The sequence below is a fragment of the Cnephaeus nilssonii genome (assembly GCF_951640355.1).
Source record: "Cnephaeus nilssonii genome assembly, chromosome: 1".
NCBI lineage: Eukaryota > Metazoa > Chordata > Mammalia > Chiroptera > Vespertilionidae > Cnephaeus > Cnephaeus nilssonii.
In genome coordinates, this window is record NC_137072.1 from 39,030,788 (window position 1) to 39,520,639 (window position 489,852).

A 489,852-nucleotide genomic window follows, 5' to 3' on the forward strand; every position below is an offset into this window, starting at 1 on the left:
TTGATGGTCCGCGGTGGGACATGAGCTCGCTGCCCCAGAGGCCCCTTCTGTTCCACAGCACAGCCATGGCCATGGCGCGAGACTGCTGGCTACGCAAGCTCAGCGTCCCACCAGCCCAATCGGCAACCCTGGCCACCGGGAGTCCTGCCTCCTGCGCCTTCTGCTGGTCCAATCGTGGGCGTAGCAGAGTGATGGTAATTTACATATTACCCTTTTATTAGGTAGGATTGCTGGTTACAAGTCCATTCATGTCAACTGAGGGAAACAATGAGGAGAAAAAAGGCTGATTATGAAAACCATGGGGCCCACATAATATCTTGGTGCCATAACCAACCTGTGCTGTGCTCTTCATAAATGGTTGATATTACTCAGATGATGTAGAACCCTCAGAAATGTGAATCACATGAAAACCTCCACTGTTTTTCAAAGCAAAGTTGAGGGTAAACATGGAAAGGATGGAGGATATTCTAAAGTTCGAGGAGGTGACAAATGTGTCTCTCAGGACACATTGTAGTTCTCCCTGGGATTAGGGCTCATGTCATGGCTTTTACAGTTCCAATGGTAGAACATTGTCTAAAGTCAAGTTAATGTAATGATGAATAATGTCAAATAAAAACTCATATTTGAAAGTGTTTTTCTGTACATTATGTTGTTGAAGCACAGCAGCCTCTGGAATTGGAACACCGGGTGTTATTACCCACATTTGTAGGTACAAGGAAGGATACAGTAGGACAAGGAGTGGAGGTCAGCACCTTCCTGCTGCTCAGGTGGCAAGGCCTACTTCTGGTCTTGCTCCCCTGTGTGGTGTTATCACAGGACACGGTGCTCCACACGTGCTGGCCTCAAGATATCTTTGATGATGGAGGGACAAATCAAATGAACATGATAAACTTCAAGACATGTAATAGATTCAGTCCCACCCGCCCTCCTTCCCACCTCCGTGACCCATATCCTCCAGTCTCTCTATACATGTAAAATATGGCAGGGACATAGAAACACTGACATCTGTGGATTTTCATGAGTAGATGAAATAAACTTAAAGATGGTAGAGGTGTGCTGTGCCCTGGCTATGTCTGTGATGCCACAGATCACCCACAATTACAAACAACTCCCTTCTAGTAATCTTGGATGGGGGTGAGACTATGTCACACAGCACAGAGGAAAATTCCCTTCTTGGTGGCTGAAGGGACTCATCTGTTCTTGATGCTCCTGAGTGTGTCCAGCACCATAAACTTAGTAATCACGGCAAAGTTGGGACATCATAGAAGCAAAATATTGCTTATGACCAGAAAGCGTTCACTCAAGTCCATTGGAGCAAAGGAGGGTCTTAGAAAAATGGGTAGTTATTAGAATGAAGGTCAATTGGAAATATTTTAATCATAAATTTAAGCCATTTTTTTTCTTCTTTTGGTTTGTTGTTTCCAAAACGAAAGTGTGCAACAAACTTATTTGTAACTTATGGAACATTTCCCAAGTCATATTTTATGTAAATCATAGTCATCCCATATGTTGTTTGGCTGGTTTAGGAAGTTTAAGGGTAACTATTTAGAAAAATGAATGCCTAATGGAATCTGAAAAAAACTTATGCTTTTAAAGAGAAGCCCATATGTCACTGCTAACAGATACATTTTTTCAAGATAAGGTGCTCTCCATAAGTAATTTTTCCTCCATAAATTAATTCTCTTTCCTCACCTGGGCTTTGGCTTTATATTAAAATAGCAAAATAGTTCATCTTTTAAAATAGGAGTTACATGAAATAGTACATTTGATTATTCTTTCCAATGTTTGTCACAAGAAAAGTCTTTCAATTATTTTTACCCATGTTTATCATTAGTTACACTGACATAAGAAATGTTATGATTTTTTAAAAAATAACTGCCTGCTTTTTATGCAGCTACATAATTTCACTAAAAGATAAATATAAGTTGACATCCGTGTGCCCATTACACACTAAATATGTACCTGCTCTAAGAAACATAGTAAGATACCCAGGACCCCATCGTCTTCCCAAGATGAAGTGTACTTTTTCATAAATTCTTATGTTCTAGAGTTGGCAATCTGGCAGAAAGACCACAGGAGCCCCCATCTGTTCAAATTCATTCATCTGTGAGCCTGTGGGAGTGTTGGGCTGTTTTAAATCAGGAGCAGGTTGGAGCTGATGTCAGAGAGACTCCGCAATTCAAAACTTGTATGGCAGAAAAAGTGTTTTTTGGGATGCAGAAACAGGCATTGTCACAGGCTTAATTATATCCCTCTAAATTCTAATTACTAGGACCTCAGAATGTGACTCAGATAGGGTCTTTAAAGAGGCTATTAAGGTAAAAAAAAAAAATAAGGTCATTGGGTGGGCCCTAATCCAATATGACTAGTGTACTTATTAGAAGAGGCAATTAGGACACAGACACATGCAGAGGGACGACCATGTGAGGACACAGCCATCTGCACACCAAGGAGAGAGGCCTCAGGAGAAACCAGCCCTGCTGACACCTTGATCTGAGACTTCCAGAGAAAATACACCCCTGTTGTTTTAGCCGCCTGGTCCGTGGTATTTGTTACGGCCTCCCGAGCTGACCATAATAGGCAGCGAGAAGATTCAGTGGGCTCAGACAGATTCTCATGAGAACACAGTCCAGGTTGGAGGGTGTTGACTCAGAGCAGCTTCCTGGTGGGCAATCCACACCCGGCTTCCAGAGTGGAGCAGCATCTTTCTCTCCTGACTTCAGAGAAAGGTTGGCAAAAGTGCATGGAGCATAAAGTGGGAAGTCCCACCTGATTTTATGACTTAGATGGAACTTCACTACCCACTAAGCCATGAGAGGTTGTTTGTTAAGCATTCACAAGAACAGGAGACAGAAATCCTGAGTGGACATAACTACATAACTTGTCTTCCCAGAAAGTCTTGGCACAATCCCACTCACACCAGAGTACCCACTTAAAAATATATCTTTTTCATGTGGATCAGGGGATTTGTTGTGGCTATGAGCCAAAAAATATAAATGGGGGTAAATTTTAAAAAATTAGTTTTAATCCTCACCCAATGATATGTTTACTGATGAGAGAGAGAGAGAGAGAGAGAGAGAGAGAGAGAGAGAGAGAACATCAATCAGTTGCTTCCCATACACGCCCTGACCTGTGGTCGAACCGAGTATATACCCTGACTGGGAATCAAACCCACAACTTTTTGGTGCATGGGGAGAGGCTCCAAACAACTGAGCTACCTAGTCAGGGTGAGGGGGTAAATTTTATGTATATTTTTCCTGTGTTGACATCCAGCAAACTAATTCCATCACAAGTTTAAAAAGGCCTTTTGGGATGTCAACAAGAAGATAAAAATTGCTCCAGTGAGGCATTCCTAACTCATGTCACAAATATTTCCTAGGTATAAAAATTAATCTCTACAATTCTACATAGCATATTTAAGAGCTATTGTAGATGAAAGACAAAAGGATAGGTATTTACCTTCAAATATATGTTTAAAAAATATGAATTTTTGGTCCTTTTTATTTTATTTTAGTGATGGTGACAGTGAAGTATTGGTTTAAACAGTAAATGAGGATATTCAGCCATGGAATTTTTTATACAAATTAGTAAGTAAAGCAATAACATAGAGTTTTCAAAATACTTCAAAACAAGTATGTTATTTTATGTAGGTGAGTAACAAATTAGCAAAACCCTGACAGCTAAAAACAACACTTACTTATTATCTCAAATTGTCCATGGTCAGACATCTGGACGGGTCTGCTCTGGGTTTTGCAGACAGCAAGTGAGTGGTCACCTGCAGCTCAGGATTTTCCTGGGGGCTCACGAGGCTGTTGGCAGAATTCAGTTCCTTACCGTTGTAGATACTGAGGTCCCTTGTTTTGGTTGGTTGTCATTGGGGAAGCTCTCAGCAATAGAGGCACCCACAGCTTCCACACATGGCCCCTCACCACCTGGTTGCTAACCTCTTCAAGGCCAGCAGCAGAACTTCCCTCTTCAGTTCACCACGATGGGGACATGCCTCCCTTTAGCACATTCCCACCTGCACTCAAGGGGAATGGACTCCATGAGGGGGTGACTCCTCGGCATCAATATGGTGTCATCACAAGGAGGGAAAGGCAATTACGAAGACCAGTGAAAATATATAATAGAACTGAAGATGAATCAAGGGGACCGTTAGAAAAAAAAGGAGCAGTTCTTAACTGGACATAACAAGTCGTGGTCTCTATAAACTAAAGGTCAGGAACCTCCATGAGGGAAATGCTGATGAGTCAGGTGATAGGAAAGAAAGGAAGCAGAACTCAGGGAGAAGAGGACCAGGAAACAAAAACCTTAAAAATGCAAGAACAACTACGATCACTTTGAAATTCATTAAGATGCAAAATCAAAAGGCCAGAAAATTATATATGTGGCATGGAAAACCATCTTAGAAGAGGAAAAGTACAAAGAAAATAAAGTATCATGATGAGATCATAAAAATGAATGGTAGGGAAAAGATCTAAGTTGAATATTAGGCATACCTGAGAAGAACATGGAAAAGGTACAACAGAAGCCAAGACTAAGGACACAAAATAAAAATGGAATCCAAAAGTGAAAAAAGACCACAGTGCACAGATTATTTTTTATTTAAATAAATTACAGAAAAAAAAACAGGACAAATTTCAACTATAAAAATTAAAGAAAACATTTTGTGGGCTTATTAATAACAAAAATATGTGTTTCAAAGAACAAATAAAGGTCAGATTAACCTTATAATTCTCTCTGCCCCTGATTTCCAAAGGACAGAGTAATTCTAATAAAAATGAAAACCTGAGAATTTTATAACCAGTCAAGTATTGACATATGATGGCACCAACAATAAAATAATTAGAAACAATGATATATATATATATATATATATATATATATATATATATATTATAAATTATTCTCTTGTACTTGGTGAAAAACTTTAAACACAACTTTAACTATGACTTCATTGGACAGTAAGCAACTCAAAAGTAAACTCAGGTAATTTAGAACTAAACTAGGACTAAAAATATGGAACACAATGATTAATGATGAACATTGTAAAGCATAAACCTGGGTCAAATATTCTAAATATGGTACATAGGGGTCAATAAATGTTAAATTAAATGACCTTGTTAATAAATTTTTTACAAGACTAGGTATTTGTCAGTATGGAGTTAGAGTGGCTTGAGTAATAAATGTGTACTAAACCCCTTACCTTACAGAATCCAAAATAAGGTTTAATTATCAGTTTGATAATTAGATAAGTAAAACAAATAATTAAGAGGAATATTTTTGGCCCTAATTGCTTTGGCTCCGTAGATAGAGCGGCGGCCTGTGGACTGAAAGGTCCCAGGTTCGATTCCAGGGACCTTGGTTGCGGGCACATCCCCAGTGGGAGATGTGCAGGAGGCAGCTGATCGATGTTTCACTCTCATCGATGTTTCTGACTCTCTATCCCTCTCCCTTCCTCTCTATAAAAAATCAATAAAATATTTTTTTAAAAAAAGAGGAATAGTTTTGTATTAATTCCTTTCAAATTACTGGCATAGATACACAGAAAAACAAGCAACAAAAAGATCAGAAAAAAGGCAAAAATGAAATGAAAACACAGTGGAAGAAAAAAGAAATTCCTAAAAGACAATGGCTCTCACATTGTGTTTTAAAAACATTTGAAACAACATCACAAAAATACATGAAACAGTTGTTAAAACATAGAAAAAAATGACCAAAATCTGAGTGGATTATTTAGAACCACACCAGCCTTGATTTAACAAACAGACATAAAAGAGCTTAAGACACATAAAATTAACATGTGATTAATAAAAATATGAAGATCTATAATTGCATTATGTAATGAAAACAGACTAATTTTTGAGAACCCATATTTGAAATGAACCCTATACAAGGTCAATCACACATCAAGTGTAGAAAATAGAGGAGCTGTATTTGCTCAACATAATATGACACAAGAGCAGAATTTTAAATATTTCCATTTCCTATGTGTGTTTTCTTAAATGATAAGTGTGGCTTAGAACATTTGTTTTGGGATTTAACTTTGATTCAAAAATTCATATCTAACTCACTCAACTGATTAGCTCATTGCATCCACATCCATGTTCAGTTCTGCTGCTGCAGCTCAGCCAGGTGTTCATCAAATTCTGCTCATGGTCAAGCTCTTTAAAAATAAACAAGATAAAGAATGGCCACGATCTGTTCAGTGTGCTGGACATAGGAGGTTCATCTGCAGAGTCAATCATGGATTTATTCTCCAAAGTTAATAGTATATGTCTATGGACAACACCAAAGTTTTCCTCCTTTAGAGAATAAAATAATGATCAAAGCAGGCATGCAGAGAACCCCAGCTCTCTCAGAGAGGCATCATTAGACACCAATGAAACATTTCCCTAAGAATTAGACAGAATAGCTGTTAAGAAGTTCCCATGTAATGCAAACTCTGCCAGATTCTTCCAGAAGTTCAACCTGTCCTCTCCCACAGATATTGGTTTTACATGCTCTCTACTGAGGAGAAACATTTACTCCTGACTTCAGCTCAGCTACAGTCCTTCTACAAGACATCTGCTTTATCCCTCCACCCCTGCTCCTTTCCTATCCCACACGTTTCCATTTCCAGCAGAGTCCTCCCTTTGCACCCAGCCAGCGTGTCAGTCCTGGCAGACAGCTGCAAGAGGCACTAGGGCTGCATGTTCGCTCCCAAACAGCACCCTAAAGATAGCTGGGAAAGGTGCAGTGTTGTACAGGGAGAAAATTCTATTTTACCAATTCTGCCCAAAGAAATTAATTTGTCAATACAGATGATGTCTATACTAGTTTTCTTTGTGGCTTCTATTTCCTGTACAACCCCAACTCTTCAGTGTGTTTGTTTAGAATAAGGAGATGGTATATATAAATTTATACATTCATATGCAAGCTTCAAACACAAGAAGAAAAACTGTATCATGCCAAATAATCATTTGTGTTTATAGCACATCTTGTACTTAAATACGGAAGAAAATGTTAACAATTTAATTGATTCTGTCTATAATGAGATACCATTCGATTTGAGCATAACACTGGAGTGCTTTCACCATTTTACACTCAGAAATGCCCAAATTAACCAAGGATAAAGCTATCTCTCCACCCAAACAGACTTTTAAGGGGCCATTTTCCATTGCTCTGTGTTTAAAGAGTTTGCACAGAAAACGCAGAAGCAGACTCCTTCATACATTCACAAAACAGGTATTGACTGAGCGACTGAGGGAGGAGCTGTACTAGGATCTGAAGCCAGAGCAGTAAATGAAGCAGGAGAAATCCCTCCTCCAGGGAGCACCTCTTTAGATAAAAGCTTCAAATTGTGTACACGGGTGACAGGTATGATGGAGAGAAATGCCTCAGGAAAGGGTGGCAGACTCACAAACAGGTTGGTCTCAGATGGCCTTGCCAAGAGGTGGCCCTTGGGAAGACCTCGGAGGTGAGGAAGTTGTGCCTGGACTTGGGAGTGATCCAGGTGAATCTGAGAGGGATCCAGAGGCTGAAACGTGTGTGTTGGGGGAGGGAGGGAAGTATAGAGGTTACTACAAGGAGAAGTGGTGAACCCATATCAGGAGATTTTGAGATTTTAGGAGCAGCAGAGATGGAGCAGTATGTACACACAGTGCTGGGAAGGACAGAGGGAGGAATAAGACCCCGAGGGAGCCCTGTAGATGCATTTTTCCATCAGCCTGGGAGAGAAAGTGAAAAATAGGGCCGGGGAAGGGAGAATGTGCTGAAGTTTGACTTGCAGTCCTGGAGGCCAATGTGTCAGGGTTTTAGTAATTGAGAAATGTGAATTGGGTTCTGGAAAGAGGTTGATAAGAGTGTGGGAGGAGGCCTGGCCTCGGGTCCTGGTTACTTAGTTTTCAGGATCCTAAATGACAACACAGTCACTGATTGTTGATTATTACTGTTGTTTATTACATCTATGTGTATATCCACAGCAGACCCTTGAGTTTATCTATATCCCTTCCCACTAGAAATCAAACCCACTTCCTTCTTTTACTTTCAATTTTGACAAAGAAATCTTCTCTTCTTCCCCATGGTTTTACAGTACTCTTTATATGTTAACTTGAAACCTATTCTACCCTTTTCTAGTTCCTGTATATGGGTGCATTGTGTCTCCTCTGAGCTCATTGGTATCCTCCATGAAGATGCCATGGGGCCTTTTTTATGGACATAATTCATTGAATTGGTTAAATCTTGACACTAAAATCTGTCATGTGTTTAAACAGAATAATATCCTGATTATTCAGTTACCATGAAAATATAACTTGAATTTAGGTTGTCCCCTGCAATTTATAATGATTGGCTGCATTCCTCACTTCTCAGCCGTGGAAACCCAACCCCCCCCCCTCTGCCCCAGGCCCTAGTTTCACACATGCTCCCCATGACTTCAACAGTGAGTCCAGATCAGCCTCACGTGGTTCACAGATCACGGAGTTGAGCTGCAGAACGTGTTTGCCTTGGAGGAGTACACTGACAGCCATGGAGATCGTGATCGTGATTTCTACAAGTAATATGACCATACTGACCACTCTTCCCTTCTCCTTGCTGCCCTCAGGCAGTACCTCATCACATTTCTTGCTGATTTTATGACCTACCACCATCTCTCTCTTGCTCATGTATTCTTTCTTTCTGCAGAGCAATGAGTACATTCAAGTGGAGAAACATCCCTTTTCTCTGATAACCTGAGAGACAACAACACCCAAGGTCTTACCCTGATGTGCACTTAGAGTAGAACGTAATTTTCCAAACAATAATCTTTCCCCTAACATGAATTCTGATGCCTGATGTGGAACCAATAATGTGTCATCCAATTCACAAATAAGTGTTTAAGATGGAGAATGCCAAATCGTTGCCATCAGTTTTCATATTTTTAGTTTAAAGGTATGATGTAATCCTTGGCATTTGAATGGTGCCTACACTAAGAAAAAATAATAGAAAATGGAAAACTCATTCTCTTAGATTTTCTGCACTCAGAATTCCAAACAATTAACTTGCATACTTGCATGATTTTTTTTACTGATTTGATAAAATGTGTAAGTTACTCAGGTATCATATAGAGGCAACCTAGGCCATTCATCTTGGATTTTATTTCTTCAGGTACCATTCCCTAATAAATATATGCACACCATAAAATCTGTCATAAATATAGACAGGTGACTCAGAGTGCTAACTAACAGGATTTCAGTCCTTTCTGCTAAGAATGTACAAAGAAATTCAGCTCCAATCCAAGTTGGAAAAAAATCTGTGAATTTTGTATTTTTAGCCATCATCTTACTTCATTATATAAGAATGCTGAGAAAAAGTATAACCCTTACATGGTTCAGACAAGCCACCCAGAGGGTATGCTTGACCCTTCCTTCCCAAGTGCCATGGTTGTTCTCAGGCTCTCATAGAATTCCTAAAATATCAGTCACAATCAATCAATTGACAAATAATTATTGAGACTGTTTTGTACAGAGCCCTGTTCTTGATGCCCTGAGACAAATAATGAGACATAAGACATGGCCTCACACAAAATTACCTATGTTGTTGCAGTCTTAAAATCGATATTAGCTTCATGGTGAGCTGTGAAATTTTAAGTGGTTTTCAGCAGACTGCATTGCAGAAACTCAGAAAGAGATGGAATCATGACAGTGTGTGTTCATCGAGAAAGTACAGCGCATGTGCACGTGTGTGCATGTGTGTGTGCGTGTATTTTTGGCACACATGAGGACCAAAAGTCTTCGAGGAAGAAGGAATGCAATATGTGAACATCAGCCACTCCAGGAAGCTCATGAAATGGTCATAATAAAGGGCAATGAGTTTATGGAAATTTTACGTTGATCCTAATGGATGAGTGAGCTACAAGAGTGATGTGAGGTCAATTTGCTGTCACAGGTGGTGATGCTTCTGGCAAGGACTAAAGTCTCACAAACGTAAGTTTGTGACTAGTCTGGCCCCTGCATCAGTGGAGTGAATGCAGCAAAATGAAGACAGGGGCGTCGAGTCTTGCCTTGATGACTTATTCATCAGAGCAATGCTTTTTCCTATAGTCTCCACTTGCAGGCCCCATGATTGAAAACATCTTCCTTCCCTTCATTCTTCTTTGGAAGGGCAATCTCTCTGTGGCCTTAATTCCTAGTGTCTAGTACACATTAAGTTGATGGCATACTGTAAAGCTGATCACAAAATGGTGACATCCGAGCTGAGCTTCAGACTTTCACCTTCTCAAGGAGCTTCCACTGTGGCTGACTCCCCGCCAATACATGGGTCAAAAAGCCACCTCTCCCAGGAAAGCACATGGAATGGAGTCCTAACTGGCACCTGCCACACACAGGGGAGACCACTAGGAAAACTATACTGTGACCCCAGTTGTTATGAGAGCCCACATACATCATATTGACTGACTTCCCTGAACTTTTACCCATGAATAAAACTGTGTAACAGGAGACTTAGAGAGAGTATCAAGTTTGCTAAATTGTTATTCAACTAAAGATAAGTATATATTAATATGACTCTGAAAACATATCTTCTCTACACACTTAAGGTATATATCAGTCAGTCAAACAAGCAATACATTAGAGTAAGAAAGATTCAAAAGAAGAAAACATAAATAGAAGAAATAGTGGTAACCATTAATTCTAGTAAAATTCAGAGTTAGGTCAAAATAATTGTTGATGATGTGTTTTATAAACAATTATGAAATAGTTTAAATTTTATTTAAAATTTAAGATGCTTAATGCAAATTTAAAGATAAATATGTTTAATGAAAAGTTAAGGATGCTTAATGTCAAAAACAAAACTAAAATTCAAACAAAACTAAAATTAAAGGTCATTAAAAGAATAAACAGATATTTATGGGTAGTTAGAGTAAACACAGGAGAGAAATAAAAGGATGTTTATATCAGTGGACACCACAAAATTTTTTTTCTATTCTATAGCTGTTGATAAAGTCATAAAAGTTAAAATGCATTTATACAAATTCAGAACAAATCAGTTGTACTATTCGGAATGTGATGTGAGAAGCAATATCATTTCATCATTGACATCATGACAAGCAATGAGAAATAAGAAAACAATAAAAATAAATAATAAGGAGAAAATTATATATATGGCTGCATTAATATAAAGGATTTCCATGTGGGGCACCCGCCTGCCAGCTCTGTGAGGAAAGACCTCAGCAAAGGAACAATGGCCTCTGCCAGCACTTCTGTCTCAGAGGAAGCTGCTTCTCCAGCCCTCACTCTGAAGCCAGAAGACACAGTTCCTCCCTCTGTGTCCCTGGTGCCTTTTGAGCTGCTGTCTCATCACTGGAGCTCAAAGAGAGTGAGTCCCCAAGGAATGGCAACAATTGAAACCTGCTCAGAGGAACTTATATGGGGACCTGATGGTGGAGAACCACAACAACCTGTTAATAGTAGACTGGAAAAATCTACAATGGTGTCAACATTAAAAATCCTATCCTACATAATAAAATGGTAATATGTAAATTACCATCACTCCGCTACGCCCTCGATTGGGCCAGCAGGAGGCGCAGGGGGCGGGACTCAGGGTGGCCGGGGTAGCTGATTGGGCCAGAAGGACGCTGAGCTCGCGGCGCCTCTGGCGCCGCGAGCTCAGCGTCTGTACCATGGCTGCCGGAGGCTTTCGGAAGGCCTGGGGTGCCTGCGGACAGCCGGACAGGTCCCCCGCGATCGAAGGCCAAAGCGGGGGACCTGGCCGCCTGTCTGCTCCGGCGCAAGGCCTTTCGAAAGCCTCCGCAGCGCCGGAGGCTTTCGGAAGGCCTGGGGTGCCTGCGGACAGCCAGCCGGACAGGTCCCCCGCGATCGAAGGCCAAAGCGGGGGACCTGGCCGCCTGTCTGCTCCGGCGCAAGGCCTTTCGAAAGCCTCCGCAGCGCCGGAGGCTTTCGGAAGGCCTGGGGCGCCTGCGGACAGCCAGCCGGACAGGTCCCCCGCGATCAAAGGCCAAAGCGGGGGACCTGGCCGCCTGTCTGCTCCGGCGCAAGGCCTTTCGAAAGCCTCCGCAGCGCCGGAGGCTTTCGGAAGGCCTGGGGCGCCTGCGGACAGCCAGCCGGACAGGTCCCCCGCGATCGAAGGCCAAAGCGGGGGGCCTGGCCGCCTGTCTGCTCCGGCGCAAGGCCTTTCGAAAGCCTCCGCAGCGCCGGAGGCTTTCGGAAGGCCTGGGGCGCCTGCGGACAGCCAGCCGGACAGGTCCCCCGCGATCGAAGGCCAAAGCGGGGGACCTGGCCGCCTGTCTGCTCCGGCGCAAGGCCTTTCGAAAGCCTCCGCAGCGCCGGAGGCTTTCGGAAGGCCTGGGGCGCCTGCGGACAGCCAGCCGGACAGGTCCCCCGCGATCGAAGGCCAAAGCGGGGGACCTGGCCGCCTGTCTGCTCCGGCGCAAGGCCTTTCGAAAGCCTCCGCAGCGCCGGAGGCTTTCGGAAGGCCTGGGGCACCGGAGGACAGCCAGCCGGACAGGTCCCCCGCGATCAAAGGCCAAAGCGGGGGACCTGGCCGCCTGTCTGCTCCGGCGCAAGGCCTTTCGAAAGCCTCCGCAGCGCCGGAGGCTTTCGGAAGGCCTGGGGCACCGGCGGACAGCCCGCTGGTGCACCAGGTGCATGATTAAATCATGCACTGGGCCTCTAGTATAATAAAAGCCTAATATGCAAATTGTCCCCCAGGTGGTCATTAGACCGGAGTTTAACTGGGAGACCGGGAGTTTGATCACTTGCTATGATGTGCGCTGACCACCAAGGGGCGGTGTGGACCATGGTGGGCGTCAGCAACATGACGCTGGCAGCGGGAGGCAGTGGAGGTGCTACCAGCCCCAAAGGGCCCTGACAGGACCACAGCAGGATGGTGGAGCAGGTGAGCAGGTGGCACCAAGCCAAGGCAGATGCTAGCAGGGGCCCGATCACCCTATCAATCACCCCACAGATGGCACCCAGTGGCAGCGGCGGGGGAGGGGGGTAGGGCTGGTGGCAGGGGGAGGGGGAGAGCAGGGCCCCTACCATAGATGGTGATCAGAGGCAGCGGGGGGGGGGCGGCCCAGATGGATTGCCCCACAGATGAGACTAGCAGCAGCGAGGGGTGGGGGGGGGGGGCAGGGCCACTGCTTAGCTCCCAGGTGCTGAGGGAGCCAGGTGGGCCTGGCCCCAATCGATCACCCCACAGGTGGGATGGTGGTGCAGGTGAGGGGGTGCCATCAGGCCAAGGTGGGGTGCCAGGTGGGGCTGCTGGGCTGCGAGTCTGGGGGCATGAGCTGGGGCTACAAGGCTGGAGGTGTGAGCTGGGGTCCGATCTCTGCAGGCCACCCAGAGAGACCCCACCCATGCACAAATTCGTGTACCAGGCCTCTAGTTTTTAATAAAAATAAAAGACTGGGAAGTTGGTGAGCAGATGAAAACCAAACAGCAAAGATTTGTGAAAGGAGATGCAACCATACTTAAGAAAGCCTTGACTGAGGAGATAGACATTTTGCTAAGATTGGAAAAAAAATGTCTCTTGTGAATTCAGACATTACTAGTAATTTTACAATGAAATACCTCTATAAATGAAATGACTCTTCAGGAAAGAGTCTGAGACATTATTTCAACTGACTTAATCATGGGAGAAACCGTATAAAGAAAATATCATGAATGCAATAAGCCTAGAAAATCTTGCGATAGGTCATCCTCGATTGCAGTAGCTACCTTTAAGTGTGCTTAATGTGGAAAAGGGCTTCATTCAGGAATTGTATCTCATCAGACATCTGAGAATTTATACTGTAGAAAAACCTCATGAACTTTATGTTTGTGGAAAAGCCTTTGAATGCTTTGAGTCAGAAAATCTAATAGAAATTCATATCTCATAGTTTATCTAAAAATTTATTCTACAGAAAAACACTATGAAAATGTAAAAACCTTTAAAAAGAATTTGAAATTTATGAAACACAAATAAATTCACAATGAAGGAAAAGACCATTGGTGTAGTGAAAAGCCTGAACACAGAAAAACTGCAGCAAACATTGTACTTAACAATGAAACTTAGAAACATAACCATTAATAATATAAGAAATAAGTTGTGAATGCCTGCTATCACAATGTGTTAAGAATAGTACTGAATGAACTGGTCAATTAGACAAATCAATGTTGGAAAGAAAATAAAGATTAAGATCATGATTTGAAAAAAAGAAGAAATTTTCATCTTGACAATAAATATAATGGGTTAAAGTCTATTGAAGTAATCTCAGAATAATTTAAAAAGCATCTGTTGATTATGTACTCCTTCAAATACAAACCTACTTTTAAAGACACCACAATTTTAAAATAACAAAATAGCTATGCTTTCCTAGGTTACAAAGAAATGTTTTTAAATAAGTGGAAATATAGATAATTAAGTTACAAAGATATATGAACACATGGTTGAAGGACTGAATTATGTCAAGGACAAGCACCAATGGACAAAAGAAAAAGGAAGATAAAAGAAGCAATTTATCAGTAAAACTAGCTAGGAAACAAAGAATGTCTATAATAAAAGTTAGAATTCAATAGTGATGTTTGAGTGTAGCCAATAAGCAAGAATGGAACCAAACATATGTTTCTTCTTACATTTCTGTATATTTTTTGTTTAAATTTCTTTATTGATTAAGGTATCACATATTTGTCCTCATCCTCCTATTCCCATCCCAAACTCCTCCCCACGCATGCCCCCACCCCCCTGTTGTCCTTGACCACTGGTTAGGCTCATATGGATGCACACATGTTCTTTGGTTGATATCTCCCCTTTATCCCCTCCCTCCCCTACCCTTCCTCTGAGGTCCGACAGTCTGATCCATGCCTCCTTGTCTCTGGGTCTGTTCTTATTCATCAGTCTATGTTGTTCACCATTTCCCCTAGATGAGTGAGATCATGTGCTACTAGAAATATACTTATAAGAACTGAAAATGAGACAAGCAATAATGGTTATGCTGAAAGGCAAATGAATCAGTCTGTAGTGAGTTTCTTTCTGGGCCAACAGTTCTTTTGAGACCCAATTTCAATGTCAAACAGTTCCTTATGTGTACATGTCAGTGATGATATTACAGTTCTGGATGGTGGTCATGCAGGTCTGATGCTTTCTGGTTTGGTCCTGGGCAATCTGCAGTGACACACAGCTGCTGACTGCTAGTATGGCAAGGCGACGTCAGCTTCTTCCATCTCTGGACTGCTTCTCTTCTGTCTTCATGGCTGGAGTAGTCCTGTCAATTCCTCTCTGTTGCCGGAATCCACATGGTCTCAGAGTTGTTTTCTGAAAATATGCAAACATATTCTCAACCAAAAGTTAATAAAGGAATATTTTCTATAAATTTGACTTGAGATCCTTTTTTATTTTTTGCCCAAATGATTTTCCTCTGGCTTGTTTTGACACCATGTGTGTTTTTCATGGGTGTCTTGCTGTTAGCATTACAATTAATTTTCTGAAGTAAAAATTTCCTAGATGTAATTTACTTACAGGATATTTTTCCTTACATGATATTCTTCTACTATCCCCCCTTTTTTATTTAAATATTAGGAGTCTTTTGAAAATTTTATAATGTAGTCTTGATAGCTTTTAAATTTTAATTTTTTGCACTATAATATGACTGCTTTATGTTCATTACATGATATGCAATTTTATCATGAGATGAACTACCAATAAAAATTTTAGTTAACACTTTAGGAACTGCTTTTTGTCCAGTACAATTAATTTTTCTAGAATATTCACTTATTTCAATTAGCCCATTTAAATTAGCCTGAAAACTTGACTACTATTTTACTGTCAAATTTAATGCACTAACAACAATCTTATTTTACCCTGTAAATAATAGTGGAAAGGATTATTTGCCTTCTTGAGTAGGCCCTGAGCATTCCTGGTGGTAGGCTGGATTTAGATATCAAAAACCCACTTCCCCACTCCATGGGTACAAGACAACTCAAATAAGTCTTGTTTCAGTGAGAGGGCTATTTCTATATTTTTAACTTCAATAAATGTTGCCAATTTTTCTCTCAAAACAGAAAACTTTACTTCATAGCAAGTCATCCTATCTAATAATAGAGTAACATGTAAATTACCATCACTCCGCTACGCCCACGATTGGGTGGCGAGAGGCTGTGGGGGCGGGACTCGAGGTGGCCTATCCGGCCATTGAGAGGCACGGATCCGCTGCCACTGAGGGGGGCTACCCTGCTGTTGAGAGGCGCAGGGGGCAGGACTCCCGCCCCCTGTGCCTCTCAATGGCCAGATCCGTGGCCACCGAGGGGGCCTGCCGCGGACACCCAGCTGTGCCTCTCAACGGCAGGGTAGCCAGGTGTCCACGGCAGCACCCCTCAGCGGCTGTTGAGAGGCGCAGGGGGTGGGAGTCCCGCCCCCTGCGCCTCTCAACAGCAGAGTAGCCCCCCTCAGCGGCCGTGGACCATCAAAAGTGGGGGAGCTGGGTGCCTGTCTGCTCCAGCACCAGGCCTTTCAGAAGCCTCCGCCGAGCCGGAGGCTTCTGAAAGGCCTGGTGCACCAGTGGACAGGCACCCAGCTCCACCGCGAAAAGCGAAAGCGTGTAGGGGACCCTACACATGCATGATTCAATCATGCACTGGGCCTCTAGTATTATAATAATTCTTTTCACCATCAACAAAATAGAATTCAAATGATCTATCTTCACTAGAAAACTCTCACAATATGGAGGAATATGAATGCTTACTCATACATAGTAAGCATTGCATCTCTGACTTCAAATACTATATAAATCTAAGTCTTCTCATTTTATTTAGAACTAGAGGCCCGGTGCGTGAAAATTCATGCACTGGAAGGGGGGGTCCCTCAGTCTGGCCTGCCCCAACTCACAATTCAGGAGTCCTCAGGGGCAGGAGGCAACCCGGCAATCAGGGGAAGTCGATACCCCATCATACCTCTGCTGCTGCCACTGCCAGCAGCGCAAGCCTCGGCCAGCCCTGGTTACCTGAGCCTCGGGAGGCCCTGGGCAGCTGGGCAGCCACCATCCAAGGCTTGCCTGTGCCTCAGGCCAGCCCTGGGCAGCTGGGAGGCGGAGGGTACTGGAGGACTCTGGAGGCAGGCGCCCCGGCGGGACTGAAGGGACTGGGCACCACCATCTTGTGGCTGTGGAGGCCACCATATTTTAGGGCAGGGCAGTCAATTAGCATATTCCCTCCTTATTGGCTGTGGACTCTGCCATCTTTGAGGGCAGGGCAGTCAATTAGCATATTCCTTCCTTATTGGCTGTGGGCACCTCCATCTTTGCAATGGCATGAGGTTCAATTAGCATATTCCCTCTTTATTAGATAGGGTAGAAGTGAACTCCACATATATTCAATGCTGCTATAGAATTTCCAGTCGCTCGATAATTAGAAAAAGCCAAGATTAGGAATAGTTTTCAGAATGTTTCTTGTATTTATAATGGGAATTTAATAGATCCCAAATGAGAAGACTGATTGTTACAAGAGGAGGTCATTAAAAGGAGGTCTTGCTTCTATTTAATCAAGTAAGAAGCTTTCTGACTTGTCTCTTCTCATTGATTGTGTGTGTTTCCCTCAATACATTGCTTCTTTTTCACCCTTTACTTTCACATGGACTTCTGTTTTTATCTTCTCTGCTTCCACATCATTCTTCATGTCTGAGTTCACATTTCTATAACTGTCTAGAATGGTTTTCACACCAACCTTTGATACTGCTGATACTTAAATGGAGTACTTGGAATTATAAATAAGTGGATATAGTAAAGAATGATTCAGGGCTATAAGCTACAATTTGGGAGAAAATAACATTGATTTTAGTGTTTTATAACCAACTGAGTCAGTTGGTTATAAAGTACCAGGCTTGAGAAAGTATCTGGAAAAATTCAACCCAGCAGAATAATTAGTTGCCAAGAAACTAGGTAATTAACCCAGAATCCACTCTTTGATATTTGATTCTAACTATATGCACCTAAGATGAGAGCATGAGGAGATTTTGATAAAAAGTCAACCTATTTATAATTAAAATTGGATTGTTAGTCCTAATTGTTATAAACCATTGAGCCTGTTCTGATAGGAAGAAAGAACAATATTTAAGAAAATTAGGAAGAAAGAACAATATTTAAGAAAATTATAAATGATCAAATTAGAAAGACATAACAGAAATTGTTACCTAGGGATAAGAGGGTGTAAAAAGAGGAAAGTTTGGAGGATGATCTATGTTTTCATCACCTTGATGTGGTGATAGTATCTTGGGTATGTAGATATATTGAAACTCATCAAATTCCTCAATTTAAAATGTGTAGATAATTAAATGTGAATCATCCTATATAATAAAGAGGAACTATGCAAATTGACCATCACTCCAACACACAAGATGGCCGCCTCCATGTGGACACAAGATGGCCACCAAAAGATGGCTGGCTTGGGAGGGCAGTTGTGGGCTATCAGGCCAGCAGGGGAGGGAGGTTGGGAGGGATCAGGCCTGCAGGGGAGGGCAGTTAGGGGCGATCAGGCTGGCAGGGGAGGGCAGTTAAGAGTGACCAGGCCAGCAGGGGAGGGAAATTAGGGGTGATCTGGCCAGCAGAGGAGGGAAGTTGGGGGTGACCAGGCCTGCAGGGGAGGGAAATTAGGGGTGATCGGGCCAGCAGAGGAGGGAAGTTACGGGTGACCAGGCCAGCACGGGAGGACAGTTAGGAGCAAACAGGTCAGCAGGGGAGCAGTTAGGCGTTGATCAGGCTGGCAGGGGAGTGGTTAGGGGGTGATCAGGCTGGCAGGCAGAAGCGGTTAGGGGCAATCAGGCAGGCAGGGGAGTGGTTAGGGGGTGATCAGGCTGGCAGGCAGAAGCGGTTAGGGGCAATCAGGCAGGTAGGCAGGCAAACAGTTGGGAGCCAGCAGTCCTGGATTGTGAGAGGGATGTCTGACTGCCCATTTAGGCCTGATCCCACTGATTGAAGAGGGTGCAGGCTGGGCTGAGTGACACACACACACACCGTGCACGAATTTCATGCACCAGGCCTCTAGTACTTCAATAAAGCTCTAAAAAATGACAGATATTATATTTTCATAATTTCCAACTAATGAGTGTGTGTGTGTGTGTATGTGTGTGTGTGTGTATGTGTGTATACCATTTTTGCCAATAAAGACAGTATCTTTTATTTTATGTTGTGTTACTCTAGTGCAGTGGTCGGCAAACTGTGGCTTGCGAGCCACATGCGGCTCTTTGGCCCCTTGAGTGTGGCTCTTCCACAAAATACCACGTGCGGGCGCACATGTACAGTGCAATTGAAATTTTGTGGCCCATGCGCAGAAGTCAGTTTTCAGCTCTCAAAAGAAATTTCAATCATTGTACTGTTGATATTTGGCTCTGTTGACTAATGAGTTTGCCAACCACTGCTCTAGTGAATAGCTAGAATCTAACAATTTAAGACCAAAATCCCACAAGTTTAAATAAGATATAAATTTTCCTCAAAAGACAAAATTATTTAAATTATTACATTGTTGAGTTTGCCTCTTTGCAAGCACTTGATTTTTTTCATTCTACAGTGAATGAAATCAATGATACATTATTATGCAAACTTTGGCTCCACCTAAATGCTAAAACAGAACATACAGAAATGTTCCAGAGCTAAATGAAATTTGTATGTTCAATCTATGTCTTATAGGTTTTTATTATTGCTCTTCTATACATGGTCAATAAAGTGATATAACTGATCTTCAATGAGCAATCTCTCTTTAACCTTTTGTGCAGATTATCAGTTGCTCCCATTCTCAATGATACACAAATGTGATTTCCTAATTTTTTTTGTAATTTGTCTTTATTGTTGAAAGTATTACAGATGTCCCATTTCTCCACATTGACATGCCTCCACCCCTCCCCAGTATATTTTGATGAATAACCTTTAAAGTAACTTACCCAAAAGGGGTAAGATGTGAACCTAGTGAATGGAGGATATATAATGAAAGAGAGCATTAAATTTCATGTCCCATTACCAATAATAAAGAGGAAAAAATAATTTTATTCAATGAGTTGTTCACATGTGGGTTTCATTTCTGGTAACAAATGAAAGAGCCACTTGGTTATTTCCCCCTAGAAACTGGGTACTCAACTCCTAAACTACCCTTACCTCATGAGAGCTCTTAATCCCTAGTGAATCCTCCCTCATCAATCTCTCTTCAGGAAAAGACACCAATTCAGAATGATTCTGCCTCCTTTAGATATTGTCATATCCCCTAACTTAAAAATGGCACCACCACATCCCCCTTCTTGTTGAGATGTACCACTGTTCCTTCGTATCAAGAAATGTGACTATAAGTATGTTCCTAATTGTCACAGAAGAGGTAAATGTTTAGGTTATAAGCTTAAAACAGATGTCCACAGTGCCAAAAACAGGCCATGGGCCAAAAGAATATATTTTCTCAGTTATTTGTATTATGTCAGTAGAAATTATCATATTGTTTTAAACCAATGCTCTACTGATCGTCTGATGCATACCTTCCCCATAGGAAGCAAATCCCTTTCTCCTTGGTACAGTGACTCCTATACTTAAAATGGCTCCACCTTGCTGCTCATCAAAATCACTGACATCCACAAAAATTATGTAATTACAAAGAAAGTTGTTTACTAACAGTAATGCTTTCTTATTCATTGTCTTCTTTCTAACTCTATCATATAAACCAAATGAATATATTGCATAGCTTTAAATACATATTTGCATGAAAACTATAGGGCACCTCACAAATTTCTGAATCCTAGACACACAGAGAAATCTGATCATTGCACATTTGGAAGAGATCTAAGGGATAGTGCTTCCCAGATGCCTTCATCATGCAGAGCACATCACAGAGACTCAGAAAGGTTAACCATTTATTCCAGGACACCCGAAGCAAGGACTGGACACAGAACACTGGGCTTTCGATTGAGGACCTTTCTATGACATGTCTGATATCTGACATTGGAAGTCTTAAGTGAATCATAAGATTGTTTCAGAATTCATAAAAGGTAAAACCATCCTATATAATAAAGAGGTAACATGCAAATTGACCCTCACTCCCTCGCGTCACAAGATTGCCACCCCCACGTTGTCACAATATGGCCACCCCATGTCATCACAAGATGGTCACCTCCATGTCATCACAAGATGGCCACCACAAGATGGCCGCCCCCACATTGTCACAAGATGGCTGCCCCCACATTATCACAATAATAGAGGGCTAGAAGTTCATCTATGGCCAGCAGGGGAGGGCAGTTGGAGGAGACCAGGCCTGCAGGGAAGGGCAGTTGGGGGTGATTGGGCTGGCAGGAGAGCAGTTAGGTGTCAATCAGGCTGGCAGGCAGAGTCGTTAGGGACAATCAGGCAGCCAGGCAGGCGAGTGGTTAGGAGCCAGCAGTCCCGGATTGTGAGAGGGATGTCTTGCAGAATCAGGCCTAAACCAGCAGTTGACATCCTCCGAGGGGTCCCAGATTGGAGAGGGTACAGGCTGGGCTGAGGGACAGCCCTCCCTCCCCCCTCCCCCAGTGCATGAATTTCATGCACCGGGCCTCTAGTATAATATAAACATGAAGTTGAAGTTTTAAGCATAATTCACAAGTAGTAACAATGTTTGAAAAGTTCTATACTAAATATACCTAGTCTCTATTATGTAATTATCAGGAAACATCTATCTAATAATAGAGTAGTATGCAAATCATCACTCCGCTACACTCACAAGCCACGCCCACCAGCCACGCCCCAGCCACGCCCACCATCCAATCTGAGTGAGTATGCAATTAAACTGAAAACATGGCGGCAGCCCCGCCCCCCAGCCTCTCCAGGTCTCTGGGAGTTGGAGAAGTCAGGCGCCAGTGCCTGAGGCTGGCTGCAGCCACGGAGACCAAGAAGCTGCCTGCCCCGTGATCTCAGGCCTCAGCCAGCTGGAGAAGCGGTTCACCCCACGTCCTGGGGGAGACAAGAAACCAGGTGCCAGTGCCTGAGGCTGGCTGCAGCCCGGGAGATGAAGAAGCCGCCTGCCCTGTGATCCCAGGCTGCAGCCAGCAGCAGAAACCTCAGGTCCGCCTGCCCCACCTCCTGGGGGAGAATGAGAAACCCGGCCTCAGCGCCTGAGGCTGGCTGCGACCTGGGAGATGAAGAAGCCGCCTGCCCCGTGATCCCAAGCCGCAGCCAGCTGGAGAAGCCGCCCTCCCCACGTCCTGGGGGAGACAAGAAACCGGGTGCCAGTACCTGAGGGTGGATGCGATCTGGGAGGCGAAGAAGCCGCTTGCCCTATGATCCCAGGCTACAGCCAGCTGGAGAAGCCGCCCACCCCATGTCCACCCGCCCCACGTCCTGGGGGAGATGGAGAAACCAGGCCCCAGTACTTGAGGCTGGCTGCAGCTCAGGAGATGGAGAAGCCACCCACCCTGTGGTCCTGGGCACCAGCACCTGTGGCTGGCTGTGGCCTGGGAGACAGAGAAGCCGCCCAGCCTGCGGTCCAGGTGCCAGCACCTGCAGCTGGCTACAGCATGGTAGATGGAGAATCCGCCCACCCTGCAGTCCTGGGCGCCAGCACTTGCAGCTGCAGCACAGGCGAAGCCCCCTGTCCACCATCCCCTAAGGCTGCAGCCAGCCTGGGTGCCTATGGCTGACCAGAGGGAGGGAAGCCCGGATCCCGGGTGCCTGTGGTCGGCTGGAGGAGGGAATCCTGGGTACCAGGTGTGGGCCGAGGCAGAGGTAGTTAGGGGCAATCAAGCCAGCAGGGGAGCAGTTAGGGACAATCAGGCTGGTAGGCAGAAGCAGTTAGGGGCAATCAGGCAGGCAGGTGAGCGGTTAGGAGCCAGCAGTTCTGAATTGTGAGAGGGATGTCCAACTGCTGGTTATCCTATGAGGGGTCCCAGATTGGAGAGGGTGCAGGCCAGGCTGAGGGACACACTCCCCACTGCCCCCAGTGCACGAATTTCGTGCACCGGGCCTCTAGTAATATTATAAGCATAGAAAGATGCAGTTTCTTTTTTATTCTTATTAATTAGAATGTTTCTTGCAGTTAACATATCTATCACATTGCCTATAAATTTTTAATGTAAGATTTTTCTGACTTATTCATTCTAGGCATTTAGTGAAATCACAGAACTTTAGACACTGGTAAAAGATAACACTACAGGGTCATTTTAATTTTCATTATTATTAAATTGAAAAAAAATATGTCTGTTTCAGTCCAACCACTATGAAGAAAAAGGGCTAGAAGTTCATCTATTCAACTGTTATCTTGTTGAACCCAGTTATGACTTAGTGAGAAGCTTTGTCATTTTTCATAATACAAATTAATTTTTGAGCACAGATTAAGTATTAAGAAAATGAAAACTTTAAGTAGATGGCTAAAGCTTATCATATGAAAGAATCATAGTAGAATGTCTATAGGTTTTCACAAAATATTGATTTATATTTTACACACTGAAGAATTCCTCTAAGACTTATTAGTAAGAGTGAAAATTACAGTGAGTAAATTTCTCTTTAATTTCCAAATGGCAATTGCATTGTCAAGTCCATCCCATTCAATTATTCATGTTGGGAAATACCTCCATGTATTCATTTCCCTCTAGATATATCTGCACAAATGGTAGTTCTCTCTTCTTTCAAAATATAATCTACACACCTGCTCATGTGACTAGGGAAACTTTTGGAAAAAGACTCCCTGAATCTCTGTGTGGTGATCATCCCTTCCCTGGAGTCTTCTTTCTTTCAGCTTTCCTCATGACCACACACACACACACACACACACACACACACACACACACTCACACTTGAACATTCACACGGGTGAGCATGCACACATGCAAAACTAGCTGTGCACACCAACATGCACGCTCACAAACTCCAGTTCTCTGAGTCCTCAGTTTCCTTGGCAGTATGCTGGGTGGTCTTTACATTGCCTCAGGGTTTCTCAGTGCCCCTGAATTTCTCAGAGAGAATGCAGATTCCTTTGGAAAAAGAAGTAAAACAAACAAGTGACAACATGAGCTGACAGATTTACTAAGTTCTGTTAAAATAAAATTTCATGCCATAATGTTTCCTTCCTAAACATCTCTTTGATAGATGCATTTTGTAAATTGGCTTTATCAGTGAATCATTTTATACAATTTAAAAAAAGGATTGATGCAATCATTGTCTTTTTGTAGCATGATAAGAAATACCTACATTGACTCTTTCTTTTTTTATTTTTAATATATTTTTATTGAATTCAGAAAGGAAAAAAGAAGGAAAGAGAGATAGAAACATCAATGATGAGAGAGAAACATCAAATGTCTACCTCTTGCATGCCCCACATGGGGAATTGAGCCCGAAACCCAGGAATATGCCCTGACCAGGAATTGAACTGTGACCTACTGGTGCATAGGTGAATGCTCCACCACTGAGCCATGCTGGCTGGGTTTGAATACTATTTTTGATATAGGTAAACCTCTATAAAACATTTCTTTTAGCTGTAACCATTGATGGGCCTTAATTAAACAGCCAATATCTAAAGTCCAAATGGAAATACTGGGTAAATATGACAAAATTATTCACTCTGAATAAGTAGGGCTAATTGAACATTGGTCTCTGTATAATTCAATTAGGAAACTAAGCAAAGATGAGCAAATTCTATTAAACCTCTCTCTCTTGATCTCTGTCTGTGTGTGTATGTGTGTGTGTGTGTGTGTGTGTGTGTGTGTGTGTGTGTATCTCATTTTTGTCTCTCAGAAACAAATTAAGAAATGTATTTGCATCAAGAATTACAGGTTTGCTTCATGTGGTTTAAAGCTACTTACTAAGTGTATATACACTGAGTGGCCAGATTATTATGATCTCTGAATGCATAATAATCTGGCCACTCAATATATATATATATATTAGAGGCCCGGTGCATGTGTATGTGTGTGTGTGTGTGTGTGTGTGTGTGTGTATTAGAGCCCCAGTGCATGAATTCGTGCATGGGTGGGGTCTGGCCAGCTTGGCCAGGGGAAGGGGACATGGAAGGTTGGCTGGCCTGCCTGCTGGTTGAACTCCTGGTCGAGGGGACAACTTGCATATTAGCCTTTTATTATATAGGATATACACTGAGTGGCCAGATTATTATGCATTCAGAGATCATAATAATCTGGCCACTCAGTGTAAGTTTAAAACTTTTATCTTCCTACTACAGGCCCAGTGCACAAAATTCGTGCATGGGGGGCTGTCCCTCAGTCCAGCCTGCATCCTCTCCAATCTGGGACCCCTTGAGGGATGTCCAACTGGCTATTTAAATGGGCAGTCGGACATCCCTCTCACAATCCAGGACTGCTGGCTCCCAACTGCTTGCCTGCCTCTGCCTGATTGCCCCTAACCGCTTCTGCCTGCCAGCCTGATTACCCCCTAACCACTCCCCTGCCAGCCTGATCGATACCAAGCTGCTCCCCGGTGGCCCGATTGCCCCTAACTGCCCTCCCCTGCCAGGCCTGATCGCCCACAACTGCCATCCCTTGGAGACCTGGTCCCTCCCAATTGCCCTCCTCTGCTGGCCATCTTGTGGTGGCCATCTTGTGTCCACATGGAGTCAGTCATCTTTGACCACATGGGAGCAGCCATCTTGTGTGTTGGAGTGATGGTCAATTTGCATATTATTCTTTTATTAGATAGGAGGATTAGATAGGATAGAGGCCTGGTGCATGGGTGGGGGCCAGCTGCTTTGTCCTGAAGGGTGTCCCAGATCAGGGTTGGGGTTCCCTTGGGGCATGGGGAGGGCTGGGTGAGGGACCTGTGGTGGTTTGCAGGCCAGCCACACACCCCAGTGACCCAAGTGGAGGCCCTGGTATCTGGGATTTATTTATATTCTATAATTGAAACTTTGTAGCCTTGAGCAGAGCCAAGCCTCCTGCTCTCTCTGTGGCTGCAGCCATTTTTGTTGGGATTTATTTATCTTCTATAATTGAAATTTTGTAGCCTTCAGTGGAGGCCAAGGCAGGCCAGGGCTGCGGAAACTTGACTTCCTCCATCACAGGTGGCAACTCAAGCCTCCTGTTCTCTCCAGCTCCGTGGCTGCCACCATTTTTGTTGGGATTTATTTATCTTCTATAATTGAAACTTTGTAGCCTTGAGTGGAGGCCAAGGCAGGCCAGGGCAGACATAAAGCTTGGATTCCTCCATTGCTGGGGAAACCCAAGCCTCCTGCTCTCTCTCTGGCCGCAGCCATCTTGGTTGGGTTAATTTGCATACTCACTCCTGATTGGCTGGTGGGTGTGGCTTTTGGATGTAGTGGAGGTATAGCCAATTTGAATATTGCTCTTTTATTAGATAGGATGCATAATGCATCCCCAATGGTTTCTGTATACAGTGGGAAGTCTAGTAGGTGAAATCTATTTTGGGGTCAATGAGGATAGCATTGTTTCAGCACCATTGATTGAGAAGACTGTCTACTGCATGGTTTAGTGCAGGCATCCTCAAACTACGGCCTGCGGGCTATATGCGGATGTTTTTGCAGTTTTGTTTTTTTACTTCAAAATAAGATATGTGCAGTGTGCATAGGAATTTGTTCATAGTTTTTTTAAAACTATAGTCCGGCCCTCCAACGGTCTGAGGGACAGTGAACTGGCCCCCTGTTTAAAAAGTTTGAGGACCCCTGGTTTAGTGCCTTTGTTGAAGATCAAATAAATGTTTGTTAAAGTACATGTCTGTTTCTGAGCTCTTGGTTCTGTTACTTTATTCATTAGCTAATACTGATACTGATACTTCTCTCTCTCTCTTTCTCTTTCTCTCTTTCTCTTTAACTTTTCTGTTGAATTTATTGGGGTATCATTGGATAATAAAAGTATATAAGTTATGTAGGTTTCAGTTTTACAATTCTATAATACATCATCTTTTTATTGTATTGTGTATTCACCATCACAAACCAAGTGTCCTCCCATTACTGCTTATTACCCCTGTACCCTCTTCTATCTCCCCCACCACCTTTTTCTCTGGCAGTCACCATACAGTTGTCTATTATCTATGAGGTTTTTTTAGTTAATCCCTTCACACTGTCTTGATTACAGTACCTTGAGGTGAGTCTGACACTAGGTAGCATAAATACTCCAAGTTTGTTGTTATTTTTCATGATTGTTCTGAATAGTCTTTACCTTTTGCTTTTTCATATAAATTTTATTATCTATTTATTCATTCTTCAAAAACATCTTGTGTGATTTTGATTTGAAATGCATAGAAACCATCTATCAATATATGGAGAACTTCCATCTAAATATTTACTCCTATTAATTCATGAAATGGAAAATCCACCGTTTATTTATGTCTTCTTAATTTATCTCATTAATATTTTATAATTTTTGTATAAAGATCTTGCGTGTTTTTTGTTAAATTTATTGCCAAGTATTTTACCTTTATAGAAAGTATTTTAAGCGGGATTTTAAAAATCTTATTTGTCAATATTTTGCTGCTCATATAGAAATACAATTGGCTTTTTTATACTGAACTTGCATTCTGAAATCTTCTGAATTCAGTTATGTATGTTTTTTTGTAGATAATTTAGGATTTTCTATCTTCATTAAAAAATACTCTGAAACTTGTACTATTACTTCTTTTTAAATAGATATAGCACTTATGGTGTTTTTTAATATATTTTTTTATTGATTTCAGAGAGAAAGGGAGAGGGAGAGATAGAAACATCAATGATGAGAGAGAAACATTAATCAGGCTGCTTCCTGCATGCCCCCTACTGGGGATTGAACCCACAACCAGAGCATGTGCCCTTGACCAAATTGAATAGGGGACCCTTCAGTCCACAGGCCAATGCTCTATTCACTGAGCCAAACCAGCTAGTGCTGGGGTTTTTTCTAATCCTCATCCAAAGAGATGCTTAGAGAAAGGAAGGGAAAAGGAGGGAGTGAAGGAGAGAGAGAGAGAGAGAGAGAGAGAGAGAGAGAGAGAGAGAGAGAGAGAGAAATAACACTGTGTGAGAGAGACATAAGTTGCCCTCTGCATGAGCCCCTCTGCACGAGCCTTGACCAGGGATCAAACCCACAACCCCAACCCAGGTATGTGTCCTGACCAGGAACAGATCTGGCAACCTTTCAGTGTGAAGGAGGACACTCAAACCAACTGAGCCACTCTGGCTAGGCTGTATTTTATATTATTTATAGCAATATTATCTAGGACCTCTGGTACAATTATTAATATATATACGGTAGATTCAATATTTCAGCATTAAATGTGAGATTAGCTATAGATTTTTCATAGATAACCTTTAGCAGGTTAGTAAATTTCCTGAGAATTTTGCTGAGCCTTTTTTTTTTAACATTAAAGGGTGTTGTTTTGTCAAATGCTTTTCTGCATCTATTCAAATGATTATGTGGCTTTTCTTTATTATTCTTTTAATTGGGCTTGGTAATAAATCATTCATGATAGCTACATCTATGCTCATAAGTGATTTTTGTTTTTAGGTTGATATTCATGAGAAAATATACTTCTTAAACTTTCTTCCTTCTTTTTTTTCTGATTGGGAAGTGTTTCCTTCTGCTCTAAATTTTTGAAATATGTGGTATAAGATTTGTGCTGTTCCTCTCTTACATATTTGGGAGAATTTACAGTGAAACCACGTGGGCTTGGAGCTTTCCCTGTGAGAAGGTTTTTGATAATTAATTAAATTTCTTTACTGGCTATAGGGCTATTAATACTTGCTGTTTCATCTTGATTCAGTTTTGGTTAATTTTATTTATTGATGAATGTGCCACTTTTATCTAAGTTGCTCAGTCTGTTGCCATTAACTTATTCAGAATATTTTCTCCTTTAATGTTTACTAAACTTGTAATAAAATTCTCTCTTTTATTTCTGGTATTTGTGATACATCATGCTTACACAGGAAACACCAATGAACAACAGTATTCTAGAGAGATTAAAGGGGGAAAATGAATATAGCAGTGCCAGGTAAATGAAAATGAAACCTAAGCAGGTGTCACAACTTTGTATTTGACAAACACTGGCAAGAATGCAGAGAAACTCAGAAGGTAAAGCATTTAATGAGAAAACAAAGGAGACTTCACAACTCTGAAGGCTATGATTAACAATGGAGATCTAGGAGTCATTAATATATATATATTAAATATATAATAGAGAAATATGCTAATTAACTGGGACGCCATAACTGGTCAACTGGACAGGAGGAGGTTGCACATGCAGCGCCGGGGGCAGGGCAGCAGGGGCCTCTGCGTGTCTGTGCTGGGGGAGGGCCTGGTCAGCAGCTGCGGAGGCTGCTTCAAGGGCTGGAGATGCAGAGCTGGACCAGCAACTCCAGGGTGGGCAGGGCCTGCTTGGCCGTAGCTGCAGCAACCTGTGAGCAGGCAAGTGCGGCCAGCAGGCAGCACTCAGCAGGGCCTGCTTGGCCATCGCCACGGTGACCCATGAGCAGGCAAGTGCGGCCAGCAGGCAGCACCCAGCAGGGCCTGCTTGCCCATCACTGTGGTATGGAGCAGGCAGGCCCCGCAGAGAGTAGAGAACCCCAGGGAGCTGGCCTAAGCTGTCAGTAGGACATCCCCTGAGGGTTCCCAGATTGGAGAGGGTGCAGGTCGAGCTGAGGGACCCCCCTCTCGTGCACGAATTTCGTGTACTGGGCCTTTAGTATAATGATAAAACAGTAACAATGTTTGTAATGAAGAAACTACAGGCAATACAAAGTTAGAGACAGAGACATTGTACCAGTAACAGATTTTCATATGTTTCTCTCAACCTAGAATACAGCAAGTAGACAAAAGGAATGGAAAAGACATCAACAATAAATCATACTCTAAACCTAACCAAATAGTGAATTGTATTTTAAGACCATCTATGTGGCCCGGCCAGCATGACTCAGTAGTTGAGCATTGACCTCTGAAGCAGGAGGTTATGATTCAATTCCTGGTCAGGACCCAGGCCCAAGTTCTGGGTTCAATCCTCAATAAGGGGAGTGCAGGAGGTGGCCGATCAATGATTCTCTCTCATCATTGATGTTTTTTTCTCTCTTTCTCTTTCTCTCTCTCTCTCTCTCTCTCTCTCTCTCTCTCTCTCTCTCTCTCTCTCTCTCTCCCTTCCTCTCTGAAATCAATGAAAATATACCATATATTTTTAAAAGAACATTTATGTGCATGTGGAACATTCTCTGTCCCAGAAGAGCATCAGGGGGATGTCCAGCCTGAGTCCTCAGCACATGTGTGACATGAATGCTTCGCTCCAAGATTACCTGCCACAAACTACAAACACCCAGTTCTCCTCAAGACCCAGGTCCCTCTGTGAGGAATTCCACACTCTCTCCACTCATCTTCCCTCCATCTACCTTTTATCTTTCCCACTGCATGTATTTCAATTTTGGTCATTTCCCAACATTTGTCTTTTCATTTCATGAGTTCTTCAGATAAATCCTGTGACTTTTTCACATCTTCATTACTTGTGCCTAGTATTAAAAAAATCACCCTGTTCCCAGGAGTGGAATATTATCCAAGCTGGTCTAATCAAGAAGAGGTCTTGAGCAGAGAGGAGGTGGTTAGGCCATTGCATTTCCCTGCAGTGTTCTTGGGAAGGGGTCATTCTGGGCTGCTAAGATGTCCCACAAGGTGTCTAGGTTGAAATCATTCCTCAAGAATGATGTTCAGCTCTTCCTTTCATTCTGAGATGCACCCAGCATCCGTCCAGCACATGCCCTTTGCCAGTTCACAGTACAGGACATTTCACTATTCGAAGCTCAATGATGTAGTTTTATTATCTTTTCTCACTTTTATTATGTTAAACATAAAAGTGAAGAAAATAGCATAGTAAAACTTATAGACCTAACCGGCTTCAACAGTGAGCAAAAGTCTTACTGTGTCCAAGCACAAAGTAACTGTCAGCTTCAGCAGACAAAAACATGGGTGCATTTTGCTATTGTTATGGTCCTGTCAGTGCTTGTTTCTTGGTTAGTTTTTTGTTTGCAATTTGGTCAAAAGCAGGACCACTGGTTACTGGATGCAGCCACAGACCCTACCTGTGAATCTTCTGTTCAAAGTTTTGCACCAGTCAAAGGGTGTTGGAGAGTAATTTCCTTCTGGTACATCAGAAGTACCCAGAAGATGAAGCCCTTTGTGTTATTGCCTCCCTGCCCAGAGCAGAGGGAGCTCATAACACGTGTAGAATGTGGTGCTCACTGGGTAGAACAGAAACACAGTTTGTTTTTCTCTGGCATTCAACTCCCAGTAACATCACCAAGAATCTGCCCTGATTAACCACTTAGGAGAAAATCACCAAATACATGTCTTGTGCAAGTTTGCTCTATTTGAAAACTCACACCCTTCCATTACCATGGAAACCACAAAAATTCTACCATGAGTAACAGTTTAAGATTTTTTTTTTCACTTGGCTGGTTGTGGGTAATTAACTTTTGTTGTATCAGATGTTTGGACACTATGGAGAAGGCTGCTGTGTTCCCTGCCGGAACACTCGCGAGCCCACCTGTGTGCTCTGTTGTCCAAGCTGTGAGCCCTGCCAGAGTCGCCCAGAGTTCCTGTCCTCCCTCTAGTGCAGGGAGTTATTAGCAGTGTGACTTTATAAAACATACTTTTCCTCGGCCTAAGTATCTTCAGACACATGGTGGCTGGAGGGTGGGAGTTGGGGTGTGGGGATTCAAGAATTATTTGAAGTCCTTCCCAGCAGAACATTGCTAGGATTCTGTAATTGCTTCCCTTTCAGATTATGAGAAAAGGCAATATTAACATCTGAGCACTTTGAGGGAAGGGATCTCACCTCATAAACTTAAATACTCTTGCCCATTAGGTTAACATGATATTCTAACCAGGGAAGATTAAAGGAGGTTCTAAAGTAGCTCGGATTAGACCAATAGACAAAACAAAGTCAACAACATTCAACCCATTACCAAGTATAATGATAATAATAATGATGATGACACCAGTAATAAGGATAATAATAAACATTGCTACCACTTATTAATATTCATGTGAGCCAGGCACTGAGAAAATAATCCGTAAAAGGTAATTATTACTATCCATTCTCACAAGTGAAGTTCAAAAAATTAAACAGCCAGCCCACCATGCAGTGTCCACAAATGGCAGAGCCAGGTCTAAATTCATGTCTCTAAAACCTTCACCCTGCTACTGCCTATGGTGTCTTTTTCATTATGTATTTGCCACAAAGCAGTCATCCTTTGGTTCAGCTGACATTTGCCAAAATTATTGCCCCACAATTTTCAGATAACCGTAACTAAATACAGCCATCTAATTTCCAACCAATAAATTAAAAATGATATTGAAAGCTTACATTTCCAACTTCTTCGCAGTCATTACTCATAGCAAAAACAAAAATCTAAAACTAAGAAATCTCCCTTGAAAAATGCTCTACAAAATGCCAAGTTTTGTCTGGGCAATATAGCACTATAACAAAATATCAAAGGTGTCAAAAATGCTAAGAGTAAAATAACTCTTTCTATGTAAGTATGTGTGTACCTATACATACTCCTATATATGTGAATCTTTTTATATTCCTATATATTTATAGGTTTAGTTTTTAATCTTATTTCTCTTCCATAATCTAATGGTCCTGGAAATTTTTTCATTATAATATTTCAGATTGTTTATAATTTTGTGTTTATTAATATAGTACTCAAAGGCAATTCCATTAACAATAAATTTTGTAGTTTGAATGCAACAGAGAAATAATAGCCACTGATGGGAAACCATGATGGCTTTAAATATCCACACATATAGCCCAGAAGAAATCTGTGGGCTTTGGTTTTAGTTTGAAAAAGTAATCACATATGACCTGGTTTTCTTTTTTATTATACTTTTTTGAGTTAAAATTTTAGCTTAGCATCAGTTGGGATCCTGTCCTTTGAGATTTGAGTAAAATTGGACCATGCCTTCCATACAAGGTGACTTGGAGGTATGGTGTCCCATCCAGGAGTCCTGACACCCCTTCCTAACTCATCCCTGCTGACTTTTTCTTCCACCTCGTTCACACCTGATCTTCCCCTTTTGTTGGCGATGATGCTGTGACAAGGAACATGAGCCACTTTTACACAATTTGGTGTAAATGCCAAGCACATGGGGGCATTGCAAACTTTAATAATGTTTTGGAAGAGGGAAGGCAGGTGGCATCACATAGCAAACAATGTAAAGTCCACAGAAAATAATGACGACCCTGGTAAACAAGATGAACCCAAAGAGGCCCATATCAAGACACATCATCATTAAAATGCAAAAGATTAAAGACCTTGGGAATTTCCTATTGGCTAACTCCATGCCTCGTTCCTTGGGTTCTTGTATGTCCTTCATGGCCTCCAGGGCCCTCTTGGCTCCCTGGGGCTCTGGACATTACCCAAGCACCAATTTCTATTACTTTGCCATGAGGAGCTGCTTAGCAATTTTTAAATTAGTTTTGTTGTGGTTTACTCAACTCTCTGTCTTTATAAGTTCTCATCCAAAGTGTGGTTGCCATTATGTTGCTTTAAAAAAATAAGACAATTTTGGCCAAGAATGCCTTAGGCAAAGGATCAGCTAGAATCATTAGTACTTTCCAATAGTACCTTCTCTCTCTCTCTCTCTCTCTCTCTCTCTCTCTCTCTCTCTCTCTCTCAGCTTTCTTGACCAAGCACATTTATTTATATTTCACTGGTGGCAGTCTGCCATCTTCTGAATGGACTCATATGCAGGAAGTTATGAATTGCATAGCATTCTAGTATCTTGGGAATGTTCATAAACATCTGAGTAAGACTGTCTAAAACTAACTTTTACTCAGTACTATGTTCCAGCACTATCCAGGCATACATGAACACATAAAGGCCACCCAAATGAGAGCAAGCAAAGGCTACTCACCAAGAGCTGTGGTAGCAGGGACCAGCCACCATACAGAGACTTGAAGGCAGGCAAAGAAGGGGAGAGCTTTCTTGGGGCAGGAGCGGGACCCAGGTGTGCTCTGCTGGGAGCAGCCAACTAGAAAAAGGCGCCCTGTGTGACTGCTTAGGGAAAGCACATTTGGCTTTCTCTGGTTGTTTCTAAGTTGGAAGCCAGAGCAAAATTTAGGAGATCTGACAGTTACTGGTTGCTTCCTGGCCTTTGGGAGTCCATTGCTGAAGAGGTTGTGGTTGGCCTCTCTGGCTGGTGGCTAAAGACTGCGAGTCAGAGTTTTATTGTCTTTGTGGTCTGGTCATCGTCCATTTGTGTTTTCAGTCTCTCCTGGGGATAAAGGTCCTATTTCTGTTCCCATGTGAGGAAACGGAGGCAGCAAGAGATCCAGTAATTGCTCTGAGGACACTCAGCCAGCAAAAGGCAGAATCAGGATTTGAACACAAGCAGCCTCACTCCAGAGCCAGTCCTTCCAGCTGATTCCACTAAACATAATCTTGAAACCATGGGAGATGGGGCACAAAAAAAGATATCCAATAGAGATTCATCAAATCAACACTTTTCAGGAGTTCCCTTCAAGGCTTCAAAGACCTTTAAATTAGCTTTGTTATAACTAGCTCCCACTTTTTCCTCCACCTCCCAAAGCCTACACACCTAGAATTTGGAGCAAAGAATTGTGACCCTCACACTCCCAACCCAAGGCCACTCATCGCAGGGGCAGTCCAGGGACAATTCTGGTTTATCACCGCCATCAAAAGGCTAAATACCAGGTCTCTCTGTCACCTGTCCACAGGCCCTGCCAATCTGCTTCCTGACGTCCTATCTTTTTGTTATTATGACTTCCATTTATCTCTCAGAATGCTGTGGGTTTCTCTGTTCCTGTCTCTCCCTGATAAGCATTCTGCTAAATGAAATACAATGAGGCTATTGGTGCAAATTACTGAGTAGATAATGTTGCCTGACATTGGGGTCAGTGGTGTTGTTAGCAATGGGAAGGTACTTACAGTTAAACAAAAGATTGTTCAAATGAGGAAGCCTGCAAGTTGCGGGCTGGTCACAGAGGGTAAAATTATAAATATGCTAATATGTCTTGCTATCATAATATGACTTTGTTGTTAATAAAATATTGAAAAAATATAATTACATTTTATTATGGTTAGACACAGCGTGGTTGAAATTCTTATCTGATATTTGACCATATTCTAAACTTTTATTCTGATAGCCATAGTTTAGAAAAAAAAAAATCTACCCAAGGATGGCTATTACTGCTATCAATTTTAGAGTAAAAAAAAAAATGCCTCCTTTTTTTATTTGGGATATTTAGGAAAAAAACTTTTTAATTCAACTCATGATGAAAATTATTCTAGGGTCAGCATGAGCTTTTCCTGTTCGTTTTTTTCTTTTTGTACTTGATTTTTATTGTAAAAATGTACATCCAATTTACAAAGAGGGGGAAAGTCCCTATTTAAGGCATTCATACATAGGCAGCCACAATATAACTTACAAACTAACTTGATTGGTTAAAAATGGTTATTATTCTTAAAATAAAATCACTTTTTTTGTGGGGTTTTGTGTTTGTTTTTGTTTTTTGCTTAATGTCTACAATTCACAGATGCAACCCATTACATATCCTTTTATTTTCTTTAATATATTTTAATTGATTTCAGAGAGGAAGGAAGAGGGAGAGAGAAATAGAAACATCAATGATGAGAGAGAATCACTGATCGGCTGCCTTCTACACGCCCCACACTGGGAATGGAGCCCACAACCTAGGCATGTACCCTGACCAGGAATCAAACTGTGACCTTCTGGTTCATAGGTTGACGTTCAACCACTGAGCCACACCAGCTGAGCTATTTTTTTAAAGAGGCTTAGAATTAAAATCCTCGGAGGATCTTAGTGGTCTGTTGTTTCTTAGCGGGTCACCAGGCAAAGGAAAGAGTCACATGTACGAGTAGTTCACATTATAGGCATAGTGCCTGGAGACAGCCATCCCTTCAGCAGAAATTACTTCCTCTCACACTGCCAAGAAAATTTAACGAAGGGCCAGTGTGATATGCAATGATTACAACTTCCAAATATTTATAATTGAAGTGGGGGGCAGGGATTATCACACTTGGAACAACCAACCACCACCTATGATTCAGTGCTAAGTTTTGTGACCATGTTGTGATAAGTCACGTGAGTTCACAAGAGTAGGATCTGAGAGGACACCTTAACACCTGGTCTGAAGAACAGGTGCACTCTGGATAGACATGAAATAGGCATTGTGGTTAAGGAAATGACAGGAATAACAGCAATGATAGCCACTGTGTATCAGGCACCTGTCACGTGGAAGATGCTGTGCTTACACATGTCAACTGATTTAATTCTCACAGCCATTTCTAGTCCCCCTTTCAGGTGGGATGTTAGCTAACTTGCTGGTTGTCTAGCAGTGATGCCAGAGTAGGGGTTTGAACCACTGTCAGTCTGATGCCAGTTCCCCTCCCAAAATGGGTGTGGCTTACACACACACACAAAGGTAACAAGCAGATATGGAAAATGATTTGGGACATAAACTGAATGTTTTACTGATTTATAAATGTATCTTCTCCTGGTGTCCAAATGACCCAATACAATATCCATTCAGAAACACTGAAGTGTCCTGTCTCTATGGTCTGTTGTAATGTTTATTTTTTTCATCTAGCTGGAATTAACTGCCTAATTAGAGAAATCCAAGTAGTATAATGTTGATTCAACCCAAATATCACTGCTAATATGTTTTCCGATGACAGACACTGGGGAAGATTGATCCCAGTCATCTTGCTAGAAGGAGCCCTATCCAGATACCTTTACCTGGGCAGGTGAGCCAATTTCCCTGATGCTCTGAGTGTGAGGTGGTAATGGCACTCCTGCCCACTTCTAGGAATGCCTTTGACTAACAAAGCCACCTCTTCAGGGGTGGCCACAGACAGGGAGGATTCATTAGGAGAGAAAATAACAGCCCCCCACTTCCCAAGATAGCTCTGCAGTTCCTAACATTCCAGGGCCCCTCCTTGTAGCTAAGGTCAGAGCTGAACCCCTCCTGAGACACTCTCCCCTGCCACCATGGTGCCTAGATTCCATGGAGGTTTTCCCCATGGGTATCCCCCCTAACACTGTGCACCACACCCCTGTCGAGTTCTAAGACCCCACACCTCCAAGAGGTGCGCACATGCTCAGGGTTGTCCTGGCACCAGGACAAAGCTTGGGCTTCATAGAAGTAGACCAAGGTTTCTCACTAAATCTCTACTGTTATTGTTAACTTGGCCTGAGCCCTGTAGTCCTAGACAACAGTCACAGTTAAAAGGCCCCACCATATAAGATTTGTGGATAACTCCATCTGTACCTGGGACTGAGGGAATATCTTCCCCAGATCTCACTCTTTTCCCCATTAATGAATGATCAGCTGAGCTGCTCAGCCCATGGATCAATCTGGACAAAATGCCCAACAACTTGACTTGTCCAAACCTCAGCCAGGCTTTTCACCCCCTGGACCTTGGTTTTGACCCCGACCTTTGAGCTTGAGCTACATCAGAACGCCGAAGAATGCTCCCAACAGCACATCTGAGAATCAGCTGACCTCAGAGGAAAGCCTTGGCTGCTCCCCATGTGACGACACCCTCGTTGGTGCCAACACCGCATACTTGCTAGCCATACACCCTCCTCCCTGTAATAGAAAATTCTGCTCTGCCTGGCCTTTGAAATCCTCATAGATGCTAAGGTCAGACCCTGCTCTTGATTGTAATACCCCTACCCTAACTTCATTGCAATAGTCTTTTCAAATAAAGTTTCTTTTTGCCTGGGTCCTGGTTTGTTTTTTATTTGACACTAATATTCCTGTTAAAGTCAAACATAAGGAAAAAGGGTAGGGCTCCATTCAGTGTCCGCATTCATTTTGGGATTAGCCAGACAGCTGAAATCCTCTTAGGATTCCTGCTTGCCTCATATACCATCAGTAAACGTATATCATCTCTAAGGATCAGCAAACACTCACCACACAGTGCATGTCTCCACCTCCTTCCCAGAAATCTTCCTTCAGAGCTGACGCCCTTAATTAAGAAAGACTTACACTGTATACCAAAATTGGTTTCTATGAATGTGTGAACATTAATCTCAGTCCATTTTCGAGCTACATGGAGTGAAGTGCCGCAGCTATCTTGAAATATAGATGCCAATACTTGAAAGCAGATTTTAGGACTCTCCTTCATGTCCTCTTTATGCAAAACCAGACAGAGCTACCTCTGCCCCTCTCAGTGGATCAAGCACAATAGGACTGACAGTGGTAGTTATTGATAGATTGATGATCTGGATCGTCCTGATCATTCTTCTCTGGATAGACTATAAGTTATCAATGTCACTTTCTTAAAACATTCAAACCTCACAGTAGTGGCTCATTATTAAACTTATTGTCAACTAAAACTCCCAACTCTTTGTGTGTGGATGTTTGGTTCCAAGAAGGCTCTCCAAACCTGGACTTCAGCAATTGACTTTTTGTTGTTTCCTCTGTGAGTCCTGAGAAAAAAGCCTGTTACACCCTGTTACATTACCTTTCCTTGGTCTTGGTACAGCATTATAGCCTGTCAGAATTCCTAAGGTCGGGAAGAAAGGAAGATTACAGCACAAAAAAATAAGGTGAGGGCTATAAAGAAATCCAGGTGAAATACTGTAAAATGAAGAGGTCCCAAAATAAAATGTGGAGGAAGCATTATTTTCAGGGACAAGGTTAAGAGTAAAAGTCACATAAAACTAAACAATTGCTGGGGTAAGTGGGGGGGAGGGGCGCGGAGATACATTCCCCTTGGGTTTGTCCAGTTGTAAGATGGGCAACATGCCATTGAAATACTCATTGTCAAAAGCGAAATATCACTCACCAGAACCATTCATTGTACAAAACAGAATCTCTCTTGGCAAAGCCATTTGTCTCTTTCATGCCTCCAATATGGATTTTTCAGTCGCTTTATATATGCCAGTCAAGTAGAAGGGAACATAAAAATAAACTGATCTTAACTGTGTTCTCTGTCCCATATTAGACACTAAAACTGAGTTATATTTCCACATATTCCCAGCTGGCCGATAATCACTTTCAAGCCTTTTATTTATGAGATGCAGCTAGGAAAAAAGTACAAAATACATAAAATTCTTAAGTAGAAGTCAATAGACTAAAAATTATTAGATTTGCATCATTATTATTACTATAAATTTTTATGTTTTTATTTTAAATTTTCACATAAGGTAAGGGGATATTTTTAAATATATTTTTATTGATTTTTAGAGAGGAAGGGAGAGGGAGAGAGAGAGAGATAGAAACATTAATGATGATAATCATTGATTGGCTGCCTCCTGCACACACCCCCAGTGGGGATCGAGCCCACAACTCAGGCATGTGCCCTTGACCAGAATCAAACCCGGAACCCTTCAGTCTGCAGGCCTATGCTCTATCCACTGAACCAAACCAGCTAGGGCAAGGAGATTTTTTTTATTTAATGATTGTTCATGTCCAATAAAGTAACAGCAAAAAACAAACCAAAAAAAAAAAAAAATTACTCCAATACGTGAATAGAGTTTTCTTTCCAGGCACAATTTGAATAAGCTTGGAGCATCACTGCACTAAATACATGTACACAGGCCACCCTTTTGTATCTACAGAAACAGCCCAACACTCAGGAACTATGATCTGAAAAGGGGTCTTGGATTTACTTTCCTTCACTGTCATTTTCTTTTCTTATTGGTTTACTCAGTTCATATTTTCAAGTACAGCTTTAATTTATGGTTCCAAATCATCTCCTAAAAGGGGAAAGTTAAAAAGTAGATGAATTTTGGTATTCTCTTGTTGTATCTCCATCTGTGATAGGAACAGAGCCCTACTGTGAAATACGGGGATGGAAGATTATCACACACAAGTCCTGGCAGGTAAGTATACACAATAATTCCATCTCTGACTATAAGTCAAATGTCAATGCAATTAGTGCAGCCAGCTTCTAAACACTGTGTCCAAAATGTCCTGATTTATGGGCAGAAAGTGCATGTTTATTGAGTGCTTTAAGTTCTACAAATTTGCATCCCAGTGATTGGACAAACACCAATGACTACTTTCTAAGACCTGTCAAGTTATTAAATACATTGCAAGAATCAATATTGTGTTGGCATTAATACACTTGAATAAAACAAGAATTTTTAGTAGAAATCACATTAAATACTCCCTAGTTTCCTTCTTCTGAATCATTAAACAAAAATGTGTGAAAGTTCATCTACCTGGCACAGGTTTTTCTATTTAGAATTATCAGAACTGGCTCCAGTTCGATTTGCACATGAAAACACCAAGATCTAGAGATGATAAGGATTTTATCTAGAAGAAATGAGTATCCTCCTGTGCTACATTTCAAAGCACTTTTGTGTTTGATACAAAACCTATCTGAAGTAACTTCCTGCTCATTCTTTTGATACAGACAGGACTAGAAACTCTGTGCTTTTACTTTTGGCAATTAGAACTTTATTTTCCTAACTCAGAGTCCTTGCAAATCTGTTAGTTTATGTCTTTGGTTAGGAGGGTATTTTAACTGCAGCAAATATCTGTTGTCTGATTTTGATTGTCATCCTTGGGCATCTCTCCCAGAGCTGTGAGTTTGTTAGTGAGATTAACTGCCTAAAAAGTAAAGAATAACTCTGGGTCCAGGGTTTACGAGAAGGCACGTTTCCTTGAGGAGGACATGAAGAACTCGCAAATGAAACAGCAGAATTCAAGAGCAGTGGTCCTATTTAGGATCCTGTTCCCAGGTCTAACCCTTGAGCTTAAGTTAACATCTCTCAGAGACTAAGGGTCTTTATCTATAAAATGAAGGCTTGGGACATGTTCCCTTAAATGTCCCTGACAGTCCTAATACTCTACAGACTTAACCTGAGAAGTGACTTCACTCTTAGCTTCAACACAGCCATGGATTTGCCCCAAGAAGGAGCAGATGGGAGACAGACACAGCCTGGCACCACTTCTCACCTAGGATCTGAGGCAATCCTGTAACAATATGGCATATGGGTGAAGCCAAACGATTAACAAGGCTTAGGAAAGATAATGGAGAGCTATGATGTGAGCAATAACCACAAAAATCTACCATATTTTCCGGCGTATAAGACGACTTTTTAACCCAGGAAAATCTTATATGCCCACTCGTCTTATACACCGGAAAGTACGGTAGTTCATTTAAATTCATCCATATCATTTTATTAAAAGCTAGTGACTCAGTGCACAGATTCGTGCACATTGAAAGGAAATTACTTAGAAGGTGTCCTGTGGGGTGGGACTGGGCAGGACGGACCAAACACGCCCTGGAGCCAACCTCCCTCGGTCCCACCCTGGCCGGCCACACCTGGGGTGGTGCTGTGACTCAAAGAGCATCTGCGGATTGAGCGGGATCCCTCCAGCCAAAACCGGCTCTCCAACATCCCCCGGCATCCCGGAGTGCGAGAGGGGACTCTACAAAGTTGCCGTGGTACAGGGTGTGGACTGCAAACGCAAGTGTGCAGTAAACCAGATTCAGGGCTGACAGTGACCTAGCAACAACATAACCCATGGCCAAAGGTGGAATAGTGCAGCCCAGAGAGGAATTGGGCTCCCTCCTCTCTGGTTTCCTGGTGTGTCACCTGAGAACCACCACTGTCAAGTCACTGCAGCTTGGCAGCTCCTGCATTGAGCATCTGCCCCCTGGTGGTCAGTGCGCATCATAGCTACCAGTCAGACAGACGGCATATTAGCCTTTTATATAGAGAGACTAGAGGCCCAGTACACAAAATTCGTGAATGGGGGGGGGGGGGTCCCTCAGCCCGGCCTGCAATGACACCAACATCCCGCGCCCCGGCCTCTGGCCAGAGGCCCCTCCCTCCCTCCACGCGGCTGGGGTGCAGGATGCTGGGCTCGTGTCACCAGGGCAACGCCAGCCCAGTGTCCCGCCCTGGCCGCTATGGGCACCGCCATCTTTGTGACAGAGGGATGGTTAATTTGCATATTACCCTTTTATTAGACAGGATATCTATTTTGCCCATGTTCTTGCTGAATGAAGACAAGTAATTAGGTAGCAAATTAGATAATGGAACTAATAGGCAATCACTCAATACACAGAATATATACACAGTCAGAAGGAAATTGAACCCAGTAAAATACAGTCTAACTTGATGGCATGAGCGTATAAGCATAGAATATATCTGATTTAAGCCATCTTAATGAAGAAACAGGAATATGAATTACCATGGTATATCTATGGGGAATGAATGCATTGGTGGCAAAAAAAACCTAACTTATTTATTATATTAATACAAAAAATGTATTTTGAAACACTTCATTTCCACCCATAAGAACTATCCAAATTAACCAAAATGTAGCTCAGGTAGGTATATGTGAGCACAGCCTTCAGTGACTGCCCAAGGAGGAGTTTCACCCTCAGCATTGGGGTGAGGTAGGAGCAATAATGAGCTCCAGTTCCAATTGTAAATCATGAGATGCTAAAAAAATCACATTGGTCCTTTCCTTGGTTTTATAAGGGACATTATAACATCTACCCTTATTGCTTCTCAATATTGTTATAGTCTTTGATACCTTAAGTATTTATAACATTGAGGTAAAAATCCAACTGCAGACAGCAACTGGACCTTCTAGGTATTTTTCTAAACGAGGGGTGGGGAACATCCAGCTGCAGGCTATATAATGCCAGTGAAATCATTTGGTCTGGCCCTGCCAAGGTAACCGCAGGTAGGACTCCAAATTCAATAAATATAGGAGCTTTTTTCATAGCAACATAAATTTATATTAAGCGAATGATGTTATTTCTGCCAAATGGCCCTTGGCAGAAAAGAGGTTCCTCACCCCTGGCTCTAAAAAGTCTCCCTATACATTCTCCCAACCCACCCCTCATTCCCTGTGTCCTGGATTACTTCCTGTGTCCTAAAGAACAGGTGTTTTTAATACTGATAAAGCCTAATTCATTAACGTTTTTGTCTCTATTGTTTGGCCTTTTTTGTTTTGGTTTTGGTTTTGGTTTTCTTTAGCCTTTTCTGTCCTATCTAATCAGTTTTTGTTAACCCATATTTATAAATCTTTCTCTCAGAAGTTTATAGTTTTCTATAAACTTAGTCTATGTTGATTTTTTATGCGTGCCAGTTTTGGGCCAAGGTTCACTTTTGTGCACCTGGATTTCCAACTGCTTCAGGACCATTTGTCTAAAGATTACCCTTTCTGCCTGCAACCATTTGGGCATCACTGTTGAGAATCAACTGCACATTCATGTTTGGGTCAATTTCTGGACTCTTCATGCTATTCCTCTGATTGATACCTCTATCCTTGATTCAGAACCACTCTGTCTTATACTATACTAGCGTTCCCGTTGCAGGAAGAATCCTGCAATAGGGTTTCCTGCTGCACTCTACCCGACCCTGCCTGCTCTCCTCCCTTGTCCCCCGCCCCGCGATCTCCACCAGCCCCCCTGCTTTTCTAACTTCTCCGCCAGGCCCCTCTTATTCCTTCTTCCCTGGCCCCGCCTCCGCTCCTCCCTTCTCCGCCGGCCCACCTTCTCCCCTGGCCCCGCCTCCGCTCCTCCCTTCTCCCCTGGCCCCGCCTCCGCTCCTCCCTTCTCCTCCCCCGGGCTTGCTTGCTTCTCTGCAGCTTTGCTCCCTTCTGCAGCTCTTGGCTTCTTTCTACCCTGTTGCGATATGCAAATTAGCCGCCATCTTTGTTGGGATAATTTGCTTGGCTGGTGGGCGTGGCTTGGGCGTAGCGAAGGTGCGGTCAATTTGCATATTTGTCTATTATTAGATTAGTTTTATTAGAAAACTTGAAATCTGAGCATTTGAAACATCCAACATGTTTCTTCTTTTCAAAATTGTTTTGGCTGTTCTTGGTCATTTATAAATTTCCAGAATAAAAGATCCTGCTAGGATTTTGATTGATTGTGTTATTCTATAGATCAATTGGGGGAAAATTGATGTAACAATATCAAGCCTTTCAATGTATGAGTGTAGTATGTCTCTCCATTTGTTCAGGTGATCTTTAATTTGTCTCATCAAAGTTTTGTATTTTTCAGTATACAAAACTTGCTTCTATTTAACATTACTTCACAATTTTAGTAAATGGCATTTTTTTTTCTATTTACAAGTGCTCATGGCTAGCATTGATTTTTGAACATTGACCTCTCTCTGCAATCTTGCTAAACTCACTTAATAGTTATAGTAGTTTTCTTATAGAGGCTTTGGTGTTGCCTACACAGTATATCATGTGATGTGTAAATATAAGTATAGTTTTATGTATTATTTCAAATATGTTAGCCCTTTATTTTATTCTCTTGCTTTATTATACTGGTATGAATTTCTATGTCAAATTTCCCAGGTAACACTGCCTAGCTATTCAATTAAATATTCACCTAGATATTGCTATGAAGATATTTTGTAGGTGTAGTTAGCATTTAAAATTACTTTAAGTAAAGGAGATTGCCCTCAATAATATGGGTGGTCTTTATCTAATCAGTTGAGAATTATAAGAACAGCACTGAGATTTTCTGGAAAATAAAACAAACAAAATTTCAGGCACAGACCACAGTACAGTGATTACCAGAGGGAAAAGAGGATGAGGGGGGAGTAGTAAAGGGTAAAGGGGGTCAAATATATGGTGATGGAAGGAGATTTGACTCTGGGTGCTAAACACACAATACAATATACAAATGATGTATTATAGAATTGCACACTTAAAAGGTATATATATTATTAATCAATGTCATCCAATAAACTTAATTTAAAATTAAAAATAAATAAATAAATGCCAACAAACAAAAATGGCAGCATTAAATCCTTCCCTAGAGTTTCCATTGCTGACCTGACCTACAGATTGCCATCTTTCTCAGCAGATTGCATATCACGTAGCCTGTTCCTGTAAATGCACTGATAGGACTGGCTAGAATCTCCTGTACAATGCTAAATACAAGCTCTCATATTCTAAAGCAGTCTGTCCTTCAACATTAAGGAATAATGGGATAATATTTGGGTGCTGATTTGCCCAAGGATGCTGCCCAAGAGACAGATTTTACTATTGGAATAATCAGGATCTCTCAATAGGCTTCACCCTCCTACACTTTGAAGTGACAGAAGGACCAGCTGATGCCAGCTGGCCCCTCACACATAACAGGGGATGAAGATTCATTGAATGCGCATAAGGGAGAGTGAAGAGGGCTGCTCATTTAATGTATTGTTAGGGACAAGAGGAGAAAGATTAATTACCTTAGGTCCCATTGCCCTGGAGGGACTGAGAGAAATGCATGTATTTCTTCTCTGATAAGAAATAGTATTTGTTGCCCTGGCTGGTATTGGTCAAGTGTCATCCCATGCACTGAGAAGTCACCAGTTCCATTCCAGATCAGGGCACATGCCTAAGTTGTGAGCTCTCTCTCCATCTCCCTTCTCTCTCTCTAAAATCAATAAAAACATTTTTAAAAAAGAAATAGTATTTGTTCCAGGCAATCATTAAATAAAAGCCACTCAATAATTATTCATTAAGGTGTTTTAAAAAGGTTAGTGCCATACCAAAAATAAATAGGCCTGGAGACTGTCCATGAGAATGCTCTGACTGGGCAGAGCTAGACATACAATCAAATACATAGTCAATAATAGAGCTATTTACATAAAGGTAAGTTATATTACAAAGTCAGGCACACATTTCCCCCCAATTAGAATTCACATTTCTTTTAGGCTGTGAGTTAGACTTCAATCGTGACAGATTTAAGTGGTAATCTGCTATAGTATGAGATGACATGAAATGTATTTATTGACATTTCAAATTACACCATTTTCAATGAGAAAGGTATCTAATTTTGAGCTACTAAAACAGCATGCTATAGTCATATATTTCTTGCTGAATAGTAATCATTCAGAGAAACATGACTCTTATTTATAGCAGCATCTAAGACAGGAGTGCCATGTACCAAAAAAAAAAAAAAAAAATGATGTTAGATAGACAAAAATTTGCCATCCTGATTATTAACACGCTGCACTTCTGGATTAAAATGCTAAAAAATCCGATGATAGTTCTGCATTTAATAATTGTGCCAGCTCAATAAAAAAAATACAAAATCATTATCTCCTGACATTAATGAAGTCAACTTTTCAAGCACAATTTGAATAGGCAATTGAACAACGGGACTCAAAAATGCATTAAAACCAGGTCAGCTGCTAGGCATTTCCAACAATATGTCCACAATTCCATGAAGGGTAATCTTAAACCATTTTTCAGAACAGCCTGTACATCTTTATCTTAAAATTCCAAATGTTTCAACAATAGACGATTGTTAAGAGCTAGACAATTATTTTCAGCACCCATTGATTAATGACTTAGTCTGTGACACAGGGAGAAACTGTAGAACAAAGGAGTCCATTATAATAATGCACAGGCATTAAACCGTCTTCATTAATAGAATCTTCTGAATTCCGTTTAGCATAAAACCAAGCATGCCATAAAGAAAGTGGAGAGGTGAGAATTTTAAATATATTCTGAAAACTTGCTCGATGAAAAAGAAGATTAAATAATGTTACTGCCCTCTATTAAAATTCTTTCTCTCTCGCACATACACACACAATTAACCAATAAAATTTATCAACTGCATTTTTAACACCACAAGATATTGATAATACTCTTAAATTTATATGCTCACAGTGGTTATATTGGCATTCAGGAGACCAGTATTTTGTGTAATTGCAATCTCTTGAATAACAAATGCAACCATAACAATCCTGATTTTGCCTATCTCATTTCAGAAACCTTGTGCATTGGGTAATTTACGTAATCAGAGGCGGGAAGACGTGGTTTCAGAAAACAAGATGGTTTTTCAAATGTTGTTTAGTCAATAAAATTGCAGTTCATGACAGAACTGTTGCAAAAGCTATGGTGATTATCGTATCATTTAACTTTTCCCAGAGCCTCATTAGTTCAATAGCTCGGTTCACCATCAAATTTACTTGTTCACAGGCCAGTGGCTTTGCTTCTCTCGCAGTGACTATAAGGACCACATTTCTGGGGAAGCCAAACAGAGCAGCTTCAGTGCTCTTTGTACCTAACACTTGGGGGACTCCCTGGGGCTGGCCCCTTTCCCGGACTCCATCCTGTTTTCACACTGGGGCCACATTACAGGCGAAGACACCAAGGATCAAAGAACTTAACAAAGTTGTCCCAGGCCAGGGCTTTTTATGTGGCTGCTCCAAAGTTTGAAAGTCTCTAAGTGGCTTATATATGTAACTTGTTACTTCCCTATTAAGTGGCACTGGCCCAGGCCTTGGCAATTTTGAGTTTCCCTATCATCATTGTATTCATTTGGGTCAGGTGTCTTAATGCTTCAAGTGATTGCATCTTAGTTGCAACTAAGATCTTCTGGGGAGCGTGGCAGGTCCTCAAAAATTCTACTTCCTGTACCAGCTGCAGCCAAGAGCACTGGTGGCAGACGGCAGGAGTTATGGACTGTCTCCTCGGAGGGTAACACTGAGGTCAGAGGACAGGCTTTCTTGGCACAGTCTCTGTTCCCTCCACCTCGTCAGGCTGACTTTCAAGAAGGCACTGAGCCTTTCAGTTCATTTTTTGTCACCTCCAAAAGGCACAACAGTATTTCCTATGATGAGTCAATTAGAGATGCACTCAGCTGCAAGAAACAATACTTATATGAGTAAAATACATTGAAATTTTATATAGATGAGAAATGAAAACTCTTCATTGTTATAGGTGACAAAAGGACTGGAGATCCGCACTGCTCAGGGTGCTGGCATCTCACTGAGTCATGGGAACCTGTCTTTTTACATCTTTCTGCCCTACTGTTCTTATTGCTGGCTCTCCGTCCTCCTGCTAATATCATCTTTGGTCTGTCAGACTCCTCGGGCTGAAGCAAGGAAGCTGGGGTCCCGGCAGCATGGCAATCTATCCTTTTGTCCCTTTTCTTAGGAAGCAAACACCCCTTCCTGGAACCCCTCTCCCCATCCCCCAGCAGAATTTGGACAAAATTGAGATAAGGAACCTCATTTTATTTCCAAGGAGGCTCTCCTGTTCTCATAGGAATTCCTTCAAGGGGCAGGGGTGGCTGTGGACCTGTGTGCCCCAGAAAGCATTTAAAAATGTCTGGTGCTGACTGAAAAACTATGTGATGATGCCACAGATTTTATATGTCGGCAGGAGAGTTTTGAGGGAGTTTGGACGAGGAATTTTCCGGTGTCTGTGCAGCCACAACATATAGGTAAACACCTCTGTATTGTGGAAGCCTGTGTAGGCACTTACACTGGAAACACCTTACACTGAGACATCTCTGAGGTTGTAGGTGAGGTACAGGGCTGTGGGTGACAGAAAATAGCGGAGGCTGGGCTCATTTATAAGGAGAGTCTGAGGAGGAAAGGATCAAAGAGAAAATGCATACTCAGCACCAGCTCAGGCTATGGAGCCTGCACTTAGAAAGCACAGTGTAACTTTGCAACTCCCTTCGCTTGTCCAGACTCAGAACAGTTCGTGAGGCTTCCACCAGCAGCACACGCACAGCCACGTGCTGCTCTGGAGCAGCGTCCCGTCTGCCTGTCCCAGGGGCTCCACGTCCCAGCATGAACAGGAGCCAGTCAGGCTGTTGTACTCGCAAGTGAAGTTAGGTTAGCTCATCACAGACCGGGAAGTGATCGTGTGCACAGAAAGGCAGTCTCTGAGCACAGGGTGTGACACAGGAAAACCAGGGCCAATTGCAGTGGACTCTGAGGTCAGCCAGTGTATTCTCTTGCCTCCTCTGTCAAATATTAATTGAATATAATGGTTTGGGTTGATTTCTGGGTTCTCTGTTCTGTTCCACTGGTCTATATGTCTGTTCTTGTGCCAGTATCAGGCAGTTTTGAGAATAGTGGCTTTGTAATACAGCTTGATATCTGGTATTATGATCCCTCCAACTCTGTTCTTCTTTCTCAAGATTGCTGCAGCTATTTGGGGTCTGTTCTAGGTCTTTGAAGTATGCCGTTGGTATTTTAATGGGGATTGCATTGAATTTATAGATTGCTTTGGGTAGTATGGACACTTTAATGATGTTGATTCTACCAATCCATGAACATGGAATATTCTTCCATTTGTTTATGTCTTCCTCTATCTCTTTTTTCAGTGTCCTGTAATTTTCTGAATACAAATCCTTTACCTCCTTAATTAAATTTCTTCCTAGGTATCTTAATTTTTTTGTTGCAATGGTAAATAAGATTTTTTTTTTAGTTTCTCTTTCTGTAAGTTCATTATTGGTGAAGGATGTTTTTGCAAGTTTCTCTGTCTCTGCTGGCTCATCTCTAAACAAGGACAACAGTGGCCCACACCTCCCTCCAGCAAGTGTGTGTTCTATTAGCAACACTACAAAGGCTCTATTTCTCTCTCCTTGGAGCTTTTCAATAAAATACCTCCTTGTTTGTGGGTTCCCTTTGCCACCCCATCCACTCACTGCAATATTGCACAGAATTGTCACTTGCTTTAAGAAATGTCTCTTAAAAGAAGATGTCACCCTGCCCTAGCCGGTTTGGCTCAGTGGATAGAGCAGCAACCCAAGGACTTAGGGGTCTCAGGTGCTATTCCGGTCAAGGGCATGTACCTCAGTTGAAGGTTCAATCCCCGACTATGATCAGAGCGCATGCAGAAGGCACCCAATCAATGTGTCTCTCTCACATCGATGTTTCTCTTGGTGTGTTTCTCCCCTTCCTTCCACTCTCTCTAAAAATCAGTGGAAAAATACCCTCAGGTGAGGATTAACAAAACAAACAAACAAAAGACATCACCTTGTTTTGTGGATGTTTAGATTGCTCCACCACTTAGGGTCTATGATGTCACTGGAAGGTGCTGAATGGTCTCACAAGTGTGTGATGCTGGCTTCACTGGCCAGGCAGAGAGGACAGGTCTGCGTCTGTCTATGGTGCCCACTGCAACCTCACCACCGAGCGCTACTCAAAGGAGGGGAGCTAATTTAGAGTGCTGTGCAGATTGAATAAAGTTGACTCAAGGTAGCTGTGTTCTAAAAGTTGGTCACAAACACTGAATTTGCCAGTACTGAGCCATTGCTCCCAGGGGAAATACAGCATCAGGTTCCTGTGAGCTTCTAGTCACATTCTCATCAACCAATACATTTCTCACTTTGCTCTATGTGTGTTTCCGTTTAAAGGTACCTTTTTCAATATGTCTCATTGAGCCATTCACATTGTACTTACTGCCGACAGCACTGTAACTCATGCTTGAACAAAACTTACTTAACCCAGTTATTTTCTCCACAAGGCACATCACAGCCTTCTCACACTCAGTACAGCAGACAGCATTTCAGCAAGAGGCGTGAGGTCCTTTAAACAGTGAAATCAGCCCTAGCTGGTTTGGCTCAGTTGATAGAGCTGTGGCCTGTGAACTGAAGGGTCCTGGATTCAATTCCAGTTGCAGGCTCCTCCCCGGCCCAGCCCCTGGTAGGGGCACATGCAGAAGGCAACCAATCGATGTATTTCTCTCACATCGATATTTCTCTGTCTTTCCCCCTCTCTTTCACTCTCTCTAAAAAAAAATCAATGGAAAAATATCCTTGGGTGAGGATTAAAATAAATAAATAAATAAACAAACAAAAAGTGAAATCACCAACAAAAATGCAAAAGGGGCTTTTCTTTACAGTTTGAAACAAGAAGGCAGAGCTCTGCCCTGTTGGAGCTCAGCAGGGAAAGCACCCTGGATCTGAGAGCGAGGAAGACCTTGTGGAGAAGATTCACACAGCTGACATGTGATGTGATCAGGAATCTCTATGGCTGTTACTGTGCATAATCTAGCCAAAGACAACTAACCCAGGCTTCCTAGCTTGGGCCAAATGTCTACTCCAGTTCATCAACCCTAGGGATCTCCTGTTCAGAGCACAGGAAATCAGCAGTTCTAGGAGTTAGGTGCCCAAGATATGGAGATCCCAGGAAAATGGGAAGCAGATAGAAATAAATTCCTTAAAATAAAAGGAGTACCTCAGAGAGAATTTTGAAGTGAATGATCATCTTTGTGTCCAAAATGGCCAACAAATCTTCTCCTGAAATTTTATCTATGGCTTCTGTACAAAATAAAATAAAAAATATTTAACCTTGTCCTGCTGGTGTGACTCAGTGGTTGAATGTCAACCCATGCACCAAGAGGTCAGGGCACATGCCTGGGTTGTGGTCTTGATCCCTGGTGAAGGGCATGCAGGAGGCAGCTGATTGATGTTCTGTATCATCAATGTTTCTATCTCTCTCTCTCCCATTCCCTTCCTCTCTCTCAAAAGAAAAATTAATAAAAATATGTTTTAAAAAATCTTTATCCTTCTATTGAAGCCTTTGAAAACTCCTCAAAATTCAAAATCATTATCCTTCTATTGAAAGCCTTTGATAACTCCTCTCAGCCTATCTAGCCATATCTCCTCCTATTTCTTATATTCTGTGCAAGCCAGAATGACTTCTCCAGAATCCTGGAAAACAAAAATCATTCCTGGCCCTCTACCTTTCTGCCTGAAATCTCTCTTTAGTCTCCAAACACATATAAATCTGCAGCATCAAGTAAAGCCATTTTTCTGTAGAGAGGTTATCATATGCTCAATAAACATTTACTAGATGAATGAAAATACACCTACTACATGAAGAATTCTCTGACTGCTCTAGTCATGTCTGTTCATTTATCATCACTTCTTATTTATATTAAAACTACCAGAACTTACTCTAAGGTTATTGTGAATTATTATTTAGTTAACTTTTTATATGTAGGCTCTCATCATCTTCCACATGAGGTTAAACAGCTTTTGTTGAGTCATCGTGATGCTCATATTCCCCCACAAAGCACTTTGCATGCACCTCACCTGTAGCAGGCCCTTGGGTGTTTCTTGATTGACTATCCTTCTTTCCTTCCCTTATCCAGATTTACATCATCCTTGGTAACTGAAAACTCTCAGAAACCTATTCCACCTGAAGGGAATTGCCTCTCATTTTCTTATTTTAAAACTTTATTACTATGACTAAGTTTTAGATTCAGCATGTTAATCTTCAATTTCTTTTTACTCAACCAGTCATAATAGTCATAAATATATTATGCTTTTCAAATATATTTTCTAAACAGTATGATGCTACTTCCATTCATTTGTGAGGACTTTTTAAAATTATTTCCTTAGCACATAATAAAACTACTTTTATATTCTAAAGCCAAATTCTGTGGCACACTGTCTCAGCTCTTTTCTGGGATCTCCATATCTGGGCACCTAACCCCTAAAACTGTGGATTTACAGCCACCTGTAGAGAAGTCATCTTCACAGGGCGATTTGTCTATGAATCTTGTTCCCCTTTATGACACCCGTGGGAATAGATTCCATCTCAAATATCTTCGCTTCATTTTTCTAACAATCTATTTTTTTATAAGATCATTCTAAGGCAAAGCAAAAGTATTTCCTACGATTCATGGGGAGGTTTTGTGGACACAGAAAGGCAGAAGACCCATCTCCTTTATCAGCCAGGGACTGGGCTGCTCTGCAGTGCCCCCTGGTGGCTGCTCGGTGCACTGGACTCTATCCTGATCATCCTGGGCACTTAAGTTTGCCGGTGTGTGTGTGTGTGTGTACTTGGAGGGAATAGGAAAAAGTAGATTTTAGGATTCGTTACATAAACACGAAAAGCATGACTCTTTAAAAACTGATACCTCCTCTCCCTCCCAGATCCCAATAACAGAAAATAAGCATCTTGGAGACTTATGATCAGATGATCTTGAACCAAACTGCTTGGTCGGGCAGTAAATTGGGAAGTGAGGGACGTTGGGGAAACACTGGATGTCCGTTTGAGAAAAACTCTTTTGCACTACTCCAAGAAGATGAAGTATGTTGTAACCATTAGAACACATTCATTCCTAAGAGCAGGTAAAACAGTTAACATGTTGCATGCATGCTACGATTAACCTTAAGGTCCAGAGCAATGGAGTTCACTTCTGACACATGAAAACCGGCCCTTTTTGTTTCTGCTTCTTCCTTTCTTTTGTCCTGTTGTTTTCTGGCTGTGTTAGTTTTATTGTCTTGTGTTCTTCTTTCTGAAAACGCTGGCATCTGAGATCAGACTCAAAGGCTGCAGCATCCTGTAATCCAGCCGAGCCCTCCCCGTGCAGGAAGGCCCTTCTGCAAGGAGCTGAGGTGATTAACTCCCTGCACGCTGGCTGGAGGTGACGAGTATGGTGTCCCAGGAGAAGAAGGGCAGCTAGAGAAGCAAGATCAGAAGAACTCTTGCCTTTTCATTGCCTACTCAGGGCTTCAGTAAAATCTGTGTTTCAGAGATAAAAGGTGGATTTGTCTCCCTCTTCCATGAATAAGGAGATAATGGGAACTCTGAGTGTCATTGCAATCTCGGTTCAACCCCCATCCCGACCCAGAAGTCTGCCCTGCTGGCTCTTTTCCAGCCGGGTCTTCCCATTTCAGGCCGTCCTCTGGCAGGATAACCACGCTGACCCTGGCAGCTCGTTGCACTCAGCACAAGCAAACATGGCTTGAATTATTGGTCTCCTGCAGCATAACGATTCCATTGTATGACCCCTGTGTTCTGCAAAATACAGTAGAGCTGTAATTGCCCATGCTTCCTAACCCATGAATTACACTTGGCAGAGGTCAGCATTAGCTGGGTGGCCTTTGCCTGGTACTCAGAGAGGGAATATCGCTTCTCTGGCTCGGTTGATGAAATGTTAAATAGCGTCAATGATGGCCATGTATCTGTGACCTGGAAAAGAAAACTATCTTTATGCTGTCTTTGTTTTTAGCAGTATAACAGAGCTGAGATGAATAGTATTCGTTGCACACCCTTGGCTAAGGAAGAGATACATGTAAAATACCAAAAACTATTTTTTTCTGAGAGCATGATTCCTGGCAACTTAGCTTATGATGCATTTCATGAGACACAGATGATGCAAGAATCCAAAAAAACTTTAGTCATCATTCTTATGTAACTGCACATGAGGGAGAAAGATTGGAAAGTATATTGATACAAGCAAAAACCCTCTTGTAATGACATATCTCTAGTCAGACATCTGAATTTCATTTTGAATCTTTGTTTTTTCTAGAGAACATTTGAATTGATGACTTGTCAGGAAAACAACAGAAAGGTTAGAAAAACCTAAACTTTAATATACCTAAATATGTATAAAGCCCACAGCAAAAATTACAGAAACTATTTAAGTTTAAAGATTTGAACTAATTTTAAATATGGAAAGATTTAAAAGTTATATTTTTTTATATTTTTTCCTTTTTTTAAAAAAAAACACTTTTAAATATAGAGAAAGTAAAAGTAAAAACATAATAGAAATGTGAAACAACCCTATTAGATATGCCAGTAATGAAAACTTCTATTTTGAGTTTGGGGAAAGTATTTAAACATAGTTGACATCAAATCCCAGGGGGATTTCTTTCACAACCCATAGAAATTGTAATATATAACAGTATTGGTTGGAAGCATTTGGCTTTTATAGAGATGTGGATTTTTTTGTTTTTCTTCACTGCCATTTTTAGAAAGCTGCCTAGTCCCCTGGGACATCATGTGGAGAAGTGCTCTGGCTGTCACATCGTGAACCTTTCATAAGGAAGAGGCTCAGATGCATTTGAAAGCCAGGGAGAGGGCGGATTCAAATGACCTGCTCAGTAGCCAAAGCAGTTCACTTAACCATTTATGTCCCAAGGGGTAAGCTTGGTGACACCATCTGTCCTTGGGACTTCTCTTAATAGACAATTAAAATAACTACAGTGTTTTCTTCTCTTATATCAATAACAAGCATATGTCTCCCCCCATATACATACATGCACACACATACACACACACACACACAAATACTTTACAATCCGGTGCTAAAGATAAATGTGCCCTGAAGGACTTCGCAGCACACGTCCTGCCCTACTTTCTTCTCTGGACGTCTGATACCTTCCCAAACACCTCTTTCACCTAACACATTCTACTAAAATCATTGTTTTGTCTTCAGTACTGAACATGCGTTGGAGGCCAATACCATAGTTAAGTCAGTTTTATATCATACCACCGTTAAGTCAAGTTTAAGAGAGCATGCCATGATGAAGAGGGTCTCCACCAGTTAAGGTTTCTGAATGCACAACTGTTGAATGAATGAATGACTCCCATGGGAAGAGGACCCCCCCATATCCATACTTTGTGATACAGCTGCTGTTTCCAGGGATGTCTGAGTGGGTCATTTCTGCTAGCTCTTGTGTTCAGACCTTGACTCTTGAATGAGACACCAATTGAGGAGCGTGATGAACCCTAAAAAGATTAATTGGTCACAATGCTTTGGTAATAGTTGCTCTGGTTCATTCTAATTCTATTTAATTGCGGTAAGAGATTACCTTTATTTTGAGTTTCCAGCTAGTTGAAACTGAGAATGATTCTAAAATGACTAGTCAATTGTCTCAGTATGCTAAAACTTCCAGTACACTTGCCTTTCCAGTTTGATAAACACAGCTTACGGTTGTTCAGAAGTACCTTTTCCTGCATGTATGGTGAGGAACAGTGGTTCGATATTCACTCACCTATGGAGCCTTCAAAACAGATGCTTGGGTCCCACCCTCGGAGATTTGTATTGCTGTCTTATGTGGATGCATTAACACCATAGTAAATAACCAAGGTTGAAAATCACTGCTATGAACTTGGATCCGCCTATGTAGTGATCTCAGAAACTTCCATAAAAGATGTTTGGAATTTTAATAAATTTCTGAGACCAATTTGTTCTCTTGTTATTTTCTCTGGTTTCCACTTGCTAAATACTAAAAATATTGTAGCTAACTGAAAGCTCCTGTGGTTAGCTTTCCTTTTAAATTGAATTGAACTGTGATAAATCAGCAAATTGTATTAAACTTTACCAGTTCAGGAATCTATGGAAAATGCTATTCCTGGGTGGCTGGTGTCATCTACCAGCAGTAAAAATAATTAATGTTTTGTAACATTTTAAATAAGTGCCTAATTTGCAATACTTACATTTTCAAGAGGAGTCAACAACCAGTTTCATGAAATAATAGGCCTCATCTTAAGCAGAGGGACTCCCTTTATAAAGAGCTTAGAGAGTCATGTCCCTTCTCACACAACATTGCATGTACTGAAAAATGTACCTTTCTATAAAGGTGTCCTTATTTTTAATCCTACGTGATTTGCTAGCATAGATTACCATCTTCCCAGTATCTCTAAAAAAAGGGTAGTCACTACACTTAGATACAAATATCATGGATCTAGAGTGAGAAGTTATTTTTCTTTTTTCTTTTTTTAATAATTGTAATTAATAGGCATATTTGAGAGCAGTTTAAGTTTACAGAAAAATTTTACTGAGAGTTCCCATATAATACCTCCATCACCCCACTTTCCTGTTATTAACACCTTGCAGTGATGTGTGACATTTGTTGCAATTGGTGAGCCAATATTAATAATTATTAATGAATTATCATTAACTAAAGTCCATAGTTTGCTTTAGCATCCACTCTTGATGTCATACATGCTATGGGTTTGGATGAATGTACCATGCACTTTGGATCGCACAGGAGGTAACATTTTCAGATTGTCTTCTTTTACTCATCACATACTTTCAAGGTTTTTCCGTGTCTTTTTGTAGCTTGATAGCTTTTTGTAGCTTTTCGTCACTGAGTAATATTCCATTGTCTGGGTGGATCACAGCTTGTTTATGCACTAACCTCCTGAAGGGCATTTGGGTTGCTTTCCAGTTTGGCAACTATGGATAAAACTGCTATAACATCTGTGTGATGTTTATGTATGACATAGTTTTCAACTCATTTGCGTAAATATCAAGGAGCATCTAGAGGACTATATGGTAAAAGTATGTTTAGTTCTGTAAGAAACCACTGAAGTGGCTGCCCCATTTTGCATTCCCACCTGCAATGAGTGAGAGTCCCTGCTGCTCCACATGCTTCAACAGCATTTGGTGTTGTCAGTGTTCTGGGTTTTTGTCATCCTGGCAGTGGAATCTCATTATTTGAATTTTCATTTCCCTGATGACTTATGATATTGAGCATCTTTTCATATGCTTACTTGCCCTGAATGGGGAGGTGTCCATTCAGATATTTTGCCTACTTTTTAATTAGATTGTTTTCTTGTGGTGGAGTTTTAAGAGTTCATTGTACATTTTAGATAACAATCCTTTATCAGGTATATGTTTACAAATGTTTTCTCTCTGTGGTTTGTCTTCACATTTGAAGGATAGTTTCGCTGGACACAGCATTCTAGATCTGATGGGTATTTTCTTTCTACACTTTAAATATTTCACTCTCATCTTCTTGCTCTCATTGTTTCTGAAGAGAAGTCTGATGTAATCCATATCTTTGTGCCTCTCTAGGTATGGTGATTTATTCCTCAGTTTCTTTGAAAACTTTCTCTTTGTCTTTGATTTTCTGCAGTTTAAATGTAAACATAGGTGTGATTTTTTTTAATATTTATCCTGCTTGGTGTTCTCTGAGCTTCCTGGATCTATGGTTTAATGTTTGTCATTAGCTATGGAAAATCCTCAGTCATTATTATAGGCAAGTATTTCTTCTGTTTATTTTCCTTCTGGTATTTCCCATTTCCATCTGGTAGTTTCTACTCTCTTTTTCTTCCTGATATTCCTATTATGCTTTCTATAATTGTCCCACAATTATTGAATATACTATTGTCTTTTTTTTTGCTTTCTGTTTGTATTTCAGTTTGGGAAGTTTCTCTTCACATTTCTTTAAGCTCATTGATTCTTTCCTCAGCCATACCCAATCTACTGATTATTGCATCAAAGGCAGTTCTTCATTATGTCATAGTGCTTTATATTTCTAGTCTTCCCTTTGGATTCTTTCTTAGCGTTTCCATCATTCAGCTTACATTATCCATTTGTTCTCTCATGTCATCCACTCTTTCTTATTAGAGCTATTAGCATATTAATTATAGTGTTTTAAAGTCCTGATCTGATAATTCCATTGTCTCTGTCAAGTCTGGTCTGGTGCTGGCTCTGGCTCTTTAGATTGTTTGTTTTTGTCTTTTAGTGTGCCTTATATTTTCTTGTTGCTTAAAGCTGGACATGATGTACTGAGTAAAAAGAACTGAGGGGGGACAGACTTTCCGTGTGCAGGGTATGTTTATATGGCCAAGAGTTAGGCTGAGTTTGCTGCCTTCTGCAGCTGTGGTGTCAGAGGCTGAAATGTTCTCCGGTGGCCTTGTTTGGTCTCCCTAGAGACTTCTTTTTAGATAAGGACTGAAATAGGCACTGTTCTTTCAGCCATGCCCCCTGTTAATATACATGAACCCTACATGATGATGGTGATAGGAATGGGAGGGGGGGCTTGCTGTGCAACTGTATGTCCTAGATTGGATCTCAGTCTTTCAGTGAACCTGTGGCCCCGCATTGTGACCTCACCTTTGCCTCTCAGTTATTCTCCCCCCTAAGGTAGGACAGGATGGTGGGAGTGGCTGCAGTTGGCTATTTCCTATCCCCCAGGTCTGTGAGGCTCTGAAAAAGCCCCAGCAGGTGAGGCTCAGGTTAACAGTTCCCCTGAGGCAGGCCTGGTTAAGAAGGGCCAGTGCCCTGTCCTGTCTCAAGATGGTTCTGTTCCCCTCCCCTCCTAGAAGCCCAAGGGGGTGTTTGTCTAGGACTTGGCAGGGTTCCTGGACTTAATTCTCACAATGTTGTGGAGTTTCCCTATGACGGGGTCTCTCTGCAGTTTTTATCCATCAGACATGTCCACACAGAGCCTCCAGCAGTTTGTTGGTTATAGCTCCGGTTTTCCCACCACACCTGGTTTCCTGGGTGTCTGCTCCTGGTTCCTGCTCCAGTGATCTGTGGTTCTCTGAACCTACCTGGCTGTCTTTCCAATTTGGGTGACAGTGATTTGCCCTGGGCCTCAGCTAGACTCTGATGGATCAAAAAGAGTTGTTGATTTTTCCATTTGTTCAGTTTGCAAAGGTCATGAGAATGAGACCTCGCCAACTTATTTCAATGTTTAAAACAATAAGACACTTATTACTGTAATGACTCAATTATCAAATGATTTTATTTTTTGTTCTGGCCAGTGTGGCTCAGTTGATTGGTTATTGTGCCATGCACCCAAAAAGTTGCTGGTTCAATTCCTGGTCAGGGCACATGCCTGGGTTACAGGCTCGCTTGATCCCTGGTATGTAGCCAATCGATATTCCACTCTCACATCTCTCTCCCCACTTCCTCTCTCCCCCTTCCTCTCTCTCTAAAACTCAGTAAAAAAACTTTAAAATGATTTTACTTTCTACTGTACTTAAAGATTTAAAGACTCTAAATGGCAATATATTTCATTATAAAATGCAGCAATTTTCAGAAAAATAAATGGTTATTTTAGTCATAAAATTTTGAGTCCCTTTGTAAAAGTGCAATTATGGCAGTGCCTTGTAATATTCTACTATAGTTTTTAAAACATCGTGTTAGTAAAATATAAATATATTTACAAATGATAGGAATCACAAAAATATTGAAGTTACTGAAATACCATTGTACATGTATGTTGCAAATGTAAGATTAAATTTTTCAAATTGCATCACTCTAATTTTCTCTCTTTAAAGTAAATACCATATTAGCATTTTTTTTCACTTTTCTCCAATTGTTCCTGAATACCAAAGAAATTGAAAACATTTTAATAATAGCCCAAAGTGTTTTTTTGTCCCAATCTTTTTGAAAGAGAGCCCCAGAATTCATTATTGCTGTAATGAGGGGCCTCTTGACTCCTGGTTTTTCAGTGGTGTGGTGTCTTGTCCGCTGGGAGATGGTCACTGACAGGATAGATCAGCAGCCGGAGCTGCATTGAAATGCAGAACCAATGCAGCTGAAACCTGCCCTGGCTCCTGGCGGGCTCTGCTGCCACTAACAATTACCAGGGACAAGAGCACAGACCCTCGCATGGCGGGAGGCCTGGCCCAGCACGGCAGCTCATTTCGCAGCTCACTTCTCCTGGGTGGCCCTGCCCTGTGATTCTCACCACCACCACCACCCCTCCCCCGCATTGTTATATGCCAGCATTTACACAGTCACACCTTTACTAAGTCCCCAGTTGCCAGCACTGGCAGTTTGTCACCTCTATTGATTTCACTCAAACTGCGTTATACATGGATCGCTGTCCATGGTCCTGAGGAAATCCAGTCTCCTGAAGAACCGGTGGTTGGCTCTTGAGAACCTCAGGCCATCACCAAGGGCCCAATGGAAACCAGTGTAACTTTAACCGGCCCTGTGGTCACTCTCTGGGGACAGCCAGGCCACTCCTAAGCATCATAAAAGGCAGTGTGCCTTTGGAACTGGATGCCACCTGGGACAACAAAGGGTCACCAAAGTTATGAAGTATGCAGTGTTGAACTGCTCTGTGGCAACAGAGAGCACATTCCTAATTAATGCTTCTGAGTGCAGACACTGTATAAATCTAGTCGCCTCAATGTATGAGATGAAAAATCTGAGTCCTCATTTCACAAATAAGGAAACTGAGGCCCATGGACCTCATGTAATTTGCCAACTTCACACAGCTAATCAGTGACTTAAATGAAATTTGAATTCAGTTCGGCTGGGCTCTAAAACCCACCATGTCACCCCCATTTTCTGGGTCTCCCCATGAACATGCCTCGGAGGAACTTGCTTGTTTCTGTTTGTTTCCTCGGCTTTAAGTTTCCCTTGTATGCAGCCCTTTTTCTTGGAAAGTTCCTGAATGATCTCCTTTTTCTTTCTGCATCCTTTCTTCTCCAAAGACTGCAATTGCCTCTCCCATTTCTTTTAAAATACGTTTAAGTGACACTTTGTGGTGAAGCAAGGATCTTACAAAAGGAGAGACATGAGTTAGTGAAGTAATCGTATTCCCTTGGACCCCAATGTATGTCAGTTCACAAGTTACCCTGGGAAGAGGGAAAGGAGTTCAATCACATACACAGTGTTACACAGTGACAGGAAAAAGTCTGACCCTCTGAATGCCAGGAACATACTCCCATGGTCACAATGCTGACATGAAAAGTAAACCTTCAACACTGCTCTCAATGCAATGCCAGGAGCTCACTGGAACTCACCATTATTTAACAAATGCAAGCTTGTCATTAGCATGTGCCAAGCACTAGTCTAAGTGCTGTAACATTGACTCATTTCCACTTCACAGCCTTATGAGGTCGGCACTTAGGTGCTTTGCCTTCTGCTGGTGATGAGTCTGCCTGCTCTGCCTAGTGTGCCCTGGACACCACTCTCAGCACTGTCCTGCTCCTGAGTTGCCGAAGCCCCTCCATGTCTATGAACCTGTAAGGTGTTTTGTAGACAAGGGTGGGCTGAAGTCAATAACAATGTTTCCTTCTATTTGCACACAGCTTTCCATTATTCCAAAAACTTGTATAAATCTCACTTCATTTAATCCTCACCATGATGCTTTGAGTAAAGCATGCCTCCCCTGGAAGGAGGCCCAGGTACAGAGGGCCAGCTCTCCAGGTGCAGAATGACCCCTCCATGAACTACTCCCAAGGTGGGTGCAGAAGTCCTGGATCGCTCTATAAATAATTGGGCTGAGCACTAAACATATGAAGAAGAAAGCCTGTGAGCAAGGTCCTGGAAAGATGTGCTAAACACTGGAAGGGCAGCTTCATGCTCGGAAAATGTCAGAGGTGCCCCCAAGATCTCCAGGATGGTTTAAAAGTTGGAGAACCACAATGAAGAATGAGGTCCAGAATTAGGTGAGAAGAGCAGCTTCACCAAGTGGAGATTTTATAAGCTGCCTTTCTTTCACTTTGGAAGCAGAGGGAGAGCCCCGTGATAGTGTCTATCATCCACTTGGTGGATGAGTCTGCTCAGTGTTCTCCTGCTGTAATTTCTTCTCTTGGCTCCTGTATCTCTTTTGTGGTGGGGATGGTGGAGTGGGGAGGGGACTGCCATTTTCCATGGAAATGAGTGAGCGGTGAGTTATTGTCCCAATAAGTAATAGTCCTAACAGCAAGGACTGCTCTGTGTGGGTCTCGGGTTTTGATCACTAAGAGAAAAAATACTGCATTTCATGGAATTTAGACATATGACCAACAAATGTGCATATTACATTGACAGATGACAGCAAAGCTAGATATCTGAAGAAGCAACTTTGTCACATGCTGGTGCACAAATGTCTTGTCAACAATTTATATTTCTTCCCAATATGTCTGCTTACCATCCATGAGAACCACATCTACCCAATATTGAAATCATATAAAGTGGATTTTGCTCACAGTGACACCCCTTCCCTGGGAGCTGGCTCCTGTGACTGCTGGTGTCACTCATATGTAGACTCAGAAGGACAGCCTGGAGGAAGGACCTGTGCTGAGGGTCTTCATGGACCTCACCCGGAGCCAGGGAAGGGTGATCCAGGCCCAGCTGCAGAGGTTCTGGGAAACAGTGACCCAGAGCTGTCTAGCACCCCAGTTTTCATCCATGTTCTGAACCTGATAAGGAACCCACCACTATCTTTCTTCTGGTATTTTCCTAGCTCTTTCTCTCCCTGGACCAGAAGTAAGGAGTTATGATGCAAACTTTTAAAGATTTCTTCCATAAATACTCAGAAGGTCCTGGTTCAAACCATTTGAACAAATGGACAAGAAACCATCCTTCTTCCTCTCTGCTTGTGATTATTGCAGGCAGAGGTAAGAAAAAGACCAGCTTAATGATGAATTACGGTTTCATAACATATGCACAGACTATGTCCCAGATAACGGGAGAACCAGGAACCCAGAGCAGGAAATGAAGTGTTTAGATTTTAAACATCCAGGTAGAGAATTAAAAATAACCCATTACATCAGCCTAGGCCACTCCAAACTACAGAAATGTATTCCTGACAAGCTTCCATCCCTTCCTCCCCGGTATTACATTTATTAACACTGCAAACCATCAATCCCATCTGTGTTTTATTTTCTTCCTTTCTTCATCCTGTCACACTACACTCTGGGGATATAATATTGTTCATTTTGAAAATCACTGGTTTCAAGAGAAGATTTGGTACAGGGGGAAAAAAGTAACTCTTTGAACTGTATTTGTTTAAGGCACAAGGAACAATCTAAGGTAGAGTGTGCATTAAGCTTTAAATAGTGGTAAGTCTTTATGATTCAGTAAAACATCGAGGCTTTACATTTCAGAAACTAGCAACCAAGGGCATTTTAAATGTAAATGCAAATAATTGAATCTATCTAGGATATTGAAAAGGATTATTTCAGGCCGTCATTTCTCATATCCTGCACAAATATTTGGTAGTAAAATACCATACCTGACTCTTATGCAAAGGTCACAGAAATCATAAAACACTGATTCTAGACATAGTCCTGTGCTGGCAGGCCTACCTAGAAAACACCTTGCGTCTGTAGGAAGAAATGGAATCTGCTGTTACAATTAGCCTGAGAAAAGATTGAGCATTCAAGGTCACCTGAGTTACATAATAGATGGGCCATGATGGCTGCAAGACCATTGGCTCATGGGCTCTTTTATCTCAAAACCATCCCGATTTGGATTTGAATGTTTTTTCCTGGTCATGGGGAAAGGTGATAATAAACATCTTAAGTAACCTAAGCATTTCAGGTCCATGTACAAAGAACTTGGCATATGTGTTCTTATCTGATGTTCACAGCAACTCTGCGGTTATCTCCCCTCAATTTACTGAAGAGGTTTAGGAGGGTTAAGTGCCTTTTCCAAGACTAGACAGAGTGAAATATGTAAGTAGAATTTGAAGTTTGGTCTCATGGTAGCAAATTTTGGAGACTTTTCTTTTCTACTTACCTGTATTTCCCTTTACCTGTAGTGTTCATTTAAACAGTAATACAGACATTTTGGGTTAACTTGAAGATGTACAGTTGACCCTTGAATAACATGTGTTTGAACTGCTTTTCCTTGGATTTTTTTTTTCAATAAATACCTGCACAGTTTTTGATCCAAAGTTGGGAGTCCACAGATACAGAAGGCCAACTGCATGCATTGTTCTAAACCATTTTATATAGGGGACTGAGCATCTGTAGATTTTGTGATCCATGAGGAGGTCACCAAACCAATCCCCCGCAGATTCTGAGGGACAACTTAAGATTTGGGGGAGTCAAAAGTTATACATAGATTTTTTTACTGTGTGGGTGTCAGCACCCCAACCCCCACGTTGTTCAAGGGTCAACTTTGGCAAATTAAAATCTGTGATATTAACCAATAAAGAAAACTCTTTATGCCAAAATGTAATCAGCAATCAGAATCGCATGGACTCTGAAAAAAAAAAACAGCACACAACTTTTCAATCTGCTTTTGCTGTGTTCATTCAGGAAATTGATAAGTATGCCTTTAGTATTCTCTCAAATCATAGGCATGCCTAGGAGAAAGCAAAAGAACAAAGGGAAAAATAGTTCTAGTGAAAGCTTTGTCTAAAGAGCATTTTCACATTCAAAACTCTTCCCTGGCCTGCAGACCTCTCTGCAGCCCCTCCATCCTCGCCAGCTACTTCCACCCCCCAGGATGAGGGTGCAAATAAGGATGCATGTGGCACAGTGTGTCATCTCGATGTATGATTTTCTAGTACTTTCAGGGCTTGTGCCCAAGTCCTTTGATGTAACTTGTTTATATAAGAACAGTGGCTGAAGATGAAAGCATGAAATATCCTCTTTATCTATTTCTCTGTTTGTAAAGAGTAATAATTTGGTGCCATAAGTGATGATGTCATGAGTTGGCAAACATGAATATCTTAGGGCTCCTTTGTTCTATTCTTCCCCATCCCCCGAGTGGAAATTGTCAGGTAAGGGAGTGGATAGTAACTAAAAATCACATTGTAAATAAGTCATATTAGTTTCTGTGGGTGTGCTTGTTTGTTTTTGGAAACCTATAAGAAACCAAGTGAACTAGATTTTTAACTGACTGGAAATACAGACATTCTGATTAATGAAGTGGAGTCAATGTAAGCTGTTATTAACCACCGGCACTGAGTCAGGAGTCCAGACGAGAACTCGCAGGAACAGGAAGGGGGACATGCGATTTGGTTAGAAGATACAATCACATGTCTATGTGCAGACCTCAGGTTCCTCCTTTGCAAAAAAACAGAAGGCCAGGTTGGCTAGGTGAGTCTATGAGATTTCTGATACATGTTCTTTCTGGAATTTGTTGAGATGTTCTAGCCAGGACTTTGGCTCTGCCTCTACCTAGCAATGCAGCATTGGTCCAGACAACGCAGCACACAGAGCCTTCAGGGGGAAACGAGGGTGATAAGGTTTTTCCTGTCCATGGCGTTGGTTTCTTCTAAGGAAGGAAGATAAATGGGGAGTGCTTGAGGGTAATAAATACACACGCCATGCTCTGTGGCTGCATTTAGTAATAGTGGAAGCCACAGTCAGTGTTGCTAGCCAGCTCCTTGTTCCTATCCTATATAATAAACGGTGGAACAACCAGTCGCTACGATTCACACTGACCACCAGGGGGCAGACGCTCAAAGCAGGAGCTGCCCCCTGGTGGTCAGTGCACTCCCACAGGGGGAGTGCTGCTCAGCCAGAAGCCCTGAGCCCTGCTTACAGCTGGCAAGCACAACAGCGGTGGGGGGGGCCTCTCCAACCTCTGCGGCAGCCCTAAGGAACAGCAAGCAGGTGGGCAGTAAGGAGTGAGGGGTCCCGGACTGCGAGAGGGCACAGGCTGGGCTGAGGGGTCCTCCACCCCCAGTGCTTGATTTTGTGCACTGGGCCTCTAGTATATACATATGTATATATAGATGCCCATAAGTATCTATAGGTGTTTAGATACCTATCTCACTATAGATATCTAGATATAGATGTAAAGACATAGATAACTAGACATGATTTATTCATGTATTCATGTATTTTATATACTTATAAATCATACAAATACATATAAACTCACTGAAGTTCGGGGTCCCTATTTAATATATTTTCACGTCTCAAACAGGTTCTAGCACACAAGCTACAGCAAAGTGCAAAGCATCACAGGCTGGACAGTTGGAAGGGTCTGAGTGTGAACTTTCACCTGATCTTGGTGACTTGGGGCAAGTTTCCTAAATTCTCAACCTCAGCTTCTTCATCTGTGAAAGGAATTTAGTTTCAGTTCTTCTCTCAGAGAGTTTTTTGTAAAAATGAGACAAGATTCTGTATAAAACATAAACTTAGTGAATTTAGTTTCAGTTCTTCTCTCAGAGAGTTTTTTGTAAAAATGAGACAAGATTCTGTATAAAACATAAACTTAGTGTTGCACTTTGAGCAAATGGCAAATATTACCATAACATCACTTTGGTGCCCAGCTCAGTGCTTGAACCACAGCCATGTGGCTCTCCTTCATGGTTCTTAGGGTCTATGCAGAGATGGAAATTAAAGCAACAAACAAAATCACCACACATTATTACTGTGCAATTGCAGTTCTGATAAGAGCAATGGTGGAAATCTTGCGGTGCTGTGGGTGGACCCACGGGGAGGCCCCATCCAGCCTGTACTAAAGCCGCACCTTCCTTGATGCACGGGTGAAATCTGGACTTGAGAACCAACTCTTTTCCTCCAGTCTGGAACGCCAGTATCTGCTCCTTGTCCAGCCCCCCAGCTGCCAGGTTAACTCAGGGTCAGGGTCAAAGAGTTAGGACTTTGCCAAGTTAGCTCTTTGTTCTGTGAGAAGAGCAGGGACTGGCTCAACGAGACTTAAGACACACATCAGTGACATCTCCTGATGGACAACAGGGTGACGCTGGCTCCTGATCTTCTTCCAACTTCTGCTCGTCGTCGTGTGAGGCTGCCAAGCTGTGCTGAAGAAACAGGCAAAAGGCAAAAAGGCTCATGGGGAGGATGGCAGATTGTCAGCATTGCTCCCTTTATGCCATCCTTGAGGTAAAATGTTTGTAATCATGAGTGAGCCTCTTCTTTGAAGGCCTTTCCTCCTGCGCAACACAGACGTTGCCATGCCCTCGTTTTTACCTGGTCCACTATGTAGTACCTTATGCAAAATACAGAAAACAGCACACATCTCTGCTAAAATTGTTTGTATAAATTATACCAGAAGATAAATGAATGGAGGAAAGGTAAAGACTGACCAAGATTTGATCTTAACCAACTTTCAAATCAGCATCTAAACTAAGTGTTAAAATCCAGATCTCACCTTTGTTGCCCCAACCCCACCAAAATCATAAGCAACGTCTAAGCCAGAAGCTGCACTCTCTGCCCGCCATGCCACACTCCTTGCCAGTGTGATGACTGGGATGTCGGCGGGGCCGTGAATAAATGCCAATAGCTTGGAGGTGACTGCATCCGTTGGTGATGTTGCCTAAAACATCTTTTCCTGGTTTCTCAGCACAGGGACGGGTTTTCAGCAAAAGCTAAGCCGGGTGAATCTGGGTCAGTGCAGGTGTCTCATAGGCAGCCCAGAAGTTTCCCAGGAAGAGTCCTGTGGCTGCATTTCTGGATACAGCTTATGCTTTCAAATATACGTTATGTTATAGAGAGCACTTTCCAACATTCGCTAGGAATGATCAGCAGCTTTAAGCTGTGCTGTCGGTGGAATGAAACTACTGAACGCGGCACAGACAAGAGACCGGGTTGGATTGCATTTATTCCTCTGTGCTGAGCCAGACAGTGAAACGCCCCTTTGATCTGAGGCCTACCCCATAATACATGCCCGTTCTTTCCAAATTATCGGATGGGTTGACTAAGCAAACTGAGAGTGGTGCAGCTCAGTGTTTGAACCACAGACACATGGCTTCCCCTCGTGGTCCTTAGGGCCTATGCAGAGATGAATGCTAAAGCAACAAATAAAACCACCACACATTTTAACTGTGCAATTGCAGTTCTGATAAGAGGGATGATGGATAAGAGTGATATGGTTCTCAAGTATGGATAAATCAATGAGGCAGCACTGTTAGTATCCCCATTTCAGAGATGAGGAAACTGAGGTCTCATTTACATCACTTGCCCAAAGTCAGGGCAGTGGAGCTAAGATTTGAAATCGAATGTCCTCCTCTCTCTCTTTCATCAATGAGCCATGACCCATCAGCTCACCACACAACAATCAGAACATTCTAATTGTTTTTAATTTTCCCTAGAGAATTTATTTTTTTCTTATATGAAGAAAATAATCTGGAAATTTCCAGGACCATAAGAAGCTTGAAAAGGGTGCATGTAAAGTAGTAAATAACAAAAGTATTTGTGTGCCATTTTCATATCAATGTGTTAATGCTTGCTAATGACTTTTACAGTGGATTTTTTCCAAACCATTACTATTATAATTAATAGCTTATGTGATTTAAATGCAAAATGCAATTATGGCTGGGTTCTTTTCCTTCTTATATTCCCTTCAAATGTTTAGGGTTCCATAATGATAGTCCTAAAAAAAAAATAGGATAACCCTGAATAAAATATGCAAAATGATTTCAATTTGCAAGTCACCTCCTCTCCTCGTAAATATTACTTTCTTTCATCCAAATGTTACATTTGGCACTAAAACTATCAGTTGGCAGCACTGGCTATCTTTCATTTCATTGTTCCCTAAACAGAGCAACCCTCTGAAATCCCTCTCCTTAAAAATCAGACTTGGATCCGAATACCTCCGTCTCTATGCAATATTTCTCTTTTGCGAAAGGAACAGCCTAGGGACATAAAGGGGGCGGGGAAGGGAACAGGGGAACAGGCAGACTCTAAAAATGAATACCCCTAAGAGCTGTCCCGGGGGGATTGCAAATCTTAGTCCCCTTCAGAGGAAGCAAGGTCTCCGAATTTCTTGGAGAGATATTTCCCCTTTGACACCCTAAGCATGGCAATGAATTAACTCGTTACAAACTGGCTGGAGAAACACTCGCTGCCGGTTTCTGAGAGTGCAGGAGCACAATGTGCTGCCCGCTCGCCTGAGGCTGGAGCCTGGATCCCAGGGCAGACCCCTCCTGCCAGCCGCCCCTCAGGCTTTTCTCCCAGACAGGCTGGTGCTGCCGCGCGGCTGTCCCTCCCTCCGTGCAGCCTCCTTCTCCGCTGGGTCCTGGGCAGCTCCCTCCATCCAAAGGGGAGCTGAGTTTGCCAGCTGACAGGGAAGGCAAAGGGCTGGTGGTGCTGATGTCAGAGCCGGCAGACAGTTGTGATTGGATCTAATTAGACTTTGCAGCAGCAAATAGACAAGCTCCCTGCGTGATTGGCTTCAAAGTGGCTGGTGCCCAACAACTAGCAGAGATGCCAAAGTAGAAGCCCTGCGTGCAGAGCCCGGACCAGGAGCGGCTGCCCGGAACAGAGCGGGGCGCCCAGACTGCCAGCCCACCTCGCCTTCGCGCTCCTCCGGTCCCTGGAGGTCCCTGGAGCCCGGGCGCTCCCGCTCAGACCGCAGGTTTGCAGCCCAGCTGGAAACAAGTGCCAGAACAATTGGAGGCAGGAGGAGGGAGGGGGACCGCGCGAGTGCTCTGTCCTAAAAAGTGAGCCCGCTCCCTGATTTGCAGAAGCCTTTAGCCGAGGCGGCAGCAGGCAAGAGCAGCGAAGGTGAAATTGGTTGAGAAAGGATTGCTGTCCTGTTCTACTTGCCGAGTTTCAGCCATGGCATCCGTGCTGGGGACCAGCAGAGGGTCCGGAGGGCTGAGCAGTCAACTCAGATGCAAGTCTAAGAGGCGGCGGCGGCGGAGGTCCAAGAGGAAAGGTAAGGACCCGGTGGTCAATCGGAGCGCCTCCCGCTAACTCTCCGCTCTCCTCCGCGTCCTCGGGGCTGGGGGCTTTTTCCGTTTCGGAGGCTTCCCTCCGGGATGCTGGTGGGATGTCAGTGCCGTGCAGGGCCTTGGGAGTTCAGACACCTTTGTAAATGGCTGGGGGCTTTTGTAAGCCCAGAGGGGACCTTGACGGGGCAGCGGGCTCAGCAAAGCCTTGGCTAGGCGCAGGTGAGGAGGAGAAGGGGGCGGAGGAAGGGGCCGCTGGTTCTCCTGGAGGGCAGTTCAGTGCCTGGTCACAGGGGCCGCCAGCATTGCCTCTGACCCTCTGGAGGCATCCTGAGCACTCAGTGCCTCTGACCCTCTGGAGGCATCCTGAGCACTCAGTGCCAAAGGCAACATGCACCTAAGGCAGCTTCCCTAAAAACGAGGTGTGACACCTCCTGCCAGCTGTTTCCATCCAAATGGTCTTGGAGGAAGGAGTGGGCAAAGCGCAGGCAGTCCCTCCCCACATGGGCTGACAGTTGGTCCTGAGTGTGGCTCCCGGTGCTTGTAGACACTGGGACCTAAGGAGAGCACAGGCTCATCCCGGGAACAGAAGCAGAAATCAATCCACGAAGGAGAAATAGGCATTACAGCTTGTTAGTGGGGGAAATCGCAAAGCAGAAGAGGAGAAAGAGCGGCTGAGGACAGGCTGCTACTGACAGGGTCCTGTTGGTGCCTTGTTAGGGATATTCTTGGAGATGGGCTGTCCTGAAGTTAGCAATTCCTTCTCCAGCCCAGGGCGTCCACAGAGCGGCTGGTGTTAAATCAGCAATTGCTCCAACTGGAGAGGAATGTTCTAAAATGCCAGCGCAGCCTGCCTGCACGCCTGGTGAGGATGAAAAGGCTCCCACTGCTGCCCGCCCTTCCCCGACAGCTCCTTGCCGAGAGTCGGCAGGAGAAAGTTCCGTCCTTACCATGATTTGAAATTGTGTTGATTTTTTCTTTTTTAAGAAAGTGACTCTAGGGCCCTAAGAACAGTTGGAAAGACACAACTAACATGTATCAGGTTTTCCAGTTCGGCAGGGCTAGGCTGTAAATGCCCCCCCGAGAATTTTCACCTTCTCAGTGGCCTAAGAGAAGTTTGTGCCACCTCTTTTCCTAACCGCTTTCAAGCAGTCCTCAAGTTCATCTCCCAGCAACAGAAATTAGCCAGACAGTTTGAAGACATGATGCCCATGTCAAACCACCATCCACTGTGATCGCATGTCAGGACGGCAGGAGCCGAGGGACAACTTCCCTGCGGGACTTCAGAGCTTTGGTTTCCCAACGAGATTGATTCCGTAATTCTGGTTTAAGGGAGCTGATCAAATAAATGCCGGCCACTCGCTTGGTCACCTGAAATTTTATTTTGAAACAGGCCTGTTAATGTATGCCAAAAATAACACGAACACAAAGTGGCATCAATATTGAGGAAAATCACAGAATTTTAATAATGAGTATAAAACTTTTAAGAGGGAAAAGAAGACATTATCTTATGGACTTCGAGTGTTTGTGCTTCCCAATATTTTTGTTCAGTCTATTAATATATATAAAATTGAAGAGTAGGAAGTAATAGTTCACAATAAAGCAATTCTATAAAACATATACTGATAGACATCGGTGCCTTTCTCCAAATTCATTTTTCTTACTTTTGAATAGTAATCATGCTAGCTGAGAAAGCATTCATTTGGGGAAAGAAAAACAAGAAACCTGAAGGAAGATTTCATTTGTTAGAAACTTAAACTATAGCAATTCCCAGTAAAATTCTGATATGCAGAATTGCTATGCCTTGGTTATATTGAATATACCAAGTCTTTTAATTCTCACAGCCAAAACCTGGAGGGGGAAAGGTAGTCAGGATGATATACTAATTGCTATTATGCATAGATATGTGTGTGGGGGGTGGGGGGGGGGGGGTGTTCCTGTGGCATCTGCTGAGAACTAGCTTGTCAGGGAGGATTATCAAATCAAACTACCGGACATTCACTTTTTAGGGGAAAGCTAGCAATATAAATGATCAACTTAGAAGAAAACATAGCAATTATGGGACGTGTTAAGTGTTATTTGCATTTTCCTGGGAATGGATCAGTTTATGTATAATCCCAAGTGATTACAGCTGCTTGGTGTTTTCCCCCCTCTTCTACCAGGACAATGGTGAATTTAAATTATGTTCTAGTATTCATGAATCTTAACAATAGTAAATGAAAGGACTAATCTCAGCCCTTAAACTGATCTAATATTATAACTCTGTCACAATTTACAGTCCAGGAATGAGTTGATGGTGGTTAAGGAAGGAATCTTAGGATAAGGCTCTATTTGTATCAACAGAAGCTACTGACTATGAGCACAAAGTAAGGGCTCTTTTTATACATGAATAAATAGGTTAAGATAAATGTTAGCCTTTTTGCCAATAGTGCTTATTTTACAACCTATTCTAATGACCAGGAGTCATTTTTGAAGGGGCATTATAACTTTTCGTCTCCCAGTGCTGTGAAATGCTGGCAGCTCTTCATATGCGCCCTCTAAAAGTGGCTTTGGGATGATTTTTTAATTACCCCTTCTATTGCCCAAAGAATCTATGGGCTCTGAAATAAAAGCTCTGTATCTACAGCTTAAGTGTGGAATTGATACAATACATGTATTATTAATAAATATGATCCCTCGCCTCAGAAATGAAATATTTTCCTGTCCTGGGTGATTTTTAGTCACTATACCACACAGGACGTTGTATGATCTTTAAAGATAAAAAAATATATGGGGGAAAAAACTTACTACCAGAACCTGCCGTTCTCTCTCAGATAAACTTTAAGGGAGACACTCAGAGTGAACCTCACCCACCCACCGGTTAATTCCCTTCTGTTAATTTATCAAGACCGGGTGCCTGATAGTTTTTGCATCTTCTCTGTGTGCTAGTTTTTGGTTGAAACTTCCTTTTAGAAATTATTTTGAATGATTTATATTTTCTGTACAAATGAGAAATGTCAAAATTTGACTTCTGTGTGGGAGAAAAACAGGCAACTAAAAAAAAACACCTGAAAAATACAAGGAAACCATCTAATTTTTACACATGTGGTTTAGGAATGTCCGATTGAATCCCATGTAACATGTGAGAGACACGTTGTTTATTCTCTTCTGTTTCATTCAGAGACATTGACAAAATGCTGAGGCACTGGGAGTTTATAGAGATTCGACTGTTCCCTGATCTCACTAAATGCCACAGAGCTCGCGTTTCTCACGGAGAAACCTAGAGGTTGCTCTTTATTTTATAGTCCTGGGTAGAATTACGCGCAACCAAATCTATGTTGTGTGGTCCTATTAGAGTAGTCTGCTGATATTTGAAAGAACTGAACCTATGGATATTACAAAAGTGTATATTTTAACCCAAGATAACAAAAATAAAGGTTTAAGGTTTTATTAATTAGTATCATCTCCAGTGGGCAGAATAAGAGGCAACATTCATCAGAACCGTCTCGTATATAAAGAGAAAACATTTAAAATTTTATCAATTAATCTGTACACCTTTGGGTGCCTTTAGGATAATAGTCTGAGGACTTTTGTGGGTGTATTTTAAATTATTAAATAGTACATATATTTCGTTTCATATATTTTTGTTCTTTCTTTTATGAGTGTACTTTTCCTAAAAGAAGCTATGCATTAGCATGAAATGCATTCTGTAAATAATGAATATAGTTAATATTTGATTCATTAGTACATGTAACATGTAAAATGACTGAAGGTTCTGGAAAAAATATTTAAAATCACCCTTTTAATAAAAACATATTTGGAAATGGGTTGGGAACTAACACAGATTTAACTGGCTCCATGATATAAACAGGAGAATAGGACTTTAAGTAAGGTGCATCCATCATTAAAACCTAGGGGAGGACTGGGGAGAACTTTTGAAATACTGTATAAACAATCCTTTATAAGTCAGCCTAATTGGACTTGAGCACCAGCGCATGCCTTTTCTCTTTTTGGGACATTCGACAGCAAAATACGTTAACTCTTGAAATTTATATATTGTTCCAGGGTGATTGGTTACACAGAGTTTTAGAAAAGTGAAGACGAATCTTGGGAAAACCGTCCAAGCTGTAGCTCTGTAAAAGCGAGCTGATGAGTCACAGGGGGCGGGAGAACGGTGTGGAGTGTACACAAAAAGTTGGCAAGAGGCACGGAATAAAGTAGAGGAAGTGGATGACAGACGCAGGCTCGTTGTGAAAAGAAATCCCATAAAAAGTTAATGAAATAGAAAAATTGTGCTCTGTATCCCGTGCAATGCCAAACCCACAAGCATCCGTGTGGCTGGTGGGGACACATGTCCTCACCGCAGCCTCGCAGCCGCTCACTCCGCTCACCTCGCTCTCTGACAGCTCGGAGAAAGGACTGGATTTAGTGATAAAATTAAATTGATTAAGCAGCCCGCCATCATCTAATGGGGTAGGGCTTTCTCTCTCTCTCTCTCTCTCTCTCTCTCTCTCTCTCTCTCTCTCTCATTTGTATTAGTACCTCCCTCTGGTTTCTGGCGACCCGTGTAATAGCAGTGATTTCAAGGGCATTAGATCTGATGAGTGAATGTGAATTTGGAATAAAAATATGAGATTCATGTATCCATATCTAAATGGTGGTTTGGTTATTGAAAAGTGCTGTCCCTGAAAAGCATCATGTAAGGAAATGCAGAATTAGAAAATTGTACTTTTCCTTTGTGAGGGATGGGAAGACAGCTTATGCTCTGAAAGCATCCAGTGTTCAATTTTTAAAAATATACATATATAATGTTTGTTGTTTTTGTTGTTTTTGTTGTTGTTGTATGTGTGTGTGTGTGTGTGTACATATATATACACAGTAAAGATGATGAAAACATTTGAGCAATTTTTTTATCTGCTGCTTCTTTTTCTAAAATGAAATATGGAATGTGAACAGTTTTGAGCAACTCATAAAACCAAAAATGATTACACTACTTTGTTCTTCATCACTTAAATAAGCTCTGAATTAGTAAATTGGTCTCTTAATTACTAGCCGATGAGATTTCTAAAAGGATAAATTCCCACATGGTAGGAAAGATTTTAAAAGCACTTATTACAGCCATTTCAAAACTAAATAACAATATAATAATAATAACAAAGCAAATGCCAGGTGAAATATAAAAGCACAGATGTCCGTCACAAAATACTCAAACTATTGAGTGTCAGCACCATCCATGTGGCTACATATTGCAAGAAAAAGCTACATAGCACCGCATAGCCTGAACCCAATTCCTATTAAGTGTCTGTAACTAGAGTGAACCTAAATTAACCTCTATCTTTTCAATTAAATGTTTTTCCTCCGCTGACATACAAAAATGCATGGTGTTAAATAATTGATTATGCAAAGAGAATTGTTTATTCCTAGCTGTTAATATATTATAATTCATTTACAAAAGTACCCCTTTCAAATGAAGGGACATTACTTTCAAAAAGAAGGGGAATACGTCTGTTTAAATCTGGATCCACATGTAAGCCTGACATGCTCCTGTGAAACCTTAGAAAACAGGAAAGGGAGATGCATTTGAAAATTTAAAAACATATGTTCTTTTACTTGCATATGTGACACTCCTACTTCTCAGGCATCCCTTTTGGGGGATTAAACTTCTACTTATTTGTTTATTTTGTTTGGAAGGAGTGGGGGCTATTGCATTTGGTTTCTTGACTTTGTTTAGCCAGCATCACAGCCAATGTGCCTCTTAGTGCCCTAAGTCTTCTACAAATGTATGAGTGAATTTAATTTCCCAGGAAATGCATCAAAGAATTAGCAACCACAAGAAGGATATGTTTGTTTTTTAAGAGGTTTGTAACTTTCTCCAAAATAAACCTGACCACTTGCAAAGACAGCAGATTTTTTTTTCCTGAAGAACAATAAATATTTGAAAATAAAGAGTTAATCTGAGTTTCTGGATCCTCTCCATACACTGTGGCTATTTAGTCATCTTTTCTTCTGGTTACACATATTGAGAATGAAGGGCCGCAAATTAGCTTCATTTTGATATTTTATTGATGGGGAAAGAGTACAATTAGTATCTGGCTTTTGGTAACAAAGTGGCTTGTAAATGTCATCTTTGTCATAAAATACATATACATACACACATATAGAGTTCACTATGATCTGTTTTAAATTATCAAAATTACCAGTAGTTTATGTTAACATTTTTTAAAATCTCAAAAACAAGCTACATGATAATGTAAATTTTATATTAAAGAGGGCTTTTATGCTTGATTTAAAAAGTGCCCATAAATGGAGCTTTTATAGAAACAATGCAAAGGAGCATTTCTGTTTAAGATGGAAGAGATATATAATAACATCAAGGCTCAGGTGACTTGTAGTTTTTAGATTACTTTTGAATTCCTAAGTGATGACATTTTAAAGCTTTTTTAAAGATGTATACGCTTAAAATGACAGGGTTGAAGGTGCCTGGCGGAATTGCCTCGATGCAGAGAAGCCCATTTGAGCCGCGTGTTTGTGTAACTGCTAATGCCCTTCCCGCGTGAATACTCACAGTAGCTGAAACGGAAAAGGCCCGGCTCTGTCCCCACACCTGTCTAATCAAAATCTCCTGTGCATTCGGGGAGAAGTCACCAGTGGAGACAAGGGTGGAGTAGGACAGCTATTATTCTGAAAGTGAACTACCTGTTCACTGTAGCGAAAATCTGGTGGCCTCCATCCCTCCGAGCACTTTCATAACGGTGCTCACAGAGAACTTATTGACCAAAGAGATCAAGGCTTCTTTCTGTTTCTATGGCCTCACCATTCGGATAATAGAGAAAATTCATACTGCTCAGAATATATTACTAAACCCTCTTTTCTAAAGTTCCTGCTCCACAAAGTGAATCTCCCACCCGAAGGATAGCTTGGCACTTCCAGGTGATTTGCACATAATAGAAAGTGTTCCTCTCCACGTCTCAACCAGGACGTGCGATGAGGGATTTTATAGATTTAATTAATCGTTGCTGCTCCATTTAGTTCAGATGAAACCTCTGATTCTTGTTTCCTACAACCGATAGTCAGAAGATCTGCCTCATCATTTTGTAATGTCTTCCGTGATTTCTCAAATATGTCTCCTCAATGTGATATTAAAACAGAACGGATAGGGACTCGGTCCCATGAACCTAGGGAGCCAGTCACAGCCTGAAAACACTCACCCAGTCAAACCCCTTCTGTGGTTGAAAACAGGGAAAAAAAAGTGGAGCTGTGCTCTTTCTAAGATGTAGAACTTGGGGAACAGAATAGACTGGCTCAAAGCATGCGCCCTGAACACAAATAACTGACTTAAAAATGGTTTCATCAGGCTAGGTCTGTCAGAAGGACACAGATTTCCTCTCCTGAAAATGAATGCAATATTTCCTAAAAGTTTAATTGCTTTCGGAAAAGTGCAATTTAATAAACATGACAGAAACGTCAACAAAATAGATGTTGACCTCCCCTGCACCCGAGTCTGGCTGGGTTCACTCATCCCTGTCTGTAACAGATGCTCCGCTCCCGTTTGGCTCATAGCTGTGGAAATGGATGTGTCCTTAAAGGAAACACACGCTCTCTTTTTATTAGAGGGTGTTTGGATCTGAGAGCTGAAACAAAATGTACACAAGCGCCTATACTATCTGACATGCACAGTTTTTTAAAAAGACTGTTTTATTAATTTGGGTGATGTGCAAAATAATATTAAAATAACACCATTTACTATTCCTTAAGGTAACTAAGAACATGCAGGGCCTAATTTAACCACGGACATAAAGATATTTTATTTGTGCTTCAACTCTACATATTAACTCTGTAGATGAGAGTGTGTAAAGGACTACCTTGGTTCTAACAGAATTCAACAGAAAGTGACTTTTTCATTCAAAACATGTGGTTCAAGGAGAAATTTTTTTTTAATTCAAAGGAGTCCATGCTTCTGATTTTCTTTCTGAAGAAGAAACAATTTTGAAATAGAAATTATTGCTATATCCCTAGGAAAAATACCAGGATAAACAGTAGCTTATCTGTAATACTGTCCACAATTTAGAAGGTGAAGAAGAAGAAGAAGAAAATTATACACACACACACACACACACACACACACACACACACACACTGAGTGGCCAGATTATTATGATCTCTAAATGCATAATAATCTGGCCACTCAGTGTGTGTGGCCCAGTGCATGAATTCATGCATGGGTGGGGTCCGACCAGCCTGGCCAGGGGGAGGGGACATGGGCAGTTGGCCGGCCTGCCTGCTGGTCAAACTCCTGATCGAGGGGACAATTTGCATATTAGCCTTTTATTATATAGGATATACACTGAGTGGCAAAATTATTATGCGTTCAGAGATCATAATAATCTGGCCACTCAGTGTGTGTATACACACACACACACACACACACACACACACACACACACACACGGTTTGAAGACAGAGGAGTTATATGGCTTGAAGACAGAGGAATAGGGAATACAGTAACTCTGACAGCCCTGGAAAGATATTGAACTAAGAGGTACTGGCCCCTCTGGTGTGGCTCTGGTGTGCAATAAATGTTACTCTAGTCTTCACGCCAGTCGCCCTCAGGAGCTACAGATGGAAAGCTATTCAGCACCAAGTGAAACTCCGGGAAATAGCTACTCATTCAACATTTAGGATGACAAGGCCATTCATTTTAGATCTAACACATTTGAGAGTTCATATAATTTTATCTTATCACTTGAGTGTTTTAGTTCAATTATTTTAAGGAAAGTTAAATTATAATGTGGGCCTTTATATGTAGATAATGAATGGAGTTCAAGCCATTAAAAATTATATGTGTGGGTTTTTGTAGATTCTTAAAATATAAATACAATTGATAGGGACAACAGACTCAAGCATTTATTAAAATAATGAATATTGAAAGGTTCTCTAACTCTGGGACAGCAGAAGTCTAATATATACTTATTTTTAGATGAACACTGAAAAAGTCATGTATAAAAAAACTTTGGACTAAACTTCTGAGATCACAAACTCCTTGATAAATAGTGGAAAAAATGAGTTTGGTTTATGATCATGCTTTATAGTATTGAGGAAAACATTAATTGTAAAAGTTTTAAAACATTTATTTTTAAAAATCTGTTCATAATTCACACTCAGAAGTAAAATAAATCTTTTTTGTCTTTGACACTAATAAAAATACTCTGTCTTCCTACATCATAAAACAAGAGAGAAACAAAAACCATGGTGTATGGAGGGATTTTAATGGGAGGGAGGGGGAAGGAGAGAGAAACAGAGTCAGAGACAGAGAGCATCAGAGAGGGGAGGGAAGAGAGTTTAACTCCAAGGTCTCCCTGCTCCTGTGCCCTGTGCAGAGTTAATCTCCCTGCATTGTGAGCTCTGTGTCTTCCAAAACAGAAAGGACTCTTGATTTAAAAGCACAGGGCATGCTATCCAATCCTGCTCTGTTTGCAATTTTGCTTTAAACATTATCCGTGTATTCAGACAAGGGCTGATTTGATATAAGTACCATTTATTCATTTGCAAATATATCCCCTGGGCACCTACTATGAGTTAAGCAAGCAGCTGAGAAAAAAGAAGAAAAAAAACAGGCAATAAAAAAAAAGTTGGCAGGATCCTTCTCTCTGAGCTCAGATTGCATATATGAATACAGACATAGGCATGCAAATCAAAACAGGAAAAGAAAAAAAACCTCCATGAATCTGGCACAGTATTAGGTTCTTGGGAAATTGTTTTAAATACAAAATATTATCACATTTTTTACAAAAATTGGGTCTCTATTGTGTTTTTTTATTATTCCAGGTGACACTTCTATATGTAATCTAAATCATTAAACTTAAAACTGCTCAAGGTTTGAATACTTTATTCCCTCCCCAGAGTCAGAACATAATAGCTGCTCAATTAAAACACACTGAGGAAAAGGATTTTTTTAAATAAAAATTGCTTCAAGAAATAGCCAGAACAATGTAGTAGAAAGGAACATTTTCTAGAAAGAGTATATACAGACCCTATGAGCCGTAGTAATTGACACAGGGAATACACCAGGTGTGGACATGTGTGCGGATGATGTTCATAAGCCATCTTTGGGATGATGACAACTAGGGACGAATGTGGCTTCTCCAGTTCTTGTTTTGTAGAATTATCTGCAGGTCTGAATGGCAGGCGTTGCTCTGTGTGTGTAGTGATTGTGCATGGATGGGGTTCCTGATGAGCTGTGTGCTCCCAGAAATGAGCACAGTGGCTACCACATTGTATCCCATCCCTAAATGGCTGCTGTAGAACTAATTATCAGATGTAGATGGCAGATTTACAAAGGGCACTGTCTGGTTTATCTTTAAGTCATTGCCAGGTGAACTCAAATGTATTCTTTCCACAAACATTGATGGACAATTTTATGTGGCAGCCACCGTGCTAACTGGCAGGGATGAGGCAGTGACAAAAGCTCTGAAAATGTCCTTTGAAAGAGCCAGAAAGCACATCTCCACTTGGCTCCAGCTTCTCTGTGGTCCACGTGGAAGAGACAGTTTACAAAAATCCCTCCAAAAGCTCTGGAGGCGCACTTCTGTTTTCCAAACTGGCCACACAGATAACTGGCATGCGTGTGGGGGTGTGTGGGAATGGATGAGCTGAAACCCACAGAGCCAGACAAATCCCCCAGACGCTGCTCAGTGAGCAGCCCTTCGGAACCTGGCGCCCCTCACCTCAACCCTGAGGAATTCTCCTCAGCCTCTCTCCCCTGAGCCTCCAGCTTAGGCACACGGGCACACCTCCTCCTGTCTGCTGGTTGCAGATCTGTCTGGAATCTCCCACACCTGTAACTGGTGCTGCCCTTCTTCTAGAAAGGTCCAGGCACTGCCCGAGAGCTCAGCCACCATTCTGCGTCCTGGTTCACAAAAATTCAACTCTGTCCTCATTGCCGTGGACAAGCACTGTGTGTGTCTACGTGGTGCACAGCTCTAGCACCCGGTCCAGGAAAGTAAATAAACGGGGCATCCAACCTGTGATGTAGTGCAACATTCTTTATGACCCAGGATGGCAACTCCGTGCCTAGACGTCATGGAAACTAGGAGGTAGAGCTCATCCGAACAGACATAGAAGGCTTTCAGGCGGCCATCTATTCAACATGTGGACGCAGGATGCCTCGTGAAAAAGATGAAAGTCACTGGACGTGTCGCTTGTTTCTATGTAGATAGCATGTTTCTTGGACTTTCTTATCCCTTACCTATTAGATAACTTTAGAATACTGTTCTCTCTCTCTCTCTCTCTCTCTCTCTCTCTCTCTCTCTCTCTCTCTCTCTGTCCCCTCACTCTCTTTCTCCCCATCTCTGTCTCTCCCTCTCTCCCCATTCCCCATCCCTCTCTGCCTCTCCCTTTTCCTTTTTATCTCTATCCATCTGTCTCTATCTCATGTACATTAATTAAACAGGACACATGTAGAACCCGCACCCAATGTACAGCACTAGAAACTAGAAGATAAAATCCTTTGGTGCACACGACTTACTTGGTCCACTCACTTTGGCAGCAGTGACACTGGCAGCCGACAGGCCTCGGTGATTATCTGTAGTGATAATCCATAAGGGAAACAATAAAAGTGAGAGTTGATAAAATTGAAACCATGCAATCAATTAAATGCTCCATATTATTTGTATATATTTATGCATACTAACATGAATTCTGTAAGCAGAAGCCTGATATCAGCATTGTTACTCCGTCACTGGGACTTGATCCATGTGGATGAGGAAACTGTCTTCACTCTTGGTTCATCTGGGCTCCCCTTCCTTCACTGTCAGGCTGAGCCGATCCTTTAAAGTGCTCCCCAAGATGGCCTTGACCATGTCTTTCTCCTCTGAAATGTTATTTCTTTATATCGGGGTTCTTACCACTAATATCAAAAAATACCTCTGTGGCCCTAGCTGGTTTGGCTCAGTGGATAGTATCGGCCTGCGGACTGAAGGGACCCAGATTCGATTATGGTCAGGGGCATATGCTTGGGTTTCGGGCTCCATCCCCCGTAGGGGGTGTGCAGGAGGCAGCCAGTTGGTGATTATCTCTCATCATTGATGTTTCTCTCTCTCCCTCCTCTCCCTATCTCTCTGAAATCAATAAAAATATTTTTTTAAATACCTCTGTGTCTGACAATAGTCAAATTCCCCACGTGGGTGCAGAGACATTCTCTCCTGTGTTTGAAGCAAGTTCCCTCCTCCAGAGTTCTCTCTGGGCGTTGCCCTGGGAGCGCCATCTGTCCATGGTGTGTCTGGAGGACTTGGAAGCAATGCTATGTGGTTTCCCCTGCTGTAGTATAGGTTGAGGTAAAAAATAAGCCCCCACAGTTGATGGAGAAAAAATAAATCAGACATAATGTGGCACACTCCCCATGTGTGGCATCATTGGACACTCTGGTTCAGGAACAGGGGACATGAATTTACTTTACATCACAGGCAAAGTGTGTTAATGGACAATTATGGGACTGGAAGTGTCTATATTGCAGAATGTTAGCCTCACCCAAAAGTTTAACAAAGCAGGGAGGACAAACTCTGAAAGAGTCATGTAGTTGAGACTCTGGGTCCGTATTTTCAATAATTTTCTCTTGGTTAGTCAAGTGCAAACCAGCAATGATGAGGCCACTCAACTGACTGCCCATTTGGCCACAGGCAACAAGAAGTAAATATTAGTGACTAATATTTATCAAGCACTTATGCTGTTCTACTCCTGAAATTTGTCTCTGGCACGCTAGTTACTTATCTATAAAATAGGAACAGTGTTTGAATTATAAGATTGTGACATGTCTTTTCACATACATTTCATGTGCATATACATGTGCATATATATATATATATATATATATATATATATATATATATATATATACATATACTATATATTCATGTCTGTCATATTTGGGTGACTTACAAATTAACTTGTAAGATAAAATTTAGAATAGGAGGGGTTTTGTTCTTTTTAGTCTAAGTTAAATATACAAAAAGGTCTAGCACTGGCCGCTTTGGCTCAGTGGATAAAGTGTCAGCCCATAGACTGAAGGATCTTGGGTTCAATTCCCACCAAGGGCACATACCTCGTTGCAGGCTCAATCCCGGCCCAGGTGGGGCACTTGCGGAAGGCTACCAATTGCTATGTCTCTCTCACATCGATGTTTCTCTCTCTCTCTCTCTCTCTCTGTGTCTCTCCCCACTCTTCCACTCTCTCAAAAATCAATGAAAAATATCCTTTGGTGAGAATTAACAACAACAAAAAGTCTAGACAGACAGTGTATTAGTCTGCTCAGGTGGCAGTAACAAAGTAGCCCAGACTGGGCAATATAGCAACAGAAATATATTGTCTCACAGATCTGGAAGCTGGAAGCTGAGATCAAAGTGTAGCAGGGTTGGTTTCTCCTGAGGTCTCTCCTGCCTATGTCCTCACGTGGTTGTTCCTCTGTGTGTATCTGTGTCCTGATCTCCTCTTATGAGAACACCAGTCAGATTGGATTTGAGGCTAACCCAATGATCCCATTTTAACTTAACCACCTCTTAAAAAAAAAAAAAAACACATCTCCAAGTATAGTTACATTCTGAGATCCTAGGAGTTGGGCTTCAGCAAGTGGATTTGCGGGGATACAACTCAGCCTACAATAGACAGAAAAGCACGGTTCTATTCACCTTTAGAGACATTTTCTGAAAATGAAAGCGTGCTGTTAGGTTATGCCCTCTTTCCAGAAATATCTTTACCTTAATAAGAGCCAGGAGCCTCATCAGTTCCACTTTCATCACCATAATATCTCTAGTATATAAACCATAATATCTCCAGTGGACGAGAAATACTTGTAGAATTGGACTAACATCAGATTTGACTGAATAATGTCCAGAGAGTTTCTCTTCAGATGTCATCTAATGGTGTGATACTACATGACTTCTATTGTATTCTGCTTTTGGTTTCCTCCTTTCCAGACCCTCGGGAGATCCCCATTTCCTGTTAGAGCAGCGTAAACCACATGACTCTAAGAAGGGTTCCCTTCCACGGTGTGAATGGTGTGAGGACCACTTCCACCTCCCACTGACCCCTCTTCTCCAGCTGAAATAAAGTCAGTCATGTACCTTTCTTAGTAGTATTAACTCAACATCATTTTATGGACAAGGATAGTGAGATATTTGATTACTTAGTTTATTTTCTTTAGGGCTCATGTTACAGAGAATATACCTCCCTTAGAGATATTGCAAAATTAAGGTCCTCTGGTCTTGAAGCAGATGTTTCCATGACTTTTTCAATCAGATTTCTGTCTTTTCAAATAGGACTGAGGTGTAGTATACTGGCAAAAATAAAAAGAGGCATTCAAGAATAGTACCATTGCCCAGCTGGTGTGGCTCAGTGGTTGAGCATCAGCCCATGAACCAGGAGGTCATTGGTTGATTCCCGGTTAGGGCAAATGCCAGGGTTTCAGGCTAGATCCCCAGTAGGGGGCATGTAGGAGGCAACCAGTCAATAATTCTCTTTCTTCAATGTTTCTATCTCTCTCTCCCTTCTCGTCCTCCCTCAGAAATCAATAAAAACATATTTTAAAAATTAGTGCCATCGTCCTGGTATGGAATTGAACACATGGGTAAAGAAATGTCATCATGAGAGTGTGGGCCCTGGAAAGAGGGGGCTTTCAGGGTGAGGGAGCACAAAGGCCAGAGCAGGTGTTCTCTGGCCAATGCAGAGGTCACTGCCACTGAGGAGATATACAGATATCTCAGGAACAATGTTATCAATGCCCATGAAACTAGGTTATGGAGCCAGGATACAGCAGGTCTTGTAAGAGAGTTTTATGCTTTCCATTCTCCGGAAGATGGAAATTAGGGTAAAACCAGCTCATAATATCTTAATGAGCATATGTGTGTTCGTGTGTGTTCTGAATGTATAGATGTGTTTGTATATATGTAAATACACACACATATCTTCCACTGTGCTTTCATTTGCTTAGGTAGCATCAGTAACACAATTTTCTGATTCAAAGGTTTAAAAAAGCTTAAATTGTGGAACCAACTAGCTATTCAACATGTTCATTTTCAGATACCTACATAATAATGTATATTGAATTCCAAAGTAAAAAATTAATTGTTGTACAAGGTAAAAATATTGAAGAACTACTATGAATTAAGATTAGCAGTAAGGACATTTTAAATTATATTTTTCAATAAATAAGTATTAAAATAAGAAAGCCAGTGCTATACATATACAGCACCTACATGCACAACGCCATCCACAGAAACCTAAGTCTAGATGAGCACACGGTTTACTGTGATATTCAAATTAGTTAATATCTTGCAATGAAAATAAAACTTATTGCTCATTCAGTAAAATCCTAGAACTAAATTTGAATGTTGTAGAATGTTCTCTTCAGATTTAAATACACTTTTTTTGGTTGTTGTGTATCTGGATTTAAAATGGAAACATTTGTATGACCTTGTGTGCATGTCTCTGTGTGTTTGTGTACAGGATATTTCTCATCCACTTTCATGCATAAACGGTAAGTTTAATGTTCCAATTTCCCAGATTAAACCAGCTCAGATTCTATGCTGGCGATACAAAGTCAAAATCAAGTTAAAGCCCTGTGTAAACATGTAGTTTCTGCCTTAAATTCACTGAGTAAATGGATAAAAAGCAGATTACAGAAACAAATTTGGGTAGAGAAAAGTCAAATAGGACATCTGAACTCACCATACGATGATGATTCTGGAAGTGTCAACTTTAAAACAAAACAGTTAAATAATGAGACCCTCTTGAGAAAACACTCGGTACTCCCAAACAGAACAAAGGGGTATTAACATTAAGGAGAATATATGCAACTCATTGCACACAAATTACCTAAAATTACTCTTCCCATCTGTTCAAAATCTTCTTTATAAAATCATTTTACATAAACACACACACATAGGATTTCTGAGTTTTTAACTTTCTTTTATAAACAAATCACTGATTCTCGATGACATTTTATTTATGATGGGCCAGTGGATCTCCACCCTTTGTGCCCAAAAATTAGAGTGGGAGGGTCAGTTATGCCACAAAGCTCAGAGAAGAGCGTGGACTGAGCAGGTTTCTTTAGACCCCTCCCAGCTCAGTTTCCTAGACTGAAGGCAACCAGGATCCAGAGCTGGAGCAAGGGAAGAGCTGAGGGTGGATCAAAGCACAGACTCCATCTATTACATCCCTGAGGAAGAACACCCTGGACCCAGAGCCTGAGCTAACATGGGCCCAATATTTCAACCTTACCTGTGGGTCTCAGGTTATACATAGCAGTCATGATGGCTGGGTCACATAGACTTTCCCTGCTGATGGAATAGCATTGCGTGAAATTCTTTCTTTGTGTGAATCTAACTCCTTATTGATTTATAGTAGAAATTGTTCCTAATCTGAGTGACTTAAAGTGTGTGTGTGTGTGTGTGTGTGTGTGTGTGTGTGTGTGTGTGCAATTGTGTGCCTTTGTACTCCATGTTACAAGTATAGAAACAGAACCAGGGCATTTAGTATAAATATAATCTTTCCAGATGAAAAAAATATATATGCATGGGCAAATTTAGGAAATACTCTGACAATAAGCTTATGTTTTTAAAGCTAATTGTTAATAGGTGTTCCTTCTGAATTATTTTACACCATCATTAACATTTGTTTGGTCTTAAAACACACAGTAAACTTTCACCTCTTGCAATATTTTGCTTCATTTCCTTTGTTGCCTTACTTCTTTAAGTAACTTTAATTCTTTACAAACGTTGAATAATAAATAATCAATTAGATTGTCTTTTGGTTGAGGTCCCTCCAAACTGAAGAAGGCAAAAATTGTGGGTTTGAAATTTAGGTTTGTTTATTAATCTCCAACTTCCTTTCATTTGAGCAAGTACTGATTTGGCTTTCAGTTATGATAATCATATTTCTTATAAAGTTTTACAATGGTATTGTATTTTTTGCAATCATTTTCACCAAAGCCATGGGAAGATCAAATGAATAATGTTCAATGTAAATGCATTTAAGGAAAAGTAATGGATGCCTTAAACTTTTTGATAACTTTACAGATAGAACCATCCATACTGATCAAGTGCTGCCAAGATAACCAGGCACATTGCAGATTTTTAAAAGAACAATAAATACACTGTTTATCTACTTGTCTGTTATAGTTTCTCTTCTTTCTCATTGTTATATTAGTTGCTATCCCAAATTTTGCTTTATGTGAAATGTCAAGCCTTCACCAATTGTTTCTTATAATCATGTGCCCAGAGTGCCAGCGTATACCTGTAGTGTGAGATTAATTAGAAACAATGCCCCATTACACTCCATAAGCATCCTAATTTAGACAGTTAATCATAAGTCACATGCCCGGAAACATATGAAACAAAACTATTATTATTCCACTAAATACTCAAAAGACCCCTAAAGACATTCTTCCCTCCTTTGTTATGTTTCCCTAAGCTATGTTATATTTGTGGGTTTGATGTTCCTGCTTTATATTTTTCTAATTCTCATTAAAATATAATAAGGCATTTAATTTTTTCAGTGTTTTTCACATACCACCTGAAATCAGCTTGAAGCCCTCTTGGTCTGTATGTGTATAGCTGGGGATGCAGACATCTCAGGACACTCAGCCACCCCCTGAGTCCCAGAGGATCCCTGTGACCCCCACACACAACCTGACACACAAAAGGCTGGAGTGACTAGACATCAACCCCACTACATGTCCATGCTGATATTGTTTCTGCCCCCAAATCGCTGAGAAATGAGGCCAATTTGTGCCTGCAAATGAGAAGACCTTGGATTTTCCAAATGCAAAACCAAGACTAAAGGAACACAAAGGCACAACCAAATCTGGGCAGGGTCACAGGAAATGTTGCTTCGTAAACCTGTGCAGTGAGGCCCTGTCTCCTGTCCTGTAAGAAAAGAGAACAGACCTGAGTAGAATAAAATGCCAAAACTCACTTATTTGGGTATTTTAGGAGTGTTCTCAGTCCCATGTGCCCTCATGGTGTGGAATTAAGAAGATATAGTATATCTTATTGTTACCCAAGGTATGTGTGAACTTTAGGGTTATTTCCTAGACATTCTAAAAGTAATTAGCATTTAATTGAAATATTCTGTACACTAGAGCCTTGATACCCATAAGCAATATATACTCAGAGATTTGTGAATCTTAAATCTGGTCATTTCTACCAGGGAATGGAATGGAGTGAAGCGAAATTACCAAATGCAATTCTATGCAACATGCAAGATGCATTTGTTTGTTTTTGTTTTTAAGTTTGGGATGTCTTGATATATTTAAATTTAACAAATTATTTTGTATATTTAAATTGTATAAGATTTCTCAGAACCCATTGTATATCAATAGCATATAGGCAAGGAGAAGCATAAGGTGTTTTCCAAACTTATTTCAACTCTCAACACCTTTTGGGGGACAATACATTAATACCTCACTTAGCGTGAGCATTCGACAGGATAAGGTTAAGGAAATGCCCCAATAATTGAGTATCGCTGCACATTGTCACTGGCTCCTGCACAATGAGATCTGCTATTAAGTAATCTATTACAGTTTTGAATTTATATAAAACGTCTATTTTCTTCCTAAGAACCATAATATTTTTAGACCCTTTAACACCTTTATTACTATCACCTGCCATATTGGACAAGGGCTGAATCAGGTTCAGGGTTATTTTCGAGCTTCTGTTCAGAATCTAAGTCACCTGACCCGGGAAGCCAGAGTGGCCGCCGGCTTGTTTCTAACGCCTGGACAGGGAGCTTGTGTGCGCACTGGAGAATGACGAGCTCCAGAGCGCCAGGATGGAGGGCCTTCTGCAAAGCAGAACCCACCGCTCATGTTCCTTGGCGGCCACATCACTGACCAGGAAGGTGACCAGGGCTCGGTCCGCAGCTGGAGGAGAGGGCAGGGCAGCGCTGATGGAGGCCCCGGCCGCAGTGTCCCGACAGTTCCGGGAGCTTCCGGAGCACGTGTGCCTTTCCTCTGTGCACTCTGAGTCTTCTCGATACTTCTGCCAGGTGCTCATTTTGCGTAAAGCTAATGGGTTTAATTCCAACTGCTTATAAATTAGAAAAGCCTACTTTTTTCAGAACCTTTTAAAAATAATGGGACAAGGCAAAATGGGACCCAACCTGTTGAGAAGTAGGTGATGAGTCATCAACTGGGTCACCCACCGGCTGTTATTTTACTCCCGCCCAGTGATTTTATTGTTGTTGTTAATCCTCACCCAAGTATGTTTTTCCATTGATTTGTTTAGAGAGAGTGGAAGGGAGGGAGACAGAGAGAGAGAAATATCAATTGGTTGCCTCCCACATGTGTCCAGCCCAGGGCCAGGGATGGAGCGTGCAACCTGGGTATGTACCCATGACAGGAATCAAACCCTGGACCCTTCAGTCCACAGGCCAATGCCCTATCCACTGAGCCAAACTGGCTAAGGCATGCCCAGTAATTTTTATATCATAATACTTGCACATTGCTAGCTTTTCTAGATCATTGGGGCCCATTTTCACCCATAATTTAAAAAAAGAATTACATTATTACATGTATTATGAAATGACCTTGAATGGTTCTCACTTAATCAAAATCTATTACTTATACAGGAAAAAAAGACTCTAAAAGTGCCTCTGTTTTATCTCAAATCCTCTTTATTTTCAAAAAGACTATTACGTAATTATCCCAAAAGACACAGATACAGTGAAACTTTGCAAATGAAAATACACTTCCAAATTGAATTTTAAAATTTTGAAGATGGTATGACTACTAAGCATTAAAGCACTGAATTTCCTGGTAGCCAAGGCAAAAAGGGAAACAATGAGTTGGAAGCTTCTTGTTTTCCAATAAGAGCAATCAAACCAGGATGTCAAACCACAGGAAGGAAAAAATAGGGTAATTTGACTCAGGAAAATAGAAGAGCAGATGTAACTAATTGGATATTATGGTTATAAAAGAACCTCATTAGGTTTCAATGAAGCATCTGGTTTGTAAGTAGCTGGTTCTGATGGACTGTCCAGGCAAAGGCAGCTTGAAAATGTGCACCCAGGTGGCTGAAGGAGCTCACAGTCTTCCTGAGGTCACTTCATACAGGTCAGGCTGCCAGGGTTACATCAGGACCATAAAGGCAGATCTGAGTCTTCCTATAGCAGGAGGATATGTATCCAACAAAATAAAAGCCAGTTCAAGTTATTCAAATACAAAGTGTCAGAGGTGCGTTATGACCCAGATCTAGACTTTACCAGTTAAGGCTGAATTTGAGAATACCATTTTGGGTTTTGAATGCAGGCACAGATTGTGAAAGGCATTAAATGGGTGTTGACGGAGACTAAATGGGTATCCAGTAAGCTGTCATTGACCAATGAATTAAAGGCTCCACACAGATTAGAAATGCTTATTAGGTGAATTATTTTAGCTTTGGTTTTTTGTAAATGAAACTAAGTTTAGCAATTAACCTTTAAAAAAATTATGCCTCAATTATGCTGCTCCTCACGCTGCCAGCTTCTAGACTGAATGCTCACACCTTAGTTTATTGAAGTGCTTCTCAGTGTCAATCATAAACTCAACCTCAATGCCGTACCCTCCCCTCCTCTTAGAACAAAATTGATCCAGGACACTGACTGCAAATACTTCCAAATCCTGGCCTCCAATTTTACATAGAAACTGCTTAAGTTTTCTCTTTTAAACTATAGTTCTCTTTTTATAATGCCTGCCTATCCTGTGTCCCCTCACTTTGCTTTCTCTATTTCCTTATGGAAGCAAGTAAATATAGAATATTGATAACTAGCTTGAAAGTGACAAAGAGCATGACTTTTATCTCTTCCAACTCCCTATGAGATCTGGAGCATGGCTAATCTAGAGCAGGTATTCAGTTAACAAGTAGGTGGAATCCTGGCCCACATCCTCGTCAGACACAGTTCTGCACATAAGATGCTTAAGTTGACCTACAATTTCTTTACATGGCACTCAGCTAAAATGCTTAATTTCCTTTTTTTCCAAACCAAGGAATATTTTTGGCCTTAAAAATATATTTAAGACCGACTGGAAACCGGAGATAAACCTTGTAGCACAGTCTCGCTGTGAATCTGCATTTCTGTGTCTGTATTTATCCTGTCTAAGCACCCTGTCCCTGCACTAGGTGCCATGCCCTGCTATCTCCTTGAAAAACTGTAAAATCCTGAGAGCGACGTGTGGCCTGAGTAGTTTTCTGTTCTACTTCTCCTCCCAGCCAGGACAGCTGTGTAGGTAAGGTGAGTGCTAGTCAGGTGCACTGAATAGATCCTGTGGAACTCGTGCTATTCAGCTTAAAGCTTTTCTGAAACAGATCAGTCAACTTTGACTCTGCACTTCCCATCCTCGCCCTGAATCACCTGCCAGCCTCTCCAGGTGTATTCTCCTCCCAGGTGCCCAGTGTCTTCAGTCCAAGTTCTCATGGCCCCGGCCTATCTTTTCAAGCTATGCTTTTTTCTCCAACTGGTCACTTTTAAAATCTGATATCACCTAGTTGACATTGGAAACTATTTCAATAGACCCACAGGGAAATATAAATGACTGATGAAAAACACATTGTCACAACTGAAGAGCTTGCTTGGTAATGGGAAAACAGAGTTTGGCCACTGCGATTATACTGATGGCAGATTTAATCACCAACAGCAAAACTGAGAGAAGTCTTTCTGAAAGGGTGACGGGGAGCCTTCCAGTGTCCTCACATCACATAGGCAGCTACCCTTCCATGCAAGAGTCACATGTGTTCACATCAGGTGCTTTCCCATCCTATTTCCTCATGCAGCACATATGGAAACAAGAAAAGAAAGGAATGAATAATATAATACACATGGTAACCTCTCACCTTTGTACAAAAGAGAGCCCATCAAACATATGTAATTTTTGCCTGCATAAGAGCTGTGTGACCACTTTCCAAAAACATTGATTTTTTACAAGATAAAAACTATTGTATTTCTGCATGGAAAATGGCCAGTTTGTGTAAAGCCACAGTTTTAAGCATCTATTATGTGTCAGGAGCTGTGAAAAGATTGTTATAAACAAGAAAATAATTGTCACCTAAGGGCTCTGGAGAAATTTAGGGGCACCAATTGTAAACATCTGTTTAATATACAGCTTATAATATCATTGCTTATGAATTTTCTTAATGGACCTTAGGCATACGTAATTTGGAAATTTTCTCATGAAAACAGGACGTCATTCATCGGAGCCCTAGTAACGGTCATAGCCTCCATTTACTGGAAGCTATATTACAAGACAAATCTGAGTTACTGAGAAATTGAGTAACTTGCCCAAGATAGCACAGTTGGTAAATAAGCTCTAAATGTCTCCAAATTTCTACCATTGCCACCAATTCTTCTTTGTCAAGTGTAGGCGAGCACCTTAGTAAAGAATCCCCTATGACAATGATTGTGTATCAAAGAGAAAATTAACAAAACTGTCCCCTTCATCAGTGTTCATAGGTGTGCTCACCAGCTTCCATGATGCTCCCATCAACATCTCCATCCCTGGAACACAGGTCCTCCCAGCTGGGACCTCCCACCTGCTCCCTAAGTGTCTCACAGAGGAGGGTCCAGCCGGTGTTGAGCTGGTCCCTGTTCTGATGTATGTTGAGTTCATCCTTGGCTTCGCAAGTTAAAAGTGACAAAGCCAACTTCCTTCACAGGAAGCGGGGATAAACAGATCTAGTCCACAGCAAGAGGATAGCAGCCTGTTGGCTTCTAGGAGGTACTTGGGGTTGGGTTAAGGTACCCCAGTCTGTTTTGGGGGCCTGGTGAGCATGGACTGACCACACTTTCCAATTGCCACTGAATGACCACTCCCAGAGAGTTTGCAAAGACAGACTTCCAAACAACAACAGAAACCACAGGGACTGCAAATGGTATTTCTGACTCAAGGCCTTAGTTTGGCTGAACTTGACGCTGCAGCCTCACCAGGCAATCCCAGGAAGCATTTTGGGGGCATGTGAAATTCTACTTTTCTCCATGCTGGTCTGAACGGGAGGGGGGGTGATATATATATGGCAAAGCTTAAGTCCCAGTGTAATTTTATGGCCAAATAAAGACAAGGGTGAAGGTTGGGGCATGATGTGAACATCTGAGTAGCCCACCAATGGGGCCACTGTGTAGGTGATAGGTGGGCTACCCAAGGACATGCAACCAGCATCCTCCTCTGGCTCCTATCATGGAAGGATGCAGGTTGAGTCCAGATGGTCACATCAGCCCTCTCGAAAGTACCAGTTAGGCAAGTCTCTCCACCACCAGTTAGGGGGCTGAAGGGACCTCTTCAACATCCACGTGAAGGGTAAGTTTCCAAATGTTAACTACCTCATTCTTCTTGATCTAACATCTGTGTGTGTATGTGTGCGTGTGTGTGCCAATTACAGATACGATTTATGTGATCAACATCAAACCCAGAGATTCGTAATTTATTTTTCCTCTAAGTAGTAACTTTTTAGGATAAAGTTGATCATTATTCAAGACTCATAAAGTCTATGGTGTCTACTTTAGTACCACGGGATACTATTAAGGATTCAGATACTTAGGATTTATTAAGATTCAGAGATGATGAAGAGAAATACAGATATATTATAAATTAAAGGTACTCTCCTGATCTGAGTACGAGGGATGATAAATACTGTTGGCATGGCACAAATTAATAACTAGTATAAATCACCAGTGATGAGGGCGCTGACTGCCCTAGAAAATCTGCAGCCCTGCTTCACGTTCTCAGACTCGGGGTGTAGAGGGTCAGGACGAGCTGTCCTCCACCAAACCCCTCGGAGGGCAGGCGATTAACACTTGGAGGGGACAGTTCTCGCAGGAGAGCTGCGCGTAAAATGACCGGGGAAGGAAAAGGCAGCTCCTTCTCAAATTAGCATAATTAGTAATTATCTCTTAATAGCCCCACTTGGCTTCTGAGACTTGGCACTTGAAATTCTGCTTAAAGTTCAGTGAGGAAAAACAAATTTCACGCTGAAATGTCTCAATAACACAGCTGAGATGCTAAGGTAATCGTCTGACTGAGGTAAAGGGAAGGAAATGAACATATGGACACCTCACTTTCTTCCCCCTAACAACCAGGTATGTGATCATAGGTATTTTGACAGAAAACACCAAAGAGGATGTAGCCTCATTGAATGCTCCCCAGTCTCTTTCTGTCTTTGAAGATCCTTTCAGAATTTTCCTCTCTGGGGAGCCCAGGTCACCAGCTAGGTATTAAGAGCCATTCCATCTAATGAAACATAATATGTCTTCCCTCAGATCAAAAGTGTGTCCAAAATATCATATGAAAAAGAAAACAATAAGAGAGAAGAAAGAAAAAAACCAAGCAGCATCAATGTCATCGTCAGCAACTAACAAATCTTGCACACACCTTCCTGTTTTCTTATTAGAATTCAGATCCAAATAAGATTCACAAAGAGCCAGGGGCTAATAACCCTGAAAGTTAGTGTCTATAGCAAGGAAACAGATGAACTTTTTCTACTTTTTATGAAGATATGTTTGGCAGGACATAGAGAAGACATATTTACCATTTTTCATGGGCTAAACAGCACTTTTCTTTTAATCTGTGCTATTGCAGAAACCAGGGCTTTTGTCCTAAGTTTTAACATCACGGTCTTCTGAGCCAAATGTCTGTTTAGTTTATAACCAAAGGAGAAGATGAAATGTTTCTGTTGGAAAACTGTAGATGGGCCAAAGCAAGCCCACTGTGCTTCTTCAGTTCTTGCTGAGCCTGTTCTGCCATTGGAGGGTGGGATGTGGCCCTGAGCCTCCAGAGTCAGCGTTCAAATACCGCTTTAATAAACTTGGTGTCCCAAATCAGAGAGTTTTGAAGGCTGAAGAAAAGAGTATTATGAGACTGAGTCTAAACAATGATGTAAAAACACGGATATGAGAAGAGCACTACAGGGCTGAGCCAATTTTCAATCGGAGGTTAAAATGAGGCGTCACTGGGTAATGCAAATGTTTACAGAAAGAAAATTCTAGAAAATTGGATTGATGAGAATTTGAACATCGTAGTGCATATCTTTTTTTTTTCTCCTCTTCAGTGTCCCCTCACCACCTCAGTGGAGGTAGATACGAAAGCAATAAAGGAGTCATGTGGGGAGGTCACAGCCAACAGAGTCACAAGTGTTGAACTGTGAAATTGTATAGGAGTCTGGGGATCTGGAGGAGGAAGCTGCAAGAAAGGACTCTGTGAGGGAGCACGTATCTTTGGAAACAATATTGGTTTTATAAGAAATTATTTTGGCCTGACTGTTGTGGCTCAGTGGTTGAGCATCCATCTATGAACCAGAAGGTCAGGGTTCAATTCCCAGTCAGGGCACATGCCCAGGTTTCAGGCTTGACCCCCAGTGGCGGAGGGGTGCAGGAGGCAGCCAATCAATGATTCTCTCTCTTCCTCTCACTTCCTCTCTGAAATCAATAAAAATATTTTAAAATAGAAATAATTTTTATATTGATTGAATGAAATAAGAAACATCCTCAACTTGTAACAAGTGAGTGTAGTTCATTTGGAACTGTGTGTGTGGAGAGAAGGGGAGCTCTTTCATCTGCCCTTTTAACAGGGTTGCCTTTCTGGTTAACACATCAACGTGTGTTTAATGTGGCCAGATCTGTAACTCCAGACACAGGAAGACTGGATTCTGCAAATCATTGCATAACATCATACCGTCCAGCCATTGAAAGTGTAGAGACATGGCCCCCAAGTTGGTTGAAAAGTAGGACCATTTTAATTTGAAATAAAACTATTTGGAGGCCCCAAAAGGAACTGAAAATACGGCTGCCGGAACATCATCTGGGAGGGAGAAAGACTGCAGCACAAAGTTTATTATCTAAATATATAAATACCTGTGGGTTGCCTCTTCTTGGCTTCCAGAATGAAGACGAACCCATGAGAGATGAAGGAAAGGAAGGTAACATTGCAGAGTGGGGACACTTACCTGTTGTGTTCCTATGTCATCTCTCCCTACACCTCCCCCCAGTTCTGCCTGCATCTGTTTCTCACCCCCTTTTCTAAAACACAGAATTGGACGGCTTCTAGAACAGAAGCAAGGGGACATCAGCAATGCCATGGGCATACCTTGGACATTAGTCACTCGTTCGTTTAGGAGAGGAAGGGGCAGGTTGACAAAACACCAGCACTTTAGCAAAGCAAATAACACAGCTAAGAAGACAGAGTAGACACAATCTTGCTGTTTCTATGCATTCTTTTCTTTTATCTAATAAAAGTAGGTCAATGTTTCATGCTGCTCATATTGGTGTCATCCATTTTAGCTCCACTAATAAAAACTAATGGCTGGTTATGCATTATAGTAGACCAAACCTCAGATAATGAATTAAAAAGTGAGATAAAGTGGTAAATATGCACTTAAAATCAGGCATTAAGCCATTAAAACACTCCTGTAAAGTGTTTTGTAACTTTCCAATCTAATAATATCTAGAGAAGAAATGTTTAAAAGAAAAAATATTAAACCAAAATTTATTCTCACAATTCAAACAACTTCAGAATAAACTCTAGTTGCCTCTGGGTTAGTGTCTGCAGATGCAGACATCAGGGCAAGTTACCGACGGGAACCTTTGACCGGGAAATTCTGGGAAAGGCAGGACATGATTCTTTCTGGCTCTAGGCTGTGAAATAGGTAAAACTATCTGATGGAGAATGTTGGGGGCAAACAGAAGCCACTTCAAGAACCCTCTTCCACTGCCACACTCTGCATTTGGGGGCTCACACAGTTATATTTCTGAAGATTTCAGTTTAAAATTGTTCTCTACAAATGTCCCTGTAAGTAATTTATCTCCCTTTTTTGACCCATAACTCAGCCCCCTGTCTACCTCTGAAGACTTCACCTTCCCTTTGCCACTCAATGCCACATGCGGTGCTCCCACCGCGTCTGTCCCTCTCTTTCTCCCGATGGCCGGTGCTCCTACTATCCAGGTTTTACAAAGTGCTAAAGCCAAGAGATCCTGTCCATCTTCCCAGCCCCAACCCACAGCTGGGCCTCCAGTCCTGCCACCACCTTCCGCCTAGTCCATCCCACTAGCTCTTCTCTTCCCACTCAGACAAACACGACACTGAATCAGCACAGACAGCCATAGGCAAACACAGAACATAGGCCCACCCTTCAAAGCACAGTCACCCTTCGGAGCAAAAAGCTGTTTTATTACATGGAGATGACTGTCACATCAAAGCCATTCTAAGACTATATGGAAGTTTGGAAAATGCAATTTAATTAAATAATGGAGAAACCACTCTAATTTTTACTCCGTTTTCAATGAAATTATGGGATTTCAAGTATAATTTTTTTCATGCCAATTCAAACTATTCAAATGGATTTCCATCAGTCCTTTGCCAGTGGATCTGTGCTCATGAACTCAGCACCTCTGCAACCAGGGCATGGTGGTTCCACACTCTCACTGTCTTCATCGGTTCTCTTCCCACTCAGACAATGAACTGGTGAGTTACATAGCAGAGAAATAGAAGAAGGTGAGCCAGAGCTAGACATGTGAAGGCTGAAGCCTGTGATACCAGATCCCAGGAGGGGGAGAAGAACTGGATCCCACTGACCTAGCATGTGGGACTGTCACCATCAACCACTCAGTTGTCTATGCAGGAAATCAGAGCTTCCACTGAAATCCCTCCTTTGTCAGAAGTTACATATTCAACTTGCTGCTAGGACATATCCCTCCAACCCCAAATTATCTCTAAATCTATCCTTTTCTCCATTCTAGCTGCTGCTGAATTGATCAAGGGTTCCTTTAGTTTTCCACCAGGAATGTGTAGTAGAAAGGACTGTGGACCCCAGAACCACACAAGTGTGGGCTGCTTGACCTTGGGAGCCTCGGTTTTCAGCTGCTGAAGGAGCTTGCGGTTGAGATTGAAACTATGCAATGCATATAAAGTACGTATGTGCTTAATTTCAAATTATACAAGATGAAGAACAATCATTGCTATCATTCCCTGTGGATCATTGGGATCACTTCCTAAATGGAATTATCACTCAAGACTTTCTCCACCACAGCTTGTCTTCTAGCTGTGCATAACTTAACATGCTGAGGAACATAGCTGATCATGTTGCCCTTGATGTAAAATCTTCAGTGCTTCCTTTTCTCAACTGAACTAATTCAAAACCGTTGGTGTTGGGCTCAAGGGCTGCACAATCTGACCCAGCCATTCTTCCAGCCTCATTACCTGTCACCCTCACCATGTCACCCACTTGCACAGCCCTCACCCCTCACCCATCATACTTAGGTTATCGGTGCCCATGTGCCCTGGTATATTTGTCAAATAAATAGTCATCAAGTGCTCAATGGGGTGACAGGCTTAGTGGATGCACCAGCAAATAAAACAAAAATGAAACCCAGTCCCAACGCCCAGGTAGTTTTCATTCTGTTCTTTCTCTTGGAACATTCTCTGTTCTACCACTTCTCTCACCTCTTTTGGGGGTTTAATCTAATTATTGGTTCTTGGTTAAAAGATGCTGTTGACTCTCCAAGGCCACACATTCAATTAGGACATTTGCTTTATGGAATTTACCACCTGTGTTCTAATTAGCCCTCTGAGTGTGGTCTCCCTACTAGGCTGGAAGCTCCTTCTAATGCTGTGTCATTTCATAGTGGGGTTCCCCAACATGCAGGAGGGCACCTGGCATGGAGAAGACATCTGTGTCAATTGTGCTTCTTTGTTTGCAAGCAACACAAGTCAAATCTAAGTATGAGACTGAAGCCAGAGGTAGATAAGCAGAGCCAGTGATAATAACAGGGCCTAAGACAGCTCTTGGGATCTATGGGGGGCAGTTGGTTTTGGGTGTTTCCATCAAGAGCTCCAGATGCTTCTGATCTTGTGGAGAAAGAACCAAATTGGTTTAGCAGCATGAAGGAGTAGGAGCTTGACAAAGGATAGATGGGGTGCTTCATCCAAAAAAAAGGGTGCTGAGCAGACATGAGACAGGTGCTCACTACAGCAGTCATCTGAAATTATTACCATTGCCTGCCTTCCTGTAAAACAGTAATTTTCCATGAAATTGTCCCATGAGAAAAATGTGTCTTGTGCTTAATATACCAAATAGTATGCTCCCAGAATAAAAGTCAGAATTATAGTAGTTAGGTGATTATCTATGTTTTAATCTGCTTCCTTTATCCATAGCAAATAATACAGGGAAACAATGTCATACGCTACACTGAAAGTTGAATGATGAATGATTACATGTATTTCACTATGGCTCTGTATGCTGTTCCACTGGTTCATGCCTGTCTTTGTCCCAGTACCACACTGTTTTGATTACCATACCTTTGTGATAGTGTTTGTTTTTAGGATGTTAAATTTTGAGGTAATTTGTCACACAGCAACAGACAGTAACAAACCCAAAAATCTGTGATGGTTTGCTAATATCACCCCTGGCTAAACACTGCTTCCACAATTGAATGTCATGTAAGATTCTCATGGTCACTAACAACTCATGTTTGGCCACAGTTAATAAACCTTGGTTCTGATTGTAAACTGGTAAGTAATAATAGTACTTCAATAATTTTGTTGGACCTAAACTGTCCAAATCCTCTTTTATTTTTTTTAATTTATCATTATTGTTGAAAGTAATACAGATGTCCCCTTTTTTCCCCCCTTTGTCCCCCACCACCCCATCCCCAATCCCCACCAGGCCTTCACCACAGTATCATCTGTGTCCATGGGTTATGCATATATGCATATAACCTCTTTGGTTAATCTCTCCCCACCTACTGCCTCCACCCCTATCTTCCCTCTGAAATTCATCAATCTGTTCTATGCTTCTATGTTTCTGGATCTTTTTTGTTCAACAATCTATTTTATTCATTAGAGTCCACATATGAAAAATGAGATCATGTCATACTTGTCTTTATCTGACTGACTTATTTCACTTAGCATAATACTCTCCAGGTCCCTCCATGCTTCCTCAAAGGGTAAGACATCCTTCTTTTTTACTGCTGCATAGTATTCCATGGTGTAAATGTACCACAGTTTTTTATCCACTCATTGACTGATGGGCACTTGGGCTGTTTCCAGATCTTGGCCATTATAAATAATACTGCTCTGAGCATAGGGTGCATATATTCTTTCTGATTGGTATTTCAGGCTTCTTAGGATATATGGGATCACTGGGTCAAATGGGAGTTCCATGTTTAGTTTTTTGAGGAAACTCCATACCATTTCCCATAGTGGCTACACTAGTCTACACCAGCACTGTACTAGGGTTCCCTTTTCTCCACATTTTCACCAGTATTTGTCATTTGTTGATTTGTTGATGGTAGCCATTCTGACAGGTGTAAAGTAGCAACTCATTGTTATTTTAATTTGCATCTATCTGATTATTGGTGACTTTGAACATTTTTTCATATGTCTCTTGGCCATTTGTATGTCCACTTCAGAGAAGCATGTATTTAGGTCATTTGCTCATTTTTTAATTGGATTCTTTGTCTTTCTTTTGTTAATTTGTATGAGTTTTTTATATGTTTTTGAAATTAATCCCTTATCAGATGTATCATTGGCAAATATGTTCTCCCATACAGTGGGATCCCTTCGCATTTTGCTGATGGTTTCTTTTGCTGTGCAGAGCTTTCTATTTTAATGTGGCCAAATCTTTTAAATGAAATGCTCCCACGTGATAACTATCTGACAGAGAAGTAATCAGATGATTACTTTATCACACACTAATAAGGTGATTATACAATAAATATTTGTCTGAGGATTCAGGCAAAATGATCTATTAATCATTTTAAAAATTATTATGATAAACAGCTTTTTTTTTCATTCTATCAATCTGACACAAAATCTCTTCATTCTCTTTTTAGTGTAGTGCTACCTAACATATCACACACTTCAAAATTTTCCCATATTTTCTTATGTCATCAAACTTCCCCTTCCTATAGATTATTCTGTTCTACCTATTCACATACTGTGATTTCTCCCATCTTAAAATAAATCCTCCTACATTCCCATCTCCCTTCAACTCAAGCCTCCTCACTGACTCTCAGATGTTCCCAGCCTCCAGACCTTTGCACTGGCTGTTCCCTATCCCTGGACCATCTTTCCTAGACATCCACATAGTTCTCTCTATTTCCTTTGGGTCTTGAATTGAATACCACTTTCTCAGGGAGGCATTCCCCATATGTCCCCCCTGAGCCTGCAGCTGTAATACCATCGCCTGCCCAGTCCCAGCTCTCCACCCCTCAAAATCTCAAGGATGGGTGTGTTTGTCTCTCTTCCATTAATTGCTACATCTCAAGTGCCTAGAACAGCTCCTAGCATACAGCAAGTGCTTAATAAATAGGTGTAAGGAATCCATGACTGTATCTGCTTCCCTCTGCGATGCACTTTCCCACCTTCAAAATCACTCTTTTTGTGTTGCTTTCTTTCCTCCTGACAGTAAAATCACTGAAGCCTCATTGCAGAAAGATATGAAAATACAGAAAAGTATTAAAAAGAAAATTAAATTGAACTCTGCTATCTTCCTGCTATGGAAGTTAGTTCATATTTTACAGTAGATTACTCCAGTCTTTTTTGTACCGAGTTTATAACTTTATAACAGGTGGCTCAAACCTTACCATTCTGCATTTAATCTGCTTTTCAAAATTAACTGTATGTCCATCCTATCTAATAACAGAGAAATATGCAAATTGACCGTATCTCTGCTATGCCCACAAGCCACGCCCACCAGCCAATCAGGAGCGAGCATGCAAATTAAACCAACCAAGATGGCAGCGGCCACGGAGCTGGAGCCAGCTGGAGGCTTGGGTTTCCCCCAGCGATGGAGGAAGCCAAGCTTCCTTCCCGCCCTGGCCTCCCCTGGCCTCTGCTCAAGGCTACAAAGTTTCAATTATAGAAGATAAATAAATCCCAGATACCAGGGCCTATGTTTGGGTTGCCAGGGGACATGGCCAGCCTGCAAACCACCACAGGCCCCTCACCCAGGCCACCCCATGACCCCAAGGGAACCCCCACCCTGATCCGGGACACCCTTCAGGGCAAACCAGCTAGCCCCCACCCATGCACCAGGCCTCTAACCTACCTAATAAAAGAGTAATATGCAAATTGACTGTCACTCTAACACAAGATGGCTGCCCCCATGTGGACACAAGATTGCCGCCACAAGATGGCCAGCAGGGGAGGGCAATTGAGAGGGATCAGGCCTGCAAGGAAGGGCAGTTGGGGGTGATCAAGCCTGCAGGGGAGGGCAGTTAGGGGTGACCAGGCTGGCAGAGGAGGGAAGTTCGGGGCAACTGGGCCTGCAGGGAAGGGCAGTTGCGGGGGACCCAGGCCTGCAGGGGAGGGCAGTTGGTGGGGGACCAGACCAGCAGAGGAGAGCAGTTAGGGGTGATGAGGCTGGCAGGGGAGAGCAGTTAGGGGGGACCAGGCCAGCAGAGGAGGGCAGTTAGGCGTAATCGGGCTGGCAGGGGAGCAGTTAGGCATCAATCATGCTGGCAGGGGAGTGGTTAGGGGGTGATCAGGCTGGCAGGCAGAAGCAGTTAGGGGCAATCAGGAAGGCAGGCAGGCAAGCAGTTGGGAGCCAGCAGTCCTGGATTGTCCAGGTAGGATCGGGCCTAAACGGGCAGTTGGACATCCCTCGAGGGGTGTCAGATTGGAAAGGGTGCAGGCTGGGCTGAGGGACACACACCCCCGTGCACGAATTTCATGCACCGGGCCTCTAGTATTCACATATAATTCAATATTTTTCTAGAGGAGGGCTGGTCAGAGTGAGATCTCTATGGAGGAACCATGCTGGGCTGGCATGAGCGTGTATCTCAAGTACAGGCGTAAGGAGGCTGGAGGGCACCAGGGAGGAAGGTCTTACAGGGTGTCAGCAGGAGAGGGGTCACGCTGTTCACAGAGTTTAGGCATGGAGGAACTGTCCTGTGGCTAATCTGGACTTTAGTCAAGAAGGTGGAGAGAGAGAGAAGGTGCAGCTGCAAAGGAAAATCCTTATTTCCTCGGGTCCTGCCAACCTCAGTGCCCCAGCAGGATTGAGCAGAGCTGCCTTGAGAGAGGAGAGTTGGGGCCCAGGGCCTCCTCCCTCATTCCACTGCCCCTGCAACCTCCCAAGCTGAACACATACCCCTTACACAAGAGAATGTATCAGAGAGTAATGGGGCTTTCCACTGAATGAAAGTGTGTTTGATTTGGTGACATTTCTTGTTTAAAATGACTCTCTATCATCCTTGACCAAATGTGTGTGAGAGACAGAGGGAGGTCATTTGCCTTAAACAATTTTAACCTCGCTGTCTAATTATAAATTAAAGCTAATTTTCAAGCACCTGCCCTGCATCAACTGCCCTTTCATAGGACACATAGTTATGCCTTTTCCAACATCAGAAGCTGCTTTTTAAATCCAGTTTCTACTTGTTCACATGTCCCAGTCCCAATTGGACCCCTAGCCCACAGTGGCTCTGGGCATCGGGAGGAAATGTTTGACTTGGCTGCTGTCCGTGAGCTGCAGGCTGTTACTCTGACAAGAAATGGGATCCATGCATCCCTGGGAGGCAAGAGGAGGAAGCTCCCCTCGCTCTGTTTTCCAAGCTCACACTAACCTGAGGGTGGAGAGGCACCTCCAGAATTTTTTGTGGAGGGAGCTGGTGGGGATGAAAGTGGGCAGCTCTGAGCCCCTCCGAGTCCCCTCCCTGTCCCAGGAAGCTGGCTACAGCCCTATGGCTTGTGTATGTATCTTTGGCAAAGGAAAAAATGAGTGATTCAGGCTGTTCATTGGAGAGGAAAAAAAGGAAGAGATACAATTTTTAAAATAAAAGGATTCTAAACTCTAACATACACAGGTACACATACACACACACACACACACACACACACACACACACACACACACAAACACATGCTTGCTCCTACTCCCTCTTCTGCCTCGTTTATCACCACAGCACCAGCACCATCTAACACATATAGTTAGACAGTGCTCAGCTTTCTCAGCACCTGGTGAACAGGTGAATGAATGGAGCAATGATGGGGACAACCCACTGGTCTGGCCAATTAGGAAGCCAGAAGGAAACTTCATGAGTGGAGTTTCTGGGCACTTTCTGGGCACTTTCATGAGAGGAAACACCATTCCTCTAGGTTGGTCCTCCTCGCTGATGAGGAAGCTGAGGTTCAGGGGAGGATCAACTGCCCCAGGTCAGCCTTCCTGCAGACCCTGGTCTGTCAGGAGACAGTGGGCTCCTGCTCACTGTGCAGGCCCGCCAGCGTCTCTGCCTCCAGATGCTGAGACTGAGGCTCAGAGAAGTTAGCTAATGTTTCCCAGGTCCCCAGTTTGTCTGAGCTGGCCTCCTGACCAGATCTTGTGGTGCTCACTCTGCTGCACCAAATCCAAGAGGTGCAGTGACTCGAGGTCCACGACCCACACGTGCCCTGAGCCCTCGCTAAGAAGCCCTGTTTCTGAGAGCAGGGTGGTTAACTGGCCTCCAGGTGCAAGAGTGAGGCCCTCGTGAACTGAAAGGAGCCTTCTGGAACCAGTCCTCTGCTTTCTGCCCACAAGGACACACACATGAGGACTTCACCCCGGGATGTTCACCAGCGTCACTGGTCCTCCCCTTCACTCTGCACCTGTCTCTATGCAGCTCCCTCCCACCCATGGCCCCATGTCTGCTTTCCAAGGCTGGGCTACAACTGTGGATGCACTTGGCCTGTTTCTATGGTTGCCAAGCGCGCACCTTACTTTCAGGTCCCTCTAATTCAAAATATCTTCACTAGGCTTGACCACTATGAACACTGATTGAGAGTATATACCCTCACCAGGCATAAGATGAGCCTAGTTTACCAAACTGCAGAATAGCACAGACTCTGCAGCCCCCAGTAAACCCCCATTTGTCCATTGTGCTCAACACACAGATAAACTCGCAGGGACAGTAAAGTGCAATTAGCTATTGTGGGTAGTCTGTGTGCAGAATTCAACCAAGTTGTGTTCAGTTAAAGACCACATAAGAGTTAAAAAATCAGCATCCATAAGATAAAATAAGCATATACGTTATTTATACTCCATTGACCCTGCAAAAGATTAATTGCATATTCCACCTGACAGTTTTCAAGACAATGAATTAGCCAAGTATCATATTCCTCTAATTACTATAGGGAACGGTTTGCTATTCGCAACAAGTAGGGATTTCAAAAGCTTTGAATTTCACAACAAAAAGTGAAACGTAATGGAGTATTTCCTTGTAGATAATACATGGAATGAAAGTATACACAATATTTTAGAGAAATGCTTACTCTTTTGAATGAAAGGTGAATATGACTGTTATAAAAATAATCAAATCAATATGGGGCAATGTGCATGCTGCACACCCTCACAAGATATACATGCAATTAAAATAGTAAAGGCTCTGAGAAGTCCTGTACCAAGAAAGGCTTCAGTCCTCCCAAGGCCCTTTAGCTAAAGACACATTTCTCTGTGGAGCACAGGCTACCATTTTGGGCCAGCATCCTCTGGCACACACTTTGGGAACCCTCCAGAGTCGGTTGATTCGTACACTCCCAGCCTATTTACAGGAGAGCTACAGCTGCAGAGCAACCCTTTAAAAATATTTTGGGAAGAAAACAAACACTACATAATGCCCAAATTCATTCTTTAAAGGGGATTTCAAAACATCTATTATAACTAATATTTTACCAATAAAACTAAAACTTTGAGATTATTTTTCTGTTATAAGCTTTTATGTATTTTTTCCTCTGATGGTCTCAGGTCAGTATTGCTGGGGGAGGGGAGCTATCATCTTAGCATGTTGACTCTGACACATTTATTCTGTGGTACAAAAGTCAAATATCTTAGAAAATGAATGAAGTTCAGTATAAAGTATAACAATTTTATCACCAGTGATTCTGCCTTTATTTTTTCATTTGGAAACAATACTCCAGGTTGTTTAAGGTGAGGTAAATCCAAATGGTATCCAACGAGAGAAATCCCTTAATTTATTTGTGTTGAGTAATATTTTTATCCTATTACTATATAGGAAAGATAACAAAAATGAGGGAAGAGAAATAGAAGGAATTTATGGGATGGTTTGGCTTCTTCCGGGTCTCCTGACCCCCTTTGCAGCAGCACCATACCCAAGCAGGTTTGCCCTGGAGACGAGGCCCAGCAGCCCTGACAAGCCACTTATCTCCTCATTCCTCAGGTTCTTCATCTGGAAAATGAGGATCTGGGCATGGATGGTTTCCAAGGCTCCTCGTAGGTCAGAAATCCAAGGTGTTTATGCTCCCCACAGCTTTCAACAGTAGACAATCCATTTGCTTCCTAATTAGAGATAAAAGGCTTAACAAACCCCTCAGAGAGCCCACCCCCTGGAGCTGGTGGGGTTCAGCCCTGTGTCTGTGGTGACGTCCAATCCCCCTCTCTCTGCTGATTGGGGAACCTTCCTGAGACAGAAGGCTGAGGGACTCAGGGAGGGCAGGGACAAAAGAGGGAGAGAAACACATAGGAAGACTAGGAAAATGTATGAAAAACTAACTTTGTCAGCTGGAGAACGTTGTGGATGCATGACTTAGTCTTAACTAATGTATTAACTAAAATAGCCTTCAACTAGTTGGGGTGGGCCATATAAAATCTGGAGCTCAAAAGCCTTCAATACTGTTGTTGCTGTGCCTGAGAACTATTTTGGCCATACCTTTCCTGATGGTCCATTTCATTGTTATCTGTTTCATTTGTTTCTTTATAGTGTTAGGGAGAAGATGTATGCAGCCCTCCAGCGGTAGAGCAGAGGAAGCAAGTCTTTTAGATAGCCCTTGGCAGAAAGTCAGTTGATTATAGATGTATATACCATCTGAGAGGTTGATTTTGCCCGAGCCTATCCTCATCATTCAATTACTCTCATCATGTTGAATAATAAGGCAGGTCTGCTCAGCTCTGGCTGGCTAGCTCAATTGGTTAGAGTGCCGTCCCGATACACCAAGGTTGTGGTTCGATCCCAGGTCAGGGCACATACAAGAATAAACCAATGAATGCATAAATAAGTAGGACAAAAAAAATTGATGTTTCTGCCCTGGCCAGTGTTTCTCAGTGGTTAGAGTGTCAGCCTGTACACAGAAGGGTCTCAGGTTTGGTTCCCAGTTAAGGACACATACCTCGGTTGCCTTTTCACTCCCCACCCGCTGTCGGGGCAAGTGTGGGAGGCAACCAGTCGATGTGTATCTCTCACATATATGTTTCTTTCTCTCTGTGTCTTACCCTCCCTCCCTCCCTTCCACTCTCTCTGAAAAGCAATGGAAACAAATATCCTCAGGTAAGGATTAACAAAACAAAAAAATTTGAAGTTTCTCCCCCCCGCCCCCTTCTCTCCCTTCCTCTCTTGCTCTCTAAAATCAATTTTAAAGACCAAGGCAGACCTGCTCAGGGACTGTCAGTGTTTTTAGCAAGATATGGATTCAGAAGAAAGGGGCATAGAGTGGGCATCAGGAGGTAGGTGGGGCCAACATGCCAGGTTTCATGCAAGGGTGCTGAGTGGCCAGAGTCAGATCTGCATTTAGAAAAGATCTTTTGGCTGCCGCGTGGGGATAGGATTATAAAGGAGCTTCAGTGAGAGCAGAGTGTGGAAGACAGCGCCTGTGCACCTGTGCGTGTGACTGTGAGGACAAGACTGATGGAAGGTCGAGGGCTGTGGAGGACATTCAGGAAGGACAGTCCACAGGTGGGACCTTGGACAGGAGCATGAGGAAGGGGGTGATGGTCTACATGAAGTTGCAGAATGAGATGAGAGCAGATATTCTTGTCCCTTCGTTTCTCTTCTTCTTTCCCCTCACCTTTTTCACTAGCCCTCGGGAACCCCTTGCATGGCAGGACTAGCAAACTCGTAACCATCTCTGACATTCTGACACAGGTCACTGACTGACCACAGGCAGCAGAGCTCTGAAACTTTTGCCTCAGGACCCCACACTCACCACCCTCCTGAAGCCACAGCCAGGACTAGTCTTTCTTAACACCCAGGATGCTCTGAATCAGCTGTAACCCTCATCACATGATAATCGTGTTTAATATCCTGAAGCAGAAATGTTGTAAATTGCTAACATTCAAAACAGCTTGTTGGCATTTAATTAGGTATCAAAACAAGGCTTTCTGTTGCTGTGTCTTTTGCAGGAAACTATCATTAGTTAAACTTCAGCATTGCACATGTTCTGCAAGCTGGGAACCAGGAGCTGCAGCAGGGCCCATGGCATAGGCTGTGAATTCTCAATGGAAATTAATCTCTCATTTCATTTGGCTTCTTTATGGTGTTTTTGTCCAGAAATAACTACTCTGTTAGTATGCACAATGTTTTGCTTTCCTCTTACACCCACCAACTCTTTGATATCAGTTTTAAGTAAATAAGCTTTGCAAAGAAAATGTGTTTCTTTAATAGTGGAGTTTCCAATTGCATTAAAAAAAAACACTTCAGATGTGCAAGAAACACACCTACATAATTGTTGTGAATGTCACTCTATGGTCAAATGAACTCCCCTGGAATCTGAAATTCTCGCAATCTGTGACTTGCTCATCCAGGTTAACATATATGAGCATTTATTACACACATACGTGTGCATGCAACACACAAGGCTTTTAATGAGGATGTTGATCATGGCATGTCCTGTGAGAGCAAAAGCCTGCTGAAGAGAGCCTGAATGCTCACCAAGAGGAGACTGTTAAAGGAATTATGGTGTACCCAGACCGTGGAATGAACACCTGTGTCATTGAAAATAACGAGGCAGGTCTACATGTGCTGTTGGGGAACCTTCTCCCAGATGCCTTACTAAGCACAGTGACACCCCTCTTCACATCATGTTCCATGTGAATCTAAAGTTCCTGTGTCATAAAGGACTTCAGGGAGGGGGACACAAGAGACTGTCGATATTGTTTCTGGGGTGAGGGGTACTGAGGATGTAGGCCTACTTACATATATATATTTTTATTCTTCTTAAATATATTTTCAATTTGCAATTATTACATTTATTGACTTTAAAGTATTGTTAAAAAGTTATCCATGTCTTAACTGCAATAAGAAGTGTGCAATAATGCAAAGGCTCATAAAACCATTTCGTGATGTCAGGAAGGGCTTGGGAGCCAATGCTACAATATTAGAATCAATGCTAACTCATATCACAATTTCCCTCTCGAATGGAACCAGTAAATTAGGAGTTACCTTTCATTTCCAAGTCTGTTAGTTTAGTGAGTAAACACCCTTAGTTTTTGCCTTTTACTTTTTGCAGGAGGAGTAGACTGGGGCCGTGAGGCTGATGTAGACAGGGTATTAGACTGAAGGGAGGGTGTGTGGAAGGTCCCCAGATGGATCCGTTGCTTTCTCTCCACCTGGTTTTTTCCAAGCCCCCAGTCCTGAGAGGCAAGTACCCCAGGAAAGACCCACCCTTGCCCCACAGCACAGCAACCAAACACCATGTAGAAGAAGGCTCAGGCCTTAGGACAGCTTGTGGTTCCACCGCCCTCCACCGCCCCTCCCAGTCTGAGAGCTCAGAACCAGATCCCTCTGGACAGAGCTGTGGGAAGGGCAGTGGGGGAGGAGGAGGCCACTAGGAAGGCCCTGCGGAGCTGCTAATGCTGGGATCTCCCCTGAGTTTGTCAAAGGAGAGCCGGGACGCCCCTGTTGTGGAGGGTCCCGCTAGGCTAGAAGGGGCTGGCCAGGTGTGAGCAGGATAGGGCTCCTGGGGCCACCTCCCCAAACTGAACCTCCCTTCCAGTTTCCCCACCCGCCACATCTGCCTGAGAGTCAGAGCTGCCACTGCCTCACATCCTCTTGCCACACAGTCAGACGTCCTAGGGGTTTTTGTGGTGGTGGAAGTGAATTACGTTGTCTATTAAAAATGATTTGGGTTTTGAGGCATTCTTCTACCACGAATTTGAAGAGAATCATGATATTATAAGCAAAGTGCCATCTGCTCAGAGCCTTTCTAAAAGTAGGCTGTGAATCTAAATGACACGTATGACATGCAAACATTTAAACCATTCTATTTAGAACTGTCACTTTATATGCATGAGTAACTTTAATCTTTTCTTATTCAAATGTCATTAATCTGGAAAATAGTGAAGGCAAATGGGTGGGGTGAGTGGGGTGAGGGGTAAAGGGTGGTTTTCACACGTCACCAAGAGTCTAAATGCCCGGGCACCCACACCCCAGGCTCCCTGTCACAGCCCCCAACTGCCACCAGCCACCCACCACCACCCAGAGTCCAGAGAATGATAGTAGTATTTAAATAATTGAATGCAGATTGTATTTAGTATTATAATTTCATTTCATGGAGTACATATATGACATTGCTGGCTCATAAGATCGATCAAAGAAAAGGAGGTGGGTGTTTTCCTAGCACCAAATTTTAAATTAGAACTTTAGCAACTTCATTTTATTATTTATTTCTTATAATTACTATTATTTTATTATTTTCTAGCAGCTTTATTATTATTCGAGCCTGGGATCCAATCTATGTGGGTCACTGGTTTTAGCCCCGCCATGGGAAGGATGTCAAGTCCCACAGACAGCGGCCATAAGAACATGCAAACAATGATCACGGGTTGATGGATAACTCAGCATTTCAGGCAACTCTGTCCTTACACGGATGTGGGAGGAGCTTCCCTTGCAGCCCACGCTGGAGGAGTCAGTGTGGCGCCAACATGAGCTCAGCGTGGAGAGATGGGGAGTCAGGCTGGGGTTTAGGCATGTTGAATGCAGATGAGAACTAAGCCGCTTCTTATGCACGAGGCCAAGGCTAGATGTCATCCTGCCTTCACTCTCCTCTCCCCGCTCACTGTACCCACTGTACCCACTACATAATACGATATAAATACATGTAAAAAGTGATACATTTTTTTCATTTTATACTTTGATCATGATTCATTAGCTGAAACTTTCAAATATCAAAGTTCAATATACCTATTGTTTTGAATTGTCATTATGTGTGAGAATGAGAAACAATAAACATGTATTAATGCTAACATTATATTAATAGTAGTATTCTTTTTAGTTTTCAAATTTATTTTTCAATTACAGTTGACATATAATATCTTATTAGTTTCAGGTGTACAACATAGTGTTAGACATATATCTACTTTACAGAGTGCTTCCCCCCCCCCCCCCAACAAGTCTAGTACCCATCTAACACCATACATAGTTAATACAATCCTACATAATAAAAGGCTAATATGCAAATCGACCGAACTGTGGAACAACTGGTCACTATGGTGCACACTGACCACCAGGGGGCAGATGCTCAATGCAGGATCTGCCCCCTGGTGGTCAGTGCACTCCCATAGAGGGAGTGCCGCTCAGCCAGAAGCCCTGAGCTGGGCTCACGGCTGGCGAGCGCAGCAGTGGTGCTCCCACCTCTGCAACAGCACTAAGAGGAGCGGGCCTAAGCTGGCAGTCAGACATCCCCCAAGGGCTCCCAGACTGCGAAAGGGTGCAGACTGGACTGAGGGACCCCCTTCCCGAGTGCATAAATTTCGTGCACCAGGCCTTTAGTACTATCATAATGAGAGCATTCTTAATCATCATAATTAGCAGTATAACACTGTCACTGTACCCACTACATAGAATGGCCTAAGAACCTTTGACTTTCCCAAAGTAGTCTGTGCATATAAAGACAAGCTGTGGTGCCAAGCACATGTGGCTGACCCAGTACTCAAGTCTGCCCCACCCACCCCCCACCCCATTCCTGGTCCTGCTCTCCTGTTCACCCAGTGACGAAGGACACTCAGCAATTCCAGGAAGATGGATGGAGGCCATCACCACCCTGCAGCTTTTGTTTCTTATCACCTCAATGCCATTAGACCTTTTTCTAGTTTCACGCAAATTAACTGCTCATCAATTCCATGATTGCCAAAGCTCGCAGCAGCTGTACCTCTCAGACTAGGATGACTTTAAACCTATTTGATTCTGACTTCCCAGCACATGAGCCTCCCTTTGTTCGACTCAATTGATTCATTCCATCCAGTTTATAACCAAGCCATTTATTTCACTTAACTATCTGCCGAGCCCACAGGAAAGCCCGGTGCCGGGCCTCCCACACTTGTGGATCAATGACCCCGCCATCAGCTTGTGCCCGCAAATGAAAGCACTCGTCCTGACTAACTAGCTTCCCCTGGTTTCTGTTTTTGTTTTTGTCGAGACTATTTTCAGAGGCAGTGAGACGTCCAACAGCCCTCAAATATTGAGGTGGGTTTCACTTGTAAGTGTTTGATTAAAAAGAAAGAGGCTTAAGGGAGATGATTCCGCACAGGCCAAGCAGCGTTTATGGGGCAGCCCTGGTCCTGCCCTGACCCAAGCAGGGCCCCTTCAGCCATCACTGCAGGGCCCAGGCCCCATCGCACGGCTCCAAACACACACCTTATTTTATGTAATGATTCCCATCTCACTAGCAGAGGTCTGTGCAGGGCTCTTTGGATGTTTTCTAAAGAGGTGCTGGTATTTATAGGTGAACACATTGTAAAATCTTGCTCCAATTCGCCTCTCCTTCCTCTCTTGAATTTCTACCACACACAGAGGGGAAAAGGTTAGTCCACATTTGAAAATAGAAAGCAAACACATAGCAGGTGCTCTGAGTTATTTATGGGGTTTGGTTTGATGAGGAAAGGAGAATTTATTAAAGTTTGTTCCAGAGGAAATTCTAAATTTTCTCAAGGATCAGGCACTTGAAGGTAAACATATCATTTTATTCTAGCATCTCTTCAGTACATGCACGTGGTTTCGAATCAACCTAGTTGGGTTCCTGAAACTAAGCCACTTCTTATGCACGAGGCCAAGGCTAGATGTCATCCTGCCTTCACTCTCCTCTCCCCGCTCCTCACAACACTCCCCCACACCCAGCCTGTCAGCTCAGAAAAGGAAGCTGACCTGAAACTGGCTGTTTTCCTGGGCTTCTGCGGCCACACAGTTGCTCGGTCATAAAGAATCTCCATCCTTCCAGCACATCTCTCATTACACAATTGGCGTTGAGAGTTTAATATAAAGGACAGTTTATATTAAAAAAAAAAAAAAAGAATCTCCATCTTAGCTTCTCAGATTCGAAAACCTTTTGGAGAAATAAGCTTTTAGGGATTGTCAAAATTTAACCTGTCCCAACACGGTTTAATCATTAAAAACAAAATAATGGGTTAGGGTTTATAAAATAATTAAGGGTAGCCCTAGCTGATTTGGCTCAGTGGATAGAGCATCAGCCTGCGGACTGAGGGGGTCCCAGGTTCGATTCCGGTCAAGGGCACATGCCAGGGTTGCGGGCTCGGTCCCCAGTGTGGGGTGTGCAGGAGGCAGCCGATCAATGATTATCTCTTATCATTGATGTTTCTATCTCTCCCTCTCCTTTCCTCTCTGAAATCAATAAAAATTTTAAAAAATTAAATTGAAATAATCAAGGATGTTTGGTACAGGAGTCGTTAAAAAGTGGTAAAAAGCTATTCCCATTTGAACAAATGTATAAACCTTCAGTTAAGGGAAATCTAGAACTTTCTGCAATCCACTTCCAAAGTTCTCATGCTAATGTCTGGTGACGTATAAAACAAAAACATAAAGGAAAGTGTCCCATAGTCATTATTATAGTCCCCTCACTCTCTTCACTGAGAGAGAAAAGAGAGAGAGATACATACACATATGTATGTATCTATACACACATATATAATCATGCACCAAATACTGATGTTTCAGTCATGTGGTTCAGTGACAAACTACATATATGACGTCGTATGCCATGCAGCCCAGCTATGTGTAGGCTATACCATCTAGGTGTGTGTAAGTACACTCTATGATGTTTACACCACAAAATCACCTAAAGGCACATTTCTCAGAATGTACCCACATCCTTAAGCAGCATGACACTGTACACATGTGGACATACATATACAATTTCAGCACAAAATTCTACTTTGAATCTTATGACAAACACTTTGCATTTTCTGCTTTTCTGATTCTGAAAAATTCTTTTAGGGCTTTCTTAGGGGTTCTGGAAGTTTTTTCATGAAAACCTGTTGGTAGCTGAGAAAGACGATTTTCACCGCCTTCTCAAAAACATTGTCTCAGAAAAAAAAGCTTATTTTTTCATATTTATAAAGATTTCAGAAGAACATTGTTTGGGGCTCTTAGAAAACAGCACACAAACTCCCACAGGAAGTTCTAGGGTTTTTACACAAAGACAGAGGTTTGCATATGCACCTGACTCACTCTTTACAGAATCCTTTCAAACAGCCAAGTTCCAAGCAGTGCCTCTTACATGGCAGAACCGCTGCCTGCAGGATGCATTCATGGTCTGCCCCAGCAGGTGACATGCCCGCCATGTCTGATACTACTACTGGTCTTACCTGCACTTCTCTGAGCTATCGCTGCCTGGCTGCAGTTTTTGGCAATGATCATGATGTCTTTTTCTCTTCTCTTCTATTTCAAAATAGAATAGTTTGTAGAAAGTTAGCCCAGTAAAACTTGTGATCTGTCTTGGCTCCATGTGAGCAAATTGGTGCTGCTGGTATTAAAGCATCGAGTGCTTCCCCCCGCCCCCCAATTTCTGTCCTGGGCCCAAAGACACAAGTGGGTCTGAGAATCAACTGACTCCATTTCTTGCTTCTGACCTGCTGGCTCTGTGTGCAGAACCCACACCAAGGAACGTGTCCCCATAGCTTCTTAGCATCCCATATCTGAAAGTTATTTCTAGCCATGCAATTGGAGGAGGCAAACTCTGAATCTAGATCGCGCTCCACTCCTTTTCCCTTTTTTTGGAAACAAATTTGAAATTGTTAATAGGGATCAAAGTATGGTTTCCTATTTCTTTTCATAGCCTGGTTTCTCTTTCTAGAACCATGATCTATCAGCCTGGCCGGTTCGGATTCCATATGAAAAACAACTTTAATATTCTCAGAAACAGGTTTAATTTAGAACCAAGAGGTGCATGAGTCAAAATGAAAAGTATGTGGTATTTTTGATTAGGAATGCCTGGAAAGGAATTCTAGTGCTATCTTCTGCTAGTTATGTACCCAGGAATAATACCCCACTGTCCCCCTCTGCGAACTAGGAATGATGTATAGATAGCCCACAAGAAAATGAAAACATACAAAATTATGTATATAGTGTTCATCATCTGTTTCCACTCAAATAAGCCTATGATTAATTGCAACATTCAATAGCAATATGCTCCTTAAACTCAGTTCCATAGTCCTCTTTTGGTCCTAAGCAGTTGGACTGCACTTTAAAGAGCTGTATCCATTCTTGGCCAGCACACTTTTTAGCTGCCTCTTCCTTCCGAGGTCCTTGTCACAATAATTCTGAATGCAAAGAGAACCATTATGCATCCATCTGACTATTCCTCAATTTTATATGCATGCAATTTAAATCTCTTAGAAGCACATCTAGTGCGCTCAACCCCTGGGGAGACACACTGGGTGGACAGAGTTAGGAGGCTGCAGACTTGCGGCTTCTCCTCCCTGCACAGTGGCTGTGGAGTCACTGGGCAGGTTTTGAACCCTAGGAAGCAGTTGACTGGATGACCTGGAGCTGAAGACCGTGCCAGCACTCAGCAGCTATGCTTGACCTCACTGAACTCAGAATGAACCAGGAGGGACTGGTGAACCCAGGATGACAGCAAAACAACTCCTCAACACTGAAAGGCATTTTTTGGTTTTACGTCATTTGTGTGTGTGTGTGTGTGTGTGTGATTGGTTGATTTTTAAGACCAACCTTCAGGTGATGCCTTCTGTGTATACTTTTGTCCTTAAAATATTAATTGCTTGCCAGGCTGCTGCTTCCTTTATTTATAGCTCATTTGGCAAATAACATGCGATTTAGTGGCTCCCCGGGCAACACTGAAGGGAAGCCAGACCCCTCCGCATAACTCGACTGGTCCTCGTCCATGGTTCGGTCTCTGCAGCATCGGTATGCCACCAGCTTCGTCCCCAAGGCTCTGTCCACCTTTGATGCTTCATGCTCTTTTCTAAAGTTTAATTTAATTTTGCTGTGGTAAGAACCCTAATGATGAGATCTACCCGCTTAACAAATTCTTAAGTGCCCCACACAGTGCCGTGGACGATGGTGACAGTCTTGCACAGCAGGTCTCTGAGCTTGTTCTCTTGATGGACGGGGACTGCCTGCCTGTGGATTAGACACCTGTGCTTTTCTTCCTTCGTGTTTCTCCATCTCCCTAAAGTTCCTGTCTACTTATTTCACACCTGACTGACTCCCGCTCTTCCTTCATAGTCAGGGGAAAGGACAGTATGGGAGAAGTGCTTTGAAATCTATTTTAAATGTCTCTGGATGCTCGCACTGGGGTGCTGCGTGTCGCATGGCTATTTGTTAGGAGGAAGAACGCCGTGTTCTGGCTGAGAGCACGGAGGCTTAGCAGCCTCATCTTGCCATCACCTCCTGTCCCCAGCGCGATCCATCCCGGGGATGTCCTTCTGCTCATTAACAGTGAGGCTGCTTTGCTCCGGTGATGTATCCACACCGCCTTGAATCATGGCTCCCGTGTGCTGCCCTTTCACTTGGGATTCAGGGGCCTGGAGGGTTGTTTGCAGGGAATTAAACCAGACATGTATCCCCACAGGGTGGAAGCATCTGCATTGCACATGCCATACATGTGACCGGGCACCATTACAAAGGTGGCGCTGGCTGTGTGAGGACACAGAAGCCCCGCATGGAGCCATGGGGTCACTGGGAGCCTCCTCTGGCTGGGGAATTGCAGGATAGTAGGGCTCCTGGAAACCCTGGATGGTCCAATTCAATCACCTCATTTTACAGCTGTGGATAAAATGACCCTGAGGCCAACCAATTTTCCCAAAGACACAGATAATTTATTGCAGACCCTGGACTAGAATCTGTGTGCCTTAATTCCTGGGTTAGGCCTTTGTTGGTTGGTTTTTTACTATATTGCTCTGACTCTACATTCTGGACTTTCTTATAACAGAGAGAATGAAATAGTCACAGTGATAATCATATGTCTCTGGGAATTTTCTCATGCAAGTTGTTGTGGAAAGGGACAGGAAGCGTTGTGCGGAGCATGGTCTGGCAAAGAGTAGGCTGCTCTGAGGAAATAAACTGAAGTGACATTTATTTCAGTCTGCATGACTCAGACATAAAAATCATTTCATTGATGCCCTAGCCATTTTTGCCCAGTGGATAGAGCATTGTCCTGCAGACTGAAGGGTACTAGGTTCGATTCCAGTCAAGGGCAGGTACCTCGGTTGCAGGCTCAATCCCTGCCCCAGTAGGGGCACGTGCAGGAGGCAGCCAATCGATGTCTCTCTCACATTGATGTTTCTCTCTGTGTCTCTCCCCCCTTCCACTCTCTCTAAAAATCAATGGGAAAATATCCTCAGGTGAGGATTAACATAAATAAATAAATAAATAAATAAATAAATAAATAAATAAATAAATAATTCATTGCTACTACAAGGTAAACTTTTCTCCCAGAGCAAACTAAACCAGTTGATTTGTTATAATCAGGATAATTGGAAAACTGTGCTTTGTTCATGAGCTGGAACTGTGCTAGTTCCCCATAATTTCTGGTCAGGAGGTAGCAGGACACCTGGCACTGTCCACCTCTCTCAGGGCCATTTGTAAGCCATGCTTCCAGAGGGGTCCCTGACCTAGTTAATAGACAGACATCACCATTTGCCTGGAAATGTTGTGCTATTCTGGCAAAAAAAAATTAAGATTATCATACAATCATGCAAGTGCATTGCACACTTAGGGAGTTCATAGAATGGAAAAGTTTTTATTTTTTAAAAATATGTGTGTGTCCTGAAAACTCACCCCAGTGCCAGGCACAACCCAGAGGCACTCACTGTATTGAGTTACCTCTGGCAAGGGACCACAGGAGTCATTTCCCCATGGATGCTTACAGAAACCTGGGAAAGCAGCATGGTCCTGGAGCTCTGCAGGAGGAAGTAGATGGAAGGAGACGTTTGTCTAACACGGTGATAAATTGCTTCTCTCATTCTCTCGTCCCCTCGTTTAATGCATCTTCATGGGGCATCTTTGGTACATAAGGCAGGCGGGAAAGCACAGTCAGCTCTTTCTTTCCTTTTGCAAGCTCCCATAGATACCAACAGCACAGCCTGTGGGAAATAAATGGCATGTGGGTGATTTCACACAAGCCCTGCCAGGTGAACGCAGCAGCCCTGGTTAAGATGATCAGTAGAGTTATTATAGAGAGAGGGGGCGGGTCCTTCCATGTGCAAAGGATTTCGATGGGCAGAGATGGAAGAGGGAGATGAAGAGTATGTGCGCAGGAGAAAGCAAAGTCAAGCAGAGAGTACAGAGGCAAAAGTCCTGTAAATGACCACAACAACAACCAGTTTGAATGATGGGTTTTGCACAGGAAAGAAGGTGTAGCTAAGTGAGTTTGAAGAAAGCAGAGAGAGAGAGAGGAGCCTGGAGTGCTCGGCTCAGCACTGGGGACTGCCTTTGGCATGTTTACTCGCTGCCACACAGACTTTCCAGGGCACCTGCCTTCGGTTGTGTAGACGCAACAGGGGATTCTTCCTTTTCAAGTAGGAGGGAATTGAGGCTCACAAAAGAAATATAAAGTACAACCTAAGAGTAATAACACGTGACTAAAGAGAAATGGAATCATCTAATTGTCCACATAGCAAGTACCTCTTAAGTTTGATTTCAACTAATAGACCCATTTCAACATTTTCTCTTTAAATAGTAGATATCTGGACAATGACTTCCATGCTAGAACCATCTGTGGCTCTAAAATCGGCAATTTAGAGTGGCAGGGGTGGAGGAAAGTCCCAACATTGTACTGAAAGTATCTCCTCGGTGGTCATAACAAGGCATTAATATAAAACCAACTTAAATAGCTGGGTCACACACGATGAGATTATAGGGGTCCACAAACTGCCCTGAGCAATACCCCGTCACCTGACAGTAATCAGCCATTAGGGCAGGCAGATTTCAAGCCCAAGTAACAATGCAAGGCTAAATCTCTCATTTATACAAAAGTCCAATTCCATTTATGCCAAAGCCTAATTAGCTCTGCTTGGGAAGATAGGTGTCTGACAACAGGCCGGGAAGACGGAAATGTAAACGCCTTGGCCGTGGTGTACACAGCACAAGTCTCCTCAAAATAGAGCGCTGCTATCATTTATCATCCAAACCAGGGCACTCCTAAAAGTGAATGAGGGCGCTATTAATAATGAGGCCGGGACAACCGGCATACACTGAGACTGTCCCAGGCGACCTGGGACAAAGGGTCACCCTGCCTGTGAGGATAAATGACAAGAACCGTCCCGCCCCGCCCTTCATCTTTCCTCGGCCTGAGGGCTCTTTGGAAAGAAGAAACAGCAAGTGTCCCATTTTGTTGTTGAAAGTGACCTCTTTGGAAATGGAGCACAGGACGTGTGCTTTTCATTGTTAGAACTGCCCCAAATCGTGACTGAGGGAAGTCGAGAGGAACACAAGGAGAGAATTTGAGTCCAACTTCCGTGGGTGTGTAGGAGCCAGAAACACAGAAAACCCTCTGCTCATTGGTGCCACTGAGAGGACACTCGGTCCAAGAGGGCCAGATCTAGCTAGGGGCCTGTCCTGGGAGGCGGGGGGGGGGGGGGGGGGGGCGGGGGGCTTGGCCAAGAACAGCAGGCGAACAGGAGCTCCAGAGCTCCAGGGATGGAAGACAAGGTGGGGGCAAGCGTGAGGGCAGGAGGCTCAGGGAAAGACAAGAATGCAGCCTTCTAGTGTTGGAGTAGCCAGGATGTAGGAGGCACAGAAACCCGCTCACTTCGAAACCCATGCTGCCCCCTGACAACTTTACAGTGGATTTGCCTGGTTGCTAACACTCTCTGGGCCAGTGACCTCATCTCTAACAGCTGGGATAGTATAACACCATTTTCAGAGGATGGTGGGAACAGTGTCTGATTCAACAGCTTGCACTTAGTAGGTGCTTGTGAATGGGCAAGAGATCATTAGCTGGTGAAGACGCTGATTAAAAAGAAGTGAGTTCCTCACCATGAAGTCTGCAACTTTCTAACTGTGCTGGAACCCGTGGAAGAGGTTCCGGTGGGAAAGGCCACCCCTGAGATCTGTTTGATGGTCACTGAACTACATGAGTTTGTGGTTTTAGGTGAGAACATTTTAAGGAGAAACATGAATCCAACAGTCAGTAGACAGTAACCTTTGTAAGGCGTGGCATGGAGATGTGTTGAGTAGGTGAGGGCAAGACCTGCCCTGGGGAGAATGTGGCCTTGCAGCTGTCCCCACTTTCTGACCCACAGAGCTCGGCCCTGTGGGTACCTTCCCCTAGGACGCTCCCATTCACCTCAGTCCTACCCACACGCCATTCAATATCCTCATCACTGCAGCAAGGCCAGCCCAGCTTCAATGGCTCCGGCAATTTGGAAAAACTGCCAGCCTCATGGGAACAATTTGTTTCACTCTTTCTAGTATTTTCACACTAAAAAAAAATCATGCTGCCAAAGTGTGGGATGGTCACGGCTAGTGGGGAATTTTAAAAATAGTCACCTGGATGTTTCTAAAACCTGTTTTGTCCCCATTAAACTCCTCAACAATTGAAGTAAAAAAAAAAAAAAAAATGAGGGGAAAACCCCACAGGCCATTTAACAGACAGTATTGTCATCTGTAATTCTGAGATGCATTAGTAAAACAAACGAACTATTTTTTTCTTTAAAAGGGGTGTTGGAGTGTGCTTCACACATCTCACCATAAAGTTTCTATGACCTTTCAAATAAAACACCAAGTCTATAAAAGTTATATGGCTGTGGGCCCGGCCTTCCCGGGGAAGCCCAGTGTGGACGCAGCAGCGCTGGGAATGAAGGCCTCCCTCTGTGACCAGCGCGCAGAGGGGGCTGGGCCCTGCGGGACATTAAGCTATGCCTTCTGGGATAGGAGTGGGTTCTCAGTTCACTGAGCACATGAGGTCACTTTTCCTTGACCTCTGAGTGGCATGTGTGCCCCATCGTGCACGCGGGATCCTGTAACCCAGAAGCACTGTGCACAGGACGGTGATGCCGGAGTTAGAAACCCACGCAAACACAGAGCGCTTTGCCAGAGTGAGCGGTTGTCTTCACCTAATGGGTCAGTCGTCAGGCTCTCAAGAATGTGCCGTTTGTTCCAAGTCTAAGAGGATTCAGGACGGTCTGATGCACAGGGAAGTCGGCAGCCGCTTGGCCCCCCAGCTGCCATTCACAGCGGATGGAGCCAGGCCACGTGCTCGCTCTGTGACCGCTGCCTCTTCTGGGAGGAGCAGGGAGGGGCGGGGAGCAGGGCTCTCAACTCAGAAACCACTCAGGTTGCCCAGAGTTAATGATCTCTTCCCCATTCACAAGCACCTACTAAGTGCAAGCTGTTGAATCAGACACTGTTCCCACCATCCTTTGAAAATGGTATTATTGCCAAAACCGGTTTGGCTCAGTGGATAGAGCGTTGGCCTGCGGACTGAAAGGTCCCAGGTTTGATTCCGGTCAAGGGCATGTACCTTGGTTGCGGGCACATCCCCAGTAGGGGGTGTGCAGGAGGCAGCTGGTCAATGTTTCTCTCTCATCGATGTTTCTAGCTTTCTATCCCTCTCCCTTCCTCTCTGTAAAAAATCAATAAAATATTTTTTAAAAAAAGAAAAAGAAAATGGTATTATTACTATCCCAGCTGTTAGAGGTGAGGTCACTGGCCCAGAGAGTGTTAGCAACCAGCAGGAGATCTCACAGGTACTGAGGTTCTGGGTGAGTCATCTCCGGTCCCCAAATCCAGTCTCTTTTATACATTCACAGTGAATCAGCGAGTGGATTTGAACTTAGGGACTGGTCGCATCGAGGAGATGTATCACGGAATGACCACAGACTGGAAATCAAAACCAGCACACACTCTTCAACCTTTCCAACTGACACACGGGCCGAGGGCTTGGCACAACGAACCCGAGGCCTTCGGCTGACTGTTTTTGTGCGGTTTATCAACCGCAAATGTCACCATTGCACATCGGGTTATAAACTTTTGGCTCTGACTTTTCCCTACAAGCCAGCTCAGTACTGGTGATACCCATGTTATGACAAGTGCCACCTACTGAACAGCAGAGTGAGTGCCTCTAAAACCGTTCAAAATGCCAACCGAGCTGCCCCTGGCCAACATGACCAGTGCCAACTCCATGCAGCAGCCCATAAGATCCAGCTTTACAGTCACTCTCGAGGGAGAAACTTGGGGCTCATCCATCTGAAGCTGTGGGGCCACCACACCTGCCAGTTTTCTCACATGGGGGATTTAAAAAAAAAAGAGTCTTTCAAAGAATCTTTTGTTTGAAGTAGAGAAAGAAAAACCACTGTGAAAAGCAGGCACACACACATAAGAGCGGATTTCTGGGCAACACGCCAACAGGGCGGCTCCTAAATGCTTTCTGTCTTCCCTCTCACCTCACATTCAACTCCACTCAACTGCAGAGGCTAAAAATTCTCCCACACTCTATTAATACATTTTTAAATTTTTTCACATTTAACACTTATTTATGTTTACTATTTTAAGTCATAATCCACGCAATAACCCTACAACTTAATACTCTTGGTTTTATTTTACAAATGGGGGTATGGAAGCTCAGGTAGGCTAGGACACTTCCTAAAATCACATCCTCATTGGCTGAGCCAGGACACAACCTGGTGGCCATTGGTGACCAATGCTCCCCTGTGAATCAGCTACTGGTCCAGCCCTGCATACAGGTAGTGCTCAATAGTGGTAGCAAAGATCAGTGCCACATTGTCAATGGAAGGGGGGCCTTCAGATTCTTGTTCGAGTTGACATCTTGCAGTGTCAACCCCACGACCTGTGCTGTTTAACCGCAGCCTGTGGTGCTGTCCTCTGCTGCATATGTTATTATAACCACACGTCTCAGACGCGGCCTGTGCATTAAGCTACGTTGCTTTTTCATTCCTTTCCCTTCTAATAAATGGTGCCGAGATTACTTTGAAATATTCATCATTGCATGCTGTTTCTTATTTCAGTGAGTTACCGTAGTTCCACAACTACTTCCCTTAAGAAAAAAATTATAGGCCCTCCCTTAGGATAGTCTAAGACTCAGATTTTGATAGTGAGTTGCTACTTACAAAGTAATTGCAGTTAATTTATTGTTACTAATTCAGTACATATATATGTGTGTGTAGTCTATATATACATACATAAAATTCATATACTATATAATATGTTAAAAACATATACTTTTTTTAAACCAAAAAATTATGAAAATATTTGTATTTCATCTGATACATATTCACTAAAATTACTAAGAGGAGCCCTGGCCAGTATGGCTCAGTTCGTTGAGCATCTTCCCATGCACTGAAAGGTCAACAGTTCGATTCCTAGTCAGGGCACTCAGGTTGTGGGTTTGATCCCCAGTACGAGAGGCATGTTTCTCTCTCATTTCTCTTTCTCTCTCTTTTTCCCTTCCTCTCTGTCTAAAATCAATAATAAAATGATGAAAAAAATAGATTCAGAGACAAAGAAGCAGGGAATGGACTGTGGAATCCCAAAGGGAAGGCGGAGGTGGGTGGGTGGGTGGGTGGGAAGAGATCAACCAAAGAACTTGTATGCATATGTGCATGACCCATGGACACAGACAATAGGGTGGTGAAGGCCTGGGATGGGGACCGTGGGCTAGAAGAGGTCAATGGGGGAAAGGGGGGACATATGTAATACTTTCAACAATAAAGATTTAATTTAAAAAATAATAAAATCAATTTAAAAATAATAAATAAAATCAATTTAAAAAAAAAAACTACTAAGAGGAGCTTAGTTAGGTGTCAAGGGTCAGGGAAGAGGAGCCTTGGTTAGGCATCATGCCCGTGTTAGGGTTAGGGATTCCCTATAAACTGGCCTAGCAGGACTCTTGGTAAAACTGGGCAGGACAGGCCCGGTTCAGAAGGGGGCCTGACCAAAGAAAGAGTGGTCAAGGATAGAGCCCTTGTTCCCTGGGAGCCAATGGAATGTTTCAGTGCAACATGTTGCCAGCAGGGCCGCAAGGTGAGGTCCCCGTCCATTTGGGGAGGTGGGAGAAGTGGGGACTGAGTTTTTCTATCTATCATTTTAGGATTGTTTTTATAAAAGCGTATTCATCTGGAAAGATGATTCTTGTAAAGTTCAAGAAGAGGATTTATACAAATGAAAACCAGAATTTTATCACATTCAGAAATCACTGGGGACAATCCAGAAAAGCCTCAAATCTGTGGCTTTTAAGGATAACTGAGTGGCACTTGGCGCTTATTTATCTAAAGGGCTTGCAAAAAAGTAATTCAGGCCCCATTTTGAAGCCTGCTAAGTGTGGGCTACTTAAACTGTTAAGTACCTTCCAATTATGGTAAACAACCCTTTGAATATTCAGCTGTGAAAACAGGGATCACCCAGTTCCAGTGGAGATGGGAAAATTGCTTAGTTTGCTTCTTTTAGGCAATTGTGGTTTATAAATGCATGATTTATTTTCCTGAGACTATCTCTGGTATTATCTACCATATGAAAATGTTTTTATTAGCAGAAATGTTTACAAAGAACCCCATTTGTAATTTGGTGTGCAGTTTTGCTTACACTTTGTGGTGTCTGAGTTCAGTTTAAACATACCACATTTGAATGTCTGGTTAGTCCCTAACAAAATAGGTAAATGAAATGTTCACATGTTTTATAGCCCCCATAAAACATGTGCTTCAGTCCTGATTACCTAAAGAAAATAGTCAGGCAGATCTTAGCTCTAAGCTCACAGTACCTGACTAATTATCATGTGACATTTAATTTAATGTTTGATTCATAGTCCTGAACTTTCCAGTGAGACAAGATCATGAAATCTATGGTTTCCAATTAAATTCTATTTGAGACAATTTATGCAAATAATTTCTCACACAACTGTAGGTACTATAAATGCAACACCATTTCCTGAATTTCACTGCTAATACAGATGTTATTTCTATAATAATAATTTTAAAAAGCCCTCTATATTTCTCATACATTACAACATGGGTTACACAAAATCCAAAAGTTATAAATGCATACAAAAGGGCCAACGTGACTCCTGAAGGAATGGGTTGACCAAACTGGTGATGGAATCCCATTGGTTGAACAGATGATGTCAAATAGTTATGATAGTGTTTGTTCAACTGGGGGTCATTAAAGGCTGGTGGTCTTTGAAGTCTCAGATTCTTGAAAATATTAATTCAGAATGATGAAAGCTGAGTAATATACAACATCTATTTTGTGGATTCATACATTGCCCATCTCATGGGGCCTTTACAAAACAAAACAAGACGTGAAAGAGCAGATTTGGAGTAAATGTCACACCCCTGGTGGTGAAGAGCCTGTTGCTGGCACAGCATTTGAAGGTATCCTAGGAACAAAAGATATGCATTCGCCTGCAAGAGGACGTGGCTACTTGGGGCAGGGCAGACCATCGGAAGCCTCAAAGACAGAACAGGCAGGTGTTGATGTCCTTGGAAATGGGAAACCTCTGAGAGTTCCACAAAGGATATGGGGTTCCAGGAATCCAGTCTTCCATTAGTGTCACAGCAAAGTCCTGCCTGGTCCTGGGAACACCGATGTCCAGAGCTACAACACAGCCTGCAGGTTCTGCCCCTGAAGATTCTGTTTTGGGGCTGACCTGGGATCCAAAGAGCCCTAGATTGACAGGTGACCCAGGACAGACCTGATGCTGGAGATAGACTGGGCCCTAGGGCTGAACTTGCCCCCACTTCTCTCTCTCCCTCCTGCCCCCATGGCAGCACTCCATCCTCTCCATTCTGCGATGTCCCAACTCCTCATGCCATTCTTTCCTGGTGTTTAAGGGTGTGTGGCCTCCTCTGAACATGGGTCTGGACATCTAAGTAATTGATGTTCTGTTCGGAGGTATTAGCTGGTTCCCCGCCTGTCCGTCAGGAGCAGGGCTCAACCAGGACATGGCCAACCTGTGTGACCCTGGGCCCCAAGGCATGTCGCAGCCTGGGGTCACATGCTACTCAGGAAACACCTCATCCTGAGTCTCATTCATCTCTTGATATCCCCTCTCCCTGTGTGTGTGGAGGTGTGACTGGATTCAATGCCTGTAACTTCTGGCCCCACCCTTCCTTTTCCCTAAAGTCAGCTCAACTCTAGTCGGGCAGGAGTCCATGCACATGTGCTGGTTCCCAGACCCCATAGGAGCTCCCACCCCTAGGGTCATCCTAGCCCCTCCCCAGAGACCACATGCATAGTCTGCACACACCCCCACTCCACACACTTTGCGAATTTAGCTGCAAGTGGTTGTGAAGGTTTTATATAAACTGCCATGCAGATTTTTAAATATTAAGGAAAGATCTAGGGCAATGAGCGAGGGAGCCAGGGGAAATAACCAAAATTAAAGATGCTCAAGTCAGAAGTTAGCAATGACCTAAGCTTTTTTTTTTCTTTAATTATGATTCCACTGCTTCCTGTGGGAAATAAGGAGCTCTCAATACAGGAACTTCTGGCATCTTTAGTGCTTTTAATGACAAAATATAAGGGCTTGTCCACCTTGCCCTGCTCTAGGTATACGTGTGGTTTACTGTGAATTTCATGATGGCTGGTTGTTCATTTTGTTGTTGTTGTTATTTTGGCACTCTGACTTCCCAAGTATGATCTATTTTCTTTATTTTCCTCCTCTCTATTCTTCTCACTTCTTCTTCTGAGCAATTAAGCCCACACAACCCAGCAGGCACAGAGAGGCCTTGACAGTGGTCCAGAGGCATCTCCGACGTGAGGAGTGTTGACACAGAGAGAACATCCTAGGTGGGAAGAGCCTGGGCTCTAGACTCAGCCAATCCCAAGTCTCAACTTCTGATCTTGGCTGGCTACGATCTTTTTAAAGTTACGTAAACTCTGCAGTCTTCAGTTTCTTATCAGTAAATGGGAGATAATAGCTGGTGCCCAGCAGGCCGCCAAGATGATTAAATGAGATGATGACTATGAAATGGCTAGCACATCACTGACTAGACAGGGAAATGTCATTAGTGAATGCAGTCCTCTGAGCCACAACGCCTCTTAATGGGAAACGTGCTATCAGCTCTGTGCAGGCCTCATCCAGGCCTTTGAAGGATGTGGAGCAACAGGGACTCTCATTTGTTGCCGGTGGGAATGCAAGATGTCACAGCCACTCTGGAAGACAGTTTGCTGGGTTTCTTACAAAACTAAACATACACTTAACGTATGTTTTAGTAACCACATTCCTTTGTGTTTACCCCAAAATGTTGAAAATTTATGTCACACAAAAACCTGCACAGGGATGTTTACGGCAGTTTCATTCATAATTACCAGAACTTGAGAGCAGCCAGCATGTGCTCCAGTAGTTGGATGGATAAACAAACTGTGGTCCATCCAGACCATGGAATATTATTCAGCACTAAAAAGAAATGAGCTGTCAAGCCATGATAAGCCATGGTAGAAACTTAGTGCATGTTATGAAGTGAGAGAAGCCAATCAGAAAAGGCTACAAGGAGCCTCACTGGGGAGAAAAAACCTGCTTATGATTCCAACTATAAGACATTCTGGAAAAGGCAAAACTATGGAGACAGTAAACAGACCAGTGGCTGTCAGGGGTTGGGGGAGGGAGGGATGAGCAAGTGGAGCACAGAGGATTGGGGGCAGTGCAACTACTCTGGATGATATTCTCATGGCAGATACGCTTTTACCAAAGCCCATCAGACCTAAACAGCCCAAAAATTGAACCCAAAGATGAATTTAGTGCATACTAATGCATCCTTATCGCTTCATCAATTGTCACACAGACGAGATGTAAATAAACTGAGAAACCCATGTGTGATAAGCTGGAGTTTATGGGGACTGTCTGTACTTTCTACTCAATTTTTCTGTAAACCAAAACTGCTCCAAAAATGGTCTGTTGACTTAAAAATACTTTAGTTAGACACTGTAATAACTTGTTAATTGAATTCATCCAATTGAACATTACAGCTAACCACATACGTGCTACTTGGATTTTGCCCCAAATCCCTCTTGACACAGAGATGCTGACTAGTCTCTGTCTACACCACGGTCAACGCCATCTGACAGGATCAGCAGTTCTCCGGGGCACCCGGATCCTGCTGATGCCAACAGTCTTCTGTGTACAAAATGTCCCCAATAGAGCAGGACATCTCTGGCAGAAGCGAGGAGCAGAGACAGTTGCCCATTGAGAACTGCACATTTCCCTGAGTGGAGTTACTGCTGGGAGGTGGCGTTCTGCCAGGCTGCGTTCCCAGACCTGGGATCCGGGCTCAGCATGTGGCTGCTCGAGGTAGAAATGAGCAGGAGGATATGACTCCCTCTGGGCAGGCCTTTCAGAAGTCTTCCTTTCTTCTTGGACCAGTTGGAGGAAATGGATTTCAAGGGCCATAGTTGACCACAGAGCCCAACTATGGGCTCTCAACCCCCTCACTCTGAGGGGCTGCCACCTGGATTTGACAGGTTTTCTATCACTTTCTTAAGATTACCACCCACTTATTGGCTTTAAACAACTTATGTATCCCCACACAGACCCATCAGTCAGAACTGTGCATGGCATGGCTCAGCTGGGCTCCTGGTGCTCCATCCCATCCCAGTTTACTCAGGTTGGCTGACTCGGTGCCTTGAGGCTGAAGGACTAAGCCCCAGTCCCTGGCTGGCTGTCAGTTGGGGACCTGTGTTTGCTCAGAATGAGGCTTCAGAATGAGTTCCTTCTCATAATCCCAGGGTACTCCTGTCCAGCAGTGCGGAGAGCACCTCTGCCTGGCACCTCTCTGGATCCCCTCCTGCTGCGTCTCTCTGACATGGATGGCAGAAGTATCCTCTGCTTTGCTTTTAAGGGTGATAAAAGGGGCCCACCAGGATTATCCAGATGCCTCCCGTGTCAGGGTTAGTAAGCTTGATCACATCTGCACAGCCCCTCTGGCCACGTAAGGTGACACATTCAAGTTTCAAGGACTCGGGTTGGACATGGGGGGTTGAGGGGGCTTTTCACGTATCACACATACACCATGATAAGCTGCTGCAGTCTGAGCTTTATTTGTTAAAACACCTATTGTTACTCCAGTACAAACACTTTCCCTCAGAGCCTTCCCCTCCCTTGGGAGCAACACAATCTAATGGAAGTGGAGGAAAGACCCCAAGTCCGAGGGTTTGAGTGCACACTTGCTCAGTCCCTCTCTAAGGGAAATTTAGGACAAATTTGTGAATGTTATACCTTACCTGTCTCATCTGTAAACGGGAGCAATTCTAATGTTATTCAACAGATGTCTTGAAAAGTGATTATGCACAGGCTCTGGCTGGCCGGTGTGCACTCAACAGTGTGGGCTCTTCGCACAGGCTCCCCCTCTGTGTGGTGCTCCTGGTGTGGGCTGTCTGTCCCAGCTCTCTCCTCCCTTCCCCCCCTACACTGCCCTTCCTGGGGAAGCCCAAACCATAGGCACCTCTTCAGACTAGTGAGAAAGACACAGAGGCATCCGATAAAGTAAAGAAGAAAATGACTAAAAACTTGGTTCAAGGTGAACAGTCCTCATTCCCTCTCTCCACTGGTGGGCAGATGAAATGAGAGGATTTTAGACCAGGAAAGAGACAGCCTATAGGGCATGGAAATCCATTCTCCCTTGAGCTAGAACCAGAGGGAAGGTGCCAGATTACGACCCAAGGGCGTTACTTCAACAGGGCCTATGAAACCGGTTAAATATGCCCTCAGAGAAATGAGGGACCTGAGTAGTAAGACCCCAAGTTCCAGTCACAAGTGCAGATGTCAGGAACAAGGGAGCCTGGCTGGGGAGAAAAGGCCTGCCTATGCCCAGCTCGGGGCTCTGCCATTCCCTGCACCCACTCACTCATCTTCTCAACCAGCTCCAAATGACAGATCCAGGAGGCATTGGGAAAGAGTGAACCAAATCAGTCCTGTTTTGGGTCCGTAAGCTGGCCCCCTGCTAAGTGTGCTATTGGGTCTTTATGATTTGCAGTCACCATTCTTGTCAAATTCCATCCAGGGTGTGGTCCCGCCAGCCTATAAATTGCCTGAGGACAAAACATTCCTAATCATCTTGGTTCCTTAGACTTAGATAATTCCTAGAATGGAATGCTCCACAAATGTCTGTTGAATCAAGACAGACAATGCCCCAGTGCTGATGAAGGCATCTGTGATAGTATACCTACAACTTTTTCTCTGGTAAACTCAGTGAACGCTTGGTGTGCACTATTGAAAGGACTGGAGCCAGGTGTGGTGACAGGGAGCGTCTCTCTGCCCTTCCTCTGCAGGTCCTGGGCTCAGGGAAGTACGTGGTTAGAGCAGGAGTTACCCAGCTTGGAAGTTCTCAAGACCAGGAGGGACAAAGGGCGTGCACCTGGATAAATTGGGAACCAGAGCATGATCATATAACCCATCACAGGGCAGTGCCACAGACACCGTGAGCAATCACAGACCCAGTCAGTGTAAGTAGGCAGTTTACAGAGGACTGGAAAGTGGGACTAGAATTCTATAGATCTCCGAGAATGATATTGTTGTATTCAAACCTCCTTGGTCCACTTAGTCAGGAGGTAGTGATGCTCTGGATGACTAATTCAGATGAACATGAGCAAGTGATAAGCCTCAGGACTCCAGACTTCTTTCAGGGAAGAGGATCTCCCTACATTTAACAGTCGAAGTGTGTGTGTCTATGTTTTAGTTTTCCTTTGTTTTTACTTTTGCTTAGCACCAAATGTTGAATGGTTTTCTTTAGCTGAGCTGTGCTCTCTGATGCACGGGTCCAACATTTTATCAACGGCTCCTGTCACCTAGAGACCCTGCCTTTATTCAGCTCCTAGAAAGGACAAGAATTGAAAAGCAAAGACACCTGGGGTAAGCCAGTGAAGATGGCCATTATCATTTATTAAGCAGGTGTTGGATGGATTGGTCTTTTTATCGCAATGCAGATTTACAGTGCAAGAGCTGATCCATTTTTCAATTTGGTGGACCACCGCTGATAAATTAACAGATGTCAATTGATTTTTTTCCCTCCAGTTCCCTGTTTACACCTGACAGGCCGTACTTTATAGCTGAGCAGTTATTTGAGGTTATAAACATTATAATTAGCAATTTTTTAATTAGGCTGACAATTAACAGGAGATTTGCAAAGCTGCTAATTTGACATGTCCTACTCTCCATAGTGTTTATGTTAACCACAACTTGAGCGCATTCAGTTGAACAGAACCATGGTGTCTAGAAAAAAATCAATCTCAGAGGGACCTTTTCTCTCCACTTGGCTAGCATTGGTGGCACTTCAGACAGAGAAGTGGGGATTCAGTGCGGTGTCGCAAGATAACAATGCTGACAATACTTGCTGAACCCAGAACAATAGATGCTTTTGAGAAGCCCAATGTACCAATACAAAAGCAGGTCGAATGAATTGCACTGGGGTGGAACTTCAGAGACATGCAAACCTCCTCATGTTTGTGGCTGGGTTCCTTACAGTGCTGCCTGGGAACACGGGTCCTCACGGCCAAGGCAGGTGCACATGCACAGCAAGTTCATGTGTGACTGCTTGTCTTCTATATCAAGTGCCTCAGTGCCATTCTGTGCTGCATTGAACTGATGAGGAGATGAGAATGAAAGAGAGAATCCAAGAGAGAATTAGATAAAGAGAGAGGGAGAGAGAGAGGCAGAATCTGACAAAGAGAGAGAGACTAAGAGAGAGACAGAGAGACATAGAGGGAGAGACAGAGATAGAGGAAAAGAGAATCAAAGAAAGAGGGAGAGAGATAGAGAGGGAGGGAGAATCAAACAAAAAAACGGGGAGAGATGCTCTGCCCGGTGTGGCTTAGTGGTTGAGCCTTGACCCATGAACCAAGAGGACCCTGGTTCGATTCCTGATCAGGGCACATGCCCAGCTGTGGGCTCAATCCCCAGTAGGGGGCGTGCAGGAAGCAATTGATCAATGTCTCTCATCATTGATGTTTCTATCTCTCTATCCATCACCCTTCCTCTCTCTCTAAAATAATTAAAAACATATTCTTAAAAAGAGAGAGAGAGACTGCATCTCTGGGTTCCCAGGATGCCCCAGCTTTTCCTGCCTTTCTTCAATGTCTTCCAGTCAAAGGAAGCTTTCGTTCTGCACTCTGACTCCGGGATTCTAAAATATACCCCTCCGTGAATCGGATGCCCTTACATATTGCACTTAAAGCCTCACAAATCTTCCAAGACCTGTTCCTTGGTAACTGCTTCCAACCAAGATGTCACCTGTTGTGGGACACATCGAGGGCGTTAGAAGCAGATGTCCTGGAAGTTACAGGGTGGGAGGTGAGATGAGAAGTGTGGGGTTGGGTTTCCACAATCTGCCAAAAGCCAGGAGAGCAGAGGGGAAATTACTTGAGAATTTTCAATAAGACAAAGAGAAAGTGTTACTTCCATTTTTAAAAGAGGAAAGAAACTTTAAACATAAAAGAGTATGGATTTTTTCATTCCATGAGTTATTTCTTGCTTTCTTTTCCCAGGGCTAAATCACACTGCCTAATTGCAAGAACTAGCCATTAATTAAAGTCTGCAGTGCTACCAGAAACAACTTTTTGAAGCTGAGATATACTGTTAAGCTTTGATTAATAACATTTTAATGCTTTCAGATTTCTTTTTTGAAAATCCAGATCTGAAGAAATTTGCCACCTGGCGATGCTGGCTCTGAGCTGAACCTTTTGAATTGTTCACTCACCGACTCTTTCTCTGGTGCCATCTCTAAAGAATGTAACAGGTGGAAAGTGGCATCACCGGATTGGTCAGAAATCTAAGCTTCATGAGCACCTTTGCTCCAAAAAGAAAAAAAAATGTAAGGAAAAGCATTGCTTTAGAAAGAGAGAGTGTCTGAGTGTTTTATCTTCAAGCATCTTGCTTTTTAACAAGTTCGCTTTGTTTCTCCCTGGCTTGTCCTGGTATATTCACTTCTTGGTATGGGAAGCACTTCAGCGTTCTCTGGGCTACAGGTGAACTCTGCCTTGAGAATAAATTTTAAAATACCCTCATAGGACAAGGACATTACTTTATAATTATTAGTTATATTTATTACAATTAGTTCTATACCAGTGAGCACATTTGCCTAAAGAAATTAGGTTCTAGTACATAGAGCCTATACTGATCTCACATGCAGTGCCCTGAAATTTCCAAACCTTAAGAACTCAATATTAAGTGCAAATGCCTCTTATTAAATCAGAAATACATCATTCCCCATGCTGTGTACTTTATAATATAGGGAAACCCAGAGTTTTGTGCAATTGAGCTCTCTGTTCCTCTCTCTCTCTCTCTCTCTCTCTCTCTCTCTCTCTCTCTCTCTCTGTCTTGTCTCTTTCCCTCTGTCCCTCCCTGGATCCACAGAGGGGTGGCAGGTGATGAGGAGAGAGTGAGGTCTGCAAAATCCCAGGGTGTGAGGAAGTCTGCGGACCTTCAGATAAGCATAAAGTGTCCTGAACACTCTATTAGCCCAAAGGACATTATTTTACAATTACTTTCCAGGATATTAATTGATACCCAAATGGACGATCACATGCCTCACAAGAAGTAAAATCATGATGCGTGTTCTCTTTGAAAAGACAGGGGAGTAATCAAAGTGTCCCAGAAACATATTACTGACAATCCTAAACACTTCATACAGACTTTGCTCTTACATGGGCTCACCTCAGTTATCTGGGCAATTCAGCCTGTGCATCGTTTTACTGGGATGAACTGGATAATGAGACCCAATCATGTGTCTGTGTGGTTCACACCTGGCGCACAGGACTCAGCTGACTTCTGAACATGTGTAACCCGCTCATTTACAAGCTCGTGTGTAATGCAAACGTATGAAGTGGCCGTCTTCCTCCCTCCAAGAGGTCATTTCACACTCCCAGGAGCAGTCAGAAGCAGAAACGCCACCTAAAATATTCAAAAATGTACACCTCCCAGCGCTGACCAGTCCCGAGGTTCCTGTGAAAGTCGGCAGAGCCCGGGAGGGAGCTCTGTAATACAGACATTCTCCGGTACTCAAACTTTTAATTCCAATTTTTTTAGTGTAGTTTTTCACATCCTCTCTAGAATCAATCAAAACACTGGTCTTTGACCTAGAAAATAGAGTGTTTTAAAATACCAAAGATTTCTGTGCCCTTTTATTTTGATGGCTGAGCGCCAGCCCATCTTTGCAGTGGTTCTGTTAGAATAAATGGTTAATCAATAGCAAATTAGTTATAATTAAGTGCATGTTGCAGAGGTGTTTGCAATTTACTGATTAAACGTTCACTTCTAATGGGCCCAGCGAGCCTGGCAGAAACCCAGCCCGGAAGGGTGTCTGAACAGCTCCACCGCGGCTTTCCCACTGTTCTGTCCAGCCAGCGAATGAAGCGTGAGAGGCCCCTGTCGGCCCCGAGATTTCTAACAAGCACCCGTTTTCCATAGCATGTGCTTTGCTTTAGTTGTTCTAATGGTTTGTCTCTCAGGACAACCCATAGTCAAATTAAGCATACAAGGTGACAGCTGCCCAGCGCCCCACAGAGAAAACTCAAGAAGAACTCTGTAATCCAGACACACCTGCTGTCCCCCATGTCCCCTCCCGCTGTTCCTCCCTGCATCTCTGCCCCAGGCACCAGGACAGAGCTCCGGGACCTGTCATCCTCCCTGCCACTCCCCGCCCTGCTTTGGGATTCGCACTGGAATTGAATCATGAACTCTGAGTAAGGACATCACTGCCACGCCAGCTCTAAGGGACGTGCCAAAACCATGACACAACCAGAGCTATGCTGTGAGTGACCACAGTGGGCCAGTGAGAGTCACCCAAGAGTCCTGAGTTTAGGAACTGGTCAGGGCCTGGAGAGGTGGGATTGGTGGAGCTGGGGAGAGAGAGGTGAAATGTAGGGACCCTGAAGGAGAGCTTTCTGCATTCGGAGCTCATCTTCATGAGCCCAAATATGTTTCCTTGGGCCATTGTCATTGTCAACTGCCCACGGAGAGCAGGCTTCCTGCGCCTGGGCTGCTCTGTGTGGGATGTGGTGGACAAAATGAGAGCCCCTGCCCCCAGGGCACTCATGCCCCAGAGGGTGCAGGTGGAGGACAAGCAATAACAACAATGAGTAAGTGATGGGCCCCGTGGACTGTGGGAGGGAGGGGCATCTTGGATGAGAAGGGGACAGCATCTGGAGTGCCCAGGGAGGGCCAGTTGGCTGTGGGGAATGGTGAGGTCTCAGCAGGGCCAGGAAGGAGGTGACAGTTGGCTGAGAGCCTTCATGCAGGGGAGCCCCACGGGAAGAAGGTGGGGAGTGGAGGCCACCAAAGAGCAGCGAGCCTGGGAAATGGGTCTGAGAGGTGATGGGGCAGGGGCATTCTCTTGTGAGTATGGTCTAACTTAAAGCTCAAAGGATTAAATGTTGGCCCAGGGTAGGCAGCCACAAGGGAGTGAGGGGTGGGGCTGAGAGTGGTTATGTGGAGGAGAGGATCCAGGTGGAGTGTGGAGCTGGGCCCACTTACTTTCTTGCCGGATTCTATGGGCACAAAGGGAAGATGGCATCAGAGAGAACCTAAGGGGAGAGAGGGCCTCCTTAGAGGGGAGGCTGATGTGGTGGAGCAAACTGGGTTGAGTTCGTCGCTTCTCTAAGAAGCAGAGGCAGGCTGGGCTTTACCAGGCAACGAATTTGTGAGGGGAAACGTTAGAGAGAACACGGGAGGTCCTGGGCGAGGCTAGGGGTCGGGAGACATGATTCTGATCCCAGAACTTCCTCATCTTGTAACTGGAAGTGTGTGCCCTCGGACCAACACCTCCCTTTTCCCACCCCCAGCCCTGGCAGCCATCAGCCTCCTCTCTGCGAGGCTGACTGAGTTAGATTCCACATATAACTGAGATCAAACACGCTTTCCTCCTTAGATTAATGTGAGCCTGGGCCCAGGGAGCTCCAGAGGAGATGCCCCACTTTCTTTATCAGCATTTTCATTCATTATGCAGAACAAGTATGTCTATCGTGGCCATAATTATAAATGGCAAACCATGTCTGTCCACAGTTTCTGTACGTTGAATGCATTCAGTTCACCATGAGATAATTCTGGAAGGGAGTGCCTGCAAGCCAGGAGGCACTGCTTCACTGATGAGCATCCACACGTGGGCAGGGCTAACAGGGACAAAGACCTTGGCTGCGGCCACCATGGAACTTAGCCATGCAGCCAAGTGGCCCCCCTCTCCTCTGTGGCCCATGGTTGCCAGGGGGGATCTGGGACTGTGGCACAGGGCGGGGGGACCTTCCTGCAGGAGTTCAGGGTCTCAGCAGGCCTCCAATGGTCAAGGCACACCCGGGCATGCGGGGTGCTGCTGCTGCAAAGATATCCATCCTGAGCAGTTTGTTTGTGCGCAGGAGGCTCCTAATGGAGCCGTCAGACGCCCTCATTGGCTAATAGTGTAATTAGGCCCATCTGGAGGGGCTGTGGCGAGGACTGTCGCAGCTCTGATACTGGCAGAGAGGTAATTTGTCATCCTGCAGCCGGTGACTGCACTCTGGCACCCCCAACGCGAGCGACGCCAAGCAGCCTGTTCCACGAGGGAATAGCGGGTGGCTGGAGCATGTGTGTGGTTCACCTTGGCACCAAGGAGAGACGCACGGCTCTCCCACATCCTTGAGATGACCTCAACCAGGGAGGGAGGGTTTCTGAAGGTCAGGCTGACATTGTCCTGTCAGCCATCCCCGAAATAGTGAAAAGCTGCCTCTGCCACACACATGAAACATGGAATTTAAGTGGCGATGGCATGTCAGCATTTGCTGGCGGCCTTCACTTAAAGGCAGACATCCCCTAGCCATTAAACCTGGAAGCGTGTGTGTCTTTGTCAAGAACATCATTTTTTTTTTCCTTCTATGGAACCAATGTCAGGCCTTCTTGGACTGTCGAGGCAATCCTGCAGCAGGAAACAGAATTACAACCAACAGCATGAAGGATCTTTGCTGGGGTGAGGAAGGCACCCAGTTTACCTTAAGGGACTGGGGGACAGAGCAAATCAGAGCCTTTCCGGGTGGACAGCCAGGACATCTGATGCAGTGAGAGCAGCACCTGACACTTTCATGTCGTCTGTGAAATCACAAAGGAAAGACTTGGGGAAAACTTTCTACGTTTATGTTGTCATTTTCCCCAGAATCTGTGTTTTGAGTCTGCTACCCCAGCTTTCTTTATGAGGCTGAATCTCCTATCCTCCTCCCTTTTGTATTCTTCCCATTCATCACAACCCCTAACATACTCAGCTTGTCAAGCATCTCATCAAAGTGTCTTACCTTCTTAATGCGGATGCTGACATCGCAACAGCAGCTCCCATTGCACACCCAGCATTTCCTTCCTCTTTAAGTGGCAAAAACTGAGGGTTCATAGCTTCTGGAGACTGTGAGGGCTTCTCCTTCCCCAGAAAAAAAAAATAATAATATAAATACAGAAGCCAGCCTGTGATTCATTCCCAGCTGTGTGGAGCTGTCATTTAAGCCTCTGCCTCAAATGACAGTGGGAGAAAAGTGGTGACTGTGCAAAGCCCCCCAATAACCATCACAATATCTGAGGGTGCCCCTCTGTACTGAAACAGCAGCACCAGCAAATAAAACCCACTTTCATTGTCCGCCCACGTTTAATACTTTAAAGGCCCTCAGAGAGAGTCTGCCATTGTGTTGGTGTCCAGTCCAAGTGTGGGCTGCCTGCAAGGACGTTGCAGATGGGCCCTTCCCACCTCCAGCGTGGATAGGAAAACCCTCTGCACTACACCATGATGTCTGTGTGATTACCAACCCCCAGGGTGTCAGCAGCCACATGGTCTCAGAAATGGTCTTAGATGATTTGGGCAATAATATGTGCAGGTCACAGATCCAAGAATTTCAGGAGAACTAAGGAGACTATCTTGTCTGTCTCAAAATATACATTTTACACTGATACAACTGAAACCCAGCAAATCTGTGGCTCAGTGAGCTGGAAGGCAGAAAGGAAACTAGAATCATTGTCAGCCACCGTCCTAGTAGCCACCAGCCTTGTCATGCCCGGCAGCCCATCGGTCAAACCACAACAAGCTTCCCACTCCATCTGGCAGGCTGACCCAGGTCATAGGGGTCTTTCTTGCAAAGTAATCAACAAATTACAATTCCTTCTATGGGCCTAAACGTGTGAGCCACCCGTGTCTGTGTGAAGAATCTGCCAGCTGTGAGATACACATACATTGTATATGTGGGCACATGTTAGCTTTCAAATAAGCAATGGGGAAATAGAAGGGAGAAATTACTATGGATCGGAATGGTCAGGAAAGATGTAAATGAGGTAAAGGATGAGGGGAAGCATGATAGGTAGAATAGCAAAGGCGATTCCCCATGGAAAACTGAACACTCCGTGCTGGAGATAGAATATTCAGAGTCATACTGGGCTTTAAAAAAATCAACCTCTGATATAAGTGGCACCAATTTATCATATAATCTCAAACCAAATACATTACTGGGGACATTTAAAAGGCCATAAGGAAAATTCTCCTTTCTCTGACAGTTGTTCTACATCAGAAAATTAGGTTGATCCAACCGCACATGCACGAAGGTTCAAGTCAGGGTTGTTCCGTTTACCTCTGAGACGTGGGTCTACAATTTTGTAGCCATGCACTGGGTACCTTTTTAGACTCTAAGCTTCATCTGAGCATTAACTTTCTCGAGATTTTGCTAAGTATCAAATACGATAATATCTTTGCAAACTGCGGCAGAAATGCAGGCTGTTAAGAGGTAACCCGCCTGTGGTGAGTGAGTAGTAGGTCAGATGTAGCACTTCCTGGCTGAATGACAGGACGTGGTGTGAGAGCTCCCTGAGCCTCTGTTTCCTCCTCAAATGGGATCCTGACGGTGCCCAGACAGTGCCCTCCACACGGCAGTGATGCTGACTCCAGCCCAACGCATGCAAGATGCTTTTACCATAGATGGCATATAAAAAGTACTCAATAAACGGCTGTCATGTTTGCTACTGAGACATTGATATCACTATTGTTAGATTCGTTAGTCATTATAACTACAGATTTATCTTCTGCATATGCGTGTAATAGAGAAAAGCAACTCACATAGTATCAGAGGTTGATCATGTGCTCATGGGAGCCAAAATCTTTACATTGAAGACCAATATAGACCCATTCTTGGAAATATGTTTATTTTTTTAATTTAATTTATTTTGTTAATCCTCATCTGAGGATATTGATTTTTAGAGAGAGTGGAAGGGAGAGGCAAAGACAGAAAGAGAGAAACACACTGATTGGTTGCCTCCCGAACTCACCCCGACCAGGGCCAGGGCTGAAGCCTGCAACTGAGGTACGTGCCCTTGATGGGAATCAAACCTGTGTCTGTTCAGTCTGCAGACCAACACTCTAGCCATTGAGCAAAACCGGCTAGGGCCATATGTTTATTTTCTAAGTTCATAGGTCTCAAGGGAACGCAGCAATGATTCAATGTATACTGTGTTTATTTTGTAAAACTAGGAAAGTAGCATGAGGAAGAGCCAAACAAGTATTTCCTAGAAAAAAAATATTTGTTTAAAATATACCATTCACCAAATCTCTAGGCCAGTCTTAATTAATTCAGTTTATGCAAGGTCCTGGAGTTGCTTTAGAAAAAGGCTGAAAATCAAGTGTGCTGTGCTCCCAACCCTCACCCCTGCATGTGGGAGCTTTAGGTTGAAGAAAGTGTCTCTGTGCCTGGTTTTGTGGGAAAGGGTTAGAGGTAAACCCTCCTTTGAAGAGAGTGCTACTGAGGAAGAGGAATTCTTTTAGGGAGCAAAGGAGAATCCAGCGCAGAAACAGTATAAACCTCATATAATAATCTTCAGAAGCTCAAAAGGCCAGAGAAATGTTACACTTTGTTTTAAAAAAGAGAGAGAGAGAAAGAAGAAAGTGGAAGTTTTTTAAAACTATAAAAAAGATCTATTTTTCAGTTTTCTAGGCTCTCTACTAACATGTCTATATGTCTTCAAACCCCAATCTGATTGGATTTCCCTAAGTTATTCCTCTCAGAAAGGACATGTACATTTAGAATTTCCTGCATCAGCTCAATGGCATTTCAGGCTCATAAATTAGAACTTTGGGTTCTGATACCCCCTGAATAGGTAGAATGAGATGGCGGTGTTTTTTTTTTTTCTGCATGAGGCAATGGGAGAAGGAATGGCAGTTAAAGGGGACCAGCAGCTCGTGTCGCCTTGCATTTTTCGTCTATAAAGTTCCTACAAAGAACTCGGAAACACTCTAAACACCCGTGTCTATGTGAAGAATCTGCCAGCTGCGAAGATACATATAATCATGCATGTGGGCACATGTTAGCTCTCAAATAAGCAATGGGAACAATAGAAGGAAGAAATTACTGTAGATCAGAAGAGTCAGAGAAGATGTAAATGAGGTAAAGGATGAGGGGACACATGTTAGGTGGAACAGCACGGGTGTTTAGAGACATGGGTGTTTCTTCAAAAGGTGTTAAAAATGAAACACCTCAAATGATGTCTTTATTTTGGTGGGGGTCTCTACAGTTACTTACCATTTTTAGTTATGCCTCAAAAGGAACATGGAGCTATAATACATAGCCTTCGCAGTGACCATGCTTTCCACATGAGCGCCTGTGGTCACTGGGTGGGCAGTTCTCTCCCCTGGATTCTCTCCTCCCCAAATTTTCTGACCCTTCCCATTTCCTCCTCAGCCCCATCGCCAATGGCTGCGAGGTTGCTGTGCTTGAGAGTTGAGGGGAGCTGGTTACAGGTGAGCCAGTGGCAGAGTGTAGGGAGTCACACCTCCGCAGGTCTCTAGTGTCAGCTGAACTGACAGCATGTACCTCTCCCAAGCATTACAGATTAAAAGGAAGGTTGGATTGCCTGGGAGATATCAAGCCAGTATAGAGTAGAGAATTTAAAATGGAAAGGACTGTTTCAAGTTAGAGTTGGGAGGAATCGATCAAACTGCAGGAAGGAAGGACATCCAGTGCCTTCTGTTCCAGAGTGCTCCTCTCACTGGGATGGAAGACTCGAGTGTCTCGGCCAATGGGTTCAAAAGTGGTGGTTCATGCAGCTCTCAGCGATATGGGAGCTCACCAGGCCCTCAAACCATGCACCCCCACCACCAGCCTCAAAGGCAACCCCCATCCCCAATACTAATTAACATCCAGAGCCATAGGGGTTTTCTTTAAATGTGTATTTTTCTCTTTTCTTATGCAATAAGACAAATATTCATTGTTTTGGGGCACAACTTATGCAAAACATGTGGGGGACACCAGAGCTAAATGAAGTCACCCAGGATACACATGGCCTCAGAGCATGTGGAGGGCAGGAGGCTGGGTCCTCATGGCCTTGTGCCGGGAAGCCCAATAGGCTTCATGGCAGCAGTGGTAGAAAACTGATTCAAGTTGGGCTGGTATGTGGGACCCATAATTTGCATAGGATTTAGACCATGTCTATACATTTGGATCTATTTTCATGGAAATCCCTTATGAGTTTTAAGCTGACCCTAGCAAAGCCTTACTCATCCTTATCAAGTCAGTGCAAATATCCCCTGCTCCAGGACTTTTTCGGATCTCCCTGCCTAAGGCTAGGAACCTCAGCTATGTGTCCCCATGACATCCTCCTGATGCTTCTCAGTCTGTCCTACCGTCACTCTCTCTAGCCCCCTGCAACCTCCTGCTGGCTCTCTTTTCAAAGGCAAACGTTCCATGTGGTGAGGTTTTTGCCAAGTATCTGTTTCTTTCACATCCAGTAACCACATGAAGATCCTGCTTGCCCAGAAACTGAAATCCTATGTTCTGCCTCCATCTTTTGTATGTGTGTTTGCGTACACATTACACGCATTTTTGAAAGTGCCTGTGAAAATTAGCATGACAAAGTCACTTGAAGGATGCCTAGGCATCATCTTTTTGAGAGAGCAACCTCGTGTCATAAATGTACACATTCACAGAACAAAATAAAAATCCAAAACCTCAAAAAGAGGAGTTTGGTGCCAATTCAATCTATCACTTTACTCAGAAAGTCGTTTAAAAGGCTCCCTGCCCTTTTTAACAGTGCGAGACCTATCAGCGGCGGGGAACTCGGCGGGGCTCCTCTGTGCAGACAAGAGAAATTGCATGCACACCAGCGTTATCATTGCCTGTCCACTCCAGGCTGCTGCCAAGCAGGACAAGACAAAGCTCTGGTGACAGCAATTGGAGCAGCCTGCACATTTCTCTGTCACTGCCTATGATAACCCGTGTCACTGCCAGCGTGCACTTCTTTTGCTTTTTCAAAGGAAAGCTCAAGCATCCCTTTGTCCTTCTGTCTGCTGCCCCAACCAAGCCTTGATAGCCAAGTGAGGTGATAGATGAAGGCAGCTAAAAATAGTTTGTTTTGCATGTAACATACAAGCAAGTGAATAATTTTCTTCTGTAAGCAAGATGCCCGGGGACAGGGAGAGCTCAGTGGCAGTGGCAGCGAAGGGACGTAGATGGAGTGCTGCTCCTAGCGCAGTAAATCAGCAGTGCCACAGCTTGGCACACCCGCCCATGCTGCTGCAGCCGCAGGGAGGAAACATCAGGGCCCTGGAGAAATACTTCTTGCATTTAAAAATTATACTTGAGCTCTTTGTGGTTGACACAGGGAATTTGGCCATTTATTCCCAGCCTGCACCAACGGCACCGTGAGTGCTGGGTCTCCTGCACTAGCTGTGTGCCTCTGATATAACCTAATGCAGGAGAAGGTCGTGTGGCCTGTGTGGTTTCGCCATGAAGCCCCTCACAGTGAGGCAGGAGAGCCCACCACGCCACCCCTGGTTTCCTATGACTGGCCTAATGGAGCATCCGGTTCTCAAAGGGAAAGTTTTCAGGCTACCAGTCAAGTCCCCAAGGTTCCTTGTCACTGTCACTTCCTAAGTCCCTAATCATTCTCAGAGCTGGGCTTGGAGACAGGAGGTTGGGTTTCTGCAGACACAGCAGGTTAGCCAGAGTGCCTTTTCCCAGAGAAATTCATTCCATTAAGACAAGGGTAGGAGGGAGAGAGGCCAGTGAGCTATCCATGGTCCTGACCCCAGCGGAATTGTCTCTGGTAGGCGGCCTGTCTTTCCTGTTCTCTAAGTCACAGGGCCTCCCTCCTCTACTCCATGCATGCACTTCCTCGCCTTTTTAAAGTCACCAGTGTTTGTTTGGTTTTCCTTTGGAAATAAAACCACGATATAATCCAAGGCCCCACTCTGAGCATACTTCCCAGTGATCCAGCCCTGGGACTGACCTGCTGTTTTCTGGTATGGGAGAATTTAACATCTGGAGTATAAGACAACTATATTGCATGACACAACAGCGAGTAAGTGTGTGTGGGATGGGGAGAATAGGGTCATTAGCCTTTGATCTCCAGATGGTTAAGTCTATAGGTGCAAAGACTTTATGTTAAAATTTTTGCACAGAGAGATTTCAGAACTTCCACTTAAAAATCATCAATGTTCTGCATACAGGATTTTGTTTTTCTGCATTTTTGCTGTATTTCAGGGCATGGTTTACTTAAGATGTTGCACATTGGATAAAGTGACATGTCAGAGTTTGTCAGAGCTGAATTTTACTCTCCAACACTGTGGCCTTACTATGTGGACACCTCAGTTTCCCCATCTGAGAAAGGGAGAAAGTAGTTTTATCCTCATTAACTCAGAGGGTTATGTAAGAAAATGCATACAAACCTCTTAGCACTGGACTTACATCCAATGATGATAACTTAACACTGATGTTATTGATAATCAAATCAGTAAGAGGCCTTGTAGGATGGCATTTTCCCAGACTTATAGGAGTTGGTGCTGTGGCCAGTCTTCCTTACATTTCTCACAGAGTATATCTGTGGTGCCCATCAAGAGACTGAGCAGGTGTGTGTGTGTGTGGTTGTGTGCATGTGAGTATGTGTGTGAGTGTGTGTGAGTGTGTGAGTGTGTGAGTGCATTTAACTGTGAATGTATGTGAGTGTGTGTGTGTGTGTGTGTGTGTGTGTGTGTGTTTATGGGAACACACTTGAGCTAATCTGATATTTTGAAAACTCCAAGGTAAACTACTTATTGGTAGTAGGCCAACTCTAAAAGATAAGTTTACTCTCACTTAATTTTATATGTTATATCAATGTAATTTTTTAATCTGATCAAATGATCTGATTGGAAATAATAAATGATTTGAGAAATGAGAACTGGGACATGCTTAATTATAATAAATAAATACTTAAGTAAATCTGCCAGAATGTGCATGTGGTCACCTTTTGCTATTAACGATTTTTACCAATATTTAACTCACCCACATGGACATGGAGACTAAAGGAGGCCAAGTTCACTGGTTTCAAGATATAGTTAAAAGAAATCAGTTGATTGTTCATTCAACAAATAATTATTTAGCACCTGCCATGTGCCACATATTGCTTTCAGTGTTTTTGAAATAATATAAACAAAACCTATGGCCTCTGGGAGTTTATGATCTCATGCAAGTTGTGATTTTGACATCTGAGCTTGAAGGCCAAATTTTCAAAAGATGTCACTAATGACACACAAATGGAGAATAAGACTTTCCAGTCTAAAAAAAATCAAAAACAAACCATAACACATGTCAAATGCATCTGTAAGGAGATGAAGTGTATAATGATTTACAACCATCCAAAACAGATATTTTAGAAGATTTGTGGAGAAATCATCCTAGCAGGCTGGATGGGGAGCAGAATGTGGCAGGGTCCTAGGCTGATTAATTAGCAGGAGGCTCAGATGCATTTGGGGTCAGGGTTCTCCTGGGCAGCACTTTGAAAACAAAGATGTGGAAATATCAGGAAACTGCTCTGAGACACACACTTCCTGAGAAGTGATAAATGCAGCTCATGCTGCTCTGTTAACTGTAGGTGATTCTGTGTCAAACCCAAAGCTCCTACCTTCCAGAAAGAAACACAGGCCTTTTATTTCCTTTAAAAAACACACTGTGGCTTAAACCTTACTCAGGTTGGCCCTTTGTCTATAAAATGTTTGGCTCATTTATACATGTAGTTTAGGAACTGATGTTGGATTCTTCCCGTCATTAGTTTCTTTAAAATTACAATGAGCAACTGAACTCAGTTACTCTAGGTCTACCAATGGCAGGTCAAAATGTGAACAAACTCTTTTCATAGTGTTGGCCTGACTATATTTATTGATTTTTATAACTCGTTTGGAGATGTTTCATTCCCTGTCAGGGCTGATTTAGATTTCAGTGCCTTACGATTTTTTTTTTTATGTCAGGTGTTAAATAATACTTTATATCAGGTGTTAAATAACATTGATAACTTGTGGCTTTCTTTTTAATACAAATATTTTTCTTTAAATATGTATTTGTGATTTACTGAAATTTTTCTAGATTTTGGCTAATTTTGCCTTTCCGAAGAGCAAGTAGGCATGAGGATAGAAATAATTACTTTTTTCCCTAGAAGCTAAACTTTTTCTGGGTTCATAGTACCCATTAACTTGAGCTGGAAATGAATGTTAGGATCTTGCTGCTTTTGCAGGTAAAAAGAAAAGGCAGCTGTGCCCTGTCAGCATGAGCTGTATTTACCTGCTGTCTCCTTTGGCAATACCCTCCTACATGCTTTACTTTCTATTACTAAAATGCATTATCTCCCATTTGTCTCCTTTTTAAAAGTAATTTTCTCACCAATATGGTTTTCAGCTGACATTCAAAAGCAGAAAGTATTTCTTTTTTGTAATTTTTGTTTCAGAGGACCTCCCATAAAATATTGATTGTTAACATATCAAAGTGTGTGTATATGCAATATACACACAATACATCACACAGCTGTCTGAATATAACCCTCAGGCCACAACAGGACTCACTTCAGGTTGGCCCTTTATCTGTAAAATGTTTGGCTCATTTATACATGTAGTTTAGAGTATCCACCATTGTTTTGTTGTTGTTACTCTCAATTTAAGTCAAAATGTTAATAGCTCACTTTAGCCCTTTCAGCTGTGACAAGCTGCATGGTCTGACACTTGCTTTTAACCTTTACTAAAAAAGAAGAATGGTTGGTTTTTTTGCTTGTCACTTTTCACCAACTTTCTTTTACACATCATGAATGATTATCACACTGAAAGGGGAAAGTAATATTCTGCCACTTCCCTTCCAGATTGTCTTATTTTAAACATACACACACACACACACACACACACACACACACACACACACCTGAGCATTTAGAAGGAGAGAGCTTAAAAGTAAATGCTGGGTGGGGGGAAGGGCTGCACATTGTTCATGGGACCTTGGTGTTTCCCATGCCTCCCATTCTTCTAGAACTTTCTAACACTATTGGATGCATTTATATCATCCCCATCCCAGCTGCAAAAACACCTTGAACGTAATGAAGGATGATAATGGCCCTGATATTCCAAAACGGAGAAACTCACTGAGCCCCTTCCTTCCCACTGATAACTCTGGCTGTGAGCAAATCAGTTAAGTTCTCTCTGCCTTAGTTAAAAAAAAAAAAAAAAGGAAAAGGAAAAAAATGAGCCAACATTACCTGCAAAGTGGACCCAGGAATGAGAAATATTTGAGCACCTGGGACAGTGTTAAGCAAAGAGAAGATGCTGAGCAAGTGGCAGCTTTTCCCTTCTCAAGACTGAGTGTAGGTCTGACACTGAGTCGACAGAGGATCAGCCCTCCTGGCTCCGGCACCTTTCGGGAGAAAGGGCTGGACCACAATCCACTTTTTATTAGGTGTGTGCTCTCAGAAAAGGTATTTAATCCCAAGTCTCAATTCCTCACCTGGAAAATTATGGTAATGGAATGATGTACCTCATGGAGTGGTTGTAAGAAACTATACAGTACACCTAAGGCGCAAAGAGCAATGTTCATCCAATAGCCCATGCTCAATAAATGTTAACTTGAAATATATATGTCCTTTACTATAATTGTATTGAGAAAAAATACCAGTGAAACTGGAACAATGGACCGAAGCCATAGCAGGTCTCAGTTGAGTGAAACTGTTTAAGAAAGCATGCCTTAAGCTACATTTATGACAGCTTCTGTAAATGCCATTTTTATATTAATGCTCAAAGATTTATTTGACATCATGTTACTCAAATATATGTACTTTTGGCATTTAAATTAACTTCTTGTCCCAAACTCTAAATGGAGAAATATGTCACCTTTTCTCAAACAATCAAGGCTCATTGTTAATTCAAAAGTTAATGATATTTCCTGGCCATTTCCATATATTGAGGTGTGATATCCACATCTGTCCCCCGGTCTCTCCTGGAATGATTAGAAGTAGCTTCATTTATACTGGGTGCTGAATTTGACAGGGTAATTAAAGAAAGGTAATGGCAGCTGGTGGGAGCCGAAGGGAACCTCTCATTTTATAAAGTTTCCTCTAGGGTCGTCCAACACCCGTCTCTCCATGAACCGCACAGGCTATATTGCCAGGGAGGAAGCTCCAGCCCTCCCTACTCACAGAAATTATTTGCTGGTTTTCTTTCAAAAGAAAGAAATTGCCGCTTTAATTTCTCTGTTTCCATCTGGCACCTCGAATACAAGTATCTTTGGAGAAACTGCAGCAGTGCATCAGAAAGCATTCTGGAGCACTAGACCTTCTCGTTGTGCAATCAAGCTCCACTGATATGGCGCCAACGTAGAAAGGAGCCAAATTACTGAAAGTGACTGTTAACACATTATCATATGAAACCATAATTCAAGAATGACCCCAATTTTCAATGATATCCATGTTCCAGGGATGGGGTAGCAATCTTATCAGGACAGGGCACTGATAGGAAACACAAAGTTATCATAATATTTTTCACTACACTCTACCATGGATTCTGCTGTACTTTTTAGAATTAAGGAACAAATGAGTTCATTATGTAAAATTATTGAAAATTCTACATTGAGAGTAATTATTTAAGAAAAACTCTTCTCCATCTACTAGAGAAAAGCATATTTGCTTTTCAAGAGTGTATTGGGTTTCATTAGACTGGCATTTTTCACCAGTAATCAAGATTTAGGAGGCACTGTGCAATTATAGCTCTCATCAAGGGAGGACTCTCTTTAAAGAATGACACTTGAGATTATCAATGCAAGTGGAAGTACAGTTGGTGTAAGTTCTATACATTCATCTCTGCCCCCAAATGGGGGAGGCACAGAATCTGAAGGATTCCATAGAGACAGGATTGCCACCATCACCGGTAGTGTCTGATGGTATCTGTGGAGAGCCGTTTGTAAAAGGAGCTCAACGTTTTCAAATGAAACAGCCTGCTCAGCAGCACCCTTCTTCTGCTGTCATGTTGGGAGCAACTTCCTGGGAGATTTAAAGCACCAGCTTTTCAGCCCTGGCCAGTGTCGCTTAGTTGGTTGGAGTGCCGTCCCATACACTGAAAGGTTGTGGGTTCAATTCCCAGTCAGGGCACATGCCTAGGTTGTGGGTTTGGTTGTTCCTCTCTCACATTGGTGTTTCTCTCTCTCTCCTTTACCCTCTCTCGCTCAAAAAAAAAGAAAGAAAAAATAAAAAAGATCAATAAACATATCCTTGTGTGAGGATTAAGAAAGAAATAAAACAGTCTTTTCAGTGATGAAAGGGCATGGAATCATAACGACATTCTTCTTTTTAGAAAAAAAAAAGCCTTATTCTTTTAAGTGCTAAAATTTAAACAAAAGTGACAAAAAATGTCGGTTGGAATTTTTTTTACTTTTTATTTTTATTGATTTCAGAGAGGAAGGGAGAGGAAAAGAGAGATAGAAACATCAATAATGAGAGAGAATCATTGATCAGCTGTCCCCTGCATACCCCCCACCAGGATCGAGCCCGCAACCCAGACATGTGCCCTGAACAGGAATTGATACGTGACCTCGATCCGTCACCTCCTGGTTCATAGGTCGACACTCAACCACTGAGTTACACCAACCGGGCAGTTGGAAATTATTTTCAAATAATATATACTCAAGTTGAACAGTTCAAGTATTGTTTCTTCGAAGTTTTCTTATCAGCATTACTAGCATATTTATGTTTATCGGTGTGTTGATTGTGACATCTCTAGCAACTGTTGATGTGAAACAGGCACCATTTTCTTTTGTGCTTTCTAAGCAGCCGAGTCAGCTTGCACCCACTTCTTTGTCAGAGTTTCCCTCAGCCTCGCTGCCACTCTCCCCCCTGGGTGCACCTCCTCCCATGCTCCTGGTGATCTACTTCTCAGCTTATTTATGTGGAAACCCATTACCTAACATAACGTTACATTTGAGGCAGGAGCAATAGTGCTCCAGATACATATCAGGAAGTCCCCAAAGGAAGGCGCCTGACATCCCATGCCTGGGCTCTGTCACAGCTATTTCTGCATCATCCCACGGCCTTTGCTTGCTTATTTTACCCACTTCAAACTTATTCACAAGGTTCTTGGTGGTTTTATTTGCTGGAGGAGAGGCCTCTGGGTACATGGTGTTGCCTGGACACCAACACAAAGAATAGATGATCCAGCAATGAGAACGATCAGGGGTTCAGGAAAAGCCAGAGCTGGTTTTAAGGGAAATGTTAGGGAAGATAAAAGGGGCCAGAATCACCCAGGCTTGCAGGCAGTAGAAGAGCTTTGAACTCCGTGTAAGGATATCCTGAGAGAGAGCATTGCCTGGTGTAGGAGTACAGTAGAGTGGACACATAAGGAAAATTTTTACTGGGTGATTTTTACCAAACTCTAAGTAGCAACCTCTGAGTTGGACCTTTGAGGTTCGGTCCTCTCCAAGAGCAAATTTTACATAAGAGCTTTTGGTTCACTTGAGGTGATGTGACCTAAAGGCTCATCACTGTCTTCGATGAGAATCCTTCAGGTGTTTTTGTGAGTAATCTATGATATACATGTGCCACATCCTAAATAGGTCACAGTCCGGGGCAATGCCGAGTTTACCCTCCCCAGCATTTTCCACACAGATGGCTTCCAAAATCTCTTAGTGAATGAATTCACATATGAGCATTTCTCCCTGAGAAGTGGTTTAAATAATGAATGGAAATGAACCTTCTCGAGATAACCTATTAAGATTATGTATATTTTTAAACCTTAACAGCCAGGGATGATACATGCCCTAAGGCATTGGCATAAGATAAATGTAAAACTGCAGAAACTCCATAAACTCTTGCAGTGCACATTATGATCTTTTCAGTTTCACAAATACACTTATTTTTGTTCGTATGTATTGGGTCCCAGAGGAATGTTTAAGTTTACACCCGCCTTAAAGGGTTTCAATGAAAATCGGCTTCTATAAATACAGATGGGTTTGCTTAGCTGCATCCAGCTGTGACGGTGAATTGACTAGAATGAAAATAGACCAGAAAAATTAAGAAGTGTTTGTTTGGAAAGTAACTACTGGTTTTCATGCAAAGCTTATTAGAGCTAGTTAAAGCCGGGTTATTAATGAATATTTGCACATTTCTATTGCTTTCAATTTACCAGTATTGGTTGTTTCTGGTCATGAAATGAATTCAATTAAAGTATTTTTATTACACACACATATACTTCTTTACAGTGTATCAACTGGAAAAATTGTACAAATATAGGGTTGCTTCGAAAGCTCTTAAAGTAATTTTGGGTATTGTATTAAATTATAAATACATAAAGCAAGTGCAGAAATGTAGCTGAGTGTCGTCTACACTCAGCAGAGTCACCTCCAATCACCTTGTATGCCTGGTGGGATTCTAACCTGCAACCTTGAGAAGAAAGGAAGTCCTTCCTGAGTAGAAGGGGATCAACCAGAAGGAAGACCCTTTCTGTGTTGGCTCAGTGGGCTGTCCATTGTCTGTGTCTGATCTTGATAACTGGATAGTCCATTTTGTTAAAGGAACAGGGTTGAGAATAAGCAGGTGTATGAGACTGCTTTCGCGACCTGCCTAAATTAGATTGGGGACAGAGAATTTCAGAAGAGTGACCCTGTTTTGTTGATTTTTTTTTTACCAAACCGCTTTTCTAATGTGGTTATATCAATGTACTGATTTCAAAATAAAACGTGCTGAAGTTGAATTTTGTCCCAATTGGGTTAAAATGTAAAGCCATATTAAGAGCAGTTCCTGCTCAAGTAATTGATCATTTGGAATCTGATTCCAGAGCAGGCCTGGCCACATGTGTGTCCATCAAGACTGCTGTTGAAGGAGGGGACACACCTTTAAGAGAACACGCTCGGTGGTGATGGTGGGACAGGGAGTGAGGAGGGAGCAGGAGGGAAGCCAGTCATGACACGCACCACGGTGGCACAGGAAGCAGCAGCATCCGCATGCAAAACACGCTCAGAGCCCGACGGACCCTCAGGGTGGTAGGGAATGTGCAGATGTGTGGAGAAATGAGGAAGCATACAGAGATCTTGCTCACTTTAGGCTGGCAAAGAGCCCCCTCCGAGATGCTCCAGGACAATGCCCACGAGGCTCTTAACACCAGACAAAGGACACCCTCAGGCTTCAGGTCTCAATTGTGCTAGAGGAGCAATGGGCACACAGAGGTACTGGCCAGAATGACACGCCTCAACTCCAGTCCCAGGACTGACACAGCACAGCCACACAGCCACACAGCCTGCCCAGCCTTCCCGATGGTCAATCCATCCTAGATGCCAAGTAGGAGGGTCGAGTAAGAAAACCTCCAGTGCAAATATTTTGGAAAGCACCCCACACTGTGCAGTGCCAGGGGGTAAGTACATCAGGCTAACCCAGAGTGAGCATCCAGGGAAACCTGGTTTTGGTGACTACTAGTCTATGAGGTGTCTGTTCATTAAAATGCCATTCAAAGGATCCTGTAGGTGAATAGGAGAGGGTCTGTCTGCAATGTGAGTGCATTAGAGAGATTATAGAGATTTACTGTCCATCCTTGAATTCCTTGTTTCTAGGTCAGTTATTTGCCACTGACCCCCATCAGACTTGGTGGCAGTGACACTGGTCACCAGGGGCAAGAGCTAAAATTCAGCCCCACAGCCCCTTCATAGGACCAATCATATGGGCATGTGTGTGATCACAAGCCTAGGGCTCTGAGCCAGCCTGTGTGTGTGTGTGTGTGTGCATTTGTGCATGTGTGATTGCATACACACATACATGTATATGCTTGTGTGGCTATGTGTGTGTTTAAGGGACTGGAAAGCTCTATGTTGCCTTTCTTCATGTTTAATATAATGATAAGCTATCATCCAATGTAGATTCCTTTATGACCCCAGGAGCAGCTTAGATGTTAGCTAAGAACAATTAAGTTTCTAAGATGTATAACTTTGAAAATTAATCGCCTTTCATTAAAATATATTTCAGTCCTACCACTGCCAAGAATAGACACTTTTCTCTGAGATATCACATGCGAGAGCTGCTCTCTAAGATCATAGACACCTTTTGGTAGCAGTTTCAGAAGAGGAAGGTGATCCTTTTAAGGGAGAGAATAATTGTTATTTAGAATTTCTGTGACCCAACATGCTTCCAAAGTAACTATAATAATCCAATTAACTTCTTACAATTGCTTTTACCAAATCACCATTTAAAATAAAGCATTCCCCTTAATAAAGGCATACAAGTGGAATCACATTTTCTTAGATATTGTAGCCAGAGTAGAATGAAAAATATTTGCTTGCCTATATTCTGCAATGCCATACCTTATTCAAAATCTACATTGAAAAGACATCAAATAACCACATTACCTTTATAATCTTGTCTATCTAGCTAGCTACCCATTCATCTATCCATTCATCCATCCGTCCAGCCCAGCTTTGCCCCATTTCTCACCATAGTTCTGCAGTAAGCATATTTCACTGCATTCCAACACAGTGCACTGGAAAGATTAAGTGACTTTGGAATAAGACCAGCTGGCTCTGAGTCCAGGCCTGCTTAGCCACTAGGAATGTGACCTAACAGTAGTAATCAGAGCAGCTTATTGATAGGTGCATTGGAGGCAGGAACATGCCCTTCTCTACCCTCAGATTCTATCTCAGTGCCTGGTGATCGTGGGTTCTTAACAGGCATCATGGGACAGAGAAAGGAAGAAAGAAAAGAATGGAGTGGGGGGAGATAGGGAGGACATTTCACAGCCTGGTGTGAAGTTCACAATGAAACTGCTTGGTCAATTGTTAAGTGCCTCACAAATCTTAGTTTCTTCTTGTTCTTTGGAATTCCTGGGTGATGAATTGGTTCACAGGCCATTCTCTTGCCATGTTTTACAATGGGAAGCTGCCTCTGCAAAGATATACGCATTTCTCTTATGTTTCTGTAAATCAGAAATATATAATGCACATAAATTTTACCATAGCAACCTGTGGAAATATGGACTGACAGGTGCCTCATGGCGGCACCATTCCGCTGCCTAAAACCACAACTTCAGGACACAGGAGGGAGCAAACTCCTCCTTCACCACCCAGCTCAGAGTGGCTGTCAGCAAATAAGACCCAGATAGTTGAACTTATTTGGGGTAAAGGCTGAGGTCACTCCTCATGATTAAAAATGTACATAATCTGCCCAACCGGCATGGCTCAGTGGTTGAGCGTCAACCTATGAATGGGGAGGTCATGGTTCAATTCCTGGTCGGGGCACATGCCCCTTTTGCAGCCTCAGTCCCCAGTGGGGAGCGTATAGGAGGCAGCCAATCGATGATTCTCTCTCATTATTGATGTTTCTATCTCTCTCTCTTTCTCCCTTCCTCTCTGAAATGAATAAAAATATATATTTTTTAAATGTACATTATCCAATTATTCAAATTGAGAGTTGAGTTTTAATGAAAGTGCAGTGTAAAATGCTTTTCTACTCTCTTTCCAAAAACACACAGATACAACAGGGAATACTATTCTAGCAAAGTCATGTGTCCATCTGCCCCATACCCATATGTTCTGTTACATCTTTAGAGCACTTATTACATAAAATATAGAATTTGTGTGTTATCTGCCCCTGCCATCACCATTATGTGACTTTTATGAAGGCAGTGCCCTTGTCTGTCTTATTCACAGACCTAGAGTGGCCCTTCATGAATATTTGCTAAATGTAGGAAAAAATAAGTTTCTCCTATTTCTGGCTTGAAACACTTAAAGCCAAACTATCTAGTGATTGGTCATCTCTTATAAATGGCCTGGAACCCCAGCCAGTCCACGGCTGGGTAACCCTGAGCAGCAAAGTGCCAAATCGATGAACATGGAGAGCTACAGAGCTTTGACACAAAGGATGGATGTTGAATGAATGAATGAATGAAGTCAGCCCCTCTCTCCTTGGTTCCTTTTTCTCTTTTTCTCTGTCTCAACTCAATGTCTCTCTCATACCCCACCCTCTCCTCTTCATAAAATGTACTTTATTTGAGGGCATTTTTGTTTGGTAGATAGTCACTGAGGGCCATGAGCCAGGCTGCTGTGCTCACCCCGGGGAATCCTCAGAGCAGTGGCTGGAACAGCACCAGGTCACGCCCCATGGACAGCAGCTCCTCTGTGGGTTTTCTTGAGATTTCCAGCAAGTGGACGGACACAGCCTGGCATGTTTCCAGTTTCCCCCAATGAAGTCACTGAGGACAGAACTGTTTGCTGTTGTTTTGTGCTGATTATGTTTCTCAGATCACAAGCCCAGAGGGGTTCAGAAAAGAGAAATTTGGGACAGAAGAGTTTGGGGAAGCTTTTAAAGAAAGTGGGGTTGAATGGGGTCTCCTGAAGGGTCCGGGAACAGGTGGAGTGGCAGGAGGGAAACAGAAATAGAAATACCCAGACAAGTGTGGCTGCTCGTGGGAGAAATGGGACCTGATGGGATGGGACTGAGTGGGCGGAGGAGACCCTGTTGGAGAAAATAAATTAGTCTCCATGTGTGGACATCTGAACATCATAATGAAGAGGTTACTATCAATCCTAAAGGAACAGACCCACAAATGTGGGTTTTTTGTGTTTGGTTTTTTTTTAGAAAATGTAAAACTGCATGGGAAGAGTTCCAAAATGGGGATATAAGCCCTGTGTTCTAGGCCATGGCTGTTGCTGACAGGGAGGCTGGGGAGTTGAGGACAGGAACTTAGTTTTCTTATGTAAATAAAAAGTAAAAGGGGAATCAAGTAACTGCAAAGATTAAAAAAATATTAAAATCCAAAACCTGTGGACTATTATAAACCATGTTCCTTGTGGACTCTTCACATCACTTAAGGATATTTGAGAGAAAACACTTGTAAATTGCTCAAGTCAGTTCTGATGATGTTTCCTCAGGAGGGAAGGTCCCCATTGCAATGATCAGCTTCACTTGGTTCACAGCAAAGCCTCGAGAACATGCGGACTCTGCCTTTTTCTCTTGTACTTTGTACTAATCCGAGTCTCCGAGTCCCCCAGGAAACAAAATAACATTCCAGCTACGTGCCCAGAGCTTGCGTGAAACAAAGAAGCACAGACGGACCTAGAATTAAAGCCCAGTCTCCAAAATGTGGCACCTGAAAGGTGGACGATGACCGGGCAGCAGTGACTTGGAGTGGGCACCAGTGTCGGATGGGAATGAGGACCAAGAGGAAAGGAGTATTGGGGGTCCACATCCTCTTTCATGCATAGGCGAGAGCAGACTCACCAGGAAAGTCTTTCTGAATCCACCACAATCCACCGAAGGCTAGTGATCAGTGTTTGATTAAACATGAGGAGACCCATGCTGAGGCAGCCTAGGATTTGAATCCACTCCTTTCCGTCTGACTCACTCCCACGGCCCCTGTTCCACTGTGTGCGGAATGAACCTAGAGCCCAGGACCCTGGCAGTCACCCTTGACACCTGGTGCAATGTTAGAAATACATTTCTGTTGGCAATGGCTTGGGAAGAAGAAGCTGTTATTAAATTATCTCCATGTGTGAAAATATCCGTGTGTCTTTCTTATGTAGAATGGTGGCTTACTAAACCCTCCCTGTGCCAACACGGTGGCAGAATTTTTAAATGTTTTGAAAACACTCCTGAGAGCCACACAACAGTAATTAACAGCCTTGCAAGTGCTGAGCAGCAAGCCGCTGATCATAACGCAGCCTAACGTCGACAGAACACAATTAATCACAGGGCTACACAGCGCGTGAGGATTTAAACTCGGTTATCACAGCGCACTGTGCGGCCCTGCTGGTCCTTCAGATGTAGGTGTGAAGCTCGTCTTTCCCCCAAGCATCTGAGGAAAAGCAGAAGGAAGGCTCTGAGAATGGAATTTCCTGATAGGTTTACTCTCACCCCTTACGCCCTCTACTCCTGGGCTCTCCAAGGACAGCCCTGTAGGGGGGGGGGGGGGGGTCAGCAGCACCTCCAGACTTCCTCCAGAAGGTGACAGCAGGCCACTCAGTCATAGAGGGACAAACAAGGGCCTACACTTGACCGCTGGCGTTCCCAGGCCTGGAGGCCAACAGGAACAAAGGGGTCATGATTTAGGAAGGTGGTCGATGTGTTGGCATTGTTCATGAGTGCTGGGAGGGCAGCAGGGTCTCTCCTCCTTACGGCCAATTCCCATCTGCACTACCTGCTCTAGGCTCAGTGACACCTTACAGAGATGTCAGATTTAGCACCTGGTGAATTCTTAACAAGTACAGTGGTAGGTGCTGGCCACTCTGCAGAGCACTGTCAGAGAAGGTACATGTACTTGCCACACACAACTGATCAGAATCCCAACCTGTAGCCAAGAGTGTTTGGAAACAGAGATGGTTGGTATCTCATGATGCACGGCCCTGCACAATTCACTTTGTTTTCTTCCGACAGGCTGCCTACTGACAATTTATTTTAAAAATATGATTTTAAGTGAGTGTCATATTAAATGTAGTCTGGACTTGTCAGTTCCAGACATGTACCTCATAGAGAGGATGGGGTAAACTCAAACGTTGACTAATTCATCCTCACCCAGGGGCCCATGCTGCAAGCATGTGTGGGAGCTAGAAAAGTAACCAGTTTATTGAAGGAGATGGATTTATATGGTAATTACATGCTAATATATATTATATAAAATATGATAATGTAATATTAAATGCACAATATGATAAGGGCCAAGTAGAAGTGAGTACCAAGAGTAGGAGATGGTGGCTAGGGAGAGATGAGATGTGGTGGTGGAAAAAGAGCGGCAGGGAAACCTGGACAGACTGGGTACTTGGGCTCCGACAGAATGCCTCTCAGCATGTTTCCAAGTCCTCTAATCTGTCATATTGAGGAGAAACATGACCAAAGAGATGACAGATTTCTAGAAAGTTGCATTTCAGATAGCTTTATTTTATTTAGTGTCGTGGAGGACAGGCGAGTGATGAAAAGGATAGAAGACACAAATAGAAACTGGAGGACAAGGAAGGCGGCGATAGAGTGAGAAAGTCAGGAATGATCCCCACTCCTGTACCTGGTGTGCATCTCCTAAATTCACCAGTATCTTTGCTACTTCATTTCCTATCACAAACGAACCAAACACGTTAATTCCATGAGAAATCTAGGAATTGTAGATTGTACAGCCACGGCATCCTATGTGTGAATTAACTTCTATTTCATGTCTGCATAGCTTATGTTTTTATACTTTCATTAAGGGGCCCATGTGAAGACTGAAATTTAAGTTTAGAGTCCAAGTCAGTGTGTTATACGCTGGCCTATTCCCTTCAACCTCCAGCAAACATGAGAAAGCAGAGAAATAGAAAATAACTAAGAAAGGCAATCAAAAGAAAGAAGGGCCAGGAATTTCTCTCCGCTACACAAACCAATCTTGAATGCGCAGATTGGCCCCACACTCAAAATGAAATGGAGTGCCTCATGATCACCAAAGTCCTTTTCATGTCTCCAATTCTGTGACACAATCTTCCAGGATTCTAATCCTTAGTAACTTTGGCTCTAAAAGCCACCTCTGAATCAATAAATCAATCTGAAGCTTGTCAACCCCTTCTTGGGCATGTCGAGTTATTAAAATGTATAAGCTCAGCCCAAGTCCTTGAGAAGCCAGCAATTTACTTGAGGAGTTGATTGCAGGAAAAGTGGTGTGCCCAGTGGCACGTGGATGCAGATATGGCACGGTGAGCTGCTCATGTGGGACAGGAGACCAGATGCACTGAGCCTGAATGTGAAGGGAGGTCGGGAGTTTGTTAGGAAAGGAGAGAGAAATCGAGAAGTAGGGCAGAGCAGAAAGAGAATTCATTAGGAGGAGGCACAGGTGTATTTTGATGAATGAGAATGGAGATAAAAAACCAGGGCAGACATTTGAATCTGGTTATACAAAATATAAAATTGGGCAAGTTCAGAATATGTAGGTTACTTTGTGGATAACTTGTAATGGGTCATAGGAATGACAGACATCTAAGAAGTCTCTGGCCACTCCACACCACCTTCCTTATTGCCCTGGCAAATCATTTAGGTCAATCTTCCCTGTAGAGTCCAGGTGTGGCCTCAAAATACCATGAAAGACCAGCAGTCACTGTATATTTTGAGTTTAAGTGAGTTCTTTATATGTGATGGCCAAAAACTTATCTCTCTCTGGAGCCAGCCCCGGGCAGTGCAAAGAAGTGACAGGTGGAAGGGATGGGTCAGGCCGGAGAAGGTCATGGGTGTTCAGTGGAGGTCACGTCTGAAGGTCAAGGCAAACCAAAAACAACAGGCCAGGTGCAGAATTGTGTTGGAAGTCCAGTAGAGACCCGTATCCACATAGAGTGGGAAATGGGCAGTCAAGACAGAGAGGGGTCGGTATGAGCGAGGAGAGAAGTGAGAACACACAGTGGTGGCAGGAAATAGCCAGCCAGCTTTGCTGGGAGAGGAGTTGGCAGCGGGTGGACAAAGAGGAAGTAAGATGAACAGACAGGAGGTTGAGACAGGAGGCCTTTAAGACATTTAAGAAATTAGAACTGGTCACGGGACCCAAACCACTGAAGGCCATCATCCTAGATCATGTCTGTTGTCTGATTGTCAATGGACATTCTTCAGTCCTGTGTCTTGCCACCAGCTTAGCCTTGCTAAATGCCAATTTGATTATGTTCCAAAATTTTTCATGGCTCCCCGATTCTTAAAGAGGCAAGTGCAGACCCCCAGTGTGCAGTTTCATGACCCCACAATAGTAGCATAGTCTCAGACACAAGCCTAGCACTCTGGAGTCCTATTTCCTCCCGGAGCACAGCCTATTGCCGCCCATGGCCCTGTCAACCCAACCATGGCCTGCAGTCCAGACCGAAGTCCTGGTAAGCTGGCCCCTCTGGCCTGGGCCCTAACTTGTCTCACACCCTTGTGATGAGTCATTTGGTCTGGATTTCACACTGATGGCCTATCTCCTAGTCACTAGGACTTAGTGACTCATGGAAAAGGTACTTTCCCCCAAATGAGGGTGAAGGGGTGAACTTAGGCTTCTGTGTCCACTCAACCAAGAGCTGAGACCCAATGCCTGAGTTAGGTCAGTAAACCCTATATCCTGTACCACACTCATTTTTGTGTCACAGAAAACAAGCTAAAAAATGTCTCTTGGGATTTGTATTTCTGGACCCATCATTTATTCTGAATAATTTATGGAGGCATTTTGCCAATTCTGAACAGATACAAATTAATTCCCATTTTTCCTGAGAACTAAAAAAATAATAATCTTCAGCTAAAACAACAGTGGTGGAAAAAGTGCTAAAAACCCCTCTACATGTATATTTTTGAAATTTCTTTTTATTGAGGTATGCATGTGTTTTAATGAGTCCCTTGCCTGTCCTTAAATAAATATAGGATGACATCACCTGTAGTATAATCTTTTGATTTTTTTATTCCTAGTCAAGAAAAATTTCAAGCACTTACAAAAGCCATCTTCTCGTCTGGTTCGCTTGCTTTTAAAGTGCGTTTTACCTTTGCAGACTCCGAGATGAAATTAGAAGCCATTTTGTTCCTGCCTGTTGGTAATGAATAATTATGCTGTCATGCAGTGCCTAACTATTCATTACACAACTGCCTTTTTATTTCAAGGGGTTATTTAATAATTTTTTAATAAAGAGTTACATATGTCAGTCTCTTGAAAACATATCAATCAAAGTTATTTTCCGAGGTGGAGGACTGTCATAACCTGGCGAGGATGCTCCTGGTCTGTGATTATAGACTTCACCGGGGGTGCTTTGCTGCCTGGAGGACTGTAGCAGTGTCTGGAAACATCACTCCCGGGCTGTCCTCGGCCTGTATTTGGTGACAGTAGGACAGGACGACATGATAATTCATTTGATTGGTGTGATTCAAATCACCTGTTGAAAAGCTGTACTGCAGAAAAGCAGTGGTTCCCCTGGAAATAATGGGGAGTTTCTGAAATAGTCTTCAGTGGTTTCAAAGGCAGGCTTGTCTGGGTTCTCATCCTGCATCCATTTTGTACTAGCTGAGGTACCTTGGGCAAATCATTTTACCCCGCAGTCCCTCCTTTGCAGCCTGCGTAAGAAGAGGAGAATAACGATGTAAACCTCCTGGATTGCGTGAGGAGTAGGTGCCATAGTTCCTCTCGCCTGCTCCACCTGTAATAGCCAGTGTTAGGACAAGGCTTCACTTTCATGCTGGTACTCACAAGGTAGAGGTTTATCCTTCAGTGGTGATGGGGATTTGTGCTGGCTCCAACTCTGCCTGTAGCCAAGTGTTTCCATTCCTTTTTGGGGAAACTCCTAGGTGTGGAATTACTGTGTCATATGGCAAAGATATGTTTAACTATTTCAGACACTACCACACTATTTTCCAAAGCAGCTGTGCCATTTTAGATTCCCAACAGCACTCTCTGAGGATTCCAGATTCTTCAGATCCTACCAGGCACTTGGTATTTTCTGTTTTTAAAGAGTTATTCTGCTGGGAGTACAGTTATATCCTAGTGTCCCTTGCCTGTCCTCATAAATATAGGATGGCATCACCTGTAGTTTAATCTTTTGATTTTTTTATTCCTAGTCAAGAAAAATTTCAAGCACTTACAAAAACCATCTTCTCATCTCATGACTAATGATGTTAAGCATCTTTTCATATTCTTTTTTGCAGTTATTATATCATTTTTGGTGGAATCACTACTTAAAGTTTTATTCATTTTTAATTGGCTTTTTGTCTTACTATTGAGTTGTAATATTCTTTATATATTCTGGATAAAAGTATTTTATCAGATATATAATTTGAATATATTTTCTCCCAGTGTGAGACTTATCCTTTCATTTCCTTATTGATGTTTTTTGAAACTCAAACATTTCAAAATTTGAAGGAATCTAACTTATTTCCCTTTCATAGATAGTGCTTCTTATATTATATCTAAGAATTATTGGCCAAATTCAAAATAACGAAGATTTCCTCTTATATTTTACTTTAGAAATTTTAAGTTTTAAGGTCTGTAATTCATTTTAGTTGATATTTGTGTTTGATGTGAGGTAAAAGTCTCAGTACATTTCTTTGAATGTGATTATACTAGTACAACTGTCCCAGAACCATCTGTTGAAGACATCCATTACCCATTGAATTGTCTTGGCACCTTTGTAGAAATCCATTTCTCATAAATGTAATAATTTATTTTTGAACTCTTGGTTCAGTTCAAATAGTCTGGATTACTGTGCCTTTATAGTAAGTTTTAAAATCAGATAGTGAAAGTTTTCCAAATTTGTTCTTATTTTGCAAATATTTTCCTACCTAGGTTCTTGGTATTTCCATACGCATTTCAGGATCAACTTGTTATTTTCAAAAAAAATAAAAGTGGTTTTGCAAGGACTGCATTGAATCCATAGATTAGTTTGGGAAGAATAGCTATATTGACATTATTGAGTCTTAATTTGCAAACATGGAATGTCTCTTCATTTATTTAGATCTTCTTTAAAATAGCTCAGCATGTTTTGTAGATTCCAGAATATGTCTTTCACTTGTTTTAACTTTCTTCCTAATAATTTTGGATGCTCTTATGAATAAAAGTATTTTCATTTCTAGATTATTTGTTACTAATAGTACATGGTTGATGTGTTTATATTATCTTGCATCCTGCAGTCTTGCAAAAATCACTTATTAGTTCTAGTATATTTTCTATACATTCCATCAGGTTTTCCATGTACACAATAATATTACCCCAAAATAACACAGTTTTATTTCTTTCTTCTATGCTGCATGCCTTTATTCATTTGTTTGATTGGGGTTTTTATTGCATCATCACACTAGCTAGAACCAGCGATATAATGTTAAACCGATGTTAAACTGATGGGAAAGTAGATATTCTTTCCTTGTTCCTGAGCTTAGAGGAAAGTATTCCTTTATTAATGATTAAGTATGACATTAGTTGTGGGTGTTTCATATATGCCTTTTTTAAAATTTAGAAAGTTGCCTTCTGCTCATAGTTGCTGAATGATTTTGTCATGAATGGAAATTGAAATTTTGTCATATAGTTTTTTTCTGCATTTATTGTGATGATCAGTTGTTGACCTTTATTTGAAAAATATGGTGCAGTAGATTAATTAATTTTTATAATTTAGGCCAACTTTGCATTTCAGGCATAAATCTTACTTGGTCTTGGCATACACCTTTTTACAATGATGCTGGAATTGGTTTGCTAATGTTTTGTTTGTAGTTTTTGCACCTGAATGCTCCCCCTTGGGCCAGAGCATTCAGGAGAATGACTTCTCTACCAAATGGCTTGGGGACTGAGGAGGTGGAAATGCCCAAGGTGCTGTCTTAGCTTCCTGTTTAAAGAAAGCTTGGGCATTTTCTCTGATAGAAGTACACTTCCTGTGGTCCACATCACCTTCACTGCACCTCACTCAAGGTTGTAAGAATAGGAAAGAAACAACTTTTGTGTGAGGTGTCACAGTGAGAGGGGCCATGCTCACCTTCCCACCCTACCCCAGCTCCTAAACCTCTGCATTCCGACTCTGAGAACTCTGGCCCTGACGTGTCCACTTCATCCTGCTTCCAGGTCAAGTGCTGCTGGGCAGTGGGCAGTGAGTCCCAGGATCTGAGCTGGAGATGGCATTTCCTCCCCAGGAAAATGATTTCCACAGTGAGAGGGGAGGCACGGGCTGCTCGGGCGATGGGCAGGGATCTTAAAGACCACGCTTGCTGTTGCTGGCAGAGCAGCCCCAGAAAGGAAGGCAAATCCTTAGGTGCCAGCTGCAGGGGGTCAGGGCAGGCAGAGCAGCACTGGACAGCAGGGGAGAGCAGAGAGCTGGCAGCACAGGGTGCCGACTCTGCCCTCTAGAGCTCTCCTCTACCCCTAGTTCCCCATTTCCATTTTGCATCATTTTTTAATAGCAAACAGCTTAAAAATTAATGAAATATTAGTCCTCATGGGCAGAAAGGTACTCTTGTTGTTGTTCTAAACCATTCTGCCACACACTCATCTCAGTAGACAGAGGCATAAAGGAGCCCACATTGTGGCTAAGTTGCAAGGCTGCTGTGAGAGGAAAGAACTCATCCACCTTAGAGGTCTGGTTATTTGTCTTATTTGTCTGCACCCAAAAGAAAAAGGGCATTTCTGTAAAATCCTCCCATGAAATGCTGAACTAGACACATTTTCTCCCTGTGAACACACACTGAGGGAACCTATTTCCTATCCTACTGATGGGAACTAGACAACAAAATCCCAACATTTTCTCTCATTCTTTGTAACCCAAACAGCAACACTTCCAGGTTTTACTAACTTTCAAAAATTAATCCACCCTTTAAGAAAACTAAATCATTGCTTTTTTGTATTTTATAATGTTCAAATTTAAACCTGGGGTGGTGTGCCCATATGTATTTGCTTTGCCTGGTTTAAAAGTCCCAAGGAGAAAACAATGTCTTAAGGAAAAAGTTTTTCTTTATTTTGCTTTTAAGGCTGCAATAAGACCTCATTTTAATATTCGGATAATATAGTGTAGTCAACTCTTTTGCTTTACTTGTCCTAAAAGAATAGTTTTAACTTTCACCATTGTAAGTTGATGGCATCTGTACAGAAATATACATTCCCCTCCAGAAGATGGAAACGCTGAACTTCCCTCCTGAGCAGCTCCGGCTGTTTTCAGGCCTGAATTAACGTGTCTGTCTGGGTGTTATATCGATGATGGACATTCAGACTTCCAGGTATAATTTCCAGTAAAGAAAAGCCATTTTATTTCCATCTGAATAAGCACTCTATCATACTAACCAAGTCAAACAAAGTTATTATCTGGCTTTTTGCCAAGGAATGAAAAATAGAAAGGTCATATTTTTAATAGCTTTGTACTCTATAGTAATCAAATTTGTAAGCCTGGAGAAATAAACTCCTTGAGTCTATCAGTGCTGCTGAGCATGGTTAACCCCTAGCTGGCTGTTCTCTGACATAACACTGCTCATTGCTGTGGCTTATCTCGCTATTAGCTTCGTACACGAAAGCATCATGTTCTAATCATAAAACGACAGCAACCAGCTAATAAGAAACATGTCTACTCAACTCCACATTTGAAGACTGCACCCAAAGATAAATACCCATTGAATTTCAGCTCATGGACGAGCAAGATTACAGCATGGGGACCTGGATACACTTACGTGTAAATCAACGTTAATTAAAAACAACACCTGCTTTAAAAGTCTCTATTGTTTGAGGTGGCTGCACTGTGTTCCTTGAAATTCTAAACAAATTACTTCAGACTGTTGCAGCAGCGACTTTCAAGTTTCACTTTGAAATTACAGGTGATCTTTGGGTTCAAAGAATGTCTTAATGGATATCACCATCAAAATAGTAATGATAAACTAGAACAAAAAAAAATTTTAACAAATCCTGTTGAAGAATCATAAAATTTATATTTTTGCTTAAAACACTTTATGGAGTGCTTTTAATTAACTGCCCAACACACAGGACACATATTAAATTATTGTCAATGCTTATTTTGCAGAAAGATTTCCAAGAACTAGGTTGTTGCCTTATTGTAACTGTGATTGTTTTTCCTTGCACATTTCTCCTTCCTCACATTTCTATAATTGAGATATTAGAATTATAGCAAAGTTATTCTTATCTCTGCCATACACATCCTGCTGAGTGGACTTTAGACCCTTTTAATTCTGAAGATCTATACATTTGCTGAGTCATTTAGTCAGTATGGGACGTGATTGATGAACCCCAGTATTCTAAAGTGAAATGCATGGTAGGGTGCTCACACCTCATTACCAGTGGCTTTCACCCAAATTTCAGACACTCTTTAATTTAGACAAAATTTCAATACCAACTACTAATGCAACCCAATAGTTTAAAAGATAGTTTGGCAAAGTCTTCCTCAAGGTCAGATAGGAAGTAGTTTAGGCCTTAACAGGACAAGAGGAAAAATCAGGATATTGTGTAGATAATCATTTAAAATGCAACCAGTTCAAAAAAATGTAAAAACCCATTGTTAGCTGGTTATGAAAATAAAATAAATACATACATACACTGAGTGGCCAGATTATTATGATCTCTGAACACAAAATAATCTGGCCACTCAGTGTGTGTGTGTGTGTGTGTGTGTGTGTGTGTGTGTGTGTGTATTAGAGGCCCGGTGCATGAATTCGTGCATGGGTGGGGTCCAGCCAGCCTGGCCAAGGGGAGGGGACATAGGTGGTTGCCCGGCCTGCCTGCTGGTCGAACTCCTGGTTGAGGGGACAATTTGCATATTAGCCTTTTATTATACAGGATATACACTGAGTGGCCAAATTATTATGCATTCAGAGATCATAACAATCTGGCCACTCAGTGTAAATAAAACACACACAAAACAAACAAACAAAAAAACCAGGTGGCTGGCTGGATTCAGCCCAAAGGTCCTAGTGTGCCATCATTTGGTTTGAGTTCAGAGCCTCAGACAGGGTTTTATCTAGCTATTAATCCTAAAGTCTCTAAATTCACACCAACCAGGGCCAAGATACTGGCTCGTGATTTGGATAAGTGATTTAATGTCTTCAGCTCCAATCCTATATAATAAAAGCCTAATATGCCAAGTGTCCAGCCATTCAACCAATCAAAGCATAATGTGCTAAGGCCACTCAACCACTCACTATGACATGCACTGACCACCAGGGGGCAGACAGCCAACTGGTCAACCAGTCACTATGATGTGCACTGACCACCAGGGGGCAGACAGCCAACTGGTCAACCAGTCACTATGATGTGCACTGACCATCACGGGGCAGATGCTCCGACTGGTAGGTTAGCTTGCTGCTGGGGTCCGGGTGATTGGGACTGAGCAAGACAGGCCGGACATGTCCTGGAACCCTCCTGCAGTCCCTCCCCAGCTGGCCAAACTCCCACGTCTCTCCCTGGCTCCAATCATGCACCAGTGGGGTCCCTCAGCCTGGCCTGTGCCCTCTCACAATCTGAGACCCCTCAGGGGATGTCAGAGAGCTGGTTTCGGCCCTAAGGCAGAACAACCAGTCGCTATGATGCACACTGATCACTAGGGGGCAGATGCTCAATGCAGGAGCTGCCCCCTGGTGGTCAGTGCATTCCCACAGGGGGAGTACCACTCAGCCAGAAACCAGGCTCACGGCTGGTGAGCGCAGTGGCAGTGGCAGGAATCTCTCTCACCTCTGTGGCAGCGCTAAGGATGTCTGACTCCCAACAGGGAGTGGGCCTAAGCCAGCAGTCGAACATCCCCCAAGGGCTCTCAGACTGCGAGAGGGCACAGGCTGGGCTAAGGGACCCACCCCTCCCCGAGTGAACAAATTTCATGCACCGGGCATATATATATATATATATATATATATATATATATATATATGCTACATGCCCAACTGTTCAACCATTCGACTGGTCACTATGACACACACTGACCACCAGGGGGCAGACACTCCAACCAGTAGATTAGCTTGCTGCTGGGGTCTGGCTGATCAGGACTGGGTGAGACGGGCTGAACACGCCCTGGAGTCCTCCCATAGTCCCTCCCCGGCCTCTAAAATATTTCTTCTAACTAGAGGCCTGGTGCACGAATTTGTACACAGGTGGGGTCCCTCTAGGTGGCCTGCAGGGATCGGGCCAAAACCCGCAGTCCAATGCTGCCTGCAGTTCCTACCTGCCACTCCTGCTCATCCTGGCCCCACTGTGCCTACCGTGGGCTCACACCCAATCAGTCCTGATCAGGAGAGGCTCGTGCTGCCACAGCAGCGCTTGCCAGCCCTGAGACCTGCGTCTGGCGCCTTTCCAAGGGGAGTGGCCTGTGGGATCGGGCTGAAACCGGCTCTCTGACATTCCCTGAGGGGTCCCTGATTGCGAGAGGGCACAGGCCAGGCTGAGGGACCTCACTGGAGCACGACTGGGCTGAGGAGGGTCCAAGGAAGGGCTCCAAGGCGCATCCAGCCCATCTCGCTCAGTCCCCATCGGCCAGACCCCAGCAGCAAGCTAACCCACCGTTCGGAGCATCTGCCCCCTGGTGATCAGTGCACGTCATAGCGAGCAGTTGAGCAGCCTTAACATATCATTAGCATATTCCACTTGATTTATTGTTTGGTTGTTCTGCCATTCGGTCTATTTGCATATTACCCTTTTATTATATAGACCTAGTAGCACTGCGCACGAATTCATGTGCCAGTAGCTCGCCAGTAGCTCGCTGCTGCCCTCCAGTAGCTCTCCGCCTGCTTCCCCGCCCTCCTGTAGTTCCCCCTGCCCCCCCATAGCTTGCTGCTCTGCCTCCTCCTGTAGCTCTCCACCGCCCACTTGTAGCTCGCTGCCCCACCCTCCTGCTGATCCATGATCCGGTTGTTACACGGTTGGTCGTTACACTTCATAGCGTAATGACCATTTGCATATTACATCTTTATAATATAGGATTAATTTCCTTTCAATGTGTACAAATCCATGCACGAGGCCTCTAGTTTCTTATAAATGAAGACAATGATAGTGGCTACCTTGGCATTGTGAAGATGAATGATATTAAGAGTAGATGCTATCTACTGAACAATTGCTAGCATTGTTTTGAAGTCTTTATTTCAAAAAAAAATTTAATAAGCACCTTCTACTTTGTTATGGAGTTTGGCCAATGGTTATTTTGGAGGATGCTAAGGGTGCCCCAGCTGCCAAAAGGGTGGGCAGCTGACAGCTCCCACTTGATGCTTTGCCCAAAGGTAGAGAAGGGATTGGTGCAGAAGTAGGAAGATCTGGCCACTCACCTCAATCCAGGACAACACTGAAGGCTGCTCTGGCTCCCTCACTCCCTGTTGGGTTCACTACCACCACTCCCCACTCCTGCTCCCTTTGTCCTCCCCGCAGGTGAACCTCAGAGCCTTCCTAAGATCCACCAGCATGCAAATCTCAACCCCAGAACTAGCCTGCAGTAGGTGCTACAAATGATATGGCACAGAGACTAATGAACAGATGGAAATCCCGTAAGAGAAAGGCCCCTACTAGTCCCTAAGGAGGGACAGAGTGATCCAATACTGAAAACCCCCCTGCAATTTCCACTGGTTGGGTTGAGGAATCTCAACACACCCTGTAGCCCTTTGGTACGTGGTTCTTCTTCGTTTCTTGTGCTACTGGAGACAGGCATTGCTCGGCACAGAGTGATGAAAACAGGAAAAGATGGGGAGGAGGTCCTCCTGGCCTGCGAGCCTGACAGAACCCACTCCTGGGGCGGTGGGAGGCCACGTGTTGCCAGAGCTCTGTCTAATTTATTTATTTACTCACCACTGCCAGGGCTTCTCCCAGAAGGGAATGAGTGGATGAAAGACACACACAAAAGTCTCATTGCTGGGAAAATATATCAAGTCACCTTGAGCTAAGGTCATCTGGAATGAATTTTACACTTCTGGGCTGAAATTACACCAAAGGCAAAATTTTTTTTTTTACTTCCTTCCTTCAGCCTAATGTACATGTCATATTCCTGTCTTAAGAATGTCACAGGAGGACAGAGTCTTGTTTCCAAGGAGAGTGGGAGAGGACGGGGAGTGTGTTTAAGAGAAGGGTGGAGAAGATAGGGAAGGATACAAAGTCCTCACCATTAAAGACCCTCTGTTTAATTGACATGCAGGTGAATGAGAAGTTCGAGGAATGTAGGTCTTAGTGAAGCTGCAAAGAAAAGAAAATCAATTATTCGAGAGAAAATACCATCTTGATAGGCAATTTTCAAAGGAATAGGAGTAAATTTCCCTCTTGGATCAAATATATGGCTACTGTCGAGTGTCCTAAATTATTTGTTTTAAGAGTGAGCTGAATGAGGAACCGAGGGATGCAGATTTTAGCAGCAACAGGGAGCACATGCTGATTTATGGGCTTCCGGCACACTGAAGGTCCAAAGAGAAAAGGAAAGATCGGCTGCTTTTACCGTGTAGTTGCTTTATCTGGGCCTGCAAAATGGACTCTGAGAGTCACCCATGTGTGATTTTTCTCAGCCGTTTAGGAGAAAAGCTGTTCCGTGGAGAAAGGGCCTTCCTATTCCTCCTGCTTCAGCTGTTTTCCTGGGAGCTTCAGAACTTTACAACTTAACAGATCAACAAAGCGTACAAATTATTTTTGACATATAAAAAGCTGTTCATGTTTACTAGTAATATTTATAACTCTATGAGTTGGAGGATATGTAGTAGTATATGCCCATGAAACGGTATAATTCTACTTCTGGATGTTTATCAGAGGAATTTAAATCAGTACCTCCACGAGATACCTGCACCCCATTTTCATTGCAGCATTATTCACAATAGCTAAGACCTGGAAACAGTATAAGTGCCCATGGGTGCATGAGTGGATGGTGTATACATAGGAACATTATTCAGCCACAAAGGAGACAGAAATCCTGACATTTGTGACAGCATGGATGGACCTTGAGGGCATTATGCTAAGTGAAATAAGTCAGACAGAGAAAAAAAAATACTGTCTGATCTTACTTATATGTGGAATCTAAAATAGTCAAACTCGGAAGCAGAGAGAATAGTCAAAGCAGGGTCTGAGGGCAGAGAAAATGGGGAGATGATGGTCAGGGGTACAAGGTTTCTGTTATGCAGGATGAATAAATTCTGAGTCTCTGATGTACAGCATGGTGATGATAGTTAATAGCACTGTATTGTGTACTTGAAATTTGCTAAGACAGATCTTATGTTCTTCCAACAGAAAGAATAATGATGATGATAGTAATAAAAGGGGCTGGTGATAATCTCATGTTGGAAGGGTTTTTGCGTGGCTTTTATTATAGTTTTTGTTTCATTGTTTTTACCTTTGGATCTTTATTATAATGTTGTAGGGAATATCTACAAATTCATGAGCATGCAGTATGTCCAATCCCCTTGTGAATCCTGGGGCACAAATAGAAAGCGCTCTTGACCCTTAAGGTGCTGGTGGACCAAAGGGGTCAGACAGATGGCAGAAATTGGTACATGACGGCGACGGTGAAGCACTAGCCCCTTCGCTGGACACACCTTGAGTAGCCACGGCACGCGTGGCTGTCGAGAACCAAGAGCAGCTCTGTCTCCCCCACAAGGAAACTTGTCCCCAAGGGAACTTTTCCAGGTTTACAGGCCCCTTGGATTCCTGACAGAGTTCTTCTTGTCAGCTTATTTTACCAGAAAAGTAGCACCGATTACTAAAAACAATCTTCCTTCCCTTCTTGGCAAAGACCTGTACTGACTGCCCCTGGGAAACCTAGCACCACACTGAACATGAAGAATAGAGATGCCCGAATCACCTCATTGCCCCCCGTCTCAGAGCCACTCGTTGTACGGAAAAAGGGGGGAAATGAATGAATGTATTATTGAGGAAGACAGACATCTGGTTCTCCATGAGCGTTGTGTGTACATAGAGAATCATGCTGGATTGAGTGGCAACAGGGTGTGAGGTCCAGAGGGGCCTCGGGGAAAGAATGAGAGAAAACTGGAGAGGAATCTTGAAGGACCAAGAAGAACTGGCCAACCTGAGGAGGGATGAAGGGACAGTGCATCTCATTCCCCTACTTCTCTCTCTATTTAAACCATCCCCAGACACGCACTCTCAGACCTGTCCCATACGATGCCTTTTAATACATGCAGAAATGTGACCCTTCTAACCAAAATCAAGTAAGAGGTTTGAAAAGGCAGAAAATACTGGTGAATCCATTCATTAATATGTCTATTCCAGTTTGGGTGGCAGAAAGAATTGTGCTACATCTAAGGTGGACCTTACTTTAGGGTTTCCTTTGTGAAACCTACATGAAGTAGCACCTGGCACCAGGAAGACCTTCATTCAGGTCTGGCTCAGAGGGACATGTGTGAAATCAGTATAACTTGAGGTGCTCATCCTGAAAGTGCCTCCTACCCCCACACCAGCCACCTGGCTACCTGAGCGACCCACAGCCACAGGCAGCCGAGGATAAGCCTTGGTCTTTAATCGCTGCATTTTACAGTTTATCACTATGCAGTTTAGTGTCTCTGACCTGTTGGGCCCCTCCTAATAAAACAATCTTAAAAAGTAAAACAGGCGGTAATAATAATAATAATAAAATCAGCAATCCAATTCAGCTGGTGGCTGCCCAAGCTTGAAGGTCTCCGGGCACCTTTGCTTAAAGAGCTAAAAACAAAATTATAATAAACGGATGCATTAGGCGCCAATCCGAAGGCACCCTGCTAACCTCATAATGAAAAGGGCAGACTGAGGCTGCCAGCAGCCCTCCTATTAATTACTTGCCTTTAAATGCTGGAGAAGTGTATTTAAGCCAGACACCTGGAGTGGCTGCTCGCTAATTGCACACATTATAATGACTACAGACACATGAGGAACACACTTGTTTCAGCTCCACAACAGCCCATCATCCAGGCAAACCTAATACATTGATTTCTGCCACACCCATGTGCTCAATTTAGCATGTGAGTAAAAATGAATATATCTAAATAAAGTTACCTTTTTAGGTGTGTGTTGTTGTTTTTTTATGATTACAGGCAAATCCCATAGATGTGTCTTTTTTCTCACACTGTTCAGAGGGCATGCAAACCCGGCTTATTAAATGTGAATATTGAGCTATCCTTTGTAAGTTAATACTCTGGCTCAAGAGTCAAGATTTCTAGTAAGGAGAGAAATAATTTAGCAATTTCACGAGTGCGAGAGAGGTGAGGCAGTGCGGAGCCCGATGTGCAAGCTTGCCAGACATAGGGAGGTAAGATTGTGGTGGTGCCAGCGCCAGGCAGCAAATGGTTAACCCCGAGACAAAACCCCTTGTGACCAGCGGGTCTCTTGCAATCATCAGTAGAACTAGCTATTATAGTCAATTTAATAGCTTGAAAATGAACTCATTAGTGGTCTTTTATCAGTGGAAAAAAGTCTATTAAATCCGGATGTGTGCAGCAGCAGCACAGAAGCTCATTTCCATCCCGCTTGTGACCTGAACAAATCTGAGACATGCGGTTCTGGGGGCCAGGGTCAGGGTCCCTTGCAAGGAGACAGTGAGATCTCTGATGCCTTCCCCCAGCCTGCATCCCTCCTCAAGGTTTCCCAGGTTCCTCAGGTTAATTTACAGTTTGGCGGGCTGCTTTTTGTCTTTCTTTCTCTCCTCCTGTGTTACCCATGTGCACCCTAACAATCTACAGGGGCAGCAAAAAGAAGGTGCCATCACTCAACTACGATTTGAAAGTTATATATGACAGATTTGTCAGGCTCTGTCCGTGGGACTGAACAGGCTTAAGACAAAGCAGTTGAAATGTGTCACAATAAAGGGCTTTCTGTACTCTCTCCCTTTATCCTTCCTCCTTTCTCTCTCCCTCTCCCCTGCCTTTTTTTCCCTCTCTCCTTCCTTGCCTCACCCTTCCTTCTTCCTCTCTTCCTTCCCTCTGCCCAGGATAACTGCAGAGAGCCATTGCACATTCAATGTGTCCTGCTGGTGATTACAATGTAGGTTCTCTTGGATGAAGGGTGAGGCCTGAGCACAGACAAGCTTACTCTTCATTAGCTCTGGGACTGGGACCCAATTAGCATAAATCTGTGAAATAAACTGTGGGGCAAATAGAAAAGTTTCTCCCAAAATATTCTTTCCCCTATCATGTCCCAGACTTCCAGGGCTACGCTCTTGCCTTTAAACTCTATCCTTTTCATTGGCACAGGTCTTGTCTCATGATTGAGATGATAAATGATCTGATGGCAGAGGTTCTATTTCATTCTTTTATTTTTTAAATATGTTTTTATTGATTTTAGAGAGAGATAGAAACATCTGATGAGAGAGAAACATCGATTGGCTGCCTCCTGTACATTCCCTACTGGGGATCAAGCCTGCAGCCCAGGCATGTGCCCTGATCCAGAATTGAACCCATGACCTCCTGGGTTCATGGGGTGATGTGCAACCAACTGAGCCACACCAGTGGGGCTATTTTATTCTTCTTTTAGAATCCCCACAACACCAAGATCGGTTTTCAGTAAATACATGTGGACTGAACCCCAGTAGTGATAGCATTAGTGCCTCAGGAGCTAATTGGATTATATTACACTGTTATTAGGCTGCGCTGGGTGTGACTGGTAAATAATGGTAGAATACAGTCTTTAGAATTATCAAGTGAGCTTTTGATGTTAAAAACTACCATCACTTACCTATTAATCTTAAATCTTATCCTATCAACCTCTAAAGGTACACGTCATTAGCCCTGCACGAGGTCAGAGGTCAGCTAGTAGAGGCTCAGAGGAGTCAAAATGCTTCCAAAACTTAGGAGGCTGGAACCTGACTTACACAGTGAATTACTAAATTGGAGTATATAAATTAAAATTAGTGCTTGCTGGTCATTACGTGTCTCTTAGAGAAGATTGCTTGTTATTTTGTGTTGTGTTGAGTTTTTAAATTAACAATCCTCACTTCTTTTTAGAAGGTATGTAAGTAGACTGTGGAATACTTCATTCTTTGTCAACAATCACTGATCCATTTGCCCCATATTTTGTCAGGTAGACAAAAATGATTTTTAAAAAAGTACATTTCCTTCGACTGAGATTATTTTAACCTCAGGTCTACTTTACCCAACAAGCATTTGTTTGGGCTTAACATGCCCACTTATTTCAACCCCAGTTTCCAAGTGGAAGGCGGTTTCTGCCTGTGTCTTCTCCCTCTCAATACCAGGAGGCAGCTCCAAGCATCCTGACGCACCCTCTGTGGTGTCCCTCCTACCACCTCTCAGCCATAGATTTGGAGTGAAAAAAATTCCAACCAGAAAGGAAGTGTGCCTCCTGGGCCACTCTGCTCTCTCTTGGCAATGGCAGAACTCGATGGCTCATCCACGATCTCTCTGACTTGGTGTGGGCTCAGGCAGGGGGGCAGTTAAGCCAATCAGCCTCCTGGCTAAAAGCCTCACTTTCTCACAGGCCACACACCTCTTCCCCTCCCTTCCTGAGCCTGTAATTCCCCTTGAGGGCCTCACCTGGTGCCCCCAACACCTGCAGGCTTGGCCAGCCCAGGGTTGCAGGTCAAGGGTGGGGGCCGAGCTTTCATTTCAAATTCACTCCCAGGAGACCCTTCACCACTGCCAGAGGGTGAAGACCTCTGCACCAAATAGCGCTAACACCCTGGAGATTTTATTGAACCTGCTTCCTCAGGGAAGACTGCTTACTTTGTCAAACCAGAATCAGAGATTTACAGGACAAAAAGGGTACTCAACTGACATCTGGACCACCTTCACCCCCACACCCATCAGTGTCTCTAATACAAGGGACAATGACATAATTAAAATAGGAGCTGAATTTAATCAGAAAAACTTGATTAAATTAGTGGCCAGCAAACCTCTGAAGAGCCCCTCTAAATCACTGTCTGATAGGATGAGGCGCACAGGGACCTCCAGGTCATGAAGACAAAACTAGATTTGCCAGACAGGAGAGAAGAATCTCAAGAACTCATGTTTTTTACCCTTGAAATCTGTTTGAAAACTGCTTATTCAGCCTGGTTTTATATAGATGAGATTTCCACCATCTCTAAGTTATTTTCCCAGTAGGAAAATTTAACATACTATTTATTAACATAACTCCATTACATAAATGAGCTTACTCTACTATTACAATAATAATTGCATGGAAAAATGTCTTCTGAATTCTCTGACCATACTATTTTGCCCTTTTTCTTATCTTAGTCCTCTGAATTTTAGCTACAATATTGGAGGCATGGCAGAATGAACAGATAAAAAATGCCATGCTTCTTCAGCATAGCACAAATGATAAAACTCGAAGGAAATTGTAGTTTCATTTAGAGCTTAATGCACACAAACTTTCTCACCAAATTTATTACTATGAATATTTGGGCAACCTTTGAATTTAGAACCAAGTAAAATATACCATATGCTATAATATAGTTGGTGCTTTAATTTATATTTTAGTCTTCTTATTAAAGAAGAGTAGGCTCAAAAAAAAAAAACTAACTAGAGGTAAGAATAAATTTATAGATAATAGATTTATGTGGGGGGTTTTTCTACTTGATGTTAACAAAAAAGAGACTATACTATGATTTCCATGTGAAAAAAAATAGTTTTAGCAACCAAATGCTTACAATTAATGTTTCTTTTTTAAAATATATTTTTACTGATTTCAGAGAGGAAGGGAGAGGGAGAGAGAAATAGAAACATCAATATTGAGAGAATCATTGATCGGCTGCTTCCTGCGTGCCCCCTACTGGAGATCAAGCCCACAACCCAGGCATGTGCCCTGACCAGGAATTGAACCATGACCTCCTGGTTCATAGGTTGACACTCAACCACTGAGCCACACCAGTCAGGCATACAATTAATATTTCTTGCCACAGTTTTTCACATGCCATCCCAAAGCTGTTTCAGAAAAGATATTAGCTATAAGCTGCTCATAAAGATGCAGACTTACCCATGGCCAACCTTGTTTTTTCCCTTTTTCACATGCCTCCCCTAGGTGATCCTTAATATGATTTTAGTTGCCACTATAAAATTAACTTTTGACCTGAAATGTTAAAGAAATGTAAGTGTGTGTGTGTGTGTGTGTGTGTGTGTGTGTGTGTGTGTGTACTAGTATGTGTGTTTTGTAGGGAAGTGGAAAAATATTTTCCTTCTATCCAGGTTCTCAGCTAGGGTCCTGTAAGAAAAAAAAAGCAGATTAAAAAATTACAGAAATTAACTTGCTTATCTCATATATACATGGGAGAAACTGGGAAGAGTAACTGAAAGAAGTGGCTAGAACTCGGGCTTCCATGCTGCCTTCAGCTAAAACAGAGGAAGAAGAAACGGGGGCGGGCTAGTTATGGGAGTTGACCAGGAAAAGCCCAGTAAATGGGACTAAGGTTTGTTGTAAGTGATGCCTTCTCCACCAATGAGAGTCTCCTTATCTAGAGCCATTCTTCTCCTGGTACCGAGAGCTAGGCAGGCGTACAAATGGAGATTTCCTTTATAAATGTAAATTTCCTTACAAAAGGGTGACTGCTATTCTATTCTAGACCTCCTGTGTGTCTGCTCTTTCTCAAAATTATCCTCATCCCAAGAAGGCACTTTTTGAGGCAGCATATCCTGGTGTCCTATAGTAAGTATGTTCATACATACACAAATGTATGCATGCCTATGCACATATGTGGACATATATACAAACCTATGTATGTGTGTGTGAGTCTATTTGATTCCAGCAATAATACTGTCTGACATTGTTTTAAAGTGAAGCATTGTAGTTCTTCCTTGCTGTAAAAGCTAGAGATAGCATTTGGCATAGGGCCTTTCCCCTCAGTTTTTAGCCCCTGTTTCCCCTACGAACAAGATGCCCAGAAGTTAGAGAGGTCACTGGAAAATACTGTCACACACACACACACACACACACACACACACACACACACTACAGAATCATTCAACCTGCACATTTGCATGTAAAATCCTTCTGCAGAGGCCACCAGGTAACTTCACAGTGTAATGCTGGTAAGAAACGGTTCAGCATTATCTGAAGTCCCATTTTTGTGCTGCAAATGTTTTTCTCACCTCGCTGGCAATGTTAAACTTCTATGAGGGAGGAGAAGTGCTGGGCACTATCTACAAGCAGGTGCTGAGCCCCTCACCTCTTATCTAACGTGGACAGGCCAAGACAGGCACAGAACATATTGCCCACTGTAGAGAAACTGTCCTGAACTCACTTGTATGAGGTCGTGAGGTGTCCTGTGCAAATTGAGCGTCTAAAATATCATTAATCTGATCAGATTTTCAAAAGCTGTAAAACAACTTTAGAAGGGTTTGTCACACTGCTGTCCATATTTCAAATAACTCTACCTGCCCTTTTGTTATCAAAATATCCCCCAGAACTCCACTAATATGCCACTTCCTTGAGGACCTGACTTACAGGGAAGGTTTTAAGAGGCCCAAGAATATCCAATCCAAATTAGCCATAGACTGTCGTGACATCTCAGTATTTCAACTTCCAAGACTATCTGATGAAACGTGTAAATATCAATTAAAGGGACAATTTCTAAATGTGATTTTGCCTTTAAATTATTGTGACTTCTGCCCTGGCCAGGTTGCTCAGTTGGTTGGAGCGTTGTCCCATATACCAAAAGGTTGTGGGTCCATCCCCAGTCAGGGTGCATACAAGAGGCAAGAAATGAATGGTTCTCTCTCACATCAATGTTTCTTTCTCTCTCTCTCTCTCTCTCTCTCTCTCTGTCTGTCTGTCTGTCTCCCTCTTTCTCTCTTCCTCTCACTAAAATAAATAAAAAAATATATCCTCAGGCGAGGATTAAAAGTAAGTAAGTAAGTAAATAAATAAATAAATAAATAAATGATTGTGACTTCTTTAAAAAAAATGTAGCAGTAATGGCTGAAGACCACTTATTATGAGTACATCTATACTAATAATAGAGGAATATGCAAATTGTCAGAGATGTTGTCATAGTAACAGTAACGACCAGCAGGCTGCCTGGGGCAACAAGGCTGGCATGGGGGTTAGTGAGGGACGACCAAATGACTGAACAGCAGGCTGCATGGGGCAACCAGGCCGGCAGGGGTGAGGGGGGCAGTTGGGGGCAACCAGGCCAGCAGGGGAGAGCAGTTAGGGGTAACTAGACCAGAAGAGGGGGGTAGTAAGGGGCGACCAGGCTGGCTGGGGGGCAGTTAGGGGTGATCAGGCTGGCGGGGGTGGGAGGCAGTTAGGGGCGATCAGGCAGCCAAGCAGGTGAGCAGTTAGGAGCCAGCAGTCCCAGATTGTGAGAGGGATGTCGGATTGGAGAAGGTGCAGGCTGGGCTAAGGGAACCGCTCCTCCTCCGCCCACCCCCATACACCAATTTCGTGCACCAAGCCTCTAGTTAAAATATAAGGTTTGATTTGATTCTCACCAGACTGTGAGGCTGGTAAGCTGGACAATCACTCCTACCTGACAGAGAAGAAACTGAGTCTTACAGAAGATTGTGAGTTTCCCAAAATTGCAGCTCTAATATACAGGATTCAGAGCACTATGAAACCTGTATTTCTGTGTTTTGCCTCCTAAATTATGCTGTTTCTAATTCTAGTCTATAAATGATTATGATGGTTTGACTTACAATTTTTTTACTTTATGATAGTGTAAGAGCAATATGCATTTAGCCAAAATTTTGAATTATGGTCTTTTCATGGACTAGCAATATGCAGTACAACACTCTCTCGTGAGCTGGGCAGTGACAGCAAGATGGTTTTGCCCACCTGTAGGCTAATGTGAGTGCTGAGCATGTTTAAGGTAGGTGAAGCTAAGCATAGTTCAAAAAGTTAGGTGTATTAAAGGCATTTTCGACTTAACAATCTTATCAATTTATATTGGGATTATGTCCTGATAAACACTATCAGAAACCCATCACAAGTTGAGAAACATCTGTAGAAATTGTGGCAGAGACAACACAATAGCATGTAGCCCAGCATAATTCTCCATCAACTCCATTTCCTTTGTTGATAAAATGCTGACACCATGGGCTTTAAGGTCAAATCTCGACACCAGCTACTGGCCTGGAGCCCACAGGGAAGTAATTTAAACCTTTAACATCAGGTCAACTTTGAAGCATTCTTGCAAGGATTAAAATGATATAATACAAATAATGCATGAGGGTGTATACTAACTAGAGAAACTACTAATTTTGCTGCTGCTTTATGAAGCAAGTTCCTTAGGAGTGGGGATGGAATTTATCTGGGTCCTACAGTAGCCGATACAATGGTATTTATCTGGAAAGTTCAGAATAAATGTTGACAGATGGCTGGTTGTTTCGTACCACAGTTTGTCGTTAAGCTAATTACTGAAATTTTGGGGCTCAGTTTGTTACTATGTAATTTGAAAATGCTAGAATAACTGATCATAACTCTAAAATTTTATGCAATTACAATATTTACCACTATACAGTATATTGCCTATAATGAATATATGTGTGAATTACACTATAAACTACAGAAATTTTGTGGCAGTATAAGTAACACATCTGCCTGGCACTTGGAAGCTGATGGTGTCCTACTTAGTGAGTCTCGGGTTTGCCTTAGAAGCCAAGGAAACCATCCTAATTAGAGTAATATCAGAAGACATTAGAGGACTTTCTTTACACAAACAGAAATGTTCAGTCCTGTAACCCACATTTAATGGGAAACCTACAAGTCTGCCCCGGCTTGGGTGTAGGATTTGGAAGCAAGTAAAGTTGAGCCATGGACTGCATGTTGTATCCCCAAATTCATAGGTTGACACCGAACCCCCATTGTGACATTAGGAGGTAGGGCCTTTGGGAGGTGATTAGGTCATGAGGGAGGAGCCCTCAGGGTGGGATTAGTGTCCTTACAAAAGAGACCCCAGAGCCCTTGGCCCCTTCCACCATGTGAGGACCCAATGAGAAGACTCTCTGAACCAGGAGGGAAGCTCTCACCAGACACTGAATCTTAACCATGGACTTGCAGTCTCCAGACTGTGAGAAATGAATGTCTGTTGCTTATAAACCACCTGGTCTGTGGTGGTTGTGTTATAGCAGCCGAAACAGACCAGGACACACTCAGGAGAAGCTGCATCTGACTCGGTGCTGCTCCTCAGCCCCTGACTGAGTTTAGCACCAAACGTCTGGCCCACTGAACCAGAAGAATGACGTTCATTTTGTCCCTGATGCTGCCCTATTCTCTTAGAATCTGACTTCCTCACTCTGGCCTCAGCCTGGGTTGTTTTTATTGTGCAGACAGCAACACTAGCACATTCTTGAAGCAATAGCAGGGCATCTGCATGCATTGTGGTGGAGTCAGTGCCCTCAGCCAGCCCGAGGGTGATGGATCTTAACATTCAGTGACAAAAGAGGCCGGGCACCTCCTCATTCATCACTGGAGGGAGAATCGCTATGTCAAGAGATGAGGCCAAGAGGAGAAGGAAAACCACAGCTTCTCCTCCCCCATCTCCCCAGGGTCTTCCCTGAGAGTGGCCCTCCTTCAGAAGGGTTTTGGGAGGAATAGCTAATTTTGGGAAGAAGCACTGAGAAAATGAAAGTGAGGCAGAGATAAGGTGGAGGGCAGAATGGACTTGATTTTGAGTGACACAAGGCATAATACTAACCCTGGGAATGAACCTCTCATGGAGTGAAGTGCATGCCTGCGCTAAAGTACCTCCGGGTCCCAGGAGTGTGAGCCCACTGTGCGTAGGGGGGTTGGCTCCACCCCAGGACCAGCCCTGCTCCCCTCCAAACAGCAGAAGGAGGGGGTGGACCACCCAGGCTTACTGCTGGGGTCTGGCCTATCGAGACTGGGCAAGACAGGCTGAACATGCCCTGGAGCCCTCCTGCAGTCCCTTCCCAGCCCAAATCGTGCACCAGTGTGAGGGACACCACCAGAGCACAAATCCATGCACCAGGCCTCTAGTGTCATATATTATATAATGTTATATATTATATAATTCTATATAATAAAAAGCTAATATGCAAATCGACCGAACAGTGGAATGACCAGGGAGGGAGGCGGGGGACCACCGGGCTCACGGCTGGCAAGTACAGCAGTGGTGGCAGGAACCTCTCCCACCTCTGCAGCAGCGCTAAGGATATCTGATTGCTGGCTTAGGCCCACTCCCCATGAGAATCGGGCCTAAACCAGCAGTTGAACATCCCTCTCACAAGCCTCAGCTGTCAGTCAGACATCCCCCAAGGGCTCCTGGACTGCGAGAGGACACAGGCCAGGCTGAGGGAGCCCCGCTAAATGCACAAATTTTGTGCACCAGGCCTCTAGTGTTATATAATGTAAAATGTCATTAGTCATAACATACATATAAATGTTATAAGTGCTTATGTGTATGCAATAACATTAAATATAAACTATATTATAAATACTAGAGGCCTGATGCACGAAATTAGTGCAAGAGTAGGCCTTCCTTCTCCCGGCTGCTAGACACCGGCTTCCCTCTAGCACTCTGGACCCAGGCTTTTCTCCAGCTACCAGCAGACACCTGGGACCCGGGTTTCCCTTGCAGGAAGGATGTCCAGTCTAATTAGCATATTACACTTCTATTATTATAGATATTTGAGGCCCGGTGCACGAAAATTTGTGCACTCTGGGGGGTCCCTCAGCCTAGCCTGTGCCCTCTCACTGTGGCTGAGTGGAGCTCCACCTGTGGGAGCACACTGACCACCAGGGGGCAGCTCCTGCACCGAGCGTCTACCTCCTGGTGGTCAGTGCGTGTCACCAGTCGTTCCACTATTAGGATTATTTTGCATATTACCCTTTTATTATATAGGATAGCATAAATATATATAAGATAAATAAAATATAAAACATATAAAATAGCAAGAGAGAAGTTAGATGCTGTGAGGTTTTCAGAAGCAGGGAATATCACTTCCATACTGCAGAGAGGGCAGACTGAGAGAAGGAAGTAGTCTTTAAATCATGTTGTTTCAAAAGTGGATAGCAATGGGTAAGGCTGAGATGGGGAAATTCATTCAGGGCTTAGGGGACAGTGAATGAGACTATATTGCAGAAGATGTGCATGGCGGCAAGAGAAGTAGACAAAAAGGAGGCTTAGAATCAGATCACAAAGGAACAAGCTGATGACTTCGGCTTTGTTCAGATGGTCACACATTCATAGCCATCTGATACCCAATTGTTATCTGACACCACCTTACATGCCCTGATCCTCACCTGTTACCACACAATACCACCTGTTACCCACCTGTTACCTACTTGGTACCCACCTAATACCTACCTGATATTTACTTGATGTTCATCTAATACCCATCTGATAAGCACCTGATACCCACCTGATACTCACCTCTTACCCACCTGATATCCACCAGATATCCACATGTTACCTACTTAATTCCTACCTGGCACCCAGCTGATTATACCCACCTGTTATATGACAACATTCTCCATTTGGTCATCAATGCCTTGGGCTCAGGTGGCCCTGCCTCACATTCAGAACCATGTCTAGAACTCTCTATGAAGTTGGAAATCACACAAGGAGTTTCAAGAAGGAATGAAATAGGCAAATGTGTTCCTGCTCTCCCAGTCAGTCTGCAGGCCATGGAAACCTGTCTGGTTTGCTTCTGAGTATTTCAGGTGCCTCACACCTAGATATTACTTCTCCAATAAAGCGTATTTAGTATCAAACCTCTGTGACTGAATAGGATCCTGGCATCGCTGCTCAGATTAATGTATTATCGCTGCTCTTACTGTGTTGACACCAGGACTTTCGAACCAGCCTCGTTGGAAGCTGTGTGCTTCAAACTGATTGTTGTGGAGACCTCACAACTACCTGTGATAGAAGCACCGTGAATATCTTGGTGTTGTAGATAAGGAACCCAAGGTGCAGAAAAATCATGAATTTGCCCAAGACATGCCATCATTAGGTAGAAGTGGGAAATAAACCTCATTAAAGCCAGGACACCTGTCAGCTTGCAGTTAAGTATTTGCTCCCTGCTTGAATCGTAATGTCTATCGTATGTTAGGTGTCTGCAGTAACACTGGATCATAGAACAGGACTCCATCAGTCCTGAGATGTTGCCTGTGCCAGTTACCATAAAGCATTGCTATTGAGTGAGCAACCAACACAAAACCAACTGCTAATAGGCATGTCCTCAAAGTGTAGCTCCTGTCCATGGACAGATGCATTTCCTGTGACTCTTGATCTCAGCTGCTTTGTCACATGTGACATGCCAGCAGGTGGACAGGACTTCCCTATCTAGTCTGCATCACAGTGCCCTGCCCTTTCCTCGCCTGACTCCGCTAGGTCATCAGCTCCCAAGGGTCAGAGTCTACACAACTCCCTATGTAGGCTTGTGTGCATATACTGATACACACAGATGTAGACACAATTGGTGATAGAATAAATAAATTCTACCATGTAAATTTCATAGGACAGCATCTGTTCAGACACTTAAAATATTAACCAGAAATTAGGGAGTGAGCTGTCCCAAATCTAGCATCCTCCTCAGTGATGGGCTTGGTAAGAGCTGCTGTTCCTGCCACCAGTGGTGTGATCCACCTGGTGGGAGAAAATGTGGCATTACATTAACTCATTGCTACTATTATTATTATCAAGTACGTATAACTTGACAAGAAAGCTTGTGAGTCAGCCATCTTTCTACTTGGATTTTAGGGTAAATTGGTGTGATTTTTAGGGAGGGCCACGTCTTTCTAGAACAGATGTTTGTTATGGGACCATGATAGTGTGTTAAAATATTAATTAAAGTCACCTCGGAAGCACACCCATCCCAAACCTATATCATCCAATATCTTCTACATCAACGACTATGTCTGGTGCACATGCATGCATTATATATAGGATTGTGAGTGAGGTCGTAGTGGTAGTAATAATAATAATGACAACAATAACCATATTAATACCTAGCACTAGTTATTGTGTCCTCATTGGTCATTCATTGCACTAATCATTTTATATTTTTTTTCTCACTTAATCTTCACAATAGCCATGTGAATTTGGACTTATTATCATCTCCATTTTACAGATCAGGAAACTGAAGCACATAAATGAAACCCTAGTAATGGCATAGTGAGCTTATCAATGGCTCTTTGATGTCAGTTCACCATGTATACCTAAATCCTGAGACACTTACTCAAGCAAGTCAAGGTTGGTGGAAGATTATCAGGACCAAGTCAAAAATGGAGACGTTAGAATTTCATGTTTAAGATGTACTATTAGCTCACAAAACAAATTTTCCAAATCAATCAATAAAATTTATTTTCAGTGCCTCAGTAGCCCCACACAAGTTATATTCTTCAACTACATAGCAAAGGAAGAAAGTGTGTTCAACCAGTAGGTAATGGTTCCCACTGGTCACGCACCCTTCACTCTCTCAAAGCCAAACCCCCTGCCCCGTCCCCGGCCCAGCCATGCCCGCACATCCTCTCTTCATTCACCACAGCCAGCCTGAGAGCACTGGGCTTTGTGTGACCAGCCTCCTGGCGTCTGACTCCCTGACAGGGCTCCCCATTCCCTCCAGGCTCCAGGCTGTCCGTGCATCTGGGTGACCCCTTCTGTTTTCCCTTCCAGGTGCACTACCTCCTAACCCAAGTATAGTCTCTGGTCCAGATCCGCCCTCTGGGAGCAGCTCCCTCCCTAGTGAGCACTTACTGGTTTTGATCCTTGTAAGCACGTGACCTCAAAGTGACCAGTGGGCTCCAGGGCTCCTGGTGGTGTCCATGCCCTGCAGAATCCTCACTAGACTATGTGAATAGACATAATCTTCTACATAGTAGGGCCTCCTGATAAAGGTAAAAACCCTCTGCCCAGGACCTAAGAGAGCCAAGCAAGTTCACTGGGACTACTGACCACTGTGTTAAGGAAGTGTAGTTATATGAGCACAGAGCGCACACAATTATACCTTATGCTGACCATGTCTATTAAAATCTGATAGAATCAATTTCTCCCAAACATTCTTAAACAATTTGAAGTTTGAGCCCAGTCCAGAGCCTGTCATTTTGCCCCAAGCCTTGCATCACTGATGCCTGCAGCCTTGCTGGACTCCCCCTTACTCTCTTCCTACTCCAGGACCCTCCCCTCTCACCATCATGGATCAGTTGTGGACAGGCCCTTCTCAAACACATTTCTTGACTTCAAATGCAATCCTCCTGTAAGTTCAAAGCCACTCTTCTCCACCTTGCCAACTTCTACTCATTTTACAAAAGGCAGCTCAAAGATTATCTTCCCTGGGAAACCTCCCCTACTTGACAAAGGTATCACTATTCCCAGACCTTAGCTCTTCTGTGGTATCCAGACCCCAGTTGGAACCCTATGCTTTTTTTGCTGAGTGTGTGTGAGTGTGAACAACTTACCACAACTACCAACTCCCTGAGAAAAGACTGTTTCTTATACATCTTTAGATTCTGCCCCACAACCTGATCCCAGCAGACATTGAGCAGATGGTGGATGTCAGATTAATACTTATTGAGTGAGTGAATGAATGAATAAATGAACAAACCAGCCTAATCACAGGCAACTCACACTTTGGGACCTTGATTTCACCCCATACAATGAAGGGGTTCAGTGATGTGAACATTCATTTTAATATTCTGTGAGTTTTCTCTTACATGGTTTTCAAGACCTAAACTCATACAACTGGCTACAAAATATCTGAGGCTTTTTAAAACATTTTCCAACACTCTCATTTGATCTTGCTCCAGTGGCTTAAGTTTGCTTAAAATGCTAATTTTGAAAGAGTTATTTACAATGATATATGCACCCCTATGTTCAGTGTGGCATTATTCAGGTGGCCAAGACATGGAAAAAACAAAGTGTCCTTTGATAGATGATTGAATAATGAAGATGTAATACATGTATATTACAATGGAATATTACTCAGCCATAAGAAAATATGAAATACTGCCATTTGCAACAATAGGGATGGACCTTGAGAATACTGTGCTAAACAAAATGAAACAGTCAGAAAAAGCTAAGAACCATATGATTTCACTCATCCTATCTAATAAAGAAGGAATATGCTAATTGACCCTCATGCCGTCACAAAGATGGTGACTCCCACAGCCAATAAGGAGGGAATATGCTAATTGACTGTTCCATCCTCAAATATGGCAGTGCCCACAGCCAATGAGGAGAGAATATGCTAATTGACTGTCCCACCCTCAAAGATGGCGGTGCCCACAGCCAATAAGGAGGGAATATGCTAATTGACTGTCACGCCCTCAAAGATGGTGGCACCCACAGCCACAAGATGGCAACGCCCAGTCCCCTCAGCCCCGCAGGGGCGGCAGGCACGCGGCAAATCCGGGGCCACCCCCAGGTGGGCCCGGCCTCTTCGTGCGCCTGCCTCCAGAGTTTCCCAGTCCCCTCAGCTCCCCAGCCACCCAGGGCTGGCCCGAGGCATAGGCAAGGCTCGGATGACGGCTGTCCAGCTGCCCAGGGCTGGCCTGAGGAGCAGGCAAGCATTGGATGGAGGCTGCCCAGCCACCCAGGGCCACCTGAGGCTCAGGTAACCAGCACCACAGAGGCTTGTGCTGCCGGCAGTGGCAGCAGCAGAGATGTGATGGGGCGTCGCCTTCCCCTGATCGCCAGGTCACCTCCCGCCCCTGAGGGCTCCCAGACTGTGAGAGGGGGTAGGCCGGGCTGAGGGATCCCCCCCTCCAGTGCATGAATTTTCATGCACTGGGCCTCTAGTGTGAGATATAAAACTGAAACTCATAGACACAGCCCACAGTATTACCAGAGAGAAAGGGGGCAGGGTATAGTAAACTGTAAAAGTAGCCAAATAAATGATGACAGAAGATTATTTGACTGTGGGTAGTGGGCACACAATGTCATATACCAGTCATGTATCATAGACATGTACACTTGAAATCATTTTATCTTATTAACCAATGTCACCCTAATAAATTTAATTTTAAAAAATAATTTAAAAAGAAAATGAGTCTTCTGGTCTACCAAGAAGATGAGTGAAGGTTTCCAGTAGCATTGAATGTATTATTAACTTTTTGTCAGTGCCCTGGTGCTGGCACACTGGGGTGTTGACAAGTGTTTGGAGCCTCCACTGTGTAGTGTTCAGCCTACTTGGAGAGTTTGGGCCATTTGACGAGTAATTAGCAGCATCAGCTCCTGGCAGGCATTGGCGCCAAAATCTCTTCCAACTAAACGTGGTGGAAAGCTCCAGCTCTTGGATGCTGAGGGCTCTGGCAGAAAAGCAAAAAGAAGAACGTCCTGGCTGTGTAGACAGAAGCATGACACATAGGCCTAGTGAGCATCCTAATAAAAATGTGCATATGAAGCAGCAGATAAGTGATACTAACTGTGCAGTGAATAGGTCAACGTCCATGCCCAAGCCCACTGCATTCGATTCTATGTCCTACACTTCTCCAACTCATCAAGTTGGAGTTTTTTTTAGGATGTGTTTAGGGAAGCACTTTGAATGTTGTGACACTATACTCTCAGGCAAGGGTAATTATGAATTTTTCCCAAACTACTCCACCAAGCACTATACTAGGGGGGAAAAGAGGGAGAGAGGTGGAGGTCAAACAAATATGGAAAAAAAACTCATTCACATTTGCATGTTGACATTTCTGAGAAACCCAGCAGTAATAAGTAAATGGATAATCAATTAATTGAAAGAGGACTTTTTCAAACTCTTAAAAATACATAACCCTCTCCCTTTTAAGTTCTCAGTTGTTAATATTTCACAGAAATAGTATACAATGGAACATGCATGAGAAAGTATTAAATTCTTTATTTTTGTCACTATTTTTATATCTAATTGCAAGTTACCGAAAAAATGTTTAAGATAAATTAAATACATTTGAGATTCTTTTTTTAAATTTTTTATTGATTAGGGTATTACATATGTGTCCTTATTTCCCCATTACCCCCACCTACATTTGAGACTCTTAAGTACACATAGTGTGCCCAACCCTGTGTTGAACCAGAAGAAGGAAATGGCAGAGCAGAGGAGGGAGCAGGAGCTATGTGGTGAGACAGGAAGATTATGAAGATTGGCTTGGCAGGGTGGTTCACCTGTATTAGAACCCAGGGGAGTCTGAGTGTGTGGCTACTGTCAGGAGGACTGTATTGTCCCCCCCGCCAACCCCCCTCCACTGTCTGATGCTCTCAGCATCTTCTTCTGAGCCTTCCTAAACAGGATCTCAAATTCACTGCAAGTGATCCCATTACAACAGGAGAATCTGGGGAAGACAAGAGGGAGTGAAGTGCTCACATACAGGGTTAGACAGAGACAAGAAGACCCCTTCCTAGGGGGCTCAGAGCGCCCCTCTCTCTCATGAGTGCTCATGAACAAGGGGGGCAATATGTTGGCTGGAAGAATTTGATCTTGCATTCTCCAAGACTAACTGGAGAGCAGGTTTTCTTTCATTATAATTTATCACTTACAAGATACCAGAGCCACACAGAGATAGCTAAATAATAGATGAAATTATGCTGAACCAAGTTTCTGCCCTAAGGAGTTTTCCATGTAGAGGCGGACATGGGATCATGTTGGACAAGCATAGAACTGTCTCATCAAACAAGGTGGGTGGGGTTCCCAGTGATAGTGTGTGTATGGCAGAGAGAGATGGAGACAGAGATTGGAGGTTCATTTAATGTTGATGAGAAAATGGCAAACAGAGAGCATGCCCTGTTGATTGGTCAGACATTAAAGGTATGAAGGGAGCAGAGCCAACCTGCCAGGGCCTGGAATGATCCCAGAAGGCTCCAGGAAAGAACCCTGCACCAAAACACAACCCCACTGCCTGGGAGCCCTGAGTACCTGTGTACCATGTATTCACCAATACATGCACTTTAGCTGCTTAGCAGGAACAGAACACCGGTGCGGGGATGAAAGGGCATTTTTAGGTGGGAAGAAAGAAGAATGCCATTGTTGCCAGTTCCCTGTGTGTTTAAAAGCAGCTTTGGACACATGATCACAAAGGTAGAAGTTCGAGGTCACGTATGCACACAGCTTGTCTCTGGGACTCAGGAAAATGCCTCTATCCCACCACACTCACCCCTCCTGGGCTCACCCCACCCCATCAAGGCTCAATCTGCATCCATGGGGCCTTACGGACCAGGTTCCTCCAACCCAGGCAGGAGGTTGAGGAATTGTCTAAAACAAGGTTGGGGGACAGACAAGAGGATGAGGATTCAGGTGGGAAAACTTTCAATTCAAGGGCAGCTGGTCAACCAATGTGGATAGAAGAGCTGGAGGCCACTGGGATTTGAAGCCAAGGAAGGAAGAGTCTAGAGCAGTGGTTCTCAACCTTTCTAATGCCTCGACCCTTTAATACAGTTCCTCATGTTGTGGTGACCCCCAACCATAAAATTATTTTCGTTGCTACTTCGTAACTGTAATTTTGCTACTATTAATGAATTGTAATGTAAATATCTGTGTTTTCCGATGGTCTTAGGCTCTACAGCAGCGGTTCTCAACCTGTGATCGCGACCCACAGGTGGAGAATCGCTAGCAGGGTCACCTAAGACCATCGGAAAACACAGATATTTACATTACGATTCATTAACAGTAGCAAAATTACAGTTACGAAGTAGCAACGAAAATAATTTTATGGTTGGGGGTCAACACAACATGAGGAACTGTATTAAAGGGTCGCGGCATTAGAAAGGTTGAGAACCACTGGTCTAGAGGGAACCAAATACCCTGGCTGCTGGTGCAATTTGGATCTTTAATGACACATTTCATGGGCCTTATTCCCCTTATTTGATGTGGATGGTTGGACGGATGGTCACTAGGTTCTGGTGAGGCAACACCAGTTGCCTACCATCCCTGCTCTTAAGTGTTTCAGATTCAGAACTCAGTGGAATTTCAAATTTGAAAGAAAAGAAAACAGTGTAGAGCTTATAGAACCATATTAATAATTTGTGCATTAGAACCTATGAATATTCAGACTACGTGGAACAAATGATAAAGAGAAATAGCTTTGCATCATTTCAGCTCCAGTTTGACAACCAGAAGAGTTACATAAGACACCGACGAGTGTGACGTTACCTGCCAAAAGAATTTAGTTCGGGGCTGATAACTTTTTCTGGTGCTTACTCTACTAATAAGCTCTTTCCTCCAGAAGTGATATTATCTCCCCCGCTAAACCGTCAGGGCTCCCTGGCCCCTGGGAAGGAGCCCACCCACACTGACCAGAGGGCTGACCATGACAGGAAAAGCCACCTATGACCCTCAGCCTCAGGTGTGTCCTCCATAAAGCTCAGGGCAGAGGACTCACCAGCCCAGTCCTACATAGGGTCCCATCACCTCAGGGGTTCTGGACAATGACACATAGCACAAACACCTGGACCACCCTTGGCCTGGAGAGGTCTGGGCATCATTAGTCTACCTGCAGTTCTCAGACCCCATCCCAGATTAACTGAATCAGAACTGGATGTGGGGGTCAGACAGGGGTCTGTGCTTTTGCACAAGCCCTCTGAAGCTATTCGGGACAAAGCAAATAGGTATCACATGGTTCCCATATGGGCTCCATCAAGCAGCCTGAGGTTGGCTCCCCTCTGAACAGAGCACTGCCCACTGGTCCACATTGATCTTGTCACCTGCTGAACGCTCCAAACCCTTTATCCTCAAACCATATCACCCACATGCAATATCTGCAATTGAATTTGAGCCCAAATGCAGATGTTTATATTCATTCAGTTTAGTTATGTCTTTTTGCTTTTGCCCTTTTATTCCCCAACTGTCACACTCACATTCTTCTTATTACTTCGGACATCCCTTGCACTGTTTGCCTCTTCTATCATAGCCTCAGGTGTAGGAGATCTTTTTTACCTTCATCCAGTGAGATTTTTACTGCAAAGCCCTTTTGGGGTATGCCAAACCCTTGACCAACAGCCTGCATTTGGTCAATCCTAAAACACTACGATTCACCGCATGCCCCTCCGTCTCACCGAGTTGGACTTTTTAGGACAGCCCACACATGTGTGCACATTGATCGACCTATCAGGTTTCTGGTATGGATTTCTGACTCCCCAAAAAGACCACAAAAAAGACTTGGTGATCAAAGGAAGCTGAGTTTATCTGACCTACTGCCAAATAGAAGACATGGTGTCTGGAGGGTCTTGAAATGGGAAAATTCGAGTGTTTTAGGACTTTAGGACCTGGACTGCCTGACTGAAAGTTAGGTCCTACAAGCCGCCGAGCAGACAGGATCTGGCAGAGTGTATGACCGAAGAGTTTAGACACGGTTGGCACACCAGGCAAGAGCCTTGATGAGCCAGTGCCGTCTTCATAAGTAGCTACTGTCCTTGGCTCAGTCTTTCATTCAGAAGCAAAGATTTCCTGGAGCTAGGTTAATTTCTCCTTGTCCTAATAGTGTGTAGCACACACACACACAAAAAAAGATATGCTTGATTTCAAAATCTTCAGCCGAGGCACAAGAAAGATATTGGTACCAGTTTTCATGTATTTGCCCCGAGCCCATGCTCCTCTGCATTGCTCTGTGAGGACCCAGGATCAGGTAAAGAGCAAAGATAACCAGCAGGCGCACCAAACCTGTAACCACGTTCCCAGAGAGCCACCTTCACTTTTTCTTCTGGCTGAAACCTAACTATGTGAAGATCATCAGCCCTGTGGATCCAGTGAATTCCAAATACGTTTTTTTTTTTATTTTTTCAGGGTAAGCAAGAAAGTCATATATTTAAAACAAATAAAACTGAGCTCTTCTGTTCTCTGGGTGAGGGGTGAAGCTCCAGCACTTCATTCTTCTGCCAAAAGGCTCCCTGGGTCCAAGGAACTCGGCTAATCCTCGCCCGCCTTCATGCCAGAAACCATTAATTATTTTTGTGGTCAAAACCATTGCTTAGTCCCTAGCTGGTTTGGATTATGGGCTCGATCCCCAGTAGGGGGCGTGCAGGAGGCAGCCAATCAAGGATTCTCTCTCATCATTGATGTTTCTATCTCTCCACCCTTCCTCTCTGAAATCAATAAAAATATATTTAAAAAAAAAAAAAAAAAAAAAACATTGCTTAGGGGAATGCCAACTTTACAGCCAAATTATGTGTAAACAAGAAAGGAGGTGAGAATCCTTTCTTGGTAGGGGAAATGAGTATACAAATAGTTACAATAATTTCAACCAGAATTTAAAACAAAATCTTTTGAGTGCCACAGGCAGAAAATTTGCAATCCCCCAGTGTAATTGAGTGTACTTTATAGAGTTCATTTTGTTTTAGAAATTAATTCTTCCACAAAGGAGATACGCTGGTTAATTTAAGTTATAATTAAAAATACGCCAGCTTACGTATTGATTTCATTACATTGTATTTCATTTCTGTTTATTGTTTCCCATTTTAACGAGTTAATAAAGGAGCCGTTTTATGAATTCCTTTATACAACTCACAAACCCAAACTACTTTTTTTAATAGAAATCACATCGGGGTAATCCATTTTTTCCTTCCACTCTAATAATAATTATGTTGTTTAATGGACATTAAATAATCGAGAAGTTTGGAATCCGTTATTTGTTTAGGAGGGAGTCTGTTTTCCTGCTTTGTCCAGGGAAAGTCGGTTCCAGATTTCACTTGAAAGACTAAGGTCCCCAGGAAATTCTCAGTCACCACCTGACAGAGGAGGTGAGTGACTTAATTCCCAGGGACCAGCAGGGAATCAGGACAGTGCCCCATTGGAAACACACTTTTAAATACGGACTTGTATTGATCCTCACATGTAAAAGGCCTCAGTCCTTTTGGAACGAAGTGAGTTCAAGTGCATCAGAGAACACGTGTTGGGCCCTTCCTGACTGTCCCGCCAACTTGTCTGAGTTCCTGAAGCCCCAGACTCCATGGTCGTCCAGCCACGTGGCTGAGCTCATTCCCTGTGTCCCAGCAACACCTGAGTCCCCTCACTCCGGGGGTCTTGGCTGTCTCCTCTTTCTTGTGGTGGGTGCAGAAATGGAGACTCACAGCCTGGGGGGAAGAAGAGCTGGCTCTTTAAGACTCCATTCTTAATCATTTATTTCCTTACGCCAGCATATTCTCATCTAAAACACGCAGCCCTGGACAGTCGTAAAGACGAATAATAGATCGCATTGGAAAGCCCTTTGTGACACGCAAAGCTCTGTACATGCTTCAGATCATGTCCACATTGTTAGAAGCCCTGTCAGGTGCTGAATCTATCAGCCTTGTAACACGGTGACCCCTGGCACCATCTCACAGTGCGGCATTTTTCACTCCCCTCCTGGGAGGCTAACTTTTTGGAGCATTTAATGCTGAAATGTGACCTCTCTGGAAGTAGGCTTGGTCAGTGGTGACCTAAGGCATGAAGCCTATCTTTTTATTAAAATGCAACCAGCAATTACTTCATGATGACAGACGGGATCCGGCAGCTGCCAAGAGAAAGAGTGATATGATTCAGAGAGGCACAGAGTGGAGTCTATGGGCAACAGAGAAGTAACAGGTCCGGTCGGGACACTGGGCCGTGCTTTCAAAGGGGCCACAGCTGGTCATTCACAACCCTAACAAGTTCAGCAGAGCTGGGAAAGTATCACAGTTTGCAGATCTGACCAGAGATGTGTTAATGATGGAGATACTGTCCCACATGCCTAGGGGTCAGGGGCTGGGCCGTGGGGTCCAGCTGAGCTTCAATGCAGGCGTGACAGTCCATTTAGTAATTGCTACCATCCGTGTTCTCAGGTGAAGATGAAAACTGCATCAGGGAGAAAAAAAATGCGTGTTTTAAATTCAATGACCTTTTGTGGTTCCTGGGGACAGGATGTGGTTACGTGTGCTGAGGTTGCTGGTTCCCCTCAAAGAGCCACCGTATCCGGGAGCAAGGGGGTCAGGACAACCAGGATGGGGAGGCTGGTTTCCATCCTGCTGCACAGTACGTGGTGGGACCAACACTGTGCACGTCCATATAACAGAGACAGATAGATATAAATTATCTAGCCGTACAAATATAAAGACACATATATGCACTACATGTGTACAGGGATGCGCAAAAGTAGGTTTACCACGCTATTGTAATGTTCTTTTGAGTCAATAAATAATTATAACCTGCATGTATTTTTCCAAATGAACAACTGTAAAGCTACTTTTGCCCACCCCTATAAGTCTCTTTGTCTATGCATGCATCTATACTCAGATTATATATGTGTATGTATGTCTCTATGTATACCCATATCTACAAAGATGTAGAAATGTATACGTATGTATATGTACCTATAAATACACACACACTCACTTAATGCTCTAAAACAGACGTCCTCCAACTACGGCCCGCGGGCCACATGCGGGTGTTTTTGCCGTTTTGTTTTTTTACTTCAAAATAAGATACGTGCAGTGTGCATAGGAATTTGTTCATAGTTTTTTTTAAACTATAGTCCGGCCCTCCAACGGTCTGAGGGACAGTGAACTGGACTCCCGTTTAAAAAGTTTGAGGACCCCTGCTCTAAAAGGTAACTCCTGCAGCACTATTAAACTCCGAGAACAACCCCATGTGTGGCAGGTGCTATGGCTCCGTTGTTAGAGTTGGGCTGAGGCTGTAACCCACGTGCAGTCACAGCAGGTAAGTGGAGCCAGGCTAGAAACCCACCAGGTGCACTTGGGGTGAAGGCAACATGGGCGCCCACACTCCCTATCCTCGGGAGATGGTAGATATCCCCCTAGGCGTGAAGGTAGAAGCCTGGAAATATGGCTTTAAGGGGTATGTCTGTACCTTTCTCTCTATTTGGCTGTGAACTTAAATTTCCTCTAAAAAAATAAAATCTTTTTTTTAAGTTTTAAGACAAATTTCCTCATCTCACAAATGATGACCCATGAAGAGATAGCAATACCAGACCAAGATATATCTGCTATTTTGGAAATATGACATACAACTTAGACAATTAGAGTGCATTGCTCCACAGTAGATGATTTGCTTGTAGGTCTCATCTTCCAAATTGTAAATCCTTTGAGGTGGAGACAGTGTTTTATAAACGGGGATAATGAAGGTCCATTGGGTCATCAGAGAGAGTTTCAAAGGGGAGGAGGCTGCCATAGATGCCAGAACAGGATTAGAGGTTTCAGAAAGAAATGTCCCATGAGACAGACAGGCCACACTGTGCAGGGCTGTTTGGGTAACTCAGAGGTCAGATTCAGTGTAGCAGAGGGTTCAGGATGGCTCTGTCTTCCTGTTCCCTGATTCCAGATTCCACTGGCCTAGTTCATCCGCCTCAGCCAGGCTCACAAATGTCCTTTTCCACAAAGTCCCTGACCTTGGGCCTGGCGCTGCCTTTCCTCAGCGGCTGCCCAGGGAGTGTGCAGGCATGAGGGCTGTGTGGTCACAATTTCCGGGCACCTGAGAAATTTAGCACAGGACCTGGGAAGTCAGCTGCCCCAGTGCACACCCAGCACCCCCGGAGATGCTTTCCCTGAGGTCCCATGAGAAAAACCACGTGGTTATGCATGTGACCCAATGCAAACTTTTTTAAAAAATAATTCTTTATTGTTGAAAGTATTACATATGTCCCCTTTTTTCCCTCATTGACCCCCGAGCCCACCCCCACCTCCCCGCCCCAGGCCTTCAGCACCCCAGTAACTTTTCAACTTCAAAGTTGCCATAAAGATAACACACTCCGTGTAGGTTTCAAAGTAGCCATTGGTAATGAACTGAAACTATGTCCATATTTTTTAATTTAAAAATATCACAATTGCCTGGCCAGTGGAGCTCATGGTTTGATTCCTGGTCAGGGCACATGCCTCGGTTGCAGGCTGGATTCCCAAGTAGAGAACGTGCAGGAGGCAGCCGATCAATGATTCTCTATCATTGATGTTTCTGTCTCTCCCTCTTGTTTCCTCTCTCTGAAACCAATAAAAACATATTTTTAAAAATATGTATCATGATTAGTACATATTGACTGAAGAAAAGTGTTTAAGTTTTAATAGTAGATATTTTTTAAAATACTTATTTTAAACTGGGATAAAACTCTACATAAAGCCTTGTAACTGGCTTTTGCTTTTTAACTCACACAGCCTGGGACTGAGTCCCCATCTGGCCCTTACTCTCTGTCCCTTTGGGGAATATTGGACAACCTTCCTAAGCTTCATCTTCACACTTACAATGGGTGTGATATTTTCCACCCCACAGAGTTGTGGTGAGAAGGACAATCTGAGACATAAATACACTAAAATTTATCTGTCATTTACATGAAATTCATTCATTTCAAACATGCATCCTGCATTGTCATTTAAGTCCGGAACCCAGCGCTGGGGCGCTTGGCCATGTTGTGGGGCCTCTGTGTTAACTCGCTATTATTCTAATTGCTTTTTTGGGAGAAGCTTTGTCAACTCCAAGGTGGAGAACTTTGGGGGTCCTGGGGCAGCATGTCCCTCACAGGCACTATGATTACTAAATCTGTAAGACCTGCCTGTGCTGGGCAATGGGCAAGGCCCCTATTTATGCCATTATTTAACTCTCAGATTCAGATGGAAACCCTCTCACTGTCTCCATGTCCCAGAGGCAGAAACTGTCCCCCAGCCCCTACTAACATTCCAGGGGACCACACCCGAGAAAGGCCTGGTCTTGATAAAATCCCACACGTCGTTTCCAGAGGCCTCCAGCACCTTCCAGCATTGCGCGGTGCGGTGCAGTTCCCAGTGTGTCTGGACCTGGGTTTGATCAGCTCCAGGGAAGGGGGCAAAAGCACCTTCTGCACACAGTGACCCCACCCTGCTCCCTCGGGACACATGTGATGGAGAGGGCATAGGGAGGGCTCACAGCTTCCCTGTTTGCACTGCCTCACCCCCAGTGGCCCTGAGAGACCTGGTCTTCTTCTTGTGTTAGAAATGGGGCCTTGAACAAAAGAGGGTGGGAGGAAGGCGGGAGCTATCCTGCCTGCTCCCAGTGTTATTGTCCCACCTTCAGCCCCTCGGGTCCCCAGGGTCCTGGTCTGGAAACCCAGCCCCTCTTACACCCCCCAGTAACCATAGCTGACCTTCCCAGCTCCAGGCCATCACCTGGCCCAAGGGACACTACCAGGTGAGAGGCTCCATGGAGACCCGTGGGCAGGTGGGGAAGAGTCTGGGACAATGAGGCACAGACAGGCCAAGGTGAGATGCAGAACCCAAGAGATGATGCCCGGACTCCTGCATTTACAGTGCAACTGTTTCGAGGGTGAGCGGACAGGAGTGTTTAAAAACAGGGTGTTTTCTAAAACGCCGGGCCTCTCTGGTCCTGCAGGTACTCACCTAAAACCCCACTTGCAGTTGGTGTCATGCCTCGCTCTGCGTATTTCTCTGCTGTGGAGGGCTCGGTCCTGAAGTCTTTAGGACCCATTATTCCCCGTGATTCCCACCTGTGAGCTGGCACCCAGTAGTCACACACTCTTCTTCCCACAGACATAATCAGCAGGGAGCACACAGAATCAAGCTGCTACCTTTTAATGAGCCACGCAGCCTGGCCATTCATTTATAGCAGTTTCTCAAGCAGCCAGGGGAATATATTCCTTTTCTTTCTTTCTTTCTTTCTTTCTTTCTTTCTTTCTTTCTTTCTTTCTTTCTTTCTTTCTTCCTTCCTTCCTTCCTTCCTTCCTTCCTTCCTTATTTCCTTATTTCCTTCCTTCCTTCCTTCCTTTCTTTCTTTTTTTAAGGAACAAAAACAGCAGAATTGCTCTGCTCATAAAATCCAATCCCAGGCAAGCTGCACCATGAGGGGGGGAATTAATTAACACTGCTTGTTAGGGTGTTACTGCTATTGACTCATTCTGCTCTATCAATAATCTTTATTCACCTGCAAAACCAATTCAGCTTAATCACTTGTAAAGAAAAGTTAGAAAACCTCATTGCCTGTTAAAGTATGACTTCCCAGAGTTCTCCTACGTGGGTCCTGTTCTCCTGTCGGTGCAGTCTCCGATCTCCAACTTAGCATTGCTGCACACCCCAGGAACATCCCTCAAGTCCGCTGTCCTGTCCACGCTGCCTGCCAGCCCACCTGCCTCAGCTCAGTAATAGCACAGCCTGTCATGGGCTGTTCTAGGTCCTGAATTCATAGGCAGAGTCCTCATCCCCAGGACCTCAGAATAGGACCGTCTTTGGAGATATGGTCTTAAAAGAGGTAATGAAGGTAAAATGAAGTCACCAGAGTGGGCCCTCATTCCACATGACTGTTGTCCGTCAGAAAAGAGGAGATTAGGGCAGACACATGCAGAGGGACCACCATGTGGGGCTGCAGGGAGAAGGGCCATCTGTCTGTCTACATGCCAAGGAGAGAGGCCTCAAAAGCCCTCATCTCCCACCCAACCTCAGCACCCGCCCCTTCTCGGCAGGTCCTCCTGTGGTTCCAGGTGGGGAAGTCCCCTGTTTCGCCAGACCCACGACCCACTCTTCCTGAACTCCTCAGCCCCCCTGGAATGTGTCTGGATTTCTGACCAGCGTGACTCGAGTGTGCATGCATGTCATCTGCCAGGTCCTGCTGGGGGACCAGTGTCCTGGCAGGGACAGGTCTGGCCTCCCCGGTCAGGAAGCCCGAAGCCACTCAATGGCTCAAATGAGCGTCCTGTCCAGGGGTGGCTGCCTCAGGGGACCCCTGAGGAAGAGGTTTGCCTACAAGAGAACACCACCTGACCGATTGTCAACACAGTCCCGGTGGCAGCGGGATGAGCTCCCTCTTAAGAAAGAGGTTCCGTCTCCTTTGAAAGCCTGAAGCAGCCCCGATAATGACAATGGCTGAACATTACATCTCGTTTCCTTTCAAGAGCTCTTTCAAGCATAAGACATTCTGAGTCTAAAAAAGAAAAAAGGAAGAACAGCCAGGGAGTCCATCGGGCAGGAGGTAGTCTTGTATCATTAGCATTGTTTGAGAGGAAGGAACAGAGGCCCCAAAGGTTAGGCAAGAGCGTGTGTAACACGGGGGGCTGGCACCAAGCATCTGCCTTCCTTGTCCAAGGGCCCTGCCGTTGTATTTTGCTGACCTTTGCCCCTGTTAGCAGGACCTATCTCCGTGGGACTTGGCAGGTAGCAGGGCCAGCAGTGGCTGTCTTCCCAACAAACACTGCGCAGACCAAAACGCAGGCTCACAGTCCCTCCGGCATCGGTGTGATGCCTGGTGTTGCAGCCTGGTTGGCTCGGCTGTACCCAAGATGATTTGTAAAAAGCCCTGGATCTTTTCCTTTCTCTACAGTGTGTGTACAAGGCGGTCCCAGGTGCTCCATGCCTGGGAGGAACAGGGGGAGAAAGAAAGAAACCCACAGGAAGAGCACGCGGGAGGATGGCACCTGGCGGTGTGGCCATGGGCATGGGCATGGGCGTGGGCGTGGGCGCGGGCAGGGAGGCTCACCATCACCAAGACCCCTTGTATTACCCAGAGGGACTGGCTGCACGTGGTGGTTGTCATCTTGCTTAGGAAATGGACTTGGAGGGAATGGGGGTGATGCCGGTGTGGCAGCAGGGCTGAGTCCTCACTGCGGGACGTCCTCCCTGGGGAACATCCTGGCTGCCTGGAGATGGCCCACACAGGGACCACCCCAGTCTCTCATTAGGTCCCTGGATAGTTTCCCTAATAAACCCCCTGCACACAGCTCAGTGTCAGGCCCTGCTTTTGCTTGGGACGGGGGGGCCTCAGGGTTGCTCAGACTAAGGCAATGTTTCCCTACCGCACCACTACTCAGGGCAGTTGGGGCACGGTGGGCACAGGCCTGACCCGTCGTGAGACCCCCGCCCTGGGTTTCCCAGGACCCTAGTAGCACCACCACGTCAGGAGCCAAAGACCGTGGAAAGTCCTGTCTCTGCTGACTGCACTCTCTTCCTACATAAGGAAGAGAATGAAACAGAACAGAACACCTTAAGTGTACTGTACAATGTGCATCGAAGGTTCAGTACCTCTGAGGGGCCGGTGAGAGGCCACCGACTCACCCGGTGAGGGTGCTGCCACAGGAGCCACGCAGGCGGCTTTTCCGCGCAACAGCCGGAGGCCTTGGGGCTGGAGTTAGTCACCCCAAAATGGGCCCTTGTCCCCTGTCACCAACCGAAGGGAGGGCAATGGAGGGCATTGACAAGCAAGTTCTGACATCCCTGGCTCTGTGGCTTCTCAGTAGGCGTGCTCATGCCAAAATACCCACTATCCCTGCTGATCTTTGGCAAGAACCCTCCAAACCCTAGTGGCCATGTGGCTCTGGACAGCAGCACGTGTTTCTGTTTCACTTCCTAAATTTATAAAGAGAAAATGCGTGAGAAAGAACCACAGTTGGAGTAAATTGTGAGCAAGCACTCTGCAAATGTTTTCATGAAGCTGCAAATAAAACCTGTCATACAGGCTTTTTAAAAAACTAAAAACAGACCAGGGTTGCACTTCTCAACATTCCCTATTTTATGTAAGTCAAGGTTCATTATAGCCACCATGCTGTGCCAGGCGGGCATGGTTCTCCCTCAGGGCGAGGACCGATGCCCAAGGCAGGACCCTTGAAGAAGAAATTTCAGGACACGCTCTTTCTTTTCAATGTACCTTAAATTGGGGCATATTTGAAGTTCTTCTTGGAAGCACTGATTCTTTCACATCATTCAGTATTTACTTACTAGAATAAATAAATGGAATTAATTTAATTCTGTTAAACCAAGAAGAGCTAATAATCTGCTTCAACTGGGAGGTAGATTGCCACCCAAACTCAGTGGATATTTGCTCTGAATTATGGGCCCAGAGTCATCTTTTTTTTTTAAAATTATACAATCAAAGCAGCATCGTTCTCCATTTGTTAGTAGCATCATGTAGCTATCATTTCCAGATCCGACTAGAAGTGCCAAGAGAGTGGCATCATCCACATTGTCCCCACCCCCCAGGGCAACACCCCCCACCTTTGTCCCCACCTTTGTCTCCAGATCTGCCTTCTCTGTGGCCATTCTCTTCTGAGGGTAACCAATTTGTGTGCGAAACCACACAAATAAAGAGAAAATGCGTGAGAAAGAACCACAGAGAAGAAACCACTGGGGCTAAGAAATGACACCAGTGTCACCATTATCCTAGGTGGTAAGTTTGTGCTCAACAGAGGTCTTTAGGAAGAGACAAGCTAACACCACACACATCCACCAAAGGGGGAACACCTGGGAGGAGGCTGGCCAGAACCTTTGTCACTGAAATGACACTGAGAACCTAGGATGTGCCAGTTACCATTCTGCTGGTGGAGACTCACAGGTGGGAGAGCCATGGTTAATCAGGCCCAAATGTAATAGTTTAGGGAGGAGAGAATTAGCAACCAAGTGCTTTAGTACATCTCCTGAAAGGTCAGTCCTGACCTACATCCCAATCTAAGACCACTATACCTGCAATCTCTTAAAATAGTGGTGCATGCAATGTCGAAAAATACCACCCAAAACAAAACCACACAAATGAATATAGCATAACAGGGTATGTCTAAAAGCATATAAGTTATACTAGAGTTTCATGGTCATTTTAAGGTATACACACACACACACACACACACACACACACACACATATACAGGAGACAAGGGAGGTTACTCTTGCTGCTGAAAATCAGTACCTGTTCATGCACAGAATGAACTGTTACATTACTTCCAAAATGGGGTTCTCACTGGTGACTTTGTAATTTATTCAAGGAAGGATACAATGACGAATAATGTACATTATTCTTTGTTTCTTTTTTTTTATTTAAATAATAATTGCCAATATCTCAAGGCAGTATGGATATCTACACTAATAAAATAGTAAGAAGCAAATTGACCATACCTTCACGACGCCCACCAGCCAATCAGGAGTGAGTATGCAAATTAACCCAACAAAGATGGTGGGTTAATTTGCATATGCAGGTGCTGAGCGGCTGGGGGCTGGGTGATGATGCAGGCCACTCCGGGCCTCTGGGCAGCATGGGAAGGCGGAAAGGCGGCTCTGGGCCGGAGCAAAGGTGGTGCTGGCAGTCAGGGAATCTTCGTGCATCGGGCTTCTAGTGGAAGAATAAAAAAACAAGCAGCTCCCAATCCTGTCAATCTTGTAGGAAGTCATTTACAAGAAAGTCTTGAGCGTCGTATCTTATAAAGCCAGCAGTGGTGTTGCATTTTCCTGGGGAAAATTGATATTTTTAGATGTCAATTCATTTAAAATACTAAGATAAAGGCATTTAAACCCTTAACTGATTTAAAGATATGGCAAATGGATAAATCTGATTTCTGGTTTATTTTTATTTTTATTAAATGTATTGGGATGACATTGGTTAATAAGATCATATAGGTTTCAAGTGTACATTTCTATGATGCATGATCTGTCTATTGCACTGTGTGCCCACTACCCAAAGTCAAATCTTCTGTCACCATATATTTGGCCCCCTTTCCCCTTTACCCCCTTCCCCCTGGTAACCACCATACTGTTATATCTCACATATGAGTGAAATCATATGGTTCTTAGCTTTCTCTGACTGATTTATTTCTCTTAGCATAATATTCTCAAAGTCCATTCATGTTCTAGGAAGGAGACAGGAGCTAAGGTAAAAATACTCATTTCCTAAAGCATCCTCCTCTGCAGCTCATCAGAATGGAGGCGAAGAACAAAATTAGAAACCAAAAAGCAGGCTGCATGGGAACCTAGAGGCAACCCTTGTGCTTCAGAGGTTGGGCACCAGCCCTGCTCCCACGGGAACTGGAAAGATGACTGTTCCCAGTGGGCACAGCCACTCACTCCCATGCCCCCTCCACATTCAGCAACACAGGCTTCTCCAGAGGAGGCACAGTGGAGAGACCGTCACTGCTGAGCCTCAGACAAGGCAGAAAATGAACCCAGAGCAAGTCTATCTCTCTGTGTCTCTCTCGGCCTATCTGTCTCTCTGTGTATCTCTGTCTCTCTCTGTCTCTGTCCCTATTTGTGCACTCACAAGAACAGGGATCTGTCTACTCTACAAAGTCACCCCATTGAATTAGTGATCTTTCATTCATTCAACAAACATTCATTAACTACCTCTTACCATTTAAGCAGCCAAAGGAGTTAACAAGATGATTAAGTTGGGCTACTATCATCAAAAGCTCATCATCTAATGTGGGAGACGAGATGTGGGCACCATCACCACACCCACAGAAGGTCAAACAGCTTCCTCCAGTCCTCAACGCCCTTGTGCGAGGAGGTGTCGTTGTCCCCCTTGTCCTAATGAGGAAACGGAGGCAGAGACATTAGATCACTTCTACAATAGCATGCTGTAACCGCAGACCAGCTTGTTACTTTTTATTAATTGTCTCTCCCTTTTTTGCCTCCTAATTTCATTTCCTGACTGAAAATGAAAAGATCTGTCAGATCTATAGAGAGTCCTATGAGCTTTCTTAAACTTTCTAAAAGCATCCACTGCACAGTCGGCCGATGGCAAAGCTGGGGCATCGCTGGCTGTGCCTTTTGTTCTCCTGGCCTCGTTTCTGTGCCTTTCCTCCCCCATCGCTGACCTCAGGCTCTCCTGCCCGTCTTCTGTCAAAATCTCCACTCGAGTCTCTTACTCAGCGTTTATGCTCCCACCTACTGTCAGTGTCACTACATGCACTTGCTGTATCCCAAAGGGAATGTGTGTCCTGAGACAGGCCAGCCTCAGAGTGAGCGTTATCTGGTCTTGGGGGCTCATGCTCCCCTGCCCAGTGGCCTCCACCTCCATGGGCCCCATGCAGTCACAGGACCTCAGCCACCTGCAGAATCTTAGGAAGCGTGTGAGCTCACGGTGCTCATCTCAGGAGAAGGCAACCTGGCGCATGATTGGGAACAACTTTCCAAAATGCAGTAGCTAAAACTTGTATCAGTACTGTGGCATTATTTATTCAGCCTTGTCCCTCTGCAGCAACATCTGCATTTCTATAAAGAGCAGGGGAGCCCTTGTTGGGAAGAGTGGATACTTTGTGCTTACATTTGAACCCCTCATCTCTCTCTTATACACTTTGATGTGTTATTAGTGCATATTTTATTTTATTTCTTACAACCACTTCATTGAGGCATTATTGACATCTAAAAAGGCGTGCCTATATAATGTATACATCTCAATGACTTTGGGATACCTGTACTCCCATGGCACCTTCAGACCACAGAGATACCCATCACCTCCCAAAGTCCCTGCAGCCTTATTATTGTTATTACTAGAGGCCCACTACATGAATTCGTTCATGGGTGGGGTCTGGCCAGCCCGCCCTGATGGGGTGGATTGGGCAGGGCGAGGGGAGGGGCCGAGGGCAGCTGGCTAGCCGACCCCGCCCCCTGGTCCAACTCCCAATGGAACTCCTGGTTGAGGGGACAATTTGCATATTAGCCTTTTATTATATAGGATTACTTTGGGGCAAGATCACATAAGATCTTTCCTCTTAGCAAACTGTTCCGTGTGCAATGCAGTATCATTAGCTCTGGGCACTGTGCTGCACAGTGGATCTGCAGAGCTCATTTATCTCGTGTCGGCATTGTAAAGCCTCACATCAACATGGGCCCATCGAGATCTCAGAGGTGGGCATGCTGTCAAGAGTCACCTTGCTTTTCCCAACCCTCAAAACACCACTGTACGTCTAGCACTGATCAAGTGCATATGTGCCAGGCATGGAGGTCAAGCGGGAACAAAATAGCAAAGTATTGGTTCTCATTGGACTTAAATGTTAGTGGGATATGACAAGTAATAAGTGTGTAATACATTAGGAGATGATGAAGGCTGTGAAGAAAAATAAGGCAAGATGCAGGGCACCCAGTGGTCTGGGCGAGGTTCAGGTGTCAGTTTTAAAGGGACTCTGGGGAAACCTCTCTGAGGGGATGGTGTTTGAGCACAAACCTGGATAGAGAAAAAGATGAAGCCCTGAGGGTTTCTGGAGAAAGAGCTTCCTGGGAGCTTCTCTCTTCTCTTGGGTGAGTGGAGGGCTGGAGTCAGCGGAAGGCTGGCTCAGAGCCATCTCTCAGGCTGATCCTGGCTGAGGCTGAGCCCTGAGCCATCTCAGACAGACAAGTCCATGTGGCCTGGGCTTTCTCATACTATGACAGGTGGTTTTCAGGGTTCATCTGAGAGAGATGGAGAGACAGACAGAGACCACAGTGCCTCTGGTGACACAGCCTGTGTCCTGCAGCCCACTTCTGCTGCATTAGGTGGAGAGGAAGGGGCAAAATCCCACTGTGTTCACCAAGAGGGGAGATGGGTCTGCCTCTTGAAGGGACACAGCAGGGATCTGGAGGAGACGGCGGGGCTGGAAATACCACTCTGCTACAATAACTACTGCAGTCACCCAGAAAGACTATGATGGCATCTCAGGCTCAGTAGTAGGACTAAAGGCGATGAGAGGTGGTCATTTGTGGAATACACTTTGCACATGATTAGGTTGGATGTGAGATGCGAGTTAAAGGAAAAAGAGAAAATAAGACGGATGGAGCTGCTGTTTTCTACGTTATGAGGCAGATGCAGCTGCTATTTCCCATCCAGAGAGGCCATCAAGGAACAAGCTTTGGGAGCATGAGACTCAACATGGTTCTTCAATGTCCCCATGAAGGTGTCAAGTGGCCGCTGGTGTCAGGAGCCTGGATCAAGGAGGATTGGGGTGGAGATAAAGATGTGGGAGTTGCCCATGTATGGGTGAATGTAGAATGTAAAACCAGGCAACTGAAAGAGATCACTAGATGCCGGTGGTCTTGATCCGGCATCTCGAAGGGTTCAGGAACCTAGAGAAGGCGCTGTGCGTAAATTAAATAAGAGTCCAGAGATGAAACATAATTTTGAAAGGCATCATGGGGAGTCAGAGGAGCTTGGCTGAAGAAGCCAAGTTCTCCTCCTCTCAGGACCCCTTGCTTTTTATTAACACAACTAGAGGCCTGATGCAGGAAGATTCGTGCAAGAATAGGCCTTCCTTCCCCTGGCTGCTGGCAGTGCCTTCGCCCTGGCCGGAGCCACCTTTCCGCCTTCCCATGCTGCCCAGAGGCCTGGAGCAGCTGGGGGAGGTGCGGAAAGCCATGGCCACGACACAAGCATCCTGCCCCGTCCCCGGCCGCTTGGCACCTGTGTATGCAAATTAACCTGCCATCTTTGTTGGGTTAATTTGCATACTCACTCCTGATTGGCTGGTGGGCGTCACACAGGTATGGTTGATTAGCATGTTACTCTTTTATTAGGTAGATTTGTCCTAAGGCGAGGTAGATATACACATCAAAGTGTAGGGTTTCCTATACAGAGTCCATTGTCAGAATGGGAGAATTTGCCTATGGCTCTTCAGGTGTTTGGCCAGTAGGAGGCAATAACATGTAGATTGAGATGGCCTCAGCTGTCTGGCAGCAAGCAATTAATTTATGTATCCTTTTCAGGTTTGGGGAAATGCACTCAGCCATTTTCAGATGATTCAGCTCTGCTGATATGCTAGAATTGGCTTCTGGCAACTAGAGAGAGAAGTGGTAATGAAAAGAGAGGGAGGTCAGGGGCTGTGAGGCTGGGCCATCCATAGCTAGGAGGGAGGAAAGAGGAGATGAGTCTCACAAAGGAGATGAGAAGAAATGGCCAGGAGGGAGAAGGGAAACCAAGAGAGTGGGGTGTCCTGGATGCAGACAGAAGCATATGGTTTTGAAAGGGAACATCGAATACTGGTAAAATGTCCAGAAAGAGGAGGCCTCGGGTGGCATGGAGATCATGGGTGAACTTGAGAAGAGCATCACCTGCTCTTAGCGACATAGTGGGGGAAATTCAGACCAGATCAGTTCAGCAGGAGAGGCCAGGGCTGGAGGGGTGCTTTGAGAGCTTTTGTCGGGAGACTTGACACTAATGGAGGTGATGCAGTAAGATGCTGAAACTGATAAAACAAGTGCAAGAAGGTGTAACTGGAGGACGAAAGCCCTGGCAATGGTGAGAGAGGAAGGAACCCGTGCACCAGTCAGGGAAAAGAGAGCGGCCTGGACAGGAGCCCGGCTGGCTCGCCTGCTGTGTCGGGGTGAATGTGAGGGGTGGCACACAGTGGAGGGGAGGCTATGTGGGCTGGGGAAACACGGAGTTCTTCTGAGAACATAAAAGATCATGGGCAAGAGCTGAGAGTGAGGAAGGTAAAAGGAGAGTTGGAGACAGGAGTTGTGAAAGAGTTCCCTCAGAAAATGGGATTACAAACTAACTAGGAAGTGGAATGGGGTTGGTAGGGAGCATGAGCGGCTTGGGGCTGTGGCTACAAATTTTAGGTGGAACCAGCTGGCACAGGTTGGCACGGGTTGCCATCTCTCTCCAGCCACACTTCACATTCTCCAGTCCAGACCTGAACAATGCTGACTCCAGGGCTGGGTTTTCCAGTTGAGCATGACAGAGGAACAGAGCCGCCAGGGAGCAGGGGCCCAGAGTGGATCCGGATTCTGACCTGGAGGCCAGGAGAGAGGTGTTAGCAGAAGAAAGATGGTGGAACAGTAGGTTGAAAATGTGGCTGCAAGGAATTGTGGGCACTGAGGGCATGGGGAGGAAAGAGCTGGCATTTGGAGAATAGGATGCTTAAAACTGAGGTTTCAAGGAGGTGCAGGTTTGGGCAATGACTGTAGGAATTGATTAGAAAAGTGAGACAAAGGACAAGATTTATGGAGCTAGAAATCTCATGAAATTAAAGACCAGATATTATCTTCATGGACAGTGAGGTCACCAAAAATAATGACGGGAATAGAGGTGAAAAGAGGCAATGTTCCAGATGCTAAAATCATTCATCAGCGTGAGGGAAAGAAAGGATGCAGAAAACCTACAATGCAGAGAGGGTCTGGGGGCCCTTGCTTCAGGGGAGCAGATATGTGCTCCAAACTCATGGTCCACTCATCACCTGGGAACCTGGTAGAAATGCAGATCCCAGCCCCACCGCAGACTGCTAAATGGACATCTTTAACAAAGTACCTTATTCTAACGGCATTGAGCATCTTCTTGTGTATCTGTTGGCCATCCATAGGTCTTCCTTGGAGAAAGTGTCTGTTCGGGTCTTTTCACCATTTTTTAATAGGATTGTTTGTTTGTTTGTTTGTTTATTTTGAGTATTTAGTTGTTTAAGTTCTTTATATATTTTGGATATTAGCCTGTTATAGGAAGCATCATTTGCAAACATCTTCTGCATTTAGGCTTGTTCCCCTTTTGTTCTGTTGCTGGTTTCTATTGCTATGCAGAAGCTTTTTAGTTTGGTGCAGTCCCCTTCATTTATTTTTGCTTTTACTTCCCTTGCCTTTGGGGTCAAGTTCACAGCAACTCCTCTGAGGCCAAGGTCCATAAATTTAGTGCCTGTTTTCTTCTGTGCATTTTACTGTTCCAGGTCTTATTTATATTATGATATTAACCATTGTTGCCCCCTACTAAATTTAATTGTAAGAGAAAGGTTCCAGGTGACTCAAATGCACATTGAAGTTTGGGAAGCACCATAGAGAATGCAGGTGAAGAGAATATTGTGAGGAAATGTGGACAATACAGAGTGTTTTGCTGATAGCGTGGGGCTCAGGGAATACCCAGACAGGACTGCAGGAGTCATCGGCAGGGTGAGGAGGGCGGGGGGCGGGATATCATCATTAATGAAAGTGGAAACACAAATCCAAGATCTGAATGATGCATGTGTCCCCTCCCCCTTTTAAAACTATCTCAAGGAAAAGGATATGTTTTCCATTACAGAAATATTAAGGAAAACAGATGGAGGAGAGGGCTCTTTGTTTCTTTGTTTGTGGGTGGTTTTGGATGATGAAAGGAGGACCAGTCCTTTGCCCCAGAAATCCTCTTGTTTGTGTTGCATGTTGAAAAGTGACCATGGATCATGTGTCTCTTATCCTGGGAATTTTGTCACTTGACATCATATTAAATGCTGTGTGAAGAACTGAGGGATTCTGGACCCTAATTCCTAAGACCTGATAATATATGGAGTACACAATACACAGATAAGGAAAAGCTTTGTGTTATTGTTTTTAAATGTTATCACTTTGTCATCAACATGCATGACATCTGAGCTTCCATAACGCCATTGGTCTGCCTTGCAGTCCTGACATTCGTGACACGGAGACGTGGCTTCCTCGGGCCCAGTCTCTATTTCTGCCGAGAGTGCACGTGCTTCCTCCAGGCAGACATCTCCCTCCCCCGCCCCCCCACAGAAATCACAGAGGTTGTGCTCCCCACACATTATTAGCCCCTACTCCTCTTCAGAAGGACAGCTGTGCCACGAACTATATTTAAGAGGTATGCCTTTTTAGCAGTGTAACCCAAAAGTGCTCCCAGAAATGAAAGTGAAGACAAACCGTGCAATGTGTTCCTGAATTTGAAAGGACCTAACGAATGAGTAGAAGGGAGCTAGGGGGAGGGGGGCGGGGGGGGGGGGGGAGGTGCGTACTTGGGACAGCTGGGCTGACAATTCCCAATGGACATGGGGTGAGTGTGCGGGTGAGGAGCTGAGGCTGTGAGCCTCAGGAGCTGTAATGACAGTTCAGTCTCCAGTGTAGTCCTGGGAAGAGAGAGCATAGATGGCTCTTTTCAGGGTCCCAACAAGAGAACAAAAGCCACCCCCACTTTTTAAGTGAATTTAAAGAAGGAATTTGAAAGAAGGGGGTTGGTGCCATAGACAAGGGAAGAGCTGAGAAGCCAAAAGAGAAACTAAGCCAGCCAGAAAGTCCACTGGGGGGAGGGGAATAGAACCCCAGAGCCCTGGCCACTCTGCCACTCTGCCGGAACAGAACAGGGGTCCTTCCTGCAAGACAAGAGAGAAAGAGGAAAAGAGAAGAGGCCCAGGGAGGGGCCCCAACCTTCCCATTCTCTGCCAGTGTCCCTCCTTCTGGAGCCTGGGTGAGGCCGCAGACCTAGGGCTCCTGACCCAGCACACAGGCCTGTGAGGAGGGCTGAGCCCACACAACCCTCCCACTGATCTCGCAGGCCACGGGGTTGCAGGGAGGCAGGACGCCGGCCTCCTCTGCCCATCACCTGTATGCTTTCCAAAGTTCTGCTCACCCTAAGTGAGCATGGATTTCATTTGCGTGTGAGCTGGTGGGACCGTGTTGGGGAGGTGGGGCATGCACTTCCCCTGCACACGTGTGGACCTGGGAGCTCATTATTCCTGTGATCATCTCTGTGCTTAGAAGGAAAGTATGAGATTTTCAGGCGCGCTCCGAAATGTCTTCTTTATTCTTAACCTACCAGCGCTGCGCTCTCAAACGCGGTATTTTTAGGCTTCTGGGTAGAAAGGACCGTGGGTTCCTCTAGGAACAGCCTGTTTGAAATCAAACAGAGGAAGCCAGCGTGTTTTTGAACAATGCAGACACCTCGTGCGGGTCTCGAGCCCATTAGAAAGGCTTTCCCTTTGATTTCCATTGTCGTGGGGGGGGGGGGGGGGGGCGGTGCGGGGAGGAGACCATGGCCCACGGCTCCTGTAAGACAGGCTGGAATCAGCACTCTGATTAAAGGTATTCTTCCTCCTTCCCGAATCCTTTCTCCCGAGATCCGGCCAATGCTTTTGTGAGGGAGCAGGTTCCTCTCACGGCTGAACGTCGGAATCCAGTGTTTGCGTGACTGCCTGCCAGTGCTCAGAAGCCTCCGCGTGCCAGAGAGGTCTGAACTGCGGCCAAGACTCAAGCGAGCACCGTGCAGCTTGGGAAAATGCAGCAATTAAAAGCAGCTAAAACTAAGCAATTTATGACTTACAGATGTCAATTTATGACAGAAATCACTGCATATATTGTACCAGCAAAGTGACGTTTATTTGATAATTAATGATTAAAACAGTAATCTCCGCGTTACCAGCCACCTGGTGTCGGTGGTGGTGAGCGAAGGCTGCTCCTCAGGGCCGGAGGGACCGTGCTCCCTTTCGATGTGCAGGGGGCCGCAGAATGGGGACTCGGGGCTCGGGGCTCCTTGTCCCCCGCCTCTGCCAAGACTGTCCCAGAGAAAATGGGCACCGACCATGGGGTTTATGTGCAGTTTCTGCCTCAAAAATCCTTACAAATATTTGCTGAGTGAATGAATGAATGAATGAATAAATAGTTCCATTTCTTGGGAAGCAAAACCCCAAACAAACAAAATGCAGACCAATGAAAGTGCCTGCCGAGACCACACGGATTCCTTCTGTTTCCCCTGGGCCAGGTCCAACTAAAGGGCATCAGCGACCAGAGGCTGACATCTTTCTGTGCTTCTTCCTCTTTGCTTTCTTCGTGGATTTAGTGACTGATGTAAGAAAGATGTTCTCTGCTCCTTACCTTGGGGGCCCCCATCCAAGCTCTGAACAGACTGGGCACACTCGGCCCCAGAGTCCGCTGCGGGTGCACTTACCTGCCTTCCTCACCCCTCTCAGCAGGGAACCCGGGGTGGATCTGCTGGCATCCCCACTACCTCCTGGAAGGGACCCCACCTGCTGAGATCAGAGGGACAGTGCAGGAGGAGGGCCCCGCCCAGCGCCTGCTTTGGAGTTACCATCAGCTCTGACTCTCCACACCACTGGCTAGTTTCCTAACGGGCCACATGGGAGGTGTTCTGGTCACCAGGGCCCTGGTGCTCAAGGACCACCAGGCCCAGGAGGAAACCCCCAGACCCTGTCCACCACCCTCACCAAACTCGGCCTCCCTTGCAGAGGGGACATCCTGTCAGCTCAGGCCTCCTGCTATGAGGGTGGGGTTTGCTCCCACTAGCCATTTGAAAGATGACACAGAGGGCCGGAGACCAGGACACAGGCTTTATTGGAGGAGAAGACCCTGCCGGCTCCCTTCCAGAGGGAAAAAGAGAGGGCATGCCGGGGTGAAAGTGCCTTTTGAGGGAGGAAAGGAGGGGACCGGGCTTAGGGCATTCAGCACACCCTGATTGGTGGTTTCATGTAAGGCACATGATTAGGGACCTAGGGATTTAGGAATTGGGGGTTTAGGGTATTTGGCAGGTGCTGATTGGTGGTTCAATGTACAGTCCATATAAGGTGCCTGGTTAGGTGCTCAGGAATGTCTATGCTGCAGGTACAGGTTACGTCATACTCGTCCATCAATTGGGGGAAGGGAGGATCTATCACCATTGAGGAACTTCTTTTTCTGCTTTGCAATGTTGCTTTTCACACCCTCCCTACCCAACAACCCAGCTCAGCTCAGCGCTAGTTTCCTGTAGCCCATCTGGTCACACCTTGTTTTCCTGCAACAGCAGCAGCATCCTTGTCTGACTTAGCCCGTTCTCTGGACTTTGGTCCAGCCCTGACCCAGGGGCTGAAGGAAGATTTGGAAGATCAGGTTCCCTGGGCTTTGGGCACCCCACTGGGGTGCTTCTCAGGGCAACTACACCTTATTTCTTTCTTCTGCTCATTGAACGACTTCTTGCTTTAAAAGTAATAGTAATAAAAGTTAAACAAATTCCAGAGCCCGTGGCCGGTGGAAGTCGCAGACCCAATGCTGCCTGATGTATTGAGACCGCCCAGCGGCCAGGAGCTCCCTGAGGACTCAGTGGGCACATCACAGGGTCCAGAACAGAGAGAGGAGGAGAGAGCCGAGGTGGGAGGGTGGAGGATGGACGTGTGCTCCTTAATTTCCTGAGTGATCCTGACCATCAGCATCGTCATTTTTTTAATGACAGGCAATAAGGAATTATTTTCTTTTGTTTTTTGTTATTGTTTAATAGGATACTTGGCCTTATTTAAGTTCATTACTAATGAGAAAATATGTGATACACACATGGCTGAATTTCCTTGAAAAAGCCTGGTCAAGGACTACTTATACTAACACCTCTAATTAAGAAGGAAGGAGGCTGTTTGCTTAAGCAAGCTGTCCTTTCTTTAACAATGCACGGAAGAGTGAAATGCATTTATTCCTGTTCTTTCTCTTGGTCAGAGGGGATCAGTGTTAAGCCCCAGGCTGCAGCTTCCTGCAGCTGCCAAGTTCTGAGGCTGATGCTCTGGGAAGCGGATGGTGTGGGAATCCTGGCACTTTTCACTTTGCATCTGGAAAGTTCTGAGAATCCTGTGACTTGCAAATAGGCTGTGAGGAGGTGCAGCCCTGAGGGCCCGGTTTCATACTCTGTAAACAAGCTTCCTTTTAGCTCCAGGTCCTGTGATCCTCTGCTGTGGAAGAGAGATACCCATTACTTAACACAATTGATGGTTGACAGGTAACTCGCCCTGAAGTCCTTGGCAAACAGTGTCTTCCAAACAGATTAGTTAGTATGTCCTGAAATGAGCCGCCCCTTTCAGAATCAAGAAGAGCATTCGTTCTGCTCACTCAGTCAATGAGAGGAAGAGTATACCATCCAGATACCTAAACATCCCCTGTTTTTGTTTCTTAAAAGTCAGCTAGTGAAAGGAGGCCAATCAGTGGGGGACAGAGAAAAGGGCCACCCAAAAAGGAAAAGTGTGAAGCACATTCACGGATGTGCAGTTTCCTGGCTGAATCCACCTGCCTTCCCATCTCCTGGGTTGCTGGGAAATAGTCCGGTTGAGAGGCTCCCAGCCCTGGGGCTTACCTCGGGTAACATTCTGTCCTTTCTCAAAGCCAACAGAGCATATGTGGTGGGCCCTGGATTAGTCTGCTCAGGCACCATGACACATACTCCAGGCTGGTTTCCCTTAAACAACAGACATTTACTGTCTCACATCCTGGAGGCTGGAAGATCAAGACCAAGGTGTGGGCAGGGCTGGTGTCTCCTGAGGCCTCTCTCCTTGGCGTGTAGACTGTCTTCCCCTGAGTCCTCACATGGCTGTGTGTGTGTGTGTGTGTGTGTGTGTGTGTGTGTGTGTGTGTCCCAATCTCCTCTTCTTATACGGACACCAGTCAGATTGGATGAGGGCCCACCTCAATGACCTCACTAACTTAATTACATCTTTAAAGACACCCCCAAATACAAATCTCCAAATACAGTCACATTCTGAGGTCCTGAAGTCGCCATGTAAATTTGGGGGACACAACTTAGCCCATAATAGCCCCTCTCCTAGTGTTCTTTATATTTGGAAGCACACTGGGGTCTCTGAATTCTGTGTCACTTCATCTGGCTGTGACCCACAGCAAGTTGAGACAAAGATTGGAGTCCCAGATCTGCCATCTATCAGACAAATGATTAACCCCTTGGTGCCCCAGCTTTCTCATCTGTAAAATTCGGGTCCCTACAAGATGTTCTACAAAGTCTCCACAGGTCTCAGGACTTGGTAAGGGAGCGCCACAATCAAACCACTGAGATGAAGCCAGACAATGACCTCTGGTGTGTTCCATTAAAATCACCCCCATGGGAGCCTGTGTGACAATGACAGCTCTGGGGGGAGGGGACGGGAAGGGGCTGAGACGTGTGCCTTTTATGTCTCAGCAGTAAATAGAGGTGTATTTGCCCATTTGAGACCTTTGGTTTTAATCAGCTAAAGAGCCGCAAAAACATTTGGTCGTATTTTTCTTGGTTTTCAAAGACCTACAGGGCAGCAGTTTCCAGAGCCAGCAAAGTCGGTGTCATCACCTTGAAACTCTCAAAAGAATGAGATTTCTTGGGAAAAAAAGCTGCTTCTCCCCGTTGTCAGGCCAGAGGGAGAGTGAGAAAGGCACTGAGGGTGCTTGGAGATGAGCACTTCCAGGAAATTCAAGGAGAACAAAGCAACAAAGAGAGGTGCTCGAACCTCGGTCGGAAGAGGGAAATGAATGTGGTTGTGTATGTTTGCCGGGCAGGCGCAGAGGGAAAGAGCTCCTTGGTCAGCTGCGCTCCCAGGAAGAAGGGCTGCTGGAGACGGGGATGTGGGGGGGGGGGCGCGGTTGGGGGGAGCGGTGCAGAGCCACTTGGAGAGACAGAGAAAAGCCTCTTAGGTCCTGCTGGGTGTGTGGGGTTTTGTTTGTTTGTGTGTGTGTGCACCTGAAAGTCCCTTCCAACCTCTTACAAAAAATGTTGGGTTTTAGGGGAGTGGATTCTCTCTAATATGAGATTCTCTCATATTATCTGCCAAAGTTTGAGCTCAGTCGATGCACAGATAGAGCAAAGGACAAACTCAAAGACACGCCTGCTGCTCTAAGTGCCTCCAACCGCTCTGCCTGCATGAGAGGCAGGGGGAAGGCGATCCTTTCTCCAACTTTGTCTCCAACACGTCATCCATACGTTTTGGTTGGGAGTAAACCCACCAGATAGAAGGAAAAGAAATACTGAGTACTTAGGCGTCTCCGCACCTCGAGTCACCCACATTTACCACGGTTCAGGTTTATGTTGATGAAGAGTTAGAATTTTATTTTTGTTCAGTCCTGCCGGTGTGGCTCAGTGGATGAGTGCCAACCTGTGAATTAGGAGGTCATGGTTAGATTCCAGTCAGGGAATATGCCTGGGTTGCTGGCTCGACCCCCAGTAGGGGGCGTGCAGGAGACAGCCAATCAATGTTTCTCTCTCATCATTGATGTTTCTTTCTCCCTCTCCCTTCCTCTCTGAAATCAATAAAAACATATTTTTAAAAATATGATACTTCTCTTATCATTAAAAAAGAATATTTTTGTTCAAAATATTATTTTACTTTTTTTAAATGCATCTTTATTGTTGAAAGTAGTACAGATGTCCCTTTTTCCCCCCATTGGCCCCCTCCACCCCACCCCTGCCCTCGCAGCCCCCAGGCCCACCACACTATTGTCTTTTTAAAAGAAGCAAAGGCCCAGCATTCCAGAGGCCAGGGCTCACTTCCCAGACCCTGGGCCCTGCTGAGGACAGGCTGTCTCTGGAAGCAACACCAGCCAGCCGAGTTAACCTTTTCCTGCTCAGTGGCCAACTCACTTACACAAACAGAAACCCAGAATCATTCTTTATTTGCCTTTTTCCCTGGTCCCCCACATAGAATCGCTAATGCTGGTGCCTCTCCCACTATCCCGTGAGCAGCCCCTGCTCTCCCCAGGGTCACGGCTTGGGCCACGCCAGCCTCATCACCATGTCTCATCTTCACGTCCTGCTCTGCCCTTGCCCCACAGCTCCTGCTCCCTCTGCCTGCCCCTGGCTGTGTGCCTCATCCACCCCCCCACCCCAGGAGACACCCTCTAGAACCCCATCCCTTCCTAACACGTGACACTTCCCAGGTGGCTCTGTTTTTCCCAAACACTGATGGTTTGCACGTAACAAAACCCTTCCTCCTGCAATGGCCACGCGGGGCCTCCTGCAGAGCATCGGGGTGATGGACATGAAGGGCTTATCCGGCTTTCCCGGAGTAATCTGTCAGCACCCTCCACTGGGATGGTTATTAGCAGATCGGTAATGGGCTGCTCACCTCTCCGACCTCCCCAGCACCGTGTGCCCTGCACCGGCTGCAGCCTCCTGAAAGCCATTACTTTCTCTGGCTGAAAGGGGCCTTTCTATGGAGATTCCATTGTCCCCCTTAATGGGCAGAAAGACCTCTATCAGGGATTACCCTCTTGTCTCAGAGGTGAGACGCGTGGAACCAGGGCTGCGTTTTCTCCAATGAATTGGGCAGTGAGGTGGGGTGCACAGGGCCATGTTCTCGAACACCGACGCTGTCCCTCACCTCTGCTCTGCTGAAGAACAGGAGGCAGGCACAGGCTTTCAACCCTGAGGTGCAGGTGGCAATGTTAGAGCTGGGAAGGGAGCTGATCCCTCCTCCCCATGTGGGAATCAGCACCCCTCCCTCCCTCTGGGACTGGACTGGGGGTGGGAGGGGGAAGAAGGAGAGGAAGGAACAAGGCCAGAATTGTCCTAGGGTCTGAGTGCCAGTCGGGGGTCCAGTTGTTTTCCCTGAGTGGAGTCTGAGTTACTAGTATAAATTTGTGAATCCATGCCTGGCCCCGCTAAACAACTGTGGCTTAATGACCCCAGCCCTCGAGTGCCTCAGGGAGCTGCCCAGACGTGTCATTAACTCGGGACACTTTGGGACGCCTTTGAAGCTCAGTTCGGGGGCAGGGGGCTGCACTTTGGGTGACATCTGAGCTTTTGTTGTTGTTTTTATGAAGTGCAGCATGGTGGGCGGCCAGCCGGCCCTTCCGTTGCCCCCTCATCGCCTCCCCAACACCCACAAGTAGGTAACCTCTTCTGGCTGCTATGGCAACAGAAGGTCCATGGATGGGAGCAAACCCTCCCTGGCCAAGAGCAGCCTTCCTCCTAAAGGGGAAAGAGGGGAGCCGAAGAAAACGTCAGCCCGAGGGGACTGCATTTACCTAGAACATCATGTTTCTACCAGCTTCCTTCACTCATGGAAACTGGCCCACAAAGAAATCCATCTCTGTTCTATTGATTTTAATCTGCTTTTCTTTATATTACATCCCAGAGAATATGTTGTTTATCTCAAGGGAGTTGAAAATGCTCCCCCAAATGTCCAAATTTCATTGATTTCAATCATTTGGAAATATTTTTATATCTATGAGAGCTAGAGCATGGAAGTGGGGTACAACACGTCTATAGACGGGGAGAGGAAGTGATCAGTGTTGAGCGGAGTGAGCACATTTGGTTCAGAAAGTGTCCCTGTAGTGTCTGTCACTGATGCTCCTTATGAGGCAAGGAGTGGTGGTCACACCACCTTACACAGTCTTCGGATTGGAGACCTCAATATACCAACACACAGATTTGAGGCTAATACTGGGATGATTTGACATAAAAGGGCTGATTTTTTTTCAACCCCTGTAATTGAGGGTTTTATACAGGTGAACTTACTGAGCTTCCTGAACTTCCTAGGGACCAATCAGATTCCTGCTCTAAACTGTGTGTGTGTGTGTGTGTGTGTGTGTGTGTGTGTGTGTGTGTGTGTTTAATATATACACTGAGTGGCCAGATTATTATGATCTCTGAACACATAATAATCTGGCCATTCAGTATAGATAGATATATAGAGATAGAGATAGAGATAGAGATAGAGATAGAGATAGAGATAGAGAGATAGAGATATAGAGATATAAATATATAGATATATAGATACATAGATACATAGATACATAGATACATAGATACATAGATACATAGATACATAGATACATAGATACATAGATATATAGATATATAGATATATAGATATATAGATATATAGATATATAGATATATATATTAGAGGCCCGGGGCATGAATTCGTGCATGGGTGGAGTCCAGCCAGCCTGGCCAGGGCGGGGCTGGGGGGAGGCATGGGCCGTTGGCTGGCCTGCCTGCTGGTCGAACTCCTGGTTGAGGGGACAATTTGCATATTAGCCTTTTATTATATAGGATATACACTGAGTGGTCAGATTACTATGCGTTCAGAGATCATAATAATCTGGCCACTCAGTGTGTGTGTGTGTGTGTGTCTGTGTGTGTGTATATATAAACACCTCATGTTATATAGACTTTATATGTTACATCAACTCTACATGTTATACAGCCCCTGTGTGTTACACAGATTCTGTGTGTTATACACCCTTTACATGTGCATATGTTAGATGGGCATTTATATGTGTATATACTTATCCAGGCCTGGTATTACCACCCCGCATGGCAGGCAACAGTGGCACCAGCACAGTCCTGTCCACTCCACCTGCCGACCTCGCCCCTCCCTGCCCAAGGGCTCCGGGAGTGAGTCCTGGAGCCAGTACCAGCAGGCCCTGCGGCCGAGTGTCTGGTCTGCACTGCTCATGCTCCCTGTGGCCATTGTTGGCATTGAAAAGCTCCATCGCTGTGGGGTAGTTTCCCCAGATGCTGTTCATGAGATACCTGGACCTGAACTGGGCGTGCGGTGGGGACTGGCCGACTGAGATGGCCAAACTTTCCACGCTGCACTTGGAGGGCTGCGTGCTGCTGGCACATGCTGGGAGGCCAGGGTCACAGGCATCCTGTGCTGAAGGGCAGGCCCAGGCCCCCAGGTCCCCAGGCTGAGCTCACCCTTCTTATACATGCAGGCCAGCTCTAATAAAGCACGGGCAAGCATAGGTTTACAGTTGCGAGTACGCAAAACACAGAGTTTCTTCTTGTACTATTACTTATTCTTGGATTATTATTTATTCTTGTATACCTATTTGTTCCTGTATTCATGTAAAGCCCAGTCCTGGGTGGGAAGTCCTGAGTATGTGACACCAGACAGTGTGATGTACCGTCTTCCACCCCAGGCAGGACAGCTCTGCTCTGCATGGAACCTCCACGGCCCCCACCTTGAGTCCCGGGGTCATCAACACTGTGCTCTTTCCTCAGCCGCCAATCTTGCGCTCTATAGGAGCTCTGGGCGTGCTCCTCAGAAACGCTGCGAAGCCCCATTTTGCAAGAGATGTTTCTGAAATAAAGACAAAATCTACTTGATTCTGACAACCTAAGCTTTTCGCTGAAAATGTAACACTTCTCCTGTGAGCACTAACATGGCACCCAGCTCCCCTCTTTACAAAGGACAGATAACGAATGCAAGTGCCTGGTTGTTCAGGAAACCAGAGGCACAAATATTCCCATCACATCATTTGTCAAAGGTACTTTTGTTTCAAAATCTCCCTTCATCCGTTGCAGAATAAAGTTGGTGGCAATTTATCTTGCCTCTGATGCTAGCGTTACTTTTCCGGTGCAAAAGCTGCCCATGTGCAGAGGGTTCACGGGGGCCACGAACGTTCTGTGTCGGAACGACGGCGCAGCGGCCAGCATCATCCGTGTGCCGAGGGGATGTCTAAATTGTCCTTCAATTAGGTTTGAGAAGTTTGGGAGCACTTTAATTGATCTCTTTTTATGTACAATGACGGGATACTAAATAACAGGCTCTTTTGTCTGCGTGTGCTATTAAAAGGAGTGGGGAGCTATCTTACAATGTGTTTCCAGAACATTAATTGCAAAAGCGGAGCCTGTGTTCACTCCGCAGATCCTTCTTGAGGGCGTCTTCGCAGGCTTCGTTCCTTTAGAGCCTGAAGGACCTGAGGAGCCGCCCTCCAAAATGGGGGCTGGGAGGAAGAGAGCAGACAGGTTTCAGATGTCAGGGTCCACATCCCACTCACATTTTCCTGGCTACGAATGCCATCATTTGACAAGATGGGAGTCCAGAGGCAGGAACCTGTATCCATGAATGTTTGTGCACGGGATCCCATCGGCTCCAGCTCCTGGCAGGACGGGGGCCTCACCTCTCTCAGCATCACTGCGGCTACAACAGCGCAGCCACCCAATGCCAAGTTTAAAAGCAGGGCATGGGTGATGACCTGCTAGCACATAGGACGGTGATAGCAGATCTAAACCGTGTTCCAGGCAGGGAGTCGGGGACGTTTCCGTAAGACCCACAGGGGAGTTCCCCATCCTGCCCGGAACTGTAATAAGGCTGCCGAGCGGGAGGCTCCTGGTGCTGTTTCCCCAAGCTCCCCGCGGCAGAAATCAACTGTATTTACATTATATTTCTGACCGCTTTGGCTACCGAGGACTTCTCATTGTCTCCCATGTAACTAGAGCACACAAATTAGAGCCCGCAGGTCTTCCTTTAGGGACAGGAAAACACGTGCTGGCCAGCAATGAGAAATCAGAAATACAATTCTGCCTCCTTCTTTTATTGTTGTTGGGAATAGGGGCCTTGATTTCATTCTCAGCTTAAAAAAAAAAAAAAAAAAAAAAAAAAGTCAGAGCTGCCACCGTTCAGATAAAATCCAAACTGTCTGCGACACCTCTAATTATCAGTCTGCCTCTGGGTGAAATGGTACGATTCAATTATTGGTTTTTGTTCACTTGTCAGCTACCAAAAAAATTATCACTGCTTTCAAACCAGCTAAAAGAACAGAAATTCTGCAAATTGCTTTCTCACCGCAGTTACTTCAGACCTAATACCTCTCTGGCGAGTGTCAGAAATCACCTAACGTGTGCTGCCTGAAGGTCGGATTCGGTGTGGCTGCTTTAATGACTTGTTTTACATTATGTAATTTTACAGAAATGATTTCTTTTGTCACCCTTTATGCAGCTCATTGTGACACTTCCTACTGATCATGTAAAATATACATTTGATGCAGCCCCTGTACATGAAAGCAAAATTGTCAAACAGGAGTGAGGATCCTCTGTGAGGATCCCGTACACCCGTGGGCTCCCCCAGGCCCGGCTCACTCTCCGCCCTTCACCCGGGTGCTTCCCTCGGTTTTAGAAAAACGGAGCCAGGATAGTTAGCACCCTCCCAGAGACACCGAACGCAGGGCTCTCGGGGGCCAGGCCGACCGTCCGCCTTCTCGGGTCCCCTGGCGCGCAGGCGTGGGCAGCAGTGACCCAGGCAAGCCCATTCCTGGGCTCTCGCCGTGAGGAGAACCACCTGGACGGACATCACTCTCAGCATCGTTGTTCCTCGAAGCACACGTGTGAAGTGAGTTAGGGAACTGTTGCACTGCTGGACCAAAACACACAAAAAGGAAGAGTTCAGGGAACTTTTAATCATGTGCTCGGGTCACAGAGCAGCCATCTCATGAAGCCAGATGGAAGCCCGGTCTCACCACTGGGGTTCCTTTTCCTAACGCTGTCATCTCTTCGCTGTGACTGCGTGAGGCGCTGGCCTCGGAATGCAAAGGCCTGTGTCTCCCGGGCTTCGGTGCTGGGCGGTCAGAGCGGGTCCCTCCAGACCATGTGGCCCAGTGCTTGTGGCCGACCGGCAGCCAGAATCAGTGCTGGCCATCGAGGCTGCCCACCCTGATTTATTTCTTCAGTTTCTCCACTAGGCCTCACCCCCATGGTTGAGGCAGGAGTACACCCCAGGGGTCCTGGGGGTTGAAGGCGTTTCTGGGGTAAACTCACACTGCTGTCCTCAATGCTGTTTACCTGTCTGTCTCCCCCCAAGACCCTTGGGGATTTTGTCTTTTGTTTCTTAATCTTCTAACTCTGGCACAACCTGCGAGTGTATAGATGAGTGAACGGGACTTGTCCAGTTTGTGTCTGAAATGGGCTTTGGTGTCTGATCCCATTTCAGACCAAGCCAGCCGCGGCCCCTTTGTCGGAGATGCCTGTCACTCCCACACCTGACCCCCACAAAACAGAGGTCGGGAGGATCCCCACGCAGCTCTGTCCAGGGGCAAATGCTCTTGGCATCATTATCATTAGTATTTCATTATTTCAGCCCCCTTGTTGCCTTGGGGGGGGGCTCTCCCGTGTGGCGCGTTCAGTGCTTCTGTGCATCACCTGCGTGGGTGGGAGAAGTGCTCAGATCTGACGCTGAGCTGTCAGCAGTTCTGAACCTATTTCCGGTTAAAAAAAAAGAAGAAGAAGAAGAAGAACAGTTTCAATCTCATTTTGCTCAGGTTAATTGAAGGAAAAAGAGTTTTATTACCTGGTCTTTAAAGTCAGAGTCCTGATCCCCATGATTTTAGTTGTTTATGAAATAGATACACAGGATGAATTTTACAGTTGAGGCTGACCCAGGAGCTGCGTGGAGCCGCGCCCCGGGGTGGGGTGTTTGTGAGGTGGGGGGAGGTGCCCTTAGCAGACTGGCTTCCGGTGGGTTTTGCCTGCTGCGGTGTGGCCTGACCTGAGGGCTGCAGGATGATGCCCAGCGGGGAGGCAGCCCAGCGGCTGCCCCAGGACAGCCCACACTGGGGCTTAAGCGCACCTCTCGCTCAGGTTCCGGAGGTTGGGAGTCTGAGACCCAGGGGACAGCACGGGTAGAAAGTCAGAGAGAGAACCCTCTTCCCGGCGTGTGGGCGGCTGCCGTCTCCCTGCGTCCTCACCTGATGGAGAGCGAGAGTTCAGTGCTGACTCCACCGTGGAGGCCCCATGCCCCAACCTCACCTAGCCCCAATCACCTCCCAAGGGTCTCACCTCACTGGAGGGTCAGCACGGGAGTTTGACCGAGCGTCAGCACGGGAGTTTGGAGGACACAGTTGTGACCCAGCTCTGAGCCGGCCCCACCCACCGTCTGTGCACTCGCAGGCCACCCCCACCCGACACCCCCCCCCCCCCACCCGACGGATCCTGGGCCGGTGTGCCGGGTCTCTCCACTTTCTTTCTCCAAAAGGCCAGGATTCTGAGCTGCCCAGAAAACCATGCAGAGTGGACAGTTGCTTCCGTTCGGACTGAGTGACCAAAGATCGGGGAAGAAAGGCTGTGTCCCACTGCAGGCCTGCCTGGCCCTCTGGCTGGGGTCCCATGCTGTCCTCCACGTGACAGATCCGGGTGTGACTGCTCCTGACTGGTAGGGGCTGGGTTCTGAGACCAGCAGATTCATCCCCTCCATCCCGCCCGGAGGGGGAGTCACACCTCATTAGGGGGCTCAGGTAAGCAGGCCTGGGCGCACGGAACCCTGTGCGAAGGTGCGCTGACAGCTTGAAATATGTGGCCAGGCTCCCCTCAGAGGGAAAGCAGGTGCCATGCCCGGGAGAGGAGACATGCGTCTCTGTCACCTTCCGCACAGGACAAATGGATGGCCAAGCATCTTGCCATCAGCGACATGGCTGTCTGGGGAGAGACGCACGAGTTGAGTTTGATGTTATAAATCACCATAATTTGTTACGATTTCCAAAGACAAATATGACAGGCTGGAATTACTTTGCGGCGCTGAGGCAGTCATTTGCAGAAGCATAAAGTGCCAGGATGAATCTGGGGACGAGATAGATGTAATCGGAGGAAACGGGGCTCCGTCTCCGCTCGGTCTGGTGTGTTTGCCCAGGACTTAGACGCGCTGGTCCTGAGGAATTGCCAAACGCTCATTTCATCTCATCCCGCAAATCCTGCGATTCTTGAGGGAAATTCTACTCCCTGCTGGGAGGTGTTCTCCTTGCTGCTTCCCATTTGCTCGGTTGGTCAGAAAGGGAGACGCCCCATTGTCTGACACCCACGGCTGCCCCGGACGCATGATTCCGCAGAAGCCTCGTGACCATGAATGGCGGGAGCAGGAAGGATGGGTGTCCTGTCTCATCAGAATCCTGCATCGCGCGTCCTCACTGGTTGATGAGAAGTGACCCTGGCTCACCTGTCCACACCCCTACCAGCCTGGAGCAGTCACACCGGATCTGTCACGTGGGGGACAGCATGGGACCCCAGCCAGAGGGCCAGGCAGGCCTGCGGTGGGACACAGAGTCAGGTGTTCACCTGTCCACGCATTCCCCCCAGCGCTGCCGCCCCTCCCTCCAGCTGCCGTCACATGGCCGCCCAGTCAGGGAGGGTAATAATTCCTGAACAGGGGAGAGGCATGGCTGAAGCAGGTCCTGCTCTGGGCATGATCACTTCTGTACATGATTGCGGGCGCTTCTACCCTAGGCAGCGATGTCAACCTTTATCATCTCACAAAAACTGATTTCCAAATTCTGCAGCACACCAAAAATACACATTTTTTGCCAACCTGACCAAAAAAAGGCATAATTTTGATTCATTCACACTGGACCACTCTTTTTGTGTTAGCTGCTGTCATTTTTTTTTTTTTTTTTTGACAATCTAAGGGAAAGGAGGTCAGTGCCCCTGAGTAAATATTGGTCAGTGCCCCTGAGTCAGTATTGCATATTTTAAAAATTCTTGCGGCACGCCAGTTGAAAATTGCTGACCTAAGAGAGGATTTCAGGTGCAATAATGAAGCAAAGGAATGAAGCAATAATGAAACAAAGCGGTAGGGACTGGCTCTTCCTAGAAACTCTAACAACCTGGTGTTTTGACGGGCCCGTGTCAGGTTCCTGGTGGCTCGAACCCCTGGCTGACCCTGCCCGTGCGAATCATCCCTGCCCCATCTTTCTCTGGCGGTGCTGTCAGACAGGCACAGAGAGAACAGACCCACAAGGCTACGTGCCTGCTCTCTCTCAGGGCAGGGGAAGTTATTCTTAAAATGGAGAAAACGGTTGCACGCCACGCTTCCCCCCAACAGCAGGAGTCTGCAAAGTCAAAGGAGTTGTGAAAATAGAGAAGAAACACAGCTGAGCTGGAATGCTTTGCTGAACATCAGGATATCAAGGAGCTTGCAAAGTGTAGGGTGTCCACAGCACCCCGTGTCTCCTAAGGGTCGTGGGAGGACAACTTAGACACCTGCTGAAACATACGGGCCTTGTCTTCTCCGTGCTCCCAAGCCCACTCTGACACCAGAGGCTTCACTGGGCATGGAATGCACCCGTCAGTCCTCAAGTAACTCGTGGGAGAGCTCGGGAGTTTAGTGGAAGCCTGTGGTGCCCTCGGCACCTCCAAGAACCCTGGGGTGCTCAGTTCAAGAGTAAATCAAAGAGATCAAACTTCATCATTCCATTAATAATTGGGAAGTGCTCTCTGGTGACCTATAAAGTAGCCATCGCCAAATTTTCAGAGGCTCTTTCCTGTAAGAGATCATAAAAAGATGTTAGTAAGTGCAGTACGCCCGGCTCACTGCGCACACAGACCATCAGCAGAGCTGGTGCGGCACTTGGGGGCCCCACTCAGGGTCTGACCACCAAGTGCCGCTTTAAGTGTTGACACCATCATGTTTATCTCTGTTCCCCAATGAGACTGTGACCCTACAAGGGCAAGCTGTGTGTCTCTCATATGTGTTTGATTTTTGTCCCTGTGTCTAATACATTGCTGGGTCCTTAACAGCAGTTAAAAAACAAGTGGGTGAGGTGGCCGTGGTGAGGCATAAGCCACAAGGTGGAACAAGCGTGAGGATGAAAGTCTCCAGGGAGAAAGGGGCAGAAATCTGCACCAGCCTGGGTGGCAGCAGGGAGGCGAAAGGGGGAAGCATGCACATGCCCTCCAGTGAGGTCAGGCCCACCCCTCTCACTGCCCACAATCTTGACTGTGAAGACAATACCAGGAAGGGGCCATGGCATGAGCTGCCGAGGGTAGGAAGTGGGTGTGCTATTACAGGCTCAGGGACCTGCAACTATTTTCACTTCCAAGGGATTCCCCTGAAGATTCCATCCATCCATCCATTCATGTGTCCTGCTCCACCCAGGTCTCTCTATCCCGGGCCCCTCCCCTGCTCCTTAAAGAGTTTTCTCCTTTGGAGTTAGGGGCTTCTTGCTGCTTCCTCGGGTACTATATCTTTAATTGCCAACTCTAGGCAGGGAATTCCTAACCCATGTGTGCTGGAGGCTACTCTGAACCGTGGGGACCTGCCTCACTGTGGCCCTGTGCCCAAAGGTCCCCAACACATGCCATGGATGCCTGTCTTCCAAGACTCCCTCTGCCTGCTGCACACAGAGGCTGGGACAGTGGGTGCTCTTTTCTCGGGGTTCCATTCAGAGGGCTAGGTGAATCGACCTCCTGAGGTCGTCCCACTTGTGCTGAGAACCCCATCACCCTTGCTGCCAGGAGCCATGGCCAAGCTCCCGTCACCCCACCCCACCCCCACACACCCCCACCCCCACGCCATGGCCTCTCTTCCTGCTGAGGAGTATGTCATCTTTCAAGCATCCCCGCTTTTAGACATTCCCTCCAATGAGCATGTTGACCCACATCCACCCTGGCAGGTCTAGTGACATCTCCAGGGCTGGCTGCTTCCTTGAACTTGGGACTAGTTTTCTGGTAAATATGACGAAATAACAGATTAATTAGTAGAATGGACCCTGCAAGGAAGGACTGTGCTGGATTCTGATCCCGTCACTTACTAAATGTCAAGTTGTGAGCACTGTGTGTTTGACTTCTAGCGCCCAAGTTAATAAAGGTGGTATCTCCTGTGACCTTTCAAATGACCTTGGGTGGCTTTCTTACCCCTCAAATCCATCAATCCAGAGAAATCTAACCAAACATTTATTGGACCATGCCACTGTCCTGCTTAAAATCCTCTCCATGAACCCTGTGCCACCATCACCTGACCCGCATTTAGCCCTTCAGACTCACTGCCCATCTCTCTCCGCTGAGACCCAGCTCATAGTCTGCAGTTCCCATGGCACTGCCCACCTTTCCCATGTGCCATCTCTCTCCGCTGAGACCCAGCTCATAGTCTGCAGTTCCCATTTCCCTGAGACCTGTGCACGGAGCCCCAGTGCCCTTGCTGTGTTTCATGGGCCTAGAAACCCTGTCTACCAACCAGGGTGACTCCTACCTGCCACGTTGAAAGGCTCAGCCGAGCTGCCATCACCACCAGGAAGCTTTGCCTTGTGCTTCTAGGACGTGGGGTCCATGGTTCTCTCAGACCATGTACCAAAGCACACACCACAGGGAGGATCTGCTCATCTCCTCACTGCCACGGGCTTGCCAGTGCCTGGGACTCTTTCTCATGTCTCTGCACCTCAGTTTCTCTACTTTCATCCCTAATCTGTCAACCCTCAAAAAGGCCACGAAGCCAGGCCCCTTCTGCTGACCAGTGGACATAGAAAGGGCAGGGATGCTTATGAGGGGACATTTGATGCCACAGAAAAGAGGAGAGAATTTCAGTCTTTAAGGGAAAGACATCTGTAAGTGATGTGTGTGTATAGTCAGGGCTCTCCTGAGAAACAGACCTGAGGAGATAGATATGTAGATGTTACATATCTCATACATAGATTAGATAGAGAGACAGTAGACATGGATCAGATACAGACGTAGACAGAGATTGGATTTGAATATGGATATGGATGTAGATGCACTTAACCTACCACGCATGTCTATGAGTGTGACCTCAAGGGGGCTGGGCTGTGGATGCTGAGCTGCCAGCCACACCAGGCTGCAAGCTGTGCTTCACATTCACAGCTGTCAGAATGACCTGTCCTCGTCGCTCAGATGGGAGTGGGCATCAGGAGCATAAAGACAGTCCAAGGCCTTCCAAGTCGTCTCTGCCTTTAAATTTCAGCAAAGGAATGTGTTCTCTGCTCTTCTACACTCTGTATTTGTTCCTTAAGAAAAATCTCTATCTCTGTTTCTCTCTGTGTGTGTGTGTTTCTTTCTCTCTGTTTCTCTGTGTTTCTCTCTCTGTGTTTCTCTCTCTGTGTTTCTCTCTATGTGTTTCTCTCTCTCTCTCTCTCTCTCTCTCTCTCTCTCTCTCTCTCTCTCTCCCCCCCCCCCCCCCCCGCCCCTTCCTGAATACCATCAAAACCCAACTTTTTAACCCTGGATATTCATAGAATACTTAAAATCCTGTCATTGTGGTTTTAATATTCAGAAAGATACAAAACACTACTCATAAATGATTGTGTTAAAAACCCGATTCTCAAAGGCATGTGCCCTAGGATGCTAATTGGTCTTACGTGATAAAAGGGGACATAATGTTCAAAGAACATTAAGAAGCAGAAGGTGAAAAGATTTCTCTTTTTCTGTAAAACTTATCTGGATGTTTAAATGCTGATATTATGTCCAAGGAGGAGATGGACTATATTTCAAATCTTTCCTGAACTGCCTTTTCAGCCTCTCACTGCTCTACATTTTTGGGGGACACAGTGTGGGGACACTGTGCTGAGACATGTGGTCCTGGTGTTTGTCTAGAGCACCGTACTTTTTGGCAACAGCAGCAATGCGCCACTCGCTGTGGGAAGGTGTTTCAGAATCAGGAAGGACAAAGGCGCAAGGCCCTACGCTTCCCCTGTGTCACGGTCTCTGTGCGGGCTCCTAACTAGCCATGGGTTCCTGGGAGGGCGGGGGTGGAGCAGTCAGGGTTGTGTGGGGTCACATGGCTCTCGGGGATGGAAGGATGAGTCATACAGTAAGAGGATGCTCAGGGCAAAGCAGGAAAGTGTAATCAGTTTGGGTCCACGAAGATGGGATGCACAGGCCCAGGGCAATAAGACTATTTCTGCCCTCATCCCGTAAGGTCTCGTGATGGTCGCAGCCCAGACATGGGAGCTTTGTGCAGGTCTCTGGGGCAAGTTGGTAGTGCGCGGTGCACCTGATCATCAGGACTCTGTTCTCCACTCGAACACACACCTGTTCCTGCAGGTCCTGCCTGCTGCCCCTCCGCCTGCCCACTCCAAGGAAGGCGACTGTGACCAGCTGGACAATTGGCCTGAAGCCATTGACCAGCCGGGCCTTTCTTCCTAAGGAAACGTTTTGGCTTCCAATCCTCAGGGCTGATGTTGAGCATACTAGACGCCCACGGTGGCCTCGTGGGGTTATCCCAGGGGCCTGGCTCTCCCATGCAGCCCGTGGCTGAGAGACGGTGTGCTGACGGCCCCACCCAGGAGGCTTTGATACACCCCTATGACCCGGGTTCAGAACAAGTGAAAGCTCTATTTAGACGTGACCCCTCATCACCCTGTCAGGAAGGTGATGGTGTTGCTTGCTTGGCCTCCGGGAACTTGTAGAATAGAGGTGCCGGGAGGTCCTTGCCCCCCAGGCTCGCCCTCCGCAGGGCACAGGCCCAGATTCATGACCCCACCCACTCTGCCCTCCATGCCCATGAGAACTGCCATTAAGTGCACAGAGAGGGAGGAGGCATCACCCTCCGGCTTTATTGCCCCGCATTAAAGGGTTTCAGGAGAATAATCCATACAAGCCCGTCCTTGTAGAGGAAGGTCGCTGTCTGGCCTGCCCGCTAGGCTGGTCCCAGTGGGGGTCCCCATCAGCAGGCTGTCCGGAGCCAGATTCCCCAGCCTCCCAGCAGAGCACAGCCCACTCCTCACCGGCCTAGTCCCACGACGTGGCCCCACTCCCTGTGCGTGTGCCCCCTTCACTTAGATGAACCCCTGCATCATCTCTCAGGACCAGGGATGTGCTGGCAGGTGACTGGGGGCTGCAGCTTGAGGTGGGAGCAGCTGCAGAAATGGGACCCTCTGTTTTCTGACACGGGGAGTAACCTGAGTCTGGGAGGCCCCTGGAGGGTCTGTGTCCCTGCGTTCCCAAGGGAATCTACACAAAATACCAAAATGACCGCAGAGCCAGGAAGATGCCACCCAGCCCTCAGGGCTCGGAGCAGATTTGGAATTCAGACACGGTCTGTTTCCAGGGAGAGGGCTGTAATTTGAGGGAGAAGATAAATGCAGTGTTTCAAAGAAGCACAGGTGTGGTTGCTCTCGCTCCCCTGACCTTCGGGCACGTCCCTGCCTTTACTTCTCTCCCAGCTCCTCCTGAGAAGTGCTACTCACTGCTGAGACAGCCAAGCCACTGGGGTCCCCAGGCAGTGATGTGCCCCCGAGGGATGGGCCGCTGCTGATGGTGTGCTGTGTCCCCCAAAAGCATCTCCTCCCCAGCCTGGCTGGGAGGCACAGACCACTGTCAGCCCAGGCCCCCCAAACAACCTCAACACCCAAACTTCTCTTTCTAAACAACCGCAGACCCCCAAGCCCCGGCCCTGGTGGGCGTGAGGACTCAGGGTTTGATTGCTGCTCCTGCTGCTTATGGTTGAGAAAGTTAAACCACTTCCAAGCCTGGCAGGTTGGCACGAGTATCCATGAAAGGCAGAAGGACCCAACCCTGAGGGGAACCAGACAACTGGCCTCCCGGGCTTCCGGCGAACTCATGACAGACCTTTGATGTCTCAGTCTCCACAATCGCGTGAGCCAATTCTTTTGAGCAGCTGCATCCACAGAGCGAAGCCCAGGCTGCACGTTAGGAAGGAGAGAGCTGCAGTGCAGGGCGCTTCCTGGGCCCGTTCACCCCTAAGGCCATCGTGAAGGGGACACTGCACGGATCAGGCCTTGAGGCTCCACAGGAGAGACCACAGTGAGCGACACGTCACCATCGCCGTATGGAGACTGCGGCCACTCCTTTGAGCCGTTGACCATCCAAGATCAGGACAGCAAATGGTGTGGGGAGCCCTACCCTGTGCGTTAGGGTGATAAGGGTGAAGAGCTGCTCTTGATGCTGGGTTTGTTGGTGTTTTTAGAAGAAGGAAAACAGAACAAGGCTTAGAGATTGGCATAGCACCGTGAAGGGAGGCAACTGCGTCCACAGTCCACACACATTCAAAGGATGCCGTGTCTTCAGGGCCAGACGCACGGTGGTATGAGAAACCACCTGCAGAAAGTGCACGGCGGGAACCTCCATAATTAACTCTTTGGGGACAATGCCCAGGGATATTTTGCTCTGATTCCAATTGCAGGCATAAAAGCATTTGATGTCAGTTTGCAGCATTAGATGCTATGTAACGTGTTTTGAAAACCATACGCAGAAAACAGACAGAGCTGGAAAGAATTTGAAATGATATTGGAAATCCAATGTGAATTTGTACAGTACTTTTTCTTTTAGGGAAAAAAAAAACCAACTTTGGACTTGAAAAGTGCTGTTACCACTTACTTGACCATAATAACAGTCAGCCAGCGAAGTTATCATCTCCATGAATAAAATTCTAAATTGAGTTGCAATCAGTGTGGGATAGTATAAACCTGTGGTCCGTTTTGGAGCTGGACGTAGGAGTTTCAGGCTGGGAACTGTAAACGGCCAGGTTCCAGGAGCACTCCGGTGTCTCTGGGATAGTGGGTCACACCTGTCACCGAAGGGGCCCTGGCAGGAAGCGTGGGTGGTATACTGCCACCTCCTGTTAGTGTCCTCCTGTAGGACAGGTGTGTGAAATGACCCATGTTCTCTGAATAAGACAGGCCAGATCACCTGTCACTCACTAATGTCTGACCCGGGTGATAGGACTCAGATCTGGGCAGGACACCTTCCAACGGCCTCAGACAAATCATTGGGGGTGCGTGTCCTAGGCAGCCCATCACTGTGGATTCGGCAGAGGCCGAATCAGTTACTCATGGTGGCTGCGGAGAGAGCCGAGTCCATAAAGTGAGGGGCTGTAATCGATGGCGGCATGATTATGTGGCTCTCACAGCACAGATCTATCAGCCTGGCACTTCCTACTGACTCCGGGATTTTTATAAGGCGCAGCTCAATGGCATTCTTGCTTAGTGAGTAATTTTAATTTGTGCATCTGGAATGATAGATTTTGGGGTGTTCGCGGCAGCAAAGAACCATCACTCATTCACTTCCCGCTGCTGCGCCATCACGCCGTCTGCTCTGTCATCCGTCTGCTGCACCCGCCAATAAGACTTTAAATATCTCAAGCTGGGAGATCTTCCCGCTCTTTTAATAAAATGTGTGATCAAACGGAAGGAAAATTATTCCAATAAAATAGCTCCCTCCCGTTGGACCAAATCAAGTCGCATCGCCCAACATTGTATTTTTAACTTGGAATCAACCACAGTGGAAAGAGCGCCTGCTGGCCTGGCCTGTGAACGGCACTGAGCTGGGCTTTGTTTTGGTTGTTGTTTTTTTTCTTTGATTGAATTAAAATGAACATCAATGATGAAGAAGTTTTCAAATACCCCCCAAAAGTGTTAAGTTGCTATTTCTTGTACTTTTGGCATCCTTGCTTCTTACAGATGCTGTGAGCATGTCAAATGCATTATCAGCTGTCCTTATAAAAGCACTTTTGCCCCCACAGGGGAGATCGGTGTCTTTTAGGTACTTTTCTTTCCAAGGTACTGCCTGACACTTATTTTAATGAGCTAATGGGATTTGCTAAGAGTAGCAACTTAAGTAGCAGTTCGGAGATATTTGAAACATCTCCATGGGTTTTCATTTTAAATCAGTCTCACTAACAACATAATCAATAAACTCCAAACCCACCTGCTTTGCCTCCTGGATTAAATAGTTGCATGGTGACCGTCTCTTTCTATGGTCACTAGGTTGACATTATCCCCAAATGATGAAGGTTCTGAAAGCCTGAGCAGGGTTTGATTTGGAAGTGATAACTCTACAAGGGAGCCGTTTCTGTGTTTCACATAATTATTAACAAAAGCAGATGGAAATGCTCTGGAAGCTCCCATTCCAGGACCCGTGCTGCTGGAGGTAGGTGCTCAGACGGTGCAAACAGCAAAGCAGCCATCTGCGCTTGCTCACGGCACCTCTGTTCCATGTGGCTAAACATGCGTGCTGGGGAGATGTCATGAGACACAAGAAAATCACAAAGTAGCTGCTTACTCCTGGCTGCAGCTAACCAGGAGGACTGTGAGCAGCTCTTACCCTCGTCGATAAATGAGGCAGAGGGAGTGAGGTCAATTCATGCTCCTGCCCATTCTACTTACCACAGGCCACACATCCCACTTCTTCTCGTCAATGTCCTTTCAAAGCGAAGAAGCACCCTCTCCAGGCACAGACTTTGTCCTGCTCCCTTGCAGCCTAACATTTCCCCATGAGGCCAGCATCTAGAACATGCACCTCAGCACCTACCACCCATGGAAGGGAAGGCCAGCTGCCTGAAGGCAGTGATATGCTAATGGAAGGTATTCGTGAGCTGGCCTGGACACTGAGGTCACCTCCCCTCCCCAGTACTCACCAACACGCTCCTCCAAGGTCACCCCAAATCACAGCAGTGCGAATGGCAGAGCTGGGTCAACTATGTCAGGTTGTTTGATACGTTTCAACTTGAAAGTCCCTCCCTCCGTGGAATTGTTCCATTCAGATAAACTGCAAAACAGATAAGAATGTTTCAGAAGAGTCAAGGAAAAATTTAGAGAGGCTTTCCGAGTAAAAGTAATGGTAGTAAGTGAAATAAATGTTTTCAGACTTTAGGGCTTCTCCCCCAGATGATCTCTGAAAAAAAAAATTATGACAGAATTTGATAATTTTATACTTCAGCTTTAATTATGATTATTTCAAATTTTCAGAATAACGAGTTATGTAAAAAATGAATGTTTGTAACTTGACATGTGCACATGACAAGTAGAACCTGAAATTCCTCCTCCCCAAAAAAATACCCACGCGAGAGAGAAATTCTTCAAGTCTTGTCATTGCCTTTCTCAAGCTATTAGCACATTAAGTGTTTCCTGTGATGTGAAAGTCGGGATTTATAAGATCTAGTCCTTATTGTGAAGCTAGTATTATTTTATTGCTAACGCTCATCACTAACGCAGGGCGCTTACTCAAATAGTCAGTTAGCTGTGAAAATGAAAAGGCAAAGAGAAAGCCTTATGTATTTGTGGTTATAAATTACCTTTAAATCTTCAGGCTCAAATGTAGATTGACTGTTCTATTTTTTTGTATATTGCATCTCAGCCAGACCACAAGTTCTGAGTCTGGAAATATTATTTAAGCATAGAATCAGAGACTTTAACGTTGCCTCTCACATCCATAGCTGATGGTTCCTAGAGCCCCATAGCTCATGTGCACATCACATGTGAACACACATGTGTGTACACACACACAAGCACATGCACACACACCCACACTCTGGCCCATTCCCACCACCTCCCTCTGGACATCCACCCCACTACACTATTCTCTTAATTCCAGGCTAAGAGAACAGAAGTGTCTGCTTACAGCAAACACTCACAGAAATAGATTCCCATGAAAACCAAACAAAAAGGCAATAGAAAGGGAAAGTGAGAGATATTACATTTTTCATTAGAGCCATTGCTCCAAAGCTTTCAGGCTTTGGGTTTAGGAGTAGAGCTTTCTTGTTGACCCATAATTGTCTCATCTGAGGAACTTGGCAAAAAATCAAAATTGTGATGCCTATGGGTTTGAAAAACTACCCAAAGGACCAAGAAAATGGATGCGTGTATGTGATGGGAAAAGCAATGATTAAGAAGTCCTAATAATGTTTATTATTTATATCCTTGCTCCTGAATTTTAGGAATGAATGGATATTACCTTAGTGGACTTGCATTCAGTGATTCTTAGCATGAAAACATCCGTCAGACTTGAGTGCATAGTAACTATAAAGCCTCAGTCTTGTTTTTGCTCTATTAGACCAAATACATCTATTGATTTCAATAATTTGTTACCTCTAGATTTTCCTATAAAATTTTGTGTACCATAATAATAGTGACTATTAGTTATCTATAATCTACCCTTTATCTATCTACCTATCCATCATTTATCTGTCTTTTATCATCTTTTCTTTTCATGTTCTTAGAAACAACTTTCTACAAGTGTTCTTATACACTTTTTTATTATTGAAATATATTTGACATGAGACATTGTGTAAATTTAAGTTATGTAACATGTTGATTTGATACATTTGTATATTGTAATATGATTGCCATTATAGCAACAGTTAGCACCTCTACCACATTACATAATTATCATTTCTTTTTTGTGGTGGGAATTAAGATCTCCTATCTTAGCAAGTTTGATGATTATAATACATTATTGTTGTCTATCGATAATCTATCATCTATCTTTCATCTATTTCTTTGTTTATTATCTACCTGTCTACCTATCTACATATTCCTCAGAGATTGCCTGAAACATAGTGAGTGCTGAATAAGTGAATTAAAGGCTTAATAAAAATGAATGAATGAGTGAATAGGTGATGAGTAAAATAAAATAAACTAGATTTACTAGAATAAACACAGAATAGCAGATTTTAATATACAGACTGGAAGTGGAAATATTCAGGATTTAGGCTGACATGGTGGTGAGACCAGGATGTGGAGGGTCTTACTTAGGTTTCAGAGGAGATTGAATCCTAGAGTGGAGACTTCTCACCGTATTCCTGTGGTAATTACATCAGTGGCTGTTTTTGAGAAGGAAGGATCCCCTGGCAATTTGAGAAGTACAAGATTGGAGTCAAGTTACTATGTTCATGAAGAATAGAGGGTCTAAAACTTATCTGTGTATTAGAACTGGATTGTGGTCAAAATGCTGGACCTTGTAATAGAGACTGATGCACCAGACAAAGCCTAAAGCAAGTCCTGAAACACACTGAACAGCAGGAGGTGATCCCGCTCAGGAAGTTCCAAGACCCTCTTCCTTCACTCACCCACATCCAGCTGTGTGACCCACTTCAGTGAATCGTGCTGGCATTTAACCTTCAGATCTGTAACACAGAATGTTACGACTGCATCATCTTTCAGTTGACATACCTGAAATGTACGGTCCTATTTAAAAGTTCTTATGATAAAATATTTTCCTTTTTTTTCAAAGTTTTTTATGTTTTTAATTTTTTTTATTGTTTAAAATATTACATATGTATCCTTTTCCCGGATTGCCCCCACCACCACCACTCCCAAGGGCAAGCCCCCACTGCTCCAGAGTTTGTGTCCATTGGTTATGCTAATATGCAGGCATACAGATCCTTTGGTTGATCTCTAACCCTCTCCTCTCTCTGAGGTTGGACGGTCTGTTCAATGCTACCTTGTCTCTGAATCTATTTTTATTCATCAGTTTATGTAGATCATTATATCCCACATATGAGTAAGATTGTATGATATTTATCTTTCTCCGACAGGTTTATTTTGCTTAGCATAATGTTCTCCAGTTCCATCCATGTTATTGCTAATAGTAAAAGTTCCTTCTTTTTTATAGCAGCATAGTATTCCATTGTGTAGATGTACCACCGTTTTTTTAATTCACTCATGTGCTGATGGGCACTTAGGCTGTTTCCAAATCTTAGCTATTGTAAATTGTGCTGCTATGAACATAGGGGTGCATATATCCTTTCTGATTGGTGTTTCTGGTTTCTTGGGATATAGTCCTAGAAGTGGGATTACTGGGTCAAATGGGAGCTCCATTTTTAACTTTTTGAGAAAACCCCATACTGTTCTCCACAGTGGCTGCACCAGTATGCATTCCCACCAGCAGTGCACGAGGGTTCCTTTTTCTCCACATCCTGGCCAGCACTTGTTTGTTGATTTGTTGATGATAGTCATTCTGACAGGTGTGGGATGGTACCTCATTGTCTTTTTTTTTTTTTTAATGAATCTTTATTGTTCAGATTACAATTGTTTCTCCTTTTTCCCCCCATATCTCCCCACCACCCAGTTCCCACCCCCCCTCTGCCCTTACCTCCCCCCCGCTGTCCTTATCCATAGGTATATGATTTTTGTCCAGTCTCTTCCCATACTCCCCACACAGACACCCCTTTCCCCCTCAGAATTATCAATCCACTCCCATTCTATGCCTCTGATTCTATTAAGTTCACCAGTTTATTCTGTTCCTCAGATTTTTAATTCACTTGACTTTTAGATTCACTTGTTGATAGATATGTATTTGTTGTTCATAATTTTTATCTTTCTTCTTCTTTTTCCTCTTTTTAAAGAATACCTTTCAGCATTTCATATAATACTGGTTTGATGGTGATGAACTCCTTTAGCTTTTTCTTATCTGTGAAGCTCTTTATCTGACCTTCAATTCTGAATGATAGCTTTGCTGGGTAGAGTAGTCTTGGTTGTAGGTTGTTGCTATTCATCACTTTGAATATTTCTTGCCACTCCCGTCTGGCCTGCATGGTTTCTGTTGAGAAATTAGCTGATAATCGTATGGGAGCTCCCTTGTAGGTAACTAACTGTTTTTCTCTTGCTGCTTGTAAGATTCTCTCTTTGTCTTTTGCCCTTGGCATTTTAATTATGATGTGTCTTGGTGTGGTCCTCTTTGGATTCCTTTTGTTTGGGGTTCTGTGCGCTTCCTGGACTTGTAAGTCTATTTCTTTCATCAGGTGGGGGAAGTTTTCGTTCATTATTTCTTCAAATAGGTTTTCAGCATCTTGCTCTCTCTCTTCTTCTGGTACCCCCATTCATTGTCGTTTTGATTTGCATCTCTCAGATGATTAGTGACTTTGAGCACGTTTTCATATGTCTCTCAGCCTTCTGTATATCCTCTTTCAAAAAGTGTCTATTTAGGTCCTTTGTCCATTTTTTGATTGGATTGTTTATCTTCGTTTTGTTAAGTTGTATGAGTTCCCTGTAAATTTTGGAGTTAAACCCTTATCTGAAATAGCATTGGCAAATATGTTCTCCCATGCAGTGGGCTTTCTTGTTTTGTTGATGGTTTCTTTTGCTGTGCAGAAGCTTTTTATTTTGATGTAGTCCCATTTGTTTATTTTCTCCTTAGTTTCCATTGCCCTAGGAGCTGTATCAGTAAAAATATTGCTACAACATATGTCTGATATTTTGTTGACTATGGAGTCTTCTAAGATTTTTATGGTTTCCCATTTTACATTTAAGTCCTTTAAACATTTTGAGTTTGTTTTTGTGTATGGTATAAGTTGGTGATCTACTTTCTTTTTTTTTTTTTTGCATGTATCTGACCAAATTTCCCAGCACTATTTATTGAAGTGACTGTCTTGAATCCATTGTATGCTCTTGCCTCCTTTGTCAAATATTAATTGAGCATAATGGCTTAGGTCTATTTCTGGGTTCTCTGTTCTGTTCCATTGGTCTCTATGCCTGTCCTTGTGCCAGTACCAGACAGTTTTGAGAACTGTGGCTTTGTAATATAGCTTGATATCTGATATTGTGATCCCTCCAACTTTGTTCTTCTTTCTCAGGATTGCTGTGGCTGTTTGGGATCTTTTTTATTCCAGATGAATTTTTGGAGAGTTTGTTCTAGGTCTGTGAAATATGCCACTCCTTTTCAATATAATACTGGAAGTGCTAGCCATAGCGATCAGACAAGAAGAAGAAATAAAAGGCATCCAAATTGGAAAAGAAGAAGTAAAACTGTCCTTATTCTCAGATGACATGACACTGTACATAGAAAACCACAAAGACTCCATCAAAAAACTACTAGACTTAATAAATGAATTCGGCAATGTAGCAGGATACAAAATTAACATCCAGAAATCTATTACCTTTTCATACGCTAATAATGAACTCACAGAAAGAGAACTAAAAAAAAAAATCCCATTTACCATTGCACCGAAGAAATTAAGACACCTAGGAATAAACTTAACTAAGGAGGTAAAAGACCTATACTCAGAAAACTACAGGACATTGAAAAAAGAGATAGAGGAAGACATAAACAAATGGAAGAACATACCATGCTCACGGATTGGTAGAATCAACATCATTAAAATGTCCATACTACACAAAGCAATCTATAGATTCAATGCACTCCCCATTAAAATATTATTTTCAACTTCTACATCCGGTATCTAAGTGGATAATCATTTGTTATTATTGTTATTGCCATCTGATTAAACAGAGGTTCATACGTAACTGCCATACTTGCCCCTGTGAAGAATACAAATACAAAATGGTGAGTAATAACCATGGCTCACACCAGTTTTCTTCCTTTAGCCTTATTGATTTGCCAATAGAAATGCGCATTGGGGCTCTTATTAATGAGGGAGGTGAATGCAGCCAGCAGAGAGGGGGAGGCGGGGCCGATGAGCACATCATTCTTTCCACTCAGTCCGTCTCAGCTGGTGGAGCAGGCAGTGCCGGTTAGTGTAGAAGATCAAGGCTTGAAACATACCTGAAAAGAGAGCTTAAAGGCTTTATGGCCAATAACATTGTGATCCTCGCTCTGGTAAGAGTGAGGAGTCATAAACACCGTGAGGAAAACAGAGGCACAAATGAGGCATACTTACAGCCGTGGGAAAGGAACCTCATCATGTATTTCAGGCGCACACTCCCCACCAAAGAGGTCATGTAAATGTTCTAAAAGATGGAACTGAAACACTCTATCGGGGCTGCAGAAACCCAGCGTTAAAATACACTAGTTTAATAGTTATGGTGGAACAGTTTGAAGGAAGAAGGAAAATATGATTGCTGAAAAGAGGAAATTGCTGTAGGGTCTTTAAGAGTAAGAATCCACATTATACAAGGACCCACACACTGAGTGACAGGAAGAGAGGGGAACCACCGAGAACACAAAATGGGAAAGTTGCATGGATCATAAAGAAGAGAAGGAGTCCTGAGCTTGAGATTTGTGGGAGCTGATTGTCTTGATACTGGCAGAGCAGCATGTTCTCTCCTCCACCCCCTGTTCTCCTGGACGCGGGTTCAACAAAAAGGCTCCAGAGACCCCTGTTTGACTGGGGAAGTGCTCTGGGATATAGCGATGGTCCTTGCACGTTGAAAGCTCTCGTCCTAGGGGAGGGGTCCTGTGGTTGTCTCTCAGATTCCTGCCATTTGGGATTGAATGTCAACCTGGCTGTGTGAAAATGAAATTGTTGCTCTCAGTTCCTTCAAAGGTGAGGCTGGGGAACGGGAAACACCAGGCATTCAGCACATGGCCGGAACAATCTCGAACAGCTATCTCCAACCAACAGTGAAGGGGAGAATTGCCATGTGTACATGCTCCTTTGTATGGATACAACCTCATTTCGTTTTCATTGAGTATTTATACTTGTACTTTTGGGTCTCATGAGAAATACTGGCATGAAAACTCACACATATGCCAATGCCCATGTATCCAATTATTTTATTAGGACAAATTCCAAGTGCGATTCCTGGGGTCAAGGACAGCATGGGCGCTGACACTACGTAACACACTCTGCCCAGGGCATTTAAGCTTCAGCAAAGACATCTCCAGTTGGTAGAATGTAGCCTGTGGGGCAATTATGTGAATCCTAATATATAAAAAGCTAGGGGCCATCACGACCGAACAGCAGGCTGTGTGGGGCAACCATGCCGGCAGGGGGGTTAGTGAGGAACAACCAAACAACTGAACAGCAGGCTGTGTGGGGCAACCAGGCTGGCAGGGCGGTTAGTGAGGGATGACCAAACAACCGAACAGCAGGTTGCATGGGGTGACCAGGCCAGCAGAGGGGGCAGTTGGGGGCAACCAGGCTGGCAGGGGGGGGCAATAAGGGGTGAACAGGCTGGCAGGGGGGGAGGAGTTAGGGGCAACCAGGGCAGCAGAGGGGGGAAGTTGGGGGTGACCAAGCCAGCAGGGGGGGGCAGTTGGGGGCGACCAGGCAAGCAGAGGGGGCAGTTAGGGGTGATCAGGCAGGCAGGCAGAGGCGGTTAGGGGTGATCAGGCTGGTGGGGGGGGGGGTAGTTAGGGGCGATCAGGCAGGCAGGCAGGTGAGCAGTTAGGAGCCAGCGGTCCCAGATTGTGAGAAAGCCCCAAATCCTGGAGTCTATGGCTTCTTCCTGGTCTAATAATATAAAGAACATGTCCGATCAACTGGGAAGGCAGTAGAGCCCAGAGGAACAGGCATATCCTGGCAGAGGGTCCATGTGTACTATCTGATGTCATTCTAGATCTCAGTAGCACACTGGTGACTTGGTAACTGTCTCCGCCTCAGCTTCAGGTGGCTCCTCCCTGGGGCTTTCTGAAACATAGATGTGAAGGTCTGATTTCATTCAGCACATCTTAGGAGAGATTCGGGAATATGTGTTTCTCTCCAGAAGACTTGATGTGCAGGACATGGTTTTAATAGGATACATGCTGAAACATTAAACAATTTTATGTTTTCAGAGATGCTGTAGGTGTTCCAGGGCGTAGGACATATCAGCAGACACAAATTTAAAAATAAAATTTAGAACAATCATTAAATAACTTTAAAAGTCATCACTTGTCTTAGAATTGAACAAATCATCTAGGGTTAGGGTTTATTGTTGCTGTTATTGTTGTTGACTAAGAATGGTGGTGCCTGGCAGGTGTGGCTCAGTGGTTGAGTGTTAACCTATGAACCAGGAGGTCATGGTTAGATTCATGGTCAGGGCACATGCCCGGATTGCTGGCTTAATCCCCAGTAGGAGGTGTATAGGAGGCAGCTGATCAATGATTCTCTCTCATTATTGATGTTTCTATCTCTCCCTCTGCCTTCCTCTCTGATATATACACTGAGTGTCCAGATTATTATGATCTTTGAACGCATAATAATCTGGCCACTCAATATATATATAACTTTCATATATATATATGAAATATATATATATATATATATATATATATATATATATATATATGGAGAGAGAGAGAGAGAGAGAGAGAGGCCCGGTGCGTGAATTCATACATGGGTGTGGTCCAGCCAGCCTGGCCAGGGGGAGGGGACATGGGCGGTTGGCCGGCCTGCCTGCTGGTCAAACTCCTGGTCAAGGGGACAATTTACATATTAGCCTTTTATTATATAGGATATACACTGAGTGGCCAGATTATTATGCGTTCAGAGATCATAATAATCTGGCCACTCAGTGTGTGTGTATATATATATTTTTTTTCAAGTATGGTTGTAAATTTAAGTAGTGGATAAGTGTCCAGCTTTTTAAGTTCATCTTTTTGAACCACTGCTTCTACTTAAGAGAACAGAGGTTCCAAAATTACTTAGTCAAAAGGATATTTTCTGACTTGATTGGGAGAATCCTGTATCCATAACTTTCATTGCTAGAATGGTCTTTACGGGTTGGTCCTCTACGTACAAAGTAGCGCCTGCTATGCTTCATCTATTGTCTTATCCTTGAATTGATGTTAGATTCCCACTTGGTGACTCAGTACTGAAAGAGATGTGAATCACACCATCCTTCGTTCACTCAAGAAGAATTTAATGAGCACCTATTATGTAATGAGCTCTGTCCTGGAGCTATATATAATTGTAGGGAAAATTATGTCCCCCTAGAGCTTACATATGGTTATTCAGATGAGGAAACAGAGATCTAATGAAATTAAATAGTTTCCCAGCTGGCTCAAAATTCTCAGCACTTTTTATGCTGTTCTGGGTTACAACGGGCAGGGCTCCCAGGCCCCACATTTATCCTGGGAAAATGGCTTCACAAGGTTGTGTGCAGGCATCCTGACAAAACTGCGAATTAGAAATCCAAGGAGCGTATGGTGTTAGCAAATTCAAAAGGTAAGCAGACCAGAAAAATAAGGAAAGGAAATAATAAAGACAAAAATCTTAAACCCCAGCATATGAAAAAAGCAAGTGGGTCCCTATCCTTTCCTAGTCATATCCAGAGTAGATTTACCAAACCAACTGGACTCATGCACTTAATACTTAGGGGAGCTTTTTGCTGATAATACCAGCTCCCATAATTGCTTTTCCCCAGAGAAAATTGCAGCATTCTGGGATTTCTCTGCCTTACTTGGCTTGTAGTGAGAATTATAAAGAAGGGCAAGTAAAATTTTCTTTTTGATATGAATTTGCTTAAATGATCTGAAGGAGAAAAATAAATGAGAATCGTTTCCTGTCCAATTTGCCATTTAGCAAATCCTGCCATTTTCCAATAAAGGATGGCAGAAAGCACAGGTGACTTCCAGGGCCAGCATCTGAGTGACATTATCTCTCTCTCACTCAATGCAGCTGCCTCCAACTTTGAATTTGAAATTTCCTCATGGAAACCCTCCCTCCAATGGGCAGGGAGCCAGCATCACCAGCATCAAGCTTCGCTCCTCACAGCGAGCGCGGGACCAGAGCCCAGAGGAGCAGTGACCAGGGTGGGACATCCCTGCTCTTCCCTTCTCCTGAAACGGAGCATGTGTGAATCACAGACAGACAGACAGGTTTTAAATAAACTACCCGGGCCCTAACCGATTTGGCTCAGTGGGTAGAGCGTCGGCCTGTGGACTCAAGGGTTCGATTCCGGTCAAGGGCATGTACCTTGGTTGCAGGCACATCCTCAGTAGGGAGTATGCAGGAGGTAACTGATCGATGTTTCTCTCTCATAGATGTTTCTAACTCTCTATCCCTCTCTCTTCCTCTCTGTAAAAAAATAAATAAATTTTTTTTAATTTAAAAAATAAATAAATAAACTACCTGGAACATCCCCCACTTGCTATCATCACTGAGATCTTTAAAATCCAGATGACTCCGTGGGGCCATTGGCAACCCTCTTGTTATCATTCTATGAATTATTATCATCATTCTGGAACATTCCCTCATTTTCCTTCTTTCTGATGCCTCTCAGGTGCAGAGGGTCATTTAAAGGGCTGCACTTCAGACGGTGCTCGTGCACGGCCCCATTCAAACAAGTGCTTCCTTCCTGGTCCTCACTGTGGCGTGAAACAGGGTGGCCTTGTCACAGGAAATGAGGCCAACCTTTCTTTTCCAAAGCGTAGAGCAGTCGACATAGTTAAATAAGCAGACGTTCGGTACGAAGGGACTGTGTCAAGGATGTGAGCTTGAGTAGTGAGCTGGCTGGATGCCTCCGAAGCAGGACTCTCCTCATGTGCAGGGAGAAGGAAAAGAAAGACATTGCCTCTGTTGAGTGGGTCATTAAAACGAGTTATCAATTAAAAAGCTCTCCGGGCTGCTCTTGTCTCTGGGAGGTGGGGGCAGACTCCAGGGCAAGGACAGAGAGGTGGTTCATCTGGGGTGAGGGGGGGATGACAAGGAAGGAAGGGCAGCCAGTAGGGGGCGCATGCTCCCTCCAGAAGCCAGGGGGCACTGGAGTCAATCCTTCTGGGAAGACTTCAAGCTCCTGTAGACTCTGCCTCAGAACCATGCCCGGATGTTCACGCTCCAACTGCCCTCAGCGCCGGTCCAAGGCCACTCCATACTCCTGGGAGCCCCGATGTGGCACGTGGACCCCGTCCAAGAGAAAACCTCAGGCACAGAGCGGAGGTGCACATAGAGTTCACCTTTCCTGTGGCTGTGGGAGGTGAGAGCTGGGGCCAGAGCACTGGCAGCATCTGCCACACCAGGCATGCCCGGGTGGGGTTTGATTTGGGTTCTGGCTCAGATTCCCTGCCCACGAATACAGAACCAGCGCATGAAGACAGTCACGGGGTTGCATATTCCGGGTTGCGTAGAGAGTAAAAGCAAGGACGAAATGCAGGTGCACTAAACGGAGGTTTTCCTTAAATCTCCTAAGGGAGAAATCTGCTCAGAAAAGCACCGGATAGGAACTGCATCATTTCTACAAGTGCGAACCGGACAGTGAGGGCCTGGCAGCTCCCCAATTTTCCTGGGGCTTGGATCTCAGGTCACTTTTTCCTGGGCCCCTGAGTGACACCGGCTGCAGGGGCGGTGGGCTCTCAGGAGCAGCCAGGGCAGGTAGGACGGGGTCTGTCCCTCCACTGAGGAAAGGGCAGGAGCTGGACAGTTGTCTCACTTCCTCGCGCTCTCTAGGCAGCAGGGTTGGTATCACCTGTGCCCTGGCTGCATGGTGACCGTGGGGGGATGTCCTTACTGTTCCGTGACGTGACTTCTCCCCAGAGAACCAGCCAGAAAGCAGGAGCAGGTGTGGATGAGGTGGCAGCCGGACAGACGGGATTTCCTCTTGAATCTTCCCAGCACTGTGCTCACCTGAGCTTGCGCTCACCTGGCTGCTGACTCAGTGGGTTGGGGGCCAGGACACCTGTCAAATGGGCTGCACCATAGGGGGGCCAGCACACCTGTCAATGGGCTGAGCCAGAGCAGGTGATTGGCACCGATGCCTCCAGGCTCCCGGGGAGAGGCAGTGGTGCCTCCAGATCCCCTCACACTTCCCAAGGCCACGACTCTGGATGCTGCCTGCCCTCGCACAGTTCCCTCCTGTTCTCTTTCTAACGCTGCTGGACTATCACCACTGTTCTTCTGAAAAGCCTGCAGCTAAAATTTAATTTGAACATGATCGGCAGGTTTGTTTTCAGGTCCAAAACAAAGGCCTTCAATTCCTGTTAGCTGTCGGCACTGGCCCACAGTCTGACCTTTCCATCTTGTTCTCATTTGCCTCTTTCACTGTTTCCTTCTGGCGCAGTGGCCTGACCGTCATCTCCGCCCCGAGATGTGAGAGTCACCGTCTCTCAAGGATGAGTACCAAAACCCAATCTTTACTCCACCATCGCCTGCAGCACGGCACATTTCCTAATCTTCCATGGGCTTGGCAAGGTATAAACACCTCTTCACGAGGGATTTCTTATTCTCCCATCATAACACCCATCAGACCTGTGAGCACGCTGGAATTACTCTTACGACCTGTGTGAAGGCAGTTGCTATTAGCCACATGTGGCCACCCACATCTAAAAAAAATTAAATAATAAATTTTAAACACCATTATTTTATTTTTCAATTACAGTCGACATACAATATTCTAGTAGTTTCAGGTGTGTGGCCTAGTGATGAAACATTAATATCACTCATGAAGTGATCACCCTGGTAAGTCTAGTACCATCTAACACTATGCATAGCTATTACAATATTATTGACTACGTTCCCTATGCTATAGTTAAGTAATAAAATTGTAAATTTAGTTTCTCAGTCTCACCAGCCACATTACAAGTGTTTGGCAGCCACATGTGGTTGGTGGCCACCACCTGGGACAGTCCCAGACACGGAAAGTTCCATTCCTGCAGAAAGCTCTGTTAATGAGTCCCGTCCAGATTGAAATATTCTACTAAAGCACGAGCATAGGTGGAAGATATTTTCCAGATAATGGGCATTTTTTAAAAACCATATTCAGTACCACATGGCCATCGAGAGACCTGAAAATTCCAAATTCACTTCTTATTTAAATGATTGAAAGGCAATTTAGAATTAATGGCTGTTATCCTGAAATACGGGTGTACCTTAGACTAATTCCCAGACTATTATCCCAAAATGTTACGTCCATTCTCATGAATGCTCAGGAGTGCTCTGTATCGACAGTATCAAGTGTATTTGCTAGTATGTATTTTTGCTAGTTTGTTAATGCAGCCTCTGATTCAAAAACTCTTTGAATGGCTAACTCAACTAGTCACAATAGGGTGAGAAGAAGGTGTAACTGAGAGCAGGATGAAAAAAAGAAGCTACAGAGAGTTGGTAAACACCAAAATATGCTCAGGATTTCAAGGGTTTTAAATACAAACCAAAAGCTTCTCAACCATCAGCACAGAGAGGAGGTTTGATGAGCTATGATTTCTGTGTTAATTTGATAAAACTGTACCATTATGCCATTCCATAGCTCTTCCCCATCCAGCAAATCTATTCACCCCTCTTGCCGCTGAGTCTCTCCACGTAGTCACTAAGCTCTTGAACATGGACATTGAAGATGCTGTAAACCATCGCACTCCTCAGGCCGGGCTGCCCTAACGTCACAGCAGCCGCACGGAAGTCACTGACCCTCGTCACCACCCCCAAGTGGGTGCTTCATAATGAAAGACTCTCACTGACTTAGATTTATGTCACTTCTTTATATATTTTGGATATTAGCCCCTGATCTGAGGTATCATTTGCAAATATCTTCTCCCATTCAATAGGTTGCCTTTTTGTTTTGTTAAAGGTTTATTTTGCTGTGCAGAAGCTTTTTAATTTGATGTTGTCTCACTCACTAATTTTTTTCTTTTACCTTCCTTGCCTTTGGAGTCAAGTTCGCAAACACTCCTCTGAGACCAAGGCTCATACGTTTACTGCCTATGTTTTCTTCTATGCATTTTATTGTTTCATGTCTTACATTTAAGTCTTTATTGACTCATCTTTGTGTATGGTGTCAGATAGCAGTCTACTTTTATTCATTTGCACGTGGCTGTCCAGTATTCTCAACACCAATTATTGAAGATGCTTTTCTTTCTCCATTATATATTCTTGGCATCTTTGTCAAAACTTAATTGTCAAAAAAAAAAAAAAAAAAAAAAGCCCTGGGCAGGCGGCTCAGTTGGTTAGAGCATCCTTCCATACACAAAAAGGTTTCAGGTTCAATTCCTGGTCAGGGCACATACTTAGGTTTATTTGGGGTTCAATTCCCAGATGGGGAGAGTATAGAAAGCAACCAATTGATGTTTCTCACCTCTCTCTCTCTCTCTCTCTCTCTCTCTCTCTCTCTCTGAATTCAATAAACACATCCTTGGGTGAGGATAACAAAATTAGTTGTCCATACATGTGTGGGTTTGCCTTCGTGCTGTTGAAGCAAGCACTCCACTTACTTAGAATCCATGCCTGGAACAGCAGAGCCAACCAAAGTCCCAGACGCCCCCAGGGAAAGGGGGCCCTGAACTGTGGTGGAGAAGCCAGGCCGCCTGGTAAGCATTGTGATACCACATGATCTGCACGTGGTGCTGAATCAGGGAACACGCTTAATTTTCACCTGGGATCCATGCAAAATCCCGTTATAGCCCTATCATTGAGCACATTTAAGAGCATTTTTAGTTCTATGAGTCATTAATCCATGGGTTTCTTGAAGCTCCAGATTAAAACTGGTTTCCCAGAACCGGTAAACATTCAGATAAACTGTCAGGTGAATTTTATAGGAGTGAGTTTGGAAGAGTCTCTTCTGTTCGGTGGATCTTTGTTGAATGCCCATTGTGTAAAGGCTCTGTGGCCGTGACAAAGGTGAACGGGACACGGGTGAGCAATGTTTTCCCAGAATGGTGAAATCAGCGCCCATCCTACCGCATGTCGTTGAAAATGCACAAAAAAATACGGGAGGCCTCCTGCTCCACGTCTCCCGGAATGACAGACTACTCTAACCTTTGCCTGCCTGTAGTGAGTGGCGGAGGTTTGCCCTGTAAGTGTCATCAGCCAGCGAGGGCAGACATTTGGAGGACCAACAATGTGCTTTTGAACCATGCACTTGTGAATTTAAATCCAGCCCTTCGACTTAACATCGCAGGACCTTAATTTCTCCAGAAACTTTGTCCACTATTGGGGCTTCAGATTTCTCATCTATGAAATGGATGTGACGGCTGGCGTCAGGCACTTGGTCTGCACCTGGTGTGTAGAGCGTGTCCCCTTCTCTTCTATGTGGCTGTCAGTTCACTGTCAGGTTTGTGTCTCACTTCTTTTAGGCCTTTGCTCTGAGGCCTACCAAACAGTACTGCGCCCCACCCCACCCCCAGCACTGCCTGGTTAGTTGGCTTTGCTTCTTTGTGCTCCAAAAAAGTTATTGCACATACCTGCATGCACACATACCCACACACGCATGCACACACAAGCATGCACACAGTCTGCCTCCTCTAACTAGAATGCAAGCTATATGAGAAAAAACAAATGCCCACTGTTTTGATCACTGCTTTTCCTGAGCATGAGAACCAAGCCTAACAGAGCAGGTGCTGAGTAAATTTTGTTGAATTAATAAAAGCTGTTCTTATAAACAACCTATGTGCTGAAATTAGGTGCTCAGCTCCGTATACACCAATATTTTTAATGTACCTAAAAGTCACTACTGTACACCTCAAGCAATACACATAAGAAAACAGAACACTAGAAACAAAAGAAAAAAATTATCTTGAATCAAGAGTTCCTTCTAACTGATATTTAATGATTACTGATTCTATGGCAAAAGTTTTAGTGTTCAAGTTGAGGTTAATTCTTATGAAGAAGTGACTCCAATAGAGGGAGTACTGGTCCAAGATTAGCAATAACTATTTATAGAATCATAAGGGGCATTAAGGTACCGTCGATTCTATCCTTCATCTCCCAAGATCTCCAAATAGGTTCATTAATATGAAATTCAAAAGAGAAATGACTCCCACAATTAGCCTGATGCCTCTTAAATTTGAGTTTGAGTTTGAAAATAATCATTTGCCAATTCGTGTCCTCCGTGGCTGAAAACAATACTTAGAAGCAGTTTCTGCAGATGGGATTTTAAGACAGCGGAACTTCAGAAGCAATTCAAGCATTCACACACCATTGTTTAAAAGGCCTGGCCTTGACTTAAGGAAAAAAATAAAATAGCCATGCCCATGGCTCCATATCGTGGAAAAGGCTTGAGCTGATACCCCTTTAAAGGCCTCCGGTCCCAGTCATTTCAATTCCCTTCCCCATTCCACAGCTGTTACAATGTTTTCCAAGAAGACTCTGGAGCTTAATTTGGATTTGAGCACTTCTGAGCTGCACGGACCTAATGAAACTGCGCATCAGCAGTCTGGTACCTCTTACACATCCTTTCCTCAAACAAATAATCTCATACCTCTTCTGTGAGTCAATGAATTTATTAAAGACAAATAGTCAGTCCCATCTGCAAATCCTGCAGAATCCAGCATTTTGACTAAATGACATTTAGCCACGTTGTAACTCTAATGGCAAAGAAAACAGTCTCAGCTCAGTTCTTAACCCTCCGTCCCACGGCGAATATCACTTCCAATACCCTGCACAAATGCTTCCGAGGGTTTGTGCTGACAGGCCCCTGAGAGCTGCGGCAGGATTAGTTAATCGTGAGGACGCATCGGGCTAAATTTATGGGCTGTGCTCTCCCCAGATGGCATAAAAAATAAAATTAAAAGGAGGCCCCCAAAGAATGTTTTATCAGGTGTGGTGATGGGGCCCTCTCTGACAGGGAGGCCATAAAAGTATATGAGCGATGCCCAATGGGATGTGTTTACCGGTGGAGCCAAAGAGATAGATCATCTTATCCAGGAATGGCATCTTAGTTCCACCTACGGCTGCTGTTAGCCCAAAAATCACACCAATCATCTCATGCACAGCACACAACCTATGCAGGAAACCAGCACAATTATCCGGGTCTTTACGGCCCCAGCTCCCCACGGGATGATGCTCTGCACTGTGTTGTGTTTATGGACTACTCCTCTCCTGTCTGCAGTGATGGGTCAGAGGCTTTCTCCCCATAAGACACAGCTGAGCTTGGGTTCAGGGGAGGACTCGCAGGAGCTCTGAAGACTTCTGCTGTCCACTGAAACCCGATTGCTTCCTTAAGGCTGACAGCAGGAGGTTGGCCTCTTCAGAGACCAGTGTGAACAGGACAGTCGGTCTGCACTACCTGCAGATGACGGTGCGAGGCAGGCTTCATGCGAGTTCCAAACAAGCGTGTGAGGGCGACTTGCTGGATTCTTCTCATCTTGTACACCAGGCAACTGAGGCTTGGTGCTCACCAGGGACTCATTCAAGCCAAGATTTATGCAGCCTGGAGCCCTGACGGAGGGCTCTTCACCCATCCCATCCTCAAAGGAGATGCTGATTGAGAGGCTGCCTGCATGCTGGTCCCAGAGAAAGACAGAGGTCAGATCACCAGTGATGGCTCACCATCCGCTTCTGTTCCTCTCCAACATATCTATTGATCAAGTCAGTAACATTCTTAAGGGCTCGCTGGCTTGTGCTATAATAGGTCATTTCTATGTGCACAGGCAACCTCACTGGACTTTGATGAAGATGTGACATGGGTATTTGTCTTTATGTCTGTTGTGTAGTTCAGAACCGTGACTTTAGAGGCATTCCATGACCTGCCTGAGGTCACGCAATTAGGAAACACCCCTGAAATTAGAGAGAAGCTCTGAGCATATTATTAGTGTCTGAACCATCAAGGAGCTAATGAAAAACCATGTCGTTGCCACCTGCCCAGCCATAGAGACGATGGCAGGAAGTGCTGGAGATGGAACAGGAGGGGTGGTGCTTCTAGCTGTTCTTCTCACTGGTTCCCACATATTGGTGCCAGGAGAGCCGTGTGTATAACAGTGACCACACCACCTGCACCTTCCCTGGAATGCCCAGGCCGGGCACAGTCACTCACATCCAGTCAGACACCCCTGCAGAGAGGACTCTGTTTCTGGCCTGTGCTCCAGATTCAGAAGACAGTCAAGCATCTTCGTTTCCTTTCCCTGCCTGAGCTGAATGCCTGAAATGTAACCTGCGTCAGTAGATTGTAATCCCTGTTGTTGAAAACTGTCACCCTGGTCAGGTGTAAACATTGCTGGGAGAAATCCACACTCCAGGTAAAGCAGTTGTCAGATTAGCATTGTGACTAAGGTAGCTGAGCATATAGACTTTGAAGGGGTGGGGCTGGGGGGAAAAATGAGAGAGAGAGAGAGAGAGAGAGAGAGAGAGAGAGAGAGAGAGAACAATGTCTGCCTGTGAAGCCCCCAGAGAGGTGTTTACCCATCTCTCTCCCAACTGGTCCAGTCTCTCTCCCTCCAAACTCCAGCACTAGGCACATCTTCTCTCCTAAAATGGAAATTTCCTCCCCACCCCATCCCGCTCACCAGCAGGCCTCCCCTTTACTTTCTGTCATGTATCTCCTGCCCCAAATATCAGGTAGGCACTCAGTAACAATTTCAAGAATGAGGAAATGGTGCTTTAGCCCTGGGAGGTCAGAAGCATTTTCCTTCCCATTTGCTTTGTAACATGTCTGCTCAGTTTGACTCTCCTCTCTTGTAAAATGGACACAACGTTAAGCTCCAGCCCAGGGTGCTGGGAACCACCGGAGGACGCAATGGGACTCGGAGGTGCTCAGTGAGGCGCCAGGATCAGCATCACTGTCATTGTCAGCGCTGTTTTCTGTTTTTCTGGAAGAGCAGTCTAAACAGACTGCTGTTGACACAAACAGAGGGCCCAGGAAGAACCCAGACTGCAGGCGGCTGGTCTCTTAGATGCAGAGAGGCCTCAGCTGACGCTCACACAGGGCAGAGGATCAGCACCAAGGACCCCTCACCTCCTTCCAGACCCCAGACTTGACCACTTGGGGAGCTTCCGTGAGGCATTTCCCCTGGAAATCATAAATATTTGTAGACAGAACTTCTCTATTTCAGAGGAATTGCAGGAGGTGAACCTGAAATGAGCCGCATGACCAAATTCAAACTTTCATAAACAAATTCACGTGTCATTAAATTTCTTCCTGACCATATTATTCATCTTTATGTGAAAAATAATGAAAAGAATCCTCACAGCAAGCAACGAGCATACCTAATAGTTTGGGCACGCATTGTTTTACCCGAAGACGTGGCAATATAGATGATCAGATTGAGAGTTCATGTGCATTTTCAGATAGTAAAAGAAATAACTGGTAACAATTAGATAATTGTCCGACTGTGTCCTGATTTTGATATCAAGGATGAGGAAAGTCATAAAAAATTAAATTGAAAAATTATGCATTTCCTTTTTTAACATGGCACACACCAAAAATAAAAGAGAGAAAGGATGGGAGTTTGGGGTCCGCTTAATAAAAGAAGATGTCTTTTGAAAAACAGATGGCAAGGAAGGAGAGCACAGAGCTGCAGGGAGCGTGGAGCCGGCTGTCCCCTCCAGCGGGGCGCCCTGCTTTAGTAGTTAGAGCAAATGACTCGGGGCAGGAAGGTGCTTGGGTTCTAACTCAAGCAGAACGAGCTTTTCCGTGGGAAGGTGTGTGTGTCAGAAGATGCCGTAGGGAGATCACTTAACTCCCTGCGACTCGGCTACCCAACCAGAAACTTCCCTGGAAAGGAAAGTGGCATCTGAGCTCTTTGTTACTACCCCAAAAGAAAGAAGGCCCCACTTTAATATTACTTGTATCTGCCTTCCACTCGTGGCTGTGGTCGCTTGTAGCTTCATCAACATTTACAGACTTCCTGGTTATACGGAATGTAGGATCAAGTAGAACAGATGGCTAATGCAACGCGCACGGTGAGTCTGTCGTTTGTCTGTGGCGTGTATGCATTTGTAGAACAGAGCTCCCAGGTTTGGGGGAGACTGCACAGTCCAGTACAATTTCCAAACAAACAAAAATAAAAATGATGGGCAGCCCTGACAGGTGTGGCTCAGTTGATAGAAGCATCCTCCCATGCACCAAAAGGTCGCGGGTTCGATTTGCAGGCAGGGCGCATACCCAGGTCTCAGGTTTGATCCCTGGTCGGGGCATATATAGGATGTAACCAACAGATGCTTCTCTCTCACATCAATGTCTCTCTCTCTCTCTCTCTCCCTTCCTCTCTCTCTAAATAATCAATGAAAAAAGCATCTGAAGGTTGAGGATTTAATTTTAAAAAATGTTGGCCAAATCATGAGACTGTGAATACTAATATCTTCTGTCTGAGTAGCAAAAAGAAATAGTGGAAATGTTCTAAAGAATTTTTAAAATATTGAAACACTTTGCTTTATAAAAACTTCGGTGTCCTTGTTTTTCTCCTTTGGTCACGGACTGATGGGCACTGTGCGGCCGACTGCCCCAGCCCGCAGGCTGGGGTCTGCAGCAGCACTTCATGATGATCCGAGGTTAGAGCAGCACCGGACTGTGAACATCACACACACGCGGGGCAGCCCGCCCAGCCCGGGCCTGTGGCAGAGGCTCGGAACCGGCTGTCCCTGGCTGGGAATGGTGTCAGGAGCATCGGGGCTAGATGGGCTACTCCTCTCCCAGCAGAGGAAAAAGTACGACCTGAGCTGAGCTTGGAGAAACAAAGGGTTGAATCGAGAGGAAAAAGCAGTAGGATCAGCGTGTGGGGTGCCAAGAAGGGGTGCAGGGTGGAGAGGTGCCATCCACATACAGTGTGTGTGTCGGGGGGGGGGGGCTGTTGGATGCCAGGTTTCAGTACTGTTGTAATTCTTAAAGTAAATAGCAATCACTGTCCCCTGGAACATGAGGAAAGGGAACTCTGAGGGCCGATGCTTCTTGAAAAATCAGGAAGGAGATACGAAGACCACGGCAGCTAACGGACCGACTTTAGAGGACTTGGAGGCTTTGGATGTGGACAGCTTGGAGCAGATCTAGGACTCTGAGCATGAGGGAAAGAAGTGACTGAGGAACTGAATCCAAGTTTCACTACACCAGGCCTCTCCCCTCCCAGCCCTTGTGCCACGGACAACAGAGCTGAGTGGTTGCAGCAAAGACTGTATAGCCCAAAATACTGACTCTCTGGCCCTTGACAGCAAATGTTTGCCAACAGATCTAAAACATGCTAGATAAAGAAAATGTCATAATTTACACAAAACATGTAGTCATTGTTGAAAGTACATCTAGGGTGGAATCCCCCACTATGACACAGGGAGGTCATTGGAAGGGGGGGGGGGGGTCCCAGTGGTCCTGTCAACCAAAGCTTGGCCAAAGGAGGGGCTGCCCTGGCAGGTGGAGGAGGGGAGAGGAGTGAGCCTTTCTCAGTAGCTGTGCTGTGGCCAATGGGAGGAGCCCTGCTTGCAGGGAAGAGGGAGGAGCTGGGGACCAGGTTGGCTTATCAGGCACACATTGGGGACCAGGTTGGCTTATCAGGCACACATTGGGATCAGATGGGCATAGTGACCAGCCCGAGTTTAGGAGTTACCAAAATGTGGTCTGGCGGGGCACGGTCATAGTTCAAGCAGGTGTTGTCTGTATTAAAGCAAAGCCCCAATTCCTGCATTAGGGGTTCTGGTTACCTTCTCCTTCAGAGTCAACTCTCTGAGCTGTCCACATGCCAGGGCCTGCTGGAGCCACATCACCTGGGCCCCTGAAGACAGTTAACATATAAATATAAAGAACAGACTTACATTGTTTTTTGACTTGGAGAGCTATTGTTGCCTGATAATTTTGAGTCCAAATACAAAGCCTCACCGTATAAAACTACAAATTTTCATGGTATGGTCCTGGGATTACCTGGAAGAAATGTGAGAGAGCTGTAGTTACTCATGGAGGTGGCAGGAACCATTTTATTTTATTCTCTAATAAATCCCGTATGAGAGCCTGAGTTTTTTCTGACAATTATGTATTACTGGGGAGAAGAGATGATTTAATTAATGAAATTCTAGGTAGTGGAAGTAAAAACTTTTAGTTTTCTTTTAGTTTTTTTCTTCTAAGTTTGGTTGTAGAATGTGCACCTTATATATGCATTTACGCTTTATCTCACAGCCGCTTCTTAATGTTTTTCCAAAAGGTATTTAAAACAGAATTAAGATGATACACTAGAATGCAGAAAAAAATAATAATAATAGGGATATGAGTAAAATGATGGGAGAAAAGAAATGACACCAGATGGTTATGCTATGACTGAGCTCTATCAGAAATACAGACACCTTAACAAAATTTATTGAGAAATAATTCCTTCTTGCATGCATAAAGATTACTTTTATGCAATAATCAGATCCCATGATCCCATTTCTCTTTTCTATGTGACAGGAGTTTTGAGAACAAAAATAAACATTAAGTCTATCCAGGTTGGGAAATGGATGATTTAAAGCAGCCAACCTGCCATTGCCCCCCTAGGTAGTGCTGGCTGAAGTGAAGCCAGCTCAGACTCTGTGCATGGTGGGCGTGGCGCTGCCAGTGGGAAGCAGGGCTCACAGCTTGGGGTAACTTAACTCCCTTTCAGAGTCAAATAAACTTAGTACATTCACTTCTTCCATGCTAGGTCTGATCCTCAGAGTCGGGAGGGGAAACAGGAAGCCCAAGGAGAAAGAACTTAAGCATTTTGAAGGAGGTATGTGGTTTGCAAAACCACATTTTCTCTTTGGAGAGAGAGAGACAGAGACAGAGACAGAGACAGACAGACAGACAGACTAAGGGTGTGTGTGTGCATGTGTGTGCACATCCATATGTGTCTTCATATCACAGAATTAAATCTTCTCTCCTGGTGTGGATGCATGAAATAAAAAATAAAACACACAGTGTGAAATGTTCCAGGAAGTCACGCATCGTTAGCATGACTGGCCAGCAGCTGAGGATAAGGCCGCAACGAAGGGCCCAACTGGAAGCAGGCATTGCCACAAGGACGACTGGCCACCCCACCACCACCAATTGCAGCTGGCCAATGAGCAACTCTGCCTTTGTGAGAATGATGGGCACTGGGTTGGTTCTCAATGATTCACAAGCAGGTTCTACTGGCCTCTCCTGCCAGTGGGCTAGGTGCTGCTCCTCGGCTTCTGAGCTCCGGGACGGCCTCATTGTCACGGTTCTCATTTCCTATCTCTCCAGGCTATTCCCAAAGTGTGTAGCATCGGCCTGCTCTGAGATTGGGGACAGTGGTGACTATTCCGTCCAGCAGAGTTCCTAGAAAGAATAGAATAAAATCTTAATCCTGCCCTCTGCCCAGCTGGTAAGCAAATCAAATGGCCTTGTCCGCAGTTGAGACACCGACTTTCCAGACTACAGGTGCTTGTCTGGAGAGGAAACCTTGAATTCTGTTTCCTAATCCTCCTGAAATGCCCTGTGGGGAGAAATGATATTTACAAAGGACCGTCTGAAGGACAGGACATCCATAAATTCCCCTGGTTACTTGGCATTTTACCCTTGGATCAAAACCGACTGCTGAAGAGCCATATATCTGAGCTGTCTCATTTGGGCTCTCTGTGGAATTGCTTCTTTGTAAGTTGTTGTTCACCATTTTTGTGGTCATTTTTAATGAACTGAAGAGTGTGTGTGTGTGTGTGTGTGTGTGTGTGTGTGTGTGTGTAGAAAGTCTGGGAGACATGGGCCATTTATTAAAATGCAGACTCCTGGGTTCCACCTTCAGTGATTCTCTCTTCGGTGGAGCCCAGGACCCTTTAACAAGCTACCTGGGTGACTCTGATACAAGTGGTCTGTGGAATGCAATTTGCAGAATATCGCCCTTGAGAACCTGGAGAAGACTCTGGATACTTAACTGAAGAAAAAGAAATTATGTACACATGCACACCAGATTCTGTGCACAATTCCAACAAAATCAAAAGGATTGCCACCAACATTAAATTACAGAGCCCTGTGTGTCTATAATCAAATTACAGAACCGCTTAGGCTTTTCAAATGCATCACGTATCACCTCTTTAAAAAGCCACACTAGAGCATCTGTTTCTAGATATCAGGGTCAGAAAAACCCGGCTTTTCCCAAACAAGCAGTTTATTTTTATTTTATGAGCATTGTGAATCTTTTCAGAGATCATCATTTCTCTGAATTGGTCATCACCAAGGAAGCTCTTATCTAAATGTGCAGCCCACCTCTAACAGCTGAACAGGATTACAGTATTATTTCAGTGTGACTATTTTGCTCCCATTTTATTGGCCTAATGAACATTTTCTTTGCTAGAATTCACCCCCAAATTGTTTTAACATTTAAACCCTTCTAGAAAAATCAAGATTGGATTGGGTTTGTGTTTAGGTTGTTTGTGTCAGGTAGCCCTCTGTGATAGCTACAGAAATAGAATTCTGACTGAAATCATTACCTCACAGTAATGCTAGTTCTAGTCTCTCTAACTTTCTAAATAGAGACATACATACAGGACTTTGATTTATGTAACACATAATTAAGTTAAAAACTCATTACAACACAGGCAGAAAACCAACATAACAAGAAGCACCAGACAGACAATTAGACATGAGAGAGGCTGGTGGGGGATGTGAATACACAGGGTGGAAGGGGCTGTGGGAAATGGACTCTCAGAGGTGACTCGGGAGGAGCCACTTAAGAAGTAGCAACAGAGGCTTAAAATAACTCCAGCTTTCAAACGAGACAAAAATTTAGCATTTTTAAGTAAAGATCCAAATAGAGTGTATGATGATGCAAAATAAAATGTGTGGTGTGGGCCTCATGTACCCTGTGCATTGTCATTTTAAATATCTGCTGAGTAAGGATTAAAGGAATAGAGAAGTCACTTCTTCATGTAGTCAGAGAGGCATTGGTGAGTGACTGAGTGATGAGGGTTGAGAGACAAGACATGAGAGGTGAGAGGTGAGAGATGAGTAAGAAGAGGTGAAGATGAGAGATGAGTATTGGATGTTGGGTGATGAGAGATGGTGTTAGATGATGAGAAAATGTCATTGGGTGATGAGTGATGGTGCTGTGTGATGAGATATGGGTGTTGGGTGATGAGTGATGATGTTAGGTGATGAGTGATGGTGTTGGGTGATGGGTGATGTGAGATGAGTAATGAGGGATAAGAGTGATAGTAATGAGATATGAGTGACAAGAAAGAAGTGATTAGAAATAAGTGAAAGATATAAGATCTAATAATGGGTGATATATGATGGGTGATGGGTGATAAGTGATGAGTGAGTGAGATGACAAATCTCACTCACTGATTGACAAATGATGAGTGATGAGAACTGAGAGATCAGAGATAAGAGATGAGAGATGAGTGACAGGTGATAACTGATCAGTGATGGGTAATGACTAATGAGTGATCAGAGTCATGAGATGAGTAGGGAGAGGTGGGTATTGAGTTATGAGGAATTGGTGATGAGAGATGAGTGAGCATAATTATTTTTTTATCCTCACCCAAGGATATGTTTATTGGTCTTAGAGAGAGAGAGAGAGAGAGAGAGAGAGAGAGAGAGAGAGAGAGAGAGAGAGAAACATCAATGTGAGAGAGAAAAATCAATCAGTTCCCTCCTGTATGAGCCCTGACTGGGGATCAAACCCCAAACCTAGGTATGTGCCCTGACTGGGAATCAAACCTAAAACCTTTTGATGTACTAACTAACTGAGCTACTCGGCCAGGGTAGGTGAGCATAGCTTTTTTTCCCCCAACAGAATAATAGTAGTTTATTTTGGGGGATATTCAAATACACATTTTATGTGATTTCCTAAGTTAATGTTATACTAAAGTGTTTATTTTAGTTTGGATGGAGTAATGGCCCTGTGATTTTATGAAGAGCCCAAATCTAAGTAATCAAATTCATTCATTAGGTAAATTCTGGAAGACTCACAGGGCAGGAACTCATTCTTCTATTTGCAGCGTCCTCTTAAAATCAGGATTAGGATTTTCCATATTTATTCTAACAGCATTTAGACACTTATTGAAACATTCAAGTAAGACTTTTTTTTCTGCTCTGTTCTATAAATCTTACCCTTTAATATGTTTGTGTGTTGATAGCTGAGAGTACTAAAAGCTGATATTGGGAGGTAGTGTTGCACCTGCTTAGAAGCTGGTTGGTTACATTTGATAGAGGCTTGGTCTTCTCAGTATGCTACTGGGGGACCTGACAGAGGAAGACGGAACAGCCTGCCATGTCGTGAGGCAGTGATAGGCTGTGTTTAAGCTCTTTTTCCCAGAGAAGCCGTTTTTGAATTTTTGTAGCAACTTATCTAAAAACCAATGCTTGATTAAGGAATTTTCTTGGAGGAGGTGATAATCAGGGAGTTGGAATCCAAATTTGAGGCTCCTGTGTGGCCACTTTGGCCACATTCAGCATCTCCACTCCCTCAGTCGTTACTGAATAAGTGGGAGTGGCTGAGAAGATTGCTATGGAGGGCTAATGAGAAAGTGGTTTCCAGAAAATTTAATTAAAGATGTAAACATTTGCATAGACATAAAACCAGGTTGTAAGAACTTATCTAAAAGTATTTCTGACATGTAATTGTGTGTTTGGGTGGGAAGGAGGGTGTATTGAGTAAGAGAAAGAGAGAAAAATATATTCTCAAGGTCTATCAACATTTTCAAAACAATTTTCTTACTTCCACTATCTCCACATGTAAGTGTGCAATTACACATATAAAGTGATTATTTATATAAATGATTATACACAAGCATATATATTTGACTGAATTCCCCAATATTCATTAACTGACATATATTCAGGGAAAATAAAAACAATATTTAGAAGCTTCCTTAATTGGTCTAGAAATTGAGTTTTTATTATTCTTACACAAGGTGTTTCTGCTACCATGGGGCCCCATCAGAACTTTCTAAACATGTGCTTCATAGTCCTCATTATGAAATCGCCACTTAAGTCACATACACTAAATATGTCATATACATTCTCCTAATCAAGCACATGCTAATGAACTTTCTCCTGTTTAAGGTTTCTAAGTTATGAAGTATAACTCAGTTATATAGATGTGTATAATGTGTCATCGAAGTGTGGATAAGGAGAAGACTTCTACCAGCACCCAGGCCTGGAAGTGAAGGCTCAGCAGCCTCCCAGGACCTCCTGTGTCCCTTTCTGAGTATAACCTCCCCTGCCACCCTAGACGTGCCTCCTATCTTGGCTTTTCTGATGATTAATATCTTTGTAAATTATGGTTTTACCACTCAGGTATTTCTATACTGTAAAGTTGGTTTTCCTTGTTTCAAAATTATATATAAACTAGAGGCCCGGTGCACGAAATTCCAGCCTGTACCCTCTCCAATCTGGGACCCCTCAAGGGATGTCCGACTGCCCGTTTAGGATTGGGCCTAAAAGGGCAGTCAGACATCCCTCTCACAATCCAGGACTGCTGGCTCCCAACTGCTTGCCTGCCTGCCTTCCTGATTGCCCCTAACCGCTTCTGCCTGCCAGCCTGATCACCCCCTAACCACTCTGCTGCCAGCCTGTTTGCCCCCAACTTCCCTCCTCTGCCGGCCTGGTTACCCCTAACTGCCCTCTCCTGCAGGGTTGTTCACCTCCAACTGCCCTCCCTTGCAGGCCTGGTCCCTCTCAACTGCCCTCCCTTGCAGGCCGGGTGCCTCCTAACTGCCCTCTCCTGCTGGCCATCTTGTGGTGGCCATCTTGTGTCCACATGGGGGCAGGATCTTTGACCACATGGGGGCAGCTATATTGTGTGTTGCAGTGATGATCAATCTGCATAGTACTCTTTTATTAGATAGGATAGAGGCCTGGTTCAGGGGTGGGGGCCAGCTGGTTTGCCCTGAAGGGTGTCCCTGATCAGGGTGGGGTTCCCTTGGGGCGTAGGGCAGCCTGAGTGAGGGGCCTGTGGTGGTTTGCAGGCTGGCCACGCCCCCTGGCAATGCAAGTGGAGGCCCTGGTATCTGGAATTTATTTTCCTTCTACAATTGAAACTTTGTAGCCTGGAGTGGAGCCAAGCCTGGGGCTCCCTCCGAAGCCAGGCAGCCATTTGTGTTGGGGTTATAATTGAAACGTTGTTGCCTTAAGCGGGTGGGCCTGGCCAGGGTGTGCGGAAAGCTTTGCTTCCCCTGTTGCCGGCGGCAACCCTGGCCTGCTCTCTCAAGCTCCATTCTGCCGCCATTTGTTTGAATTTGTTTACCTTCTATAATTGAAACTTTGTAGCTTGAGTGGAGGCTTAGGCCTGCAACGGCTGGCGGAAAGCTTGGCTTCCTCTATTACCTAGGAAACCTTGCTCTCTGTGGCTGTAGCCATCTTGGTTTTGGTTAATTTGCATACTCGCTCTGATTGGATGGTGGGCGTGGCTTGTGGGTGTGGCTTGTGGGTGTGTCAGAGGTATGGTCAATTTGCATATTTGTCTATTATTAGATAGGATTCTATTGTGCTTTACTTCTTTCATTCAACACTGTACATGTGAAATCCATGCATGTTGTTGCATCTAGCTCTGGTTTATTGTCATTGTTATGTCATGTTCCATTAAATTATAATTTTGAATGTGTACTGAACACACACCACCACAATCTGTTTATCCGTTCTAACATAGAAGGGCATATGGATTTTTTTTACTTTTAGTTTGGGAGGGGTTTGTTGTTTGTTTTGTATATATTTATTGATTTCAGAGAGGAAGAAAGAGGAGAGAGAGATAGAAACATCAATGATGAGAGAGAATCATTGATGGTTTGCCTCCTGCACACCCTCCTACTGGGGATGGAGCCCACAACCCGGGCATGTGCCCTTAACCAGAATCAAATCTGGGACCCTTCAGTCTGCTGGCGGACACTCTATCCACTGAGCCAAACCAGCTAGGGCTTTCACTTTTAGTTTTTACAAGCAAAAATGTTTATGTGTCCTGGAGTACCTCTTGCTCATACACTAACCAATGAAATTGTTTAGTCATGGGATATGTGTCATTTCAGATTTATTAGACAATGATAATGTTTTCCAAAGTATCTATTAATTTATACTAGCACAGCAGTTAATGAGAGTTCTGTTGTTCCGCATACACAGAGCCATTTGATCTCACGAGACCTTGCATCTTTGCCTATCAGGCCGTGTTAGTGTTTCCGTACCTCTAGAAATGAGCTCTTCTCTCCCATCCTCCAGACACGGTCTCTCCTGGCCACAGCTTCCAGGCCTGCCCGGAAGCCTTCCCCACCTCGTCCAGCAATGCTCCCTCTTCCTCCCTCTATGGAATTTGCACTCTAAAACAATTACTTTTTCAGTTACTCAAATTTTACAGATTTGAATTTTCTACATACTTCTGTTCTGTTGTTCCACATACTTTAAGTGTGTATTTGAGATTTCCTTATTTAACTTATAAACTATTGAAAGGCAGAAAAAATATTTACATATAATTTTTTATTTCAAACAGAACAAGTTACTTTTAAAAGATGATTTCAGGTTGAAGAGAAATTAATGAATCTATAATAATAAAAGCATAATATGCTAATTAGACCGGACAGCTGAATGACCTTCCAGACGACCTTCTGGATAAAGCTGGGGCTGTTGAGGGCTGAGGCAAGCTGCCACGGCTGCGAGGGTCGAGCCTCTTGCACAAATTTCATGCATCGGGCCTCTAGTAGTGTACAAAAGAGCATAAATGTTGATTCATGTGTGTATACATAAATAATTATAAATTTTAATATAGATAAATATGTTATATATTTTATTACATATAATTATGTACATATATTATATAACATGTATAATTTAGGCATATTATATATTACATATGCAATTATGTTTAATATGTATGATATATTATATAATATATGTTATATAATAATACATTATATATAATTTATGAGTGGTTGTGTATCAACTATGAGAGAAAAATGAATAATAACTGTTTAATAGAACTGAGAAGAACTGATGAATTAGAAAACAATTTGTAAATGGACCTTTATTTTAAATGAGTTCACTATAAAACTCATCTCAAAGGAGTAAATTTTTTGCATATTATAGCAAACTTACTTAGAAATTGATTGCGTGTCTTTAAAGTGAAGAACAGCAGGCTGGCCTGCGTGGCTCAGTGGTTGATAATCTACCTATGAACCAGAAGGTAACGGTTCAATTCCTGGTCAGGGCACATGCCTGGGTTGCAGACTCAATCCCCGGTGTGGGACGTGCAGGAGGCAGCCAACCAATGATTCTCTATCATCATTGATGTTTCTCTCTCTCTCTCTCTCTCTCTCTCTCTCTCTCTCTCTCTCTCTCTCTCTCTGAAATAAAAATATATTTAAGAATAAAAATAAAAAATAAAGTGTAGAATAGCAATAAATGTGCAATATCCCATATGATGAAACATGAATCTCTAATCAGAAAGACCTGATTCATAGTCAGTCTATCAGTTGATAGCTATGCTTCCTTGTATGAGCTTGACTTTCTATCTGAAAAAAAAAATGGGCATTTTGATAAGGATATTGTGTGAAATTCACAACTTCTGAGGCAAGTGTTATTATTATCCCATTTCATCCATGAGACAACCTAGGCTTACAGAGCTTAAAGAACATGATTTAGATCAAAAGCTAGTGACTGCTAGAGGTAGAACTGGATCTAAGATTCTCTGAGTCTGTACTCCAACTCTTTGTCTCTGGGTCATGAAGTTATAACTAGCTATTCTAAAACTCCTTATATTTTATTGTTTCTACTTTGTTGTTACATGGTGTTGAAAATTATGTTGATTATGATGACAATGACGATACTGATAATGATGATGACAATGATAGTAATGATGGCGATAATGATGATGTGATGATGACAGTGGTTGGTGATGATGGTGATGATAATGACATTGATGGTGATAATGAGGGTGGTGATGATGATGATGGTGACACCAGGGAGACCCAAACAAGATGATGGGGTGCTAGTCTCCATTTCTAACTCAAAGGCATGGAGCATTTCTAACACTCATACATATTAATGACTGAAGTCTTCTCCAAACCTTTTGTAAGACTGTGTTCAGCCCAAATGCCGCAGTGGGGCTGGAATTCTGTTCATCATCTAAGTGCACATGTTTAAGTCCCTTGCATAGTGGCACTGGGTTGGATATCTTTACTTGGCAGCATTATCTCTGAAACACCTTCCATTGAATTCAGAAATTATGAACTCTCCTTTCATCCTTAGCAAGGTAAAAATTCTCTGCTGGTTTTTATAAATAAATGTAAAGGTGAACTTCTTGATATGAACTTGACTATGTGACACACCTTCCATGTTTCCTTTAGCATGGATCTTCCAACTCCTTGCTCTTAGTGGTAATTCTCCTAAAGCCATATGTAGGACTGAGGAAATATTCTTGAAAGATTGATTTTGTAACAAAATGTAATGCAATTCAAAGTGCCAATTTCTACTACTTACTCTGAAAAGCAATTTTCAAATCAGCCATATAATGTGAATTGTGATCTAAAAACTATTTTAACTAGAATTGCTACAGAATTTACCAGGCGACCGGAAAATATACACACAGGAGTACTCAAAGATAGAGGAAAAACCCATTTATTTCCAGATGTTTCACATGTACTAGTACAGTGACTCAGGGGAGCCTGTTTCCAAATCCTGAGCAAACCAATATGGAGGAAGCTTTCTCTTTATCCCTTTGGTTTCTTTGTGCCCCAAATAAGGACCAGACTTCTGGACCTTTCTCGGGCTTTGCAAAAAGCCCCGAGTGTTGGGATGGGGGCCGTGAGACCACACCTAAAGGCCTGGCCTGGCGCCAGCGCTGATAACCCCCTCCGGGGGTTGTGTATTGTTCATGGTTTGTGGCCTCTGTAAAATGTGAGTATTTAGGTAAACAGGTCTTGCAAGACCAGATAATTAAGGAAGGGGCAGTGACTAGACTATAGGCTCACAGGAATGTGCATTAGGGATACAGTCAGGCTGCTAGCACTCCCCCCCCCCCCTCCAAATGTCTCATTTTCCTCATCAGAATCCAACTATTTAAAATTAGTAGATGATCCAAGCCTTCTACACAGAACAAATAATGCAACTTATAACTATGGTTTGGTTAAGAATTTAAGATAAGAAAAAAAAGGAATCCTAGAAGAATCACTAAACCAGTAAAAACTTTTAGGTTTTTAGCGAGAGATAACTCAATCATTGTAGCATAGGGGAGATTTATTATGGTTTGGCAAGGGCGTTGTCTTGACGTTTGTGGGGTTTGTCTTGACGTTGAACTAACTCGCCAGGCACACGTCTTATCAATTATAAATTTATTTAAGGTAGTTTGCAGTACATGGTGGGCATTTGGGGGGCTGAGGTCGCTCAACTCATCCCTTAGCTCAGCCTGCATTTTACAATTAGGAATTGGACAGCAAACCTAAGTTTGTTTGTTTGTAGCTATTTAATCACTCTAAAATGATACATTAGTGCCGTCACCTGGCTACGGCAAGTTTGCCATATTCAAAAGAAGCAGAGCTAAAGGGTAACTGAGCAGTTGGTGTTCCGTCGAGCTGAAAATAACACTTAACAGGCTTTTAATCTACTGCGGGGGTTATTGTCCTCTTGAGTGCTGTTTTAGTCCACATTTTAAAACATTAGAACAAAGGTTGCTTTCACTTAGCATTCATAGCTGGTGGTGTTATTGTTGTGGCTTTACTAATCCAACAGAGGTTCACTACTAAGTGCATTTCAGTTTACCACACATGCAGATGTGTCAAGATTTAAAAGTAAACAAGAAGCAGAAATCCAGACAGGACACTATTTCATCAAAGCTGCTTTCCAAAAGGAGACCTGGCTGGTGATGGCATTGAGCTTAGGAATTTAGTTTACAGGAGAATGAATAAATTGAGTAAATGTAGATCAAGGACAGCATTGTATGCCCAGCGCCGAGTGCTTAGCAGACACTCAGTAAATGAATGAACAAATTAATTAATTAACGAGGAGATAAGGTCCAACGAGCTACTGAGGGAGCATGATCAGATCACCAACACGTGCTGACAGGTGTGAGCTCAGGGCCTTTAGTCCTCATCTAGTTCTTTCTCGGTGGCTCACAGAGATACAGAACATTCCGGCATCTTTTCTCCTCTCATCCTCCTGCGTTCATTATTCTGACATGAATCTATCATGATCTAAGCCTAGAATATGTGGACTTAATGCAAAAACAAACCCAAAGAAATCAATGAGCAATAGAATACACCCACCATACATAATGAATTCGCCAAAAAAATAATAAGGAATTTAACATTTTTCCTCTTATCTGCACCACTTAATACTTCATAAAGTATTATATAAACACTTCCATTAGCAAATTTTAATAAATGCAATGATAGATACTGTGTTGCCAGAAATTTGAATCCTGATTTTTTTAATGTAGAACAAATTTTATCACTTAGCCAAAGTGTGCATTAGGCAGTCACTGTTGGGTGGTTTAGAATTTCTGATGAAGCCATTTGTTTTATGCTTTTTAAAAATTGTTTAAGACATATGTCTTCTTTTTCCCCTATCGACCCCTCCCCAGCCATTCCCACCTCCCAAGACAAACCCCCACCACCCTAGTGTCCTTGTGCATTGGTTATGCTAATATGCATGCATACAAGTCCTTTGGTTGATCTCTTACCCTCCCCGCCCTCGCGCCCCCGCCCCCGCCTTCCCTCTGAGGTTTAACGGTCTGTTCAGTGTTTCTCTGTCTCTGAATCTATTTTTCTTCATCAGTTTATGTTGTTCATTATATTCCACAAATGAGTGAGATCATGTGATATTTATCTTTCTCCGACTGGCTTATTTCGCTTAGCATAATACTCTCCATGTACATCCATGCTGTCGCAAATGGTAGGAGTTCCTTCTTTTTTACAGGTCTCCCATGAAGCCCAAACATGTCCCTCCTCCTACAGAAGTCCTGTTCCCTTTCTGAGCTCCACTCCAAGTCCCGGTCCCCGGCTCCCTGTGCTCCAGCTTGCGCCATGCCTATCTGTGCCACCAGTGGTAGGACCATTTTCCCTGGTTCACAAACTTACCCCCTTCCCCGGTCTCATCTCAGAGGAACCGCCATCACTGCAGAGAAGCCTTCCCTGCCACGCATCTCCTAGAGCTGCCAAAGGAAAGTGCCAAAATCAGGGCATGTACCACAGATATTTCTCCTCTCACAGCTCTAGAGGCCAGAAATCCAAAATCAAGGAGTTGGCAGGTCCATGCTCCCTGCAAAGTCCCTAGGGAGGATCCTTCTAAGCTCTCCCAGCTCCTGAGGGTTGCAGGCACCACGCCAGTCTCTGCATTCATCTTCACGTGGTGTCCTCCCTGTGTCTCTGTCTGCTCATAAGGACACAGTCATATCAGATCTGCCTCCATGCTACTCCACTATGACCTCATTCACCTGATTAACTACATCGGCAAGGACCCTGTTTTGAACTAAGGTCACATTCTGAAGCACTGGGGGCTAGGACATATATTTTGGGGGAGGCACACAATTCAACCCAGCGCACCCACTCTGCATATGCACCCTCCCATCATTCTCATCGCATGACCCTGTGTTAGTTCTTGGTGAAGCACTTTCTACCACCTGGCATATCTTAACCGCTTTCTTATTTATCTATTGACTGTCTGGTGCCACTAAACTGTACACTTAGTGAAAATGAAAACCTTTTCTGTCCTGTTCTCTGCTCAGTTCCCAAAATCCAAAAGCAGAGACTCAATAAATAGAGAATGAATGAATGCATGAGGCTTACATTACAAAATAAAACAACATGAAGAGCTAGTGGTATATGATATTGGCATTATTCAGAGATGCAACAATAACTCCATTTTGTAGCATTTTACAAATTAAAAATAGCTTTCTCATGTCTTACCTTCTGTGACTTTTGCAACCATCCATTATACAGTAAGGGATGTGTTCTTCACTTTTTAACTGGGAAAGCTGAGCCTCGGGCAGGGGAATGGCTCAGCCGTGAAGAGCAAAGGTGGAACGTAAGGACCATTCTGTGACTCTGCTATCCTCTTCCTTTCCTTTCCCTTCAAATCTTATCACAAACCAGCTCCTCGTTTTGTGGAGGGGCCGTGTGCACATGTGAAGGGATAAATGAATGCAGATTGCAATATATAAATGTATGAAATCAGTGTGTTGTACACCTTAAACTTACTTTTTAATTACATCTCAACTAGAGGCCCAGTGCATGAAATTCTTGCATGGGTATGGTCCCTAGCAGCTGCCTGCCAGGGCCTCCCTTCCTGTGGTTGGCCAGCTGGCCCCGCCCCCTGGTCAAACTCCCGGTGGAGGGGACAATTTGCATATTAGGCTTTTATTATATAAGATTTTTAAAAAGGATGCAAAATAGTTCTTAGAAAGAAGTTGCAAATTTGTGACTACTAAAGACAATTAATTTAGCCAAGTTTGTTTTCACTGTTTTTAACAGATATTAGCATTCTGTCATAATTTAGACTTCAAGCTCCCGTTTCTTAGTCATTGCAAATCCTTACATTTTAAACTTGGTATCCCATCTCCTGGCCTACTGGGCACCCACTTCCTGTGATGGGAGGTGTGTATTGGCTTTGGAAACAAAAGAATCAACGTCAGCCTTTAGTTATCTGATTTCAATTTGTATGAAAACTTCGGTGAGCCATTTAACCAGCTATAAAAAAAGGAGTAATAGCTACTTGGCAAGATTTTTATATAGATCATTTGAATGAATGCATTTGAACATGTCTTGTAAACAACGAAGTGCTTACAGATACAAGATTATTTCAGCATTTAACTTGCTGTCCTTCATTATTTATTTCTGTGTAATCTATAGCATCCTATTGCCTGCTCTTAGTGTCCTGTCTTTGCCTTTCTTGTTGGCAAATTTCTACCCTCTGCAAACCCACAGAGCCTGCTCTTCGCTCGCCAGCTCTTTAGCAATGAGCTTCACAGACAGGCTTCCATCTCATGTGCGCTGCTGTTCCCATCATTAGGATGTCGGTCAGCTGAGGAAGGGCGAGGTGTTAGCTACCTTCACATTCATAGTAGCAGCTTGTGTTAATATGCCCTCACTATATGAATACTATATATTCCTATAGTATATTCTGTCTTATTTAGTATCACAAGGTATCTCATTCAAGAGAGAGAAGTTAAGAGAGAAAGAACGTTAGTCACTTGCTCTGTGCCTTCTGTCCTAATATGCTAGAATCACCCAGTAATTTTTTTTTCCATCCTAGCATTGTGTTGTCATCTCTCCTTCCCAAATATTCTCATTCTGGGCTTTAAAAAGTACTTGTTTAGGAAATTTAGAGTTCATCTCCTTTAAAGACTAACCAGGTTTTTACCCAAAAATTATTCAGAAACATTTTCCTCGTGGTTTAAAACCTCTGAGACTGAGGTTGCTGTCCTCCTTCTGCCAATGCAACAAGTCTAAGTTTGTGGATTCACTATGACTAGTAAGTCAGGTCTGTGGACATATGGGTTCCTCTGGAATCAGAAAAAAATGCTACCTCAGATGATGCTAAGAGATGTGAAAGGTGGGTTAACATACAAATGTCACCAGATGATGCAGCCACTCCTAGTGCCTAATGTATGGAAGCTTCCAGAAATTATGGCCATTTCCTGCCCAGACACAAAGTCAGTTGAATCTGTGGGTGTCCATGAGTGAAAGAGAAGTTGGTCAAATGCCTTAGAGCTAAAATATCAAAGAATAAATCTGGCCAAGAAATAAGCAGATTGGGAAACATTTGGCCACGTTACCTCACGCCACCTCGAGGAATCTGGAAGGAAGGAAGCTGACAAATGTGAGCTGAATAGTGGACGACAGGGCCCTGGCAGGGGTCCATGTGCCCCATAGCAGAGCAACTGTCTGTAACCTAGTAGAAAACACGCTTCCATTTTCCTCAAAGGGGAAGGCAAGCATCATATGACCAGACCTGAATATGGCCCCCTTAGCCTAGTTTGCTGACCAAGAAATCATCTCCTAAAACGCAGACCTGCCAGGCAGTGTCTTATGAACCCCAGAAATATTACAGGCTTACCCACCTGACAGAGACAGACCCATCGATCCCTGTTAGGAGAAGGAATAGGAGGTTTGTTTTCACAATCAAAGCCTTGTTGGGGCTGTGAACCACAGAGAGAACAGGTGTGCAGTGAGACAGGTGACACTCAGCTTCTCCCCAGCACGAAGGGCATCTGCTCTGAGGGTAAGGCTAATGATAACTGACGGGTCCTGGAGTCAGACCATATCAATGACAACACAATCTTGGAGGAAGATATGTATCAATGGGACCCCGTAGTGTCCCTGGTGGCATTTGGCCATTTGTCTATTTTCACACCAATTTGGTGATGCACTCCCTGAAGGGCACTCTTGAGGAGAGGCCTTAATTAAGATTTCCACCAGCAGCAAACTGTAGGAACCAGCATACATCACACTGCACCACCCAGGCACAGCTCACTGGCTACTCAGACCTACTCATGCACTGTGAACAAATATTAGCATTTTCATTTTGCTGTGGATCATTTTTGAATATGATTAAAAAGCCAGCATCAACTGTAGGATTTTTGCACACCCATTTTTCACCAAGTCTGAAATAATATGTATCTTTTAAAATAAAGTATTTGCCCCTAAAGTCTAAAACATGTTATAAAGTATGAAATAGTCATACATTTAAGAGAGATTTTAATATATAAAAATAGAATATATTGAATGATTTCATGAAGCAAGTGAAGAAACAAAAATATGACCTCCTTCATGCTGTCACAAAAGGTAAGATTTCCTTTTTTTATGGCTAAGCAGTATTCCATTGTGTAAATGTACCATGGCATTTTTATTACTCATCTACTGATGGGCTGCTTCCAAATCTTGGCTATTGTATATAACACTGCAATGAACATAGGCATGGAGGGACCTGGAGAGTGTTATGCTAAGTGAAATTAGCCAGTTAGAGAAAGACAAGTAACGTATGGTTTCACTTACATGTAGAATACAATGAACAGAGTAAACTAACAAAATAGAAACAGACTCATAGGTACAGAGAACAGACTAACAGCTGTCAGAGGGCAGGGGAGTTTGGGGCTTGGTGAAAAGGGTGAAGGGATTAAGCAAAAAAAAAACCTCATAGTTACAGACAACAGTAGGGTGACTGCCAGAGGGGAAAGGGGGCTGAAGGGAGGTAGAAGAGGATAAAGGGTGAATAAAGGAGACATAACTTTGGGTGGTGAACACACAATACAATATACAGATGATATGTTATAGAATTATACACCTAAAACCTATAAAATTTTATTAACCAATGTCACCCCAATAAATTCAATAAAATTTTTAAAAATGTAAAGTTAAAAAATGACCTCCTCTTATAATTTCTGCAGTTTTTGAAAAGTGAGAAGTCACTGTATTGCTATTTAACTTGGTACCATGGAAAGACGCCAGTCTGCTCTAAATTCAACTCATTGCCTTCCATCTGGGGTTTTCTCTGGAATCATGGCCAAGTCCTCGCTGGTACCAAGGACAGTTCCTCTTAACTCATAGAGCGTCACTGCCACCACTTTTATTTCTCTGATCATTCCAGATTTTGCAGAGATGCGAATCTGTACTTAGTTAACACAGGTCTGAAAACATCAATTGAAAAACAAACATCTGTTTGTACATTTTACATTCTTAAAATGGTTTCTGTAAACCCTGCCTATTATAGCATAGATGCATCCTTTCTTTTTTTTCAAGTCTGGCTGTGTCTTAGAAAGTCAATGTCCTAACTGGAGTTCTGTGGCCAGCCCTTGTGAATTTATAGTCTCTGTCAGAGCCTGGAGGAGGTCAGAGCAGGTCACAGCCAAGCTACTACCTCTGGTGTCCTCTCATTACGCACCTGAGCTGGGCTCTTCCCTGTGTGCTTGCACCAGCGAAAGTGTAGCTCACTAAATAATGTTATGGTTTTTAAGTGGTATATGTGTGAGTATGTTTATTTTAGTTGGGGGTGGGGGATTTTTGTTTTTTGCTTGACCAAATCACTTGCAATCAGAGCTGAAGCTATTTAAATGTTACAGTCTTCCTCGCCTCTCCCTTTGCATCAGAATCAACCCTTTGCCCTCATTTGCTACCCAGGCCCTGGCCAAGAAAGTGGGGCTAAAATCCAAAGCACCCTCACTGCCAGGGGCCACCACCCCTCAGCTAGAATCTCTGGCTGCCAGGCCTTGACTCTGTGTCTACAGATCCTCCAGGGCATTCTGCTACACAGCAAGGTTAGGGAGCCACAGAAATTCCAGTTAGCAAGGTCTGAGGAAAAATAAAAAGTTTTATGTGTTCTCTCCTTTTTCCTCTTCCAGCCAAAACCAATACATACACACACACACACACACACACACACACACACGTGTGTGTGTGTGTGTGTGTGTATGTATGTATATGTATATGTATGTATGTATTACAACAGTATTAACTATTTTGGCATTTTAAAATTGAGAATCTCACACATTCATCTAGATTTCTGGTTCCTCTTGAAATACCCAGCAGTTCCGGCCTCACATTCCCATGTGGTAATAGACGTTCTCTGCTCGCCCTCACCTATCCCTGTGACCCCAACTCTGAGGCCCAATGTTAAGTGCTTTCCATCATTACTTTTGCACTGTTGCTTTTTCTTTAGATAATGATTTTTGTATGCTTCCATCTCTCTCAAAATAAGAAAACAAAACATAGACCAAGAAAAATACAGTTGAATATCATTATAGAAACACAGTCCAAATTGCTTAATATGCAATCAAAGCAAATACGTCCTATAAACCCAGCTCGGTACTCCCTGTGGGCACTAGCCAGTCCCTACAGATGTGTGTGTGTTCAATCCCTTGACCTAAAGTTTTCAGACTCTCTGTCTATATTGTACAATTTACCAGGTGATTTACTCAGTTGTCCATCTAGAGTTACCTATGTGGAATATTGATGCATTGCAATTTAAGGAAAGCATTGCAATATTCAGGAATTCTCCTTATCATCTCCCAGAGAAGAGATAAGATCTGTCACAGTTGTTGGCTAGAAAGCTTCAGTTAGATGCATGTTGGTGCTTAATACACATTCACACATATGCACACACACGCATTGGTGTTTCTCTTATTCCAGTGTGAGATCTGTGCCCCGGTGACAAAGTTCGAGGTGATTGATGAGCAGATGCGGCACCTCCAGGAATTGTGCCTTCTCTCCCTTAAAGAAGGCCTTGGAGGTGCCAGAGAAATACAGCACCTCTGAGCTTTCATCAGCTGAAATAGATTTTAATTCCCTGCTAGCCCTTCTCAAACATCCAACTGCCGAAACCTGATGATGCAGCCAGAAGAGGGAGGGAAAGTCGTATTTTTCATCAGGTAAAACTTGCGGGCTCCACGCCAAGGCCACCGTCACTAGTACATCCGTTCACATCACGTTGGAAGTATGGGTTTGAAAGGCTCCAGCCCTGAGGTGTTTATGGCTCCAGTGCACTCAGGAGGACAAGGTGGTTGCATGAACAAAGGAGATTCGTTGCCACCTTATTCTCACATTGAACAGCTGTGCGGAAGCCCAGCCTTCACTGGGAGATGGAGCCTGTTACATTCCTGTCGTGGTGAGGTGACAGATCTGCAACAGCAACTTAAGGTTGCACCCAGCAGGCCAGAGGGCCAGGTGTCCTCCTGTTCTCCCTGCAAGGCAGGCAGCACCAGAGACTGAACAGTTAGTGTCATTGATAAGCACCTACATCTGTACCTACACGTGTGGGTACATATCTACTACACACCTACATCCATACCTACAGACTTACAGACTTACCTACACACATGCATACATATACACATACTTATATACCTACCTGTTACTTACATGACCCTGCATACTTATGTACATACCTGCATAGGTGTGTGCATGCATGCCTGCATACATATGTATATACATATATACATGCTTTCCTACATACATATATTCATACCTATGGACCTCCATGTGTGCCTATATACACATGCAAACATATATACATACATAAAGCATACGTGCACGTATGCATACCTTACATATAAACGCAGGTTTTTATGTTTTGAACTATACAGAACGTGCTCACCTAAGTCCCCACAAATGAACAGTCAGGAGAACAAACTGTTTAGACGCCCAAGTCTATTTAAAAATTGCTTCCTACCCGTGGAGCCCAGTGCTGGGTCTTCCTGGAACTGAAGTGGACAGAGCAGAACCGTGAGGGATGGCGGGCGGTGCAGACACGGCACCTCTGCTAGCAGCCCTCGTTCTGCTGCTCCGTGGAGGCATCTACGCAGCTGCTCCACGGAGGCTGTGGGGTGACTCCCCTTATTCTTAATTTCCCTCCCATGTGAGTGTTTAAAGGAATGGTGCAGCATGAAAACAGGAGTGTTAAGGAAAATTGTGCACACCAGGAATTTTAGCCCTGACTTTTTTGTGTGTCACTTTTCAAACCAATTTTCAGGGATTTGTTTCCTTTGCAGCCGAATGAGAGCAATAAAGTCTGCACATGAGAGATAATGTTGTCCTGGGGAAATATCCAGAGGATTAATGCATTTTGACTGGAGCTAGCAGGAAATGGTGTTTCAGCCACACTTATGGGCTCATTGTGAATACGTCACCTCGAGAACAATTTGTTAAACAAGAAATGTAGGGTGTAGGACTGGGAAGGCAGAATAAATGGGGAGAGACAGATCCAAGCGTGGCTCTGATGTGTATCTGTGTCGTTAATAAATGAAAGCTGGCTCTTTCATTCAGGAAAAGAAATCCCCCGGCACCCGTGGAATAAGAAGGGATGTTTTCATCTAAGTTACTTCCGTGCCGTAGCCAAGACTGGGGTAATTCCAACACCGCCAATCTGTAAATGTGGGAGAGTCGAGGCGGTTGTAAAAGCTCAGCTCTAACTTGATTAAAGGACATCATGGTGTGGTAGCTGTGTATTTGTTACCGCCTTACACACATGGCTGCTGAAGTCTCTCGAGGGAGGGTGACAACAGAGGCCGCACCCAAGTCCGGGACACAAACGACCGCCAAAATGTTACCAAGCGTCACCAAGTCAGAAATAATACACACTCAGCCAATTCCAGGTGTGTTTTTCTTGTTCCTGTGGTTTACTCTGCTTTTTTCACGAGTGTCTCCACTTTGGAGATGGAAAAAGGCAGGTTTGTTGTTGTTGTTGTCGTTGTCATGTGACAGTCATGCTGACTCTCCCGGTGTTATCATGTAAAGAACGCCATTGAGAGATCAGGAAAACAGCATCTTAGGATGGAAAGGACAAAGAGATAGCTGACTTTTCCAGATAGATCTTTGTTTCTTCTCAAGCAAAATTCTGGTGAAAATTATTTGCTCACTAGAGAACTAAGGTGTGGGTGTGGTGTTTTGTTTTGTTTTCTGTAAATACTTGCAAAGAGGGATATGCGCTCTTGGGTCATAGCTAGGATTCTAATATTAGAAAGGTACTTGTTTCAACTCCATTCCCAGCTGTCCAAACCAGGGCCCAGGAAATAGAATCAACTTCCCCAAACCATGCACCTGTCTCTGACCACTTGAGAAAGCCATGGCCCAGCAGGTGGGCGTGCAGACAATTTCTGAATTTTGGGTCACAGTGCTGTGTCCTCAAAAGACAGGCCATGGCAGGTCTGTAGGCTATTGACTCTGAGTGATAGCAGAGAAAACCTGGGTGTAAGAATACTGATGTAAGAGACAGGTAGGGGAATAGTGAATATACACTTTGTCTACTAACAAAAGTTTTCCTAGAGTTAACTATAGTTCCTAAAAATAGTCAAATGCACTAGATGCAAAATACTTGCACATTAATCTTCCATTTCAATCCCTACACCATCCTTTCAGGGAGAGGGGGGTTGTCCCCCTCACCTACAGACCAGGCAAAGGTGGTGGTCATTCGTCCAGTCTCAAGTGATGAGAGATGGAGGCAGAAGTGGATCCCGGATTCTGTAGGCATTCTAGCACTCTGTGCTGCATTCCGTCTCAGGAACAGGACTTTTGTCGAGTCTAGGCTGAAATTCCACCTACCCTGCCTGCTCCCAGCTCTTTGTCTCGAGTCTTTGGGTTGCCCTAGGCCAGCACACTCCAAGCCTGGCTGTGTGTGAGGAGCTCCGTGTCCCCCGGGGAGGGTTTCTCTGCTAGGCTCAGTTGCCCCTAATTATTTTACCCCATGTGTCATGGGCAATCTGCCACGGCAGAGATTTCAGCACACGTCTCACACATCTGGATTGCTTTTCAATTCCACCTCTATTCACAGGGCAGGTAGCTTGCTTGGATTCTGGTTTGCATTCTAGATCCTTGCCCTGAACCCAACCCCTCTGATTTGGGGTTCCAGCCTCTGGTCTACCTTTTGCAGTAAGAACTGGGCTCTATACCCGCAGCTACTAACTGGAGTTCTGGTCTACTCGGGGAAAGAGAGATGATCCTGTACCTGAGATACTGAGATGCTGAGATGTGAACAACCAGGCAGCAATATTCTTACTAACCTAGATCCCCCTGCCTGTCCCCTGGGGACAGTTCCACTGGTTGTTGGCTCCCTCAGGATGGGATCCATTTATTTGTAGTCCTGCTGCTCCTCTGTGCCCACATGACTCACAGCCAACACTGTGGAGTCAGGACTCTCAGCTGGTGGCAATGCTCATCGTCATATCGTGAAGATGGAATCTTTCACATTGTGTCGATGTACAGTGATATGACATTTCCATCTGGCACACTTAACAGGTAGAAATGATACTAAGGGTACTAAGCCACTTCAACAGGGACATTAAGAAAGCAAAGAACAGGCAAAGGAGAGATTCTCGTGCCTTCGCTTCCATTGGGTCATAGAAGCCCTTATGCCCCGGGGAAGGGGAGTCAGCATGAGGACTGCAGTAGCATCTCAAGCTGAAGTGTATGTGGTGCTTCCTGGGCATCAACTGCATTGTCTGTGTAGCTCAGAGATTTACTGAGAACGTGAAAATAATAATGTTAAAATTAAATGTTACCCATGAGACAGAGCTTTGCATAGTATTTTGGGGTTAGGAGAGGTCAGAAGAGTTGATACATGACTGGAGTGTAGACCTGTTTGGGTGGCGTTGGTATCTTACTGATCTTTGCAACCCCAGAACTTTCCTCATAGCTCAGGAAAGATTTCCTGCAAGTTTGTTGCACTGAGATTCTTCCTTAACAGACAGAAAACGGAACACAGACACATGATGTCATAGGTTACCTGGGCATAATGATGTTTCCCATGGGCCACTGGAAAATCCTCGAATGGATGGACCTTCCTCAGGTGGGCTTCAGAGAGGTGAGCCCTCCCAGGAATGAAAGTGCATATGCACCTGGGGGGACCTTCTGGGGAGAAGGCTCATACCTGCCTCCAGATTTGCAAAGACATCTTGGCCCATATAAATCCCAACTTAGATTAGATCTAGCATAAAATTAATCTAAGGGTCTAGTTTATATTTAGGTCCAAGGATAATTATAGTAAAGTGGAACTTCCTTAACCCTTTGCACTCGTTTGCTTTTTTCTCGAGCTGCTACCAATGCTAACCGTGTCGAGTCACACTCGACATCCGAGTGCAAAAGGTTAAAAATCAAACATCATACTTCTCATCCAAGAAGAGATTCTCAGGGTCACAGTTGTTCTGGCCCACACGTTTATTGGAAAGATGATAATCCACGTCGTCACATGCTGCCTTTTGTTTTCAGGGACATTGTCACATCATCATCACAGCAGCCCTGCCCAGTAAAGGAGTATTATAAGCCCCGTTGGTGAGATGAGAAAACCAGGATTTAGAGGAGTCTGACTCCTCAAGTTTATGCAATTGGTTAATGAAAGAGGCAGGGCGGTCTTGACAAGCAGTGACTTCTCTGGTGGCAACAAAGGTGCCGTAGGCTATTGACCCCTGTGCTAGGGATGCCTTCTGGGGAGAATTACTATGATTTGCCCCAAGATTACTACCCTTCAACCCATAGGCAGCCCAGTACTTTTAGCTCTGATTGTTAAGAAAGAAAATTACTGTGGGCTACAAGTTGTCCGCAGCTGGTGAATTTGATATGGTCAGCACACCCATGGACCCCCAACTGGAGGCAGTATTTAAAGTTTCATTTACACAAGAAAGGGCCATGGTGTCCAGGAACCTTCCAGTGTTTTCCATCGGCCCAGCATCAGAGGCTTGCCTGCTGGCTCCCTGGATGAGCCAGGTACTCTCTCACACTTGGCAGAATCCACTGTGCAAATAAGAGTTCTGGCTGCTGATGGCCTTTCTGATCTGGTTGCCATGGGAACGGCTAGCAGATGGAAGAGGATAAGGTACAGGAAGTTATATAAAGAAGGCTCTCTTTAAAGCCCTTACCTGGTCTCCCCCAATCTTGTGCGTTTCCATGGAAGCAGGAGCAATAACCACTCTCCAGGCTTGTTCTGGGGACCTGGGTCACGGAGCTGCAGTCAGATAGCTCCAGGTCTCCTCCCAGGACTTCACCCCAAAGGTGAGAGCTGGAAGTTGTATGAGGCCTTCACAAGGGGGGATACTCAGGACTGCCCAGGGCCCAGGCGTACAGACCTCCCATCCGGTGGCTGGACAGGGCCTGAGGCTCCCTCCTATGAGTGAGTGCAGCCCAGGGAGGGGACAGCCTGGGGCTTCCTCTCAAAACCCCTCCTGGGGGCCCCACCTGCTTCCATTAGGCCATCCTCTCCCTCGGCCCTCACTGCCCTGGTCTCTCTTCTGCTGACCATTGATTGACCTTCGCCCCACTCCATCCAAGTCTTTCTCTCTCTTTCTCTCTTTCTCTCCCTCTCTCTCTCTTTCCCTCCTCTCTCTTCTCTCTTTACCTCTCTCTCTTCCAAAGGGTGCTTAACTCTTGCAGAGTTTTCTCTTTAATCCTGTGGTTCCAATTTCTCACTTTCAAAATGCATTTCTTTTGTTGAAATGTAAAGTATTTTCACTGTCCTGTTCAACTGCCTCTAAGACAAATGATTTTTCACCCAGATTTGGAGAGAAACAAAAATCTGTGTTTCAGAGTGCATAGATACCATTTTCTTTTGCCCAGAAAATCCATGCAATTATCTCCTTGGCCACCTGCTGAGGCATTTCTGAGACTCATTCCAGTGGCCTTTATATCTGGAGATAAAGCCCAAACACAAAAGGTTAATTGACTTACACATATTTTTTCTTCATTGGTCAGCTCTGTCTCTTCCAACTTCATTTCCAAATGTATGCAACATATCCATCAAGCAAAAACAATCTCACATTCCCATAGGGAAGTCTCTCTCATACAACCAAAACTTAAAAAATAGGAACATACCAGATGAAAAACATAAGGCGCCACACCCATTCATGTCTGTTTAAACCTGTGTCCTCCTCCTTTTCACAATTGCTCAGGCTGCGGGCACTTCTCAAAGACTTTGAAAGACTGCCCATCTGTTGAGTGTAGCCCAGATTCACAGCCTGATCCTGTCAGTGAGGCAGGTAAATATTATCCTCCCCTTTCACAGGTAAGGCAACTGAGGCTTAGTGATCACCAGTTTGTAGTTTAGGGACAAAAAGCAGAAGATTGGAACAAAGGTGTCCTGCCTTCCATCACGTTACCTTTAACTATGTAAGAAAATTAGTCAATAAATCCCAAGGAAGAAAATTGCTCAGAAAAAACTTGTAGCACCAGCCTTCAGACGTTTTCGTTGTCTCCACGCTGGTTATTCTAAACCCACGAGCCCCTAGAGAGCGAAAGCAGGGACAGCCTCGGCCACCTAGGAGAGGGACCCCTGATCCAGGTGCATCCGAGATCTTGGTCACATTCACCCCAGTCTCCTGTGGGAGGAGTGATTCCTTCTTGCTGTTCTTTAAAATACACATATCCATTCATTTACCCCATAAATACTGACCGAGCAGCTAAGCGGAACAGCACCTAATTGTGATGTCACAGTGAGCAAATGGGGCCCTGCTTGTTGTCATGGAGGGGCACGGGCAGTAACAAATGTGCCATAATCTGTGCAGTGATGTGCAGTGCCTCTCCCTCCAGGCTGACCGGTGCCCTCCATATGGCCCAGGCCTGTGGGCATGTCTCATCCTCGCTGTGTTAAACCCTCTGTGACATTCGATGCAACCGATCATCGTTGTCTTTCTGAAGCTGTCCCTCCCTGGCTTCCCAGCTCATCAGTCTGGGGCACAAACATCGAATCCACATTTGTGAATTGACATCCTTTATCTCCTTGAAGGTGTTACCTCCACCCACCCACCTGGACCTGAGGGAAACATCTCCACACCAGATCTTTATGGCAAAAAAAAGTCCACGAAAGTTTTCTGATGCCTGCCGAGTACTAGACATTCTCCCAGGTGCCTGGGATGTGTGAGTGAGCTGTGTCTTAGTGGCATGTTTTGTCCTGATGGACACAGCCCACCAAGTTCTGTCATATTTCTCCAGCCACACCTTCTGGCCTGCCTCCTCTTCTTTCTCAACGCATCCCTCAGGTTCATGTGCCTGCCACCTCTCCCCCTCCATCTCCATCCTCAGAAGAGGCTATTTGTCACTTAGTCTCCACAGGCCTCCCTGACCAACAATGGCCACCCCTCCTCTGGGCTGTGTGTCTATATACCCCCACCCCAGAACACACCCTTGGTTGCAACTTCTGATCAGCTAACATCTATGTCTGCCCACCCCAGACTGTCACCTCCTCCCAGGAGCCAGGTTTACCCGCTGTGTTCCCCTGGAATTTGCACAGTGATGCTCAGTATTCAAGGCGTAAGAGCAAAACATCAATGGAGATGATATTTGGTGAAAATACTGATGCAATGAGAGATACACAGACTGTGAGAGAGTGAGCTTGAGACTATAACTCATAAGTGTAAACATGATGTTGACATAATAGCAGGTACTAGTAGAACTCAACACCAGGATTCGACATCCTCACGTCATCCAGGTCTCCCAACTCCCATGAGTTACCCATCTACCCACTGGACAGCTCTACCTGATGCCCCACAGGCACATCACAGCTCCAAAATTAAACTTACGACTCCCCTACTCCAAAAATTGGTGTCTGTTTTTGCAGTTTTCATCCTGGTGAATACCATCATGATCCATCCAAATTGTCCAATCTGAAACCTCTCTCTCTCTTCTGAGCCCAAGTTTCAAATCAACAGGTCCTATACATTTACATTTCCTGAATATATCTCCTTTCTATCCCGTAGCACTATCTTAATCCACATCTTTATTTCCTACCAAGACATTGCCAACTCTGGTAGCAAAATGATTATTTAAAACAGAAATCTAATTATTATACTTCTCCATCCTCTAAAGTCCCCCCCCCCCCAATTATTCTACCATTGCCTTCAACATGTTTTGAAATGATCTGTTTGATTCACTTCAAAAGAAGCATATCGAGTGTACATGCAATATCTTATTCATTTCAGGAGTCTCATTGCTGGTGCACAGCAGATGCCCAATACTTTTGCTGAACTCTTAGACTGAATTGTTTATTTGAGGGCAAGATGATTAAGTGTGTACTGAATTGTGGTATAAATAAATTTGATTTGTAATCATCTAAATGACCATACCAAATACTATTGCTTTATTCAAAGACCCTCCGCAGAGACCACCCTTCACAGGAAAGTGATCTGTAATGGTGCTGTCCTGGAGTCTCTCTTTTTCAATGTTTTTAGATGTGGATATAGATCATAAACTAATGAAGGCACACAACTCTGGAGAGCATGGGGAATGTAGTGAGTGTTCGAATTGAAGTACAAAAAACACATCACCAGGCTGCAATAATGTAAACAATTAAGCAACATAAAGTTTACCAAGAAAATGTGAAATCTTAGTTTCATCCTATCCCCCAGAAAAATGACAAATAGAATAATTACAATTAGTTTTCATCTGATAGTTGAGGACATAAGAAATAAGAGTTCTCCTAGCCCTGTGGGTGTCAGAAGGGGGAGAGTGGGTAGATTTTACAAAGAGGTAGATTATAATAATACAAGAAAACCTTCTGGAGAGCCCTGGCTGTGGAGTGAAATCTTCTGTGGAACAGCAAGCGCATGTTCTTTGGAGGCAGAAAAACCACTCCTTTGGGATAATTTCGCAGGAGGGTGTTCAGCTATTAAGAAATGTGGTTCTTTTCTTTGGTTCTTATAAGCAATTGATTCCATAGATTTTTTTTTCTGAATTTACATCTAAAGATTCTTTACACATAAATCACCATATAAGTCATAAAATTTACTAAAAATTGCTGTTATTCAGTTCATAAAGCTTGATAAACCCTGGCCAGTACAAAGCTTCTGTAGACATGTGCACACACAGATAAGCAGATAAGTGGGATCCCACAGTGTGTGAGAGGAACACTTCCTAGAAATGTATCTTTAATGTTATTCTGAGTTAGGCATGGTTTTAAGTTACCACTTTTCATTCTGTGAAGTATAAAGTTCTGCTAATTTAGTTTTAACATTTTCAGTTATCTTTGTTATATGCCATTTGTTAACCCTACAGTGCCTACACTGTATAGGAATGCATATTTTCATCAACCATATTTTGGCTTATAATTTTCAACAGCTGGATTTGGAAAGCTGTATGCATTGCAATTCAACTATGAGTAACCCATACACCTCTTGATAAAGTAGGTAAGCACACAGTGCCCTTCAAATGTGCTTGTATTGGAAGCAGTTGTTGTAGCTGTTCTTTTGCTGCTGACAAGCAGACCTGGGCTTGTTTGGTGTGTCAGAGTCCCTGCCCCCTAAAGGGACTGTGGCTTGAGAAAGAATGTACGCATCGGGAGAAGGTCAGGCTGGACAAGCCTGTAGGGTCTTCTCACGCTCAGAGTCTGCAGCTCTCTGCTGTTGCCTTGACCAAGTCCAGACTACTTGGGATCATATTCTGGTTTCCATCTCAGTCCACTTGAAGAACACTTGCTCCATCCAAACGAAATTGCTCATTATTCCCATACAAGTCCTATTTGTTCTTGTCTCTAAGACTTGATTGCTTTCTTTCATTTGGTTGGATCTATTCCACAACTTCAAAAATAACTTCCCCATTCATGCCTATTCACATCCTCAACGAGTCCTTTTTAAAATATGTCTAGTAGATATAACCTCTCCTAGAACTTCCTCAGCACTTGTCTGTTCTTTTCTGCATGATCTCTTCCTGTTTATTACTACACCTAAAAGAGTTACTGTCTCTTCTACAAGACTACAGGTCCCTCAAAGATAGCAGCAGTAAGTTTATTTCTCTTTCTCTTCTCCGAAGTACCCGACAGGGACTTATAGACAGTAAGCTCTTTAAAAATATCTGTAGCCCACCAGTGTTGCTCAGTGGTTGAGCCTCAACCCATGAACTAGGAGGTCGGGTTTCGATTCCTGGTCAAGGCACATGGTCCAGTTGTGGGCTTGATCCCCACTGTGGGGCGTGTGGGAGGCAATTGATTGATGATTCTCTCTCATCATTGATGTTTCCTTCCCTCTCCCTTCCTCTCTCTGAAATCAATAAAAATATTTTTAAAAAATAAATTAAAAATATCTGTAAATAATGCTGCAATGAACACAGGAGTGCATATATTGCTTCAAGGTACTGATTTTATTTTCTTTAGATACATACCCAGAAGTGGAATTGCTGGATCATATGGTAGTTCTATTATTAATTTTTTAGTAATCTTCATACTGTTTTCCATAGTGGTTTTACCAATTTACATTCCCACCAACAGTGCACAAGGTTTTCCTTTCCTCCATATCCTCCCCAACACTTGTTATGTCTTGTCTTTTTTATAACAGCCATTCTAACAGGTGTGAGATGATATTGCATCATGATATGGATTTGCATTTCTCTGATGGTTAGTGATGTGGAGCATTGTTTCATGTATGTGTTGACCATTTGTATGTCATATTAATTGATTTGTGGATTTTGAACCATCCTTGGTTCAAAAGTGAATAAATCCCACTTGATCATGGTGTGCGATCCTTTTAATGTACTGTTGAATTCAGTTCGTTAATATTTTATTGAGGATTTTTGCATGTATCTTTACCAGGGAAATTGGACTCTAGTTTTCTTTTCTTGTAGTGTCTTTGTTATCAGGGTAATATTGGCCTTATAACATTTATTAGAAAGTGTTCCTTCTTCGTTGATTTTTTGGAAGAGGTTAAAATATTTATTGCAGCTTTATTCAAAATAGACAAGAAGATTGGGCATCACCTAAATGTCCCTGATGGATGGACAGGTAAAGAAAAAAAAAAAAAAAAAAAATATATATATATATATATATATATATACACACACACACATACAGTGAAATATTATTTAGCCTTAGAAAATAAAGAAATCCTGTCATTTGTGACAACATGGATGAACCTGGAGGACATGATGCTTAGTGAAATAAACCAGTCACAGAAAGACAAATAGTGCATGATTCCACTTATATGATGTATCTAAAATAGTCAAACTCATAAAAATGGAGGGTAAAATGGTGGTGACCAGGGGCTGGGGAGGCAGGAAATGGGGAGTTGTTTAATGGGTATGAAGTTTCAGTTATGCAAGATAAGTAAGTTCTAGGGATCTGCTGTTCAGCATGGTACCTATTGTTAACAATATTGTATTGTGTACTTAAAAATGTGTTAAGAGATTGGATCTCATGCTAGGTGCTCTTCCCACCAAGCAAAGCAAGGAGGGGCAGAAGGAAACTTTGGGAGATGATGGCTCTGTTTATGATCTTGATTGTGGTGATGGTCTCATGGGTGTACGCATATCTGCAAACACATGAACATATTACAATGTCTAGGTTTTTGAGGAACAAAATAGATCCAGAGGCATGGGAGCATGAAACAGACTGACAAATCTCAGAGGGAAGGGAAGAGAGTGCAGGAAGAGATTAGCCAAAGAAATTATATGCATACTAGTAGCCCTGCACATGAATCCTTGTGCCAGTAGCTCTCTGCAGGGCCTGGCCACTCCACGCCCGCTGCCCAGAGGCTCTCCATGGCCCAGAGGCCCATCCGCGGCCTGGTGCGGAACGCTTGCCTCATCGCCCCGGCGACGAAGCAAGCATTCTGCCAGGCCGCTCAAGCTGCCCGCTCTCAGCGGCCACCCACCCTCCCTGCTACCCCCCCGCCCCGGGACTGGGGGACTCCAGCAGGGCTGAGAGGACTGGGCACCGCCATCTTGTGGCTATGGGCGCCGCCATCTTTATGACGGAGTGATGGTTAATTTGCATATTACCCTTTTATTAGATAGGATATGTATTGCCCATGGACACAGACAATAATGTAGTGAAGGTCTGGGGTAGGATGGAAGCCAGATGGAGGGGGCAATGAGGGAAAAATATAGGGAGACACATGTAATACTCTCAACAATAAAGATTAAAATAAAATAAAAATAAATAGATAACGCCATAAAAGTCCAGTTTTATATATTAATAACTTAATAAAGCTGTTTTTTAAAAATATAGATCCATGTAGGAATGAAAAAAAGATCAATTAAGAAAACTACTATCAAACCAATCAATTCAAGAATTCAATCAGAATTCTTAAACTAATTATTATCCTACCTAGTCATTCCTCCCTTGTTCCACCAATCTAAAGATTGTATAAGTAGGTAAAAGTGTGATATTGAAAATTGGCAATAATCACAAGATATCTTAAGTAAAATCTGAAGTTGTCAATAGTTATCAGAACTTTTTGCACTTTTAAAAGACAAATTGTAAAACCAGAATATAAAAAATAATAACAATAATAATAATTCCAAAATCAGGTAAGGGACTAATGATGGCATACGTCAACAACCAAAGAACTTGTATGAATGCATATGAGCATAACCAATGGACACAGACAGTAGGCGTGTGAGGGCATGTGCTGGGGGGTGGGAGCAGCCGGGGAGAGGTCAATGGGGGAAAAAGGAGACATATGTAATACTTTAACAATAAAGATTTAAATTTTTAAAAAAGATGTGATGACTAAATGTTATCTGAAAACTGCATTTTGCCAAGGAAAGGAAGGGCACAACCTTCAGTAGCCTTAAGCAGTTAACAAGATGTTTTACACAAGAGGAGCAGCAAAAAGGCCGTTGTCTGTGTGTGTTCTGCCAGAGAAGCACCCAAATTAAAACCAGCCTGCAGTCCCAGCTCTAAACGACTCTTGCAATGTCTGTGATCAGCATGCTCTGTGGGAAAGAGAGGAGACGGATGCCGCTGGAGGCCATCACCAATTCCTAGAGAGCCTTGCTCCAGATTGGGTGACAAGAAGCATTGCTCAGGGGTGGTTCCCCCCCAGCTGTGCAGCTCACGCAAGTTGCTTCAACTTTCTGAGCTTTCGCATCTCATCTGTAAAATCACAAAATTGCTGGAGTCGATCCTGCAGGCATCCTCCAGATTTCATATTCAATAATCCAAGAAAGTATAAGGCGTGTTTCTATTGGGCATGATCATGTTTCTATCTCCTATGATCATCTTGGCTCATCTTTGGCATCAGATTTACCGGACATGGAGGCCACTTCTACTTGTAAGAGAAAAGTCAGCGAAACTGTGGGCCAGGAAAGGAAGTTCCCTCCGTCCTTGCAGGAGAGCAGACGGGGCTGCTACGCTGATGGCAGTGAAAGTCTCCTGGCCTCGGTCACCCACACTGCCATTAGGGCACCTTCAGGTGTCTGCTATTTCCCACCATTTGTCGCTTCTGCCTTTTCCACTCGAGAGTATTTGGATACTAGGAAGGTACTGTGTGCCGTGAGATAATCCTACAGACTGGTAAACACTTGGATGAAACAGCGTGAAATTGCTTGGGATCACGCGTAGGGGAGGTAGACAGCGCTGCGCTGTGTGGGGAGCACAGGCAGCGAGCCCTGGCTGGCTCTCCACCACCAGGGAGCAGTTTTACCCAAAGAAGAATCCAGTTCTCATCACAGACGGAACGAGAGGCCCCGAGTTAAGCCGACTTTCCCTTCAACTTCAGGTGGCCACTGAGGACCGTCTGGGGTCCCCGTCTGAAAGCGTTATTCAGGACAGACTAAAGAGGCAGCAGGTGTAGCTCGATTTTAAATTCTGCTTGGTGTTGTTTTTCTTTTACTTTTCAGTTTCACAAATATTTGAAATTTCAAGTGACAATATTTTTTTTAAAGAGAAAAAACCCAGACGAAAAGGACAGGATTGATCCCGACGACCTTCTTAGCTGACATATTAAAAACACATGGGCTGGGAAGCGACCCTTATAACTAGCGGGCCTCGCAGCACAGCACTTCAGCGTGCTAGTCTTTTGATCCCCCTGTAATTATGGAAAGAAGGCTTCAATCTGTGCAGTGGGGAGCACTTCACATTCCAGCTGAGGTGGTAAATTACTGGGCCTCCACGTCCTCGTCAGACAGATTGCGTTCATTTCATGGAGAGGGACACAGCGCCGTGTCGGAGCCAGCTACCCTGGAGAGCTTAATGTGTTCTATTTAAAAGCACAAGATGGAATAAAGGATGTAGCAGGGGATTTTACCACTTGCCAGCATAAACATTTGTTTTTATTTTCCCGAAGCACGGAATGCCAGGGCTGGATCAGGATTGTTAGGTTACTCATTTTGGTGTCTGGTTCCCATGCCCCGGGCACAGAGCTGACCCGTTCACAGGCAGGGGGTGTGGGTCCTGCTGGCCCTGTTTCAGCGGTGGATTTAATGCTCCCGGGAAGGGGCACAGCGCCTCTTAAGTTGTCACCTCGCCCTCTCTCTGAGCCTCTGCCCTGCTTGGTGCCAGCAGCGGCAGCCATGGGGCTCGAATATGCCAACACAGCCCAAAACACAAACACAGTGGGAGCAGCTTCTGATGCGCTCGCCAACCTCAGTCTGGCTTCCAAGTCCCTGAGCAGGAGACAAGGAAAAAGAAGTTACTTCCCAGGAAGCTGTACAGTCTGTAATTCATTCTCGAAAACCGAACTGGGCTCCTTTTTTTTGTGTTTTTTTTTTGTTCCATCAGGAAGACGTTCGCTTGGAAGAACCGACAAAAGCATGAAAACCAGTAATGGCTTTTTACACAAATGTCCTTCCTGAACTGTGCATCTCTCCAATCGGTAGCCAAGAGCTAAATTGATATGCTCTTAAAGTGTTAAAGACAGTTATAGACCAAGCGGCTGCAGTGTGCAGACAGAAAGTATTGTAACTTTTATACGGCAGACATAACCACGAAGCAGCTCTCCCGGTTTATGAGAGGGCCAGAGCTTGGCAGGAAAGGGAGAGGAAGAGACAGAGAGAGAGAGAAATCCATCAAACAGGTCTGACACCAAAATGGAGGGTCAAGGCCAGGCCTTCAAAAGCTGTAAACTGACACCTGCCTTCAGGATTTCCCACTTTTCTTCCTCTCCGGAGGATCCATACTCAATCAGCACTCAAGGACGCACCTACATTTGTTTTTCCCTGGGCTCCAATGTACATGAAAATCTAACCTGTGCCCAAGACCCAGGCCTCAGACAACTGGGCTGATGGGCCCATCCCAGCCAGAGGCCAGACCCCTCAGGGACAGATTTGAATTTATTTTGGGCTCTCCAACAACAGGACACCGGCCAACTAATAGTTCACAAGATGGGAATGGTCCTCCCTGTGGCACAGCCTTGAGGAAAGTGTCTTCATGTGGATGACTCCCCAGCCGCCGGTGCTCTCTGACAGCAGCTACTCTGCTGAGAGTAGGGTGGCTGGGCTGTCGCTGTGCATGACTTTGGATAAATCACTTTAACAGCTGAGATGGAGCCGCCACCCCAGGGATCCCGAGAGAAGTAAATGAGTGTTTTCTTATTCACCTGGATATGTGGCATTTTCAAAGCATATTTAGAAAGCGCTTACACCCTGGTAAACACTTGGATGAAACAGCGTGAAATTGCTTGGGATCATGGTCTCTTTGGGCCACCCAGAATTTCCTGATCTACATACACCTCGGAGGGAGGAGAGAGAAGGAGACCGTCTTAAATGTATTTTCTGCTTCACCTGAAGCCATCAGCAACAAGTGGGCGGTAAGGAGTCTGAACTTGAGCTCTCCCTGAAGTCCATGAGACAACTGGGGTGATGGATCCCAACAGAAAGGTCAGGAGTCTGGTGAGCAGACAGATGGCAAGGACCCCGCCCCCAGGTGCAGGCAGGGCCACGGCCAGGAGGCTGCAGGTGGCGCCCCTGCTTACCTGAGTGAGGGTTTCAGGTCTGGTCATTAGCCCCTCCCCTATGCTTCTGTTCATCTCTTGCCCCTGGGCCCACAGAGGGGGAGGGGGGGTTGAGTTCTAACTTAATCCACATGCTTTCTCAGCCTGACCCTAGCCCTAAGGAGAACAAGCTTTGAGCCCCAGGCCTATGATTCTAACACCTTCATCAGCGCAAAAGACAAAGTCAGTCATGCTTCAACCAGAACTTGAGTCATATGCAGGCTGGTGACCTTCAAGGGAAGGTCAAACCAGAGCTCCCGTGAGAGCAGGTTCCCCGATGCAGCTAGGCACCTGGCCTAGCCAGGCCGTGGCTGAGCCTCCCTGGCTGGGGATCCTGGAGGGCATCCAGCCAGCTGGCTGAGGGCCACAGAGGTTGGCCCTGGTCTGGATCACTTACTCGTACCTGGGTGCACCTAGCATCTAGCTGACACACTGACGGGCTCACCTCTGCTGACTGCTCACTGTGGGCCAGGAGCCCTGCAAAGTGCATTACAGGGGTGACGCCACTTCCTCCTGCCTTGTTCCTAACAGGTGACACTCACACTTCCCAGACAGGACACTGACCAGCAGGTGCCCTGCTCACATATGTTCTCACACCGCCTGGCCCCACAGGGTGGCCCGAGCCCAGCTTCCTAACTCTGCACAGGCTGCCTCCCAACACAGGGGCTCCGTTGGCACCAAGGCTCCAGAAGCAGTTGTGGGCTCGAAAGAGAGCGAGCAGTGGAGAAAGGCGCGGAGCACACGCAAAGGCAGCGAGCACTTGTTTATTATCGAGCTTCTGCTCGGCCCACAGGCAGCTCTGAAAAGGCCATTCCAGAAAGTAAACACGCCTGAGAGAGTCGGGCCCCTGGTACTACCTCAGAGGCGATGGTTTATACCGTTCTCATTCTCTCTTTTTATTTTAAACATATGTACATAAGTTGTACTATTTTAACCATTTTTAAGTGCACAACTCAGTGGTATTAAGTACATTCACATTGTTGGACAGTCATCACCACCCTCATGTCCAGAATTCTTTTAATCTTCCCAAAATGAAACTCTGTCCCCATAAACACCTCTCCCCCCCTCCCCGCTCCCCAGCCCCTGGAGCCCGGCCCCCAGCATCCTACTCTCTGTCTCTGTGGACTTGACTCCTCTAAGGACTTCATATAAGTGGAATTACACAGTATTTGTCTTCATGACTGGCTTATCTAACAGTATAATGTCCTTAAGGTGCACCCTGGTTATTCCATTCTTACCCTTAAAAATTAACAGAAAAAAATAAGAATGTGCTTCCCACTGTCTGTTCTCCATCTGTGTCTATAAACCCATTATTTCTGTGGCTGTTCCCCCCGGGCCTCCCTGTGAAGCCGCTGGGCACTCTTCTCCTGCGGTGTTGTGAAAGTTGTTACCTTGAAACAAAAGACCCTTCAAAGTGAGAGGCTACAAGCATTTATTTGAGAGTATTTGAGAGCAGTAAGAATCGCTATTTGTGCAGCACTGATTCAGGCAGAAGCCCAGATAATGTTCCAATTAGGAGACAAAGGCAAGAGGGGAAGGAACACCCACACCCACAGAAGGAAGGCGTTGCGATGGGTGCAGATGATGCTACCTGGTGACTCTAATTCTAAACATGCTTTCAGTTTTCAGTCCAGGGCTCATCAGCCCAGTAGCCGTAATATCTGCTTTCTTATTATCTTGCCAGACAGTTCTTTGGGGCACAAGTTTGCCTTAGGCCCTGTCCAAAGGTTATTCTGCCCCGTTTTAACAACCCAGGGTCTCAGGTTTGGCGTGTGAGAGAGTCCTCTGGGATGGCAGCTCCGGCTCCATTTTAAAGTGGCCCCACTTACGTTATTGTTTACAGGGTAGAGACAAAGAGCATCAAGCCAGCATTAAGCCAAATGATTAACAGGAAAGACAGGAAACCTCTTGCTTCGAGCTGCTTCTTGTCACGCAGGACTCAGCATGAGAGGGTGGGGATGGGATGCTGCCGGTCCTTTTTGATATTTTCAAACTAATAATCACCATGGCTGCTTCTTTCGCCCTCCCTGAATTTTGTTTTTAATCAGATCAATTGAGATATAACCAATATAAAAAGAAATTCATTCTTATTAGTAGGCAGTCTATGAGCACAAACATCCTTAAAGCACACCAAAATGTAAAATAGTTTGATCTCCCCAGAAACATCCCCTCATAGCCCTTTGCAAGCAACTCCTGCCCCCAGTCCCAACCATTGGTCTGTGTCCCGTCCCTGTAATGGTGCCTTTTTGAGACTGTTACAATTAAATCACGCCACAGGTGTCCTGCGAGCCTGAATTCTTCCCCTGAGTACAAAGCATCGGAGACTCAATATCAGCTCGCTCCTTTCCATTGCTGAGTTATAGTTCATTACCTGACATGAGGTGTTTATTTATCCATTCTCACTAATTGAAACACATTAGCACTGTGTCCAGTTTGGGGCAATTATGAGCAAAGCTGCCACAAATAGTCATGCACAGGTTCCATGTAAAGGGATGTTCACATCCTTTGGGTGATGACTGAGGCTTGGCACTGCTGGGTCACAGACAGAGGGCCAGGTTTAACCTCATAAAAAAGCTACCGAGCTCTTTGCCCAAGGGCTGTGCTGGTTTGGAAAGTTACAGCATCCTTGTCAGCACTCACTATTATCATTTCGACATTGTTTAGCTGTTCTTATAGGTGTGCAGAGGTTTCATTTTAATTTTAATTGAATTTGCATTTCCCTGATGACTTATGACATTGATAATCTTCTCCTATATATATTTTCCCTCTGAACTCTTCTTTAGCAAAGTGTCTGTTTCAATCATTTCTGTATTCTTATAGAGTTACTAGAGGCCCGGTGCACGAAATTTGTGCACAGGGTGTTGTGTCCCTCAGCCCAGCCTGCACCCTCTCCAATCTGGGACCCCTCGAGGGATGTCCGACTGACCGTTTAGGCCCGATCCTACTGGGATCGGGCCTAAACGGTCAGTCGGACATCCCTCTCACAATCCAGGACTGCTGGCTCCCAACTGCTTGCCTGCCTGTCAGCCTAATCACCCCTTAACCACTTCCCTGCCAGCCTGATCGATGCCTAACTGCTCCCCTGCCAGCCCAATTGCCCCTCACTGCCCTCCCCTGCTGGCCTGGTCCCCCCCAACTGCCCTCCCTTGCCGACCTGGTCACCCCTAACTGCCCTCCCCTGCAGGCCTGGTCCCCCCACAACTGCCCTCCCCTGCAGGCCTGGGTCCTCCCCAACTGCCCTTCCCTGCAGGCCCAGTCACCCTCAACTTCCCTCTCCTGCAGGCTTGATCCCCACCCCCAACTGCCCTCCCTTGCAGGCCTGGTCCCTCCCAACTGTCCTCCCCTGCTGGCCATCTTGTGGCAGCCATCATGTGTCCACATGGGGGGCAGCCATCTTGTGTGTTGGCGTGACAGTCAATTTGCATATTACACTTTTATTAGATAGGATTCCTTTTCTTATTATTGAGTTTGAGAGCACTTTGTATATTCTGGACACTGGTCCTATGTTGAATATGTGATTTGAAAATATTTTCTCCCTGTCTGTGGCTTGTCTTTTCATCTTTAAAAGTACATTTCAAAGAGCCTAAGTTGTTAATCTTAATGAAATCCAATTTATCTAAGTTGCACTTAAAGTGGGTCTGTGCCAAAAATTTTTTCAGCCAGCCAAGTTCAGACAGAATCATTTTGGTCTATTATAAAATACACAATGTTTGTTGGTTGTCTACAATAAAAAAAAAATGAAGATATTTTCCTAATCAATCAAAAATGACTCGTTGCTGATATGAATGGGCACATTTATTAAGTCCAGGTTATCTGCCTTCCATGGGAGAGCCAATGACACTGGGACTATCATCCACATCCTCCCCAGGACAAGGATCTCAGACATTCCCATCAGCTGATCCACACACGAATATCTACGGCACGGCCTCTGTGCCAGCCCAGAGCCAGAGGTAGGCCCACCTCCAATGAGGAGCACATACGAGGAGCATGTGATGAGAGCTTGGACAGAGGCATCCACAGAACTCGATGATCACCCTGATCTGCCCAGAGCGGCTCCACTACCACTCATTCCTTCAAATCAAGGGCAAGTGTCATCTCCGGCACCCCAATTCCACTCCGCACCAATCGGTGGACATCGAGACCCTCTCGATGGCTCACAACCCCCCCTGACTCCCACCTCCAGTTCATGACCTCATTCAGGCCCCCACTCAGTGCCTCCCACCTGTCCCTGTGTCCCCACCTCCACCCCAGCCCCGTACCCTGCTTCCCACACACACTGCTCCAAGGTGGCATCTCCAAAACAACCTCAACACTAACCGTGGAATACCCGAGGGGAAAGCTGGGTGTCATCGGGGAGCACATCTGACAAGCATTGCTGCAAATTGCATGGTCTGGAAAGCTCAGTGGTCTTCAGGAGTGCCTTGTGATTCTGTTTCTCATTTTAAGCAATATTCATATTTGTAAGTTACTTTATTCATATGTGTATATAAATGCATATGCCCACAAACTGGGTAAACCTGCATTTGCACCCACTCTGTAAGTCACCGTAATCACCATGAGTCTCTTCAGTTTGGACACCACCCACCGAGTGAGCAGAGGCTGTGAGTCTACACACTGGTCCCAGCTCCTGGTGGAAGCTATAATCATCCGTATAGTGCCTCTGTCTTTGTCCTCTCAGGCTGCTACACAAAATGCTATGGACTGCGGGGAGCTTATAAACAGCAGACATTCACTGTCACAGTTTGGAGGCTTGGAAGTCCAAGATCAAGGTACCTGCAGACTCAAAGTCTGGTGAGATCCAGCTTCCTGGTCCAAAGACAGCGTCTTCTCTGTGTCCTCAATATGAGGAAGGAGTGAGGGGGCTCTCTGAGGTTTCTTTATAAGGGGTTTGATCCCATTATGGGGGCTCCACCCTCATGACCCCATCACCTCCTAAAGACCCCACCTCCTAACACCATCACACTGGGGTTAGGTTTCAACATATGACTTTTTGGGGACACCAGCATTTGGTCCACAAAAATCCACTATTTTACTTCCTTCTTCCAGTTCCTTTTACCTAAAAGTTTTTGGGGGACATTCAGCCAATGTGAAACACTAACCATAACGTAGGTACTTGGACAGTGGAGCCAGCAGAGCCTGTGGAAAGGCACAGGTGTGCTCAGGGCTGAGGCTGCCGCCAGGGGGCCTGGAGGGCGCGGCCGGTGCAGACAGAAGGAGAAAGGAGGGTTGGCTATGAAATGTGGGGCAGAAAAGCTGAAAGAAAAGCTTATTAGTTTTGCTTAGGAAAATAGAAACCTGGTGGCAACATAATTATTAAAATCATCTTTAAATCGTCTGTGTTGCTTCAAGGAAAAAGGAAGTAGAAGCTCACCTTGTTTGACTGGGACTATTATTGAAAGTCTATCTGAGACTAGGGAATGCATGAATGATAAGTATCTCTAAAGATCCCCTTTAAAAAGCATACTTTTCCTCATCAGGGCAAATTTATTTTTTAAAAAGTAATATGCAGGGAAAGAATTAGATAAATTGCCCTTGAAATTTCTCCATTCTCATTTGGTGAGAAATAAATCCTCCAAATGCATGATAAAAGGATTAGAGTTGATTTTCATTTCCTCACCCTGGGAAGAACTATAATTGCAGTGACCATATTTTTTGAACCAATCGTGACAGTCGTCCTGACAAGAACACGTGTACTTATAAAGACAATGGAATGAGATATTGGAAATGGAAGATGGCCCACAAAAGCTAGAGCTCTCGTGAGCAGCTCTGACCCAGAAGTCATTGGGTTTTGAGGCATTTTCCATGATGTCATCGATATAATATTTCCTTGAGGTGTGAAGTCTAAAACTGTTGCTAAAATGGTTTCCTCATATCCCACCCACGACATACAGAATATTCTAGTTTCAAAGAAGGTAATTCAGTTGAGTCAAAAATAACCACTTTTCTCTGTCTTGGTAAGGATAACTCAAAACAATAGAATGTATTATATTTAAATTAGCATTTAAATTTAGCCATAAAATCTGTCAGTACTTTGTACACAAATTTCTTTTTCATGTCTAGTCCACTGAGTATTGGATCTATGCCACTTAAAGCACATCTAATATTAAATTTTTAAAACTATACATTGTGGAGTGATTCTGTGTGTTGCTAGATACAAAAGCTTTCACCCTGAGATTATTTTGGGTGGGAGCTCCCCATCACTTAAGTACTTATCGATTATGAGCTGCCAGAGTGAGGGGAAGGCAGACAATGTGGAGGCGAGGGCATTTGCCAGTCAAAACTCTGAGCACAGATATAGAGTGTCCCTGATGCTGAGACAGCAGCATCTCAGGAATGCACAAGACGAGATGCTGCTGTCATTTCGATGAGTCAAATACACTGAACACAGAGAAAGTTCCTGTGTGGGTGGAGAATGGTGAAGAATCGTTCCAAAAAAATCATTTGTGGAAGGCTGTTTGCAAAGGACAGTGGTCAGTGTTCATGACCATGCATTCAGAAAGTCTCCTTGCAGTGTATGAGTCAGCTCGAACTGCTGTAACAAGTACCACAGACAGGGTGTCCTAAACAACAGAAATTTGTTGTCTCACAATCTGGAGGCTGAAGTCTGAGATCCAAGTGTGGGCAGGGCTAGTTTCTCCTGAGGCCTCTCTCCTTGGTGTGTAAATGGCATTCTTCTCCGTGTCCTCTCAGTGATTGTCCATCTATGTGTGTCTATGTCCTCATTTACTCTTCTTATAAGGACATTGATCAAATTGGAATAGGCCTACCCCATTGACCTCATTTTATCTTAATTACCTCTTTAAAGACCCCATCTACAAATACTTTCTGAGGTCCCCAGGGTTAGGATTCAATACAGGAATCTGGGCAGACACAATGCATCCCATAATATGGAATAAAATTAGGCCATAGAGGAAGCCTGAGCTATGGATGACTGAGCCCACAGAGGAGAAAGGCAGCATACACAGTGACATGGAGTGTGGGGTGCATCCCAGGACTGAGGGCACCATGGTTACAAATGATGGCATCAGGGCAGAGAAAGAAGGGACTCCGACATGGAGGGCCTCCAACCCTAAGAAGAACAGATTCTTCTGGGGACACTGGGTAATGAAGGGCCACTATCACTCCTTGAGTGGAGGATTGACTTCTTGGCTTTCTTTTCTTCATTGCATTCATTAGTCAATAAAATATGCACTTAATTAATACCAAAAGGCAGAGGAGCTAATTTCCTAGATTCATCATTATATGAGGGAAGGGGTGGGTCTGGGTGGACTCCAAAGGCTTACTGTCTAGGGGGACTTTTTCTCATTTGCTTAGCAACTTTACTGCTGCCAGAAGATTTATGGCAACTGTGGGTTGGAGACAAAGTGCATGCTTTGCAGATGGGAAATATTTGCAAGAAATTTCAATGTATACATATGTTACTCTTCCTTTGGAGACTCATGAGATTCAGATATATAGATATTAGTATATATATTAGAGGCACAGCAGAGACCTCCAGAGGCAGCAAGATGCTTTTATATGTGTGGGTTAATGAAGTGTGTCTTCCATCCCCAGCTGGAAGAGGCCTCAGCATCAGAAAAGAGAGCCTGCCATGAGAAGTCAGCCATGATTGCTCATCCTAACTAACTCCAAATCTCTCTAGAATTGGGCTTATGGGTGCAGCATTCCTAATAACCATTTATTTCCCCAGCTCTAATCACCCCCCATGGTTATTAATCTTCTACAGCAAAGCTGGGTCTTGTATCTTTGTAAATGTATTTTTTCTTCCAGTGGTCATAAAATTATTCTTGTAAGATCTTTTTGTAGTTTTTGATTGGTTTTACTTTATTCAGGCAAAACGTTTAGGGTTAACATCTGTCTTAGGAGAGCGTGAGATGCAATCTCTTTTCAAGAAAAGGAATTAATCCTTCTCAGGCAGTCAAAAGATCCTATTTTTTTTCTAAAGAAATCTCAGTCATTCATTTCAGGCAAACAAAATAAAAGGTTATATAGATATAAGGGGGGGAAGAGGCAAAAAGGGGCAACTAGTGACCTTTTTACCACCACCTCCCAAATGTCTTGAGTTCACCTTGCTTTAATAAGTGCCAAATATCAACTCCCCAAGTATCAGCTCCCCAGAAAGCCCTCTGGAATGATCTGTTGACCAAGGAAGCTAACCTTATCAGTAGTAGGGACAATGCCACTATGATAGAGCTTCAGCAGAGTCTCCCAGTGGGAAGCTGGGGCAGGCTGTTGATAAAATTTGGACCTGGGAGGGGAGACTTACAAGCAGAGAACTGTTGGGATGAGCCAGCATTCAGGATATAACCTTAGATTGGGGGCACCACAGGCGATGGTCTGGGATTGAGATTGGGTGAGCAAGCTTCTGGTGTGGATAAGTCAGCTATGTAGTTGGTTCCCAGGATCAGATGTTTCCAAGAGAAAGCAACAAGGTTAGTTTTGCTTGGTTCCAGTGCTCTTTGCAGGGACCAGGAACTGGGTGGGCTTCTGTTCTCACCAGTAAGTAAGGGATAAAGATTATCTCTCTCTGGTCCCTAGAGATGTTTAAGTAAAGGGTATGTTTCCTTGATTTGAAATATTTAGTTATGCACGAAATTATATACAGGGGAGAGCAAAAGTAGGTTTACAGTTGTGAGTACTGGAAATACAAAGTTTAATCTTGTATTATTATTTATTAACTAGAGGCCCGGTGCACGGGATTCGTGCACTGGTGGGGGGCGTGGCCTGTGGGGATTGGCCCACTGTGGAAGCGCCACTCATCCTGGTCAGCCAAGTGGCTGTGGACCCGCCCTCTGAGCGGCTGCTCCTGCTGTGGGAGCATACTGACCACCAGGGGGCAGCTTCTGCGTTGAGCATCTGCCCCCTGGTGGTCAGTGCGCATCATAGCGACTGGTCAAGCAATCATTCTGGTCGTTCCACCGTTCAGTTGCTGGACTTTTATTATATAGGATTATTGTACTATTTATTTGCATTACAATTGTAAAGCTACTTTTGCCACCCCCATATTTAATTCAACTCAGTTGTGAATTTGGTATACAAATAATTATAACCAAACTATTTTTTCTGCAGGTCTTATAATGAATGAAACTGCCACCATTCATTTATGAATGACTTGATCAGCTTATGAACTGGCACAATCCTTTAAGTGACATATATCAAAGAAAAAATTGTTTTATCTTAAGGGGATGTGTGATTTCATTTTCACTTATGTACATGTCCGTGTAGTGATGGTTGAGAAAGGGGTTAATTTCTATATGTGACTATTGCTTTCTATTAGTAAAATCGCTACCATGTACATACATCTGTAGTCGGATGAGTTAAGTTTGTTTCCAGTAAGAAATTTAAAAATTGATGATCATAAGTGACTCAATGGCCTAAAAAATAACAGTAAGAATATTAATTTTTAAAAATGTTAATCTGACTAAAAAAACTTTTCTGATGCTATAGAAAATGACTTCAATACATTAAACCTTTTTTCAAGAATTAGAAGGCAGCCTGGCTGGTGTGGTTCAGTGGTTGAGCATCGACCCATGAACCAAGAGGTCACTGGTTCGATTCCGTCAGGGCTAAGGCAGGATCGATCCCCAGTAGGGGGTGTGCAGGAAGCAGCCGATCAATAATGTTTCTCTTATCGATGTTTCTATCCCTCTACCTTCCTCTCTCTCTAAAAAAAAAAAATCAATAAAAACATATTTTTTAAAAAAGAATAAGAAGGCAATACCCAAATATAGTGTTAATTCTGACCAGAGCTTACCTTTCCATTAAAAAAATTGTCAAATACTTTTATGTATGTTTTATTATTTAATCATTGCTTCTGTTTCCTTTTGTTAATATTATTTTTCATTTTTGTTTACTTACATCTAGCTGCTTAATCCATAGATCCACAAGTAATTCGATAGTATCATAGTCTGAATTACCTGGCACCCTATGTTAGAAAATCTATGTTTCCTAATTATTTTGCTCATCATAGTCATTATAAATTAACATTTTAAATTCAGAGAGTGAGCATTTTTAAATACATATCAAATGATTAAACTTCTTCCAGGTGGTGCTTGATTTGCATCTGGCACAAGAACAGGGAGCATCTGCTCCCTAACAACTTGTCTTCTTTTCACCTGCAGTCCCGACTGCAAACATCTGTGGACTCCTAGTGCATGTGAGCAGGACTTACAGTTTGCTTATAAATAAATGGTAGCGGTGAATATCACGCCACTCAGTAGCAATGTTTTCGCTCCTTCCATGGAGGAAAAAGAAGCCTTTGAGGAATCTTACTCCAGTACTGGGTTTTGTAAGCAAATTTCTACCATGTGATTAACCTCATTTAGAATTTCCTCTGTAGCTCGTCGTTATTCAAACAGCCACATGGAGCAGCCTGAATTCCTGCAAATATTAGGAGGCAAGAAGGAATCCCTCTTAACGCTTGGCTTTACCAGGATCTTCTCTCTTGTCTTTATATTTTTTTTAATTGTGGTAAAAGACACATAACAGAGAATTTACCACTTTAACCATGTTTAAGGGGACAGTTCAGTGGCCTTAAGTACATTCATTGTTGTACAACCATCACCACATCCATCCACAGGACTCCTTTCATCTTCCCAAACTGAAACTCTGTCCCCATTAAACATTACCTCCCCAGCGCCCCTCCCCTTGGCACATGGCACCCATCATTCTTTCTGCCTCTGTGGTTTTGACTAATCTAAGTACCTCACAGAAGTGGAATCCTGCAGTATTTTTCCTTTTTGTGTCTGGCTGACTTCATTTAGCATAATGTCCTCAAAATTCATCCATATTGTAGCATGTGTTAGAAATTCCTTCTTTTTAAGGCTGATTTCATTGTGTATAGGCCACATTTTGTTTATCCGTTCATCTATTGATGGACATTAGGGTTGCTTCCAATGTTGGGCTATTGCAATTAATGCTGCTGTGAACGTGGGTGTGCAAATATCTCTTATTAGAATCCTTGCTTTCAGTTCTAGTGAGTGTATAACTAGAAATGGAATTGCTAAACTGGATGGTAATTCTGTTTCATGTTTTGAGGAATCTGCACACTGTTTTCTACAGCAGCTGGACCAATTTACATCCCCACCAACAGTGCACAAGAGTTCCGACTTTTCCACATCCTCGCCAGCACTGCTTTTCTTTTTGTAATGGTATCTCTCCTATGGGTGGGAGGTGGTGTCTCGTTTGTTGTTTTGATCCCCATTTTCCTAGTGATTCGTGATATTGAGCATCTTTCCATGTGGTTAATGACCATTTATATATCTTCTTTGGAGAAATGTCTATTCAAGTAAGTCCTTTGCCCTTTTTGTTGATCATTTTACACCTACGGCTGCAAATGTGGCTTTTCTGGGCTGGGGGTTGGCTTGGTTTGGTTAGTGCACTGTTGTTTACTTGGTGTTTCTGGGGGAAACAGGGGCTGGAGCTTCCTGGTTCCCCATCCTGCTGATGTAGCTCCTCTGAGGTAGCAGCCAACATAGTACAGGACCAGTGGTTCTCAGAGTGTGGTCCTGACCTCGGTGCCAGCATCACCCGACTGGCAGCCATTCAGATTTTGTGGTCACCCAGGCCTATTGCATCAGACACCGAGGGTGGCACACGAGCCCTCCAGGTGATTCAGAAGCAGGTTTACTTCTGAGCACCACTGTCATCAACTTGCATTTCCTAGAAATTATTTAGGCTGAAAACAGAACTAGGAAGTCCTGGAGAGAGAGAAAGCCAGACTACGTCCCCTCACCTATTCAAACTTGGGACACAGACGTAAACTCTGTAGACATGGACTTGGATTTGTTGGATGTGTGACAATGGGCCAGTGCTTTCACATCTGTTATCTGCCCAGATTTGCTAAGTCATCCAGCCACCAGGCTTCTGCCGATGGAAAGTTCTCATCACTGATGAAAGCAGACTTTGTTGTATGACCGAGGCAGAGACTCTGACTTTGAAGAAAGCTTGTCTGCCTGCAGGCCATGCACCTGCCTCTAACAATCAGGGGACAGCCCTCAGCAGGGGAGCCTGGACCTCACTTGCCCATGTCTGCCAGTCCAGGTTTTTTATTTCATCCTGCTTTTCATGCATCTGCTCCATAACAAACAGCTGAGATCGTCTGTGACCCCTTGCTGGAAAATTAAAAAACCCAGAATCATTTCTCTCCTTAAGCCTGTGAGCAAAATGCCCAAATTTCCCACCCTTCTCGCCTATGAAAGAGAAAACAGCGCTGATTCTGCAGCCTGTCTCCCTATAATGATCGCAGGTCCCACTGGGCTCCCCTCCTCCTCAGCATGTCCCCTCCTCCTGTGGATGAGTCCCCTCCTCATGCAAACATGTCCCTCCTCGTCAGCATGTCCCCTCCTGGCACAATCGTGGCTCCAGCCTGTGTGAGGACCCAGGTGTCCACCCCATTTCCACTCAGACTGCAAACCCCCTGTGGCCTGTGAGCGCCAACTGTCAGGACACTAGTGTGACAGGCAGTGCTCCCCGCTGAGTAAAGGCCATGCGGTGTTTTCTCCTTTCCTGGAGGACAGACATTACTAATACGTCCCATTGACATAAACTCTGCATCTTCCACACAAAAAGGGTAGGCTCGCTTTTACCTAGATCGCTAGTTATCGTTTCATGAAGCATTGTACGTAATTGCTAGGTGGTCCCTGAAAAAAATAAGAAGTGTTCTATCATGAACTCTTCGGAAAAATACTAGTTAAGCACAGTTAACCAGGTTAGGTTTCTTTCTCTTTACTACAGGACTTCTCAGAGCCTTTAATAAAAAAAAAATGTTGAGATTCTCCAAGAAGTGAGAACCTAGTCATTTTCCACATTTTATTTGAACATAAGCCCTTTTGTTAATTTGTTTTTTATTTTCTAGAACAGTCCACGAGAACACACAGCAGGCACTATCAGTAGCCTCTCTGCAAGAACGTCTAACTCTGTATGAACTTTATCTGGCCATTTCAGGTGGAGCAGCTAGAGGCTCCAGGGCGTAACACCCCCTCCCCTACCCCGCAGCAGCCATTGACCAGTGATGGACTGGCCGAGGACCACCCCACGGCCTGTTCTTTCAGGTGGAACAACTGAGGCAAGTTCCGTGCTGTCTCCCAGGGTCCCCAGTGGGCTGAGCCCTTGGGGCCACATCAAGGTATTGGCTCATCACCAATATTCAAGGGCAGAAAAAGAAATGGGCTTGTAACTGAGAGCCCAGGCTTCGCATAAAGAATTCCTTCCTCACAATGAAGAGACAGGCTTTTTTTCCCCTTGCCCTCCTCACCTGTGTCCTCAGCACAGACGTTCTCCTGAAAGCTCTTTAGAGAAAGGCAAGCCCCATCCAGTTCCAGAGCGATCATCACAGTCGAGAGCCTTCCTCCCGGCTAAAGTCGTCCATCAAGGTCAGTGAGACGCAATTAGAATGCAGAGGCCTCCATATCCACGCCCTTGGCTAATTGAACTCACCCACACGGTTTCTCTCCTACTCAGTGAAATGATGACATTATTGGAGGTTAATAGTTAAGGGTTTATCTAAATTAGGTATCCGTAAAGTTCTTAATTTAGCCTCTGAGTGGCTAATAGAAATGAAATCAGACCTGGAGATACCGGCTACATTTCAATCTTGTGGGGACTATTTTGCACAAAGCACCCAGGGCTAGGTCACTAAGTCCCCTCTTCCTATACAATACCTTTCATTTCTGCTAACAAAGACCTACTTTTACATGTACTCTGTTAGGTTTCTCCATTGAGAATTCTCTTTGGCTAAGAATCTGATTTCTGCCCTAAGATTCCTGCATAGAGCAGTTCGAACTGCTCCTGTAGACGGTCATGGAAGGTGATAAATGAGAAGACATAGAGGTCACAGGAGAAGTTTGAGAGAGGATCAATGGAATGGAAATTTTAACATATTTTACTTTGGGATGAGCATGCTTAAACACAGTGAAGGAGGGGAGTTGGATAATATTGTTGGACAGGTTGATAAAGGGTGGGGCCCAGGATCCAAGTATGAGAAATAAGAATGAAGGGATACTGACCAAAAGGAAGTGACAAGTGAGGGCAGAGTGGTAGGCAAGTGTGGGAATGTGACAGTTATTGGAAATAAAGAAAAGGAGTCACTTCAGGTGAGATAGGCTTTGTCTTATCCAGATTGATGTCGAGAACAAAGACAGAGGCAGCTGTCAAGAGCCAAAACGCCCCATTCTTAACTCCCACATAAGGCGCACACATGCCCAACGCAGACCCAAAGCCTTCTCCCAGGCTCTTGCCTCCCATGAGTCTGGTGGGAAGATTAGGCTGAGTGACTGCATGTTATGTGATGTGGGTGTCATCATGGACAGGCTTGGGAAAGGTAGGGTATGAGTAAGGAGGGGACAGCCAGGCCACGCTGGGCTACTGGGAAGCTGGGCAGGGGCTCCTGATGGTCAGAAACTGGGGAGCTGACAGAATACTGCACAGCCCCCCCAGAATGTGTCTGAAGATTATGACCTCATCTTCCTCTTAATAAAATCCTGTAAATGTTATTTTTATGAGTATTTCCCCATTCCTCCCTTGGCCCCACAATGGGAACTAAGCAAGTTCCCAGCTTTTGTGAAAGGCAATTTATTCATATGGTGGGGATACCACCATTCATTTCCTGGTTTTTTTTACTGTTTTTCTTTCTGATGTTCTTTTGTTTTTTAAGTGAAGCATGTAGATTCCCCATGAGGCTAATAACTGCTCATGCTGGGCCCGGTGGCACATGAAATTCACCCGGACAGGAAGTCTAACAAGAATACATCCAGCCCACCTTGTGTCTCATGACATTCTGTATCATTTGACAAATAATATTCTATTATGTTTATCTTAGTTTTCAGAGCTCTGAGGACAGACTCTGCATTCTCAAAATAGGAAAATGAAATGAAAATCCATATGGTAAACTGAATAGTTTGGTTTGGTTCTTCATTGCTACTATTGGATCATTTTCCTACAAGGAAACTACTTTTTGTCATCAACTGGGCTTTATAATGGGGCCTCTAGATTCCCATAAACCCTAGTGTATCTTTCAAATATGAAATGAGAGTTAAAACCATAAGCATCCTAGTTTTCAGTAATCTTTGAGGTTGGACTAGTTTGAGGCAAGATCCCACTGCGTCGGACAGGTGCTCTCAGAGTTAAGATACAGCCGGTCACCATGGCTTGAGCACATCTGGGGGCCACCGTCCACTGGGATCTTCTAGTGAAGGACTCTGAGCAGCAGAGAAAATGAGCTCAACACTCTCCTGGTCTGGGGCGGGGCCAACCCAGCCTGCTGTCAATGGGAAGTTTGTTTTACGGAGGCAGAGCGAGCATGCCAACCCAAAGCTGGTCTTCTTCCCCGCACCTCCTCAGGGCCATTGTCACACATGTTCCCCAACAGGGCTCACACGTTTACCTAAAAACAAAAGGTCTTTCAAAGAGAGAATGTGTGACAGCATTTATTTGAGAGCAACAAGAATAGCTATTTGGGAAGCACTAAGTCAAGAGCCCAAATAGTGTTCCGATTAGGAGACAAAGGCAATGGTATTTATTAGAAAGGGAAGGGGAGCAATTGCATCCATAGAAAGAAGACATTGCCATTGGTGCAGATACCATAACATGGTGACACTCATTCTAAACAATGTTTTTAATTTTCAGTCCAGGGGTCATCAGTCCAATAGTCCTAATATCGGCTTTCTTGTTATCTTTGCAAACAGTTCTTTGGTTAACAATGTGCTTAGGCCCAGTTAAGAGGTTATTTTGCCCTGGTTTAACATTCTGAAGGGCTGAGGTATAAGACATGCGGGGCAGCTCCAGCTCCATTCTAATGTGGCTCCATTTATATTATTTTTCTTAATTGTTTTGAATATCTATCGTTTGTGTATTGAACACCACAGAGCACATGATTACCTCTCACTTTTGATGCCTGAACAACATCAATTTTAGCCTGCATGCTTTTAACTCTTCCTTTCTTTAAACCAAAATTATATATGATTTCTCTTTACTAGAAAATGCAAAAGCTGTATACCTGGACCTCTGCACTCTCACCCTATTTTATTCTCACTGTCAGAGCCACAATGAGTCCATTGGGCTGCTCTAACAGAACAGCATTTACTTTCCACAGTCTGGAGGCAGGAAGTCCAAGATGAAGACACAGTCAAATTTAGTGTCTGGTGAGGACCACACTTCCTGTTTCACAGATGGTGTTGTCTTGCTATGTCCTCACATGGTAGAGAGCAAAGAGAGAGAAATTTGTATTTTAATAAGGACACTAATCCCATCATGGGGACTCCACCTTCATGACCTCATCACCTCCCACAGGCCCCACCTCCTAACACCATCACACTGAGGGTTAGGTGTCAGCATATGAATTTGGGGGACACACATTCGATTCATAGCACATCTTTGCAGGATGGCTCCTTCTCCAGCCTGAGGGCCAGGTGGTTGTTGACTGCCATGAGCCACCGGAGGAAATCATTTGATCCTCAAAACACCTTCTGCAAAGAGGCATAAAAATCTCATTTATAGAAAACTGAAGCCCAAAGAGGTTAAGTGACTTTTTTCAGAGTAATCTCAAATACTTGTAGGGCCAGAGCAAGTATCCTGCTCTCCCAATTCTAACACTAAGGGTTTTCCCTCACTGGTTCTAATGTGGTCCATGCAGTGCTCTGAGTCCATCCTACTGATCTGTTCACCCAAAGATGCCTAATGTGATCTCACCATTAAGATGCTCTGGGTAAACCTGCCATTTAAATTACAATTAAATTACCACTACCTTTAATTAAGAAGTCCCATTCATGTTTTACTTTTAAGTGATTAAACAATCAATTTTCAAATATTTCCTTAATGAAACCATAAGCTTCAAGAAACCAAGTGCTGTAATTAAATTAAAGAGAAGAATGAAATAGGAGGTTTGACAATTACATAGGTTGAAACCTTCTGCAATAACCAACCTTCCCTGGCTATAAGTCAAGTACTTTGAAAGGAATATTAGGGAGTGGGGGGAAAAAAATATTGCATAAGTACAGGAGGAAGCAATACTTACCAAATCTACCATGAACCAAACACTATAAGATGAGCTCACATATATGAATATTTAACCCTCATAAGAACACTAGAGGATAGATGGAAATTACTGCTTTATTTATTTAACAGATGTATTAACTCTAGCTCAGAGAGTTCCAGTGACTACCCCTAAATGGCACAGCTGCTAACTGGCAGCAGGACCATGAACCCGTGTCTCTGAGTCCGTGCCCAACACTGTCCCCTGCAGCACAGACCCTGACAGGCCCCAGACCAGGGGCCTGAGTGCTCATCCCAGTGCCCACTCATTGCCGTGAAACCTTGGGTGCATTATGCATATCTCTGCCTCAGTTTGCTTTTTTGTAGAATGGTAATCTATATATATAAAAGCCTAAGCAACTGGGTGACCGGACAACCAGCTGGTAGCTATAATGTGCACTAACCATCAGAGGGCAGATGCTCAATGCAGGAGCTGCCCCCTGGTAGTCAGTGCGTTCCCACAGTGGGAGCACCACTCAGCTGACTGATGGGCGCCAGATGCCAGGCGAGCACAGCTGCAGCAGCACAAGCCTCTCATATGGATACTCCCCCTTCACGCTCAAGTGCAGCTGCGACAAGCACAGCAGGGCTGGGATGAGCGGAAGCTGCATGGTGCCCAGCCCAGGCTCAGCTCCTCCCTGGCCACCTGCCACTTTGCGCACTACTTTGTGCTGTGCGGGACAACACAGACAGCGGGCTGGAGACCTATGAGCTGGCGGGTAAGGCCGGGTTGTGGCAGTGTGGAGGTCCACTGATCCCTGCAGGCCAGGCCGAAGGACCCCACCAGTGCACAAATCCATGCACTGGGCCTCTAGTTAATAATAACAATTAATAAAAATAATAAAGTTATTGTAAAGATTAAATGAGTCAATACATGTGATGGCCCTAGAACAGTAGCTTGTACATTGTAATTAAGACTGGCTGTTTTTAATCTTATTACTACTATTTCTGTAGCATTTGTGTACTATTTGGGTAGTTTGCAAAGTCCTTTCTTATTCTCACAACAACAACTATCTGAAGCAACACTAATAATAAAAATAGCAAAAGTAATAGTAATAATAATACAATATTTCCATCCCAGAAATGAAGAAACAAAGGCTCAGAGAAATTAAATGACTTGTCCAAGGAATTTTGCCCAGAAAGTAAAAGAGAAGAAACACAACTTTATAACTTTAGGCTTCATATCCTGCTCCATGACACCACAAAGCATTAATTTAATAGTTTCACATTTTTTAAAAATACATGGACACTAACTCACATGAATATATAAAATCTAATTCCTGAGATTGGAAATCAATTTTTTAGTGTTTCCACTTGTAAATAAAAGTAGACATATTTAAATGTTTTCTTCTGCATCTCACTCTTCAAAAGTAATAAATTATTAGTAAAGAGTTCTTACTAATGGCTTTATTAGGTATGATAATGGCAATATGTTTATCTTTAAGAGGGCTAGCATTTGCTTCAAAATAATACTGCGGAGAGAGGTATGGGTCTAGGTGAAATAAGACTGTACATGACAACAGTTTAGAAGCCAGGTGAGAATTCACTAAACTCTTCTGTCTTCCTCTGCCTGTTTAAATTTTCCATAATTAAAAGTTATTTTTAATCAAGTTAATAAACTTTGAAAATAATAATTTCACATTTTTCTTTACTCTACCTCTCATCCTACAGTATGAAATCTCAATGAGCAGCCTAGCGTCACCCTTAGACCACTCTCCACAGCATAGTGGGAAATGTCCATCAAAAGATAGGATCTTGCCCAGCTGGCCTGGCTCAGTGGTTGAGCATCGACCTATGAACCAGGAGGTCATGGTTTGATTCCCAGTCAGGGCACATGGCTGGGTTGCTAGCTGGCTCCCCAGCGTGGGGCGTGCAGGAGGCAGCTGATCAATGATTTTCTCTCATCATTGATGTCTCTGTCTCTCTCTCCCTCTCCCTTCCTCTGAAATCAAATAAAACATTTTTTTAAAGATAGGATTTTTACCATAGGGAGCAACAGCTGTGTGTAATGGCAGAGATTCCATATAGTCCAATTTGGGAACTGTAATACCCAAAAAAAGGGCTAATGGGGTTTTCACCTGTTTTTTATTTTTCCTCAAATATTGAGTGAACCACTCCAGAGTTTTGTCAATTATGTTTCTGAACCGTCCTATCCAGTCAACCTTATTGCTCACTCATTGACACACAGAGACCATTCCTCAAATAGCCAGCTGAAGAGGTTAAGAGCTGAAGGGCATGGTTAAATGCAAGTTTAGTTTATGAGGAGAATCAAATAAATTGTTATATATATATTATTTTCACCGAAAATTGAACAAATGGACTATATTACAAACATGTAAGGGTTAGCTTGCATGATAGGAAAGAAAACAAATGACAGATGAGTTTTGAGGGAGCATAAACGGCCAAGAAAGCCTTATCGCATGAGTGGCTGCGGCCTCTGGAGTCCAGCGTGTCTTCCATGGGATGGAGGAAGGGCTCTCATAGGAAGAATAAGTGCCAAAAAGAGGACAGAGAGCATCTGTGGTCTGGGGTGATTTCCCCATTGGTCTAGGCCTACTTAGAGGAACATTTTTAAATAGTTTGCACTTGGTCTCCTCTTGGAAAGTTGGTTTCACGTCGTCTTCCAGGCACCTCTCTCCAGGCCGCCCCATTGCAGGTTTTCCAAGTCAGCCTTCCAGGTGAAGCTGTTTCGTCCCGCTCTGCTGTGGTTTTACCTCATTTCCACTGCAGCTGTTCGCTTGGTGTGAGCCCGATGAGCTTCCTTTCCAGACTGGCTGATTGTGTTGCCCGTTTTTCTTGTTTTTGTTGTTGCTGCCCCTTCTGTCCACCGGGCCACTCCCCTCAAGCTCCTTTTGGTCCATTCCTGTGTGTACAAGGTCAGAGTTCTCTTTGCTGCCTGTCTGAGTTTTGTAAGGGGAAAAAAAATTAAAAGGCACAAAGTGTTAAACTGAACTTTGCTATGTTCTGTGTTTATCACACACAATATAACGTTTGACTGAGTTCTTATTGATCTTTTCATGTAATTTCACAAGCACTGAGTGCTTTACTCTCACGAAGGTAGGCTCTGGCTCCTTCAGTTTGAAAATGTCTATTGTCAGTGGGCTAGCGAAGGGGTGAGCCGAGAATAACACGGCCATTATGTGAACTGGCAGAGTAGCTGTTCCATGAAAATGTTTGGCTTCCTGTTTTCTGGTTTTGTTTTTCTGTCACCCTCAAGCATTGTTCGGCCCTCTTTACAGGCCTGTGCTGTGGCTTAGTATCGAAAGCAGGGAACATGGACACACATGGGAAAATTTGAAATTTAGATTAAAACACAAAGACAGCAAGTAAGTCCCATGGGGGCATGTTAATTGTGGTGACACACGCAAGACATACTAGTAAGTGGATGAAATTTGACAAGAGGATGTTAGGAAACCTGGCCAAGCCAAGAGAGACTCTCTTCTATTGTACCAAGGAGGCTTCGTGGAAGAAAGGAAGTGCCTGTTGGGCCAGGGGGATAAAGAGAAATTATGAGTCTCTCTTTATCCCGGAAATTGTGACTAATCCAGATATTCTACAATTACATGATGTACATTTCATTAGCTAACTATGATATCCTTATGGAATATTTCACTTCCAAATGATGAGAAAGTTATAGAAAGATCCCATTTCAACAAACTTCTTATATGCATTGCTTAGAACTCAGCCAGCCATTTATTTGAATTTTGATTTGTTTATGAAATATTATTAATCGGGGCCAGTATGTTGGGTATCCACACCATTTACTTATGAACTGACTTACGACATAAATTTTTTGTTATTTTTACAGTATGAAAAGAGAATTCAGAATAACAGAATGAGCAGAATTTACTTAATTTCTCTAAGCTCAGTTCCTTCATCTGTGCAAAATACAGAGAATAACAGTTTGAGAAATTAAAGGAGACCATATGCACAAGTTACTTAGCTTTAGAAATGTCATTCCAAATGAGGTTAAAATCCCTTTTGCTTATTATAACATTACTAAATTGTCATGGGGGGGGGTGAAATACAACCTAAAATTCCATGGGAATAAATAAAAATGATTGACTTCACTTCCTGTGTGATTTGGTATACATGAAGAGTAATACCTACCTAATAGAAAGGATCTAATGTGAGAGATAATATGGGTAAAGGGCTTAGAAAAATGTTAGCTATTATCATTATTAATAAAATTGTCCTCAAAAATAAGAAGTGTACTAGTATGAACATTTGTTCAGAATAACTAAATAGGACTACTTCAGTACTTTTTTACTCAAACTATAACAGGCATCTTAGTTTTGGTCCATTTTAATCCTTTTACATTTTCCTGCACGTTCCATGTCATTTTTACCTCCAGGCCTTTGGTCCTGTTGTAGCTCCATTCTGAAATGTTCACTTGCCCACAGGACACACAATCATTGTCTGAAACCTCCTGCTGCCCCAGACCCCATCAAAACCCTATGTCCACAGCATTCAGATACCCTCTGGTTCCTCCTTCGCATAGTTCTTGCCATTAATAATTTTCCAACCTGCTCAGGTGAGTCATCTTCTCTCAAAGTTCAAATTTCTTAAAGTCAGGAGCTATTTTGCATACATCTGCTAAAAATCTATATATATAAAAGCCTAAGCAACCGCAGACCATTCAACCATTTGACCAGTAGCTATGACGTACACTGACCACCAGGGGGCAGACGTTTAATGCACAGGCATGGAAACATGGAACAGACTGATGAATCTCAGAGGGAAGGAGGGAGGGAGGAGGGCAGGAAGAGATTAACCTAGGACTTTATATGCATACTAGAGGCCTGGTGCAGAGATTTGTGCACCAGTGGGGTCCCTCCACCTGACCTGCAGGGATCGGGCTGAATCCGTTCACTGGGCCTCCGACATCCCCTGAAAGGTCCCGGATTGCAAGGGGGCACCATATGCACAAGGCCGAGGAACACCACTGGTGCACTGGGCCTCTAGTAATTAAATTAGACCATTTAGATGATGGAAACAAACACTTCATGAAATGAACAGTCTCCAATCTGAGAACAGCTAAATGGATGGAAGGCAAAAAGGTTTTATAGGATAAAGAATAAAAACCAAAAAAGAGACAAACAGAAAATCCCTGATCAGCTAGGGCCACACAGTCAGCCTTGGTGGGGTGAGAAGGAACCAGGAGAGAAGTATAGAGCCCTTGGCATTTGGGGACCGGCTGCCTAGAGACCCTGCCTTTCTGGTCAAGCCCAGCATGTACAGGGACACAAAAGTACTCTAAGTTTCTGTTTGCTGATGTGGCACCCCTGGGCAGGGTAGGCTCCATCTTGGGCCTAGAAACTTATTTCAACATATCTTCTACATCAGCTCAGCTGAGGAAACAGTCTTCAGTGGAAAAGGAAAATGTGCTTCCAGATCCAGAGGGAAGGTGGCTTATATGGACAGAAGTCCCCACTCCTGGCTCCTGATTGGTCTGATCCATGCAAATGAGGACTGCAAATCTTTGTAGTTTGATTTGTCTAACAGACACTGTCCTGATTGGTCAGAGTTGAACTGCTCTAATTTGTCAGTGAAGAAGTTGATGGGGATATAGCTGCATGGTTTTAATTGGATGGGGAAGCCTCAGTCCTACTGGCTTAAATAGGATTCCAGGAAGTCCCTTATAAGGGCTGGCTCAGATGGCAGAGCCACAGTGCAGGCAGGCAGCTGGATGCAGAGGCAGGTGGCTTAGTGCGGGCTTCTCCCCTGAAGTGCAATTTGCATGAGAGACCCCTGTGTAAAAATAGCAGCTAGATTCTGTTTGGGGTGGTTTTTGTTTGTTTGTTTGTTTGCTTGTTTAAGTTGAGCCCAGTTTGCCATTGCGAGCCTTTCTTAGTAAGTATCTTCTTTCTCAGAGTCCACAATACATATATGGGTGTGTTCATTTGTACCAAAATAAAAAGTGTTCTTATTTACATCTTTTACAAAAACAATTTCTAAAATTTATTTTAACAGACTTTATACATTTTTTTCCTAGAGGATGAAAAAAAGAACTATTCCAATATCCTCCCACTCTCCAATGAAAATGCTTGTTAACTCCCTGAGAGTCCCTTCATGCAGCTAATGGCACGCCATAGACAGGCTCACTCAGGTGGACAAAATACATTAATTTCTGCAGTTGTATTTATTCAAATATGTAACTACTATATATTTCTAATTTTTTACTCAGCTAGCATGAACACAGATATAGTGAGATTAATAGAAAATGCCAAAGACTAAGAAATATAAGGATTCTTGCATAATGTCATGAGAAGAATATTCTCCTTGAAAGAGAATATAGTCAATGATAAATCAGGATGCATCAGAGTTACATGAAGCAGATGAATTTTCATCACAAAATATAAGACCTTATTATTTAAATGAAATCATTCGTTTAGAGAAAGAATATAAAACTTGAAATGGCAGTTAAGGCAGCTTCTCCCAGAGGGGAATTTAGACACATCTGTGTGCATTAACATCTTCTAATGTTCTGTTCTCTACAAGCTTTGGAAGGTGCAAATTTTTAGAAAAATAAAATGTGTGTTCACCAAATAAATGTTTTTTTAAATTATTATTGTAAAGATGTTTGTGATACTGCAAAGTGTTATATGAAGAATAACCTAATTCCAATCCTAACATTGTCACAAATTATTTTTTGTAATATCAAAGTAGCTTTTGAACAAAAAGCCAGGCATAATTGCCTTTTAAGCCACCAACATCACCAGCGTTTAAGCACAATAAATAAACGTGATTGCTGAACATCATCAGCAAAGAGTTTCTTTAAAACAAAAAGTGATCTGAGCTAATTATAAAAGCAATACAGAAATACTAGCTGTTGGGAAATTATAGGTTTCCCTCATGATGGTTCTCCGTTTTATAAAATTCTAGTAATATAATAGTTGAAAAACATAAGTGGTTTCTGAGGAGTTGCTATGTGTGAATAAAGTTATTCATTCTGTACACACACACAATGAGAACCTGACAGAGTTGTTTCTATTACAGAATGAAGTCATATTACAAAAGGGGATGGCTGGGGCTTGAACCTAAAATACCCTCCTGACTTCTCTAGTTTGCAGTTGATTTCATTCACCTCAGCTCACGTGTTTGGGTAAGAAAACAAACATTACCTAGGGAGAAAGGTGGCCATAAGCCCTAACTGAAGTGGCTTTATTACAAAAGCGATACTTCCCCCTCCCTATGCAATGGTTTTTTTTTTCTTAAAGCATGATTACACACATTTTGCCACCTTTCCTATTGTGAATGATGTGTAGATTAGAACCTTCTCTAAAGCCCATCCTCATGGCATGGACCCCCAGCTCCTGTTTGTGATGGGGAGTGCCCCCCAGTGACAAGTGCCTGTGCTGGAGACATGGGCTGTAAACAAGCGGTGTCAGTCATGCTGTCTCACCCATGAGGTGTGTAGAGCAGTGGTGGCCGTGCTACAGCTCAGATCATAAACAAACAACAACAAAAAAAAACAGTGCATCAAGTCCCATCAGAGTGAGGGCTCAATATAGACAACCCAGAAGGCCTGGTGCAGGGATGCCGACGAAAAAACATCTCCACAAGCTAAAGGGCCCCGTTCTCACAGCAGCTGAATTAGAGAATATTTCACAAGCTTTTTCCACCAGAAATAACCTGAGAGGATTGAAGGCTTTTGTAACTTTGTGTGGTAACAGATGGTAACTAGACTGATCGTGGCGACCATTTTACAGGGTACACAAATATCAAATTATATACCTGAAACTAATGCAATGTTATATGTCAATTACATCTCAATTTAAAAGAAGCTCCTTGAATTAGTTTCACACAAAGGCAACAATTAGATGCCACGGCCCACTTGCCTTGGCACCACCATCCCCCAGCCAGGGCTGCCCATCCTGCTGGTCTACCTACCCCAGCCAACCTGTGGCCCAGGGACCCCTCTTGTTGGAAGCACCCCAGTCCTCCAGGATGGATTATGTGCTCATCCTTTATGCCCTCGGGGGCTCCCAGGTGAGCTGCAGGAGCAGGCGATATTCTGTTTAATTTCCCAGGCAGGCAGAGCCCTGAGGCTCACCTCTGGTTCCCCAGCAGGAGCTGAGCCCTGGCATAGAGAAGGCCCTCTGGGACCGTCTGCCAAATATATTCACCTAAAGCGATAAAAACAGCAGCAAGTAAAACATTTCCAAATTACATTTAAATGGGAATTTCTGATACTGGTCTCTGTTAGCATCACCTGCTTATGTCATCTTAAATCTTCTCTCATTATCCTACTCTCAATCTAATAGCTTAATCCAAAACTCACACTGTTTGCTTAACATCTTCTTGATAATATTAATGTTTCCTTTCTGATTATAAAAGAAAAAATCAGTACCTAAATGTTAAATAGCCATGTTCTTCTTTAGTATCTGTCCAGTGTGCACCAACTTATCAAGGGATTACATAACTGCACGTTCAAAGAAGATCATAGTTAGCAGTATAACAGTCACGCTGCCATGTGAGGTTGACTGAGGCTCGTCTGAGTGAAAGTTCATCCACTGTCCAAGTTTGCTTTACACCTGTATTTATAGGATTATTAAAGTTCTCAGGGAAGCATTTACATTTTCCTGACATTATACACACATAAATAGAACTACCCACTACCCATCCTTTCAATTATCTGTGTGTCATATTTCAAACCTTCTGTATTCTTCTTCCGGAAATTTCCCCCGTCGGTGTGATGGGGGAGCTATACTGAAGCCAAGTCGTGGCTGGTAGGATTTGGTCCTGGGGGAAGAGACTTTGGACAGAGCTGGCTTAAGACCCTCCAGTTATCATCCCTGCAAACTTGGCCTCAGTTTCCACATCTGTAAAACAGAAATAATAATTTATTTCACAGGGTATAAGAATTAATGAGATCTGCATGCAGTTGGTTATCCATGTATTTTAATCCAGTTGGCTTTTCCTCTTCTGCCCTCAAAGCACTTTAACATCAATCACAAACTATATGGTCTCCAATTAGGCTGTTTAAGCAATAAGAACATAACATTTTAAAGACCTGCACTACCCTCCATGAAAAATATACTGGGGACACATGTGATATGTCAATCTTAATTCAAACTTCATCATTCAGAGAGCGTCATGACCATGGTCACCTTATTCCTGTCCTTTCTTGATGCTCACCTATCTTTTGCGTAACTTCTTTCATTATTCTCTCTTTATCTTATTTCCTCTTTGGTTATAAAAATTGCCATTCTCAATGTTTGCATCAGAGCTAAAATGCCAGCTGAGTTCTTTACAGACCAAATTAAAAATAAAATAGTGCATTTTTAAACTTGGCTAAGTTAGAAAGCAGAGGGCTGTTTCGTTTGTTGCTTGTTTCTTCACTTCCCTTAAGCATACATATCAGTTGGTTTATCTCTACCTAGGACCACCTTTAGGATTAATTGTTTACTCAGCTGTTCCTTCATTCATTCAAGAACTTTTCAAGAAGACCCCACTGCTGTGCGAGGTTCTGGTGCACAACAGGGGCTGGAAGATCCATTCTTGACTTACGGAGTCTGCATGGTCAGCCCCAAGGTGACTGACTCAGTAAGGACATGAATCAATAACAAGATGAGACAAAGCTGAAGAGGGAACCCTTGGGACCTTGTCATCATTTTTTCATAATTTTTCTTAAACCTCACCCAGGAGCCAGACAGCAATGTTAGCCTGCCAGACAAAGGAAAAGCATAGCATCCTCCCCTTCATTAGGAGACTTGGAACTCCATGACTGAAAGACTTTTCATTTGGGAAAGTAAGTGAGCACCCTAGATCATTACATTAATGAAAAATACTCTTAACAAAAGTATGAATGGAAAGATCAGTAAATAACTAAGACTTCATGAAATGAAAGACAAATGCAGTATTTCATGAAACTTTAGAGAATTGGGGACATATGCTTCATTCTTACCTCCAGCTACTTTTTCTCTAACTAGCTGGAGTGACAGATTATTCCCATTGGCTAACATTTGCCAATGACAACGACATTGCTAACTTAAACAAAATAAATTTAAAAATTCTCAACCAACATCTGAATGTGTCATTATATAAATGTCAACCTAACAGCTATGTTTCTACCATCCAAGGAGATCATTTGTTCATTCATAGCTGTGCATTTCCCACGAGGCATCAGGCATTATGCTGTGGACACACAGTGAATAAAGTAATATAGTCATGGAATTTACAGGATTAAGAGAAGGAGACTTCAGTAAACTAACCATATAAATAAATGTGGTATTATGAATTGTGGTAAGTGCAATAAAAGGAAAGAGTAGGAGTTATGAGGATGTAAGGTACAGTACCTAAGCAAATCTGTTATATCGCAGGGGGTAAATATTTCTCTTGGGGGCTTTTAATTACAAGTTCATTTCCTTTAATAATTATAGGACTTTAGTGGTTATAGGACCTTGGGTTTAGTGAGTCCATTTTGGTTGTGTTTTTGTAGTTTGTTGTTTTCTAGAAAACATTTCTTCTAAACTGTTGAGTTTATGAACATAAAATTGTTCATATACTCCTTTATTATGCTTTTAATGACTACAGGATCTGTGGTGACGTCCCCAATTTTATTCCTGAGACTGGTGACTTGAGTTTCTCTCTTTTTATCTTTCTCAGTCTTGCAAGATGTTTATCAGCCTTACAGACTTTTTTTAATGAGCCAGTTTGGTTTCATTAATTGTCTCTGTTTTCATGTTTTTAGCTACATTGACGTCTTACCTTTATTATCTCATTTCTTCTACGTGCTTTGAGGTTTTTTTCGTCTTGTTATAGTTTGTTAAAATAGAAGTGTATTTCTTTGAGACTTTTCTTCATTGCTGATGTAAGCATTTAGGGTTAAATTTTCCTCTTAGCATAGCTTTAGCTGCATTCTACATATTTTGTGATGTTGTGTTTTCATTTTTTTATAGTTTCATGTATTTTTGTTTTCTTTGAGACTTCTGCTCTGATGTGTGGGTTATTTAGAAGCGCATTGTTTAATTTCCAAGTGTTTGGAGACTTTGTTGTCTTTCTGTTATTGATTTCCTGTTCAATTCCTTTATGGTCAGAGAACACACTCTATGATTTCAATTCTTTAAAATTTGTTCAGATAGTTTTATGGCCTATAGTCATAAAATTCACTTGTATGGTGTATGGTCTACCTTGGTGACTGTTCCATGGGCACCTGAAAAATGTGCATGTTCTGCGTTGCTGGGTGAATGTTCTGTAAATATCAATTAGTTTCTGTTGGTTGATGGGGTGGTTCAGCTCTTCTAAATTGTTGCTGACCTTCCGTCACATAGTTCTATTAATCACCGAGAGCTGGGAGTTGAAGTCCCTAACATAACTCTGGATTTGTCTATTTCTCATTTCAGGTTTATCAGTTTTTGTTTCATATAATTTCATGCTTTTGTTTGGTGCATGCACATTTAGGATGGTTATGTCTTCCCAGTAGGTTCATCCTATTATTATTATGTAATTTACATCTTTGTCTCTGGTAATTTTCTTCGCTATAGAGTCTACTTTATCTGATTTTAATATGGCCATTCTGATTTTTTTTAATATATTTTATTGATTTTTTACAGAGAGGAAGGGTGAGGGATAGAGAGTTAGAAACATCGATAAGAGAGAAACATGGATCAGCTGCCTCCTACACACTCCTTACTGGGTATGTGCCCTTGACCGGAATCGAACCTGGGACCTTTGAGTCTGCAGGCTGACGCTCTATCCACTGAACCAAACCGGTTAGGGCCACTCTGATTTTTTTTTTTTTAATTAACAGTCAATGGTATATCTTCCTTTTCTTTTCTTTTCTTTTTTTTTTTTTTTTGTTTTTGTTTTTGTTTTTGTTTTTGTTTTGTTAATCCTCACCCAAGGATATTTTTCCATTAATTTTTAGAGACAATGGAAGAGTTGGAGATAGGAGAAACATTGATGTGAGAGAGACACATCAATTGGTTGCCTCCTGTACACACTCTGACCAGGGCTGGGATGGAGACTGCAACCAAGGTACATGCCTTTGACCAGAATCAAACCCATGACCCTTTAGTCATGGGCCGATGTTCTATCCACTGAGACAAACTGGCTAGAGCTATGGTATATCTTTTTCTATCCTTTTACTTATCCTTTCAACCTATCTATGTCATTGTAATTGAAGGGAGTTTCATGTAAACAGCACATTGTTGGATCATGGTTTTATTTTATTTTTATCCACTCTGTCAATTTCTCTCTTTTAATTGATGTTTTAGAGTCTTTACACTTAAGGTAACTATTAATATGTTGTGCATTTCATTATAATTTTATTATAATTGATCTGAGCTGTACATCTTTAGAAAATGAAACACAGCAGGGTAAGCAAACAACTATTGTTTAGTGTGATGAAATGAGACCATAAGCAAATCATCATCATCAACAGCAGCAAAATCAGACTCCTTTGACAACACACAGACATAGCCAGAATCATGGAGCAGAGCTCTGGCTCCCGTGGCAAGTGTCAAGCATCCTATGCCTGCTGAAGAACAACATAGAAATCATTAACTCGCCAATAAGAGAGAATTTCCTTTCTAGAAGGAAATTTGAATAGGATACAGAACCCCTTTGTTTAGAACAAGTGACCCAAACAGGAAATCAACAAGCATAGATTCATGGGACCTGGGTTTTCTCCTTATTAGCTAGGTGACACTCAACAGATGATTCTCTGTGTCTCACTTACCTTCCTCATGGGTTGTTGGGAGGATTCATCCAGGTACTGCTAACTCTGGCTGTTACACACCTGTATATCCCAGAACAAATAGGCGGCTGGAGAAGGCATGATCAGGGCTCCAGGAGCCTGAGAGAGTGAAAGACTAATTTCAGGGGTCTGGGGAAGAGGGGTGGGAGCCACCATGAAGGGCCTCTTGGGCAGGGCTTGAGGATGGAGTTGCTGGAGGTCAGACCATGCTCCAGCTCTTTCTTTGCTGCCTTAGGTTGCTGGCCACCTCTATATTTTGTCCAACACAAAACTGCCTATTTAAGATTTTGATAGAAGAATAAGGGTATAAAAGAAACAAATGGCCAAAGTATGGACAGACAGGAGCTGACCAGGAACAACCTGTCTGCACACCCAGGCTCATTGCTTCTTCTGGCCAGACCTCGCTTCCCTGCTCTGGCTCACGGTTTTTGGGGAAGGCTCCCCCAGTCTCAGAACCCCAGCTTCTTGAGCTTCAGTGCCTCCTGTGGTAATGTAACAAAGTCTGCCCCTTCTCCTCAGGCTGTAGGCTCAGAGCCAAGCTTCTTTCCCTCCACCCCTACAATGGGCTTTATGGGGCAGAGTGGGAGAAACAAGACAAAATCAGAGAATTCGCAGGGCTTGGGGGACTTTCCTCCTGTCTTCATCCCAACCTATAAAGAGAAATATGTGTGTGACCAATTGTATTAGTTCTCCAGAACATTGCATAGGAGAAGTCTTTTTTTTTTTTCACACCAGCAATGACAAGTAAAATTAAAAAGGAAAAGGAAAGGATTTAAAAGTTTGGTGCCCAGAAGGATGGTAGGTCTCTCCTTATTGATTTCTCTATATTCTGCTTTTCAAAGAATCCTGCAGTCCTGCCTAATGATGCCAACACTCGCAGGTGTGTTGTCCTGCGGGCGTAACCTATCTGCTGCCTTGCTAAGCCTTGTTCCCCTGACCTGGGCGCCCAAAATACCACCATTTTTTTAAGCCACGGGCTCTTTTCCACGACACTGTATTAGTTTTGTTTTGCCACTTCAGGTCAAATATAAAACATAAACACAACATTCCCAAAAGGCAGCCCACCTTCAAATGGCCTGCCTAACAGGAGAGGTAAAAGACATAAGGTCTTTAAGAAAATGTTTGAACATTTCTGAGTAAGGCTTCTCCAGGGAATTCACCCCACCCATTCTGTTCCACACCAAGTCCTCCTCATTCCTCCTCCCTCGCACACATTTCCCTGACAGCTGAGTTACAGTTGGAGGCTACAGTTGAATTTTGGCAGGCGTCAGCATTTGCTAGTCTTTTCCAGCATGTACGCTACGTGCCTGGGATGTCTTCAATGCATCCAACTCAGTGATGTAACTCAGATTACAAACCAACCTAATGACAAGTGAAGAAGTAAGCAGAAGGCAGGAGTGAAGGGTCACCAAGTCCAGAGCATTGGTCAACAACTTGGAGACCTCAAAAGACTTAGCAAAGGAAAGCTATACTTCCCAGAGTCCCTGATCATTCCCTATGAGCCCAGCATTTTCCACAACAGAGACCTGCCGAATGAGTAGAAAGACAGGAAGATGCAAAGGGATCCTTGGAACTCTGAACAGCAGGCAGCTCGTTAGGTATAACAAATCAGCACACTTCACATGTTGCTCAAAAGATATCAGTTTAAATTAACTTAATCTAAATGGCATTGGTCGAGTGTATCTATTGTGTTCTAGGACAAAGCATAGTTTCTGTGCTCTGAGAAGATTAAAACTTATTCAGGGAGAAAGAAATTTAAACAAATGCATGTCATTTAGCATAATATGTCCTGAGAAGCAGGTGGTGAATGAGGTACAGTGAGATGAGGAGGGGACAACCATGACCAGATTATACCATCGTGGAACCAAATGAAGCAGCATAATGAAACCTCAATTCTTGTGTCTACAAACCAAGACAAATTATGGAATAATGCAATGTTTCCTTTGACCAGAAAGCCTTAAAATACCCAGGAGCAGGACAGAGCTCCCCTTCTCTTTGAAGTCTGGCCACCCATCATTCTATTGTTTCTCCAGCCAGTACTAAGGGCTGGACACATACACACGCAAACACACACACACACACACACACACACACACACACACACACATTCACACACACCCTCTCTCACACCAGGACATGAGGAGGAATTTCATCCTCCTGTTCCAGTGATTAGCTTTTTTTGTGCAGCTGCTAAATGCCTTTGTAGAGGTTACATTGAAATTTCAGCTTTAAAAATATCACAGTTGATGTTCCTAAGAACAGCTGGCGGTTTCCGCCACTCACTCCCGGGTGGCCACAGTTCCAATTTGTGGCTAGCCTTGTCTTCAAACATCTCGGGGCAACCAAAATGCGACAGGATGACAGATCGTCCTCTCAATGGATACTGACAAACAAATTAGTGCAAAGATGCTTTTCGTAGCAGACCAGATGTGTTGAATTCTATCATATGGAACCAGCAATGAGAAACTGTCCAAACCCCATCTGTGCCTTTTATTCTCTCTTCCTCCCTTTCTCTCTCTCTCCCTCTCTCATTTTTCAACCTCCTGGTAAAGGCGCTGTGTTTACACGTGCACTAAATGAACATGTTGAGAAGCTGGCCTTATTGCCAGGGCTGAAACTTTCCTAGGATGAGATCCAGGAAAATTGGGCCAACCTTGGATATGACTCTCCCGAGGCATAAGAAAATCATTTGTAAATACCCCAGGAGGACATGAAGTTTTATCACAAGTCAGTAAACAAGGGAGTTTACTGCCTCTCGTGAGAGTGAGAACCATGGCTCAGGCACACACTCCCATTTGGGATCACAGTATTTCTTCTTGCCCCCAGAGAGGCAAATAGAGGGTCCACTCGAGTAGGAGGTGGTGAGGAAGTTAACTTGGCCCTGTACTCCTCTTACTCCCAAAGCCACACAAAAATTTTAATATGCTCCTGTTTCTCAGTTGAGATCAATCAACAAAGGCTTTGAGGACCTACTGTGTACTTAAAGCCCCACTAGGTGCTGGGAAGATGTGAAGATGAGTCCCTCCCTCCTCTCGAGAAACTCAGTGTCTCCTTCAGTTCAATGAACACACACAAAAGATGCCTGCCATGCAAAGCATCGCATGAGGCCAACTGGAGGCTTGAGACCATGAATGTTTCTGGAGAGAGGAGGGTGAAGAAGTGTCTGCAAGACTCATAGAATTCCTCAGAGAGGACCCTGGAATTGAACTAGGTTTATAGATGGTGCCTTCTCGCTGGGTCCTCACATGGTGGAGGGGCGAGGGACTTCCTGGGCCTCTTTTATAAAGACACCCGTCCCATCATGAGGGCTCCACCCTTGTGACCTCATCACCTCTCAGAGGCCCACCTCCTAACAGCATCACATTGGGGATTGGATTTCAACATATAAATTTAGGGGGTGGGGGGAGGACACAAATTTTCAGTCCATAACAAAAGCTTTGACTCATCTCCAGCGTGGGAGATTCCTTTTGTCTGGATTAAATCAGGGCAGATCCAAGGAAGTGTCTAAACTCCCGTCCTCCACCACCCAGTATTCCACTCGTGCAGGTGACAGGGCCACCATCATGACTCCTATCAGCGGTTTGCTCAGAGGTGGAGGGTGTGAGCTTGTAGTACCTCCGAGAGGCCTTGCTCTCAGAAGCACCGTGGATGGAGCACAGTAGAGGCCACCACGGTGCTATGAGATCAAAGTGGAAGACAGAGTGATTTGGAGCTGATGAGTCATTTTCATCCCCATCTCTACACAGACTCCCTCAGAATGGGTGCGCAGTGCAAACTCCTGGGAAGCATAAGTTACCGAGGAAACGTGAATGCTGATTCCTGGAGGACTGTGTTCTCATTTGTGTTTGGCCCTCGCAGCTATTAATTGACATGGCCCTTCAGAATTCCATCATCCCGCCCACATCTTTCTCTTTCCAGAATCCCATCCTACAAGCAGAGCAGCTCCCAGAGCGGGCTGCCCCTTGCAGCAGCGGGAACACGGCGTCTCTCTCCCTCGATTTCTCAGCCAGGCTAGTTCATTTTTTTGCCTTTTATGTTGATACCTCTTTCTGGAAGATGAGGACCTGCCACCATCCATCAGGGATTTTATTCTTCATCGTGAAAAAGCACAGCCCCAAGGCCAGCTTCTATTTGGTAGATAGAGTCAGGAGATCAACCTTAACTCCCAATCTTAGAAACCTCTTATAATGAAATCCCCTCGATGTAAATGCGCTGTCTCCATAATTAGATAAATACCCGTCCTCTGGCTACCAGCCTAGTGACGGATCTAATTATATTATTGTCCATGTCTGCGCTGGCCTGACCGTCCCTCATCAGACATCTGTCTCTGCCACTTTTTGTCAGTCTTACACGGAGCTGTCGATGTAAAAATACTTATAAAAGTAACTGCACACACATGGCAGGAGCTCATTAAACAAAGAAACGGCATGAGCTGTGCAAGGTACCAGATTAGAACTTTAAGTGATATTTCCTGCGCGCAAGGCAGGGACAGGGCTTTTAAATATTATTATTCTTATGTAACCATGCCCCGAATGCTCCTGCCTAATTGCTCGGTGTTTTCTCTTGTGCTTAAATTCCATGCCACACGTTATTAAAAATTGACTTTACAATATTTATTTTACTTATCTTCCCAAGCCAGGGTGGCCTTAGCCCATAGATTTTGTGAATTATTAATTTTAAAGGCAATTTGTGCTACATTTTACACTTGGATGATGTCCAGGGAGACACTGATTTCTAGTCCAAAACCCAAGCACTAAATCCCTTTGATTCATCTTTAAAGAGTCTTAAAGCACAATCCCAGCCATGTCAGAGCTAGGAATGCCTCCGACATAATGTGAAAAGCTAACAAGCACTTAGTTAACATTTAGATCCCTGCGATAAAAGAGGAAAACTAGCATTTTCTGTCGATTATCTGAGCAATAACCTTGGACAATATAATTCACTCGCTTACGTAACAAGAACTGCTTAGAGGCATGATGAGGAGTTAATAAAACCATGGTGCCAATAATATCTCCGTGTCAACCTTAATTCACCAAGTTGGCTGCACCCTGACCGCTGGACATGGTGTCTGGTGAGGCTGTGCCCTCCAAAGAGTGGCTCTTGGTTTTCCTAGAAAGCAGCCCACTTGGTGAGAGCCAAGGTAAACCTCCTGAGACTGATTCCCACTTGATGTTTTAAGTGTATTATTAACCTCTCCACATGCTAAATTCTAAATTAAAATTGTATGTTAAATGGAGAGTTGATTCCTAGACCCTGAAAAGGATGCTCCACAGCCAAATCAAGTGTCACCTGACATTCGGTGTCTCTATAGACCCTGCTTCTGTCTTACTTTCCTTCAAACCAAATTTGCCTTCAGACCCTTTTTTTGAGTTCCATTATTTGCCCAATATCAGTGTTCAAGGAGAACCTCTCCCTCCCCTAGGCTGTGCAGCTACATGTAGGAAAGGAGCGTGGGACATCCCAACGGGCTCACAGCATAACGTACATGCCACAGAGAAAAGTCACAAAAATGGAAGTGTGAGCTTTTCACCGTAGACTGAATTATACTAAAAAATACAACGACTGAAACCAGACATCATTTGACAATGCCAGCGTCCTGTTGTGTGTTTCAGGGTGTCTTCAGAAACCTAATAAATTTATATGTATTTGGAAGATTTTGTATATTTACAGAAATTTGAATGCTTTTTTGAGCTTAAAAATCACTATTTTAATCAATGTTGTTCAACCCAAAACTAGCTGGGCACCGCACCGGAGGTACTAGGATCAGTGTATCGTCCACAGCTGCTCTTCCCAAACACAAGGTTTACCCTCGGCACCCTTCCATGTCGCCCTGAATCCTGCTCAGAGCCACATCATCAGTCCTGAGTTCACTCTGACCCCCTCTCCTGCCTGTGGCTCCTCGGGGTGGGGGGTGGGTGCTTCCAGACTATTTAGCACAGGATCACCTCAAGTCCACAGCCCCAGGGTCCAGCGCCTCCTGTCACCCCTGAGAAGGAGCAGGCCCATCTCTAAGGGGTGGGGCTCAGGTGGGGGGACAAGGACATGCCTGGAGGAACAGGAGACCATGTCTCCCGAGGACACCACCACACACGAGGCATGGATTGTCTTATTAGATGCTCGTGACAACTTATGAGGCAGCTGCTCTTTTTATAGAAAGGGGAGAAAACTGAGGTTTAAGGAGGGAATTGGGCTGACCAGCCCAGAGCAGTGAAGCCGACAGCCACACCTACTAGTACATTTCAGTGGAGACCCAGGGGCCCCGCCCAGAGTACAGAGCCCAGTGCCCTCAGCCACTGTTGATTTGCCAGGTTTCACGGCCCATTTCTCTTCGAATCCTTCCACTGCTCCAGAGCTGCTTACCTACAACACTGCCTGATCTATTCTTTCAGACAGGGGGCTACTGGGGATTTTGTGCAAAGAATATTTTCTGCTTTTGAACGTTTTTGAATGTGTATAGTAGCTTTAAAGAAAAATGGAGAGTTCTCTTAAAACAAAAGTCAAGTCCCAAACACATAAAGTTAAAGCTTAAATGTAATTTAAATTTGCACGTATAGAATTTTCAAGTTCATTTGTTCAGCGAGCACTCCCATTAGCAACACACGTTGGCCAATCAGCCCTCGGTGAGAGCAAACCAGGCTGTGAAATACGGAGGCACCAGGTACTGGACGAGACACTCAGTCTGCTCATGAAGATAAACCCTCCCAAGCAGGCAATTTTGAAAGGAACTGTTTGTAATCAAAGTCTATAGGCAAAGGGTTTAATAAGCTGTTATTGTGGCACATGGCTTCTCAGAGGTTGTAATATGCATTGTGAACATGTGGATATGGCGGCACATTTGCCCGAAATACTTCGGCTCATGGAGTCTCGTTAGTGGAGATCTCTGTGGAGGCGGAAGTCAGCAAATTGCTAATCCCTCCACCCCTCAGCTTTCTTATTAATGAAAAGGAAGATTATAATAGTTGCCGCCCTGGCCAGTGTGGCTCAGTTGGTTGGAGCACTGTCCCATACACCAAAAGGTGGTGGGTTTGATTCCCAGTCAGGGCACATACCTAGGTTATGGGTTTGATCCCAGGTCAGAGCTTGTGCATGAGGCAACAGATCGATGTTTCTCTCTCTCTCTCTCTCTCTCTCTCTCTCTCTCTCTCTCTCTCTCTCAAACCAATAAAAAGGCATGTCCTTGGGTAAGGATTAAAAATAATAATAATTAATAATAGCAGCTAACTCATAAGGTTGTCAGGAATATTGGTTGAGGTATACATGAAAATCAATGCTTTACACCTTTTTTATGAGACATAGTCAATATGCAATAAATATTGGTGCTGATGAGCACTGTGCCTGTCACAGACATGGAGCACCATGAAATGTGCTCTCTCTCTCATCTCATACTATGTCACCCCAAGGGCTCTGAGCCACAGCAGGGGATGTGGGGGAAACATTCTTCAAGAGATGCAGGAGAGGTGGATGGAGCTCAGCGTCCCCTGCTGGGCTCCAACACCAGAAATGCAGTGTATGATGCTTCTGCCTGAGATTTAATTTAATTTGGGCTAAAAGGGAGGTAGGGCTCTGCTGCTTAAACAAGTCACATGTTCTTAAACGATTTAAACAAAAAGAACCACTAAGAAATATGTGCTCTGGGGGATTAATCCACTTCTTCTTAGGTGATGAAGGAAGCCCATGGTCCTAACTATCTTTTGTTCCATCTCACATCTCACAGCTGTCACCACATTGCCTTTGGGGTCTGCTCAGCATCCCTTGGGGAGCACAGACTTCCCCGAAATCATGTGAGGCTCTCTCAGTGACCGGAGCCAGGTGCTGGGCTCTGCGCAGCGTTAGTAACTCAATGAGGCCAAGAGAGTGAGCCCACTGAGCACTGTGGCCACGGGGAAGTAGAACAGTGATGTGCTTTCACCATAAGAACAGGTGGCAGGAGAGGAGTCAGCTCTCTGAAACATACATGGGTCCCCACCACCCCACCACTTGGCGCTCTCCATGGCTGCTCCCACCCTGGCACACCATGCACCGGGGACGCTGGGAAAGGCCAGCAAGGCAGTGACACCCAGCAAACCAGCAGCTTGGTCTTTGCAGAGTTACTCACGGTCTTGACCCTCCAGGGCAGACTGTCAGCTCCCTGCCCTGGGACCCAGACACATGGCCCCTATTATCACTCCTGATGCACATCGCAGCGAGGCAGGGCCCACCAGACACACTCAGAAATGCGTCCCCAGAACCTTGACAGGCCCCGGGGAAGGCTCTTCAGCTGCGCTCTCTCTCAGTGCGAATCTTTCAAGTTTCAGAACAATCCCTCCCCGTGCGGCGGCTTTCTGCACAGCCACGCTCCAAGGCAGCTCCTGGCAACACTTTGTTCCTTTCAAGGAAAGGATATTCCTCTTGTTCCTCCTCTCTTTGGACCAAAACACTTCTGTTTTAATTAAACAAAACATAGGGCACTCTAGGCCTTGTCATCAAGAAGACACTGATGGTGCCCTGTGTTGTGTGGCTCAGTTGGTTGGAGCACCATCCTGTGCACCAGAAGGTCATGGGTTCAATTCTTGGTCAGGGCACATACCTAGGTTGTGGGTTCCTTCTGGTTGGGGCGTGTACAGGAGGCAACCAATGGATGTTTCTCCCTCACCTTTCTCTTTCTCTCTCTCTCTCTCTCTCTCTCTCTCTCTCTCTCTCTCTCTCTCTCTCCCTCCTTCTCTAAAATCAAAATTAAAACTTACCGTTTTTAAAAAGAAGACACTGATGGAGCATGAGCCCGTTGCTGGAAGGTAGTTCTCATCCTGGTAGGCCTCCAGCTTCCAAGCTTGGAAAAGAGGATGAGTAAGGCCTCCAGATTTCTGTGAGCCCCAGGGGTGCCCAGCACCCCGACACCTGAGTGTTAGGGTAATAACACAGCGCCCGTGGTCACCGTCTTTGACTGACATCACTGGACAGCAGCTCTGCAAACACGCCCAAGGCATCCGCGTGCGCCACCTACCAGTGCGTCAGGAACCGAGGAGCGGGGGAGGACAGGGCCATCCCTGTTACGCAGACAATATGACACCCGCCCTGTAAAGGTGTGTGTACAGTACTGAGGAGCCAGGGGAGGCACATAATACTGCATGAAAAGGAAAAGCATGGAGGGAGGAAAATAAAGCGAGAGGAAATGCGCCCGTAGCTTGTGGAGCGGCTCCGTCACAGCTCTGTGAACGCCTCCACCGTGCGCAGCTGCTGAAAAGCCCTTGCATTCTGTGTTATTCTGAGCTTCTCAAACCGGCTTCTCATTCCAGCTTGGCCTAAGTGGCCGCATAGGTCTATTCATTCCGGCATGAGTAATCCACAAATAAGGGCGGGAATGAAAGATCACGGCCCCTACTGGCTGCAGGATAAAAGTTCTTTTAAAAAACACATCGCAATTTCGAGGATAGTAGCCATACTAGGCAACGATTCCTACATCTTCATTTGAGGTTCCAGCCTTCATCCAGCACAGGTCGGGCGATGAACCAAACAGACTTTCTCAGGTGGGACAGTAGTCAGGACACGGTCATTTCTCACCAACTGACCTGTTAGCAAATTCATCCTTTCACATCTACTTGTCCTTAGGACATTAAGTGACTCAAAGAGACAGTTAATTCCCATTTTACAAATGAGGAAAATGAAGCCCATAGAAAAAGTGTGAATGTTTTAGTAACGAGGGGTTCTGTGAGGGGATATCCTGGTTGCTGGTGTCAGGACACTAGTGGTGGCTCATGGGACTGGCGAGTGTGTGCAGGCTGAAGGCAGAGCCCCACCCCCCCACACACAGCCTTTCTCTGGCCTAAGCCCCTTCCGCCCGTGTGAGCCAGGCACAGTGGCCTGAAGGTCCCAGGCTCTCCCACAGGTACAGGGCATCAGCTCCAGACTCACAACCTCACTTCCAAATTCAGTGAGGAAGGGGCTGCTTTTGCCCATCAGAGAAATAAATCTGGGGTCCCACGCTCATCGGCCTGAATGGAGCCAGGTGCCCACACGTAAAACAGCCCCAGGCGAGGAGCGTGGCCTCATGGGCATGGGCCCCTTGTCACACAGCACCCCCACTTAGAAAGGCCTGCTCTTGGCTTAATGCTCTGCTGTTGCCCTCTTGAAACTCTTAATGATTTTTGAACAAGGAACCCCACCTTTTCATGTTGCATTGGGTTCAACAAATCCAGTGGTCCGTTCTGGCCGGGAGGGCGAGGTTGTGCTGATCAGGCACAAAGGGGGTCGGCCTCACCCAACCAGTAAACCAGGAGTCAGAAATGTGTGTCCCCAAGGACGTGGGGATTCTGCTGGCTGAAAGGAAATCCGTGCGGAATGAAAAGACAGCATAGCCGCCTAAAGTGGGGGAGCCCACATGTGACTCTTGGATGTGAGCTCTTTCCTCTATGTCGGCCCATTTCAGCAGATGTCTATATATGGTGAACACAGTTTATACCTAATGGTTAATGCAAAACACACAACAATAGTAGAATCATTTTCAGGTTTGTGTGGGCACTAACCCTTGTGCCCAAATCTGCATTGCACGGCTGCTAGGGGAAGCATGTCCCGACCTTAAACAGACTAGAGTGTCCATTCTGGAGAGAAAGAACATCCTCTGTTCTGTTTTCTGCTGTTCCCCCCACCCCCCTGCCAAGCATACAGAGCAGCACCTGGCACATAGTAGGCTCTCCACAAATACACACGGAGTGGCTATTGATGAATGAACCACTCACAATTAAGACTTGAGACCCCCTGACCATACCATCTGCACATGTACTCCCCCTTTAGTACCAAATACAAAGTAATTTAGGCTCCATCCACTGCCCCTCATGCTAAGCTCAGACGCACAGGAGTGTCTCCACTGCCGGACTTGGGACATTCTCCCGGGGCGGTGCCCAGGACATGGGGCGAGGCCTGCCCCTACCCATCTGGCAGCACTCTGTGAAAAGCATGCGCCAAGGCCATGAGAAAGGCTGCTTGATCACTGAATCCTGGAGAATTTCAAGTTATATGAGCGCATCACACATTACAAGCCCTTGGACGCCCTTCCGGAAAGAAACCTGCTTAATTTCATGAAACCTAGCATTCCATATGTACATTTGGGCATGGACATTTTTGGCAATTATGCCTGTCTCTGTTTGGCAGAACTGCTACCCCAGGTCTTACGGCAATTTTCCAAAAACAGACAAGAAACCCCAACTTAGCCTCTGCTCGCTCAGTCTAAGAGTGGGTGAGGCATGCAGAGAACAGAGGGTCGCATCCCTGCCAGCCCAGTCCAGTCTGTGCTGGCCCTTATGTTGAGGATTCTGAGGCTGCATGGAATGGGGCTGGCGATTAGTGGAGGCCCCGGGGCAGCACACACGCACCATCAGCCATCATTGAACTGGTGGCAACCCAAGTCATGGTGTCCCTTCTCTGCACGTAACTACCTTTTCAAAGGTGGAGAGCCACTCTGCACCCGGCAGCAAGACTTGGAAATTGGTGATGACACAACAGGCCCTGAGCATTGTGCTTAACAGACTGTCTACCAGGACTGTGAGTAAATACAAGCCCGTGTGGGTAGTGAGGTTAGGTCTCCCACAGTCCCACCAGTTAAAGTGAGGCCCCAAACCCTCCTGGCACCCATGGGGCTTGGTGCCCTTTCTCATTACAGCTCACACTCTTTCCGAATGATTGATTATCTTGTTGGAAAGCTGAAAACTGGAGGACCAAGGACCGTCCCCTTGCTGACCCCCTCTAACCACAAGGCAGTCACCTCCCTCCAGGGGCCTCTCCCTGCCTATAAAGCGGGCGGATGCTGCTGGCCTGGCCATGGTCAGGGCTGGTGGACATTCCATCTGTGAGACACGGGAGCTCCGGCAGGGCCTGGGATCCTAGCAGAGTGCAAGGTTAATTGTAACATTACCATCAGAGATAAAGGTGCTTGTTGTTACGGTTGGTGCCTGCCAGGTGTTCCTGGAGCTCGCCAATCATTCCATTCTTGTCAGAGCCCCCAATGTAGAAGCTTCCCATTGCAGAAGTGATGATCTAAAATTACCCTTACTCCTGTTGTTGTTGTTTTTTTAATATATATTTTTATTGATTTCAGAGATGAAGGGAGAGGGAGAGAGAGAAACATCAATGATGAGAGAGAATCATTGATTTGCTGCCTCACACACAGCTCCTACTGTAGATCGAGCCTGCAATCCGGGCATGTACCCTGACCAGGAATCGAACTCTCGACCTCCTGGTTCATAGGATGACACTCAACCACTGAGCCATGCTGGCCGGCACTCCTGTTTTTAAGTCCCCAGGCCAGACCAGACTGGGCCCTCCCTCCCACACTCCCCCTCCTCTGCTACCCCAACCACTCATCCCCCAACTAGTTAGTCTCTAGAGCGTTCATTTTAGAGGGTCAGACTCCAAAAACAAAACGCATCCTCCGGCAAATTAAAACCATCCATTTGCCACATCTTATTACCCATCCATGTGGAATGCAAAGGAGCATAAAAAATGGGCCTCTCGGTGATGAGGAAGGCTTCCTTCTTATCCCGGGCACCAGGCCACGGAGGAAACGCACAGCACTGTGTGCGTCTCTCCCAGACAGAGGTGCGTTGAGCAGGCCGGTAATAACTCAGGGTGTTTTATCACTGTGTGTCCTCAGGCTAGGCATCAGATGGGGAAAACACTCTTGAAACAAAATTAAATAGTTTTAGATCTAATTTTACCAGGCTGAACTAGGTTGCAGATTGATTTTCAGGGAATCTAATAGAGAACAGCACACGCGTTGCCGGTTGTACAGAAAAATCCATCCACCACACTGCTTTCTACTCACTCTGCTGTTCACGAGAAGTAATAAGAGACTAATATTTTACACGGCGGTGTGTTTCGCCCTGTAAACCGCCTTTCATTCTGAAGGCGCCTGACCGGCCTCTGAGGCGGGTCTGCTCCAATGCCCGCTGATGCTGTGAACTGGGGCCAGCCTCGCTGTCGTCCCCTCCGATGGAGAAGTCTATGGGGTCTGCCTAGGGGCCTCCCGTATCTCCATCCCAGTCTCGCCGTCATCCCTGCCTCACCAGCCCGAGTCCCTGCCGGGCTGATCTGTGCCCACGCCCGCATCTCTGGCAGTGGTCATCTCTGCCGGGCACATGCCACACGCACTCTTTTCCACTCGTTTTTCCCTCTTTCCAACCTAGCTAGGTTCACTGCTCTTACTCTTCCCCATCCTTCAGAGCCAACCAGAACCAGAGGCGGAAGGCGCTGCGATGCTGGCCTTTCCGTGAACCATGACCATGGCCACTCTACCCGCAGCCGTCAGTGCCCAGGCACAAACGCAGCTGCTCTGAGGGTGCAACCCCTCTTGGTATGGGGCTCCCTAAGGGCAGACGCCCACCTGTTTCTCTCTCTCTCTCTCTCTCTCTCTCTCTCTCTCTCTCTCTCTCTCTCTTTATTTTATCGCCACGTTCAGTCCTGATTACATGACAGGATGGATCTTATCTGGTGAGTCATTTCCCCAATTTTCTCAGCGACAGTGTTCAGGCTGGTGCACCTCCAAACAATGTCACAAAACCTTTGAACACGTGAAAGCTGATTTACAGTCAATCCTGGGGCACGGCTTATCCATCCACACAGCAGAGCGGTGGCAACCCCTTCCTTGAGGCGGGGACCCAAACAGCAGGGTGAGGTGACCGCTCCTTGACCAGAGTTCATCAGAGAGAAGGGACGTGCTGCGTCGTGGTGAACACCAGGAGTGAAGGGAAAGGACATGGCTGACCCACGTTCTGTCCAAATCCCATTCACTGATGCCCACCGTCCTGTGACACGGTCCCATCTGCAAATGGCAGGTCTTCTGTACCCTCAGGTGGTGGCGTCTTAGCAAAGGGGGGGCCAGTGTCCTCTCTCTTCTGATTCTAATGGTGAAGGAGCCATCTGAGCACAGACGGAGCTCTCCCAGGTAGCCCCCTTCCACTCCTGAGCAGGAACCACCGTCCTCCTGAAACTTTAGAAGACGCGGACACTCACACACGGTGACTGGACTCTGAGACTGCGTTCAGGAGGTCGGAACTTTTTGCTGTGTTTGCTGACTGGCGGCCTCCTCCAGCAAAACAGAATCACCTGAAACCAATGACTAGGGACCTTCTGAATTCATTTCAATCATCCTGTGTCTCACATGTTTCATTTATTTACTCGGGGGACATTCTCGGGCCCGTGCTGAGTGCTAAATCTGCACTGGGGTCTGAGGGAAGATTTTCCGGGGAAATTGTGCTTGGCAGGCATTCCCGGCGTTAGCTAGAAGGCTGTCCCTGGTTTCTGCAGTAACTTCCCCATTGAGTCCCCGTAGATAGCAGCCTGCTTCTCTGGGAGCAAGACTCATGCAGGCTCTGCTGCTGATGCAGGGGAGAAAGCGTTTCTTCCCCTGGTGCAAACATGGCCTTTCGTATAAACTAGGACACAGACCAGCTCCCAAGCCATGTGCAGTCAAGGCTTTGAAAATCACAGGGAGGTGAGAAACCTCTCCCCCACCTATCCCAACGCCTGAAAGTCCACCATGAAAACTTCATTTACTCGTATTAATCGATCGTTCCATATTCTGTTTCAAATGTTCCAAGGAAAGAAATGGCAAGTTAATAGGTTTTGTGGTTGTTTTACCTACATTCCAGAACTGGGTTCTGGAGGTTTTAGGGAAAGCAAGGAAGGTTAACCTGGCACATGAGGCTGGGAGACTCATGGAGGGGACTCTAGTCCACTCTGCAGGGGAGGGAGACGGCTCATCCTACTGGGAGACACGGTCAGCACAAAGCGGTAGAGTGTTTAACTAGGAGATGAAAGAGACCCAGAAACCAATTTGCTTGATTCAAGGTCAAATGTCTCCAATGGCATTCATTCAGTCATTCAGAAAATATTTCTGAGCATCTACCATGTGCCAGGCAGTGTGGCAGACACTAGGGGACACGATAGCAACAGTGAAAGTAGACAGAACACCCTGCACGTGTAAAGTCTGTCAGAAGAGGTGGACAGTTAGGCAAGTCTGACACATTACATTGAAAATGATGATACAGGCTGTGCAGAAAAGAAGGCAAGAACAGGGAGTTCTAGGCTCTTCTAGACTGTGCTGGGTCCTGGGGCACAATAAGTGCTCATACATCTTCGTTAAATAAACAAATGATGGAATGAATAAATGACAGGCTGTTTCCACTCTGGGTCCCAGTAGCCAAAACTGACCAGGGAGCATACTTGACATGACGGATACACGCCAGCGTGGCACAGAGGTCAACATGGATCAGGGGCCAGGAGTGAGGGGGGTCTTCTCAACATTCTGGAGGACCTTGTGTTTGCCAACACATGTGAAGCCAAGTTAAGATGCTAACACTTTGACCTGCTCTCTAAACAATGACTTATGTGACGAGTGTTCTATTTTTGTTATAGAGTATCTAATTCACATAAGAGATGAGATATTAGCAAATTTTATACACCATTGAAGAACACATTAGTGCTGACAATGGGCCTAGACAAAGTCAGCGGGGGACAGGGTAACCTGCTGAAGGCTCTGTAATATATTACTTCTAGTTGCCGAATGAGCTCAACTCAATACCTTAAATAATAAAAGCAATGTTAGAAAATAAAGTAAAAGCAACACTAGATCCAATGGCCCTCAGAAATGCTAGAGGAAATAAACATCACTGCAAACCTCGAAAGTTGAAGAGAATGATTGTATCCTATGAGATGTGGAAGGTTAGTCATTGTGATCACCCATCACTGCGCACTGTCCCGAGTATGTGTCACATGTCAGGCACATGCTGTGTCACTTCCCCATCACATTTAATTCTCACACAGCCCTGTGATGATGATGATGGTGATGATGATGGTGGTGATGATGATGATGATGATGATGATGATATGATGATGATGAAGAAGATATATAATAGATAAGAGATCATTGCAGAAACCCATATGAGAGCAGATGTGGCAAGAGCAGGGTAAGTAAGTGGGAAATGGCAGGAGGAACACTCTGGAGACCCACTTCACTTGTGGCGAGAGGGAAGCAGGTGAGTCAGAGTGACTCAGGGTTTCAATTTGGCCCCCTGGGTGGATGGTATTAAATGGGTCAGAGAAACACTGGGCAGGTTAGTTCTTGACAGGAGATACCCATTCAGTTTTGAGCAAATGGACTCAAAAATGCCTCTAAAACAATCCAGTATAATGTATTGTTGGAAGTGAGAAATTTGGCTTTCAAATCGCAAGGGAGTTAGAGATTCAGGAGTGCAGTTGCCTTCGGGCTATGCACCTCCAAATGAGAGCTTTGTTAGTAAGTAGGATGGCCTTATGCTTCATCGTCCAAACTGGGGCACTCTTATGAGTGAGCAAGGGCTACTAATAATTACACCAGACTTACAGGGGCAAACTGGGGCTGGCCAGGGCACACTGGGCAGCCTGGCACAGAGTATCTGGATAAAGAAGGGCAAAGCAGCAAAGCTATGGAGATGCTGCTCACAACAACCTCTCCCTCACTATGCCCAAACTCCTCACTCAAATGAGGACAAGAACCTGTACAATAGGAAAAAGACATTGTACACATTAAAGAAAACTTAAACATACCACCCACCCTGGCCACCATCCAGGACAGTGAATAGCGCTCTCTAGAGTGCACACCCATTTCCTACAAGCTCCAGGACTTGGACAATACTGAACTACTATGGTGTAAGGAGTCGGGAGAAGATGGGTTATGAGGAGGAGGCAACAGCTATGGTTGACAGTTGGGTTCTTCTATGCTGTGATAGCTTGTGTATAAAAAAATCCTATCTCAGGAATATTGGTTCAGAGAAACATAACCAATAGAATAAGAGAGAGAGGTTATAAGGAATTGACTCACTTGATTGTGGAAATTGAGAAGACCCACAATTTACCATCTGCAAGCTGAGACCCAAGAAAGCGTAGTAGAGACCCAGGTGCAATAATTGGAATGTCTGAGAACCAAGGGAAGAGAATGGTGTGGATTCCAAGACTCTAGTCTGGGTCTGAAGACCTGAGAACCAGGAGGGCAAAAGAAGGTGGACATCCCAGTCCAACAGCCAATAAGTGAGAATCTTCCTTTCCTCCATCTTATGTTCTACTTGTGCTCTCAACAATTAGATGAGGCCCACCCACATTGGCAAGGGCCATCTGCTTTACTCAGTCTACCAATTTAAAATGCTGCTCTCTTCCAGAAACACTCACACAGACACATCCAGAAATAATGTTAAATCAAATACCTGGGCATCCCATAGCCTCATCAAGCTGACACATAAAATTGACCATCACAAATACATGGCAGTGCTCTAAGAACCTGGTGAGCTGGAGTGAGTGAGTGAGTGATCTGACACTCATACAGGAGTAATGATTTAGGGTTGAAGCTTCTAGCACAGGAAAGCTAGGAAGTGTCCAAAAGAACTGGCCATGGCCAGAGGAAACGAATTAGGGCAATCTTTATAAAATAGAAATAGGATGTAAAATTGCAAAATAAGAGTATTTGGATTTAGTACATCTCCAAAGAAAAGGGAGCAGGGAGGCAAAAGGATGCTAAGCAAGGAGGCTGCAGAACCTATAAAGAACCAATGATATTGAAGAAGGGCTTTGGGGGAAAACATGTCTTTAGGGACAAGAAATTCAAAACCAGTATAGGATTAGCACTTATTATGTGGAGAATTACATTTCTCATTATCTCTATGGTTCAGTAATTATAGTCCTCAGAGGACCTATGTAGGTGTGTGGGGTTAAATGTTTATTTTGTGGGATTTTCCAGCTCTGAGCTGGTTATCTAATAGAACTCCTGACCAGAATCACAGCCCGAGCACGTCTTGGAGACTTTCTCATAGACTTGTTGGTCCTCAGAGCCAGGTGAGCAAAGGAGGCTCTTCAACTGGGCACAAATTTCCTGTGATTTAATCCATCACTGGAGCACTTGGCCACCTGCTCTCTCTGACCAAAAACTCTCTCAACTCCCACAAACCGTCTCGCAATAGGAACAACTACTCACAGCGTCAGAGACAGATGCAATCACGTTGTTCTTTCAGTCTCAGACCATTCAGAGCTGACCTCCACCTTGTCCCCAGTGAGAAACAACTACCAACCGGAAAGGAGAAGGTCCCAGAACTGTGGCGAATTCTGACAACAGATGCAGTGCCCCTCCCAAATTAGGACAGGGGCCGTTTCTATGGAAGTGAGTAACATGAGGGCGATTGTGTGTGCATTTCAGTGTGTGAGGGCTGGCGAGTGGAAAATGAGTTAAATAAAGCAAGAACACATCTATTTTCCCAATTTGAGAAATGCATTTCTAATTTTTGCCACTTTCTTAACTGCCCAGAAAATTCTAGAATTCAGTTACTATCAAAAACAAATTGCCACCCAGCCACACATTTGCATGTGGAGCCACCTTAGAGGGGTCTGCTGAAGGAGTGACTCCAGTGAACCTCAACTTCACTGGTCACAACAGAAGGAAAATCTTTTTAAAGAAGCTGCAGACTTTTTTTTTGGGGGGGGGGGGGGGTCTGGCCTCAAAGTCTGGTGGCCTCAAATAGTGTCACTACTGAAATCTGATCTTCTCACCTCACCACATTATCTGTTACTGAGGTGGACCTTCTGCTGCCCCAAGCAGAGAAGGCAGTATACAACCATGCCCAGGCTAGATGGCCGATAGGCCTGAAATCACTAGCTGTCCAGCATGACTTATTTTCCTGGCAGTAAAGCAACAGAACCTAAAGTAACCCTCAAACCCTCAAACCTCAAAGTTCATGGAGGATGCTCAACCAACTCAGAGAATGTCATCCACTTCAACATGCATCCACTCCCCACTGGAGCATTAAATGAAAAACACTTAGACTTCGCAAAGCCACTGAGTGCCTTGGTAGATAATTTGGAAGGCTATGAGTCTCTCTAAGTGAAGTCTGAACACATACCTTTAGATATATTTGTATTTAAATACACTTTCTTGCAAAGAGTCACCTTGCTCTGTCAATCACTTGACAGACCATCTGTGTGTTTGCCCGCCATTCACGTCAGGAAGAGCACACAGTACAATCTAGTGTGAGCTTGTTTTTTCCCCTCATCTTCCAAAAATAAATCAAATGTTGCTGGGCTGTGGCATACACAGTCAAGCCAATGTGGTCTACGAGAGCTTGGTCAAAAACCTGCCCTGCGATGTGCCCCACGATGGTATGGGAGTATCTTAATGCTGTGACTTTGTGGGGAAGCTATCTAAGAGAACAACATGCCTTCAAAATTAAACTGTGACAAAAGTAGGGATTCCATAAGAGACCCCTAATTTTGCCAAACAATCATTGAGAGTCATGCTTCTAATTCCTGTGAATTAGAAGTCATATTTTCTCATGTGGTTATTAGTAGATCTCAGAGCTGCCAGGAGCTTAAGCAACCTTCATGTGGGAATTACTTCCTACAGAATTGGGGAACTTTACAGAGAAATTTACAAGTTCTATGTTCCCTGACTTCCTTTGGATCTTTACAGAATAAAAAAGACCTCTCTCCAGGCAGCAAGGCAGCATGTGGGTCCTCACAGAGCAGACCTCGCTGGATCTTCCTGAAGTTTCATATTGGAGTAGAAATCTGGAACAATTAGTGTGTCTTTTCCATTTTGCTCCTTTTAACCACACTCTGTTCCTCCCTCCCTTTACTCTCCCTCAGTGAATCTCAGGCAGAGCCCATGACTTTCTAACCATTTTCAATCTGTGAAATTCAGTCCAGTCCAGGGGGGAATGTACCATGTCACAACCAATTCTAAGCCCATCAGGGGAGAGGAAAATAGGAGGAAAGAATCTGTTTAGTTGGCCAAGGTTGCAGTATGACCACCCAGAGGTTCTAACTGGCCATTATGTCCCCTCAGTAACAGTAGCATATGTCCAAGTGTTGGTTATCCCATGGGACAAGTGCGGGGTGATTCTGAGATCCCATGTCTGGGTTTCAGACTGATCTTGAATGAGATTCTCTCTCTTACTCCCTCTCTTTTCTCCATCTCAATCTCTTCCCCACTCTGACCCCCACCCTCCCTCCAGCTCATTTCTCACAACCCAGAGTTTTATGTGCTTGTACCCTGGGGTCCTCACTTAGAATCAAGTCCTATATTACCTGTCTCAAGGTTTCATGTCCAGGGTAATATGGAGCCACTCAGACAGTGTTGTCAAGTTTCAGAAGCTTAACTAAGTCCTGGGGAACTACTCAGAGCCTTTGAACATGTCATTCCTTCTGCCTGGAGTGAACTTCCCTCCCTTAACTTGGTGGACCTGTATTTGTCCTATTGGTGGAAGTATACGTGGCTCTGGAGCCAGACCATGTGGTTCAAAGACTGTTTCTGCTTAATCAATGGTAGACAATATTATTAGCTATTAGGTCTCAGCTAACCAGTCTCCTCCTGAAAATGCCTCCCTGACCTGAGGTCCCCATGGCCAGATTCCAACTCTCTGCATTGGTTCTTCTTAGCCTCAGACTTTGAATTATTAACTATGTGTGCAATTATATGCATTCAATAAATATTTGTTGACTAAATATATTAGTCTGCTCTGGCTACCATGAAAAGTACCACAGGCTGGGCAGCTTAAACAACAGACATTTATTATCTCACATCCCGGAGGCTGGAAGTCTGAGACCAAGGTGTGGACAGGGCTGGTTCTTTCTAAGGCCTCTCTCCTTGGCGTGTAGCCCTTCTTCTCCCTGTGTCCTCACATGTTCATCTCTCTGTGCATGCCTGCATTCAGATCTCTGATTCTTATAAGGATACTAGTCCCAAGATATTAGGGTTCACCTTAATGACCTCATTTTAACTTAACCACCTCTTTCAAGATCCATCTTCAAATACAGTTTTCATTCTGAGGTCCTGGAGCTCAGAGCTTCAACATGAATTTTCAAGGAGAACATACTTCAGCCTTTAACAATGAGTGAGAAACATACTGTGGGATGGCTGCCTGTTTACTTGGACCCTTTCAAGACCAAATTCATGATTTTTATCAATCTGGAAACTGCCAGGAGAGATCCTTGCCTTCCTGTGAAAATCGAACCCTCTCACGTTATGAAGCTCAGGACAGAGCCGGCATCTTTTCTCCACTGAAAAACCCTTGTGTTGTTCATAGAATGGCAGCTTGAGAACAGTGTTTTGAAACATGTGTTCCTGAAAATCTGTGAGAAACATTCTTTACCTTTACTCAGAAACATTAGTTCTTTCTTCTGCCTGCATGGGCATTAATTATTTTCATATTCAAACTGACTTGCATTTCTGTTTGGGTAGAAGCTGCATTTGGTAACACACCTACCTGGGTTTGATTAGACTATACAGTTTTAAAAGAAAATGGGTCAGCTTGAGAAAGACCATCTGTCAGAGTGCATTTGGCAAAAAGAAAACAGATGAGGGGGATTTATAAAAGAGGCCGAGGTTTGTAGCCCAAAGGTACCAACGGAGTTCTGTGGCTTCCAACTGTCTCCTTCTTTTCGAGTTACGTAACTGTTCAAGACAGCTGAACTGCACTAGGTGTGGAATGCGCGTGGCCTACAAACGTCAGACATGGGACAAAACCTTACTTTCAGTTGTTGAAATAAGGACAGAATGAAAATGCTCAATGTATATAATTTTTTCAAATAAACTATTCCAGAAATATTTAGTGATTTTTCAGGAGGCAGAGTATAAGACCAAATCCTTGGACATTTTAGCAATTAGTGTGTTTTAGTTTGGGTTTTGTTTTAGTTCATATATCCATTCACCTACTGAAACTCATCTTGGCTGCTTCTGAGTTCTGGCAATTGTGAATGAAGCTGCTGTAAACATCAGTGTGCAGGATTTTGTGTGTGGACATAAGTTTTCAACTCCTATGGGTAATCACAGATATGCTTTTAAATTACAGTTTTTGTTAAAATTTCTAACAAACATGCTATCTCACATGAATGGATTTTCTGAATAACTGACGTGTGGTGTATTCACACACGAGAGGAGTTGTTCAAATTTTCGTCTTCCTTGGTAATAATTATTTTATCAATTGTTTATAAACAAAATAGTTTGTGAAAGCATTGCTTTCACAACATAGACTCCAAAAATTTGACCTTTTCACAATTTCTCAAGTTATCATTGTGTGTAAACTGAGTCATCCTGGGCCCCTGAGGCCTGTGTGGTTGGGCCTGATGTTCGGATTTCTGATCCCCACTAACTGGGTCTCATTCCCACTCTCACTCTCTCCCTTGTTTTCATACATACAATTGTGTTGATAGGAATCTGAGGATATCTTATCTTGGAGGTGATGAATTTTCTTATTGCAATGTCAAAACTTTTTACATGTATTTGAGCTTTCAAATCTATAAAATAAGCAAAACACAAAGTTTATGCTTTCTTGATAGACACCTCTCTTTAATATTTAGCATTCTCAATTTTCTTTTTTATAAATTAAATACTTTGATGCCTGCTTCATATCATTTATTTTCTTGTCCAGTTGTATTACCTTAAGTAATTGAAGTATAATTTACATAAGTTAAAGTGTACAGACTACATGTATTACAGTTCAGTGACAAACTCATACACACATGGAACACAGCTCAAACTAAATATAGGATGCTTTCATCATGCCAGGAAGATCCCATGTGCCCCCTCGCAGCCAGTCTGTACCTGGAGAGGCAACCAGCTGTCTGATTTCTTTCTCCAAGAGTAGTTTTGCCTGTTCTGGAATTTCTAGGGTTTTTTGTTCAATATAATGTTTTAGAGACCCATCCATATCATCATGTATTTTAAGACTTTAATCGCTTTGACTGCTGATAGACTCTCATTGCATAAAGGTAACAGAGTTCATTTATCCATTCTTCTGTTGGTGGGCATTGGGCATGTTCCTGATGTTGAGCTATAATGAATTGAAAATCAATTGATCATACAGGTATGGTTGTATTTCTGAATTCTGTATTCTGTTCCACTGATCTCTATGGCTGTGGAAATGACTCTTGATAGGAGGACGGCACCAGGCAATGTGCTATATACCAGGGTCGGTTCAGATTGAGAACATCCCTCTCAGGTCACTTTCCAGCTGGCTGACGTCAGGTTCTCTGGGCCTGAGCCTGTAGCCACAGACACCGATAGTGGAGGAGCAGGGAGTGCCCTGCCACTCCTCCCAGCTGCCTTCCCAGAAAACACCTCCTTCTTCTTCTTCCAGAACCTGCAATGAGAGGGTGGGGAGAGCGCCAGATGTATGGGGAATTCTGTTAACCAGCTTCTCTCCACATAACCCAAAATGTCCAGAATTGAGGAAAAGTACATCCATTTTTTTCATCAAAAACCTGTAGGAGACCAGAGTTTCATAAGATGGCTGTGCAAAACACAGACTAGAACTGGTTGGATATCGGAGCTCTGCTCCTATTTGGACCAATTGAACACAGAGCCAAACTGGAAAACGTGTATCAAGAAAACAGCTATCAAAAATGGCGTTAGACCAGGCTGGTGTGGCTCAGCGGCTGAGTGTCGAGCTATGAACCAGGAGGTCACAGTTGTATTCCCAGTCAGGGCACATGCCTGGGTTGCGGGCTCAATCCCCAGAGTGGAGCTTGCGGGAGGCAGCCAATCAATGATTCTCTCTCATCATTGATGTTTCTATTTCTCTCTCCCTCTCTCTTCCTCACTGAAATCAATAAAAAAAATTTTTTTAATGGCGTTGACATCAAATAGTTTCTGTTATAATTTTTCTAAATAAAAAATACAATTCCCCCTCTTTTCTGATGACCTTCTAAAGAGGCGGCCTGTCCTTTCCTAGGAACAACTGCCTTTCTTTCGTGAAGCAGCAGTGACAGGAGATAATAGCTGGAGTTCCAGGTGGACTGAGGGAGCAAATAGCCGTCAGCAGCCCTGCCGGCTCCCTGCTCTGTCTGGGCTGTTTGTTTCATCTGGCCGATGACATCTAAAGCCCACGCGCTGGAGACAAGAGAAGAAAGTTGGGAGGGTGAGATAGGGTCACCAGATAAAGAACAGGACGCCCAGTTAAATTTGAATTATTTTTTTATTTATTAAGTTGTGGTAAAATATACAAAACATGAAATTTGCCATATTAACTATTTTTAAGCATATAAGTTCGGTGGCATTAAGTACGCTCACATTGTATGCCACCATCACCACCGTCCATTCACAGAACTTTCTCATTTTCTGAAACTGAAACTCTGTCCCCACTCAACAACTCCCCATTCCCTATCCCCCAACCCCTAGAATCCACCATTCTATTTTCTGTCTCTCTGAGTTTGATTACGGTAGGGACCTTATATGAGTGAGATCATACAGTATTTGCCTTTTTATGTCTGGCTTATTTCATACAGCACAATGTTCCCACGGCCCATCCATGTTGTAGCATACTACGGAATTTCCTTCCTCTTTAAGGCTGAATAATATCCCATTGCGTGTAGTTGCACCACATCTTGTTATCCATTCTTCCGCTGATGGACACTTGGGCTGCTTCCACCTTTTGGTGAATATTGCTGCTATGAACATTGGGGTACAGATGTCTCTTGTAATCTTTGCTTTCAATTCTTTGGGGTATTCAGAAGTGGGATTGCTGGTTACATAGTGGCTGAACCATTTTACATTCCCATCAGAAGTGCACAAGGATTTTAACTTCACTTCCTCTCCAACACTTGCTATGTTTTATCTTATTGATAATAGCCATCCTAATGGGTATGGGGTGGCATCTCATGGTAGTTTTGATTTGCATTTTCCCAATGACTATTGATGCTAAGCATCTTTTCATGTGCTCATTGGTCATTTGTATATCTTCTTTGGAGAAATGTCTGTTCAAGTCCTTTACTTTAAATCTGAATTTCAGATAAACAATACACTTTTAATAATATGTCCCAATATGAGAGATGTATATGTTTTTTTAAAAGTGTGTTGTTTATCTAAAACTCGTTTTTAACTAGTTGTCTTGCATTTTTATTTGAGAAATCTGGCAACCCTAAAAAGCCAGAACTTTGATGGATCTAAAACAATCTTTAAACATTTCACATTTTGCTCAGGTGAGCTCCGAAATGGCTTAGTGTGTTTTTGTGGGTGTTGGGCTGGTAGCCTGATTTATTAGAAAATTGTAATTTCATTTTGAGATGCTCCAGACTAAATCATTTGAGCTTCACACTCTTTGTGTAATATTATTGGGCTGCCTTAATGAAATTATAACTCAAGCAAGAGATTTCATTCCCTGGTAGTAAATTAGCTTGGGCCGTGCAGGCTCGGGGAGAGCCAGTCCTCCCTGCCTTATTCTTCTTGTTCAGGGAATGAAGAAGGAGCAGGCGTTTTGTATGTGAGTTATTTATTGTTCTCTTTGAGTGAACGTTATATTGTTACCCGTCCCTACTGGAAACAACAGCTGTTAACAGGCTTCAGAATGAATTTCAATGTGAACTCCCCTGGCCTCTGGGAAGCTTGGCTAAAGAGAAAACAGGCTCATAATGGAAAGAAAAAGAGCGGGATTCAGGCTGGGTCTGGACGCCTCAGGCCAGCTGCATAAAAAACCGCCCATCACCCGGGGTCCTGGGACATCCCATTCAGACGTGTGCTGAAATGGGAGTGCTGTCAACAGCCCTTTCTGACCACAGAGGCAGACAAAGGCAGCCTGAGGCAAATAGTGACCTTGCTCACCACCCTGCCCTCATATACCAGAGGAGACCGAAAGTGTCCCGCATGGCAAAGTAACCTAATCACAGGGGGAGCAGGAATGACTCTTTCACAGCCATGTAATGCAACGGCTAAGCAGTGGTGGCGTTTCCAGCTATCGTATTTTTAATAGTGCGGTCAAGATTCCTATGGAATATAATGAATCATACAGACTTGCGGGGAAGAGGACGCAAGAGGCAGGAATCTGAGAACAGCGGAGGACTCTTCTACAAGGCAGTCGGTTCTGCGTATGGACAAGTGCTCCTAACTTCTGTGGTTAAATCTAGTCGGTGGAACCTCTAAAATCAGGAGCCTTCTTTTTGGCTCCCTTTATTAGTCATTTCTTTGTGTCTCCCAATTGTACATGCAACCTGCAATTCCTCCATCTCTCCGTAGAAGAGAGAAATTGCTGAGGCCGTGGAAAGAACATCTCTCATTGGTCACGAGTGGCATTTCCTACTTGGGTCCATCTTCCCACCGGCCGTACTCAGGGGTGTCCGGTGCCCAGGATGCTGACCAGTCTTGCTCAGCTCACCCACCACCGGGGCTGCAGGCAGGGGCATCCCCTGGGATTCCTTCCACTGCTGCAGTGACACGTCCCACTCCCAGGAAGCCCTCCTCCGGGCGGGAGCCCCACACTGCTTCCTCCTCCACCTGCCATCTCTCCTCCCCCTTCCGCTTCCTCCCTGTAATTCTACTTCTCAAATGCACACTAAGTATATTTTACAGTTTTAAGTCCATTATTTTCATGCATTCCAAGCCCACAAAGCAAGTTCACTAATGGTGGGAAATAGTGTTGGCTTCTTTTGCACAGATGCTCATTTCATTGTGGAATTTCTTTACTTGCTTTAGCCGCTCTCTGTGGAATGACCTCAGTCTAGCAGGCCCTGCCCCACCCAGCATCCTCTAAGCTCATGCAAGGCTGTTGCCCTGGAGACGATTACTTCGAGTTTTGAGGGACGTGGAACAAAAGGAGGGGAGATGCCAAAAATAAGAAAAGAAAAAAGATAGAAATCATAACGTTTAAAATTGAATGGAGAGGGGAATTTGATAAAATGCTGTCAGAAATCCAATAAAAGACTGAACCAGAATGAAGTGGCTGAAACCAAAACGACCTTTCAACCTCCCTTGTCCAAACCCTCAGTAATAAGAGCATATGAAAGCACTGAGTTTTTCTGAAACTCGATGTCAAAAGAGCATTTCCGTTCTTCTTTTCTTTCCAGACAAAGTGAGCATGTTGTCAGCCTTCATCACTCCCTTCAAGCACTTGAGCCCCGGGGCCACTAACACGGAGGATGAGGATAATCTAAGTAAGCAAACCCTTCCCTGAAGAATGGGGTCCCAGCCTGATATCCCCAAAGACTGGGATCCTTGGGGTGATGTGGGAGTGGGGAGGAGGAATAATATCTGGGTTTCCCAGAACAGAAGGTTTTCCTCCTGTCTCCACCTGGAGTCCCGTCCCCACCTGGATTCCTCCCCTCACCTGGGGGGTAGGGAAATATTAGTTGTGTGATTGAGAACTCCAGGGATTTTGTGTGTGTGTATACTTTTTTTTAAGTTATCTTAGGCCATCCTTCCTCTCTTTCCTGTGTTTTCCCTTCAAAAAAAAAAAAAGAAGAAGAAGAAGAAGAAGAAAGAAAAAAGAACATAGTCTCTTTGAACACAGTTCATACAATTTTTTAACATGGGAAGAGCTGGCCAGGTGCCTGCTTGTTGAAACATTTCTGGCACGTGAAACTGGAGAGACACCAGCAGTGTGGTGCAGGGACCGAAACGCTGGCTTGGGGGAGGGGACCTCAGCAGTGTCCCTGCACAGACTATAATGAGGAGGCAGAGCCGAGGGACTGGGGTAGGAGGGTCTGGGAGTGTCTAGCATGCATTATACTCACCTCTGGTGTGTAGCATATTGTCAGGCATTTAAACAAGGGGGTGAACGTTCCAAGCCATATGAACACCTCTTACATTTCAACATTACCTAACAGATGGGTCACCTTCTCAGCCAGAAAGAGGTGGGAACGTGTTCGCTGTCCTGGAATGGGAATTACTGGCGGTCACTAGGATCGTTGACCTGACCAAGCAGCAACAGTGGGGGGTGGGAGTTGCACAGGAATATTGTCCATTTGCCATCAGCTCTTAAAAAACACCACACATCTGCATGAATAGCCCCTTCCCATAAACATAATTATCAACAAGACTGAAAACTGAGGTGATTGCCCTGCATTATTCCACTGAAGCAAAGTCGAAGAAACACTGGATGTCAAACCAGAGCAAACCTTAGAGATGCTCTAGTTTCAGTCCTTTGTTTTCTAGATAAGGAAGGAAAGGTGTGGAGGATGTGGAGAAAGTCACGTGGGAAACACAACACAGGTCTCCTGGCTATTCGTTCAGGGCCCCTTCCTCAGCGAACACCTAGGTCACAGTGGAACGTGGACAAACGATTGTTTCTGTCTCTCATGATTGGAAAACTCCTAGAGTGTAGTCAACGTATTGATAGCATGAGGAATACAATCTTACTGTTTCTGTGTCTTTCCCACCGAGCTGCGGAAACCCTGGCTGTTAGCCTCTCCACGTGGAAGTAGCTCTCCCCTTCCAATGGCTCCCAGGCTAATGATTGTGGTGCCAGAACAGTTCTGAAAGTAGGATCCAGTGGGCACACCTCTGGTGCCATCTCTATGTCACTAGCCCTGCTATGAATATCGCTGCTCAGACTCTCAGAAACTTGTTCCCAAGACAGGGACAAGGACATGGAATTGAGGTCAGAATCAAATAAGATAGCACATGAAGACGTTTTAGACAAGGACCTAGAACATATAAATGCTCTCTCCAGGTTGGTTAGTACCAGTAATTAAGGCTATTTTTCTAATTCAGCTCACTGACTAGTCGGTAAAAGCTTACAGACAAGAGTGACTTTTATTTATTACATGTTAAAATGCCTTTGAAATGCTTGGAAAGTCTTATTTTCTATCAGTGGATTAGCCATTCCCTTTGTTGTGCTGTTAATATACTTAGGAAACCCTATTTTCATACACTGTTCAAAGATACACCTCCAAATGAATGTGTTTGTCTTACTCAACATTCCTCACTACTATTACCCATGCAGTCCCTCAACTTACTGCCCAAATGCCACTGGGAGGTGAAAGAGAAAGAGTGCACCTCCCCTAAAGGGTGTGTGTGTGTGTGTAAAGTATGTGTGGTGTGCATGGTGTATGTGTATGTGTGTGTGGTGTGTGTTCTGTGTTTTGTGTGTGTAATGTGTGCATGGTATATGATAAATGTGATGCGTATGGTGAGTGTTCACATGTGTGATGTATGTACAAAGCATGTGCTGTGTGTGCGATATGTATATCATGTGTGTCTGTATGTGTGTTGTGTGTAATATGGGTGCAAAGTGTGTGTGGTGTGTGTAAATGTGTGTCTATATGTATGTTGTATGTGGTATATGTGTAAAGTGTGTGATGTGTGTGATGTCTATGTAATGTGTGTGTGTGGTGTGTGTAGTGCGGTGTGTGTAATGAATGTTCACTGTGTATGCATGTGTGTACACACAATATACAGGGAGGAAAGGTAGTGGTAAAGGCAAGTGTGTCCTTGCTTTGAAATCTCTTGTTTATATCTACAAACAAAAACGGGTATGTCTGGGTTGGTTTAAGATGAAGTTCCACCATTGAGGACCATCTCGCTCCTGTGGCCCCGGCGCTCACCTCTGCTCCTTCCCTAGGGCTGAGCTCCAATGTCCAGGGCTGAGCAGGGGTCAGGGACCCATAGCCAGACAGAGACTCGGCCTGAGAGGGGCCGGTGCCGGTGAGCCCACCTGGCAGCCCGCCATTAGCAGGCTGGGTTCTGGCTCACAGTCAACCAGATAATGCCACGTTTCAGACCGCGCCTACGCTGGGAACCCTGAAAGCTTTCTTCTTCGAACACTGAGGGGTGTGGTCGCTGGCCCTACCCCATCACCTCTGACCCTGACAATGACCGAAGGTGTCACATGAGGAGGGCTGAGACGTGGATCCTGGCAGGGCCACAGGCCTGCACAGTCCACGCCCTTTGCATGGGTCTGAAGGAGGGCAGCCACGCACCCCAAGATGCCAGCAGCAGGGCAGGTCTTGGAAGGCGGCCGTCCTGTCCTGCTGCAGAGCCTGATCCGAGAGCATCAGTGACTGGCCAGTGTGACCGCACAGGCAGGACCTCACATTCTGTATTGCAAGTCACCAGGCCCGCCGGGCTGGCCGCCACAGCCTCCCCACGTTCTTACCCCTGAGGCACAAAGACCTTCTTCCTGCACAAACGGAGAGCAGGACCCCATTGCTCCTGTCACTGGCCCGGTCTGGGTAGGGTGGGTGGGTCGGACACTGCCCTCCCACCTGCAAACACAGTAGTGTCATTATTAGAGAGGCAGCGTGAGGAAAAGCTCCCAACAACTCAACTACTGCAAACTCCAGCTGCATATTGACCAGTCAGACACTGGCCTGGGGACAAGAATGCAGAGGAGGCAGATGCTGGCACCTCACACGGGCACCTGCACTCCAAGCGGGTGATAACACAGGGAGATGGCAGCCGGGACCTTGCCCCAGAAAATGCAGCCCAGTCATTGAACTTAATTCTGAAAGATGTATTTCACCTGGAAAATAAATGTTTAACCACAGCCATCTATATATAGAAAAGCCTAATATGTAAATTGTCCCCTCAGGAGTTCAACCTGGAGACCGGGAGTTCGATCACTCACTATGACCTGCGCTGACCAGCAGGGCTCGGCGCAGAACAAAGGAAGGACCTGGCCAGCAGCCAAAAGGCCCCAATTGGCCCTGATTGCCAGCCAGGCCTAGGGAGGGACCCTACCTGTGCACAAATTTTGTGCACCGGGCCTCTAATGATATATAAAATTCCACCCCTTCTCCCCAAAATGCCCATTAGTCACTTATCAGATAGACTATCAGAGAGAAAGAGAGAGATATATCCACCTGATGTTCATTACAGTATATTTGTTATAATTGTTCTGTTATTATTTGTTATTGTTAATCTCTTCTGGGCCTCATTTGTAAACTAAACTTTGTCATAGGTAGGTATGTATAGGAAAGAAAATGGTATATATAGGGTTTGTACTATCTGAGCTTTCAGGCAGCCACTGAGGGTATTGTAATGTACCCCCCACCAATAAGGGGGAACAACACTCTTTTCTGATGCATCAGGGCTTTCCCTGAGCCTATTATACATGTTCCTTTAGTTCAACTTCATAATAATCCTATAAGTCAAGCATTATTAAAACCCACATTTTCCATCTTAAGAAAATGGAGTGTGGGTACTTTGAGAGACTTGTCCAAGGTCACACCTACAGGAAGGAAGGAGAGGGCTTTCCCCAGAGCCAGTGGAGTGGCCACGGCCCTCCCCCCGCTGCCTGGTTAGCATCCCAGCGGAAACCAGCATGTGGGCTGTGCTGGAGGGAGCTGGGCCCCCAATCTGCTCACTTGCAAAACCCAGTAGGTAACATCGCCCCAGAGATTGTAGCTCGTGTATCCAGGAGAAGGCCAGAGCTCTGCATTGTTATCAGTTATTAGATAGTGATCATTTTGGAAGGACGCTTCGTGCCATCGTCTGATCATCATGTCTAGGCCGTTGAAAACTAATAATGGCCATCGTCATCGGATACTGAGTGTGTGGGAGAGAAGAGCCCAGAAGCAATCCCGGGAGGGGAGGGGAAGTTCCCCACCGTGAGGGCTGTTGCTCCAAGATAAACCTTTCTACTTGAAAAGGCAGCCGAGGTCATCTGATACGCCGGCAACCTTAATCACACGCGCGGCTCCCTCCATCCCCACATCGTGAGAAATCAATAAGAAATTAGAGCAACCAGCAAGTTTCAGGCAATCTGCTGTGAGCTTTTTGGCCGGGTTATTTTTTTCCCATCGTTATGTTTAATCTGGGAAGCTGTGTGGTTAATCCGACCCACTGCCCTGGGCCTGAGATACCCCATATGGCGGAGCTCCTGGCTGCGGGACCCAGGCGCGTAATGACGCAGAGAGGGGTTGAGTCGGTGCTCGATACCTGCCCGTAATTATTCCTACAAAATAGTCTGTGAGCGATGCCATCCACCTCTAACTTATAGAAGGCTCAGGTTCATTCCTTTGAACAGAATTACCGTTACAGACCTAACATTCTACAGACACAAACCACCAGGGGACATATAACCGAGCCGCCTCGCAAGAGAACGGAGCCCATGCGCAGCGGACGGTTCTGCACAGCCGGGACCCAGCGTGAGGCACCGCGCCAAGGCACCCGTTGGTACTTTCTCATTATTATTCTCCACTGCAGAGCCATGAGGATGAGGGTCTCTCCAGCTCCGGCCAGGCTGAGGGGAAAGTGCTCAGCGTCCATTTATAAGCTGCGGGCTGGCTGTAAAAATCACCCCCAGTTCCCACTTGCTTCACAAGAGAAAACTCATTGCCAACCTGCTGCCCAGCCACCCGGAGCCCCTGAGATCCTGGTTCCCAAGGAGAAATAGAAGGGCTCAAGGGTGTGGCTGCGTGGGGTCCCGGCTCTGCGTGGGGTTCCAGCTCTGTGTGGGGTTCCAGCCCTGCCTCCTTGCCTCACACATCCACCCACTAGAATGGTGGGCTGTGTACTCCCAGCACTTCATTCCCTCCCAGAGGCGAGCGTCCCTGTGAAATGGCCAAGGAATGTGGCACTGTCTGTGCCCATACATTCACCTTCAGAGCAGCAAGACATTCCCAGGGTGAAATCGCATCTCGGCCAGTTATCCAGCTGGTCCGCCTCTCTGAGCCTCCGTTTCCACTCCCAGAAAATGGTGTTGTGCCACCCACCGCCGCAGAGATGTGAGGAATAAGAAAGGTGCTCGTGGGCTCGGTGACAGGGAACTGCACAGTGGGACCGTCATCCTGGAGCGTTTCATAGGACACTGGGTCAGCATTCCAAAAGCCTCTTCACCAGGGACTCTGGTCCTGCGGTTCTGTGATGAGCCAAGCTGAGGTTTTCTAAATGGAACAGTTTCATTGGTGAAGAGTGGTCCAAGAGCGCCGAGAGCCTGTCCAGAAAAGCTAAATCACTGCACACGTCCACCAAGTATAGGTTGCAAGTGATGACTTTGCTAAATTTAACGCATATCAATTTTTTTGCAAACGATTAAAACATCACAGATACAAATGAAGCCTCCACCTGGGCCCCCATTTCGTTCCCTCCTTGCCTCCCAGGAGGTTAGCATCTAAGCTTCACCACTGTGTCTGATCCCACAGACTACACGCAGCGCCTGTGTTGTTATAATTTATATTAATGGCATTGCACTCTATGTATTACTTTGCAAGTTGCTTTTATCATGCAACATTATGCTTCTGAGCTTCCTCTACGATGAAGCAGGTAAACCTGGCTCATCAACCGTGAGTGCTATTGAGTGTTCCATCCTATGATCGCGCCACAATTCAGTTACCAGTCTGCACACAGGGCAGGCCCCTGTGGCTCTCAGCGCTGCCTGCAGCTGCTAGAAAGAAAGGGCCACCTGTGATTCGGTTTGGGGGAGGCCTCGGGAGAGGGGGGCAGAGGGCCTGTGCTCGGCTGGCCTCAACCCCTCAACATCTCAGCCACACTCAGAGCAGGTGGGAGCCCCTGTGAGCAGGTCAGGCTCACCACATCCACACGCCACATTCTCAGAAATGCAGGAACCGCTCAGGGCTGGGTGTCCTCCTTCGTCCTGAGCAGTCGGCCCCACGTTCAGGGAAGCTTAGTAACTCCTGTCAGCCTAGAAAGGAAGTGGCTGGGCTCCTGTGCACAGCGCTGTCCGCACAGGTGTCTGTCTCCGCGCGCTGAGACCCCTGGTCACCGCTGTCTATTCTCACCTCCAGGTACCAGCAGCGCAGACGTGAAGGAGAACCGAAATGTGAGCAACCTGGAGGCACGGCCACTGCCCGCGGGCGACAGAGCCCGAGGCGGTGCGCCTGGCGTGAAGAGGAAAAGGCCTCTGGAGGAGGGCAACAGTGGCCACTTCTGCAAACTGCAGCTGATCTGGAAGACGCTCTCGTGGTCAATGACGCCCAAGAACGCGCTGGTGCAGCTGCACGAGCTGCGGCCCGGCCTGCAGTACCGGATGGTGTCCCAGACCGGCCCGGTGCACGCGCCCGTCTTCGCTGTGGCGGTGGAAGTGAATGGGCTCACGTTCGAGGGCACGGGGCCCACCAAGAAGAAGGCCAAGATGCGGGCAGCCGAGCTGGCCCTGCGCTCCTTCGTGCAGTTCCCCAACGCCTGCCAGGCCCACCTGGCCATGGGCAGCAGTCCCAGCCCCTGCACGGACTTCACCTCCGACCAGGCCGACTTCCCCGACACGCTGTTCAAACAGTTCGAGCCGTCGGCACCCAGCGCAGCCTTCCCAGGCCACCGCCCCGCCGAGCCCGAGCTGCTGTCCCCCGTCTGCCGGCGGGGACGGCTGCTGCGCAGCACGCTGGACCTGGTGGCCCCGGGCGAGAGGAACCCGGTGGTGGTGTTGAACCAGCTGCGCGCCGGCCTGCGCTACGTGTGCCTCTCGGAGCCTGCCGACAGGCAGCGGCCGCGCAGCTTCGTCATGGCCGTGAGCGTGGACGGCAGGATGTTCGAAGGCTCGGGACGCAGCAAGAAGCTGGCCAAGGGCCAGGCGGCGCAGGCGGCCCTCCAGGCCCTCTTCGACATCCGGCTGCCCGGCCACGTGCCCAGCAGGAGCAAAAGTCACCTCCTGCCCCAGGTGAGAATTCTCAGGTAGCTCCCGGCAGGTGGCATCTCCCGGATGCTAGGAGACCATGAGCTGGGACGGGCAGCAGGCAGCCCCCTGCTCCAGTCGCTGTAAGTAGAGAGCGCCCACACGCACCTCTCCCAGAACAGCCAGCTCAGCCCCGGCCCAGCCTCACCATTAGAGCATTTGTCAGGCTTCAGGGGAGAGAATCATGTGCACATAAAGAAAGAACGTCAACGTTCGGACTTAGCAGAGGGGCGGGGCAAGAGTGAAGTCAGGTGTTGTCTGTGGTGACACCAATGGCAGGAAACAGGGCGGGGCGAGGGCAGGGCCCGTCCCCAGATGGGCTGACAGGGAAGGACAGCTGGCAGCGGCGGCTCTGCCCTTCAGTGACTTGGTTGCTGAGCGTTCCGCAGCAGGAGGACTGGAGGAGGTGAAATGCATGTTAGGTAGCAGTTTGGGTGGAGTGTCTCGCTGGGGAGGCGGGGGGAAGGGAAACGAATAGGAATCATCCACCCAGTGATTCCACCCAGAGGCAGGGGCCTGAGTGGCAGGCGGGACGCCAGGTGCAGCCACACCGAGGGGAAGTCAGAGGGTCCAACCCTCACCTGGGAGCAGAGGGCTCTGAACAAGGGCAGGCTGGGACCTGGTGTCAGCAACCTCCCTCCGGCCCTTTCACACCAGTGACAGGTCTGCTTTCTCACGCTGGCTCACCTTTGCTCGTGCGAAAAACACTTTCATAGCGCCGTCCATGTGTCAGGAACGAGTCTTACCCTTGTCCTTCCAAGTCTTGTAGCTGCTTATATATGTAAATTACCTTTTGTCTTAGCATTTTCGGAATTGCCGGTAGGCATCACTAATGTAGTAGAGGCAGGAAAGTATCTTTATTCACATTGGTGTCAATTGTGGGGAGGAACATAGTTCAAATGCACTTAACGCCGTGCAGGTAAGTCCCCAGTAACTGTAAGGTGTTGCTGCCATGACTGTCCCGATCACCTACCTCCCAGCTCCTGGGACAGAACGTGTAGTCACGTTGGGAAGCCTCGTGTCAGTGGAAGGAGGCAGGGTGCCGCCAAGAACTCAGGGAGCAGGAAGGACACACCACAGCGAACAAACCTGACGCACAGGACAGATGCCTCGAGCTGAGTCACAGTGCTCAGTAAGTACTGATGGGACGGGGGTCCTCTGCTCACAGCTCATTGAGTGAGGGAGACAGTCCAACAAGAGCCCAATCGAGGGACGGCTGTTTCTCCTGCTATCTCTGCCCCCAACGCCGTCAGTCATTTTCACATATTTATTGAACCTTCTCGAGAGCAGGTTGAAGGGATTTAGACCATCATCTCCATCTGTCTTGCCTTTCAGCCCACCCTCAAATAACACACAATCCACATAGAAATGGGGTATTTGCACCCTTACCTGTTTGGCTCAATGGATAGAGCGTCGGCCTACGGACTGAAGGGTCCCAGGTTCTATTCCGGTCAAGGGCATGTACCTTGGTTGCGGGCACATCCCCAGTAGGGGGTGTGCAGGAGGCAGCTGATCGATGTTTCTCTCTCATCGATGTTTCTAACTCTCTATCCCTCTCCCTTCCTCTCTGTAAAAAATCAATAAAATATTTTTTTTTAAATGGGGTATTTGCAAGAAGCTGGGGATCGAAGGTCCCTGAGCACCTCCTGCCAGAAGAATTCAGCCTCGTTTCTCCTTCCTGGCACCTCCATTTTACACTGTTTTCTCTCTTTTTCCTTCTGGTCCTGTTTCTCCGTTAACTGGAGCTTAAGTTTGCCACCACACCCAAGGAAGCCACTGTGCCCCCCGCAAGCTGGATGAGCCCAGGGGGCCCACGGCCTCCACATCACCTGTCCCCCCACCTCCTTCCCCGGAAAGCCCCCCTGCAGGGCGCGCAGTGGTGTGTCCCCTCGTCTTCCGGCCTGTCGTTCCCCGCGTGGCCACCCCACCAGGGGCCCTCACGGCCCCGCATTTCCTGTTCAGTAAGAAACGTTCGTTCCCCCTTGGACCCACTCTCCACCCACCCACCCCAAACAAGCGATGAGGGGTGTCAGGGAGCTGCAGCCGAGACGCGTTCCTCTCGTGTCGTCACCCCCGAGCTCGCACGGTGGAGGGGCCGGGCAGCACCGCTGCTTCGTAACAGTCATTTGACCCCAGGAAGCAGCACATCAGTTACAGCCACGGCTGCTGAATTATTTTTCTCTGACAGTCTGCTAACCACCCCGGCGGGATGATGGAGGGCTCGGAGCAGCGAGAGGGCTGAGGGCCATCCATCACGCCCGGGCACTGCCGTCCTGAGGCTCGTTACCGTGCCCTCGACCCCTCCCCGGGCTGGGTGGGGCCCAGTGGGTCAGGGGACCCAGGACCAGGCGCCACCAGCGGCTTCATTAAATTCGAATCCTGTCTTATACACAGTCTGGATGCAGGGACTGATCTTTACAAAGCAATTCCAAGAGTCCCTGTAAAGGCTGCTCTCCTGCTTGGCCCAACACGTTCTATGCAGTGGGCGCCTGGTCCTGCTGGTCCTGCTGGTCCTGCTGGTCCTGCTGGTCCTGCTGGCACCGTGGCCCTGAGCTCCCGTGCCCAGTGCAGGACCCTTCGCCATCCTGCCTAGCTGCACTGTTAGCACCTGCTCGGGGACAGCATGTCGGACACCCAGTCCTGGCTGGGCTCCCAGAACCACCGCTCACACTCCCTGAAGGCAGGTCCCCCCGCCACTGACCGTGGAGGACACTCCCCAAGGCCACCCGGGGGGAGGCAGACAGCCGACAATGGAGAGACGTAATTTCAGGAACTTGGGTACCGACACCAATAGTTAATGTCCTTTGCCCCAAGTCCCGGGTTCTGCCCTACCCAGGGAACAACAGGCCCAGCGTCTGGTTCTGACACTCGTGTAGGTCACACGTGTACAGAAGCAAATGTGGCTCTGTACAATGCTTTACCCAAAGGCTCGGTCTTGTGTGAATGAAGCTTCAGAACCAGCCCTTCTGGTTACCTCTGTAGGGAAGTAATGAAATTAAGTAATGTTACCGACTTAAGTAATATTGAACGAAAAAAAAAAAAACATTTCAAACGTGACAGTGCCTAGGGTCATGCACGAAATGCAGGCGGTGCTAGAGGGGGGGCCAGGGCCCTGCACCGTGGTTCTCAGGCAGGTGGCTCAGGCGACTGCACTGACAGGTAACCTGCCCTTTGGAACCTCATCAGGGCTCTCGGCCTCGGCCTGGGGAGCAGGACCATGGCAGGACCAGCAGAGCGGGCTGGGCGCTTGCTCATCATCAAGACAATCCTGACTAAGCCTCACTCCCAACGCCCCTCAGGTAAAGCAGTCGGTGCCACTGCACTCGTCGTCCAATCAGCGACTTTCTGGAAAGAGAGAAGCAGCCCCTCCTCCCAGGTAACACTGGTGTCCTTTTCCAACCAACTTGTTTCCGCCTCGATTTTGGAAGAGTGATTTCTAAAGAATGATATTCTTGATAAAGATGAAGATCACAGGGCTTGGTTTCTCCAGGATTCTGGTTCTCAGAATGAGGCTAGTTCTGCTCCTATGATTTCACGAGATATGACTTCGGGTCTCATAGGCAGAATGCTGAGACCAAGGCTTTATTGATTTTTTTAAACCGCAGTACAGACCTAACTGGGCAGGGCCTACACCACTCGCCCAATGCACCAGCAGGCAGCTGGGCAGAGCCCCTCAGACACTTTCTTCACCGGCAGTGCTGTCTCCTCTGGCACAGAATTCCTCTAGCTTCACGAGATACTTGGGAGTAATAATAAGACCAAGTCCGATTACAAATGCCTATTTCCTGGAAGTGTCATTTTAAAATAAAAGAAGAAGAAAACCACACAATTTACACCTTTATCCTTCATTTCCCAGCTCTCGGCATGAGAAGAGTTTAATTCATAACAGCATTAAATTCACCCAGAAAGACATAGCTCTATGTTCCCTTGCCACGGGTCATTGGGGAAAATAACATACATGTGATGGGAGTAAACAGAAAGTGAGGAAAAGTCAAGCTAACACTACAAAGGGGGAGACATCATGAAGCATCACCTGTTTCTTCTAGGAGGGGCAGAAACCACGGGATTATATAACTAACGTAAAGGAGACAATTTATTTTTAATTTTCAGCATTTCATAGTAAATTGGATCAGAACTCCTGCATTGGCCCCATTCCATGGAGTCCACCCCCAGAATTAGCTGCAGAGTTAGATGGAGGACCGGCTCTTGCTCCATGCGTGACAGCTGGCTACAGGCACTCACAGGATGGTTACAAAAAATCCGGCTTCCTTCTTCCAAACACCAGGGTACCCGGTTACCTCTGGTCACTTGACAGACTGCCTTTCTAATCTCACACTCCCGCTAATCTACTCGCTCAGTAGACGCAGCGCCCTAACCGCTGTAAAGCAGGACTGGTCATTGATATTGCTGTAACAGATTAACAGTAGAGGGTCCAATAAGCTTCAATGAAAAGTGATTTGATGTGGAAGCCGCACACACTGGGCCTCACACTGCCCGCCCTGTGCCAAGGGCACCCTGGAACAGCAGCCAATGCCAGAGCGACATCCCCTGCTCAGCCAGTCCTTCACCGGGTCCCCTCAGAAGCACTGGTGGCAGGAACGACAGTGACAGTGCTACTTCACTGTCATTACGCACGGAAATATCTTCTAAAATCCCTCCTTCGTGAGGGTTTTGCAGGCTTTGTAGATGCTTAACAATACATTTATACAATACATATAAAGTGCGATACAGTAAATATTTATACAATATACGTTTACACAATGTATATACAAGATGCACCTATAAGTAAACACTTACACCACGATGTACAATGCACAATACACATTCATAGAGTAGCCTCTACTATCTGACTTCCTACTGAAACAAGTTTGGTGCCGTCTTGGTAAGAGCTAAATCTGTATTTAAGTCTGTGTGTTCTCAATACTGGTTGGCATTTTCAAATGTAGTTAGTATTTCTTTTTTTTTTTTTTTCTAGTTAGTATTTCTTAAGCCGAGTCTATAAAGCAGGCTTTCCCACTTGTGTCGTCACTCTGCAGCCACGGTTCATGCTGGTGACGGGGGTGACTATGAGGAGATTTTATTAGGAGCTGATATTCTCCGGCTCGCTGGGCCCCGTGTTGTTCTAGGTGCTTTACATACAACAACACTTTCAAGCCTGATAAACACCTGGGAGGGGCACGTTCACGCTCCCGTCACCCAGATGAGGACACTGAGGTGCGGGAAAGCTAAGTCCTCTGCCCAGAGTCCAGCTGGCGAGTGTGGGCCGGGAGAACCATAGGGAGCCCTCAGACGCCAGCCTGCCTCTGCCCCGACTCCAGCACCTGCTCAGGCCTGTTCAGGAGACGCAGTGCCGTGTGACTGGGCACCGTGACAGTGACTCAAGGGTGCGTGTTGCTCGTTCAAGACAGGGAGCAAGAGGCGCTGACTGACTGAGCGGTCCCAGAGCTTGGCCACATGATCGGAAAGTGGGCTCCCCACTCCCACAGCTGAGTCCCGCAGATGGAACACCCGAGCTCAGGGTGGGGTGGACTTGGGGCACATTCAGAACTCTCTGTCAGGGGGACCCTCACTGGGCTGACCCCCCTCGGAGCCCGGAGTGGCTGGGAGCTCACCAATGGCCCCCACACTGGGAGACCACCTCCGTCAGCACAGAGCCTGCCCTTCTTTGGCAGGCTTTGTTGGGCGGCCAGGTCCCCTCTTCCTCTGGGACACGTTCTTACACTGGAAGGAGAGGGACGGCCAATGGGAGAATGCCAGCATGTAAAGGAGCCAGAGACAGCGAAGAAGACTGGCCAAGAGAGCGGGAGGGGCGCCTGGCAGCTGCAGGGTGCCAAAGAGAGATGGGGGGAAAAACGCAGGGAAGGGAGGGGTCCAAGCTTGCCATTTGCAACATCTTGGAAGGGCCTTGTCCCTTGCAAACTTCAGCTCCTTGGCCCAGCAGTGACCTCACCCTCTGTGCTGTCCTGGGCTGTGGGGGCATGTTGCTATTTGCATCTGGTCTCTGGCCTCTGCTCCCCACAAGGCTCCAGGAGTCCCACAGGGAGGCCAGCTGCCTGTAAAGAGACCCCAATTCTCAGGATGGAGCAAAGAGCTCCCCGTGGTGCTGACTGTCTGAGCAGCCCTACAGCTGCTCCATCTACATCAAGCATGTCAAACTCAAAGGCTTACACGGGCCAAATAAACAAGGCATGTGGCCTGCAGGCCGCAAGTTTGACATGCTTGATCTACGTGGGTGATGCATGGTGGGCTGTGCACACTGGGTCCAAGAGGGCGAACTGGAACCTTGTCTCTGCTTCTCCTAGGCCTCACATTCCAAACTCTTGTCTTCCCACGTGAGCTCTGGTTCCCTGGGAAGCAGGAGACAAGAGAATGATGGGGTGCAGGGGGTGTCCTGGGTGAGAGGGAGTGAGGTCTGTGACTCGTGAAGGCCGGAGCAGGATTGTGTGGGAGGGCCGCCAGCCACGATGCAGAGGCCATGTCTGGGCTAGGCCACGAGGCGGCACAAGCTCCGGCCACAGGGACAGGGCGGCCGGCTGCAGATGCAGCATAGCTGGGCAGCTGCTGCTGGGACAGCTGCGGGCCTGAGAGGCACTTTGCTGGGCGCCTGCCCAGTGCTCGCCCTGCAGGGGGCAGGGCCTTCTCAGGAGTTAGAGCTCTGCTCCCACAGACCCTGTGGAGAACCCACACCCAGGCCCCGGCCCCTTCCTGAGGAAACGTGAGCAAAGCAGGCAGTGGTGATGCCTTGAGAAGCATTAAGGCCGGCTTCCATCCTCGGAGCTTTTAGACTCTCAGGAAGCTGCAAGGAATGTTCTTCCCATCAGACTATCTGGTAGTCACTCCCACCAACCACCATGAGTTCCCTGGGGCCATATGCAACCTCTGTCTATCTGTCTCTCTGTCTCTCTCTGTATATCTCTCTGTCTCTCTCTGTATCTCGCTCTGTCTCTCTGTATCTCTGTCTCTCCCTGTCTCTCTCTGTATCTATGTCTCTCTGTGTCTCTCTCTCCATATCTCTGTCTCTCTGTGTATCTCTCTTTCTCTCTATCTCTGTCTCTCTGTCTCTATCTCTCTGTATCTCTGTCTTCTCTGATCTCTGTCTCTCTGTATCTCTCTGTCTCTCTCTGTATCTCTGTCTCTTTCTGTCTCTCTGTATCTCTGTCTCTGTCTCTTTCTGTCTCTCTCTGTCTCTGTCCCTCCCTTCACTTTTCCACCCTCACTTTTCAATTACCCAGAATTTATTCAGTCCCCCTTTCAGCCATCCTGGTACACATACAATAGCAGTATACAGGGGTGGGCAAAAGTAGGTTCACAGCTGTAGTATGCGAAACAGAGTTAATTTTGTATCATATATTTTTTCCATATGAACAACTGTAAGCCTAGTTTTGCCCACCCCTGCATTGGGTGCTCTGCATAGATGTGATTCTACGTAAGTGCCGTGTCAGAGGGCATGTATGCAGCAGGTACTATGTGCTGGACCTGACGGGAGTGCCTCCAGGATTACCCAGGTTCTGGCAGAGAATGAGCAGACGATCTGAGCATAGACGTCGTGTCCTGGGCTTTGTGACCTGTGTGTTTGCATTTCCATCTCGGGCAGCTGACAGGTCACAAGACTCCCATCCTGGGTCAGGGGGTGAACATGGTCGTGGGAGGTGGGAGTTGGCATGGCCTCCCGAGTCAGGCCGCCTGCGCCCTCACTCACTGTGGGGCTGCACCCCTTCCTCTCGGTGCCTCGTTTCCTGGCCTGTAAAGTGGGTGATCATGAAAGTGTTTACCTTGTATAATGGGAGAATGAAATGGTTAATATATGCAAAGTGCTTAGAATAGCACTTGGCACAGGGAACTCCCGTTAAGTGTTTGTCGTTCTTACTCCAGGGACGCTGGCTGTGGGCATGTGGCACAGGTGCACACACAGGTCATCGGGAGAAGGCAGGGCAAATGCTCCAAGAAACATTTAGATTTGCTCCTCTAATCCCATTGGGGGGGGCAGGGGGAGAGAGTGGGAGGGGGTGCATCTTCTAAAATACCAACCGGGGGCCCAGGCTGGCTGGGGAGGTGGGAGCCGGGGCCTCGGCTGCCCTTAGCCGCACTAAGAGGCCTTTGGGCTTCTTTGGGCCTCAGTTTCCTCGACTTGAAAAGACAAGACTGTGAGTAGATGTTAGCTTTCTGCCGTCATGCTCCAAGCAAATAGAAGCTGGTGCGAGAGACCCATATGCCAGCACACTATGTACAACATGGGCTCAATATGCTAGCAGCCACTTACTGTATAACATTTAAGAGTAACACACACAAACACGCCATCATGTTGACACACAATCTGTAGCATTCTGTCCAAAACCAGAGCTTGTATTTTCTCACTCCAGCCGTGTTTTCCATTACAGTCTAGTCTCCCAAACCAAAGGAAGCACTGGGGACAGCAGCAGGCGGCGGAGCTGAGGTGACACGGCGATCTGTGCTGGTTGTGGCTGTCCCCAGGCCCTCCCCGCCTCACCAGAGGGGGACATGAGGGAGAAGCCCACTCCGAGTCTCTTGCCTTGATAAGGCTTGCAGACTGGCTGTGTGTCCAAGGCTGTTTAAATCTATTGCATCCTGAGGTCATTCATGTCTGTTCCACCCTCGGATCTCTGGAGCAGTCTAGAATGCAAGGACTCAGCGATGTTCAGATCTAGTTTCTCCCTCCTCATACGGCTGTATTTTTTTTTAAGTAAAATTCAGTGACTGCCCCTGTTCTCCCAGTGAAACCTGGTCCACAGTGTCACTGTCCTTCCTGTCACTTGGACCTCTCTGAGCCCACGTGCCCTCCTGCCCTCTCCCCATCTTGTCACCTCCATCTGCACCTGCTAGGGCTCAACAGGTGAGCCCTAGATGGAGGGTGGAACTACAGTTTGTGACAATAGCACCACAATTAAACATTTTTGAAATGCATTTTTCTAAATTCATGCGCCCAGTGGAACTGTGCGAGCACTCGAAAATGTAAACCTTCAGAACAAAAGCCACTCTACAAACCCCAAGCAGGAGAGGCTGCTGTACAGTGGGCACTTTCCCTGCGGTGGTGACTCCAAGGAGGCAGTGGAGACGCCGTCTTCTGCCCACAGGGCGCGTCTCTCCACGGCTTAGCCATGCACGATGGTGTCAACGTCAGTAAAAGGAAGAGTATTTGGTAAGATGACTCAGTTTGCCTGGTTTGGGGAGAGTTTTGATTCGTTTATCTAGATTGAGAAGCTGGAGTGAATAGGATGCTTCCGTTAAACACCCGTGTTGGCCGGCAGCACCCATGGAATGTCACTCAGGGCCCCATCGCCAGGAGACAGGAAGTTGGAATGCCCAGGACAGGAAGGCAGCTATGTAGCAACTGGCCTTCTCCCACAGAACCTCGTCCCCACTAGAAGGGACACATCAGAGCCTCAACCATCGGAGGGCAGGAAGGCTCAGGCACTTCAGGCCTTCAGACTGGGGTCCCCATGCCTGGAACCTCCAGAGGGCCAGGAAACAGGTGCCCCCCGGGAGGACAAGGCATCAGCTACAGGGGCCTTTGCTGTGGGAATGGCGTCACCGGCAGAGCGTGGGAAAGTGAAGGGTGGGGGAATCTGCTGAAACCAGGGAAGAAGAAAAGCCTCACCAGAGGAGGGCAAGTGTGACGTGCAGGTCTGGAAGCACCCCAGACGACTGGAACAGCGTGAGGAAAGGCCGGGGGAGGGTGTGTGTCACAGCGCAGGGCCGAGCTGGCAGTGCCCGCTGGAAGGAGAGGCATCAGCGGCTGCAGGGGGCCTGGGTCTTCCCAGAGGAGTTGTTTGCAGCTGCGGGAGCCCTTAAGGAATCGTGTGGCCGGGCGAGGCCTCAGGGTGTGCGCGGGGATGGAGAGGAGTGGGACAGAGACTGCAGTGTGGTTTTAGGCCATCGAGTTTTAGAAACCTGAGGGACAACCGGGTTAAATCCAGCTCCACCTCATACAGCTGGGTGCCCTTGGGCAACTCACGCAAAACCTCTGCGTGTCCTGGTCTGTGAGATGGGCAGCTTCTCCACAGACGGAGGGGCTGAGCGCCTCTGCGGCCGAGGGCAGGGGCCTGGGAAGGCTAAGTGACCGACGTCCATGTCTCCTGTCCTGTGACTTGGTCTTTGGTTCAGCCAGTAAGTCAGACAAGGGTAGCACCTTAGAACCACGGACCCAGCCCCTAATTGGATAGAGAAGGCCCAGGTCCTGTGGAAGGGGGAGACTTGCCCGAGGACGGGGACAAGCGGGTGGGAGAAGCAGGATGGTACCTTGCTGGTTTCATGACGTGAAGTTTCCCCCTCAAAACTTGGATTTCAGGAGGAGGCCTCAGTGACTTTGCAGGAAGAAAAGCCCTGAATTCACTTTGTATAGACGCCATGTCTAGTAAACCTAGAGGCATCTTTATCCAAAATTCTACTTGGCACTTCAGATTCCTAGGAGATAATAACTCCAGCAGCCTGTGCCTGGACACCATGCAGACAGCACCTTCTCTGTCTGAACCAAGACCCACAAATGGAAGAAAACCCAAAGTCTGACCCATGCAGAGAACACAGCGAACCGAAGCCGCGTGTTGGCAGAAACACATTTTTAAAATCTGACCTCTTTTCCCAGTTGACTTCTCACCCAGTTGAGATGGAGGCGCCGGGTAGACAGGGATCAGAACGACAGCTGGTTGCTGATGGAGATGCTGAACCCGGCTCGGGTGCCCTGAGGACGGGCTTCCTAACCCCAACTGCGCCAGGTTCCTACCAGTCACAAGTGTAGCTGGACACGGCAGGCACCTCTCCACCCAGCCCAGACCCGCCCAGGGCACCGCGAGCACGGCCTCTGCAGGTCTGCGACCCCAGAGAGAATGAGGGAACACCAGGCCCCGAAGACCCCAGTCGGATGAATCACTCTCCTTCACCCCGAAGCCCAAACCATAGGGCTGTTTAATGAGTAAATGAGACATCCTGGCACATTTCGCTGCGGGGAGTAGTGCCGTAGGACAGGTGGTTTTCTGGATGATGCCCATTGAATTCTAGACCACCGTGCTTGGGGCCACAGAACACGTGAAGGCTGACAATCCCATGTATGACGTGCTCCCTTTCCAATTGGCGGTCAGTGTCCCAGCTCTCGCGTTAGAATGCAAGAGAGCAAACGTGATGCCACAGTTTATGTCAAAAGTAGATCATCCCAACCCTTTGTGTGTTGTTGTTGGGAATACTTTTTGCACTCTGCACGCGGTCTGCGGTAGGTGGGTGCTGGTCGCAGATGAGTGCTCCCTCCGTCTTAGCAGGACGAGGACAACCTGTGGGGACAGTACCTGCTCAGCTCAAGGTGAGAAAAGCTCTCTTTCTTACTGAAAGGACTGATTTGGAAATATTTCAAACTTTGGCACCAATCTACTCTGAATGGGGCCGGCTGATATTTTTTCTTCATGTGTCTGTGTTCATCCCTTTTGTAATCAAAGCAGGTGGGAGGAGGGAGGCAGACAGGAGCGGGAGACCAACCAAAGCGCAGCCCCTGGTCTGTGAGAGCCGCTTCGCAAACTCTAAGCGACAGAGGTTCTGACGACCCCACCCAAAAGTAGCGGTTGGCAGGAACGGGATCCAAAAGGGTGGCCTCTGTCTTCTCCTCTAAGAGCTGAGTCAGGAGAAGGGAAGGGAGATGCTTTGTGGCTGTCGCTGTGTCATGGCTATTTCAGACTCGAATCTTGTCCACGTTTCCAGTAGGGGAGCCTGTTAGCTCTGCGGAAAAGCTGCTGTGGGCTGGGCAGGGGGCCAGACTGGCGTCAGGGCTGCACAGGAGAGATGCTGGCAGGCAAGGAAAGCTACAAGCCATCCAACCGAGAATCAGAAAGGATCGCAGGAGAGGAATGCTGCTTCAAATCCAGAGCACAGGGCCCTGCAGAGACTGCTGGCGACTGGGATGTGGACGTGAGTTAGGACTGAAGTGGACGTCAGTGTGAGCGAGCTGGCAGGCAGCCTCCGAGCCGTGCAAAGGAGCAGAGAGACCGTCTACCATCTGGCACCACTGGCTGCAGGAGCAAAGGAGGCGGCCAATTTGTCCTCTTCTGTCTGAGAAATCCCTCACCGCACCTCTCCATTCCCCGACGCCGGAATTTCAGGAGCCATCCAGAGACTGGGACTCTCATTAAAGGAACCCCCCCCCCCCCCCCCCCCGGTTCTCATGGAAGCCATCCCACATGGAAAACTCACACAGTTTTTAAAGTCTGCATCATTCTAGACAAAATCATTCTGATTTTCTTGTTTTAGTACTTCCCCTATACAGTAGAGGGTTACTGGGGGGTAGGGGTTGAGAAGAAAGAGGAAATGGCTAAAGCAAAATATTTTATTTGACAGCAATTAGAAAAAGAGAAATTGGAAATGGGGAAAGAATGATACAAATAAAGTTTTTCTGAAATGCAGTTCTTAGGGAGCAGAAGCAGCAAAGTGTCTGATAGAATGTTGAAACCATGCAGCTCCAGGCAGCTAACTTTGGGCCGGATGAGTTTAAGTGTGCAGGGCTTGGCTTGGGCTGGGCAGTGGCCTGCGATGAAGTGCTCACCAGCCGGCAGGACTGAAAGGAGAAATGACTGTCACGTTGTCAATCCGCTTCCTGTTCCCAACGCAAACGCCCCAGAGTTGGCAGCTGTGGTTCTCCCTCCATGTTTCTCCACGTGGGCCTGCCTCACTGACTGTTTCTCCTTTAAAACAGGTGGTTGTGTTCAGGACACGATATAATGTGCGCAACTATCCCAGTTCAGTGTGCAAACACGGTGGCCACACTAAGTGACAAGGCAGAGCAAAGGCCGTCCCAGCGGAAAGCACTGTGTGCAGTGTCACGGCACATGGAACTGACAGGACCCAGAGACACCGGGACTGGACTGTGGCTCAGACATAAACGCCACGATTACACATCTTCATGAATAAGGGGTCCTTTTTATAGTCGGACTGGTCATCTTGGAAGATTTTATGATTCACTCCCTTAAGGTCTCCTGGAAGTTGAAAATTGGAATTAAATACAATGAAATCGATATAGTAAGATGGTATGGATAATCAGAATGACCTAAGGAAAGAACCAGTGACATAGATTCCACTCTAAGCCTTCCACCCACCTCCATGACAATGATGAGGAGAGGGGTGGAGGGAGGGAGGGGCAGTAAACTCCTGCCTGCACACAGGCTGCATGGCATCAAAGAAACCAGACCACTGGCCTAGCACCAGGCAATTCACAACAGCCCCTCGTTCACCTGTCACAGGAGCCGTGACTACCTGTCCGTTCCCTTCAGTGACACAGCTGTGCCATTAGTTTGTAGGGAGAGTCAGAATCCTGAGTGGAGATCACTCTGGGCATTGTGTCTTTCCCAATCCGTGTTTTTATGGCCAAGTGTTGGAATCTAATTTGTAGACAAGTACACACACACACACACACACACACACACACACACACACGGGCACACTCATTAACATAGACTACATGGCTGTACTTTATACTTCTCTCCCAGTAATTAACAACTTTGTAAAAGTCAATATTTGGTTATACATAAAACTCACACAGCAAATCTTACATACAAAAGAGAGACCATTTCTTTGAATTCATTCTACAGTCGCCCAGTCCCACAGGTTCCTGCTGGCTGATGCCTCGGGCACCCTCTGCTGCCAGGCTCAACTCTGCTTCCCTGGGAAGAGGAGAGGAGCGGGGGACACGGCCACCGAGGCGGCGTGTGCTGCAGAAAGGCCACTGCCACGGAGAATCGCTGATGAAGACCAGAAGTAACGAGCTGAACCTTCCTGACGGTAATTCTTCCCAGCACCGAGGACCGTCATAAAACTCCGCTTGACAGCCCGCCGTGGACGAGAAGTGTAATATGTTCTACAGAGAACTTCTGTGGTCTCCTGGGGGTGAGCAGACGACGGGAAATGGCCTTTCCTGGAGGAACACCTTGTAATTCAGAAGCAGCTGAACCTAAATGGAGTTGCAAAGGTCACTCTTATTTTATAACAAGAAGAAATATCCAAGGAACCTTCAAACCCTTCATTCCCCTTCCACAGCCATGCGGTACTCATACATCATAACATGGAATTATCTGCCTTTCTACAGCAAGGATATTTATTTAATAAATATTTGGGGGTTCCAACAATGTAATAAGAATCTCAAGGGATGCAAAGATGTGCAAGATTCACTAATGTCCTTTAAATGCTTACAGCATTAGACACCAGTGTTTAAAACACTAAGGAAACAAAGGTAAACCTGATAAAGCTCATTAAGAAACTCACGGTGAGCATGAGACACAGACCCAAAAATAATCACCTGACAATGAGATAATTACCTTCCTGGAGGTGCTACTACATCCCATAAGGGTTGTGTCTGATTCTTGCAAAGTGAGTAACATTTTAAATGTGTTACAGAATCCAGTTGTTTGAATTCCCACTGAAGTGAACAGCCTAGGGTACAGAAAAGAAATTTTAAAATGAGTTTGTGCTGAATTTATGCATTCCATAAATTTGAATGTTTTTATGTTGGAGTTTCTTAAAATGGGGGACACGTTTAGAAATCAGTGGACTTTAAAAACAAATTATTTTTGAATAAGGGCTAATTATGTTTTCATTTGTTATGAAGATATATGGAAACATGCTATGAATGGTCATATTAACCACAATAGCCAAATGTGAAGACACATTTAGCACCATTCAAATCCAAATTCAGTGTGAAAGCACTTGGAAGGCAGTTTATTTGTGATGTAAACATATCTCTGACTTGTTTGCATGAAATAGGATTAACCAAGCAGTGAGCTAGTTGCAAAAACAATGAGATAATCAAGATGTGCAAATTTTGCTTTGATGACTTTTGAAATCTGAGAAAAGTGACAGTGTTTCTTACTTAGACAAGAACTTATTTATTCTTATTTAAAACATATAAAAATGTTCCTTGCCCAGCCAGTGTAGCTCAGCGGTTGAGCATCAACTCAGGAACCAAGAGGCCACCGCTTCAATTCCCCATCAGGGCACAGGCCCAAGTTACAGGCTCGATCCCCAGTGGGGAACATGCAAGAGGCAGTCGATTAATGATATTTCTCTCTCATCAATGTTTCTATCTCTCTATCCCTCTCCCTTCCTCTCTCTAAAAAAATCAATAAAACATTTTTAAAAGAAACACAAATTTATATTTAAAAATAAAATAAAAATGTTCCTTAAGGTTTGGAAAAGATATGAATGACTTCCAAAGTTTGTTCATAGCTCAACTAATGGGTTGCAAACAGTCAGGCCTACTTGCAAAGAGACTGGTTCCATGGATTTATCCATCCATCTATCCATCCACCCATCCATCCATCTATCCATCCACCCATCTGTCTGTCTGTTCATCCAACCAAACATGCATCTATCCATTTTACAAATACTTAAAGAGCAGTACTCTTTCCGAGGTCATGTGCCAGGTCCTAGGAATACACAGAGGTGAATAAGATAAAGTCCTTGCCCCGGAGACTTGCTCACAACTTGGTCAACAGCTTCCCAAATTGTGTCCAAATAACTCCCTGCAGAAGCTCTGGCTGGGTATCCTATTCAAAAACACAGATACTGGGCACCAGCCCTGGACTTGCCAAATCAGAATACCTTGGGCTGCATTTTTAACAAACATCTTAAATGATTCTTAGTTGTGCTAAAATTTCAGAATTAAACTCTGGGGAAGGTTTGAAATGAAAACAAATAATTACATTTCATTGTGCTGCTGTAGAGATGTGTTAAGAGTTTGGTAAAAGCTGAGGAAAGAGGGCTAACTCAGACCCCACGAAATAAAGACCCTTTGTTAGCGATAGATAACACAGCTTGCCTCCTCCACACAGGAGCTGCACAAAGAAATTCCACACACCCTGTAAAAACTCAAATGGTAAAATAGGAAGTTAATTTTAACTCTATACAAATGTGTTTGGCTTTGTGGAACAATTTTTCTTATCAAAGGAAAGCTCCAATACCCAAGAAATAACCCACCTTGAGATCTTAACTATTCATTTATTAAAGTGGTAAATCTTAATAAAAAAAAAAAAACAACCTATGGAAGTACCCAAATTGGCAGATGTGAATCACATCTATAACTGTATATAAACATATGCTGTGTATACAGACATACACCTGTATAAATTGTGTGTGTGCAGATGCAATGACATATTCTTAACTCTCCTGAAGCACACTTCTCATTAAGAATCACAGAGGATTGATCTGTGAGCTCACTTATGACAGTTTCAGAGATTACTGCTGACGGCAGGCGCCCAACACTAGTCACAGCAATCAAGGCATTTGACAAAATATTTTCAAATGTGCGTCACCCCAAAGAGGACCTGATCTCTTTCATACTACATGTCATCAACTAATTAATCAATAAGAAACTGATCACCTATTTGCTGGATGTCTGATGAACACACCCTCAACAGCACACATTTCCTTCTTCCTCTAGAACATTCTCCATTCATGGCTGATGCAACGAGGTGATGCAGCCAACAGTCTCTCTCTTGTCCTGGTCTCACCCATCCAAAGATGAAAGGCACATTCTCATAGAAAAAACTGTCATTGTGCTTCCGGTCTCATTGTTCCCACTTGTTCCAATAACCTGATGTATAAGCATTTCCATTATGAGGTTATCTGCACTTGTGAAAAGAGCACTGGTGTCCACTTTTTTGTTTGTTTGTTTTAAATATATTTGTATTGATTTCAGAGAGGAATGGAAAGGGAGATAGAGATAGAAATATCAATGATTAGAGAGAATCACCTATAGGCTGCCTCCTCTATGCCCCCCACTGTGGACCAAGCCCGCAACCCAGGCATGTGTCCTGACCGGTCATCAAACTGTGACCTCCTGGTTCATAGGTCGACGCTCAACCATTGAGTCACACTGGCAGGGCAGGTGTCTGTTTATTTCATCTGGTTGGTGGCAGAGGGAGCAGGCCTTGTATTGGAGTGGGGCTGCCCTGGTGACCTTTGCATCCGTGATGGCGGTAGCATCGCCAGTATTGCTGGGAAGCCTGAGTGTGCAGGAGCGACAGTGAGGAGCTGACCTCCAGCAGCGGGTCTTCCCCAATCTAATTTTTGCAGAGCAGCAGCTCCTCCTGGTGCAACGTCTCCCTTGCACCTGCTAGACTCTGGTCGGCAGTTGGTGACTTGCCTCCCTCTCTTCCCCAGCCATCACCTTCCTACCGACACACAACATTTCTTTGTTCTTGTGTGATCTCCTCTCTGCTGATCACACACTTTCCCTATTTATGAGAACTATGTCTTAGCATGATGAGAAGAATACGCTGAGATAGAAGCATAATTATCTTCTGAGGCCAACCCCTCTGAGTTACACTGGGCTGGTCAACACCACGTGAGCAGGCAGTCTGCACAGGGGTGAGGACCACGGACTTGGGAGCCCGCAGTCCCAGTCTCAGTCCTGGCTCTGCCCCGTGACACTCTGTGTGACATTGGGCACATTGCTATTCACTCTGTTCTGTAAGATTGGGGATGTAGGAGGACCCACTTCTTAGGGCTGTGGGAGGGCAAATGAAAGTGCCTGGTGCAGAGGGGGACGCAACATCCTGCCCAAGACGCAATGCCAGTCACCTAGCTATTGTGTAATATCGGATAACTCCAACGTAAGCCATTATGGCACCAAGTTAATCACAACCAAGGGAAAAGTTAGTAAAAATTGAGTATACTCAGCTAAGCCTGGGGCACTTCTAATGAGCTTGGCAACTGAATGAGAAACGGATCAAGCACTTTCTGTTAATGAGCTTAGGGACTTGGGTTCTGGGCTGGTCACTTGCCATTGGAGTTAGGCACGGGTTCCCTGCAAGCAGTTCTGCGCTGTCAACAAACGCAGCTGCTAATAGGTTCCTGGGTTTTTCTTATCTATTTTTGAGGACAGGGAGGGAGATGGTGGGGGGGAGGTGGGAGGAAGGATCAATAACCCAAAATCTACGCTGTGGTAAAAAAGAAGGAATTCTTACCATTTGGAACAGCATGGATGGAACTGGAGAGCATTATGCTAAGCGATATAAGCCAGTCAGAGAAAGATAAATATCACATGATCTCACTCATTTATGGAATATAATGAGCAACATAAACTGATGAACAAAAACAGATCCAGAGACAGAGAAGCATCAATCAGACCGTCAAACATCAGAGGGAAGGTAGGGGAGAGTGGGGGTAAGGGGGAGAGATCAACCAAAGGACTTGTATGCATGCATATAAGCCTAACCAATGGACACAGACACCAGGGGGGTGAGGGCATGAGTAGGGGCGGGGGGCAATGGGGGATAAGGACACATATGTAATACCTTAATCAATAAAGAAAAAAAGAGAATGTTGGAAAGGCAAAAAATAAATAAATAATGCAAAATCTAGAGAGAGGGGAAAATATCAAGTGTGCTTCCCAATGTAATCAGATCAATTATTTTGACTTAATAAGTCAATTTAGCCAAACAAATCATTTGAAAGTTTGGGGAATTTTTTTTTCTCAAATAAATTGATAGTCCTATCTGAAGTAACTTAGCCAGTCAGTTGTTTCTGTATTGACTAGGTAGTATCACAGAAGCAAAATTATAAAAATTTACAAAAGAGGGGGAGGGATGGGTAGAAGGCTTTGTTGCTTAACTTATTGATTTCTCTCTTATATTTCTCTCCTCCACCCTCAGTGGGCAAGCATCTGTGCTCCCTTGAAGTCCCTTGAATTCTGTGTCAAAATATCAAAAATTCAGCATTCTTTGTTGGAAGGATTTTCATTAATCAGCCAAAGGTATTTCACATCTGTCAGATGTCAAAAAACTATGCTTGTTAATAAGCATTTCCATCCTTGCCTGTTTGCAGATTTGGTATTTTTAACTCGCAGGTGCACTAATCCTAAGGTTCACATGTATAACCAGAGGAAAAGGAGGGGCCATTCTGAGTCAGATTAGATCCAAGTCTTGTAGCCTAGCTGACAGTCACAAGGGTAGCTTTTCTGAAAGCCACCAGGTAAAAGAGATTTCTGACACACCCCTACAAGCTTGCTAAATACTTCCAATGGATGGGTCCACAGTCAATTAGCTTAGTGTGGTAAAGTCTCCAGAGTATGGAGTGGATAGATGGTTCACTGGGATAAAAAAAAAAAGAAAATCTAGAACTTTTAAAACTTTGTATTTAATACCATCCTATATAATAAAAGGCTAATATGCACATTGTCCCCTCGTGAGTTTGACCGACCAGGAGTTCAACCGCTCACTAAGATGTGTGCTGACCTGCCGGGGTTCTTGTTCCAGCATTAAGAAGGGTTCAGCAATCTGGAGAAAGGCTGTGCGTAGATTAAGTAGGAGTCCAGAGACGAAAGATAATTTTGAAAGGCATTGGGGGTCAGAGGAGCTTTAGCTAAAGGAGCTAAGTTCTTTTTGTCTCAGGACCCCTTGCTTTTTATTAACACAAATTGTCCTAAGGCAAGGTGGAGATACATACTTCAAAGGGTTTCATACAGAGGCATTGTCAGATTGGGGAATAGCCTACGGCTGTTCAGGTGTTTGGCCAGTAGGAGGCAATAATATGTAGATTAAGATGCCCTGAGCTGTCTGGCAGCAAACAATCATCCTATTCAGGTTTGGGGGAAATGCCTTTAGCCATTCCCAACAGGCGATACATATGTGATTCAGCCCTTGTTGAGTCCCCAAGTACCATCAACCTTTTGATGAAACTCTTGCAATTATGACATGCTGAAACTGGCTTCTGGCACTGACCACCAGGGGGTGGCGTGGAATGAAGGAAGGCCCCACCCGGCAGCCAGCAGCCAGGGGAAGGAAGGCCCTAATTGGCCCTGATCACCAGCCGGGCCTAGGGACTCTACTTGTGCACAAATTTCGTGCATGAATTTTGGGCCTCTAAGTTAGTTTCATAATTTCATTGAAATATGAATCAGATACAGTCAAACCTTGGTTCTCAAATGTCTCCTATCTTGAACAATTTGGTTCTGGACCTGGTTATTCATGGAAAAAATGTCTCAGTTGTTTAACAGCCCTTTCACACTGATACATCCGCATGGCAAAAAGCATCTCTCAGGCCACAAACAAAGGAGAGAATGCCAATCAGTTTACCGCTAAACCTCAGCTTGTTGGCATCTCAGGAAATTGTGTTATGAATGCTTTTGTAGGTTTGTTGCTTTTGCTGCTGGCAAAATGGACGATTAGCACAATTTTAAAACATTAAAGAGGCCATCAAGAGTGCTAATGTTGCTAAGGATGTGAAAGAAACAATGATCACAGGCAGTTGAAGAGGTAGAAAAACCATTGTTGATATGGTAAAGGAAAAGCAGTTAGCCATTGACAGCAGCATTTTGGAGGCAATGATATGTGAAAAAGCAAAGATGCTGCTGACCTGAAAGACACCCCTGGAATGAGTGCTGAAAGTGATTCATTTAAGGCTAGAAGGGGATGGTTTGATAAATTTAAGAAAAGAAGTGCTTGTTTATAACTTAAACAGTGCATTAGACATGTTGATATATAAGGAAGGCTAAAACAGGGAATCATTTGGGGGTCTGGAATGAATTAATTCCATTTACATTATTTCTAATGGGGATAAATGATTCGGTTTTCAAACAAATCACTTCTCAAACAGCCTTCCAGAATGAATTAAATTCAAGAATCAGAGTTTCATTGTACCATAAAATTCTTTTAAAGTATACAACTCAGTGTTTTTTTTTTTAGTATAGTCACAGAATTGTGCAGCCATCACTACTACCCAATTTCAGAACATTTTCATCACCCAAAAAAAAAAACCTATTAGCATTTTCCCTTCCCCCAGACCCCGGAACCCTTAATCTGCTTTCTATCTCTAAAGATTTGCCTATTCTGAATATTTCATGTAAATGAAATCATACAATTTGTGAGGTTTTGTGTCTGGCTTCTTTCACTTAGCAGAATTTTTTCAGTCTATCCATGTTGTAGAATGTATCAGTATTCCATTTACTTTTTATGACCTAATAATATTCCATTTTATGGATATACCGCATTTTATGCATCCATTCATCAGTTGATCCATTCCATTTGGGTTTTTTCCACTTTTTGGCTGTTATGAATAATGTTACATTTAAATACACATTTTTATTTAGACATATGTTTTTATTTCTCTTGGGTATATGCCTAACAGTGGAATTGCTGTTTCAAATGTATTTAACATTATGAGAAATTTTCAAACTGTTATTCCAAACTGGCTGCATCATGTTACAATCCCACCAGAAATGTATGAGCTTTTTTATTTTTTTATTAAATTTATTGGAATGGGCTGGCCTGTGTGGCTCAATGGTTGAGTGTCGGCCTATAACCCAGGAGGTCATGGTTCAATTCCCAGTCATGGCACATGTCCAGTTGCAAGCTCAATCCCCAGTAGGGGACAAGCAAGAGTCAGCCAATTGATGTTTCTCTCCCATCAATGTTTCTCTCTTTCCCTCTCCCTTCCTCTCTCTAAAAATTAATAAAAATATTTTTTTATTTATTGGAGTTATTAACATTGGTTAATAAAATTATTTAAGTTTCAGGTGTACAATTCTATACTATATCATCTATATATTATACTAGAGGCCCGATGCATGAAATTTAGGCAAGGGGCTCGGCCCTCGCAGCCCCACCTGCCTCAGCCGGCCCTCACAGCCCTGGCTTCATCTGGAAAGTCGTCCGGACGATCATTCTGCTGTTAGGTCTAATTAGCATATTAGCTCTTTATTATATAGGATTGTCTGTTCACCACCCAAGATACTGAACATCTTTAAATGTGCCTTTGCCATGTGTACTAGTATATATTCTTTGGAGAAATATCCATTCAAATTCTTGGACTGTTTTGATTTTGATCTTTTTCTTACTAATATGAATTCTTTATATATTCTGGATGCTAATCCCTTATTGGATAAACTAGAGGCCCGGTGCACGAAATTCGTGCACGGAGGGGGGTTGTCCCTCAGCCCAGCCTGTACCCTCTCCAATCTGGGACCCCTCAAGGGAGGTCCGACTGCCCGTTTAGGCCCGATCCCTGGGATCGGGCCTAAACGGGCAGTCGGACATCCCTCTCACAATCCAGGACTGCTGGCTCCCAACTGCTTGCCTGCCTGCCTTCCTGATTGCCCCTAACTGCTTCTGCCTGCCAGCCTGATCACCCCCTAACCACTCTGCTGCCAGCCTGTTTGCCCCCAACTTCCCTCCTCTGCCGGACTGGTTACCCCTAACTGCCCTCTCCTGCAGGGTTGATCACCTCCAACTGCCCTCCCTTGCAGGCCGGGTGCCTCCCAACTGCCCTCTCCTGCTGGCCATCTTGTAGTGGCCATCTTGTGTCCACATGGGGGCAGGATCTTTGACCACATGGGGGCAGCTATATTGTGTGTTGCAGTGATGGTCAATCTGCATATTACTCTTTTATTAGATAGGATAGAGGCCTGGTACAGGGGTGGGGGGCAGCTGGTTTGCCCTGAAGGGTGTCCCTGATCAGGGTGGGGTTCCCTTGGGGCATGGGGCGGCCTGAGCGAGGGGCCTGTGGTGGTTTGCAGGCGGGCCACGCCCCCTGGCAACCCAAGCAGAGGCCCTGGTATCTGGAATTTATTTTCCTTCTACAATTGAAACTTTGTAGCCTGGAGTGGAGCCAAGCCTGGGGCTCCCTCTGAGGCCCGCAGCCATTTGTGTTGGGGTTATAATTGAAACTTTGTTGCCTTAAGCAGGTGGGCCCGGCCAGGGTGTGCGGAAAGCTTTGCTTCCCCTGTTGCCGGCGGCAACCCTGGCCTGCTCTCTCAAGCTCCATTCTGCCGCCATTTGTTTGAATTTGTTTACCTTCTATAATTGAAACTTTGTAGCTTGAGTGGAGGCTTAGGCCTGCAATGGCTGGCGGAAAGCTTGGCTTCCTCTGTTACCTAGGAAACCTTGCTCTCTGTGGCTGTAGCCATCTTGGTTTGGGTTAATTTGCATACTCGCTCTGATTGGATAGTGGGCATGGCTTGTGGGCGTGGCTTGTGGGTGTGTCAGGGGTGTGGTCAATTTGCATATTTGTCTATTATTAGATAGGATGACTTGCAAATATTCACCTATTCTGTATGTTATCTTTTCACTTTTTTAATTATGTTGTTGTTGTTTTTTTGAAGTACAAAAGTTTTACATTTTGATGAAGTTTCATTTATCTGTTTTTCCTCTTATAATTTGTTCTTTTGGGTTCATCGTTAAGAAAACTTTACCTAACCTGAGGTCATGAAGATTCACTCCTAGGTTTTCCTTTAGAATCTCCAGGAGAGCAGTCCCTTCTGATTCTAGGTTTTGCTTTCTGTGGTTTCCATTACCATGGTCAACTGAGATCCAAAAATGTCACATGGGAAATTTCAGAAATAAACAGTTCATAACTTTTAAATTGTGTACTATTCTGAGTAGTGTGATGAACTCTCTCGCTGTCCTGCTCCACCCTGCCCAGGACATGGATCACCCTTTGACCTGTGTACACGCGCTGTATATGCTCTCCCCCTTCCCGCCTCCCCCATTAGTCACTTAGTAACTGTCTCAGTTATCAGATCGACTGTCACAGTATCACAGTGCTTGTGTCAAGTAATCCTTATTTTATTTAATAATGGCTCCAAAGGGCAAGAGTGGTGATGCTGGCAATTTGATATTCCATAGAGAAGCTGTGAAATGTATGTAGGTATAGGAAAAAGCATAGTATATATAGGATTGTGTACCATCTATGGTTTCAGGCATCCACTGGGGATCTTGGAAGGTATCGCCCCCTGGATAGGGAGGACGACCGTTGAGTAGAAGGGGAGGAGCAGACGTCCTTGTCTTATTCCTAATCTTAAGGTGAAAGTGTTCAGTCTGAGCACGATGTGAGTTGTGGGTGTTTGTAGAGGCTCTTTACCTGGTTGAGGAAGTTCCCTTCTGTCGTTCATTTGTGAAGTGTGCCTCATTATTTTTTAATTTCTATGTTTGTCTAAGTTTTACAAATTATATGAATAGAGGGGTCAATATTATCTATAAATAAATCTATATGCATATGTGGAGTAAACGTTCAAAGCTACGTTAGGCATAATCATATATGATCAAAAAGTTTGAAGATCACTGGGGTCAAGCGTGGCATCTTCAAGGCCATGGCCGTGACTGGCCCACAGCAGGACAGCCGTCTCACCATTCCACGTCACGCTCCAAACACCGCCAACTTCTGTGCAAGTGCCTGGGAGGAAACCAAGCAAGCGTGTGGCTGAATCAGTCCTAGCTTATCCCTCCTTGCTAAAGGAGTCCTTTTCCCCATCTTTGGACAAAAAAAGAATGTGGATAAAATTCAGCAATCATCTATTTCCCACTTTTAAGGGAACGCCCAAATAATAACGTGTCATTCAAGGGAAGAGACCATTGAACACTGAACATGTCACTTCAGTCCAAGAAAACACTCCAGTCACTTCTCTATATATAATTAGGAAAAACAGAAGAAAAAAAATGTTTTCTCTCCTCTACAGAGCTTGACTAGTTCTAACCCTGAACCACAGCCCTCACTCTGGAGCCTTCTCAACAAGCAGCAAGAAATCAAAATAGGCAGCCCCATGGCGCCCTGCTCCACCACCCCGCGAGCACTCTGTCCAGTCCGGTTTCCAGGAGACTAATCACATACGCAGGCTGGTTTGTGACACCCAGAACCTAAAGCCTGTGCTTGGCTGAGATGCTGTTTGCCCGAAACTGCCACCTATGGACCTTAAAAGGCGCAAAGAGTCAGTGTTTTGGAGAGCAATTAACAAGATATCTAGACAGATGGTCTCAAGACCCCTCAGCTTCCAAAGTAACAAGGCCGAGCAGGGAAGTTCAGGTGGGAGCTAATGGGCCAGAAACCGTGGCCAGAGGGAGAGTAAAGGTGTGAACCGGAGAGCAAGCAATGGGGAGCCTGGAAATGGTCAGCGGGCCAGCGTCAGGGCCTTTCTCGGAAATCCTAGGGCCAAAGGGGCTGGTGAGGATGCCAGCCAGGCCTGGCCCACCCTCCCCAGGTAAACAATTGCTTTCACAGTTAAAAATGCCAGGATGTTCTGTTTCCAGTCTTAAAAAAAATTGGGAGTAAGTGATACATTTTAATAGATTTAATTATTCAGATTCTTAAGAATCCCTGGAACAAATTGAACCGCAGAGGTTTTTCTTATTATTTTATCCACATTTTCATTATTGCCAGTGCCTGGATTTCCATTCAGAAATAAATAGCCTGACAATTTTTACATCTCAACTGGCAGCAGACACAGAATACGAGGCAGCTGCCAAGAAGCTCTCTGTCACGCTGGAATGTAGTATTGCCGCGTGCTGTTAAACCCTTTATCGGCATAGCTGCCCCAGCCTGCCCGCGTCAGACTGTGCACTTAGTATTGGCTCAGAGCAATGTGTCTGAACAGCGACAAACTTCTGGAACCCCCTTTCTCTCACGGCGGTTCCTGATAAGCGAAGTGAAATAAGGGCTTTATGGGCCACTGTTCTACATGGTGATTGGGACACAGACATAACTCAGGGGAAGGTAACAGGGCCTTCCCCTCAACTTCATAAAAAATCTGGGGGAGCCACTCCCTACTCTGGGACACCTGCAAAATATAATGGTTAACAGTAATCACCAACCAACGGAATAATATTTGAATTGCTCCACAGAAAGAGACATGAAGTTGAAGAGTTGAGCCTCGCTTGGTTTATTTCCAGCTGGTGTTAGTAGCACAGGCCACCATTTTCTCTGTCACATTCTAACTACCAAAGGGCACAAGAGGATCAAGTATCTACCGATTTCCTAATTCGACTCTGAGCCAGGCTGCCAGCCGTATATCCTCTTCATTAGAAGGTCTCCCCTGTCTTCTGCCCATTTTCTCGTTCGACTGTTTGTTTTCACTGAAGAGTTTTGCGAGTCCTTTGCATCCTCTACATACCAGTTCTTTGTCAGACCTGTGATTCGCCAATATTTTCTCTCACTTTATACCTTCTCTTTCATCCTCTTCAGAGCCTTGTTGTCCACAGGGCAAAGGCTTTCAATGTTGATGAAATCTAATTCTTCAACTTTTCCTTTTATGGTTTGTGTTTTTGGTGTTGAATCTAAGGATTCTTTGCTTCTTTGCCTTGCTATAGAGCCTGAAATTTTCTCCTATTTTTTTTCTAAAAAAAATAAGTCTAAGATCTATTTTTAGGTCATTTTAATATAAGGTGTGATGGGGCTTGGGGTTTTGGGGGGGAGAGGTGCCTATAGAAGTCCAGTTGCTCCAGCCCATTTGTTGAAAGGTGATTCTTTCTCCATTGAATTGCTCCTGTACCTTTGTCAAAATTCAGTTGGGCATACCCCTGCGGGTCTATTGCTGGGCTCTCTTTCTGTTCTGCTGATGTACACATCTGTCTCCTCACCAATACTACACAATCTTGATTACTGCAGCGGCCTAGGAAACCTCAATATTGGGTAGAGTGATTCCTTCTACTCTTCATAAAATGGACCTTTTCGTTATTCTGGACTTGTACTGTTATGTATAAAGTTTAGAATAACCTTGTGCATATCTGTGAAAATGTTTGCTGTATTTTAATAAGAACTGCACTAAACTATAGGTTAATTTCATGAGAAGTGACACTGTTAGAGTTTGTGTCTTTGAATCCATGAACACTCTATCTTGCTCCATTACTTTAGCTCTTCCTTGATTTCTTTCATTTGAGTTTTCTAATTAAAAAAAAAATATATTGACTTCAGAGAGGAAGAGAGAGGGAGAGAGAGATAGAAATATCAATGATGAGAGAGAATCATTGATCAGCTGCCTCCTGCACACCCCTACTGGGGATCAAGCCTGAAACCTGGGCATATGCCTGACCAGGAATGAAACTGTGACCACCTGGTTCATGGGTTGATGCTCAACCATTTAGCCACACCAACCAGGCTGCATTTTCTAATTTTCAACATATAGGTCCTAATAGTATACTTTTACAAATTCAAAATATCCTAAAGAACCTATGAAGTATGATGAGTGTGATGATGTCCCTGGTAACTGTATGGAACCCTCACCAGGAGCTAAGCGCTCTTCCACATGTATTGGCTCATTAATTCACTGAATAGGCAAAGCAGTTCCGGGAGGAACTTCCTCCTTTGTTGACCTCCAGTACTTGTTGAAGCCCTGATTTACTTTTTGGAAACCTGTTCCCTTACAGATCAAATAGACATAATTTTCCTGATTGAGCACTTTCATGACTGCCTTGGAGTCTTAATTCTGTCTCTGGAGCCAAAGGTGGCAAATAGAGTGGCATGTGTCACTGATTCCATCTTATTTATGTCATGAAAAGATGAAATGGGTGAATTTTGGAATAATGGGGAATTATATTTTTAAGTGCCAAACTTTTTCCTTTAAGTAATTTGGATAGGCATCATTAAAATGCAATACCTCATTTTCTTAAAAAGAGTGTATCAAGACTATTTTCTGCAGATAATCCATCATTTTGGACTTAGAAGATTGTATTCTATTACAATGGAGTGAGCTCTCCATGGCTATTATGATCTTTTTGACTCTTTCCTATTTTTCCTTCATTGACAAGGTGTTTTAAATTTTCTTGCCTGATATTTTTTAATGCTTCTTTCTCCTCCCTCAGTATTAGCCTAGTAGACATCACTTTGTCGTTTTCTCATCATTCTTCATTTCAGTGAAGCTCTCTAAGCTAACTAGAATAATCATTGGGTGGCCTGAACCAAAAACTCATGTAGTAAGCAATGGGAGGAAATCAGCTCAAATACTTAATAGTTTGAAGAATTAGAAAAAAATATAAGGATATAGAGACCAAGAGGAAGATATGGAGAGCAAATAAGAGCAGAATTTGAATTTACACTGAAGTCCAGGTTTTTTCTTTTATCTTATACTGAGCTTTTTGGAAAAGACAAAATAGTTTCCAAGACAGAGAATGTCCACCAAAGTTTTTATCAAATGGGTTGAAGTTCTTCCTAGCCGAAGTAAGTGAGATTTAGCACCAAACTCAGGAAATCAAGTTTATGGACCATCCTTAATGATCTCCATCTCCCAAGGCCTCTCACCAAGCTTCAGAGACTTGCATTAAACAGATAGCGAGGGATGATGAGACCTGCACTTTTCTCTGGTACCGAGTTGTTTAGAAGCATCACCAGGGACCCATTTCTGTCTCCCGAGCCTGATGCTTGGGTTGCTCCAAGGAGGAGAGAGGACGGCAGGGAAACAAAGCAGGAGGAGGGCCCAGCGCTGCTCCCAGCTGTCGTCTCACCAAGAAGACGAGGAACCCCTCTCATTTCCACTCTCTCCCCCGCCCCATGTCCACTCCACAGGTAGATGTGAGGTCGCTGAATCATCCCTGAGCAGCTTCCTCTCATGTTGGAGCACAGGGTTCCCTGGATCTGTGCTGTTTTCAGCCCTGGAGGAGGGTCTTAGCAGCTGGGAAAGTCTCCTGAGAACAGAGCAGGATGAGGGTGTTCATTGCAGCACCATCCTGTATCTGAGAATGGCGGGACGCGCCATAGTCTTAGATCACCATGGGGCTTTTTCAAGCAGTATAGGCTGTGGTCTTTGAAATAAGGACAATTCCTCTGTGCTGGTTCTGGGTGGACCCCAACTACAAGGGGAAGGATGTGGGCCTGCCCCTGGGGTGCGTAAGGGGGGGTGGGGAGGAGAGACCCACATGATCACAGTCACATGGGGCACCTGTAGTGAGCCAACCCATGGACCTCAGTTCCAACCCACTTATATTGGTTTTTAACTACAGAACCATATGATACATCAGTCTCACAGGTGGAAGTCAAAATGAAACCTGTTGTCTAGGGAATGGGAATTTTACATTTTGGGGTGCAACCAGAGTAATTAACAATAAAATATATTCCTACTGAAGAAGTATCCCAATAATCCTATGCCGTCAAGGGGTTCCAATCTTGGGCCAGTTCAGTTCTGTTTATCATTACAATATCACACTGCATGTCCATACCACCTACCTTCTAAGTGCCTAAAAATCAGGACACAGACATTTTATCGCTTGCCTGGCAGTTCCTTAGGGAACTATTGTGTCAGCTGTTGCTTATTTTGTAGTTCACCATATCATCTTCTCCCATTATGGAAAACAAATGAATTTATAGGGCCCAGCAGCTTGTCCACAAATCCTATCTTATCTGGAAAAATGACAGTTGTCAAGTCAATACCAAAGTGACTAAATAACTCGTTGTGCAAATGCCCTCTCCACAGGAAGTGGTTACACTGTGTATGCAATGACCTCTGTCTTCACTAAGAAGACCCCTAAGACTGGAAGGTCAGCCCTTGCCTGGGCTCGTCATAAGGCCAATTCACCCAAAATCAACACAGCATCTGTATTGTGTCACTGCAGAGATGCTGGTCGCCAGACCCTCAGTCTGCCTGATTTATTTATTTAGACAAGTCACTGCCTCTCTCTTTTAAAATTCAAATACTCCTGAGAGCCCCACTTTGCTGTGTCAGCATTTATTGAGACCTGCTATGTTCTCCATAGCATGTTGCCCGAAGTTGAGGTTGGAACCACGGGAAACATTGGTAGCACCTCATGCCAGGGATGGGTGACTCGACTTCCAGATACGGTCTCCATTCTGCCAGGAGGGATGGGGCAGCTGGGGACCACTGAGTCTGAACTGATGAGACCAGCTGCACAGGAACTGCTGATGCTAAAAGGGCTGGGATAAGGGATTGGAGGCAGAGTCAGCATGAGCCCCATGCCCACCAAGGGTGGAGGTGCCATGCGGTTTAGAAATGCCCCTCCCCTACACACACACACACACACACACACACACACACACACACACACAGTGATTCCACTCTGGGAGTCCATTCAAATGAAGTAATTTATACTGGTAAGGAAAAAGAAAAGACAGATACTGTCTAACCAACCACATCATCGGAGTGTATTTTACTCCGATTCCCAGAGGGACAGTGACATCCCAGGAAGCAAGTACCAGGAAGTAGAAATAGGAGCTACAAGGCAGCATAGGACATCTGACATTCAAGGCAAAGCAGAAAATGTGACTTTCAAGATTCCCAGTGCTGTATAATCCTAATATATAAAGAGCTAGGGTTCGTAACTTTCAAAACGACTGAATGGACGACCAAATGCGCAGCAGGCTCAGGTGGGCAGGGACTGGTGAGTCAGCTGAACTGCTGACCTCTCAGTCCCTCTTGGGTCGCAGGTGCTGCAGCAACCCAGCACTGACTGCCACCGCCAAGGCGGGTGCAATGCGATTGGTCGGGGACCCTGCCATTGCCCCACGATCACCCCGCAGAGGGAGGCCCAGGCCACCAGGCTGGCAGTGGTGGGTGGGGCCTCCCTCTGGGGGGCAATCAATCATGGGGCTCCTGGACTGTGAGAGGGCACAGGCCCGGCTGAAGGACCCCCCTCCCCCCGCAAACACACACACACACACACACACACACACACACAAGTGCACCGGGCCTTTAGTATAATAATAATAATAATAATAATAATAATAATAATAAACAGTTACCTGTCCCCATTGAAATTTGACTCTTTTTTTCAAGTTCTGATATGAAAGGAATTTATGCAGTGAGTTCTTATCAAAAACGTCATGATCATAATTGTTTTCTTTTGAGATCTTGCTAATCCATTGTCATTGAGTGCATATATCTTTTGTTTTGCTTTTTATCTTGATTACAATAGAAGGTTTTTGGTGCAGAGAAATTTTTAATTTCTAAGTAGTCAATCTGTTGAAGCTATGATTCATTCCTCTGTTCTGACATTTTGCAAGATCTTCTCCACCCCCAGGAAGTTTAGTAAACATTTTCTTTTGTTTTCTTCTGCTATTTTTATGTTTTATTCCACCCACCTGTATATAATATATTTTGAGGCATGATCCAAAGGCAAGATTACGCTTGCTCCCCAGTCAGTCTGGAAACCTTCACTGAATAGTAATTCCCTTCCTGTTCCATCATGGCCCTCCCCTCCCGTGACATGTATTGCATGTCTATATGTAATAAAGTCTGTTTTAGCATAATGGTCCCATCTCACAGGCCTGGGCTTATGCTTGTCCTAGTTCCACATTGTTTTAGTAGCTGTTACTTTATCGGGTGTGTATCGGTGAATGAAAAGATGTCCCTTTTCATTCTTAGGTCCTGGGAGTTTTAAAAATGTTCTTCAGCCAGTATTTTGGAAGGAGCCATAGGGCAGACATCAGTAAACAAGGCCAGTAGCCACATTTATAAGTTGTTGGAACTGGCCCTGTCCATTCTAAATAATTTTCTACTAATATAGGTGTGTGCTGGAGACTGGGACTCACAGGGCATGACTGAAGAGAGTCCTTTCCAGTGGTCAGAGTGAGGACTGACACAGTAACGAGGGACCCCACACTCGCTGTTATTCTTTGACAAGAACGGATTACTTGTGAGGACACTTTAGAATTCACAAAGTTCCCCCCAAATGTGGTCTCACTTGGTCTTTGTGTCAGCCCTGAGCGGAGCAAGACTGTTATCCTGTCTGACAGATGAGTAACCGAGGCACAAAGGGGTCCCCTGGACTGTCACCTCCACCAGGGAAGGTGGCGCCTTCTCCTTCGCTCCCTACATCCCCAAAAGGTGCAGACACCAGCACAGTGCTGCCGTGCTGAGCTGACGATGAATAAACAAATAGCTGAATAACAGACGAAGGCGTCAAAGCCACTCTTCTGGTCCAAACCAGGAGGCCATCTGGTGTTTCTTGTCTCCAGCAAAGGGTTTGCCTTTCTGGCATCGCCTGCTGCCTGAACATGGCCACTGTCTTCCACTTGGGGGTAGCTGTCAAGTCCTGCAGGGAGCAGTCAGGGCTGGAATTTAATGGGAACTTCCAGCTGTTTCGGCTGCATCAAGGTGAACAGATGAGCCTGGGTGTCACTTGTCCACCTAGGCTTCATGTCCTTCTCCAGCAGGCTCTGTGGCCTGTGACCATGCACCTTCCTTGCGGGTGGGTTTTGTTCTGTTCTTTGTGTTCCTGTGGAACTCATATCATGGTAAGCACTGGGAGGTAATGTGCATTTACTTGGGCAAAATTATAGCATATTCTTCACCGTCTTCAATGGCCCAGCCAGGCAGAATATTGATATATGGGTAACAAACATTTCAATCCCCATTTGGCCATAGTGGGGCTCTCCCCACTGTTAATTAACTGGGGTCAGCAGGAGCCCCCACACTCACACTGGATGGAGTGATGAGACCAAAGTGTGGCCTGGGCTGGGAAATGACAGAAAGGGCATGTGATAGGGAGGCTGGGGATGAGGGAGGGCAGCTGCAGGTCCTGAGGATGCTGCTCACCCCAGAGGTAAGCTGACACCTCCCCAGGCCCCCAGCTCCACCTATGACCCCACTTCAGGCTCCAGCAGGATGCAGGCCAGGGAGCCTTGGCATGCTCTCGAGCCCCCAGCAGGCATAGAGGGGCATATAGAAGCAGCTAGCAATGCTTTGGGCTCACAGGCACCTCGAGGGCACCTCAAGTTCCTGCGCCAAACCCAAGCCTGAAGATGGTGCCCAAGGAAGGAATGTCTTCTGAAGGGGGAACTTATTTGTGCAAGAAGTCCTCCAGATCCATTAAACCCAAGTCATCGTTACTCAGGTCTTTAAAAATTAACCTACCCTGGGAATAAAATTATGTGAAATCTCCACTGTCCTGGGAAACTCTAGGCCATGTGATCACTCACAGAGCTGCAGACTCTGCTGCCGGGGATGGCGTGACACCCCAAAATCACACTCAGGTTGTGCTAGCACCAGATGCCACGCAGTGACTGAGTCTCAGGGCGCGTTGTCTTGTTCCCGGTGTAGAAGATGTGTATGATCACTGTTTTTAAATTATATCTGCCTGCCTCCATTGTCATTTTTTCTAATAAAGCAGCAAAGTAAGATGTAAGTGCAACTGAGAAAAATACAAACCACAAAATAGGCTGAGATGAAAAGTACAGCAGAGACAGGCAGTCAGCAGACATGCTGAGAGGAAGGGCCCGTTGCACAGACTTTCTAAAAATGGAATTACTTTATTTTGCCACGGCGATGCACACAAAAATGATTTTCCTTGCAGCCCGAGCGCTGCAGCGCAGGAGGAAATGGACCAGATCTTAGGCTGGAGGTTTAACCGGGAGAAAAATGGTGAGGCTGAATTTTGCACACACGCACGCACACGCATGCACAGGCACGCACAGACCTGCCAACACCTGCCGCCTGTGCTTCAGGACAGGGAGCGGCATTTGCAGCAGAAAGACCAGAAATCGATCATTTCGTATTTGTTTTCAGGGCTCAGTGCAATGGCTATCTAGTTAAGTTTTAGCCAGATGGGGTTTTCACTCATGCAAAATGCAGACTTTCAGGCCCACCACGTTCCCTAGGCCCCAGCCGTCGAGCAACGGGGAGGGAACCAGAAAACCCCGCTGCACCGTTCGTCCGAGGGTCACCCGGCTTTTACAGGTTGTTATTGAATGAAAAACAACCCTCTGCTTCCTGGATACAAAGGGTTTAGAGGTACTGCCATTTTTTAAACTGTCCTGTTCAGGGCAGGAGGACAGTCGATAACTCAGAGTGGTGGAATTATTCCAGACCTGAAGAAAACAAGAGCACAGCCAGGATGTGTGTGCCAGGGCCAGATGCTGTTCCAAGTGCCCGACCGGCCCCCTCACTCGCTGCACGCAGTCCCACAGATTTTTGGGAGGAGGGAACTGATCTTTACATGCTGTAACTGGTGCTAGGTCCCACGGCCCCCGGGCAGGGGCGGACTCCGGCCCCATCATGCACCCCACATAGAAGGGACGCAAGAACGAGCTCACAAGTGGAAACAGATTTACTTTGGAAACACAATGACGAGTGGGAGCATCTCCATTTTTCAATCTGAGCGAGAATGAAATTAAGAACTGTAAAGTTCATACCGGTTTTTTAAAAATTAAACTTTTAACATTAATTGCTCCTGAACATTTGTGAGTGCCCAGAAATCCTGACATAAAAGCTTTAATTTCTATGCAAAGCAGATAGGATGATTGAGTTATAATTAAAATGGTAATTATACCCTTAATGCTTCATATTTGACTTTTTTTAAAAAATGTTATGCTCCAAGAAAAGCTATTTAAAGATCAGAGGAATATGTTTGAAAATGAATGTATTCAAGACATTTTAAATCTTTTAAAATCAAGTTATTGATTTTTACATGCTTTCAAGTGCAGTCTAAAACATTTTCTTCATTTATTTTGGTCAATGGAAATAATAAAAAAATCATTGGGACGTGAAAAGCTTAAAGGAAGGCAATATTCTGAGGTTGATATTTAATGTGATAAATATTTGAGATGTGGGGGTGCAGGGGAGGCCTGAGCTCAGGTTGCTCTGAGCCCCACCGATGGTGGGTGGGGTAGAGCGGTCGACAGGAAGCCAACCCCCTCTCTTGCTTCCCAGGTGTCACTCTGGGCTTGCGGGCTGCAAATATGACATTTCCTTTGATCCTTCATTGACTGTTTAGAATTAAAAAAGAACACCTAAAGCTATAAATCAAATGTCAGGGGCGGAAGTCTAGTGGAACCATGTCAATATTTCATGATGTATGGCTGGCTGGGAGCCTGGACACGCCAGCCCCGCCAACAGTGGTTCTCAGGGTGCTTTGCGCTCGCTCAGCCATGCCTTGCGCCCTGAGCAGCAGTCAATGAACTTGGAAACCGGGGAAACCTGCTCGTGGGCCGGGTCTGATGGCACTGTGGGCCCTGCACAGCTCCCGCTTCCCTCCGCCTGCTGCTGGCCAGCTCAGCTGGTGCACCGACCCCACTGCTCCATGCTCCGTGAGCGGGGAGCGTCCAGGTGCCAGTGCTGGGGGGCGGGGAGCAGAGAGGAAGGGAGAGGGACTCGGGTGTTTCCATGTGGTGGGGGTGCTTGGGGGGGTGATTGTGATGGTGGGGCAAGTGCAAGGCTTATCAAGGACTAGCAAGGACTTGAGTCACCAGAACAAGGGCCCCTCACCACCCTCATGGGGCCTCCCGGAGGCTGATACTAGAAATGGCCCCGCTGGGCATGCTAAATGATTGCCATCCAGACACAGTGGCTTTCAGGAATATCACCAATTAGCCAGGCTCGCGTGTTGCCAGTGGCGGGGACCGTGTGAGAAGCAGCATCCACGGCCACGAGCATTTGGAGTATCTACAGACTCCGCAAGAAAGTCCGACGATCAGCACATTTTTTCTGAAAGCTTCGCAGAACAGAGTGGGGCCGCAGCTCACGGCCCTGGAGGGAGCTGCCTGCGGCCTCTGCGCCATGAGGCTCCTGCACCCACCACCTTCCCTGGACCGGGGAGGCCCTGCTGTCTGTGCAGCTCACTGCTTGTCTCCTGTTTGTTTTTCTTTCTCCTGCTTTCCTGTTGACTAAAACTGAGGCGGTCCTACTGCTGGAAATGTTTGTGACTCTATTTAGCAGGGACCCTTGTCATCAGCATTGACACACACACCTTAGAGTCCAGCAACACTTTGTATGTCGAGCACTTACATTCTGCTTCAGCGCTTGGCGACCGGAGCCCAGACAGGCCCAGCAAATGTCCTTCTCCTCACCACAAACCCAAGCCAGACAGAAGTAGACGCTGCTCCAGTGAAAAACTCAGAGAAAAGTTGTGCATGTGTCAGATCGCACGCTTTACCTGGGAGCCGTGTATTGTCCATCAGTTCTACCTCCATAGCAGAAACAGGAGCTTTGGGGTGGAGCCTGGGCCTGGCTTTGAGTCCTGGACCCAAATGCTATCACTAGGAGGCTCTGGTCAGCCACTCACCCTCCCTCTCTGCCCTCCCCTCTGCTGGTGGGGAAGTAGCAGCGCCAGCCTGGACCGGTTGTTGCCACAATTAAATGAGAGGATTGTGTAAACTGCCCGCATAAAATTAACCTTAGTGCTTTTCATGATACAACAGAAATGGGTAATGAAGGAGACACCTCAGAGAGGGTGGGGTTTCAGCTGAGCTTTGAAATCTGATCAGGAGTGAAACAGAAATTTAAGAGAACAAGAGAACGGCACAGTGTGACCTAGACCTGCGGTGGCCTCCATGGGGTGGCCCGGACCACAGATGAGAGTAGTCAGAGCCCTCCGGTCGCCATGGCTCCTGAGGAAGTTGCTGCCTGAGTTTCCAGCAAACGCAAAGTCAGAAACGCAGACCCCACACCAAAGCGCGGTGGAAGAGCTTTGCCCGAATTCTGGGGTTTGGCCGGAGCCGCCTGCACAGCCCTCGGGCGGGGGGCAGCTGCGTCAGTGAAAAGTGGCCGCCTGGGACCCAGGCGCAGGCAAACGGGCAAGTTATTTTTCTGTTCCATTTCACCTCCAGGTTGAATTATTGATTTTAATACTTTATTTTCTCATGTGTGTGTTTGAGCGACAGATGCTCCCCAGGTCGTGCCTCGGAAGGAGGAAGGAGATTCTGGTCATTAAGGATTCCACCCGGGGTCCGGGGCCGCGGGGATTAAGCTGCTCACTGGAGTGAGCACAGAGACTCTCGGGGGATTAGGACGTGGACTCAATCACTTCTTCCCGTTTCTTAAATTACACTTCAGTTCTCAGGAAGGCTTAGGACTCGGCCCATTGGTTCCAGAAAGAAGTTCATTTAACTACGCCTCCATCATTTCAGCAAGGGGGTGGGGGCTCCGGCACCGGAGAAAGCCAGTCCCCACGAGGCCCAGGACTCGGGGATGAGAGAGAGGGCTGGTGGGAGGAGGGAACCGGTCCTGCCCCCGTTTCTCACTGGAGCTACTGATCTGGCTGTGCTGGGCAGGACAGGCCTTCCCGAGGGGTCCCCTCCCACTTCCCCACGTTCAGGGAGAGGCTCCAGATGGTCCCTGCAGAAGAGCTGAAAAGACCTTGGTAGCTTTGACTCACTCGTTTTCATAGGACATCTGCCTACTGACCCACCGCCACCAGCAATCCGTCTGGAATGAGTCAGCCAGTCCCAAAGCCGTTCAGGAGAGGCGATGGTCAGTCTGACTCCCGGTGCCTGCGGGCCATCGAGGCCACTCCGTTTCTTGCTCAGGCCTGAGCCCCAGTGGCCCATCGGGTCACAGGCCAGCAGCCAGAGCAAAGCTCCGTGGCACCTCTGCCTGTTTCATCAGAGTCTTGTCGGCTGGACCGCGTGACAGACCTGGGCAGCAAACCCGCCTCCGGTGGTGCCACAAGCGTGTCCCTGCCCTTCCCATCTGCACTCAGCTCAGGGTCACCACGGCAGGGGCAGGTGCTCACAGATGTGGCATCCTCTTTACAAGATGGAAACGCAGGCATGATTTTTCCCCCTTTTCTAAAAGATCTCCCTCCGGGTTTGCTGACCTGTTTTCAGGGAGCAGCAAGGGTGTGGTCCTTGACACAACCATCTCCACAGTGTGGCAGTGACCTAGATAAGACGCCTTAGGGCCCTCCCGGTTCCAGCCTCAGATCTTGGGGAGATCCATGCCATGCATCTATCCCAAAAGCCAAGTAAAAGTGGGCACCAGAAGCAAAAGCGATGCCACCTGCAACAGCACGGATGCCGGCAGGGGCACTCGGGCTTTGCAACTGGGTGAACTGGGCTGACACCAGCTCCTCCGGGGCCATGTCCACCAACCCACATGCTCTCCACACTCACATGGGCCAACGCATCCTCTCTCCACAGAGTGAGATTAGATGCTGGCAGCATCTGCCCAGATCACACAGCTACAAAGGCCAAGCTCGGGTTCGCACTCTGCTCTCCTGATGAACCCACAGTTATAGTCTCTGAGCAGCTCCGCAGCTGCCTCGTGGCAGACTGTAAGGCTGTCTTACTTTTCATTTGCAAATCTGGAGGTTGATGGACCACTGTAGACATCACTGAGGAACTGAAATCCACATTTATTCCAAAGCACTCATTTTAGCTTTTAGGTTGAAATATATGCCATTGCCATTTTTATAAGTCAAAATATGGCCAATTATATATGGCTCAACTTAATGCTACATAAATTCAACTTTAACTTCAACTTTTAAAAATCCAAGTGATGAAAACTATTTGTTGTCTTTAAAATACTGTCTCCTCCAGAGAAAGGAAAGTTAGGGTGAAGGGGACATGGAACGGGGGCTGGGTGGTGTCCGCAGTGATGGGGACCCCTTCATAACAGCTTATGTCCATCCCAACCACAAGGTTACATACTCAGGGCTTCCCAGAATCCTAGTCCTCAATGAAGTGGAGAAATCCTATCCATCTCCTGCCTAGAACAGTGCCTAACCTCCAATAAATATGTTGATTTGGTTAATAAACTAATTCTGCAATGGATCCTTTTGCTTCTACAGCCCCCAGGGTTTGAAAAGGAAGTTTGGGTTGATTCTTCTCTCTTCTCCCTCTTTTTATCTTTCATTAGGAGTCACCCATATATGCACACACAGAGAATAAGAAAGGTTTCCTCCCACTGGTCCTTAACCTCCCTGGTTCATCGGATGTGTTTCACCTGTAATTCAGACAATGCCCCATTGGGGCTGCTCGCCTAGAATTGGGACATAGTAACAACAGCGCCAATTTTGCACCGTGAGGTCATGGAAATCAGAACTCATTGCACAGTGTGATGTGAACATCTTCACATCTCTCACCCAGTATGACAAACAGACCATATCTTATCTTTATTTTCTCCCAGTACATGGCATAGCACTTGGCCCAAAATAACCCCCCTCCCCTAAGCAAACATTTCTGAATGAATGAACAAAGGAACACAGCCGAAAACTATAGAGAATTTGCTGAATCACGGACTGAAAACCAGGTTAAAATGGCAGATTGAGGGTGGGAGGTAATCAAGGGAAAACACTGAATTCAGAAGAGAGCAAAAACAGAAGGATAGAAATGACACAGGGACCCAAAGGACCGAAGATACTGAAGCTGGAAATCCCAGGTGGAAAGTGCCTCTAAAATCAGGCCAGCAGGAAGACACCATATGTCTGCAGAAGGTAGCACCGAAGGAAGACTGATGAGTAGCCTGCATCCCTAGAGAGGGAGCAAGAACCCTAGAGGACAGTGCCCTGAAGGGAGCGGATTCCACCTCCCACAAAACCCCCTTCACCACCCAGGGACAATCAGGATACATCCAGAATGTGGCCTGCCCGGAGGCTGTGCCAAAATCCTACAATGGGAGTGCATGTGCTTACGGGGAAAGTGAGAAAGTGTAATTTACTGGAATCCCTGTTGTTGGAATGGCAGTACTAGTTCATTTCACTTCTCAAATATTAAATCTAAGCTGGAAATAAGCAAAAGAAAAAAAAGCATCACTACTAATTGCAGTTACTTGTCCACTGAACCCACTGTGACACCCACGAGGGCCTTACAGACGAACCCTGCAGAGACTCCATCCTGGGAGCAGCCCCTGGGCCACTGAGCATGGCCTGTGCTTGGCAGGGGTCCTCAGGCATGGTCCAAGCGGAAACGTGTTTTTGTGATGACCAAGCCATAATCTGCACAGAGGTAGGTGGTCTGTAGAAAAAATAAGACTGAATCATGAAGGATCCATTTGGAATTCACCTCACAGTGTATTGGCAACAGCACCATTTTTTCTTAATCAACTGCATTGCTCAGTGCCCTCAAAGTGACAGTCATCATTAATCAATCACCTCTGGGTACAGAGTTCTGAACTCCCTAGAGGCGACTTCAGAAACATCCCAAAACATCATCCCAAGTGCAAATTCCTACAGCCCACTACAATGTTACAGAGTTTACCAGGGGGGGTGTGGTTTAGTCTAAAGATCCGTTAGTGAAAAAACCCAATGGTATAGAAGAATTATTGCCTATTTTGTTTTTCCCATAAGAAAGCTCAGTCATGGGTCTGATAGAATTCGATCCTTGCTAAAATCAGTTTATAAGAAACTACATCTATTTGTCCTAGAAAACCACTTTTATAACTTCTTCGCAGCTGAGAAAATGAAATACTAGAGGAGTATATTCATTCCATGTTCTTCATCTAACTGCTCTTTCAAAAGAGCAAAGTAAAAGAGGTGATCTGTAGTAAGAGAGTTCCCCCAACCTGCTAATCGCCACAAAAATAAGTTGTGTGGTCAAAACCGAAGGACCTTGAAATGCAAATTAAAACAATGAATGCCACTACATACCTGTTAGAGTGGCCATAATCCAGAGCACAGACAACACCAAATGCTGAGGAGAATGTGGAGCAACAGGAACTCTCACTCATTGCTGGTGGGGATGCAAAATGGTGCGTCCACTTTGGAAGACAGTTGGCAGCTTCTTACAAAACTAAACATGCACTTACCATGCAATCCAGCAACTTCATCCCTTGGTATTTGCCCAAAAGAAGTTGAAAACTATGTTTACACAAAAACTGCACATGGGTGTTTATAGCAGCTTTATTCACAATTTTTAAAACTTGGAAGCAACCAAGATATCCTTCAGTAGGTAAATGGATAAATAAACTGTGGTCCATCTAGACAGTGGGACATTATTCAACTAAAAAGAAATGAGCTATCAAGTCATGAAAAGATATACAGGGACCTTAAATGCATGTTACTAAGTGAAAGAAGCCAATCGGAAAAGGCTACCTACTGATTCCAACTATCTGATATTCTGGAAAAGGCAAAACTATGGAGACAGTAAGAGATCAGTTGTTGCCAGGGGTTGAGGGAGAGGCATAAACGGGTAGAACACATGACTTTTAGGGCCATGAAAATACTCTGGTTGATACTATAATGGTGGGTACATGTCATTATACATTTTTCCAAACCTAATGTCAGCTGTGGACTTTGGGTGATAATGTGTCTGTGTAGGTTCATTGATTGTAACAAAAATACCACTTGATGGGATGTTGATAGTGAGGGAGGCTATGCATGCAGGGGACCTGGGAGGACATTAGAAATCTCTGTACCTTCTCTTCAGTTTTGCTCTAAACCTAAAACTTCTCTGAAAATTAAAGTCCATTTTAAAACATTAGTTACCTGAGAGGGTTATACTAGAGCCGTCCACACAGAATTCGGTGACAGGAAATAAACTACAAGGAATTCTATAATGAATTCTCAGAGTCGCCTGATAGTCACTCTAGATTCTAATTAATCACCCTGGTATTTAATCAGCCAAAGTAATGAACCCTCGGGAGGGAGGTAAAGAGGGAGAGAGACGTCAAGAAAAGGAAGACTGTCTGTGTGAGGCCAATATCCTTGATGATTTTATGTTAGGCACTGGTATTCTCTATTCTAGTTGTTGGTCTTTGTTTTAATAGCATATATGAGTACTTCTCCTTACCATCAGTAGGTTCCCGAGCCCATCTGTTCAACTCTAAGCCCATTTAGAAAGCTTCATCGCCCTCTGTTGGCAGGAGCCAGGCCAACAATTTATGCTTGGTCACTAAATTTTGTTCATTTCTATGAACATTCAATTCTTAATGCATTAAATAAATAGCTCCACACTTTTATCCTGTACCTTGAAGCTCAGTGCACAGTTTGTAGGTCCATCGCCCGGGGGACGCTGTAATTGGACAGAAAGGAAGGCAGGAGGAAGTGTCTGTGATCCCGCACTCTTACCCTGGGGCCTTCCACCAAGTACTGCCGTGTCCTGGGACTGGGGCTTGATTATCAAGGGGGATGACACGCTGGCCTGGGAATGGAATGACAGGGTCTCAGGAGGAAGTTGTCTGCATGAACCCTGACTTCATGAGCGGAGACACCTGACAATGAGGAGAAGACCTCCCGCACATGTGCGTGTTGCTTTGCCTTATACTGTATCTCCTGTGACATACTGCCTACATCAAGGTGGAGAAGCAGGGCTATTCCACAGCTTTTGTGAATGAGAAATAATGGGTAGAAAGTTGTCCAGAGCCACCAAGATCGTGCGTGGCAGAGCTGACTCAATTTGGTTGTTTTCGTTTCAAACTCAATTGCCTTCCCAGCATATATTTATGAAGGCACGAGGTATGTGAAAGCGAAGATGACAAAATTACTGCCCTCAGGGAGGCACCTAAAATAGTATTTTGAATAAGTATTTGGTAAATGTTTATTGAATGAATGAACAAACTAACCTGGGACATGTCAGAAGCTAATTTTTAAATATCTTTGGAGCACAGCTGAGGGGAATTAAATCATGGAAAAGGTGGTGTCTGTCTGAGCCAGGTCTTCAAGGAAACCACTGAGTCCTGGGAGGAGAGGAGGGAGGGGCCGGGGAGAGGTGGGCTTGAGGCACCGAGTGGCAAAGGCAGGTCAGGGAGGGGCAGGGGCGAAATTTGACTGAAGGATATGCCTGTGAAGAGCTAGAGGAGCTGACCCTGCAGGGACAGGCATGGGAAGGACCACCCGATGGAGATGGAAGGGGTGGCAGGAAGCAATAATAAAGTGCTCACATCGAGGTAGCCAGACTTAGCACCTCTCAGTGATCACACCCTCCATGCTTTTGGCATGTGGGGGTGATTCCCTCCCCCTTTTACAGACCAACTCTCACCCATCTGTCAGGTGTTTTCTTCATGTCATCTGGTCTAGGGGAGCCTTCTTTTTATATTATTTTTTTATTGATTAAGGTATTACATATGTGTCCTTATCTAGGGGATCCTTCTTGATCCCCACAGGGTCAGGTCCCCTTCTAGATGGCCTCCCAGTAGCATGTGCCTTTCCTTCTTAACACTGAGCTCATTTGCAAGCACCTCCCTCCAGCTGGCTTGGCTGTGCGCCCTGAGGAGGGTCGGTACCTGTCCTTCACTCTGCAACAGTATTGACAGGAGAGGCCCAAGAGGTCAGCAGGGAGGGGTGCGTGCATGTGGGGCAGGGTCTGAGACCTGCCTGTGTTCTCTGTCCATGGTCCTGCTTCTTCCTAGCAGCTGGCCACTCTGGGGCAGGTTGGTGCCGTCTCCCCAGGCTCCCTCACAGGGACTTTGCACAGACCGCAGCACCTTCTCTGACGTCACCACACCATCTCACAGAAGCGTGGACAACGTGGTGGACGGTAAACCCTACTGTCAGCTGGAAAGAAATGCCAAACTCCAGACATGTTCCCCAGGAACCACACACACACGCGCACACACACACACACACACACACACACACACACACACACCGTTATCTCAGGATCCCCATGGCCTTGAAGTCAGACCATTGCAAGTACCTCTTCTGGTAAAAATAAACAAACAAACAGCTCGTGGTTTCCCACATGCTGTATTCACAAAGTTATAACTAGGAACTTCATTTTATCTTTATAAATAAAACGGTGTTATTTCTTATTTAATGGCCGTCTGCCCCCTGCGTCTTAATCTCTCAGAAGATAGGTCGCTGCCTGCTCTGTCTGCGCCTAACACGGCACAGGGCTCACTGTAGGCATTCAATACACGTTAGTTGAGTACATAAAGGAAGGAATGACTCGTTTTCTGCGATCTCAAATGTGAGGGGGAGAAGCCAGTAGCCCTGAGCAAGCTGGCCCAGGAAGGGTGTCCTGGCCACCCACCACCAGGGATCTTTCTAACTGTAGTGAAAACATGCCCCCCACAACTCTGGACATAGCAGAGACCCCGAACACTAGAGAGAAAGGTTGTGTTTGTTTGGGTATTAGCTTCACAGGGCTGCTGTAATGAATTACCACAGAGTGGCCTTAAAACAGCAGAAATTCTTCCTCTCTGCTCTGGAGGTGGAACTGGGGTGTAGATTTTTCCCCTCTGAGCCTGAGGCGGGGCTGTTCCCGGCTCCCTCCAGCCTCAGCTGCTGCGGCCACGCTGGTCTCGGTTTGTAAACACCTGGCTCTGACCTCTGCCTCTGTCCTCACACCTGTGACATCTCCCTTGTGTGTCTGTGTCAGTAAGAGGTGCTGGGGCAGATAGAGGAAGAAGGTGTGGCCACAATTCTCAAATCAAGCTACATTCTGAGGTGCCGGATGGACATAAATTTGGGGGGACACGATTCATCCCAGCACAGTTTGTTTAGTTAGATGGGTAGTTTGGGCGGGGGGCGGGGAGAGAGAATCACAAAAGATACACAAACAAACAAAAGTAGTGGAGAGACAGAACTTACAGAAGACAGGCAGTTACTGGGACAGAAGGCATGCATTTTTCTGATGAGAAGGAAGGAGAAGGGATAAGGGAAGAGGCCGCTGTGATGTAAAGATGGGGGCGGTGAATAAAGATGAGGGGAATTGGAACATGCATCAGGAAAGTGCTCCTCAGTGAAGGAGGAAGCAAGGCCATCCGCTGAGAATGAGAAGGGCCATGGGGTCAGGGAAATTGGGAAGAAGGGAAACAGTTTGGGGCAGGTGTCCTGGAAAATCAAACAGAGTCATCAGGTCAGAATTGAGTCAGAATCAGAATAGCTTGTCTAATGCAATCATTTCACTTTAGAGATAACAAAACTGAGGCCCAAAGACCCTGATTGACTTGCAAAGTCTGACCCAAAGGATGGTAAACTGCATCTCTCCAGGAGGCCCCCTGGAGGGGAGAGGTCCTGGATTGGAAGGAGCTGCCCATCCTGGTGCCATGACTTCTCCGATTCTGCTTTTCAGCTGAAGCAGAGGTAGCTGGGCTGCCCCCTCTCCAGCATGGGATTGTGTGCAAGCAATTTCACAATTGTTGAGCCAGGAAGTCGCTAAAGACAGAAAACCCAGGCACATGTGTGACAGCTGTCTTGCCACCCTCCTACTTGCTCTTTTCCCTCTGCCTACTTCCCCTTTGCCTACCCGACACTCATGACCCCAGCTCTGACCCTCTGTTTCCCAGGACATCATAAGAAACCCTCCACCCTCAGATCTATCACTGTGTCCATCCTCCCGGCCATTGGGGTCTCAACCCGGGGCTGTTGGAGAGGCATCAGATATCCCAAGCCTTATGGAAATGTCAATAGCCAATGCTCTTTTCGATCATTTCCTCTGGTAATGGTGTGGCAAGAAGGCTAAAATTGCCTGGCAGGCGTGGCTCGGTGATTGAACGTCAATCAATGAACCAGGAGGTCACAGTTCCATTCCTGGTCAGGGCACATGCCCGGGTTGTGGGCTTGATTCCCAGTGTAGGGCATGCAGGAGGCAGCCAATCAATGATTCTCTCTCATCATGGATGTTTCTATCTCTCTCTTCCTCTCCCTTCCTCTCTGAAATCAATGAAAAGAAAGAAAGAAGGGAAGAAAGAAAGAAAGAAAGAAAGAAAGAAAGAAAGAAAGAAAGAAAGAAAGAAAGAAAGAAAGAAAGAAAGAAAGAAAGGAAGGAAGGAAGGAAGGAAGGAAGGAAGGAAGAAAGAAAGAAAGAAAGAAAGAAAGAAAGAAAGAAAGAAAGAAAGAAAGAAAGAAAGAAAGGCTAAAATTGTTGAACATCTACTACAGAACAGAGCCAGCCACAGGGGCAGAAAATGCTCAGTACAGGGTGTGGAGCCTTTACATTATTCCACACCCTGTACTAACTAAGCCTGTTGTGATAGATCAGATTATAGGCAGCAAATAGTTGCTTCCTCCTGCCTCCTTCATGGAAGGAACATCCTGCTCCATCCCACTGATGTTAGTCTTATGCATGTATCTTACTAAGACCAGTGGGATTTGGGGGAACTGATGAGCAGAGATGTAAAATTCATCTGACCAGTTGGACTGGACTCTCGCACACCTCGAGAGTCTCGAATAATCCATTCACAATGAGAACGGGTCGTGGGTATCTGCTCACACAGGAGAATAAGACTTTGGTGAGCAGAGCTGATCCCAAACCACATGGAAGCCTCTCCCACAGAGCCCAGCCCAGATCAGTCTACACCAGCCAAACTACAGACACCTGAGTAACTAATGCATGCTTATTGATTAAGCCATTGTGTTTAGGATGGCTTGTTACACAGAAAGCACTGACTGATACACCGTATTTAAAGCCATTTTTGCTACTAAAGTCTGTGAATTAAGATTTTTAATGAAGCTTTAGTTCTCCCATACTAAATGATATTAAAGAATATTTATCTGAAAAAATACTTTGAAATAACAAATAAAAGAAAACCACTTATTATTGTTATTCCATATTTTAGATTTAGATAGCCATAAGAAACAAAAATTCTTAATGAGTCCCTTCTCTTACTGTGCTATTTCCTATCTCTAAATAAGCCAGGATTTTAAAGATAAAACCAATCCCATCAGTCCACTTAGCAGCTAGAGAAACAGCGGCCCGTGGAGCAAGTCTGCCTCCCAGCCCTGCTGCCTGTGACGCCTCTCGTCCGGCCCGATGACTGAGCTCTGCTGTCCAAGTCACATCAGAGATACCTGATGTTGCCCCCAATTTTTTCTAATGAAATTGTGGTGCTCTGCCTTTGTGTTACCTACGTGGCTTTAAAGTACACATCGATGCATTTCAACACATTTCTGACTAGTGTCCAAGTGACATGTAATCCCCACAGGTTTTGCAGCACACGTGAAGTTCATCCCTTGGCTCACTCTTCTGACTTTCCTCACTCCCATGTCACCTTTGTGCTCCCAGCCCCATCAAGCAGCCGGCCAACATTGACAAATGTCACCGTTTCAAGCTCTGTACTAAACGTGATGGCGTGGTCCCAAACAGAAAGACAGTGTGCTGGCCGCCCGGGGACACTGGCATTTAAAAAGCTAAAACAAGCACCATAATGAAGACATTCACATTGTTTTCACCAGGAGAGAATGTAGGTTTTCCAGCAAGAGCAGCTTCTGAGCTCCATCAGTGGCTCTTCACTCTGGCTGCACACTGAAATCTGCCATAATTGTATAATGAAGGTGTCCTGGCCTCTCCGCCAGGCATTCCATTATAATTGGTCTAGGTTAGGGCCCCCGCACAGGAGAATTTCCCCAGGAGAATACAATATGCAGACAGGACTGAGACCCACCGGCTTATGCTGTGATGCAGACATTGGTCGGAATTGGGTCGGGCTAATGAGGGATGGCTTGCACGGTCGAGGTGAAACTTGACCAACTGAAGGATATGATTTAACTGGAATCCCATTAAAGGTATGATAATGAGTTCCGCCAAGCTTTGAAATTGGAAGTGAGCAAAAGAAAGGCAAGAAAGCTTCATCTAACCGTTATCAACACGAGGCACTGATGTAAAAGGAGGAGGCAGCTAGAGGAAGAACTCGTAGGGAGAAGCCTGTTTCTCCAGCTGTAGCACAGAATGTCATCTTTTCAGAAAGCCAAGGGCCTTGTCAGCCATGTTTGCAAATGATTTGATCCTCCCAGATTCTGCTGTGGCAAAGGAACAACAAGCCATTATTACTCACTGTGGTAACGAGTAAGAAGAAGTGGCTAAAGACATCACTCCGGCCAGCCAGCTCCTGTTGCTGCCTAGATTTTTCCTGGGCCCCTGTTCTTGCACACCCTGCTGATGACAAATTCCAGCATGCCCGCCTCCCGGGACGTCAGAAGTGGAACCTCCCAAAAGAGATGCCGAGAGAACACTTGGATTGAGAGACACGGCAACACACGCTACTGATCACATCAGCAACAATGCATCTTCAAGGGTAGGAAAGGGACATTTTCCCTCATCTCGAATAATCCATTCTTGCACCATCTGGGGCTGATTTTCAACATCTTCCCTCACCTCACCCTCCCACCTGATGGAATTCTCATTCCTGCAAGATGGTCTTTCAAATGCACTCCAAGATTTTATTCTTTGTTTGCACTTCCCTTCCCAGCAACAGCCAGCCCCTGACGCCCTCATCTCCGCCTCAACCACAGATGCCATCTTTTGTTTTGCATTTAAGTTGCGGGAAAGACATTGCCCTGCTGACACTTCGGCGCAGCATCAGTGAGTCGAGTCTGTTATCCAGGCTGCAGAGCCATCTGGACTTCCTGCTGAAAAGGTTGGACATGGTTTCAGGCAAGATTTTTATCAGATATAAGAGGGGGAGAAAAGTCTTGAATGCATTACCATCTTCCAAGGTTGATGTCAGATATTTTCTCCCCTTGTCAGTTGCAAAACAAAGCAAAGAAAGATGACAACCCAAAACCAAAGGAGCTGGGATAAAGATATACATCTCCAGAGGGAGCTTTGTCAACGGAAATGGAGTATAAACAAGATATAAATGAGTTTCGGTTTTATCAGAAACTTGACAGACTTCCGTTGGTATAACAATTCGCCCGGCATTTCCAAGCCTTTGAGGGAGTGCCCTGAAAACTCGGAAGGAAATCCTCAGTGTCAGGACAAAGGCAAGATTTGCTTTCCAAAGCCTATTAACGGTGTTTGAAATGCACACAAGGAAAAAGGCAGAGGGGAAGACAACACAACAGGCCTCGTGAAAAATAAAACTTTGTAATATCTCTCTCTCTCTCTCTTTCTCTCTCTCTGTCTGAATGGATATAGACTTTTCTAAAAAGGTTCAAGTTTTCAGTCCAAGAATGTTGGTATCTTAGCAACATACTGGCTACCACAAGGCTTTGGGTGCTTTTTCTCCACCAGTTACTGAAGAAAAGTCAGAATGAGTTCTTGTGTCAGAAGCATCGCCTTAACAAGGACCTTTATTGGGAGAACAGGCTACATGGGTGGCCGGGGCCCTCTGCGCTCAGCTCTGCATCCGGGCCCTCGGGTGGCAGGCGCTCTGTAGGTGGCTAATGGCACGTGACTGCCCTCCAGACGGCGGGCTGAGTGCCGGCCTCATCCTGCAAAGCACGACACCCATGACGAAACGGTGCATCTTATCCTGAGAAGCAGCCACAAGGCTTCCTCGGCACAGGCCTGGAGACCCATAAGCCACCTTCGATTCCCAGTGCAATATGAATCAGTGAGCAAAACACCTGCTGATTGTGGGGGGGAAACTACTGAGTTGCTAAGTGTGTAATGATTTGGGAAGAAGATGACTTCATGGAGAAGGGCCCGAGCTTGGCCTCAGACCAAGAACATCCTGTCTAAGTAAGGGCTTAAATAGGCTGTACAGTAGAGTGATGGTTATTGATCCTGGAAAAAGTCATTTATGTAATGTTTTCCAATTCTTGCTAAACATTTTACTTGGACAACCATTTACTTTGTGTCTACTAGGCTCCTATGCTCTGTGGCTGAAACCAAAGGGGTCCTCCAGCTTCTCCTTACTTAGCTGAAATTCTTTTGGGCAGATTGGAAATCTCAGGACAGATCCCACACATCCACGGAAAGCCGAACGTGGCCACATTTCATGCGGCGAAGCACAGATGAGCAGTGCTCTGGGTTCTGGAAGGAAGGACACAGTCCTGGGGAAGTCCCCAGGAGGATGCTGTGCCGGGAGGAGGCAGGCCTGGAAGAGGACAAGGACACCACAGGAGTAAGACAGTCAGAGCGGAGCCCTGACCGTGACCTGGTGCCGAGGGCAGTTGCCCTGAGTGAGGACGGACCCGACCTGGGGACCTGGGCCACCAGCACGGGGGCTGTCTTGCTGACGTCACAGCCAATGACATGAAGGGCAGGGGACAGAAAAGATCCTTCATGGAAGCCTTGTTGGGTTGAGGAGGACATGTCACACCCGACCAGGAACAACGTGGGTTTGCTTCCTGTTACACACCTGTGCTCGGGCACTCACCCAGTTGCCGTGGCAACCCTGTATTGGCTCCTACCCACTTGTGAGCTTTCTCTACCTGGACCCTCCCTTCTGGCCACTGGCTCTGTGCCTTAGAAATGGGCTGACCTCACCTCATAACTGTCCCTAAGTGAGAGTCCAGGTTTGAGGCAGGAGAGGTACGGAGGTGGCAGTGGGTGTGGGGGGAGGAGGAGGGTCTAGGAGGAGGGCAGGCTTGGAAGAGAGGGAAAGCTCCCCACTTATGAGCAGCCCCGACCCCCCGGTGCCCAGCGGAGTCTGTGGGATGAGGCACCGGCTGTGGGCGAGGAGCACAGGAGGGGAGTGGGTTGCTGTGCTAAGTGACTGTGTCAAATGTGAAACAGGCCTAGTGGCCACATGCCAACAGGACACCCTGCAGGACCCACACCCTGCACCCTGGGGGCTGAGTGGCAGAGGGCTAGGGAGGGGGACAGACACTGACCATTGTCCAGTGTCACCCAGCGGACAGAAGATGACGCAGGGGCCCTGCGAGGTGCCTGCCGCTCCACACTCCCAGAGCCACTAACAAGTCCATCTGTGCTGCTCAGACAGCCTGGGAGACCTGGTGACATCATCTGTCACAAGGGTGCTTTATTCTCTCGCCAACTCCGAGAGACACTCATCAATGCCTGTGAGGAAGCCAGAGAGAGTGAACTAGACGGGAAAACAACTCCCCTTTTATCCCAGATAAAAGGCCTCTGTGGGAATTTTAAGTACAATCCTGTTTCCGAATCCAGGTGTCTCTGGCCAGAGTTGCCAGGCCTAACAGCTACTGTCTCACCAAGCGTTGCTGGGGGGGGGGGGGGGGGGGGGGGAAAGCTCGTCAGTTCTCTGGGGCCACACACCCAGCAGAGCAGGGACTTGCCCCAGAGGCTGTCTGGAGGCAAAATAGTTGTCACAGGAGATGTCACCTCCTCTTCTCCCACTTCCAGACCAGCTGGGCACATGCCTCATGCAGACTTCCTCAAGTCCACCGAACGCCTGCACCTACGGCAGTAGGATGCTCCTGCGTGGTGCTGACCAGATCCAAATCTTAGAGGAGGTTCGTGGAGACACGAAGAAAATGCTCTCTGCATTTCTTATTCTGCATTTATAGCAGAAGAGGGCTGGACAGAAATGTCAAATTCTAGAGGAGCTAGGAAGTGCTCTCCGTGGAGCCTGGCAGACTCTGACACAAACTGTGACACGTCCGCTCCCTTCTCGGGGCACACAAGGACCCACCCCAGCCTACTCACCCCTCAGCCTTCTCTTCTGCAAAGCAAATACCCCCACTCCTTGACCATCCAGGCTGCCCCCCCACCCACCCACCCCAGACCCCTTTCACCTTTAGACTGAAATCTAATAAAAACCTATTTAATAAAAACCCAAAATACCATATTATCTCATGCTTCCACAAGAATACAACCAAAGGAGTCACTTGGGTTTTGTGTTTGTTCTAAACAAATGTGACATATTACCCTGATAAAAGAGACTATGCCTGCTGCTTCACTGGGCTGCTTATTTCTTCACATGTTGACTGAGTCCCATGATCTGGCAAGCCCCTTGCCAAGTGCAGGGATCCAGAGGTGAATTTGGAGCCTCCCAGGCGCTTTCACACCAATGGGGCCATCGGATATGTCAACAAGCTATCAGAATAGATTGCAGGAAAGCCTTCGGACAGAGGTATTTTTCCATTTTCCTCTTCGCTTTGAATAGCTTTATTTCTCTTCAGTATGATTGCTCGGCTGGGACTTCCAGTACTGTGTAGAATAGGACATCCTCGTGTGTCAATTATATCTCAGTCAGTGGGAAAAAAGGGAAGAAGGAGGAGTGGCCCTCCTCGCCTTTTACTAGAGGAAAAGCTTTTGGTTTTTCTGATTGTGATGTCAGCTGTGGGCTTTTCCTTTAATTATGTTGACACAACTCCCTTCTATACTTATTTTGTTGAGAGTTTTATCGTAAGTGGATTTTGAGCTTTATGAAATGTTTTTGCTGCATCTTTTAAGACGATCATGCAGTTTTTATCTTTATTCTGTTACTAGAGGCCCGGTACATGAATTTGTGCATGGGTGGGGTCCCTCGGGGTGGCCTTGGGAGATGGGGCTCCAGCTCGTGCCCCCAGCCTCGCAGCCCCACAGCCCCACCTGGCACCCCACCTTGGCCTGGCCTGGTGCTGCCCCTTACCTGCTCCACCATCCCTCCTGCAGGGCGATTGATCAGGGTGGTGGGGGGCGGCAGGGGGCCCACAGCTGCTGCCGGTCGCCATCTGCAGGGCAATCAGTGGGGCAATCGGGCCCCCACTTGCACCTGCCTTGGCCTGGTGCTACCCGCTCACCTGCTCCACCATCCTGCCATGGTCCCGCTCTTGTCAGGGCCCATCAGGGCTGGCAGCACCTCCACTGCCGCCCGCTGCCAGCACTGCGTCAGCACCCCTCATAGTGAGCAGTTGAACACCCGGTCTCCTGATCGAAGTCCCAGTCGAAGGACCGCCGAGGGGACAATTTGCATATTAGGCTTTTATTATATAGGATGTGTTGTATCACATTGATAGATTTACGTATGTTGAGTCATCTTTGCATCCCAGGGATAAATTCATTTGGTCATTGTCACTTTTAGTGTGCTGTTAAATTTGGTTTGCTAGTATTTTATTGAGGATTTTGCATCTATGTGCAGGAATATTGACCTGTAATTTTTTTTTTCTTACGGTGTCTCTGGTTTTGGTATTGGGGTGATCCTGGCCTCATAAACTGAGTTTGGAAGTGTTCTCTCATTTTATCATTTGAAATAGTGTTAAAAGAATTAGTATGAACTCTTTGAATATTTGGTGCAATTCACCAATGAAGCCATATTAAACTGAGCTCCTTGGTTGAGAAATTTTTTGACATTTTTTTAAAATTGAGATATTGTTGAGAGATTTTTTTATTACCCACTCAATCTCTTTATTTGTTATTGTTCTACTCAGGCATTCAACTTCTTCTTGATTACATTTTGGTAAGTTCTAAGTTTTTAGGATTTTATTCATTTTCACCAGATTATCCAATTTGTTGGTATGTAATTGTTCATAATAGCCCCTTATGATCCTTTTCACTTTTGAGGTCTGCATTGCAATGTCTCCTCTTTCATTTCTAATTCTATTTTAGTCTTCTCTCTTTTTCCCTCAGTTAGTCTAGCTAACAATTTGTCGATTTTATCTTTCAAAAAAAAAAAAAAGCTCGTTGATTTGTTATTTTTCTGTTCTCTATTTGATTTATTTCTACTGTAATCTTTATTATTTCTTTCCTTCTGCTAACTTTGGGCTTAGTTTGCTCTTCTTTTTCTAGTTGCTTGAGGTGTATAGTTAGGTTAAATATTTGACATCTTCTTTGTCACTATAGGCATTTATTGCCATAAACTTCCCAATTATTTGGTGAATATTTTCTAATGTATATCATGCCACCAGCATCTTTTGGGTATTGTTTTCTGAGCATATATAATGTAGGCAAGGCTAAGCTATGATGTTTGGTAGGTTAGGTGTATTAAATGCATGTTTTACTTAACATTATTTTCCACTTACCATGGGTTTATCGGTGCATAACTCATAGTAAGTTGAGGAGCATCTGTATATTGTGTCTCTATGTACACCACTTTATGTCTAACTTATTTTGGATCCCTTTGGCTTCTTGAATCTGTATGTATATTTTGTTCCCCAGATTTAGGGAGTTTTTTGCCATTATATTTTTAAATACACTTTCTGCCTCTTTTTTTTTCTCTCTCTGCTTCTTCTGGACTCCCATAATGCATATATTGCTCCACTGACCATGTTCCATAAATCTCATAGGATTTCTTCACTCTTTCTCATTCAATTTTTTCCTCCTCTGACTGGATAATTTCTAATGACTTTTCTTTGAGTTCATAGATTCCTTTTTCTGCTTGACAGGATCTATTGTTGAAGCTATTTCTTTCTTTCTTTCTTTCTTTCTTTCTTTCTTTCTTTCTTTCTTTCTTTCTTTCTTTCTTTTCATTGCATTCATTGTTTTCTTCAGCTCCAGAATGTCTGTTTGATTCTACTTTATGATTTCAATCTTTTTGTGAAACTCCTCATTTTGTTTCTGTCTTGTTTTCCTGATTTCATTGTCTATCTGTGTTCTCTTGTAGCTCACTGAGCTTCCTTAAAACAATAATTTTGAATTGTCAGGAAATTCATGGATCTCCATTTCTTTGGGGTTTGTTACTGGAAATTCATTGTGTTTCTTTGGTGGTGTCATGCTTCCCTGACTTTCTGTGTCCCCTGTATCCTTGAAGGAATAGTCACCTCTCCCAGACTTTAAGGACTGTCTGTGGTGGGGAAAGGTGGTACAAGGGTGCCAGCTGGGGGTATGTGCTGAGATGCCAGGTTTGGCACAGGTCCCAGGGCCTGTGACAGCACTGGGCCCAGATCACATGTGAGTATAGCAGTGTGAGTCCAGGACATGGGGAGGCAATGACTATTTTGTTTGTGCAAGTTCAGCTGAAAGAACAGCATTTTCCAGGCCATCTCTCTCCTGTTTGCTGAGTGCATGTAAACAGAGCTGGAATGGGTCCCTCTGGCCTCCGGTCTCTTTGTAAGCTTGAGGAAATACTCCATGATGGTCTCACCCTGGCTTTAGTCAGTGCCTCAGATGAATTGTTTGGAATTATTTAGCAATTTTTATCTACTTAATTTCTCCTTTCCAGAGCCTATTTTCAGGGTGAAAGCAGATTAAGGGTCAAAGTCATAAGATAAAAGGGTCTGAGAGTGTATCCTTTATGGCATTCAGAAGTCAGTGTGACATGGACTTCAATGGTAATGTTGCAAAACAGGCATTAGCATTCGTCATTATTTAGGCAATAACTTTAAAACTTCTCATAAAGTTAACAAAAACTGGGAAAGTAAATATTACATCTTTTCAATGGAACAACTGGTTTTTCCACTGGGAATCCTTTTCTTTTTTATACACTGAAATGGTACTTCTTGTTTATGTCTTTTTAAATCCAGATGAACTCAAACAACCATGAATCAAAGCCAAACAAAGGGCCTCATCTGTTAGCATCCCCATATTAGCACACTAACGAGAATTTAAAGATTCTAATTAAGCCCAGATGCAAAATAACTTCCTGAGTACATCCGAAAGCACCAGTTTAACAAAAACAGAAATATTGCATTCTTCTAATGTGGTTTTAGTTTATTTTCTACATTTTTATTGTACTCCAATTTGAAGTTGATTGTTAAAACAGTAACTACTGCTTTAACAGATTTGCAGATGTCTAACAATTTAGGTAATTGTGAATAACTATAAATTTACTTAATCAGAGGGTAGATATACAGATATCTCTGCTCATAATCCTCAACTCTCAGCTCCTCAAGGTAATGAGCATGGGATCTCTTAGGCTTTGCTGAAATCCTCAATGAGTAAAAAGCCTTTGGAAGGCACTTCTGACATTGTGGACAAGAGCCCAGATGTTAAACTAGAATTCACACACCTGGATTTGAATTCTAACCCTACTAGCAACTGCCTGAGTCGGCTGTGACAAGTCAGCTTAGCTTTTTCAGCCTTGGTTGCCTCATCACAAAACGCCCACCACCCTGATGCCCGGTCCCTAGGGAGCAGCCTGGGAGCAGCTGTAGGTTGTCATTCATTCCCTTCCCTCCTGCCAGCAGAAAGGGGCCTCTACCTGCACTGCTCATAATAACCCAACCACTGGAGCCCCTTTGCCCTCTAGTCACACTCCACTGGAGGTGCTCGTGGGCTGGACAATGGCTGGGCTAATTCACAAAACAAACAGCAAAAAGCAGAGGATGTGATCCATTTCTCAGACCTGGGGGAAAAAGAAAAAGAAGTTCAGCTCCCGATATTGCTAAACCTTTGTCACCAACATAGCACACAACCCATTCATATAAATGTGTCCCACCTTTTTCTTTTATTTAAAAATATTTTCTTTATTTTCCTGTTTCTTTAATATAACTAATCATGTAGAATTTTAAAATGTCAACAATGCAAGATTTGAAATGCTTTCATGTCTCTACATTTGGAATGTACGAATGTGGCCAGCCCCCAGCCCTGTCTATTAAAATCCATCCCATCGTACATACTGAGGGGCCTTTTGGTCTACAGGCAGATAATTCTCTTGTTCAGCAAACGACCCACAGTTTAGAGCCCAGCCCTAGGGGAGCAAAGGTGGACCCTCGCTGTCCTGCTCCTGGATCTGCTCAGCTGGTTTCAGCATATTCAGAGGTAGGAGTGAGGACTGCTCTTCCTTTGAGAGGCTGACTTTGGTGGGGGCCACACTGTAGCTCTGCATGGGGGGAGGTCTGCATAGACCAAAGAGAGAGAGCGCTGGCAAGAGGAAGCAGGACACCAGTCACGTGGAGGACAGGCTGACTGGGAGAAGATGACAAGATGGGCTAATATTTCACTGCATGCGCAGCTCATGGCTCTTGCACGGAGAAGTCAGTCCTTCCAGTTTTCTGACCCCAGGAGGCATAGGTGGAGCACCTGGCCTGCCTGTCACAATCCCCCTGGTCATCCCAGTTCAGCCAGCCCTGAGCATGACTGGCTGCTTCCCTCAGTGCTTTTGCAAAGAGAGCCCCACCCCCAATGCTCTGACCTTCAGGTCCTCTCCAGGTTTTAGGCAATGTTAAAGAAAAAATATTCACTGCTGGCACTTGTTTAGCACAGTAAGGGAGACTTTATTCAAGGGGGCCGGGGCGGGGGGTGGGGGAAGGTGGTGGTAGGTGAAGGGACCCCTGCCGTGGAATCTGCAGGGGAGAGACTGGGCTCAGCTCTGAGTGCAGCATGGAAAGTGGTGATCTACAGCGAGGAGCAGGTGGGCTCCGTGGATAGAAGCTCAATAAAAGGAAACATCAGGGGTCTGGGGGGTGGGGAGCCTCTGGCTAAACAGACCTTCAGGACTCCTGCTGAAGATGGGCCCTGTGATCAGACATCAGCTGGGGGCGGTGAGAGATGAGGAGTTTGATCAGGGATGGACTTGTGCTAAAGGCCCTGGACAAGGCCCTGGACTTGTGCTAAAATTGGAGGATGCAGAGAGAAACACAAAAAGCCCAAAAGGCAGCTCAAGGGAGCCTGAGCAGAGTTTGGCCAATTAGAGAATCTTTGTCACAATAGGTTTCAAACTCCAGTGTGATTGTGATCACCTGAGCAGCTTGCGGGACATGCCAACGCAGGCTGCACTGCCTGAAACTCTGACTCGGGGTCCAGGAAGGGCCTGTGGACCCAAAGACCATCCCTGGTGGCTCTTCTGCCAGGAGTGGTCGCCTGCCTCCCCCAGAGAGTCCTTCTCCAATCGCCAGGCGTCCTTTGCTCCCTAGACTACTCAGGGAAGGCAGCCATAAAAGCCGCATTTGTGTGAGAGGCAGAATTTCATATTCCCCACCTGTCATCTCGACGATGCATTCGTGCTCCTAGGCTGACCGTGTTCACTGTGGTCTGAGGAGGTGTCGCTCCCAGGGCACCCACCATCCTTCTCAAGAGACCTACAGGGTCTCTCTTGAGACCTCCAGGGGTTTAGCACATGCCCTCGGGTCTGACCAGACCTGTGTGTCCCTGGCAAGGAAGTTTACTTCTCTCAGCCTCTGCTGGTTCGTCTGTAAAATCGGTCCTAAGAGTGCCTGCCTCCCCGGGTGATAACGCAGATTAAGGAAACGAGATGCACGGGACGTCCAGCACCTGAGAGCTTTGGCCCTTGAGAAACATCGGCCACCATCTGTCACGCAGCTTCATACTTCCCGGTTTCCGTTATGGGCTTTTTTATAGAGAGGACCTTGTCTTTTCATCTCTGTATTTCATTAGTGTCTTGCTCTATCAATTTTGATTGATTCTCTCCCCCAGCAGACGGGGATGGTGGTGGGATAAAGGTGGAAATGTTTGAGGAACAGGCTCCACACTGGCCTCTCCCCAGGCCATTGTGGACACAGCACGTTCCACAGCCAAGGCTCAGCCAGCACCTGCCTGCGCTGCTCCAACCCCAGAGGCAATGCACACTTCGCGTCGCACCATGTGTGCGAGCTGACATCGCGGCCAAGGTGAATAAGACGGGATGCTCGTCCTCAGGCGCCAGGAGGGTGATGTTCATGTCAGCAGTCAGAAGTAATGTGGCTGGAGGGTGAAGTCAGAGAGGACAGAACCCAAAGCCAGGAAACCACGTATAGACAGCCAAGTAGCCAACGATGTGGGTCAGCATGATTGCAAACATTTATTTAATGCTGGAATGTATTGTTGCCAACAATGCTGTCTTCCAAGTTAAACACATGATAACAAATTTAAAGTTGGTAAAAGATCAAGTAAATAGTGTAACCAGCTAGCATTTCCTCACCCCAAATGGATGATGTCACTAAAATGACTGCATGAGACAGTTGACGTGTATGTGATTTCTCTTTACGATCCCAGGTATCAGTGTCTGTGCCTAGGGGTATGGATTAAAACTCACTTATGCAGCTTTCAGAGTTCCTCACTGTTTGGGTTCTTTAAACATGTGCTGCACTGGGCGTGCCAACGTAGGGCTGAGTCAGAGTCGGTGGGCAGGATGGTGGGAGGACCACAGAGATCACTCCCCACACACCCTAAACAGAGCGCACACCTGCCTAATTATATCAAAAGTTATCCTTTAAGCAGCTCACTCCTGAGGAAACTTTCATTTCACTAATCTCATTTAATAAAGAGGGAATATGCTAATTGACTGCCACGCCCTCAAAGATGGTGGCACCCGCAGCCACAAGATGGTGGCGCCCAGTCCCCTCAGCACCACTGGGGGCCCTGCCTTCAGAGTCCCCTCAGCCCCCCAGCTGCCCAGGGCCAGCCCAAGGCTCAGGCAAGCCTAGGATGGTGGCTGCCCAGCCACCCAGGGCCGCCTGAGGCTCAGGTAACCAGGGCCAGCCAAGGCTTGCGCTGCCCGCAGTGGCAGCAGCAGAGGTGTGATGGGGGCTTTGCCTTCCCTGATAGCTGGGTCGCTCCTGGACTGTGAGAGGGGGCAGGCCAGGCTGAGGGACCCCTCCCTCCAGTGCATGAATTTTCATGCACCGGGCCTCTAGTGATGTCAATAAATGGGAAGTGTTTCTATGAAACTATGTCTTTGCACAAGTTTGGACAATAATAATGACAACAGTTAACACTTGGGTATCAGATACTGAGTATACAGTCCTGGGTACTGTATTAAGCATCTTGCTATATATTCTCAATTCATATTACAAATGAAATGAGAGATATATTCTCATTTCATTTGTAATAATCCTATGATGTAGGCATCACTCTGTTTTAGAGATGAGGAAACGGAGGCCTAAATAATGCTCACGTTACACCACTGTCAAGTAGCAACACCAGAATTTGAATCTGGAAGAGCATGAGTTCAGTCTGGTTTTAAGTCTTCGGCTGAGTAACCCTTCACAGTCTTAACTTGAGCTTAGTCACCACTGCCAACATTATTTTCTTGCTCTGGGGTTGGGACAGTCTCCAAGGAGAGGGCACAGGGCCAACCGCTGGACGGGGATGTATGGAGGTTGCTGGTGAGATGAGCAGTAGGTGGGTGATGTTGGTCCAGAAATGTTCAGTGGAATGCCGTAGGTCTCTATGCCAAGAATCGGGATTGTGGACTTCAGAGGTAATGATGCCTCTTCGACACACGAGGAAACCAACAGCTCAGAGATGCCAAGTGCCCGTTGGCAGCTGCACAACTGGGAGAAGATGTTGACAGAGCTCAAGCCCCATTCTTCTGATTCCAAATGCGGGGCTTTGTCCACGATGCCATGGATGCAATTAAGAGTTTTCATCTTTCACACCTTCCTCCAAATCTATGACTGGCCTCTGGGTAATTTGAGATATAGACTAATTAAAGAGTCAAATCATTTAAATGATGTGGTCGGACATTGGTTTGCACAGTCCCTGACTCTGAAATTAATGAGGCTTTGTTGCCATTGCCAGCAAACAGGAGTCATGACCAAGACCTAGAGATGGCCTTCTCCATGGAAACACAAAGGCACATTGAGATGTAAGTTGGGGAGGAGCATCTCCCATCCACTGGGGTTATTTCTGAGGCTTTGAATTGCTGGTGGCTGGATAATGCTTCCAGCAGCATTTCTCCAGCCTTCCCAGTTCAGAGTGGAAATTGGTGGGAGAACGGTGGGAGGAGGCATGTGCTTTGTGGAGGATGAGCTCCAACAAGCCTGGCACAAGACCTTCGCCCCAGTGCTGGCCGCCATCCACAGGCCCTTACCATTCATCTCCTCAGAGCGTCACCATGCACCACCATGCCTACAGAACAAGGTTTGAAGAAGGGACGACAGAAACTGCTAGCACTGGTCCCCAGGCTGTCCTGCCCCACCCACATGCAAATCTAACCTTTTTGGTATTCCAGCACTACAAACCCGGAGACAGGATTTCAACAGGAAAATATTTACTGAAGGATTTCTCCTTCATAATCTATCGATTTTAATATCCTTACCACTTGGGCTGAATGTCAGTTTTACCCTGAGGACTGCCATTGCACATTTGAACACATTCTATTTATTTATGGCATTCAAAGTATTAGTGTTGGAAATGAGTAAAGCTTGAGCCTTTTGGTGCGGCTGCGTGAAGTTTATTTTTTCTATTTGAATAATGCTGGTAATTCGGCATGGTAATTGGGGCCAACAGGCAGCATGCGGGCCCCAAGCAGAAGCTAAAGTAGCGTTTTGGCTTAGTTTTTCCATTAAGTACAATAATACACAGCTCATTGACAACGGGGCACTGTCTCCACTTAACCTGTGGAACCAGGAGCACCTGATTATCACCATCATTTCACAGAAGCCAAGTCCTCTCTCCTCTGATCGGTCCCATTCCAAATGTCCATCAGTGCCAAGTTGTGCATGAACAGTGTCAGCTCTGCAGCTGTCAGATGGAGCTCATCGGGGCTCTGTGCAGGCACTTGGGGCATCCACACAGACTCTGCAAGCCCCCAGACCCAGACCCAGCTGCCCACCCCTATACCTGTCCTGAGAGAAGCCCTGTGAGGCTTCTGCAAGGAGGAGCCTTCAGTGGGATCACACCCCCACCCAGCCTGCCCCGGTGCAAATGCTCCCGGCGGCCAGGAGTGAGGTGTGAAAGACACAGCCCTTTCCTCATACCCAGCGACCCTTTAGAGGCCCTTTCTAAGTTACTAAATCACCAACAATAACGAGGACAGCTGAATGTCTCTCTTTTTCATATTTAACAAAGAATTTATGTTGCAAATGACAGCAGGCCATTATTCGGGATTTGGAGTGGGTTTTCAGAGCCTCTCTGTGCAGGGCTTTCTGTATCACAAAGCTGGCCTCTCACTTGTCCCTGGGCCCGGCCTCTCCTGTTCACTGCAGGAAGCAGGGGCATCCGCTGGGCCAGACCACCCCACCCTGAGTTGCCGTCAGGGCCTTCCGCTTGCTTTCTGTGATGATGTGTCCCTGGTGCTTGACAGCACTGAGCCCGAGGAGGCAGATGAACTTGGCCTGGAACCAACGTCCTCAGCTCTCACCCAGTGGCTTTTCAGTTCAAGTTCTCATGACTGCTCTGCATGAGTCCTTTACTCAGGACATACTGAACTGCTCACTGCCAACCCAGAAATAGATTGTTCGACCTCTGAACTTCAGGCCATGGTTCCCCAAGACTTTCCTACTCCTCTAATCCCTGCCAATATAGATTATGAGAGGCCTTCGGGCCCAGTTCTAACGTGTCTGTTTCCTCCTCCAGGGAGCCCTCCCTGACTGCCTCACCCCGAACCACTGCCCATATGTGACTTCTCCTCGCTGTGTATAACTGTACACTTCCACCACTGGCCACATGGAGGACATGCATCATAGGCTGTCTACTCTGTAATTAATTAATTCACATGATTGTTAACAGATCAGAGCTATGATAGTCCCTGCCGTATGTGAGGGTTAACTGCAATAACACAAAAAGCCTTTAGAATGTGTCTGACAAGGAGTGACCTTGCAATAACATTGGCTATAATTACTATTGCCAACAAAGTCAATAAAAACATTGACCCCTGTCCACAATGGGGTAGCTATAGTACATCACATAGTTATGGCATGCGTAGGAGAAAGAAAAACAACTTGTTCAGGTTGTACCAAAGAGGTCACAGCGTGTAAGTGCTACTGGGGCCTGGAGGAAACACGCGATCACCATGGAAGCTGTTACAGGGCCTGGAGGGTACTTGTCTACCCTCTATGACGTTGTTGGACAGAGACAGGAATGTGTGTCTGTAAGCACCATGGTCCCTGCCACCGGGCCTGGACCCAGCCCCCAAATAAAAGACTGTTAAACGAAGATGTGGGTTGCTCATAAGATACAGTGAGGAGTCTGTGTGCTCAATGTCAGAGGAAAAATCTCACATTAATTTTAAAAGTGATGATACAAAATAGCTTGGCCCACATGCTCAAAAAAAAAAAAATACTCTTCAAATTAAGTAGTTTGCACTTATTCATCCTCAAGACTGGAATGACCTCCTCACAGCCCCGGGACGGAGACTAAAATCTGAGTTTATAAAAGTAACCAGAGGCATGAGCTTGTTTTGAACACTGTAGCTGCTTCTCCCGTAAAGAGAGTGTGGAGTGGCGAAGAAAATCAGATTATTTCAGAGTCTGATGAGTTGGGTTTGAAGTAACCCAAGTGGAGTGTATATATTAAATCCCAAGTGATTAAAACATAAATAATTTCCAGTGTTCAATCAGTAAGTATGTCTCCCAACGTGAGTTCCAAGTCTAGCTTTTAACTCCCCAAGTCATCAACGACAATGTCATTTACTAGTACATACACAGAGCCAACTACAGAAGCTACCTGCAGCTGCAGTCCTGTGTGTGATTTAATTAAAAACCAATCAAGCACTTAGCCTGGTGGTGCCGCCAGAGATGCGGGGTGTGAGGGGCAGGCGCCCACTGCTCCACTGAGGAAACACAGGACACAGAGCAGAAACCTGGAATGCTGTGTTTCTCTGGATGTTCCCAAACCCAAAATACCTCTCATTCCTCAGAGACTCCCTGAGTCCCTGTAACTGGTGCTCTATCTTCTGAAGGAGATGATTAGTCATGATATCTCTTCCTTTGACCTTTAAAACCAGAAAAACTAAGGGTGATGATGGTTCAAGACATAAACCTTCTATAAATTCTCCCTCAAAAAGCCACAGCAAGACTTTCCAAAGCAGCCCTAGGAAGTTAAAAGGATTGTTTTGCTTTTTTTTTTTTTTTACATTCGCTGCCTCTATAAAATGTTAATTGAGAAATGTGCTTAACATAAATGTCAAGGACCCCTAAAAAAGAAATTTTTTAAAAGGATAGAGGGGAGGAGATGTTTAACAAAAGGTCCCTATGGAGCATGCCTGGTTCGGGGAGGAGAGAGGGCAGCTCAGCACGCAGCCCGCCCCGCAGACCTGGGCCTGAGACGGGTGCCTGGGAAGCCTGTGGGGCTCTGGGTTGACATCTCTGCGCACCGTTCAGAGCTGACTCTCAGCCCAGCCAAGCCACCTGTCCTCACCACCAGCCACAGCTCAGGTGCCTTGCATAGAGCACAGCCTTGCAGGGGTTTAGACAGATTCTCAGAACAAGTCCAGGAATGGTGAGTCCCTCATCTCTCCTCCTGTGCTACATCAACTGGCATAAAGCAGGTGAGCATGAGCTACCTTATCTACACTTCTTACTGCATATTTCAATCCGACAACCACAGACAAACAAAAATAAACCTTCCTTACGTGAAACCCCTATTATGGCTTAACTGGCAATAGAACTGTGCAGAGAAGCTAACCCATAGTGTCCAGGAGCCTTTACCACTGATCCTCACACAGAGAACTTCCCCAAGGCTGAGGAGTCCCTAGGGAGCACACAGGTCAGCTGATCACCTAGATCCATAGGCCTGTTGAATCAGCCGTAGATCTGCTTTAGATCAGGATCCACCATGCCTGTCAGATCAGCTGGTCATCTGGATCCATCTGGATCCATCATGCCTATTGCATCAGCTGTAGATCAGCTGGTCATCCGGACCCATCATGCCTATTGGATCAGCTGGTCATCTGGATCCATATGGATCCATCATGCCCATTGGATCAGCTTTAGATCAGCTGGTCATCTGGATCCACCACACCTGTCAGATCAACTCTAGATCAGCTGGTCATCTGGATTTACCATGCCTGTCACTTCAACTGTGGGGTATGGTGCAGAGCATTTGCTATTCATAATAAAGTACAAGGCTTTGTGCACTATTTGCTTTTCCTTAATTGATTGTCAGGTTTTATTTGCCTTCTTATAATAGATTCCTCTCCTTCTCTATTACTCAGAGTAAATAATGCCATTGCTGTAACCTACACCCTGAAAAATCAGTGACTTATAATCCCACGCAGTCATCAGCGGGTGGGGAACTCACAGCCCCGGCCCCTCCGTGTGGAGGTCCATTCCCGAGGTCTCAGGTGGTGGCTTCTACATGGGCCTCTATTCTTTTATCAGGCGTCCTGAACATTTATGTTAAGCCTATTTCCCTGCATCCAGCCTGGGTGAGGGAAGAGAGAAGTAAGGGCTTGAGGGTGGGCGAGAGAGGAAACAGAGGGAGGAAGGGGTGCACTTAGTTAGCCCTTGGTGTAGAGCACCATCATCAGAAAGGATGTTTGTCTGTGTGATGTTGTATTTCCAGTGCACTATGGGCTGAATGCTTGTGTCCCCCAAATCCATGTTGAAGCCCAAGAGTGGCTGTATGTGGAGATGAGCCTCTAAGGAAGTGACTAAGTTAGATGAGGTCCTGAGGGTGCGGCCCATAGGAGGAGGCTCCAGAGCCGGCCGCCTCTCTCCACTCACCCTGACCAAAGGCCACGGAGCTCACAGCCAGACGAAGAGGCCCCAGAGTGAGGCCAGCCCTGCAGCACCATGGCCTGGACCTCTAGGCCCCAAAGCTGTGAGAAATAAATGTCTGTAAACCACAAAGTCTCTGGTGCTTTGTTATGGCATCTGAGCAGATCAACAGTGTTAGTATCAGAAAAAAACAACCTGTTTCCTCTGGAATGTTTACCCTTCCACCAGCCTGCGTGTCCCTGGGCCATCCCTGAGAATCTCTGCAGCAGCTTCCTTGTCAGCGCTGGCACCCCGAGTCTATTTTGCGTCTAAGTGAGGAGGGTGCTCTCTGGGTTTCCAAATGAAAGAGGGCTTTTGTGTGCTTTATATTATTACTTAGTGGTTTGGAGCATCCTGTTCTGAGGGCCCTACGGGCCCTGGAGGCAGACACAAAGTGACAAGCTGTCTCCTATTGGCAGTCTCATCACTTCTGGAACATTCAGAAATCTCCTTTTACACAGAAGGAAAAGGACACTTGAAGGCACCTTGAGAGCAGTTTCTTGTTCCCACAGCACATGGCGGGGGGGTCGGGGGGAGAGGAAGTCCAGCACTTTGAGGCAGACAGAAGACACAAAGGACACCAGCTCTGCCCCTGAGGCGCCTAAATCTCGGGGAGGCGAGGTGAACACACAGGAAGCCGCTAGAACTGACTCTGGATGTGGTGGCTGCCCCGCCAGGGGAGGGAGCCCTGTCATTTGGGTTCCTGTGTCCACACCAGCAGGACAGTGGCGGATGACCCCAGTCAGCGGTGTGCCACGGAGCCCGCCAGTGAGGAGACACCGCTCAGCCTGTGGCCTGAGAAACACACGTCTGTGGAAGGAAGCCCGTGAGCCCCTCTTTCCTTTCAAGGTCATCTCGGATGTCAACATCCACGAGGCCTTTCTGGACCCCGGAGTGGATGGTGCCCTCGGCCCCCGCCCGGCAGGGACCCTCTTCCCCATGATGCGGCTGCAGGGGTGCGGGTGCTGGGTCTTGCTACCGGTCCTTTGAGAACAGAGCTCAGAGGCCCTGCTCCAAATGCAGATGCTCCCCAAGGCCACCTGGATCTCAGATCCTGGGCTCCCTGGCTACTCCAGCCCCACCTCGGTCAGCGGTCCGCCCCCCCTCACTGGCCTCCCAACCTGAAGGATGACTTGCTATTTGGTCAGGGCCCATCATTACAACGGGGAGGATAAGACCAACACCTCGTGCTCAGGGCTCAAAGGGCACCGTGACCCCTCCCAGCCCATGTCCACACCTGGTGCGCATTCAGTCAGTGGCAGCGACTATGACCACTGATGTCATGTCCAGTGACAGTGTCCTGAGAAGAGACAGCACAGTAGAGACAGACAGGAGAAGCCACGTGAAGACAGAAGCAGGGATGGGAGGGATGCAGCCACAAGTCAAGGGATTCCTGGAGCCCCCAGAGGCTGGAAGGGGCAGGAGGGACCCTCCCCTAGAGCTCCGGCTGCACAGTTTATGGTCACTTGTCCCAGCAGCCCTCGGGACACTCACACACAGGTGCCAGGGACATGTGCACGCCCTCTATGGACCCCAGGTTCCAGGTCACAAAGGGACAGGACAGCCTCCGGGTTTATTTCTAAAACTCTGTGAGTCTGTGACTCCCACCCCAAGGTGAGGCATCTCTCCAAGCAGCCCGGGTTGCCTCAGAGCTGAGCCAGGGAGAACCCCCAGGACACACATCCCACATACAGCAGGCCCACAGCCGGCCCCCATCTCCAGCCGGCCATGCCAGGAGCCCACAACCCTAAGGGAAGCCAAATTTGCATGGCATCTGTCACCTATGGGTTTCCGGAGCAGCCACAGCAGCACAGGGAAAGACCCCCAGCCCCACAGGTACTGGGAAGAGGGGTGCTGGCCCACCTCCCCTGCTCTCTATGAGAAGCAAGAGCTAAGAAGCCTCTAGCTGTTTCCTTGGCAGGTTTCTGGTTTCCAGGAGGCAGGCCTATTTTCACACGAACATGGTGTGTTTTTTTTTAACTATTTATCCTTCGTAGTGTACTTACCTGAGACCTGTTCTTATCTGGAACAAAATAGCCAAACATACCTGGTGAGACAGTGAAAACCCATTCCAACAGAAAATGACCTGTTTGCCCACCTTCTGGAGAAGTGGATATTGTGATTTGGCTGCAGTGACGGGGAAATAATAGTGATGATGGGACAGTAATAATAATGACGGAAGAAGAATAGCCGGCTTTGTTTCTGAGCACTCACCCAGAGGCCCCATGCTAAGCATTTAAGAGCCATCCACCCACTTAATCCTAACAAAAGCACCGTCAGATGGAAATTAAGGGGATTAACTAACAAATTAGAAGACCAGGTGCCAGCTGACTCACACCAGGTTTCTCTGAGTCCAAGGCCTATGCAGGTCACTGCCACCCAGCTGCCTCCCACAAAAAGTAGCCATGGGCCATGTGCAGAAGAACAACGTGTCAGCCACGGATAGGGGACCAGGGGAAAGGAGATGGCTCTGAGCAACACCAGCCATGTTATTTCACATGTGCTGCTTTAGCAGACATGCGAGGTACTTTAGGGATTATATCAAGTTGCTGTGTGTGTGTGTGTGTGTATTTGTCTTTATGTGTGTGTGCGTGTGCACAGGCATGTGTGTGCTGTGTGTATGTACTGCCTGAATAGTATGTGTATGCATATGTACAGGTATGTATTGTGCTTGTGTATCTCTGTGTACGTGTGTCTGTGTGTGCATGGGTGTGTGTACACATGTTGTGTGTATTTACATGTGCAGAAACATGAAGAGAGGAGGTCATGAGTGAGCTGTAGAGAGCAGTTCAGCCAGGAAAGTCCCTGAGATGAGTGGGTGTTTAGAAACTGGCTCTGCAAAACTAAGCAGAAAGTGGGAACCAATTGTCCCATGTATGCAGGTCCCCCAGGCTCCCCTCAGGACACAGCTGAGCTTGCCCCTCTGAGAGGCAGGGCAAGGGAGGACGCAGACACGGACACATTTCCCTGCTAGGGTTCTGCTCAGGCACAGGCAGGCTCCTACCCAGCGGCCAAACTGGGGGTTAATTCCTCAGAATCAGGGCCCACGTCGATCAAGTATTTGACTCTTTCCCGAGGCCAGGGGGTCATGGTTCAGTGCGTGTGGTGGCGGGGCGCCGTGTGACAGGGTGACCTCCAGACTCCGCACATGGGGTCATGGCTTTGAGAAGGAGGGGAGGACGTGAGCGTGAACCACTCAGTGTCAAAGCAGCCTGGTGCTTCTGTCTTGCAGGAATTCGCCGACTCTGTGTCCCAGATGGTCACGCAAAAGTTTCGTGAGCTGACGGTGGGCCTGACGTCCATGCACGCCCGCCACAGAGCACTGGCAGGGATTGTCATGACCAAAGGTAACGCCTCACGTCTTTGCTGTGGGATTTGCATCTCAAGGAGAGGAAATTAGCACTTGCCTGGTCTTAGGAAACAAAAGATTCTCCCTTCCATCTGAAGACATGAAAAGGAAAACAAAACTAGACACAGAGGGATCAGTGACAGAGTGTGTGACCAGCAAACCTGTAGTGCCAGTGGTTGTGTAACTGCACCTCCTTACAGCCGTCTCTGCACAGGCTTCTCTCGATTTCCATAAAATTAAACTAAGGACTGGCCGGTCCCTTTGCTATTGGGCATTTCCCTACATCACGTTGGCAGGAAGAGTGTGCGGTGCTGGAGGAACCAGTAAAAGCTGGAATGCAAGGCCAGGCCACCCGATAAGTCACTCCAGGCTGGTGGGTGAGGCTTCCATTACTTCCCGCTCTGCCTTTCCCTCCCCCACTGCATTTTCTCTGTGCTCAGCCCCGTCCAGAGAATCCACTTCACCTGAGAATTATGAGCCCCTCCCTCTGGGGTACAGTCCGCCCAGGAATCCTATCACATAAGAATGAATGCACCCCTTCCTGCCAGGACACCCCACACACACAATGCTCACAGATGGATGTCCATCCTCAGGCACCAATGACAGAACCAAAGGAAGCCATCGACAGCCACGGTCATGGCTGCTTTTATAAGCCAAGGTGGGAGAAAATGGTGGTTGAATTTAAGCAGTCAGCACTAGTGAGAACATTATGGACCTATTCATGATAACTAACCAGCTAGTTATTTGAATTCAAATGTTTTTGTTTCCAAAGTTTGGCGTACGTTGGTAACAATATGCTACAAAATGGTTATTATAAAAAGAATTAGCTGAGTTGAGTTTCACACACACATTCTGCATGTGTAGAAGTCTAAGACCGAAAAGGACCATCTACCTGATGTCCAAATATATTTGTACTAGAGGCCCGGTGCACAAATTCATGCACAGATGGGGTCCCTCAGCCTGGCTGGCAATCGGGGCTGATTGGGGCCATGTCACCCAGGCCCGATTGGGGCCGATCAGGGCCAGCTGAGGGGAGGGATCATGGGAGGTTGGATGTGAGAGTGCACTGATCACCAGGGGGCAGCTCCTGTGTTGAGAATCTACCCTGTGGTGGTCAGTGTGTGTCATAGCCGCTGGTCGACTGGTCGTTCGGTTGTAAAGGTCTCTTAGGCTTTTATATATTTACTAGAGGCCTGGTGCATGAAATACGAGCACTCGGGGAAGGGGGTTTCTTCAGCCTGGCCTGTGCCCTCTCATAGTCTGAGAGCCCCGCGATTGATCACCCCGCAGAGGGAGATCCCACCACCACCAGCCGGGTAACCTGGGCCTCCCTCTTTGGGGCGACTGCGGAGCCCCCGGCAGGTGGCCTGGGCCTCCCTCTGCAGAGTGATTGTGGGGCGATGGCGGGGCCCCCAACCAATCGCATCGCACCCGCCTTGACGGTGGCAGTCAGCACTGGGTCGCTATAGCACCCATGACCCAAGAGGGACTGAGAGGTCAGCAGTTCAGCCTGCTCACCAGTCCCCGCCTACCCGAGCCTGCTGCGCACGCAGCCTGGCGATCGGTCGTCCATTTGGTCGTTTTGGACGTTACGGACCCTGGCTCTTTATATATTAGGATATTAAAATCTATTTAAAACCAGGCTATTGGTACATTTCCATCGTTCTCGACCCCAGTGCCATCCTGTGCAAGGACACAGGAGCAGGCACATGGCACTCAGGAAACTGTCTTCATTTCAGCCAGAGGATATGTCACTTGTCCTTTCTGTTTGGGGCATCTTTTATCTATTTTTTATTAAAATTCTTTGTTGTTGAAAGTATTACATACGTCTCCTTTTACCCCATTGACCTCTCTCCACCCGCTCCCACCCCCAGCACATGCCCTCACCCCCCTACTGTCTCTGTCCATTGGTTATGCTTATATGTATGCATACAAGTCTTTTGGTTGATCTCTTACCCCCACACACACCCTCCCTTAACTTCCCTCTGAGGTTTGACGGTCTGTTCTATGCTTCTCTGTCTCTGTATCTATTTTTGTTCATCAGTTTATGTTGTTCATTATATTCCACAAATGAGTGTGACCATGTGATATTTATCTTTCTCCAACTGGCTTATTTCACTTAGCATAATGCTCTCCAGGTCTATTCAAGCTGTTGCAAATGGTAAGAGTTCCTTCTTTTTTACAGCAGCATAGTATTCCATTGTGTAGATGTACCACCGTTTTTTAATCCACTCATCTGCTGATGGGCACTTAGGCTGTTTCCAAATCTTAGCTATTGTAAATTGTGCTGCTATGAACATAGGAGTGCATATATTCTTTCTAATTGGTGTTTCTGATTTCTTGGGATATATTCCTACAAGTGGGATTACTGGGTCAAATGGGAGTTCCATTTTTAACTTTTCCAGGAAACTCCATACTATTCTCCACAGTGGCTGCACCAGTCTGCATTCCCACCAGCAGTGCACAAAGGTTCCTTTTTCTCCGCATCCTCTCCAGCACTTGTCCTTTGTTGATTTGTTGATGATAGTCATTCTGACAGATGTGAGATGGTACCTCATTATTGTTTTGATTTGCATCTCTCAGATGATTAGTGACTTTGAGCATGTTTTCATATGTCTCTTGGCCTTCTGTATATCCTCTTTCAAAAAGTGTCTATTTAAGTCCTTTGCCCATTTTTTGTTTGGATTGTTTATCTTCCTTTTGTTAAGTTGTATGATTCCCTGTAAATTTTGGAGATTAAACCCTTATCAGATATAACATTGGCAAATACGTTCTCCCATGCAGTGGGCTCTCTTGTTATTTTGCTGATGGTTTCTGTTGTGATGCAGACACTTTTTATTTTTATGTAGTCCCATTTGTTTATTTTTCCCTTCGTTTTCATTGTCCTAGGAGATGTGTCAGTAAAGATATTGCTACAAAATATGTCTGATATTTTGCTGCCTGTGGATTCTTCTAAGATTTTTATGGCTTCCTGGAGTCTTATGTTTAAGTCTTTTATCCATTTTGAGTTTATATGAAATAAAAAAGACCCAAAATAGCTGCTGCAATTCTGAAAAAGAAGAAGAAAGTTGGAGGGATCACAATACCTGATATCAAGATATATTACAAAGCCACTGTTCTCAAAACTGCCTGGTACTGGCATAAGAACAAACATATAGACTAAAGGAACAGAAGAGAAAACCCAGAAATCGACCCAAGCCATTCTGCTCAATTAATATTTGACAAAGGAGACAAGAGCATACAATAGAGTCAAGATAATCACTTCAAAAATGGTGTTGGGATAATTGGACAGATACATGCAAAAAAATTAAACTAGACCACCAACTTACACCATACACAAAAAATAAACTCAAAACATGTCTGGCATCTTTTAAAAGGGAAATAAAAACACCTCCTCCAGGGCAACTTGGTGAATGGGATAAAGTATATTAAATGCTTGAAAGGTAAAATCACCTTATCAGGATCATGTTCTAAGTCAGAGGTGATTCTGTTTCATTGAGAACACCCTTGTATTTGGTGGCACACATCTCCTGAGCCACAACACTCGCCCTCCTTCCACACATTTGAGGACATCTGCACATGACATAGTCCCCTCTGTCAGGACCACACTGCGGATGTGGCCCTTCTGTCCAGACCAGCAGACATTAATCAGATGCATCTACATAGTGGACACCATTCTGCATGCATCAGGGGCACAAGAAAAGGCACAGCCCCACCTCAAGACGTAACCTCCTGGGAAACACTGAGAGGTGGTATAGGCAAAAAAGCAACTGCCTAGGTTTCAATCCCAACTCCACAGCAACTAGCGATGTGACCTCGGCCAGTCAGCCTCTCTGGGACAAGGGACCACAAGAGCACCTGCTAGGAAACTCATTTCAAGGTCAAATGTGTTCATATATACAAGCACTTAGAAAGACTCCAGCCCATAATATGTGCCACACAAGTGCTATTAATAGTAGCTGCACTCTTTTATTCGTAAATTACTCACAGAGTGCTCACCAGCACCAGAGCCCATCCTAGGTTCTGGGAAAACCACAGAGAACAAAATAGATGAAGCGCCTGCCTGTGCGAGTTTTCCATCCCAGTTGGGAAGGGGTCATAAAGAAAAGTTTAAATCCAATGTAAAAAGTGTGAAAGAGTTATATGCACAGAGTTGTAGGATCACAGAAACAAAATCTTGGCAAATTTTTAATTTTGGAGTTCTCATTGATTTTTCTGCCACAGATTCCAGGATAACGTATCTTAAATGAGCTTGGTCTGACCCATGAATGCGAAGAAAGAAAGAGGGGAGGAAAGCAAGGAAAGATACCAACCCATGTTTCCTCTTTATTGTGCAATATATTCCTAACCCCAAAAGCATACGTCAGTATGATTCGGTGAGAAGTTTTTAATATTTCTCAGCTCTGGAGCTGAGATTGTTCAATAGTTTTCCACTTTTTGAGGAAACTCAAAGACTTCCCTTGGAAAACAGTGATGTTTTACAAGGACTTGTGGGGAAATGGTACTTAAAAGTGCTAGTGAATGCACTGCTTTGTGTGCAGGCAATTTATCTATATGAACTAAAGTTATTACATGAAAGTGAGATTTTACAAGGTAAAGCTTCACTAATTAGTAATTTATGAATATTTAAGAATAAATAGCTGAAATTTACTTTCCTGTTATAAAGAGAAGATTTAATAAACATGTTGATCAAAAAGAGATTAGAGAGAAATGAGCAAAATTACTAATAGAAACATTTACTTACTTAAAGCTGATTTGCCATTTAATCTTAACTCTAGTTCAGTTATTCAAGCAAATTCCTAAGAAACTGAGATGAAGTGATATGTGTGTGTGTGTGTGTGTGTGTGTGTGTGTGTATAACAATGCTACAAAATTACATTTATTTTTAAATAAAATAATACAATTGCCCCTGCATTTTTTGGTGAGATACTAATTCACCCTTATCAATTAGTTCATGTAATGTCCATTTTGTTTATGAGCATCAGACCAATTTATAGCCATTATGAGAAATATGATAACAAAAAAGTACATTTATGAACAATTATTTTTATAAAATAATGCAGCCATGTGGTAAAAATTCAAGCAGAAGAGACTATGAATGAAAAACAATATTATCCCCCTACTCCTCCTTTCCTTTGCTCCTCAGAGGCAGGCACCTCTAGTAATTTTCAATTTTTGTTCTCGTGACTATAAATACTATATTGGTTCTGCATTTCTGGATTTTCAATTCTAAATACTATCTGCTGACTCACACTGTTAAAATTTTGTGCTTTTCATTGTTTATGTGTGATATTTGTACTTTTAGATAAATTCTTAAACTTTATTTTTACACTATCAAATTCAGATAGCCCATCCTCACTTCCTGTTCATAAATTAAGGAGGAGCCATTTACCTACCCTGATTTGTTTAGCTGCTTATTTGTGCATTTTTCCCTTCTATGGTTTCTTTGATAAACTCCTTCCTTCATACATGTTTTTGTGGAATTTCTCGATATTCTGAATACATCTTCCATTTTTTTTACCTTTCCTTCCTTATTTTTACTCTGTGTTCTTAGAAATTTCTTAAATTTATCTGACAACTCAACTGCCCTTTTCCCCCTGATTTTTGCAATCTATTTTTATTGCTCTTGTCCTCAGTTTTCCCCTTTTCCAAGGGACACTCTTCTTGTCGTATAGCTGCCATGCCTCCTCCAGTCTCTCCAAGGTGACTCGCAGGCAAATCCCTGACTCCCCCCTGCCCTGGGGGCTATGCTTCCTCTGTGGCCAGGCTCCCTCAGCCCTCCCTCCCTCCCCACCCCACCCCCGTCCCACCCCCCCACCCCCCGTCCCCCCCGCTTCATGTTCAGTCTTTCTCTTCCATCTTGCGTAGGATTCTTGTCTGAATAGCCTCACTGGGAATAAAATATTAGACTGATTATCACTGGACCAGGCATGGATTTCCAGGTGTGCGAAATGGTCACTTTCTCCAACAAGCTGTCACCCACACGGGAAGGCTGCCTGGCTGGTCTCCCTGTCAATAGCAGCCAGGTCCTTGGGCTGGTGCGCAGGAGCTGGCTGCTGGCAAGGGACCACTCAGTGCCACAACGAGGGAGTTTTGCCTGTGAGGTAAACCCCCCATCAGACCCCTGACTGTCTCAGGCAGTTCCCCCAGTTCCTTCAGTGTAAGACTCTCCGTTGTTCATCCTAAGAGGTCACTTCCAGTCAGGTGTGCTCTCCACAGACACTCGCACCTGACAGTGCAGCTGAACTTCTCTTTTCAGCCCAGGAGGACGCCTGTGAAGGCCCATCTTCACAGGGGCCTAGTGGAGGGGGGTGCGGGGAGTGTACCCCCTAATATTCCAGAACCTCTATCTTTCCACTTTCCCCCTTCTCGAATGACTGGTAATTAATTACTTTGGCCATAAAATCAGAAGCAGTGTCTTTTTATTTATGCCCAGTGGGGATGGATGGGGCAGATGAGTGGGAAAGTGAACTGAACAGGAAGCCCTGAACAGAAACTCATGCTGGAACCAGAGACCGTGAATGACCATGTGGATTTCAAGGAACTGATCTTAGTAACTACTAAGCGGGAAAGGAGACACATGAAGTGGGTGTGCTCAGATTCACGAGGGCCGTCCTCAAACCAGGAGTAGGATGCACAATTGATTTTAAATCTGTTAAAACCACAAAACACAAAATAGATATTACCCTGTGTCACATGGATGCTGACTTGTGTGTACTAAACGTCCCTCCTTAAAATCAGTCACACACACACACACACACACACACACACACACCTCCTGCTCATTTAGAGATAAATGGGAGTTTAATCCAGAATAATTCACAAGGGGCTGAGCAATGTCACTGAAAATAAACTTGTTCAAGAGAGGGCTAAATCCTCACAAAATGCCTTAATTTATTCCTTCTCAATAAGGAGGTGCATCTAAGATAATGCATAAAAAAGGGAAGACAATGTTTTCCTGTGTTCTTTCAAGATCATGTACCCCCACCAAAGCTGTTCAAATACTTCAATGTTTTCCTGATCATTAAGTCATAACCCAGCATTTAACTGCCCAAAGGTTTTATTGGGGGAGGGGGGAATAACCTCAACAATGTATTTTATTTTTTAAGAAAAGGAAGGAAGGAAGGGGAGGAGAGAGAGAGAAAGAAGGGGAGGAGGGAGGGAGAAAGGAAGGGAGGGAGGGAGGGAGGGAGGGAGGGAGGGAGGGAGGGAGGAAGGAAGGAAGGAAGGAAGGAAGGAAGGAAGGAAGGAAGGAAGAAAGGAAGGAAGGCGCTCAGGACAATTCTTGCCCATTACCTGTTTTAGGAGGAGTTAATTATCTTTGGCCCCCATGTATGGCTGGAGGTGTAACAAAGATATTCTGTAGGACTTGGACTAACTAGCAAACCAATGTGAAGCTGGGTACAGCCGTAGCCCTTTGAAGTCCTCTGGATTCCCAGACATGTGCACTGGGGGTCATGGTTTCTACTCCTTTCTTACCCACTAGACCTATATTTACATTGTCACTGAATCTGCCTGCAGTAGGTGGCCCTGCTGTGCAGCAAACACTGAGGAGCAAGTGGTGCTGCTCCATGACCCCCAAATCAGACCGCGGGGAATCACACCGAGGAAATCCAGGGTCTCACAGAGGGCCTTTACACCAACACCGCAGCTTCCTCTCTCACCTGTGTCCACTCAGGGCACACCCTCCTCACACCCCTGTGTCTACACCCTGCACCTTACCTACACACTCCTGTGTGTACCCCTGTCACCTTCCCTACACATCCCTGTGTGTACCCCTGTCACCTTCCCTACACACCCCTGTGTCTACTCTCTGTCACCTTCCCTACACACCCCTGTGTGTACTCTCTGTCACCTTCCCTACACACCCCTGTGTCTACTCCCTGTCACCTTCCCTACACACGCCTGTGTCTACTCCCTGTCACCTTCCCTACACACCCCTGTGTGTACCCCTGTCACCTTCCCTAAACACCCCTGTGTGTACCCCTGTCACCTTCCCTACACACCCCTGTGTGTACTCTCTGTCACCTTCCCTACACACCCCTGTGTCTACTCCCTGTCACCTTCCCTACACACCCCTGTGTCTACTCCCTGTCACCTTCCCTACACACGCCTGTGTCTACTCCCTGTCACCTTCCCTAAACACCCCTGTGTGTACCCCTGTCACCTTCCCTACACACCCCTGTGTCTACTCCCTGTCACCTTCCCTACACACGCCTGTGTCTACACCTGGTTTCTTTCCTGTGTTGGGCTTTGGAAGTTCTCCAGGAAGGAGGGCTCTGGACACCCCCCAGAAAGAGCCTGGGCAGGGGACTGCCACCTGTGCTGCCCAGGTCAAGATCCCTCAGGGTGAAGGTGAGGAAGGAAGGAAGCATTAGCTCCCACTGACGGTGAGGAGTCAGCTCTGGGGTCATTCCTGGAGACAGTCCAATAAAAGGACAAGCCAGCCGTCAGCTGAGTCAGGAGAGGGAGAGGATGAGGGATGAGGGACGAGGGGGGTGAGCACACATACATTGCTTGTACTACCGCATTAACCAAAGAGTGTTTTTAAGTCACCAATTAGATGGGCACCAGACACTTGTGCCCAACCTAAGTCTCACAGAGAAAAGAAGAGACCGAACCAGGAGGTCATCAGAGAAGTGCCCGTCAGAGAGACGGGATCCAGGGGCTGATGAGAGTCCCCTTTGCACCCCTTCAAACAGGTCCCCCAGCCTCCTTCCTACACACGGAGATCCTCAAGTGACCACTTGCCCAGAGGAAGCCTCCTCACTTAAAATATTTAGCTCATGAATTATGCATGAGTTCTGCTTCACACTCTCATTATTTCTGGGTTCAGCTCCAGCCAGGCATCCTGTCAGCCATGCTGCTTATCACTCACATCAGCTGCTGCATCCCTGTCCCTTTGATCTAAAAGAATGAGTTCCTAATGGGATGAGTCTGCTCAGCCAGTCCACCTGGGAAGATAAGCAGAGTTAATTGCAGAGTTCCTGTCATCCTACTTTTGGGGGGCAAGATGCTAAATGTAAGGACACCATGTTTGCATTCGGGGATACAACTGATAACCAGCCTCCTTGGAAGCTAACCTGGCCATCTCCGCCTTCTGGTGTATACCTTGTTCTGCCTGAAGTTCTCGCATTCGGAAGTTTATCAGTAATGGGACATACGATAGCGGATCAGCAGCGTCTTAAACAAAGTCCCATCTTATTAGTCTCACAGGGCTGGCGGGCTGGCCACCTGCGGGGGGCTGCTGGCTCCCATCAGGCCCCTCGTGGTTTCACGTCTGTAATTTTCCTGACTTTCTCTCATCCTGTTCCAAAGTGCTGCTGCCCCTCGTCCTGGTCAGAGCTTGGCTGAACCAGGAAGAGAGGGGGGCTGGCCCGTGCCCAGGGAAGCGGCTGATCGTGAGAGGTGCCTATCTCACGGGGCCTCCACTCCCCCGCCACTGGCTTGATAGTGAGCACCACCTGAGTCCTCAGCTCTGATGGGAAGAGGGGAGACGGGTCCGTGGGGCAGGAAGTAGGACTGCAGTGGGTCCACCCTATCCCTGACCCCAAAAGTGAAATTTTGAAAAGTTGAGTTAATTTGTTAGGGAAAGTGCATCAGACATGTTATTATCATGTAGACAAAGTCAGCCCAATGGCTGAAATGTGATTGTTAACTTGTCTGTGTTGGCACTAGACCCCATGTTCAGCCCCCACCTCGCCCGCCTCCCTCAGGCACTTGCAGTCACTGTGTCCTGGGGTGCACTTCCCAGAGACCTCTGGGACAGCCATCAGCCCCCCACAGCCTCTGCTAAGTTTCCCCGCCCCCCATGCTCACCTCTCATCTTACCTACACCCCACTGAGTTAGGGAGCTCAGTTCCGAGGGGGGACCACATCCAGCAGTCAGCCCCTCACGCGGGGTCAGGATGCGTGAGTGAGTGTTTGTTAGTGTCCGTCTCTCCCCTGTCTCTGCATCTCCTCGGTGCCCCTGAGCTGTAGGTCCCGGTCCCAGTCCCGGTCCGGGGGTGAGCAGCATGTCCTGTCCGTACCTGACAGGGCACACTCAACCACGCCCACTGTTCCTCACTCCTCCTCAGGCTACGTGCGGAGCTCCCTCTACAAAGCAAGCCGAGTCACTTTGGAAGAGAAGGAGCAACCCTAAAACCATCCATTTCTTCGTGTGGCCCAGTGCAAGCACTCCATCCCACCTTGGCCCCGAGTGGGCCTCAGAGCCGTGGGCCACTCTCAGGCCTCACCAGGCCTGGGGTGCACTGCCCAGAGACCTCTGCCAAACTGCCCGATGCCAACCCAACTGACAGAGGAGGGGGCCACTCCTTCTGAAGGAAAGTAATGAGCAAGCAATTCTGTACTTGCTCTAACCACCGAGGGCCACTTAGAAACCCAGGGCTCACGGCTCACTCACAAAACCCACCAATGTCAGCACTTAGGACTCACTGTCATTTAAAATACAGAGACAGCAAACAGCATGTCTCCACGGGCCCCCACACAGCCAAGTTTCTCTGCAGGCACCCCTGAATCTGGTGAACTCCAAACCGGGCCGTTACATGTGCAAACCCTCAGTATCAACGAAACTGCTTCTGATGCTTAGCCAAAGCTTCCCCTGCAGGGAAAACCACCTGTCCCCAAACTGTCCCTACGGCATCGAACAGCCAGTGAAAGAGCGAAAATTCTGCACCTGCCTTTTCACATACCACACCCCTCTAGTCACCTGGCCCTGAATCACCTGGAAACATTGCTCAGAGGCTGGTTTTCAGGATCCTCACACAGAGATTTTCATTCCAGAGTCTTAGGGCTTCACATTCATGGGGATCAGTGTCACATCACTGGTTCCTAACGCATGCAAGAGATTCTTCTACCAGCGAATTTAGCAAAACACCCAACACTAGCTTCCTGTCTCTCATGCCTGGAGCAGATCTCACTGCCGGCGAAGGCAGCCCTGGAGGCTCTGTCCCCTCCTCCCATGGTGGAGGCGCTGAGAGGGAAGGTGGTTGGTCCAGGTACCACCCTCCATGGTCCTGGCATCATGAGCCAGGCGCTGGCCATGCTCCACAAACACACAGACACCTACCTAAGTAGGCATCTGAGATTATTCAGAAGCCCAAGTCAGAGGGACACCCTGCACTTAGCCAAACACAGCTCATTCATTGAGACCACGTCCCTCAGACAACTGACCATTCAAGGATCTTTCAACACCATCTTTGGTTCCCAATTGCTTATAAGACTCGCCTTGCCCTAACTGGTTTGGCTCAGCGGATAGAGTGTCGGCCTGTGGACTGAAAGGTCCCAGGTTCGATTCCGGTCAAGGGCATGTACCTTGATTGCGGGCACATCCCCAGTGGAGGGTGTGCAGGAGGCAGCTGATCGATGTTTCTCTCTCATCGATGTTTCTAACTCTCTATCCCTCTCCTTTCCTCTCTGTAAAAATCAATAAAATATATTTAAAAAAAAAAAACTCGCCTTGACTTGTCCCATCACCCATCCCCTCAGGAGCATCCGCCGACGTGTCACAGCCTGTGTCGCACTGAGGTCCCTCTCTCTAGTGCGCCTGCCCACTCCCCCAGCTGTCAGCCAAGCTGCCAAAGGGGGCCTTGGGATTGTAGTTTTCCATCCCCACTCCCTCCGGTAAGTTGGGTGTTCAGTGCACAGTGAGTGAATGACATAGATAAATATATGCCCTTGAGATGATAAGGTGGGAGCTCTCAGTGAGACTCGTGACTGATTTTGGTTGCGCCTATAGCCCAGTGCCACTGTCAGATTTATTTTTAAGAAACTCTCGAGCGCGCTCTATTTACCAGCTGCTCCAAACAATCCCTCTTGTTCTCAGATGAAGAACGCGAGCTTTATAGTCAATCTAAGTAATAAAAGCACATGTGGCCTTTACTGTCATCCCAGCAATAGGAGTCATCGGAAAAGGTCTGGCTGCAGATAAGGGAGACAAATGTGATTACAGGGGAACTGCAGGACATGCAGTACTAACAGCTAAAATGATGGCATTTTTATGATATTCGGAAAGGCACATGTTAAACATGTGACACAATTTTCTTTAATCTTCAAAACCTTGATAGCACCCGTTTTGTCCCCATTTTCCAGATGAGACAATGGATAAGGTACTTGACCGAAGTCTCAAGCAAGTAGAGACATGGTTATCCGACCCCAACCTTGTGCCTGGAGACGGTCAGACCCTGCCCAAGTCGTGGTCCAATGCCCTTTGCAGACATATCGTCCTTCATTCATGGGGCAACGCACACATAACTCACTTTCCTCCTAACATCCATCCGTTTGCAACATTTAGAGAGCAGAAGACCTGGGGCCACTGAGGCCTTCGGGCTGTGAAGACGGCCACGAATCAGGACCTGAGCGGGAGAAAACCTCCCCTGTCCAGAGTAAAAACACCTTCTCGGTCCTGGTCCAGTCAGTCCCCCACAGGCCACACCTGCCTGTGAGGCACTTTTAAGGCCACTTTATTTGAAATTAATTAGGGGAAATTTAGAGAACGTAAACAGAAACTTAGATGAGGAAGGAATGGATTCGCAGAAGACTGAGAATCATAGACTTTGAACAAATGATGACTAGAAGTGAAACTGCAGGGAGTACTGTGCAAATATTCGGAGGCTGCAAAACACCAGGGGCTGGGGACCTGAGTAAGGGGGTGGAACTGGAGGTCACTTAGGCTGACTATTGAGGAAGGCTTCCTAACGCTGAGCTGATAGGTTGTGGAAGGGAAGTTGTGAGTCATTAAACCCAACAGGCACAGCTCTGGATAACAGGGAGTTGGAATTCATTCTACACTACACCCTCGGACCATCTGCTCAGGGGATAAAGACCATTGTTTTCTGTCTCTAATTTCTATTGTTTTGATATTTGTTTCTCTGACGCTGGTTGCTATATCATTTTTTATTAATAAATTTTTTATTGTTGATAGTATTACAGATGTCTCCCATTCCCCCCCACACACACCCCGCTTACCTCCTCTCAGGTCTTCACTACCCTATTGCCCATGTCCATGGGCTATGCATATAAGTATATATAAGTTCTTTGATTTATCTCTTCTTATCCTCCCCTAACCCCACATCGAGATATGTCAGTCTGTTCCATGCCTCATATTGTACTTTTTTTTTTTTTAATCCTCACCCGAGGATATTTTTTCCATTGATTTTCAGAGAGAGTAGGAGAGAGAGGGAAAGACAGAGAGAAACATCGATGTGAGAGAAACACATTGATTGGTTGCCTCCTGCACGAGCCCTGACCAGGGTCTGGGCCATGGAGAGCCTGCAACCGACGTACGTGCCCTTGATCAGAATCAAACCCAGGACCCTTTGGTCCGCAGGCCGATGCTCTATCCACTGAGCCAAACTGGCTAGGGCTCATGTTGTACTTTTGAAAGAGAAAGCAGTTTGGCAGCGGCCTGGTGAGGCCAGAGAGTGGCCCACTGCTTCCAAGCTTCCAAGGGCCCAGGTCGGATGGAGAGCTTGCACTGGGCCACACGGAAAAAAACAGATGGTTTTAGCACTGCTCCTTCTCTTCTCTTTCAAAATGACTCTTATGCTTTGGGTCTTACTTAAATAGATCCTAAAAACCCCAAAACACCCATCAGAAAGAATACATGCACCCGATGTTCATAGCAGTGTTATTTACAATATCTAAGATTTAGAAACAGCCTAAGTGACCATGAGTAGATGAGTGGATAAAAAAAGCTGTGGTACATCTACACAACGGAATAGTATGCAGTAGAAAAAGAAGGACCTCTTACCCTTTGGGACAGCAGAGAGGGACCTGAAGACTATTGTGCCAAGTGAAATAAACCAATCCGAGAAAAACAAATATCACATGATCTCACTTATTTGCAGTTGCTATGTCTTGCCTTCAGTTTTAGGAGACGTGGGCTTAGGTATCAGGGCAAAAGGAAGGTCCCCATGCCACCTGCCGTTCTGTGAGTAATGATGGCCCTTACCTCTGGCCTAGGAACTCGTGTCTTCCTCCTGCATCCATGAGATGGTAAGAGGCTGACTTGCCAGCTGATGGGTATGGTAGAATCCCAGACCCTGACAGATACCCTCCCAGAGTCTTGACACTTGTGCAAGAAATACACGTGTTCTTCTCTTCCCCCTTTCAACACGAAAGGTAGGCTATTACACATGTTGCTCTACAACTTGCTTTTTCCACGTAATAATAATAATATATCTTAGAAATCTTCCCACATCTAGAGAAGGTCTCTGCCCTGTCTTACAGCCCCACGAGCCCAGGAGACAGATGTCTATACGTTAACCAGTCCCTATGGATGGACATTCAGGTCATTTGTATTATCTGCTATTACAAACGTTGCTGAGGCAAATAGCTTTGTACACACATCATTTTTACATGTGCAGGTATATGGGTAAGATAAACTCCCAGAAAGAGAATTGCTGGGTCAAAGGGTGTATTCATTTGTAATCTGATATTGTTCCATTATCCTTCAAATGTACTTCACCCATTTACATTCCTGCCAGCTAGTTACAGGGAGATGACTCCACAGCCATTTCAACTGCACATTGATAAACTTCCGGATGCTTACCAACCTGAGAGATGAAGAATTACATCTCATTGCATTTTTAACTTGATTATGTATATATATTTTTTGTTTTATCAGAAGTTGACTATTTTTACATATATTTAAGAACCATTTTATATTTTCTTTTTGTGAACTGTTTTTACATAGCTTTTTCCCATTATTCTATTGGGGTATTTTTTTTCGAAATGTTTTTTATATATTTGAGAGAGAGTGCTTTTTTTGTGATATAAAGTGCAAGGTTTCCCAGTTTTTAATTGTCTTTTTACTGCCTTTAAGATATTTGTCTGCACAGAGTTTTTCTTTATATGCATTTGAATATAACAATTTTTACTGCTTTGGGACTTTGAATTATAATTAGAAAGGTCTTTCATCCACCAAATTTATAAAGAAATTATCCCATGTTTTCTTCTACTACAGTTACAACTTTTTTTTTCACCCACCCAAAGTCCATTACATTAAGGCCATGCTTGGAGTTGTACATTCTGTAGGTTTAGACAGATGAACAATGGTGAGTATCCACCACTGGAGTATCACACGGAGTGGCTTCCCTGCACTGAAGTCCTCTGTGCTCCCCTCTGCATCTCCTACCTCACCCCTGACAACCACTGATCTTTTCACTCTCCGGAGTTTTGCCTTCTCCAAAATGTCATAGAGTTGGAATCATACAGTATGTAGCCTTTTCAGATTGGCTTCCTTCACTTAGCAACATGCGTTTAAGGTTCCTCCGTGTCTTTTCGTGGCTTGATAGCTCATTTCTTTTTCATGCTGAACAATATTTTATTGACTGAATATATCACCGTTTATCCATTCACCCACTGAAGGACATCTTGGTTGCTTCCGAGTTTTGGCAATTATGAACAAACTGCTCTTACCCTCCGTGCATAGTTCTTCGTTTTTTGCATCTAAACCTTTGAGCCACTGGGATTTACCCTGGGACATGGTGTAAGGTGACGATGCAACTTTGTCAGGTGGCTCTTCAGTTATTAGACAACATTCACGGAAGAGCATCTCTGCCCCTCAGGTTGAGATGTAGTAACTTTATCCCACACTAGATTCCTGCAGGAGTGCACATGAATTTCTGGACTCGCTGCTTCCTACCACTTGACTTGTCACTGAGCCTTTATCACCTGCTTGATGTCTACTAGGGGCTTGTCTCCTAGCATCAGTCCTCTTCTTCAGAATTCCCTGGGTGACCCATTAGAATCAGCTTGTGTGTCTCAGAAACAAACAAAAAACCATACTCTGAAGCAGGCTGTCTTTGTCAGAAACAAAGCCCATGATGCTGCTCCTATTGGAGTCACCCTAACCTCGTTGTCACTTCAGAGAGGACCCAGGGTGTCAAGTCTTCCGGTCCAGGAATGTGGCCTGTCTTCTGTCTGTGTGAGTTTTGTTGGTATCTTTCCGTCAGGTTTTAATGTTTTATTCATTATGGCTCTTGCTCGTTTATTGTTAAACTTCTTCCTATTACCTTCTTTGCTACCGCTATAAGTGGAGTCGTTTCTCCTTTCTGGTTTCTCGCTAGTTGTTGGTGTGATATGAAAGCTATTGATTTCTGTATATTAACTTGCCCTGCCACCTCACCGACTCCCTTACTGTTTCCAGCAGTATTTCAACTGCATTCTCTGGAAGTTTCAACACGTACAATCACAGTGTGTTCAGTGAGCGTGTTACCAGCTCCTTTGCAATTATCGTACCTCGAATTTCTCTTGTTGTGTTGGCTAATAGCTTCAGGAGATGTTAAGTAATGGAGTTAGAGTGGGCATTCTGGTCATGTTCCTGAGTGCAGTAGAAAGCTGTCTAGTGTTTCCCATTAAGCATGATGCAGAGGGTATGTGTGTGTGTGTGTGCGTGAGCCATCCTACATAAAATATATGTCTCTGCCTATATATGTATGTGTGTGTGTGTGTGTGTGTGTGTGTGTGTATAATTTATATGTGTGTGTTACCTCTACATATGTGTGTTTATTTATATACCTCTTGTGTGGCAAAAGTAGGTTTACAGTTATGAGTCTGTGAAACACGTAGTTTATTCTTGTATTATTATTTACTAACTAGAGGCCCGGTGCACGAAATTCGTGCACGGAGGGGGGTTGTCCCTCAGCCCAGCCTGTACCCTCTCCAATCTGGGACCCCTCAAGGGATGTCCGACTGCCCGTTTAGGCCCGATCCCGGGCCTAAACGGGCAGTCAGACATCCCTCTCACAATCCAGGACTGCTGGCTCCCAACTGCTTGCCTGCCTGCCTTCCTGATTGCCCCTAACCGCTTCTGCCTGCCAGCCTGATCACCCCCTAACCACTCCGCTGCCAGCCTATTTGCCCCCAACTTCCCTCCTCTGCCGGCCTGGTCACTCCTAACTGCCCTCTCCTGCAGGGTTGATCACCTCCAACTGCCCTCCCTTGCAAGCCTGATCCTTCTCAACTGCCCTCCCTTGCAGACCGGGTGCCTCCCAACTGCCCTCTCCTGCTGGCCATCTTGTGGTGGCCATCTTGTGTCCACATGGGGGCAGGATCTTTGACCACATGGGGGCAGCTATATTGTGTGTTGCAGTGATGATCAATCTGCATAGTACTCTTTTATTAGATAGGATAGAGGCCTGGTACAGGGGTGTGGGCCAGCTGGTTTGCCCTGAAGGGTGTCCCTGATCAGGGTGGGGTTCCCTTGGGGCATGGGGCGGCCTGAGCGAGGGGCCTGTGGTGGTTTGCAGGCTGGCCATGCCCCCTGGCAACCGAAGCGGAGGCCCTGGTATCTGGAATTTATTTTCCTTCTACAATTGAAACTTTGTAGCCTGGAGCGGAGCCAAGCCTGGGGCTCAATCCGAGGCCGGCAGCCATTTCTGTTGGGGTTATAATTGAAACTTTGTAGCCTTAAGCGGGTGGGCCCGGCCAGGGTGTGCGGAAAGCTTTGCTTCCCCTGTTGCTGGGAGCAACCCTGGCCTGCTCTCTCAAGCTCCATTCTGCCGCCATTTCTGTTTGAATTTGTTTACCTTCTATAATTGAAACTTTGTAGCTTGAGTGGAGGCTTAGGCCTGTCAAGGGCAGGCAGAAAGCTTGGCTTCCTCTGTTACCTAGGAAACCTTGCTCTCTGTGGCTGTAGCCATCTTGGTTGGGTTAATTTGCATACTCGCTCTGATTGGATGGTGGGCGTGGCTGGTGGGCGTGGCTTATGGGCATGTCAGAGGTATGGTCAATTTGCATATTTGTCTATTATTAGGTAGGATTATTATATTACTTCCCATATGAACAGTTGTAAAATTACATTTGCCCCACCCTTTATATGTAGATGTTGGTGTGTATATATAAAAAATCACACTGGAAAACAATCATCTATTCTATTTATTGAGTTTTTATCAAAAGTAGTTGTTGGATTTTGTAAGGTGCTTTCTCACTGTCTGTGGTTATAATCATTTTTGCATTACACTTAAATTTTTTAATATAATCTATTTTTGCATTTCAGAATAAACCTAGCTGACAGTAGTTACAGCATTGCTTCTTTTTTCTCTGATGCTTGGTGGTCTATATTTTGTTTAAAATTTTAATATCCATAACTGAGGCCATCTGTAGTTTTCTTCCTTGTTCAGTCTCACTCTAAACAAGATAATATGGGCGTTTTATAATAAAACAATTGGAAAGTTTTCCTCATCTTCATATGCTCTGAAACACATCAGGTGGCCTTGAAATCATCTGCTACTTCAATGTTGGTAGAAATCTCCCACAAAACTAATGGCTTGGTGCTTTGGGGGTGGAGGGGAGCTCTGATCACTTGTTATACTTATTCTATACAAATCAATGTGTTTATATTTTCTGTGACCATTCCTCGTGTTGTCAGCATAAGAGTTTTACTCTCAATAGCCATTTTATGGGACGAGGAATAACCACTAACCTCTGTGTGCCGAGTCCTGCTTCTACACCAACTTGAGTTTCATTGGTTGTAGCTGAGTTGTAGCAACAGGCTGTATAGGTGCCACTCCCAGCTCCTCACTGACCCCGCCCCTCTCCCCAGTGGGTGGGAGCCGGCAGCACCTTCCCCCACAGCAGGGTGCCTCCGTGGTGCCCTGCACATTCCAGAGTTTTCTATCGGATCAGCTGAAACTAAACGCAAGTGACACCTCCTCTTTGCCTGGCTTCATCCCCATCCTAGCCTGTCTCCATGATTGTCTTCTAGGTTCCTCCTGAGGAAACCCTCTCAATAAATCACTGCCCAGGAATCGCTGACTCGGCCTCTGCTTTCAGGAAGCCTGTGTGGGCAGCCCCCCCTCCCCCCGCCCTTCTCTGGTTCTAGTGACAATCTGTGTGCAGCACTTACTGATATTTATCACACAATAACGTACCTGTAGACATGTCTGTCTCTGTGTCATTTCCCTAAGTTCATGACAAACCCTCTGAAGAACGGGACGGTGTCTTAGCCCCCTCAGTGTCTCCTGCTCCTCAGGATGGGCTGGCACCCAGGAGGCTGGTTAGCGGAGAGCGAATAAGCAAATAGCGCATTTCTTGGGCCACAAAATTGTCATGACTGTGGCAGCGCCTGGAGTGAAGCGGAGCGCGGACTAATGAGGGGTGAAGGGGAAGCCATTTCTGTTTCCAGCAGCTCCACTTTCCCCAGAACCCAAAGAGGAGAAGCGGACCAGCCCCAGGAGAGGCGGGGCCAGGTCTCCAATCCTTGTCTGTTGAGAAGTTATGCCGCAGGTGCACCAGACATCTGCATGCTGGAGAACCTCAGGAAATCGTTATAAATGTTCATTTCCATTACTCTGAATACTTGCCTGAATGAAGCTGGGATCTGTAAAATGAGTTCTCTGTCAAAATGGCTGCTCACTGGCTAGTCCTCCACAGTGCCACTTGGTAAGCATTTCAGTTAGAATGTGGCTCCCTCTGGAGTGAGGTACCATGGACAAATGTCTTTCCAGTCCACCCAGGGAGCCACTGCCATAGGGCCGGGCCCTGTGGAAAGGGGAGCAGCTGCGTTTTGAGCTCCTTCTAAGTGTGTTGGCTGGTCCTTGGGGAAGATTCCACGAGGGGGTGGTTGTATTCTGTTTCCACTTCTCTTAAAGCAGCGTAGCTTGTGGCTGCTGCTTTGTGACCGAAACGTAGGGAGGCAAACTTTTTCCCAAAAGTCCAGTTGCTTCCTGAGGTCTCCATGCAGCCAGACCTCAGCAGAGAGGGGGCAGCAGTGACCAGCCCAGCCCGCACCTGGGCGGTTTGCAGGGCCTCAGAAACGGAGACCAAGGAAGGAGGGACCTGGACAGACAGGAAGCGACACTGTGCAGCTCTGGTCCATCTGCCCGGCGGTCTCACCGCACACGTGGTGGGCCAGCCCCTGACACACCAAGAGAGCGACTTCGGCTCAGTCCACCCTCTTCTCCCGTCCTGCCTCCTCCCACCTGCAGTGCTCATGGGCCCTCTCTCCGCTCCGCCCCGTCTCTACAGAAAGAGCCAGGCTGTGTGGAGTGGGAATGGCCGGGAGCTTGTAGGCTTTCAAACTTTCAGCTGAGCAACATGCACGTATAAGGAACTTATTAGCTGCCCAGCTCTGTCAAGCGTTTGAAGAAGTAAATTTCATTAGACACAGAAGGTTCACTCCAGCATGTGCTTGGTCTGCAGGACTCATGGAGTAGGGCCCAGCAGGACGCAGACGTCTGTTAAAAGGTGCAACTGGCTAAGGGTGGCCTGACCCCATTCTCTTGACACCAGGTGGCAGCACCAGAAAATAGAATCTGTTGCTCACTCCAGTTGCCCCAGGCAATCCATCTAATTACACGGACTTGCCCTGGCCGGTTTGGTGCTCCTGGCCTGCGCTGTCTGCGGTCTAGTACAGTGAACGTGGAGGCTCGCCGCTTAGAGATCTCAAAGCCGAGGGCGGCGGGCCCCTGGGTGGGCTGAGGTGGCAGGGGGAGGAGGGCAGGGGAAGCAGAGTCACCCCGTGGAGCAGGCAGCCGTCCGTGTTCTGACTGATGCCTTCTCTGCCTCCAGGCCTGGATGTCCGGCAAGCTCAGGTTGTCGTCCTGTCCTCAGGGACCAAGTGCATCAGCGGCGAGTACATCAGTGACCAGGGCCTGGTGGTCAACGACTGCCACGCGGAGACTGTGGCCCGGAGGGCGCTGCTCCACTTCCTGTACGCGCAGCTGGAGCTGCACCTCAGGTGAGCGCCGGTCCCAGGGGCGTGTGCGCTGGGGGTGAGCTCGGGCTGGTGGCCAAGGCCAGCTCCGGTGTTAGTCCCTGTACCCAGGCATGGTGGATGGCTGTCCCCACTGCACACGTTTTACCCGATGGGTGGCGTCCTTCAAGCACCAGCAATGTTGCCGTACAGGATGGTCAAACGTTGAAATTGCAGACACCTCCCCCGGGATTCTCAGGCCTCCTTCCAGGAAACCCCTGCTTGCCCGCGAGTGACCGTGACTGTAGCAGACAATCTGCAAGGTGCACATCCCCCCACACATATGCCTTGTCACTGATGACATTTTCTATTAAAACGTTCCGGGTGTCTTAGCTCAGGCTGCACCACAGCTTGGGGCCTTAGTCACTGATGCTCAGAAGGAGGCTGGTCGTCCAGGGTCAAGATGCCAGCAGCCCCGTGTCTGCTGTCTATAAACCCTCTTCCTGGCTTATAGACAGTGTCTTCTCACTGAGTCGCACATGGAGGGGTAAGGAAGCTCTCTGGGTCTCCTTTATAAGGGCACTGATCCCATTATGGCTAAGGCCTCACCTTCATGACCTAATCGCCTCCCAGAGGCCCACCTCCTAGTGTCAGCAAAGGAGTTTGGGGGACACACACGTTCAGTGCATGGCAGAAGGTCTCTAGACGACAGCACAGCATACTACTGTCAAAGCACAGGCAGCTGGTGCAATGCTCTCTTCATGGGAGCGGAGTGCGTGCAGGGTCAAGGGCACTGTTCAGAAAGTGGGTGAGGGCCACGGCCACCCCATTGCTCCCCATGCTGCCGACTGTCATTCGGGTGACTCACCCTCTGAACTCCACACACAAGGAGACGGTGGGAACTGCGGGCTGTCAGGAGGGGTGCAGAGGCAGCCCCCAGGGGGCAGCCCCAGTGGGCTTAAGGGAAGGCAATACTCTTCCCACCGCCAGCTCCCAGTTGCTCATCTCAGAACTGGCCTTGCATTTTACAAAGAAAGAAAACCTCACAGAAAAGCCGTCTCTGGGAGATGGCGCTGTCTGTCCTGGAAGCAGAGTGGTGGCGAGGGAGCTGAGGGAGGGCACTGTGCTTGTTACCCAGAGCAACGCCCCGCTCCCTGGCCCACTGCGTCCCAGACGTGCCCGTGACGGACACCCCAGCTCCATTTTGACCAAGTTGTGCCCGCTTCAGAGGGGGGCACTTTCAGTACGTCCAGGGCTTTCACCCGCAACCTGCAGCACAGCTAGGGTTTGCACCTCCCTCTGCCGTGTCTGTCTCCTATTCTGACAATTTCTCAGCCAAGGACACTTCTTCAGAGAGAGGATTTCTTCTGCAAGACTAGCTGCTTCCCCTCCAACGCCGGGCTGCGAGACAACCTGCCCTTCAGCTTCCCTTCCCCAGGTCTCATCCCATCCCAGGCCACGGGGCCCAAACGCCACCAGACAAGCCCAGGCCAACTTCCCATGTCCCCGCCAGCAGCTCTGAGTGCACCTGAAACATCGGCCAGGTTCAACTCCAGCCCTCTCCTGCACCCCACAGCCCCAGAGTGCCCCCCACCTCCCAGACCTTGTGTCCGGGCGCCACGACGGAAGTGGCCGGTGGTGGGCCTTAGATGCTGTCTCCTGCCTGCTGCTCCCCTGAGCGTGGCTTCAGGGGGCTGTTCTAAAAGCAGGTTCTGTCCAGACCCTGAGGAGGGTGCTCCCAAGTTGGGATGTCCCGTGTACTGGGCAGCCCGCTGGGGCCGCCAAGATGCCCTGCACTAGCATCTCCACAAAACAGAGGAGGAGAACTGCAGGTGCACATGAGCCTGTACCCAGCTGTTTGGTCACCGGGACTTCATGGCTGTGTCTTTGTCAGAAATGCTTCTTCCTGCCTCTCCAGCTGTTCTGCATCCTTTGAGACGGCATTTCTCCAAGCCACGGATTCGGGGCGCCAGGGGACAGGTGTGCAGCAGCCGCACAGGGGCAGGAAGGGCCAGAGGCACGCCGGGCTGGCCCAGGGAAGCGATGCCTGACCCTGGGCGGTGAGCTGCAGCCCTACCGTGGAAGTGGCAAGAGTTGAATGTGGGGGACAGAGCTGCAAATCTCTCCAAACGTGGGGAAGGGCTTCTCCTAAATCTCCAAGAGCTCCAGCAGGAATATTCCCAAATATTCCTAACTTTTCTGTGTCATCAAAGGCGCAGGGCCCACACGGACCTTGGGTGGGCTGCGTGCTGGCACCGAGCCACTGGCTGGCAGGGGTTCAGCCCCACCCCACCCATGGGGGGAGGGTTAAGCAAAGGTTGAAGAAAGCCAACGGAAGGCAGCGAGTCACAAACAGCCACCCAGCAGGCCAGGGGTGGTGTTCTGAGAGAGTGAGGGGGCCCTGGCCATGGAAGGAGCAGAGGCAAGGAAGCACAAGGCTGGTGGGGAGCCTCCAGGGCTTCCTGGGGAGAGAATGTCTGTTCTGCTGCCTGTGTGAGCTCAGATCCCGCAGAACAGAATCCATCACCAATGGGGCAGGACGTGTGAAAGCAGCCAGAACGGCAGGAGCAGGGGTGCTGCTGACAGTGGGCAGGAGCAGGGAGGCTGTGCCCGTGACAGCGGGGCAGGAAGCAGGGAGGCTGTGCCCGTGACAGTGGGCAGGAAGCAGAGATGCTGTGCCGGTGACAGTGGGCAGGAAGCAGGGAGGCTGTGCCCGTGACAGTGGGCAGGAAGCAGGGAGGCTGTGCCGCTGACAGTGGGCAGGAAGCGGGGAGGCTGTGCCGCTGACAGTGGGCAGGAAGCGGGGAGGCTGTGCCCGTGACAGTGGGCAGGACGCGGGGAGGCTGTGCCGGTGACAGTGGGCAGGAAGCGGGGAGGCTGTGCCCGTGACAGTGGGCAGGACGCGGGGAGGCTGTGCCCGTGACAGTGGGCAGGAAGCGGGGAGGCTGTGCCCGTGACAGTTGGCAGGAAGCGGGGAGGCTGTGCTGGTGACAGTGGGCAGGAAGCGGGGAGGCTGTGCTGGTGACAGTGGGCAGGAAGCAGGGAGGCTGTGCTGGTGACAGTGGGCAGGAAGCAGGGAGGCTGTGCTGGTGACAGTGGGCAGAGAGCGGGGAGGCTGTGCCCGTGACAGTGGGCAGGAAGCAGGGAGGCTGTGCCGGTGACAGTGGGCAGGAAGCGGGGAGGCTGTGCCCGTGACAGTTGGCAGGAAGCGGGGAGGCTGTGCTGGTGACAGTGGGCAGGAAGCGGGGAGGCTGTGCTGGTGACAGTGGGCAGGAAGCAGGGAGGCTGTGCTGGTGACAGTGGGCAGAGAGCGGGGAGGCTGTGCCCGTGACAGTGGGCAGGAAGCAGGGAGGCTGTGCCGGTGAGAGTGGGCAGGAAGCGGGGAGGCTGTGCCGGTGACAGTGGGCAGGAAGGAGGCTGTGCCCGTGACAGTGGGCAGGAAGCAGGGATGCTGTGCCGGTGAGAATGGGCAGGAAGGAAGGAGGCTGTGCCCGGTGACAGTGGGCAGGAAAGAGGCTGTGCCGGTGACAGTGGGCAGGAAGCGGGGAGGCTGTGCCGGTGACAGTGGGCAGGAAGCGGGGAGGCTGTGCCGGTGACAGTGGGCAGGAAGCGGGGAGGCTGTGCCGGTGACAGTGGGCAGGAAGCGGGGAGGCTGTGCCCGTGACAGTGGGCAGGAAAGAGGCTGTGCCCGTGACAGTGGGCAGGAAGCGGGGAGGCTGTGCCGGTGACAGTGGGCAGGAAGCGGGGAGGCTGTGCCGGTGACAGTGGGCAGGAAGCGGGGAGGCTGTGCCGGTGACAGTGGGCAGGAAGCGGGGAGGCTGTGCCGGTGACAGTGGGCAGGAAGCGGGGAGGCTGTGCCGGTGACAGTGGGCAGGAAGCGGGGAGGCTGTGCCGGTGACAGTGGGCAGGAAGCGGGGAGGCTGTGCCGGTGACAGTGGGCAGGAAGCGGGGAGGCTGTGCCGGTGACAGTGGGCAGGAAGCAGGGAGGCTGTGCTGGTGACAGTGGGCAGGAAGCAGGGAGGCTGTGCTGGTGACAGTGGGCAGAGAGCGGGGAGGCTGTGCCCGTGACAGTGGGCAGGAAGCAGGGAGGCTGTGCCGGTGACAGTGGGCAGGAAGCGGGGAGGCTGTGCCCGTGACAGTTGGCAGGAAGCGGGGAGGCTGTGCTGGTGACAGTGGGCAGGAAGCGGGGAGGCTGTGCTGGTGACAGTGGGCAGGAAGCAGGGAGGCTGTGCTGGTGACAGTGGGCAGAGAGCGGGGAGGCTGTGCTGGTGACAGTGGGCAGGAAGCAGGGAGGCTGTGCCGGTGAGAGTGGGCAGGAAGCGGGGAGGCTGTGCCGGTGACAGTGGGCAGGAAGGAGGCTGTGCCCGTGACAGTGGGCAGGAAGCAGGGATGCTGTGCCGGTGAGAATGGGCAGGAAGGAAGGAGGCTGTGCCCGGTGACAGTGGGCAGGAAAGAGGCTGTGCCGGTGACAGTGGGCAGGAAGCGGGGAGGCTGTGCCGGTGACAGTGGGCAGGAAGCGGGGAGGCTGTGCCGGTGACAGTGGGCAGGAAGCGGGGAGGCTGTGCCGGTGACAGTGGGCAGGAAGCGGGGAGGCTGTGCCCGTGACAGTGGGCAGGAAAGAGGCTGTGCCCGTGACAGTGGGCAGGAAGCGGGGAGGCTGTGCCCGTGACAGTTGGCAGGAAGCGGGGAGGCTGTGCTGGTGACAGTGGGCAGGAAGCGGGGAGGCTGTGCTGGTGACAGTGGGCAGGAAGCAGGGAGGCTGTGCTGGTGACAGTGGGCAGAGAGCGGGAAGGCTGTGCCCGTGACAGTGGGCAGGAAGCAGGGAGGCTGTGCCGGTGAGAGTGGGCAGGAAGCGGGGAGGCTGTGCCGGTGACAGTGGGCAGGAAGGAGGCTGTGCCCGTGACAGTGGGCAGGAAGCAGGGATGCTGTGCCGGTGAGAATGGGCAGGAAGGAAGGAGGCTGTGCCCGGTGACAGTGGGCAGGAAAGAGGCTGTGCCGGTGACAGTGGGCAGGAAGCGGGGAGGCTGTGCCGGTGACAGTGGGCAGGAAGCGGGGAGGCTGTGCCGGTGACAGTGGGCAGGAAGCGGGGAGGCTGTGCCGGTGACAGTGGGCAGGAAGCGGGGAGGCTGTGCCCGTGACAGTGGGCAGGAAAGAGGCTGTGCCCGTGACAGTGGGCAGGAAGCGGGGAGGCTGTGCCGGTGACAGTGGGCAGGAAGCGGGGAGGCTGTGCCGGTGACAGTGGGCAGGAAGCGGGGAGGCTGTGCCGGTGACAGTGGGCAGGAAGCGGGGAGGCTGTGCCGGTGACAGTGGGCAGGAAGCGGGGAGGCTGTGCCGGTGACAGTGGGCAGGAAGCGGGGAGGCTGTGCCGGTGACAGTGGGCAGGAAGCGGGGAGGCTGTGCCGGTGACAGTGGGCAGGAAGCGGGGAGGCTGTGCCGGTGACAGTGGGCAGGAAGCAGGGAGGCTGTGCTGGTGACAGTGGGCAGGAAGCAGGGAGGCTGTGCTGGTGACAGTGGGCAGAGAGCGGGGAGGCTGTGCCCGTGACAGTGGGCAGGAAGCAGGGAGGCTGTGCCGGTGACAGTGGGCAGGAAGCGGGGAGGCTGTGCCCGTGACAGTTGGCAGGAAGCGGGGAGGCTGTGCTGGTGACAGTGGGCAGGAAGCGGGGAGGCTGTGCTGGTGACAGTGGGCAGGAAGCAGGGAGGCTGTGCTGGTGACAGTGGGCAGAGAGCGGGGAGGCTGTGCTGGTGACAGTGGGCAGGAAGCAGGGAGGCTGTGCCGGTGAGAGTGGGCAGGAAGCGGGGAGGCTGTGCCGGTGACAGTGGGCAGGAAGGAGGCTGTGCCCGTGACAGTGGGCAGGAAGCAGGGATGCTGTGCCGGTGAGAATGGGCAGGAAGGAAGGAGGCTGTGCCCGGTGACAGTGGGCAGGAAAGAGGCTGTGCCGGTGACAGTGGGCAGGAAGCGGGGAGGCTGTGCCGGTGACAGTGGGCAGGAAGCGGGGAGGCTGTGCCGGTGACAGTGGGCAGGAAGCGGGGAGGCTGTGCCCGTGACAGTGGGCAGAAAGCGGGGAGGCTGTGCCCGTGACAGTGGGCAGGAAAGAGGCTGTGCCCGTGACAGTGGGCAGGAAGCGGGGAGGCTGTGCCGGTGACAGTGGGCAGGAAGCGGGGAGGCTGTGCCGGTGACAGTGGGCAGGAAGCGGGGAGGCTGTGCCGGTGACAGTGGGCAGGAAGCGGGGAGGCTGTGCCGGTGACAGTGGGCAGGAAGCGGGGAGGCTGTGCCGGTGACAGTGGGCAGGAAGCGGGGAGGCTGTGCCGGTGACAGTGGGCAGGAAGCGGGGAGGCTGTGCCGGTGACAGTGGGCAGGAAGCGGGGAGGCTGTGCCGGTGACAGTGGGCAGGAAGCGGGGAGGCTGTGCCGGTGACAGTGGGCAGGAAGCGGGGAGGCTGTGCCGGTGACAGTGGGCAGGAAGCGGGGAGGCTGTGCTGCTGACAGTGGGCAGGAAGCAGGGAGGCTGTGCCGGTGAGAGTGGGCAGGAAGCGGGGAGGCTGTGCCCGTGACAGTGGGCAGGAAGCGGGGAGGCTGTGCTGGTGACAGTGGGCAGGAAGCGGGGAGGCTGTGCCGGTGACAGTGGGCAGGAAGCGGGGAGGCTGTGCTGGTGACAGTGGGCAGGAAGCGGGGAGGCTGTGCCCGTGACAGTGGGCAGGAAGCAGGGAGGCTGTGCCGGTGAGAGTGGGCAGGAAGCGGGGAGGCTGTGCCGGTGACAGTGGGCAGGAAGGAGGCTGTGCCCGGGACAGTGGGCAGGAAGGAGGCTGTGCCGGTGACAGTGGGCAGAAAGCGGGGAGGCTGTGCCGGTGACAGTGGGCAGGAAGCAGGGAGGCTGTGCTGGTGACAGTGGGCAGACAGCGGGGAGGCTGTGCCGGTGACAGTGGGCAGGAAGCAGGGAGGCTGTGCCGGTGACAGTGGGCAGGAAGGAGGCTGTGCCGGTGACAGTGGGCAGGAAGGAGGCTGTGCCGGTGACAGTGGGCAGGAAGCAGGGAGGCTGTGCCGGTGACAGTGGGCAGGAAGGAGGCTGTGCCGGTGACAGTGGGCAGGAAGCGGGGAGGCTGTGCCGGTGACAGTGGGCAGGAAGCAGGGAGGCTGTGCCGGTGACAGTGGGCAGGAAGCAGGGAGGCTGTGCCGGTGACAGTGGGCAGGAAGCAGGGAGGCTGTGCCGCTGACAGTGGGCAGGAAGCGGGGAGGCTGTGCCCGTGACAGTGGGCAGGAAGCAGGGAGGCTGTGCCGCTGACAGTGGGCAGGAAGCAGGGAGGCTGTGCCCGTGACAGTGGGCAGGAAGCAGGGAGGCTGTGCCGGTGACAGTGGGCAGGAAGCAGGGAGCCTATACCAGTGAGAGTGCGGTCTGAGGGGGGAGCAGCCAGGCCAGCTCAGCACCCAGTGTGGCCTCAGCACCTCGGGGAGCCAGGGGTGTGATGACTGCGGGAGACATCCAGGGCAGAGGGCGTGCCCTCAAAGGCTGCAGGCCCTTGGTGCCGGAGCACCCCCTGGCCGTGGCTAGACGCAGAGCAAGCGGGTCCGTGCACTGGGTTCCTCACTGGCTGGCAGCCGAGCTCTGCCTCCTTCAAAGTTCCCTTCTCCTGTGAATACAGAAACGTGGTGCCCATGGAGAGCATGCAAAACCCACCATGCCCGCAACACAGTGAATCCACAGGCTCACACACATACCTACCAGAGGCGGGCTGACAGTGAATCCGCAGGCTCACACACATACCCCAGAGCCGGGCTGACAGTGAATCCGCAGGCTCACACACATACCCCAGAGCCGGGCTGACAGTGAATCCGCAGGCTCACACGCATACCCACCAGAGTCGGGCTGACAGTGAATCCGCAGGCTCACACGCATACCCACCAGGGCCGGGCTGACAGTGAATCCGCAGGCTCACACGCATACCCACCAGGGCCGGGCTGACAGTGAATCCGCAGGCTCACACACATACCCACCAGGGCCAGGCTGACAGTGAATCCGCAGGCTCACACGCATACCCCAGAGCCGGGCTGACAGTGAATCTGCAGGCTCACACGCATACCCCAGAGCCGGGCTGACAGTGAATCCGCAGGCTCACACGCATACCCACCAGAGCCGGGCTGACAGTGAATCCGCAGGCTCACACGCATACCCACCAGAGCCGGGCTGACAGTGAATCCGCAGGCTCACACGCATACCCACCAGAGCCGGGCTGACAGTGAATCCGCAGGCTCACACACATACCCACCAGAGCCGGGCTGACAGTGAATCCGCAGGCTCACACGCATACCCCAGAGCCGGGCTGACAGTGAATCCGCAGGCTCACACACATACCCACCAGGGCCGGGCTGACAGTGAATCCGCAGGCTCACACGCATACCCACCAGAGCCGGGCATGGGGAAAGATCAGCCCGGATGTGAATGTTGGGGGAGGCAGACAGGATGGGTTTCCGCTGTGTGTGCCTTCACATGGTTTCCCCTACTCTGGAAGTTTCCATGCAAGGGTGAAGAGGAAAAAAAGGGGGAATAACAACAAAATGGGACAAAAGCACCCCCAATCAGGACATGTCCATCTGGCCCACAGTCGTGACTCGGCCTCTTTCTGCCCCCAGCAAGCGGCGAGAGGACTGGGAGCGCTCCATATTCGTGCGGCTGAAGGACGGCGGCTACCGGCTGAGGGACAACACCCTGTTCCACCTGTACGTGAGCACGTCCCCCTGCGGAGACGCGCGCCTCCACTCGCCCTACGAAATCACCAAGGACCGTAAGCGACAGCGTTTTTACCTTCTTCACCAGCCCATGCTCTCCTGGGTCGGGGACTCGGCCCCAGGCTATCTGTGCCCAGACCCCGCGTGTGTGGTGTGGCCGGGCCCTGAGACGCTGGACACAGGTGGTGTCTGCCGTCCTGTGTAGCCATCCCTCTCAAAGATCAGTCTGAGAGCCCCGGTCACGGGAGAGGAGTGATGTCAAATCCAAAGTTAGCTCTTTCATTGCATGGGTCCCCACTCCATCTCAATCGGTCAGAAACTCCCTGTCCCAACTGGAGGACAGGATGAAAGAGGACAGGGACTGGGATTTCACGGAGTGGCAGCACACTCAAGCTGCTTTGTTTGCCTTCTTTGCATCTTTGGGAGAATAAAACTCAGTTTTTTAGCAAAGCTTGATGCCAGGCAGCAAAGACACCTCCCCAGGGTAGCGGGCATCACCCACAGAGTTCGTGCTGACCCCCTCACAAGACCTGCCCTCTGGGGGCTTCTCAGAGCAGATGCCCACAGGCCCACTCACCCCCACCACCACGGAGGGCGCCGTGTTCCAGAGCGGAGGACATAGCGGGGTCTGAGGGTCAGTGTCTCCATGTGTAATAAAAAGTGTGCAGCTAAGAAAGTCTATGACTGATAGTATGTGTGTACATATTGTGCACACACACCACACACATGCACATGCATGCACTCCCTCCCAGAAACTGCATGAGGCAACTCTTCTGACATAAGCCATCCATTAAATGTATGTGCGCGATGAGGGATCCGCTCCTAATGAATGGTGGAGGCTGAGGGGCAACACTCTGTTCCACCTGTAGGTGAATGGACCTTCATGACCTCATCTGAACCAAATTACCTCCCCAAGACCCCTCCTCCTAATACCATCTCACTAGGGGGTTAGGGCTTCAACATGAGAACTGGATGAGCACAAACATTGGGTCCATACAACACCCCCATGGAAAGTAAGTGGAAGAGCCAAGTCTAATGAGAAGCAAGAGAGAGGAATCCACTAAGTCTCCGGGACCTTTCCAGGTGCTGCCCCGGCGTGCGAGGTTGGCGTGGGCCTGGGCCCCGCGGTGGACGCGGCCCTGCCTCTGAGGAAAGGGTTCTGCCGGCCACAGCCCGCTGGAGTCACACCGGGGTTCCTTCACTCCCACGCCAGCTCAGAAAGAGAAAGAGGAAAAAATAACACAAAGTCGTTCATTTTTCTTGAGAGGTTCATCAGACCAGGTCTGCAGGACCCCAGCCCCCCCCCCCCCCGCCCCTGCCACACACACACACACACACACACACACACACACACACACACAACACTGTGAAATGTGGTCCATTTCGCTACTGGAATTATCTTTCCATTTTCATTTGAAACGTTTGGCATCATGAAGACCCAGACAAGGGCTCTCAGGGTCTGGGGGGAGGCCCTGCAGACATGTGGGACGGGCCCTATCATCCAGCCTCCTCCCAGCAGGAGCTCCTGTCCTGCTGAGCCCGCTGGTCCCCGCAGAGGGGCAGTTCTAGCTCATTGGGCTCCCGCCTCTGCACTTCAGGCACCTGCTGCGGCCTCCCCAGCCCTTGACTCCAACTTGCAAAGCCGGGGGTTTAGAAAAACAAAACAGATATGTCTCGGATGCACCCTGGGGTTTGCTTCCAGACACAGGCGTCTTTTATTTCATGGTGCTTTTTAGAAGTGGCAGGTGCTGCTGAGGGGTGGGGAATAAAGCATTTCCTCACATTTTGCCTGCAGATATGCCAGGCAAAAGTGAGGTGCAGCACCCGAGTTATTGAGGCTGGCGTTTCTCCCAGTGCATCCTACTGGGGACACTGAGGAGGGGCCCCTGGCCAGCTTGTCCTACAGACCATCTGCCAAGATTCCTGCCACCGTCATCATCCCCATCATCATGATCACCATCCTCAGCTTCACCATCATCATCACCACCATCACCTTCCCTCACCCGTTCAGTAAGGGCAGGGAACCCATATTCCTGCTTGGAAGGGCAGGACCTCCCGGGAAGTTTCTAAACATGCAGGTTCCTGCCACCTGCGCTTTCCCCAAGATTCTGGTACATTTGGTGTGGTGGGGCCCCAGGGTCTGTACTTTCAACATTCCCCCGGTGCTTCTGGGGATAAGGATCACCCATGTGTTGAGCCACCAGATTGGAAATCCCTAACCTGCCCCCGGCCCCGATTGGGCATGTATCTCCTGCTGGTGTCCTGGGAAGGTCTGCATGCTCAGCGCGTCTGCTGGGGTCTCTGCGAAGGCCAGGCAGATGTGGCGGCAGCAAAGCTTTTACCGGTGGGACCAGAGCAGCTCCAGCCACAGGCTCTGCCTGGGTAGGTCTTGATCTGACCCTCTCAGAGTGACTAGCGGGAGGAGGCCAGACCCCACGAGGGTGATTCTGCTTCCTGAGCGGCTCTGGGAGGCCTGAGCTGGACCCAAGGCAGTGCTGACGAGACCCTGAGCTGACCAGGGTGTTGCTGGGCACTTCCCTGTGGCTGAGCTATTGTAGGACAACTACTGTCCTCCCTCTAGCTCACCAATATTTTTAATTCAAAGTTCTCTCCCTTGGCATGTTCTTTTTTTTTCTTTTTTTTTAAATAAATCTTTATTGTTCAGATTATTACAATTGTTTCTCTTTTTCCCCCCATAGCTCCCCTCCACCCGGTTCCCACCCCACCCTCTGCCCTTACCCCCCCCCCTCCACTGTCCTCATCTATAGGTGTACAATTTTTGTCCAGTCTCTTCCCGCACCCATCACACCCCTTTCCCCCGAGAATTGTCAGTCCACTCCCTTTCTATGCCCCTGATTCTATTATATTCACCAGTTTATTCTGTTCATCAGATTTTTTATTCACTTGATTTTTAGATTCACTTGTTGATAGATATGTATTTGTTGTTCATAATTTTTATCTTTACCTTTTTCTTCTTCTTCCTCTTCTTAAAGAATACCTTTCAGCATTTCATATAATACTGGTTCGTCGGTGATGAACTCCTTTAGCTTTTTCTTATCTGTGAAGCTTTTTATCTGCCCTTCAATTCTGAATGATAGCTTTGCTGGGTAGAGTAATCTTGGTTGTAGGTTCTTGCTATTCATCCACACACTCTCCTTTCATCCCCTCACTCACTCACTTTGAATATTTCTTGCCACTCCCGTCTGGCCTGCATAGTTTCTGCTGACAATTGTATGGGTGTTCCCTTGTAGGTAACTAGCTCTTTTTCTCTTGCTGTTTTTAATATTCTCTCTTTGTCTTTTGCTCTTGGCATTTTAATTATGATGTGTCTTGGTGTGGTCCTCTTTGGATTCCTTTTGTTTGGGGTTCTCTGCATTTCCTGGACTTGTAAATCTATTTCTTTCACCAGGTGGGGGAAGTTTTCTGTCATTATTTCTTCAAATAGGTTTTCAGTATCTTGCTCTCTCTCTTCTTCTGGGACCCCCATAATTCTGATGTTGGTACGCTTGAAGCTGTCCCAGAGGCTCCTTACACTATCTTTGTATTTTTGGATTCTTTTTTTTTTTTTTTTTTTTTTTTTTTTGCTTTTCCAGTTGGGTGTTTTTTGCTTCTTTGTATTTCAAATCTTTGACTTGATTCTTGCGATCCTCTAGTCTGCTGTTGGATCTCTGTATATTATTCTTTATTTCAGTCAGTGTATGCTTAATTTCTAGTTGGTCCTTTTTCATATCTTCGAGGGTCTCACTAAATTTATCGGCCTTTTCTAGAAAATTCTTGAAAAACCTTATAACCGTGGTTTTGAACTCTATATCCAGTCATTTGCTTTCCTCCATTTCTTTCATTTGTGACCTGTTTCTTTGTCTCCACATTTTGGCTGCTTCCCTGAGTTGATAGAGTGGCTTTGTTTGCTAGGTGTCCTATAGGGCCCAGTGGCTCAGCCTCCCCAGTTACCTGAGGTGGACACTCTTGGTGCACCCCTTTGTGGGCTGTGTGCACAGTCTTGTTGTAGTTAAGCCTTGATTGTTGTTGGTATCACTGGGAGGAATTGACCTCCAGGCCAATTGGCTGTGAGGATCAGCTGTGTCTACTATGGGAGAACTTCTGTGCTGGAGACACCCTTATGAAGCAAGACTTGCTTCAGTGGGGCTTTGGTGCTCACTGAGTCTGCCCCTTGAGTGTGTCCCTTATGGGTCTGAGGAGTTGTAATCTGGATGGTCCCACTCTGACCCCTGGGTACACTGGTTCTTGGATCTCCAAGGAGGTGCTAATTTAGCCTCTGCCTGAGGCCACCCAGCAGGAGCTATGGAGAGATCTGCAGATTCCTCTTCTTTGTTTGGGTTTTGGAGGTGCCCAGATGAGGCCCAGCTGTGAAGCAATGCAAGCTGCTGTGGGGCCTTGGGCCTTCTTTTGGATGTTCTGGGTCTCACTGACTCAGCTGCAGTTTGTTAGGTAAGTTTAGATTTCAAAGGACCAGGCCATTCATATGCAAAAGCCTCTGCACACAGCTTGGCTGGGGCGGGGTCTCAGGGCGGAGCAAACAGCAATGGCTTCCTGTCAGCCCTGCCCTAAGAGGTCCCGGGTCTCAGTGTCCCTTGGTAATCACTGCAAGCACCTCTGAGAGAAAGCCACCCTCGAGTTCCACCCAATGCCAGACAGTCCAGTTTCTCCCCGTATGAGTCTGGGTCCCCAGAGGCTCACCTGGAACTGGAGTTCAGATCAGTTAGGAGCTTTTGTCTCCCTCCGACTTGAAAAAGCCAGCCGTGTACTCAGTTGCCAGCCCTCTCCGCGCGTGCGCACCTCAGTACCTTTGCACTTTACTTCCGCAGCTCCTCTGAGTCTCAGTGTGCTTTTCTCTTTCCTTCTAGTTGTAAAATTTCCACTCAGCCAGCTTTCCTGTGGTTCTGGATGATGTCTGTTTTGTCTTTTAATTGTAGTTTTGAAGTTGTTGTGCAAGGCAGCAGTTCAGGTGTTTACCTATGCCGCCATCTTGATTTCTCCTCCGGCATGTTCTTAAATAGCCTGATAAATTCCATTCTGACTGCATGTTCCCAAGAATTTAATAGCTTAGTGCAATTCTCCAACCTGTTTCACACAAGATGCCACAAGAAAGAGCACAGTTGTGTCATATCTTACACTCGTGTGCTAAGTGCCTCCTATGTCCTATTCCATGTATTGTACATTAGGGCAGTACAAGAGACAAGCCCAAATCCCATAGGAAGTCAGGGAACCTAAGATGTACTTCCTGAAGTCTCTGTCTTCAGGTTTGCCTGCTGAGTTACAGAAACACGCCCTATGTGTCTGTGCATCGTAGGATTAATGAATGTAAATGGCCTCATTATTCACTATCCTCACACACTGTCTTCATCAAGTAAGACAAAGGACACCCATGTGATCACATGACAAATACTGTGACATTATTAAAATAAATTCTAGATTGCTTCACGGGTATACTTTCTAGGTTATGCCTTTTGAAGATGACTTAAAACTTAAAAGTTTATTTGGTGTTTAAAAGCTTGTTTTCTTTCTTTCCTATACCTGTTTTCCCATGTCCAGCTCTCTTTCTCTCCCCTATTGCCTCACAGCAACCAGGTGTCACTTTTTAACTAGACCTTGGCTCCTAGGTGGACTTCTTAAACTGCACTTTGTCTCCCCCTCTCATTGATTCTCTCCTAAAAATAACATATTCACCTAATAGTTTCCTAAAGCATATTACCACCCTCACCCTGTCATGACATCAGTCTCCAAAGGTAAGGGTTTAGATTAATAAATACCATAATGAAGAGTCTGGTGACTTGGACAATTAGAATTAGACTAGAATGTACTCATGGATTTGGGAGTGTATATGTGTGCACAGCAGGCAGGATTTTCATGTTTCACATCTCTGCTGTAGGGTGCACCGCAAACTCACTACAGGTTGTTGAAGTTCCATTCCCTGCAGTTTCTGGTTCACTTGGCATTTTGTTCTGCTTGAAGTAGCATCTCAACTCTCTCCTGCCTCTCACCATTAGGCACAAGAGAGCCAGAGGAAAGGGCTCTGTAAGATCATCAACACTCAGAGCCCAGGGACTGATCATGCTCATCGGGAAGCTGGTAGAGAAGGCAGCCTGAGAGTTAACACCTTCAAAATAAACACTTCTCAGGAGCCTCTCCTGCACCTGACTCTTGAGGAAACATTAATGTGCCCAAAAACATTGGGTTAGCTCCTGAAACCAGCTGTTAAGTCAAGCCAGGCCTCCCTGTTGCTATAGCATTATTGACTGTAGGGTCTATTTCATGGGAAGTTAGTTGTGCCGAAGAAGGAATAAAATTTGAGAAAACCCTACAATATAATAGGCGCTTTCAAGATATGGAATATGGCACAGTAGTGGAAGCATTAAAAGAATGTTATGAATACTATAATTCCCAGAAAGAGAGGGACAGCAAGTACCATATTCCCTGAGAAAACATCCCCCACATAGAAGAGGCAAGGTACTAACATGTGGTAAACTGTGGAAACTGTTAGGTATGCTCATCCCCCACTCTCCCAAGGCTGTCAGCCATAAGAAGTGATGTGATATAAAGACCCCACCTGGACAGTGTAAAAAGTTAGGTCAAACCAAAGAGGGCGGCATGTGTTTTTGATTGATATGAACCATTTTAAGTTCAATTTATCATTATCACTCTCATCATCTTTGTCATGATCAACATCACCATCATGATCACCATCACCATCATCACCATCACCATCATTACTATCATCCTCGTCATCATCACCATCATCAGCTTCACCATCACCATTACCACCATCACCATCATTACTGTCATCAGCATTGTCACCATCATCACCATCATCGTCACTGTCATGATTCATGGTGCCACTTAAAGCGGCAATGAAGGGGGAGGGCTGGGTGTTCCTTGGCTGTGCCCACCCAGGCTCAGCCTCTGACCTTGGTTCTTCCTTCTGTGGATGACTCACAGACCAGTCCAAACTGGATCTCATCAAGTACTCACTTGATAGCAGGATCACAAAGCAATCTGAAACCTCTTGAACATTTACTTTCTCTGAGAATTATGGCAATCTTTCTTCCCACAAGATGGTCTTAGGGTACTACGGGTATGTAGTAAAATAACTTTAGCTCTTAGAAATGAGAAAACATACTGGAAGTTACTTTGAAATCTGTAAGAGAATGTACCTGCATAAACATACATGTTATTTATTATTTGATGTCTTTGGTAAGGGTACATAAAAGAGAAATCCCATCTCCATAACTTCTAAAACAAAAATTGAAGCTTTTTAAAGAAAGCGTCTAGAATCCATCCATGTCATCATATGTAAAGTAAATGTAGAAATCACTGTACTATTTTGTAAATAATGTGTATGCAAAGAAGTTAACTATTTCCAAATTACAGTATAATCTAAACTTAATATACAGAACTTTTTTAAAGAAAGAAAATGTAAATATAATCATCCCCTTGTTCATGCTAGTTCTCCAGATAACTATGGGTGGGGGCACATTGCGCACACGCATTTGTGTGTGTGTGTGTGTGTGTGTGTGTGTGTGTGTGTGTGTGTAATGCTGGTGGTCTTGATCCGGCATCTAGAAGGGTTCAGCAATTTGGAGAAGGTGCTGTGCATAAATTAAATAAGAGTCCAGAGATGAAACATAATTTTGAAAGGCATTATAGGGAGTCAGAGAAGACTTAGCTAAAGGAACTAAGTTCTCCGCATCTCAGGACCCCTTGCTTTTTATTAACACAATTTGTCCTAAGGCAAGGTAGAGATATACACATCAAAGGGTAGGGTTAGGTACAGAATCCATTGTCAGGTTGGTGAATTGCCTACAGCTGTCCAGGTGTTTGGCCAGTAGGAGGCAATAACATGTAGATTAAGATGCCCTGAGCTGTCTGGCAGCAAGCAATCATCCTTTTCAGGTTTGGGGAAATGCCTTTAGCCATTCCCAGATGATTCAACCCTACTGACATACTGGAATTGGCTTCTGGCATGTGTGTAGAGGGTTCTGGAAAGGAAAGGAGAAATAACGCAGAGCACAGGTATTAGGGACCCACAGGGACCCATCCCTAGGCTCTGTCACCTCATTCCTGGGCACAGCAGACCCCTGCCTCACACAGCCAGGCCCTTCAGTAACAGCCGGCACTATGTCCTATCTCATGTCATCCCCACAGCCTAGGAGGCAGGCACCAGTATTACCCCAACTTTAATATGAAATCACTGTGTCACCATGGTTTTAAGCAACACTCCCAATTCCATGCAGCTAGGAAACGATAGGGCCAAGATTAAAATCCTTCTCAGGGAGGGCAGACCACAGCCCTCAGACAATCCCGCCCACCTTCTTTTCTGTGTGGCTTATGAACTAAGCATGGTTTCATATGTTCAGATAGTTGAAAGGGTGACAAGAATAATACTTCATGACATGTGAAAATGACGGAACTCAAACTTCAGTGTGAATAGTGAGCGGGAACACAGCCCCTGGCTGTGCTGGCCTGGCTGCTGCTCCGTGCCTGGGGCAGAGCTGAGCGGCTGTGACCAAATGGCAGCAGCACCTCAGACACCCACTGTCCGCCTTTTCCCAGCAGGGGGCCGAGCCGCTCCAGGGGTGGTGCCCTGGGGCCCAGCTCTTCACCACATCACTGAGGGAGAGAAGAATTTCCTCCTGCCCTGGCGCCAACTTGTGTTTCCCTGTCCTAACACATCGGCAGTGGCACTTGATATTTTCCTGAGGGCAGACCTCCCCCTCCCTCCAAGCTGGGAGCCTGTGTCTCTGGGCACACAGGGTGCCAGCCACCTCTCACACCACCTCTTATCTCCTAGTGACCAGCAGCAAACACATCGTCAGGAAGTTCCGCGGGCACCTGCGCACGAAGATTGAGTCCGGGGAGGGGACCGTGCCGGTCCGGGGCCCCGGCTCCGTGCAGACCTGGGACGGCATCCTGCTGGGTGAGCAGCTCATCACCATGTCCTGCACAGACAAGATCGCCAGGTAACCGCCCCTCCCCCTCCGGCAGCCCGAGCGAGCGACAGCGGGCACAGGGAGCGCCCGGGTGAGGGCCTGTCCCTCCCTCACAGACCACTCTCTGAGTTCCACGTGTTCCCGGAGAGGGTGCCCTGAGCGGGTACAGGCCTGGCAAGTCCAAGCTGCCGCTGCAAACACACACAAAAACACACAGGGCAGGTGCGGGTCCCCGTCTGACGGGCTGGGCACCACCAGGCTCACGGGATGATCGGGAGGCAAGGCGGGCCCTCCACTCAGCCTGCCTGTGCTCAGCACACCTGGTCGCACCTTGCCTCACACACACTCACACAAACACACACACACTCACACAAACACACACACACTCACACAGCCCTCCCGGGACACCCTGTCCCCCACAGTGTGGGGAATGCCCTCTGAGGTTCTGACCTTCCCTGAAACCTGACAAATGTGTGAAAAACTCGGGCACCTGTGCTGTCGGCTGGGAGGCCCCCACCCATGAGGTGGTCTTTTAGAGGCTCTCCGGGGATTCAGCCCAGCCAGCAGGGGGAGAGGGACTTGCAGGTGTGTGGTCGCAGGAGACACTCTGTGGTCACCGTGAATAGACTCCCAGGAGTGGACACCCCCCTGGAGCACTTCTGTGACTGGGCGTGGAAAACAGGCCCTGCCTCCTGGGCAAGTCAGCCGCCCCCCTCCCCGCTGTGGTGATAACAGCGAGGTGATGCTGAAAAACCTGTGTTAAGAGTGAATCAGAACTTCTTTGGGAAACCTGGAGGGATTCGCTATTCAGTAATCTATCAACCAAGTGAAAACAGTGCAGTCTCATCAAACGTGGTCCCACTTCCAGCCACGTTGCCCCCGGGATGCTCCACGTGGGAAGTCCTGGGGTCAAACCTCAGCAGACGGGAAGGCTGCTCTCACGTTTAGGGAGAGTGAGGTGGGGGAGGGATGCCAGGGCAGCGTCTCAAACCCCCCACCCACAGGAGGACTGGGGGTAGGGTGAGGGGGCCGGGTGCCCACAGCTCCCAGGCCACGGGCACTGTCCCAAGCGTGTTCCCAGCACGGGGACCCCCACGAGCTGGGATTGTCTGTCCTTTTTTTACTCAAAGAGTATAGTACGCAGGCCTGGCATGTCCCTCTGCTCCGGAAACGTGTGCTAAGGGTTGAATGAGTTCTTTACCTGTGATAACTGAAATTATTCATCCAATGGCCGCCTTTCTCCTAGACACCAGAGAGCAGAGCAGTCAGGGGCGGCAGCAAGGGTAAGGGTCCCTCCGTGGACTCAGGGGCAGGGCAGCTCCGGGGTGGGGGAAAGAGCCGCAGGTGCTGCAGACCCTGCCGAGGCCCCGCCTTCTCAGGGCCTCCCTCCCCGCTCTCATAACAGCTCCGCCCTGAGGACAGGGGATCCGAATTCTCACTGGAGTTGCCAAAAGGCTGCAGGAGAGACAGGGCCATTTGCTTCCCAGGTTGAGAGCATCGAGCCCAGCAGAGGCGACAGGAGGGCCTAATGACAATAAGCCAAAGCACTGACTCTGCATCTTCGGGAACAGCCGCTGTCCTCAGCCAGCTCGTCTTTCAGAGCAAGATGTGTTCCTACTGTGTGATAGTTTCACCTGCTCAAGAGGCCGGAAAAGGGAGCCCTTTTCACCTGAACGGAAATTCTCTTGGTCACATGGGATCCTATCTAAATTAACTCCCTAGAAAAACGAAGTGAACTAATGCTGTAAAATTGAAAGTTCATTGTCTCTGGGATCTTAAACATCACTAGACAGCAAATTAAACGCATCTACAGAACCCACATTGCATTTGTTGTCACGGGTCTGCCGGTGGTGATGTAGCTGCTCAGAGTCAGGTTCTGTTCTTTCTAATAACACCAACTGGGAAGACAAAGTCCAGAGTGCGCCCTCCCGCAGTGCTCAGACAGTGCCCCGGTGAGAAAGACTAGCACGCCGTTGAGGAAGAGTTCAGGTGTGCGGACCTGGTGGCCTCCGGGCTCTGGGCCGCTGGGGACAGCCCTCCCTGATGGATCCGGGAATCCACCCACAGTGCCAGGTGGATTTGAGCTCAGTGGGGAGTCTCTCACGCACCTAGTTCTGGCCCCCAAATCTGGTGGCGACGCACCGAGAGCCACCGTGAGGTGGGGAGGACCTAAAGGAGAGGCTGCCCCAAGTTCCTCCCCCCTCACGTGGTCCCCGAGAGCCCACCCCTTCCCACTGCTTCCTTGTCATTTGTTTTCTCCCTCACCCTTTCCTTTCCCCTTTCTCTGTCGTTCCTTCTCTCTGTCTATCTGTCTCTCTGGGTGTCTCTGTCTGTCTCTCTATTCTCTATCTCTGTCTCTGACTCTCTCTGTTTCTGCATCTGTCTGTCTCTGTTGATCTCTCTCTATCGCTCTGTCTCTGCTGCCTATTTCTGTCTCTCTCTCTCTCTCTCTCTCTCTCTCTCTCTCTCTCTCTGTCTCTCTCCCATCCATCTCTGCCCTGGACACGCTGCCACCTCTGCCTCTTCTCACACTTCATGCTCACACGGCCGACCTCCCACCAGCCCACCCCCCACCCAGGATCTTGCCCTGCAGGCTCCATCCCCAATGCTGACATGCCAGGAATTCCTTGTACTGTTGGCTCCTGCGTGTGGCGGCTCCTGTGACTGAAGGGGTTCTGTGCACCACAGTGAGGTGCATGTGTGGCTCCTCAATGACACTTGTTGGTGATGACGAGGAGGAGGGGTGGTGAGGAGGAGGAGGGGTGATGAGGAGGAGGAGGGGTGGTGAGGAGGAGGAGGGGTGGTGAGGAGGAGGAGGGGTGATGACGAGGAGGAGGGGTGATGATGAGGAGGAGGGGTGATGACGAGGAGGAGGGGTGATGAGGAGGAGGAGGGGTGGTGAGGAGAAAGAGGAGGGGTGATGAAGAGGAGGAGGGGTGATGAGGAGGAGGAGGGATGGTGAGGAGGAGGAGGGGTGATGAGGAGGAGGAGGAGTGGTGATGAGGAGGAGGAGGGGTGGTGAGGAGGAGGAGGGGTGGTGAGGAGGAGGAGGGGTGATGACGAGGAGGAGGGGTGGTGAGGAGGAGGAGGGGTGGTGAGGAGGAGGAGGGGTGATGAGGAGGAGGAGGGGTGGTGAGGAGGAGGAGTGGTGATGACGAGGATGAGGGGTGATGAGGAGGAGGAGGGGTGGTGAGGAGGAGGAGGGGTGGTAAGGAGGAGGAGGGGTGATGACGAGGAGGAGGGGTGATGATGAGGAGGAGGGGTGATGACGAGGAGGAGGGGTGATGAGGAGGAGGAGGGGTGGTGAGGAGGAGGAGGGGTGATGAGGAGGAGGAGGGGTGGTGAGGAGGAGGAGGGGTGGTGAGGAGGAGGAGGGGTGGTGAGGAGGAGGAGGGGTGATGAGGAGGAGGGGTGGTGAGGAGGAAGAGTGGTGATGACGAGGAGGAGGGGTGATGACGAGGAGGAGGGGTGGTGAGGAGAAAGAGGAGGGGTGATAAAGAGGAGGAGGGGTGATGAGGAGGAGGAGGGGTGGTGAGGAGGAGGAGGGGTGATGAGGAGGAGGAGGAGTGGTGATGAGGAGGAGGAGGGGTGGTGAGGAGGAGGAGTGGTGATGACGAGGATGAGGGGTGATGAGGAGGAGGAGGGGTGGTGAGGAGGAGGAGGGGTGGTAAGGAGGAGGAGGGGTGATGAGGAGGAGGAGGGGTGGTGAGGAGGAGGAGGGGTGGTGAGGAGGAGGAGGGGTGATGATGAGGAGGAGGGGTGATGACGAGGAGGAGGGGTGATGAGGAGGAGGAGGGGTGGTGAGGAGGAGGAGGGGTGATGAGGAGGAGGAGGGGTGAGGAGGAGGAGGAGGGGTGGTGAGGAGGAGGAGGGGTGAGGAGGAGGAGGAGGGGTGGTGAGGAGGAGGAGGGGTGAGGAGGAGGAGGAGGGGTGGTGAGGAGGAGGAGGGGTGAGGAGGAGGAGGAGGGGTGGTGAGGAGGAGGAGGGGTGAGGAGGAGGAGGAGGGGTGGTGAGGAGGAGGGGTGGTGAGGAGGAGGAGGGGTGGTGAGGAGGAGGAGGGGTGATGAGGAGGAGGAGGGGTGGTGAGGAGGAGGAGGGGTGGTGAGGAGGAGGAGGGGTGGTGAGGAGGAGGAGGGGTGATGAGGAGGAGGGGTGGTGAGGAGGAGGAGGGGTGGTGAGGAGGAGGAGGGGTGGTGAGGAGGAGGAGGGGTGATGAGGAGGAGGAGGGGTGGTGAGGAGGAGGAGGGGTGATGAGGAGGAGGAGGATAAAGAAGGAAAATGCCATCAGTGGCGAAGGGTCCTGCCTGTGCCAGGCCTGGGCAGCTGACAGCCTCCTCACCTTGGCGTGTGGTGTCTGCGCATCCACCAGAGTCAGACCCAGCACGAGGCGAGGACATAGCGCCGAGGCACCAGCTATCTGAGAGCGGGGCCTCCGTCGCCACTTTTGAGCGGGAGCATATGTTAGCTAATGATTCAGACCAGAAGCATCTGTGGCGTGCATTATTTGTGCACAGGCTTCAAAAAGAGACCATCTGAGACCGTGTGTTCATCTGTCCTGTGCAGAATCAAAAATTAAACCTAGGGTTTAGGTAATGTTCCAAACAAAAGACCCTTCGTCCACAAATGCAGACAAACTATTCCGGCTCAGCAAGTGGAGGTCGAAGAACACAGAGATGTGGAAGTCACGGTCCCTCCTTCCAGAATCTACATGACGGTAGCAGGACACGTGTGGCTATAAAACCTAGAACGAGGATGCACTGTACCCGGCACGGGGCATGCTGGAGCCAGCGTGGTCCACCAGAGTTGGTCATTTTAAGGCAATTTTGAAAGGCAATTTCAAAATTTAATTGAAATTAGATTAAGGCAATTTTGAAAGGCAATTTCAAATGTTAATTGTTAAACATGGCCATTATTAAAAATTAAACTATGTAAACTTACAACTAAATGTGTTATATTAAGACAAAGGCAATAAATACCCAAATTTCACTCCTTTCCTAATTATTTTACTACATTTTTTATTATTTTTGCTCTTGGAGTTATTAGCACCCACTGTGTCTACAGGGCGAGGTGCGTGCCACTGCTCATCTCGACCCAAACCTGCGCTCAGCGACAGCACGCAGGAATTTACTTGAAGTCGGCCACAGGGATGGTATTTACACCATGGAAACTGGCAAGACCTACAAATCAGTGCCTTTTTTTTTTCTCTTTTGAGCCAACTGTTACCAGCCTACCACTGAACGTCAGTGTCATGAGGGGTCTTAAACTTGTGTGCAGAGTCTGGAAATAGCGTGTTTGAGGCTGGCTCTGCTGTCTGTCCTCTCTGTGGGGAGACAGTGTGAATTCACGGGTCAGGAGCCCAGACTCGGTGTGTGAGAGGGCAGAACGCAGGAGGACAGTGGGACTGGACAGACCCCTTTAACTCACAGCCGCAGCCACGCAGGGATGGCCCTTGTCCCACCTCGGTGGGGAAACAGAAGCCACAAGTGAAAACCCACCTCCAGCTCTCGCTCACTTTGCAAGAATGTCGTCATCTCATTCCTCATCCTGGCTGCATCCAGCCTCTCGCTTCTCCGGGGTCTTTGCCACGCGCCTCCGCCGCCACACCTCCCTGTCGTTCCTGCACCCGCTGCCGGAAGCGGACCATGTCATCATGACATCAGCTCATCTCTCTCATCCTCAGAAATAAATCCCGACGCCCAGCGTGCCCCTGGAGCTGCAGCCGGAGACTTTCTCTCTAAGCCGGTCTCCGGAGAGCACTGTCCACGCTCACCGGGCTCTCCATGAGCCTCTGGCCTCCTCTGCACCGCTGGGCGGTCACGGTCACTGAGCTCAGGAAGGGAGCCACCGCCCTCCTCCCAGTCCCCTGGGGCAGGTGGCTCCTTCCACGTGGGGCGGGCCCAGGGCCTGGTCCCTGAGAGCAGAGGCTCCGGCTTCTCCTCGGCACCCAGTCCAGGCCCGCCTCCCTCCGGAGGACGCTTCCCGCCCAGTGACCTCCGGGGCTCACGTCCCATCAGCACCTTGCACACGGGTACGGCGCGGACCAGGAGACGGTGAGCAGTGGGCAGTGGACTCGGGGACAGGGGGGTGAAAAGCTGTCCTAACACGTGGCCACGCGGCGTTTAATTCCCCCAAAGGCGCTCAGGGACGCTGTCGAGCGGTGGAGATGGAGCCGGTGCTGGCAGAGCCAGCTGCTCACAGCTGCGCTTGTTGCTGACATGGCGCTAGCCATCGAGAACAACCGAGACCTGTATCGATCACGGAGCATGAACACCAGGGAAGACAGAGGCCTGCTCTGCTTTCAATCATACCGTCTGTGTGAGTGAAACGCTATGCTTCTCTGCACCCCTCACGGGATGCAGACGCTGCACGCAGGGCCGGCACTCGGGAAATACTGGGTGAAGGAAACCTCCTCTGCAGGATGGCCACAAGGGAACTGGGAGTGCTGTGGCAGTCAGAGCCCGCCCGGGAACTGACACCGCGGCCCTCGCAGCGCCCCCTGCAGACGGCCGTGGATACGTGAACACCGCGTCTTCTGCCAACCCCTAAAGTCTGCCCTGCTCAGCGGCCAAAGGAAGAAGTTACATGCGCTGCCCATAAACATGAGGGACGTGTCTGTCACCAATGAAAACGACTAGTTTCCTTTCCCAGGAACTCTCCGAGGACCTTACCCCACCTGCTGCCGGGAGCCCACAGCCAGACACACTTGGTGATTTAGGAAGGTTTTTCTGAACACAGGCAGCTTCTTTTCGCAGCCGGGAGCCAGGAGTGTGAGGCGGACTGCCTTCAACGCCTATTCCATGTGACGCTGATGTATTAAAATGACAGTCAGTGAATAAAACCATGTCTTTAATTAAGGTAGGGGAGATGCATCCACTATGCAGATTTGTAATTCTCTTTGCAAACCGTCCCTTTGACGTCGGTGAAAAATGAACCAGAGCGCTTATCTCAGAAGATCGAAGAGCCTACACTGCTCGGTTATTTCCCACCTACAGCTCAAAAGTAATGCACAGGTCTCGCCGTCTGGATCAATAATTCCTAAGTAATAATATAAATTAGACCACAACAGGCATTCTGAGTGCGGAATCCCATGAATAACAATTGATACCATTTTACAATGTCAGTAGTAAGGCAGGTTTACAGGAAAACATGTTACAGAAGCCCTGAAACTTTCACAGTGGCCTCAATGAGCCATAAAACATGGTGGAGAGACTTCCTAGAGTTCCATCAATGGGATCATTTTCCCCATTCCCTTACATGTCAGCTAATGTTTCCAATTACCCTCCCCTTGGTCCTCTCTGCCCTGGCTTTGGGACACTCTCTATAACCCCCGGCTACAGTCATGAGTCCTCAGGAAGTAGGTGTGACGGAAAAGGGTGACGGCTTAACTGATGGGGCTCACGTCTGTCCCCATTCTTTATCAAGGTTAGCACCCTACTAAAAAGAAGGCCAATCCCCTAAGCATTGATTTCCCGCACTTTTTTCACAAGACCTTTATTTACGTTTCTCCGGGAAACACTTAATGAACAAATTTCTCTCCATCGTAAGTAAACAGGTCAGCCCGCAAGAGCAAATGGGAGACTCTTGCACAGCCCCTCTGTCCGTAGACGACGTTCCTCCCCATTCAGGAAAATCCTGAGCTGTCACTAGACCTGCTCCCCCTGATGCACCTTGGCCACCGCCCCCCTCAGGGATCCAGATTCAGCGACAGGTGGGGGCACTCGCTCAAAAGGGCAGGACCCCATCCTGCGCAGCTTCTCGAGGTCCCACCTGCCTCTGCACCAAGAACCTCGCCGATTACTCATCCTTGGCCCCAAAGGACTGCTTTCACCTGATAAGAACCTGGTCTTCTGAAGCTGTGCACCTGCCGACGCCAATTTTCCACAGTGTTTTCAATTTCTCTCAGTCCAGTACTCAAGGTGACTGCTCTCCAAGGTGAACAGGGCTGCTGCTGTTAATGATATTGTTGGCCAACACATTTCAAAGACCTGGGCCCCGAGGCCCAGGGGAACATGTGTGATGTGCCAGGTGTGTCCACCAGTTGGCACAGCTAACGACGTCTGCTTTCTTGAATGCCTTGGTCAGAAAGCAGGCGGGTCCCCAGGCTTCCTGAGCACGGTCACACTCCGCTCCTTTGGCAGCAATGCCTGGGACAGCGCTGCGCAGTGGGAGGTGGGAGGTGCCACCCACAGCCCGAACGCCCACTTCTGCCAACCGGACGCGAACATGACATCCTGAGTCGCAGCCAGAGCTCTTTCTCCCCCTTTGATGGGAAAACACCCCGGAATCTTGAAGTGGGCTACAACAGGTACGTTGTTCTTCCTTTCAAAGTAATGTTTATTTTGAACATAGCAGAAAACAAAATCTGATGTCTTTTCTTATGAACAGAGTCATTGGAATTAACAGGAAAATTCTTAGGCCACGAGTCTTTTCATAGTGAAATAACTTCTCCTTTCTGGATTTTTGGTCAAAAAGAAATTTTAGTTAAAACCCTGGAGCTAAAGACCACCTTGAAGATAAAAGCCGTTTCATATGATTCTTACGGGTTAACTGGCTTTGCGCCAACAGCAAAACAAGACCACAAAGTCCCCAGGGGCACAGACAGCCCCGCACGCCCCGGAGCTGGTCCTGGTGAAAGGGGAACAACGGGAACAGCATTCGGATACCCACTCGTCACCGCTGGAAAACAGCTCGATGCAGGCGGTCCCCCATTAAAAAGTAAAACACAGTAAGAAAAAAATTAAAGAAGATGAAAATCAGAAAGTAACCAATTAGCTAATACCCCAATAACAGAAATAGTAGTCAGCTTTTACATTTGCGTTCATTTTTTTTCCTAAATGCACACTGTTTCCTGTTGTCAGGATTTTGCTTCTTAGAGCAGTTTTCTCAAAAGCAATTGCTTAATGCTACAATCATGGCTCCTTTTAAAATATAGCCTTAATGTAACACTGTGTCTCATCATGTGTCTATAACATAGTACATACATTGTCTCATATTGTGTCTATACCTTGTGTGTAACGTTGTCTCATATTTTGTCTATAACATTGTACATACATTGTCTCATATTGTGTCTATAACACAATACGAGTGTACATACATTGTCTATAACAGTGTACATACATTGTCTCATATTATGTCTGTAACATTGTGTGTAACCTTGTGTCTCATATTGTAACTTCAACATTGTATATTACATGTATCTCATATGCCGTCGGCACAGTTTCCTGAGGCTCCCAACTCTCCACATCCATACTTGGGACATCCTCCCCACAGTGGAGTACGGAGCTCATGGTGGAGGGTAAACCAGAGGTGGTCATAAACAAGAGATGGGGCAGATCACTTGATGGACCCCAGCAGGAGTGCTGGGCTGGATCGTGGCCCCAAAAGATATGTCCATGTCCTCAGGCCCTGTGACTGTGACCTTCTATACAAGGTGATGCTGAGTTAAGGATGGTGAGAGGAGGTGCTTATGCTAGGTTATTCAGATGGGCTCTCAGCACAACTACATGTATCTTGTAAGAGAGGCAGAGGGCGCTGGGGAGAAAGCCACCTGCAGATGGAGGCAGAGACTGGAGCGCTGCGTCTCCGAGCCGAGGGACAGGCAGGACGGCACGGCCGCTGGCAGATTAGAGGGGGGCCTGGCACTGATTCCCCCCAGACCCTCCAGGGGAAGCACAGCCCTGCTGACACCCGGACCTCAGAACTGTGACAGAATAAACGTCCTTTGTTTCCTGGGCCACCCGGTCTGTGGTGGTTTGCTAGGACAGCCCTGGGTGAGAGATATTCTCAGCCCAACTCATTCAATCTTTGGGAAATCACAGAACAAGAAAAAGTCATAGTGCCCTGGCCGATGGGCTCAGGGGTCAGAGCATCAGCCCGTGCACCGAGGGGTCACGCGTTTGATTCCCGATCAAGGGCACATACCTGAGTTGCGGGTTCACACCCCACCCCCGGCTGGGGTAGGTGCAGGAGGCAGCCAGTCAATGTGTCTCTCAGAGCAATGTTTCTCTATCTATCTATCTATCTATCTATCTATCTATCTATCTATCATCTATCTATCTATCTCTATCTCTATCTCTCTCCCTCACTCTGTTCTTCCCTTCCTCCCTCTACTCTCTCTGAAGAGCAAAGGGAAGAATGTCCTCATGTAAGGATTAACAAAACAAACAAAAAAGTTATAGTAAAATCTATTCCTAAGATGCCACCGTTAACATCACCCGGTGAAGATGGAAGGAAACTACAGAAAAGGGTCGTGTCCCCACATCAATGAAAATTAACCTTCAACACCACGAGTTGGGTTGGGTGGCACACCAAAGTCATGGTAGTCCCACTGTCCTTCAACTCAGAGGAGTCCAATCAACAAAGTTCCACGCCTCCGTGTGACAAGGACACAGACAACAGCCAACGTCATTGTCGCCGCCACGTCCCGTGGACGCCACCTGCTTTTCTGGCTGTGAGAGGCCGACCTGCACCTCACCAGCAGGCCAACGCCAGCACCCTAGAGAGGGGAACAGGGAGGTGTTTCTGGCTTTTGTCTCTAGGAATCAAAAGTTGAGCGGCATATAAAAACCTAAAGCTTCTGGAACTAATGTTCCTTTAGACATGGTTTCTAATTTTAAGTACCTGAGCTTGATTATTGATCGCAATGGGTCTTTAAATGAGCAGATTAAAACCTTCTCCATAAAAATGAGCTGTAAAAATCCCAGCTGCTCCCTGGGGAGGCCGGCACTGCCTGGCGTCTGACCGTGGATTCCGGGCTGTGGAGAGCGGGTTTCTCCCGACGGCAAGACTGCCGCTCACGGTCCTCAAGGTGAGCCTCTCCTCCGGGCCCCCCACCACGGGGGCCTGGCACCTGATTTACTGGCAGTCACCTTGCCTTGGAGGCGTCGCCGGCTCTCCTGAAATCAGATGAGAGTGCTGTTCATTTTTCCAATCTCAAAACGCAGGTCCTTAAAAAACAACTGTTCTTCCCAAACACCCAGCCCCAAATTTCCATAGCTTGTTTAATCACCTTTTCCTCTTTCTTTCCCAAAGACTGTGTAGTAATCTTATAGCTTCTAGGTTAAATCTTACACTATCCCTAGTGGGGAAAGCAGGGAGTGATAAATTCAATGATATTGATCCAACATAAAAGTAGTAGCAACCAATCATAATGCTCTGTGTCTGCCCCCTGTCATCCTGCCACCCCACCGGGAAGCGCCCAGGTCTGAGGCAGCAGCCCACGGCCTGCCACCCGCCACCCGCCACCCCCACCCTCCACCCACCACCCGCCACCCACCCACCACCCGCCACCCGCCACCCCCACCCCCACCCCCACCCCCACCCGCCACTCGCCACCCACTGGACCCAGCAAAGCTCCGTGTCTGCAGAAGGGAAGCTAGAAACCTCGTTAGTCAAGTGAGAGACAGCAGGAGTGTTAAGGGGAAACAGGCGTGGCCTAAATGACAATGTAGGAGAACACACAGACAACTCACAAAGGCCATGATGTCAGCGGGACACGGTGGGGACCGCAAGGCCAGGGTCACAGGGCAGGAGAGAAACAGCCGTGAACGTGAGCCTGCGGGGTGCACACACAGGTCAGAGCTCCCTTTCACGGCTTCCACCGTCACAAAAGAAATAAAAAGGCGCCGCGCAGGGTAAGCACCGTTTGCCGCCCAGGGATCAAGAAGCCGATGCAGCCAGAGCCCGCGGCCAGGCCCCAGGGGCCCCTCTCCAGACTCCGCCACGGGAGAGGCTCCCTATCCCCCGTGGTCGCTGCGTCACCACCCCAGAGCCTCGCCCCATGAGGGAGGCTGGGATGAGGAGGACGGACAGCACCTGGGACCAAGAGACCCAACGGAGAACAACTCCGAAAACGTAACTGACTCCACCAGTCATCTGCTGCGCGTAACAAACCACCCCAAAGCTTAGGGGCCTGAAAGAGGTCGTTTGTTCGGCTGCCAACCTTCATGGCGCGCTCTCAGGGCTGGCAAGTGGGCGTTGGCCGGCAGCAGGGGTTCCCTTCATGGGCTATGGGGACCCCGCACAGCACAGCAGCTGGGGTCCAAGAGGAGGCTGGTGGAGGTGACAGCATGAGTGAGGGCGGGCGATCCACATGTGGGTTCTGTGGCAACACTGTGACTGGCGGGCTCGTGGCCTACGAAGGGCGTGAGGAGAGGGGTGCCAGCAGGATGGCCATTGGGAGAGAAGAGCAGTCCAGCCGGGAGGTGCAGCCAGGAGGTCAGGCGCGCAGACAGGGCACCTGGTGACTCATGCCCCAGCGTCAGGCAGGCTGTGGGCAGTCATGTCTGTATTCTTCCTGATTGCACCATACGTTACTTAGCCATTCCCTGCTAAGAGGCAATTCTATTATTTCCAGTTTTGTTTTGTTTTGTTTGCAATTGCAAACAATCCTCTTGTGACTGTGTGTGTGTGTGTGTGTGTGTGTGTGTGTGTGTGTGTGTGTATCTCCTGGCCTTTTATTGAGAGTATATGCCTGGGATGAATTCCTAGCGGTGATATTACAGAGTGGAAGCGTCACTGGTCTTCTCCTTTCCTTAGAAAGGCCCAAGGAGAGATATCAGGAGACTGGCAACGGGATGGGCCATTGTGCAGAAATGCCTCTGACTTGGCATCATTGCCTGTCTTGGTCAAAGAAGTGAGGGGAGAACTTGTGAGGTTGGGGATGGGAGAGGATGAGAAGGGGAGAGTGTCAACCCCTAGACAACAGCCTTCACAGTGATGGAGACCATTGCATAATGGAGAAGTTACATTACTGCTATGACCATATGACCAGCACAGGGACCATGAGAATCACCCGCAGCCCCGCCCCAGCTCGGAGGACCTGCAGTGACTTAGAGGAACAGGAAGTGGTCTGTCAGGACCGTGTTCTGCCTAATTCTCTTACTCCAAAATCTGTGCTGGGTGCTTGGCTGCAGTTCTGAGCCCTGGCTCCCGTTAGCATAGCCTGGGGCCACTGAAAATACTGGCCCGTGCTGCGCCTGGACCAACCCCATCAGAGTCTGGGGGCACCCAGCACCAGGGGAGTGCCCAAGGTCCCAATGGGCCCAGTGAGCGCTGAAGTTGGAAACCACTGCTGTGGGGCAATACCTGAGTCCTTGCACGTTGATTAGGGCTTATTTCTGGTGTTCCCATTCTGCTCTGTGATCCATGTGACCGGTCTTTACTAGGTTAGGTATATGTTTTTGATGGGACTGGAACGATGCACCCCAGACTTCACTGTCACTGTGGAGAGTTCCATGTCCTTTCTGGGCTACGTCAAGTGGCAAAAGCAACAGGCAGGAAGAGCAACCATCAAACGTGCCTGGCAACCACTGCTCTCTGCCCGCGTCCCAGGTACGAACGGGCAGCGACCGTCTGAAGAAAGATCCCTCCCTGCGATTGTCTCCATGGACCCTTGGAGCCAGGGTTTGAACTGCGAGGAGATTGCTTCTCTTGGTTAAAGGAAGGCAGCCTTCTCCCAAGATCTCTCCCCACTTACCTTTGGTATTTCAGTGATTGACAAACAGACATAAAAATATTTATTTAGGGACTCTCTATATTGAAAACCAGACATGGGATTTTTTTTTTTTTCTCTGTCAACATGACAGTAATAGCGGCTGTTTGAACAAAAGGAGAGGTATTTTTCCATTCAACACGGAATGCTGAAAATCCTCCCGTCTACATCAGGAAGACATCTGGTTTTATTGATCGTGGTAGCTGAATAGCTTTAAACTCCTGTAGCCAGGCACGGAGAAGGTTGGTTTTCTCTTTGTGGTAAAAGTTTTTACAGGAAACCAGATTCAGAAGTCATTTGTCTTTAGACAATCCTGTAGAGTCAGGACCAATCAAACCTGTTTCAGAAGTTTTGTTCAAAGCCAGTACGTGAGTGGCCTAACGTAGTGATATCTCTTCTAAGAATACTAATTTTATTGTTCAAGACATAGCTTATTTCAAGAAAGTGCTTTCTTAACGAGCAGCAAAACATCCACGTCCCTGCTTTTAATTGATAAGAAGTGTTAAAACTTCCCTACCTATCTGAGAGATTATGAGACACCCACTGAGGTCTGCACCCCACAATCCTTCACCATAAATGGTAACTTACCATCGTCCCTGAAAATCTACCGCATCTCGGCCCCTCACTGCAAGAAAATCTTCTCTCGTCAATGCATACGAATGCAAGAAAGCCTATATTTGGATCAAACGTGAAAAACGAATACCAAGAACTTTTACAGTGAAGCAGTCTTGCTGTCAAGTGAGGTGTTGTTGTTGTTGTTGTTGTTGTTGTTGCTGTTGGCATACCTTCCCAGCCTCTTCAAATCTAAAGGAGATTTGGCATTTTGCAGCCCATATTACTGCCAACTGCCAAAAGGTGACTTTGTTGAGTTTTTCCTCCCTTTCTTGGTCTGTCCTTAGAAATTCCAGTTTCTGCAGCCTAGGTGCCCGTCAGCAGATGACTGGATCAGAAAACTGTGGTACATCTACACAATGGAATACTATGCTGCCATAAAAAAGAAGGAATTCTCATCATTTGCAGCAACCTGGGAGGAATTGGAGAACATTATGTTAAGTGAAATAAGTCAGTCAATGAAAGAAAAATACCACATGATCTCACTCATTTATGGATAATAAAGAACATTATAAACTTGAACAAAAAGATAGATACAGAGACAGTAAAGCATCAAACAGACTGTCAAATTACAAGGGGAAGGTTAGGGAGAGGTGGGGGAGATAAGAGATCAATCAAAGGACTTGTATGCATGCATATAAGCATAACCAATGGATGCAAAACTCTGGGGGGTGGGGGCATATATGGGAGTGGGGTGTGGGGAGGGCAATGGTAAGATATGTACACATATAATACCTTAATAAAAAAATTGAAGAAAAAAAAAAAAAAAGAAATTCCAGTTTCTGACTTAAGGGAAGGAGCCAAATCCCATCATCACCACTCAGACACATGGGGGTGGCTCCTTCCGGAAGAGCCCGGCCACCACACACTCCCTGTGGGGATTTCGCTGACTGCGCCCCCCCCCCCCCCCCCCCCAGGCCCCAGGTTGCCACATCCGACTGCGCTGTCCATGGGGAAACAAAGGTCCGTGCAGAAACGGCACCGCCGAACCAAGGGCCCCCGAAATCTGTGATAAGCTCTTGCGCCGCTTTCAGAAACGCGTGCCCCTCCCGAACTTTCTGGCGGCCCCTCTTTGGCCAAGTCACAACCACGCAGAGGACAAGCGCTTTGGTTCCCTCCGGAGAGCAAGGGCGGGGCCGCAGACGTGACCACCCTCCTCTGGTGTGAGGGGAGCTGTGCACATCTGATAAAGCAAACGCCTCATAAAACCAACGGCTGTTTAAATGGCAGCCCTAAATTGTTTGTATATAAATATTACCTTTTATATTCCACTGGAGCTCTGTGCGGGTGAGCACCTCGCGTTAATGGCCCGCGCGTGCGCAGGGAGCGGGGTGCGCGGCGGGGAGGGGGGCGCGGCGCCGCCCTGGCCGGCCAGATGGCTGCCTCTTCTTGCATGAGATTGAAAGATGCTCTTCATTCACCACGGTGCTTCCGAGGCAGATTAATGTCGCCGGCTAAATTGCTTGTGTTTTTGGAATAAAATTTAAAGAGAACTTTTTAAAGCAATCGGCGTCGCCGGTTCTGGGGCAGATTGCTCTCCAGGTAGGGCGGGCCGGTGCGAGCACGCGGTAATTAACGGGCAGGGCCCTGTGTTAATGGGCTGCTTCGGGAAGGGGAAAATGGAATGAGTCCTTATTCATCATGAAAGGAAACGTGCGGCACGGCGGCCCCACAATAACCGCTCTCACGCGGGGAAATGTTAATTAATGAAAAGCACAATGATGTAAGAAATGAGCTGCGTAACGCTCGCTGCTGATGGCGGTGGGGTCTTTCTTAAACGCGTTATTTAGAGTGGAGACCACAGCGCGGTGCCTTAGGTATCAGATACACGTCACCTGGCACCGCCGAAATGTGGGGAGAAAAAAAAAAAAAAATCTTAAAGCGCCCCTGTCATCTTTGCGTGAAGAAGCAAAAACACTCAGCCAGTGCTTATCTATTTCAGAGAAAATGGGCTCCCCTTCATCTCTGATCCGGCCTCTAAAGCCACCCCACAGCAAAACAAGGTCGCTTATTAATGTCACTTAATTCCAACACTATGGGTCACTCTGACTGCGGAGGAGGGGGGGTGAGGGAGGGGGCGAGAGTATGCCCCCTAAACTGAAATAAACTAAATTTCTGATACTTCCAAGCTAATATAAAGAAAAATGCAGCCCTGACTGGGTTGTCTCAGTGGATAGAGCGTCAGCCTGCGGGCTGGAGGGTCCCAGATTCGATTCCGGTCAAGGGCATGTACCTTGGTTGCGGGCACATCCCCAGTAGGGGGTGTGCAGGAGGCAGCTGATCGATGTTTCTCTCAAATCGATGTTTCTAACCCTCTATCCCTCTCCCTTCCTCTCTGTAAAAAAAAAGAAAAGAAAAATGCAGATTCACGTCGGGGACCGAGTGTCTTCTATCCCTTTTAATCTAATTTTAAGTCCCTGAGAAAATATGTAGCTTCCAGTCCACCTAACAGTCCACTTCCAGAAGCGGAGGCCACGTCTATTGAAGTGCAGACCACGTCAGCCCCTGTCCCCAGCAGTTAGGAAGCTCAGCTCCTTCGCAGCAGGAGGCCAGAGCCGATGGCTCCCATCAGTCTCGGTGGGGGGGTCAGGGACACTCGGGGGCAGAGCGGAGGGAAGAGAGGCCCAGGTGCCTTGCACAACAGGCCCAGCTGGAGCCCGCCCGGGGGCAGGGGGGGCCTGCGAGGCTGCCCTTCCGTCCTCACCCCGGTGGGCAGACACACTGACTCCTCCCTCTCCCTCCCTCCAGGTGGAACGTGCTGGGACTGCAGGGCGCCCTCCTCTGCCACTTCATCGAGCCCGTGTACCTGCACAGCATCGTCGTGGGCAGCCTGCACCACACCGGCCACCTCTGCCGGGTGATGAGCCACAGGGCCGAGGACATCGGCCAGCTGCCCCCCTCATACCAGCACAACCGGCCCCTCCTCAGTGGTAAGAGAATCGTCCTCAAAAACACACCCCCCAGCAGGCTGGCACAGGCAGGCCCCCTGGGGGCCAAATCGGGCAGATTTTACTCATTTTGGCCAATAGATATTTAAGACGTAGCGAGCAAAATTACAGCAATCTGAAACTTAACGAAGAAGGAAGGCCTGAATGTAGGCCGGGCCACGTTTCAGAGAATGTACAACAGGATGCACGCGGCACATCCGTGCGCCCTCGTATGACCGCAGCCACGGTGTGCACAGTGCCCAGTGGAAGTAAAACTAACCGTGCACGTGTCCAGCAGGACAGCAACGTACCTGTCAGCAGAGGCCTTTCCGAAAGAGGGCCTGCAGGTTCGAGGCTGGGGGGAGGGGGACCGTACAGGGCCTGGCTGCCCTGGGTCGGGGGCTGGACTCCGGGGTCCCGCTGTTCTCTGCGCCATCCGGAGGCTAGCACACACTGGGGAAGCTCATTTTGGAGGCAACGGAGAAAGCCAGCAAGCTCTGGGCTGGAAGCACAATTCCCCGTCCTACTCCCAGCTTCCCACACCGCCCGTGTCATTGGCGCCCCAGCGTCCCCACCATGACCCGGGGATGGCCAGCCCAGGCGCCCAGCACTGTGGTGAGGACCAGGAGGCACATGGCCATGGAAGTGTCAAGTTCTATGATCACTAGGAAGGTCCGGTTTGGGAAGGACACACCTCCACTGTGACGGCGGGCCTTCCACACACAGGCCCGTGGGAGGCTCCTGGCACTGCCTCGCACTGTGGAAGCCTGGTCCGGGGCCTGCAGGGAAACACCGCACCTGAGGCCGCTCCTGGCCCAAGCAGGGCGCTCTGAAGGAGCCGCTGGCACCATCGGCAAAACCAGGCAGGTGCGCCAGGCAGAGAGTGGTGCTGGCAGGCAGTGCGGACTGCAGCCACTGGCTGCTTTACGTCTCTGACAGATTCTCTGCAACAGAAAATTAGAAGCTAGAAGACCTGTTTCCAGTGTGTGGCTAAGAACTGGGCCTAAGATTTATTCCCAATGTTATAAAATTGTTCTAAATTTTAAAATCAGGGGAGTAAGAGTGTCCCGTGGGGGTGGTAGTGAGAACCAAAAGAAATAATTCATGAAGAGCACTTAACTTTGCTCTATTTGCAAGTATTCAGGAAAGAGGCCTCTCCGCTCACTCCAACCATATACAGGGTGGGGCAAAAGTAGGTTTACAATTGTTTGTACGGAAATAATAATTAGTACAAGCACAAACTCTGTGTTTCGCCGACTTACAACTGTAGACCTACTTTTGCCCCCATCTGTACTTGACCAGTTCTGCATAGACCAGCCAACACCTATGGGCAAAGCCTGAGGAACACAAGCCCGCATCATGGCTGCCCTGCGCCCGAATCCTTCAGCAAGACCTGCGTGTTTGAGAAGAGCCACCCTGAAGGTTTGCCTTTGGTCCTTCTCACAAAGGTGGGGAGAATGACAACAAAAACCGGTGCTTTGCATACTCATCTTCTGAAAAACATAAAGTGAGATGGAAGCTGACTGTGGATCCTGACCTACCAGGCTGAGGGGGTGGTGTGTCTGAGCCTCCAACTTCAAGGCTCAGCTTTTATTTTTCTGCATCAAGAAAAAAAATGTTATAACCAAGGGCAGAAATCTGGATAGGACCGATCATGTCTTTGTTCGTGCTGATGACACATTTAACAGATAAGATGTTTAATACTGAGCATTCTTAGTCCACACTGAAGATTAAGCTTATGATTTGCTCTATAGCCCATGACACGGTCTTGGCGATGAGAATGAAATTTGAGAGATGGGCCAAAGGAATTGAATGTTAGAACTATGAGTTAAGGCTCGTGGCTCACGTTCACATGACAAAAATAACAGGATCAGTGACAGATAGAAAAGAGCCTCAGTCATCTTTCTTCACAGCACATGTTTTCCTGAAATAGTAGAAATGACTAGTCAGTATATCAGAAGACTTTTCAGATTTCATGTTTCATAATCAACTGAATTTATCAGAGAGAAGTTTGCTACTTATTGAAACGAGTGCCAACAATTGGCTGTAACTCCTGCCCAACACCACCTCCCGGTCGCGTTCCAGACGCCCCCATTTAGGGAACAGCAGTGGGTGCAGAGGAGACCTGTTGCCATTTATAGCCACATTTTTTCGTGAGTTTGAATTTCCAAAATATTGTCGCACTAAGCTGTAGACTCTGATAGGGAATCTCCAGCCTCTTTAATTCAGGAGAAATTTCTGATAGTGATGATCATTAATAGTATCTTGCAAAATAACCCAGAAATTTATTTTATGCAGATAGTAAGTAATTTGCAATATTGTCATATTAAAACAAACACTGAAATGTTATGGAATAGCCTACAACTTTTGCATAAATGTTTAAGAGCTTCAAAAAAGCATCTGCCAAGCTCCTTTGTCCTACCGTCACCAGAGGTAGACATTTATCCTCCTGTTCCCTTGAAGGAATTGGAGATTATATATCTTGTTAGAAAAATCTAAAAACAATCCTAATATCTTTGCATGAAGATCAAAATATTAGATTCAACAAAGAACTATTTAATAAGATATTTACATACATTAGCACTAATCTCCCTAAGCAAATTAGCCCATAGCTTATAAAAAATTAAAATTATAGAAAACACTTATTTCAGTTGTCTGGGGAGTTCTTTATAAAATATTTGTATATTAGTTAAGTTTCATTTAATTTCTATCATGATTTCTAGGAGTTGTTTCACAAAAGAACTGAACATTAAACTTAATTGCATTGCTCCTGGGAATTTCACCATTTAAGAAAAATATGTCCATTGTCAATACATTTCATTTATCCAAACCTTAAGAAGTTGGTCAACATAAGCCAGGCACTCATTTAATCATTCAACAAATATGTATTGATCTTTATGATGTGCCAGCGACAATTTTGCACTGGGAATAGAGCAGTGAATAAGATGGTCAAAAATCAATATGCCCTAGGGCCTAGGTGATTACATTGCAATGGGGAAAATAAACAAAATATAAATGCCTTATAGAAAAGTAATGCAAAGAGGCCCCAGCCAGTTCGGTTCAGTGGATAGAGCAGCTGCCCATGGACTGAAGAGTCACAGGTTTGATCCCAAGGCATACCTCGGCTGAAGGCTCCATCCCCGGCCCTGGCCAGGGGCGTGCGGGAGACAACCAATCGATGTGTCTCTCTCACATCAATGTTTTTCTCTCTGTCACTCCCCCTTCCTTCCACTCTCTAAAAATCAATAGAAAAATATCCTCAGGTGAGGATTAACAAAAAATAAATAAAAAATAATGCAAAGAGGAGATTAAAAAGTGACCATTGTGGCCTCAGAGGGGTTGATGGGGGAAAAGGAGACATATGTAATACTTTAAACAATAATGAAAAAAGGTATTTATCATGGAAAAATAAAAAGTGACCGTCATTCCTATCAGAGGGTCAGGAAAGATCTGAGAGATGACATCTGAGCCAAGTCCTGGAGGGCAAGAGAAGGAGCATGTGGGAGGGACACAAAGGAGGAGGGTGGAGCGCAGAACTGAAGAGGGTTCCAGGGGCTCAGGAAGCAGGTGGGCTGCAGCTGTGCTTAGTGGAGTCGTCAGCCAGTCTGCACCCTACAGGAGCAGGCCGCTGCGGGCTCACTGGGCAGCTTAAAATCATCTCTGTTCATATATATATATATATATATATATATATATATATATATATATATGGAAGGGAGAAAGGAGAGATAGATAGAAACATCCATGATGAGAGAAAATCATTGATCGGATGCCTCCTGCACGCCCCACACTGGGGATCGAACCCACAACCCAGGCATGTGCCCTTGACCAGAATTGAACCCAGGACCCTTCAGTCCTCAGGCTGACGCTGTATCCACTGAGCCAAACCAGCTAGGGCAAATCATCTCTATTCTTAAATTTAGATTAAGATGGTTCTACTAAGAGTTAGAGCAAAATAACCCCACAGAAAATTTTCAAACACAACAAAAAGGAGCAGGCCTGGAAGGGGATAGGACCACCTTAACAAAACCCAGCAGACAATATATGGGAGTGGGGTGGGGGGGGTGGGCAATGGTAAGATATGTACACATATAATACCTTAATTTAAAAAATTGGAAAAAAAAAAAAACAGCAGACAGCAGAGGGTGGACACAGACCCACACCTCCAGAGAGCAGGGTTCAGGGACACAGACTTTCGTAGAACCACACCCAGCAGGGTAAAAGGGATTTAATAAACAAGATGGAAAACGTAGGGGGAGAGATGGAAGCCAGAAAGAAAAAGAACCAAATAGAAAAAAATTATAATAACCAAATGGGAATTGCAGAAATAAAGAAAATAAAACAATGTGTGTACCAGAGGGAAGGTTTAATTGCAAATTAAGCACAGCTGAGGAGGAAATTAGTAAACTGGAACATCATTCTGAAGAAGACACTGCGAGTGCAGCACAGAGACCGAGAGAGGAAGTGGCTGTCGGGGTTCCCCAGAGAGCAGAACCAATGGGAGGTGCTCCTTTTCCTCCTGGAAAAGGGATGTATTCTAAGGGATTGGCTCCAGTGCGTGTGAGGCTGGCAAGTCTGAAATCTGCAGGGCAAGCTCTAAGTCTAGAAATTCCAGCTGCAGTTGATGTTTCAGTCGAGTGCAAAGGTCGTCTGTCGGCAGAATTCCTTCCTCTTCAGGGGACCTCAGGCTTGGCTTCTAGGGCCATCACCTGCTTAGCTGAGTCCCACCTGCATAATGGGGGAGGGGCATGCTCTGCTTGACTCAGCCCACTGCTTTAAATGCCAGCCCCAGCTAACATACGCTCACAGCAAGGCCAGCTGGTGTTTGGCCAAGGATCTGGGCACCTTAGCCCAGCCAAGTTGACACATAAAATTAAGCATCCCAGAGGGAAGAATACAAAAAGAAACAAAAGTAAGAGACGGAGTGAGAACATATCATCTACATGTAACAAGAGTTCTAGGAGAAGAGAGAGAAAAATGGAGTGGGAGTGATATTTAAAGACAAAATAACAACTGAAGACTTTGCAGGACAGATGGAAAGCATCCAGCTACAGATCTAAGAAGCACATTATACCCCAAGAAGATTTTTTTTAATCCTCCCTCAGCAGTAAAATTACTTTTTAAAAAAAAATCTAAAAAGCAGTCAGAACATAAAAGACAGATCAACTTCAAAGAAGCTAAATAAGACTGAGAGCTGATTCTTGGAAGACAAAAAGAAAAGAAGAAAAAGAAAGGAAAGGAAAGAAAATGCTTTCTGTAAAAACTGATAGAAAACTAATCTCAACCTAAAAATCTAGACCCAGTCAAAAACTCCCTGAAAGATGAAGGTAAGGGCATTCCAGGCAGACAGAAACAGAACTGATTCAGCTCTAGCCAAGCTCCCACCAAAGGAGACACTAACTCTGTTATTTGGGCATGAGAGAAATGACCCCACGTGGATAACGCAGAATAGACAGAGATGAAAGTCACCCACATTTTTATAAAATTTCATAAAACTTGCCTTATTACTACATTTTGGATACTCTAGTCGTGAAAAATATATAATTTGAGGCAAAAATCAATCATATTCTGCCAAAGTCCCTTTATCCATATCTTTTGAAGTAATGATAATCATTACAGAAACCAAGCACCATGTCATTATCAAGTTATAAATAATATATTCCATTTCCCCCCACCATGGAGGAAAGGTCCCATTTTTTAGAGCACCCTGTGAGCCCGTGTACCTTACACTATGAGGAAAACAAACCACAGTCATTTATGACCACAAATAAGGTCACGTTCCTATTGACTCTAGGAAATCCCTGACAGTCAGTGCGGCAACTCTCATTAGAGCAGACTCCCCAGCCTCCCGCGTGGGCGACACGGCTGCCACTCTCTGCAGAACCTTCTCAGACATGTGTGTGCTATGTGTGCATGGGTGTGAATGGGTGTGAATGGTGTGTTTGTGTGTGCATGTACTTGTGTGTGTATATGTGCTTGTGTGTGTGGTGTGTGCATGTGTGTGAGGTGTGTGGTATGTATGGGTATGTGTGTGAGGTGTGTGGTATGTATGGGTATGTATGTGTACACACGTGTGGTGTGTGTGGTGTGTTGCATGTGATGTGTGATGTGTATGCATGTGTGTGTGTGTAGTGTGTGATGTGTGCATGTGTATGAGTGTGTGCGTGTGCGTGCATGTGTGCCCATGAGATGCCACAGGTATGGCCGTGTATAAACCTCAAGTGGCCCCTTCTATCCTGCACCTTTGTGATTCTGTGCACGCCTGGAAGTGGCTTCACTCGTTTCACAAACTAAACACAGTGCTGCCCTGTAACACAGACTTGCCTCACTTCATGTAAAAATTACAGCCCTGAGTGTCTTGTGTAAATTTAATTTGGGGAAAGTGAATTACATTTTAAATATAGTAGGCCCACTAGCTATTTAAAGAACTCCGTAATGTCTCTCTTACACACTGCTTTTTAAAAGGTATGTAAGATTTTCTCAAGGTAAGGCATCTAATAGCTACATGAGCAATGATCGGACTCATTTTCACGGCTGAGCATGGATTCACGCTTACTGCTCTAAAACACCGGTGGGAGCAGGCGCGGGCTTGGTGGCCGTGGTGGTGGTAGTCACAGTAGTTGGTGGTTAATTGACTTAACCAGAGGCCACACTGCTAGTAAGTCACGGGAGAGATCTCTGCACGTGCACCATTTCCAGAGCCCACCCTATTAACCCAGTCGTGTGCACTGAGTGAAACATCAGACCATCTTCGTGAATTAGTTCACCTCACAGGGGATTTGTGTCGAAGGTGATGGAGACCTGACCATCCTCCTACAGATAAGCTTTAGCATGAAATACTTCTCTATAATGTTCACGCGTGTGGGTAGCCCACATGTGCACGTACACATGAGCAGAGGTCCACATGTCTCTGAGTCTGCATCAGGTTTCACAGATTCTTATCAGCATCGCCTGCATGAGCGGTTGCTCTGATAGAGACACTGTGTCAGGGGTAGTCACCATTTCCAGGACCCTAGGAAATCGCTAAAGGAAAGACTGGTCGTCTGTCCTTCACCAGGTTACACCACCTTTAGGGACACCTCTATTCTCCCACTCTTTTGTGGGCTTCTCTCCAGGTTTCCAAACCGAAGTCCTAGCTGACTGAGGCCGACCCCATGTGCCGGGCGGGGCTCTGCGTCCCTCCATTCTCACCAGCCAGTCGTCCCCGAGAGGAGCCTCACTGAGCTCCCCACCACAGTCCCGGCTGAGAGCAGCGGAACCCTCTCACCTCCACACCCAGCCCTCCTGCAGAAGTGGTGCCAAAGGGCCGGACTGCTCTTTCCCCAGAAAGGTTCTCACTCGGTTCAGAGACCAGTTCCAAAGTCAGAATTAGCGCTGGTGATAGGCTGGGTAATGGCCACCCAACCTCTCTGGAAAGAGGGTCTTTGCAGATGCGATGAAGTTAAAGATTTTGAGATGAGATTATCCTGGGTTATGTCAGTGGGTCCTACATGCCATCACAAGTGTCCTTATAAGAGAGAGGCTAAGGGAGATGGGGAGAGAGAGAGAGGCAACGTCAGAGAGAGACCGAGAAAGAGAGAGGTGGTGCTGGTGAGTGTTTGGATGATAAAGAACTCGCCTGCTGTCACGTTGATGGCGAGACCACCTCGGGCTGCACACGGCCTCGCCACTCGGGCTTCCCTACAAAAGAGAATGCATCATTTAGACGGACACGGACCGCCTGAGGTCATTATGTTTCCTTGTGTACTGGCACCTTTGCACGTGAGAGTCAGCTGAGTCTGGCACACTGAGTCAGTCTCCTCGGGTGTAGTCAGCGATAGTCACTAATGACAGGGATATCAGAAGGTGTGCCGCGAATATTCAGCAAGCATTCAAGGTGCTGTCTGTATGGGGCTGAGTGGGGAGAGAGCAGGAGGGGAGGGAGGAGGCACTGCCATTCTGCCAGGTTGCCCTGGGAGTTTCTCCTTGCAAGCAAAAGACAAGAAAGGAGAGACCATCCTTAAACTAGAAGCTCAAAGTGTAAGACAGACAATAACATCTCCAGCAGAGGAATGTGCTCACGAACAGACAAGTGAAACGAAAGCTTCCTGTGAACGGCACTCTGGCCCTGGTTTGCGGGTAGTCACTCCACTCCCTGAGCCCGTCCAGGTGAGCCGGTCTCCCAACTACAGCGACACTGGGGACGTCCCTGTGGTCTCACGGGAACAGTTTTGATCTACAATGTGGAGATCATTCAACAAACCAAAGCTGGCCTTCATCCCTTCAAATGAAAATAACAATAACCACAGCACTGGACCCGGTTGCCAGTTCTCCTATGTGGCCCATTTGCCCTTCAGCAAGAAGTTATCTTTGTTGGTGAAGAACCAGAGAAAATTAGGAGCGAAGTCGGGACTAGAACTGTTTCTGGATTCCTACAACCCCACATTTCCCCTCTCTGGTCATGGAGACTTCTGTAGAGAAGGAAGAGGAGGAGGAGCAGGAGGAGGAGGTTGAGGAGTTGGAGGAGGAGGAGGAGAAGGTGGAGAAGGTGGAGGAGGAGGCTGGGGAGGCAGTGCAGGTCCTGGAGGGGCCGTGCCTGGGGCATGCGTGCAGCTCTGGAACAGTGCTGATCTCTTTGCAGCTGGTCACCCCTGACCCCAGCCGCTGCCTTCTGCAGCCAACATGCCAGATTGTCCCCCTTCCCAGCTCCCTGCACAGGCAGCTGCCACAGAGAACCACTTCAAGGGAAAGAAAGGAGCTGACATGGGTGGAAGTAGCCTGAATGCCCAGCACAGCCCATCTGTGACCAGGAGAAGGTCACTGGGTAGTTTTGGTCTGTGCAGGCAGCAGATGGCAAACTCCAATAGCGCCTGGGCAGAGGGTGGCATCGATTTATCCAAGAAGCCCCTGGACAGTGGGGGCAGTAGGAGAGCCCTGGAGTCCATAGCTTTGCCTTTGGCAGCTGCACAGAAGGCACTGCACATGCACTGGCTGTCCCTGGATGCAAGGGTCGCTTCCCTACGGGGTGCCTACGGCAGGCCCCCTAAGGGCCACCAGACCTTGCTCCCCAACACCATGGCTTCTCCACCACATGGCAACGCTGCCATGACCCTGAGCAGTCACCTGGTGCAATGCGCTAAAGCAGCCGGCTCTGCCCCACAGGCACCCACTCTCCAAGGACACATGCCCCATTGGGGAGAGGACGGCGGGGCGCAGAAAGGGGGATGAGCAGCACCAGAATCGAGCATGTTTCAGAATCCTCAGGGCATTTCAGGGGAGGCTGGTGAGGTGCCCTTAGGGCTCATGTGGGTCTAGGCATCTCACCGCCAGCATCTCTGAATGGACGTGAGGAGCCTCTGGGAGTGGATGGGACAGAGGCTGAGCTGAGGTTAGATGCTACCAAGTGTGGCAACTAAAAGGAACGTGTCAGCCCAATTAGAAATCAGTGTACAATCTGACCAGGAGGATTGTAAGAAGGACTTCCTGCCAATTCCGGAGGCTTTCTGGACAGGACTAGCCTCAGGGCGTGGGACTCGTGCAGTCACACAGGGACCACGCTTAGAAGGACCACAGGGGCTTTTACACTCTCGTCGTCCTGAAATTTTCACTAGCATGGAACACGGGCCTGTGGTTTCGTTGACACTGGGTCTCCCAAACGCTGGAGCTGGCGCTGTCTCTGGGTCATATCATTGATGGACTAGGCTGCACTCTTAGGGCATCTGGTCTTCATTAGCTTCTCTATCTCCTGACCCAACTCGGAACCGCAGGGCCCACCTGGTACTGAGCAGAATAGGGCATGTAGCAGGTCCCAATGAACCCACGTGCTCAGGCAACGTCCACTTGGCTCCATCGTTCATTAATCCATCAACAAATCTTTATAGGAAGGAGGAAATGGGCAGAGCTGCTTTATTACTAGACTGCCTTACAATAATAATCTCTTAAAAGTAAAAGGTGAGCCCTGGCTGGTTTGGCTCAGTGGGTAGAGCATCGGCCTGCAGACTGAAGGGTCCCAGGTTCAATTTTGGTTAAGGGCACATGCCCACGTTGCCGGCTCAATCCCCAGTGGGGGGCATGCAGGAGGCAGCCAATCAATGATTCTCTCTCATCATAGATGTTTCTATCTCTCTCTCCCTCTCCTTTCCTCTCTGAAATCAATAAAAACATTTTTTAAGTAAAAAGTGAAAAATTAGTTCCACAATAACTGTCTCTGCGAGGCCTCCATTAGGGTCAAGCTGAAGGGAAGCCATAACCTGGCCAGGGGTTAAAGGTGAGAACGGTGCACACGGCTGTGCCATCCTGGGCAGGCGTCTCCCACGGCCTGTCTGGCCCTGGCGGCCTAGGGTCTGAGCATTGATGCCGCTGCTTCCACTCTCTCCCGACAGGCGTGAGCAGCGCCGAGGCCCGCCAGCCCGGGAAGTCTTCCCACTTCAGCGTGAACTGGGTCGTGGGCAGCGCGGACGTGGAGGTCCTGGACGCCACCACGGGGAGGCGGAGCTGCGGGGGCTCCTCCCGGCTCTGCAAGCACGTGCTCTCTGCCCGGTGGGCGCGGCTGTATGGAAAGGTGGGTAACACAGCCAGCCCTGGGCTCCCACCTGGACACAGGCCAGGGGCCCGAAGAATGCCTTTGGGCCTGCAGCCAGTGGGACGCGTGACACAAGAACTGGCCCCAGATCTGTTTCCTTTTCCCCGACTCCCCACAGACTTCCGCCAGGCCGGGGCCAGGCCAGCGGCTTGAGAAGTCAGGTGGAGAAGGGGCTTGTTCGGGACACCTGGGGTGGCCAGCACAGGGCAACATAGGAAAGTCCATAGACGGCTTTTCAGTTTCGATAAAAGGAAACTGGCATTCAGGAGAGGAGGGTGATTTGCCCAAATGGTGCTGGTAGTGAGGGCCAGAGAGGGTTGCCTCTCCTCTCCAACCCTGCAGGCTGTGCGTTTCTACGGCACCAATTCTGGGCTTGCTTTCTCCCCTGTGAATCGGGTCATGACGACATTTCTGGGTTCTAAGTTGTGATATGTATTTCCATGTGTTTCCAAAGCATAGCAGATTGTAACCCAAAAAAAAAAAGGAAACAAAGAAACACATTAAAACTGCTGTGCTGGTCGTCCCACTTTCTCATCCAGGGAAAAGGAGAGCTGTGGTTGACTTAGCCAGCAGAAGAGCAGGACAGACCTGCTGGTGCTTAAAATGAACACTGTGTCCACTCAGGACCCTGGGAACTGCACATCTCAGCTCTCAGCCTGGCAGTGACCCTGGCAGTGACCCCGGCGGCCCCGCGGGGCCTGGGAACCTGGCCTGCTCTGACCCTGCAGCCTGCCTCCCTTCCCACCTGCTCCGGGCACTTTGCACCCGTCCCTTCTACCCACTGGTGGGGCCTGGAAGGTCGGAGCAGGCCAGCGGTGCTGTCTTCTTCTGCCCTGGCTCCAGGTGGCGGTGGCAGCAAGTGGGTGGGCTGGTCTCTACTCGCCGAGCACCCTGCAGGGGGATTGGGAGACTTCGCCCTCTGGCCCTCCCTGTGCACTCTGACCTCCCTGCTGGGTGGGTAGTCAGGCCCCGCTTGGTCCCACCCTGTGTGGGCTGCACGGCTGTGCCTGCCATGGCTCAGGAGAGGGAACATCCCCGTCTCATCGTCCTCCTGCCAGTTAGACTATAGCTCAAAACCTCCTGGCCCTGCCTCCACCCTGCTGCTTTAGTTCCCACAATCATCCCGCACCACCATCCCCTCCCCAATCTGAGCCCTGATCCTCCTCCAAAGAGAAAAACTACACACAGCGCTTGTGACTGATAGCAGGCAAGTTACCTGTTCATTTTATTCCTTAATCATTCACACTCTGGGGAAGCAGTTTCCCTAATACGTGGGATTTCCCATGGAATTCTAGACTTGCCTGATAATTCTAATAGTTACTTTTAGAATTAATAATTAACTGTAACTAATAGAGGGAATGTTTTTTGGAATTTTGGGTGATATTTGACTTTATCAGTAGGTCAATTTAGGGAGAATGGGTATTCTGTTTTTAACAGCTTTCTTGAGGTATAATTGACATAAACATTGCATCCAGGGTGGGGCAAAAGTAGATTCATGGTTGTGAGTACGTGAAACACAGTTTGTTCTTGCATTATTATTTATTACTAGAGGCCCGGTGCATGACATTCATGCACTGGGGGGAGGGGGTCCCTCAGCCTGGCCAGCGCCCTATCACAGTCCGGGACCCCTCAGGGGATGTCCACCTGCTGGCTTAGGCCCACTCTCTGTGGGGTCCTTACTGCTGCCACAGAGGCAGAAGAGGCTCCTGCCAACTGCGCTCGCCAGCTGTGAGCCCGGCTTCTGGCTGAGTGGTGCTCCCCCTGTGGGAGCGCACTGATCACCAGGGGGCAGCTTCTGCACTGAGCGTCTGCCCCTGGGGGTCAGTGCGTGTCATAGCAACCGGTCGTTCTGCCATTCGGTCGATTTGCATATTAGGGTTTTATTATATAGGATTGTATTCTTTTCCATGCAGACAACAGTAAACCTACTTTTGCCCCATCCTGTATATTTAAGGTGTACAATTTGATATTGTGGTGCAGATACATGTGAAATGACCACTGCAATGGAGCTAGCACATGTATCAGCTCCACACAGTTACTATTTGTGAGTGTATGTGTGTGTGTGTACACGCAGTGAGAAAACTTAATCTAAGATCAACCCTCTCCCAAATTTCAAGTATATTGAAACAGATTGTAACCAAAAAAGAAATTAAAAAATAAAAACAGAAGGTGGAACCAGGAGCTAATGTTTGCTTGTCACACGCGTGCGGCTGTGCCGTTCGCCTTGGGGCTCCGCCTCTGCTCGCGGCTCACTAGTCCTTTCTCACTCCTGTCCCACAGCTGAGCACACGGATTCCGAGCCACGGAGACACGCCGGCCATGTACTGTGAGGCCAAGCTGGGGGCGCGCACCTACCAGTCAGTTAAGCAGCAGCTGTTCAAAGCGTTTCAAAAGGCAGGCCTGGGCACCTGGGTGAGGAAGCCACCCGAGCAGGACCAGTTCCTACTCACCCTCTGAGTGGCTGCCCCGGGCTCACGGACAGAGTGAGATGCCTGAGGAGGCCGGGCGGGCGTGAGGAGCAACAAGACTGTGCTGACCGGCTCTGTGGGTTCCTTGTCCTTTGGTGTTCCAGAAATATGCGAGCGTGCAATGTTCAGATGAGCAACTAGACTTGAAGTAGGAACGTGCTGCTTCTCGGATGGCTACTCCCAGGCTGCTGGAACCCGCCCGCCCGCCACACCTGCAGGCACGAGTGCGGTGGCTCCCTCTTCTTGGTGTGTCAGAGGGGACATGACTGTTCAGGCTGCAGGGTCTGAGTTGCAGCCTCGAAAGGTGGCACCGGGGCATCACCAGTTAGAAACGAACCTCAGGCACCATTCATTCCCTGTTCCCCTCCCCGACGCGCTGCTCGAGCGCTGCACTTGGTTCTCACTAGCACAAGGTTATAGATACTTCGAGATAAGCCACAAGTGAAGAGAAAAGCCATGCGCTCCTCCCCAAAGAAGCCAGTAAGAACGTCCTCTCATTGTCATCATGGGTTTAGTGTTTTACTCCGTCTCCTTTCAAAAAGCACTTGGGATGCATGATCTTAGCTCCTAAAACAGGGCCAGAGAAATGAGGCCCCTGCTGCAGAGCAGAGGCACTAGATGTAACAAAACTATCCCTGAACTTCCCAGGACCCGAGTGTCCCAGGCGGTCCCGGGCCCGTTGTGCCCTTCACTGCTCGGCGCCGCTGGCAGACAATGAGGCTTGAGCTGTGTAAGGGCAGCTACCACCCCACAGCCTCCCGCCAGGTAACGAGGAAACGCCATCCTAGACCAAATTCTGACTTGGGAACTAAATTGTTCTTAGAAAGCAAGCACCAAACACTCCCAAACAACCTCGACTCTGAGCTTGAGCAGCCACCAACTCTCTGTTCCTTTAGGTTCCCCCTCAACATCTTGCATGACAGAAAGAATTCATTGAAAGCAGCTGTACAAATGCGGGAGGCAGGATCCTGTCCCCTCCAGAGCAGGCAGCCGACGGCAGAGTCCTCCTGCACACGCTGGACGAGGCCAGGGCACGATCCTGAGAGTCAAAGGCAGGACCGTACCCCTGGTCGTGCAAAGCGAGGTGCCTCCCTAGTACACTGTAGTCCGTCCTTACACCTTGAACTGTTGCTGTGATCACTTGAGAGCTCATTTCTAACACCCTCCATGCTAGTTGACGGGTCTCTAATATCTCCAGTTACAAGCCCCATATCTGAACCCATTGTGCTAAGTAGCAAAGCTTAGTAGTAGCCAGCTCTGGTATCTGGGCTGCCCGTCAGAATCCCAGCTGCCCCTGGGGGAGCACCTTGGGAACACGGGCTCCCACTTAACCCAGGAAACAGGAGCATAACATCAGGCTCTATATATTCTGGTACAAATTACAGATGTCATACCAGTGAGTCAAAAATGAAACAAATTGAATTGTAGGTATTTGTTAAAAGATAATAAGTAGAGACATTAGTCTGGAAATGGAAGCTTTTCCTGGGATTTCCTATCACGTCACATTTATCCCTCCTGTTTTTTAGAAAGGAAAGGGGCACTGCAGTAGACGACTTCTTCGAGATAAAGTTTCAAAGATACGAAAATGTTTTTGCAAATATGGCTCACGTTAATCATTCATAGAAATTGAAATGAAATCTTAAGTTAGTACAAAAGCCGTGATAAAACGGCCAGTTTATATTATTAGTTTCTGACGATCTGATGTGTCATTAGGATGGGGGTTAAAGAACCAAAAGCCTTGAGAGCTGATTGACGACTTAGACTCTCAGCCGCCATATCTGGAGCCCATCTCCCACAGCAGCGGGCGTGGGCGATCCCGGCTGGCATCTGTGGCCTGAACCTGAGCTGCCAGCATCCTCACCTGCTGCCTGGAGAAGTGTGCAAACGCTTTACACGGACTGCTCCAATAGCACCCCCTCTCCCGAGGGAGCGAGCACTGGCAGCAGCCGTCCTAACCGCCGCAGGAGAGATGCCGTCCAGCCGGCAGGACCGACCTTCAAACAGCACAGTGGGCCACACGCGCGGTCCGGTCCGATTCCAGGCACCTGGATGGCATTCTCCTGCCCCACAAAGACCACGCCCACAACTCCTGAACTGCACCAGTTTGGTCACAAGTCATTTTGCCTAAGGCACCGGCTCTCTGGAAACAACCCGAACTTTACTAAACTGTAAACGTCAACTTCCGGAGAAAGTCACACACGAACGCCGCTATACCCATTAGCACCAACATACAGAGTGGTCTGCTAGGTGCGCAGGGACGCCTCAGAGGAGCGATGAGGCTCTGCAGAGGTTTACAGAGAGCAGGTTCCAGTGTAGCGGGAAGTCTGTCCAATAGCCTGACACGCCGCCGCCGAGGCGCCTGTCAGTGAGTGGGAAGGGAAGAAGGAGCCCAGGGAGGAGGAGACACTCGTCGGCTGTGGGCACAGAAGGGGCAGCCAAGGGAGGCGCGCTGAGCCGACCGGAAGCACCTGCCGAGGGCCCAGGCTCAGAGTGCTGCCCGGAAGGCACCCGGTGCGGCTGGAGGGGCGGTCATCAGCCCAGAGACAGAAGGTCTCGCAGGGGAGCCCGAGGATTTCGCTC

At 45.9% G+C, this 489,852-nt stretch overlaps 1 protein-coding gene across 1 annotated transcript; it reads left to right on the top strand.

Moving 5' to 3' along the window:
- Positions 1-69,327: 69,327 nt before the first annotated feature.
- On the top strand, positions 69,328-487,261 carry ADARB2 (adenosine deaminase RNA specific B2 (inactive); the record flags this gene model as incomplete). Its single annotated transcript, XM_079787310.1, has 10 exons — positions 69,328-69,427; positions 343,892-343,978; positions 350,513-351,381; positions 418,786-418,900; positions 439,420-439,588; positions 448,169-448,320; positions 457,074-457,242; positions 474,065-474,246; positions 484,605-484,783; positions 487,085-487,261. The coding sequence occupies 10 exons, from the start codon at positions 69,328-69,330 to the stop codon at positions 487,259-487,261; spliced, it is 2,199 nt and encodes a 732-aa protein (XP_079643436.1).
- Between the last annotated feature and the right edge of the window lie 2,591 nt (positions 487,262-489,852).